Source organism: Taudactylus pleione, unplaced genomic scaffold (genome assembly GCF_031769625.1).
Source record: "Taudactylus pleione unplaced genomic scaffold, aTauple2 ptg000016l, whole genome shotgun sequence".
NCBI classification, from domain to species: domain Eukaryota; kingdom Metazoa; phylum Chordata; class Amphibia; order Anura; family Myobatrachidae; genus Taudactylus; species Taudactylus pleione.
In genome coordinates this window covers 34,307,453-34,870,956 of record NW_028284418.1, presented here as the reverse complement: position 1 = coordinate 34,870,956, position 563,504 = coordinate 34,307,453, and the positions used below count along the sequence as shown (strand labels likewise).

At 43.3% G+C, this 563,504-nt stretch overlaps 2 protein-coding genes, 1 long non-coding RNA gene and 1 pseudogene across 3 annotated transcripts; 3 read left to right on the top strand and 1 right to left on the bottom strand.

The window, feature by feature from the left end:
- Positions 1 to 51,915: 51,915 nt before the first annotated feature.
- On the top strand, positions 51,916 to 73,303 carry LOC148541935 (uncharacterized). Its single transcript, XR_015878483.1, has 3 exons — positions 51,916 to 52,005; positions 72,708 to 73,016; positions 73,221 to 73,303. It is a non-coding gene; the product is annotated as an uncharacterized LOC148541935 (long non-coding RNA).
- An 87,659-nt stretch (positions 73,304 to 160,962) lies between these two features.
- Positions 160,963 to 427,454, top strand: PSD (pleckstrin and Sec7 domain containing). The gene is made up of 18 exons (XM_088473556.1): positions 160,963 to 161,045; positions 174,337 to 175,386; positions 175,506 to 175,608; positions 186,969 to 187,446; positions 191,057 to 191,500; positions 206,504 to 206,698; positions 208,314 to 208,394; positions 218,741 to 218,853; positions 220,383 to 220,478; positions 235,554 to 235,612; positions 240,089 to 240,178; positions 334,993 to 335,036; positions 397,834 to 398,012; positions 404,087 to 404,157; positions 405,171 to 405,328; positions 408,025 to 408,169; positions 420,260 to 420,403; positions 426,803 to 427,454. Exons 2-18 carry the CDS (start codon positions 174,439 to 174,441, stop codon positions 427,046 to 427,048), a joined length of 3,594 nt encoding a protein of 1,197 aa, XP_088329682.1. The 5' UTR covers positions 160,963 to 161,045; positions 174,337 to 174,438; the 3' UTR covers positions 427,049 to 427,454.
- A 29,189-nt stretch (positions 427,455 to 456,643) lies between these two features.
- Positions 456,644 to 517,138, bottom strand: NFKB2 (nuclear factor kappa B subunit 2). Its single transcript, XM_088475624.1, is given in 25 exon segments — positions 456,644 to 457,350; positions 457,353 to 457,421; positions 461,625 to 461,736; positions 461,829 to 462,001; positions 466,011 to 466,077; positions 468,476 to 468,711; positions 470,564 to 470,666; positions 471,243 to 471,412; positions 474,440 to 474,647; positions 475,241 to 475,355; positions 475,941 to 476,082; positions 476,304 to 476,525; positions 478,573 to 478,692; positions 478,798 to 478,936; positions 480,603 to 480,688; positions 481,127 to 481,231; positions 490,135 to 490,293; positions 490,929 to 491,041; positions 491,322 to 491,473; positions 493,204 to 493,302; positions 494,584 to 494,624; positions 497,172 to 497,253; positions 509,759 to 509,832; positions 516,605 to 516,712; positions 517,124 to 517,138. Coding segments are annotated over 24 exon segments (2,859 nt in total). The 5' UTR covers positions 516,612 to 516,712; positions 517,124 to 517,138; the 3' UTR covers positions 456,644 to 457,285.
- A 36,393-nt stretch (positions 517,139 to 553,531) lies between these two features.
- Positions 553,532 to 554,852, top strand: LOC148541932 (uncharacterized; annotated as a pseudogene).
- The last annotated feature ends 8,652 nt before the right edge of the window (positions 554,853 to 563,504 follow it).

Here is a 563,504-nt window from a genome sequence, read left to right as displayed (position 1 = left end):
GCCGGGTGTCGGGCTCACGGCGTAGGGGAAATTGACAGACGTCGGGATTTCGACGCCTGACATTTAACCCTTGCCGGGATTATACAGTCGGGATTCCGTGCATCGGCTTCCTGACTGTATCCCATAAGGCAGGAAGTCCAGGAGCAGAGCATTGTGTACCTAGTGAACGGAGCCCTTCTTTGTACTCAGCCTCAGCAGCTCCCCTTCTATGTACTCAGCACCCCCTCTCTGTATGCCCCTCTGTCCCCAGCAGACCCCCTTCTATGTTCTCAGTGACAGCAGCCTCTCTGTGTACTCCTTCTACGCAGCAGCAGCAGCCTCTCTCTGTGTGCCCAGCAGCCCCCACACTTAGGGGTCTATTTACTAAGCAGTGTTAGGAGACAGAGTGAAAAGTGATAAGGTGCCAACCAATCAGCTCCCAACTAATTTTTCAAACACAGCCTGTGAGATGACAGTTGGGAGCTGATTGGCTGGCACCTTATCACTTTTCACTCTGTCTCCTAACACTGCTTAGTAATAGACCCCTCAACCTTGTTGCTGCTCTCGCGAAGCGGCTCCTCGTTTCAGCGGCGCTGCATGACGTGACCTGCCCAGGGTCTACCTGGTGGACGGGGTCATGTTGGAGGATATGCTGTGCTGGGATGCAGTCATGAAGCCGACGGTCGCAATGCCGACTGCCGGCTTCCTGACTGTCTAATCCCAACAAGGTACTAATGACAGGGTCAAAATCCCGACGCCTGTCATTAGACCTACGCCGGGTGCCCAACACCTGGCATACTGATCAAAGGTAAGCCGGGCGCAGAGGGGGGGTTAGGTTAGGGCAGAGGTTTCCAAACCTCATCCTCAAGGCTCCCCAACAGTTCAGGTTTTAGAGATATCCATGGTTAAACACAGGTGACTTAATTAGTATCTCAGTCAATTTGATTTAACCACCCGTGCTCATCCATAGATATCTCTGAAACATGAACTGTTGGGGAGCCTTGAGGACCGCGTTTGGGAACCTCTGGGTTAGGGGCTCCCGGGGGGATTTAGGCTGCAGGGAAGAGGGGTTAGGGTTATGCACCCCTAAAGGAGGGTTAAGGGGTAGAATAGGGTTAGTTGTACTTGCCTTTTTTAGCTTTGGGATCTTCACCCCCTGCAGGGCTTCCGCTGTTGGGACTTGAACCGGCCGGCGGTATATCATACTGATGCCGCTGTGCTTGTGTTACCCATTACACAAATTATCATGTACCAAATGGGTTATGTGTTAGAAGTGAGATTAAATAATCCAGCTAACTAGTATGTGCAGTGTATGTGGTATTGGTGATCTGTTAGAAGGGAAACCTGCACATCTCTTGGTAAATGAAATAAAAGACTGTTTAATTCTGTCAAGAGAAAGTTCAGTTTAAAATGGAAATATTGTGCTCAATTCTATTAGCTGCGAAGGTAGCGAGTTGCCATTGCAACAGCATAGAAACGCTGGCAGCGCTTACGCAACTTGCGACCCGATCTGACCCTGGACTCGCACATTTTTGTACAGCCACACTTACTCAGGCTATGAGGGAAATCACGACTAATAGTATTGAGCCCATTGTATAATGCTCACCAAATGTTTGCACATTGACATGCACACCGTACAGATTTGAACTTTCAAAAGCAGCAAGAACAGCTCTAGGTAACACTACTATACTCTGAGTTAGGGGCCTATTTATTAAAGAATATTTAAGGCTTATTTCCTGAAAACATCTATTTTCTGGGGGTACCCACAAATATTAACAATCCCAAAAATGTAACGAAGTGGGACCACAGCAGGTATCTTAGCTATGTGCCTGGGTCCCTCCATTTCCGACAGCAAATGCAGCCCTCGGTGCATGCGCAGTAGCGCAGCTGAGGAAGCAAAGCAGGAAGTAATGTGATCGTATTGCGATCATATGACTTCTCACCGATCTCCTGGATGGGGAGCCCCTTTCCCGACGACTCAGAAATGATACATCTGGGCTAATAAAGTTTCCTTATTGCAACGAATTGCAGCAATAAGGAATCTTTATTTTCGGGGGCTTGCCAACATAAAAAATATTCCAGAAAGGGATGGATATTATTAGTACATTGCTGGTACATATAGTTGTATTTTGAAAAGATTTTTTGCACTGTGATTGCGCACAACTTACACTATTAGTTTGATCTGATTTTAATTAACCTTTTAGGAAGCATATTAATGCCAGTCCCAGAGGCCTGGTGTATGATGATGGCAGATACATACTCAAATTATATATATATATATATATATATATATACACAGGTTGAGTCTCCCATATCCAAAATGCTTGGGACCAGGGGTATTTTGGATATCGGAATATTCCGTATTTTGGAATAATTGCATATTATAATGAAATGTCTTGGAAATGGGACCCAAATATACACACAGAATGCATTTATGTGTTATATACACCTTATACACACAGCCTGCAGGTCATTTTAGACAATATTTTTTAGAATTTTGTGCATCAAAAAAAGTTTTTGTACATACATGAAATTCATTTATGTTTCATATACACCTTATACACACAGCCTGAAGGTTATTTTATACAATCTTTTTAATAATTTGTGCCTTAGACAAAGTTTATGTACATTAAACCATCAAAAATCAAAGGTTTCATTATCTCAGTCATGCTGAAAATATTCCGTATTTCGGAATATTTGGATATGGGAGACTCAACCTGTATATATATATATGTCCTTATCTCGTTCCACCGGGAACAATATATATATATATATATATATACACACTACCGTTCAAAAGTTTGGGGTCACCCAGACAATTTCGTGTTTTACCTGAAAACTGACTTTTATTTATCAAATGAGTTGCAAAATGAATAGGACATATAGTCAAGACATTGGCATGGTTAGAAATAATGATTTTTATTTGAAATAATAGTTAAATACAACACATACCAGTGCCATTTTGTAAACCAGACACTATTTACTGACCTCTATACAATACAGAGAACATTCTAGTAACCTTTGTACAATATAGACAGCATTTTAGTAAGCTCTATACAATACAGATAGAATTCTAGTGACATGTATGCATTATAGAGATCATCCTAGTGAACACTTTACAGACAGCATTCTAGTGACCTGTAGGCAATGCAGATAGGATTATAGTAACCAGTATAAAATACATAGAACATTCTAATAACCTCTATACAATAAAGACAGCATTCTACTGACCTGTATGCAATAAAGAGAGCATTGTCTTTACCTCTCTACAATACATGGAGCATTCTAGTGACCGCTATACAATAAAGCATTTTAATTACTGTTATATAATACTGTACAGACATTCTAGTGACCTGAATCCAATATAGAGAGCATTCTAGTGGCCAGTATATAATACAGGAAGCATTCTGGTGACTGATGTACAACACACAGAGCATTCTAGTGACCAATTCACAATACTGAGAACATTCTAGTACTTTCTAGAACAGTGGTGTCAAACTCGGGCCCTTCAGCTGCAGTGGAACTATACATCCCAGCATGCACTGCCAGAGTTTTGCTATTAGGGCATGCTAAAACTGTGGCAGGACATGCTGGGATATGTAGTCCCACAGCAGCTGGAGGGCCCGAGTTTGACACCACTGTTCTAGAGCCTATTCACGACCAATTTATATTAAACAGAGCATTCTGGTTACATTTTATTCATAAACACCAATTATGTATTAAGTATACTCTAGGCCTGTCTCTTACCTTAATCCAGCGACACGTGGCTTGATGCATGCACAGACCACCGATAATTGTAAACATCTGCATTGCGTCCATCGCTGAATATTCTAGCTTTAACTATTTGAATACCAGTTTCGCACTGGTCTTTTGATCATTTATATTTATATATGCCACTCTCAGAGTGATATGTATCAAACCTTGGAGAGAAGTAAAGTACCAACCAATCAGCTTATAACTGCTACTGCAAAATGATAGAAGCTGATTGGTTGGTATTTTATCTCTCTCCACTTTATCTCTCTCCAAGGTTTGATGCATGTCCCCCTCACCATGTAAATAAAACCTGGACAGCACTAACAGAAATGTTTATACAGACATTGCTGTTGTAATCTGAAAGCAGCTCCAGGGCAAATGAGGTTTTCTGCTTAGCATGATAGAGATTAAAAATCTTCTTTTATGGAAATCGCAACATGCTTTAAATGTGGTATAATGATTTAAAAGAAAATTAAGTCCTATGTAATGGACCCATGGCATACATTTTCATGTGAGACATTCCAAAACTTTTAATGTAGATGTAACGTAAGATGTCATGTGCTAAATGTTCTAGATCAGCCTTAAGCAACCTGTATTTGTTCTGGAACAGAAATTCCCAGGATTCCATGTCAAACACAGTTTGTTCTGTATCATCACTGTAACACATTTGTGCTCAAGGAATTTAATTTGGTTAAGTCAATTTTCCAATTATTACAGTACCTAATAATAATGCTCACCATCCATTAATTATAGCTCTGCTGGAACAAAAGAAAGTATGCTACTGGATATAAAGAAAAAAGAAAGACACCAGAAGAAACAAAAAAAAGTTTGTTTTCATTCACCACTTTGAACAATAACCCTCAATGATTTAGGTCCAGAAGCCTAATAGTGCATACACACGTAAAGATTTTCTGTCTAACCATCCAACTAGTTGATTGGTTGGAATGAAAATCTGGTAAGGTATGAAAGCAAATGACAATTAGCAATTTGCTCCCAAATGCTGGAAAATGGACAAAAACTGTTGTTTGAACAAATTGTTTAGATCAAAGATTTAACAAACTTGTCTGACCACCATTTTCATCTGTTTTCTGGCATTTAGGAGCAAATTGCTGATCATCAGTTACTCTCATACGTTACCAGGTTTTCATTCCAACCAATCAACTAGTTGGCTGGTTGGACAGAAAATCTTTACGTGTGTACCCAGCCTAAGATGAAAATGGTCGTTCAGACAAGTTTGTTAAAAGTTTGATCTAAACAATTTGTTCAAACAACAGGTTTTGTCCATTTTCTGGCGTTTGGAAGCAAATTGCTGATTGTCATTTGCTTTCATACCTTACCAGATTTTCATTCCAACTAATCAACTAGTTGGATGGTTGGACAGAAAATCTTTGGGTGTGTACCCAGCCTAAAAAGCTATCATCTGCACATAGGCCTGATTCAGAGTTGCACATTCAGAAAAAAATGCAGATTTCCACCTGTATTCAGAGTCAGACACATCTATGCGACCAAACCACCTGATCCATTGTCATCATCATTATGCCTTTGCACCATTTGTTTCCTTGGTGCAAGAGATCCAACTGACAGCCGACGGTTCTCTGTTTTTATCACCTCTGAATAGCCATGCAGAGGCACAAGACATGCCCACGGTATACTATACTAGGTGCAAACTCGCCATTTAGTTGCAGATATAGATCCATATGACTCTAAGGGGTCTATTTACTAAGCATTGTTAGGAGACAGAGTGAAAAGTGATAAGTCAGTGATAATGTGCCAGCCAATCAGCTCCCAACTGTCATTTTTCAAACACAGCCTGTGAGATGGCAGTTGGGAGCTGATTGGCTGGCACCTTATCACTGACATCACTTTTCACTCTGTCTCCTAACACTGCTTAGTAAATAGATCCCTTAAGCACCTGTACATGCTCTAAATTGTGTTAGCAGATTCCAGCATATGTGCAGTATGCCAAAAATTGCAACTTCTGTAAACCTAATTGCGGGCAGCTCTGAATCAGGCCCATATTAATCCCTTTGCTACTGAAGATTTTCTCGCCCCTGTTCTGAGGCCATTTTTCAACATTTGCACTTGTCATATTTCAACAAATGATACATTGTTATTTTCAGAAAATACCATTAATCTTTTTGCTTACTCACACATCATATAAAATGGTCTTCAAAAAAGAGTGCCCTCATGTGGTTTGGCTCACTATTGAGGTAATAGGGTACAATGACTCACTATTCCATAGTGACTGGTGATATTGTCTGGTGATCACAGCTGATAAAAAAATAATAGGTACTAAGGAGTCCCATTATTTAAGAAAGGGACCCCCCTCTTGTTAATGTGGGAGCCCCTTAATTTTGGTAAGCCAGGTTGGGAGAAATCTTTCCACATCTTGATGCTTATTTTTCTGCAGTGTAAATGTCACGACTGCCGTGTTTTGTAGATCCGGATCGGGACTCTTGGGCTTAGCTGACTTAGACAAGAAGTTGAAGTTGTGGGCCTTGAAGCTCCTGCTCATCTGGGCTTTAACCAGAAGAGTAGCATGGCTTCTGTGGATGCTGGAAGCCAGAGATGCGAAACTCAAAATTTAAGTCTGAACCATAGAACTAAGGACTGGAATCTGTAGCAGTGAACTCAAGACTGGAACCTGGTCAGACAACACTCAGAACTGAGGAGCTTATTCAGACCCACTCGCTAAGATGCAAATGCTCGCTGTTGCCGCTGGTATGCAGTGTGTATGCATTGTGCGCATGCGTATGCGCATACCTTAGCGAAAGTTCACAATGGGTTTGCTCGCTGCGCATAGACAGCCCAGCAGAGTGAGTGACAGGGGAAGCCGTTTGTAGGTGGTAACGGGTTGGCCATTAAAAACGTGGGAGTGGATGTGCAAACGCAGGTGTGCCTGAGCATCTCAATGCCGTTTTAGAGGTGTGCATAATTAAAAGACAGCATCTTAGTACACGTCACCTGGCTTGTTGTTACACTGAAGTGCTTGCGGCAGGGGTATGGTCAAGTGATGCGATTGCATCTGATATTACCCGGTGTACCGATGGTTGCATACACTTCCTGGACATGACATGCACGAGTGGGCGTCTTAAGACAGGCTGGTGGGTGTCTGTATACACTATGTGATCACTCTCTAAGAAATACTGGGCGTGCTAATGCATTGCCTACGCAACTTGCATACAGATCGTGCGAGCAATCGCATCTAGCGAGCGGTTCCAAATCAGCTACTGAGAACAGGCATACAGAACTGGAACCAGCTTCAGGGAACTCAGAGTTGGAATAAGCCATAGGAGACTCAGAACTGACACTATCTGCAGAACACATAGAACTGGAATCCACCACAGACCCGCTAGTGTCGGACCACAGAAGGAACACCATATGATGCACTCTCCGGAGCCAGGACCTGTAGTAGCTTGTGTTTGGCCAATGATGAGTAGAAGAAGCTGTGCCCAGAATCATTGGCACCTTGGTGATACTGATGGCCTGACGCCTCCTATCAGTAAATATTTTGCAGGGAGAGGAGTATCGTATTAGAGTGGCTCAGATATCTTTCCAAGTCTTGGCAAAGTTCCTCACGGCTATATCGGAGACTGGTACAGGCGCAGAACACGTGGTTGCAACCCTTAAATTACCTGAAATGGAGTGGATCCAGTAGAAACATGGTAATAATTGTTTTGAGTGAACTCCACCCAATATATCAGATCTGACCAATCATTTTGGGAGGATGAGATATACATACAAACGAATGTCTCTAAATCTTGATTCACCCTTTCTGTTTGACCATTGGTTTTGAGGGTGATGAGCTGAATAGAACTTCAGCTTGATTTGTACAGCAGAACACAGAGCTCCAAAACTTTGCTACAAATTGCGCTCCCCAATTGGAAACAGTTTCTATAGGACAACCGTGAAGTCTCAAGATCTCTTTGAGGAAAAACTGAGCTAGAACAGGTGCTGATGGCCTTGTAGGGCAGAAGTGGGGAACCTTTTTTTTGGCGAGGGCCATTTTGACATATATAACATTATTTGCAGGCCCAGTGCAGAATGTGATGTCACACAGGGGCGGAGACACAATCACCGATGATTACAGTAATGCACAGAGCATCCTGAGGATGCTCTGGGGAGCTGTAAGGGCAGCGGTGTGACCATCTGAAGCATCCTAAGTGGTATGAAATGTGGCATCTTTGAGAAGCAGACTACGACAACCCAGATGGTGTTATATTTATTGGAGGGTGGTAAATTGGTAATGAAGTCCCTGAAGATGTGCGTCCAGGGAGCATGAGGTATGGATAAAGGACACATTTGGCCAGCCTAGCAGTCTTGTGCTGGGCACACTTAGCACAGGCTGCAACAAACTCTTTGACGTCTTGCTGCAGAGTCGGCCACCAGTAATTTCATTGAATAAATTCAAGTGTCTTGAATGCCAGCATGACCAGCGAAGTGGCAATCAAGAGCCCACTGCAGCAATGTCCTATAAAGCTTCTTGGCCTTGAGAGTTTTCCTGACTGGAGGAACTGGAGCTGTAGAAGTAGCAGCTATGAATAATGGATTGCTGATGGGATAAGTCCTGGAAGATGAGAGACTCCCCTCAGGGGTGGTGTAAGAAGAGAGGGCAAGTTTACAGATTCTGTCTGGGCCCCCTCCTCTCTGGCAGTGCAGTAGACTGTAGCTTGGTGCCAGAATCTACTGCGCATGTACAGGTCTCCAGGAAAATGGTGCAAGCACCTTACTTCCAGGGACATCTTTGCTGCGCATGCGCAAATCACCAGGAAAATTCTGCAGCGCAATTTTCCCTGTGATTTTTGCTTGTCTACAGCACTGGGCTGCCGGCAGATGCAGGACTACAGAGACTGGAAAGGTAAGTATAACTATATATGGGTGTAGAGTGTGCAGTGTACCCGTGTGTACCGCATACCCTGCACCCAATATAGATACGCCATTAACTTTTCTCGCATATAGAATGAGACAATGCGTCTCATTTATGGTTCCAAGATCCTGGGCAAAAGGAGACTTGGAAATAAGCCTGGAAAAGAACAGAGCCCAGCATGCCTAATGAGGGTTGAAACATTGAGCAGACTATAAATAAGTTCTTAGGATCTATGAGTATTGAATTTGGATACCTGGCCCCCTCTAAAAGATGCATCCACTTTGCTAAGGCATATTTCATAACAAGTATTTCCGTATCACTGATGGTGTAATTCACTTGGAAGAAACCTGCGTAAGAAATAACCCACAAGGATGGAGTTGACAGTCCTCTGCCCAATGGGACAAGACTGCTCCTACCCCTACAGAGGATGCATCCATCTCTAAGATGAATGAGCCATCAACATCTGGCTGATAAAGAAGTAGTGCAGAGATAAACGCCTGTTTGAGCTGAAGAAAAGCTGAACATGCCTCTTCTGACCATTCAGCGGGATTAGAACCCTTTCGAGTAAAGGACGTAATGGGAGCAGCATTAGATTAGCCAAGGATGAATCTCTTTATAATTGGCAAATCTGAGGATCTGCTGGATTGCTTTCAAGGTAGCAGATTGGTGTTAGTTGATAATTGCTTGAACTTTCTCAGGGCCCATCTGCAAGCCTGTGCCAGAAATAAGTACCCCAGAAAGGTGACAAACTCTACTTCTAAGGTGCATTTTTCCACCTATAAGACTCCTGGGAGGAGACAGACCTACTAGGCACAATAAACTGGGGTGGCTTTAGGAATGACCTTTTCATGAAACCTTGATAGCACGGAATAAAAGTAAATAGAATTTATTCACAGGAGAAATATAATAGCAACGTCTCACATAAAGTCTCAACAACACTGAGGTTCACATAAGCAATAACGAGTATAGGAGAAAACCCCCCATATAGTCTTTAACACAGAAAAGTTAATATGGTAGGGAACCCCAAGTCCAGTATGAAGCTAACACCTTAGGATGGTATAGAGGAGCTTAGTGATGGAGATCCGGAGTAGAATGAGCCCTGTGATGCGGTGAAAGACGAAGCAGGGTTGAGCCCCGCGATGCAATGAAGGTTGAAGCAGGGTTGAGCCCTGTGAAGTGGTTTAGTTCCGGAACAGGGTTGAGCCCTGCGGTGTGACTAGAATCCGGAGCAGGGTTGAGCCCTGCGATGCAGTGATGATAACTGTAACGGTGCAGCTGACAACTGTAACAAAGATGGTTTCGATGTCCACAGGAATGAGAGGCAACAGGCAAAGTAAATAGTGCAGCAAAAGGTGAAACCACAGTAGTGGAGCAGAAAGCAATTCTTAGACAATGGCTATGCTGAGCTCTATAGTGCGGCTGGTGACTGGCATCAGAAGTTAAGCTGGAACATGAGCGGAGCAAAGTCCACAGCAACCCGCAGGCATCTGGCAGGAGTCCAAGAAAGACCTGAAAGTAAAGTTGCACAGACACTGAGAAACAGTTAGTAACAGGCTTTATACTAGAGGTCTGTGATCCATAGGAAGAACATGTGACCCAAATCGAATCAGGTTTGCAATAATGAGCAATCTAGAAATCCCACAACCTGACAACACCTTGGAAACAGATGATCACTTTAACTCTCTATTCCCTGTATGTGAAGAACGCCAGCAAACAGGATAGCTCCTCCAATGACCACAAAGGAACTTTGGAAAAAGTAATCTATCTTTATGTACTGAAATAGTTGCAGTCCTGACAGTACACCCCCCCTTTTTGGGTGGTCTCTGAACACCCACCAGGTTTTAAAGGGAATTTAGCATGAAAATTACAGATCAACTTAGGAGCATGGACATCAGAGTCTTTAATCCAAGATCTCTCCGGGCCGTAACCCTTCCAGTCTACAAGGTATTGTAATTGATTTTGATGCTTACGTGAATCCAGAATCTTATCGATCTCAAACTCCACACCTCGAGCAGTTGTTATGGGAGGTACTTTAGGCAAGCTGTCATGAAATCAATTAAGAATCAATGGTCTAAGCAAGGAGACATGAAAGAAGTTAGGTACACACATAGTTGGAGGTAACTGTAACAACTGGGTTGATAATTTTTATAATACGAAAAGGACCAATATACCGGGGAGCAAACTTCATAGTAGGTACTTTAAGTCGAAGATTTCTTGTAGACAACCAGACATGATCCCCAACAGAGTATTTAGGAACAGCCGAATGTTTTCTTTCAGCAAAGACTTTATAATTATGAGAGGCTTCCCTAAGACACTTATGTACCTGTCTCCAAATTCCAGAATAATGTTGGAGGGTAGCTTTGGCTACTGTAACGTCCACTGTAGGAATTGATTGAAGCTCAGGAACTCAAGGATGCCGACCAGAAATGGCAAAAAAAAGGACTTACACCTGTAGCAGACGAATATTGAAAGTTATGAGCAAACTCAGTCCAAGGCAAGAAATTCATCCAATCACCTTGAGAAGAAGAAATATACATTCTCAAGAAGGTCTCCGACTCCTGGTTCACTCTTTCGGTTTGTCCATTTGACTGAGGGTGATATGCAGAAGAAAACTGTAATTTAATTTGCAATGATGAACATAAAGCCCTCCAAAACCGAGCGACAAACTGGACACCCCGAGCAGACACTATCTCAGAAGGAAGTCCATCTGAGATGAAATATCTCTTTGATAAATATTTGTGCTCATTTGGGGGCTGATGGAATTCGAGCCAAAGGACAAAAATTATCCATCTTGGTTAAAACGATCCACCACTAAATAACTGTACACCTCCTAGACTCAGGAAGATCTGTAATAAAATTCATGGAAAGATGGGTCCATGGTTGGGTGGGAATGGGTAGTGGATGGAGAGGACCAACTGGAGACTGCCGGGAGGACTTATGTTGTACACACTTAGAACAAGAACGTATAAACTCTTGGACATCTTTTTTCATGGAAGACCACCAATAGGAACGTTGCAAAAATGAGTATATTTTATGAACCCCTGGATGTCCAGAGAAACGAGAATTATGAGCCCATAAAAGAAGTTTACCTCGTAACTCTGGAGCCACAAATATCTTCACAGGAGGAGGATCAGGAGAGATGGAAATTGAAGAAAAAGCCAGAGGGTTTATTATAGGTTACCTTTGATCCTCATTTTGTTCTTTCTCTTCCAACATTGAGCGTGAAAGTGCATCTGCCTTTTTATTCAATGAACCTGGACGATACCTGAGGACAAAATCAAAACGAGAAAAAAAGAGTGCCCAACGAGCTTGTCGTGGCTTCAGAGAATGGGCAGTTTTCTAATACAACAAATTTTTATGGTCTGTAAAAATAGTAACAGGGTGCTTTGCGCCTTTTAATAAATATCTCCATTCCTCCAAAGCTAGCTTAATAGCTAACAACTCTTGGTGACCGATGGAGTAATTACTCTCAGCACTAGAAAACTTTCGTGAAAAGAATTAACAAGACACTGTTCTCCCATCTGCAGCCACTTGAGACAAAATAGCCCCAAATCCATAAGTGGAGGCATCCACTTCTAGCATAAATGGCTTCTCAACATCAGGTTGAACTAGAATGGGGGCCGCAGAAAATGCATCTTTGAGAGTCTGAAAGGCATCCATTGCCTCTGGGGACCACACTTTGGGATTAGCCCCTTTTTTTGTCATAGCAGTAATTGGAGCTACAATTGTTGAAAACGCTTTGATAAACTTTCTGTAATAATTGGCAAAGCCTAAAAATCTCTGAATAGACTTTAATGAAGTGGGTAAAACCCAATCTTGAATAGCCTTTAACTTCTCAGGGTCCATCTGAAGTTCAGAACCGGAAATGATAAACCCCAAAAAGGGTATCACTGGGACTTCAAAAACACACTTGGAGATCTTACCATAAAGCTTATTAGCTTGAAGACGACTTAACACCTCTTTAACATGGGTACGATGATCAGAAAGATTCCTGGAAAAAATCAAAATATCATCAAGATAAACAATAACAAACTGATAAAGTATTTCTCGGAAAATTTAATAACTCCTGGAACACCGCTTGAGCATTACATAAACCAAAAGGCATGAGGAGGCTCTCATAATGGCCATCTCGTGTGTTAAACGCAGTTTTTAAACTCATCACCCTCTTTAACTCTGATCAAGTTGTAAGCTCCCTTTAGATCAAGTTTAGTAAATAGTCGAGACCCCTTAACTCTGTCAAACAATTCTGTAATGAGAGGCAAAGGATATTTATTTTTTACCGTGATCTCATTTAGACCTCTAAAGTCGATACATGGACGAAGACCACCATCTTTTTTCTTTACAAAAAAGAAGCCCGCTCTAGCGGGAGATGAAGAAGGACTGATAAACCCCTTTCGTAGGTTATCTTGCACATATTCCGACATGGCTTGAGTATCAGGAACAGAGAAAGGGTATACTCGACCTTTGGGTGGCATTTTACCAGGAATAAGTTCAATAGGACAATCCCAGGGACGATGCGGTGGAAGTTTGTCTGCCACCTGCTCAGAAAAGACATCAGCAAATTCATGATAAGGCTGTCGGAGAGAAAGTGGAACATCTACTTTCACTTCAGCCAATTGTACCACAGGAATCAAACAATTTAATTTGCATTTAGGACTCCGAGAAAGAATTTGAGAACAAGTCCAATCAATATGAGGGTTATGAAGAGTTAACCATGGTAAACCAAGAACTATATCATACATAGAAATGGATAATACCAAAAACTCTAAACTTTCTTCATGCAAAGCTGCTACCCTCAACTTCATAGACTTTGTTTGATTCGTAACATATCCATTAGAAATTCTAGTCCCATTAACTGCAGAAAGGGAAAAAGAACGGGTTAATTTGACAACAGGAATTTTTAATTTCTGAACCAAAAACAATTAAATAAAATTGCCAGCTGCTCCAGAATCCAGCAATGCAGAAAACTATTGACACGAAGAACCAAAATCAGGAATGCTCACAGAAATTAAACAATCCTTTTTGGGGGAAACTTTAGAAAGTACCCCTAGTTTGACTTCCCCTCCATCAAATAGGGACCATCGTTTCCCGGCCTTAATGGACATTTAGCCAAGAAATGTTCTGAGAATGCACAATACAATCACAAATTAGAATGCCTCCTACGTTACTTCTCAACTTCAGACAATTTAGCTTTATTAATTTGCATAGGCTCATCAGATGTACTATGAAAAGAGCAAGACTGGGGAAGGGAACTTTTAGAACACTCAGAGCTACTCCTCTGAATCCCTCGTTCTCGCATACGCAGATCAATTTTAATAGTCAATGAAATTAATTCATCCAAATTTTCAGGAAGATCCCGAGTCACCAACTCATCTTTAAGTCTCACAGAGAGACCATTCCAATATGCTGCTCTTAATGTCTCATTATTACATTTAAGTTCTACGGCTATAGTTTGAAAATGAATCACATACTGACCAACTGGAGCTGTTCCTTGCTTTACTCGTAAAATATCCACAGACGCGGCCACTGATCTTCCAGGTTCGTCAAATATCCTTTTGAAAGTAGAAACAAAAGCTTGATAATTAGACATTAAGGTATCATTTCTCTCCCATAAAGGAGAGATCCACTCAAGAGCAGCACCAGACAATAATGACATAATATAAACCACTTTAACACGAGAGGTGGTAAAACTTTGAGGTAACAATTCAAAATGAATCTCACATTGGTTGAGAAATCCTCTACATGTTTTTGGATTACCATCATAAGAGGTAGGAGTCGGTAAATGTAAATGAGAAGCAGACACCCCTGATGTACTTGCAACAGGAATCTTAAGTTTATCAAGACGTGTAAAAAGATCCTATAGACATTGCAAAACTTGAACTTGAGTGTTTTCCTGTACTTCCAAACGAACGGTCAGACCCTGAAGCACCTGTACCCCAGTAGCCTGTTCCAGATCCGGATTCATTTTTAGGTCTGTGCAAACTGTCACGGCTGCCGACACTTGAGACTCCTGGGAGGAGGCAGGCAGAAATAAGTACCCCAGAAAGGTGACAAACTCTACTTCTAAGGTGCATTTTTCCACCTATAAGACTCCTGGGAGGAGACAGGCCTACTAGGCACAATAAACTGGGGTGGCTTTAGGAATGACCTTTTCATGAAACCTCGATAGCATGGAATAAAAGTAAATAGAATTTATTCACAGGAGAAATATAATAGCAATGTCTCACATAAAGTCTCAACAACACTGAGGTTCACATAAGCAATAACGAGTATAGGAGAAAACTCCCCATATAGTCTTTAACACAGAAAAGTTAATATGGTAGGGAACCCCGAGTCCAATATGAAGCTAACACCTCAGGATGGTATAGAGGAGCTTCACCTGGGTGGAATCCTGTAGTGATGGAGATCCGGAGCAGAGTGAGCCCTGTGATGCAGTGAAAGATGGAGCAGGGTTGAACCCTGTGATGCAGTGAGGTTGAAGCAGGGTTGAGCCCTGTGATGCTGTGAGGTCGGAGCAGGGTTGAGCCCTGTGATGCAGTGAGGTCAGAGCAGGGTTGAGCCCTGTGATGCAGTGAGATCGGAGCAGGGTTGAGCCCTGTGATGCGATGAGGTTGAAGCAGGGTTGAGCCATGTGAAGCGGTGTAGTTCCAGAACAGGGTTGAGCCCTGCGGTGTAACTACAATCCGGAGCGGGGTTGAGCCTCACGATGCAATGAAGGTTGAAGCAGGGTTGAGCCCTGTGAAGTGGTGTAGTTCCGGAACACGGTTGAGCCCTGCGGTGTGACTAGAATCCGGAACGGGGTTGAGCCCCGCGATGCGGTGATGATAACTGTAACGGTGCAGTTGACAACTGTTTCGAAGATGGTTTCGATGTCCACAGGAGTGATAGGTAACAGGCAAAGTAAATAGTGCAGCAAAAGGTGAAACCACAGCAGTGGAGCAGAAAGCAATACTTAGGCAATGGCTATGCTGAGCTCTGTAGTGCGGCTGGTAACTGGCTTCAGAAATTAAGCTGGACCATGAGCAGAGATATAGCAAAGTCCACAGCAACCCACAGGCACAGCAGGGATCTGGCAAGAGTCCAAGAAAGACCTGAAAGTAACGTTGCACAGACACTGAGACACAGTTAGTAACAGGCTTTATACTTGAGGTCTGTGATCCATAGGAAGTTCAGAACATGTGACCCAAATGGAATCAGGTTTGCAATAATGAGCAATCTAGGAATCCCACAACCTGACAACACCTTGGAAACAGATGATCACTTTAACTCTCTATTCTCTGTATGTGAAGAACGTCAGCAAGCAGGATAGCTCCTCCAACGATCACAACGGAACTTTGGAAAAAGTAATCTATCTTTATGTACTGAAATAGTCACAGTCCTGACACCAGTAAATATAGATTAGGTTTCTGAAGCCAGGGAAGCTCAAGCACAAAAGCTTTTGAGGATGACATAGAATGGGATGGTTACCAAATGTAAAACTCCCATTAGTAACTTAAGAGGTGGAGTTTGATGGGATTCTCTAGGTTTGTGACTCCCATCAATGTCAGTGAGGTAGATAGGACAGTCGGGATTTAACAGAATGGCCAATTCCTAGACCAAAGATGCAGAGATAAAATTTCCTGCTGCTCCGGAGTTACTCAAGGCAGGAAGATAAATGGAACCTTGTGAATGTTCCACCGTAAGGAAGAATGTGCAATCAAATCTGAATGGATAGTGGGAAATTACATCTAACCTGGCCTCTCCAGTAACAGTTAGATCTTGGGTTTTCCCAAACGCTTATGACGGGCATCCAGCATGTGCCCAGGACTAGCACTATATAGGCAGAGATTATCCCGAACCGTCTCTGACGCTCCTCTAGAGACAGCTGGAACTGATTTACTTGCATAAGCTCCTCTGTATTGACAGGAGTGGGAGACTGTTGAGTCATGATCAAAGTTCTTTGAGGTACTGCATAACTTGTCCCTGAGTAGCTTCCTGATTTTCCACTTGATGACCAGACCCTGTATAGAGTATCCCTTTGGGCTTGTTTTCCTGCAGAGTCTACTTGGCCAGTACAAACTTGCACTAGTATTGGTGAAATCGGTTCAGGGACTATATAATTGGCTGGTGCGTGAGTAGAGTGATGGAAGCTAGGGGGCTTTGTGAAGCTCTTCCTCATAAGAGGGTGAACAGAGCTGATACAGATACTGAGTTACTGTGAGGTGGACCACTAGAGGGAGGAGACCTATGGTAGAGAGTAACGAGCTGAGTACTGATCACGCTGTTCTAGTGAGCTGGTACTACAAAGATGTCCACAGAGAATGTTGAATGATGGCGAAAGTGCTGATTACTGTACAGCAGAGAGTTCTGATATCTGCACTGGTAATTTGAGTCTGCACTGTAGTAGAGCGGAGAGTGCAGATTTCTGATGGTAATTGGAGATAACTCTGTTAGCTACGGCAGCAACAGTAATGAAGTCTTCGCAGGTAGTGGGAAACAGCGCTATGTGTGTCACAGCAGAGAATACTTGTGTATGCACTGGTGATTGGAGACAGCGCTACTGAGTATCCACAGCAGAGAGTACTGGTATCTGCGCTGGTGACTACTGCCGCTGTGATATACAGAGCTGATGCTATGGGGTCAATCCTATTAGCCACGATGATCTCGCCGGTGTGAGTCATCGCGGCAGTGGCCGCACTTTATGGCAGCCCGGATTCACCAAATTTGCTCCATAGGGCAGCAAGCAAAGTTTAGCGAATTCAAGGTCGAGTCAGGCTGCGAAAAGTGCGATGTGCTGGTCCGTTGCCGGCATTTTAACACCGTTGCAACGGCACTTCGCACGGAATAGGATTGACCCCTGAGTGAGCAGAACTGCAGGACAGGTGATAACGGCACAGGAGAACTGAACAGGATAGAACTGCAGGGCTAATGAAAACTGCAAAGGTAAACTGAACAGGAATGGAACTGCAGGAATGAAGATACAGCACAGGTGAACTGAACAGGAACAGAGCTGCTGAGCAGCCTGGAGCCAGGTAACACACTGGAGTGATGTTGTTCTTGCAAAGATCAGAACATAGGAGCTGACTTAAATAGGGCACTCTTCAACCCTACAGACTGTACAAGTCATGTGGTCAGAACTGCGGACCTAATTGGTGGAAAAGACATCATGTGATATGGCCAAGATGGTGGCGCCCATGCTGAGGTTGCACGGGAAAGAGTACGGCAGGAACGCTGTGGCAGACTGAAGGGACTGAAAAGTGACAGCGCAGCCTCAGGAACCTAACTCTGGGCCTGATTCAGAGCCGCTCGTAAGCGGCCGCTCGTTCACTCCGAGCGATGTTCGCACATCTGCGCTTGCATATGGGTCGTAATGCGCATGCGCCAACCAGTCAGTGCGGTCGGAAATCGAGCGCTCGCAAAATAGCGAGTGCCTGCTAATTTGAGTGACAGGATGAGGCGTTTGTGGGTGGTAACAGGGGAAGGTGCTTGAAAACGGGGAGTGGAGATCCGAACGCAGGCGTGCCAAACGGTCAAAACGGGCGTTTTAAGGGTGTGCATACTTAACAAAGCAGCGTCATCGACAACGTCACATGGTTGTTCCTTAGCCTGAACTGTTCGCATGATTGCGGTAGGAAAATCCTACCACAAGCACTGCGAGCAGTTCAGACGCCTTTCGATGTACTCAATTAATCAAATAAATAGCGGAGATGACGTAGGATGCGAGCGGCCAGGGGGCGTCTTTACAAAATAGTGAGCGCATGTTTCGCTCGCTCAGACATAGAGGCGTCAACAGACCGCAAAGAGCAAGCGCTCAATTTAAATAGCCGGCCCCTTTTCCTGAACGAGTGAGCGCAAATAGCGTCCGGCTCTGAATCAGGTCCTCTGTCAGGCCGATGTGTGACAGAATAGAGTTGTTTTGTGCAATCAGCAGTCCCTGGTGGGCGTATGGTGCACTGAGAGGCTGGCTGAATCATGTGACTAGAGTTGCTGGAGACTGGTTTGTCAGAATCGATCATGTGAAGCGATCCAAGATGGGGCACCTATGAAGCAGGACATCAGGGACTGTTTGTAAACAAATATTGGACAGATTTGGTAAGTGTTCTGCACAAACAAATTGTGCATACACACTTACCAATCCACAGTCCAACATGCCTGGTCACAGAAACCGGTTGTGACGTCATTGATGGTGGTTCCTCTGGTCGGCATACAGGTCGGTCGGCAGGTTACCCGTACACACAGGTAGATGTACCAATATATCTGCAAGATATATCTGCACCTACCGTGCTGCACAGCCAACGCAATATGTCGGTGAACGACCTCATTCATAGACATATCGACGGTACACACAGGCAGATGCAGTTAGCGATATAATGTTTGTCGGCTGTATGAACAATATATCGCATAGTGTGTACCAAGCTTCAGACCCTGGTCTAAGTGTTGTAACAATGTTTTAACAATATTAAACCTTGAGAAATTCAAGGCCCACTGGGCTTGTCTATGATTGAATCTTTTGGAAATTTCAAAATACAGCAGAGTATTATAATTAATAAAGACTGTGATGCGATGTTTAGTGTCACCATTCCTCAATGGCCCATTTAATAGCCAAAATTCCATATTTCCCTCATCGTAACTCTTTTCAGCATCAAAATAATTTGTGATTAGAATGCAAAGGGATGTAATTTGTTGTCTTTACCATTAACCTGGTACTGAATGCCTCCACTGCGGATGCCTCTACTTCTACAATAAATGGCAAATCCAATACCAGGAGACACAAAACATTAGCTGAAATTATTTAGTTTGGCAAAAGCTTCTTCAGCTTCGACATATCAATTAGTCATTTAGTGGGATCTACCCCTTTTCTTCTTCGGGGTCCATAGGGATCCACAGGGATACCATGTGGGATATTATGGTTGGAGACACCAGGCACCAAACAGTTAAAGCTTCAGCTCCCAGGATGCCTCAGGTGCTCCTCCATAAATACCCCGCCCCTAGCCATAGGACTTCAGTTGTTCGTTTGGTGAGGCAGGATCAAAATGCACCTCTGTAACGGGACTGCACAGGCAGTCCTAAGATTTTATTTTAAGTTTTATTTTATTTTCTATGTTTTTTGGGCTGGCAGTACTGAGCGTCTGAATTGAGACACATGTACTGCGACTCCTACCTCTGCCGTGCCGCAACACCAGTAACTGGGCTGGTGATTTGGTCGGGTTGTGGCTGAGCTTGCTAGCAGTAATGCTGCGACCTCTGACTGCAACCGGACACACGGAGATGTCGTGTAAGGCGATTCCTCGCTTACAGGCAATCGCGCGGTGCAGTCCGTGCTTCTGGTGTCAGAGACGCACCAGAAGCCGCTGCAGTCAGGGCCCGGGATAGTCCGCGTCCTCACTACACCACCGGGGCCGTATCGTCTGACGCCGGGGATTGGCAGCAGATGCTTCTGCTGCCACGAGGCCAGCGTACCCGGCTGGTTAACGCAGCTTAGGGCATGTAGGCACTCCCCCGACAGCTCCTACCCAGACGCAGTCCCCACAAAGTCTTTCGCGCATCTGGGTTGCTCCGCCTACCCTCTACGTGTGTCGCTGTTTGGCTGTGCGCATGTGCAGCGGCCGCACTGCGTGTGCGCTAGCCCCAGAGTGAGAGAGAAATTCTCTCGCTCCGGGGCTCACTACAAAAGGGGCGGCTGACGATGTTGATTGACAGCTCGCCCCGTTTTGTAGGCGTGGTGGGGGGAGGTTTCACAAACGGAGGCGTTCCCAAGCGAAAGCTTGCCCTTTGTGGGCGGCCCCACTGACACCACCAGTGATGTCAGTGGGAGAGCTTCGGGCTCTATTAGAGCTGAAAGCTCTCTGGGGCTTGCGGCAGCCGAGACCCTACCTCAAGGGTCTCGTCGCAAGCCCTGATGGTCGTGATGGTCTTGACCATCGTGACCATCATCCTGGTCGCTCGTTAAGTCTGTGGGTGGTAACCCACAGCCTAGTGAGCGGCCAGGAGACCGGATCCTTTTTAAGATGCGGCCGCCCTCATTCAGAGCGAGTGCTCGCATTTTGCGAGCGGCTCTGAATGAGGTCCTTAATGCTCAATATCCTACCATTCCTTTGTGTTTGTGTAAGTTGATTTAGAGTCGATTTTAATTTTATTACATATGCGTTGCATGTTACTGTTTGCTAGCTGCTGTATTGACGCTGTCTTTTATTTCTGTCTGTCAATTATAAGTATCACTGATTTTTCTCTCCATCCTCTTGGGTGGAGGTTTTTCTCTGAGTACTTCACATTCATTAAGATTTTGTGAAGACTGTCACATATCCTTGCAATTATTGCCTTTATTGTACATATCTAAAGATAAATGGAACAGGAGGGGGAGCCCTCTGTGCTGGTTTCATGTAAATCATGTATGGGTTATTTGTCCCCTCAGGACATTACGGATGGTTTGTGTGTTGGCTGTTATAAAGAGCCACCTCACCAGTCCAGTTTACCTTTCCCTGGACAAGAGCCTTCTTGGGTATCCTCTTTGTCCCAGGTAATGAAGCAGTTTGTGGATCGTATGGCTGCTTCCACAATGCCTCCTTGGATGGGGTGTACACAGCATGCTATGTTTGCACCTCCTATGCATCCTTCCTGAAAGGAGGTTTATGTCCATTGTAGTCAGAGTATGGCACCATCTAAAGTTGATAGCAGATCGGTAGTTACTAAGGCGCCTAAGCGAAAGTTATCTTTTTTATCAGTCTGCTCAACATATGGATTCAGACGCATCGTCACAGGAATCAGATTATGTGCAAGGTTTCTCTCCAGGGTCTAACTCGAGGGAGGAGGACCATCCGTCCACAGTAGATGCTCCTTCTTTGGTGAGGGTGGTTAAATCAATCCTAGATATTCAGGATGATGAACCAGCTCATGGTAAGAAGGCTCCAGTGTTTAACCCCAACCGGAAGGTGGTGAAAATGGAGTTTCCTATATCCAAACAGCTCACTGAGCTTATGAATGAGGCATGGGGTAACCCTGACAAAGTTTTTTTGTGAATAAGAGAATAACAGCATTGTATCCTTTCCCAGCTTCTGTGTGTACTAAGCGGGAGGTACCTCCTACTGTGGATGCTCATGTGACGCATTTAATCAGAACTGCTACATTGCCTATGCCGTCAGCATCTTCCCTGAAGGATTGCATGGATAAAAAAGCTTGAAACATGTCTTAAAACAATATTTTCATCATCTGGAGCTGTTACTCATCCAGCTATGGCTGGAGCCTGTGTAGCCAAAGCTGTTGAAGAATGGGTGGGAGCTTTGGAAAATTCTCTACCAAATGCTACCAGAGAACAGATGATGTATATCTCCCATATTCGAGAATATCAAAAGCCGCCGCGCTGCCAATGCTGTGCAAGGTGAACGCCGGGCAAGCGTTTGCTAAAGTCTCCTCCTTCCTCCTGTTAGGATCTGTGGTTGCAGCATTTTGTTTGCAGTCTTGATTGCTGCTGAGAATGTACACTAATTACTGCCTTTCTGTGTGCAGTGTCAGGTGCACGCTGATTGATTCTCCTGTTTGTGCACAGCCCAGGTGCTCACTGGTCTCTCATTAGGGAGTATTGCTCTGGTTAGGCCCTGTTTGTTAAATTCCATTCAGCACTTCACTCCATGCCGGTGATAGAGTTATGCTGGCTATACACGGGACGATTTTTAACATGATTTTGGCATTTTCTACTGGTTGGTCAGACCAATTGTTTGCAAATAGTTGTATTATGAGTCTTCTGTGACCCCGATGCGCGTCCCCACCGTTGTCTAGTTGGATCGCAGATCAGATGGTTTTGCAGAGAGATCTCAACTGATCGTGTACGATGTGGTACACTACTATGCGTCTTATCCTATGATCTTAATGATCAATCATGCACCATTTGACCACATCTTATGAAGAATTTCAAGGGAAGAATTTCAAGGGAAATCGTACAACTGATCTTACCAACTTTAAATCTCACCGTGTATGGGGGCCTTATCTCGTGCTTCCGGTTGTTCCAGTCTCCTGTTTGTTTAGTCGAGTATCTGTGTCCAGTCTAAGTATTATTCACTACCGTTTGTTCCATCCAGGTGGCACGGTCTGCATTCCATCTGCTGTGTGCTGCTCAAGTCATCTAAGCAGCACAGTGTGTATCTCTGCCCTCAGCCACATGTGTCATCCCAGCGGTTCAGAGGACACCTCCGTCCCGGGCGCCAGACGCATGCCAGTGTCTGGCGGCTAGTGTCAACCCGGCGACACTGGTCGCATCTCAACGTCTCAAGTGCGCAATCCAGCGCACCGATGCCAGTGTCAACCCGGCAACATTGGTAGCATCTCAGTGTCCCAGGTGCGCAATCCAGCGCACTGACGCCAGTGTCAACTCTGCGACATTGGTGGCATCTCAGCACCTTGTTCACATTTTCTTAAAGAGTCTCACCAGCCCTCAAGGCTGCCTCCACGGCCCAAAGGCTGCATCACATCTTTGGCCATCAGGCCACAACTAACCACAGCATTCCAACCCTCAAGGCTGCCTCCAGAGCCCAAAGGCTGCATCTCATCTTCGGCCATCAGGCCACAACTAACCACAGCATTCCAGCCCTCAAGGCTGCCTCCACAGCCCAAATGCTGCATCACATCTTTGGGCCATCAGGCTACAGCTACCACAGCATTCCAGCCCTCAAGGCTGCCTCCACAGCCCAAAGGCTGCATCACGTCCTCGGCCATCAGGCCACAACTAATCAAGTCAATTCAGCCCTCAAGGCTGCATGGCCGCATCCAGCCAAGATATACCAGCCCTCAAGGCTGTTGCAGGACTATTCTCTACTATCATGCCCAAGCCTTAACAGAGAAGCCTCTTCCTATCTGGGGAGAGCTGCTGTACATGCTGGAATTTTAGCTTCTAAAGCATCAGCAGCTTCAATAATGGCACACAGGACCCTTTGGTTAAGATCCTGGAAAGCTGATACAGGATAAAAGAAGGCGCTGGAAGTTTTACCTTTCTATGGAAAAGTACTTTTTGGAGCAGAGTTGGATGAAATAATAGCTACTCTGGTGGCTTCAAAGTCAGCAGGTCTGACATCTATGGCTACTATAAAGTCTAGGCAGGTTTTTTTTTCGGTCCTTCCATTCTCAGGGACGAGCAACGGAACAGCCTTCCTCTAAGACGTCTAGTTTTCTCAGAATATCAAGGCGACAAACTAAGAGGTCTGGACCGGCAAGACGTCCAGCTTCTAAGCCGGATGACAAACCATCTGCCTGATGGGGATCCCAGGGTGGGAGCCCGACTTCTTCAGTTTGTGGATTGTTGGCGTCAAACAACAACAGATGCCTGGGTCCAAGAAGTGGTCTCACAGGGGTATGCCCTCACTTTCAGGAGGCAACCCCCCAGAAGTTTTTTACACAAGGTTTATCCATGTAACCAAGTTTCATATGGAAACTCTTCGATCAATTATTTCGGCAATGGAGCCGGGAGATTACATGTTTTCCCTGGACATTCAGGATGCATATCTGCGTGTTCCTATTATACCATCCCACCAGCTATTTTTATGGTTGGCTGTCCTTCAGCAACATTACCAATTTCAGGCTCTACCCTTTGGCCAATTTACGGCTCCCCGGGTATTTACCAAAATAATGGCAGTCATGACGGCCTATCTCAGGCGTCAGGGAGTCAGAATTCTGCCATATCATATTGGTACAGACTTCAACTGACCACAGCCTGCTTACAAAAGCACGGCTGGACCATCAATTGGAAGAAATCACTTTCTCCAACACAGCAGGTGGTACATCTGGGAGCTCTTCTGGATTCTTGGGCACAGACGGTGTTTCTGCCAGAAGACAAGATTGTGGCCCTATTGTTGCGAATACGCAAGCTGCTATGCAAGCGAAGGGCATCTATTCTGTTATCAATGCAGGTCCTGGGATCAATGGTATTCTCTTTCGACATGATGGGGAATTCTTAGTTCCATTTCAGGCCTCTGCAAAGATTGATTCTCTCCAGGTGGAATGGACAGTATCATCTAATAAAGTCCCAGAGGATCCTTCTTACTCCAGAGGTTCGATAATCCCTCCTGTGGTGGCTGAGAAAAGATCATCTGAACAAAGAGTGCCCATTCTGGATTCCAAATTGGGTGCTTCTCACCACAGACACCAGTCTTCGCGGATGGGGAGTAGTGACAGGTCATCACATCTCTTAGGGAAGATGGACCTGCTCCAGGGCAAGCTGGTCCAGATTCAGTCCGACAATGCGACAACAGTGGCCTACCTCAATCATCAGGGAGGCACAAGAAGTTACGCAGCCATGAAAGAAGTGACAATGGTTCTGATTTGGGCAGAATGTCCTCTGCCGGCCATCTCGGCAATATTTATACCGGGAGTACTCAATTGGGAAGCAGACTGCCTAAGTCGCCAGGACATACACACAAGAGAGTGGTCTCTCCATTCGGGAGTGTTTCAGCTCCTGGTAAACAAATGGGGTCTCTTAGAGATAGATCTCATGGCATCACGTCACATCCACAAGGTCCCTAGGTACGGGTTCAGGTCCAGAGACCCATCAGCAGTCTTCGTGGATGCACTGGCAGTAAAATGGGACTTCAAGCTGGTGTTTCTCTTTCCTCCGATCTCCCTCCTCCCAAGAGTTCTCAGAAAATTCAAGCAGGAAGGCGGAACAGTAATACTGGTGGCTCCGGCTTGGCCCAGACGTCATTTGTTCACCAACATACAGAATCTGTCAATAGACAATCTGTATCCTCTTCCTCTATGGCAGGATCTGCTAACACAGGGCCCCTGCCGGCATCCGGACTTACCTCGTCTGGCTTTGATGGTGAGGCTTTTGAATCTTCCATCCTAAGAGCAAAAGGTTTTCCCAATTCTGTAATTCAAACAATGTTTAGGACACGGCTGCCTGCCTCTGCCCGCATCTATTACAGAGTTTGGCATTCTTTTGGTCAATGGTGTTCCCACAGAAAGTATGATCCTAAAGTGTTTAGGATTTCCAGGACACTGGCTTTTCTCCAAGCAGGTTTAGACCGTGATCTCCGCTTGGCTATGTCAGTCTGGTTCCAGAGGAAGATTGCCTCATTACCAGATGTTAGAACTTTTTCCAAGGAGTTCTGCGAGTTCAGCCTATTTTTGTTCCACCAGTACCACTGTGGGATTTTTCACTGGTTCTTGAAGGGCTATAAGCTCACCCATTTGAACCTCTGGACTCTGTAGATTTGAAATGGTTGACAGCGAAGACACTTTTTGTCCTCGCTATGTCTTCTGATTTGGCAGTGCTTTCTTGTCGCTCCCCATTTTTTATTTTTCACCAGAATAAAGATGTTCTTCGTACATGGGAGGGTTGCCTTCATAAGGTAGTGTCCCATTTTTATGCGAATTGTAGTTTCAGCTTTTCAGGCTCCAGCAGGCTCCCTGGATGTAGTTCGCGTTCTCCGTATTTATGTGGAGCGTACAAACTCTGTTAGAAAATCAGATGCTCTTTTTGTATTATATGGTTTTCACAAACAAGGATGACTGGCTAATAAGCAGACTCTGGGAAGATGGCTACGCATGACTATCTCTCAGGTCTGATCTCCCTGTCCCAAGCATGGTGACAGCACATTCTACTCAGTCTGTAGGGCCATCGTGGGCATTTAGTCGTGGTGCCTCTGTGGAACAATTGTGCAAGGTAGCCACGTGGTCTTCTGTCCACACTTTTCTTAGGTTCTATGCCTCTGATACTTTTGCCTCTCAGGATGCTTCCTTTGGGTAACGAGTGTTCCTTTCTGCTCAGGAGGTCCCCCACCCTAAGGGAACTGCTTTGGGACATCCCTGTAGTGTCCCTGTGGATCCTTGTGGACCCTGAAGAAGAAAATTAGAGTTATGGCAGACTTGCCTAGATAACGCCTTTTCTTCTAGGTCTATAGGGTTTGCTGGGCACCCACCCTGATGCAACTGCGGCTGCATGGGTAATTTTTTATCTCGGTCACAGATTCCCTCATCTTGTGTAAGATTGTTTCTGGTGTACGATTGCTCTTCCTTCTCCTCTTTTCTTTTGGGCTGCTCTGCCCCTCGGACGTGAAGCCCTTAATGTTAGGGACACCGGTATAGAGGAGCCTTGACGCTGGCCCGGCGCTTAATCATATATTTGCAAATGTATGCAACCAATACCTCTGAATTTCTATTATCATGTAGGATTCAAGTATTTTTGCTAATATTGCTGCAGTGTGCTGGAGGGAATCTTCTTTTTTTCTATGGTTCAGTATAAACCCCACCCTTTACAAGCACCTGAGCAATATCATTAAGCTGATGTGAGCGACCACCATGCCTTCTATTTGTAGTACTGGGAGGGCAAGGAGGGGGTTAGGGGAGGCAGAACTGGGGGTAGGGAGGGGGGCAAGGGTAGATCGCAGCTGGCACAGTACTGATGGGCAAGGAGGGGTTAAGGTCCAGCAGTTTTGGGGGTAGGGAGGGGGTAAGGGTATATAGCAGCTAAGGTAGTACTAGGGGGCAAGAAGGATGTTAGTTACAGTGCTGGGATGAGGATAGGAGCTGGGGCAGCACTGGCTGTAGAGAGGGGGCAAAGGGTAGATATCAGCTAGGGCAGTACTGGGGGTACAAGGAGGGGGTTAGGGGCAGGCAATACTAGGGGCAGTGCTGGGGGTAGATAGGGGGTTAGGATAGCAGCTGGGGCAGTACTGGGGGTCGGGAGGGGGTAAGGGTAGATAACACTTGGTGCAGTGGTTACCTCTTTTGCTTCTGCTGGGAGCCTTTGGCAGGGTCACTGTTGTCCACCTGCAGCTCCCTTCTGCACCGTGCGCTGTCCACATCCCACCTCCTACGTAGAGAGCTCAGCTGGCTGAAGGAGTGCAGGCTGCTATAGGGTCCCGGCACCAACAACAACGCTGCTGCAGCCAAATCTCCCCCGGACTTCTGTGCTATTTGCGAGCACTCGCTCTGAATCAGGGCGTTTTTTTTTGGGGGGGGGGTTCACCTCCAGGCCACCCACAGCTTATGCAAGCGGCCTGGTGTTGGTCACGATAATAGAGCAGGAAGTCCACTACTGACATCACGAGTGATGTCAGTAGGGCCGCCTACAAATGCCAGGTGTTCCTAAGGCAGCACCTGCATTTGTGGAGCCACTCCCCCTCCCCACCTACAAAATGGGGCGAGCGGTCAATCAACATCGACAGCCACCCCGTCTTGTTGTGAGCCCCGGAGCGACCAAACTTCAGTCGCTCACTGGGGCTCGCACATGTGTACGCCGGAGGCGGTCGAATGCGCAGGGGCCAAACATCGAACCCGCTTGCGAGCGGGTCTGAATCAGGCCCCTAGTCATTACAGGATTTTTTGAACGATCCGACCAAAACCAGGAGGTTTTGGGTGGATCGTTCAAAAAGTCGTCTAATGGATAGGCTGCAAAAAATGTCCTGCACCGCGCACTACCTATAATGACAAAAGAAGTCTTTTGCCGTTCGAACAAGCTGGTCAATTTCAGCATATTGCTGAACGACTTTAGAAAAGTCGTTCAGTGGATATGCAGTGAATGACCAACGGCGAACGGCAAACGACTTTTTTTAATGAATATTCAGTCCATTCATTAAAAATGTCCACTCCCTTGTCTCCACTCCCTTGGTCCTTGGTCTTTAAAAATATCGTTCACAAAGTCTTTCATGTTTGTGAAAGATTTTTTGCATGAAAGACTTTTTGTTGGCAGGAAAAGTCTTTGGTCTTTGACAAAGAAAAGTCTTCTAATGGATTGGGCCCTTAACACTGGAATTTTATTTTGGCCAGACAGGATTCGTAGTAAATATAACCCCAAGTTTTACCACAGTTCTCTCCCTAAAACATTATGGCCCTGATTCAGAGCCGTTCGTTAACAGCAGTACGCTCGTTGCGTTCCGATGTTGAGTAACCGCGCATGCGTCGGTGTAACACTGCGCATGTGCGTACGGCAGATTGCGAGCTTTTTTTGGCTCGTTCGTCAAATAGCGTACAGGAAGTGACATGTCAAATGTGAGTGACAGAACAGGGCGTTTTTGGGCGTAGACGGGGGTGGAGATGGAAAAACGCAGGCGTGGCGAGGCGTTTTTGGGGCGTACATACATTATCAGATGCGAACGTCAAATGTGTTCGTACCAACTCATACGTCACTGGATGTTCCTCTTTCCCTTCAAAATGCTCACACAGCTTAGGGTCTGGATTACTCGACCACATTGGCGATGGCCTTCTCCTCCGTCCCGGCACTCCACGATGTTGCATCGATTAATCATGGCTTGTCAGAAAATCAATTAGTGTTATATTGAAATCCGGCTTGGTATGTGTTTTGAAATCAGATTTTTGGGTTAGCACAAAACCGTACGCAGGTGGAAATCATAGCTGCTAATGTCAGGATTACACAATCAATTTGCGTACATTTGTGGGGGTTTATTTTTGGGTTGATTTTTGTTTTTTTGCCTCTTGTAACAATAATGACATCATGTTTGTGTGTTTTTGGCCATTTTGCTTTTGCCTGGTGAATTTGCATCCTTATGTCAATTTTAAAGCGTTCCTTAAAGAGCCCTTTTTTTTTCTCATGTAAAATGTTGGTGGTGCGCGATTTTGCCTTGTGGGCCAGGATTAAATGTAAACCATTTTTACAATAATGTCAGAATACAAAGTCGTACATTTTTGGCAAATTTATTGCTATAAAAAATCAATTTCATGCACATTTTTTACACAAACATTTCAAAAAAATTTAAAAATTGTGCAAACATAAAAGTTATGGAAACGTAAAGCTAAAAATTAAAAACAATTCACAAGAAAGGAGAGGGAAGTTTTGGCCAGAAAGGAATATGGGGCAAGCACAGAAGGAGTGTGGGGAAAGTAGCCAGTGCTGTCAACGTTTTTTCCCCCATTTGGCAGGGGGAGGGTGGGCGCCAGACCGGGTCCGGGATGTCACGGGCTGGCCTGTCCAGAGGCAGATGTTGTGGCCTCTGGACTAGGCACAGGGCTAGGCACATTTGGAGGATTGGCTGATGTTGTGCCAGAGGTGGAGGATCCTGATGTTCCGGCAGGAAGGGAGGTCGGCTCCACCATGTGCTGGCGAACGAGCTGCTCCAGGGCATTGGCGATGCGGATGTTGGCCCTGGTATTTTCAGCCAGGGCCTGACCAATGGTCACGTTGGCCGCAGCATTTTGCTCCAGGGCCTCAGCCACCCGTACCAGACTGGCGTCCATCCTCTGCAGAATCTCCGTATGGAAATCCGATTTAAAATTGAGTTCTGTGCGGAGGGACACTGCCTGCGAGGGGGATTGCCCTGGACTGGCTTCTGCAGGGTCCTCAGCCGGATGTACTGGTTCCTCCCCTGCAGAGCCAGCAGAAATTCTGCGGCCAAGGCTCCCCTCTGGAGCAGACTCATCCGCCTGTGTCTCTGTTGGAAAAATGAGAAAAGAGTCACATTAGAATCTACATATTGGCACAATAACATTAGTTGGTGACATCACAATATTTACCTTGGACAACATGAGGAGCCGCAAAGTCTGGCATGTCCGTATCCATGTTGGACACGCCAAACACCTCCACAGCCTGCACACACCCCTGTGCCAGCTCTTCTAAATCATTCACCTCCAATGACACAGGGGTGGGACCCCCTCCTGTCCCCCTTGCATGCCTAGCCCTGTCCGCCAGTTTTTGCTTCCGGCGATATTTGAAGTCGGCCCATCTGTGGGTGAAATTGGAACCATTATCCTTTTGACTTAAATGGGTTTTGGTTTTAGGGGGGGTCAAGTTTTTACTTACCGCCGTTTGAAATCCCGGGCTAGACGGACATAATCACCCACCCTATTGACAGCAACGGCTACCTCCTCCCACATTCTCCACTTCTGGCTTGCACTCATATTCCTGTCTGCCTGTGGCAGGATGTCCACACACTTCTGAACCAAAACCTCCATCTCCTTTCTTGTGAATTGTGGCTGCCTTTTCTTTTTGCCAGCTTTGGCCGGAATACTGGGCCCAGCAGCCTCTTCCATGTCATCCTCCTCACCTATTTGTTTAAATGTTGAGAATTGGAAACTTCACAACTTGCACTATATTATGTTTCAAATTAATCATTGTTTCCAAATGCCTGAAATACTTACCGCCAGACTGTTGCCCATTGTTTTCCTGGTCTGTAGCCATGTCTTAGTTCAAAACAAGAAATACACCAGAACTTTTTGGTTGGCTCGTGACGTATTTATACATGCGTCCTTATTTTTCGGCCGCATCATTGATTGTGCGTTCCTCTGATCCCTCCTTAATTTGTGCGGGAAACAAAACACTATTTATGGCTTGGGGCGTCTCGAGTCGAGGTGGCGTTTGTTGATTGTTGGAGGTTACGTTGGTCGGAGTTGATTGTTGGCGGGTTTTGGAGTTGGCGTTGGTGGGAGTTGTTTTTGTTTGCTAAATTTGTTTAATTTTTTTCCGTTCGCATTTTTTCTGGTGGTTTTCTTTTTGGCGTTTCTTTATTTGGTAAGTTTTTGGCAGTCTAACTTTTGTTCAATTTGTGTCTCCTTTTCCTGATTTTTTTAACGTTAATTTTTCGTAATTTCATCTTTGTTAGGTTTTTTTTTTGGCTCTGCCCCAACGACCTTTTGATCCGGAAACTTATATATTATCTATTGGTAAGTTTATTTTTTCACTTGGTTATTAAATGTTCATGTTTGTATTTACGCAACTTTGTTTGACCTTACACTTGTAACCTTTGTTTTTATTAGTCAAAAATGTTTCAAATATTTCGTGTTTTTCTATCTGCGTATTTTTGTACTTGTATTTGCGAACTAATAAGCGCATTTTTAACTGTTTCTATTGTGCCTGGTATTTGCGAACTAATTAGCGCATTTTTAACTGTTTCTATTGTGCCTGGTATTTGCGAACTAATTAGCGCATTTTTAACTGTTTCTATTGTGCCTGGTATTTGCGAACTAATTAGCGCATTTTTAACTGTTTCTATTGTGACTTGTATTTGCGAACTAATTAGTGCATTTTTAACTGCTTATTTAGACCCGTTAAATTGGTTGTGTTTTCCCTTTAGCATTTGTGGATTACATTTGGCCCCAATTTGAGGTAGTCTGCGCAATGTCGTTTTGCTCTTTGGGCAAATGTGTGTTTCTCCCCTTTTATGTTTTGTCTTGCACCCATTTTTGAAACAGAAATGCCCTGCATAAATTGTTGTATTTTTATATTGTGATTATTTACAGTTTGCCCGTATCATGACAATACCCCGGCATGTAAGCATCAATGGATGGTATCATCAAGCTAAGTAAAATTCTTTTTATTTTGGGGGTTAAAAAGCCTTACATTCAAATCTTGCCATTTCAGGTTGATCTGGGTCGGATTGTCCTGGCCATGCTTCCGGAATCCGACCAACCTCAATCTCGTCCCAGGCGTAGGCATCGTAGGCGTTCAAGGCCCCAGATATTTCTAACACGTGTCACCCTTTTTGGAATGCCCGATGATGAGGTTTTAAGACGCTACCGTCTTCCTCCCAAAATCCTCATAGACACTCTCTCATTAATAGAGAGTGATCTTGAGCGGCAAATTGACAGTCCTACAGCAATACCACCACTTACGCAATTTATGGTGGTGTTACATTTTTGTGCCTCAGGATCGTTTCAAACAACGGTGGGAATAGTGGCGGGCATCTCACAATCCTCCTTTTCCCAGATCCTGAGGGCAGTGATGGAGGCACTTTTCAAGCACCTCCATCATTTTATTCAAATGCCTTTGGATATGGGTGCCCTTAGTGTGGCCAAGGCCAATTTTTACCAAATAGCTGGCTTCCCACACATCATAGGGGTTGTGGATGGTACTCACATACCACTTCAGCCTCCAGCACGGCTGGAGGCCATATTTCGCAACCGTAAACACTATCACTCCCTGAATGTAATGGTGGTATGTGATGCCTCCCTCCAGATCCTGTCCCTCGAATGCAAAATTACCAGGAAGTGCACATGACTCATTCGTCATCCAGCAATCAGGGATATGGCACAAATTAACCAACCTACAAGCTGGTGATGCGTGGCTTCTGGGTAAGTGGAGACCTTTAGTATATAACAATGTTAAGCTTCATACACAGTGATCCTGATGTTGTCACTTCTTTTTCACAGGAGACAGTGGCTACCCTTGCACGCCCTGGCTGCTCACTCCTTATTTGGCTCCCACACTAGGGCCACAAAGTAATTTTAATGCCGCACTTACAGCCACCAGGAAAGTGGTGGAGCACTGTATCGGCCTTTTAAAAGGCCGAGTCAGATGCCTCCACCGCTCTGGTGGCGAGCTCATGTATTTGCCGGATATGGTTTCTAAAATTGTGGTCCTGTGTGGGATATTTCACAACATCGCCATAAGGAGTGGTGTCCCAATGCAGCCAGAGGATGCCTTACCTGAGGATGGCCCCCCCGAGGTTGATCGGAGGTCAGTATGTGGGGGGGCCATACGCGATGATGTGGTGGCCAGATATTTTAGGTAATTATTGGCAACACAACAGTGTTTAGACTCAATGTGGTACGGATTGTTTGTGAACATCTAATTATGTTTTTTTTTTTCTCCATCTTCTGTTTGTTTTCATAATCTTTGGGACTCCAACGATGACTACTTCCTGCTACCCTCAAAAAACCTTCATGTGGAAACTTTGGGAATATATTATGGAACCCATATTGCAATGCCACATTTGTGGAATCATGCTGGCATGGTCCTTCGTCAACCAGTTCTTGATTTTGTGTTTGATTTTTCAAAGTTTTTTGTTTGTGTTGTATTTATGATTATCACTGTGTGTTTTGTTTGTGAGTGAACACTTTGTTATTTTAGTTATGTTGTGAATAAATGTCTTGAGAGTGTAATTTTGATCCTTTTTTGGGCCATTACAAGCAAGTGTAACCAGGTTCACACACGTTACATTTGCCTAAGGGGTAAGCCTGTAATGACGCAAGTTGAGCTAAAATGTAAGATGTTTTCTGGGTCCAAACCAACACCCAAAGGAATCCTGTACAATCAGTTGGCTTCGTAATATCGGCCTAAGCAGCTTGCCCCCCAAATAGGAACATGTAATATGTAGTAATATATAATTTATACAACACCAAAAAAGGCCAATCAGATTGTTACTGTTAGGTGTTTCTTGTGCCTGTTTTCCTTAAAAATACAACACACAATCTTAGTGACAATAATTGCAAATCCTTGCTGGAAGAGTCTACTTATGTCAGTGTAAACAAGCTCTGATTTGGAAACAAGGAATGAGACAGAACGTTAAGTTTAAAATATTAATTTATTTAACTTTTGACAAAAAAAAACTAAAACTGGTTCCTAAGGAGGACCGACATATGGTCAAGGACCACCAGCAGCCCGATGACGTGTTCCCGCATACGCCCCACACATCCGGCTAATTCAGCCATACGCCTCTGTTCCTCTGTGGGTTAGAAAAGTGTGGGGATTATTACATCAATAATGAAACCACATTAAAAAACAAGGCAAACCAAGCTACCCAAAAATGTAAATATTGTGGCCCAAAGCAGAATTACACCGAAAAAACCAAGCCCCCCAAAATGGTCTACCCCAAAATTACAAGTCCAAAAATCTTTTTCAGACAGGTGTGATATGTGTTTGGTGAAATCAGCAGTAACAGGTAAAGCCAACCCGAAAACTCCAAAAAATTCGGCATAAAAACACAAAAAAAGGGAACGACACATGATTACATACAAACAGTTTTTGCCAATAAAAAAAACAAAAAAACCCCATACCGTTCAAAATAACGGGCGCTCCTGAAGCCACTCCCTCGTCCTCCTCGGAGGTGCCTCCATTCCCCAAAGAGCTTGGCGGGGTGATTTGGGATTGAGGGGAGGGGGTAGTTAGAAGAGGGGTGGTTGGAGGAGAGGGGGAATTGGGATGGAGGGGAAGGAGCCCCGAAATATCCTCCACAGGGTCTGGGCAGGCTGGGGAGAAGGGGGAAATAGGGGAATTTGGGGGTGTGGAGGGTTGGCTTGGGGTTGGGGAGAGTGGGCGAGAGCGCCGTCTTGGATGGCGATGACGCCGTAGTCTTCGCTGTGCCCCTAAAAGATGTGCAACAAATTGTGGTTAGTTTCAACCAAAACCGAGTAAAACACTAATTTATGACAACACAAATCTGCAAACATGGCCATGCAGATATGAGTACAATGAATAAATAGGACATACATGAAAACATGGCCATGCAGATATGAGTACAATGAATAAATAGGACATACATGAAAACATGGCCATGCAGATGAGTACAATGAATAAATAGGACATACATGAAAACATGGCCATGCAGATATGAGTACAATGAATAAAAAGGACATACATGAAAACATGGCCATGCAGATATGAGTACAATGAATAAATAGGATATACATGAAAACATGCATACACAGTCAGGGCCACAAAGATAAACATGAAAACCACAGTCCCAAAAACTTACTTTCCGCGATCTGCATGCGAAAGCATGCCAGCAAGCGGGGCGTCCGCCGTTGCAGGTCCGACCACCTGCGCTCCAGCTGGCCAATCTGGCGGCGTGAGCCGAAGGAACGCAGGCGGCCACGTACCTCCGCATATGCGGAACGCTTCTCGCGATTTGTGATGGGTGGAGGCTGGCTGGTGATCCGCCTATCCATCACCTCGGTTAACACCAGCAGCTCGCGCCTGGTGAATGCCGAGGCTCTCATGATGGCAATGGTGTATTTGTTAAAAATCATTTTTAATAAAGAGCCGAAAATAAATTTGATTGGCTAATGTATTTGGGTAATTAACAGGACCAATTCTATTGGTTAGTGTATGAGTCATGTGTTCGACAGGGCCAGAAATCTCTTGAGAGTTATGATAGGCTTGATGCAGTGACATGCGTAAGCAAATTTAAATTAAGAAATGAACCCAGGAAAATATGCGTGGTTAAAAACTAAAAAAACAATTGTTTAATTGGCTCTAACATGTATTTTGCCAAAGAAAAGCGAATGTTTAAGCCGTACGTATTCTGCGGGTAAACACAAACACGGACAAGATTAAAGTTTATTGCATTGTCCAAAAAAAACAAAAAAACAATTAAGCTAATTGATATATTGATTGGCATGATACGATTGAGGGAGGTAGGCAGAAAAAAGGAGCAGGTAATCGGAATCTGACTGTCCCACTTCCGGTTTGTACTTGTGCGTGCGTTCCCTTCAAGCCACTTTGGGGATGTACGCTCGCTATTTGGCACGCTCGTTAGTTAGAGGAGGGGTCGGTAGAGTTTGGGGAGGATGTTTAGCTGCGTTCGAAAATACGAGCGAGTGCTTGAATTTCTATATTTTTTTACGTACGCCGAACGTATGAACGGCCACTTGCGTCCAGGTCTGAATGAGGGCCTATATTCCCAACAGTCTAATTCATTTAGGCAGTGGTTCCCAAACTCTGGCCCTGATTCAGAGGTGCTCGCTATTTGCGAGTGCTCGCTCTGAATCAGGGCAGGCCGGTGTTTTTTTTACCTTGGCCTCCAGGCCGCTCGCTAAGCTGTGGGTGACCACTCACAGCTTTAGCGGGCAGCCTGGCGATGGTGGTAGGGTCTCGTCCACCCCAGTGAACTTCCTCCTCTAATAGAGCAGGAAGTTCACTACTGACATCACACGTGATGTCAGTAGGGCCACCCACAAACGGCAGGCGTTCCTTCGGGAACGCCTCCGTTTGTGCAGCCACCCCCCCTGACCCGCCTACAAAACGGGGCGAGCTGTCGATCAACATCGACAGCCGTCCCATCTTGTAGCGAGCCCCGGAGCGAGTGATTTCTCACTCGCTCCGGGCTCGCGCACGCCGTGTGTGCGCACTGTCCGGCCATCGATCCGTTTGCGAGCGCTATGCATCAGGCCCTCTGTCCTCAAGGCACCCTAATAGTCCACATTTTAAGGATATCCATGGTTGAGAATAGGTGAATTAATTAGTATCTCAGGGCCTGATTCATCTTTGGGAATAGAGTAAGATAGAGCAAGTAACTGTCTATCTTGGTAAAACCATGCAGCACTGCAGGTGGGGAAGATGTAATATGTTCAGACAGATTTATATGTGAGAGAGGTGTGTCCAAACTGAAATCTAAATTGCATTGTAAAATTAAAGCTGTGCAGTATTTGTGGGCTACATGCAAAAGCAGCCAGTATTTACCCTGCATGCCAAAAAATGTATGTGTGTGCACCCCTTGCATTGCAACATGGTTTGTCCAGGTACACAGGGCCTGATTCAGACCCGCTCGCAAACGCTATGCGCTCATGAGCGGGTCGATGTTTGGCCACTGCGCATGCGCACGCTGGAGCCGGCTCCGATGTGCGCATGTGCGAGACCCGGCTAGCGACGGGCGCTCCGGGTCACGCACCATGATCGACAGCTCGCACCGTTTTGGAGGCGGGCAGGGGGGGTGGCTGGCCAAACGGAGGCGTTCCCGACGAAATGCCTGCCGTTTGGGGGCGGCCCCACTGCGGGCTTGCGGGAACGAAACCCTACTGCAAGGGTCGAGACCATCGCGACCATCACCTGGCCGCTCGCAACAGCTATGCGAGCGGCCCGGAGGCCGCACCAAAAAAAAAAAAAAAACATGCCCTGATTCAGAGCTCTTTCACAGCGTCCAGCTCTGAATCAGGCCCACAGTTGCTTGCTTTGTCTTACTGTATTCCCAATGCTGAATCAGGCCTTTAGTCATTTTTAATGTAACCATTTGTGATCAGTTATGGATAACCTTAAAACCTTGACTGTTAGGGTGCCTTGAGGATAGTGTTTGGGAGATACACTGGATTTAGGGATTATGGGCCGTTTTCAATTTGAAGCGTTAAATCCGGATCCGCGTTAAGTTAACGCGGATGACGTCATTATCGCCTGTTTTGGTTTACCTCCGTATTCAATTTGAAAGACTTACCGCGTATGCGGAAAGTCAATGCAATGTAATAGGCGGTGAAGTATCGCCTATGAATGGCAGGCGGTAAAAAGTGCAGAATTAGGGTTTTGGGGTGCAACGTTTCGGGAAACCCCCTGCAGCCTTCAGACAGCCCCCCAAAGGTAATCTGTGTCAAAAAAAAATAAAAAAACACTTAAGGACACCATAAAAATTTACTTTGAAAAATGGGGGAAAAAAAAAGTTGGGGTACAAACTAAAAAACTAGCGAACTTGACTCTGGGGGGGTCCCCAAGTATGCCCCAAGTGTTTTTTGGATTGCAGGTGCTTGTGTCAGGTGGATTTTGAAAGAATTTCAAACTTCACTTTAGCAACTTCAAAATATGCTGACCCCCATTTTCAAGTACCCCAAATTTGCTGGGCTAACTTATTTTCAGGAAAAAATACTCCAAAAAACTTCTCTGCAACAGGTATTGAAAAACGCTATTTAGCAGCCATTGTGCCCATTTAAACACACCAGATACCTTCAGCAAGCCAAATCGGGGGGTCCCATAGTGAACCCCCATGTCAGAGCATCTTTTGTGGGGTGATTTCCCAAAAAATGACAGAACTTAGAACAAAAATATCGCCGGGTCCCGTTAACGCGTACTTTCAAATTGAATATGGGGTAAAGTGTGCACGCGCGCGATACTTTAACGCCTACCAAATACGCGATGTCGGCGTTAAGTCCGGGCCGCGTTAAGTTAACGCGGCTCAGCTCAAATTGAATACGGGCCTATGTAGACACGACCATGGTTAACAAATATAAAAGATTTGTGTTGGAGCACTCCTCGTTAACTCCTAACTTTTTATAAAAGTAGGGGATTCCCAATTCATCCAAACATAGATATAAACAATAAAGAAAATGACAGTGAAAATATGGTGCTGTTGCATATTACAAATAAAACACTGAATCAACATGATCGTGTGATATTTCAAGGCAAAGTCAAAAGTATACCCTTTTTCTTCTTAAAATACATGGCCGGCGATTCAAATCCCGACGCTAGAAGCCCGGCAGGGGTGAAGATCCTGACAGCAGATTTTGGTAAGTAACCCTAACCCTACTCCCCCCCCCTAACCCTAACCCTCCCTTAGGGGTGCCTAACCCTAACCTTCCCCCCTAGTGCCTAACCCCACTCTAGGTGCCTAAACCTAACCCCCCCCCAGGTTCCCGCAGCCTAAACCTAGGTCCCCACGGGAGCCCTGAAACCTATCCCTACCCCCTTGCGCTGTCCGCGCCCGGCGCCTGGCTTACTTTCGTTCGGTATGCTGGTCGTCGGTCTCCTGGCGTAGGTCTAATGTCAGGCGTCGGGATTTCAACGCCGGTCATTAGTACCCTGCCAGGATTTGACAGTCGGGAAGCCGGCGGTCGGCATTTCGACTGTTGGCTTCCTGACTGCATCCCTATGCTGGAGTGGTAAGAGGTTTCAATAACAAACTATTTTTGTCCAGACTGAAAAATGGTTCTGTGCACTAAAATGCATTTGGGGCGAATTTGATGCAATATAGGATGCCATTGACGGCATTCCAATGCTTTTGCAATGGCATCACCCACAATTTGCTCCTGTCATGACCATGGGTTTCTCGGCATGCCGGCCGGAAGGTATTACCTGTGAGGACGCTATGGCGAGGGGCGTCCGGTCATGTGACCTAGTCGCCCTATCCTGGTGTGTCACATGCTCTCTCTGGCCTGTCACAGTGCAGCACTGGGTATTTAAAGGAGTGCCGAGCTTCCTCTCATTGCCAGTGCAACGTGTTTCTCAGCGAGAGCTGAGAGGGAGAGTTCCTGTGCTCATTCACCTGTCTGTTGGAATCAGGGCCGGATTTACCGTTATTCGACCTAGGCGGACGCTTAGGGCCTGGCGGGTCCCAAGAGGCCCGTGGCCAGGCACCCCGGAATCCGGCCCTGGAAAGAACCTGTATTTTGAGCAGCTGCTGGCACTGGACGGCAAAAGGCAGGGGCATAGGGAGGGCAGTTCTAGCAGAACGCGAAGTCCAGGCACCGGAAATGTAAGAGGGGCGCCGCACCCGCCCCTTGGGAGTGAAAGTCCGCCTCCCTCTCTCAGCTGCTGACGGAGGCAGGGACAGCTGTAGCCGGGACATTGACTTTGCCGGCACAGTCTAGTCTGAAGGTGGGGGGAAAGCTAGCCGCACTGACCCTAGCAGTCATTGATTGACTGCTACGGTAATTCCCCCGCCGCCACCGATATATAACTCCCCTCCGGACCTCAACTCCTTCCAGAATGCGGGCGTGACGTCATCACGGCACTCTGCCGTCGTGAGGAGCCCGTTGATGAAGAGCTGTTCGCATCCAAGAGCTGTCTGACAGCTTCTAAAAAGCAAGTAACAGACTGAAAGTACATTAATAATATCACTGGGATTCTGTATACATAATGATTATTATGTATACAGAGTCCCAGTGATATTGTCACAGGGGGTTGTGTCCGCACTCTGCATATTATAAATTCATCCAGGATGTTGAGGTATATTAATATATTTAGGACCCTGCTGTTATTGATTCCTGGTGGTGGAGGATTGCAGAAGGTGGCTGAATCGACATCTTTGTTTTGTGCTTGTTTTTAAACAGAGATTTCTTTCCCCGGCTGGGATATCATTGGATGTGTGCAGTGATAGGTAGTGGCTGGCAGGTGTCTGTATTACCTGGCTCCATGGTGTATGGAAGTTACATGAGCTGTGAGCTGTATAATGTATTATAAAGGGCATTACTCAGTGTGGCATAATGTATTATAAAGAGCATTACCAGTGTGGCATAATGTGTTATAAAGGGCATTACTGCGTGTGTCATACTGTGTAAGGTCCATTACTGCGCGTGGCATACTGTGTAAGGGGCATTACTGCGTGGCATAATGTGTTATAATGGGCATTACTATAGTTTGGCATAATGTGTATAAGAAGTACTACTGTGTGGCATAACATGCAAACTCTGGTGGCGCCATATTCACAAACTGTGTTGCTGTTCCCAATCCCTCCCAGTCTTCCAGAATGCCGGTGGTGCCGGGCATGATGTTGTCGCACATGGCATTCTGGGAGTGGCCGCGGAAGAAGATGAAGCAGCAGCACACTGCAGCAATGCATCCACTTTCCACTAGGCATGCCCCCTAGAGTGATGAACGCCCTTTTTGATTTTTGCATTTTTTTTTTCACATATGGGAGGCGCCAAAGGGAACTGGAACTGGCCCAGGCCGGAGGTGCTGGAATTTGCAGTGTCCCACTGACTGGATAAGCTCCGTTACTTTTCTTCAGGGTGCTGTACACAGGCATGAATCAGAAATTAAAATATTTTGCTATGGATTGTTTAAGGGCGGGGGGCCCAAAATTGGTATCTTGCCTAGGGCCCCGTGAGGTCTAGATCCGGCTCTGGTTGGGATCATTACCTAGCCTGCTTCACCCTGCCTGTTCCAGCCCCGCTGGCTCCTGCCTCCTCCTTTGCCTCTCCCTTGCCTGAGTACCTGTGTCAACTGTTACCCTGCACCTTGCCTCCACTTGCAGTTTCCCTGGACATTATTTCTCAGCCTGCAATTCATTTAAGCCTGCCATTCACTTCAGCCTGCCATTCACTTCAGCCTGCAACTCACTTCAGCCTGCAACTCACTTCAGCCTGCCACTCACTTCAGCCTGCCACTCACTTCAGCCTGCCACTCACTTCAGCCTGCAATTCACTTCAGTCTGCAACTCATTTCAGTCTGCAATTCTTTTCAGCCTCACAAACCCTGGAATACTGGACTACCACTACCTGGACTTTTTCCCATTGCTTCACTACAGTTTCTCAAGTGCACTTTAGTGCTATACCCGGACTTTTTGTTTTTCCACATTCATGTCTGTTAAGCCACTCATTAAAAACTCCACATTTAGTTTTAAATCTGCTTCAGTGTCTGCTCCTTTTACCATCCCGGGCCCACGACAAACCCAGAACCTCACAGCTCCTAATTAAAATGACTCCTAAGTTTGTACACCACTTGATCTCACCAGTTTCTGGTCAGTATAACGCCTAAAGGGATTTGTAGAAAGGATAAAGTATGTTAAGAAGAACAAAAGGATAATAGATACTTTTGATTTTGTCTTGAAATCAAATGGTCTTCATATTTTTGTGTTTTTTTGTTGTGTGATAGTGACATATTTTCACAACTATTGATATCCCCAAATCCCTGGATGATTAAAAGAATTAATCACATAAAAAGACATGAATTCAGAATGAAGACAACCCACCAACAAAAAATACAGCAAGAGTTTTAAATTGAATAGGGCCATCTGGGAGTGGACTATTATTCAAAACCCACTATGTACACAGGAGTTTCCTTTTTCTGGCCTCCAATCCATTTATCTATCCCAATGGATAATAAATAAGTGTCTTTGATCTGCTCTTATAACCCAATTCTAAACTGACGTTTTAGAGCAGAGGAGTCCTGCCACTCAGTGTCATGGAAATGTGCCTCAGCCAAGACAGGGCCAATATGCAACACTGCCTTGACAGCGAAGAAAGCATCTGCAGGGCTTGAAGCTAAATATGTTGAATCTAAACCAAAGGTCCAAGTCTCTCTGTAACATGGATATTAGAGAACATTCTACGGTCCCATGAAAAGTGGACAGGTAGATGAAATTTGGTTTCAGTAACAGGATTAAATATTAATATTTGCATTTTCCTCTTGAGTGGCTACTTTCTACTGGAGAAAGGACCTGTAGTTGATTAACAAAAACTTGAGGTGACATGGACCCATTTTGTCACGTCCATATGGTTTTTTATTGCTATTGATAATGGTATGAATCATACAATAATGCTAGAATTTATTAGAGCCAGAACCTTTTACTTCACCTACAGTATAACAGCCACATTTCCCATTAAAGCTAAATACGGTTAGCCGCAGTGGTTCCCAAACTTTTTTGAAGCACGGCGCCCTAGAGTATCAGCATTATTTTTAGGTTGTTATGTGGTGGTTGACAGGGCTGTGCTTTTTGTCCACATTCTTTGATTGGCAGCCATTAGCACTGGTTTGCCTATCACACTTACTAAAAATTATTTTATTTGGTATTGGATCACCAACCCAAGGCACCCTTGCAAGTACCCTGAGGCACCCCAGGGTCCCACAGCACCCAGTTTGGGAAACACTGACTTAGACACAAAACCTTGAGTGGTCCGAAAAACAGCAGAATAATATGACTGTATCCTGGAGCAGGAGTACTTTGAGATGGAGACAATTGGGTGTCCTTACTCCTCCTCCGCCTCTCCATTGATGAAATAGTTCAGTTGGTATGAATATCTCACAGAGATACTAGACACCCCTTAACCCTGCTCTGGTACCAAGAAAAAAGTTAGGTTGACAATACCATGGGATCAAATTGATCCCATGGTAAAAAACATACTATATCACCAGAATAAAAACACTGTTTATTACAATATTTTGCTTTTCTCCAAATAATATTATACAATAAACGTTTGCACTCAAATCTTGACAAACAGAGGCGTATTTGTCTTAGGAACTTTTAATTAGCCTATATAGAAGCAGATACAGAAAAAGTATTACAAAATCAAAATAATATTGCACAACACTTCATGTGTGAGTTTCTGATTATTTTACATTACTGTAGGCCTAACTTTTACTGCTGGCATTGGTTGCACAACCATTTACAGTGCTCTTCGCACACAAACCTATTGCACTCATTACAGATGAATTTGGTTTTCTTGTCTTTTGATCTGGGACAAATGTAGCATCTCTTGTGCTGTCTGAATGGTGCTGGGTGGTACTTGGAGCTTATGAGGGTGCCACTGGTAATGACCTGTTTGACATCTTGAGGTGTTTGCTGCACTTCCAATCTCTGACGTGTATGTGGAATGATCAAAGCAAGAGCCAGTTCCTTCAAGATTTTTTGGCGCTTGTCTTTCTTATGTTCTTCAAAGTTGGTCACATTTTCAGTGAAAATAACAAATGCATTCAAAGCAGCGGTCCTGGTTTCTGTTTGACAATATTTCGCATTGGTATTCTTATGACAGCTTTTGTCTTCTGTGACGACACATATCCGTCTTTTCCAAGAATGTCATGACTGTTACCATCTTGCTCCTCTTCCGAATCTGATTCACTTGCACTTAGTTCACTTTGGTTGTCTGACTGTACGTTGGGTTTGGGACCGCTTTCATTCCAGCTCAAACCATCTTCAATATCGTCCTCATCTTCACTGTCGAGGTCACTTAGGTCATCTAAAATCGCCAGAATGTCTTCACTGTTGTTTCGCCATTGGGTTACGCTGTACACATCACAGAACCTCGAAAAAAAAGAAAAATATTTATATCACATGGAAGGTACTATGGGGTCCATTTGACCCCAAACGGAAATAAGCATAAATAAAAAATAAACAGAAAGACACGAAAACTAGCAAACGTGTGCCACATTGTTAGGAAGGCCTTAAAAATACGTGAAAGGCGAGGTCACTAATCGTGATAGTTTAAAAAAAAACATGGGTCAAAGAGGAGTAGGGTCACAAAGACCCCATGGTACCACTCCAGGGTTAACAACGCCTCATTCTTCAAAGTATAATGGCACCAATCAAGCTTTATTTTCTTTATCTTCTGCTGGGCCCATCCATTTAAAGGAGTGTAACTATTGCAGGCTATGTATTATTTGTCCTGTCCAAGTTTTATGTTGTTATCTGATGTACGTATTATGCATGTATACTCTGGTCTTCTTTATAGGATTTTGCATGTAATATATGTGTTGGATTTGTATATACCCTTTCCTTCTCTTTTTTTGTGTACCCTATTTGTATCTTTGGAAAATGATAAAAAACAATTATTGAAAAAATTAAAGTTTCATTACTCTACATTTTAGTACTGTTATTTATTTGCTTTTAAACACTAGGCACTATAACTGGGGATCTGCTTCCAAAGTTTTCCTTGTGTAGAAAAAGCCCAGCACGCCAACTGCCGATAAGGCTTGCCTGCACTGCAGTACAGAATATAGTACTCCCATATTTTCTACACAAGTGCAGCACAGTAACTATCTTGTGAAACTATGACATAACACATACAAGAAGAATAGCCTAGGGAGAGATAGAGACCAATAGATAAAAGGGGTGGATGTGTACTGTACATTTATATATGTCAATCTAATTGAAACACCAGATTTGGTATGTGTTTAAAAATTGTAAACACTGATAAAAAAATGTTTTATATTTTAATTTAGTTATAAATCTATTTACATTTTTTTGCAATCCATATAATCAACCTATTTGAAACATTACTACAACTGCATTAATGTAAGTAGTAAGCTGAAATATTTTTATAGTTTTATAACCATTTTCAATATAAAAATATTTTACTACACATGAATGGGAAGATACATTTTATGGCTTACATGAGGGATCTTACAAATGAAACATTTTACTACTGTAATGCTAGAATGCTTGGCAATCTTGTATCCTTGTCCTGACATGTCCTTTAAGTCATGTTTTGGGTCTCTTAATTCCCAGATGTACATCTCCAGCTGCCTGTCGATACTGATTTATTGTTGTCTACCCTTTGTTCAGTCAGAGCTGGAGCCTCCTCAATGGGACAGTCTATTCTGCAGTTGTGAGCATGCTCAGTTGTTCCCTATACGTTATCTTAGAGCTGTCCTTTCAGCACCATGAGATTCTGAGCCATCGGAGTTGTTGCTTCTCCATTCTGGATCCCCTAAGGCACTGCTGTCCCTGCTTGTGTATGTGAGTAAAAGCAGTGTGTATTATTGTATGTGCATTATTTATCTGCATGACTGGTGATCTGGAATAGACATAACAGGGTGGGTCTGCCTGTTATGAGGTCTTCCCTGCAGCCTGCTAGAGGACACCTTGAGGTAGATCTATATTGCAGGCTGTACACAGCCTATCTAGTTTGTTGTGATCTCAGTGTGCACACATTAATAACATGTCTGTTAGTGATTGTGATCCATTGAAATAGAAAACAGATTTGTGCACCATGCTAGTACTCTGGTTACCATAACAACATATTTATTTCTCATTATAAATATAACATCTTGCTTTGTCTTTGCCTTTCCCTACGGATATCTTGCTACATGTTCAGAAAGTTAAGTTGCTGCAGAGTTAATGTTGATACAGGTTATTGTCTGCTACCAATAGATGATATAGTTCATCATTTATCTAGCACTGAACATGAACTCATAGATGTCTCTGGAAGCTGCAGCTCCAATCAGGCACTGCAGATAGAATACTAGTTAATTCTGTGTTTCCTTTAAATATTGATGCTATGGATTAACAAATTTTTGTGTTGTGCCATTAATACCAGTAACTTTACTTCAGGGCTAACTTCAGACGGAATCGGTATTTAATGCCGGCGGCAGAATAGCCGCCGGATCAAATACCGACAACGGAACCCCGAAGGACCTAATTCCCAACTGGAGCTGGTAAGTAACCTAACACTCCCCTCTCCCCCCCCCTAACCCTAACCCTCCCTTAGTGGTTCCTAAACCTAACCTCCCCCTCTAGTGCCTAAACCTAACCTACCCCCCCGTTAGTGCCGCTCCCCCTAAACCTAACCCTCCTGGGGGGTGCCTAACCCTAACCCCCCCTAGTGGTGCCTAACCCTATCCCCCCCTTTCCGTACCATAACCCTCCTGGGGTGTGCCTATCTCTAAGTCCCCCCGTGGGTCCCTAAACCTAACCGACCCCCCCCCCGAAGCTAGCCACTAAGACACCAGGCTTACCTTCATTCGGTATGCAGGGTGTTGGTATTTTGTAGTGGGGCTGGTGATAGGCGTCGGGATTTCGATGCCTATCTTTAGTCCCCTGTTCTGCTGTCAGTGTCGGAATATCGGCGGGCGGGATAGCACTCGCTGATATCCTGACTACATCCCCTTCATCTGTTTATACTTTTATTAAACAAGATAATAATTTTTGCTAATTTCAGAAAAGAACATTTGTGACTTCATTTGAAATTACAAATTGCATTGTTGAGTTATATTTTTGCTCTGATTAGTATGTGATTTATATTGTTCCTGTGTATTATGGCAAGTGTGCCCTTAAAATTACTTTCTTATATTGGAGTAATGACCATACCTACTTTTTAGTGTACTTCTTTTTATAATCAGTATTGTCAGTAGAAAATGGGGACTGTCTGAGAAAATAATGTACACACAGTTGTCAAAGATCATTTTTATATGGCCACAGAAGCTCTAATTGTGAAATGTACACATATATGTGAACATATGATAACATTTGTATATCTTTCTACAAATACACCTGAGATGCGTATAACTGCATTACTGGTAATTGCATATGTATGTGTAGTCAAGATACGCACAAAATACACTCCACAGGCTTGCTTTTGATTCAGCATCAGCTCCAAAACCGTTAATTTACAATGTATATCTTTCTATAATTCATATTTCCGAGGGACACACAAAAATGGGTCCTTTTAACAGTCCTACATTATTTAATGTCCACAAAAAGTGTGGGTTGGGTTTTATGACATGTGCAAACATCAGATTATATGGGTATCAGTTTTTTGTTCAAAATGATAGAAATCATAAACACGTTTAGGCCCTGAGTTCCCATTGCTATATGTAATTGCAGAATTTTAAACCCATAAATCATAATGGATATTTATGTCTCTCTTTTTGGGAAAAAAATGGTTGGTAAGCAATGTAAGTAATTCCCAAGGGCATTGTTGATGATTGCACATTTTGTAATAGCAACAGTATAGTTTGTTTAAACGTAGAAAGGTTATCTGTTTAATATTTTATCTTTAGGTTAAATAGCACCTGTTAGGGCAAAAAGTGTCAGACATTTATTTACTATCTATAAAAAGTATTTTAAGTTGTCTGTATAGTAAAAAAGGGTCTATTTATATTTAAAAAAAACATGATTTGCCTTTGTGACTGTCACTGCTGTTTGTTTTGCTGTAGTTAATAATAGGGAGTGAAATGGAAAAAAAATCTGCACAAATTGCAGTAATCTGGCATTACATCTACATGGATTAAAACAAGCAAGAAATGTCAAATCAAAGTGGAATGAATTGTGAAATTTTAAGCGCTTACCAGTGAATAGGAACAGTTGATTTCACGAAACTATGATTTTCTATTTTTAAACAATAGACTGTAAAGTGATTTGTCTAATTTCAGCCACTTTTAAAATGTTGGGCAACTTTTTCCTTACTTCTACGACAGCCAGTTATAATGTCACCTGAAGTTGGCGAATGCTCCCGCACTCAAGCTCTGAAAATATAGTATTTTCGGAGCTTGATGAATTCTTTCCCATAATAGTATATGAGGACAGCGGGCCATTCTGCGAGAGAAAGGTAAATAGGAGAAATCTGTGATATCTCCTGCTTTACCTTCTTGATGAATGGCCCTCATTTCTATGGAATGGGTATGTTTGACCACCAGACATCAGCCCTATGTCTAACCCTATGTCCCCCTGGGGTGCCCTAAACCTAAGCCCCCCTTCCCCGGCTACATACATACTTACCCTCGGCATTGGGCAATCAGGCCGGCGTCCTGTCGGGGTCCCGGCGTCGGGATTAACATAGGCTTCGGCATTTCGATGCCTATGTTAGATCCCTTGCCGGGATTATTGCTGTCGGTATTGAGACCGGCGGGCATGCATCCGCCGGTCTCATAACTGCATACCATTTCTACAATTACAGGTAAAAATGTTCATTTTCACCTGCTTTTGTAGAAATTAAGTGATGATGAATAGACCCCTAAATGTTCTGTAGAGTGAAACATATAAAATAACTCATTATACTTTTTGTATGGCGAATTATATAATAAGGTGAAGATGATAGAGATGAGCTGAACACTATACCTTAAAGGACTTGCTATAGTACAGTCCTATTAATAAATGAGCTATTTTGCACAAAGGTAGATAAAGATTTAATATATATGCTTTAAATGTCTAGTAAAGTATTTAGCTTCAGTGTGAGAGAGAATAACATATTTAATTATTCAACTATATCTTTCTCTTTAGTAGCATCTACAGTATATACCAAAAATATGGACATCATTGGCTGAATCACAGAACTTGTACTTTGTTCTTATTTTTAGTAAACATAATGCTATTCTTTATATTGCACAATTGTGCCTAACATATAGGGGTATATCAATTCCCAGAAATGTATTGCAGAATGTCTCTGGGACAGTCGCAAAGTATCTCTGTAGCAATGCGCCTTCGTTCATTATCGTAATAATAAGTGGTAATGTGCACAGCCAGACATCGTGGTGATGTCCGACAGTACATCGCCAAGAATTGAACTGCCCCCATACTGTCAGCACTGTTGCAGGTCCTAAAATATACAGGAGGCATTATTTTATTCCTTACTATACATATAATATAATACTGAGTACCAAAGGACTGAAGTTACATAGTAAGGGCCTCTAATTGTTCCTAATACTGAGTACCAAAGGACTGAAGTTACATAGTAAGGGCCTCTAATTGTTCCTAATACTGAGTACCAAAGGACTGAAGTTACATAGTAAAGGGCCTCTAATTGTTCCTAATGCTGAGTACCAAAGGACTGAAGTTACATAGTAAAGGGCCTCTAATTGTTCCTAAATATTGAAATATGGACAGCCACATTACCAGTTTGTTACGTTCATGAATTCCACACAATACTTTTTTTTCTCATCCAATGTTTCTTCTTATCCAATGTTTCTTCTTATCCAATGTTTCTTCTTAATTTAATATTTAGTGTAATGGGAAAATAAGCATTGTGAGTAAACATTTTTTAGTTCAAGTGCGGTCAGATGAGGCAGGTGAGGCAGAGCCTATAATGTCATAGGTAGGTATACTCCAGAATTTTCATAAATATTAGAAGAAAAATTTTAATAAAATATTATAAATATCTTCTTTGTATTATTCTAATCATTTTTATAGTGAAAACTCTGGAGTAAATAGTATATGGCAGATGAGGCACTGCGTCCCCCCGTCTACGTTTTCCGCACATCTCTGATCAAAACACACCAAATTTCCAGCACTACATACTGCTGCACCTTTGTATAATGCCCACATGAACCCTCGGGTTCATATATGTATCTGTAAATCTGATACTAGTCAGTGTCTCCTTAGCCATTTACCTCACCGCACATCACTACTCATTGGTTATATTATTTATATTTGGTTTTATTTGATTACATCACTGCTCGTTTTTTAGAATAATATAACTGTAAGATACTAACCACATTGTATGCATGAGCGTTATTCACTTAGGCAAAATAAAATTTAATAAACCAGGTAAAAGAGAATATTGACTTGAATCTCATGCTGAGGTTTCAGGCATCCTTTATACCGACTATTCCCACAAGAGAAGCCTGATCCTGACTGCTGGAATGGGTGATTGGGACGCATGCAGTGGGCTGTAGAACACTGTATAATACGTTCTTATTCCACCAGCTCTCGGTGCTCTCTGACATGCCTCCCCATGGTTGCTAAGCAACCTAAATAGTACCACTCTGCATGGGCTCCAATGCACTAGGCAGACTTATATTTCTCACAGCAAATCTGTCAGGTTCGGAGTCATTTAAGAAGAGAAAATATGTGCTCTGAATCAAGATGATAAACTGCATTGAATGCGGACTTTTCCGTGACACGATTGTGTTGTGAACACAGAGAAAAAAGCGAAGTCTTTTGAGACCAGGACAGCCTGTGCTGGCTTCACTGTTTTGCTTGTTCCAATTTGCATTTATTTTTAGCATAACATCTCCATTCTTAATTAGGAATAAAGCATTGCTCTTCTATGTAGATTACAGAAATTGACCAAAGATTAATTATTCCAGGCAATTTATATGGGAGATGACTGACTCATAAATCCTTAACAGAATGCACTGTTTGGGAAACATGCTTCACTGTGTGTCTCAAAGCCATAATATAATCCACCGATTACGCTTTCAATATATGATTTCTATAATGACTAGTAAGTACCCATAATGGTACTTTGAGCGGGATGTAGTGGTCACAATCCCAACAGTGGAATGCAGGCTAGGGATTTATGATAGGCGTTGAAATACCGGCGAATATCATAATCCCAACGCCGGAATGCCGAGGACGACATCCCGAACGAAGGTAAATCCTGGGCGCCGTTAGCCGCGGGGGGGGGTGTGTGTTAGGATTTGGTAGTATAGCGGGGTTAGGGTTAGGTTTGGGGGAGGGAAATTAGGGTTAGGCACCCCAACGGGGGAGGGTTAGGCACCCACCCTGGGAGGGTTAGGTTTAGGGAGCAGTAAGGGGGGGTTAGGGTTAGGCACCCCCTGCGGGTAGGTTAGGGTTAGGCACTAGGGGGGAGGTTAGGGTTAGGCACCACTAAGGGAGGGTTAGGAGGGGAAAGGGGAAGTTAGGGTACTTACCTGCCTCTGTCGAGATCTTGATCCTGTCGGGCATCCGCTGTCGGGATTTGAACTGGCGGCTAAACAGTTGCTGGCATTTCAATCCCATTTCCTTTGATCACATGAATGTTTGACTGTTGCTGTCTCTAAGATGGAAGTAGACAAATATACTCCCTTTAGACATCACATTACTTGTCATGCCCCATATTACTTTGCTATGAAGTGTCCATAAATATGTGTGTGAATCACAAACACACATATGGAGATGTTAGCTATAAAATGCAGGCCGCAACAATATCAAAAGTTATCTTGTGACATTCATTAATATTTAGCTACCATTTGCAATATTATAACTTTTTAAATAGTATACTATGTACCTTTGATTCTTAGCTTAATGTAAACTCTTGTTCTCTGTACAATACTTACATTTGAAAAATGAGTGAAGTAGGCAGTCTGCATCTCAGTCTGTGTGATTGCTCCACTGTAGCCCATTTCCTCCCTCGGAAGTTGAAAACATTCTTAGACAATCAGAGCGTGACCACAAATAAATTTTGGAACTTCTCGTTGCTGGCAAGTTAGTAGCAACCTAAGGTTTATAATTTTTTTATTTTAATTTTGATTAAAATAAAAAATAAGATTCTGCAATAACTAACTATTGCAATGGAAATCCTCCTCTTCCCCTCCATTTACTAATGTTATCTCACTTGCGTTTCGAGATGGAGACTCCTATTTCTGTCATGAAATGGTATCCCTGGCACCTATACATGACAGAGGGTAAAGGTGTCCCCTCTAAGGACCCCGTTGCGAGAAGGCCCTCTCCTCTATTTAACCTGAATGAATCTCCAACCACTTACCCTGGTTGAATTGCCACAGTCCTCCGCTTCTTATCCGGTTTCTCATATTTTTTTTTGCCATAAATGCCTGCTCTTATATACCTTCTTTCTCCCCATCTTTATATATTTTATGTATAATGTTCTGTACCTAATGCCTGTAGATATCCTGTCTCCCCTTTCCCTATTCTTCCTTTCCCCATTACCCCTTTTTTTTTCCTGTGCATCCCCCCCCACACACACACAGATTTTGTTTTCATATACTCAATGAAAATGTAAGAAAATTAAAACTTTTTTTTTTGTTCTAGTTGAAAAACTGACAGTATACCAACTTCAGACAAGATCAGAATAACATTTGGAAGGAATTCCCAGCTGTGAAATTATGAGATTGAAAAAAACGGGTAAGTGAAAACTATTTTGAGTGTTTGCCTAATACATCTTAACTATATGAGTGATTGTTGCGTTTACAGTAAGTCTATTCATGCACTAGAGATCACTTGTTCATTTCGGTAACTCTATATTTTAAGGCAGATATTGTTAGGAAGAATAGATTTGATTAAAGGGGTGTGGAATACAAGATCAACAGTGTCTAGATAGACACTCAATAGATTGACAACAGATGGTACACAGACAATAGGTCGACGTGTACAAACGGTCGACACACGTATGGTCGACTGGCACAAAAGCTCTACATGGGCAAATGGTCGACACAAAAATGGCTGACACTTTTTTTATTTAAGACTAATCTTCCAGGTACCTAACCCTAGCCCTCCCCCAAGTGCCTAAACCTAACCCTAGCCTAACCTTAACCCTCCCCCTGGTGCCTAACCCTGACTGGCCCCTTCCTCAGCTTAACTCTCTGGCAAATGCCTAGCCTTCACCTTCAAAATGTTGAAAAAAAAACATTTGTCAACCATTTGTACCTGTCAACCTATTGACTGTAGACCATCTGGTGTCAACTTGTTGAGCGTCTATCTAGACACTGTCGATCTTTCATTCAGATACAGATTCAAGTAAGTAGAATTAAGTGTTGGCAATCTGAAGACCATCCAGTAGTGGTGGGAAGAAGACTTCACTTCACAGAGAAGTGTGGAATATTAAAGGGGATATTTTAATCATTATGTACAGGCCAAGTGGTTTGGTTTTTGATTAACCTTTTTACACTCACATGTCATGCACACTCTGTCGAGTCCCAGATGTGACAATAAATGATTATTAAATACTAGTAACTCTTAGACTAAATTCTTGTTCTAAACCTGTAGAGGTGTGGTAATATCTTCCTGGTATGTATTTATATTTATATTTATATAATATGTGTAATTGCTATGGACTTTTTTACTTATATGGTGATTTTTGAGTGTCAGAGGCAATATGTTACAGTAGTTCTCAGCTGTTTTACTAAGCCCTGTTTTTGCGATAATATCCAGATTGGCTGTCGATATCAAAAATATCACTGTACTCTCCTTTCTCATTCAAGAATCCTGGGTTATTCTTGGGAGTTGAGGTGAGGAAATGGGCTTTTGTGAATACGCCGTTTGTGCAAAATCAGGAAAAGAGGACCCCCAATAGGTGCCACAATGATCTGTTATATTACTAAAATAAACCCACAGCTGTGAGGTGGGGTGTAAAGCCTCCTAATTGAATCCCATACGAAGAGTCAAACAAAATGTAATAAAGTACACAGTGCTGGGAAATTATGTATATATGGTATGCGCTCGGCATCCCTGTGGTCAGGATGGCAATGCTTACATTACCGGCACCAGAATACCGTCACCGTTCAGAATCCCGGTGCCGGCATCCCGACTGCCGGGATGCTGAAGGTAAGTAACCGGGTTGGGGGGAGGGTTAAGTTTAGGGGTTAGGGTTAGGCACTATAGGGAGGGTTAGACACTAAGCGTGGAGGTTTAGGGATCTGGAGAGGGGGAGATTAGGTTCAAGCACTAGGGGAGGAGGTTAGAGTTAGGCACCTAAGAGGGAGGTTTAGGGTAGGGAGAGGGGGAGGGTTAGCATACCGACCAACAAGTGTCGGTATGTTAACACTGTTGGGATCCCGGCTTCGAGATTCTGAGCGCCAGGATCCTGACTGTCGGTCTTTCATACCGATTCCGTATATATAATATAGTTGCAAGACTATTGAAATAGCTAAAAGTTAGACAATTTTAATGGTAAAAATACACATAAAATATATAAACCATAGGATATAAATGGCGAATATAATAACAATCAGCAGAGTCTGTCTGCATACATTGTAATTCAAATGCAATTAGCAGCTGTTTACACTGTCATATATTGTTACCAGTTCAGGAGTGTCCATACAGTGGATTTTTTTGTCTTTTGCCTCGGCATGACAATGGGCTTTTTCATACCATGGGCAACAGCTGTTGCCTGATTTACATAAACAACATCCTCGGCATCAACATCCTCATCAACGTCCTCATCATCCTTGTTAGCGACAACTACAGAAATATCCTCCTCATCCTCCTGGTGAAATTACACAGAAGCATCCTCGATTTCTACGTCAGCATGTTGACTTGTGCTGCTCATCCCCACATTTTCTGAGGGCACACAAATGGTGGAAGAAGGATCCTCTTCAAGTACATTATTAGAAAGGTCAGGCTCACGCATGAACTGCTGACACACTTGGACTCTCCTCGGGGATCTGTGATTTTTCTGAGTACACAGTTGGTTCATGTGCCTTAACGATTTACATTTTTTTGACACTTCTACAGGAAGAAGGGCTTACATCATCATAAGATGCAGAACCATCAGTCATAAATAAAGGCCAAGGCCTTATCCTTTTCCTTGCTTGTTTGATTTTGACTTAAGCCCTTGGGCATCGGCCTTTATAGATGACGTTAACAGCCTTGCATTGTCATCATGAATGCTGGCAGCAGCTGCAAGACCGGTATGTGTTTCCTGCTCTCCTCTCATTTGATTGTCCTCCATATCAACAAACTTACACTGCGGTCTGACCGGCAGTGTCACCGAACAATATTTTTTTTTACACTGGGGAAGAGCACCCCTGAATGAGGCAACAGTCCCTTGATGAACAACACAGACAGCACCCCTTTTTTATGAAAAACAAAGCACCCCTGCCGAGTGCGGACAGACCACCTGCAGAGTTACAAATACGTGGACGATAAACTGCGGCAGTGTCACCGAACAATAATAGCACAGCTAAGTTGCTAACATACACACAAAAAAAAAATCTTTTTTTTTTTTTTTGTGGATTGATATTAATTTAATTTGACTTTTATTTATTTTACACTGGGGAAGAGCACCCCTGAATGAGGCAGCAGCCCCTTGATGAACAACACAGACAGCACCTCTTTTTTATGGACAACAAAGCACCACTGCCGAGTGCAGACAGACCACCTGCAGAGTCACAAATACGTGGACGCTAAACTGCGGCAGTGTCAACGAACAATAATGGCGCAGCTAAGTTATTGATGCACACACACAAATAAAATAATAATTAAAAAAACATTTTTTTTTTCTTTTACACTGGAGAAGTGCACGCCTAATTGACAAAGCACCCCCCCTGGACAACACAGCACCCCTTTATGGACTGTGCCCTAGCCTGATGGACAGGTCAACCACACAGCAGCAGCCACAGTTAATTGACAGGACAAGTGACACAGCAGCTGCAGCACCCACTGAAGGAAGCCCCCTTTATATACTGCAGCCTAAGCCCCTTTATGGACAACACAGCAGCAGTCTTCAGCCCAAGACCCCGACTGGACAGACACACTGAGTGACTGACAGTGACTGACTACACATCTGCTAGCTTCTCTCTCCACAGCCGAAGTGAAAATGGCGCCGATCGCGGGGCATTTATATAATCCAAAACCCGCGAGAATCCGACTGCGGGAGGATGACGTTTTGTCTCGTTTTGTGATCTGAGTCATGCAGGAAACCTCGAGCCGCGTTCAGATCTCAGTCCAGATCTACAAGTTCGGGTGGGTAAGGTTCTTTGAGAACCAGACCCGCTCATCTCTAATTGTCAGTGACCTGAAAGACATATTAAGCACATGAATTGAAACACCAAAAAACAGCAGTGGCGGATTGGGATGGAAAACCAACCTGGGAAATTGAAGTAGCCCTAAATGGGAGGTGAAGTCTGTGGAGGGGGCAGGGTTTGATGGCATATCTAGATTGATCTGATGGCATCTAAAAGGCATGTGGAAGTGTGTGATGGCATATAAGGACATATGAAGGAGTCTGATGACATATAAGAACATGGTAAAAAGGGAGACAGGGGAAGGGGGCACCAAGCTGAGACTTTGCCCCTGGTGACAGAAGCATAGTTTCACCCCTGGGTTTAGAGCCACTGATTGTAAAATACTGTAATACTAAGGGGAAATAGATTATGGCACAGGTAAGCAAAGAAAGAATATGTAAGTGTAGAGGGCCTTATAATCTAAGAGTGAGGGGTTGTCCAGCAGAGGTGACACCGATTGGTGAGTCATTTTGCTGGTGTGTTAACGTAGGAGGGTACTAAATTATATTATTCATCACTAATAAAGCCAGAGATGGCGTAAGGCCTATGCCTCCCCCAATGTGTGGAAAATGCACTGTTTTGTGGTCAACATTGTAATTACCCACCTCTTCATTTTTATGACACCCAATGACAGTGTCACTCAGCGGTACTCTGGACCCTCTCGCCCTCCATAATATTTAACTGCTAACAAAGATAAGTTCACTTCATTGTTTTATTACCTCCTGCTATAAGTAAGGTTTTTTTTTAGTAAGAGTCGGGTTCTAAAACCTGGTGCTTCCGATCCTGTATATGCCCGAAATTTAAAAGGGCAATGATAGTAAAAGCATTGCCCTTTTAAATTTTGAGCATAATCACGATTGGAAGTGCCGGGTTTTAGAATCCAACGCTTAGAATATAGACCCAAAGAGCATAATTATCCTTTCTCCTAACAATACAATGAACCCTATAGCCCCGCAATCCACATATCCTCCCCACACTCCCATCTACCCAAAAAACATCAGCTCTCGAACCAATACAGCATCATATTTATTATTATTAGTATTGATTACTAAACTTCAAACTCTGTATCTTATTTACAGTCCTGCTGATTGTTTCATTCCAGCTCCTCTATACTGACTTCTGTCAATGCCACAATGTCTTTATGCTGAAAGTACTGGGAGGAGCTGGGTGCATTCAGAGTTGTCCATGATTGCTCAGGATATGCCCTAAAAGGAGGGTTGGCGCCCACCCAAGACCTGGCACCCTCGGCTGCAGTCTGATCAATGGCTGCTGATCTGATTGGTGGAAGGGGGCCCAGGGCACAAGCCCCCCAGTGTCTTCCTTTTAATCTGGCACTGTACTGGTGAGAAAGGAGGTCCTGCCCTTTCGGAAGTGCCCATTCTGTTGGTGGCCCATTCCGCCCATGCATAATAGAATACTCTGCACTAAAAATATCATACTGCATAATAGGGATGGACATCAGAAGCATGGCATCTAATGGTTGCCGGGATTCTGATATCAAAATGTGAGGCGATGGCCACTAGCCATAGCATCATAACCATTCGATGTGATAACCATCGATGGTTATACTATGCGCAGAAGCAGCCATAGCTTCATGCATGCACACAAAAGTTGAGCTGCGTACACCCACTTCCGGATGTTCGCAGCTCATTCCTAACAGTCAGCCTTTGGATAGATATTGGAAGCAGCATCCGATGGCTGGCAACCAGTATTCAATGCAAAAATTATTTCCATACAATTGGAAACATAGATGTTTGCTAGCCATAGGTTGCTAATGTTCATCACTACTGTATAATGCTCAACAAATATACTTACAGTAGGTGAGCCAAACTGTGAAGATACACCTAAAGTCTGAATAGTGACCAACTGAATAGTGACCAACCTTTATGCTAGATATGGTAATAAATCAACATGTTGTAACTATCTACAGACATGAGATAGAATACCAACATTGCTAACGTTCACAAATAATGATAACAGGCAGCATTATACTAGATATTATAAAAAGTGAGAAACAGAATGTTAGCATTCAATGCAGTAAAAAACATAATCACTGAAATTAACCAAACAGCATACAGTCAGAATCTGGAATGAGAGAAAATGTATTATGCATGTAGATCCAGATAACATTCATCCAAGAAATATCTGAGTGAGAATTTGCTAATAATGCCCTCAGGTAAAAGAGATGGATAGTGAAATGCAAAAAGTTTCATGTTGAGGCAGTAAACGGGTTCCACTAAGTCCGCAATTCCCATAAAGGGCACTTTTAAATGTAACATAATTGGACACGATTCTTAACATTTCTTGTACCACGAGTTTAGCAGCACAGAAACTAGTCACTTTAAGTTTACTGTATTAAATTCTAAATGCCTGGCTGGATATACCAAAATAAATCTGACCAAATGGGCACAAAAATAAGTATTGCCGGTAACACAGTATATCAGATTTACCTGAGAACGGATGGAAAACAATTATTGTCATTTAAAGAAAATGCTCATGTTGGAAAATACTGAGGGTTGTCAATAGGAGTGGTCCGACTTACAGAAAACTTGGCTATATATGACTTTTTGTTATATATATGAATCTTCAGTAAAGTGACCAAGTCTGTGATGTTTTGTACAGAATTCCTACTTATTTGACTACAGGAATTTTGCCAGATTCTATAGAATGTATCATACATGTCCAATTCAAGGTTAGCTGGGTCAAGCACTTGTGATTATTAGTAAACTGTTAGCCTACTATGGTTTGTCCTGTGTTGCCTAAAGAGTAACTTTTCTAATAAGAAGATATGTCTTGTTTCATATCAATATTTTCAGCCATAGGGCAAAAGTCCAGGAATGATGATGTTTGTCCATGAAAAATGACGTTTTGCCGCTTTCTGAGTCCCGTTTTTTGGCAGGAAAAATCAGAACTCGGCGTGGAAATCAGAACTAATCCGAATCTGCTTATCTCTAATTATTACACTGCAATTTAGATGTCAGTGGACATACCCCTCCCAAATCTTAATCTCTCTGCACATTTTCCATCTTCCCCACCTGCAGTACAACATGGTTTTACCAAGATGCACAGTTACTTAATCTTTCTTATTCTCAAATCTGAATCAGGCCCTTAATGAATAAATTATCATCATCAGAATATTGATATAGGTAAATAACATTATTGCATTTAGCAAAAATGGTGTTGAGTTAAGCCACAGAGGTCATATGGAAGAGCATAAGCTATCAGCTAGTCCTCCAAATCCTTCCACAGACATCACTGATTATGGCTTATGCCACTGTATGACAGGAACATGCCAGTCATTTAACATGTGACACTTTAGGCTTTGCTATCTCCTTTCGCTGACCATTCTAGAGCAACGCAAATTAGACACTCCACTCTATTTACACCATTAAACAGGTTAACGCTCACCTAATAGACGGGACAAATGCTGTTCTGTAGTGCCTCATTTATATATCAAGTTAAGTACCTCTTAAGCATACACTTGATAGTAATATTATTTAGCTGTCCTTCTACTCATTTCCTATTGTTTAGTATTTTTACCAAAAGCTGAATGCAGGAAATATCAGAAGTACAGACTACAATATCACCAGACAGGAATCTTTTATATAACTCTCAGATAGACTGGATTGTGCGCAAGCACGACTCAATGGCAACTCATGCGCAATAGAGTCAATGGGACGGTACCCAGTAGCGCATTGCTTCACCGACGTGATGGGCAAGAGGCGAAGGAACTCTCAATGGCGCACAGTCATTGCGATGTCCCAGTATGCCTGCAATGGTAACTCTCTTTGTTAATTCATGTGTTAGTGGGATTACTTGTTCTTCAAGTGTGAACATAACTTGGTCTCACACGTGTCATGAGCTTTATCATCTTAGTTGTTGAGGTGCACAGTAGCAGAGAAAGCAGTTGGGCTTATAAACACGTGTTTGCCATTGTTACTGTAGTGCAGAACATCACTTTCGCAGGCTACTTCCCTAGTCCATGTTGATTGTAGTAACATTCTTTTTTTTACTTTTCCAAAGTAATTTTTCTATTTTTAGCAGTGTTGAGCTTGCAACTGTAGCAAAGCATATCCTTTGTGATTTCTTAGTGACTCATCACATCCATTTAAATGATAGCAATCCAGCACCAGCTGGCAACGACAGCCGCACAGAGGTCCTGTCACCGTCCTGGCTTGCCAGTTAGGTAGCTCTGCTATGTCCAAGTAGTAATCCAGATCCTTTCTGTGGAATAGAGATAAAATACCTATAAAATGTAAGCAAGATAATCTCTTTTTCTTCAGTCCGGTTACAAAGACCACTTGACAATCAGAGAGTAATAATGTCTAATCAGTCACACCGTACTGTTCTTTCCCTCTGCACACATTCAGTAATTACTATCAAGTCTAATGGCCACCACCGACAACTGAGCCCTAGCTATGAAGTTTGTATCCATTCATAATGCAGCCCTGTTTCCTTTATGTATAAGATTGTACCTGAGTCCTGTGTTATTCCATTGCTGTGATGTGAAAATCAATGAGATATTTTCATCTGAGCGGCCTAGAAACTGCTGTGATTTTTTTTCTAGTGATTCCAGAATCCCAAGGTGTCATGTAGAGCACACTGCAGACTGCAGTCATTTTCAGTACAGTATTGTCTTCAGAAATATCCACCCTCCTCCACCCCATACCCAGAAATGCTATTTTACTTTTTATACATGCTATATAGAATATATCACAGGCACCATGTAGAGTCTGAACATTTGTCATTTAGAGAAATGTTCCTATTAATTATTTGTTAACCACTAAAAAAATTCAGTCCAGTTCACATACTTATAATGAATTTGTCCAGGGGAAATACAGCAAAAGACTGACACTTTTACACGCCTTCTCCATGTATGCCTCCTGTAGGACATTTTGTTCAGCTGCCCACGGGTATGCCCTGAGAAGTAGTCTGCGATTATCATTACTATACAGCATGTTGCCCCAATCCCTCTCCCCTTCCTGTGCCAAAACCCTTTGTAACCTCTAAAGTGGCTGAGGTTAGCTCCGCTCCATTGTTAATTAAAACTATGCATTATATGTAATAACGAAATATTATATGTAAATATGGCTTCTCTCTGCCATATATACATAGAGAGCAGGTCTGCAGAGAAAGAAAAATAGGCAATATTGGGCGGTATATGCTGGACTATGAGACACTTATTTTTCTATCTTGTTTCACTTTCTGCTATCCTGCAAAGAAAATGCCCATTTTTCAACTCTTTTCTGACTTCTGTTTCTATTCTTCTCAGGACCTGCTAACTGTGACAAGTCCTTAGGGGCCTATGTATCAAGCTTTTTTTCATAAAATTATGTAGAAACTGCAGTTTTTGCATAATTTTATGAACTGTTGCTATGTACTAATAGCACAATGCAGGAGATTCTACATAAATCTCCGGCATAGTGCTAATTAGCACTGCAGATCGCAGTCCCCATTATTCTCAATGGGGGCTACAATCTCAGCCCTATGTAACAAACTTCAAAAAGCTAAGCTTTTTGAAGTTTGGCCCCGCTTTAAGCCTATGGAGGCTTACCCGCAGGCAAGAGATCTTCCGATCTCTCTCCTGCAGCCTCTGGCCGGCAGCGGTGGCTGAAACTGTGCACATGTGCAATGTCAGCTTTCCCCCGGAGAAATCTTTCACAAACAGACTTCTACACAATGCCAGGTATATCGCAACCGCTGTCCTTCGAGTTCCCCTTTGTACATAGTGGAGATATTTTCATTAAAATATATATATATATCCCCCGCGATATGGAACCTTGATTGTTAATACATTGGCTGCTTAATCCCCAATCTAAATATTCAATCTGACCAAAGAATCTGTATATTTACATCATAAATTCCCAGTAAGTGCCAGTACTTTATCTGGGATTTCTTTACTTTGTCAGTGCCAGTACTTTATCTGGGATTTCTTATTTAAAGCAGAAACATCTGCTTAAATATTTTTTTTAACGGCAAAACCAACCTGGTTTTACCTTTAAAAAAGGCTGCTCTTCCTTCTGACTTATCTTTAGCACATTTTTTACTGTCAACTTTTTCTCTCCCATCATCTTCTTTGTACATGACAGGGATGGAGAGAAATCATATTTATTGGCAGCATAGATTTCTGTGTCACAAAGCATGCTTGTTGAGGACAGAGATCATTAGTAGGATAAACAGGCAGCTTAGTCTCTGTAGCAGGTGCTGGCATAATCTTGTTTCCTCATCTCTCCGGGGAATAATGCTCTTTAGGGGACTATTTGCTTTGTATCTGAAGAAGAGAAAAAAGTATTTTCCTACATTTCACACTGTACACTGGGCCTGATTCAGCAAGGAACGCAAAGGAGAGAACCCACGCCCTTGGCCGGTGTTTTTGATCTGCGCATGCGTATGCATCGCACTGTGCGTGCGCGAACTAGCCAGTGTAATCGTGTTATGGTACACAGACTACACGCAGTGTGCACCCAGACCCTTCCGATACTGATTGACAGGAAGTGCCGTTTGTGGGTAGTGACGGGGGGTGGTCAGGCGAACGCAGGTGTTATAACGCCGTTATAGGGGTGTGCATAATTAAGGCAGTGTGGCGGCATACGCAGCCATACTGTAAGCTGTACACAGTAAGCGGCCAAAATCCTTCGGCAGGTCAGGTCAACCACAATTGTGCGTATGAGACCGATGGTTCTCAATGTTACCGATGTTTACGCTATTTTGCGTACTGATCAGGCTGTGAGTAAAGGGAGATGGGCGGCTTTATATGGGGCTGGGCGTCTGCATCTTGTGCTGCGATCTCCGTACGTATGCATTGATTAGCATACTCTGGCAGCGGACAGGTGTGTGCGTATGCTCTTGTGTGCGTTCCTTGCTGAATCAGGCCCACTGTTGTCTGCTCCTGTTATTCCCACTTATATTCCTTATAACATCTGAATGAAATCATGTTAAACACATTTTAACAGCAATTAGATACATGAGTACAGGTACTGTAACTGCAAAATGTATTAGGTGGGGAAAATAAACAGAGCAGGGCTTTATATACCGGGGATAGGTCATGCATCTGCTCGCCCTTATAATGAGAGACAGTAATACGTACTCATTGCAGAAATTGTGACCTATTTTAACCAAAACATAACAATGGACTACATAATATTCCTTCCTAGTATTTTTTTATCCTTTAATTGTAAAGCACCAATAAAAAACAAATACATTGAGAAGACCATTTTACAGAAGGTGAGGCTACTTTCTAATTAGTTTGTCCCACCTGATGGAATGTTGTACATTAGAAGCCACTATCCTCAGAATAATGACCCACTGCTGTCAGTTAATACATTACTGTAGAATAAAAAATATATATTTATATTGTTTTTCCTGATTTAAAGGATATGTTAATTTTTCTTACTGATTATATTTTGAAAAAAACATCATGTTCACCTAAAACTTTTTCTAATTACTCTTATTTTCCACTGAACATCATACCACACGGTTTGCAATGTTTATGTACAGATCTGAAATCCAATTCCCCTCCACATCATAGACCTGGGCTGTGGGACTGTGATATTTATGTTCTTGACGAGACACTGTTTTAGACAATCTAATACCCCTTTTCCACCTAAATTCCGGGTCTGACCCGGAGTTGGAACAAAGTTCCAATCTGGATCAGACCCGGAATTTTGCCGGCGCCGACTCGGGATATTCCCGAGTCAGCGGCGCTCACACCGGAGTCGGGTCTGCATAGATCCGGCGTTTCCGGAGTGAAAGTGGTCGCTTGGAGATGACGTCATCTCCAAGCGCCACTGAAGCCAGACCAATCGGCCGGCTAGCAGCGCACTCCAGGTCATCGTGACCCGGAGTGCGCTGTTCTCACAGTAGGGTTTCACGGGCGTAGCCCGTGTTAAACCCTGCTAGTTACCTGGGTTGGATTGCCGGGTCACTCGACCCGGCAATCCAACCCTCTCCCCTTTTACACCAGGGAGCTGCCCGGGTTAACCCTTAAAAAACCCGGGTTTTAGCTCCAGTGTAAAAGGGGTATAATACTGCTTTTATACCTAAATTCCGGATCAGACCCGGAATTTAGCCAGCGCCGACCCAGTATATTCCCGAGTCGGCGCCGTTCACACCGGAGCCGGGTCTGCAGAGACCCGGCTCTTCCGGGATGGAAGTGGACGCTTGGAGATTACGTAATCTCCAAGCACCACTGAAGCCGGTCATCGTGACCAGGATCACGCCGTTTACACTGCAGGGTTTCACAGGTCATTCCCGTGTTAAACCCTGCAAGTTACCTGGGTTGGAGTGCCGGAATCCAACTCTGTCCCCTTTTACACCAAGGAGCTACCCGGGTTAATCCTGCAATAACCCGAGTTTTAGCTCTGGTGTAAAAGGGGTATTAGAAAACCTGTGGGTTTTGAAAAAGTCAGTTCATCTAAACATTTGTCAGTTTCCAGTTTCAGGGGTCCATGTATTAATCCTTGGAGAGAGATAAAGTACAAACCAATCAGCTCCTAACTGTCATGTTACAGGCTGTGTTTAAAAAATGACAGGAGCTGATTGGTTGGTACGTTATCTTTCTCCACTTTATCTCTCTCCAAGGCTTAGCATATTTACCCCTCAGTGATTAAGAAATTAACGTGTATAATATCAATGTCCAAAAAGCAAATAGAGATTTGCATATGCAAATCAACCTTTAGGGGCCTTTTCAATTACACGTGAGAAACTGCAGAAACGACTTTGGGTGTGAGGTGTAATGGGCGTACATTACATTACCGTAATTGCCAATATGTGCGCAGGGCACATGTCACAAAGCTCTAGCGGCAGTTGAATAGGCCCCATAGTAGATGACACCTGTATGTAGGCTTGCCATAATATCCCTTTAATCCGGGACACTTATGAATTACACAGATTCTGTGGCTGACCAAATGCAAGCCTGGATTTCACCTCGTTTTAATCAGCCACAGAACTTGTGTAAATCACAGGTGTCCCAGATTAAAGTGATATTATGGTAAAACGACCTGTTGGTCAATTACTTCCCAAAATGTGCAGATGCCAAGTTTATTTAGTGTTGTACAAATGTGTATATTTAGCGATCTACAGCATATATACGTGCTCATCTACATTCCTCTTTTGTGTACTGCACCTGTAAAATGGGAATGCACTTATTTTAGTGGGATTATGGGAGCACATGACATCATCTTGTTTCTGTATTGTCAGTCCACCTGCTCTGTAGCTCACCAGGAATACCCTATCTCCCTCCAACTTCTGCTCAGGACCAGCACAAATGTCAACTCCTCCACTATCATGCTCAGTAAACCGATGCACATTTTTGGAAACCTAGTCACACTTATGCAAAGCGAGAAACAATGAGACTAACACTGATTCTGAGCTGCACCTCGAAAAAAAAGCATGAACACTCTATAGATTTATTCTCCTATATAATATACAGTTTTTGATACATAATTGTAATATCTTTTTCTTATAGACAAAAAACAGGCAATGGTACAAATTATAAAGATTATAAACAATAGTGAAATTACAAGGTAAAGGTGTAACTTAGAGAAACAACAAAAGATGTAACAAGTAGCAAATAAGCAACTAGATCATAAAAGATTAGTAAAGTGTTGATGTAAATTGAGACCACCATTAACTGTTGATGATGATCCTTAATACCGAGCCATTGGAAGCTCCTATCTTATTATTATTATTATTATCTTCACATATTGTACGCAACGCTGTACATAAAATAGCCATAGTAAATCTGGGTACACACTATGCGATCCGTCTTATGATATATTGTTCCAAAGCGGATCGGAAACACATATCATGTGAATCGAATAGTGTTTACGCCAGATCGTGTGTGCACGGCAGTCGTACGTTGCTTCGGTCCATCTGCTGTGCTGCACAGCAGATAGGTCAATGCAGTGAACAACGCCATGCGCGGGGGGGGGTTAAGTTTAGGGCTCCTGGGGGGGACTTAGGGTTAGGCGCCCCCCCGGGAGGTTAGTGTCAGGCTAGGGGAAGGAGGGGTTAGGGTTAGGCACCCCCGGGGAAAGGTTAGGGTTATACGGTTAGGCATCCCCCGGGGGGACTTAGGTTTAGGCGGCGGGGAAGGGGGGGTTAGGTTTAGGCACTTAGAGGGGGGATTAGGGTTAGGCACTTGGGGGCAGGTTAGAGTTAGGCACCCCTAAGGGAGGGTTAGGGGGTAGAATAGGTTAGTTTGTACTTACCTTCCGACGTTCTGGATTTCCACCTGTGTTGGGCTGCCGCTGCCGGGATTTGCGGACGGCGGTAAATCATACCGAAGCCCATGTGAGATGGCAGATGGGGATGTAGGAATTGCTAGGACTCGATCAAATCTGCATAAATGTGAATTTTATTATTCAATAATACTATATAAAAAACATTATATCTAAAAAGTAGCACTCATTAATTATTTGTAATGTCACACTATCTCTATTGTTAATTGTCAATCAACTGAGATAAATGCAACAACATAAGAAACTATGTATATACAGTCAGGTGCATAAATATTGGGACAGTGACAGAATTTTCATATTTTGGCCTCTATTCACCACCACAATGGCTTTGAAATGAAAAAAACAAGATGTGCTTTAACTGCAGACTTTCAGATTTAATTTGAGGGTAATTACATCCAAATCTGGTGAACGGTGTAGGAATTACAACGGTTTCTATATGTGCCTCCCACTTTTTAAGGGGCCAAAAGTAATGGGACTATCAACTCAAAAGCTATTTCATGGACAGGTGTGGGCTATTCCCTCGTTATTTCATTACAATTAAGCAGGTAAAAGGTCTGGAGTTGATTCTAGGTGTGACATTTGCATTTGGAACCAGTTGCTGTCGACTCTCAATATGAGATCCAAAGAGCTGTCACTATCAGTGAAGCAAGCCATCATTAGGCTGAAAAATCAAAACAAACCTATCAGAGAGATAGCAAAAACATTATGTGTGGCCAAATCAACTGTTTGGAACATTCTTAAAAAGAAAGAACGCACTGGAGAGCTCAGCAACACCTAAAGACCCGGAAGACCACAGAAAACAACTGTGGTGGATGACAGAAGAATTATTTCCCTGGTGAAGAAAAACTCCTTCACAACAGTTGGCCAAATCAAGAACACTCTCCAGGAGGTAGGTGTATATGTGTCAAAGTCAACAATCAAGAGAAGACTTCACAAGAGTGAATATAGAGGGTTCACCACAAGATGTAAACCATTGTTGAGCCTCAAAAACAGGAAGACCAGATTAGAGTTTGCCAAACACCATCTTAAAAAGCCATTACAGTTCTGAAACAACATCCTATGGACAGATGAGACAAAGATCAACTTGCACCACAGTGACGGGAAGAGAACAGTATGGAGAAGGAAAGGAACTGCTCATGATCTAAAACATACCACCTCATCAGTGAAGCATGGTGGTGGTAGTGTCATGGTGTGGGCATGTATGGCTGCCAATGGAACTGCTTCCCTTGTATTTATTGATGATGCGACTGCTGACAAAAGCAGCAGAATGAATTCTGAAGTGTTTCGAGCAATATTGTATGTTCATATTCACTGAAATGCTTCAGAACTCATTGGACGGCGCTTCACAGTGCAGATGGACAATGACCCGAAGCATACTGCAAAAGCAACCAAAGAGTTTTTTAAGGCTAAAAACTGGAATGTTATGCAATGGCCAAGTCAATCCCATGACCTGAATCCGATTGAGCATGCATTTCACTTGATGAAGACAAAACTGAAGGGAAAATGCCCCAAGAACAAGCAGGAACTGAAGACATTTGCAGTAGAGGCCTGGCAGAGCATCACCAGGTATGAAACCCAGCGTCTGGTGATGTCTATGCGTTCCAGACTTCAGGCTGTAATTGCCTGCAAAGGATTTGCAACAAAGTATTAAAAAGTGAAAGTTAGATTTAGGAATGTTTAGCTTGTCCCATTACTTTTGGCCCCTTAAAAAGTGGGAGGCAAATATAGAAACAGTTGTAATTCCTACACCGTTCACCTGATTTGGGTGTAATTACCCTCAAATTAAATCTGAAAGTCTGCAGTTAAAGCACATCTTGTTTGTTTCATTTCAAAGCCATTGTGGTGGTGAATAGAGGCCAAAATATGAACATTCTGTCAGAGTCCCAATATTTATGCACCTGACTGTATATATATATATACACACATATATATATATATATATATATATATATATATATATATATATAGATTGACTGAGATAAATAAATCTCTCAAATCCTTTGTACTGATAAAAATCCAGGAATAGTGGCCTGATGTTATTAACATATAATTTAATGCGTGGCTTCCGTATATGACATATACTGCATGATGCCAGAATCAGTCATGTGAATGGCCAAATAATTACCCTCTTCAGCAATGTGGTTTGAGTCCCGTGAGGGTGAGAGGCTGTATATGGCCTGGAAATGTCCCAGATTCTAGGATAATGCTCACCCCGTTGGCTTGATCTGTGTCTTGGAGGCGTTTGCCGCTGCTGAGCTGAAAATTCCTGAAGTTAGCAGATAGATGTCAGCCGTCGGTGAGCTTAGACTGTGTCCCACTGCAGTATATCAGAAGTCGCTGCCACCTGTATAATGTATCAGTATCCTGGATGGTCAAATCTCAGTAGACAGCATCTTAACCATATAGATGGCGACTGGGGGATCCCCTGACACGTTTCGCCCCTAAAAGTAGTTGGGGCTTTTTCAAAGAGGCATATAGTGTGTAACCAGCTTGAGAGTAACACTTGACATATCATAAAAACAGTAAATGTAAATTGACATATCATAGGAACAACACAGAGTAATAAACCCACAGACTAGTTAAGACACGGTCAAGGGGCAAGCGTGGACTGCCTCACCGGATCTTGACAGTAAGCAGAGGTGAGTCACGGAGAGAACACGGCAGTTCAGCACTCAGTGAGCTTGTACACGAGTGTCACTAAATTCGACTAGGAGACATGAGACAAGGAGAGCTTACATGCTAAGATGAAGAGTGGACAGTTGTATTGTGTCCTAGGGAGAAAAGCAGGTAATCGTACCATTTACTATACTCTTTAGGCACCTGTCATGTTCTTTTGTACAATCACCTGCAAATTAATTTCCAGCATTGCCAAAAAACTATGGAGATTAATGAGGCACTCTCTGATCTCAGTGGAGATACAAGAGTAAGGGGATTGGAATGCGCTGTTAGTTTATGTTCCATTATGCTTCACCACTTGCTCAATTTGAAGACCTCATGTACAACAAAATAAGATGCCAATTTGTTGTTGCTTCTTTTTGTCCGTTTTTTTTTTATTATTATGAATTATTCTCCAATATTCTACAAATAAAATATAATTTTCCATTTGGCAATTGCTCCTTTTTAAAATGTTACACCCTGTCCTGTATCAGATTTACATAATTCTGCTGGTGGTGCACTTTACAACGTTCACATCTTACCATCATAGATCTGGGCTGTGAGAGGATGTTGTTCTTGATGACATAATAGACACACTAGGAAAACCTGTTCGTGTGGATTTTGAAAAGGGCAGTTAATATACATTTTTGTTGGTTTCCAGATTCAGTGATTAGGAAATGTATATCAGTAAACAAATAGCATCTTAACATATGAATTCAGAATTCCATCTGATTTTACTGTACTCAGCATATCAATTCAATTAAAATTTCTTGTTAATTGCCATAAGCAAAATTTAAACCGATGCTGAAGGAAAACATGGTCAGAACATGCATTTAGTCAGTATTTGTTATAATAGGCAGAATTACTTCCCTCCCGCATCTCTCTGATTTCCTAGTGAAACGGGCTGAATGGTAGACATTATGATGTGATTCTCATATCATCTGTCTCCTCTATCTACTATACATGCTGGGTACATCCCAGAGTCAGAAGAAGGCGTAACCTCCGACCTGATGACACCACCGCTGGGCTACTGCACGTGTGCAGCTGGCACCATTTTTACTGTGTAGAGTTGCGCTTTAGGTGAGACATCTACATACTATTGCTGTTAATCCCTGCAGTACCGCTATTCTGCTTACCGCTGATAACACTGTGTTATCAATAAAACCAGCACTTTGGTTAAGGACTCTCCGTGTGGCCTAATAGTCACTTTTACATTCCGCCTGACACCTATTGTGACCACCATCCCAATCGACTAAATCAATAATCTTGGCCACTCCCAATCTTCACAGACCTGTAATTTGCGGCAATTTGTCACCAGAGGGCGGAATTGGCTCTTCTCATTATTAGGCTTTATGATCTCTTGCAGCATAATGTTGCATCTCCCCCCAGGGACTCTTTTAGCATATAGCCAGTGAAGCAGCACCTGTAGGTTTTCGAGACACATTTTATTTTGTAATCTTGTTTCAGTCAGAAAGTTGTGCATCCAGCTGTCACTATATTCAAGGAGGATGGTCCTAAATTTACTTTATTTCATACTTACCTACTTTTGATTTCTCCCTTTTAGGAGAAGGCCAGAGTGGAGTTTGAGCTGACTGGTTATATGGCGAGAGCTTTGTGTCATTAGGCCCCACTTATGGCATAATGCTGCCATTATCCTAGAATCAAATCATATAGGTCCTGCGCCTCCCCATGGACCCATGAGTCCAGTAGGATGCTCCCCATTCTGCCCACTTCTGGTAGTGGTAGGTCTATTACATTAAAGATGGGGCGTATCTATAATGGGTGTACACACGGGCCCCTGGGTCCAGGGGGCCCACACAACACACCCTGCACCAGTTATTCAATACTTGCCTCTCCTGAGTCCCACAACAGGGAACACATTGCTTGGAAAATGAACGCCGCGACCATTTCCCAGGCATTTTGCGCATGCGCTTTAGGGAAATCACCGGGAAAATGGCTGCCGTGCCGCTTCCCTGGTGACCTGCGCAATCGCAGTAGTCTGTAGCACAGACTAGTGCCAACAGTTTACTGCTGCTCTCAGTGCACTGCCAGCCGGGGTAGAGAGGGTGGGGGATCCCGGACAGACACTGCACATGGGCCCCCTCCTCTTTTAATATGCCCCTGATTAAAGGCAATATGTCATAAGAACAGGCTTTCAGCTTTCTCTCCATATACTCACTGGTATGTACTCAACTCTTATCCGGCTCATTCAGACTTTTACATGCAGGATGCAATTGCTTAGTCATGATTGGATTAGTCATTGCCCCCTTATAATGGATGAATAAATCTCTCAAGGTTTGCTAAGGTCCTGTTTTGCTTTCATCCAGAATCCAGTGTACGGTTTGTGTCACATTTCTGTACATGTACTGCTAAGAATGAGCAAGCTACACCCACATATGTTCTGCCAGCAGTAGAGAGCCTATGCCACTTCCTTTTCCTGACACCCTTAATTACAACACAGACTTTAATATGATGTATGATAGGAGCTCTATTCATGTAACTAAAACATTGTATATTTCTTATGTATGTAACTAGCTAATGTGCTCGGCATTGCCTGGTTCATTTCTTATGTTTTCTTTATGTGTTTATTTATTCTCTTATGTTTGTCATTTTAAGAATAAAATAAAAATCTATACTATGAATCACCTATATATCCTCATGAATCAAACAGACAATCAGAGGTGTTTTAAGAGGACGCAGGATCTTTGTACAGCACCCAATCACCCCCCTGCACCAACCCCCATACTTTTTGCCAGTGGTGCCATCTTTGCAGTGAAGTATTTGGAAAGACAGCAAAGACTTGGCATAGACATAGCTGGATAGATGGCTCCACATGCAGATGGTAACGGAGAAGGGGGTACGGCACAGTGTCTGTTCTGGGTGTAAAGTGATCCTATGAGCACCTCACACCTAGCAGCAATTATTGATACTCCACTGTAGACAATGTAATCATATTTACAACTTGCATGAAGTGTAATGTTTAATCTTACACACTGAGGTCATTATAATAATAATTATTATTATTATTATTTTATAATTATGGCCCTGATTCAGACCCGGACGCAAGTGGCCGTTGGTACGTTCGGCGTACGTGCCGAAATATGTTAATTTAAGCGCTCGCTCGTAATTTCGTACGCAGCTAAACTTCCACCCCAAAGTCTCCCGACCCCTCTAGCTAACGAGCGAGCCAAATAGCGAGCGTACATCCCCAATGTGGCTTGCAGGGAACGCTCGCACAAGTACAAACTGGAAGTGGGCCTGTCAGATTTCGATTACCTGCTCGTTCATTCAGCCTACCTGCTTCAATCGTATCATGCCAAACAATATATCAATTAGCTTAATTGCTCTTCACATGTTTTCCAAACGTTTTTTTTTGTTTTTCAATAAACTTTACTCTTGTCCGTGTTTTTGTTTACCCACAGAATACGTACGGTTTAAACAATGGTTTTCTTTATTCAAAATACATGTTTGATCCAATTATCAAATTGTTTTCCATGTTTTTACCCACGCATATTTTACTGGTTTCATTTCTTTATTAAAATTAGCTTACGCATGTCACTGCATCAAGCCTATCATCTCACAATAGATTTTTTGGCCTGTAGAACACATGACTCATACACTAACCAATAGAATGGTTCCTGTTAATTTCCCAACTACATTAGCCAATCAAAATTATTTTCTGGTCTTTATTAAAACTGTTTTATTAAAAATACACCATTGCCATCATGAGAGCCTCTGCATTCACCAAGCGGGAGCTTATTGTTCTGACAGAGGTGATGGACCGGCGTATCACCAGCCAGCCCCCCCATCAGCAATCGGGAGAAGCATGCCGCCTATGCGGAGGTTCGCGGCCGCCTGCGTTCCTTCGGCTCACGCCGACAGATCGGTCAGCTGGAGCGCAGGTGGTCCGACCTTCAACGGCGGACGCCCCGCTTGCTGGCATGTTTTCGCCAGCGTATAGCGGAAAGTAAGTTATGTTTTGTTTGGTTTTCATGTTTATATTTGCGCCCCTATCTGCGTGTGCATGTTTTCTTGTTTGGCCTGTTTCTTTTTTTCACACATATCTGCGTGTGCATCTTTTCTTGTTTGGCCTGGTTCTTTTTTTCACACATATCTGCGTGTGCATGTTTCCTTTTTGTTTGTTAACCAATTCGCGTTTAGAAAGGTGATGTTCTAAACTAACCTCAATTTGTTTTCCATCATTTAGGGGCCGAGCGAAGACTACGGCGTCATCACCTGCGCAGACGTCGCCCTCGTCCCCTCTCCCCAACCCCGAGCCAAACCTCCTCTCCCCAAAATTCCCAAAATTCCCCCTCCACCCCAGCCTGCCCAGACCCTGTCGCCCCTCCCTCTTGGAGATTTCCCCTCCATCCAAATTCCCCCTCCCCTCAACCCACCCCTCTCTTGACCACCCCATCTCCAGAGTCTGTAATCACCCCGCCGAACTCCTTTGGAAATTTGCCCACCTCCGAGGAGGACGATGGTGTGGTTCCTGGTCCAGCCGTCATTCTCAACAGTATGTTACCCTTTTATCCTTTTTTTTTTGTTTTTTTTGGGGTGTTTTTTTTTTAAAGTTTTTGTTTTGTAAAATGAATTGGGGTTTTTTTGGTTTTTCTAACACAATTGTCACTTTTTGCTAAGTCGATTTTGCTGTAGAAGTTTTTTACATTCATAAATTATGGATTCATTTTAGTAAGCACCACAATTTTATAACCCACAGAGGACCAGAGGCGTTTGGCGGAGCTAGCCGGGTGTGTCCAAATGTTGAGGGGGCATGTGATCGGCCTGCTGGTGGTCCTGGATAGAATGTCGGGGATCCTGCGCCACTAATTTATTTTATTTATTTTTTTCTGAAATATTTTACAAAAATAAACATTTAAATTTTGAATACAGTCTCATTCCTTGTCTGAAAATCTTAGATTGTTTAAACTTACATAAGTAGACTATTGCAGCAAGTATTTTAAACTAATGTAACTAAGATTGTGTAAAGCTGATTTTTTTAAGCAGGCACATGAAACACCTAACACTAACAATAGGTTTGGAGAGTTACCAGCATTTTTTTGTTATTTTTTTTTTGGTATTTTTAAATTTTGCTGTAAACCTGCTTAGGCCGAGATTCTAAAACACACTGATTCTACATAATACCTGTTGGTGTTGGTTTTAACCCACAAAGCATAGGAAAATAATGAGCACATTGACACATTACAGGATTAGCCATTAAGCAACTTTTCCTTGGGTGAACCTGCTTACACTTGATTTTAATGTCGAAAAGAAATGATGTTTTTCAAAGAACCAAAAATTTATTACAAATAAATAATAAACACAAAGTGTTGGGTCACAATCAATACACACAGTGATAACCAACTCAAAAATCCAGCCTACACCATAATAAAAAAACACAAAACAATCAAGAACTGTTTGATGAATGAGCATGCCAACATGATTCCACAAATGTTGCATTTCCAAATTGGGTCCAGAAGATATATCCAATGTGGCCACATGAAGTCATTTTTTGGGAGCAGGAAGTAGTCATCATTTCCTTCCAAAATATTGTTTTAAAAAAAAAAATGGGAAAATAAAAACCGATTAATTTGATTTCACAATAATAACCTTTCGACATTATGTCAAATAACTTCTTTTGTGTCAATAATTACCTAAAGAATCTGGCCACCACATCATCGCGTATGGCTCCCCCACATACTGACCTCCGACCAACCTCGGGGGGGCCATCCTCAGGCAAGGCATCCTCTGGCTGCATTGGGACACCACTCCTTATGGCGAGGTTGTGAAATATCCCACACAGGACCACAATTTTATAAACCATATCCATCAAATACATGAGCTCGCCACCAGAGCGGTGGAGGCATCTGAATCGGCCTTTTAAAAGGCCGATACAGCGCTCCACCACTTGCCTGGTGGCTGTAAGTGTGGAATTAAACTCACTTTGTGGGCCTGGTGTGGGAGCCAAATAAGGAGTGAGCAGCCAGGGCGTGCAAGGGTAGCCACTGTCTCCTGTGAAAAAGAAGTGACAACATCAGGATCACTGTGTATCAAGCTTTGCATTGGGATCTACTAAAGGTCTCCACTTACCCAGAAGCCACGCATCACCAGCTTGTAGGTTGTTTAATTTATGCCAAATCCCTGATTGACGGATGACGAATGAGTCATGTGCACTCCCGGGTAATTTTGCATTCAGGGACAGGATCTGGAGGGAGGCATCACATACCACCATTACATTCAGTGAATGATAGTGTTTTCGGTTCCTAAAAATGGCCTCCAGCTGTGCTGGAGGCTGAAGTGGTATGTGAGTACCATCCACAACCCCTATGATGTGTGGGAAGCCAGCTATTTGGTAAAAATTGGCCTTGGCCACACTAAGGGAACCCATATCCAAAGGCATTTTAATAAAATGATGGAGGTGCTTGAAAAGGGCCTCCATCACTGCCCTCAGGATCCTTGAAAAGGAGGATTGGGAGATTCCCGCAACTATTCCCACCGTGGTTTGAAAGGATCCTGAGGCACAGAAATGTAACACCGCCATAAATTGCGTAAGTGGTGGTATTGCTGTAGGACTGTCAATTTGCCGCTCCAGATCACTCTCTATTAATGAGAGAGTGTCTATGATGATTTGGGGCAGAAGACGGTATCGCCTTAACACCTCATCATCGGGCATTCCAAAAAGGGTGACACGTGTTTTATATATCTGGGGCCTTGCACGCCTACGATGCCTACGCCTAGGACGAGATTGAGGTTGGTCGGCTTCCGGTAGCATGGCCACAATAATACGACCAATATCAACCTGAAATGGTAAGAATTGAAGTTAAGGTATGTTGCCCCCCAAAAAAACTGAAAAATACTTATCTTTACGATACAATCCAAAGATGCTTACATGCCGGGGTATTGTCATGATTTCCAAAACCTACAATTCAACAGACCATAAAAAGGACAGAATTTGGGGTGTCCATTTTATAAGCTTGATTTTTGAAAAGGCACAAAAATAAAGGGGCTAAACACACATTTCTACAAAGAGCAAACCGACATTGCAACGCCTTCCACAATTTGGCCCCCAAAAAACAAGCCAGATTGTGAACGCTAAATAGTTCGCAATTTAACAAGAGAAATCAAGCCTACAAAAGTGCGCTAAATAGTTTGCAATTTAACAAGAGAAATCAAGCCTACAAAAGTGCGCTAAATAGTTCGCAATTTAACAAGAGAAATCAAGCCTACAAAAGTGCGCTAAATAGTTCGCAATTTAACAAGAGAAATCAAGCCTACAAAAGTGCGCTAAATAGTTCGCAATTTAACAAGAGAAATCAAGCCTACAAAAGTGCGCTAAATAGTTCGCAAATTTTTGAACCCCAAAAACACAGAAGAAATCAGTAATGTCCCCAAAAGAAGCGAAAAAAAAGCCCAGAACATTTAACAAACAAGTGAAAAGTCAAACTTACCAATACACGATATAGAAGTCACAGAACAAAAAGGTCGTTGGGGCAGAGCCAAAATAAACCTACAAAAATAAAAAAATTAAATTTGGGACCAAAACCAAACAAAAAGGAGAGCCATATTTTACAAAAGGATGACGGGAAAAAACTTACCCAAAAAATACACCACAAATAAAAGAACCACAACAAAAAATGCGAACGGAAAGTTAAACCCCAAAAAAACGCCTCTAACAAATTCCAAAACACCGCCAAATACAACTCCCGCCAACAATCCACTCCGACCAACGTAACCTCCAACAAACAACACCCGCCACCTCGACTCGAGTCGCCAAAAGACATAAATAGTGTTTCTTTTCCCGCTCAAATTAAGGACGGGTCATAGGAACGCACAATCAATGATGCGGCCGAAGAATAAGGACGCATGTATAAATACGTCACGACAAAAAACAAACGGTCTGGTGTAGTTCTTGTTTGGGCTAGAAAAATGGCTACAGATCAGCAAAAAAATGGCCAAGAGGCGGCTGGTAAGTATTTCACACTTTTCAAATCAAGGCTTATTTTGAAGCAGAATATAGTGAAAGATTGACATCAAACTTAACAATAATTTAATGTAAATAGGTGTTGAGGATGACATGGAAGAGGCTGCTGGACCCAGTATTCCGCCCAAAGCTGGGAAAAAGAAAAGGCAGCCACAATTCACAAGAAAGGAGATGGAGGTTTTGGTTCAGAAGTGTGTGGACATCCTGCCACAGGCAGACAGGAATATGGGTGTAAGCCAGAAGTGGAGAATGTGGGAGGAGATAGCCAGTGCTGTCAATAGGGTGGGTGATTATGTCCGTCTAGCCCGGAATGTCAAACGGCGGTAAGTAAAAACTTGACCAACACAAAAAAAAGGGTCAAATAATGCAGGAATAATGCCTACTTTTTCACCCACAGATGGCAAGACTTCAAATATCGCCTGAAGCAAAAAATGGCTGACAGGGCTAGGCATGCAAGGGGGACAGGTGGGGGTCCCACCCCTGTGTCATTGGAGGTGAATGATTTGGAAGAGCTGGCACAGGGGTGTGTGCAGGATGTGGAGGTGTTTGGCGTGTCCAACATGGATACGGACATGCCAGACTTTGCGGCTCCTCATGTTGTCCCAGGTAAATGTTGTGATGTAACCAACTCTGAAATGTTATTGTGACAATATGTAGATTCTAATGTTCCTCTTTTCTCTTTTTTCTCACAGAGACACAGGCGGATGAGTCTGCTCCAGAGGGGAGCCTTGGCCGCAGAATTTCTGCTGGCTCTGCAGGGGAGGAACCAGTACATCTGGCTGAGGACCCTGCAGAAGCCAATCCTGGGCAATCCCCCTCGCAGGCAGTGGCACTCCTCACAGAACTCAATTTTAAATCGGATTCCCATACGGAGATTCTGCAGAGGATGGACGCCAGTCTGCTACGGGTGGCTGAGGCCCTGGAGCAAAATGCTGCGGCCAACGTTACCATTGGTCAGGCCCTGGCTGAAAATACCAGGGCCAACATCCGAATCGCCAATGCCCTGGAGCAGCTCGTTCGCCAGCACATGGTGGAGCCGACCTCCCTTCCTGCCGGAACATATGGATCCTCCACCTCTGGCACAACAACAGCCATTCCTCCAAATGTGCCTAGCCCTGTGCCTAGTCCAGAGGCCACAACATCTGCCTCTGGACAGGCCAGCCAGAGCACATCCCGGACCCGGTCTGGCGCCCACCCTACCCCAGCCAAACGGGGAAAGAAACGATGACAGCACTGGCTACTTTTCCCACACTCCTTCTGTGCTTGCCCCATATTCCTTAAGGGCCAAAACTTCCCTCTCCTTTCTTGTGAATTGTTTTTAATGTTTTTTTTTTTTGGGCCAAAATTGTTTTCTTTTTAAACACAAATGTACCAAATATTAGTGGGTAACAATGACCCCAAACTTTTACGTCAAAATGCACATGATTTGTACAAAAATGTGTGTTTAAAATAAAATCCCAAAATTGTTCTCAACTGTATTGTGACATTATTTGAAAAATGGTTTCTAGTTAATCCTGTACCACAAGGAAAAAACGAAATCTTAGCTTTAAAAAAAAAAAAAAAAAAAGGGTTAAAAAAAAATGTTTCTTTAAGGGACACTTTGTTTTAAAAAAACCAAAAAAATACAGCCCAATGCAAAAGGTTACAATACACACAAACATGATGACAATATTGTTACAATATAACAAAACACTAACAAAATTTAAAAAAACATTCTTTCAAAAAAACGCTAATTGATTGTGTAATCCTGAAATTAGCAGCTGAGATTTTCAGCTGCGTACAGTTTTGTGCTTTCCCAAAGAAAAAAAACCAAAAACCATTACAAGCTGGGTTTCAATCCAAAATTGATTGTTTTTCTGACAAGCCGTGATAAATCGATGAAACATCGAGGAGGCCCGGACCAGAGGACAAGGCCATCGCCATTGTGGTCGAGTAATCCAGACCCCAAGCTGTGCGAGCAGTTTGAACGGAAAGAGGATCAGCCAGTGACGTATGACTTGGTACGTAAACATTTGATGTTCGCTAATTTATGTACGCCCCAAAAACGCCTCGCCACGCCTGCGTTTTCCCATCTCCACCCCCGTCAACGCCCAAAAAAGGTTACACCGACGCATGCGCGGTTTCTCAACATCGGAACGCAACGAGCGTACTGCTGCTAACGAGCGGCTCTGAATGAGGGCCTATATTTTATCTGTAAATTTGTAAAAGTAGTTGACATGGAAGTACTGTTTGGTTTATAATTATATTTAGCTATATTTTAGCTGTAAACTTGTAGGAGTACCTGATATCGAGGTAGGTACTATTTTGTTTATAATTATACTATTAGTTGGCTGTGGTGATGCCTGTTTTTTTTTTTATCTCTCGCCCATTCCTACTCTCTCTTTTCTCGGCTTTTTCTTCAGCACTCCCCCTCCTCCTCCTTTGTCCCCCTCTTTCTCCATCTCTCTCTTCTACCTCTGTCTTCTCCCTCCTCTGCCTATTTCTTTTTCTCCCTGTGACACCCTTACCCCTCTTTCTCTTTTTTCTATTAACTGCTGTCTTTCTATCCTCACCTCCTGTCTTTCTTCACCCCTCCTCTGTCTTGCTCTTTTCCCCCTAATATTCTCCTACCCCTTTCTGTCTTGCTCCTCCCTGCCCTCACTCCCTTGTTTGTAGACTTTAGTACCTTCTCCTCCTACGCAGGCCATTCTTCAGTTCCTTAATCCATCCTGTGGATCCTGTGACCGGCAGGATTCCCAAGGTTTCCAGGCGCCAGGGCAGGTAGGGGGCGCCTACTGGTGTGCATTTTTTGCTAAAATATTGCCAGGGAAGAAGTCAGTCTTATAGTTCCCAAACATTTCACTCCCTGCTGCTGATTACACATGACACGCACAGCGTGGAGGAGGATGCTGTTCTAGGTCCTGAATAGCTGACAGCACTGCAGTAAATGCTGTAAGTAAAGAGTGTAATGGTGTGCAGGGGGCATCTTAGTGTAGTGAAATAAGTTCCAAAAGAAAATTATTTATCCACTCTATTGATGGATACATGGAGACTAAAGAAATTGCTATGTGTTTTGCACCAACTTATTGAAGTAAGCATTCATGTAAGAAACCACTACGTCTTGTATTCTTCACGAATCTGGTGTTTTGATTGGGATTTGAAGATCTCCTTTGGAATCTCTCAGAAGTGTTACTCTTGTGGAGAGGATTTTCCATACACTCATTTCCATTCTCAGCACCTTTACAAGAACTGAACTTTATCACTTACAATATTACACTATTGTGGCATTATTTTGTGTTTTTTTTCATGTACTCACTTGAGCGGTCTTATCATTGGAGAAAAATCACTTTACACAATTGAAGTTGAACACGTTTGGAGCGCAAGAGAGGTTGTTTGTCTTTTTCCTTTGTTTATATTATTTCTGACTAGGTCGGTGTGAATTAAGTATGCAGGGCATACCTTGAGTGAAGGACTGATCACAAGGCTGGACGGGGTACACAGGGAGGGGCTGGTTTGCCTTCCATTACACTACGCATTGTAAGCTGGCCACATGCACCTCCCCGCTGACTCTGTCCATCATGCACGTGCTCCTTCCATCTCTTCCATGTTCATTTTGCTTTTAAAGACAGCAGCATACTGGGCACAGAGGAGACAGACTATACACAGTACCACAGTGGCTTTCGAGCAGCGGGGAGTAAAGTAGGTGGGAAGAAGGAGGTCCGGAGTTACACGTTATAGATAAGACCCTAAAATATATGTTAGTAGGTTCATTGACACAAAGATTTTTATTAATTACTTTTCATTGTTTGGGTGGTATAATATGGGATCTTTAAATTTATGTTAATTTCTATGAGGAAAGCGGCGAGGATGACACATGACTGCCTAAATCATTCAAGTGGTTTTTAAAACTGAAAGAAGTGTATCGAACAAGTGTCCACAGTGCTCTTAACAAAACGCTAACACATTGAATATATTATATTGTAGCAGTCCTTGTCAAACACAGAATTTTAAGTCTTCCTTATAAACTGTTAGATTTAAAAGTGTTACTTTTACAAAAACACAAAATATGAGCACTGGAAGATCAAAAAGTGCTAGCTTGAGAAGGGCCCATGTGACATCACATTAAAAGAGGGTGACAGAGGACTTCCGGTGGGTGGGGCATCTAGCATAGCCGCATTTTACCTAAGCTCCCTGGGTTCTGAGTAGAATCCTTATTAATCCTACTCCCCTCTCTGCCCAGAAAGCTGATTTTGCCTTAAGGCTTTCATTAGCTGTGGAAGAGTGTATACATTTACTCGATTGGACCTCAGGGACAGTTATCCACCGAAGTCTGGCCGTTAAAGTGGACGCTGACATATTGTTTGCGCGAAACTACAGGTAACAAGCTACCTCCAACTGCTGCGTTGTAGCTCTCTACATCCTGTCTGAGACACTTTGCTGCTTCTCCGGTGTCATATAGCCTGGGGCAATGTGAGCCGTGTCCCCAGTACAGAGCGATACTGACTTGCCTGTCTGATTTTCTCGACTCCCTCCACACTCCACTGAAGCATAGCTTGCCGGCTGCAGTGTGTTAGTGTGTGTACTATACATACCCAGCTGCTGGATGTTCTGCCTGCGACAATCTCTCCTCCTGCTCGTCCCAGTGACTGCTTGCACCTCTGTTCTATGTGGCAGGATTCCTCTGGCTGGAGCCTGCCTGCACTTGTCAGAGGTGAAGGTCATCCTGTTGGCTGTCTTTCCTGTGCTCTACCTAGTCCGCGCGGAGGGTGTGTGCTGGCTACTTGTGCCCTAACTTTCTGTTGTCTGTTTGGCTGGAACAGGGAATCCTATACCTACCACTACATCCATGCTCTCGGCCACTTCTCCTGTGTTCCTGCAAAGCTGATTGAGCCTGAACATCCTGCTGCTGTCCTGGACTTGCATCGGGACATTTGATAGACAAGAGAGTGACTAATCATTTCAGTGCAGGGTTCACGGCAGATTGCTCTTGCTGTGACTGGGACTGCTTTTTGTAGGGGCTGAGTTCTAGCTGCATTGTATGCTGGTGAAACTGGGGACAGTGACTGCTGTTTTGGGACGCTCCTGCTTCCTCCTTCATCCCCTTTAGTCAGGTTTTTGTTTACTTCTACTAACTGTTTTCTTTCTACACTCCTTTAGTTTTGTTATTGTCCTCCCTCATTTATATCTTTGCCCCCTTCAATCAGCTGTTCGTTTATCTCTCTCTCCCCACCCTCCTCTTGTGCTTCCCCTTACTCTCACCATTTCTTTCTCATTCTCTCCTCTATTTTCGACTTTTTCTTTCTTCCTACCTATGTGAGTCTTCCATGGAATTCATGCTCTGATCTTCAGCTAAATACTAAGGGATTTTACTCTGTTATGTTGTGATTCACACACTTATTCTATATTATAAACACATATATGATAATGTGATGACCTTCCTTTACCATTAAATTACTTTTGCTGTACTCATCATCAGCAGTTATATGTACATTTTCAGCTAGTTTGTTGTTGGAGGATTTGCTCTGCAACCTAGTAACCTAGTGGTAAATACAATAGCTATCATCTCCTGTCTAACACTTTGTGGGATTTATCCTTCTCCATCTCCTTAGTTTTACCAGCAATGGAGGCCATATTTTCAACATCTGACGCTACAACACTCGCTACTCAATTGGCGATGGAGTTATCAAAGATCCTGATACCCTATCTAGATGACTGGTTTAATCGCCTGTCATCTCTTTTAGATCCTGGCCCAATCCCATTGAATGCCCAAGCCCCTTGTCCAGGTACTATAACTCAGAGTTACGTTGTAACTGAGTTTAATGTATCTGCCTCACTTAGTCTGAATCTTGAGTCTGTAGCTATGCCTGCATACTTTTCTGAGGATACCGGCGATAATTTTGCCCTGCCACCCTCCCAACATTTAGTATTTTTTAGTTGCGAAGGTAGCCCTGCTTCTCGTTTTTTTAAAATTCGAGATCCACATCATGAGGTGGGTAATGTATCAAAGTATGCTTCACACTCCTCACCCAATAGGCATGTAGACAGTGGGTTGTTGTATCTGTTTCTTGGGAACAAAAATGTTCCAGGGCCACAACTATCCACTTCATTTTTATATCAGTGTTCTCTGCCTTACACTGTATATCTGCCTCCACATTCTGTTTTGATACTTAGCCCTCTTGTTACCCCAAGGCCCCCATTGTACATTTCCTCATTGTTTCTGAGCACCATTGGATTTGTGACATAATTTGTGTGTAAACACTATTTTTATTGGCCTGCCTACTGGTGCACATTCTCGTCAAGATTCCTCCAACAATACTATGATTTAAAAGTATTGCTCTGTGTTCCACAGATTATCTTTGTTGCATTTCTCATTTAAATAGTCTGATCCTGTCTGGCACTTAAATATACTTTTCTTATTTCATAAATGTTATTTTTTAACTGAGACTTTGTTTTTGGTATATTACGGAATCACTTTCTCATTGTTATTCTTTAACCATAGAACATAATAGCAAGTACTATTTAGACTAGTACTTTCCCGATACCAATCTTATTACTTTTATGCAGTGTTTACTTTTATAAATGTTACTGTTTTAGTATATTATAATAGTCTGCAGTTCAAATACTTGTTTATAGCACTATCCATCTATATTGAATAGTTGAACGAAGTCTAAAATTGTCTCCTATTAGTTATTTTTTATATACAGTCAGGTGCATAAATATTGGGACATTGACAGAATTTTCAGATTTTGGCCTCTATTCACCACCACAATGGCTTTGAAATGAAACAAACAAGATGTGCTTTAACTGCAAACTTTCAGATTTAATTTGAGGGTAATTACATCCAAATCAGGTGAACGGTGTAGGAATTACAATGGTTTCTATATGTGCCTCCCACTTTTTAAGGGGCCAAAAGTAATGGGACTATCAACTCAAAAGCTATTTCATGGACAGGTGTGGGCTATTCCCTCATTATTTCATTATCAATTAAGCAGGTAAAAGGTCTGGAGTTGATTCTAGGTGTGACATTTGCATTTGGAATCAGTTGCTGTCAACTCTCAATATGAGATCCAAAGAGCTGTCACTATCAGTGAAGCAAGCCATCATTAGGCTGAAAAATCAAAACAAACCCATCAGAGAGATAGCAAAAACATTATGTGTGGCCAAATCAACTGTTTGGGACATTCTTAAAAAGAAAGAACGCACCGGAGAGCTCAGCAACACCAAAAGACCTGGAAGACCACGGAAAACAACTGTGGTGGATGACAGAAGAATTATTTCCCTGGTGAAGAAAAACCCCTTCACAACAGTTGGCCAAATCAAGAACACTCTCCAGGAGGTAGGTGTATATGTGTCAAAGTCAACAATCAAGAGAAGACTTCACAAGAGTGAATATAGAGGGTTCACCACAAGATGTAAACCATTGGTGAGCCACAAAAACAGGAAGACCAGATTAGAGTTTGCCAAACAACATCTAAAAAAGCCATTACAGTTCTGGAACAACATCCTATGGACATCTGAGACAAAGATCTACTTGTACCAGAGTGATGGGAAGAGAAGAGTATGGAGAAGGAAAGGAACTGCTCATGATCCAAAACATACCAAATCATCAGTGAAGCATGGTGGTGGTAGTGTCATGGCGTGGGCATGTATGGCTGCCAATGGAACTGGTGATGTGACTGCTGACAAAAGCAGCAGAATGAATTCTGAAGTGTTTCGGGCAATATTATATGCTCATATTCAGTCAAATGCTTCAGAACTCATTGTACGGTGCTTCACAGTGCAAAAGCAACCAAAGAGTTTTTTAAGGCTAAAAAGTGGAATGTTATGCAATGGCCAAGTCAATCCCCTGACCTGAATCCGATTGAGCATGCATTTCACTTGATGAAGACAAAACTGAAGGGAAAATGCCCCAAGAACAAGCAGGAACTGAAGACATTTGCAGTAGAGGCCTGGCAGAGCATCACCAGGGATGAAACCCAGCGTCTGGTGATGTCTATACGTTCCAGACTTCAGGCTCTAATTGCCTGCAAAGGATTTGCAACAAAGTATTAAAAAGTGAAAGTTAGATTTAGCATTGTTTAGTTTGTCCCATCACTTTTTTCCCCTTAAAAAGTGGGAGGCACATATAGATACCGTTGTAATTCCTACACCGTTCACCTGATTTGGATGTAATTACCCTCAAATTAAATCTGAAAGTCTGCAGTTAAAGCACATCTTGTTTGTTTCATTTCAAAGCCATTGTGGTGGTGAATAGAGGCCAAAATATGAAAATTCTGACAATGTCCCAATATTTATGTACCTGACTGTAAATATTTCACAATGTTTAGTGTAAGGTTTTACGGGATGGAGACTGCTGTCCAGCAGTTTATTTTTGGTTGGTAAATGTAGAAATAGTAGTGGTGAAGATGATCATTATATGCAATCGTTTTCTTAGTGGATTTTTGTAGCAACTTTGTAATATTGTAAACACTATATCTATGTTAACTTGTTACATATACAGTATCTACTATTTGTAGTATCTGTAATTGATGCGTGTGCTTCAATAAAAAAATATTTAATAAAAAAGAGGGTGACAACCTCATTGTGTTTTGTTTGGGTTTTTTTTTTTGTCTTCTCAAGGTCTTGTTTATCTTGTCTTTCTATCTCCCTGATCATCCAATTACTTCGTAGAACTAATCTGTTTGGCTTTGAATCATTGATCAGCAAAAGAAGGGTAAGTAGCAGGATTAACTGCATACCCTGTGAATAACAGCAGAAATTTCTTAAGAGCAGAAAACTTATATAACAATGTTATATAAGTTTTCAAATTGCAAAAAAAAATATTGTTGCAGGCTTACATTTGAAAACAAGCAAGTTACATTTGCATAGCACATAGTTTCCCAAACTCATTCCTCAGGGAGCACTAGCAGTGCATGGTTTCCATTTTTCCTAGTTGGTGCACAGGTGTATTCATTACTGGCTGATACATTTTAAAAGGGACACAGGTGGAGCTAATGATTTAACTTGTGATTATGTGAGAAGACATGGAAAACATGCACGGGTAGTGCTCCCTGAGGAATGAGTTTGTGAAACACTGGCATAGCACGTAGCAAGGGGAAATAATGGCTGAAAATAAGTGTAACTGAACAGAGGATGTAAGGGATATGTAGTTATGATTTGCTGCTAGTAGTTTGAGCTGGCTACCTGAGACTGCCAAGTCTAAAAAGCCTTAAGTGCCCCTGTAACAGAGATGAGTTCCATCATGAAGCTAATACCCCTTTTACACTGGAGCTAAAACCTGGGTTTTTTAAGGGTTAACCCGGGCAGCTCCCTGGTGTAAAAGGGCAGGGGGTTGGATCGCCGGGTCGAGTGACCCGGCAATCCAACCCAGGTAACTAGCAGGGTTTAACACGGGCTTAGCCCATGAAATCCTGCTATGGGAACAGCGCACTCCGGGTCACGAAGACCTGGAGTGCGCTGCTAGCCGGCCGATTGGTCCGGCTTCAGTGGCGCTTGGAGATGACGTAATCTCCAAGCGTCCACTTTCACTCCGCAAAAGCCGGGTCTATGCAGACCCGACTGCGGTGTGAGCGGCGCTGACTCGGGAATATCCCGAGTCAGCGCCAGCAAAATTCCGGGTCTGATCCAGATAGGAACTTTGTTCCAACTCCGGGTCAGACCCGGAATTTAGGTGGAAAAGGGGTATAAGCTAACTACATTATGAATATGCTGACAATCATGAAGATGCAAAAACATTGGAGAAGGCAGGTGGCACAGGGACCTATGGCATATATTCATTGCAATATGTGGTGGCCACACAGAATTTAAGTTTCTAACTCGCCAAAAATCAAACAGCGGACATCAATGCATCAGCAATTCAGTATTGTTCCAGGGCCGGGACAGCTGCTCCGAAAATGCCTACAAGATGTAATTATAGTCAGAAGCCAGTTAACCTAGTAGAATATGTTTAGACCCGGGAGAGAAACCAGAGAACCGTGAGGAAACTCATAGAAATATAGGGGTGACATACAAACTCCACCCAGGGCATGCAGTGCAGGAAATATTTGATCCTGCTGAGTTATATTTGGTATGGAAAAAAGATAATTGAACCCAAGTGAACAAATGAGAAAGTTAGAAAGATAAATATTAATTGCAGATTTCTAAGCCGTGGACCACCCCCACAGTTATTGAAATAGATAAAAAGCTTCTACTGTAAATAGATTAAATTGTATGCTAAGATTTGTGATTATCCTACAGTATATCAAAGTGTTCAAGCTTATCAGTTCAGTGCAGCCTTTGTATGTACAGGTGCCAGTGATGTTTGAGAGACAGAAGGCACCACGGTACTAAGTATAAATTACATCTGTTACACCAGAACCAAAACAGGTTTCAAGCTGTTGCATAAGAAAGAGAAAGCAATAGGAATGAAAGTTTTGTTCTTGCTGTTTAAAATACACACACACTAAAAGCATAGACAAGAAGATCTACAATTTGTAACATGGAATGATTGCTACCATTCTGCCACTTTATTAGAACCTATCCATCACTGATACATACCAATACCTGTATACATTTTTGATGTATACTCATTTCTGTTTTTCCAAGTTTGCATTTTGCAAAAGCTGCAGTTTGTCTATTCTATGTTGATTTCCTCCCACATTTGATGCCGACACTTTTCATATAATCTCACATTCTAACAGCTCTAAATGACAAATGCAGATCCTGCTAGGTTAATTACCAATTTGTCATGCTTGCCACTGGACTCAGATGAATATCTGGCACAGCATTTACCGCATCACAGTGGGACACATCCTAAAATAACATGACTGTTGACAATCATCTTTAATGAATAGCCGTTAAAAATCCAAAGAGTAGAGTCAAAAGCATTGACGCAAGTCGGTGAATAAAGCCTAAAGAAATCCATGTGGACACCAGATGAGGGTAGCTGGTACTGGGTTCTGGAACAGGAACTCAAGTATGAGTTGATTAGTGATAGCTACTGAGAATTCAGGACATTGTCCTAGCAGCAAAATCTGGGTTATGGTTAACCCAGGTTGCCGCTCGGTGTGAAAGAGGCAAGGGTTGGATTCCTGGGTCGAGTGACCTGGCAATCCAACCTGTGTAGCTCACGGGAATGACCTGTGTAACCCTGCAGCGTAAACGGGTAATCTGGATCGTCCGACCCGGGTCCCGTTTACAGCATGACAACTTCCTGGTTGTCTCCAAGCGCTGGCAGGCCAGTTCCACTGAAGGTGGTATGTACTGGGTCTGACCCGGTTTGTAACCTTGTTCAAAATACTGGGACATTAGTTTAAAAGGGTTATAACACTGTAGTAACTTCAACTCCATGTGTCTAATTTCCTGTCTTCTACATCTTTAAAAAAATAATAAAAACGAATATCAATCTCAACTTTTTTCATGTTCTAAATGCAAATCTCCATATTTATCAATTTGTGAGTTGACAAAACATTAACAAAACCACAGGAAAAGTGGAAAGAAAAGGAGGCACCTCTGGATGGCAAGATTGTTAAAATTGTGTCCAGTCAAGATATATGAATGGTCAGAACCTAATGAGGTACAATAGATTTATGTGCAATGGGACCAATGATTATTATTTAATAATAGGGGCCAAAGCAATTAATATATAATTATTTTTATGTGGGGCACAGTTATGTAATTAATTTATTATGGGTAATATATTTAGTTATTATGGGTAATATTATATTTACATAATATCAATGGCAATTACTTTACATTAAGAGAACAGTGCTATTTATATGTTAATATTAATTGATTACTGACGGGCACACCAATTATACTGCATACTTGTGGCACTAATTAGGAGGGCAGTAATATCTATATGTGACCATATTAATTGATTACCGAAAAGTGCACCAATTATACTACATATTAGCAGCACTACAAGTGGCAGCGTGCACAAGCCCCAATCAGTAATTCATTAATAAATTAATTAATATGGCCATAATTAACATACAAATAGTATTGCTTAATAGAGTAATTCAGTAAATTACATCCATAAAAATGAAATAAATAAGTGTGCACCCATGAGCATATCTAATAATTATTTTGTGTCCCTTAATTAAGTGATAATTCATTGCCACAGTAATACATCAGTCTATTGTGCCTCCTTATTAGGTTCTGACTGGCCAGGTAGCTCAAAATGTAGGTAGTTTGAGCAATGTGTCGACCAAAACAATTTTCTGTAGAACAAAGATTTGGGTTTTTAACACTCCATGCTTCTTCTTATTGTTACTTCTTGGTGTCAGTGCAGGATTTTGTGACTAAAGTTCTCTCTCTGCTACTGCTAATTTATGGAATATATATTATATCAATACACTGATCAACCTTAATACCACTAATAAGTTCCTCTTTATCTACGTTACGTATTGTTTTGCTGTCCCTACGTCCTATACATTGGGCGGATACAGTTCATGAGCCAAATGTAATAGGGTGAGTGTTTAAAAAATGTGAGAGTTTAGCAGTAAACTCGCCCAATGTAATAGAGTCCGAGAACATGCAAACTCACATGCTTTTATACTCAAAAAACTCTCATCCAGATGTTTTCCCATTTTGAAGATAAAACTCAACCAATGTGAGAGATTACTGCTAAACTCTCACATTTCTTAATTCTCACCCTATTACATTTGGCCCCATATGTTAGTCCTGCTTGGTGTTGTTGACCGCCGCTTTGCACTTCAGCTGGTACAAACTATTAATGCTTTTTCTCTTTTTGGGCGGTACTCAATTGTTATAGTGCGCCTGATCTCCCACCTAAAGTGACGGGAGATCGCGGAGCGCTATTCAATTGTTTTCACGCTGATCGTGCCCATAGTGGTCAGGTTTAGCTGCGTAAAATGGCTACCTCCGACCATAGTGCTGGGCGCAATCGTGAAAAGTGCCAATTTCATCCATTTCAGCTCGCACCCCCTGGGAGGTGCTAGCTGAAATGGTACGTCGGCAGCTGATTGCACCCGACAGGAGCAACAATTGTATAGCTCCTGTCGGGTGCGTAGGAGGGCGATACAATTGAATACAGTCCTTTATGTCTTATGTGAAGGTGAGAGAAGAAGCTTTCATTATTAGTAATATGACTTATAGCTCCAGAGTCAATATACATGTATGTCTTGATGCCACAGCTTCCATGCCTGAAGTGTTGGCATCCTCTTTTATAGCAGTTTTTCTTTCTGATTACTTTTTTCTTACTTCAGCCAATCAATTCTGTTCTCTATACCCAGCAGTTGAATTTTGGGTGAATATATGTTTCATGTTGTCAACTTTAATTATTCTAGATATTGGACGAGTTGCTTATTTTTTTGCCGTGTGTCCAGCTCAGTCTTCTGATAAAAGCCATGTCCTATCACTCCCTCCTTGCCAGATTAATGTTTACATGCCTAGTAATCTAGTTGCCGCTGTTTCCAGATGCATTCTACCTTGAAATATTCTCTCCATGTTTACCGTTACCGGCTTGTCTTCAATTTCACCTCTGCCTCATCCTTACCATACTAAGTACGGTACTTATGCTATAAGGTATTGTGATTTATGGTTTAATATGACGAGGAAGAGTGTTAGACCGTTTCCCAGAATTGGTAGTTTTGATAAAAATGTGTTAGACAATGTCCAGGATCACATCAGTTTGATGCACTCCCGAGAGAAAAAGGTTAAATATTTTGTTACCCACCAACTTCTTATCCCCCACAATACCCTTACCCTCCCTATCCTTACCCATATCCTCCACCTTTACCCTCTGCGCAAACCTCACAACACCACATGTCTTCACCCGATACACGAACATGTTTTAACTGTAAACAAACAGGACACTTAAGTAGAAACTGTACAGTAAAAAGAGTAGGGACCCCACATCAGGGAAGACCTGGATATCCCCATAAGGGATATGCACAGAGACCAGCAAATGTTCAGCAGGTACCAGCTCTAATTGTAGCCGTAAATGCTTTATTGGAGAATGGTAGCCAACGCTAGGGGTCAGGTCATACCTGTAGTCTACAGATAGTCAGGTTAACGGGAAGTACTATGGAAGAACCAGTCATGATGGTTGATGTAGCCCTTTTGACCTGATCACTATTATATGTGCAGGGTTCTCTATATGTCCCCGTGGTGTAGCGTCAGCCCCCCCCCCCGGCTGGTTCAGCCTAACGCATACTTGCCTACTCTCCCGAGATCTGCTGGGGTCTCCCCCCCGCACCCACGGAAAAGTAGGCACTTCTCCTGCATCCTGCCCACTTCATGGTGAAGTGGGCAGGATGGGAAGAATTTCTCGGGGAATGGCAGTCCGCGGGTAGAGGGTGGTGCTCAATGGTGCGATTCTATGAGAATCGCATCATTTGGCCCCGTACCCTAATTAAATAAGCAGTAATCGTGGCATGTTGCAGTGGAGGGAAGGGCTTAATGAGGCAAACCGTCTGGCCCCATCTCCATCACCACCCAACTGCTTCTCCTCTCCGGAGGGATTAAGAGAAATTAGGTAAGTATGGCCTAATGATGGTTATTGGAAAATAGTGGGGACCCCACACAGTTTCCCCTGCCCCCTATTTTCAATACCAACCTAGGGTCAGAAGTCCTGGTTATGCACACACATTTTTATTTTCAACCTTTTTTTTACCATTTATATACATTTTAATCAAATGAAGCCTGCATGGATCATAGTTATCTTTGCTGTGCTTCACATAAAGTCGTCTGCCAGAGGCAGGTGACAGGTCTATAATTTGTGCGGGTTGGTCGTCATGTTTTGGTCAGTTTCGGTCAGTTTTGCAAGCAAACGGCCGATTGTTAAGTTCTGCGCATGCGTATGCATCGCAGTGCACGAACTAGCTGTTGCGATCGGGACTGCGATAGCAGTGGCTACGCAGACCCATCGCAGAGTGATTGACAGGAAATGCCATTTGTGGGTGGTGAAAGGGGGGTGGTTGGGGAAATGCAGGCGTGCCAGTTACAGGGGCGTGTATAAATTATCCACTGCGATGCCATATGCAGTGCAAGGTCTCATAGCGTGCGTGGTTGTTACCAATTTCTGAGTAAGGTCAGGGCTTAAGTGTGTAAGTGTGCGCAAGGCTGCGATGGTACTTGATTGTACCGATAGTTTCGCTATTCTGCTAAGTATGTGTGCAATGTAAAGTGGGCGTCCTTATGTAGTGCTGAGTTTGCATTGCGATTGCAAAGGATTAGCATACTATCGCAGTTGAACTGCGTGCGTACGCAATATTGCAATCCGTAATGAATCAGCCCCACAGACACATGATGCAGCCTGCATATTGAACAGATCCCTCAGGCAAATCTGGATATCCTAAAGGCCCCCATATATCAGAGATTGATTGCAGCAATCGTGCAATTTGCAATCGATTGTGTATAAAAATCTTTCCCTTTTTCAATCGATTGTGGCAATTCTGCAATTTTCAATCGATTTTCAATCAATTTTTCAAGACCATCGCGACCATCATCATTGACGCTCGCATATGCTGTGGGTGGTCACCCACAGCTATGCGAGCGGCCAGGAGGCCGCTCCATTTTCATGGAGGAGGGCACTGATTCAGAGCGAGCGCTCTGGTCAGAGCGTTCGGCTCTGAATCAGGCCCTATATTCGCCATTCCTCTTTTACTGCTGGTGCAACTTTATTATTTGGAGAAGATCTCTTAGACCCCTGGAATTAACTGTAGGGAGTTAAATGAAATTACCGTCAAAAAGCTGTTAGCCACTCCAGTTACTTTCCAAACTGCTTGAAAGGCTACAGAAGGCTAGCATTTTTACAAAATTGACCTATGTGGGACTTACAATTTAATTCTACCAGATATGAGTGGAAAACTGATTTTACAAGCAGATATGGACATTTTGTGTATTTGGACATGACTTTCTGTCTATACAATACGCCTGCAACTTTCGCACATTTCAGCAATGATGTTTTATGTGATGTATTAGATGGTGACGGCATTATTATTTTCTTACATGCCTATCTGGACATCATTCTTTTTTTTCTGATAAGAACTTTGCAAACATGTCTACATTTTGTTGAAATTTTGTGCCAACCTATTTTTTTTTTACTGAGACTAATTATGATATTGTCAATAAGATCCATTAAATTTTCTTTTTCAGAATGGAGACTTTATTCTGGTGGCCCTATCCATCCACTGACAATCTTTACCAATTACAGAGATCATGACTTTATATTTATACACACTGTTAAGAAAAAGAAAAGTCCCCTAGACAGCCCAGGAGAACTGTATTCTTATATTTTAGAATTTCATCCTGATCTGAATCTAGAAGTGGCAAAGTTGACACCCTCTCTAAAATGTTTTCTGGTACTCAGCAGCAAAGAAACTGTTGAGATACTATACTCCCAGAAAGTATCTATACAGGGGACACCATTTCTATTAATTTGTTCTCTCTTCTAAAAGAAGGGTTTGTTAGTGACCCTTCTCTCAACCATCCCCCTCTGTGGATGTAAATGTTATTGTTCTACAATGGCTATTAAACTAAACATCATTGCCTTTATGATCAGATCATGAATAGCATTGTTAGAAATAGTCTAATGCATACATGCCGACATTTCACTCCCTCCTTCCGGGAGGGAGCTGTTGGGCTCTCTCGGTGGGGGGCGTGTTGTGTTGGAAAAGGGGGCGTGGCCCAGTGGGGGCGGAGCATGGGGGTAACATGATCGCATCATCGCGGCTCCGCCCCTTCTTCACAGTGCCGTTATTAATGGTATTGTGCCGCAGGGGGCGGGGCTACGATGACGCGGTTCAGCACGAATCACGTCACCGGCCCCTCTGCTACAGAGATTTTTACAGTAAGTGCAGTGGGGGGCGGACAGGTCGCTGGTGCCCGGGAGGCTTGCCTGCCTTTCCAGGCGGCCGGGAGTGGCACCCAATTTTCGGTAGTCTCCAGGCCGAATCCGGAGGGTAGGCTAGTATGGTCTAATGCTGGCCAAACACTAGTACGACCAGCATAAGATAAGATTCAATTTACGTTTTCCCTTGACTCCAAACCTGCTGAACACCTTTTTTAAAAATATAGTTATTATCATGTCTGACGTGCCCAAAAACAAGATTTCATGCAATTCACTATTGGGTTTGCTTAAACTTATTGCTATTCCAATACGCCCTTGGAGCTCACTTTCTATGGATGTTGAATTACCTCTTTCTAAAGGGATAACAACAATCCTGAGTGTAGTAGACAATCTTACAAAGAATACAATTTTATCCATAGCAAAGGGGTACCCACTTCTGAACAGGATGGAATTAGTGATTTGGGAAATATTCAGACTCCATGGCATTTCCGATAATTTATCGATGATCTTAGTTCACCTTCATGTTCTGGTAGAGTTACTACACTTACAAAGAAAAAGAGTTACTACACTGCCATTTGGAGTAAATATTAATGTAAATATTAATCTGCCTACTTTCTATCCAGTCAAATGGGTAAACAGAAAGAACTTATCTTTTAACAATATTTACAATGTGTCACCATTTACTGTACCTTTCTTTGCCAATTTAAGATTTCTTCCAGCGCTAATTCCCATTTCCCATATTTCCCAGTTTCCACAACAATGCCATTGATAAACAATAGAATCAGTTCTTTACAGGCAACAAAAGAGAGGCCTTTAAAGAGGTTTAAGAACATTATAAACAACCCGCAGACAGATACAGCAGAACTTCGGTTATGTACTGTTCCTTCTAGTTTCTTGATCAAGCAGGGTGTCGACCAAGAAGCAGGGCACATATGCGCGCACCGACGGCGGCTCCCCCCTTTCCATCATTCTAGGGGGCATGGCCAGCACTCATAGAGATGCTGGGCTTCCCCCAAGATCTCCCCACACAAGATCTCCCCCGCAGCATCTATTCACTCTCTGATCACTACTCCCCCCCAACTTAACCTCTCACCCACTGAACGCTGCGGCCTATTGGGCGTGTAAAGTCAGAATCGCAGCAGCACAGCAGGAGGAGGGGCCCTTCTGAAACAGCTTAACAGGAACGCAAGTTATACATCATTTTTAGGTTGAAGACAAAGTCTCACTCTCCATTAAAAACCTCAAGCAGCACTTACTGCCTCTCAAACTGGATCAAACATATTTTGTACTATCTTAAATGAACCTTGTTCTTTTTTATTAGACCATCCATATATGTTTAGATACACATAACACATCACTGGGACAATGATACTTACATCAGGAAAGAATGCATGCAGATGTCTAGCATAATTAAAAATGTTATGATATTAAATTTTGTTGTAGTCAAGGGGCATATGTAGCCATTTTTGAAGGATTGCCACATAAATTATAGTATCCCCTCAATAGCCACTTTTTGCACTTGCCAATTCAGTCCCCTTAGAATTCGATGGGACTGTAACATTACAAGGTGTACCTAGTTCTGAAAAGCTTTGTAGACAGCATTAACCAATATTTCCTATATGATCCATTTTTGCAATTTTTAATGTAGAGTTATCTGAATGATCCTTCTCTAGTAAATAACATCTGCACATGTGCCATACTTGCCTACACTCCCGGAAGTCGCAGAAGGCTCCAGATTTTTCGGGTAGCCCACAGTACCCCAAAAGTGTAGACAGATCTCCCACATCCCACCCACTTCCTAGTGAAGTGGGCAGGATAGGGAGATTTTACTAGTAGTTTACGGGTCCCTCGGGAGGGGGCGGGGCTAAAATGACAAGAATTTAATCATTTAGCCCCGTCCCCTCCTCGTGGACACACAAATCACAGTCTTTTCCTGTGGTGGGGCGGGGCCTAATGATGTCTACAGTCCGGCCCCACCCCCTGAAGATGTTTGCAGAATCTCCTCTCCGGGCTGCTTCCGGGGAGGAGTTCTATAAAGTGGGCAAGTATGACATGTGCAGTCCGATGACCGTGCGTGCGCATTGAGAAAAAGCTGGTTCTGAACTTGGAAAAAAGTGATAGTGGTAGCTCTAAGCAGGCATGGTCTCTAATCGGAGCTTGCGCACTTACAAGAGATTATTAATAATTAATCCAAATAAATTATTTCTTATTACTTAGATACATGGCAATAACAAATTATGCTTATTAGGGAAATAATGTGGGCCATTATTTTCATGTGTATATTCCAAAGGCCATTACAGTTCCTACATTAGCAGCATTAACTCTATATATTGCAGCAATATCCTATTATTAGAATCAAGGACTCCTTTTAGATAGAGATGTGCGGTAGGAAGGGCGACTGCAGGCTCTTTTTTTCTATCTAGTATCTAGCTACACTGCAGTATATACAATATATATATATATATATATATATATATATATACACACAGTGGGGCAAAAAAGTATTTGGACAGCCACCAATTGTGCAAGTTGTTGCACTTTAAAAGATGAGAGAGGTCTGTAATTTCCATCATAGGTACACTTCAACTGTGAGAGACAGAATCAGAACAAAAACTTCCGGAAATCACATTGTATGATTTTTAAACAATTTATTTGTATATTCTTGCAGAAAATAAATATTTGGACAATGAAAAAGTTTAACTCAATACTTTGTAAAGTAACCTCGGTTGGCAATTACAGAGGTCAAACGTTTCCTGTAGTTCTTGACCAGGTTTGCACACACTGCAGCAGGTATGTTGGCCCACTCTTCAATGCAGATCTTCTCTAGATGTGTCATGTTTTGGGGCTGTCACCGGGCAACACAGACTTTCAACTCTCTTCACAGATTTTCTATTGGGTTGAGGTCTGGATACTGGCTAGGCCAATCCAGGACCTTGAAATGCTTCTTACGGAGCCACTCCTTAGTTGCCCAGGTGGTGTGTTTGGTGTCATTGTCTTGCTGGAAGACCCAGCCACGTTGCATCTTCAATGCTCTTACTGAGGGAAGGAGGTTTTTCCCCAAAATGTCACGATACTTGGCCCCATTCATCCTCTCCGTAATACGGATCAGTCGTCCTGTCCCCTTTGCAGAAAAACATCTCCAAAGCATGATGTTTCCACCCCCATGCTTCACAGTGGGTATGGTGTTTTTGGGATGCCACTCATCATTCTTCTACCTCCAAACGCGGTGTGTGGATTTATACCAAAATGTTCTATTTTGGTCTCATCTGACCACATGACATTCTCCCAATCCTCTCCTGGATCATCCAGATGGTCACGGGCAAACTTTAGATGGGCCTGGACATGTGCTGGCTTAAGCAGGGGGACCTTTCGGGCGCTGCAGGATTTGAATCCATGACGACGTAGTGTGTTACTAATGGTAACCTTTGTGACTGTGGTCCCAGTTCTCTTGAGGTCATTGACCAGGACCCCCCATGCAGTTCTGGGCTGACCCCTCACCGTTCTCAAGATCATTGATACCCCACGAGGTGAGATCTTGCATGGAGCCCCTGGTCAAGGGAGATTATCAGTGATCTTGTATTTCTTAAATTTTTTAATAATTGCGCCAACAGTTGATCTCTTCTCACCAAGCTGCTTACCTATTGTCGAGTAGCTCATCCCAGCCTTGTGCAGGTCTACAATTTTGTCCCTGGTGTCCTTAGACAGCTCTCTGGTCTGGCCATGGTGGAGAGGTTGCAGTCTGACTGTTTGAGAGTGTGGACAGGTGTCTTTTATACAGTTAACCAATTCAAACAGGTGCCATTAATACAGGTAACGAGTGGAGGATAGATGAGCTTCCTAAAGAAGAAGTAACAGGTCTGTGAAAGTCAGACTTCTTGCTGGTTGGTAGGTGTCCAAATATTTATTTTCCGCAAGAATATACAAACTGTTTAAAAATCATACAATGTGATTTCCAGAATTTTTTGTTCTGATTCTGTCTCTCACAGTTAAAGTGTACCTATGATGGAAATTACAGACCTCTCTCACCTTTTAAAGTGCACCAACTTGCATAATCGGTGGCTGTCCAAATACTTTTTTGCTCCACTGTGCATACACATACATATATATATATATATATATATGTATGTATGTATGACTATGTGGTCATCTTGGAGTAGCACTCACTTTTTAAGTCTGCAGCAGCTGGGGTGCTTCTCAGTACTTCAGGCTTTGTCCATAAGACCCAGTCCACAATATCCAGAATAAAGAAGCACACTCACCAGACTTGAATGAAAATAGTAGAAAAAAACTTGAACACTTTATTCTTCCACAGAAATACCCAGAGTAGTCATCGGTCTATGTTTCGGTCCATGCAAGGACCTTTCTCTAGACTACCACTCCGCCACAAGGTCAGCAACCATGTAAACATAACCCACACCAGGCAGCTGTACACTCTTATATAGCACACAAATAAGACGTGACCAGGAAGTCATATTGGCCAGTCACATACAAATAGATAAAATGTTTACCCACAATAACGCATTACCTTCATTAGCACCAAAGGACCTCCAGGATCGCCGCAAACCCCGTCAGTCACAAACGGGCTTCACTACGGAAAACCGGAAATGCTGCACCACATACAGCATCCGGTAGTGTGGAAAGTGTTGGTACGCAAGTCATGGCAACACCGTACAGGCTTGCGTTCCACAGAGCCTGAAAGTCACTAAACAGTTTGTAAACAGCACATTACATCAGAATATCTTGTGCTGCTAAGAAATCGTCAGGCAGCTGTGGATTGTGCCGTACATTAAAAAACCCAATTGTAGAGAGCCGTGCTACGGGCCACATCAGATGAACTATAAATTGTTGGAACGCAGAACTTGGTGATCAAATGCAAGCTAGCGCTCCATACACCCAGAAACTGCAATTTAAACGTAAATCCAACATTTATAAAGCAGAGTATCATGTGCCATATGGAATCACAGTGGACAGATGCCTGATGCAGTACACAACCACAGTGTTATTTATATTACACCCAACTCAGCGTTCATCATATACCAACATTATATATACATAAAAGACATACTACACAAAACACACACCAACATATATAAAAATATCAAAGATATATCAAAAATATATCAAAACATGCCAGATTGCCATTATACCTCAATATATTAATGTCACTAGAAAATAAGAACAACAGAAAATTGATTCCGACTAGGGTTTGCGGCTATCCTGGAGGTCTTTTGGTGCTAATGAAGGTAATGCGTTATTGTGGGTAAACATTTTATCTAATTGTATGTGACTGGCCAATATGACTTCCGGTCACGTCTTATTTGTGTGCTATATAAGAGTGTACAGCTGCCTGATGTGGGTTATGTTTACATGGTTGCTGACCTTGTGGCGGAGTGGTGGTCTAGAGAAAGGTCCTTGCATGGACCGAAACGTCGACCGATGAATAGTCTGGGGGTTTCTGCAAAAGAATAAAGTGTTAAAGTTTGTTTCTACTATTTTCAATCAAGTCTGGTCAGTGCGCTTCTTAACTCTAGATATATATATAGTCACTGTGACAGTGTGATTTCAAGATCAAAATACTGTGATGTGTCTGTCAGAGTTGGCTGCACCCCAAAGAAGACCTCTTTATCTATAAAAAAAGGAAAACCCTGCAGTCTATTTTAATTCAATTTAAACTGTATTTTTCAACAAGTGTGTGTTTTTGAGACGCAGCATATATATTACTGTTCTTATTATGTGTTGTGGTATCCACGTCATCTTTACCCCTAAATAATTATTGCAAAGAAGTAATTTTCTTATCCTGCTGTGTAAAAATATTGCCAGTCTTTTATAATCTAATTAAAAAATTTGTATAGTGTGTTTTTGAGATGCAGCATATATTACTGTACTTAGCGGGTGTTGTTGTGTGCCTAGGAGCTGCACAACAATTATCATTGGGGAAAAAAAATGTGCCTAAAAAAAAATCTCCATTATTTTTAAAAAAATGCATGGGACAGGTAACAATCCCTCGTTTCCCTATCTCATTGTGTGTTCACTTGGTGTGATGGCAGTTAAGTTCAACTACAGTAGCTTTACACCTGTCTTGGTGTAAAATATTAAATCAATTATGGATCAGTCGATAGAAGAGTAGCAACCCAGTACTAGTGCTGCCAGTCATAGTACTTCTTCAACATCTACTAAAGGAGATCAAGGAAAAAGAAGGTGTTAAGGGCACATCAAATCTAAACAGTATTTCACAATCATAAAGAAAACATCACCTCCGACTATGAAGGGAAAGGAAAGGCTCAGATCATAGGCTTTCTCTGTGATTGGTCGTCCTACTACTGCTGTTTAATGCACTAGAATAACTATTACAGAAGGCTGGGCCAAACACAGGCATCTTCTGTAACCTCGCATGCAACACTTTCTCACTCTGAGTGTAGATGTATCATCTTTAAAACAAGTAAATCAGTGCACAAAAAAAAACACTAAGGTTAAAGAGCAAACTGTGTTTACAAGCTTCACAGATTCCTGAGGAGTGAGTCAATGAGAGCTATGTGTGAGTCTTACATTTCTGACACTGTAATCATAGAGAAGCCTCCTTCCGCCATTTCTAAACCCTCTGCAAATGTGAGGATGAGTAGTAGTAAAAGTAATGATGGCAGAAATTGAGGAAGCTACTGTTGAAGTGCAACAGGATGTTGATGATGAATGTGTTTGACAAGAAGAAGTTGATAAAATTGTGGAGGAAGATGTTGTTTGTGTCAAAGTAAATCAGCCACCAGTGGCAGCAGTTCTTCACAATAAAGTACAGAGACTTCTGTAACAGTGGATTCCTGTGGGGATGAGCTAATATTGTGTGAATATGATATAATGTGGGTGATGAGGAAAAAAAATTAATCTTCCTACTGTGACATTGATCAACAACACTGTTAACAGTCTTAAGCTCATTGGTAGCTTAGTTTTTGGGGGCCCAAACAAACCAAACACTTCAGCCACAAAAGTGGCAGGCCCTATCACTGAAGTGCTTGGTTTGTTAAACTATGCATGCGCTGTTTAGTATACAACATATGGGAGGGTGGGAGGGCTCATGGACAATTCCATCTTGCACCACTTTTGATTAGGGGCTTTGCCAAAATTGTGTGTGTTTGACAGGCAGCATATATTGTACTTTATTGGAACATTCATGTTCTTTTGTATCTTGCAAGGCCATCCATCACCAGCTTCTCATGCAGGCATATATAGTAGGTTTTTTTTCCTGCAGTTTTTTCACAGATATAGAGTAGTATCATCAAATCATATAGTCATATAGTTAATAATTATCAACTTCAACTAGGGTGTCACTCCGCCTTGAATCTTCTCTTGTATTGTCCTGAGACCTGTGATTTGCCATTTAGATGCAGTTTCCATTCTAAAAATTCTTATTGGGATTTTGGAAGCTTGTTTTTTTTTTAAACTTTTTATTTTGACAGCTTGTTTTTTAATAGGATTTTCCATGTATCAAATTTGATTTTCTTGATAGTTATTACAGTACAGCAAGTTATCAATCAATGCTTTGGCCACAGACCTCTGGTCTAGTTCTTGATTAATGAAGACATTCTATAGGATCATATAGTTTATTAAACTGCCATCCTGCCTGACACTGCAGTGCCACTATTTATTAATTCTTAGGTCAATACAGCTTGCGCCCAGTACAATATAACTGCTGTACCAGTATTGTACAGTGGTTTGCAAAAGTATTCAACATATTTGTCTGTATTACAAATGGCAATTGCAAACCAGTAGGATCTTAAATTAATTTTTCAAACCTTATTATTTAAGATTTAAAAGAGAAAAAAATGCAAATTGCATAAGTATTCAAACCTTGTGTTGTGGAAGCTCAAAGTTTACACAGACGAAAAATATTGTCCTAACGTTTGGCTTTCAATTAGCCTCTATCCTGAATCATTTAAAAACGTCAGCTTTCATGGATAAGTCTGCAAAATAATATACAGTAGTGTTCACACTAGGGGTTTTTCAAGGTGAACATTTAAAACAGCATTCGCAGTCAGTGTAAAGCACGTAGAGCTCTACATGAGTGTGAGTTCCATTTTAAATTGTCACCTTCAACCCGCAAGAAGCAGGTTGGAGGTGAAAAGTCGCTGTTTTATAAAATAAAGATTTTTTTTTAGGCAGGGTGCTAATCATGGAGGAGGGCACGTTTTAATTTTGATGGGTAAATGGTAGTGATGCATTGCTACAGCTGTGTGGTGAATTGTGGGCACTAGAGTATAGTATTATATGTAATATTGAAATCTTTCCTACTCAACCCCACATGGTTTTTCCATGCCCCTCAGACCTCTCCACCTGCACTTAGACCACCCCACCTGCACCTTAGTTATGCTGCAGTGACGATTTATCACTGGCCGCATCACAGTGAAGAAGAACGTCAAATTGGATGGCAGAGAAAGGCCCCCCCAGTAACAAACACATGGCCCCTAAAACGCAGAGACTTGATGCAGAATAACCACTCTCTTCTGTGTTCACTGGCAACTGTTCCCGCCGGCAACCTCCCTCCAGTCTGATGTCGCACATCCACATTTAAAAGAACCCTTCAAATTCTGCGTCAACCCACATGTTTGGCATTTCATCACAATATAATAACCTACTGTATTATCTTGTCCCAAGTTTCTATATGTATGGTGACTGGGTATTAACCAATTGGCTCCATTTCAGGGACAGACTGTCAGGCATGCGTGTTTGTATTTCTATTTTGCATTGTGTCTATTTCACGGCATATTCTGCCTTAGAGGACAAGAGGATCAGCAATCATTTCTTCTGACAATAATTATTCCAATACTGCTTGGCATTTTCTTGACTTCCGTACTTTATAGAACTACTGTAGTGCTGGTACTAAATTATGCGTGGTGGAGCATCTGCTGTCCGCCATGACACTGCCTGGTATTGTGTAAGATTTTCACTCTTCAACATTCACTTTCACAATCTGTTGCAATTCCAATAGAAGTTCAGATATTACTGGCTAAACTAATGTGTAACAATCTGTGCCCAAAATAGTTTAACAGATGATCTTTTACCTAAATCAACTTGCAAACATGTTATAGTTTAAATGTATAACTAAACTTTTACATCCCTAGTTAATAGTTCCTTTTACAATATTTTAGCTGGCATACAGATGTGATTATTGCAGTTATGCATTTAATTCCCCTTCTACCAAGGATATTATATTAAACATCTTGCTTTACTTTTGTTGGCCTTTTTTTGTGAAGCTTGAGATCATTATGATAAAATATTATAGGCAATAAGCCTCCCACGTTGCTTTCAAGCCCAGGATGCAGAGCATTTATCTTGTAGAGACATTATAAATGTCTTATTTGGACTGAACGACAGCACATAGCGGAATTTGTTTCTGTGTAGGTGTCTGGAGCTTAATGATATCTTTATATGTCTGTCCAGAATGCAAATGTTCCTTTTTTTATTGTGCTGGTGCAGATTTCTTTCTGTTCTTTTAAGAACTTTTTCAAGTTTTTTTAATTTTCTTTTTTTTATATTGTATGTCCAAAATGATTCTGCAAGCAAGAAAGTGCTCCCTGCAAGTATAGCTTTCCCAATGTCACTAGACATACGATCAGCCTTAGTTGGCATCATCAATTCCCTCCTAGTGTAGGAGGATGGTTGTATCATCTCTCATTCTCTCACTCAGAAGAATGAAAGTACTGTCAATATGATTTGTCCCTCTGCTTACCTGAGCTCTGGGCATGATTCAGAGGTGTTTGGAAGGGGTTAAAAGTGAAAGTAAAACATAAAATCCCTAGAAAAGGAGCACTATGTACTGACTAGATGCTGTGTGCAACCTGAAAATGGAGTCAGCTGTCTGATTCTAATTAGATATACACAATACGGTGCCTGCTGAGGAAAATGGACAAGTGCTACAAGCAGCGAATATTAAGTGAAACAGAATGGCAATCACTTGCTACAGGCCAAATAAAAAAATTGCTGCAGGATCTTTATGTACAGATGACAAAACAAAATGTATAGAAAATACTAATGCGGACACATGCTTCAAAAATGCAGCGATGTCTTATGGTTTCTGTACAAAAAAAAAAGTGAGTCACATATTTAAAACTTCTCTGTGTTAGAAATAACAGCGGGTCTCGCACTGCAGCAGCCGACACTTGATATCATGCTCCCAGACATTACACGCTGGCATAATTCTGTTCTGTCAATAGTGGAGGTTGTCAGGGTTTTACAGGCCCATTTATCATTTAATATTTGCAGTGTATTCCCCCAAAACACCAATTTTTGGGTGATATTAGCAAATATTAAGTATCCCCCAAATGTGTTATGGAGGGCTCTACTTCCAGCACATTGCAGGGCTGGCTCCTTTCGGAGCCCCTGTCCCTGCGTGTGCTTTTTCATAAATTTAGTTGGTATGATCGAATCCTGCAATGCGATCATGGGCGCTAATGTTGCACCCAGATCACACTGCAAATGTGATGATTAATAAATGGGCCTCAGACTCTTGTTGTTTCAGGGTTTTCCACCTTATCAGATCTGCCTCTCTTCCCAGGTGTAGTGGTTGGAGAGATAGTGCTCAGTCTGATAGTACAGGCAAGTTTAAATAGCTTTCCTGGCGTTTTATGGCTGACTCACAATGGTGATAGTTCTTGTTTTGGTGTAGTGACCTGTCCTCTTGAAATCTACCTAGTTGTTGCTGACGCAGTTCCATTCCTTCTTTGACCTTGGCTATTTTTCTCACCACAAATTGTTTGCAGTCTGCTCTAACCTTGAAATGTTCAAACAATATTCTATCTGTTTCCAGTCCTTGACCTTGACATGAATTATTGGATCTGTTTGATTATCATCTGTACGCAGGGTCGGCGTCACCATTAGGCAACCACTGGAGGGTGCCGCTCACCGCCCATAATGACAGGCAGTGTTTTACTAATGGCCCTAGTGTAAAGTCCGCATGGCACTTGTAAAACCAGCCGCGGCCACTGCTCTGTAAGTGACTGAGACAGTATGCAGCGGCTGTGCCGCACACTGTCTCCTCACTCCCCGGCCTCCGCAGCGTCTGCCCCGTGTCCATCAGGTTCAGTCAGGCTGGTCTTCTCCTGTCTCACAATGAGGGAAATAGAGTCGGGTGGAGTTCACTGGTGCCGGCGGCTGGGTTTCGATGCGGTAAGTGTCCTCTTCATTGGCCCAGCAGCACAGCAGTCTCCCGCTGTGCCGAGTCACAGTTTCTTGTGTGCAGGGGCTCCAACAGGCAGCTATCCCGTAAGGTCACAGCAGTGTAGCTATACCATAGGCACAGCTCCACTCCCTCGGATCCAGTTCCAGTCACAGCAGCCGACCCCTCCTCTTCAGCTGGTCCTTCTCCCTGACTTTGGCCAGCCTCCGCAGATCCTGGCTCCCATCTTCATTGGTCAGGGGTCCCTAGTGAGGAACCGCCTTTGGAATCTTCTGCCTGGACCCCTTTAGGCCACCAATGAGGGAGGGGGAACTTTCCCGGGCTCTGCCTGTTGCTGGCCCAAATTCTCCCTATGGCTGTGCAGGCTCAGAAATGACTGGAGGCAGTGGGGTCAGACAAAGGTTACCAGCCCTATAACACTAGTAAACGGGGCTGTTTGTTACATTACACCCATAGCTGTGGGGGCCAGTCCTTTATATAAATAGAGTGGAGTACCCCATTTTCCTAAATATGGGGGTACCACATATGCATACACTATTCTGTAATATATATAATATATATATATATATATATATATTAAAAAACAACTGTATGTAATATACTGTCTACAGCGCCATTACACTTACTGACACACAACACACATTGGGGGGGGGAGCAATAGGCTGAAGTTCTGCCTAGGGCACTGAGAAACCTTGGACTGGCCCTGTCTGTATGGTCCACCGACAGCTGTACATTGACTATTGTATTATCACTTGCTACAGTATCTGTTATATCATTATTATTAGTGTTATTTTATGTTATTATATTTTATATAATGTTATTATATTTTGTAGGGTCCGGTGTTATTCTCTTATTTTCTGCCTGGCTTATATTGGACTGATACAAAGAGAACATCCATTATGACCTGGTTGTGCCCTGTCTACCTATAACCTCAATAATACCTTATTTGTGGTAAGCTGTAGTCCTGGGGGCATCTGAGTACTGGCAAGCATGTTCAGCTTTAAGCAAAAGATGGCTGCTGCAGATGAAATTCTTTGTTAGTGGTTCTCAAGATCTTTTCCCCTCTCTTCAGGTATTATTCATAGCATTTTTACTGACCAGACATTGTGGACTTAGGGGTCTTCAGACCCGTTCGCTATGATGCAAACGCCCGTAGCTGGCCAATAGTCACTATCTGCGTATGCGTACGCATCGCAATGCGTGTGCACGAACCAATGCGAGAGATCGGGATGCATTCGATTGCTGCGCATAGACTGCCCTGTAGAGTGAGTGGCAGGAGAGACTGTGGGTGGTGACAGGGGCTGGCCATTAATAATGGAGGAGTGGAGATGCGAACACAGGCGTGCCTGAGTGTCCCAACGCCGTTTCAGAGGCGTGCGTAATTAAAAGGCAGCGTCATCATATTACACGTCACTTGGTGGGATTTCACTCTGAAGTGATCACAGTGTTTGCGCAGGGTATAGGCTACCTTAAGCGCTGTGTTCGCTGTCAATGGTACCCGATGTACCGATGCTTCCATACACTTCCTGGAGAAGACGTGTGCTAGTGGGCATCTTAAGACAGGCTGGTGGGCGTCTACATACACAAAGCGATCGCACTTTGGGAAAAAGTGATATAGGATAATGATATAGAAGTTTATTAGTGGCCCTAATAAAGCTTTTTTGGGGTTCTTAAATTGTGTCAAATGGCTGTTGTATGCATTTTTCTAAATCAGTCAAATAATGTGAGAAAGAAAGTGTTTTTTGGCAAATAAAAAACGTAATTTCGGGAAGCATAAAATGCCTAGAAGTATATATTTGTGTCAGTTAAAGACACTTTTAAAAAACTTCAAAATACGTCTCTAACACCCACCTGCAATCTTAAAAACACCTGTACCAGTCATACAGCACCCCCATATACCTGTCCCAGTCATGCCACCCCATATACCTGTCCCATTCATACAGCACCCCCATATACCTGTCCCATTCATACAGCACCCCCATATACCTGTCCCAGTCATACAGCACCCCCATATACCTGTCCCAGTCATACAGCACTCCCCATATACCTGTCCCAGTCATACAGCACCCCCATATACCTGCCCCAGTCATACAGCACCCCCATATACCTGTCCCTGTCATACAGCACCCCCATATACAGTCAGGTGCATAAATATGGGACATTGACAGAATTTTCATCTTTTGGCCTCTATTCACCACCACAATGGCTTTGAAATAAAACAAAGTCTGCAGTTAAAGCACATCTTGTTTGTTTCATTTCAAAGCCATTGTGGTGGTGAATAGAGACCAAAATGTTAAAATTCTGTCAATGTCCCAATATTTATGCACCTGACTGTCCCACATCAATTAGCCCATTTTCCTGCACTTTGCTCTTTATCAATCCAAAATGACATATCATTATTGGGCAAATTAAGCTAATTAAAAAATTGTTTTGCCTAATTAGTCATTAAGGAGGGTGTCCTGACATTTCTACCTTTGAAATAGGGATTTTCCCCAACTTTTCACCTGCTCAGGTGGTGCAAAATCCTATGCAGAATTTGCACCCGAGAAAACTTTTGCTAATAAGATTGCGCAATAAGTATTCACTCGCTAAGCCAGTTTTCAAGAAACATTGGGCGGAATTCAAATGTTTCCAGCCCCTATCACGCCCGACAGAGCTATTCAATTCTTGCTCCTGTCGGGCGCGATCAGCTGCCAGCGCTACATTTTAGCTCGCAGCCCCAGGGGGATGAGAGCTGGAATGTACGAAAAGTGACCTGTTTGGGGGCCCAAACATCACTTTTCGCGGTCGCGCCCAGCACTTTGGTCGGGTTTAGCTGCTTTACGCGGCTAAATCTAACCTCTATGAGCGCTATCAGCGTGAAAAAACGGCAGCAATTGAATAGCGGCCCACGATCTCCTGTCACTTTAGACGGGAGATCCGGACCGCGTAATCAATTGAATTCCGCCCATTGTGTCTATATGAATCCCCCCGTATGGGGACTACATGGGTAGCCCTATAACTGTCAAATATTCTGCACATTACCCTTAATCTGAGTAATAAAATAATACATTTAATTAAAGAAGCTATAACAAACATCTGTCAATTAAGCAGGAAGGAGCTGGTGGGCGTGTATGAGGGCCCGGAGGGCCACACTCTGCAGTAGGGCTGTGTCTTGCCCATAACCGAGTGATCCAGCCCTGTATAAGAAAGACACATATAAAAAATGTAATCAAGTGTTTGTAATTGAAATGTATCATATATGTATATTATATTGTATATTATGGCTGTGCATTTTTATTTTACATAGTTGACATTCAGCCTTTTCATTTAGTATTCCCAGGACAATGAATGCCTATTTTAGAATTATAGAGGGAATATTTGAGGAAGGCTATTGTTTTTCTGTATTGACATGAAAGTGCATTATCTGCAGCAGCTGAGGAGAAAGTGGGTGCTGTTCATTACATGTGCAAGAGAGTTGATGGTGACTTGCTTGTGACCTTGCCATCAGCCACCAGGACAAAAGCCCTTCTTCCATCTGGCACCTAGAGTCTTAACTGACAAGGCAGGCCCCCAGTATGATAAACAGGAGCCGATTGGCTGATAGAGGCGTCCTGGCTTTGAATGACAATGGATGAGGGAGTGAAGAAAGATTGGGATTAATCCTGCGGTAAAAGGCTGTTGCTAAACTCTAACAGCAATATAACTGCTGAACCTTTAGAATGAATACAGTTTGTATGTCCAGTCTCTGCAATCAGCGGCAGATGTCTTCCTTGTCTGACTGATATGGGGAAAAAGGAATGGAATATTCAGGGCACCATGGGTGAGTAATGCACTGTGCAGCCAGCTAGCTTAATTAGCTTCTCTTTATTCCCTGCTTTATACAATAGGCGAGAAGGTGACAGTGGAACTGTGACTAAGGAATCTTGTGCTAGAGCCAATCAGATCTTGCTGGATTACTGATTTTGTATATTGGGTTGGATGTTTGCCTGCTGTCTGCTACTGAACCTTTTCATGTCTGTAAGGCCCCTGTAAGTCGAACGGGTTAATTATTGAAACAAACTATTTTTTTTCTTGAAATTATTTTATGTGTTCCTAAGATTTGTAAACATCATCAACATCTTATAATGTAAAGAAATATGTATTGTATGTGCGTAATTATAATATAGCGTAGTAGAAAAGCATGCAACATATGTGAGAATCAAAGGATTTGTAGGACTAGTAGGAGACTTAAAAAAGAACATATATGTATATGGGGATGTTATAGCGCTGCATGCTAATACCTGTATGCAAAATTGGAGATTTAGGATGTCAGGCAAAACTGCTACATGAATGTTTTGGGACTGCTTTTTTAAAAGAGACAAACAAAAGTGTGCTTGAGTGACAAATAGCAGAGGAATAATACCCATTTTCATGGTAATCTCGTGATATGGCAATACAGATGCAAAAAACTGCTGAACTATAGCATATGACACTATACACTAAGCTGGCTTAGCAAGATGGTACTTTGAGCTTGTTTAGCAGCTTGTATGATGGTGCTTCTGACAGGCAAAAATATGCAATTGGTGATACTATTAGCTTGTTTAAATATATTGTTTTGCTTTGTCACTCACATTTATTTTGGTGCTGGTCACTGTTGCAGAAATGCATGTACTGGGAAAATTGTCTATAGAATGTTGTAAATTTGCTTTAGTATATTTCTCCAATCCAAACCCCACAAAGGGTATTTTAATAATCAGTGGTACTTTGAAATAAACAGTCACAATCATAAGTGAGTAATTATTATTTTTTTATTTAATTGTAAAGTAGAGGATTTATTATCTTTTGCAACCCCCCCAATAACAAATATATATATATATATATATATATTTTTTTTTTATTGCATTGTATTATAATTCAACAAATTACTGTATCTAATATTTTCAACTGCATGATCATTATTGGTTAGAGGTGGGTAATTTTCCTAAACATCCAGATTAGCAACAAAAGGTAGGTAAATCCTAAATAAAATATAAAGCTCAATCTTTAATAACATTTTATGGTTTGCCTTTACTTAATTTTGCATTTAGAATAGCCATCTCAATGCTAAATGCTGTACAGATATAGATTTTCTTATACCCCTTTTACACTAACCTGAAAATCCAGGATTGATGCACGTGAACGAGCATCAACCTGGGGATTTTGTCGGTGTAAATGGATCCACCTGGGTCAAGGGACCCAGGGATCCAACTCGGGTACTTTGCAGGGTTGACCCTGGGCCGTTCCAGTGACACCCTGAAGTATAAACGTTGCGATCCGGATCACGATGACCCAGATCTTGCCGCATGCCGCCTGATTATCATCACCAAGACATCACTGATTATCATCTCATGACATCATCTCCAAGCATCCACTGCAACCAGCGCCTGCCGAGCAGCATGGAGCAGCGCACCCCACCCACCCACCCTGCCTCTGGACTGCTGCTGAGTGAGGTAAGAGGGTCGGGGAGGGGGAGGGAGGGGAAGAAGCGCTGCTCAACTGCTCCAGAAGAGCTGGGTCAGTGTTGACCCGACTCCGGTGTGAACGGTGCCGACCCAGGCATAGCCCGTGTCGGCGCCGCAGTGTAAAAGGGATCTGTCCCGAGTCTGATCCAGGTTGGAAATGTGTTCCAAATCCCGGGTCAGACTCAGGACTTTGGTATAAAAGGGGTATTTTTCCTCTTAACAGTGTTCTTAAAGCATTTCTAAGGGGTATATTTACTAAAGGTTGATTTTAATCAATTTTGATTGATTTAAAATCGCTCAAAATATATCGATATCAATGTTGTGTTTCCAGGGCTAAATCACACATTTACTAACAGACAATTTTTGATTAGATTTTTTTTTTAAGTATTAGTAAATGTATTGATTCAGCCCCAGAAACACAACATTGATTTTGATTGATTTTAAATCGATCAAAATCGATTAAAGTAAACCTTTAGTAAATTTAACAGTTATTTGCTTATTGTAGGGATTAAAATAAAATTATCATGACAATCATTTTCTTAAAGTTTTTTTTTACAATTATTTTTACCTCAAATATTATTTTAAAAATAGTGACAGTGTCATATTTGATTTTGTGGTCATTTTTTTTTCTTTTTCTTATTGGCATTTTAATACTTCTAATAAGGTTCTTGGCATTTTCGCTTTATGGCAGATGCCATCTGTAGCTTATTATAGAAACAATTATAGCATTTTAGCAGCTGATGGCAAGAAAATTGGCTTTGATTATTGGCAGAGCGACCAGCTAATCTTTTTGGGGTTTATACACGTTATTTTTTTTCCCCGAGGATAAAAATATTACAGTTCTATTTCATTTTCATGGCAGTTTCATGTAATTACTTTTTATTATTGTATATTAATAACGTGCCACAAGGGCTCCATAGAGCCAAATTAGGGGAATTTATCTAACAATACATTATATACATACAAACTAGTACAAACAAGTTATCAATTTCACATAAATACATCATTACAGTCTGCAGTTATCATAATTATGTAGGAAAGACAAAGGGAAGAGGTTCCTGCTCGCATAACCTTACAATCTAAAGGTGATATAAGCAGACAGAATAGGGAGAAGGTGGCTGAGGTTGCAGAGTTAGGTGCAAGGGTTGTAAGCCAGTAATGGAAATGCATAGTAAGTAACACTTTGTTACTTTGTTAGATGCAGGGGTGTAACTAGTCATTTGTGTGGCTCATAGAAACATTTGTAAGGGTCACATGTAGCACCCAATAGCAATTTCCATTATGTAAAATGTGCTAAGAATCACGACTTTTATGAGTGATATATTTCTATGTCGTTGTCTGAGCAGGGCACAATAAAAACCAAATTAAAGGTCTTGGTCGATAGATTTGCAGAAAAATATTGGTGTTGTAATTGGTTGCTATGTTTCGGAGTTATGTGCCAAAACGTCTGCCCGCCATTTACAATGCATCACCATTGTGCTCTGAAAAATGTGACAGTTGGTGAACTCTTCTTGTGCACCTGCTGGATGACCTGGAACATATGGCCTCCTGGGTGATCTGGAAACTGTATGGGTGACCTGGAACATATGACCTACTGGGTAGTCTGGAAACTGTGACAGTTATTTGCAGCCACATATATCAGGACGTCTTGCGGGGAACTCAATCACGACTGCTGTTATTCACTTCACCTTGCATCGTTTATACCAAACATGCCTAGAGGCTGGCCTCGAGGAAGTTGACTTGGTGGAACCGTTATAGGTCGCCCAGAGCGTGCAGTTCAAAGATCTTAAACAACGTCTAACAAGATCAACTGATATGCCACTTGCATTGGACATAACATATTTGCCACAATACTACTCTTTAGGTATTATGGGCTTGCAATGTGTGAACTGTGGTGCCCTACATTTCTTGGTAGAGAAGATTGCTTTTTTAGACTGCTTTCACAGTGAAAGGTTTTTGTTGCTCAATGTGGTAGATCCACCATATTTAGCAGAACTCTTTATAACAAATACCCTCAAATTACGGTCTCATTATCTCCATAATATCTTCAGTAACTAATATCCATAATATCCTCCAAAACTAAGTAACTAAGGCGATTACCAACAGGTTTCCCTAGTAATAATTATTTTCAAAAGTTATTATGAAAGCCTTAATTTTCATCGGCTTTGTACATTTTGTTAAATAAATGCACACAGTGACATATGCACTGGAAACAGTGAGAGATATGGCAAACCTTTATATTAAATTCTCTTTTTTGATTTGGAATGTATGCATTATTTTGATTGAAATGTATACCAATCTCTCTTGACTCCAGTCTGGCATAATCCAAGTTTCCATACCGGTTTCTCCCCTGCCCATTCTCATCCCTGGAAGAACTCTATAAGACAGAGGTTAGCTAAAAGTTCTATATTCACTATAGTTAATGAAAATGCAAGGTGGTATATGGTTCCTGTTAGATTAAATAAGATTAAGTCATTCACTATCCCTTTGGTTGCAAGAATGAGACCATAGAGGGGATTTGTATTCTATTTGTTGGTCATTTCCTAATAATTCTACAGTCTGCCACGAGTAGAAGCTGGAGATATACTGAATTTGCAGATTACAGGATAATACTTGTCTGAATTCCTGGTTATCTCTAGTCTCAGAGGTTCAACAATTTAGATTTTTAAGTTTTACCTGTAGCAAATTGTTTTTTTGTTTGTTATCAAAATATCGGAATTAATCTTCATCACCTCCTATTCATGGCATTAAAAATACTGTTTGTTTAATAATATCAATGGTAAATAATTATTTGCTCTATATGAAAAAGGAGAGAAAGTCAATCAGATTGTATATCTGTGGTTTTCAGATTTAATCTATTACAGTTGTGTTGAATAACTTGTGTTCTAAACATTGATCTTAAAACTCTTTGTTACCTATAGTGCAATAATCATCATCAAATAAGCTCTCTTTAAAATTAGAGATGTGTGCAGACCCCCGTGCTTTTGTTTTGGTTCTGGCAAAACCACCCTCAAGTGTTTTGGTTTGGATTTCTTTAAAAATTGATAAATCAGCTAAAATCATGTAACTTGGGGCCTGATTCAGACCCACTCGCGAGCGGCTGTCCGCTCGCGAGTGTGTCGATGGTGTGCACTGCGCATGCGCACGACGGAGGGAGCTCCGTCGTACGCATGCGCGAGACGCGACGAGCGAAGGACTTTCCTTCGCTCGTTGTGTCTGATCAAAGGGGGCGTGCTGTCGATGTTGACTGACAGCACGCCCCCTTTGGTGGGCGTGCCGGGGGCGTGCCTGCCAGACGAAGGCGTCCCCAAGGGAACGCCTACCGTCAGAAGCCGGCCCCACTGACATCACTAGTGATGTCAGTGGGAGTGATTTTGGCTCTGATAGAGCCAAAATCACTCCTGGCCTTGCGGTTGAGAAACTCAACGGCAGGCTTCTGCTCGCACTGGCGATGGTCGCGATGGTCAAGACCATCGCGACCATCATCCTGCACGCTCGTATAGGCTGTGGGTGGTGACCCACAGCTATACGAGTGTCCAGGAGGATGCTCCATATTTATGGAGGTGGGCCCTGATTCAGAGCGAGCGCTCTGGTCAGAGCGTCCGGCTCTGAATCAGGGCCCTGGACCAGTTTTTGTCCCTATAATATTATTAACATCAATAACATTCATTTCCAGTCAAATCTGACCACCACACAGCACCTGAAATCACGATGGTGGGATTTAATTGCAATCCAAAACACACAAGATCCAGCTTTTACTTTAGATCAGAGTTCTGAACTCGGTGAGAAGACCTGAGCTGGGACGCGGAACCCCAAAGTTTGGGTGTGTTCGGTTTTTAGCAAAACCGAACCGCTCATCTCTATTTAAAATTCTTGCTAGAAATATAGGTCCTATCCTACCTTCTGAACAGAACAGTTGAGGGGTTAACTGCGCACACAAGTGGCAGCAGTTAGGGAGTACTAAGAAAGGAGATCATCCACCTCCAGGAAAGATATCTGAATACAAAAAGAGTTAAGTACTCCCGTACCTGCGCACGACTAATAAACTAAAAGAGTAGAAGAATACACAGTAATAAAATAGGATTTTCATAAACCAACATAGATAAGGGGTAAAAAATTCACTTATTTCAGTTGAATCCAAGTAGTGTTTCTACCAATGAGGAACTTCAATCCTATGGGTGGTCTTGATTTTCAAATACCGGTTTCCATATCAAGTTTTTCTTAGGAGAGGGAAAAAAAGGAAAGCAAAGAAAAACCAAAAGTATAGTATATCTAAAATATGTAGGTAATTATGTAAAAAATAGTCCTCCACTCTGAGTCCTCAATTTACAAGTAACATACCGTACTCACGTATAAAACGGAGTATATACCACCCAAAAAAGGTTTATTTATCCTTTATGTAGCTGAGTATATACAGGAATGAAATTCTTGACTTATTCAGAAATCTATTATCAATAGTAGTAAAAAGGATGATGGGCGTACCTCAACTCAAAATCAAGCATGCTGTGATAGACGTATCAAGGTTTCTTTATGTTGTCCCTATGGTCTCTCTTCATCCACTAATTCCCTTATTCACCTCATGTTCATGAAACATATATTGAATTTTATATGAAATATTTTGTATTAGGAGCAGAAATGGTTTTAACAATTTTATTGATGTCAACACTAAAAATCCAGTAAAATAACAATCATCATAGACACATGGAGCAGTTTGAACAGAATGCAATAACCTGAAAACATGAGGCCAGATCCGGACTGCCACGCTAGCAGGGAATTAAGCTCCAGGTGTATAAGTGTTTCCTTGCCCATCCACCAACGCGTTTCGACCTTAGTCTTTATCAAGGTGTACATACTGGGGCTAGGAGGCCAGCTTAAATACCCTCATTCGTCCCTCCTTCTTAATTAGGGGCATAGTGAGGTCCACAGAAATAAATACAGAAATAGAAGTACAGCTCTGTCCTATGTTGGAAACCCATACATCCTGCATAGTCTCTACATAAACTTATCATAATACCACCTCAATATAGTAATCATTCAAGGGTATAAAATAAATTAATCGCGGGGATTCCGTATTGTGCGTTCCACATCTGGAACGCATGTACTTCCGCCAGAAGTACTTCCTCCTCATTCGCTGTGATTCACATATGCTGCAGACAAAATAGAGGACTCCGCTGTGCTCAGGGGGAAGAGACTACCTCTCCTTCTTCCAGCTGGAGATATTCCGGCTTCTATGGTACATGTGTTCTAAACAATATGGCCGTGCGTTCCAGACGGGAAGGGAGGGGACATTGTGCTATTGAGATTAAGGTAGTAAATATTGCCGTGTGTTCCAAACGAGAAAATATGGGACATTTATTTCCTTCCTCATATAGAGGCTAGGATAACCCTCTAATATTATAAGAAACAGGTATACAATACTTTCTAGCTATAAGAAAAAAAAATTAAATATATATATATATATATATATATGTATATATATATATATATACAGGTTAAGTCTCCCATCCAAAATGCTTGGGACCAGGGGTATTTTGGATAACGGAATATTCCGTATTTTAGAATATTTGCATATCATAATGAAATATCTTGGGAATAGCACCCAATATACACGCAGAATGCATTTATGTGTTATATACACCTTATACACACAGCCGACAGGTGATTTTTTTACAATATTTTCAATAATTTTGTGGCTCAAGATAAGTTTGTGTACATACATGAAATTAATTTATGTTTCATATACACCTTATGCACACAGCCTGAAGGTAATTGTATACAATATTTTTAATAATTTGTGCCTTAGACAAAGTTTGTGTACATTGAACCATCGCAAAATCAAAGGTTTAATATCTCAGTCATGACAAAATTATTCTGTATTTTGGAATATTCCATATTTCGGAATATTTGGATATGGGAGACTCAACTTGTGTGTGTATATATATATATATATATATATATATATATATATACATATATATATACATACATATATTAAAAGGTGTTAGAAGTTAGCAATGAAGTCTAGGACCATGGATCCTAAGGCATCCCAGCTACTATACAAACCGACAGACTCTTTCCTTTATTCCATCTAACAGTAATCATCATGCTCAATGGCTAGCATCAGTCCCGAGCAGCCAATTCTATAGAATTAGGAAAAACTGTTCAAGATTGGAAAATTATCATGTGCAAGGTACTATGTTGAAGTAGCAGTTCAAGAAAAAGGGGTATGATTCAATTAAACTGGAACAACCATATAAAAAATATGCAACTTGTGAGAGGGAAGATATTTTAGTCAAGAAAAATATACAGAAAGAAGAAATTACAAATATACCCTTCATCACGAAGTATAATAGTCAAAACAAGCAACTGGAATATATCATTAAGAAACATTTGGGATTTCTAAGAAAAGACTCTATAATTAGGGAATACCTTCCAGAAAAAACAAAATTTGTATATCGGAAGGCTGACAACCTAAAGCGGCAGATTGTGAAAAGCACATTAGACACGGAGGGCATGAAGAAGAAGAATCTGATTAAATCAAAAGGCTTTTATCATTGTGGCTTTTGCATAATGTGTAGCAATTTCAAAAGTGATGCCACTACTATTACTATTACTACCTACACCTCGAGTGATAATAAAAGAGAATACAAAATGAATGACTTCATAACATGCCATAGTAAGAACGTAGTGTATTTATTACAGTATAAGTGTAAAAAACAATACGTTGGGAGGACCACCCATAAGTTAAAAGACAGGATGGCAGAGCACCATCAAAATATTAAGAAATGGTTGATGACCCATGGTGTTTCTGCCCATTTTAAAGAAAAACATGAGATCAGAATTTCTGATCTTATGTTCTTTTGTGGGATTAAGTTAGTCTCTCATAATTGGAGAAAACAAAATATAGAAGAACGATTAGCACAACTTGAAATGCGTACCATCTTCGATTTAGGAACTCTTGTCCCTAAGGAGTTAAATATAGACTTTGAAACCAAGTGGTTCCTTTAATCTACAAGTTGTGTTTATGTATTTTCCCCTGGTATTATATTTCCCCGTCATTTTACTTCTATTAACTGAAGTTGATTGTTTATTATTTCATTTCACCATCTCTTCTTTTAATGTTTTATATTTAATATTTTTTACACTATTTATTTGAGATATAGTTACAATATTGTTATTTTATTCTATAGATATTTGGTGATATTGTTATTTTACGATGTTCTGGACAGATGTAATGTACTAGCTGATCATACCATTATTCAGATATATGTAAAGAATGTTATATGCTAAGAGGATGAGCCTAGTCACTATATCGGAAAGTAGGCTCTCGATCCATATATTAGAGTCTGTGGACCATGTTGATGTCCGAGATATATATAGTAGCTGGGATGCCTTAGGATCTATGGTCCTAGACTTCATTGCTAACTTCTAACACCTTTATATATATATATATATATATATATATTTACATTTCTTATAGCTAGAAAGTATTGTATACCCGTTTCTTATAATATTAGAAGGTTATCCGAGCCTCTATATGAGGAAGCGAATAAATGTCCCATATTTTCCCATTTGGAACGCACGGACATATTTACTACCTTAAGCTCAGTAGCACATATTGTTTAGAACACATGTACCATAGAAGCCGCAATATCTCCAGCCGGAAGAAGGAGAGGATTATGTTCTTAGGTTGCACCAGGTAATCTCTTCCCCCTGAGCACAGCGGAGTCCTCTATCTTGTCTGTGAACCACCGCGAATGAGGAGGAAGCACTTCCGGAGGAAGTACATGCGTTCCAGACGTGGAACGCATAATACGGAATCCCCACGATTAATTTCTTTTATACCCTTGAATGATTACTATATTGAGGTGGTATTATGATTAGTTTATGTATAGACTATGCAGGATGTATGGGTTTCCAACATAGGACAAGGCGGGAGCTGTACTTCTGTTTCTTTTTATTTCTGTGGACCTCACTCTGCCCCTAATTAAGAAGGAAGGACAAATGAGGGTATTTAAGGGGCCTCCTAGCCCCAGTATGTACACCTTGATAAAAACTAAGGTCAAAACGCGTTGGTGGATGGACTAGGAAACACTTATATACCTGGAGCTTCATTCCCTGCTAGCGTGGCAGTCCGGATCTGTCCTCACGTTTTCAGGTGATTGCATTCTGTTTCATCTGCTCCATGTGTATACGATGATTGTTATTTTACTGGATTTTTAGTGTTGACATCAATTGTTAGTGTTGACATAAAATTGTTAAAACCAATTCTGCTCCTAATACTAAATATTTCATATAAAATTCAATATATGCTTCATGGACATGAGGTGAATAAGAGAATTGGTGGATGAAGAGAGACCATAGGGACAACATAAAGAAACCTTGATGCGTCTATCACAGTATGCTTGATTGTGAGTTGGGGTACGCCCATCATCTTTCTTACTACTATTGATAATAGATTTCTGAATAAGTCAAGAATTCCATTCCTGTAAATACTCAGCTACATAAAGGATAAAGAAACCTTTTTGGGTGGTATATACTCCGTTTTATACGTGAGTACGGTATGTTACTTGTAAATTGAGGACTCAGAGTAGAGGACTATTTTTTACATAATTACCTACATATTGTAGATATACTATACCATTGTTTTTTCTTTGTTTTCCTTTTTTTCCCTCTCCTGAGGAAAATCAAGACCACCCATAGGATTGAAGTTCCTCATTGGTAAAAACCCTACTTGGATTCAACCGAAATAAGTGACTTTTTTACCCTTTATCTAAGTTGGTTTATGAAAATCCTATTTTATTACTGTGCATTCTTCTACTCTTTTAGTTTATTAACCGTGCGCAGGTACGGGAGTACTTAACTCTTTTTGTATTCACCTACCCTCCCTTCATTCTCCCTGTTTTCCCTTACTCAGATAAAGTTAACCAACCCCCCCCCATAAAGCAAGCCCTGTCAAAGCATACACACACTCAGTCACAGTACATAGTCTAACTTGTGTTTTGTTCTGCTATGTTTACTATTGTACACCATTGGCGTATCTATAATGAGTGCAGGGTGTGCGGTGCACAGGGCCCATAGGTCCAGGATGCCCACACCACACATATAATTATACTTACCTATCCTGAGTCCAGGGTCGGCCGGCGCTGCATATGGCGTGGCAGCATACGCAGAAGAGAAGTCTCCGGGAACATAGCATGGGTGCTGTGTTCCCAGAGACCTGCACATAAGTAGTAGACACTGGCACAAAGCCAGAGTCTACTGCGCTGCTGGAGAGGAGGGCACCCACATGGAGGCTGCACTCGGGCCCCCTCCTCATTTAGACCATTCCTGTGCTGTACATGTTATCATCTTAAATAAAAAAAATGATTATAATGGACTGAAATCTTCTAAAGAGACTTTTGGTTACTTGTGCATATTCACGGCATGTATATTGTATGCTCCATTCTGCTAACATTTGAATTAGAACTGCCCCTGTATCTAGGCAGCTTTATTGAGAACATTGGACCCTTTGTAACCTATACCAATAATATGTGTATGTACATAACATTTTTGACTTGCATGTATGGGGGATAAAACCACATTACATTGATGAATATATGATCTATTTGGTACATAGGGTATATTCAGTAGTAGATAACATAGATCTCCTCCATTCGGTTTATTTTCTCTAATTCTATGCACATTTTACCTATTCCTTCAGTCACTGAAATGTGCTTCTGACGATTGCAGATCTGCCTCCCTCATACACTGGGAATGCTGATGAGTTGAATTCTCCAGAACCCTCAGAACATCTTGATGTTAGCATGCAACATGTAGCGGGTCTAATCCAGCAGCCTATTTGTAAAACATTATGCTAAATGATGAAGTACCCAGCAGTACATAGAATGAAATAAAAATCATAACATTGGAGTGTATGGAATATAATGTTCCTATATAGCGAGTGAAGGAGGTGTACCTCAAAGCAACAGTAGACATGCAGAAAATCAAGTTAAACAGGTCTCATCTTAACATCTGCAGTCCAAAGACAGTACAAGGACATGATCCAATCATTGTGTATTCTTTACATGTTACCACAGACTTCAATATTGATGTGTATGCTTCATGCTTGACAACTTCATCTTTAATGGGAAACAATAAATTGCTCAACATGAAGAACACTTACTAAGATTAATATTAGACAAATGTCACTCCGTACCATGAAAATAAATATACTTCAGTGCTCTTTTTTTCTTAAACAAGCTTTATAATAGATTAATGTTCTCACTTGGACAGATACAGTATGTTTTTACATTTTTTTTATGTAACAGAATACAATCATTGCCATGCTTTATATTTAAAACCTGGAGACAGTTACTAAACATAGCTAAGAAATATACCTCCTTCAGTCCTACTTCAGTCCTTGGATGAAGAAAGGGAGTGGTTCTTAATCTAGAAAACACATTTTGTTCCTGTGAACCTTCTGGTTTGTCATAATCTGTGTTATGAATGTCCAACTTGTCGATTCTTATTATTAGTTGTGCACTTATGCTGTGATGGTCATTTGTGCACCTCAGTTGGCACCCTACATTTATATACAGTCAGGTGCATAAATTAGCTTAATTTGCCCAATAATGATATGTCATTTTTGGATTGATAAAGAGCAAAGTGCAGGAAAATGGGCTAATTGATGTGGGACAGTCAGGTGCATAAATATTGGGACATTGACAGAATTTTAACATTTTGGCCTCTATTCACCACCACAATGGCTTTGAAATGAAACAAACAAGATGTGCTTTAACTGCAGACTTTCAGATTTAATTTGAGGGTAATTACATCCAAATCAGGTGAACGGTGTAGGAATTACAACGGTTTCTAAATGTGCCTCCCACTTTTTAAGGGGCCAAAAGTAATGGGACAAACTAAACAATCCTAAATCTAACTTTCACTTTTTAATACTTTGTTGCAAATCCTTTGCAGGCAATTACAGCCTGAAGTCTGGAACGCATAGACATCACCAGACACTGGGTTTCATCCCTGGTGATGCTCTGCCAAGCCTCTACTGCAAATGTCTTCAGTTCCTGCTTGTTCTTGGGGCATTTTGCCTTCAGTTTTGTCTTCATCAAGTGAAATGCATGCTCAATCGGATTCAGGTCAGGGGATTGACTTGGCCATTGCATAACATTCCACTTTTTAGCCTTAAAAAACTCTTTGGTTGCTATTGCAGTATGCTTCAGGTCATTGTCCATCTGCACTGTGAAACACCGTCCAATGAGTTCTGAAGCATTTGACTGAATATGAGCATATAATATTGCCCGAAACACTTCAGAATTCATTCTGCTGCTTTTGTCAGCAGTCACATCATCAATAAATACAAGGGAACCAGTTCCATTGGCAGCCATACATGCCCACGCCATGACACTACCACCACCATGCTTCACTGATGAGGTGGTATGTTGTGGATCATGAGCAGTTCCTTTCCTTCTCCATACTCTTCTCTTCCCGTCACTCTGGTACAAGTTGATCTTTGTCTCATCTGTCCATAGGATTTTGTTCCAGAACTGTAATGGCTTTTTTAGATGTTGTTTGGCAAACTCTAATCTGGTCTTCCTGTTTTTGTGGCTCACCAATGGTTTACATCTTGTGGTGAACCCTCTATATTCACTCTTGTGAAGTCTTCTCTTGATTGTTGACTTTGACACATATACATCTACCTCCTGGAGAGTGTTCTTGATTTGGCCAACTGTTGTGAAGGGGTTTTTCTTCACCAGGGAAATAATTCTTCTGTCATCCACCACAGTTTTTTTTCTGTGGTCTTCTGGGTCTTTTGGTGTTGCTGAGCTCCCCGATGCGTTCTTTCTTTTTAAGAATGTTCCAAACAGTTGATTTGGCCACACCTAATGTTTTTGCTATGTCTCTGATGGGTTTGTTTTGATTTTTCAGCCTAATGATGGCTTGCTTCACTGATAGTGTCAGCTCTTTGGATCTCATATTGAGAGTCGACAGCAACTGATTCCAAATGCAAATGTCACACCTAGAAACAACTCCAGACATTTTACCTGCTTAATTGATAATGAAATAACGAGGGAATAGCCCACACCTGTCCATGAAATAGCTTTAGAGTTGATAGTCCCATTACTTTTGGCCCCTTAAAAAGTGGGAGGCACATACAGAAACTGTTATAATTCCTACACCGTTCACCTGATTTGGATGTAATTACCCTCAAATTAAATCTGAAAGTCTGCAGTTAAAGCACATCTTGTTTGTTTCATTTCAAAGCCATTGTGGTGGTGAATAGATGCCAAAATATGAAAATTCTGTCAATGTCCCAATATTTATGCACCTGACTGTAGGTACAGACCTGGGGGTTTATTTACTAAAGTTCGATATATATTTTTCTGTTCGATTTTCTGTTCGATTTTGGTTCGATATTCTTAGAGAAGATTTACTAAAGGCCAAATCGAATGTCAAATCGAACAGAAAATGAATTTCATGTCAAATCGAATTTCTGCAAAACATTGATGTTTTCCCATAGAAGATTATAGGATCCCTTCATTTACTAACATTTGATTTGCAAAACGAAAGTAAAACGAACTACAAATCGAACTTCAAATCCCCAAATGAATTGGTGCTTCATGCTTTCGATTTTAACATGAGCACTTCTATTTGACACAGATGCATGCATACATCAGTGAGAAAGCTTGATAAGTGTTAATTAGAAAAAAAATGACGTGGGGCCCCCCTAAAAGCACAACCAGCCCCGGACTTTTCATAGCCAGTCCTGGTTGTGTAAATACAGGGGGAAAAATGCATAGGGTTCCACTGTACTTAGCGCAACCAGCACAAGGCCATGTGCCGGTCCTGGTTCTGGAAATACAGGGGAAAAAATGCGTAGGGTTCCTCTGTAATTTCCATAAGCAGCCACCTTCACTTATCTAACACTGCAACACTTCACTGCTATTTTTTTATTTAACTTTGTGTGGTGCCTGGGGTGGTTTGGCTGGGATGGTTTGGGTGTGCCCCACGCCCCAGACATGAACCCCCATAGTGTTAGGGACTTACCCGATGAGGTTATCTGGATGTTGGTGGGTAAGCTAATAACTTTGGCCAAATTTATGCCAAAAACCTCATATATGATGTATAATTATTAATGGTTGTATGGTGCATCTGGTCTCTATCTTTTTTCGATGTTGTAGTACTAAGTCTCAGCTAGGTAGTACATCCCATTAGAAAGAGCTAGAGTGTGCAGTCCAGGCCCCCTTCCCTAAAATATTTAATATATTATGTGTATAGGTGCATACACATGTAACATTTTTTTGAACAATTTAACTATAACAACGTCCAATCATTGAAAAAAATTGTTTCGTTTCTGAGTTATAACAATGAACGATTATCATTCATTAGCGTTCCCGTTTGTAGTTCATTCTGACTGACCAACTTAACGATTTTCTTTAAGGGAAGTTACAAAAATAGTTTGTAGATCAAAAAATCATTCATTACACTTTAAAAAATCTGACAGATAATTGTTCATAAAATCGTTGGTAACATAAACGTTGTGTGTGTATGCAGCTTATGTATTATATACACACATGAAGGCCGAGACTCCTTCAATCTGGACTAGCACCCCGCCCACCTGCCTCTGATGTTTTTACTTAGGGACCCAGTATTTGCTGACTGCACAGTCTGTATAGCAAAGCCACAGGTAAGGCCTATATGCAGTTAGAACTATATAGCAAGTCAGTTGTGGGGTGAATTTTTGGGCGTGGGGCCCCTTGAACTGCTCTGGCTGGACTTCTTTGGGGCATCACCATTTTAGCACTTTATATCACTCTATGTTTGTTTCTTATTTATGTTACATTTTCACGCAGTGCAAAAACTCACAGATATATCTATAAAACTGACTTACGTTCAACTCTTCATCAGTTTCTGTATGGGGATCAATTCGGTATGAGAAAGGTAAATTACTCGCTTTAACTGTGAGATTATTACCTGAAAGGTGAATAAGCTGTTCAGTTCTTTTCTTTATCAAATAATTAATAAAAAGATGGTTTAACTAACATTGGGAAGAATTCAATTCAGCGTGCGATCGCTCTATGCATGCAGACGCCCGCCAGCCAGTCTTAAGATGCCCATTTACGCACGTCATCTCCAGGATGTGTATGCAGCTATCGGGTACCATCGGAAGCGAATGCAGCGCTTGTGGTTGACCATACCCTACCGTAAGCACTGCAGTGTAAAATTCAGCCAGGTGACGTGTACTATGATGCTGCGTCTTAATTATGCACACCTCTGAAACGGTGTTGAAACGCTCAGACATGCCTGCGTTCGCACCTCCACTCCCCCGTTTTCATAGACCAACCCCTGTCACCACCCACAAACGGCTTCTCCTGTCACACACTCAGCAGGGCAGTCTGTGGGCAGCAAGGGTACGCTTCCTGATTGCTCGGACTTGCACTGCGATGCGGACGCACGCGCACAATGCAAAAATAGCCAGTCTGCGTGCGAACGCTTCTTAGCGAGTGGGTCTGAATCGGGCCCTTAATCTGTTGGTTTATACATGGTTGTTAAATCATTGGTTTTTTTTATCTTACATTTTTTTTCTGCTCTTTTTAGATTTATAGCTATATAATCAAACATATTAGTTGTAAGAACATTATAGGCGCTGTGAGGATTTGCTTAGTATATTTACTCATTCCAGAGCCTGAAAATTAAACGTCTATTCATCATTACAAAATTATCAATGGTGATAATTATGTTTTGAACTCACTGCAAGTTCCAAGTACCGTTCAGAGGCATTCATCATGCCTCATTAACTAAAGTATCACTTCCGAAAAACTGCTCTTTCTGCAGAGTCAGTTTTCCAGAATTGTGATACTTTCCCCTATAATCCTTACTGTCTCTGCTCCCAGGGCCTGATTCAGCAAGGATCGCAGTTGCTAATACGCACCCAATAAGCCGATGTACTGCAGTGCACGAACCAGCCGCTGTGATCAGAACTATGGGCCTGATTCAGAGCCGCTCGCAAAAAGTGAGCGCTCGCTCCGAATCAGGGCGGCGCTTGTTTTTTAAGTTGCGGCCTCCTGGCCGCCCGCATAGCTGAGCTTATGCGAGCGGCCAGGTGATTGTCGCGATGGTCAAGACCATAGCGACCATCGGGCTTGCGATGAGACCCTTACGGTAGGGTCTCGTGGCCGCAAGCCCCAGTGGACTTCCTGCTCTAATAGAGCAGGAAGTCCACCTACTGACATCACGAGTGATGTCAGTAGGGCCACCCACAAACGACAGGCGTTCCTGCAGGACCGCCTCCGTTTGCCCAGACACCATCGACAGCCGCCCCTTTTGGATGCGAGCGCCGGAGCTAGTGCTTTTTGCGCTCGCTCCGGGGCTTGCGCACGTGCAGTGTGCACTGGCCCACCATCAACCCGCTTGCGAGCGGGTCTGAATCAGGCCCTGTGTTTGCAGTGGCGACGCAGACCCAGCGCCCAGTGATTGACAGGAAGTGCCGTTTGTGGATGGTGATGGGGGTGGTCATGCGAACGCAAGCGTGCCAGTGCATTTCAGTGCCGTTGCATGGGCGTGCATTAATTATCCACTGCAAAACCATACACTGCCTGAGGCCTCATGCGTGTGCGCTGAAGTTAGCAATTCCTGAGTTAGGTTTGACCTGCCTTAACTGTGCGTATGGGTCCAATGTTTCTCGATGTTACCGATTATTTTGCTATGTTGCCAAAGTATATGGATGTGAGTGAGCGTGGGGTTGGTGGCTGCCCAGACGGAGGCGTTCCCATGAGAACACCTACCGTCTGGGGCCGGCCCCACTGACATCACAAGTGATGTCAGTGGAGAGATTCCGGCTCTGTTAGAGCCAAAATCTCTCTGGGGCTCGCAGCAACGAGACCCTACCACAAGGGTCTCGTCGCAAGCACGTCTTGACCATCGTGACCATCTTCCTAGCTGCTCGCTATAGCTGTGGGTGGTCACCCACAGCTATGCGAGCGGCCAGGAGGTCGTTCTAAAAAAAAAAAAAAGACCGACCCTGATTCCTGATTCAGAGCGAGCGCTCTGTCAGAGCGTCCGGCTCTGAATCAGGGCCACTGTGCATAGTGTTCACTCTAGCTCCGGCGGCAGGCAGGGTGCCGGAGCTAGAGAAGGCACTTACGAAAAGGGGGCATGGCCATTGAAAAGGGGGCATGTCTATAAGACATGTCACCTTTTCGGCACTCTTGGGGGCATTTATCCACCCGCGGGACACTGCGACCCACGGGTGAAGACGGCACCCGCAGGCTGTGAGGGCAGGGCGCTTTTTGCCCTTCTTCTGGAGGGCAGGGCGCTTTTTCCCCTTTAGAAGGAGAGCAGGGCGCAGCGCCCTGCTAAAACAGCCTAGGGGAACGCTATGTGCGCATGCACAGTGTCGGCTTTCCTAGGGAAGTCTTTCACTTCAGTGAAAGACTTCTCCGAAATGCTGGAGATATACCGCGAGGGGACATCGGTTATCGCAACCCTGCGAGTTCCCAATACATAGCCAGGATAGTTTAATTAAAAATGAAAATATTCACAGCGAGACAGACCGTTAATAATTGCGGCAGTACCGAGATTATTAATAGATAGACCCCTTGGTCTGTGTATAGAGATGAACAACAGAAGTAGCTTTATGGTGAAGTATATAGAACTAGTGAATACTTAATACAGTCGCTGTATGTATAAGATGTAGTGAAGATTGCCTTCAATCCTAAGTGGAGAGTACATCAAGCATGGAAGTATGCTGGTATAGGAGCCATTGATAATTTATCAGGACGCTTAACTTCAGTGGTCTTGCTAGGTGTAGGAACATTAGGTATACAAAGCGGCCGTCGGTCTAAATGCCGACACTGATATCCCAACAAGGTAGTTAAGATAGGCGTTAAAATGCCGATGCATATCTTATTCCTGATGCCAGAAAGCAGACGGACGGATGCCCGAACGAGCTAAATCCGGGGCGCCCATCCACTTAGCCTTGGGGGCTAGGGGGGGAGTTAGGGCAGTTAGCAGGGTTAGCATTAGGTTTTGGGGGGGCAGGTTAGGGTTAGGCACCCCTAGGGGGGAGGGTTAGGGTCAGGCACCACTGGGGGAGGGGGTTAGGTTTAGGCACGAAGGAGGGGCACTTAGGTTCAGGAGCTAATGGGGATGGTTAGGGTGCAGGGTAGGGAGGTTTAGGATTAGGCTACCAGAAGGTAGGGCTGGTGGTTGGAGGGGGGGTAAGTATACTTACCCGACCCCTGTCGAGATACCAACCATCGGGATGCCACTGTCGGTATTCTGACAGGAGGCATCCCGACAGCTGGCATATCATACCGATTCCATCCTGCTATAGCAATATAACACAATAAGTTAGATAACACTTATTTTTGTTAGCAAGGTAGATTTAGTACATATACACAAGATATATTAATAACAACCACATTATCTGTGTAATGGTAAAAGCTTACTCCTGGTAATATTAGCTGTGAATAATCCCTCCCACTGAAGAGCTACCCTAGTTTTCCAGTGGTAGTTTTCAAGAGAGTAAGCCGGGGTACCAGGCCTGAGCTTTATAAACTCATTCCAGCCACCAATCATCCTCCACGTCCAGTTGTGTGTAATAGCATCAACATCATCACACACGTGTAGACATATACAGTACACCAGCACGCAGGTGCCGATGTCTGTTTTGTGTATGTGCACATCTAATGCAAGAATACAGCTTGCTCTTTTTAGGTACAAGCACCCACATCATACGGAGTAGGCTACGGACTCACAGTGTACTGCACTATACGCCCACCGGCACAGCTTTCCAAAAAGGACAGTGATCTTGGACACTGTGATGTTAGAACACAACCCTGTGATTACATCATTGCAGGGATGTGGGGTGGTGTTAGTGGATGATGAGACAGGAAAAGACTTGTTACTGTACATTGGGGCTCATGTTCTAATACTTCATTTAGGTGCAAAACTTGTACTGAACAACAGCAGTGAATCGGCAACTAGCTTTTATCTGTCTAGTGGAAACAAGTGTATGAGTCCTCTCTATAGTTTAGTGAAATTTAGCATCTAAATCCAGTGCTAGAAAATGAGACCCAGGGCTTGATTCAGAGGTGGACACTATGCCGATGTTTGCACAGTTGGCCGATGTTTTTTTTTACTGCGCATGTGTCTGAGTTGCACTGCGCATATGTTGTAAGGTTTATAGACGGCAGTCGTAGTGAGTATTTGGGCGCAGAGTGATTGACAATCAGTTTGTGTCTGTAAGGTAGCTGCCAAGTTTTAGGCCAGAAATATCCATTTATCGAAAAGCTAAGCCCGCTTGAGATCAACTTGTACAGAGCTTCTTCCCTCTGCGGATGCTTCATGTGGAGCAGGCGCAGAATGCGTTTGCTGTTTTTCACACTTGTGCTGTCTATGGGGAATAGCAATCTGCATCTGGTTTTGCACTTGTCAGACACATTAACGTCTATTATGGAAGACAATCCTTGTTCATTTCCATGTGCACCATTATGGAGTGCAAGGAAAAAATAGTAAAGATACAGGTCTTGAAGTGTTTTTGACCAACTATTTCTGAGACACTTTGCTGTCATCACACAAAAATATAATTCCCTCTTAGGAACCATTATGGTCAGACCTATGTCTCTACAGCACAGTCCTCTTTCTGCATGTCACAGCTCTCAGCACTTTCCAGAGGTCTAGAGCACCGGGACCAGTGACTTGCAGCAGCTTCTTTTATATGTGTTTATTTTATACTTGCTATTCACCACGATGAAATTGTTTTGCCAAAAATGTTTTATTTGAGGTGTTCTAAATGTATTGCTTTGCATAGGGCCCTGATACTGGAGTGACCAGCAACGCTATACAAATTGGTGGCAGCAGCACCTTCACCCACCACTTACACCAATGTCACTGTATGCCCTGTGCACAGATTGCTATGTGACACCATGCGTGCTATGTAGCACGCATGGTGTCACACCTATCTCTTGCATTAATGATGTTTCAACTCTTATGCCTGCATCCGAAGACGCAGCATCAGATCACCATCACGACCGCATCCATCGCCCATCTGAGTACTTCTAAGCTTACATAGCAAAGTGGGAGCTGCTCAAATCAATTTGGCAATACTCTTCAGGTGCATGAAAGGGAGGGGTCATAATAAAAAATAAAAAAAAACCAGAAAGCTGGTGTTCTTTTTGTTTAGTTTGACCCCTCCCTTTCATGCACCTGAAGAGTATTGCCAAATTAATTTCAGCAGATTCCACTTTGTTATGTTTGCTGTTTTGAGAGGCATTTGAAGGGCATGCTGATACCTATAGTGCTAATTAGAGGTCCCAGGGGTGACTCCCAGGTAAGCTGGATCTCAATTTGGATGTATTTCTGTATATGAGGCCTTACAATAGACAATTACATAGCCAAGAGTGGGAACTGTTATCATGCAGTGTAGGGACCACCAGTATCAGAGAAGCCCTGAAGTTGGTCTGGTGGCAAATGCATGCAACAAATATTTCTGAATTTCTATTACCTTATAGTTTTCAAGTATTGTTGCAGGTATAATTTAGTGTGCTGGGGGGACATCAGGGACATCTGTATCAATCATATTTTGCGGCTGTGGGGCACTGCAGTTAGACCACAGATCAGGAACTGTACATGCGCTGTGTGACCTCTGCGCTTGCACAGATCAACAGACATTGCGATATTGTGAAAACATTGCAATACCCGATACTCTGAATCAGGCCTTTAGTATTGTTTATACACCATTGAATAGTAAATGTTAAAGAAATTTGTTGTGCATTGTTAACTATTTATTGCATTTATGTATGCTATCAGCAATGATAACATAACTGGAATATGAAATATGTGTGAAGAGGGGATGCGTAACACTTGCAGCCTTCCTATCGTAAAGAAAAAAGAGTGTCACCCCACTCAAAATATCATGTAGAACAAAAGCAATCTGAACATAAGATGGCACTGGATAAAAACTGTAAAGTTAATACTCAAAGAAAAAAACAATAGACACCAAACGTCTTAAGGTGGCCATACACGGTGCAATGCACCGTGTAGTGCGACTGCCGATCCGTCAGCAGATATGCCGGCTCCCCCCTTCTCCATCTGAATGGGATCGTACATCGCATCCCAGATCAGATGAACATGTGGGAAGATCTGGGGATGCTATATACGATCCCGCGGGAGCGCGCAGCACGAGATCAGGTACTATATAGTGCCCATACACGGCACGATATAGCACCTATATTGTGCCGATCCCTCGGATCGGCATGTATATCGTGCCGTGTATGACCACCTTAAGACTCCTTTGGTTCAGTCTTTAGTTTCTTTCTTCATAAAAGCTGGAGTTCCTCTAGTGTCCTCAGTGTTATGTGTATCCAAAAGACAAAAAGGAAAACAAAACACATAGGGCCTGAAGCAGAGCCGGACGCTATTTGCGCTCGCTCGGTCAGAAAAAGGGGCCGGCTATTTAAATTGATCGCTCGCTCTTTGCGGTCTGTTGACGCCTCTATGTCTGAGCGAGCGAACGAAACATGCGCTCGATATTTTGTAAAGATGCCCCCTGGCCACTCGCATCCTACGTCATCTCCGCTATTTATTAGATTAATCGAGTACATCGAAAGGAATTTGAACTGCTCGCAGTGCTTGTGGTAGGTTTATCCTACCGCAATCATACGAACAGTTCAGGCTAAGAGACAACCAAGTGACATGGTCGATTACGCTGCTTTGTTAATTATGCACACCCTTAAAACGCCCGTTTTGACCGTTTGGCACGCCTGCGTTCGGATTTCCACTCCCCGTTTTCAAGCACCTGCCCCTGTTACCACCCACAAACGCCTCATCCTGTCACTCAAATTAGCAGGCACTCGCTATTTGGCGAGCGCTCGATTTCCGATCGCACTGACTGGTTGGCGCATGCGCATTACGACCCATATGCATAAAGAGTTAGTCAGGAGTTAAGCAGGAGGAAGACAGGAGGACGACATTTTAAAAGAACTCTCTAAAACTTGGGGAAAAAACAAAAGATCTTCTGAGCTTCTGGAAACCCTGCTACTCAGCCACCAGCTTCCATTATAACCTGGACACTCTTTTTGCCAACACCCTGCAATCAACTACCTGATTACTTAAAATTTAATACTTGTATGTTTGTTTCTTCTCTACAATGTTTAAATCATTCCAATACCACTGTCAATTTATCTTTATACCACTGTAGTATCTCCCATTGTTTCACACCTAGACCTTTTATTTATTTTTTAATATATTCATACTTTATACTAATTCTCAAGTCTTACAACTTGAACACCTTGACTCCTTTTTTGGTTATAATATACTATTGTAGTTGTGCCTTTACATCTTCCAGCGCTGTTCTTCCTTTTATCTGATTTTGACCTTTGACCTGTACTGCTCCCTCATCTCACACTCATTACTACTACTGACTTCCCCCCCCAACTGCCTCATCTACACAATGTCTCTTTTCTTCTACTCCTCCCTCACTCAGCTGCTACATTATTTTCTCCTCTACCACCAGTTTTCACCTCATTTCTCCATCCATAGTCCCCTCTACGTTCTCCCCCTCCTTCCCCTCCCCTGTCTCTCTTCATCACATATAAGTCTCTCCACTGCATCTCCCACAACTCCAGTATTATTAACTTCTCTTCCACCATGGTCCTGCTGCACCACCACTAAACTCTGCACCCTCTCTTTTCTCCAAGTTACCTATCCTTCCCCCTCCCCACACCAAACTAAACCTCCACCTTACCCACCACCTGCTGTCACCCTTCCTCATTCAGAAGCCAGCCACATAACCCCACACTCCTTATCCTCCTTCTCTAGATCAATATCACCTCCACACTACATCAACCCTAATAATCTCATTCTCTTCTCGCCTCTTAACTTTGTCCCTCTCTCCTGTTCCCTCTGGAAAGCCAGTTTTGTCTATAATAAACTGGTCTCCGTTCATGAGCACTTCATCTGCAATGCCTTGATTCTCCTTGCCATCACCAAACCCTGGCTATACCCCTCTGACACCACTGCTCCTGCAAAATTCCTCCATCACGTGGCTTCCTGGCACTTAATCTTCAAATGGGCCCTCAAGACCCATTTCTTCCTCAATGCTCTCCAGCACTCATCCTAACCCACTACTCTATGCTCCTTCCTCACTATCTAGCCCATGTGTGTCACCCCTGTTTGTCTGACCCTCCCCTCAGAATGTAAGCTCTCACGAGCAGGGCCCTCTTTCCTCACGTGCTTCTTCTTGCCTTACTTTTACTTTAATTTACAATAGCACCTAAAACTGATTACTGACACCCTTCTGCTTATTTAGGTGTTAGGCAGCATTGTTTATAAATCATGTACTTGTCCTGCATTGTCTGTACTGTTAATAATTGTTGTCTTGTGTGCTCATTTGTTTCTGTACTTTGTAAGGCGCTGCGGAACCCTTGTGGCGCCATATAAATAAAGGATAATAATAATAATAATGCATGCGCAGTTGTGCGAACATCGCTCGGAGCGAACGAGCGGCCGCTTACGAGCGGCTCTGAATCAGGCCCATAGTCTCTTTTAGGTGTAATTCTTAAGAGAATAATCATGTCATGAAGACAATCCTTTATATACATAAAAACCACACACCCCAACTCACATGTGTGTAAGTGGGAGAATTCCTATTTGGGTATCTTGAGCCTCCATCCTAGTCACATTCCCCAGTATGTATTATGACAGCCGTTTAAAGATGATATAAGACAGGTGGGTGCGTACCTCACCCTCCTACTTACTGGCAGGAGGAAGGTTATGAAGCTCATCAAGGTTTCTTTGATAGAAACCTTGATGAGGGAAGCTTTGTAAGATCCTTACAGCTCTTGGGCCTAGGCTGTTGTCCCAAACACTGTTCTAATTATAAATACATATCTACATGGAATCCTTAGTCCAGAAGCTGTGTTGGGATTTGGGGCTCTATTTATTAACATTATTTTTACTAAAATAAAGTGAAAAAGGGTGTTTTCACACCCTTTTCACATTATTTTAGTTTCACCTGTAGTTATTACAGGGCAATTGGAGTAGAATTAGTAAAATTCTACTCCAACCCCTAGTATCACTTATTTTTAGTAAAGTAGATCGCATTTCCCATAATTGTAATGGGAAATGTGATCCGACCAGAGTTACTAAAAATAAATTGTAAAAAAATACCGGGGGAAGCCCTGTGATAATAACGCCACCTAGAGGTGGCGTTATCCAGGGTCTCCCCCGGTTACCGGGCTCCCACTCTGCTCTAACGGGGAGAGCAGAGGCGGGAGCCGGTACCAGTAATCAGCTATGTGGTCTAAACAGACCGTAAGCTGATTGCTTTAAAAAAAAAAAAAATTGAAACATTTTTTTTTTACTTACCTGAATCCAGGGACCGGTGATCGGGCCTCCGGTGATGGCTCCTCTCTGGTCAGCTGGTCTCCCATAGTGCACTGCGGCCCAGTCATCAGGTGATCGAGACCCAGTGCAGTATGGGAGATCACCTGATCGGGAAGCCCGGAGAAGATCACCGGAGGCCAGGAGGATGCAGGTAAGTGTAATGAAGAGAGGGGGGGTCGCGGGGCTCCGCGATCGCGGGGGGCGGGGTTTAGCATCGGTGGGGCTAGCAGCGACGGTGGGTCGGCGCATGCGCGGGCTCTTAGTCGCGGTATTTTTTCCGAAAATACAGCGACTAGAGTGCGGATGGGATCCGCAGGGACAGAGCTTTATCACAAGCTCTGTCCCTGCAAGGGATTTATAGTAAATCCCTGTGATATTGCCTGAATTCGCAATATCACACTACAATCCAGGCTTGCCTACCCTCCCGATTTGGCCGGGAGCCTCCCGATTTTTGGGTGCCGCTCCCGGCCCCCCGGAAAGGCAGGCAAGCCTCCCGGCAGCCGGCAACCCTCCCGACCACCCCCAAGAATAAACTAAAAACCCCCGCAGCGGGGGGGCCGGTGACGCGATTCGCGTTGAATCGCGTCATCATGGCCCCGCCCCCTGATTCACAATGCCAAAAATAATGGCATTGTGAAGAGGGGGCGGGGCTACGATGACGCGATCACGCAGCTCCACCCCGGCTCCGCCCCCAAAAGTGACATCAGGCCGGGCATGCCCCCCGCTGTTAGCTGACAATCAGCTCCCTATCAGAAGGAGGGAACTGATTGTCGGCAGGTATGCTACAATCCACATTCAATATGCGGATTGTAGTAAATAGAGCCCATTGTCACCTCTTCTCTACTCTGAAGAATTAATCAGAGATTCCAAAATAAAATTGAAATCCTCATGTCATTAGTGTTGGCGGATGGGCTTTAAGCACTATGGGCCTGATTCAGAGCCGTTCGCTATTTGCGGTCGTTCGTTCAAAAACAAGGGGTGGCTATTCAACTGATCAGTTCGCAAATTGCAGTCTGTTCACACCTCTAAGTCTGAATGAGCGAGCAAAACATACGCTCGTTTATTTGTTAAAAACGCCCCCTGGCCGCACGCACCATACGTCATGTCCGCTATTTATTAGATTAATCGAGTACATCGACCAGCGTATGAACTGCTCGCTATTCTTGTGGTTGGTTTTTGCTACCACAATCTTGCGAGCAGTTCTGGCTATAAAGTAACCCAGTGACGTGGTCAATGACGCTGCTGTATTAATTATGCACACCCATAAAACGCCCATTTTGACCTTTAAGCACGCCTGCGTTCGGATCTTCACTCCCCATTTTCAAGCACCTTCCCCTGTTACCACCCACATACGCCTCATTCTGTCACTCAAAATAGCAGGCATTCGCTATATTGCGAGCACATGAATTTCGGCCGCACTGACTGGTTCGCGCATGCGTATAACGATCCGTACGCATGCGCAGATGTGCGAACATCGCTCGGAACGAGCGTACTGCCGCTAGCGAGTGGCTCTGAATGAGGGCCTATGTGAACAAAAGGGCACTGCAATGGAACTAGCATGGAGGGTGGTCCAAACAAGAGAAAAATATGGATATTGGTAATAAGTGGAATGCACCAATGATTTATAATGACTTTACATGTTACTGTATGTTACAGCTACTTTTAACAGTGTGCAAATTTGTAAAAACTTTTTGTGGACTTAATTCAGATTCTTATAACTTTGCTGATAAATTATTCTGCTTAACCTGCTATTGCATATAGGATATAAGATGTTACTGTATAGGCTTGAGGTACTTAGCTGGTTGATCTGGCTTTAGAAAAAGGGATTAGAGGAATTAACTAGTCTTAAATTCACTGCAGTTTTCACCGTCTGCCAGTGGGAGGAGAGATTTGCAATGTAGTAATTGAAATAGGAAACTCATTCTAACGAGGAAGAAAGTAAGTTTTAACATATTTATTATGCCTTGTTGACTCAGTTGTACAATGTGTTCCATTAATATAATCCCAACACTTACTGTAATTAGGGCTTAGATTTTTAGAGCACAATGCATAGTTTGTAGCGTACCTAATGCTGGCCATATATTAGAACGATTTCGGGCCGATTGCCCGATTTTCGACGTATCGTAAGATGAATCGTGTAAAAATCGTGTATTTTTTAAGAGGGATACGATTCGATGCGCGCTCCCACAGCTCCTAAAACGTATCGTATGATCAGATGTGCAGCCCATATCATCCGTCGTATTCGCATGCTGATCGTGCCGTGTTTTTCACCATGCGATGCATCGTGCGTCCGACCGGTGTCATTTCAGTGACATTTTCAAGAATGGTGATCAGTTTTTCAGCAGGCACACGATCGATCGTAACGTGAGATCGTATGTACGTCGTGTGTCAAAAGTGCGTTCGGGACTGCCAGGGAGTTCAAGGGAAATCGTAAGATGTATCTTATCTTATGCTGGTCGTACTAGTGTATGGCCAGCATAACAGTTTATAATACACAAGTGACTTTTTCCCTTTCTTGCTGCCCAAAGTGACACATTTTTCCCAGCTACTGTATTATATATTATTTTAGTTCTGTATAGCCTAGTGTTTTTTTTTCTATATTATAGTTTTTTATTCTTATTGCTATGTATAAATGTATCTGCTGGAACAAACTATTCAACAGAATAAACCACTGTGGCAATTTCTAGTTTTCTATTTTTCAAAATATTATACAAGTTTTTCCTGACCAATAAAAAACATAAAATAAGGGTTTAAAAGGTACATTTTGCTTAGTGTACCCAAGCAATTTTATTTATTAAAGGGATAATTGCTTTCTTTTGGAACACATGGCTCGATTCAGAGCCGCTCGCTAGATGCGTATGCTGGCACCAAGCGTATGCAAATTCGGCTAAGTGACGACATGGCAAGCGATCGCACGGCAAGGCATAAGCACGCCCACTATGTCCTGGCATGCGATCGCTTTGTGTACGTAGACGCCCACCAGCCTGTCATAAGATGCACACTTGCGCACGTCATCTCCAGGAAGTGTATGCAACCATCGGTACATCGATTACCATCGGAAGCAAATGCAGCGCTTGAGGTTGACTATACCCTGCACTTCAGTGTGAAATACAGCCAGGTGACGTGTACTATGACACTGCCTGTTAATTATGCATGCACGCCTCTGAAACTGCGTTAAGATGCTCAGGCACGCGTGCGTTTGCACCTCCACTCCCCAGTTTCTAGTGACCTTCCCCTGTCACCACCCACAAATGGCTTCTCCTGTCACTCACTCTGCTGGGCAGCCTATGCGCAGCGAGCGACCGCTTCCCGATGTGTCGCACTGGTTCGCACACGCGCACTGCAATGCATAAGCATGCGCAGAATGCGAACATCGGGTAGCTATGAGCGAACGCTTCTTAGCGTCCGAGTCTGAATCAGGCCCGCTATTCAAAAGTCGTTTTTAGGTTGTGGACATTATTTTGGAGAAAAGCCGAGAAAAATTGTAAAATAATCTACTTTAAAGGTTCTCTGCCCTACATTTTTTGCACTCAAACTTATGAATAAAATAATATTGCCCTCATAAAAGTATTATTAATGTTATTTTTTTCCTTTGTCAGTACATAATTATTTACTTCATTAAAAATATATTGTCATACCTACTATCCCAGAAGGTTTGGGAGATTCCAGATATTTTGGGTGGACTACCGGAAGAGTGGGTGGATGTCCCGCATCTTTCCCACATCCTAGTGAAGTGGGTGGGATGGGGGGAGTAATTCCCAAAATCACGGGTTCGTGATTTTGGGATTAGTAAATCCGGAGGTTTGGAGGTGAAATCCATTGGTGTTGGATGGCGTGTTAAAACACAACCAAATACGCCGTTTTGTAATTTTACCCCAGTGGTTCTTATATCAAGCAGAGTTAACAAGGACCGAATGAAAATTGAATCTCAACACCATTTGAGCCGTGCTACTTTACAGCATTTATATATAGTTCTTGTAGAAACAAACAGCGACACCCAGAGGTCACATTTCACCTTGACAAAGGGGCGTATGAGCCCTAAAACGTAATACAACATATTTTGTTTTCTGAAAGACTCTGAGTGCCGTTGTTTGTTTCTACAAGAACTATATCCATTTTCATCCAGAGGGCATCGGAGCAGTTTGCTTACATATTGGAGTGCCGGGCCAATTGAATGATATATACATGTTGAGTCTCCCATATCTAAATATTCCGAAATATGGATTTTTTTTGGCATGACTGAGATAATGAAAACTTTGCTTTTTGATGGTTCAATGTACACAAACTTTGTTTAAAGGCACAAAATTATTAAAAATATTGTATAAAATTACCTGCAGGCCGTGTGTATAAGGTGTATATAAAACATAAATGTGCTTATATTTGGGTCCCATTCCCAAGATATTTCATTATAATATAATATACAAATATTCCAAAATACGGAATATTCCGATATCCAAAATATCCCTGGTCCCAAGCATTTTGGATATGGGAGACTCAACCTGTATATATATTCCACTAAAAGTAAAGCTAGCAAAACACATAGCGATATTTTACATGATTTGGCTGATTTCGACGAATTGTGACGACAAATCGTGTAAAATATGCCAAAATCGTGAGGAAATATTGAGTTCCCACTCACGATCATGATTCGATGCGCATCCCCGCTGGTCGCACATCGTCAGATCTGCCGTGCTGTATGGCAGATCTGACAATCTAGGAAAGCGATGCACTGTGAAAGCTGACTGCAGGAGAGATCGTATGAAGATTGGACACCAAATTGTGTGGAGATTGTGTGCAGATCGTGTGCAGAGCTGCCAGGGAAAGTTTCAAGGGAAATCGTACACATTGGCTGATTGTGAGCACATCGCTATGTGTGTGGGCACCTTAAGAGTGCACTCCCCAGGCTTCGTAGTTACATGAAAGGGGAATTTATTGGCTCATCTCACAAACACATGTCAATGTTTCAATCTGCTCAGAGATATTTGTCAAGACAGAAAGTCCAGCTGAAAATTACAAACACCACCATTATGGACACTTAGAACTATAAGTACCCTCTTCACTCACCTGGTGGTAAAACACGTGTAACACCACTGGAAGTGTAGTCACCAGCCACTTTTCAGGTGTTGAGTAATCATTTCTGAATTACTGGAGAACAATATAGTGTATCTCCAGTGTAAGGCTTATTCATAACTAAAAAGCAGCCTCACTGTTTCAAAGAGCTGGGGTGGAATTGAAGAAAGTGAGGAGTGAACATAATACTTTTAACAAAGATTTTACACCTGTAGTAAGTGCTGATAAATCAGAGGGGTGGCTTGACAAAATCCAGACTCAAAGTGCCCCTACCAGGGACGCAGATTTAGACAACAACCTAGTAATGCTAGACTTGATACATAGATACATAGTCCACTCTTCCATCCTTATTTGCTTTCTTAGGAGTGGGCACCAGATAGATCACCGAGTGGTCCGCGTGGAGACAAAGGAGACCACGCCCAAGGGAGGGAAGCACCAGAGGATGCCCCATCAGAAAGGAGACAGGGAGGAGTTGATTTTCAACATCTCCATGCACATTCTTACAGAAGTGGAACATTCACTCCTGAGTGAGGATCATAGCTTCATACCTACGTTTAGATTAGATATGTTTGAGTGGTCCATAGACCACTATAAAATGGTCCGTAAAATCAGAGTATGTGAGTTTTTTACAACAAACCTGGTGAAATTGAAAGAGGCTGGATATATGTTCAGAAAGCCTGGTTCATTTGAACCTACATCATCGAAAAGAAGAAAGCTAAGTACTACAGTGCATCCGGAAAGTATTCACACCGCTTTACTTTTTCCACATTTTGTTATATTACAGCCTTATTCCAAAATGGAATAAATTCATATTTGTCCTCAAAATTCTACACACAATACCCCATAATGACAACGTGTAAAAAGTTTTTTTGAGATTTTTGCAAATTTAATTGAAAAAACAACTAAGAAAACACATGTACATAGGTATTCACAACCTTTGTTCAATACTTTGTTGATGCACCTTTGGCAGCAATTACAGCCTCAAGTCTTTTTGAATATGATGCCACAAGCTTGGCACACCTATCCTCTTTGCAGCACCTCTCAAGCTCCATCAGGTTGGATGGGAAGCATCGGTGCACAGCCATTTTCAGATCTCTCCAGAGATGGTCAATTGGATTCAAGTCTGGGCTCTGGCTGGGCCACTCAAGGACATTCACAGAGTTGTCCTGAAGCCACTCCTTTGATATCTTGGCTGTGTGCTTAGGGTCGTTGTCCTGCTGAAAGATGAACCGCCGCCCCAGTCTGAGGTCAAGAGCGCTCTGGAGCAGGTTTTCATCCAGGATGTCTCTGTACATTGCTGCATTCATCTTTCCCTCTATCCTGACTAGTCTCTCAGTTCCTGCCGCTGAAAAACATCCCCACAGCATGATGCTGCGACCACCATGCTTCACTGTAGGGATGGTATTGGCCTGGTGATGAGCGGTGCCTGGTTTCCTCCAAACATAACGCCTGGCATTAATGCCAAAGAGTTCAATCTTTGTCTCTCATGGTCTGAGAGTCCTTCAGGTGCATTTTGGCAAACTCCAGGTGGGCTGCCATGTGCTTTTTACTAAGGAGTAGCTTCCGTCTGGCCACTCTACCATACAGGCCTGATTGGTGGATTGCTGCAGAGATGGTTGTCCATCTGGAAGGTTCTTCTCTCTCCACAGAGGAATGCTGTAGCTCTTACAGAGTGACCATCGAGTTCTTGGTCACCTCCCTGATTAGGGCCCTTTTCCCCTGATCGCTCAGTTTAGACGGCCGGCCAACTCTAGAAAGAGTCCTGGTGGTTCCGAACTTCTTCCATTTACAGATGATGGAGGCCACTGTGCTCATTGGGACTTTCAAAGCAGATATTTCTCTGTACCCTTTCCCAGATTTGTGCCTCGAGACAATCCTGTCTCGGAGGTCTACAGACAATTCCTTGGACTTCATGCTTGGTTTGTGCTCTGACATGCACTGTCAAGTGTTGGACCTTATATAGACAGGTGTATGCCTTTCAAAATCATATCCAATCAACTGAATTTACCACAGGTGGACTCCAATTAAGCTGTAGGAACATCTTATGGATGATCAGAGGAAACAGGATGCACCTGAGCTCAATTTTGAGCTTCATGGCAAAGGCCGTGAATACTTATGTACATGTGATTTCTTAGTGGTTTTATGTTAATGAAATTTTCAAAAATCTCAAAAAAAACTTTTTACACGTTCTCATTATGGGGTATTGTGTGTAGAATTTTGAGGACAAAATATAATTTATTCCATTTTGGAATAAGGCTGTAAAATAAAAAAATGTGGAAAAAGTGAAGCGTTGTGAATACTTTCTGGATGCACTGTATGTGAAGGCCAATCAGGAGCAGTTACTTACCTGCTCCTGATTGGCTAAACAGCTATCAAGTAGGCAGGCTCAACTGAGAAGAATACATTTCTCATCGGGTGCTCCTCATGGGTAGTCTGTTCTATCCAAAATATTTATTATAATTAGGGGTGAGCGGGTTCGGATTTCTGAAATCCGAACCCCCCCGAGCCCCCCCGATCCGAGTCCAATCCGAGTCAGGCTCGACTTTTCCCGCCTGACTCGGATCTGAAATCGAGGCAAAACGTCATCATCCCGCCTTCCGAGTCTCGCGGATTTTGGATCCTATATAAGGTACCCGCGTCGGCGCCATTTTCTCACTCGGCTGTGGACAGTGAAGAGGGAGGGTGGGAGTTAGGGCTGGCTGGGCTGTGTAGTGTAGTGTAGTGCTGCTGTCCACTACTTCAAAGTCCATAGGGGCTGGCTGTGTTGTGCTGTGCTGCTGTTGTTAATAGGGGCTGTGTCCACTACTTCAAAGTCCATAGGGGCTGGCTGGACTGTGTTGTGCAGTCAGTTCTCCATAGGGGCTGTGTCCACTCCAAAGTCCTGTGCAGTGTCCCAGTCCTAAAGGGGTGCTGTAGTGTTGTCCAGGGGGTGCTCTGCCTATCAGGGGTGCTCCCCCCAAGTGCTAAAAAAATAATATATTTTCTGTGTTTGTGAATTGTGTGCGCAGTAGCCGCACGTGCATCAACAAAGTAGTGCCAAGCGTGCGCCTGTGTCATAAGTAAAGGGCCGGCTGGCTTGACCGTTAAAGGGTGCTGTAACCCCCAAAGTACACTCCAGTCCAAACCAAAAAAAAAATTATTTTCTGTGTTTGTGAATTGTGTGCGCAGTAGCCGCACGTGCATCAACAAAGTAGTGCCAAGCGTGCGCCTGTGTCACAAGTAAAGGGCCGGCTGGCTTGACCGTTAAAGGGTGCTGTAACCCCCAAAGTACACTCCAAACCAAAAAAAAAATATTTTCTATGTTTGTGAATTGTGTGCGCAGTAGCCGCACGTGCATCAACAAAGTAGTGCCAAGCGTGCGCCTGTGTCCCATAAGTAAAGAGCCGGCTGGCTCATTTCTTAAAGGGTGGTGTAACCCACAAAGTGCAGTACTCTCCAGCAAAAATAAAAAAATATTTTCTGTGTTTGTGTGCGCTTTAGCCGCACGTATATATCAATATAACATAAATGGAGGACCAAACTTTCTCCGATAAAAATAAAATAGGGAAAGATCAAGAACCACTTCCTCCTAGTGCTGTTGCTGCTGCTGGGAGTTGTTCATCATCCCAGAGAGGAAGTAGGAACATCACTACTTTTACTAAACAATTGACCCTCCAACAGTCCCTAGCGATGAGGATGAAGTACGACAGCAGTCATCCTGAAGCAAAACGTATAACTGAGGCCTTGACTGCTATTTTGGTGTTAGACGTGCGTCCGGTATCCGCCATTAGTGCAGTGGGATTTAGACAATTGATGGAGGTAGTGTGTCCCCGGTTCCAAATCCCATCTAGATTCCACCTGCATCCTCAAAGCAGCAGCGACAAGCGTGCGTCTGTCTGTTAAAGGGTGGTGACACCCTCAAAGTGTGCTACACAAACAATAAAAATATTGTTCTTTTTTTTTCGGTCTTTGTGAAATGTGTGGGCTGTAGCCGCACCTGCATCCTTAAAGCAGCAGCGACAAGCGTGCGTCTGTCTGTTAAAGGATTACATCGGTGACAGCATCCAAGTAGGCATGTCAGACAGTCCGTACCTGTACTGGCAGGAAAAAGAAGCAATTTGGAGGTCCCTGTACAAACTGGCTCTATTTTACCTGAGTTGCCCCCCCTCCAGTGTGTACTCCGAAAGAGTGTTTAGTGCAGCCGGGAACCTTGTCAGCGAAAGGCGTAGGAGGTTGCTTCCACAAAATGTGGAGAAGATGATGTTCATAAAATGAATTATCAACTCTTCCAGGGAGACCAGCCTCCAGAACGTACAGAGGGACCTGTGGTTCCAGCGGGGACGAATTAATACTCTGTGAGGATGAGGATGTACACACTGAAGAGGGTGAGGAATCGGTGGATGAGGAGGATGAGGATGACATCTTGCCTCCGTAGAGCCAGTTTGTGCAGGGACAGATTAATTGCCAGCTTGTTTTGTGGGGGCCCAAACGAACCAATCATTTCAGCCACAGATGTGTGGCAGACCCTGGCGCTGAAATGATTGGTTTGTTAAAGTGTGCATGTCCTGTTTATACAACATAAGGGTGGGTGGGAGGGCCCAAGGACAATTCCATCTTGCACCTCTTTTTTTTCTTTGCATTATGTACAATTTGGGGCCTAGTTTTTCAAACTGCCATCCTGTCTGCCACTGCAGTTTCACGCCTAGATGGGTCACGTGTTTGTGCCGCCCACTCATGTCGCTTAGCATAGTCATCCAGCTACCTCGGTGCAACCTTTTGGACATAAAAACACTATTGTGAGGTGTGAGGTGTTCAGAATAGACTGGAAATGAGTGGAAATTAAGGTTATTGAGGTTAATAATAGCATAGGAGCAGAAAAACCTACAAATTCTGTGATTTTAGCTGTTTTTATGCTTTTTTTCAAAAAAATACAGATCCAAAACACAAAACCCAGAACCCAAAACACGGAAGGGTGGTTTTGGCAAAACCAATCCAGATTCAAAACACGAAGAAAGATCCAGATCCAAAACACAAAACACGAAAAGTGGCCGGTGCACACCCCTAATTATAATTAATAACTTCTAGTCAGGGTTGGCAAAAAAAGTATTTTTTAAATTAATTCTGCATATTATATTAATACTGTGAAACATTGCTATGTATTAGAAACCTTGATTAACCATGTTTAAACGCTTTCTAACCAGGGTTGGGAAAAAATAAACATTTTCTTTGTTTGTTTGTTTTTCAAATGTCTTTTTCCAACTCTGCTTCTAGTAAAGAAAAGAAGATATTAATAAAATATTTATAATATTGTACTTCAAATTTTTTGGGCCAATAATAATAAGATTAATAATGTGGACATGTCAATTATGAATTTTATATTGTGGTGACACTATTGGTAACACCAGATACTTACATAGAGTACTGTAACTTCTGTTTTTATCATGTGGTTTGGCCTGAAATGCCTACAGTCTATGGGTATGGGTTTACAAACTGTCAAATATCTTATGTAGTTTGCATTCTCAGACACCAAACCGCAGGATATTAAGTCCTGAGTTGTAGTTCTAAAAACCGCATCCGATGTACTGTATGGCAGGTTTCCAAACCCACACAAAACATTGCTTGGTAAATCTTCCCTTTTGTTATAACATGCTTTGAAAAGGCTATCAGCTAATTCGCATATCTTAGATAGATACTAAACCTTGCAGTATTGAGGAAGTTGCAGAATGCCTCTTAGAAGGCTTAAAAGTTATGGCTGTCTCTCTTCTGGTGCAAGATTCATGTTGATGATTACTTCCTAAAAAAAAAAGGTGTGAACTCTACCCCTACAAGGGGCTCGGTATGATTCACCACCGGCTGCATGGCCGGCGGTTCAAATCCCGACAGCGGAAGCCCGGCAGAGGTGAAGATCCCGACTGCGCTAAAGGTAAGTGTAAACTTACCTAACCTCCCCCTAACCCTAACCCTCCCTTACGGTTGCCTAACCCTAACCTCCCTCCCCCCAAAGTGCCTAACCTTAACCCCCCTCTAAGTGCCTAATCCTAACCTCCCCTTCCCCGCTGCCTAAACCTAAGTCTCCCAGGGGGGTGCCTAACCCAAACTCCCCCCCGGGAGCCCCTAACCTAACCCTCCCCCCAGCGGCTGTCCGCGCTCGGCTTACCTTCGATCGGGATGCCGGGCTCCCGGCGTAGGTAAAATGACAGGTGTCGGGATTTCAATGCCTGTCATTTAACCCTTACTGGGGTTAGACAGTCGGGATGCCGACAGTCAGGATTTAGACCGTCGGCATCCCAACTGCATACCCCTACATGTACTATTAGCTGCTAGTCTAGGGCTGGTAGAAGCAATATCTGTATTTTTTTGTTGGCAAACTATAGGTCCCAGCAAGCCCAGTCATGCCTAAAGTTTATGGCTGCCAGGGCATGCTGGCACTTGAGAAACCACCAAAAACACCTATAGATTTGCTCTATAGGGGGGCCGTATTGCAAATGACAGCTTCTAGATCTATAATTGCATACAAATAGGGAAGCTTTGCTCTGTTTGGCAAATAGCAGTGGATATTGGTTAATAACAGAGGAGTGGCTTCTCTCACACTTAGTGAAACCACAGTGTTTGCATACAATGACAGTCTTAGAAATGCTCATTTGTAATAGGGCTGAATTTGAGTAAATCTAGCGGTGTCAGGATTGGAACATGGACCAAAGAGGACCCCCTACTATATTGGAATTAGGTGAGCAATAAATTGAAAATTGAGGGGATGTGTGGGGAAGTTTTTATTTTAATAAGTGTTTTTTTTTCTACAGTGTGTGTGTATGTGTTTTACAGTTGTTTTTTTTTCGCAGCAGACTAGATGCCAGGACATGATACCACTTGTGTTCTCTAAGTGCCAGCATGCCCTGGCAGTCATAAACTTCTATATTTTTATATTTATTCTAGGTTCTGGGGCGTCATACCTTTTAATTGGAACATGTAAGCTCTGCAGCTTCAAGACGCAAAGGTAAGTATCGCTGCCTGGACTACACTCCCTCACCCACCAGTGGCGGAACTCCCGGAGACAATGGAGTCATTTGACGCCGGGCGTCAGCCCTGAAGGGGACACCTGGCTCCATTGTCCCCGGGAGCTGCATGGAGAAGGAGTGCCGCTGATCGGCGCTCCACCTCCATTGGCGTAACTACGGAGGGTGCAAGGAGTGCGGTCGCACCCCCTGCACCCTCCATTTGCCGGGCGCCCGCTGAGTGTGTTACCAGCGAGCGCCCGGCTCCTATTCAAACCCCCGGCGGCAGCCGGAGGACGGAGCTCCCTCCGTCTTCCTGGTCCCGCAGTGTACTATGGGAGTGACGTCAAAATGTCACTCCCATAGTGCCGAGTAGTGGACGCCGGGGACAGAGCTCAGGAGTGAGCTCCGTCCTCCGGGTCCCGCAGTGCACTATGGGAGTGACGTTATGACGTCACTCCCATAGTGCCGAGGAGCAGACGCCGGGGATGGACGGCAGCAGCACTGGAGCGGGGATAAAGGTAAGTGTTTGTTTTTTTTGTGTGTGCGCACGCGCGGTGGGGGCCATCACTACTGGGGGCAACTACAGGGTGCTCACTACTGGGGGTAACTACAGGGTGCTCACTACTGGGGGTAACTACAGGGGCCATCACTACTGGGGGCAACTACAGGGTGCTCACTACTGGGGGTAACTACAGGGTGCTCACTACTGGGGGTAACTACAGGGGCCTCACTACTGGGGGTAACTACAGGGGCCTCACTACTGGGGGCAACTACAGGGGGCTCACTACTGGGGACAACTACAGGGGGCTCACTACTGGAGGTACTGCATAGGGGGACCATTACTGGGGAGCACTACATAGGCGGGCACTGCATAGAGGGACCACTACTGGGGTCATTATACAAAAGGAACTGCATAAGGGGGGCGGCGGCAGCTGGGGCTGGCATAGGTGGTGGGGGGTGGTACATTTTAGTTTGGGGGGGCACCAACATTTATCTTGCCTCCGGGCACCTGGGATGAAGTTACGCCACTGTCACCCACGACAGAGAAACACTGTGACTGCCATGCTATACAGAGAGCATCAGTGACGCCATATAATACAGAAAACATCAGTGACCACCATATAATGCCGAGGCATTCCGGACTATAGACAGACAGTAATTAGTTAGAAAATGTCTAGATAGACACCAGATGTTAAGGCCCCCATACACGGTGCAATTCAGAGTTGGTAAGATGAGTTGTACGATTGCCCTTGAAATTCTTCCCTGTAAATTTTTCATAAGATGTGGTCAAATGGTGTACGATTGATCGTTATGATCATAGGATAAGATGCATAGAAATGTATCACATTGTACTCAAAAGATCGTAGATCTCTCTGCAAAACCATCTGATCTGCGATCCAACTAGAGGACGGTGGGGACACGCATCAGGGTCGCAGAGCACACAAAATACACCTATTTTCACACAATTGATCTGTCCAACCTGTCATAACTGGCCATATTGTGTAAAAAATCGTACCGTGTATGGGCACCTTTAGACAGTTAATAGATAGACAAGGATAAAATTTCAACACAGACAAAAGTCGGACATACTAAAGTTAGACATGCAAAAAGTTTGACAGGTACAAAAGATCGTCACGGTCAAAAGTTCGACATGAAAAAGATCGACACAAAAATGGTCGACACATTTTTTTATATATTTTTTTAGGGCTAGGTTTAGGCACTTACTGGAGTGTTAGGGTTAGGCACTTACCCAGACGGTTAGGGTTAGGCACCAGGAGGGAGGGTTAGGGTTAGGCACCAGGAGGGAGGGTTAGGGTGAAGATTAGGGCTAGAAAAAAAAAAAAATTAGACAATTTTTGTGTCGACCATTTCATGTCGAACTTTTGCCCCTGTCGACCTTTTGTACCTGTTGAACTTTTTACATGTCTATCTTTAATGTGTCTGACTTTTGTGTGTGTTTAACTTTTTTCCCTGGTCCACATGGGCCTGGAGCTGAAATTTATGAATGGCCTATTGTGTGGCGCTGCAGGGGAGTGTGATAACTTCTGTGGCAGTGTGACCAGTGATGTGGTCTACACAGGGGGCATGGCTATGTCCATGGGGGCAAAACTTGCGCCTACCTTTAACAAATTTATAGTGGAGCTATAACAAAAAAGTTTTGTTTCTTTTGTGAAAGTGCAAACACAGCTGCCATCCGCGGCCTGCGGCACCTCTGGAGGTTATGATTGATCATAATCACCCCTCATAGATGCAGCAGCTCCCTATATGCATACACACAGAGACATATATAATATATATATATATATATATATTATATATACACACACACTGTATATAAACACTAATATATATATCAATGGGTTGGGTATGGGTTTCCAGCGCCGGCATCCCGCCAGGGTTAGGATAACAACACTTGCTGGTCAGTATCCTGACCCTCCCCCCTAGTGCCTAATCCTATAGTGCCTAATCCTAACCTCTCCTCTCTGCACCCGTAAACCTAACCCTCTCTACTTAGTGTCCAACCCTCCCCCTAATGCTTAACCCTAAGCCCGGTACTTAGTCAGAATGCCGGCGGTCAGGATGCCGGGACCAGCATTCTGACAGGTATCAGGATTCCAGCGCTGGCATTGTAAGCACCGGAATCCCGACTGTCGGTATAATGACCGCATCCAATACCAGTGAAGGCGACACTCTGACTGCAATTGTGGATCACACAAGACCCCCAAGATGCTTTCAATGTTTCAGAATTCTTTACTTAGGTTCTTTAATCATGAAAGAACCTAAAGCCAGGTACACACTAGGTCGATGTTGGACTGACCCGCGACCTGCTGATTTTTAAGTGTATACACACTTGCCAATCATCTGCCCGATGACCCGGCCTTGACAGCTGCACAGCAGATCGGATATGTCTGTGAACCATGTAGTTCACAGACATATCCGCTGTACACACACGGTGATGCACTATGGATATATCGCCTGTTCAGTGAAATGGGGGATATATCTATCAGTGTGTACCCAGCTTAAGTAAAGAGTTATTGTATTTTGAAAGCAATTGGATGTCCTGTGTGGTCCATAATCGCCATCAGGGTCGCATTTATTGGCATAATTGTGTGGATGCCAACCTATTGCAGAAGTTGGCAATTAAGGAGGACACTGGCGCAAATTCTATTTACGAGCATGCAGGGGCGTTTTAAGAGAGGAGGGGGCCCGTGTGCACTCCTCGTGCGGGGCCCCCTCCTCTCTCCCTGGTGGCTGGCCGCCGACTGACGCGGCTGGCTAGCCACTGGAGCATTAGTCGACTCCGGGCACTAGTGTGTGCCCGGAGTCTACTACAAATGCGCAGAACGCCGGAAAATGGGCGGGGCAGCCATTTTTCCGGTGTTCTGAGCCGCAGTGACCCCCGACGCGGGACCTCGGACAGGTAAGTTTAAAAAAAATATGGGTGCAGTGTGTGCGGTGCGGGGCCCCCCTGGACCCGGGGGCCCCACACCGCACACACTGCACTCATTATAGATACACCACTGCGAGTATGGGAGTGCCAGGTTCAACAACTGATCTATATATATATATATATATATACCCACACATATACAAAAACATATACATATATATATTTACATACATGTGCACACATATACAAAAACATATACATATATATATACACACACACACATTTTATATATATATATATATATATATATATATATAAAATGTGTGTGTGTGTGTATATATATATGTATATGTTTTTGTATATGTGTGCACATGTATGTAAATATATATATATATATACATACACACACACATTTGTGTATATATACACATATATACATACACACACATACACACACTTAATAGATGCCAGACATTACACTGACCTGTGGGAAGGAACGCTGGTTATGCATGCTGGCTTCTTCTCACAGCAGCTCAGCCTCTGCACTCTGCTCAAAAGGCTAACCTTATAGTTTAATTTCATTGCGCAGGGAGGAGGGGAGTAGTGGCCCCTTGGGTGAAACGGCTGGGCTTCAGATGACCCAGGGAACCGGAGCCAATTTCACATGGCCAGGGAAGCTAGTACGACCGGGGGGCGGAGCTTCGGGCGGCATGGGGGCGGAGCTTCGGGCGGCATGGGGGCGGAGCCTCAGACTACAGGGCCAGGGAGAGAAATTGGACAGTCAGTGACGGAGCTTCGGACTGCCGATGCGCGGAGGGGGGTGAATGGACCAGACTTCGAATCCTCCATCACTGCAATGTCGGATTCAAAGTAGTGCAGACAGTGTTCACAGGGATTTTTTTTTCCTGTCTGCACTGCGTTGGGCCTATTTGAATGGTTGGCCTGGAGCTGGAGCTCCACCCGGCCCATTAGTAATCCGGCCCTGCATCTGGTGTCTATCTAGACATTGTCTAACTAATTACTGTCTCTCTCTTATATCACACCCAATGCAGAGAACCTTACAGTGACCGCCGTACAATACTAAAAGCATCAGTGATTGCCATACAATACAAAGAGCATCAGTGACAGTCATATAATACAGAGAGTAATATAATTACTTATCCAGTAATTGACCCTTCTTCATAAACCATTAACTACTTCACTATCATTGAAACAACCCCATTCAATATAATTAAAATGTTTATTATAATTGCCTTCATAATCCCCATTATTGATTAACCCAGAGGTTCCCAAATGCAGTCTTAAAGGCACCCTAACAGTCCAGGTTTTAAGAATATCCATGCTTGACCACAGGTGACTTAATTAGTACTTCGGTCAATTTGATTTAACCACCTGTGCTCAACCATGGATATCTCTAAAACCTGAACTGTTGGGGAGCCTTGAAGACCACTTTTGGGAACCTCTGGATTAACCCCAACATCATTAAATGATTCCATTCAAGTGCCAAATTATGTATGTGCCCCCCCTTTAAACTGTGAGCCAACATAAAGCATTACACAGGTCTTTCATTTCCTCCTCCCTCCATATCTGTCTCATCACACCTCCATATCTCTCTCCACCATAGATCTTTATTGCCCATCTACATACAGTAGCTCTATCAGTGCATTTACCACCAACCCCCTCTATAGCTATCTCATTGCCCCCTGAGCTCCCCTCCCTCCATATCATGCTGTCCCATCCTATCCTCCATAGCAGTCCCATCTATCTCTTACTATTTGCTGTGTTCTGTTCATTGGCGTAAGTTCATCCCAGACGCCCGGAGGCAAGTTATAACTTGGTGCCCCCCCCCATCACAGACACTGACACTGTAGCAATTCGCATGAAGACCGGCTATAGCTAGATGAAGGCAGCAGCTGATGGTCTGACACAGACACTACACTAATGTATGGTGGCTTCTCAAGTGCCGTGAAGGGCCATGATGGTACACTCCGGGTACATAGTTACAGCACTAAGTGGGGTGAATATGTTGTGGATAATGGAGGAGGTGCCCCCTTCAGAGCTGGAGCCCGGTGGCAGGCGCCTCCTTTGTCTCCCATAGTTCTGCCCCTGGTCCTGTTACTGTGTGCCTGTGACAGGTTCCTGCTGCTGTTCTGCATGCTCCATCAGGTGCTCATTCATGGTCAGAGCCTTAGACAGGAAGTGAGCACACTTCCTCTATAGACTGAGGCTGAGCACAGGGGTAGGTGTGTTGCTGTCTCCTAACATTTCCTTGGATTGCTCAGGCAGCAATCAGCGGAGTCAGACTTAGGACAAAGTGAAGCTGGGAAATAATCTTGTGCCACCCCTTGCATCTGACACTGGGGATAACCGCATGTGTGTAGCTCACTTTTCATCCCTCCTATCCAGCTTCCCTGCTGGCAGCGCTCACCCTCTACATTCTCCAGCATCCAGGGCACGAGCCCCATCTGCTCCCCTCTAGCTGCATGTGGCTGGTGTGGCACTATTGCTATAGTGGGCCCCAATTTTGTGGGTTTCCAAGCTGTAAGGCAACACAGTTGGTGTAGTAGTTAGCATCACAGCTCTGGGGTTATAGGTTCAATTTCTGAACAAGGCCCTATCTCTGTGGAGTTTGTATATTTGCTTCAGTTTCCTCCAGGTTTTCAGATTTCCTCCCACACTACAAAAACATACTAGTAGATTAATTGGCCTCTCCTAGTGTAAATACAGTATATGTGTGCATGTGGTAGAGAATATACTGTAGATTGTAAGTTCCACTAGGGCAGGGACTGATGTGAAATATTCTATGTAAAGCGCTCCATACTATGTGTGCGCTCTATAAATAACTGTTAATAAGTAAATACTGTAAATAAAGTGCCATCAGCCCTTGCGTCTAGTGCTGGTAGTGGCATTTCCAGGAGGGACCCATGCTTTTTGTTTCCCCATGTTTTTCAGCTAGCAGCACTGGTGCTTGTTATACCTTTATGGAGAGAGGGCGGGATTGTCTTAGATGGACAGAAATTGCGAGTAATCACAAATGTCAAATGGCGCCTTGCATTTTGGCACCTCAGCATAGTTTGTCGCATCTCACATTTGCATCCAACTTTGCACTGGTAGCAAAATATCTTTTTTTTGGGATGCATTTTACATTTGTAAATACATGCAAATTTTTTTTTTTTTTTCTGTATATCTGTACACTAATTCAAAGAGCAAGGCTAAACAGATGAGCAGTAATTTTTTGATTGTGATGCAAGCAGCCTGATAAGAGCTCCACAAAGCAGAATACTATAGTCAGGTTGCAATGTATACATTTCTCATCAGACCTTGAATATGATTTTTTTTTAGTTCAGTAGTGCAAAGAACATAGGCAATAGATTGACTTGCAGGGCCGGATTAAGGTCTGTGGGGGCCTCCTGGCAACAAACTTGTGGGGGCCCCTATCAATTACAAATTATATATGTAGAAGTTGAAATTTTGGAGTGGGGGCATGGAAAATTTACAATGGGGACTGTATCGCTCTCGTCATCCACAGATGGCGTATGTGGTATGTTTATAAACAGCAGTAAGCAAACCTTAACGCTGTTTGTTAAATATCGAAAGGAGGACAATAATCCCACTGTCACGATCCGATGCAAATGTTCCTCTGTGGAGGACGGTAAGCCGGGGGGTTCAGGTGACCTGGGAAGTGACTGGACTAGGTCTCCTAGTTGCGGCCGAACACAGGTTTGGCTAGACCTGCCCAGAGGCGCGGAGTCTAACTCACTTGGTGGTTTTCTCCAGTGACCCCTCCAATTGGGATTTGGTTTTCTGCTGCACCCAGTGAGCAGGTCGCCGACCTCTGGACAGGTACCTGGGAATGGCAGAAGACCGGAATCTATATTTAATGAAGCAAATGCTAGAGCACAGGAGGTAAACTGGATGCTTTGATATTGAAATCCTGTTTAGGGATCCTAATCACAGGCTAGCATAGGAATACTGGAAAGTGTACTGAGAATCACTAAGAAATCCAAGTGCTGATTGCACAGAAAAACAGAGGCATATATTGGGAATTGCTAGATATGTTTAGAGCTGATTTGCAGAGACAAGACACAGAGCAAAGAACACCAACATGCACTGGAAAGCTATAAATGTAGGTGTTGACTGCACAAACAAGACACAGAGAGAAGTGGACACAGGCACATGTAGTAATCCCAGTCGCAGGCTAGCTTGGAAACACAGGAAAATGTACAGGAACTGCAACAGATTCTGGAGCTGATAAACACAGTAAAACACAGAGAGAAGGCTAGTAATGCTGGTACTGGACAAAGACAATTACTAGGAGAGTGCTGGAGGTCCAGCTGTGAGCTAATTAGTACTAGCAGGTAATCTGACACCTCAGTGACACAGGGTAATAGCCACAGGGAAGCTGCAATGGAATTAGCAGCACATAGACAAAGACACACAGGGAAGGGACATGAAACACTGAAGTACTGTGAGAAAGCTAAAGTCTCAGAGTAAGGGTTAGCATGGAAGCTAATACAGGAAACTGGAAAACTGTGAGCAGGCTGAAGCAACATGCTGAAGGATTTAGCACAGAGCAACAGTGGGAGTAACACAGGCACTTGGAATAACGAAGTTGAACAGCATCTTCCTGAAGTTCTGGGGGCGGATTTATACCCAGGGGTAGCAGATTATTAGAGCACAGCGTCAGCTGACTGAGATCATGCTACCATTGGTTAGGAGGACTGTCACATGAGAGAAACTGTCATGGCGGCGCCCATGATGGGAACTCCGATCCCCAAAACACACAGCCGACCATGGAAGTCCGCAAAAGCACCTAAGGTAGAATACTCAGCATCTCACCCCTCACTGCACCAGGCGTCTGACCACAAGGAAGTCAGGGGAAGCCGGCACGGAGGTAAGAGATAGCCGATCCTAGGCTGAACCCTGACACCCTTTAGTTGGTGCTAAAGGGATTATGTATCCTTGTTAAATGTGGCCTATAGGCTTCACATGAGAAAAGACACATACATAGGCACCTACAGGACAAAAAACACACACATAGGCACCCATAGGACAAAAAACACACACATAGGCACCCACAGGACAAAAAACACATACATAGGCACCCTCAAGAAAATAATAGTGTATTACAGGAGCATATTCCCAGCTCCAAACAGTGTAGCATAGAGGCAGGCACTCAAAAATTTAGGGAAATGTAGACTACCCCACCACCTCTCAGCAGAGGAACAGAAGTACTAGATGACAGCTACATAGGTGTAACTGTGGAATTGGATGGTAGTACCAGCTGCTTCTGTGACCAGTCGAGTGGTAGGGGGATCCGGAGGCAGTGTAGAAGGCACAGAAGAAAGGCAGCAGGGAGAAAAATTTTCTGTCGAGCAGCAACCCCAAGGGAGCCAGGAGCAGCAGCATCGGTACTCAAGGGGACAGGAAGAACCAGAGACTAAAAGGCTCCAACAGCAGGGATGCGCTCCAGGGCTCAGCCGGTATGAAGGGCCATCCGCCCACCGGGAGCACCGTCCCTGGGGTAAGAGCAGATCTACCGGCGGTGAAATATCCATTAACAGGCAGGCGGCGGGACAGCAGGGCTCCAGAGTGTGTGGCTGTGGCTGTCACACGCACATGCACCTGACCCTCCAGGCTCTCGGCATTCAAGCCACTCCCCTGCTGTACAGGAACTGCAACAGATTCTGGAGCTGATAAACACAGTAAAACACAGAGAGAAGGCTAGTAATGCTGGTACTGGACAAAGACAATTACTAGGAGAGTGCTGGAGGTCCAGCTGTGAGCTAATTAGTACTAGCAGGTAATCTGACACCTCAGTGACACAGGGTAATAGCCACAGGGAAGCTGCAATGGAATTAGCAGCACATAGACAAAGACACACAGGGAAGGGACATGAAACACTGAAGTACTGTGAGAAAGCTAAAGTCTCAGAGTAAGGGTTAGCATGGAAGCTAATACAGGAAACTGGAAAACTGTGAGCAGGCTGAAGCAACATGCTGAAGGATTTAGCACAGAGCAACAGTGGGAGTAACACAGGCACTTGGAATAACGAAGTTGAACAGCATCTTCCTGAAGTTCTGGGGGCGGATTTATACCCAGGGGTAGCAGATTATTAGAGCACAGCGTCAGCTGACTGAGATCATGCTACCATTGGTTAGGAGGACTGTCACATGAGAGAAACTGTCATGGCGGCGCCCATGATGGGAACTCCGATCCCCAAAACACACAGCCGACCATGGAAGTCCGCAAAAGCACCTAAGGTAGAATACTCAGCATCTCACCCCTCACTGCACCAGGCGTCTGACCACAAGGAAGTCAGGGGAAGCCGGCACGGAGGTAAGAGATAGCCGATCCTAGGCTGAACCCTGACACCCTTTAGTTGGTGCTAAAGGGATTATGTATCCTTGTTAAATGTGGCCTATAGGCTTCACATGAGAAAAGACACATACATAGGCACCTACAGGACAAAAAACACACACATAGGCACCCATAGGACAAAAAACACACACATAGGCACCCACAGGACAAAAAACACATACATAGGCACCCTCAAGAAAATAATAGTGTATTACAGGAGCATATTCCCAGCTCCAAACAGTGTAGCATAGAGGCAGGCACTCAAAAATTTAGGGAAATGTAGACTACCCCACCACCTCTCAGCAGAGGAACAGAAGTACTAGATGACAGCTACATAGGTGTAACTGTGGAATTGGATGGTAGTACCAGCTGCTTCTGTGACCAGTCGAGTGGTAGGGGGATCCGGAGGCAGTGTAGAAGGCACAGAAGAAAGGCAGCAGGGAGAAAAATTTTCTGTCGAGCAGCAACCCCAAGGGAGCCAGGAGCAGCAGCATCGGTACTCAAGGGGACAGGAAGAACCAGAGACTAAAAGGCTCCAACAGCAGGGATGCGCTCCAGGGCTCAGCCGGTATGAAGGGCCATCCGCCCACCGGGAGCACCGTCCCTGGGGTAAGAGCAGATCTACCGGCGGTGAAATATCCATTAACAGGCAGGCGGCGGGACAGCAGGGCTCCAGAGTGTGTGGCTGTGGCTGTCACACGCACATGCACCTGACCCTCCAGGCTCTCGGCATTCAAGCCACTCCCCTGCTGTGTGCAGTGCAGTCCATTGAAATGCCGGTATGTGAAATATACAGGCACACTTCGAGCACATAGTCATATAGGAGGACTGGACCGGAGGCAGCAAAATGCTGTACTCCAAGATCCAGGCATTGTGAGAGCCCTTTAAATGTGGGGACCCCGGGACGATCGCCCTAGTCGCCCCCCCCATGTTAATCCAGCCCTGCGGACCATCAATGGAGGAAGTTAATATGGCCAAATGAATCACCTCCAAAATTGTCTCAACAAATCGCCAAATGAATCACCCTCCAAAATTGTCTAAGCAAATAGATGAAAGCCAAGCTGAAGAACTCTACAGCTCTGAGTGTTTGCTCCCAACAGTGAATGGTTCTAGTGGTTTCGTAATTCCGTGCAGTTCTTGTTCTTAGTATAGGATGTAAGCATCCTTAGACAGATTCACACAGTGTTTTCCACCATTATCAGCCAGGTGTCAGTCATCCTTGCTGACTTTCTAACTACCCCCTTCGAGATGGAGCAGCCAGGCCGGCAATGTAGGGGACATGGTGTGACAAAATCAGCGGCACTGGTGGTGTGACAGCGCAATCGTGTCATTGTGATCCCACTCAACGCTATGCAGTGCCGAGATTACTGGCATTGTAAAGTAGGGGTGGGGCCATGATGATGCAGTTCAGTGCAAATCATTACATCTAGTGGGTGACCGCAGACAGCCTCCGGGAGAGCCGAGAACCACCCGAGATTCGGGAGAGTAGGAAAGTACATACTATCCCTTATTGTCAGGGAGACTCCCTGAAATAGTAGCAATCTCCCTGTCTCCCTGAAGAGTCTAGCAATCTCGCTGATTGCACCTTACCCCCGTCAGCCTGGTGGCTCAAATCCCAACGCCGGCAGCCCGATGGGTGAAAATCTAGACAGCGCAGGTAAGTATACTATCCCTACCTCTCTCCCCCCCTAACCCTAACCCTCCCCCGTTAGTGCCTTAACCTAACCCCCCCTCCCGGCACACTAAACCTAACCCTCCCTCCCGGCTCCCTAAACAACCCTCCCGACTGGGTGCCTAACCCTAACCTCCCCCCCTAGTGCCTAGTCCTAACACCCCCTTCACCTAGCCTAACCCTAACCTTCCCCTGGGGGGGTGCCTAACCATAAGTCCCCCAGGGGTCCCTAAACCTAACCCCCCCCATCCCCGGCTAAGTGTATACTCACCCCCAGCAGAGGACGATCGGTCCAGCGTCCTCTCGGCATTCCGGCGGCGGGGTTAACATAGGAGTCAGTATTTTGACGCCTATGTAAATTACCCTTGCCGGCATTACGGCCGACGGTCTCATAACCACATCCCCTATGAAGCTGTTATATTTAAAAAAAAAAAAAAAAAGAGACATTTACATTCAAATGTGATTATTAGTATAATTTCCCTGTATTGGGTATAAGGCACAATGATCCCTATGGCTGCATGCATTTTCTGAGAAGTATCAGTATGTGTTCATCAACAAGTAGATCTTATTAACTGATTTGGGACTCGTTTACATTTTAATGTAAATCAGTTTTATGACACGCCTCTCAGATGTAGCAGCACACGCCAACTTTACCGCCGCGCTCATAGGTGGTTCTTTCACAGTCTCCTTGAAATGCTTTTTCAAAATTAGGCAACTATGGGCAATTATCTTCTGGAAAAATGGTCCTGAATGCCTGCTGCACCGTTCCAGATACTATACATTTCAAGAAATTGTAAAATTGTGCCCTGCATTTTGGCACCTCAGTAAACTCAATGCCACAGGGCATACACGCCATACTGGCTGTATATGGCTATCTAACATCCTATTAAGTGACTTTACATTGGTTTTCCATATTTTTTGTCTATTACCTGTATGTTAAATATTCTCACTTTCACTTTAAGAGGCAAATGCATTTGTAAATATATTACCCATAGTTTTACCCACAGCCACTGCTAAAGTACTATACATTTCAAGAAGTGTTGTTATATGCCCTGACAATCTGTGATGTCATTCACCTACAGTATATGTTAAATATAAAAGCAACAACAAGCACATCGGTCATTGTGTTCGTAGTAACTTGTTTTGTTTAGTAGCTAAAAGATGGATAGTTCCCCCACCATCACCCCAGCCCAATAATACTGAGCACTGCTTTAAATTCAGTATGTCGCTATAATTTATATGTTGATTGTGCTGAAAGGTCAGCTCTTTTTGAATGCTCTTCATCCTATAGACCAAATGGATAGTCCTAACAATTAGTTCTCCATCCTTGTTTTCTCCAACATCCTGCTTCGGTGAGTAGCACCCTTGGGAAGAAGTTGAATAGGTTTGTTCAAGCGCTGATCTCTACCCCTTTGGAAATAATTCAGAGGTTTCATGTCACAGTGAATTGGAACTGGTCCTTGCTGAGCACAGAAGAGTCCTGTGTGGTGCAGGAATTCTGGCAGAATCTTCTCTTTGTTTCAGTGGATGAAAACGTATTATAGTAGTGCTCAGTGCTCACTACATAAATTAGTGTAATTTCTGGTGTTTCTTAAATACAAATGTAATCTACAGTGCAACATTACTAAACTAGGCTAAAAAACAGTCAGTGTATAACAGACATGCTCAAATAAAGTGATGCATCCTGGGTGGGCGCTTACAACACCATCAAATATACACGTTAGTAAAAGCTACTGATAACATGGCATCATTTTCATATTAAACAATTCTAAAACAACAATAAGGTATATAATGACATAAAAACCATCATGAATACAAACAGTAGGGGCCTATTTATCAAGTAATATTTACGGGATATTCTCCAATACAGCTGTTTTCGGGGGATACCCGCAAATTTTAAGGATCCCCCGAATGTACTATGGATATGGAGGGACCGATATCGGAGTAGCAATAGGGTTATTCAGAAGGCTGTTGATTGTCTGATCTGTGTCCGCTGCTGCGTCTTTGTACGCCTCTCTCAGCCAATAAACGCTCAGCCAAAGCATTTATATAGGAAATGCAGCGGTTGAGCCAGGGGCGTTTCTAGAGAGTAGGGGGCCCGTGTGCAGTCTCCGACACGGGCCCCCTCATCTCTGGCCAACGCTGGAGTTATAAACTCTGGGCACTAGAGTGCGCCCAGAGTCTATAGAGGATGCCCTGGTCACCGGGAAAATGGCCACGGTGGCCATTTTCCCTGTACTGCGCATGCACAAACGACGGAAAAATGGCCGCGGTGGCCATTTTCCAGTCGTTTTTACAGCGCTGGACAGCGCCAATGTGGGACTCCGGAGAGGTAAGTAATTCTATGGGTGCAGGGTGTGCGGTGCGGGGCCCGTATTCCCCGCACACCCTGCACCCATTATAGGCTGAGCCCCTCATTCGCGAGGTACTATCCTTAGAGGACGTTACTTGTCTGTGAGCTTGTGTAATGGCGTTTTTTTATTACCCGAAGATGTGGATGCCTACAGGGACAGAAGAGGACCGGAACTAAGGGTAGGTGAGTATGGATTTTTTTTAAAAAAGGTTACGTGGATGCCACAGGACAAGTGGATGTGATTGGCTACAGGGATTATAGGTGAGCATGCGTGAGTGTGAATGTATGTTTAAACAAAATTTTACTTTCATGGTGTGTGTGTTTCTTGTGGTTATTTTGTGTGGTCTTGTGGAACACGAGGAGCCCAACGACCACAGCTCAGTCAGTCAGGCCTTGAACGTAGTAACCTGTATAATCGCAACAGTATCAGACTCTAGGTGCAAGAGGTGCAGCCAGGGGCGGATTGGGAATTTAAAGTGGCCCTGGAAAAAAATTATGAAAGTCGCCCTATGTGCATGCGCCTAAAAAAGTGGGCGTGGCCTCGTGTGAAGTGCCATGTTCACGAGCCACTGCCGCCCATTTTTGTCAAGCTGGGGGCATGCCCACCACTCCGGGAGCTGATAGCCATGCCCCAGTTCCTCTCTCCAATGCATTAACACAGCGAGCATGCAATGGGGAACCTCTGAAGAAATTGATTTATTATTCATGCAGGAGATCACATGGACTGGAAGCCGCCTGTTTGCGCAGGAATACAGCCAATGTCATCAACATGCAAGAGAGGTTCAACCAGATAATACATAGTAACATGAGTTTTGGTGCAGGGCAAAATTGGATTTTCCCTGACCAAACAATTTTATATTAATAAAACATATTTGCTGATTTGGTTCCTTTTATATCAGTTTTATGTTTTTTTTAGAATTTGTGTCTATTACTGAAGATTACTGTCCCCCTTTTCTTCTAATCTTACCAGTGTGTCTCCAGCACCAGCCCCCACCCCTGTGTGTCTTTTCAGCACCAGCCCTGTGTCCCTCCAGTGCTATTTTCGTTGTGTCCCCCAGTGCTATTTTCGTTGTGTCCCCCAGTTCCATCTCCTCTGTGCCCACTACCCAGGGTATCAGTGGGGGGAGCATCTAAGGATGGGGGGATGTTAAGTGGTGTAATGACATGGGAAGGTGGACACTGGACTGAATGCTGAATGAGGGGGGAAAGCTAGGGGGGGTGATAGGCCCGCTGAGAGCCGCAGCGGGCCCGGGTAATAGGTGGCGTGGCCTAATCGCGGGAGGCGTGGCCACGCCCCCTTCCCGAAAAAAAAATATTTGCTGCGCCGCGCCCTGGGGAGGGGGCCCCCTTAGCCCTGCTCAAAGCCAGGGGGGGCGCGATCAGTGTGATCGCTCCCCCCCACAGGCATAGGAGACTGCTGTGGCTGCTGCTCAGCAGCCACGAGCAGTCTCCACTGCAGCTCAGCACACGCTGTGTGCTGGTCTGCTGTGAGGGAGGGGGAGCGGCGCCGGACCCGGGCCCCCGCTGGGCCCCTCAGGAAGCCCGGGCCCCGGTAATCTGTACCCGCTCCCCTCCCCTCTCGGCGCCCCTGGTGATATATGAGAGGGACACGGGGCAGTGGGCTGGATGGGAAGGGGGCCAGGGAGATGGGGTTGGGAGGCCTTCAAATACCTAGTTACCTGGATGTAGGTTAATCCGCTTTCCCATAGAAAGGTTGCATAGGTTTTTTTTTCGGGATTTGTGTAATGGGCTCTGGAATAGTTCATATGGTGCTACCTTTCACCACTTTTGGCTGTACCTGGACAGATAATGTGTTCACCTGAAGTTATCAGTGGCAGTGGTCATGTGACTGTAAGGCTGTGGAGCAAGGCAGTGGGTGAATCCAGACTGATTTTCAGAGCAATATGTGTGAACAGAGCTGTGAGCTGCTGCATAGAGCTGTGAGAAGCTGGGAAATTATTTGTGAGTACAGCATATCCAAAACCCACAGCAAATGTAAATGTGAGATTTAGGAGTATATTTACTAAAGTGCAGGTTTTTAGAAGCGGAGATGTTGTCCATAGCAACCAATCAGTTTCTAGCTATTATCTTCTAAAAAGTGCTAGATAAATGATAAATAGAATCTGATTGGTTGCTATGGGAAACATCTCCACTACTATAAACCCGCACTTTAGTAAATATGCCTTTTGCTGTTTCTGTGTATTCAATTTGCTCAGCTGCACCTCAATTTCTCCAACAAAACACACCCATCCAGTAACATTATCCCTTATTATCCACCTAAAATAGGACTAGACAGAGAAAACCAGTGTTGAGGTGTATGGTACAGATTGCTAAAATTATGGTTAAAGCCGCTAACACAGTCCTTGTATGGAGAGCATGTTTCTGCTGTAAAGCTATGCAAATAGGTTAGGAGAGCTTGTTTAGCTTTATGTCTTAAGGTGCATATACACACATAACGATTTAGTTAATGAACGATTTCAGTACACGATTTTCTACCATGAAAAAATGAATTAAAATCGTTTACTAAAGTTGTTCATTTACTATGTTCATCTAAATGTAATGAACGATTTTTATGAACTACAAACGATTTTTGCATATTAACTTAATGAAAATCGTTGAGTTGACAAGTCTGACTGAACTACAAACTACAAGCGTGAACGCGCATGAACAATAATCGTTCATCATTTGACTCAGAAAGTGAACGATTTTTTCAAACGATTATTGTTAAACGATATCGTTTAACGATAATCGTTCAAAAAATCGTTGTGTGCGTATGCACCTTTAGGCTGGGTACACACCTGAATGATATCGGCCCAACTTGGCTAAATCGGAACGACAAATCGGGCATATCGTGCAGTGTGTATGCCAGATTTGCGCGCTCCCACGGTCGCACGCAATATTGCGTGATTGGCCGTGCTGCACAGTCAATCACACGATATCGCATGTGAGGCTGTACATATTAATGAAGGACAGAACAGTGATTGTTCCATTGTTCATTAGATCTTTTAAATGTGTACCGGCAATCATGCGATGTCCAGGGTGAAGGCAAATCGCCCAGAACATCGGCACGATTGCTGGTCGTTTAGGTGTGTACCCAGCCTTATAGGGGAATTCAATATGGGTGCGAAAACTCAGTTTTTGCGTTAATATCGCACCTATGACGTCATTATCGCAGGTTTTAGTTTTACACTGTATTCCATTTCAAAGACTTTTCGCAGGTTCGAAAAGTCTTTGATAAAAAACGGGGATAACTTTTCACCATTGAATACAGTAGGTGTCGAAAAAAAGTGCAGAATTGGGGTTTAGGGGTGCAGGCTTAAAAAAAATAGCCTGCACCCATGGGAATGTCATTTTAAAAATAACTGTCAAAAAAAGTAAAAAAAAAAAAAAATAGGGATACCCCAAAAAATTAATTGAAAAATTAGGGTGACAATAAAAAACTGGTAAAAAATTGTTTAAAACTAGGGAAATAGGTTCAGGGCTATTCTGCAAGTATGCGGCAGGTGTTTTCTAGAATAGATTTATAGCGGCAGGTGCACAATTGTAGAATTTTTAAAAACTGACTTTAGGGACATCACAATATGCTAGTACCCATTTTCATGTACCCCAAATTTGATGGGACCACTTAAAAAAACGAAAAAAATAACCTAAGTGCTCTTCTGCATCACTTCTTCAATGTCGGGGAAAAAAGCACCTGCCGCAGCTGTTTAAATCCCTGACTTTCATTTGCAAGCTAAAACGGGGGGACCCATAGTGATCCCCCATGTTTTTACAACTTTAGGGGGGTCCTACAATTTTTTCCAGGAAAATTTCATTTGTTAACGCAAATCCTACTTCGCCAGGTCCCGTTTTCGGAGGTTTTATATTGAATACGGGGATAAAGCGGGCGCGCGCCTGATACTTTATCCCTGAAAATTCTCCAATGTGGAGCGAAAAGTCCAGCACGGACTTTTCGCTCCCATATTGAATACCCCTCATTGAAGCAACTTGTGGAGTTTTGTAATTCTTAAATAATAAAATACAGTATTTTAATTGTTTTAAGTCTGTTTTGCTGTTTTCTTTCCTTAAACTATGCTAAAAGATACAGTATAACGTCTACTATTCACTATATATTGTTAAAAGTCTCTGAAAGCATAATTTGATCTTCACAGCCTTCGTACACTTCCAGCCAGCACCATTTACTCATGAAGGGTGGTGGTATATGTGTGTTTCATGTTAGCCTTTTTCTAACCTATATTATTCATTTTTATAGTGGTTTTCTTAAAAGTGCTTGTACAGCTCATAATGAATGCTTAAAATGCTCTGTGATCTCATCTTTTCAAATACAATAAATTTCAGTCGGGGAGCATTTTTATGGAGCACTTTAGATACTCGCTAATATGCTGCTACTGGTGACCTATATAATGATTGTGTGACATTTTTGTATTAATGATTTAGGGCCATATTCAATATGGGACGTCATTTTCGCCTATTTCCAATATCCCTGTATTCAATTTCATTGACTTTTCGCCGGTTTCGCCCCCTGCTTCACATTGCCGTTATTTTCGGCAGTGTGAAGCAGGGGGCGGGGCTGCGATGATGCGATTCAGCGCGAATCGCGTCACCGGCTGCCCCGCTGTTGGGGTTTCTAATCTTTTCAGGGGGGAGGAGGCTTCCGGGAGGCTTGCCTGCCTTTCCGGGGGGCCGGGAGCGGCACCCGAAAATCAGGAGGCTCCCGGCCAAATCGGGAGGGTAGGCAAGCCTGCGTTGTAGGAAATGTTCAGTTTCTTGGCAATTTCTCGCATGGAATAGCTTTCATTTCTAAGAACAAGAATAGACTGTTGAGTTTCACATGAAAGTTCTCTTTTTCTGGCCATTTGGAGAGTATAATTGAACCCACAAATGTGATGCTCCAGATACTCACCTAGCTCAAAGGAAGCCAGTTTTATAGCTTCTCTAACGAGCAAATCCATTTTCAGCTGTGCTAACATAATTGCACAAGGGTTTTCTAATCATTCATTAGCCTTCTAACGCGCTTAGCAAACACAATGTACCATTAGAACGCTGGAGTGATGGTTGCTGGAAATGGGCCTCTATACACCTATGTAGATATTCCTTTAAAAAACAGACGTTTGCAGCTAGTATAGTCATTTACCACATTAACAGTGTATAGAGTGTATCTCTGATTAATTTAATGTTATCTTCATTGAAAAAAACAGTGCTTTTCTTTAAAAAATAAGGAAATTTCTAAGTGACCCCGAACTTTTGAATGGTAGTGTATCTAGTTGCCATTTAGAAATGTGACTGCCAGTTTCCCACTGAAACAGGAGGTGGCAGTAGAGTAATACCCTTTCACATCGCAATGCCGGGTCGTACCTGGGATTTAGTACATGGGTCCATCCCGGCTGAGACCCTTTCAGACTGGTGGGCTGACCCGGCTTATTGCCAGGTCAATGATGTCACCGCCACCAAGCGCTGACTCTTCCTAGGCTATGCACGGTACCCGGATCGCATCAACCCGGGTTACCCATTCACACTGCGTCACGAGCTGGGTTGAACCTGAAATGCTGGGTTCAGGGCCCCCTCCCACGCCCTATTGATTAAGTAGACACTTAAACATTTCTAATTGGCATAATTTGGCCAATAATGACGTAATATTTGGGTTGGTATTCTGCAAAATGCAAAATAATGGGTTAGTTGATGCGGCATAGGTATACGGAGGTGTTGTATTGATGGGACAGTTGTTTTTAGGCTTGCAGGTGGGAGTTATGGTGCATACACACACAGGGTCGGTTTATAGGGAGGACGACAGGGGCGGTCGTCTCGGGGCCCCCACATGTAGGGGCCCCCACACACTGTCCCCGACCCCAATCCCCAAGATTAACTTTTTTTTTTTCTTCATCGGAGCCGCCTGCCGTGGCCAGTGATTAAGCCCTGCCCCCTGGATTTGGCTCCGCCCCTTCTGCTGCTGCTGCTGGCCAATAAGCCTTTCCCTGCCTCTGAAACAGTAAGTTATGTATAGTATATGTGTACTGTGTCTATGTGTGCGTGTGTGTATGTGTGTATATATATATAAAATATACACACACATATATACATAAATATGTATATATGTGTGCGCATATATATATGTGTGTGTGTATATATATATATATATATATAGATATGGGCCCCCGCACGTTTGTTGCCCAGGGGCCCCCACAGACCTTGATCTCCGGCCCCGTACACATGGTCAGAATTGATGTCAGATCTGAACGATAACGATTTAAAAAATCGTACAATCGTTCATATCTGATGTCAGAACAACAATATCTGACATCTGATGTGTTTGCAGTCAGATTTGGACGATTTCATTCATTTTAATACTGTCTGAAATTGTACAATCGTTCAAATCATTGGTAAAAATCTTTCAATCGTTCATCGTTCATCTAACAGATCTGACTGTGTGTATGCACCATGCATTAGGGGCTAAAATTGACAAAAAAATCAGCCATTTCACACCTTTTCAGCGCCCCAATTACTGAGCTTTTGGCCACTGATATACTTGTATACTGTTATCCAATATTAGTTTGCACTTTTATGGGGGTACAGGCTGATTCGACATTTTTTCCCCCACACTTAACGCTGCAAACATCATGGAAAACTACTGCTCAGACACTTATTACAATTGGATTGAGTGTTAAGCGGGAGTGCGTATAGTCACACTAAGTGAGATTACCGCACGATAGGTGCGTTATTTGAAGCCGCAATAAACAAAAAGTTTACTGCGTATAATTGAATTCCCCCCTATATGATTATGAATTAATAGATGCCTGGAACACTTTAATTTCTTGTGCCTTGTTCCACTGTACAATGGGCCCAGTATTTATATATTTAAACTAGCTGTGTAAGCACAATTCTGTACCATAATCAATGAACATCTTAGCTAAACTGTGCATCTTGATAAACAAGCCCCCATTAATATAGTTTATTATCAAACTAGTATTATGGACCGGTTATTTACTGTGTTGCTAGCTGTAGTGACTGGCATTGACTTATTTTTACCTTTTCCTGTACCCACTTTTATCTCTTTACCCCCATGTCTCTGTGTGTCTCTCTCTCTCCCATATCTGGCTCTTCCAGCCCTCACCCCCTTCCCCATCTCTCTCTTTACCCATGGTTCCCCATCTCTTGCCCTGTTTCTCATCGCTCACCCTCTTCCACTCTTATCTTTCTTCCCTGCTGTCTGTTTTCTAATTAGTTTGATATATCGCCCAATATATATCTGTCTAGGACCACACAATCTCCAGTATCTAAAGAAACAAAAAAATGAGCAAAGCAAAAGATTTACATAGGGGTTGATTCAGTTAGCCACGTGGAGGAGCGGGGGGGGGCAAGTTGATATTCCAACGGCGTGGAAATGCCAGCAACAGTACCTCAATTTGCCCCTCTTGCTGCTCAATCTCATCCCATGGGATGGCAAACAAAAACCGGTCTGGAGCTACCAAATGCTGCACTGACTCACAGGTGGTGAGCTAGTTGGATTAACCCCTGTTTGAGGACATCAACAACCAGAAGAAAGATAATTTCCTTGGAGCCTTTTTATCAAAGGGCTCGCCTCCAATAATCCTGTGGAATCAACGGTTTCCACATGGTTAAAGCATTTCTATGTAATTACCATATGAAGGGTAGTAATGCAGGTTTTGGGGTACACTGCAGTCCTCATACAATGTGTGTGTTAGAAGCAAACACTCACAAGTCCTGCGGGTCCCGGTCATTTCTAAGTGACCAGCACACCATGTCATGGCAGCCACAATGGCCGAAGGTCCTGACGGTATGTTTTGCGGCCGCACTGCCTGTTGGTCCTGGCTGTTACTACAGTTGGGATGTTTTCTTTGTAAGTGACCCGTCTCTGAATGTGCAGCTTCTCAGCTGCAGTATAACTAATTGTAAGTTGTCTGTCTCTGTTCTGGGGTTCTGAGTGGCTTCTTTCTGAATAGTTAAAGCACAGTCAGGGCTTAGTTGCATTGTGAGCTATTGCTTCTGTCTTGCCAGAAGTCACCTGCCCTGCTACAGTTTTCTAGTAGTTTTCTGCCTGAATTTGCCAGCCATTCTTGAATTTATACTTGTACCTGCTTGTAGCAATCCCTGTCTGCACTCTGTCCTTGCCAGTCCTGCATCTGCTTAGTAATCTACCTGTTTATGGACCTGGATTTTCTCCTGCTCCCACTTCAGCCCATTCATTGTGCTGTCTAGTTTCCACAATGATTCTTTATACCTGAGTTAAGTCCTGGGAGCATTCTAGTACCGGGTGAACTTGCTTCACCTGGAAAAGGCAGCTGTTATGGGTAAAAACCTTTATTAATCTACAGGAGTAATGTGATAATCTAGGCGTGTATAACAGTATGTAAACGTTTGTGCTATTTATCAGGCTCTGAAAACAAAATGTTTTTGGTGAGTGACTGCTGGAGTGAACACCATCTTCATATCCCTCAGACTGAATCGATATGAAATACCGGCAGCTCAATAGCCGCATGTTCAAATCCAGACAGCGGCATCCCGATATCTGAAGATCCCGACAGGGGTGGTAAGTATGCTACTCCTACCCCTCTCCCCCCCCCCCATAACCTAACCATAACCTCCCCCCAGGTGATGCCTAACTCTAAACCCCCCCTTCCCGCAACCTAAACCTAACCCTCCCGGGGGGGAGCCTTAACCTAACCCTCCACCCCCCATGGCTAAGACCAGTGAAGCCCCGCTTACCTTCGTTCGGGATGCCCTCTGTCGAGATTTCGGAGTGGGACTAAAGATAGGCGTTGAGATTTCGACACCTATCTTTAGTCCTGGGTCGGGCTTCCACTGTCGGGATTCCGACGGCCGGCATCCCGGCTGCCGGTAATGTGTCTGAGGGGCAGTCACCTCCGACCTTCACAATGCCCCAGCTCTCATACATATTTGCAGTAACACTGCCAGGTCAGTACCCAGCAGTGTAAATTTTCGCTATTACTATTAGAGGCTGAAAGTGATGATCTTCCACTTCGCAGGGAGTGGTGCTTATTGTAAATTGCTCCTGTAGTGTCTGTCTACCACAGGCACAGTGAGAGCTTGAGGATGTGGATGGTAGGGCACAGACCTGTACATCATCACTTTGTGACCTGAACCACGCACACCTCCTGAAGGGAGAAAGATGGGAGATGGAAGGAGATGAGATGGGCCAGAGATGAGAAATGTGTGGGGGAGGGGAAGAGAGGGACACACAGATGGGGATCAGATATGTGTGAGACAGGTGGGGAAACCGAGGTATGAGAGAGACACAGGTAGGGGGATGGAGGTGTGATAGAGAGACAGGTGGGGGGACGGAGGTGTGAGAGAGAGACGCAGGTGGGAGGACGGAGGTGTGAGAGAGACGCAGGTGGGACGGAGGTGTGAGAGGCACAGATGGGGGACGGCGGTGTGAGAGAGAGACAGAGGTGGAGGGACGGAGGTGTGTGAGTGAGACGCAGGTGGGAGGACAGAGGTGTGAGAGAGACGCTGGTGGGACGGAGGTGTGAGAGAGACGCAGGTGGGAGGACGGAGGTGTGAGAGAGAGACAGAGGTGGAGGGACGGAGGTGTGTGAGTGAGACACAGGTGGGGGATGGAGGTGTGAGAGAGACACAGGTGGGGGACAGAGGTGTGTGAGAGTGACACAGATGCTGCTGGCAGCAGTATTTTGTTAAATTAGTAGACATGTGTAAGAGTAGTGCTTGACCACCCTTCCCAAATAAGTGGGAACAAATAATAATAGATGGTTGACCACATACAAATGGTAACTTCAGAAGTTAACAGGTGTTAGAAAGAAGTTAGTTAAATCCGGATAATTTCCAGTTAGCAGATGATTATATTACCACTTGTTTGGACATACCAGTGGCCCACTACAACATCTTGCCAGATTTTGCCTGAATGCCATTGACCTGTATTTTATATGTATGATGTTGGTAATTTTGTTATCATTGATATTTCCATATTAAAATTTTTATACATTTTTAATGCACTTTTATCAAGTCAAATACCACTTGTTTTAATATTATTTAGACTTCCTTAACGCTTTACAATCCGCCTCTTTTTATTACTAGTTCACATAATTTTGGAGGCTGACCCCTTCCTTTCTATAGCTGCTACACAACTTCTCTGACAGATGAAATCTTCACTAATCTTCCATATTTTAAATAAAGTAAATGGGAAGGTAATTAAAAGAATATGAACATTAAAATCTGTTATTTTCAGGCTCTAGAACTATCTATAAAGTATGTTGAAGTGAGGAGTATTTTATTACTTTTTGTTGTAACTTTTATGAGAAATTGAGAATGCACTAAATTATAGACTTTAACTATGAAAATGATCATACATTCTTTTATTTTTGACAAGTCAGCACCTGGAAACGTGAGCATTCTGTTTCGGGGTTGGCATGATGGTGGGATGTTGACCTGCTCTACTATGAGTCCACGGGAGTAGGATTAGATATGATGCTTCTTTGCTCCACACAAAGAGCACTTTGGCTCTGTGTACATTAGTATACATATACTAACACTAAAATGAGACAGTAAGAAAGAAAGATTGAGTCCAAAAGAAAGTTTTATTTCTGTCGTTCTGTTTGCAGACTAGTCACCTTTATGAGCTACAGTAGACCTCATCAAAAATTCGGGCATAGTCCTCTGAGCAAACAAGATTACCTTTTCTTCAGTCCAAACATTTCAAAACCAATTTACTTACAAAGTGAAATCTGCAACAAACGTTTTGTATAGTGCATACAGTATCTTTAATTCACTTTTCTGGGTATTTAGGATGACAAGATGTATGGAGTAATAATTATCTGGGAAAAGAAGAATATAACAGAAGCCCTGACAGATGTTCAGAAAAAGACTTGTTAATGTCGGCAATAATAATTTAGTAGTTAAACTGGGTCTGAAGTAATGGTAATTTAATTTCTTTTTGTAGAGCAACATTCTAAAAATATTCTCCAGAGGGGTAATTTATAAAATGCAAAAGCGCAGACCTGCAGATGCTGCTTCACTTAGGCCAGACAAGTTTTCCCAACAGGTCATGTTTTGAGGTTTTCTGTCTGTGGAAGCAGGTGGGCTAATTACTGACCCAGCAAAGTAGTCTAACTCACCTGTGCATGATTAAGGGGCCTATTGATGATGTTAATTATCGGGGTCCAAACGGACCCCGATAATTAACACTCTAACTCGCCACGGCCACCGGAGCAATTCATCATTACTCCGGCTGAGAGCTACCTGGTTGATCCTGCCAGTAGCATATGCTTGTCTCAAAGATTAAGCCATGCACGTGTAAGTACACGCGGCCGGTACAGTGAAACTGCGAATGGCTCATTAAATCAGTTATGGTTCCTGCCCCCGCGAGCGGCTTCACTGCTCCTTTTCGGAGCAGTGAATCTTTTCACTGCTCCTTTCGGAGCAGTGACAGCAGTGCGCATGCGTGACCTACAGGTCACGCATGCGTACAAGAGCCCCGACGTCCGGCGGAAGGAGCCCGACAGGGGCGGAGGGATCTGAAAGGATCCCTTCTAGCAACCCGGACCTTCTTCCCATAGGGAAGAGCAGGTAGTGATCAACAAGCGGGGGTATTCGCCATCTGAAAATGGCGAATTCCCCCGTAGTCAAGCTCCAAAAATATTATATTTTCGGAGCTTGATGAATTCTGTCCCCACACTAGCGTATGGGGACAGCGGGCCATTCTGCTTTACCTTCTTAATGAATGGCCCGAATACTTAATTTTCACAATTGCAGGTGAAAATGTGCTTTTTCACCTGCTTTTGTGACAATTAAGTGATGATGAATAGGTCCCTATAGCACTCCACAATGCATGACCTGTTGGTGGTACTTAAGAACTGTATTTGAGAATCTCTGACTTAAGGGCCCCATACATCTGCGATCCACTTCACCGGTTCCCCAATCTGACTGGCACCGGAAATTCTTCATACTTAAAATTCTTCGATTTGATGATCAGGATCATATTTTGATCGTGATCGGCAAATCTGTGAAATCCACAATGTTGGATTTCACTGATACCCCGGCGTCTGGAGATTGGTGAATTGGACCAATACATCACAGATGTATGGGGGCCTTTAGGCACCTACTTCTGCACATTTATACATAGTTTTACTGGGAAGCACACTGTGCTGTTGCCCACAATAAATGGTGTGTGTAAAAATTCTCACTAGCTGATGGCAACAGTTGTGCATAGTGAGGGCATTCCTTGCAAAGTGCTTGTTAGGAGAGGATTGGGAATTTAAAGTGGTACTTATTGTGAAAGATGCCTCATGCACACAACCACAGATAAAATGTCTGCATCAGAGGATTAACAATCAAAGACCCCTTCCAAATGTACTCCATATTTTGATCAGAAAGTTTGTATTAATCATTTATTGCATCCCGAAATAATAAAATAGAAACAAAGTAGACTTTACTCCAAATGGAGGTACACGTGGGGCTCAATATTTTAAAGTTAGGCCACGTACATACTGGACGATATCCATGAACAATATGAATAACGATATCGTTCATATCGTCCAGTGTGTATGCACTCACCGACGAACGATGCACTCTCCTGCGGGACGATAACTATATCCCTAGTCGGCTGTACATGCAGCTCAATCTGGGGATATTGTCAACGATGTCATGCTGCCGAATGCTGCATGACCCTTCCCCCCCCTGCCGTCGTTCATCGTGGCTGACATCGGCAAGTGTGGATTCACTTACCAATGCCAGCACCGCTGCTGACGACATCGCCCCGTACACGCATCGTCCAGTGTGTGCGGGCCCTATTGAAATGTAGTGGTGTGAGTATATGTGACCCTAGGCGCTCCCTGAATGTAAGCAGGCCTGGTGGGTAATGAGTTTTTCTAGTAGGAAAACTGAAGTAAATGGCAATAAAATGGGTCTTACCTACTGTAGGCACTAAATACTGAATAGCGCCTACAGTAGGGAAGACCCATTTTATTGCCTATTGAAATGTAATAAACGTTTACTCCACTATTATTAAAAACTGAAGAAATAAAAACTCTTATGATCAGTCACTTATCTACTATATAAAAGTGAAATTTCTGTCTTTTTATACAAATCCGCAGTTTACAAGCCACGATCGTGAAATTTTACATACGAGTGTATTAAAACATGGCGGAGGCTACTAAAAATATTAGAAATCGAAATTAATTACTGTTAATTTTGAATTAATGAAAAACCACAATTTTTGCATAGCATTCGCCCTCTACAGGTCAGGTACGGAATTACAAAAGGATTTAGCTTATCTACTATTTTTTCTTTTCTATCTTCTCTACTATATCAAAGCGAAAATTTGTCCTTCTGTCTTCTGTACTTCTGTCTTTTTATACAAATCCACAGTTTACAAGCGAAGATCGTGACATTTTACATACGAGCGTATTAAAACACAGCGGAGGCAGCTAAAAATATTTTAAATCAAAATTAATTACTGTTAATTTTTAATTATTTTAAAACCACAATTTTTGCTGGAAGCTCATTGTGGGGCCTAACGGCATATGGGTAGGGCCTCAGAGCAAGCGTTTTGTGTTGTCATGTTTTGTCATGATTTTAATGTTTATTATCGAAGAGAGCTTTAGCAGGCTTTGCCAGCATTCTCAGCTCTCTGAATATACCAACTGTGTCAAAATTATGACTTTGCAAGGACCCTGCTGTACTGTGAACTGCCAAAATATTTCTGCGCAGAAAACAGGGAGTCACTCTAGATGGTCATCCTGGTATCGGAGCAACAGAAGCTCTTGGCCGTGTTTACACTGTACATCCTACAAATTTTGAATGCCTCTATCTCCAAAGTTTGCTTTACACCGTTACAGGTCCTACTACCTTCAAAGATCTTAGGACTGTTGATGGGGAAGTTTGTCACACTTTTCGTGAGGCCTGCCTAAGGAGAGGTTGGTTGGAGGATGATGTGTAAACAAACATTCTTAAAATCCCGGGCAACGCCGGGTACTCCAGCTAGTCTATGATACATTTTATATTCTAAATTTCATGTGATAAATAACAATTTAAAATGATTACTATTATTATCCTTTATTTATACGGCACCTCCAAATGTCAATAGACCATTACAATAGCACAAACAAGGGAAACGTTAATCAGGTGATTATTAACAGTCACCTACTTTTGTAGAAAGCATTGGGGGTATTCTTTATAAAGGCATTGCAGGAGATATCAGTGATATCTCCTGCTTACCTTTCAGCTCAGATCTGTCCCGCTGTCTCCATACACTAGTATGGGGACCTAAATCCATCAAGCTCTGAAAATAGTTCACACAGGGCAGTTGGCAGACAGTCTTATCTATCCTGCCTGTTCTTGCTGCTTTTCACTACGCGCTGCTGCTGTTGCTGTCTTAAGCGTAGTTGTAGATAGGCTGCACCATGGAATATTGGGAGCCCTGTTTGGAAGACAGAGGTACTATGCGCCTCCTAGAAAGGCAAGCAGTTAATGGACACATTAGACCTCCTCCCCCAACCCCATAAACAGCAATGACATTAAATCAATAGCAATCACATTTAATATAAATAGGCTTCTTTTGCTTCCCTCCCCCAGCTAACTCCAACATTAAATGAACAGCAGGTTCCTATGTGGCCGGTAACACAGCGGGGAGCATTAGCTATGATAAAAAGGTTCATACATGCATAAGGCTATATCTACACTATGGTTTGCAAAGAATATGTAATATGAATGGTGTCTTTTTTTTATTGCAGTGTTTTACTCGGATCACTCATTTCTAAAAATTGTGCAAAGATGTGAGAAATGAAACGCATAGCAGCTGTTCCATCCAACTAATGAGGCTGATACAGAGTTGGTCATAAAATCGGGGCATATTACACAAAAGAAAATAATGATTTAAAACATAGTATATTTGTACACTTATACATGGCTATAAGTATCTCAGGATGCTTACACTTGGTAACTTATGTTCCTTGTTTACTATTAGTCAACATCATCATTAATGTGTACTTGTATCTGCCTTATACTAAAAGAAAAAGGTACACCTTCAGTCATGTATATGTACACTTATGTGCTGGTCTTCATGGGCTACATTTGCATGCGCACATCCTGTTGAACTATGCATCGGCCGCAGCCTCTAAAATGTCTAACAATTGTTGTTATATAGTTGATAAAATCATCAGGCAGTCATCTGGCTAGTGCTTAAATAAACCAGACTCTTGATATTGTGTACATCCTAGAGAGAGATGACTCCTGTTCAGTAATATTTTACCTTGTTTTTCAGGATCCAGCAAAGATGCACAGATACTTAAATCAGTGTGTGTTTCATGAGCCCTTCATTTTACACCCGAATGGATTAAACGTTTGATCTGCTGTGACGTGAAAGATGGCTCAAACCAGTGGGGTTGTGCGCTTCCTCCCCGAAGGGGACTGTATACTTTCCTCTCCAAGAGCTCTCAAAGAAGTTGAAGGGAAGCCTTGGCCACAGGCATTGGACTCCGAGGGAGTATTCAGCCCCCAGCGTTGTTTTACTCCAAATCTGAACTCCCGGAGGATCCAAGTACTGAGAAAAAGCCTTACACCAGAAGCCAGGCGTGCTCACCTAGGAATGTATAATAGTACAGGGTCTTTGGTTTGCAATGTTTCTGAAACAGGACAGAGGTCTGGAAGGATAACTGCTCCTTGCAGTCCATTGAGAAGCAGTCCTTTATACTCACCTGGCAGCAGGAGACCTTTAGTGCTTCCACAGACCATGGGACATAGTTCTATTGTAACATTTACATTTGTGAAAAAGTCCAGTGTGCAAACTTTAAATGGGATCCCAACAGACTGTGACTCCGGTCAAGGTATTCTACTGGAAGGCACTGACCAAGGTGGAGAATGTTGTGCTAACACTGCCACAGACCTGAAAATGTGCCATGGAGAAAACTTGGAGACTTTGGATGATATTAGCATCAAACAGAGAGTTGGCTCTCCACAGCTTGCCTCTTCTCCCCAAAGAGGTAGGGCACAGCTGATATCTGACAGCTCTCAAACATGCCAGAGGCTATCAGAACGGGAATCAGGCAGAGAGAGTCCCTGCTCTATTGCCGGGTCAGACTGTCACCTGCGCTCACATTGTGACTCTCCCACTAAATATGTTAATACAAGCACCCCAGCACCAAGCATCATGCCATCTGCAAATAATATGCTCTCAAGTCCTTCTCAAAGCCCCCTGCTTAGAAGGCTTGCAGAAGAAACTCATTTCTGCAAAGATGAAGTCACATCACCAATTAAAGAGGGGTCTAGTGAGCAGTCACCAAGAAGTCCAAGGAGATTAGATCTTAGCCAGCAGGTACCTTTGTGGTTTCATTTCCTGTCTTTATATATACATACATACATACATACATACACGCACTATTAACTGGATACATTGCTTCAATATTTTTACCTGTTGTGTTTTAAATGGTTCAGGTAGACACATGGGGGTGTCCAAAGGAGGCTTCTTTACATGCACAGAAGATTGCAAAGGCAAAGTGGGAGTTCTTCTATGGTTCACCTGAATCACAAAGGACTGGTAAGAACTGCGCTGCATGTAAGGCTGCAGAAACTCTGTTTAAAGTATACTGTACATTATGATATACAGTAGTTGCTGTTTTACATTTTTATGTTTCTGTAAATGATAGTTTAAGCCAACACATTAAATTATTGTATGCATACACACCATAATAATTTCCCTAACATTCACCTGCAGCTTTACATAAAGGTAACAAGCTATACACCAGTGGTTCCCAAACTTTCTTGAATCATGGCACATAGACCAAAAGTTTTTTTATTGAGAAATTCAGCAAAAATGTATTAATTTAAGCAAACTGTGCGTACAGATGTGTCCACATACATCTATCCTCCGTGTGCTACATGTCGCATTACACAACGCATGAGCGCCGTGCGGCTTGGTTGCGCTGAGCGTATTTTCATGCGAATTTCCCTTAAAATCCATCTTATTCGCAAAGCAATGTGAATAGGACGCACAAGCGGCTTCTATTGATTAAAATATGCGGCATGAATATATTCTGTGTGCGACTACGGGTGTATCTGCATGCGAAATGCTACCTTACAGTGCCATGCAGATGCAGTCGCACACAGAATATAGGCATGCTGCTATCATTTTAATCAGCAGAAGCTGCTTGTGTGTCCTATTCGCTTTGCTTTATGAATAACACCGATTTTCAGGGGAAGTCGCACAAAAAGACTCAACCAATTTGGTGCCCATAATCCCGCCACCAAGCTTAATGTTGCATTCCATATGAAAATTTGCACTTCTATGAATTTCTTATTATTTCCTTGCAAACCCAACCAACTTGAATATAAATGAATTTAATATAGATTAACACTACTGTCCTCTCCTCACTGCACACTGGGCTCTCTCCCCTCACTGCAAAGTCCACAGCACCCATCACCCCTCACCCAGCACAGCACTCCACATCCAGCACCCTTCCCCTTTCACTGCACAGCACCCCTCACCCAGCACAGCACTCCTCATACAGCACCCTCTCCCCTCACTGCAAAGCACCTCTCACACAGCACAGCACCCCTCATCCAGCACTCTCCCAGCAGAGCACAGCAGTCATTACCTCTCACCTAGCACAGCACCTCTCTCCCAGCACAGCACCTGGCTGGCTGGGTGTGCACTGCGCCCGGTCCAGCGGGTCCACCCAGAGTTGCACTTTGCGGGAGTGGCTGGCACTGGCAGGCTGCAGGGAGAGAAGTCAGTGGACTTTGCAAAGGCCCATTGGAGAGGGAGCTTCTGCGGCATGCACAGCAGCCATTTTTGCTATTGCCTGCTGCCTCCACTGATTGTCTCTGCTCCAAACACTACAGTAACCTTTCCGCCAGGCAGGTTACATCAGATGCAAACAGTGGATAAGTCTGTCTGTTAGCAACCAGAATGCCAGCGCCCCCATCTTCCAGTCACTGGGAGGCTCACTCTCTGCCTGGAACATCTATCTTGGCCCTTCCCACACACACTGTAGCTTCCTACTGGTTCCTGCACACAGTCGAAAACTGCCTGTCCCCGGGGTGGAGCTCCGAGCTGTATGCACTGAGATCACCCCCGTCACACCACTCCCCAGCTTAGGCTGCTGGGCAGGGGATGAGCTCTCGCTGCATGGAGGCCGGGTGAAAGGGGGTTTGTAACCTGCGTTTGGAGACGCCGCTTTGCGGCTTTAGCATTTTGTTTTCAGTCAGTGCTCGTCTAAGCCAGTGAGTGGCTGCTGGAGACCCTTATCCCAGCTGTAACTGCAGCCTGTTTGAGCTGGCTGATTGGAGCAGAGAGTCTCCCAGCCACTCGCATTCAGCAGGTCCCCGCAGCGTGCTGCAAATCCCAACTGGCATCGGCCCTAGGTATTCCAAATGCCTAAGTCATTTGCCTACTTTGCCTTTGCCTAGGACCGGCACTGAAGCCGCACCAAGGCATGGAGTAACTAGACGGGCTGTTTAATGCGCAAGGAGGCTAGATGTATGTGTACACATCTGTATCTGTCATCCTTAGGTGCAGTTATGTGTTGGTGGACAGAATTGCACTTCCGTTTGTCCACATATTTTATGACAGGTAAAACCAGTGCTGGTGACTGCCAGTCAAATTGACCATACATAAATTTATTTGGCTCTGGACCACCACCCAGTGGCACATCTGCAAGTGCCTCTGAGCACCCCAGGTTCCCACGGCACCCAGTATGAGAACCACTGCTATACACATTAGAATATCTTTCCTCTGCATGAAAAACAACATAAAACGTCACAACAGTTAATAACAAAACCACAACAGATGGGGGATATATATTTAAGGGAATAATACTAAGGCTAAATTATTTACTTTCCGTTATTAATTTACCATAATACAATGTGACTTGTAACTGATATTGGCAGGTCTGTGACACATTCATGGTGCTATACAGGTACTTGTGTAACTAAGAAAAGCCAAAAATAATCAGGATAGAATGTAAAGTATGCTCATTTTGTCAGTTTATGAAATGTTAACACAAAGTATTATCAAACTATTTTCTGCATGTAGGATTTTGTCATTTTTATATTTTGCAAAGGCACTTGTGTTGACTCATGAATCACCATAGATAGACCATGCTGTCATTTGGAGACTGTATAATGGATAATGGCTTGGGGATAATGGCACCAAAACAGTCACAGAGCAGTTTATAAAATGTGCATTAGCTTTCAACAACTCTCTCCTAACAACTGCCACTCGCAGCCTGATGCTGGCTAAACACACTGCGCAATGGCGTAAGTAGGGTGGGCATGTGGAGCACATGCCCTGGGGGTGTTTTTATGGTTAGAAAATGCAAAAATGCTACTTATTTATGACCATCACATTTTTCCACTTCACATTTATGTCTGGAGGCCTCGGGACCCATTGCCTGGCAACTGCCCAGGTTTCCTGGTTCTCTGATGTCCTGTCCAATATGGTTGGTATTCAGAAATACGGTCAATGGATAGACACAAGAAGGTAGACAGTGAGTACAGTAGGTTGACAGGGTCAAAAGATCAACCTGTAAATGGCCAACATGGTCAAAAGGTCAGCATGGTCAAACGGCTGACAAAAGGCACTAGGGGGGAGGGTTAGGGTTAGGCACTAGGGGGAGGGTTAAAATAACAAGTGTCTACCTTTTCTGTGTCGACAATTTGCATGTCAACCTTTTGACCCTGTCTTCCTAAGTCCCTGTCGACCATTCACTTTCTACCTTCTGATGTCTGTCTATTGGTTCTCTATCAATCCGCATCCCTCGTATTACCTTTACAATGCTCTCCTATTTTTATAATCGCACTAAACAGGGCCTGATTAAGGGTACCAGCCACCTGAGGCTAATAATTTCATAACGCCCCCCACCCCACCATATATTTATCTTTACATATATTCACTTAATTTTATTTATCTTTACATATATTCACTTAATTTTGTTATTTTTTTTAAAGATTCCTTTTTTTCACGTTTTTATATTTGTACAATAAGAGTTCTCATCATTAGACCTAAAGAATAAATAGATAGGGGGGAAAGGTATAAAAAAGGAAAGGGAGGCATTGCAGAGAGAAAATATTTCCAAAAACAAAATAACATTGCATTATGTCATAACATAGAGAAGGTATGTAGCCAAAAGCAGAGGAGCATATAGTATATTATTAATTATAATTTAAAAGATTATTATTATTATTATTTTAAAGTGTCTGTTCAGAATGCCTGCGTTATTCACCTGCATAGTCAGTGGCGCCTCTGTGCTTGATAGGCTGGATCAGGAATGACTATACTTGCCTACTCTCCCAGAAGTTGCCGGAAATCACCTGCACACACGGAAGAGATAGCGGTCCTCACGCATCCAGTTTCCACTTCCTAACGAAGTGGGCACTATGGGGAGGTTAATGCCTCAAATCGTGGGGAGGGGGCAGGGCCAACATGACGTATTTCAAAGCAAATCACGTCCTATTGGCCCTACCCCCTCACGATTGACCCATAAATCACTGCATTCCTCATCAGGGGGTGGGCCTAATGTGTAGTTCCAGGCCCTGCCCACACCTCCAGTCCTCCGACATCTCTTTTCTGGACTTTTCCCAGAGGAGAGAGTTGAAAAGTAGGTAAGTATGGGCATGACTTCTCTGTTATCTACAAAGTCCAGACTTCTTCTGCAGCTGCATTCAGTTTGGGATCTTATGTGGCAGGCAGCCAGAGAGCAGAGCCTCCCCAACAGGATCGAAGATGCTGGCATATGATACAACCCCCCATGGCTGTTACGGCACCGTCAGTGGCAGAGTAAGATGGGCTGCGGGGAGTAGGAAGTGGAGGAACGGAACAGCCTTGAGCTGATCCACACCACACGGCACAATGAAGGGTGTAAATCAGTGTCGGGGAGTAATAGTCTATGGCTAGCCCCAATTAGTGCCTGGTTCCTGATGTAAAAAAAAGTAATTGAATAAAAGTTTATTTTTTAATTCCTTCAGTGGCACCATAAATGATGGTGCTGGTGTCTCCAAGTCCTGGCACCTTATACTGCAGCCTGATCAGCCTAATGATTGATCAGGCACTGACACTTAACTAAAATGCAGGTTAAACATGTAAAAACGCAAATCTGTATGGTCTCATTTGTTTTAATTATTTTTATTGTCACAGTATTTACATGTGCTTAGAAATTTATCCTAACAGCAGAATGTTAATGGCTACCTTACAGAAATACTTAGTTGTTGTCTTTACACACAAACAGATGTGTCCACTCCAGATACATCTTAACACTGTGCTCTAGAAAGACTTAATGAGGAGACATAACCTGAGGCGTACTCTGGGCCTGATTTAGAGTTGTACGCAATGCTGATGTTTTCACAAATGGAGCGATTTTTTTAGGGGTTTTTTTGTCCACTGCGCCTGGGTCTAGGTACATTACTGTAGTCGGACGCTATGGGCCAAATGTAATAGGGTGTCTGTTTTGGTAAATTGCGAGTTTTGCAGTAAACTCACTCTTTTTCACAACTCTCCAATTTAATAGGGTGTCAGTTCAATAGAACTAGCATTTTTTCAGAGTTACTAAAATTCGCCATTATCAAAATCGCATCTAGATGTTTTCCCATTTAAAACAATCAACTCGCCCAATGTAATAGGGTGCGAGTTCCAAACTCGCAAAAAAAAAAGTTTACTAAAATACACCAAATAATAGACCAGCTTCAGGATAGCGGGTTTATCCTGAGCAGGTCACAGTAACACAGAAACGTGCACGTATCCATGAGATATGCAAAGCGTTTAAAAATAAAAAAAACTTATGTGCAGCTTCCCCCCAAAAGCATAACCAGCCCCGGGCTGTATAAAGCCTGTCCTTGTTCTAAAACTACAGGGGCCAAAATGCGTAGGGGGCCCCTGTATATTAAGAACCAGCACAGGGCTTTGCTGAGCCGGTCCTGGTTGTGGGGTTGTGGAAAAACAGGGGACAAAACAAGTAGGGGGTCTCCTGTAATCTCCATAACCAGGACCGGACTCTTTCTAGCGGTGGGGTAATGCCACAGCCATGGAAAACCTTTCACCAGTTTCCCCGGCCAAAACATTACCCCTGACCGCTAGACAGCCCAGGCTCCCTGGGGAGTTGCGGATGCCTCCCTCCCTTATGGAGCGGTATGCATTGTAATATGATTTCGTCCCCTAGGGAGCGTTATATGCTGTAATATGATACCATGATCTATCTCACTTACCTCTTCAGAACCTTGTTTGACAAATATGCTGTTAGCTGTGCAAGGAGAATTCAACATATGACTGTTGTGGAACTACACATCCTATCATGCCCTGACATAGTTTTGCTATTAGGGCATGCTAAAAATATGGCAGGGCATGTTGGTATGTGTAGTCCCCCAACTGCTGGAGGGGTGCTTGTTGAATACCCCTGTTCTATGCTATCACTGCATTAAGAAAAGAAAAAATATGTACAATGGCCCTACTTAATCTATATAATAAGCAAGAAAGTGTGTTTGTGTGTGGGTGTTTGTCTGTTTGTCCTTTATTCACGGCCAGAGTTTTTAGGGAGGAGATCTTACTGTAAGCTCGTATAATGTTTTCTTTATCACGAAAATCTAAGAACCTGGCTATCACCTGTCTAGGATTGTTATTTTTAGATTGGCGTTCAAGGCCGATGCGGTGACAGCGCTCAATTGCAATCGTGACGTTAGAGGTAGGGATTTGGAGTACATTTATCAGATCTACACTTACTAAGTCGTTGAGGTCTGGGCCTTTTATCGACTCGGGAATTCCCAGGAACTGCAAATTGTTACGTCTATTGCGATTCTCCTGGTCGTCAGAGGGAGGGTGTCAGATAAATCCCCTATAACCTTGGATTTTATTTCTACGATATTCTGTAATGCCATTAGAGCATCCTCGTTGTCACTAGTAATTGTTCTTTCAGTGTTAGATTCATGCTTAGTTAACATTGTGTTTATGGACATCTGGATAGTATCCATTTATTTGTCTATGGATATTTGGATATTATCAAATTTTTTGTCCATCTGTTGAAAAATTGTAGGATCATCTTGAGACATTTCAGATATAGGGGAGAGTGGATCAGCCTGTGAAGGAGAAGGCTGAGAATCCTCCATCACATACTTCTTGAACAGATTATGTACTTTTGGGAAGCACCCCAGTGATTGCCTGCTTGTTATTATGAATAGCTTGTCTTTATACAAATATTGTGCATGGATATGGTATTTGATGCTTTCAGGCAAATGATGATCACCACCAGTCCACCAAACACTGGGCTACCTATGGATTTTTTGTATGTTTCTGGTAGACCGTATTTTACATAAAATGTATTTTCTTTTGAAAATTAATTTTATCTACAGCTACAAGCAGAGCTGTACCTAGACATCTTGGTGTCCTGTGCCAGGAAGTGCATTGGTGCCCCCCCCTCCCTAATTAATGCCAAAAAGGGAGTGTGGCCTCAGGGTCGTGGCATGACAAATCTGGTTTGATATGATGATCTCTTTGTACAAACTGCTATGTGCCACTGCCAAATACATTGTGCATCCAATGGCTGCAGTGATGAAACACTATAATTCTGCAATATAATTCACCAGCTCTAGATGTAGGAGAGCACTGGTGAAGCTGCACCTGCAGCAGGATTTGCCCATCAGAACAGCTGCACACAAGCTTGGAGCCGGCAGTGTACATCACCTACTGAAGGTTTAGACAGAGTGCTACTTGTAGTGTATTTTCCTTTTGCCAGAAGCTGAACTCGTCGACAAGGGTACTCAAGGTGTGCTGGCAACCCTGAACCTGGGTTGGCAATCATTGGCTGTGTCAGAGCTGGATTGAAGGTCCGGAGGGGAGGAGGGTGCAGCGCTTGGGACCGTAGACAAGAGTGCCCCCAATGGACTAAAATAAAGGCTGCATGCTTCTGTACTTTAGAGATGTCGCCAAATGTCCTGTTCCTGCCTGGTTCCCCAGCAGCTAACTGTGCACCAAACTCTGCTGTCAGACTTTAGTCTACATAAATGGGTGATTGAATAATGGGAACATGAGGCCAATGAGCCAGGGATCCCACATAATCAATATAGGTTACATGAAGCTTATATCTTCCGTGTTGGGATAAATAAATATAAACAAATATAAAATTATCCCAACTCAGAAGAGTAAATGGATTTGCTATCTGCAATTGTCTACAAAACCGGACCTCCTTTTTGCACCTTTTTTTTTTTTTTTCTTAAATCAACAGCTATGTTACCTGCAATTTCATGACCAGACCATTCTCGGTATATGCATTTTCACAAGAAGCATTTAATTTTCCACCTTAATCCGGCTCTGACTGTGTTAGTCTTGCTTGAGGACCGAGGGGGATGTTGCCAGGTAGCAGAGGGGATGGAGGGTGAAGCGACCAGTAAGGAGGGAGGTGGCCAGGGAGGAGATGGGAAGGAGGGAGGTGGCCAGGGAGATGTGAATGAGGGGCAGGGAGTGATCAGAAACAGAATGAGAGGAGATGCCGGGGATCAAAGAGGGGTACAGGGCGAAACTGATATTCACAGGGGCCAGCTTCCAGAAGCACCGCAAGTGTGAATTAATTAATAAAGAAAATCTATAGGCACAGTTGAACAGCACCCCCCTGCCTTGCGATGCTCTGTGCTGTGGCACATGTCGCACCACCTTAGTTACAGCCCTGGCTACAAGGGACTGCAATGGGGTCAAACATGGCCCCATTGTATGCCAACCATTTTATGTTTATATATGAAACCCAACATATTATGAGTCATCCTCCAGCACACTGCAATAAAAACAGCAAAAAGGCTTGAACACTACATGGTAATAGAAACCCAGAGGTCTTTGTTACATATATATGCAAATATATGATTAAGTGCGGGGCCGCGTCAAGGATCCTCTGTACCAGCGTCCCTTACACTACATAATAATAGCAACCACTCTGGGTTGTGATTGCAGACTGTTGTGCCACATGATAATAGCACATACATAAATATATTCAAGTTGAGAGCCAACTCACCTAGGAGGTACCCCAGAAACCACCAAATAGCACTATATGAACCAGCACACCCTCCAAATGCTGGTCCCATCCATGACTCTCAGAAAGTGGTTGCTCATATCGGCATAATGGTTTTTCACAGGTGCTTGTAATGGGAGGGGTGTCACACTTCGCTTCATGGAGTCCCCTACTGAGGGGCTGAAAGTTATGGTCCTGGGTTAAAGAAGGAATCATGGGAGAGGGGCCTGGATGTTCGTTCTCCCTGTCCACAAGCATCGGATGTTGATGAGACCTGACTAAGGGTGCGGAGCCTAACCTGTCGGTAGGTGTTCACCAGTGACCCCTCCAAGTGGGATATGGGTTTCAGCTGCACCCGGCAGGCAGGTCGCAGTCCCATGGTCAGGGATCTGATGCGAGTGGGAATGGAGAAAGACACACCGCTCTGGCCCACTGCTAGTATAATCTCTGTACCAATAGTACAGAGTAAGCACAATGGAAATACTTCCTGAAGTGGTACTGTGGGAGAACAGAAAAGGGGAATCCACTGAGGAGTAGGTTGTGCAGCTAACACTGGAGGAAAATGAGGATATGCTGCTGCCACTGAAGGAGAATGAGGATCCGTACTTGTACACTACTGTGCGTACTGAGTACACAGCGTACAAATCCAGACACACCGGAGAGTGGTTCAGTGTTTGTACACGATAGTGCATACAGAATACACAGCGTGCAAATCCAGACACACCGGAGAGCGGTTCAGTGTTTTTACACAATTGTGCATACAGAATCCACAGTATGTATGCACCAGTAGAGACGACGTTCCAAGAACAGACTGAAGATCCAAATGCAGGGTAAACACATGTCGCAGCGCAAGAGTGGTGCTCCGGGAATCTGTACTGGGAGATGTTCGGAGAACAGACTGGAATCTGAGTGCAGAGTGAGTGCTGTAACTAGCCAATAGGGCTCAGTACTTAGGTTATGTACTGAGTACACTCTGGGGTTCTTGTCGCAGGGCAAGCACCAGAGTAGTTCTCTGGGAAGCTGTACTGGGAGATGAACAGACTGGAATCCGAGTGCAGGGTGAACACTGTAAATAATCTCTAGGGCTCAGTGCATACAATTGGTGATGTACTGAGTATACACTGGAAATAACGCTGGGAAGAGTCTCTGGAAGTTTGCGTGTGAAGCCTTGAACGAAGCAACAGCAACCATCTAGGAAATAGCGAAGTAGATCAGGCAACTTCCTGTTACCTGGAGTTCTGTTTATACCCCCAGGTATCTGTCCATTGGATGAGCAAGTCAGCTGAGAACTGACACAGCTACCACTGGATAAGGATCTATCAGGTGATTCAGACAAGATGGCTGTGACCATGACCACCGCCTCAGGAACTCCGATATGGAGAATTGCGTGGAAGTCACCTGGACCCCGGGGAGAATACTCAGCAAGTCACCTACCACTGTACCTGATGTCTCACCGCTCTTGCTAGTGAGGGGAAGCCGGCACTGCGGTAAGTAACAGCCGATCCCAGGCAGAATCCTGACAAGGGGTTTACTCTGTACTATAGTGTGCTGGAGGGAAACTTATTTTTCTTTTTTTTTTCCTGTAGCCCAGAGTAAACCCCTCCCTTTACAAGCACCTGTGAAAAAGCTGATATGAGCAACCACTGTTTTGTTTATTATGAGTCATGTAAGTTCCAGATTTATTTCTAACATAGGTCTTTAGACTGTGTACAGGGCCACGGAGACAGCTGTCAGACCTCCACTGCTGGAGGGGTGTGTGGCCAAGTACTGGGGCTTGGTCACCCTTGCTTAGAAAATGTTCACTATGAAAACAATGTATGACACCAAGAAGTCACCCTCCTCTCTGCGCTCCTGACTGTAAGCTCCAATGGGGAGGGGCAGATGTGGATGCTTTACATAGAACAGCATCTGAGCAGAACCAAGATGTTCTTCACCCCTGCAATTATGTAAGGTACTGGGTCCTTTTGGGGGAAACGTACTGTATACATAATTGCTAATATTTATCTCATGATATAGCGTTTAGCATTGCAGTTCTGCAACACTGGGGTAATGGGTTTGGTTCCAAAAAATGCCTTATCTGTAAGGAGTTTGTTTCCTTCAGGTGCTCTGGCTTCCTCCTACAATCCAAAGACTTACTGGCAGGTTAACTGTCTTCCAATAAAAATTAATGTGTGTGTGTGTGTGTGTGTGTCCATGTGACAGTGCTGCCTAGTATTTAAATACTATATAAATAATAACAATAATTATAATAAGCTCAATTTTCCAATTAGTGTACTAAAATACTATTCCTAACCACTGGATCTCATTATGTAGGATTATATGGAAATAAAATTGAGCACTCATCAATTTTCAAATGTGAATAAAAGTCTCCTGTGGGAAATTTGGTAATACATGCTCTTTGCAACCTCCTGGAATTTGGTAAACGGTAACCCTCATCAATTGGCAGCAGATATTATAGATAGAAATTGGACAACTACTGATACTTCATTATTTTCAAAGTATTTTTTACCAATATTAATTTTGGGTAAAAAACAAAAGTTGGTTTCTTCTTAAGTTGCTTTACAATTTTACAACTGTTTAAATCGATGTAAAAAAACAGATGTTTGTATGTTCACAAATTCAAGAAAGTATGTTTATTAAAATGAATATAAACATATAAATGCCATCTGATCTATTGTAACTGTCTGCCTACATAATTTTATTTTGCATACTGTAGCTTTATTTGGTAAATAGTCTGAATTCTGCTACAGCACAAAAAAGAGCAATTAAACTGAAAATATCAGCTAAAACTAATTACATTTGTTTTCATTTTAGGTTTTGCATAATTAATAACCTTTAATAAAATACGGCAGTTTTGTGCATTATTGCAAATGTATAGTAGTTAATTAAATGCCTATATAAAGTGCTTCATTTTCAGGTTTACAAAAATGTGGAACTTCATCACCTCCATGTTCACCCATCAGCAGTGGTAGTTTGGGGAATAGGCACATCCCTGCAGAAAATGAGGTTTCTGAGCATAGTCTTTGCCATGTGGAAGTTGAAATAGAGACAACCTCTTCAGCCGGTCAGGTACCACAAGTCTGTGAGACGGGCATTATCCGCAGAACTATTAAATACTCTGAGACAGACCTGGACTCTGTGCCACTACGGTGCTACCGGGAAACTAACATAGATGATATTCTGGCAGAAAACGAAGGGCTGGACTCTGCTATTGGCAGTCAAAAGGACAGCGAGAGCAACAGAAGCATCACGGACACCAGCACGGAGAAACAGGAAGCGCAAGACAATACTGCCGTCCCAGAGATTGCTGGATTTCCCACTAATGTGGCGGATAACAATGTTGATGAGGATGAAGATGAAGTATTTGAATCAACAAGGATGGGAGAATTCAAAAGGTAAGACGAGTTACTGCAATATAGTAACATTAACCAATTAAAATATAGCAATTCAGTAAATTCTGATTAGAGAAGTAAGATTTGTGACTCACCTCTGTCTCCAGCCGCAAATTAGCTGCACTGTACTTTTTTCCTTGTCAATTGTGGTTATTATCATGGGGGGATGTAGTCAATCGTCAGGGGGCGGGAGCCAAATGATGTGATTCTAATGTAATTGCATCATATTGGCTCCGCCTCCTCCGATTGACCCACGAATCGAGACATTTTGCAGTGAGAGGGCGGGGCTTAAGCGCATGATGCTTGCTCTCGAGTCTGTCAGGGGGGGTTTCTGGGTACTCAGAAACTCCCCCTGCGTGCGCTACTGGATAGGGTTAAGGTAAGGGTTAACTTAGAATACTTGCCTTCATGTGTCGGGATTTCCACCGTCGGGATTACGCTACCGGGATTCTGACCGCCGACATTCTCAGGGATTGCTTACCCAACTCATCATATGCATTAACAGACTATCTTAATTTTGTCTAATTGTGTTATGCTGTGCAGACTCGCACACAGGGGCATAATTATCACAATCTGCATTTTAAATGCAGATGTGATAAATATTTTATGCTTAAATTTGCAACTGGAAAATGTTAATTTTCACGTGAGTTTAGTAAGAAGCTGTTGTCAGATGGGCTCTAATAAGAGAGCCTATTCCGACAAAGAGCTGGAAGCAGAGTGATAGCTTCCTGCACTGGGTCCTCTGTGTCCTCTTCAGATTTAATGGGAAGTGGTGTTTTATTAAATGTCAAATAATGTATAACTGAAGATTTTATTTTTAACTTTATTACAAATATCTTTTACAAAACATATAAGCAAAATATGTGTACATATAGTATGTATAGATGTTATCCCTGTTTTTTCTTATTGAGTTTGCATATTGCATTTAATTCATTTGCATTAGTACAAGGTAAAGTTATGGTGCACGGACTGTATCCACAGGGACCTTGGACTCACTAATGCACATGTTCACTGCTTCTACACATGTACATGTTAGCGAATACCAAATATAGCGTTACTGGTTCTTACACCAGTCTCTCAGTTTACACTTCCAGCATGTCAGAGGTGGGCATTTCAAAATAAAAGAAATTACAAAAGAATGCATATTGAACTGCGTTGGAAAAAGTACCATGTTGATTGGTATGGCACAAATAGAATATCCAGACACGCTCTTTACAAGTTTAACAATTTAATGAATATGTATCGTACATGTAAATATACAAAATCTGAAATAATCATTACAAATATATATTCACATAAGAAAACCACAGTTGATTTAATCAATAGGGTTGATACCCCTTTAAAATGATAGCACGCTGCCAAAACTACTTTGCAGTATAGGGCCATATTCAATATAGGGCGAAATGTCTGTTATCGGCGATTACGTCATTTTCGCCAGTTTCACTTATCCCCATATTCAATTACAAAGACTTTTCGCAGGTGCAAAAAGTCTTTGTAAAAAAACGGGGATAAGTTTTCACCACTGTTTAGGTGGCGAAAAAAGTGCAGAATTGTGGTTTTGGGGTGCAGACTTTAAAAAATTAGCCTGCATCCCTTGTAATGTCCCCCAAAGGTTTTCTATGTCAAAAATTTTAAAAAAATGTCCTCTGGTCACCTCAAAAAAATGTACTTTTATTTTGAGGGTGATAAAAAAAAAAATGGGGGACAAACTTGTAAAGTAGCCAAATTGATTCCTGAGGGGTTCCCAAGTATGCGACAGGTGTTTTCTAGAATGCGGGCGGTAGCGGCAGGTGCATTTTTTTAAGAATTTTAAAAAATGACTTAAAAATATGCTTACACCCATTTTCATGTACCTCAAATTTGATAGCCTTTTTTTTTTTGTAAAAATAACTATGCCTAACTGCTATTCTTCACTAGTTTTCCACAGGTGCATTTATGCACCTGCCGCTGCTATTTAAAAACCCTGACCACTTTCAGCAGGCCAAATCGGGGGTACCCATAGTGATCCCCCATGTCAGGACATCTCTTGGGGGGTGACAACATGATTTCCCCAAAAACTGACAGGACTTTTCGATACTTACCTTTCCGTCAGATCCCGTTTTCACCGGATCCCAATTGAGTACGGGGATAAGCGGGCACGCGCCCGATACTTTATCCCTGCTAAAAACGGCGATGATGGCGAAAAGTCCGACCTCAGACTTTTCGCCCCATATTGAATATGGCCCATAGAATCAGGAGATAAGAGTTAAAATAACAAACCACTTGTGAAGTGTCCAAGACTGTACTCATAATATAACACACTATGGGAATTGTGGTTCCTTCCTTATGCCGCTTCAGACATAAGATCCAGGAAATTGCCGGGTCTATCAAGCCGGCAAATTCCTAGGTCTCAGCCCGAAGCCGGGTTGTTTTTGCGGTTACACATAGCAATAACCGGGTTGATGCGCACTCGTGTGCAAAAGCCCTGGTTTTGCTTCATGTGTGAAAGGGATATGACTTCACAAGTGATTTGTTTAACTCTCTTGATGCCTCTATCGGAATTCTGAGGACATTAATCAGTTTCAATATTGCAAAATAGTTTTGGCAGCGTGCTATACTTTTAAAGAGGTATCAAGGCTATTACTTAATTACCTTAACTGTGATTTTCTTATGTGAATATATATATTTGTAGTGATTATTACAGATTTTATGTTTTTACATGTATGATTCGTATTCATTAAATTGTTTAACAGCATGTCTTGACATTTTATTTTTGCCAGACCAATCAATGTGGTACTTTTTAGGAGTGCAGTTCCCAATACATTCTTTTGTAATTGATTTTTATTTGATCTTATTCACAAATCTGTTATTGGAACTAGCGGCTATTTCTGTATATTTTATGAATCTATTATATTGGAATGTGTTTCCTTGGTGTAGATATATAAAATCTGGATTGTCTGGCACTCAGGACGCACTTGAGTGCCACCCCATCCAGCTATATACAGTACTACTTCTTACTGTGTGGCACTGGATCAGGGTGACTTGTTATTTGGGGTTGCCGGACCCTCCTAAGGGATTTATTTGTGTGGTTTCAAATAAAAGAATTTCCTTCCAGTTCATTATGAACAATTTGAAATGAAAATTCCAGGCAGTAAGAAAACTCCCCATCTGTGTATGTCCCGCCACAGAATCTGTCGCTTTTGGGAGATGAACAATCCCAGTTACTGTACATGCAGCATAAGTACCCTCCAGATTACATTTCCTTGGGAAAGCTGCAACTTTTACAATAAAAATAAAGTAAAGAGAATGGAATACTCTTTTTACAATGCACAACACTTTTCAGTAGTTAATTAAAAATAATTCAGTCTTTGGGGTACTGTAAGAACTATTTAGTAAACTGTTAGTGCTAGATTGTATGCATCATGTACAAGTGAATTTTGCTGTTTGTATGTTACTGATTAATTAGTTGCATGTGGTATACTATCTGCCTAAATTTTAACTGTTTTATTAACTTCTCTTCATGTTTTCTGCTGCATAACTGTTTTACTGACTTTTATTTCCATTGATCTCTGTATAAGAAATGACAGTCCCTATAATGTTATGACCACATAGTATATTTATTCTCTCTTCTTAGGGAGACCATACAGACACCCCTGCGATCTCCCCTGACTTTTCTTTTGTGCCATCGGCTGTCAGAAGATGGCATGGACTCATTCAGCAAACATTTTGAGGCCATTATGGAATCTCACAGAGCCAAGGGTACATCTTACTCCAGCCTTGATTCCATTGATATTCTCTCTTCCTCTGCACAAAACCAGAACAGTTTCTTCACCTTTGACCTCCCTACACTGACCTCAGAAACACAGAAGCAGATCTGCAGGAATGCTCAGCTTATAGAAGACAACTTTGCACCCTTGGCTCACCTAGAGCTGGACTCTGGGACAAGCTCCACCACTGACTCAGCCTGGAGTGAGAAAGAGGACGATACTGTGAATGCTACTGCAGTTGACAACAATCCATTGCACAGTTCCTCTCCCTCCGAGGACAGCTTAATCATTGCTGATGCAATTGTACACAGGTATGTCATAACAAACTCAGAGCAAGACTGTACAACATGACACATAATTTGACACTTTAAAAATATTTATGCCTTCACAATCCTGTCTACAAACTCGTATATCTGTACCACTTTTATTAGAGATGGGCAAAAGTTGGTCTGCAAGTAGCTTGGCAAGCCTTCCTCTGCTTTTATGCTTTATGCCATAAAGCAGAGAATAAAGCTGCCCACACACATAGCGATATTTTACCCGATTTGGCCGATTCCGACGCATTGGAACGACAGATCGTGTAAAATATGGCCAAATCGTGAAGAAATCGCAAGTCCCCTCTCACGATCACGATGCGATGCGCGTCCCCGCAGGTTGCACATCGCACGGCAGATCTGACAATCTCAAGTCAGGATGCACTGGAGCAGTTAGGAGGCACAATAGCAGCTTTTTCATACCAAATAGTGTGCAGGACTGCCAGGGAGCTCCCAGGGAGAGTTCAGGGGGAAATCGTGTACATCGGCTGATCGGGAACACATCGCTATGTGTGTGGGCACCTTTAGACTAAACCTGAGCATCAGTCTGCCACATCATGTGACCTCTTCTGCACAACGCAGTCACTAAGCACATGGCAGAAGGAGAGAGTGCAATGCTTTCTACACCATGTTATCTCCATCCATCCTCTGTATTCTCCAGACTGAGCACTGTGGTGTGTCAGAAAAGTTTAGGCTGCATAAATTAAGTTAAATTAAATTAATAACTTAATGAGAGAATAATTAGTAGGTTGATAAATTAGGTCTTGTGGTCCATCGTACACTCGCTCTGGAGCGTGTTGGGGAGTTCTGATGGGTAAGTGGGGTAATTTTGGAGCACTGAACATGTGGGATTTTAGAGCAAGAGAGGGTCTTGGGCTATGTGGTGCACATTTTATGGCAAGTGCTAGGTCTGAGTATGTGAGGAAATATTGTGGCAAGTGGGGGATCTGAGTCGGATACGTAATGTACCAAGGTTTGGGGGTCGTAGATTATTACTGAAATTTACATTAATGTGCAGCCCTTTTAAATGATTGAGATCTGGAAATGTGACCCTTGAAGTGTGCATAATTGTCCATTATCATTGAAAATAATTATCCCATAGATTCAGACAATAAAGGTGTAATCTTAACTGTAAGAATTTTAAAGCCACACATTGTTCCCTATTTGTTGTTGTGAACAACTGCGCACATTGAAACCCTATTTATTCTTTGAAAAGATACACACAACACAAATGCAGAGCTACAAATTCAACATACATGTATGTATATACATCAGTCAGCCATAACATTAAAACCACCTGCCTAATATTGTGTAGGGCAAACTCATACTTCCAAAACAGCTCTGTTCCGTCGAGCCATGGACTCCACAAGACCTCTAAAGGGGTCCTGTGGTATCTGGCACCAAGACCTTTGCAGCAGACCCTTTAAGTCCCTGTAAATTGCTAGGTCGGGTCTCCATGGCTCGGACGTGTTTTCCAGCACATCCCGCAGATCGAGATCTGGGGAATTTGGAAGCCGAGTCAACACCTTGAACTCTTTGTCATGTTCCTCAAATGATTCCTGAACAGTGTTTACAGTGTGGCAGGGCGCTTTATCCTGCTGATAGAGGCCACTGCCAGCAGGAGATAATGTTGCCATGAAGGCATGTACTTGGTCTGCAACACTGTTTAGGTACAGTAGGTGGTATGTATCAAAGTAACATCCACATTAATACCAGGACCCAAGGTTTCCCAGTGCATCACACTTACTCCAAAGGCTTTGCCTTCTTCCCATAGTGCATCCTTGTGCCATCTCGCATGGGCACTCTGATTGGTCTGCGGCTATACAGCTCCAAATGCAGCAAGCTGCGATGCAGTGTGTGTGCTCTGACATGGTCAGCAATTTGGGCTATAGTAGCTCTCCTGTGGGACAGAACAAGTCGGGCTCGCCTCCGCTCCCCATGTGCATCAATGAGCTTTGAGCGCCCATGACCATGATGCCGGTTCTCTGGTTGTCCTTCCTTGGACTACTTTTGGTAAGTACTAACCACTGTATATCGGGAACACCCCACAAAACTTGCCGTTTTGGAGGTGCCCCGACTCAGTCATGTAGCCATCACAACTTTTCCCTTGTCCAAGTCACTTAGATCCTTAGTTCGCTCATTTTCCCTGCTTCCAACACATCAACTTCAAGAACTGACTGTTCACTTGCTGCCTAATATATCCCAATCCTTGGCAGATGCAATTGTAACGAGTTCATCAATGTTATTCACTTCACCAGCCAGTAGTCTTAATATTATGGCTGATCAGTATATGTAATAGATATACACTCTTGGGTGTGCTGTCGCATTATGATATACAAACACCTTGGTGTGCATTCAACCACCCAAAGTGGGCGTATATCAGAATGCAACCAAACAACGAAAAGTTCTCTACAAAGAACTGTTCAAGTTCTTTGTAGAGATTATCATTGAAACAATCATCTTTGGTGAGGATTGATATAAGGTTTTTTGAGGTATGTGGCAATTCTGCAATTTAAAAAAAAAAAAAAAAAATTATGTCAGAAATGTGTATTTCTGTCAGTGAGGCAGTGAGGCAGTGATGGCAGTGAGGCGGTGATGGCAGTGAGGCGGTGATGGCAGTGATGTGCTGCTCTTCTCTGAGTAGTTTCTCTGTGAGTGATGCTATTGATTACACTTGTGGAGTGACAGTTGGAAGTAGTTTAGCCATGCAGTTACTTTGGGATGTGTGTGGTCAGTGGGAAATAATGCAAGGTCTTCAATTTAGTGTGTCCAATCATGTTCGTGAGATTTCTGTCATTTTAACATGCCATTTTATAAATGTATACAGTAATGATATATTTATAAGTGTGTTGGCCGTGACGTACCATTCCTTTACTTCCCTCCGTACTTTGTGCTTGGCTGAGAGGAAGCAAAGGGGAGGTTACAGTGGGTATGGGTGCAGAGCTGGCTACACAGTAACGGCGCCTGACGTGCTGTTGTTGGACACACGAGAGCAGGGAAAAGCGGTGGCTGCGGTAGATAAGACCCACAGCTGTCACCAGTGTCTGAGACACCCTTTTACTCACTTTTGTGCCACCTGCAGCTGCCTAATTTTAGTACAGCCTCTGTATAAGTATCATTCTGAAGATACAAGATTGCTGTGGGTCACATTTATATATTTATTTACTTATTACCAGATATTTATATAGCGCACACATATTCTGCAGCGCTTTACAGAGAATATTTGTCCATTCATATCAGTCTCTGCTCCAGTGGGGCTTACAATCTATGTTCCCTATCACATAGAGTTACGGGACGTCGGGATTGGGAATCCCTTTAGGAACCTCTGGGCTATTCAAAGGTGAGTGAATGCAGAGATTCCAATGGATTTACTTTCAAATCTCTCATACCAAGGATAGTGCTGCTGCAAATGTGCACTGATAGTGATTGTGACAAGCGAATGTATAGAGGCGTTGCAGCCGCATAGATGTGGGCGACTTTTGAATACAGGTGGAGATTCGCATTTTTTCCAAACACACAGGGCCTGAATCAGACCCGCTCGCAAGTGGGTCGATTGTGGGCCAGTGCGCATGCGCGAGCCCCGGAGCGAGCGCAAAAAGCACTCGCTCAGTCGCTCTCATCCAAAAGGGGTGGCTGTCGATGTTGAGCAACAGCTCGCCCCGTTTTGGAGGCGGGCAGGGGGGGTGGCTGGCCAAATGGAGGCGTTCCCGAAGGAACGCCTGCCGTTTGGGGGCGGCCCCACTGACATCACGAGTGATGTCAGTGGGTGAGCTTCCGGCTCTATTAGAGCTGAAAGCTCACTGGGGCTTGCGGGAACGAGACCCTACCACAAGGGTTTCGTCACAAGCCTGATGATCGCGACCATCACCTGGCCGCTCGCAAAAGCTGTGGGTGGTCACCCACAACTATGCGTGCAGCCAGGAGGTTGGACTTAAAAAAAAAAAAAAGCGGACACCCTGATTCAGAGCGAGCGCACGCTTTTTGCGTGCTGCTCTGAATCAGGTCCACAGTGCGGCCAATTCTCCATTTTTGAATAACCAATGCAATCCAGACACCCACCCCATGTATACACCCTAGTTGCGGGTGTTACCCCAATCTCACCAATTTAGGCCCACAGTTAGATCTTTATTAAGCAACTGCTCCAGTTATTCTAACAAGCAGAGGAGTGGGCTGCCAATACGGAGAAGCTGCAGAAATAGCAGTGGTTATACTGCTGTCAGACTATAATATGTCTGTATAGAATGATACACTTTGTGCTATTTTATATTTCAGAAAAACTGAACCTAGCCCATATGTTAACATTTATACTGGGCAAAGCCCTTCACATTATTGCTAATAATAATAACGTATATGTGCAAGTTACTAAATACAATTGTTATCATTTAAATCAATTATCCAGTTGCAAACTTTTTTAAAATGATTCCAGGATCACTTTGCATTTGATCCAGTGCATCTGAGCAGTTCATTCACAATACTGCCTGGATGGACATTTACAACTTGTTCTTTTGCATTTCAAATTATCCTCCTTAATAAATATGAATTTATGATAATCGATGGAAAGAATTGCTTTCAGCATACAGAAAAATAGGAATTTTATTGGACAGGTGGTTGGTATTGTAAAACCAGGGCCTTTTGAGGGACAAACATTTTTTTAAGGAACACATTTTTTAAATACTAGATTATCCCTGGAAATTAGGGACAACTATTTTATTTTATTATTTTGATGTTTAATAAACTGTAATGTATTTGCAGTAACCAACAAACACTGCAATCATTTTATTCACAATGGCACAAGTCCACAACTTGTCAGTAGAGGGAGCCATCCTTGCAAAGAAAACACGTTGCACTGAAAACCTTATATGAAAGACTGGAAACCGTTAACCATTACATTAACCGCATCTTTCTAAGCTATCCATTAATCTATGACTTCATAAATGTTTTCATAGCCATAACACGTAGAAAGCATTTACATCTGACATGTCACTACACAGAATATCATGTGTCAGGTCTTTTACACTGTTCCAGGTCTTCACTTTAATAGTCATTGCAATCTTAAATATCGATATGAATTAGTTGATCTGAATGTCTTTGTGTCCATTTTCAATGTTACATCTTACAGCCATAATCTAAAGGTCCCCATACTTCTGCGACGGATCGCCGCGATGTTGCGATGGGATTGGAAACGTCGATCTGCCGGTCGGAAATGCGGCCATCGATGTTCCATGATCCGTCGCAGGATCGGTGAAATTTTACATGTTAAATTTCACCGATGTGCCAATCACGATAATTTTTTGATCGTTATCGTCATATCTGTGAAATCCAACATGTTGGATTTCACCGATCCACCTACCCGGCATCTCTGCCACACTAATATATCCACAGGTGGAGCTATTTCACTTGTTATACTGAGGAGATCTGTAAAACTCGCAATGTTATGCTGAGCACACACTTACAGATATATTGTCCGTTCCTTTGAATGGGCGATATATCTGTAGTGTAACGGTGGGTGTGAACAGATGATATGTCTTTGAACAACGTAGTTCACAGACCTATTGCATTGGCCCTGCAAAACAGCCAATGCCAATATATCTTGCAGATCTATTTACACGTCTGGCTATGTGTACGGGCCACCCACCAACTGCCCGTACACTTGCTACAGGGACCCGCCAGTCACTGATATCTCTACTAGGCGGGCAAATTTAAATGCCCACCCATTTGACAATGCAGACACATCGGCATAACGAATGGTAAGTGTGTATGCATTTACCAATCGTTAGATAGGACCCGTCGGCTAAGTGTGTACCCAGCTTTAGTGATCCCTGTGGACTGGAGTTGGGAAACACTGAACTAGGTGGTGTCACTCTGTGGAAACTTCAAATAACATACTGTATAGCCTTCATACATATAATGTATTATTGTAATTGTTTCCAAGGAAGTACAACCATTGGTAAATCATTTAAAAAAAAAAAAGTGTTCTTGACTTTAAAGTAAAAAAGACATTCTTTCTATGTCAGGTCAGGGCCGGCCTCAGGTCTGCTAGCACTCTGTGCAAGAAAATTTGAAGCACACAATCCCTTCCCCCAACCCAACAACAGGAAAAAGTATACACATTTTGGCCCCCACAGAAAAAAAGTACACATTATCCCTGACAGAAAAAAAATAAAACACCTTGATTCAATGATTGCCCCCGCAGCCAGAAAAAAATAAAATAAAACACACATTGATTAATTTTAATTGCCCAGCACCCCACAGAAGACACAGACAGCTGCAGATCAAGTTGCAGGAGATGCTCCACTTCCGCCTCAAGATCAGTGAGATCCTCCAGAGAGTCTAGCACAAGTGGGTTGGAACTTGGGCCCTGATTCAGAGCTGGACGCTCTGACAGAGCGCTCGCTTTGAATCAGGGCGTCTTTTTTTTTTTTTTTTCAATGGAGCGGCCTCCCGGCCGCTCGCATTGCAGTGGGTTGCCACCCACAGCTAATGCGAGCGGCCAGGATGATGGTCGCGATGGTCAAGACCATTGCGACCATTGGGCTTGCGACGAGACCCTTGTGGTAGGGTCTCGTGGCCGCGAGCCCCACTTGTGATGTCAGTGGAGCCGCCCCTAGACGGTAGGCGTTCTCCTCCCCGGCCCGCCCACCAAAGGGGGTGTGCTGTCACTCAACATCGACAGCAGGCCCCCTTTGGTGCGAGACCCTGAACGACGGATTGCCCGTCGCTATCTGAGTCTCGCACATGCGTACGACGGAGCCCGACGCCCGGTATACCGAACAAAAGTAAGCTGGGCGGCACGGGGGGGAGGGTTAGGTTAAGGACTCCATAGGGGGACTTGGGGTTAGGCTAGGGGTAGGGGGGGTTAGGGTTAGGCACCCCCAGGGTGAGGTGAGGCACCCCCCCCCGGAGGGTTATGTTTAGGCTGTGGGAATGGGGGGGTTAGGTCTAGGCACTAGGGGGGAGGTTAGGGTTAGGCACCCTTAAGTGAGGGTTAGGGGGGGGGATAAGGTTAGTGTTACTTACCTTAATCCCGTGTCGGGATCTTCACTGCTGCCGGTCTTCCGGCATCGGGATTTGACATGGGTCCGGCGGTATTTCACACCTATCCCATGTAGAAATGTGGCTTAACAGTGACACATTACTCTATTCCTACACAGTAAAAGGTAGTGAAATGTGATGTACGCAAAATAATAGTGTTGTGACCGTTTTAATAATATATGCAACAATCACTTTTCATTATAAAATGTTATGAATTCTAAACACTCCTTGTGGTGTTTAGTTTTATAAATCCAATGCTAACCTTTCCTGCACTTGTCAAAATGGAAATGAGAAATAAGAAATAAGAATAGATGGCCTCAATTTGACATAACAGACTATCAAAAGTGTCTAAATAGTGATGCTGGTGTCACCATCATTATTGTATGTCTTTATTCCAGGCCCCTGATACCTGCTGCAAAAGCTACATCTCCTACGAAGTGTCCTCCCTTGTGCCCTCTCTTAGCTCTGCCCCTTCCATGCCACTTGCCATTAATGGAATTCCCTGCCATACACCCAGCCTTCAAAACTGTGAATATTTTGAAAACCCACCTCTTTATAGAGCGTTTCCTACTCCCATTTATACTGCTTACTGTATGCCCTCACAACTATTCCAGTCTCCAGTGGGCTACATGCACTCATCTTTACTCAGCTGTGCCCTTTTCCCTCTAGTTTGCAAGCTCTCTCACTAGCAAAACTCTGTTCATTTTGTCTAAGTTATATGTCTGTGGTTAGTGTATTCCATGTCTTTCCGTTATCTGGCGCTGTGGAGCACTGTGGTCTTACTGTAAATCCATAAATAATCAAATAATAATTGCTTCAGCCACTTGATGCCACCTACACATACAGATGCTAAATGCACTGTAAACTATGCCAATATATAATATTGGGCAAAACATTCTAAAAGTTATATCAAATACCATACCTCCCAACATCTAGACTTGCGAAACGGGCCAAAATAAACCCCACCCTTGATATGCCTAAACCCTGCCCCAACCCACCCAGATATACCTGCTTTTGCACAAAACACCCACTGTTTTGCACGCTCATCCTCCTTTGAGGATCAGGATTGTCCCACCAAAACTGGGGCAGTTGGCACAACTTTAATAAAAATATTTTATTGGCTACTTCTTATTAAGCAAATATAACAGTATTTTCTAACAGACAATCAGTGACGTGTGGTGAGGTAAATGGCTGGGGAGGCACTGGCTAGTACCGGAGCCAGATTTACAGATACATATATGAACCTGAGGGTTCACGGGAGCATTATACAAAGGTGCAGCAGTATGTAGTGCTGGAAATTTGGTGTGTTTTGATTAGGGATGTGCGGAAAAGGTAGACAGTGGAGGCAGTGCCTCACCTGCCATACACTTTTTACTGCAGAGTTTTGACTATAAAAATGATTAGAATAATACAAAGAAGATATTTATAATATTTTCTTTAAATTTTTCTTCTCTTTATAGTCAAAACTCTGGAGTATACCCAAGTATGACAGGAAAGGCTCTGCCGCCCCTGCCTCACCTCACATCACTGAGGATAATATATCCCTGTGCTGCACTGATAACAGCTGAAGACCCAAACTGCAGGGGTTTTGCTGGTAGAAGTAGTGAAAGGCTCAGAAAGGTAACTGGAACCTCTAGTAAAAGACCACAGCTCCACATCTCCTTATTCCCAGGTGTATCATGCAGAGAGTAATGTGCATATGATCAAGTATCATCTTTACATATGTAGAGTGGGCATATATAATGGAGTAGTTCCCCAAAACATGAACTCTGCTGCCATCATAAGGACAGCTGGCAGACTGCTGCTCTCTCCTATGTGTCCTTGTAGTAAGGAGTAAGGACCACTTGCTGCTTAGCCCACTTTGGAATGTTAGGAGCAATAATATTAGGAGATATATAATTGCATCCTAGGGTACAATGAGAAACTTGCCGATTATACTTCTTTGATATTTCCCTTTTTTGGAGCAGGGGGGGTATGTAAATATGTCTCTTGTTCTTTACATAATCCAGAAGATATTCAGTTTTAAATGGTTGCATGTTCCTTTTTCAGCAGAGGTAATTAAATGTAACTGCTGTGCAGCGTCAGGAAGGACCTCGTACAGCCGGTGATTTTGCTGGCTCCATATGAATTAGGTACATCATAGAGCAGAGGGAATGTTCCTAGTGGCAGCTGTGGGATTAATTTGTAAATAGCAGCTGGAAACATTAGTCAGCATATGTCAGACACCTCAGTCCCTCGTGTCATAGTGTTACACACGCCACCCGATCCTGGCGCAGCTGGGATGTATGCATTCTCTCACACTTACACCCACTCACTCCTATGCACAGGCTCCCTATAATAAACACATACGCAGGACTTTAAATATAGCTTCTGATGACAGTGACCACCGGTTTGTGAAATCTGTTTGCAGCCAATGCACGTGGAAGATGGTCAAGAAGTGAATTAGGGGGATTATGTAAATTAAAAATGACTCCTTATTTTGGCACTCCGATGACGAAGTGGAAAAAAACCTGTGGGTGTCTCATTTCACAGCTTTTAAGCTCCGTATTCACATACTAGTCTGCTATTTACTTTGCCTCCCTTTTAACAGATCTTCGTTTGTCTATTTTTCATTGCCTTGATTTTTTAAAAATCAGATTTAAAGTAATTTTAGAGATGGTGAGTATTTTGCTTTTTAAATCCATCTTGTAATTATTCCCTAGCAGCAGTATCCATACCCACTATTACACACACTTTTGCATTGTCATACAGTCATTTATCTAAATAGTCTTTTATAAATTGTATCTTATACAGAATATAAACACCCCACACACAGAAAAAGTATGTATCAATAATTTATGCCACATGAAGGCCAGTATCCAATTAGCCGCAGTAAAGTACCACAGCTAATTACCTCACCCGGGGCTATCCAATTAGTCCCGATGCCGGCAGTTATTGAGGATTTTGTTTTGCCTTCCTCAGGCAGGCGAAACCAAATCCGTGATAAGAAGCCATTTTAATCCCGATCGCGGCAGTGAAAATACATAGGCTCGCGACTTTTCACGTATCCTATGTGTTTTCGTGAGAAAAACAGAACATTTTCGGACGTAAAAACAGGGATGAGATGCCACGAAAAGAAAAATCTGTGCAGAAGACCCGAAAATCGACGAAAAACAAACAAATTGTTTTTTACGTACGAAAATTTTTTGCTGCGCATTGTGTACATTCCGAAGTTTATATTCTGATCCACTAACACATACTGTAGAAAGCTGTTGATCAAACATGTTTGTCATTTGTTCCAGGAATTAGTTTTTCTCTTTTGCTAGTTACCTTTTTACTTTCACATACAAGATTGTTTAATGCTGCAACAGACAACTCCTGCTCTGGACACAACCTTTTAGAGCTTTCATGATCTTTGGACTGTTTGAGAACTCCAGAGCCTATCATTTATAATTATATTGTGCCAGTTAACCTTATCTATAACCCAGTGTCACTTTGCCAGTTTTCAGAGCACAATATTCTGTGCGGCTACTAAGGTTAAGTTCATGTCGCTCACAATCAATGCCACTCGCACTTCCAGAATAAAGGGAATATAATGCAATTATAGTTCCTTGTTATTACTACCACTGGAGTCAGGGTAATTATGGATAATTATATTAATGGATGGTCTCTAGCTCACCTCTAAAGTATCTGATAAAACACTGTTAATCTGTTGCATTGCTATCTTTGTTAAGCTCATACACTTTATTATAATTATCTTTCGCAAGCAAACTTTGACCTGAACCACAGAGTTTAATTCTGAAATAAAGTTCCAGTAAATGTCTAAATTTATGCCTGACTCGATAATTTTCCTGATTGGGGAAATGGACGACAACCTACTGTAGTAAGTGTAAATTTTGATGATTCTAATTGTAGCAGCTTTTAGTGCAACTAAAGAAATATTCCCACAACTGTCTCGTATAAGTCTCCCAATTACAGGTCATGTGTATATGGAATTGAATGGTCAAAGGAGCAAGTCCTAAAAGCTAAATTTATGGCATGATTTCATTTTGTGGGAGAGGATTGAGTACAGTATTTTCTTTATTCATTTTTGCTGGGTTTTAGTAATATATATATATTTTTTTTGCAACAACAAAAATTCAGTCATTCTGTTAATAAATATATTATATATTTTAACATTTTAGCTTGGTAACAACAACGTTTTTAATAGGCTTTATTTGTGCTAAGACCCGTTTTATTTGTACAGATCTACATGAATTCTGAAAAACATGATGCTGGAATACAGGAAGCTGCTGCTATGGAAACTGGAAGGCCTAGCAGACACATTTAATATTAAGAGTAGTTTGCAATCAAATGGAAAATGTCAAACAATTCTTGAACAGCTTCTCCAAGGAGAGACCAACAATACACTCTATGCAAGTTTTTGAAAAATTACAAACAGGTGCACAAATCTAATTAACCAATTCACTGCTGACCTGCACTGTCAGCTACGGAAAATGGATCTGATCTCCTGCTTGCAGTTCTTCATTACCAGGCAAAGGATGAAGCACAGTATGTTCTTAGGCAACCTGTAGTAGCGCTATGGTTTATCACATCTGAACAATATCCTGATATTAAATTGCATGCATTTAAGTCATTGAAGACAAAGGGCCTGATTCAGAGCCACTTGCACGATGTGTATGCAAATTGCGTAGGCAGTGCTATTGCACAGCAATGCATTAGCACGCCCAGTATTTCTTAGAGCGCGATCACATAGTGTAGGCATACACACACCAGCCTGTCTTAAGACACCCATTTGTGCACATCATGTCCAGGAAGTGTATGCAACCATCGGAACATTGGATGCTATCGCAGCACTTGCCGCAAGCAATGCGAGCACTTCAGTGTAAAAACCAGCCAGGTGACGTGTACTGTGATGCTGTGTTATAATTATGCACATCTCTAAAACACCATTGAGAAGCTCAGGCACACCTGCGTTTGCACCTCCACTCCCCTGTTTTTAATGGCCAGCCCCTGTTACCACCTACATACGGCTTCCCCTGTCACTCACTCTGCTGGGCTGTCTATACGCAGTGAGCGAATGCATTGTGAACTTTCGCTAAGGTATGCACATGCTCACTGTGATGCATACACATGCGCACAATACATACACAATGCATACCATCGGCAGCAGCGAGAGTATGCATCTTAGCGAGCGGGTCTGAATCAGGCCCAAAGTCTGTTTTACATGTAGGAATGATGTGCTATCTGCACTATTGGTCCACAGTTTGACATTTTTGAATCTTTGCAGCTTTCTTACATACACTTTTTGCCAGTACATGGGGTTTTTAAACTTTTTCCATTGTTATTTTATGAACGTTAGTTTGTGTTGGCCTCTTTGGCCCTTATTTTACTTTCTACTACCGTAGTGACTATTCTTCTCTCTTGGTGGCTGTATTAATTCAAATGTAGAGCTTAAGAGCAGAGTACAGCTTTCTCTGTTATGCTAATAAGGGTCCTACAAGCCTGAATGCATAAAAGAGTATTTTGGCTACATAGATGATTTTTGGGTGTTATCTCAAATAATTTATCCCATAACAGAGATGACTCATTTTATAAGTCACTGTTTATAATGTACTTTTCTACACAGCAGTGATCTCCTCCTTTAATCTTGTAATATCTCTAACCGCCTCACATGTTCGGATGAGTGCTATCTTCCATAGACTTTAGTGGGATGAGTGATTAGTCCAGGGCCGAAACTAGGATTTTTGTCACAATTTGGCGCCCCCCCAAAAAATACAACATAGAGGACGAAAAGGGTGTGTGGTTTTGTGACACACATTATGCCACAGTAATGCCCCTTACAACACATTATGCCACACAGTAATGTCCCTTATAACACATTATGCCACAGAAATGTCCCTTATAAAACATTATGCAACACAGTAAATAATGCCCCTTACAACACATTCTGCAACAGTAATGCCCCTTATTCATTATGCCACAGTAATGCCCCTTATACATTTATGCCACAGTAGGGCTCCTTACACATTATGGCACCGTAAGGCCCCATCTCCCTTCTCTTATCTGCTAGGGCCAGGCAGTGGGTGAGCTCGGGATGGCCCGGAACAGGGCTGCCACACGCTGGGGAACTGTCAGTACTGGCATCATTGTACTGTGGCGCCGCTCGCGAACCAATTGGAGCTCATGGATCGGCAGCCTCTGCTGATTGGCTGCCGGTCCCCGAGCACTGATTAGCTTGCGACCGGCACCACATTAGACTGACTCTGTCTCTGTGCCTCTCAAGGCCCGGGATGCGGCTCCAAACCCACAAGAGCAGCAACCTAGCCTCTCAGCAGCCTCTCCCCGGCATCCCCTCAAGTCCGGCACCCGTGTCACGTGTCCCCCGCCCCCTCCTAGTTGTGGCCCTGATTAGTCAAACACTCCTTCAGGAAATCATGGCAATTTGGGGCAGGAAATGTCTTTTGAAATAGAGAAGACAAGAAGGTTTTTTGCTCTTTAGGTGAATAATGTAATTCGTGAGATTAATAGCATTAAATCACATTGTCTTTTCTTAAGTGATCTCTTTAGGTTTAATCAGTGCTTTTTTTTTTTTTTTTCTCTTTTCACTAGTCTGGTGATACAAATTCCAGGCAGGTGTATTAAAATGAGGACAGTCGAGACAGCTGCGGGACTGGGTACCGAAAGGGGCGTAGCCATATCCAGGAGGCATGGCCGTGCCCCCTCCAGAAAAAAATGGAAAATACTATGCATGACATGGGGAAGGACAAAGGGAAACATTTGTCCCCCACAACAGCTTGCTCCCACCAACAGCCCCGGGTACTTAATACCCCCCCCTTCTCGGTGCCCTAGGTTAAAATGTACTAGTACTTGGTTTCCTGAAAATAAGGTGTCGGTGCGCAGTGTCCTTGCGTAACATCACAAAAAAACGGTGGGTTAAATTACAAAGACTAATTCCCCGTACACACTGAACGATTGTTTTGAACGATATGAACGATAACGATATCTTTAAATGATATGTCGTTCAAATTGTCCAGTGTGTATACACTTACCGACGAATAATGCGCTCTCCTGCGGGTCGTTGACGATATCTCCAGTCGTCTGTACATGCAGTCCAGTCTGGGGATATCATTAGTGATGGCATGCTGTCAAATGCAGAATGGCCCCGTTCCCCCCCTGCCGTCAATCGTCGTTGCCGGCATCGGCAAGTGTGTACGCACTTGCGGATGCCGGGCCTGCCGCATCCAACATCGCTGGGTACACACGTAGTCTAGTGTGTACCCGGCTTGAGAAGCGAATGTAGCCATAGCCTTATTTTGGAGCATGGTGGGGGGAGCAATTGAACTGTACTCTAATTAGCACTACTCTGAATAAACAGCAAAGAAAGATATTCACAATAATGTATAATTATAAAAACGAAGTCACAAAAAAATACTGAGATCAGATTAGTATGCACTGTCGCGGTTTTGTTTACCTCGATTACATTACACTATGATTAGAATAAGCATTTCTAATTTCTTAGTGGTGTAACTTGTTTAACTGAAAAATGTGTAATGTATCTCTGCAATCTTTAATAAAGTACTATACTATGATACAGCACATAGCAGGCAGTATGTAGCGAATGTCAGTGGTCTCATTGGAATTTAAGTCAGGAAAATTAACAAAGTCTCATTAGTAACTGTAGATCCAAATGTAATTTCTGCTTTTATATAACTTAATTCATTTAGGGAGAGATGTACTAAGCTCTGGGAAGTGATAAAGTGCAGAGTGATAAACGACCAGCCACGCAGCTCCCAACTGTCATGTTATAGGGTGTGTTTGAAAAATGACAGCTAAGAGCTGATTGGCTGGTGCTTTATTACTCTCCACTTTATCACTTCCCAGAGCTTCATACATCTGACCCTTAGAATGTGAATCTGAGCAACTAACCATACTATATATCATGGTACACTTAAACGTCTACTTTTGTCCTGTCTGTTTCTTATGTAGTGAACCACCTCTTGGCAATATGGCATCAGATTTTGATTCAGAGATGGACAGCACTGAGCGACTGGCACTAGGAAGCACAGATACCTTATCCAACGGGCATAAAGCAGATCAGGAAGCTGCAAAACGCTTAGCAAAGAGACTGTACAATCTGGATGGGTTCAAGAAAGCTGATGTGGCGAGGCACCTGGGGAAGAAGTACGTGTGGGTATTGTAAGGACTATATATACCAAAGACCCGTTACCCAGTATCTGTCATGTGGTGATCCTTTGGATTTCATCTCGCACAGCCCCAGTGTTGTACTTCAACAGTTCTTCACCACTTCATGTCTACATTTATTGGTTGCATGTATACGTGTGTTTTCTCAAATACTCCATAAGACAAAATACACCATAAGAAAAACGGAAATGGCCCTGGAAATAACACGAAGCTTGTAGTACCTGCAATATAGTATTTATTATGAAAGTAGATAATGAAAAGACATGACACATTAATAATATGAACCCTGGGTCTATATAAGACTCTGTAACATACAGTGCATTGACAATTTTAGATTATAAATAGAAAAATAACGTTACTCTCATTGTTTTTCAAAGACCCTATGAAAATATCAATTATTTTTTAAAAGTAATTTTTTCAATTAAAGTTATTGCTGTCATGAATGTACAGAGCAGTGACGGAACTAATGAGTGGTGGGCACAGGTGCAGCAATATGCTTTGGGCCCCCACTCCTACCCTTGCACGCGCCAAAGGCCCACACCAGGGGCTTGACATTTTATAATTATTATTCTTTATTTATATGGTGCCAACATGGAGAACAGGCTTTGCCCCCATTTTCATCACTCTGCGTGCATGCCCAGCACTCCTGGGGATGCTGGGCTGCCCCCAGACACTCCCTTGCACTGGGTCTATTCAAATACTGCTCTGCTCCCCCCAACGCTCATCTCCTCACAGGACACTGCGGCCTGTGGATGGGATGGCTGGGCAATCCCGGAAAAGTGGGATTGTCCCACCCAAAGTGGGACATTTGTGATGTATGATGGTATACAGTCAGGTCTCATGGGGCTCTCCGTTACACTGAGTAACTCAGGGGCACATCCGATATGCCATACGGAGCTGGAGGACAGACGTAGAGGAATGCAGCACATGCGCAGTAGCGTATGTTGGAGGTTGTGCCTCCGGCAGTGTGCTCCGGGTCCTGGTCCCCGGAGGTTGTACAACAGTAGGCAGAGGCAGCACAGAGTGCGCCTTTAACAAGCAAGAGCAGGAGGACTGCTTCAGAGGATGCAGCCGCAGAGAGGAGGAGCTGGAGACTCCCAAGTCTTTTTGTTACAACCCTCGGGGGTGTACTATTATGAGTCAGCCAGACTCATTATAATGCCTCCGATTGTGGGCCTCTCCATTGCATTGGACCTCAGTGAAATGCACCGCCGCTAGTTCCACCCCTGATACAGATTATATTCAATAGCACCACATGTATGCACTTATCCCGCAAGCAACAACCACCTGGGTACAGTCTAAAAAGTCCTATTAAGGAATAGGAAACCATGTTTCAGCCAGCATACTGTACTGGTCTAGAGTGCAGTGCATTATACAGTATGTCTATCTGCACTATGCCATATTTAATTTTGGAACAAAATATAATACAAAGTAGTGTGTATAGTTTATATTAAAGTCTTTGGTGTTTGGTATGTTGTTAATGCATCTTCCTTCTGGTGTCTCATCTTCATGTACTTTCATAAACTCCTCTGATATGTGTTGTGCCTTGCCCTATGATCAACAGACCAGTAATTCTTTTCTCTTTGATTTTCAGCAATGAGTTCAGCAAGATGGTCGCAGAGGAGTATCTGAAATTCTTTGTCTTCACGGGAATGTCTCTAGACCAAGCACTGAGGTTAGTCTGTCTGCTGCTTACCTTTTATTTTGATAACTTTCTTTTTTAATTTTATGAAAACATTTTACCCCCCAGCACCTCCATTCCACATAATAAGCCCTTCTATATAGGACTGGATCTACTCCTCCATTGTTATCAAGCACTATGTGCTCCCAACTACATCAAGTGGAAAGTGGACACAATACCATTAAACATGATGAATCCTTTCATTTGTGCCTTATTATATTAAGTTAAGGAGAACGACCACCCCAGTTGTGTGATTACCATGTTATTTTGTGATGTACACTTCATGTAATAAAGGAGCAGATGTCTTTACTAAAAAATGTTTATGTACATTGTGTGCACACTCTGAGCCTGTTGCTGAGTCTGCATGGAAATAATTGTGTGTATTTGTTCACATGCAGAGTTGTACATGTCTTTGCAGTGTAATGCCCCCTCGCGGTACACTAAGCTTGTTGCTTAGTGCCATCATCATCAGGGCACATTTCTATTCGTCTCTACTATCTGCACATTATATACCTGGAAACAGGAGTATTTACGCCCACGTCCAAGTTTGCATGGCCCACAATTCACCCTCATTGAACTTTGGCAATGTGAAGATGCCTCTTTATAGCACAGCTGCTTCTCTTCAGTCACAAATGAGAATGTATTTGTAATGTGTATGTCTCTGCTTCACTTGTTCTTGGTTACGGAACATACGTAGGGTGTAAACATGAAACATACGCTTTGCAACTAGGCATACATTTTACTCAGCATCAGGCCGTGTGCCTCTGCTATTCCATCATAGCAGTGTGCCTCTGCAATTCCATCATAGCCGTGTGCCTCTGCTATTCCATCATAGCCGTGTGCCTCTGCTATTCCATCATAGCCGTGTGCCTCTGCTATTCCATCATAACCGTGTGCCTCTGCTATTCCATTATAGCCTTGCTCCTACACAGGGGTCCACTTATTAATTATCACATGTGCAATGCAATCTGGGCATGCAGTATTAGCGCCCACGATCACACTGCAGGATTTGATAATGCCGCCCAGATATAACAAAAAGCACATGCAGCGCTCCCAAAGAACCCTTTATTGGTAGTTTTTGCAGTGTTTAGCTGCAGGGGCCAATCTGGTAAATATGGCAGCATTGCATCCCCCATAGAAACATATGGAGGTTGCTGCTCCCGGTGGGAATGGAGGGATCACAGCAGGTATCTGAGATATCTGCTGCGGTCCCCGTCATACATTCGGGGGATTCTAAATATTTACGTTTACCCCCCCTGAAAATGGGTGTTTTTAGGGAATAAGCCACAAATATTTATTGATAATAGGGCACCTAAGACTGAGATGGCAAGGAGCAATCTCAAATATAAATGTCCTAATTGCCCCTTATACGTTTCTGTTGTTGCTGAGGCTGAAATGTCTGCCACAGCCAAAAACAGTTGTGTATCTGTTTACACAACAGACAGTAGAAAGATACTGATGCACACAGGTCTGTGATGACAAACTCACTCTTCTCCCTCTTTACCTGGCTCTCCGTGATTCACTGGCACAGTACTGATCGCATACTATTAGTATCCTCTGCCAAAAACTCAGCAAATCCCTAACTGCATTAGACATTATCTCCCCAAAAACACAGTAATGGTGGCAGATTGTTCTTTTAAAGAACTATGCAAATACAGTACATTGGAGATTATTTATGAAGTACAGCACAAAACACTTTGGTCTTGTTCTGGAGCTGCCTCAAGAGTTGCTACATGGAGCCATTTTCCCTGGGTTTCAGAACTGGCAGACTACTGGGAAAACAATGTCTGCATATAGCAGGCACTAGTCTCTGGCAGTGCCACAGGCCACGACACAAGGCTAAGGAAGCGTCACAGTTGCTGCCATGGCAACACCTTTATTTCGCTTGCAAGTTGACTGGAAAGGCATCTTGCACGCTGGAGAGCTGCCTGGTGCGTCTTTAGAATATGTCTATCCCCCTCTACTGTGATGTCATAACATTGCATGTGGTATTGGCAATATTAGCACCAGAGTTATTAATTTGTACATGAGGGCCAGGGGCTCCAAAAGGATCTTTCAGACAGCAGTGTAATACTCGTTAGGACATCCTTACATCACATCTGAGGAGTCTAAAATGGCAGTAATACAAAAACAGAAAATTGACAGCTCTGCGTTTATTTAACATTGTGAATTTTAAGTATTACTCTAACCTTGCCGGTAACCTCAGGTTGGATGGGGTCAGAGCTGACCACATCCCCCAATAGCTGGCCTTGTTCTAGGAATACATGGCGAAGATCTACGCCTCAGACTGCAGCCCTGGGGCTCAATCTCTATTATGATTTCTTAGCAATCTTTATTTGTAGGTTGTTGTTTTTTTTAACTACGTGGGCACTCCTGTGTCTGCATATGTTGAATAACACTTCTTTATACTTAGGGGGAATTCAGTGAGCCCCAATAATTTAGCGGGGGTGAAAAAAAGGTGGTAGCCTCAGGCTTTAACGTCCAGGGCTATTCAATTGCAGCCCTTTTTTCTCATCCAATATATTATTTGTTATAGGGCGTTAACACTGAGGGCCATATCAAATTAACCATGATAACAACTTTTTTTTCCCGATAAGTTATCATTTCTGAGAACTTTTCGGCAAAAATGGTTATCGCGTAATTCTATTAGCCACGGTTTTCGCATATCTGAAAACTGTGTAGGAATTATCGCAAATTACTTTTCACCATCTCTGAGTAGGTGATAAGTTGTGCAAAACCCCTATTTTTGGGTAAAAATGTTGGGACTTGGGGCCTGATTCAGACCCGGTCGCTATGAGCGTACGCTCGCTCAATGCATATGCAAATTTTTGAAAGTGACGCGGCGGGGAGCGATCGCTCACCAAGGCATAAGCACGCCCATCTTACCTGTACGAGCGTTCAATTTGTGTATGCAGACTCCTCTTAGCGAATGCAGAGACGCCCACTGCCCCACATCATCTGGAAGTTTGTGAAAACATTGGTACATTGACCACTATCGGATGTGAACGCAGTGCTTGTGGTAGCTTTTTTTTACCGTAAGCATTACGAGGAAAACAGAGGAATAAAATGGCTGGTGACATGAACTATGACGCTGGCTGTTAATTATGCACACCTCTAAAATGGCGTTGAAACACTCAGGCACGTCTGCGTTCGCAAATCCAACCCACCGTTTTTACTGGACTGCCCCTGTTACCACCCACAAACGGCCTCTCCTGTCACTCACTCTGCTGGGCTGGCTTTGCTGTACGAGCGAGGGATCTGCGAACGCACTGTGTGGTTTGCGCACGCGGACTGCGATGCATACGCATGCACAGAGTAGCAACCATCGACAACAGCGAGGGCACTGCGGATAGCGTCCGGGTCTGAATCAGGCCCTTGGTACAGAACCCCTTGGACACTCCCCTTAATGACTAAAGCCACGTACACACTGGGCAATATTGTGAACGATATCATTATAGTTCAATCGTTCACAATATCGTCCAGTGTGTATGCAAGATATCGTTAATGATGCGCACTCCTGCGGATCAATAATTATATTTTTCATCGCCTGAACATGCAGACCAACCTGACGATATCGCCAGGTTGTGCATGTTCAGGGATGCTGCCAGTGACGTCACTGAATGATATCGTTACCTGTATAGGCTCAATGTCGTTAACGACATTGAACCCGGCAAACACTTACCGATATCGCTCATGGAGCGAATCATTAAGTGTGTATGCGCCTTAATTAGGCAAAAAAAAAAATGAATAGCTTAATTTGGCAAATAATGACCTGTCATATTTGGGATGAAAAAATAAGTGTTGGAAAATGGGTTTAAAGTAGTGGGTCAGGTATTTTATTTTATGTTATATTTATTATGTGTTTTACGCATTGCAGGTGGCTGCACCAGGTGTATTTTGTCCTAAAATGACACAAAAATATACTTGCACCTATTTTAATATACCCCTAATTTAACTGCAGCAATTATTTTGCCCCAAAAAACTTGTTTTATATAATTTTTTAACTGTTATAGAAAAATGCATATAACAGCCATTTGACCCCAAACCTTTTGATTATGTCCACTAACATACTTCTATACTATTCCCCTATCTTAGTTTACTTTTTGGGGGGTACAGGTTGATTTTCATATTTTCACCAGCACTTTTCGCCAGTCTTCAATGCAAGAATTATCAGGGGAATGTGTTATCGCGCCTTTTGCAATAGGATAATCAGGAGCATGCAAACAGCGGCAAATTCGGGCAAATGGTCCGAATAGTTTTCTCGGCTAATTGTACATGGCCCGTAGATCCATGAAAAGTTCCCGGACATATGTGTCAACCCACTGTTTGCACCTGATAACAGGCTAAGTATTGCTCAGACCCGAAAAGAAATCCGCGTTAAGTGCAGCCTGCAGGCTGACTTTGGGGCTAATTGTATAGCCCCAGGGGATCAATTAGACTGTGGTAAATTACCGCGGCTAATTGAATTCCCCCCTTAATTAGCATGAATCAAATAAAAAAACTGTCAATTACAAAATATACAGGAATATAAAAAATATATTATATCAGAACTGTACCTCTGGGTTTTGACACTGAGGGATATTGTGCTATTGTCACGCATCCGAAGATATGTGATTTCCGTAAAACATTTCAGCTAATTAAAATACTTTTTCCCAATGTTCCAAGGCAGAACATTGTAAGTACGTACATCCTTTAACGTGCACTATATTGTGACAGTAAGTTCACCTGCAGTAAATGACCTCAATTTCAAAACTGTGTAGTTCTTCATTTTTACTTATTTAGCAATATCTCCCAATTTACCAGTCATATTTATTTGAAGATGAAACATACGCCTTATGAATATTTCAATAACTGTAATGAATATTTATGTAAAGTTTCTCTGCAGTCCGCACATTGCTGGCTGATTTTCCATTAAAGGGTTTTTTTCAAGCTCCTTAACCAGAGCATAAATATTAATTAAAATTCACTCTGCTATATCATAACATAAGCACAGCACACTTTTATATTTCCATACTGTAAAATATATATTGTACAGGTACTGTGGATCTATTTCTAGAATAGTTAGGTGCTTTCTGGGTAAAGGGTTTTCTCAGGGCCGGTGCAAGGTTTCTTGGCACCCTTGGCAAAACTGCAGCCTACTGACCCCCCCTCTACCCACTTTCCAGCCCATCAGCTGAAAGTGAGAAGGAATCATCTAGTTCCACAGCCGCCACCTGCATTTAGTGATTGAAAAAATTGGCTGCACTCAATTCTACACACTAAGTATATCCATTATAAATCACACTGTAGTGAAAAATACATGAAAAGGTTTTAATGTGGCAATAATATACACAGATAAAAGTTATATTCAAAATATATGGAACATGTATATGTTCCTATTTGAAATACATACATACATACAGACAACATATATTACTATCAATATTAAATAAAACAGGTTAGATATATATGGTCAGTGTTCCTGGTCATATCAGGCCAGCAAAAAGAAGAAAAATAGAAGAATAAATGTTTCTCTTGGATAGAATACACTGTATCTGTGGTAACTTGTAAATATATTGCAGCAATTGAATATATTGTTGCTATTGAATAGCACGGAGTGAGCTCACCCGATTCTGGTAGAAATGTTGTCTATGATCTGCAGATCAGGGCTCTCAATATTCCACGTAAATGCTGTATTTGTCTCAATAACTTACAGCGCTTGAACTGATTTCTTTCCGTCGCTGGGAATCAATTGTCTCCCTCTTGTCACGGAAAAGCTTATTGTTGTTGCTCCGCTCCGTGTCAGGCAGTGTAGATAGTGGTGGAGCCGCTGGCCGGCTCTGTTGCACAAACACCCGGGAGCGGGCACCTGCAGTGATGGACAAAGTACCCGGTGAAGCTTCACACTGGTCTGGACACCCGACCGGACTCCCCCCGTGCACAAAGGAGCGGCAGATGTGGGTGTCTACAGAGGCAGTCGGGCAGTATGGCTCTCAATGTAGGCTCCTTGGTTGTTTGTACTTTCGTTGGAGTCTGTCTGTTAAGAGAGCATATTCGCTGTTTGGTTCAGGATGTTGTGTCCGCTTGAGAGGGAGAGAAGTGGCTGCTTTCTGGATCATGTACCACAGGATCAGCTGTATAGGCTCAACGCGTTTCCGTCTGTCTACACACCTTCTTTTTGCTGGCCTGATATGACCAGGAACACTGACCATATATATCTAACCTGTTTTATTTAATATTGATAGTAATATATGTTGTCTGTATGTATGTATGTATGTATTTCAAATAGGAACATATACATGTTCCATATATTTTGAATATAACTTTTATCTGTGTATATTATTGCCACATTAAAACCTTTTCATGTATTTTTCACTACAGTGTGATTTATAATGGATATACTTAGTGTGCAGAATTGAGCGCAGCCAATTTTTTCAATCAGTATCTGAAGTAATCACACAAATTCTTCTTTTTGGCAGCAGTCTCTTCTCACATAGCAGATCATCTAGGAAGCGCTATCTTCTTCAGTTTTTTTATATATATTTTGAGCCACCTGCATTTAGTACAACAAGAATGTCTTTCTCAGACACATCCTTAATATTGTTATGGGCAGACTCTGTGGCTGCTGCCTAATGGTAGAGCCGGCCCTGGGTTTTCTTTTAATTTGGTGCATCACACTTATATCTAACTACATGGTCTTTCTCCATACTACCCAAAGCATTTTTTCCTCTTTACCTTGTGCGCAACGCTCTTTATGGTGATTGTAAGACAAAGCAATTAATGATTTTATCTTGGTACATGATATTCAGCTTGTCTTCTTTTTACACCTGTTCAGATACCGGATCTTAAGTACAAGATATTATGCTTGTAGTGTATTATAGAAACATATTGTATTTCTATAATACTGTGCTAACCAAATGTGGGATTTATGTCCCTATTTACCTATTATTTTCAGAATATCCCCCCAAACACCCGTTTTTGGGAGGTACCCGCAAATAATAAGTATCCCCTGAATGTATCTACAGGGGACTGTAGCAGATATTGGAGATATCTACTGTGATCCCCAGGTTTCGTTCACAAAAGCAGCCCCCATAGAAAGCTATGGGGGCTGCTTTCTTGACTAACTGTACCAAACACCTTGGCCCATGTACCCATTGTAGCCTATAGGCTACACTTCACAAAAAGCACCTGGAGTAGGATCCCTCCCTGCAATCACCACTCACGCACACTCAGTCAGCAGACAACACATACGCAGTAGTGTGGTGGCCACCGGGAGATGAAGGTAAACTAATGCGGTCACTTTAATGTATTTGCCCTTGTTCCTGCATGTGTACAATAGTACATCCCAACAGAACTTGATTTCTTATTGCTGCAAATATCCTGCGGAAGGCAAATGATACTTTGAAGTTGTGAATGTTTGATTACAAAGACAGAATTAAAAAGAAATCTAAGCTGCACTATTTTGAGAAACTTTGTGGAACTGGGTGATCTGTGAGCCTTAAAAATACATATTTACAGCTACGGATACATTTTAGTATTGGATTACTTACCTTTTTGTGTTGACAAAATAGCGTGTATGTTACTTTGGAATTGCAGGAAGTGGAATTTGGGTAGCACTGCACAAAACTTGTCTAATTTAGATAAATGGAGTAGTATTTAGCAGCAGCTTCTTACCTGTCTGGCCGGGGGGGTCTGTAGTTGTGCACATGTGCAGGATTACAATCCCGTGCAAATGCACAAAGTGGCGTGGCAAACTGGCCGGGTTCTACAGAGTGCATCGGCTGCAGCACCAGAAGCTGGTAAGGACTGCCCTAATAGCAGCGGAGTGGCTTCCTATGGGAAGCGTACTCTGCTATCGCAGTTGGGACTGACAGCCCCAGGGGGGGAAACACCTCCCTCTGGGACTGCCTCTTCAGCTTTGATTAACAGGGAGTAGTTCCAATGGGAAGTCACCACCACTGTTAGGCTGTCCCTGCAGGTGGCTAACAGGGAATGGTATTGAAATGCCGGCGGATGTGTAGCTGCCGGTTGAAATCCCGACAGCGCTAGCCCAACGTGGAGGAAATCCCGACAGCGCTAACCCGACGCGGGAGAAATCCCGACAGCGGAGGTAAGTAATCTAACCCTCCCCCCCCCAACCCTCCTTTAGGGGTGCCTAACCCTAACCTCCCCCAGTTAGTGCCCCTCTCCCCGCACCCTAAAGCTAACCCTCCCGGGGGGGTCCCTAACCTCCCCCCCCTAGTGCCTAAACCTAACACCCCCTTTTCCCTAGCCTAAGCCTCCTCGGGGAGTGCCTAACCCCAAGTCCCACCGGGGGTCCTTAAACCTAACACCCCCATCCCCGGCTACATCGCTACTTACCTCCGGCGCTGGACAAACGGTCCGGCGTCCTGTGAGGGTCCCAACATCGGGATTAACATAGGCGTCGGTATTTTTACACCTATGTTAAATCCCCTGCCGGTCTCATAACTACATCCTGGCTAAGAGTAATGGGGGTGCAGCTGCTGTTAAAGCCCCAGTAGTGCAACCAGGATTAAATTAGTATTGGTGAGGTAGAGCAATTTGATTTGGGCATTTGCAGCTCTAGGTGAAACTCATTCCTCGTTCCACAAACTCTCCCATCTCAAATGTGGGTTTTCTGGTCTACAGTGATATCTGTCTGTCCCTGCCCTAGTGCTCTCATTCATGTTTTATATATTAGTATTACATACATATGATGAGTATACCAACGCCCCCAAACATAATATATATGATGAGTATACCAGCAACGCCCCCAAACATAATATCAACAGTGTCCACTTCTGATTATACCAACAATCGCTCTCACTTCAGTTTCGATTCTCACAGTCTACCTATATAGTATTATTTACTTTTTTAGGGCTATACAAAATCATCCTTTTGCTTTTATTGTTTTCTTCCTGTTTTTATGTTATACATTGAATTTTTGTTCACTATTGTAATTTGGGGAAATGTAAATGAAGAGTGAAAAAAATGTTTCATTGGCTATTCCCCAAGATGAATAAACTTTTATTGATGATTTTTCATTTATTTCATTTTTTTCAATGTTTTGATATAAAACGTCACACAAAAGTGCATATTTATTATACAATATTTACAGGATATCTCCCGAAAACACCTGTTTTTAGGGGATAGCTGCAAATACTAAGGATCCCCGGGATTAAATAAAGAGTTCCTCCATATCCGACCACAAAGCAGTTACTATATTGCTAATTATTTCGGAGAGGGATCCCACGGCCCTGCATGCGCTGTATGTGCTCTGGAACCAAACCAAGAAACAAAGTGATAGCATAAGTCTTACATATTTTCATACTGGGCTTAATTTGTATATAGTGACTGCTACTGTGACCGTTCCCCTCTAAGCCAGTATACATTTGGTACTCATGTATGCCAAGCTGTAATCTCAGGACCAAGTAATGGCTGTTTTTTTGCAGTCTGGGTAGAGAGCACATTACAGCCATGTACTTTGAGAATTCTCCTTTGTGATCTACAGTATGTGACAGGACACCTCTGCCACATATTTTGTAAAATAGTATGGATCAAGATAAAGGCATTAAGCACATAGGGCTGAAGCGTATCTATAATGGGTGCAAGGTGTGTGGGGAACACGGGCCCCTGGGTCCAGGATCCCGCATCGCAAACCCTACACCCATAATATTACTTACCTCTCCAGAGTCCCACGTCAGCGCGGGGGTCCAGCGCTGTAAAACAACTGGAAAATGGCCACGGCGGCCATTTTCCCATCATTTGCGCAGTACAGGGAAAATGGCCGTGGTGGCCATTTTCCCGGTGACCTGTGCATACATTATAGACTCTGGGCACACTCTAGTGCCCAGAGTCTATAACTCCGGCACTGGCCGCACACAGCTCAGTGCCGGCAGCCGGACGGAGAGGAGGGGGCCCGTGTCGGAGACTGCACACTGGCCCCCTCATCTCTAGAAACGGGGATTCTGACTGTTGGGGTGCCGCTAATGGTATTCTGACCACCGGCATCCTGACCACCAGGATCCTGCACGTAGACTATCACACATAGTATGTTTGGTTTATATTTTTAAAGGAGATCCTCACGACCATAAATAATATGATCGTGGGCTTCTTCCAGAAATCACACCATTTTGTTTGTGTGGCTCTAGTCTGTATAAGGCATCTTACAGGTGTATGAGCTTTTTTTGTTTCTTTTTATGGTTGAGAATGACATAGTTATAGTAGGGGTGCTGCAATTTTGCACCAGAGCATGGATATCTTCACTCTTTATAAATGTATGGATTTTTATTGCATACTGTGGGTATGATATAACAAGCATCAGATAAATTAAGAGTGTATGTTTTTGTTTCCCATCATAGAATGTTTTTGAAAGAATTGGCTCTTATGGGTGAAACACAAGAGAGAGAGCGAATATTAGCCCATTTCTCTCAGCGATACCACCAGTGCAACACAAACAGTGTATCATCTGAAGGTCAGTATCCTACACGCTATAATTGTGTTACACACAGTCAGTATACTTAGGAAAATATAACCAGACATCATGTAGTCTACAATCCCACCATAGGCTCCTCAAGCATTTGCTAGAAGCAATTTGAAGGGTGATCTTGTTGTTACTTAGCACAAGGATCTGACCTACTTGGAATGATACTGCAACACATCAAGGTAATTCTTTAAAAGATGTAACTAAGCTGCCCATACAGAAGCTTTGCCACATGGATGACCAAATTATTTAGATCCTTTGAGCTAAGGCAAAATATGGGAATGACATGGGGCCTATTAGTGCGGTCTCCTTATTATCTGACACACTGACAGATTGTAGCCAGCAGCAAGATTTTCCACGGGTACTGAATGACATCTTACCATCCTTAATACCTTTTAAAATTAATTGAATGTACATCTGTCCATAGACAATATGCAGTATGGCAGAATGCTGTGTTTAAGCATGTACAGCCGCATATTTGCTGTTAATCCTGTGTTCGGCGTACTTTTAGCATGTAAATAGGACATTGTTGCAATTTGTAAATGTTTATCTTATGAACTTTCTGTAACACTGAAACATGTTATCTGCCTTATGTTTATTATCTGACCGTATCAGAACTAATTGCGGTTTCTTATGCTGGCCATACACGCTGCAATTATCGGGACGATCCGCCCGATATCGGCGGATCGCCGCGATAATTGTAGCGTGGGGGGGGCGACCAAGGGTTAAATATTGCTCGGTCGGGCATGCTGGATTGTCCAGCATGCCCGTCCGATGCGATATTTACCCGGTAACTGTCGGCCGCATCGGGCAGTGTATGCCCAGCGAGGCCGACAGACAGACATTTCCTGTGTTCCTTCCTATGGAAGGAACAGGGAAATGTCTCCTCCACCGGGGGCGGAGCGCAGATGTCGGGCTATACACTGTGGTCACAATTGAGGGATTTTTTTTGATGAATGCAACTTGCGCCTGAGATTTGGGGAGCACTCGCACCCAACTGTGCAGCTGCCACTTACTTTTGAAATAATTTCTGTATATTAATTACAATTAAGCAATTTTATGTAACAACATTTTATGTAATCATTTCAATTTTAGAGCGCAGAGATCCATAGGGTTAAAAATCGTGCCGAACAGATAATAATTTGTGGCGTTCATTTAATGTAGCCATGCATGAAAAATGCTCAAATATGCAGTAAATGTTCTCCACAGTAACCATAGCATTTGCTAATTTAACTTTTGAACCTCATAATATACTGTATAACGAGGTTTTTTTTTTTCTTTATAAATACAAATATGTATGTCCCTCACTTATATGTAGAGTTAGGTTCTGTAGAAATGTAAACTCTCACGGGCAGGGTCCTCTCCACCTCATGTGTCCTATCTGTCTCCCTTGTCAATGCTGTTATGCTGAGTCCCTCGTTATCTGCTCCATCCACATGTATAGGTTCATACCTGTGAATGTACTGTATGTCTTGTCACTGTTGTTATCATACGTAATACTTTATTCATCTCCTCTCCAGAAGGGAGCATGCAGGGTGCCAGTTCGGAGGTGGGGCTACGTGAATTGCACATCATGGCCCTGCCCCTTGGTGTGAATCATGGCATTGTGCAGAGGGGTAATTATGATGCAATTTGCTGAAAATCATATAATCACTCCCCATCTACCCCTACTGATTTCACTGGGATGTGGCCTGATGTGAGAGGGTAACCTGCTCTGCTGGTAGCGTAGTAAAGTATGGTGTTGTTTTCATGCACTAATATCTGTAAGAGAACCCAATACTTGATTAAAATGGAAATGACAAAATTATACAGGTTTATGTAGATCAGATAATCTTCACAGCATCAGTAGGGCATTACCAAAATTAGTTAGTTAACACACGTAGATGTAACACATCAGATAGATGCAGTCTGCAATGTGAGTTCTTATTTTTGAATAATGGTCATCAACCAATCACAGCGTGGTGGATTTTTTTTTTTACTTCTCTCCAATTCTAAATGTGACTGGTTGAGAGATGCATGAGAAACCTGCAGGCTCCACACAAAAGGCTGGCTGGGAATGCTGGGACCAGTAGTACTAGTTGTACAGTAACTCAAAAGCTACAGTTGGCTTAGTCTTGGTCATCTCCCAGTAGCATGTTGCATGTAAAATGTGGGGAAGTCTGCGTGAAGCATTCACGTGCACCTCCAGGGTTCATAATTCCACCCCACCCCGTACCAGAAGGGAAGATGCAGGGTCTCCACCACTAGGTTGGGAGCATCTTTCTCATTCGGCCCCCACCAGCATGTAGGGGGGGCCCGCAGCTGTAGGGACTATTAAATTGCACCATTACACATCAGGTGGAGTCAGGTAGAATCCTACAAAGGCAGTGGGAATCTTTAATGTAAATAAATGGTGAGAACACTAAAGAGCTCTTCTTTGGAAACGTGCAGCCTCTTTAACCACCACGGTTCCACCCTAGAACCAATAGATAGTAAATGTAAACCCATATACAGTAGGTGCTACACTTGCCTCTTTCCAGTATGCACATACTTTCTCGCATGAAGATAAATAGATAAAGCTTGCATATAAATAACCCAATTAAAATACAAATAAAAAGAAATTAAATTCTCCACTTTGTATGAGACCCAGATAGGGTCCTGGCTGTAAATTCCTTCCCTGGCACCTCCAGAATACAAACATGGAAGGGACTCGCTATAGTAAAATATTATTATATTAATTCACACTTACAAATAGTGATACTAATAAAAGCATGTTGTGTATATAAGGCCTACTTATAAAGCAGTGAAAAGTCCTGTTTAGATGAAAACAGGGCTTTTCACTGCTTTCGGCGATTCAGGGGCCTATTAATCCAATGATAAATGGCCCGGTAACCATGCGGAAACGCTAGTTTCTGCATTTTTTAGGTTACTGGGCCATTCATCATCAGGGGTCCCAAATGGACTAGCTGATGTTATTGTGAGAACAAGCGCCATCTTCAGATGGCGCTTATTCTGGGATCCCCACTCCTTCCTATGGGAAGGAGTTCCGGGGATGCGAAGAGAAATCCAAGCGGATCTACTACCTCCCTGGCGGCTTTGCGCATGAGTGACCTTGCCGGAGGGGGAAAGGTAAGTAACGCAGCTACTTCTGTAGCTGTGCTACCAACCACGGGGACATCTGCTTTTTGAAGAAGCTGTCCCCGCACCAGAGCAATGGTGATTTGCTCTGGTGTAAAGTTTCCCCCACTGCGAGTTGGATACTTAAGTATCCCTCGCAGCGAGATGATTAATTAATCATCAGGGGCCATAGAGTTTACCATGGAGAAAGATATTCCTTCCACAGCGGCCCCCCCACTTCATGTATGAATTGCATTACCATATTTTTGTATGGTGAGTGCAATTCATAAAGGAACAGAAAGCTGTTCTTTCCGTTCCTCTCCTGCAGTACAGATTCGCCATCTGTGGGTGGCGTAATCTGTACAGCGCACCGAACAGAGCAGGGAAGCTGCACACTTCCCTGCTCTCTGCCCAGCACCGACTCCACCCCCTTTTCCCAGTGTCCTTTGCAGCTGCTCTCGGACACCGGCGCATGCGCAGTGAGAATACAGGCATATCGGGCTCCCAATATCTCTGTATTCTCACTGTTTTACAGGATTGTGGAGGGGCCGGACAGCGCCCGAAGACACTAGATAGGTAAGTGTACGTGAATGGCTACTAAACATCACTATATATCACATCGATGTGATGCGATATGTAGTGGTATTTTTCAGTACACACTTCATGTGCTACATGAATAGACCCCTATGTCTATCTTTCACTCACAATCAGAATTGTAGAGCAATCTATGAAAAATTTGTGGATAACCTCTCTGCGCTTATTTTGGTAAACTTGTATGACAGCCTTATATGAATATCTTGGTAGGTCGCTGCACTCCATTCATACTGTAGATGCTCCATCCCATTTTTGCAAGGCATAGATAGTGAATTCTCCTTTGCAGCTTAAGTTAATAAACTCATTACACAAGGAAATCAGTCATACAAGATAAATATGAATATCCACAGAATGGTAGGCCCCACTGTGTCTTTTTAGCGATCGTCCATTTCTTGCTGTTCTACACGCTGCAAGGTTTAACTCACATCTCATCACTACTTTATGCCAGGATCGATGAACATGCATGTAATTGGTGCATTTTGTTAGGAGGACACAATGTTCTCTTACTGAGTTGTAGTACAATGAATTGCCACTCTACACAATTTACTAAAGAACCAGTGGTGGCTCCAGAGGTGGAGCTTCAGCGCAGTCCAATATTCAAATAGGGGAGCCACAGCAACTGCCACCCCAAATGCTTCCAAACATCACCGGCCAGGACTCACTGGCAGATGGTGTAGCTACCCTATTTGAATATTGGACTGTACTGCAGAGCCACCTCTGAAGCCACCACTGCTAAAGAGCAATAACAGCTCCTGAAGACCTGATATCACTGTGCACATATGCATTTAAATCTAGTGTTTAATGAGTAATTGTTTGATTGCCAAATCCTTGGATAATTTCAATTTTCTAATTTTTCTGAAGCCAATTATGAAAAAAATGGAAACAGTGATTGTTCTATTCGTGGCAATTTTTTTTTCTTTTTGAAGCCTAATGAAGATAAAAGTGGAAGTTTTTATGAATTCATACCTCACATATTTATTAATATGTATTTATTAATTATCGAGTTTTATACCTGACAATTGTAATTTCTTATCGCCACTATTCTCGGCCATGAGAAATTATATACCGGAAGAATTTATCAAAACTCACACGATGACATTGTCCCTGAGATGTGTCTGGAGTGAAGTGATCGCATTAGTGCAGTGATTCCCAACCACGTTCCTCAAGGCACACTAACAGTCCTGGTTTTAGTGATATCCATGATTGTGCACAGATGGGTAAATCAAAATAACTGAGGTACTAATTAAGTCACCTGTGCCCAGCTATGGCTAGCCTTAAAACCTGGACTAAAATTTGACGGCAGATAAGAACCATTTGGCCCATCTAGTTTGCACTTGTTCACTCCTCTATCTGGACCCCCACAGCGGTAATGCACATACGTGGTCTACTGACTATGCATTTGTGCTGCTGTTGTTACAGGGGAGGGTTCTGGAGGAGCCAGGACCAAATTTACAGTTTCACAGCAACCTATGGGGGCTGCGGCTGCTTTTGAAATTGGAGGAACTGTGGCAGATACTGTATGGAGAGATGTTACTGCAGTCTCTCCATGTTACATTTTGGGGATACTTAATATTTGCGTTTATCCCCCACAAATGGGAGTTTTAGGGGGGGGATGTGCTGCAAATATTGAATGATAAATGGGCCCCATAAAATTATACAGTGAACATTTGAGAAGTACCCAACAAGTAGGCACTTAAATAGAGACTAATTTTGAATGGTGCCATTAAGTGGGTGAGTTGCCGACACTTCTATTTGAGCTGTACCATTGTTATTACACAGTAGAAAATTTTTGTTGCATATGGCAGTAGTTGAAACAAATGTGCGGGTTCGGTTTTACTATGTTCTTTTCAGGGCCGGATTAAGCTCTATGGGGGCCCCTGGGCAACAAATGTGTGGGGGCCCCTATATGCAGTAATGGCCAAAATTGCGGACACTTTTTGAAATTTGAATGTTTTTCAATTTTGAATACTTATAAAAACTGTTACACTTCATGCAGTGCAATGATTCATATATCAAATGAAAGGAAATTTAATACTGAATTCAATTTTAATGCATAACTTCCCTTGTAATGCATATATTTGACCTTTGTTTACTGTAAACAAAGGTCAGATATACTGTATGCATTACAAGGGAAGTTATGCAGTGAAAACAACACTTAGGGTGAAAATCCCTGTGTACTTATGATGTTACTGTCCTATAAGTATTTCGTTGGGTATCCTTTATTTTTCAAGACAGCAGCACAGCGATGTGGCATTGACAGGGCCGGAATAAAGGTGGGGCGACAGGGGCGATCATCCCTGGCCCCCAGACCGATCGGAGTTAAAGTGAACCCGAGAAGACGGAACCAGTTCTGCCTCCTCCGGCTAACCTAACCCTGGCGCCGTAGGGAGGCACCATTTGCCAGACACCTGCTGCGATTGTAACCAGTGGGCGCCCGGCTACCTGCCCGCAGCGGTAGCCGGAGACTGGAGCTCACTCCTGAACTCCGGGCTCCGGTTCACGCAGAGCACTATGGGAGAGACGTCATGACGTCTCTCCCATGGTGTAGAGGAGAAGCCAAGCGGACTGGTTGTGGACGGCAGCGTGAGCGTGGCTTAAGGTAAGTATTAGCTTTTTTTTTGTGCAAGCGGCTTTTGTACTGGGGGCATTACTCAGGGAGGGGGGTATTACTACTGGGGCCATTACTCGGGGGGGATTACTACTGGGGGGCGTTACTACTAGGGGCATTACTCAAGGGGCATTACTATTGGGGGCACCACTTCTGGGGCCTTTACTATTGGGGGCTCTACTACTTGAAGGCGGGGCATTACTACTGGGGCATTACTACAGGGAGCACTACTACAGAGGGAGCATTACTATTAGGGGCACTAATACAGGGGCATTACTACTGGGGGCATTTATACAGAGGGTACTGCTACAGGGGGCATTACTACTGGGGCCACTACCACAGGGGGCATTACTACTGGGGGCACAACTACAGGGGTATTACTACTGAGGGCATTTACAGTGGTGGCCAAAATTACGGACACTTATCAAATTTGAATGTTTTTCAACTTCGAATGCTTATAAAAACTGTTGCACTTTATGCAGTGCAATGATTCAAATATTTGCATTACAAGGGAAGTTATGCAGTGAAAACAACACTTAGGGTGAAAATCCCTGTGTACTTATGATGTTACTGTCCTATCAGTATTTCATTGGGTATCCTTAATTTTTCAAGACAGCAGCACAGCGACATGGCATTGAGCCAACCAATGCTTCAAGCTCTTCCTTCTTTAGTTTGTGGTGCCATGAGACAATTATAGCCTCAATTAATTGTCTTTTATTGGATGGACGCCTCAGATGTACCAGTTTTTTCAAACGGAACCACAAATGTTCTATGGAGTTCAGGTCTGGGCTGTTTCCTGGCCATCCCAGCACCTGTATGTCATTCCCCGCGAACCACTGTTTGCATATCCGTGCAGTGTGGCAGAGAGCTGAATCCTGCTGGAAAAAAATTGCGGCATTATCTGGAAAAAGAACCCTGATAGAAGGTAGAAGTTTTGGTTGTAGGATGGCATTATACAGACAGTATCCATGTTGCTGGAAGGAGATAAATGCGTTGCTTGCACTATATTGCAGTGCTGTCCGGTAAAGATAGGCATTGTCCACCAGTGACCCACGAGTCAGCAGTACTTTCTGCTGTTCAGTGTGCCATCTATGACATAAAGGCGGCCTACAGCATCTGCTGTCATACATGCCCAGATCATAACACTTGTAGGATTCTTTATTGTCGCTTGAATGCAATTTGGATATACCTCCTCCCCCGATAATACGTCTCACATATTTTCTCCCATCACTACCAAATATAGATATCTTAGTTTTGTCACTCCATATCACTTGTTTCCACTGACCTTCTGTCCATGCAAAGTGTTCTTTTGCCCACTGTATTAGTTTCTGCTGCTGATGATTTTTATTCAGCAATGGCTTTTTTCGAGGAATCCTACCTTTTAGGCCAACCTCCTTTAGTCTTCTCCGTACCGTTCTTGCACTGACAAAAACACCAGTTGCACTAAGTTCACTGCTAATGGCCGCAGATGACATCCATCTGTCCCTGACACAAATTCGTTTTATTCTCCTATCATCAAACTTTCGTACTCCTGATGTTGTCACATTCCCACCAATTTCTCTCGCAATTGCTGCATATGAAAGACCATTTTCACGCTACACCACAATCCTGGATCTCTTCCTGGGTGACCAGTCACCACTTTGCCTAGGCGACATTGTTGTATTTGTTTTTTACACCGTCGATAGCACTAAACAATACACACAAACATCCAACCGTAATTGCACTTCAGTAACCAACTGTATTCTGCAAAATGAAACAGCCAAACTGACCTTTCCCACCTTTGAACATGACCTTGTATCTGCTCATAAACGACAACTGATTGGTCCTCAGAACGACGATTCTGATTGGCTGGTAGTAGCTGTTACTACAATCCGCTTCTTGAATCTCACGCATCTGTGCCTGACGCTGGGTTTCATCCCTGGTGATGCTCTGCCAGGCCTCTACTGCAAATGTCTTCAGTTCCTGCTTGTTCTTGGGGCATTTTCCCTTCAGTTTTGTCTTCATCAAGTGAAATGCATGCTCAATCAGATTCAGGTCAGGGGATTGACTTGGCCATTGCATAACATTCCACTTTTTAGCCTTTAAAAACTCTTTGGTTGCTTTTGCAGTATGCTTCGGGTCATTGTCCATCTGCACTGTGAAGCACCGTCCAATGAGTTCTGAAGCATTTGACTGAATATGAGCATATAATATTGCCCGAAACACTTCAGAATTCATTCTGCTGCTTTTGTCAGCAGCCACATCATCAATAAATACAAGGGAACCAGTTCCATTGGCAGCCATACATGCCCACGCCATGACACTACCACCACCATGCTTCACTGATGAGGTGGTATGTTTTGGATCATGAGCAGTTACTTTCCTTCTCCATACTCTTCTCTTCCCATCACTCTGGTACAAGTTGATATGTGTCTCATCTGTCCATAGGATGTTGTTCCTGAACTGTAGATGTTGTTTGGCAAACTCTAATCTGGTCTTTCTGTTTTTGTGGCTCACCAATGGTTTACATCTTGTGGTGAACCCTCTATATTCACTCTTGTGAAGTCTTCTCTTGATTGCTGCCTTTGACACATATACACCTACCTCCTGGAGAGTGTTCTTGATTTGGCCAACTGTTGTGAAGGGGTTTTTCTTCACCAGGGAAATAATTCTTCTGTCATCCACCACAGTTGTTTTCCGTGGTCTTCCGGGTCTTTTGGTGTTGCTGAGCTCTCCGGTGCGTTCTTTCTTTTTAAGAATGTTCCAAACAGTTGATTTGGCCACACCTAATGTTTTTGCTATCTTTATGATGGGTTTGTTTTGATTTTTCAGCCTAATGATGGCTTGCTTCACTGATAGTGACAGCTCTTTGGATCTCATATTGAGAGTCGACAGCAACTGATTCCAAATGCAAATGTCACACCTAGAATCAACTCCAGACCTTTTACCTGCTTAATTGATAATGAAATAACGAGGGAATAACCCACACCTGTCCATGAAATAGCTTTTGAGTCGATAGTCCCATTACTTTTGGCCCCTTAAAAAGTGGGAGGCACATATAGAAACCGTTGTAATTCCTACACTGTTCACCTGATTTGGATGTAATTACCCTCAAATTAAATCTGAAAGTCTGCAGTTAAAGCACATCTTGTTTGTTTCATTTCAAAGCCATTGTGGTGGTGAATAGTGGTGAATAGAGGCCAAAATATGAAAATTCTGTCATTGTCCCAATATTTATGCACCTGACTGTATGTGTGTGTATGTATATATATATATATATATATATATATACATATATATATATATATATATACACACACATATATAGACACACACACATAGACAGTACACATATACATATATACATTACTTACTGCTTACTTCAGAGGCAGGGAAAGGCATATTGGCCAGCAGAAGGGGCGGAGCAATATGCTGGGGGCAGCGCTTAATTACGGGCCGCTGCAGGCGGCTCCGATAAAAGAAAAATGAAAAAAAATTGGGGATTGGGGCAGGGGACAGTGTGGGGGGGCCCCCTATGTGTGGGGGTCCCCGGGATGACTGCCCCTATAATCCGGCCCTTTTTTTTTTTCGCCAAATTAGGTCAAGTGCGGATTTATCTTTTTGGCTATCCAAAACACTTTAGACTTGGATACCGGTAAGATTCAGTTTTTAGATCCGGACATAAACGAGCCAAAACCGTACTAATGAAACCAGATCTCCTTTTAAAAGGAATTATACTGTATCACAACTACTGAGACATTAGTAAATTGGAAGCTAAATAACTTGTATTTTACTCACTTTGGAATCTTTGGACTGTACTGCAGTCCTCTGAGAGTTCTGTAGCTAGAACTGTCTGCCTACAGCATTTATATATAGCATTCTTTCATGTGAATACGCTGGGATTGTGAGACAACGACTAATTGTCCACATACTACTAGTGGTTTTGTTAGAATGTGTTGAGCGGGAACAACTTATGGGTCCCCATTGGATACATTGTTCCCGCATACCACCTTTGTGGTATGCGTATGCCATATTGGTATGGTATGCCATATTGGCAAATAGGCATACGGCTGAATTTTAGCATATTGTCACCATTGACTTAAGACCTCATCTTAAACATATTAAACTCCTCTTTTTTTTTATTGCATATATGTAATTACTGTTTGTTCGCATGCCAATTAGAAAGTTGATCATGCTTTTTATATCAATGTTTTCTGAGCCCATTGTCCTTCCCTTACCAATGGTTTCATCTCTTTCCCATTGCTTTCCTTTTAATTGTAATTGAAGGTTAATAATGTGTCTGCCTTGTCCATTAGTATTATTAATTGCACTTTAATGGTAAATGTTTTTTTTTTACTGTAAAGAATTTCTCATGTGCACAGTGCATGGTCTCAGTGCTTATTTTTTATATTGCAGTTACAAGATCTATGATGTCAGTGGCCCATAATAACCCCTTAATAAATAACATGTTGTCTTTTAATCCTAATGAGCTATTTTTCCAGATGTACAGTAGTTTTGCTGTGTTTTGGACATTCTGTAGACTATTCTGTGTGGCCCAATATTGTTAATATGAGTACTTATTAATGTTCCAATATGTGGACAGTAAACTCTGTTGGGTTGCTACAATTATGCTGCATAGTTGGTCTAAGATGCATCATTCTATATGACCTTCTTGTTCCACACTACCCACAAGTCTTCCCTGATACACAAAATGTGCTACTTGTGCTGCCTTCTGCCTCAATCAGGTCTATAACTAGACGTCAATCAGGTCTATACCTAGAGTCTATACACACGCATTAAAAAATGTTCTAAGTGACCCCTAGTCACCCCTGGTCACACACGTGCACTGCACTTGTTCTTGAGCTTCCAGTAGCAGATTAAATTAAAATGAAGAGTAAAGTAAATAATGAAAGAAAAATAAATTTGTATACCGCTATTGCTATCCTGAGATGGCAATCACGATCGATGGACAACGATGGTACTTGAACTCCTGTTCTTCTTACATAGGCAATTAGCTGGCCTTTGCTGGGCATGACTTCTGCCGACAATAATCTTTGTGACATAGCAAATATGTTGGAAATGCTTGTGTACAGGTGCGTGGGTATGGCAGAATTATATACAAACCAGAAAGCCCAGTTTCTTAAACAGTATGTTGGTTTATTGGAGAATATGTCATCTGCAGCCGTACTCCCTGTAATACACTGGTTTAGGTGGAGTGGAGCGGGGTGTGATACAGATCACCAGTCACTGACTGTATACCACATTTGCCTACTTTTGTTGTTCTCTTTCTGGGAGATGCAGAGAGGCGGTGATGTGGACAGGGCCAAACGATTTGCATCATTAGGCACCGCCCCTCGCAATAAACTGCGGCAAATCTTCCATATATGAATAAGGATGGGTCCAAATTACGCATTTACCATAGAATCACATCACTAGGCCCCATTCCTCCTCATAGACTGTGGATTCCCGGTATTATTCTCCCCATTCTGCCCACTTTACTAAGAAGTGGGCGGGATGCGGGCGGAGTACCTACTGTATACAGCTTGCAGGTCGCGATGCAGGTTGCTGGAACAGTGGTAAAACAGCTTAACACGCTGGGTCTCACAGAGCTAAGTGTCACTCTCTCACAGTAACAAGATGGCGGTACTGCAGTAATTTTGGATCAGGATATGAAGCCTACCTGGAGGTACTTAAAGCATGGAGTCTGTGCAGTAGCCATTTTCATCAGAGATAGGATATTTGGGGCTTATTCATAAATGGGGCCCATTAGGCACATAGGGAAAATGAGGTAATGAATATCATGATTATTATTATTTATTATTATTATCCTTTATATAGCGCCACAAGTGTCCCGCAGCGCCTTACATAGTTCATAAAACTAATAAGTGAACAAGAAACAAGTAACTTACAGTACATTACAGTGCAGGACAAGGACACGATTTATATACATTGCTGCAACAGCGATTAAAGCACTCACAATAAGCAGCCGGGAGTTGGCAGTCACGTGTTAGGTGCCATTATGGGGAGTAAGGAGTAGAAGAAAATGTAAAGAGAAGCACATGAGGGAAGAGGTCCCTGCTCGTGAGAGCTTACATTCTAAAGGGGAGGGGCAGACAGACAGGCATGACACAGAAGGGGAAGATAGGGAGGGTAGAGCATGAAGTGTGTTAGGATGAGAGCTGGAAGGCCTTGATGAAGTAGTGGGTCTTGAGAGCCCGTTTGAAGATTTGTAGAGAGGTGGAGAGTCTGATAGGGAGAGGAAGAGCTTTCCAAAGGTAGGGAGCAGCACGGGCAAAATCTTGGTTGCGGGAGTGAGAGGAAGTAATCAGTTGGCAAGAGAGGCGACGTGCATTTGTTGAGTGAAGTGGGCGGGCAGGAGTGTGAAGGGAGAAAAGGTCAGAAATATATGTGGGAGAGGATTTGGTGAGGGCTTTGTAGGCGAGTATAAGAACCTTGAATTGGCATCTGAAGGGGAAGGGGAGCCAGTGTAGGGCTTGAAGGAGAGGGGAAGCAGATGTAGAACGTCTGGAGAGGAAGATGAGCCGAGCAGCAGCATTGAGAACCGCTCATTAGCTGGGACCCACGTGGGCTTAACAAATGAGCGGCTCCTCCACGTGGGTACCAGCCAATGAGCGGCCGCTAATGTTAGCCACTGCTGATTGGCCGGCGGCACGCGACTGAAGTCTGCTCGTTCCCACGAGCAGACAGCGCAGTGTAACAGCATGTAGTAACATGCTGTTACATTGTATCCGGGGCCCGTCTTGGATTTCTGCAGAGGACATCGTGGGACAGACAGGTGAGTATTGGATCTTTTACAGGTAATTCCAATAGGATGCTTTACGTTTACAAGTGGACGTGAACATCTGGAAACAGGTGAGTATGTATGTGTATGTATGTAATAAAGCTTTATTTTACAGGTGTTATGTGTTTTTTTAACCATTTCTTTACAAGTGAAGTACAGGTACCAGTGGGCCTTTAATGCCCCGCATGCTGGTACTTGTGGTTCTCCAAGTACCAGCACGCGGGGAGGCTTGCTGGGACCTGTAGTTCCACTGTAAAGACAATGATGATACATCTATTTTTTTACACTTCACCTAACACAATCAACCCACCACCCACCACCAAGGGGTGACGGGGATCAGCCTAGGCTAGGGGTGCCCTGGAGAGGGTGACCCCTTTATTGGGAGGGTCACCAACTGCCCAGGGATCCCTGGCCTGGGCTGACTAATGGTCAGGGCTGATGCAGCGGCTGGGGGACCCGGTGTAAGGGCACCCCTGGCTGTGGCGTCAGCCCCCCCGTTAGAAAGGGTCCAGGGCTGGTTTTAAATATACGGTGGAACTCACGTTTTTTTTTTTTCTGCATATATTTAAAACCAGCTCTGTCCCTGCAGCCTTGTGCTGGTTCTTACATTACAGGGGATCCATACACATTTTTTTCACTGTAATGTTAAGAACCTGGACAGGCTGGCAAGCCCGAGGCTGGTTAGTGTTTTGGGGGGGGACCTCACATCATTTTTTATAGAGACATTTTTCTGTTTTTAACAAGGGTTAACACACAAGCAGCAAACACATATTTCACTGATATGTGCTGGCTGCTAGCTCGGGAGAGATTTGCAGATAGAAAACTCTGCAATCTCGGGTGATTAATCTCCTGCAAAACGAGTTACTCGGGAGAGATATCTCGTTCTGCTTCACCATTGGCAAACTCGTTTAGCCTCAAATCGCCTGTTTGTAAATTTGGTAAAAGAAAAGGGATTAAATCCCCCATTTTTAGGCGAACTCCAGCGAGATAAATCACTTTGAAAATCGGGACCATCTCGAATCTTTGTAAATTTACCCCTTAGGATCAATACGCCACACAGCGCGAGACAGCCGGTGCGACTGAGCCACTCAGAGAGGTTTTTTGAGGTTATTTTATTTTTATTTTTATTTTTTTTCCAATTTAATCATGAATGTTTTATGAAGATTTGCCTTGATCAATGCATTTAATAGAGGAGAGATCATTCTTTGAAACAACAGATTTTTCATCAACCGTCAATAGAGCTTCTCCTACCCAGACTCCTTTTTATAGGACGTTTTGAGGCCCCATCCATGTCCAAATGTGCATAGGCCAATTGCACCTTTTTTCCATTTATCTTCTTAAATACCCCTGTTGCAAATTGCTTTGTTCAGTACTTTGAGTTCCACAACATTTTGTATGATTGTCATAAACTTGAATGCCAATTATTGTTTTTTTTTTTTTTTTACTATTATATGTAACAATAGTGGACAAATAACTGCCTTACCACTGATTTATATGTGTAGGATTTGCCTATTGTATAGATGTATAAATTTTATTATTTTTATCTATTACCGTTTATGGTTTATTCTTAGTGTCAACTTATTTGTGCTGAAAACCTATTAATTCTCAAACTGGATTTTTTTTTGTTTTTTGTTCATGAACATACATTTTGATTTAAATTTGTCTTCTTGTGCTATAAAACATATCTTCAAATATAAACATCCCTACTATTGCCATATAACTAAACAGAGGCAATTGTCTGCTATTCAGCACTATAAACTATATTTTATCTTGGGTCAGTAGCAAAATGAGATAAGAAGGAAAAGTCGTATTTCTGCAAATTCTGGTGTCAGCAACACAGTCCGTAATCTTTTACTATAGTGCGTCATTGTGCAATACAATAGATCCTCACATGCTGTATAGATTCTATTGCTTGCTTTCTCTGACCTGTTATCAGAGACACAATGCAAATGTGGAATAAATAATGTTCTGTTACTGTATAAGAAAATTAAACTTTAAAATGATGGAACTATAAAGTACAGACACAACCACTCTCTGTAGTGTGTTGATGTTGATTAATACTTATTTACAAATATCAGTGGCTTATTTAATACCTGGGGAACTCTGAATTGTTAAACATAACACATACATATTGACTTACAAACCAACTGCTAAATTGATATGAGAATCCCTCCTTTTAGTTAACCCTGGGGCTGGAGTTAAACACTTATGGCAGCTACTTAGTATTCCTCAAACCTAGTTATGTTCTGCAAGTTTTCATAAGCACTTATGAAGTTGCCTTACAATACCCTTTTCCTCCCCTTTTTTCCTCCTTCCCATTCTTGTCTTATCTATCACTATACCCTGCTTACCACTCCTTACATTTTTCTGTTCCAATGTAACCACTTTCTCCTCACAATTACTGTCGCTATCATTTTTATTTTCATTTGCATCCAGGGTCGGACTGACTCACTGGTGTACTGGGGAAATCTCCGGTGGGTCCTACGGTTTGTGAGCCCCTACTCTAGGGGTCAGGTTCCAGATCATGCACTCAAATTATGCATTTTTACTCTAATAGAGGCTCATTAACTCGGCGGAGCAGGTCCATGGATGAACTTGGGTGCTTAGTTTGTTTCTATGGAAACTACACCCATATTGAACCTAACACAAATCAAAGTGTGCTGTGCTGACACACTCCTGTCCCCTCCTTTATAAATGCTCCCTGCTTTTTGCAGGCTGACTATGTTCTCTCTAATAGTTATTCAAGTTTATTTGTGGTGGCTATGCCCCTTTATGCTTGGGCCCTTACCACTACATTCCTCAGAGGGCACTTCATGTCCCAGTCAGACACTGTTTGCATCCCTTCATTACTATATCCTGTTTGTCTCCTGTTCTTCATATTTAGGTTAATTACTATCTTCCTTTGTCATAGCAGTCCATTGTCTCTAATTTCCACTGTCAGGTCTTACAGATATTTCATAAAATACCCCTATTTTGCACTAATGACCATCTTTACAGTACTATTCATTTCTATGTTGATGCAAATGTTATTATTCACACATAATACTGTGCATCAAGAAGGATGATATATTTATGAACAATTATATATATATATATAGTGCCAGGATATTCCATTGCACTTCACAATGGTGCGCAAACCAGTAAATAAAATGAGACAGGTCAGTAACAGACTTAGAAAGAGGTAACAGGGCCCTGCTTGCAACAAACAATCTATAGGGAAATAGAAAATATGCCTAAAACACACAATGCCCCAGTGTGTGCATCACCCTACCCCTCTCATTTACCTCTGGCCACCTGCCATACATTTATTTATTTCTGTCTCCATTTTCTATATGTCTATCTTTGTTCCTCACACCACATCTTCTTTATAGTCCTCTTCCCTTCCTTTATTTTCCTCCACTATTCACCACATATTATGGAGCCCATCTCCTTTGTTCCCTACATTATCTGTCCTTGCACTACTTATTCCATTCCTTTAAGACATTCTCCTTTCTCTCCACTCCGTTCATTTGTGGTTTTCGTCACATTGTGTCACCTCATTTTCTTTATATGAATAATAGAGACCAGGGAAGCAGGGTCCTTCCTCTGAATTTCATCCTTTCTATCTTTCAGATGGAGTCCATACATTGACATGTGCACTGATGCTGTTAAACACTGACTTGCATGGACATGTAAGTAAGCCTATTGTCAGTATTACGGTGTGTTTTATGCATTGTAATCTGCCCTGACACGTAAGAAAACGTTGCAAAGTTTGAGAAGTAAAACTGCAAACTAAAAGGAAAAAAAATATAATAGTTCAGTGTATTCTTTTTCTTTTACTAGCACGTATTTTCTGTGCCGCATTTTTTAAAACATTGTAACAATATCTAAATCTCCTGATTGCTCCTAACCAGATTTCTTGACTTATTGTATTGGTCACTGAAAACTCATTTCCAGTTTTTGTCAGCCTGTCCTAGTGCTAGTTTTGTTAAACCTTTATCCAGGAGCACAGGTAATTATATTGAATAGTTTGAACCAGTGATTAATCCCCATGTATTCCTGGGAAGAGAAACACAGCACGTGTTTGGGTTTGAGAATCTCTGTTCTAGTCAACTTTCCCTCAAGCATTCTGCAAGTTGAAAGAAATAATAATCAGGCACTCTGTGGGGGGCAATTCAATTAGTGGTGATGGGTGACGCAAAGAGACAAAAATATTGGTCGTAACATAGGTACAGTACTTTTTCCCTTGCATCCCATAGAGGTGCGCATGAAAATGTGAGCTTTTGGCTTAATGCAATTCTAAATAATCAGTTGACCTCTTAAAGTTCTCTATGGGAGCTGTTCACCTGACATACACTGTTACACACCATTGGTGGAGGATACTCCTTCTTGTTAAATGGGGGGCTGAACTTAGAGGGCAGATGTCCAGAAATGGATAATACATAAAATGAACACATTTATGATGACTGGAATTGATACTACAAGGAAACAGTTAATTAAAATCACAACCGATGTTCAGCAAAGTATTTAAATGCACACAAAATGTTACACCACAGAAGGTCGGTAGAAATAAAATGACCAACCACTCTACCTACATACGTAAGTATTCTCTTCTACACTAACCATTACTGGTGAGCTTTCAACCCTTCTCCAGTTTGTAGCCTTTCTATATTATCATTATCCAGCAAGAAATACAGGACCTCATTCAGAGTCTGTCGTAAGGGAAAAGGGGACGCATATGCAAATGAAGCGCTCGCAAGTTGCGTCGTTAAGATGGGATCATTACCTGGACGAGCGCGGGGAGGATGCGGCCGTAAGACTAAAAACACGCCCCCTTCTCGTTCGCAATACACGTCATCTCGGGCATATAAGGATTAATCGAGACCATCGGGAACCATAGGAGCTGGTCGTAGAGCTTAAGGTTGACCATACCCTCTCTTAAGCACTACGATCAAGTCAGTGTAAAAGCCTCCCATGTCACATGTGCCATGACACTACTTAGTTAATTATGCACTCTCATAAAACGCCGTTTGCATAGTCAGGCACGCCTGCGTTCGGATCTCCATTCCCCCGTTCACAAGCGCCTAATCTGCAAGAACATTGTCTGGCTATGTGACCCATGGGGTTTTGCAAGCCGGCCGACACAGATGAGAGAAAGAGGACAGGAAATCTCCGTCAGCTGATGAAGTTCTTGGCCTCTTTCCTCTCCCCCTAACGGCGGCGACGTGCCTCCGTTTTGGGAAATGGAGGCAGTCGCCGCCCCTTCCTGCCCATATACGGCAGCAGACTGTTAATCACTAACAGTATTCTGCCAGTCTATGTGCGATCACGCAGGTCCCGTACTGCACATGCGCAGTACAGGTCCGGCACCTGCACAGATTCCCGACTAGAGTGCACTGCTGAATCAGGCCCTTAGCGGAAACAAATTAATGTCTCATGTCTCTTTTGAACATATTCATTAATTGCTTGTTGTCTTCATTAGAAAACAGTGTGCATATTTAAGAGGCTAAATTTAGGTACAATGGCACAGTATATAGCAAATGTGATATAAATATTTAAACACACAAACATGACACATGTAATAAAGACAGTCCTGATGTCCTCTCACTCTTGTGATTAGCTTAATAATGAGATTAAACGGAGCGCAGTTTAGGAGCAGGACAGAAATGAGGGGATGCTCCTACAGGTGTCAGTAGGAACATGTTTCTCTTTCCATAATGACCATTTTCTGGTGGACCCATACATTGGGTTTCTGGGGTACTAGGCAGTGTATGTGCTGTGCACCTGAGATGCACTAGGGGATGAGTAAGCTCACTTGGCAAGTAGCAAAGTTTTAGATTCACATTTAATTTGCTGTTGGTAAATGAGCTTAAGGGGTAAATTTACTAAGATGGGAGTTCTATTAAGAAGTGATGTTGCCCATAGCAACCAATCAGATTCTACTTCTCATTTATCTAGCACCTTCTAGAAGATAATACCTGGAATCTGATTGGTTGCTATGGGCAACATCACTTCTTAATAGAACTCCCATCTTAGTCAATTTACCCCGTACCGTGAGTAAAATGTCGTGTTACATTTATAAAAAAATTGCAATAGAGCAAATGGTCAGGCTCCACAGTTTGCTCTGTACGGTGCATGGCCGTAGGCCTGAATCATGAGGCTAGAAAAGAATACAGATACATTGCTAAAAGCTTTGCCCACCAACATCCATAGTTAGGAAGTTTGTGTATAAATGGAGATAATTTAGAACCATTCTTATTCTTACCTGAAGTAGTCGTCCATAATAGCAATAATGCATTACAGCTGTACGTTAGAAAGCCTTATATTGTTTGAGAGTATTCGTCAGTCCACTATAAGTACATCACTGGAAAACTGGCAATCCATGGGAAAGTAATTGGTTGGACGTCACAAAGACAACCTGGGTGATCCTGAATGATACTAGAACAATATTCTGCGGTATGACTAAAGTGGAGTTTATTATTATAAATAAGATATATTATGATATTAGAACATGATACACTGCATTCCATTTATATATGCCCATTCTAGCCGTGTAGCATGACACCTATGAGTATCAGGGCTTTTTATTGCTTTACAACATGCGAGTCCAGATCGTTCACAGTAATTGACAGAACAGTGGATCAGCATATTATTCTACAGTAGAATGTGAGGGTATCTGTATGATTGCTGCAGTCCCTCATCAATCATAACAACGCAAGGACATCTAGTACAGAATAGCTGAAGTAGAAGAAATATTGCATTGACTCACAGTTGACTTAAGTCCCCTAAATGAAGTGATTTATATGTTGCAGCAAAACGTGTACTTAACTGTTAGAGGCGCGCACTTATGGGGATTTTAGGTTGCCTAGAAACACCCTTCCTCAGCACCTGAATGACATTCCCTGGATCAGACCTCAGAGAACGCTCCCTACAGAATGGAAGGATCGATGTGATCAACATGACCTGCGCGGGGTCTAGGCTGCAATGAGGCAAATAGCATCTTGTCACTGCACAGTGGCTCCTCCAACCTTGGGCCTGTGAGCACTGAGTTACCATCTGCACAAGGAGAGTGAGTGTGCTGAAAGGCCCGTATCTCTTCTCTGCCCAGCCAGCAGGAAAAGACCGTCAGATAGCCAATGCCACACTGCACTACAGGAAAGAGGCCGGGTATCTGGATAAGAGAAAAGTGACATGAAGAATGCAACAGAAATGACAGAGGGAACGTAGAGGGGGAGAAGCGATTTTGAGCAGGGAGTTAACAAACACGGAAAAACAGGCTTAAAGAGAAGTTTACGTATAAGTATAAGGAAGGAAGGGAGAAATGAGAAAAAGGAGACATAACAGAAATAAAGGTGTGTGCCCTCTTCCACCCACCATGGGCCATTACCTTAGAGAAGGCAGCGTGTCATGTAAACATTGCTCCCCGCCCCTCACCTTTTTTCCACCTTTGTTCTTTAAAAATTGTTTTATTCAAAGAAGCAAGCTTTTTAACATATTACATTACTATGACATCACTATCCTGCTATGATAACTACAGAACAAGTATTCCACAGTACAAATACCACCACAGTACTTGTTAAATAGCTCCCCCCATGAACATATTTGGAAACCCCTCTTTAGAAATCCTGCGGTTTGCTCTTCTTGTATTAATGCAAGATCATGCAAAAGTGCCAAAGATCTGTACATGTAAAGAGAAATCCGAGAGAGCACATCTCCTATCATTGGACATAAAACAATCAGGAGCCTGTTACAGGGGAGGAGGGGTTACGTTGATGAGGGCATGTCACACCTGTCATATCTGCATGTGGTACTAGCAGCACTTCCATCCCTTCTGACTCCCTTTGAGTCAGGACAATCGTTCCAACTATGTGACAGTTCCCTAAAAATTGGGGCTGTCTTGCAGAAATTAGGACAGTTTAGAGATTTGGCTAATATAATTGCTACCACTTTCTCTGAATGATTTAATTTTCTGTTCAACAGACACATTGGATATAAGATTAGTGTGTTTAAAAAAGTGTTATTTGTTTTAGATCACATTCTGCATGAAATAAATGCAGTAACACGCACACAATACTAAATAGTTCACAAATATTCAATTATTTCTATTTCTGATTAAGCTAAAATAGGCTTTGTTTTTTATCGTGAATCTGTAAACTTTTCTCTTTCAGAACATCGGTAAAAGGATGTCTTGCTCAGAATTCATTGGAAACCTGGAAGGATTAAATGGAGGGAAAGACTTTCCAAGGGAACTTCTCAAGGTAAAAAGCCAGCATTGCGCTTTCTATAGTTGACATGAGAGAAATTATTTTTAGGTGAAATAATTTGTGTTTTTTACATGCTTTTGTCAATTCAAATAGAATGTTTCTTTCTGTCGTGGCTAGGAGACCATTTGATAGAGTTGTCATCAGATTTAAGGGTCCCATACATCTGCTGGCCGCTTCACTGGTTCCCCAATCTGACCGGAATCACTGGCCATCGATGATGGCCATTCCGTCTGGAAATCTGTAAAATTCTTCATGTTAAAAATTCACGATTTGCCGATCACGATCATATTTTGATTGTGATCAGCAGATCCATGAAATCCAACACATGTTAGATTTCACCGATGACCTGGCGTCTGGGGATTGGGAAATTGGCCCAATACATTGCAGATGTATGGGGCCTTTTACTTTGCTCTGGTACTGATTATTTGTTTTTCATTTGGAGTATACTTACAGATTGCTAACTGTTCATGTAATTCAATAAGGCTTACCAGATAGACTTCTCAATTATCTATATGTTTTGCAAAATGTTTGTTACTGATTACTTATTTTATGCCCCTGCGATTAAAAAAAATAAAATAAAACATGAATGATACGCAGATGCTCTAACTCAAAATTTGGTATTTATCACTTGCAAGCAATAGTCATTTGAAAAGTAAAAAACATTGATCAGACTTTTCTGCGTTGGAGTTCCCAGCTGCTGGATTTGTGACTCATCATTACACAGTTCTCATCAAGTCCCATTCTGTATTTTGTGTATAATTTACTACTTTCTAAATGTCTAACTTCTATATTTAATAAGGTCAATCTGTGTTGTTTCACTGGATGTCTGATATTGGTGCCAGTGGACATTTTAGAGAATTGGGAAGACAATAGTCACAAATAACTGAATGGTGTTAAAAACGGGTAATTCCCTTTAAAGTTCAAATAATGCTAAAGTATGTTTGCCATATGACACCCTGATGACAAGGTCTTTCCAGCCTTGAAACGTTGGCTGAATAAACATGCACTTTATGCTTTAAAACAAGTCCGGATAAGGGCCGCCTTCTTCTACCAAGGGGAGCCCTGTTTAGTATATTATTTAGTACCAGGAGTGCCCATCTACATGATTATATATATATATATATTGACACCCAAGCATTTCATTTTTGCATTTTTGCACCATTATGGGCCTGATTCAGAGATGTACGCTAATGCCAACGCTGCTGCGGATTTATACACAACTGCTGTGCAATATAATATGCAAAAGTCTCAGCCACCGGGATTTGTATTGAGACGCCCACAGGCGGCTTTGTAAACCCAAAAGACTGTGTACAAAGGCGCAGCATCATCGATAGCAGATCAGTCGATAATAGGCCTTCGTAGTAACTGTATGGTCGCGCAGAATAAACTGCGGAACCTGAGACACCGGAGCCATTTTTGCTGTGCACAGGATCAGAGTAGCAGGCTGATACATGCCCCGAACATCTTTGCGCGACATCACCCCCCCCATTGCTGTCCACAAACTGTCCCCATCTGCTAATCACTTTGTGAATAAATACTCACTGCGAGCGACGGTAATGAAACTCGATGCATGCGCAGTGTGACTCAGACGCGTGCGCAGATCACCATTATTCACACAACGGCTTAAACATCGCCATTGCGTCCATTTCTGAATCTGTCCCTATATCACCACTACAGATACACATTGCCCTTATGCTTGGTTGCCTTCATGGGGTAATTTCATGCGTTTTCCAGCTGAACTTCTCAATATAATGCATACTTGCTGACATTCAGCTCCCTCCTTCCGTGGCCAGGGGCGGGGTCACACAATCGCGTCATCATGGCCCCGTCCCCTCACAATGCCGAAAATAAAGGCATTGTGAAGCAGGGGGCGGAGCCACGATGACGCGATTCAGGCTCCCGATCCTCCGGAAAGGCTTGCCTGCCTTTCCGGAGGATCGGGAGCGGCACCCGGTATTCGGGAGAGTAGGCAAGCTTGGTATATTGTCTGTAACTGCAGTAGTATCATAAACTTTTTATTTTATTAATTTGCCATTTGATGCTCAGTTGATTGTCAGTAATTATTATATGTTTGATTATTTATAATGGAGAAATACATTTATAAGCTTCTTATCAACAGTAATAGCTCATTCGGTTCTTTTTCCAATTCACTTTCTATGGGGTCATGAAAAGACTCCATGATTTGCATGTCTACCAGATTTGTAGTGTTTAGTAGTCTATGGGTCTTTATACTTCATAATAACTTGCTTGAAAATACCTTGTGTCACGTTTCATGTTTAATACATGATTCATTAGTAATCTAGGCTACATGACATTATGCATGCACCCAAAGAATCTTACTGTCCCCCTTGTGTCATGGTGTCAGATAGTTCCAGCCCAAATGCATCATGTATGCTGTAAAAAAGTGGTACAATTATTATATAAATAACAATATATTGCACCCAAATAATTTACGTTACTTTGCACTGCACTCCATATGCAATAGTAATTAGAATTTCATGATCAGAATTGTGGTATACTTAAAACCAGCAACCAAAATGCTTCTACTGCTCTGGACAGTGAGCAGGCGTCCCAACTCTGCCAAATGTCTGGGGACAGTCCTGATGTGAGGGCTCTTTTCCACCCACAGACATGTCTGTCCCACAGGGGGAAAGTTGAGGGGTATCACCCGCTGCAGAGCACACACTTGCTACTGGTGTGCGTCAATGAACGAGTGTCGGGAGACGAGGTGAGTAAACATCACTCAGGTGTTTTATGAGCACCCCACTACCATGACACACTCACACCATGGTGTAGCCACGCCTCCTGTCCCAGTTCTTGCAGCTGAAATGTTGGGAGATAAAAACTTATAGGTTTTTTAGGTTTTGTTTCTATGGGGTTTCTTTACTAGACATAAAGCACTTTCTCATAGTACATTTAATTTATCTCAAATGTGTCTGTTTATCATCTTTGCACATCCACACATAGGTAAAGGGAGTCTGACTCCGTTATCTACGCCAATTCAATCGCAAGTGCGATCTCGCACGCAGCTGCTGTGTAAATGTCGCAGTCACCAGGATATGTATTGAGGTGCCCACCAAGGCCATAGCAAATCCAAGCAAATATGTGCACATATACACAGCCGCTGTCGCAGATCATTCCATAATCGCCCATCTAAGTAGTCCTATGGTCGCGCAGAATGTCCGTCTGGACTGAGATGTCGGAACCACTTTATCCTAGTACAGGATCGCAGTTGTATCCTGAAACACGCAGAACCGGCAACAGCAATAATGGGGCCCAGTACACTACTGCCTTTGGGGCCCACCTTCTTCGACCTTAAAGGGGAGGAGTTACTTGATAGACACATTATGTAGGGCCACAGCAAAGGCGGAACTCATTCCCCTCCAAATACAACTGATGGAATGCGGTTCCGCCCCATTCCAGCACACTTTAACATCTGGTTGGGGACCATCTGAAACTCTGGTATACCCCTAGTCCCCCCCTGTTGCCGGGCCTGGAGACACACCCTGAAAATTGTCAAGGACATGTAAATATATAGTGATTTGGAGCAAGAAAAAAAAGCTTTGCACGCCCCTGTAATCTATGGAAATCCCACATAAATGCTCCCTCCTCCACCATTGAATCTCATTATAACATAGAAAGTCCTCCTAAATCCCAACAACAAATGTAATATTTGCATGTGAATGTGATATCAGGCTCACAAAAGCACTAGCCAGGGCCATAACTAGGGTTGTGCGACCGGTGCCACTGCAATCTGCTCCAGAAGGGCACAATCTGCAATCTGTGCAGCTGACCAGGCGTCCTCCGGATGCCGGGTCAGTTCTGCATTTACCGCTGCTGCCATTCCCGCCGTTTTTGTGTGACATCACGATGACACACACTAAGGGGGCGGGGGCGGACCAGGGCCCTGGCACTAGCAGTGGTGTAGCCAGCTTCCAATATGAAGGGGAGCACAGATGGAAAAAGAGGGACCCCAGGTGTTACAAAATTGAAATTTGAACATGTATTGTAAATGAAAGCGGTGGCTGTTTTTGTTGTCATTGTTATTTTGATTCTTTTGTACTTTTAATCTTTTGTTATTTTGTACTATTTTAGGCAGCAGACTGACTTTCTCTTTGGTACAATGTTAGGGTAGCTAGACATAATAGAGAACCACATAATTCAGGTGTGGGTTTTTTTGTAGGTTACTTTAGCAAATTTGCAACAAATAAGTGGAAATAGTCTTTGGTACTTAAAACCACAATATTCCCTATACTGAGAAACACGTTCATGGCAGATCCCATTAAACCAAAAGTACAATTTGTGTATGACAGTACACAATACACATTATTTTGTCACTTTCACATGAAGAGATGCCGTTTAATTTAATGGTGTGAAAATCCGGGGGGTGGGTGTGGGGGTACGGGACAGCACAAGCCCCATTCAGTAACCAAATTATCTATAATAAAATAAAAAAGTGATACGATTAGCAGCATATAATGTTGTGCTTTACAAATGGGTATATGAAGCATAATTACCTTTGCTGGGTGATATGTGGAATAATGAGCCAGCTTGAGGTGGGGATAGGGAAAATTAACAGGTCTGGGATGAATGTGAGATATACTGTATGTATGAATGTGAGATATACTGTATGTACCAGGTCTGAGGTGCTTAGAGATATATGTAACAGGTCTGGGATGAATGAGAGATATTCAGTATGTACCAGTTCTTTGGTGCTTAGAGATATATGTAACAGATCTGGGATGAATGTGAGATATACCGTATGTACCAGGTCTGGGGTGATGAGATATATATGTAACAGGTCTGGGATGAATGTGAGATATACTGTATGTACCAGGTCTGAGGTGCTTAGAGATATATGTAACAGGTCTGGGATGAATGTGAGATATACTGTATGTACCAGGTCTGAGGTGCTTAGAGATATATGTAACAGGTCTGGGATGAATGAGAGATATTCAGTATGTACCAGTTCTTTGGTGCTTAGAGATATATGTAACAGATCTGGGATGAATGTGAGATATACCGTATGTACCAGGTCTGAGGTGCTTAGAGATATATGTAACAGGTCTGGGATGAATGAGAGATATTCAGTATGTACCAGTTCTTTGGTGCTTAGAGATATATGTAACAGATCTGGGATGAATGAGAGATATACCGTATGTACCAGGTCTGGGGTGATGAGATATATATGTAACAGATCTGGGATGAATGAGAGATATACCGTATGTACCAGGTCTGGGGTGATGAGATATATATGTAACAGGTCTGGGATGAATGTGAGATATACCGTATGTACCAGGTCTGGGGTAATGAGATATATATGTAACAGGTCTGGGATGAATGTGAGATATACCGTATGTACCAGGTCTGGGGTGATGAGAGATATATGTAACAGGTCTGGGATGAATGTGAGATATACTGTATGTACCAGGTCTGGGGTGATGAGAGATATGTGTAACAGGTCTGGGATGAATGTGAGATATACCGTATGTACCAGGTCTGGGGTGATGAGATATATATGCAACAGGTCTGGGATGAATGTGAGATATATTGTATGTACCAGGTCTGGGGTGAGATGTGAATGACAGTTACTGGGTTTGGGGTAATATGAGGAGAAATTACCGTATCTGAGATATTGGTGTATCTGCTGTAGTCCTTCCATGATACATTCGCAGGGGATACTTAATATTTGCGGAAATACCCCGAAAACTGGTGGTTTTTTAGGAATATCCGGCAAATATTAGTTGATAAATAGGCCCCAACTTTTTTTGTTTGTATAATTCAAATGACATGTTTACTCATTTAATAATTTATTTTATTTTTACATATTCTGATTTAAATTCCAAGTTTACTTCACACTGTTCTATCCTTGCTGGTCTCCAGACATCTTATCTTGAGGGCAGCAAGCTGGATGCGCTGCGCAGCAGGTCCTGGTCTCCACTTGCCTCACAAGAGCATCAGCAGCAGGTCTCCTCCTTGCAAGAGCTGTTTCTGCTCTGTTGCCTGTCAGTGCAGTCTACTCTCATCCTGAGAAGCAGGGGATGTCTGGATCTGTAGTGTACAGCCCACATATAACGCAGTTGACTGAGCAGAGGAGGTATAGCAAAATATTACACTGGGGAACAAAAGAATATTTTTTTTTTTTGCCAAGGATTTAAGATCAGTTTGAGAGTACTCGCAGGTCCTACTTTCGCATTAGATCTTTGCTATAACTGAATTGGCTCCAGTTTTCAAATTAATGAAAAATTATAAAATTCAATTATTTTCTTCATTTGACCCTACTAGTCTAGGCCTGCTTTACTTAACAGAATCAACTTCGTTTACCTTTTTTAACAACTACCCTCTTTCAACAATAACAAGAATTTGCTTTATTTGTGACAATGTAGCTGGTAGTCATATTTGAGTCAAGGAGCAATGGAGAGGACCGAGTGACGCAGTTAGCACACCTCCTGTTCCTTTGTTCGGCCCTCTCTCTGTCCCACCATGACCAATTTCCTGCTGTTTGGGCTTGTTTTGTTCAGTACGTCCTCGGCTTTTGTTGCGAGTTAGCACTGAATGTGTGAAACAAATGTTTTCGCCCTTAAAAATGAGTACTTCTCGGAGATGGTGTACTAACAACCCTGATGTGTTTGTTATATTTGTGGCAAATATAGTGTTGCAAAAGAAAGAAAAAAATACAACTGTATTCGTAAAACAAGCGTATCAGGCTTATTTTGGAGGTCACATAAGCCAGCAAGGCAAGATTTGGGTGCCTCACAAAGTTTGTAAAACCTGCGTGGAATCACGCTGCAATTGGACTAAAAGTGATCGAAAAGGACTTAATTTCGGCATACCTAGGATGTGGGTGAGCCAAAAGCTCACTTGAGTGACTGCAATTTTTGTGCTGTAAATGTGAAGCGTATGAATAGATTTAAGAAACGCAAATGGGAATGAATTCTGCAAAACAACCGATACCACATAGCGAAGATTTACCTGTACCATCATTCAGTTCTTTGTGCGAAGTTGAATGTGATGATGTGGAAATGTTAATTTCATCCAGTGCAAGTGACAACACAGATGAAAGTGAATTTGAAGAAAGTTCCTCTACTCCAAACAAATTTTCTTAAAAGGAATTAAAGGATTTAATTTGTGAATTGAATTTATCGAAAAAAGGAGCTGAGCTTTTAGCATCCAGACTTCAAGAAAAGCACTGTCTTGTGCCGGATGTTACTGTAACCTCGTATCGAAATAGAGAGCAAGCCATACTGCCATTCCTTAGCCAAGATAACAATCTTGTGTATTGCAACAATATTCCAGAACTTCTCCAGATGATGGGCTTACCAGAATATCGAGCAGAAGACTGGCGGCTCTTTTTGGATAGTTCGAAAAGGAGCTTAAAATGCGTATTACTGCACAATGGGAATAAATTTGCGTCGATTCCTATCGGTCATTCAACACAACTTAAAGAACAGTATGAAAATATCAAGTTAGTCTTAGAAAAAAATGCTTATTCCCAGCATCAGTGGTCTGTTTGTGTCAATTTAAAAATGGTAAACTTTCTTCTTGGGCAGCAAAGTGGATATATTAAGTATCATTGTCACATACGGTATGCTTATGGGCTAGTCGTGCAAAGCAAAAGCACTGGCAGCAAACCGTATGGCCTCCAAGAGAAGTTATAACTGTAGGAGAAGCCAACATCATTCATGACCTTAATTGACAGGAAAAAAAATCATACTGTCGCCTCTCTATATCAAACTGGGTTTAATGAAACAATTTGTAAAAGCATTGGACAAGTCAGGCGATTGTTTCACGTATATTTCTCGAACATTTCCATCTCTTAGTATTGAAAAATTAAATACAGGAATTTTTGACGGCCCACAGATACGGAAACTGGTGAAAGATCCAAATTTTACCACATCTATGACTGAAACCGAATCTGAAGCAAGTTATGTGTCTGTCATTCAAAATTTTCTAGGCAATCACAAGGTAGACAACTATCATGAATTAGTCCACAACATGCTAAAATGTTTCGAGAAAGTAGGTGCCAACATGAGTATTAAAGTACATTTTTTGTACAGCCATTTAGATCACTTCCCATGCAATCTAGGAGATTTAAAAGAGGAACAGGGTGAACGGTTCCAACAGGATATTCAGATAATGGAAGATATCAAGGAAGGTGGGATCGTCACATGATGGCCGATTACTTTTGGAGTCTGCAGAGGGAATGACCGCAACAAGAATACAAAAGAAAATCCTACAAAAAACGGTTCTCTTGGCTTCCTAACGCTTCTGTATGTAATTATCCTGTGTCTTTTTATAACATTTTACGAATCAAATTTAATCAAAATAAAAAAAATATCTTTTTAACTATTTTTAACATTGTTTAATTAAATTTTTCATAAATATTAAAGACATCGGCATATCTCAAAAACTAGAGCCAATTGAAAAATAAGCATGGCATGTTCATGATCAGGAGCACAAAATTAATCGAAATCGATTGACTGACTGTTCCCCAGTGTTATACATCGGGGGCATTAAGTGAGGAGCCGCAGATGATTGTTATAATTAACTTCTCCTCTATAATGCCGATGTCCGGGATTCACCTTTGGTACCATCTTAAAATTTCCGGATTGTCCGTACAAAACCTGGATGGGTGGCAAAGCTAGTAGGCACCATGTGCAAGAGTTTTTCAGCACCTCCCCTGACTGCACCACTGTGCCCAATCCCCTATTTAACAGGAAATTTACCTATTGTCCCACCTTCTTACAGAAGATGTAACATGTTGCATCACCAAGTATTCTGCTATCTTGGCACCACGTCTTATACTGAAGCAAAAATAGATGCATGATATAAATTGTCATTGTTTCACAAATTAATTTCAATGTATGTGATCAGTAAATAAATACATGCTGATATCCATCAATGTGCTGCATTCTGTTATACAATGAATAAATTGTGTTTGTCCAAAAAGGCGAGACGAGGAACCATTTTTCCACTTGAAAAAATCATCATTTAAACATGCAGATACATTTATTGCATTTTCAATATTTCTGAAATGTATAATTTTAAATTATTGTGCAAGTCAGAGGAATATCTTTTTTTGGCTCAGTTATAAGGCAAACATGGTACTATGAGTGTTTCGCTGTTTTGAGCCACAATTATAAAGCTTTGCATAGGCCAGTATAGAGAATAGCTACTATTAACAGCCTGAGTAATACCAAATAATGGCATGTTGCCCGAATCTTAAAACTGCTCTTTTCTGCTGCCACAACTAGCCTGTTTTGTACGTCTGTAAGAGCCGTGTTTCTTTCTCTTTAAAAGCCGTGTTTCTTTCTCTTTAAAAGTAACATGTTATTGATTTGTAACGCATGCAAATCCTAGACAGTTTTGTCACTTCAAAGCTCCATAATTGTTCTGTCATTCACCATGTGCACATACGCATAATTCAGTATAGAAACAGCTTTCTTGTCAAGCATACTAAATAACTTTTAATTCTAGAAACACATTTTGTGTTTGTTTATAATGCTCTTGTCTTTTCATTCCTGCTACTGTGCATGTTACTCTCCCTCCGCAGTGCAGCAGAATTACTTTTGTTTAATTTATTGTTTTCTATATAAGCACCCATCATTATGTTCTATATAAGCACCCATCATTATGTTCTATATAAGCACCCATCATTATGTTCTATATAAGCACCCATCAAGCTCTTTCAGCATATCTGCCTGCGTGATGTGGTTAGCTGAATGCACACATTTATATGTATTTATGATGCGCAATTTTAGCGAAAGGTAATTGTGAAATGTGTATGCACATAGCACTTCGGCACGGCAGGTATTCACGAATTCCAGAAAGGCTTTCTTGGGTCCCCATTGCTGGCAATGAGGACTTTTTCAGTAATGGCAGCTAAACATGATGTTATGACTTAAACTGAAACGGCTGCAAGTTCTTTAAAAATAGTAATTGCAAGACATTCCCTATTCCGGAGTATGGGGAAACGAGAGCAAACAGGAATTGGGGACTGCCCAAGAAAGCATTGATTTTCTCGGCAGAAGCCCCCTTGATAAATTGCGCTAACCCATGGATGATAGAGCTGTTGGAAACATCTCTACTTTCCTTATTTACATCCATGCAACCCATATATTAGTGAACTAGTATTGGCCAAATATAACATGTAAACTGGATTAGATCAATTCTGGAACGACTATTTGTGATGACACTGCACAAGAACACCAATTGTGGTTACCCATGGTTATCTTCCATTCACGTCTACCAACATAATAAATAATGATTCAATCAATTTTCGTGGCTGGTTTTTGGCAACACACTTTGTTATATGGGGCAATTGCTGAATCTGTTGCAACGTTAATGACCTTATGGCGAAAGTTGTAAAAATAAAATGTCTCCTTGTATAAGAAATGTACTAAGCAGGAACTTTTTAGTATATTTTATTTTTATATAACAATAGACTGTGCCCACTTTGTTTTAAAATATCTTCTGTTTTTTAAGAACATAATAAGTTTTCCATGTTGTCTTTATTAATGTCCCCTTTGTTGTAGTGCGGAGTAATAAATTGTTACCTACCATCCTCACCTTTTCTTGGACCTTTGTAATCCTTAAGGAGACAAAGGAAGAAAATAAAACTACTTCTACAAAGACAAAATAAAATGCTCCCAAAGAGCATGAAATTAGTTTAAGATGGCCATCTTATAGATCGGCAACTGATCAGGAACAATCTCATATCTCTGATGAATAAGTACAAAGGCCTGACACTGAAGAAGGCGGCTTATTTATTGTTACTAAAGTTAGAAGTGCCTACAGGTTGAGTAATTTTGCCTCTCACAACTATCTCTTCTATGCGGCGGGTTTTGTCCTTTATCCGGTGGTTAGACAAAGCACAGATTTATAAATGTAGCGCTTTGTATTTTATCCATTGAATAAATCAGGACAGTGATGTTGGTACTTTGTAAAACTGCACTTTTGGTTCAGTTTTGGCTTTAGTAAATTCTTCAGATTAAAAACCACCAAGAAAACCCACAATAGCTTGGTTTCTACAAGCTTAATTTTAGCAAATTTCTCCCAATGTCTTTATATATCTGTGTGTTAGTGTGAGTTTGTTAGGCTTGTCGCAAGATCAGGGTAAGGGTGCCGACTCATGGGGTAAATGGTTATACTTGCCATTCAGCAGCCAAGTAGCAGTACATAAGTCCAGGGCCTTGGTACTAGTAACTACAGCTAGTTTTATTAGCAGCACAGAAATAAACAAAACCTAAAAGTAAATCCTGGCCTGTCCGGCTCTCGCTAAACAAAACAATTTCCTATCTCAGAATGCAGGGACCTAACGTTCCCCTAACAAAACAGTAATCTCAGTGTCTCTCAACAGGCCTCTGACCTGTTCCCCAGGCAGTAAGAGACTAAAGTTGGGTACACACTGACAGATACATTGGCTGATAAATTGATCATCCAGTGTATCTGCTGCCTGTTGGGAAGTGTGTACCCGCGATATGTCGGTGAACGTCGGCGTTCATCGACATATCGCATTGGCTGTGCTGGACAGATATGTCTGCAGACATATCTGTCCATCGGCATGTGTGTACGGGCTCTGCAGACCACCCGTACACACACAGCGGCAGCTGCGAGGAGGGGGGCGGGAAATGTCCCTGGCCCACCGGGACACGTCCCCTGGTCGCTGGGACCCGCAGCAAGACACAGATGATGGCCGTTCAGTGTGTATGAACGACCATCATCTGCAGATATATCTGTCAGGTGTGTACCCACCTTAACTAAAGAGACTGACACACACTTTATCAGCCTATCACAGGTGGTCTGGCAATGAAGACTGCTAATCAGCCTCTGTCTACCAGACATAAGCTAAAAACCTGGGGCATATATTTATCCCCTTGACAACCTTTCCAGTGTTTTTGTAAAAGGCTATTGTTTTGGTAAATTCACTGAAATAGTGATTCAATTACAATACCAATTCAGCAATGACTCACATTGCAATTATCTATAGCAAATAGCTGAATTTTGATTGACTCATCTTCACTTTGATGGCATAAGATGTGAATTGTATATTAGTTAAATGTATAAAATTTTTTGGATAATTCTTGTAAGGCATATCTTCTTTTCTGTAAATCTTTTCATTAAAGAAAAAAGTCTTCTAACTTAGATTTATAATTCATTACCACTAAGGGCCATATCCAATTAGCCGCGGTAAATTACTGCGGCTAATTAGCTCGCTCGGGGCTATCCAATTAGCCCCGTAGTTGGCATGATGACGGCACCTATCGGGGGGGGTTTCGGGACCTGATGTGCCCCGCAAAATAATCCACGATAAGTGCACTTTTTTCGCCCAGAAAAAGGCGAGAACACATAGGGCCGCGAGCTTGTCGTGGCTCTTATGTGTTAACGGGCGAACTATCCTATTAATTTGCCCGAATTAATAGGATAGGGATGAAAAAAATATTGCCGAAAATACGGGATTATCAGCGAAAAATCCACGTTTTTCGCCGATCGCAGGGATAAATTAGCGATCGAACAGTGTTTGGGGCTAATTGGATATGGCTCTTAATCTTAACACTATCTATGGTTTGGGCACAGACAGTGAAATCTTTCACAGATTATTACTTTTATGGGGAGACCACATAGTCCCAGAGTCTGGCTGACTGCACCTAAACCCATACTTGCCTACTTTTGAAAAAGCATTTCAGGGAGATTGTGAAAGCAGCACCTAAGAGCGCAGCGGTAAAGTGGACTGTACTGTTACATCTGAGAGGCGTGTCAAACTGACTTACATCCAAATGGAAACGAGCCCCAAAGCAGTTAGTAAGATCTGCTGGTTGATGGAAACACACTGATACTTTTCAGAAAATGCATGTAGCCATAGGGATCATTGTGCCTTATAACCAATGCAATTAAATGATTCCAATGATCCCATTTGAATCTATATATCTCTGTTTTTTTTTTGTTATGTAACAGCTTCATAATGGGGTTAAGGTGCAGTCAGGGAGATTGCTAGACTCTTCAGGGAGGCAGGGAGATTGCTACTTTTTCAGGGAGTCTCTGACAATGAGGGAGAGTGGGCAAGTATGCCTAAACCATCAATTATGGTTTTTTGTTTCAGTAACGTATTTTTTTTTCGACCATATTTATAAAAAATAATCTGTAGTCACCTACAGAAAGAAGCTGGGATCAGTAATACTGCCGACATCCAATGGGAAGCCACCGATGTGTCTTTCAATGCAAACCATTAAATGTGCTGGTGCTGCTAGGAAGGTGTGAAGGGTTGCAGGAAGGTGAGGAATAGTGGAGTCATAGCAACAGGACAGCAGGGAATCCAATGCAACAACTGGAAAGGTTAGGTCTAGGAACAGAAGCATATCTGCAGACATCACAATTACAACATGGAATAACGGAAAAGTTTGTCAAAAGTACCCTTGGCATGAACACACACACAATTTGTAGACTCGCAGCAGTGTTAATATTTTCAGTTATAGACACATTACAGCTGTTTTGTTGGCTGTAACAAAAGATGTGGTGTTTAAAGGGTCTTGTTCAGTGGTATGTGCAGTTAAAAAGGCTAACCTGGGTATCAATGGGTATCAGGGCATTTGGCATCTTCTGGAGATCCTTGCCTGATGAGGGTGAGGGAATGTTGCTATTGGTTCTCCTGTCATCTCAGGTTAATTCACACATTTATTAGAGTGTCAATTATATCACGTCCCTGGTGATATATCCTGTAATGGGAAGCCTTTTATTTTGACAATGAGATGTTGAGGTGGAGGCTAACACAGGGCATTGGGGGATATTATTGAGACTAACAGCACCTTTAAGGTTAGATTACAGTGGGTAGAGACAAGTGAAGGGAAGGCCAGGGAGGAGGGGGGTGTAGAAGTCTAGGGTGGAAATGATAAGTGTATAAATGAGAGTTTTTGGTGGCATAGATTGTGAAAAGGGTCTGTTTCTAGAAATAGAAGTTGTAAGATTGTATCTGCACTTGCAGCAGCCCAGGGGCATATCTATAATGGGTGCAGGGTGTGCGGTGCACATGGGCCCCTGGGTCCAGGGGGGGCCCGCATCGCACACCCTGCACCCATATTATCTAATACTTACCTCTCCAAGGTCCCGTGTCTGGTGTCTCAGGCCTGCACAAAATGCCAGAAAATGGAAATTTTTCTGGCATTTTGCACATGCGCAGTGAGGAAATCGCTGAGAATATGGCGACTGCGCCATTTCCCTGGCCATCTATACATGCGCAGTAGACTCTGGACACACTCTAGTGCCCAGAGTCTACTGATGCTTTAGTCTGCTGTCGGCCGCAGGGGAGAGAGGAGGGGACCCCGGACAGGGAGTGAACACGGGCCCCCTCCTCTCTTGATATGCCCCTGCTCCCTCCCCATGCTAGGTGCAAGAGATCCGTCTGGAACTGCCGTTATCACAAGGAACTATTGATACACGCCCATGACATCATTCCCATGGCTGACACTCCCACAAGTCAGGGTGGTTACGTGTGATCACATTGTTCCTGCCCTGAAACACCCTATTTCACGGAAAGACAGATTGGCCAAGTATATGATGGACATATTGAAAAGTGCATAAATCCGCTTCTTAGGCACATCTCAGGGGTTAGACATTAATTAGCAGAGATGGTCTTCAGGTTACAGCTTTTCACAATTTAGCATCTTGGCCCCACAGGCGATGCAGCCCAAGCACAGATTACCTATTCACTTTTGAGATCTAATGACCACAGGAGCGTGAAACTGATTTGGACATCCTTAACTCAGGATATATGGATTGCCTACTACAGATATTTGGATCCTGGGTAGCCATTGCACCAGGCATATGGGCTTTTGCTCTCCGAGAGCACACCAAGTAAGGGATATTGAGCAATTTCTGTTGACTGTGAGGCACAATTTTTGTTTTGTTTTGTGTCAGCAGTTAAACAGAACAGGTCACACATAACTTAATTGTATTAGTACAGTAAGTTGTAATATGGGTGTAATAAGTCTGCTTTGGGTGTGTAGGTGCCGGGCGGTATTATGTGCTGTTCAGAGGTGAGAGTCCATCAGACTTCAGACAGATCTCTTGCACCAAGTACAGTATACGGCTGGTGCTAATGATGACAATGGCTACTTTCACTAGCAGATGGATGGGACGGTGTGGTTGCATAGATGCGGTAAACTCTAAGATCAGCATTTATTTTGAAGCACAGATTGCTGCTGCCATTGCAGTCGCTTTATGCGCAACTGAGGCAGCCCCATAGGGGTAAATTTACTAAAGGTTAATTTAGATTAATTTCAGGCTTTCCAGACGCAAAATCTGCATATTTATCATCCGTAGTGTTTTAGTTTCAATTGAAGTTAAAACCCTACGGATGATACATATGCGGATTTTGCGTTCGGAAAGCCCATCGATATTGATCGATTTTAAATCTATCTAATTGATCTTTAGTAAATTTATCCCATAGTCTCCGATGATCCAAATCTCAATCAGATGCACCCACACTGCTGAGCTCCACTGGCCATCCTATCATCCTACAGCACTGCCCTTTCATATGCCAGTCAAACATACTTCATGTCTCAAATATCTAAACCATTTTTAACCCCCACCCTATTGCCACCTTCAACATGCTTCTCTGTCAACCCACATTGACGTAGACGTTAGATTGATAACCAGTATGTCGACATACAGTTAGATTGACATGATTAAATGTCTACAAATTCAGAATGAAGGCATTTAACATGTCGATACGTAAAATGCTGACATTTTGATTGTGTTAACATTTTAACGATGTCAACCTAACTGAATGTCGACATTCTGAATGTCGACCATTAATACCACAACCCTACCACCCTATTTATCTCCTTCAATTTGCATTGAAACCTTTTGGGTGACTAGATCTTCACCACTTTCTTTCTCTCCTCTCACTCCATTCCCAAATACTATATTAATATACACCATATCTTCTGTATTATAAAAGGTTTTATTATTTAAATCTAAACTAACAGTACATATATTTTTTTACTATCAAAAGCAATGTTAACAAACGTTTCTTGTGCTTATGACCTGGTGTAAGTGTATCTGGATGTATCTGCGCCTCACGTAAACCTTGCTCATATGCAGGGCCGGATTATAGGGGGGGACAACAGGGGCGGTCGTCCCGGGGCCCCCACACCTAAAGGACCCCACACAACAGCAGCAGCTGCACAAGAGCAGGCACCGTTATTAAGCCCCGCCCACCTCACGATTCGCGGGTCAATCAGCTAGAGGTGGAGCCAGTATGATGCATATCCATTACAATTGTGTCATTTGGCTACCCCTTTACGATTGACCAGCGAATCGCGGCCCAAGCCGCGAGGGGGTTGGAGCTTAATAACATGCTGCCTTCCTGCCAGGTCCCCTCCCCATCCACAATCTGCAGTGCATGTGTGTGTGAAATGTGTGTGTGTATGCATGTATGTTTGTGTGTAATGTAAAGTATGTGTGACACATGCATGTGTGGTGTATATATGTGTTTTTCTGTGTGAATGTATGTATGTGTGTGTAAGTATATAAATATATATGTGTGGTGTATGTGTATATATAAATAGATACAACTATATATTGATAGGGGCCCCCACAAAGTTGTTGCCCCAGGGCCCCCTCAAACCTTAATCCTCATATGCTACTTGTGCAGAGCTTGGCACATCTTGCATTGCCTATGTCTCAACAGGAACTGCTATGTAATGCCGGCAGCTGATTAGCCGCCGGATGACATACAGACGCCAGAAGACCAAAGGCTCTACATCCCGACTGGGGCTGGTAAGTACCCTAACCCTCCCTTAGTGGTGCCTAACCCTAACCTTCCCCCGGTGGTGCCTAACCCTAACCGCCCCTTTCCACACCCTAAACCTAACCCTCCGGGAGGGTGCCTAACCCTAACCCCAACCCCCTTCCCATAGCCTAACCCTCCCTGGGGGGATGCCTAACCCTAAACTCCCCTCCCCCGGGGGTCCCTAAACCTAGACGGCTAACGCTAACCTGTCCCCGCTTACCTTCATTCGGGATGCCAGCTGCCGGGCTCTTGGCGTCGGGATAAGCATTGGTATTTCGATGCCTATCTTTAATCCCAAGTGGGGCTTCCACTGTCGGGATTCTGGCGGACGGCATTCCGGACGTCGGTAACATAACTACATCCCGTCGCAGCATATGGGCATAAATGGCAGCTTAATATTTGAGCACCTTCTGCATGCGGCTGACTCTTCGCCGGGACCCAGTACATCTGGTCAAGAGATGCTGATTTGCAGCCTTTGTATTTAGTACACCTGTCTAGTCTGTCAATTTAGATTTTTCTATATATTTTTTTTAGATCAATCTTCTTTGTTTGAATAAGAAAAGACTAATCAAGCAATACATTTTATGTGTATTTGTTTTTTTTTTTAGACATATTATTACTGCTTGAGAGATCATTTTGGTGTCCAATCTTAGCAAGAGGCTTTGATGTGTGTCATGGGTGGAGTGCATGATAACAAATTTGTGTTCAGTTATTGGTTGTTTGAATATGGAAGCATGGGTAAATGAAAGCTATTTCTGCTATTGTTTCAAACTAAATGCATCAGTTAAAGGCAGCAGAAATGATAGTAACCCTAATTTGCAAATACAAATCAACCGAGGACTGTAAATATCAGAAAACAAAAGGATGGTTTAGAGTTTACCTTTTGAAATTACTGATCAGAAGTAAAAAAAAAGAAACTTAACTAGTTAACAGAAAAAAATTAAATATCCATGTTCCTGAAATTTCATTATCAAAAAAAAGTTTGTATCAAGGCAACATCTGTTGGAAATGATATGTGTCCAAGTGTTGATATTCCAGAGTTACATAGGCACACACTAGCAGGCTACTCAAACTATGAACAGCCCAGTTACTTAACCAGTGGTATTGGAGTGGTGCTTGAGTGAAGCGAGGTTGTATACAATTCATCAGCTTGTTAGAGTATGCTGCAAACATGTAGTGGTGTAGGGATTTGTAACAGCGTTATATACAGTAATTAACCAGGTCTCTCTTAGGAGCTAAGTAGGAGACTTCTGTCTCTCACCTTGTCACTCTACACAGTACACAGTAAAGACAAAATGGTCCCTGCACATGAACAGTACTAATCTCAGTGGCCATCATGGAACAGGGCATGAAGTCTTACTGGAGGGATAGGAAGACTGGAGTAGGTTACTCCTCTTTCCACAACCCCCAACATCACTACAAGCTCCTCCATGTTACACAAACCTTTAATATCAGCTTTTCTGTAGCAGCCTGTAGAAGAAACTGGGTTAAACACATGAAAAGGCATCAACATATATCATATAACTTTAGCTTGGCCTTCTTGGAATATATATTAGCAAAAGTTCCTTCACTGACTGCATGAACCATAGCAACAGTCTATCGACTCACTAACTTGGGACTGCTGCAACTTGATGCTTTTCACGCTTGTGGTTTTAATATATTGCAAAGTCTCTTTGCCTATCTTGGATTGCCATTCACACCAGTCACACTTTGTATTCGACTTTTGAATATCTTGAGGCTCACTGACTGCAATGTTTGCAAACTCCTCAGGTGGCTTGCCAATAACTGATCTTGCACAAGACCTTTTCTGTGGTTGAACCTCCGCGCTGATGGTCTCTGACTTGGATATATCTTCAACTACTGGCATCCCAGAAAAGTTGGAAGGTGATACGCAGAGCAAGTATGTGTCACTGGGACACATACTTGCTCTGTGTATCACCTTCCAACTTTTCTTCAATTTGTGTTGTTTCTTTATAGATGATATCTGGACTTGACAAGCTTTCTGGTATTTGGATTCCACAATCTGTAACCTTTGCCCTCATGGCAATAGCCAAGCATGATTCACTTTACTGACATTTAATCCCGCTTTCATCTTTTCTCCTTTTGTGTATGCACATAGGCTGTACCTTCAAAACTTCTGAAATGTCTTACACTTTTCTCTTTGATCACGCTTCAATATGTGTTATTTACTTTAGGGAGACTGTTGGAGAACAGTTCTTGAGATAAACTGCTGTGCACACGGCTATAGCCCAGAATTGCTTTTTTAGGCCTGCATCCTTTAGCATGCATCTTGCTGTCTCTCTTCTAGTATACAGTTTGCTTGTTCACTGACACCATTTTGATCAGGAGTATAGGCAATGGTCAATTGATGCCCCATTCCATATTATCTTAAGAATTGTTCCACCTGTCTGTTGAGATATTCTGCACTGTTATCAGATCTCAGAATGTTGAGTCTGTAACCTGTTTGATTCTCTAAGTTATCTATAAACGACACAAAGCATATGTATCGTTTCACAGACTTTACTTCCATTGAAGCACACACATCTGAATGTTGCTCTGCAATACAGCTCTCACATACAGGTTTCTCTGCATTAGTCAAGGACATTCGGGTGACCATCCTGCTCTATTGCTTCTGAACACTGTCGTGTCGAAGGTGACCATATTTTCTATGCCATAGTTCCAGTGACTATGACTCACTTGTCGTCATTGCGTAACAGTACAGTGCTCTGTGTCAAGGATGTACAATTGCTGACACCTTGTGCCTGTAGCTATGACGGCCCTTCTTCTGATTCTCATAATGCACTTTCCTTTCCGAGTTTTAAAAACGTGCAAGTTTGCTGCTAGAAACATGTGAGTTTGCAATCGTCGTATGTAATAGAGTGCGAGAACATGTAAACTCGCATGAAAATCGCATCAAACGTTCTCGCTCTGGGAAAACACCCCATCTAGATGTTGCCCATGTTAAATATACGACTCGCACAATTTAATAGGGTGCAAGTTGTAAACTCACACAAACCTAGTAAAAAAAAGACTTGCAAAAAAAATACTTCTTTTAAGTTTAAGGCTAGTGAGCTTAGCCTCAGCATCTGTGTGTTCAGCAGAAGCCTACACAGATCAGTAAGATACGTGCAGACTTCAGTGTAAGTGAATGATAGTGTTAAAAAAAAGGAAAAGCATAACCAGCATCGGGCTCTGTGAGCCTGTCCTGGTTGTGAAAATGCAGGGGTGGGGGGGAAATGTAGGGGTCCCCCATATATTCATCAACCAGCACCAGGGTTTGTGAGCCTGTCATGGTTGTGGAAATATGGGGGGACAAAATGAGTAGGGGTCCCCTGTATTATCCACAACCTGCACCGGACTCTAACCAGCAGGGGTGTAATGCCACAGCAGTAGGACACACAACAGGGTCCCCCTGCCAAAGCAATCACAACCCCACTCTAGTCAGCCCAGACCGTGGATTCCTTGGGAAGTGGGAAACCCCCCAATGAAGGGGTCCCTGCCTCCCCCGAGCAGATAGTACAGGGCTGTAATCCTGATCCCTGGGCGGTGTGTGCGGAGTTGATTGTGTCAAAAATAGAAATATTGTCCTTTACAGGGCGACTAAAGATCCCAGCAAGCCTGTCCCGCATGCTGGCACTTGGAAAACCACAAGTGCCAACAAGCCAGGGCATTAAGGGCCTGCTGGGACCTCTACTCCTCCTGTAAATTAAATATTAAAATAGACAATACACACTCACCAAGTGTTGTAATATTTTAGTACACACACACAGTAAATACTTACCTTTATTACATGGCGCCAGTCGGTACTCTTCTCCAAGTAGCATCCTTGGTCTTTGCCAAAAAAAAAAAAAAAAAACATAGTCGCCAACTCCTTGGTTCAGGTCCTATGTGGTCCATGTAAAATGTTGATACTATAGGTTTTGGAAAAATAAAATAAATGAAAAAACACGATCCCACTGGACTTAGGGCCTGATTCAGACCCACTCGCAAGCGGCTCTCCACTCGCAAGTGGGTCGATGGTGTGCACTGAGCATGCGCACGACGGAGGGAGCTCCGTCGTGCGCATGCGCCAGACGCGACGAGCGAAGGAAAGTCCTTCGCTCGTTGTGTCTGATCAAAGGGGGCGTGCTGTCGATGTTGATTGACAGCACGCCCCCTTTGGTAGGCGTGCCGGGGGCGTGCCTCCCTGACGGGGGGGTTCCCACGGTAACGCCTCCCGTCAGAAGCCGGCCCACTGACATCACTAGTGATGTCAGTGGGAGTGATTTTGGCTCTGATAGAGCCAAAATCACTCCGGAGCTTGCGGTTGAAAACCTCAACCGCAGGCTCTGGCTCGCAGTTTCGATGGTCGCGATGGTCAAGACCATCGCGGCCATCAAACGGCACGCTCGTATAGCCTGTGGGTGGTGACCCACAGCTATACGAGCGTCCAGGAGGACGCTCCATTTTCATGGAGGGCGGCCCTCATTCAGAGCGTGCGCTCTGCTCAGAGCGTACGGCTCTGAATGAGGGCCTTAGTACTATGTGAATAAAACTTCAGCTGCAGTCTTTTCCATAGAAATCTATGGGTGTACCGTTGATTGGCTGACAGAGCCAAGCTCCCAGCTCTCTCAGCCAATCAATGCTTCTTTATAGACTTCAGTGGTGGAAATGACCACGAATAACCTGCCTATTCCCACCATTGAAGAGTATTAGGTGATGCAACAGGGGAGAAAACTGGTGGACAACAAGTCTGGGCAGTCATCAAAGAAAGTTGATGTACAACAGACAGAGATCAAGGCAAATGGTAAACTGGGAGAGTCAAGAAACCAATGTAAGGTAATAGGTTATAAAAAAAAAGGCTTTAAATAGATAATACATACAGTAATGACCTCCCTGGGGTCAACGTAATAGGGGACCCCACCGTTCTAGCATCATATGGTATGAACAGGGGAATTAAATTTGAATTTCACCTCTGTCAATGGACTCTCCAGCAGTAATTGCCCATGGTGTTTAGTGTACAAAGGGTCAGAGGACTTCCCTGCACTATAGAGCAGCTCACACCTCTGTTTGGGTATGGGATGCCGGTAATCAGGATCCCGGCTGTTAGAATCGAGACACCAGCATCCCAACAGGGCTAGCATACCGACACTTGTTGTTCGGGATTCTAACCCTCCCCCTTTCCCTACCCTAACCCTCCATCTTTGGTGCCTAACCCTCCCCCTAGTGCCTAACACCTAACCCTCCCCCCCACCCCACTACTTACCTTCGGTATCCCAGCAGTCAGGATGCCAGTGTCGGGATTCTGGCAACGGTAATATCAGCGCCGGCAGCACGCCACTGGTATACTGACTATGTCCTCTGCACAGAGAGCTTTCCCATATGGAGCATCAGTTGTGTGAGCTGGCGAGAGGAGGCGGCATACATCACCATGGCTACCTCCTAAGTGGAAGCAATTGGGTCTTTATAGTGTAGTTAACAAAATAAGTTGGCATGTATGTAATCTGAGATACTGGGAGGGTGTTTTACAAAAACTTTGTTTGGTAAAGCTCCCTGTTTCTTGTCAGTTTGATACAGTAAACAATCTAAAATAAATAAATACATTAATAGAAATAAAGTGCAAATAAGCTCTTTTTATAATCAGAGTAAAAATGAATTTACAATAAAGAAATTTTTGGCAATATATCAAACTTCTACAGTATATGACAAAACCATTCAAAGTCACAGCTTGAGCAGCAGAGTACATGGATAGGATTTAAGCCCTTGCAGGATTTACTGAAGCAGATGCAAGCTCATGAAAAAGTATTAAATAAAGCCTGTATTTCATTGATACTATTTACAAGTCCTGTGAGCACTTTTCTTCTGTTACAAAATGGCTTTTTGTATTGCATGGACTGTGTGTTTGTTATAGCAGCCAATGAGCGTCAGACAGAAGGGAGAGACGTCATGACATCTCTCCCATAGTGCAGAAGAGCGGGCCGGGAGGAGCAGACAGCGGCGGTCGCGGCAGGAGCGGGGATTCAGCTAGGTTGTGTTTTTTTGTTTTGTGTGTGTAAGGGCCACAGGAACTGGCACAGCATAGGGGGTACGCTACTGGGGGCACTGTATAGGGGGGTGGCCGCTACTAGGCGCACTGTATAGGGGGGCTGCTACTAGGGGCACTGTATGGGGGAGGTGGCCGCTACTGGGGGCACTGTATATAGGGCACTACTACTGGGGGCTATGCATAGGGGGGCTACTACTGGGAGCAATGCATAGAGGGAATTACTACTGGGGGCAATGCATAGGGGGGATTACTACTGGGGGAAATGCATAGGGAGGGGGGACTACTGGGGGCAATGCATAGGAGGGACTACTGGGGGCAATGCATAGGGGGGACTACTGGGGGCAATGCATAGGGGGGACTACTGGGGCAATGCATAGGGGGGATTACTACTGGGGCATTGCATAAGGGGGGCTACTACTGGGGGCACTGCGTAGTGGGGACCACTTCTGGGGGCACTGTATAAGGGGCTCTACTGGGGGCACTGCATAGGGGGGCCCAAAGCATATTCTTGCACCTGGGCCCACCACTCTCTAGTTCCACCACTAGTGTGGTTGCATGTATAGTGGACAGATCTGAATATGTGGGAAACGTTAGTTGGTGAAGCTAATTACTGTATAATCCTAAATCCATGGAAGAAGTTTTTTCTTTCCACTCTTTTTATTCTGTTGATTTGAAAAATTCTACTTTCACATCTCACAATACATATATGTCTTTAATATGTGTAAATATTGTATAAATGCGAACCTAGCACAGCAGAATTGCAGGGCCAGGAGCATTGTAATTTCATCATATTACTATGTATTTTACTTATTTTATATCAATCTGTGAATCTGCAAAGTGGATGTGGGACAGCCAACATACAAAATAAAAACCCCATGAAAAGAAATTTATTTTCTCAGATTGGACTTATTGGAAGTTGAAAACTTGTTCCTCAGCTGTGATGGGGCAGCTCATGAGAAGTGACCTAGACGCCCGAAATTTTAAATGAAGAACTCTTTGTGAACTTAAGTATTAATTACAGGCAGGGCCGGACTGACCATCTGGCACTTCTGGCAAATGCCAGAAGGGCCGATGGTCAAGTGGGCCGGTCTGGCCATCCGCATGGATGCTATTGAAAATGTCTTTCCCAAAATGGCCGCCGCCTGAGAGAAGACATTTATGCACATTAAGAACTGTAATGTTCCAAGAGGTCCCACTTGTCCTCTAGTGTCCACTGGCCATGTTCTGCCAGCGGACACTAGAGGACCAGCGGGACCTCTAGTAACAGGCACCATCTGTCACCCCCCCTGCCTGCTGTGTGTGAACTCTGAAGAACTGGAAGTGCCGAAGGGGAGTAGCAGCAGCGCTACTACAGGAGCAGGAGGAGACCCAATGCAACAGCTGCATCTCCAGGACCCTGAAGTGGAGAGAAGAGGGGGCACTACCAGACATTATCAGGTAAGTGAGTGCACTTTATTTTTTTTATATATCTATTGCTATTTACTCTACTGACAGACAGCTTAATATGTGCAGGGAGTGCTGGTCTCCTGCAATTACAATATACAATCACTGTATCTCCCCCTCAGTATCCCAGCCCTCACCCTCCCTGTAACCCCCAATCAGTGTCCCACCCATCACCCTCCTTGTTACCCCCAATCAGTGTCCCACCCATCACCCTCCCTGTAACCCCCCTCAGTGTCCCTTCCCTCACCCTCCCTGTAACCTCAAATCATTTTCTAAACTCTCACCCTATTACATTTGGCCCATAGACATAGAAGGGCAGGAGAGCGACAGGGGGAAAGAGCAAAACAAGGGATGGAAGAGGCAAAGAAGCGGGATCAGAGAAAGAGGGTGAAGAATATTGGAGAGAGAGATAGTGATGGGAGGAGAGAATGGGAAGTGAGAGATGGAATAAGAGGAAATAGAGGAGGAGAAAGGAATTTCTATGAATTTAGTATGGATCCATCTTTTTCAATATATTTAGGGCCTGATTCTGAAACTGACGCAGAAGTTATGCTGCTAAAAATCCTTGGAGTACAAGCATGCGCCCAAATTTACATGTACTGAGACGCCCACTCGCAGCATCTGAAATTGCTACCTACCTACTGTATGGCAGGTGCAGTTTCTCCATCTGAGTAAGGCCGCCTATGTAAGCTGCTGTGTCTCTGTACGTAGCCACTTCCAGCGACACTCCTATAAGACGCAACATCTGCATGTGTTGGATTTGCCACACCCCCTGTTATTTACCAGTCGCTGCACAGGAATGCTTAATATAATTCCAGCACCCTGTGTACAGATCTGTACTGCGTCTCTGTGGGCTGACAATCAGGACACATGCACAGTGATGAAAAATTGGCTGTTTGCATTTTTATCGGCATAGCGTGTGACTCAGAATCAGGTCCTCAGTATGGAAACATCTTTCCCTATATATTTAGTAGAGATCCAGCTTTTCTGGGTGTGCACGTGTGGGATATTAGCGTGGATCCAGCTTTTTCAATGCCTCCTATGGATCAGGTTTTTTCAATATACTTTGCATGGATCTGGCTTTTACCCACACCCTATTCCTGTGTTATCATATATTAAGTGTAAATTTTATAAATATTTTTAATTGATATAAATATGTGATGAGTATTGTTTAGAGTGTTTTTTTCTATTTCTGTGCTCTTTTAATGGGTACTTATGAGTGGCAATGATGTTATATATTTGGCATAGAGGGCTTTTAGGACTCATAATTTTTGGACTCATGTGTAATAGAGAACTATCTTACTGTTTTATATTTACTATTATACATTGCCATAGTGACTTATCTAAGACGTTGTTTGTATGTCGGAGTATTTGACCACATATGTAGTTTCAAGCCATTATTGGGGTGTTTGACGTATTCTAATGTTGCTAGGGTAATAGTTTGCTAGTCCCACTAACATTTTTGTTGGGTCCCACCAACAGTTGATTTGTCTCGTCTACATGGGACACTTTCAGGAACTTTTTCCGGGGCCACTTTAATTTCCCAATCCACCTCTGCCTGGGGTATAATTTGGGGCCCCATTTATTAATTATTGCAATGCGATCTGGGAATGACATAACCGCCCATGATCGCATTGCAAGATGCAAACTGCGTCATTCGGCACACGCAGGGACAAGGAGCTCATCCCTTTGATGTGCTGGACAGCTGCCGGGCTCTACTGCGCATGCGCAGTCACGCTGACTGCACATGCACGGCCACCATTGTGATGTGTAGGTTACAGCAGCTAACACCATCTTCATGTGGCCCCCAGGCCCTCAGCTATTCACCTCAACCATGAGTCAGAAAGGTTGACCTAATAATAGGGAAAAAGCTAGCCATATGTGACGAGACCAACTTACATCCAATCATCCAACTAGGGAGAATTTAGAAGCACAGAGAGGCCATTTCAGTGGTGTTTCTAGGATGTAACAGGGGCATTACTGTGTGGGGCATAATATGGCTTAAGGGGCATTACTGTTTGGGGCATAGTATGGTATAAGGGGCATTACTGTGTGGTGTAACGTGAATGAGGGGCACTACTGTGTGGTGTAATGTGACGAAGGGGCACTACTGTGTGGCATAATTTGAATTGGGGGTACTATTGTGTGGTCACACCCCTTCCCAGCGAGCTCATATTTTTTTTTTCCTTCAGTGCTAATCTGTGTAGTAACAGCTCTGCTTTGGTATACACAGATGTGTCCTTTTCTGTTTTCTGCAACCCCTGCCCTAAAAAAACCTACAGTGATCCCTATCTAATCCTCTACAACTGCTAAGCTAGTGCTTGGTCAATTGGGAAAATGCCTTACCTTTTCTTTGGGTGTGATCTACTGTACACCAATGTAGCGCCAGCTTTACCTAACCAAACTTACCAAATGTCTGACTATGGCACATGTTGAAATCCCTTGCCAGATGTGCTCTGTTGTGTGTGTTTTAATACAGAGAATAATGTACACTTTTATGTTGTTCTAATATTAATTATATGTGTAAGAAAAAAGACTAGGCAGTGGGAGGAGTCAGGAATAGTAAAGGGAGGAGTTTGTGCCAGGAACCAGATGCTGACACCAAGGTGGGCCTGTGTGTTTTAAAATGTCAGGGCCTATTTTTAGTCACAGTCCGGCCCTGATTGCAGGTCTCAATTATTGGCCCTTGACATTTCGTCTTCTCTCTGTGAGCTCATACATTCCTTCAACCTACTTGCAAATGACACGCAAAGTCACTGGCAATAACTAATGTATTGTTACCCTCTTGCTCACGTTAGACCCCAATTGCAAAGATGGGCAATTAGATATGGTAATATATAGTGAGTAACCACTCTGATACAGTTAATTAGATGTGTTACTCATTTGTCTTGAAACATCATGTATACAAACAATTTGTAGTCAAACACAGCAGGCAGGGATCAGCAGACAAGGGTTAGGCAAAGTGAGTTTCAGTGGCAGGCTGAGCGGTCTGGTACATGGGTAGGCAATAGTAGCAGGCAGGCATGAGTTAAGAACGTGATCCAGAGGCAAGTCCGGTGTTTGGTACACAGCAAGGTATACCAGCCAATTTATTTAAGCAGGGTAAGGTAGCAAGCCAGGTAAGTATAGTGTAATCCAGTAATGGAGCAGACAGAGTAGCTAAGTAGCATGCCAGAAAGCTGGATGTGCACAAGAGCAGGTTCACACAAGAATCACCTAGCACTGACTGCTAGGAAAGGTCTAATTTTAACTGCTGAGGGCCATACCTCTGATCACAGACAGGTTAGTTTGTTGTGCATATGCAGTAACTTTCAAACAATGGCAGGAGCTGGAAACCCATCTGAAGCCTATGGACAATGTATACAAACACCTGAGAGCCATATGGACCAGCTTACTTACTGAAGTAAGTGGCACATACATTATTAAATGAACATACCACAACACACATCATAAACTGTGACACCAAATCTACCTCTCCTACCTGATTTTCAATCCATGTATTCAACTGCCTTTCACTCTCATCATCACTACCTACCCTTCTAGTCTACATCACAGATAATAACATCATGCCCTCCTCACATTTCATCTTGTTACCTGGGTATAATTATTTTCTCCCCGCACAACTTTGTTCCACACATCTAGCCCTTTGCAATATCATGACACCTACTCCTAATCATTTTTCAGAATATGCCTCTTTTTCACTTATACATTACCAATACCCTTATTCTCTTGTTATATCCCACCTTGACTACTGCAACCTCCAATCTAGCCTTTCCTTTGTCTCTCTATGCCTGCTGCAATTCATCTTAAATGCCATAGTGAGACCAATTTTCCTGTTTTCAACTCCACATCAATTGAACAAGCATGCAAATCCTTACACATGGCTTCCTATAACCCCCAGAATCCAATTCAAGTTATTTGCAAACCAATACCTCATCAACATCTCCTCCCTTTTACATGTCATAAATTATCATGAGCTCACTTAGAATTGCTTTGATCTGCATTAGTCTAAACTAGGTTCAAGTTTATGAAGGGCCAAAATATTAGGAATATGGTGTGTATGTGTATATGTATGTATATATATATATATATATATATATATATATATATATATAATAACCTCCCTAGTACTTGTGTGTGTATCTCAAAGGGAGATATACATGCCCCAGGTTCCTAGCTTTTGCATGGACAGTTATCTAATAAGCAACTATGATTGCCAGACTACCTGTGAGAGGCTGATAAAAAGTGTGTCTGTTTCTCTGGTGAATATCTTACTGCCTGGGGAGCAGGTTGAGGCCTGCAGAAATAGAGAGACCATTGCTTGTGATTGTAAGTGCTGTGCTAGATGTCGTTTTGGTGGTATGGACACTAGGGGTTATATTTACTAAAGATCGTTTTTGGTGTATTTATAGGTGATTTTTCAATTTTTTAAATTGGGGATTTACCAACGGCAAAAACGACTTGAAAAAAGTTGAATCAACTGAAACAATGGACAACACTGCTGTTGTAGTGGTCTAAATCATCTGTATTAGTCCCATCAAGGGCTGCCTCTGTTCTACACTTTTGCATGCCACAATATAGGAGGGCACCTGGGCAAGTTGGATTTATTGTATATCTAAGTCGTGAGTGCTGGACCTGGGAACTGTATTTCCAGTCCCAAATGAGAATGTATGTATAGATTATTTATATATATATATATATATATATATATATATAAATTTATTTATTAACAGTTTCTTATATAGCACAGACATAAAGGTAAGAGGCCCTGCTTGTAAGCTTACAATCTATATACATTTATATATATATATATAATGTACATAGATATACTGTATATACACACATACATAGACACACATACAGTATATATGTATATATATATATATATATATATATATATACACTGTGTATATATATATATATATATCGGGTGGGTCGCCCGGCGGGGAGGTGGGTGCCGCGAGGAGGGTGGATGAGGTGTCGCGGGTGGTCATGGGTGCCGCAAGGATGGGGGCAGGGTGCTGTGGGAGGGAGGATGGGGAGTTCCGCAAGGGGGGGGAGTGGCAGACTGTCAGACATACTAATGGGAGGAAGCCGATGGAAAAGAGGAGAGGAACAGGAAGTAGGAGAGCGGAGAATGGATTACTGTGTTGCCCGCCACATGACCCGCTTTCTTCTTACAGATGTGAGTTGGACCCGGCGACCAAGTAACTCTTCAAAGTTATACAACAAGGAGTTTACCAATGCACAATTATCCTCAAAGTTAAACCTGACATTACAGCAAAGTTTAGTTTTGCCAGGTAGAGGCTCCTCTCCCAAATCGGAGTCCTGGCCCTCTGCCTCCTCCATCACACTATTCTCACCAATTGGATCCATCTCATCCCTATCCTATCTTGCTCTACTCCTGGCAGCCTCCATAACAAATATAAATATAAATACAAACACTATACTTAAACTAACACAAAACTTAAACACATACACACTCCCGAGGCGCACACACAGAAGCACTGACAACAACTAAATAAAAAGATTAGACAAGACAAAAAGAAGATGAGCTTCAAAATGACAAATATAAAACAGAAATTGACAGGACAAAACTCTCAGAACCCACTTTTTAGCACCTATATGAAATCACCACTCTCCTGCTAAACACTCCTCCCTACTCTTTCTCCACAAAACACCTTTTCAATTTGCTTGGGTCTGTGCCAGTCTTCTTATAATGAGCTTCTGTGGCTAGCAGTGCATGTGGTATGTCTTGGCTAATAGGAGTACAAGATGAAGTGTTTGTTGATTTTGTTGGTGATTTTTGAAGTGAACGTTCCAAATTCACCCTTTTTACACTTTTAAAAATTGACCCACATCATATTCGAATTTGCATCTATTTCAGTCAATTAAAATAGACATAAAAAAATCAACCTTTAGTAAATCTACCCCTAGGTCTTTCCACCTTGAGACAAGAAATTGTTAGAGCCAGACAAGCAAGGATTTTTTCTTTTGTGTGTGTGTGCTCTCATTTAATTCTTGTACCAAGGCCCTGTACTGATATGCTACCAATCGGCTGCATGCAGGGTGCTGCCATTTACCCCAGGAGACTGCATCCCTAACCTGATCTTGCAAAAAAAAAAAATATATATATATATATATATTGGGATGAAATCAATGCGAGGTGGTCCAGTTGGATCCTGACCAGGTTTTAGGAGGATTAGGGTCCCAGTCAGACCTCCCGTTGGTGTCCGCTAAGCAAAACTTTGACGCGGGGAGCCTGTTCTGAGCCTTCCACCAGATGAATTTAGATGAAAACTTCACAGAGTGGTAACATTAGATTCCAGAAGGGATACTAGGGGGTTGAGGTCCCATTTGGACCTACTGGGTGTACACTGGGCAGACCTTTGACCTGGGGACACTGGACAGAACTTTGTCCCAGGGGAGCCTGTTTTGGGCCTTCCACTGGATGGATTTGTACGCCATCACATATGAAAACGTAATAACTTGAAGAGCTAAACCCGAGCAATGCCGGGTACTTCAGCTAGTGTATGTAAGAGGGTAAAACATTATCCGTACTCTGGCTGTAGAATTATTTTAATCAACTTTCAGAAAAGACAGATACATTATTTTTTTACATAATTTCCTTGCTTTTCAATACACTTTGTCCATCTGTCGACAAACTTTTGTATTCTCTCATTAAAAACTGTTTTAGGCTGAGTTACGAGCCACGGATGCATCGTTGCACAAACCTTTTGAAACCCAAGTCTGTCATAGATTATTGCATAGGCAGAGCCATGGCTGATTTTCAAATGATTTGCAACATAATCCACTGTCACTCGTCTATCCAACAGAATCAGTTCACATGCATGCTCAATGTTCTCATCAGTCGTGGACGTGGACGGGCGTCCGGCTCCTTCTTCATGGCTGACACTTGTGCAACCTTCTTTGAACTTCTTTATCCATTTCATACACACTTCTTCGCGACAAAACACAAGTGGGGCAGCCATTTTTTCTTGCACTGCAGTCACAAATGGACTGACGAAACACATTCAAACCTGCACAGCAGTGACTGGGGAGACAGTGACCTATTACACTTCTCGGCCTGAAACGTCAGTATGTTGTAATACATTTTATACATATTTTGGTTGTCAAAAATACACTGCTAAAATAACATGTAGTGACATAATGTAATTCGGTCCACTACATTTGGGACCAGTGCACTCATTGTTCCCATCGCTATGGGAACTGACCAACTTGTCCCCTGTGACCAATACATTGAGATAATTTACTTTTGGATCAATATCTTCTTGTGTGGTTTAGGTTAAAAAAAAAATAATGCAAACAATATGGCTGTTCCATAAATAGTTGCCCAGTTTTTATGGAATTGTCTGCTATCTTCAGTATAGCCATTTATTTTTCTGATAGACCAACTTTATATAAGCGATACTTGCATTCTGGGATAATGTTAATTGCTTTATCAAGAAGCAATGTAGATTTTAGTAGCCATGCAGGAGGATTTATTTTAAAAGTAACGTATGCTACTTTTTGTGAAATATTTATAGGGATTTTAATAATTTTATAAAGAAAATTTCAGTTTTGTTCTAAATATTTTTCTTTTTTACTCTTAAAGATTACCACTAAATTAGTGTACAATTTTCTGCCATACATATTGCAAACTTGAATACTAAAGGTGCCCACACACATAGCGAAATTTTACACGATTTGTCCGATTTCGACGAATCGTGACGACGAATCGGGTAAAAAAAAGTACAAATCGTGAGTTTATACTCACGAGCACGATGCCGATGCACGTCCCCGCTCGTAGTACATCGCATCTTCTGATCTGCCGTGCTGTAGGGCAGATTAGCCAATCTGGGATACAATGCATTGGCTGCAAGATAGATCTTTAGTCAGATTGGACATTTTTAACTCCAAATCGTGATCACAACGGCAAGGGAGCTCCCGTGAAAGTTCATGAGGAAATTGGCCATAAAATTGTATCGTGAGGACATCGGTATGTGTGTGGGCACCTTTACAGTAGTGAGCTAGTCTGTAGTAAAAATAGTTTAGAAGAGCTTGAGTAGGGGATGTGGCCAAGAGTCTGAAGTGGAAACTTGTTTATTAGCAGAACATTAACTTTTTTGAAAAAGAAAAATACTTCAACTCCCTTCCCTGATTAATCCTTGAAAGAAAAAACTGAAACCCCTCAGGCTAGTATTGCAACCCAGTGTACTAACAGGCACTATTGGGCTTTCCCTGTTACAGCCAGTAACTGGTGCTCCAACTCCCAGAAGTTATCCAGATCTATAGAATGACAAATTCATCCTCCAGTCACCAGGCCTAATACCTCTCGAAGTATAGTAGTATCCAGAATAAAAACCCTGTAAGCTGCACAGTCTAGGTACAGGATCATGCTTTGAGCAGGAAATGTATCAAGGACAATTAATTAACTCTAAGGGGTAAATTTACAAAGAATAGAGTATGATTGAGTTTGTTTTTGAGTTTTTGTAACTATTTTTTTTTACAGTGGGAGTATGGGTGCCGGCCGCCTGCTGGCACTTGTAGTTCCATGGTAAAAAACAATAGTGTCTTACTATTTACACTTCTATTACCCCCATACCCACAGCCCAGTGGTGCGGGGAAGAGCCCTGGGCTTCAGACTAAGCCTGGGGTGCTCGGGAGAGGGAGTCCCCACCTCCCCTGAGATCCCCAGCTTGGACTGACCGGCTTGGGGTGACAATGCTTTGGCTGAGGTGACCCAGTGATAGAGTCCCTTGGCTGTGGCATTACACCCCGGCCGGATTTGAGTCCGGTGCTGGTTTTAAAAATAGGGGGACCCTATTTGAGCCCAGTGCTGGTTCCTAAAATATGGAGTGACCCTACTCATTTTTCTCTGTGTTTTTTAGGAACCAGGACTGGCTTTATTAGTAAATTCCCGAGTTGTATCTTTTTCATGAAAAGTACTTCAGAGTTTGGCTGATGGTGAGTTTATTCGATTTTGCAATCTCACCCGAGTTTGTCTTTAGTAATTTTGCGGGTTGAAAAAAATGCCTAAACTCATCCGAGCTTGCAATCTCGACCAAACTCGAATCTTAGTAAATTTACCCCTAATAGTTTGCCTAGAACCAGATGGGTGGAAAACTAATCAGTATGCAAATGAGATAAGGTGATGGTGGCCAACTAATAATCTGTTCCAGGCTTTTAATCAGACACCCACCAGAACCTTGTATGGCTGGCCATCTTGCTGCACGTGGACTGATAGCCTTCCCCTCTGAATAAACCCTGTTATTGAAGAGATTTACATATCCAGACAGCCACTTGATGGGTGCTGTTACAATCTAAAGCTCTCTATTCTACTGTTGACATTTTAGGGTCTAAAATGCCGTGCACTACAATGTCCCAAGCTCTTGATACATACTAAACCACAAATATCCAAACTATAGAAGTATTCCATATGCTCTTTGCTCTTTTTGTGAATCAACCAGCCATCTCAGTTGGATCTATTCCCTCTGTATTTGCTGGCCTGTATTATTTTAGTACTCAATGCCTACCAACAGTAAAAAATAAAAGAGAACTCAATCCTGCAAGGAAACAGCTACTAATGATTCAGGTACAGTTGTCACTCGAGCGCCTTTGACAAAAATTCTACGTTACATGTAATACTATTCGGTCATTCCTGAATTTACTGAAACCCCCTCTGCCAGTCCCTGGTCTCTTAATACTCCTTGGACTGAAACAAGGAACTATAGACAAATAGCTTTACTAAGCTCCATCTTGAAAATCTGTGTTAAGGCTATAGCAAACAGACTTGGGCTCCTTTATCCCCCAGTATGGTAAATCCAAATTAAGTAGGCTTTTGTACTAGTGATACCGGCATCTGCCAACAATAGGTTAGTCTTGCATCTTATTTGCCTAAAACATTTGACTTTAGGGATGTGTGAAATGTACATAAACACAAAAAGAAATACAAGTGCACAACTCCAAATTAACTGATTATATATAAATAAATAAATTTTTGCAGTAAATAGAGGTTTTTGGCATAATCTTGGCCAAGGCTATGGGCCTACCCACCACATCTGGGTAACCTCTGTAGGGTAGGTCCCTAACATACTAGGGTTCAAATCCAGAGCACAAGACTAGCCCAGCTAAGCCACCCCAAGGCACCGCTATAATAAGAAAAGTGAAGTGTAAAGGAAATAATTAAGAGCAGCCGCAGCTGCATATAAAGAATAAAAATAAAAAATTAAACTACATATTTAAAAAACAGACAGTGAAGCGTTAAAATGTGTTGAAGGAAAAATGTGTTGTACTGCAGTGCCCTGAAGTAGATGAACCAAAGCATTCCAAAGGGACCCACGCCCCAGAAATGAACCAAAGCTGCACTACACAGTCTAAATATTTGCAGGACTTACCTATATCGTGCCTCTGACTGGTGTGCATATTACAATGCCAGACTCCATTCTCTAAACCAGTGTAGTAGGAGGGCTAGTCTGAGTGGAAGGTGTCTCAAGCTTTCAGGTGTGCAAAGCAATGCACTGATTGGATTACATAGAAAATGGGCCTCAGACTGCAGACCCTGAACATACATATATATATATATATATATATATATATATATATATAATTGGAGGTGCTACAGCTACCTGTGGAGACAATTGATATATACACAAAAAGAAATACAAGTGCACAACTCCAAATGACTGATTATATAAATAAATACATTATTGCAGTAAATAGAGTTTTTTGGCATAATCTTGGCCAAGGTTATGGGCCTACCCACCACATCCGGGTATGCAGTCTGAGGCCCATTTTCTATGAAATGTACATAGACAAGGTTTTGTTTCAATGGTAGATCATTACTATTATCTGTTCTTTACACAGGTCACCCGCCTGTCTATTTACGTTCTGTTTTGTTAATTTAGCTTATTCCAACGAGACTTGCTACAGATGCCTACCCTCTCCTTTAATTTTTGTTTTGGCTATCTGACCATTGGCAGAAATATTTTGGATATCAACTGATCATAGTAGCCCTGAGTTATTTCGTAACAACCAACAAAAATAGAGAATACTCCAGGTGCAAGGCAAATAAATTGACTGTAAAGGTGCTGCTTAAAGGGACTGCCAACCCTCAAAAAAGAAACGCAACATGTAAAGAAATCAACGTCATTAAATGGATGTGTATATATCATAAGCTATATCTGGCTGCTGATGGGACATATGTAATAGGGTGTGTTCTAGTGCCGCTGCGAGAACTCTCCAGCGAGTCTTCCTATATATTTTTTTACTTTTTTAACTAAATCTTCCCATATTTTTAAGCTGGTTTTGGCTTTTTAAATGATTGCTGCTTTAAAAATACGGGAAGACTCACAGGAGTTCCCGCAGCGGCAGCAGATTACACCCTATTACATAAGCCCCGATGTGTTGATCTTTGTAAATGACCCTGACACTTTAGTGCATACTTTACCTTGAAGAGGCCAATGGGAAAGGATTTTCTTTATTAACTCAATACCACTAAAATGGAAGCCTGTGCTGGGATACAAATACCAACGCATGTTGCAGATAGTTACAAATTACAATTATATGTATCTGCCATTGCTCGCCAAAACTTCAGTGAATTATTAAGTTTCATGGTTTTCCCGCATTGCTCTGGTTTGGCGACAACATTATGCTGCTAACAAAAATAATAGACAATACAAAAGTATAGGCAATGGTGCTTCAAGTAAATAAAAATAAAGTACAACAATAGCCTGGGAATAGTTATGGAAGTACAATACAATTTTTTTACAACCCCCCTTAAAAAAACATGAGTGGTCCTCTAACGAGCCTCTTAATAGATGTGAAAACCCAGTGCAACAGAAAAAATAATTTCGAAAGAATGCAGGTTTGAAAATATGGTGAAATGCCATTACTTTTCACACTCAAAGAATAAGAAAATTATTCAGTACAAATACTGCCCATTTTCAGTATCTATATCTTTATATCTGAAGGAAAAAAGTGTCCTGAACAAAGTGCCCAATTAATGCTGTCCCAAGTGCACTCGCATAACATGGAAAATCAATCACTTTCTAGTACTTTTCATCACTTGATGAATACTAAACTGATCTTCCTTTCTCAATGTTATTCATCACAAAAAGTTATTCCCTTTGCGTTGACTCAAACATAACAACAAGGGAATGGCCTAGGGCCTAAAACATTAACGTTAATGCATCCACTAAAATAACAATGTGTCCGTATATACCCACTACGGAATTGTATGCAATTGTCATATACAATACAAATATTAATCTTAGGGTAGCAAGTGTCCTACCCAGGGGTTAAAATGGTGCGGAATGGGGTTCTGTCTCTTCTAATTGGAGACGAAACCAGTTCCGCCTGGCGCCTCAGGGAGGCTCCATTTGTCGGACGCCCGCTGAGATTTTGTTACCAGCGGGCGCCCGGCTCCCTCCCCGCAGCGCCAGTGGCAACCGGAGGCTGGAGCTCACTCCTGAGCTCCGGCTTCCAGCTCCCACAGTGTGCAGTGAACTATGGGAGAGGCATCATGACGTCTCTCACATAGTTCAGAGGAGCAGCCAGACTGACCAGAGCCAGCAGATGCAGAAGCTGGGGCTTAAGGTAAGTATTTTTTTTTTTTTTTGCGTAAGCAACTTCACTATAGGGGACATTACTACAGGGGGCATTACTAATGGCACTACTACAGGGGACACGACTAATGGGGGGCACTAGTACATGGGACATTACTAATGGGGCACTGCATAAGGGGCACTACTACTGGGGCACTGAATAAGGGGCACTGCATATGGGGTACTACCACTGTGGACACTGCATATGGGGCACTACCACTGTGGGCACTGCATAAGTGCACCACTACTGGGGTCACTGCATAAGTGCACTACCACTGTGAGCACTGAATAAGGAGCACTGACACTACTGTGGGCACTGCATAAGGGGCACTACCACTACTGGGGGCACTGCATAGGGGGCACCACTCCTGGGGGCACTGCTTAAGGGGCACTACCAGTACTGTGGGCTCTGCATAAGGGGCACTGCCACTACTGGGAGCACTGCATAAGGGGCACCACTACTGGGGTCACTGAATAAGGGACACTACCATTGTGGGCACTGCATAAGGGGCACTACCACTACTGGGGGCACTGCATAAGGGGCACTACCACTACTGGGGGCACCGCATAAGGGGCACCACTGCTGTGGGCACTGTATAAGGGGCACAAATGTGGGCATTATGTAAAAGGGGCACTGCTGTTTGTCATACATGAATAAGGGACACTACTATGTGGTGTAATGTGAATCAGGGGTGAATCAAGTTTGTGCTACTGTGTGTCATAATTTGAATTGGGAATACTATTGTGTGACCATGCCCCTTTCTTTTGAGACCACACCCCTTTTTCTGGTGCGCTGGCCCTTTTTTTTTTTAAACAAAAAAACGCAGAGGGCGTGTGGTGAGTTTTACCACTTCTCTAGGACCACTTTAAGCACTGGTCCTAATATTCTGAGGAATTCAATGTTGAAATAGAGGATTCTGTGATGTAAAACGTAATGGGACTAGTCCTCCAGATTTGCATGTGATTCCTAAGAAATGGTTTCAGATGCCTATACTCCTCAGATCTCTACCGTTGAGTTTTGACATTGCTTTTTCAAGGCAGTGGGGAAATCACCTGCTTCTTGAGAAAGCTGTACACTATGGGGAAAAGCGTTGAAGGCTACAGGTGTCTTGTTTATTGGAGCACCATACACCTTAGAGGACGACTGACGTTTAGTGTTACTTGGAGCAAGATTTATCACAGAGACTGTTATTCATCTCGTACTGCATGGCATTCTAAGCTGTGTTGGAGCTACATACTTATAAAAGCACAAAGATCTTTTCCCCAGAAGTCCTATGCAACCTGATTCAGCGGGGCTAACGGCGGTCCTACACTGGAGGGATTATTGGAACCGGCTCCCAGCATTTTCCTCTCATATCCCGAGGACTCCCGTTAGCAGCTTAAACATCTGAGCCGCTATTAACCACCTATCAGGACATAAGAAAATAGGACTCCATTCAGTGAGTATTACAAACAACTGCTCCTACAATCACAAACAGCACCAATTACATTAGGCTCCTTACGGACACTAGTCTAGAGAACTGTGACACTGCTGGCTCCAAGCGCTGTTATTTACTATTGGAATCATACATAAGCAACATTGTATTGAGTATTATTATAGACATTTTGTATATGTCTGAACATTCTATTCGCTCTAAATTCTTTATGTTACCAATAGTGATTTATAGATTTATATACTCCCGGGAGCAATTGATTTGACTGTATATGATTGTCTATTCTTAATATTTTATTTAAATAAATGTACTTTTTCTACTAATTTACATGTGTTATTGATAATTCTCTAAGCGCCACCACATTATTTTTGTTTGCCAGTCTCCATGCAGAAATAACCAATCTCCATTTATGTTAGGTTGGCAGGTAGAACATCAAGAGTTTTATATACTTAACACAGGTGTGTATCAGGCGCCAGGGTATCTTTTTGATTGCAGTGGGGAAATCAGTAACTGTGTCCTACAATGAGGAAAATGAAAGCCTTTAAAAGCCCATGTGCTTATTATTGTTAAAGAAAAGTATGTTTTGTACCAAAAAAATATACCACTTGTTTAACAAGATTTCAAACAAGTTGAACATAAAAAATTCTCGTATCAGATGTATCAAATAAATCTATAATATACACAGTCACAAATCACCATTTGACACTTCATATGTAGTATTGGAATACCTTTGTGACAGTATATTCTATTATAGCGTATAGAGAGAGAGAGAGTTTTTGTGCAAATACCCACTTAACTACACCAATTTGATTATGCGGGGTTCCCACCAATTTCCTGCCTAGCATTGGACAACCATGTAAACCCGAATAATGTAAACAGGAATAAGGGTGTATTAACTAATCTAAAAGTGAGCATTAGCTATCCATTGGAACCAGGCATCACAAGTTGTGCAAGAGGATTATCTGAGATTCTCTAAACAGTCCCACCCAATTAAATACAGATATGTGACTTGTCATGTCACGTTTATATAGAATAGACATAGTTCCTCCTTCAATAACACTGCTCTGCGTCATTTTTGAAGTTAAGGTTTTTTTAGGTGATTTTTTTCTATAATTAGTGCATGGTGAATTCAAAACTATAACTCATTTTGCTAAATCAGTTCAGCTTTTTTTTCTCAAGTTTAAAAACGTTCATATTTTGTAAATAAATTATATAATAGTTTGGAAATTTATAATGTTTATTATTTCAGAGCAGACTTGCATTCACATCAGTTGTACAGTATAGATATATAAAGTGGTACACAAACGCAGTTATTCTGGAAGAAAGGCCCTTTTCAAAGACTTTCATGTGTGTTTTGCCCCTGAAACATCTCTCTTGATGCACCAGGGATGTGAAGGGGCCAGGCAGAGCCGGCCATAGGCATAGGCCAACTAAGCAAATGCCTAGGGCTTTTGGAATGCCTGGGAGCATCCAGCCCGCCTAGGGCCAGCTGTCGGCGGAGGTTTGGAGCAGGCACTGAGGCACGGGCCACCTGCTGCAGGCTGGGGCAGCTGATACTGCCGCTGAACAGTGTCTACGGTTTGCTGTTGCCGGGCCTAATTTGTGCTGTCAGTTGAGCTCCGATCAGGCCCGGCAGCTGCAAACAGTGAGTGGCCAGGCAACAGTGGAACAGCCGGTGGAGGTTGCAGGTGTAGGGCACCTGCACGGCGGGGCTCTGCTACAGGTTAGGTGGCCACGATTGGAGCTCTCAGCTCTGATTGGGTTGCCACAGGCAGCTCATAGGCAACAACAGCGGGCTGCCACTGTGGGAGCAAGCAGGTCCAGGAAGCCTGGAACAGAGATTCTGCACAGTGGGGGCAGTGGGCACTGGGTATCAACAAAAATGACCGCTGATCTTTTAAGGTGGGCTGCTGCACATGCCCAGCCGCAGCAGCTTCTCCTCCCATGGGCCTTTGCGGAGTCCAGCAGGTTGAGCCTGCACTGACTCCCTTCAGCCTGCCAGCAACACCCCTACAAAGCCACCACCTCAAAGCACAGTGAGGAGGATTCAGCAGGAACTGCAAAGTAACTGACTGTGTTATAAAAATGTTTTGATTAAAGACAGCTCAGCATGTAGTGATGGTTGCTGATCTGACTGCTGTGAGGGGTGCTGGTGCTGTGTGCTAGCCAGCTGAGGGGTGATTTGTGATGGGTGTTGGGTGTACCTGTGATTTGTGCTGCTGGGTGAGGGGTGCTCTGCTGGGAGAGGACAGAGCAGTTCTGTATGATGGGTGCTGTACTGGGTGAGGGGTGCTGGATGAGGATTGCTGTGTGGGAGAGGGGTGATGAGTGTTGTTGGCTGCCTCTGTGATCTGGGCTGATGGGTGCTGTACTGTGAGGCAGGGAGAGGGGTGCTGGGTCAGAGGCGGAACTAGCGGCAGTGCGGCCGGTACATTGCACCAACCTGGGCCTGCCACAATGAAGGGGCCCACAGCAAGCATCAGTATAATGATTATGACTGACTCATTTTACGCCATTCACCTCTGATCCACAGGCCGTAACAAAGGAGGACGCCTGGCTAGTTCTATATTTGGTGCTTTTAGGATGTATTGTTTAACAATAAATGATAAGCCATAAACCAATGTGTTATTTTTGGTGTCCATGTATAGACGGGTTGGGTATGAAATCCCGGCTGTCAGGATGCCGCTGGTCAGAATAGAGAACAGAGCAGAGAGACACCCCAGGCAGGAAAGAGGAACTGCACAGGTTTTAACAGATGCAGGGTGCTAGAATTAACATTACGTCTAAATTCTAAATTTGTATAATATTAAGCACTTTGGAATGTAAAGTAGGGACAGTGAAGAGTCACTTCAGTTTGCACTTTCTCCTTTTACTTTTAACCATAACTATACCCCCAATTTTGTAAGGAAATCCACTAAACAACTGTATTTTTTTTTAAGTTTTGTGATGTAATGATAAAATCTTTCTAACATGCTCTGTTTGTCTTTCTTTTAACATACAGCGGGTCCTACCTATATATTGCTTGCCACATTTGCATTCAAACAAGTATATGCAGATCCTGCTATTGCATGTAATTAATTTTTTTATCTGAGATTTCTTTCCTCTTGCTGTAGTTAGAAATTCAGTGAATGTCTAATATGTTACTACAAAGCCTACATGCTATGCAAATACCACATATATAAAAGCCTATCAATTAGAATTTGATCCCCTTTCAAGGGAGCTGATACAGCATTCTTCACTTATTTATTTTTCAAATTGTCTGTTTTTCTGTATATAAATGTAGGTCATTGGTGCAGGTTCAATAACTACCAATGTTTTCTGACAAACATTTCTGCTTGTTTTGTGAACTGTTTTAAGTAATTTAGAGTAACCTAGTCCTCCTATATTTTTTTCATTTTTATTTGGTCTGAGGACCAACAGGTCATTTTTCATGTTTTTTTTCTTCTTCCTTAACTTAATTAACCATTTCTATTTTAATCCCTTTATTAGTAACTGCCATCTCTATTTGCATAGCTTTCTTTTGAAAGGTCTTTATATTAATACAACTTCTCATAATTTTTTTTTTTCTTGCTGGCAATGTGAAATGTTTTTTGAGTTAGAAAATTTGGAGATCATTTGTTGCCTGCATATCCATTAAAATCTATTGCTTTCACATAATATTTAGTAAGTAATTTTTAATCTTCTATATCTTTTTCTAAATGTAAAAATAAACATCCAAATTGCTTATTTTAAGAGTCAAATGAACATTAAACTTCAATAGAAAAGAAATGCCTTAAGCGTTTGAACTGGTCTATTTCTTAGACAAAACAGCTATAAATACTGATTGCAAACAGAGGATATCTACTAGTATCCCACTAAACATCTTCAGTACTCGTAATGCGGCAGCTTCTGAAGCAACTGTTGCATGCAGAGAAACACTGTATTTATGGCTTGTAGATATGTTTTATCAAGCATTTATATAATATATAATTGATTAACATACACTTGGAGCGCACTCTTTATTTGAGAAGAATTTTGCAATTATTATCAGGGCAAAGAAATCTGCTTACAAGTCTCTTATTTCTGAACCTGCAACCAGAACTCCATAAGTGTGTATAAGCTTTATGCTGTTTCATGTTTCATTTATGTGATTTTATCTATTTTTGAAGGATTCATTGATGGTTTTATATTTAAAATAGCTGTTTCACCCGGTTAGAACTTAGATATTTACTTTTTCCATTTCCATCTCACCACTCCAATAACACATTAATCCTTCACCTCTATAGTAATGCATCACTGCTATAGTAAGATATTACCTTCCCTCACCTGTGTATGGACACATTCTACTCCCTCACCTCTGTAGTAACACATTTCCCTCCCTTGCCCGTGTTGTAACACATTCGATATTCCCCGCCCTCACCTGTGTAGAAATACAATCCCTCCCTCACATCTGTGGTAACACATTACACTCATGCACACCTGAAGTAACTTGTTCCCTCCCCCACCTCTGGAGTAACACATTCCCCTCCCTCACCTCTGTAGTAACACATTACCCCTGCGCACCCCTGTAGTAACACATTACCCTCCCTCGCCCATGTTGTAACACATTCCCTTCCTTCACCCTGTAGTAACACATTTGACATTCCCCTCCCTCACCTGAGTAGTAACACATTTTCCTCTCTCACCTCTGTAGTAACACATTTCCTTCCCTTACTATTCATATAGGGGAGCCACAACTGCCAGTAATGTTTGGCAGCACTTGGGATGATAGTTGGTGTTTGAATATGAACTGTGCTACTGCCTCGATGAGTCAGTCAGGCAGGACATTGCACAGGGAGAGGAAACATTTTAGCCCTTTTTATCCCCTTAGGAGTTGAATTTTGAAAAATCCCTTCTTAGTGGGCACCTACGTCATGAAAGGAATATTCTCTCAGATTTTCATGTTTCTGGGTCCAAGGGTTTGGGCTGGGGCATTGATGAGTCAGTCAGTGAGTTACTGTTTGTGCATTTGTTAAAATTGACCTCTAGTTGTAATTACTATATATACAGGTGCAATCTATTTTGTCCTTTTGAATATTAAAATGGTTATTGTTCAAATATGCACAAAATTGATCTAAAGTATATTTACTACTTGTCCAGATAAATACTGCAACAGCAATATATCATGACCAAGACACAATGGCTCATGGTCCTTCTAGACAAATAGATCTTCTTAATGTCTTATTAATTGATTTGCATACATTCTACCAAACCTGGTGCCCATTGCAGTTCCCACTTTCTGTAGCTGAAAGTTGATATAACTGGACAAATTCTCTATTATTGAATTGGTAAACGATACTGTGGGTCTACCAGGAAGGTTATTTAGGATCAGTTTTTGTAGGATGTATAACAAAAATTACCAGATTATGGAAAATGAAATAGTCTTCTTTATTTCTGCCAACTTTTCTATCCTGATATTCTTTTTTATTATAGAGACAATTTATTCTCTAATACTTGCAGTTAGATTTTATTTAATCTTCCTTTCTCTATAAAGCATCCTCTGTCATGAACAGAACTGAGCATTCAATTATTGAAGTTTTACAAATCTTACTACTTTCAAGATGATATTTTCAAATGTTTACACATCTATGAAAGTCTTTAAAATTATTGCAATTAGTCGGTACGAATGATGATTTGTTAAAGTAAATGGATATTTTAATTGATACAATAATAATTTTATATGTTTAACTTGTTTATTATAATAAGGGACCTATTTATATGATTGTTTAAATAAACAAATAAACAAAATAGACTTAATAATAATAAGCACTTACGCTTTTAATGGATTATTAATCTTCATCTGAGGAAGTGAGTTTATAAGGCTGGAATTCTTCTTTTCCTAAAATGTTGAAGAGTATTGGTGGAAATCAAAGTCCTACAGACATTTGAATACATTAATGAGGAATCGCATGTGAAAATAGAGGATAAGTTCCAGGAAGTTATACATCACAAAACATTCTTTTTCAACGAAATAAATCATGTGAGTTTAGGGACCAGCTTTGTTGATGCTTGAGCCCGCAGTCATTTATATGCATAGTGTTTTTTAGTAATTTGGTGGATGTAATGTAAGCTTTATTGGATGTACGGTATTACATTTATTGCACTAGGGGATTCTCTTGTCTTATATTATTATATTTGAGCCAACACACAGGGAATAACATTTGGAGAAGAATATAATTGGTAGTTGAGGAAAAGATCTGTTTACTATTTATCGATTATTGAGAAGTCCTGGGATGTGTTTGACCAGCAGACATTTTCTATGTTATGAGAGTGCATTTTGAACATCAGAGATTGGGTATTATGTTTATGGAACTTCAATTCAAAATTGTTCTTTAGGAATATTGAGATATCCTTCAGTCTGAAGGGGGTAGTGGGTGTAGACTTTACCGCAAGGTCACAAACAGGTGAAAACACAGCTTTGCTGCACCCACATGACAAGCTTACATTGGGGCCACAGCCCCTTCAAAAACTTTAACCTAATGGGTGATGCAACAAGATGGGATATCAGAACAATGTTTATAATGTATTATGTTAAACATGTATATGTATTTATGTCCATTGTACAATTCTTAAATGTAACCAGGTGGGGTTGCATACACCACTACTATTGATAAAACATGCCACTTGTTTGTGTACTGTAATTAGCTTCCTAGCAGTTGTGTCTATTGGCAGACAACAGGTGTCTCACTGAATTGTGTCCTGGTTTAGAGAATCTGGTAAATGAAAACGTGAAAGGGATTTAAACAGAGCTAGATGAAGTTAAGGAACTTTATCTCCCCTGGACCGCACCGAGCGGGATTAGAGATTAGCCTGTTCATTAGCCATCCATCTCCCCTGTGCTTTGGGTTTTTTTCCAACTTTATCCCCCTTTCCCCTCTCCACTCTCTTCTCTTTTCCTGCACTTTGTGGAATGCCAGGTCTGTGTGTAACTCACTTACTGCAGTCCATGATCTTTTTATTTCCAAGCTCCTATCCATCACTTGGCTTGGATTCCGGAATCTGACACCATATCTGCTGCTCCCTCTCTCTTGGTAGACTCTCCTGTTTTAGGCCACACCCCTCCCTCCCAGGCCCCATTCAGTTCTCGATGGCCTAGCCCACTCTATGCTGTTCCCTGGATAAAGTAGCTTTGATACACTGAGTTTTCATTATGCTGCACTCTGTTGATAATACAGGATGTAGTTATGAGAAACCGGTCTCAGTCCCGACAGTGGAATCCCAGCAAGGGATTTAACATATGCATCGAAATACCGACGCCTATGTTAATCTCAATGCTGAGGACGCCAGCCCGAACGAAGGCAAGTCCGGGGCACCCTTAGCGTTAACTGCAGCATATCATTTTAATCAGCAGAAGCTGCTTATTCACTTTGCGAATAAGACGCATTTAAAGGTAAAAAGTTGCACAAAAAGTCTATATGCGCTACTGTCACGCCACATTATGGTGTGACTAGAAGGGCTGCTCGACGTGCAAGGAAGTAAGATGTATGTAGACACATCTGTAGTTACTTATGACTAATAATGCCAGACAGTCTGATGGCAAATAAGAATGAATTTACTGCATTCTGGTTTGCTGCCAAAATGTCACTGTATTTTGGAGCTTAGCTTTACGAGTGAGTCATGAACAAAGTCTAAGCTTGTAAAACTAATTTGCTGACTGGGAGCCCCTTCTTCTCAACATATGACAGATAAGTAATGCATAAGCTGCAGTGGTGGGGCAAAGGGATGTAGAGGTGCTAAAGGGGAAATGTGCTAGGAGTGTGGTCGGCATGTAGTCAGGATCCCGAATACCAACAGTCACAATGCCGACAGCAGCATCCCGATGTCACAATCTCAACAGATTCCGACAATAAGTATTATGGTTAGGCACTAGGGGGAGTGTTAGGGTTAGGCTGCGGGAGGGGTGGGTTAGGGAAAGGATTAAGATTTTCGTTAAAACACTTACCAATATCTGTCAGGATTTTGACCGTCAGGATGTCGCTGTCTGTATTCTGACCGTCTGGATCCCATACCAAACCCGTGGTCACATACCACTGTCACCTGAGCCTGAGTGTAAATGAGTGTAGCAAAAACTTAGTAGCCACAAAACTACTTGGTTTATCTAAAAAAAATATAAATATCGTGCTTTAAGTTTAAACATATCTCACAGTGCCACACCTAAGATTTTATTGCAAAGCTAACACTGTGAAGCCTTGGGATTTTGCTTCAAGGGGAGAACACCCCAAAATGGGTATAGATGCGTTACTCAGAGAGGTGGTAGTTTTGTATAGTGCACAGATACATTGGCACTGTTTGTACAGTGCATAGCATACAATAAGGTACACAGAGGTGTTGGTATTGTGTGAACAACGCTTAGGTGCAATGAGAGGCACGGATATGTTGGCACTGTGGGAACAGAGCGTACCATGCAGTGAGATACACAAATGTGTTGGCACTGTGGAAACAGTCTATAGCATGCAATGAGATACACGAAGTAGATACAATAACCCTGGTGCTGAAAACCAGACAGCGAGTGTATCAGAGCATACACTTGCACATACTGTAGATCATAAATGCAAACAGGTGAATTTGGCACAACCAAACACACTGGTGCAGAGTCTAAAGCTGGGTACACACTCATCAATGTGTGTACCCAGTGATGCGATGCCCGACTGCACGATATATTGGGCGGGCGGTTCACACTGCACGATGCGGTGACAGACTGCTTGATATGTCGGGCACCAGCTCCATCCACTATGCTGGCATCAGCACCTTGGTTGTTCCATCGGCCCTAAATGCAAGCCGATGGAACGTGCCTGATGGACGACCCGTGGGAGCGTGCATGGTCATGCATAGTGGGTACACACTGGCCGATTCATGGGATCGTGCAAAATATAGTCTAGTGTGTACACATTGTGGCAGTATCACCAGAGATGGTGCTGGTGAGCAGCAGATTTTGTGTGTGGCAGGAGAGATCCGCCCACACAGAGTACAAAAGCATTGTGGGAAGATGTGTAATGGCTGTCATATGACCAGAGCTCAGGTGAGGCTGCTGGTGGACACAGCCAGACAGTCCAGGTGGGGCTGCAGTGTGAGTGAAGCAGATCAGGTGGTCAGGATCATACCTGCAAGCAGGCAGGCAGATCCATATACCTCGGACACTGTCCTTGTGAGAGGCGGCAGCCAACAAGCTGAGAAAGCTATACCAGGCCAGGAGGCCAGTGTCCAGTCCTGTATATGGCAGGAAGGACCACAAATCTCAGAGAATGTGAAAGACTGCCATGCAGATTAGCTGCTTCTATAGAGAGGGTTCAAGAAGTTAGCTAGTGCCCTAAGAAAGGGCTAGGTTGTTTATTATTTTATTTATGTTTACTGGTTTCCATGCTGGAAGTAAAGCACCATTTTCGGTTTTCACTGAAATGTCACGTGTGGACTCTAATTCTGCACCTAATCACTGCACCACTGACACCAATCTACCAGGCTAATTACCCCAAGTTGTCACACCAGCTTTATACCCCCACAGGAATTCACCAGGGATCCCCACAAGAAGATATGGACTTTCCTCAGTGAGGACCCAGGTCGCGGCCCAGTGTAGTTGGTTCCCACTGTGAAAGCAACACAGTACTTAGCTGGTATGAGGAGTTTAACTGGAAACACCAGTGTTGGAAATGATTGTATGGATGTGCTGCTTTTATGGAAACCGAACACCAGAGTTTAAACAATACTGGAAGCAAACTGTACAGGAAAGTATAGTTCTGAAGCAGGAGCATCTATGAAATCAAAATTGATTCTCAAGCTGGCCATACACCAGACCAACTTTCCTCCAACCATCCAACTAGTTGGTTGGTTTGAATGAAAATCCAGTAATGTATGGGAGCGAATGACAACTAGTTGGATGGTTGGAGGAATGTTGGTCTGTTGTATGGTCAGCTTCAGGCACTGGAGAAATGCACTGAACAGGCTTTTATAGTGGTTGGCTGATAGGTGCCTGCATGAGTCATCAGTGTTGTAGGTTAGTGGTAACACCTGAGAGAGGTGTTATGTCATCTCTAGCCTAAAGCTGGCCACACATCTAAAGATTATCTGTCCAACCAGTTGATTGGTCGGAATGAAAATTTGGTAAATTATGGGAGTAAATGATGATCAGCAATTTGCTCCTAAATGCCAGAAAACAGATGAAAATGGTTGTTCAGACAAGTTTGTTAAATGTTTGATCTAAAAATGTTCAAACAACAGTTTTTGTCCATTTTCCAGCGTTTGTGAACAAATTGCTGATTGTCATTTGCTTTCAAACCTTACCAGATTTTCATTCCAACCAATCAACCAGTTGGCTGGTTGAACAGATTGGGCCATATTCAATTAGGCTGCGAAAAGTCGGAATCGCCGATGATTTTATTTTTCGTATGTTTGAATTATCCCCGTATTCAATTTCAAAGACTTTTCGCACTGGAGAAAAAAAATGAGGATAGGTTTTCACCATGTTTTACATGACGAAAAAAAAGTGCAGAATTTGGGTTTAGGGGTGCAGGCTTAAAAAAAATAGCCTGCACCCCTGGGAATAGCCCCTAAAAATGAACTGTGTAAAAAAAAAATAGGGACACCCCAAAAAAATTATTTTACATTTGGGGTTAAAAAAAAATATGGGGAACAAGTTTTTAAATAACGAAATTAATTCGGGGGGGGGTTTCAAGTATGCGGCAGGTGTTTAAAGGAATGCGGGTGGTAGCGGCAGGTGCATTTTTAAAGAATTTTCAAAATGCACTTTAGGGACTTGAAAATATGCTTGCACCCATTTTCATGTACCCCAAGTTTGATGGGCATACTTATTTTTTGCCCCCAAAAAACCTAAGTGCTATTCTTCATCACTTCTTCAAAGTCGGGAAAAAACACCTGCCGCGGCTATTTAAAAACCCTAATTACCTTCTGCAGGGAAAAACGGGGGTACCCATAGTGATCCCTCATGTCAGGACATTATTAGGGGGGTCCTAGGATGAATTCCTGAAAATTCCCTATTTTTCCCGATACTTACCTTTCCGCCGGCTCCCGTTTTCGCTGCTTTCTAATTGAATACGTGGATAAAGCGGGCACGTGCCTGATACTTTATCCCCAGAAAACCTCCAAGGTGGAGTGAAAAGTCCAGCACGGACTTTTCGTTCCAAATTGAATACCCCCCATAGTATTTTTCCATTACTCTCTCAACGACCCTAATCAAACCAAATGCTCAAGACTGAGCTTTCAGTTCCAATATACATGCACAAATTGGCTGGTGAAGCAGTAAATTAGACCTTAGTGGTCTGGGACAGTATTGCTGAGGCAGGTGCCTTTATGAGATTTTATTCATAAATTGCGGAGAGAGATTTTTATTTTTTTTGTTCACTGTGATCAGATAAAATCATGTTTTTTACACTTGTTACAAACCAGTCGGGTTTTCACTCTTTTGCTTGCAGTAGATACTAAACTAGGTAGTTAAAACAAGCTGTAACCATTTGCAAGATGATCATTCTAGGGCAGATGTATCAAACCCAGGGGCGCAAAGGGGGAAGGGGGGGTTGCTAATTACACAACTTGGGCCTGTTGGAGGGTCCAGGCTGGGGCTCTGGCCAGCTGCTGAGGGGGACAAAACTCCTTTACAGTATGAGTATAGTATTTTTTCATGGGTTTTTTTTTTCATCCCCTCAGTTCCTGGGCCCCATTAATCTCTCAACGACCCTGATCAAACCAAAGAAGTTGCCCATAGCAGAGTGTAGCTATAATTTTGTAGAATGCACTAGATAACTCCACTTTTCCTTTTTAGAAGCTTTGAGATATTTCCCCCTAAGTATCTTGCAACCTAGGGCTCTGTGTGTGTCATCTTACCCAAGAAACTAGACCTTTGCATTTAAGCTTAGATGAGCCTCTGTGGGAGGTCTCCCTCTCATGGCTCTGGATATCCTTGGATTATATTGTGGTGCTCACTCTCATCTGCAGATGCCCTGGGAGGTGTTTAGATTATTGGGGCAGTCATCTTTCATTGCTGGTTATATGCCTCAGACTCTTCCATGCCACTTATTGTCCTACTCTTAGAGGGGTATTCAATATGAAACGTTAACTTCACTGTCGAAGTTAACGTTTCATATCGGAGTTTTTACCTGCGTTAAAGTATCGGGTGCGCTCCCGCTTATACCCGTATTCAATATAAAATTAACGAAAACTGGAAACTCCGAAGTTGGATTTGCGTAAATTTACAAATTTTTCCTTAAAAAAATTGTAAGACGCCCCTAAACTACTAAAATCATGGGGGATCACTATGGGTACCCCCGTTTTAGCCTTTAATTGAAAGTCGGGGATTTAAATAGCCGCAACAGGTGTTTTTTCCCGACATTGAAGAAGTGATGCAGAAGAGCACTTAGGTTTTTTTTTTTTTTTTTTTAAGTGGTCCCATCAAATTTGGGGTACATGAAAATGGGTACTAGCATATTTTGATGTCCCTAAAGTAAGTTTTTAAAAATTCTGCATTTGTGCACCTGCCACTATAATTCTATTCTTCAAAACACCTGCTGCATACTTGCAGAATAGCCCTGAACCTATTTCCCTATTCTTAAACAATTTTGTCCCTTTTTTTTTTTCACGCCAATTTTTAAATAAATTTTTTGGGGTGTCCCTATTTTTTTTTTTTTACTTTTTTTGACACAGTTCTTTTTTAAATGTCATTCCCAGAGGTGCAGGCTATTTTTTTTAAGCCTGCACCCCTAAACCCCAATTCTGCACTTTTTTTGGACACCTATTCAATGGTGAAAAGTTATCCCCATTTGTTATCAAAGACTTTTCAAAACTGCGATAAGTCTTTGAAATTGAATACAGTGTAAAAGTCAAACCTGTGATAATGACGTCAAAAGTACGATATTAACGCAAAAACGATGTTATCGCTCCCATATTGAATACCCCTGTTAGTGTCAAAAGAGGAGGATGGACATTTTGTGCAGGTATTTATCTCCTCCCCTCTTGCATCTGGATCTAATGGGAAATGTAGTTCTGTTTATGCCCAATACCAGGACCCAGAGGTTGCTTGAGTATTTGCCTGTGTAATATTCACTAGCAGATTATAAGGGAGCAGTTGGAGTTTCACATTCATCTAAATTTGAAAACTGAGACTTATATCTGGGTAATTAAATAATAAAGTATCATGTATGTTGATTCATTCTTTATGGAAAATCTTAAATGGGACATAATGGAATTTGATTACTCACCATTTTGTGTTTGCTGCCAATTTTTGGTAAGTAGGTGGAAAACAAGCTATTTCTCTGCAAAATAAAATGTTCTCTTTCCAATGTTTTTGTTCTATATGCAAAGAAATATACCAGTTGAAATGTTGAGACTCTCTTCAATATATTCTGAGTTGGATTACTGTTGGGATTATGCCAATGCCCTATAAGGAAGGTAACATAGCACAGCAAACTCTATTACTCCCATCCTACCTCACAGTGGTATGTTTGTTTTTCACAACAGATACTTTCACAGCCTGATATAAACAAAGTGAGCCTTCTGCAAGAATCACTGAGGAATTAATGCAAATATTCTGCTATTAAAAAATACACTTAAAATATAAAATTAAATGTATTCCAAAGGGTGGCAACTTAAAGTTGCAATCGGAAATCTAATGAATTTGGCATATCTAATGAAATATGCTATAGCATGGGGACAACTGTTTCACAAGGATCAAAGCAGTGCAATTACCACTGCAATCCTCAGGATGGTGATCACAGAAGAAAATGGGATTTTGGTACCCACCGGTAAATCCTTTTCTCTGATTCCACAGTGGACACTGGAGGTTGCTTACGCTGGGGTATAGAGGCGTGGATAACTGGAGCTGGCACTTTAAATAATTTAGAAGTGTGAAGCTCCTCCCCCTGTATGCCCCATCAGCCCTCAGTTTAGAAAATTAAGACCGAGAGGTGATGGAGAACAAGCGGAGTAAAAGGGAGAGAAGAACACACAATAATCAAAACATACAACATATGGAACAAACCGAACAGGTAAGCAGAGAGCGCTGAGGTGGGCATCCAGTTCCCTGTGGAATTAGAGAAAAGGATTTACTGATAGGTAGCAAAATCCCATTTTCTCTTTAATCCACTAGGGGACAGTGGAGGTTGCTTACGCTGGGGACGTCCCAAAGTTTTCCCCATGGGCGGAAGCGCTCTGCAGTACCTGTAGAACAAGACAGCCAAAACATGATGCCGAAGCAGCAAACGTGTCAAATCTGTAAAATTTTACAAACGTGTGAACAGAAGACCAAGTAACCGCACGGCACAATTGTGACGTGGAGTCACCCCTACCGGCCGCCCATGATGCACCCACAGAATGTGTGGAATGAGCCGAAATGGATGAAGGAGGCGGACGGTCAGCACTAGCATACGCCTGATGAATAGTCAGCCTAATCCAAACGTGCCAACGTCTGCTTAGACGCTGGCCAATCCCTCCGAACAGCATCATAGAGGACAAAAAGCAACTTTGACTTACGGAGGGACGCTGTCCTGGCAAAATAGATGCAGAGAGCTCTAACCACATCCAAGGTAGAAGAATCACCCGAGTCCTCCACCAATGACGGAACCACAATAGGCTGGTTGATATGGAAAGCCGACACAACCTTGGGAAGGAAGATGGCTACCGTCCGGAGTTCCGCCCTATTAGCATGAAACACAAGGTAAGGTGGCTTATAGGACAGAGCACCCAATTCCGAAACTCTACGAGCCAAAGCTAGAGCCAGAAGGATGACCGTCTTCCAAGACAAGTACTTAAGATCAACCTCTTCCAAAGGTTCGAACATGGCTGACTGAAGGAACAGAAGCACTAAGTTCAAGTCCCAAGGAGCTACTGGAGGTACAAAAGGAGGCTGCACACGCAAGACCCCCTGAAGAAATGTCTGCACCTCAGGAATGAGGGCCAATTTGTGTTGAAAGAAAATGGGAAGGGCAGAAACCTGCACCTTTAAAGTTCCAAGGTGAAGGCCAGAATCCAATCCCGTCTGGAGAAAAAGCAGAAACCGGGACAAATGAAAACTCCTAGATGGAAGACCCCGACTGGAACACCACGATATATAAGAACGCCAGATACGATGATAATGCGCAGCCGAACTGACTTCCTGGCGCACAGCATGGTGGGAATAACCGAGTATGGGATACCGCTATGTCTTAAGATATCAGTTTCAAGAGCCACCCCGTTAAACGCAGGTGGATGAAAGGACCCTGCTGTAGAAGATCTGGCCAATAGGGACCAAAGGTCAGAGAACCAACTTCTCCGAGGCCAGCTTGGAGCCACTAGAATGACCGAGTCCGACTTGTGTTTTATTCTTTTGAGAAGAAGAGGAATCGGTGGAAAAAGGTAAACAAAGTCGTAGATCTACGGAACTGTCAGAGCGTCGACTACCTCTGTCTGCAGATCCCGAGTTCTTGACGCGTATACTGGGAGCTGATGATTCAATCATGACACCATGAGGTCCACCTGAGGACACCCGAATTGACGATTCAGCGTGTTGAACACGTCTGGATGAAGCTTCCATTCCCCGGGATGGATGTCCTGGCGATTTAGGTAATCTGCTTCCCAGTTGTCCACACCCGGGATGAATACCGCTGACAGGATTACTGACTGATTTTCGGCCCACTGGAGAATGAGTTACTTCTCGCATGGCCATGCGACGTCCAGTCCCGCCCTGTCGGTTGATGTAAGCGACGGCCGTTGCATTGTCGGACTGTACAAAAGGACGAGACATTAGAAAATCTGTACCTGATTCAGACTCGGTCGCAAGCGCTGAGCGCTCGCAACCGGGTCGATGGTGGCCCAGAGCGCATGCGCACGACGGAGCTGGCTCCGTTGTGCGCATGCGCGAGACCCGGATAGCGACAGGCAATCTGTCACTCCGGGTCTCGTACCAAAGGGGGCGTGCTGTCAATGTTGAGTGACAGCACGCCCCCTTTGGTGGGCGGGCCGGGGGGGGTGGCTGCCCAATCGGAGGCATTCCCATGTGAACGCCTCCGTTTGGGGCCGGCCCCACTGACATCACGAGTGACGTCAGTGGGAGAGATTTCGGCTCTGTTAGAGCCAAAATCTCTCTGGCGGTTGCGGCAACGAGACCCTACCACAAGGGTCTCGTTGCAAGCACGATGGTCACGATGGTCTTGATCATCGCGACCATCTTCCTGGCCGCTCACTATAGCTGTGGGTGGTCACCCACAGCTATGCGAGTGGCCAGGAGGCCGTTCTAAAAAAAAAAAAAAAAGACCGTCCCTGATTCAGAGCGAGCGCTCTGTCATAGCGACCGGCTCTGAATCAGGACCTCTGTTGCTTCTATAAGAGCATTGTAAATCGCTCTGAGTTCCAACACATTTATTGGCCACTTCTGTTCGAGAGGGGACCAAGCCTTGAGTAATAGGTCGTCCAAATAAGGGATTATGGCCCTGATTCAGAGCCGGACGCTCTGACAGAGCGCTCGCTCTGAATCAGGGCCGTCCTTCATTTGTAGAGCACCTCCTGGCCGCTCGTATAGCTGTGGGTGACCACCCACAGCTATAGCGAGCGACCAGAAAGATGGTTGCGATGGTCAAGACCATCATGACCATTAGGCTTGCGACGAGACCCTTGTGGTAGGGTCTCGTTGCCACAAGCCCTGGAGTACTTTTGGCTCTATCACAGCTGAAAGCACTCCCACTGACATCACTTGTGATTTCAGTGGGGCCGGCCCCAGATGGAACCATGGAAACGCCTCCGTCTGGGCAGCCACGCCCCTGGCACGCCCACCAAAGGGGGCGTGCTGTCACTCACCATCGACAGCACGCCCCCTTTGTAGCGAGACCCATAGCGACGGCTTGCCCGTCGCTATCTGGGTCTCACGCATGCGCACGACGGAGCTGGGCCCCGTTGTGTGCATGCACACTGGGCCAACATCGACCCTCTTGCGAGCGCTCAGCGCTCGCGAGCGGGTCTGAATTAGGCCCTATGTTCACTCCCAATGACCGAAGGAGAGCAATCACGACTGACATGAGTTTGGTGAAAATGCGGGGAGCCGAGGATAACCCGAACGGTAATGCTCGAAATTGGTAGTGATTCTGCAGTATAGCAAACCGCAGGAAGGCTTGATGCGGTTCCCAAATGGAGATAGGCATCCTTGATATCCAGGGATAATAGGACCTCCCCTGGTTCCAAGCTTGCAATGATGGACTGCAGAGATTCCATTTCGAAACGAATCATCCTCAGATACAGGTTTAAGGGCTTGAGGTTTAAGATGGGTCTGACTGAACCATCCGGTTTGGGCACTACAAACAGGTTTGAGTAAAACCCCATACCTCATTGATGCTCCGGAACTAGCACAGATGACACTATTAGAGACTGGATAACCTCCAGTAGAACCCTGTCCTTGTCTGTAGGTATCGGCAGACTCTTAGTGAAGATCCGAGGTGGAGGGGGGACTTCGAAGTATATTCATTACCCCAGGGAAATTAGTCTGCGAATCCATGGTTCTGAAAAGGTCTGGTTCCAAACTTGTTCAAATTTCTGCAAGTGGGCTCACATCACAGGAGACCCCAGGTGGGATGGAAGACCGTCATGCCACCTGTTTTTCAGCTGGTTTAGGCTCCTGTCGACGTGTAACAGTGTGTGGGCGACCTCTACCTCTGCCGCCTCTAGCTTGTGTGGGAGCACTTCTGGCTCTACCACGAAAGGAATGAGGCGCTGGAAAGGAATGAAACGAAGGTCCAGTGTAAGATCTTCTGGGAACCGCAGCAGTAGATGGGGGAAAGAAGACTTATCCCCCGTGGCCTGGGATATCCATTTGTCCAATTCTGGGCCAAAAAGCATGTTACCAGTGAATGGTAAACCCTCCACCGCACTCTTGGACTCTGCGTCCACTTGCCAAGCACGCAACCAGAGAGCTCTGCGGCCCAAAATAGCAGATGCAGATATCTAACTAATATCCTTAGAAGCCTCTCCCAGGTAAACTGCTTGCTCACGCATGTGTTCTGCTAGTTGACGTAATTCTGCTCTAATCAACTGGCCAGCCCAGCAAACCACAGCCTTGTTAACCCAGGCGGTAACGAGGGTAAGTCTGAGTTGAGCTCCCGCTGCAGTATAGATAGATCTTAGTGTTGTCTCCAACTTACGATCCGAAGGGTCTTTTAACACTGTAGCTCCCGGTACTGGAAGTGCTGTTTTCTTAAAGAGACGGGAGACAGATGCATCTACAGGAGGAGGAGTTTCCCATTTCTCCATCATGGATGATGGAAAAGAATAGCTAGAGGGAAACCGACGTGGAATTTGGAACCACTTATCCACCTGTTCCAGGCCACTGAGAGCTGCTGTTGAAGTTTGAGAATGGAAAAACAGCCGAGCTCTTAGTTGTTCGTGAAATAATTCACACTACTGGGATGCAGGAACTATGGGCCTGATTCAAACCCGCTCGTAAGCGCTATGCGATCACAAGCGGGTCGATGGTGGCCCAGTGCGCAAGCACGGTGCACTGTGCGTGCGCAAGCCCCGGAGTGAGCGCAAAAAGCAGTCGCTCCGGACTCGCTACAAAAGGGGCGGCTGTCGATGTTGATCGACAGCTCGCCCCATTTTGTAGGCGTGGTGGGGGGGTGTCTTCACAAACGGAGGCGTTCCCATGCAAACGCCTGCCATTTGTGGGTGGACTTCCTGCTCTAATAGTGCAGGAAGTCCACAGGGCCTTGCGGCAACGAGACCCTACCGCAAGGGTCTCGTCGCAAGCCCAATGGTCGCGATGATCTTGACCATCGCGACCATCATCATGGCCGCTTGCATAAGCCGCAACACAAAAAAAAATCCCACGCCCTGATTCAGAGCGAGCGCTCGCTTTTTGCCCTATATCCTCAGGTAAATTAAGGACATTTCTGACCACCAAAATTAGAGATTCCACCCCAGGAGAGGTGGACTCTAACTCTTGAGGGGTACCTTCCTGTGAAACTTCCTCCAATTCACCCTCTTCGGTATCCTCCGTGGCGAGGAATTCTTCGTACGACTCTTCTGACTGGAGAACAGTCGTTCGAGAAAGCTTTTGTGTCGGTCTTTGGTATTAAGTGGAGGGTGCAGGCACCGCTGTGCCCATAACCTGTACCAGGGTGTCTAGAGACTTAGTTAACCCAGCCACCCAGGGAGGGTGAGACTTGCGTGCCTCAGCTAACTCTGATGTTAAGTCTGACATAACTCCTACCATGTCAGCGGCCCATGGAGGAGCAGGTGAGTCAGTAATAGCCATATGTGGATCCATTGTTATACAAGCATCACATAACGTGGACCCAGTGGCATGCGGCTTGGTCTGTTTATTGTTACACTTTGAAAAGACAAACAGCTTTTGAGAAGCCTTGGTTCTGTTGGACATGGTACACACAGTCACCCAGAGGAACACAGCATAAACAGAAAACACACAGAAATTACAAAGAAGGCTGGTTTGGGACACAGAGGAGGAGATAACCCCTTCCCACAGATCAAATTCCCCTGCACTTACAGCCCAGTTACTTACAACCTCTTTACCAGGGATGTAGTCAGGTGATGTAAATGTCCTGCAGCACAGGGATGGCAGCAGAGGAATCCAGCCTTCTTTGTCTACACTGCAAACTTCCTGGTAAAATAGAGATGCAGTATGAGCAGTATGCATGTGTAGCAAAAAATGTCAGCCATGCTGTATACACAGCCGCTTGCCGCGTAGAGGCAAGCGCTGCCTAAGCTCCACCCCTTCTTCATGCCCTAAGGGCTGCTAAAGATGACTGCTATCTGTGGTCATTACCCCCACACCGCGTGTAACAGCGGGGAGAGAGAGAAGCAGGAAGCCGCGCTGTAGCGCTCTGCATTAGCTACCCAGCACAGGCACTTGTACACTAAGTGCTGTAATATCGCTGGGCAGCGGCGGAGGTGGGAGCCGGGGGATGCGCAGCTGGTTACTCACTGCGTGTCCCTGTAGAAGTCTCTCTGCAGCAGTCTTCAGCACTTTCTTCCTGTTAGGAATGTGCTGTGGCGGTAAGGAGCTGTCAGACTTTTAGTATAAGCGCTGTGCACTCCTTCCTGCCTTCTATTAAGAACAGGGCGCCAGGTACCCGGACCCCACCTTTAGAGAGGTGGCGCAGGGTACCTAAAAGGTGTAAAAAAAAATGCTATAAAATAATAAAAGTAATGAAATAAAGTAAATGTATTGCTGCAGCACAGCAGATTGTGACCAGCTCCTAGTAGGCACATTCTCTAAACTGAGGGCTGATGGGGCATAGAGTTGGAGGAGCTTCACACTTCTAAATTATTTAAAGTGCCAGCTCCAGTTATCCATGCCTCTATACCCCAGCGTAACAAACCTCCAGTGTCCCCTAGTGGATGAAAGAGAAAATTGATTTAAAAAAAAAAGAAACTTATCCCTTAAAGCATTTTTTCCAATGGACAATATTCATCATTTTAGGGAATTGATTGATTTATTTTTTTTATTATTTTACTGGTGCTGTTAAATGCCCTAGACTGTTCTTTCAGTTCCACTATACATGCACAAATTGGCTGGTAAAGCAGTAAATTAGACCTTAGTGGTCTGGGACAGTATTGCTGAGGCAGGTGCCTTTATGAGATTTTATTCCTAAATTCCAGAGAGAGATTGTTATTTTTTTATTCACTGTGATCAGATAAAATAATATTTTGTTACACTTGTTAGAAACTGAGTTTTTACCAGGAAGCACTTTGAAGGAGAGTGCATTGAAGTGCTGTAGAGGACAATCTGATTGGTTAACAGCTGCTCTGAGCAGTCAGATGCCACTATCTACTGAATAAAAGCTTGTTTCTAAAGCTGCTAAATTCTGCAGAAATTTGACTCCTCTTAGGGGTACAAACCCTTTAGGGAATTAAAATAAAATATTCTAATATTTTGTGTATTTACAGTCAGGTGCATAAATATTGGGACATTGACAGAATTTTCATATTTTGGCCTCTATTCACCACCACAATTGCTTTGCAATGAAACAAACAAGATGTGCTTTAACTGCAGACTTTCAGATTTAATTTGAGGGTAATCCAAATCAGGTGAACGGTGTAGGAATTACAACGGTTTCTATATGTGCCTCCCACTTTTTAAGGGGCCAAAAGTAATGGGACAAACTAAACAATCCTAAATCAAACTTTCACTTTTTAATACTTTGTTGTAAATCCTTTGCAGACAATTACAGCCTGCAGTCTGGAACGCATAGACATCACCAGACACTGGGTTTCATCCCTGGTGATGCTCTGCCAGGCCTCTACTGCAAATGTCTTCAGTTCCTGCTTGTTCTTGGGGCATTTTCCCTTCAGTTTTGTCTTCATCAAGTGAAATGCATGCTCAATCGGATTCAGGTCAGGGGATTGACTTGGCCATTGCATAACATTCCACTTTTTAGCCTTAAAAAACTCTTTGGTTGCTTTTGCAGTATGCTTCGGGTCATTGTCCATCTGCACTGTGAAGCGCCGTACAATGAGTTCTGAAGCATTTGACTGAATATGAGCATATAATATTGCCCAAAACACTTCAGAATTCATTCTGCTGCTTTTGTCAGCAGTCACATCATCAATAAATACAAGGGAACCAGTTCCATTGGCAGCCATACATGCCCATGCCATGACACTACCACCACCATGCTTCACTGATGAGGTGGTATGTTTTGGATCATGAGCAGTTCCTTTCCTTCTCCATACTCTTCTCTTCCCATCACTCTGGTACAAGTTGATCTTTGTCTCATCTGTCCATAGGATGTTGTTCCAGAACTGTAATGGCTTTCTTAGATGATGTTTGGCAAACTTTAATCTGGTCTTCCTGTTTTTGAGGCTCACCAATGGTTTACATCTTGTGGTGAACTCTCTATATTCACTCTTGTGAAGTCTTCTCTTGATTGTTGACTTTGACACATATACACCTACCTCCTGGAGAGTGTTCTTGATTTGGCCAACTGTTGTGAAGGGGTTTTTCTTCACCAGGGAAATAATTCTTCTGTCATCTACCACAGTGGTTTTCCGTGTTCTTCCGGGTCTTTAGGTGTTGCTGAGCTCCCTGGTGCGTTCTTTCTTTTTAAGTATGTTCCAAACAGTTGATTTGGCCACACCTCATGTTTTTGCTATCTCTCTGATGGGTTTGTTTTGATTTTTCAGCCTAATGATGGCTTGCTTCACTGATAGTGACAGCTCTTTGGATCTCATATTGAGAATCGACAGCAACTGATTCCAAATGCAAATGTCACACCTAGAATCAACTCCAGACCTTTTGCCTGCTTAATTGATAATGAAATAATGAGGGAATAGCCCACACCTGTCCATGAAATAGCTTTTGAGTTGATCGTCCCATTACTTTTGGCCCCTTAAAAAGTGGGAGGCACATATAGAAACCGTTGTAATTCCTACACCGTTCACCTGATTTGGATGTAATCACCCTCAAATTAAATCTGAAAGTCTTCAATTAAAGCACATCTTGTTTGTTTCATTTCAAAGCCATTGTGGTGGTGAATAGAGGCCAAAATATGAAAATTCTGTCAATGTCCCAATATTTATGCACCTGACTGTATATGAGAAGCATGGAGAAGCTCACAAGTATCCAGTAAAACTAATGTATCCAAAGGAAAAATCTATTTCATGGTTTGAACTTGTTTTAGGCAATTCACTTGTGCCAACCTGGATTTGTGCTGACAGTGACAGAGGCGTGGAGTCTAACGAGTCTCCAGTCTTCACCAGTCCTAACCACCCTCAAGAGTATTTAGGCTTTGTTGCTAAAAGTGCTGGGTAGAGGTACAGGAACAGCTCAACAAGTCAGATCTAATATACAGTGGACTGCGGATAAACCAAGTGGTTCACCAGAATGGAAAGTCAACACAAGTCAGGTCAGAACCAATCACATGGAAACAATGTCAAATCAACAGACAAGAGGAACAGTAGTAAATAAGCCAGGTCAGACGCATGGGAGACAAATAGAATACTGGATTCAGACAACCGGGATACTGGAAACCAGGAGCTGTGTGGCACAGTTTGTGAGCCTAATACTCTTTAAACACCCTATCCAATTCAAATAAGGAGTGCTTTATTAAGTCAGAAATCATGTGACCCATTCCTTTGCAGCAGGAGCAGTCACTAGACCACGATAAGCAATCCCCAGACATCGGGTCTAGGGGTGTCTCACCCTCCTTTTTCTTTTGGGTAGATTTATGAACAGCATCTGGATGTTCTTTATGGAATTTCTTAGAAGACAAGTGTGGACCTCAGTGACTGACCCAGCAATGTTCCTCAGCACCATCCAATTTACAGTTCAATAGGAATTGCAGACCACCTTTGGTAATTATAGGTGTACAAAAGCTGTTTAACCCCATGTTCTATTTGTTGTTGAACAAAGATAGCAAAAAATGTAGAATAAAATAATCAGTTGATTACCAAAGGATTTAATAGTGATTTAATAGTGATATGGAATTCATTAGGCATCCCTAAGGCAGCTGGTAACTGTAAGTTGAAGGCCACTGGGTTAGTCTTAAGAAAGATCTTAAACAGGCCAGTATACGGTAATGTGGTGCAAACTTCATACACTGTACAAAAACACAAAGGTTCACGGTAAACAACCCTACCCTATCTCCTGGAATTAATTTGGGAACTAGTTGTCTGCTGATGACTTTTTGCAAAAAGAAGCCTGGATTAAGTTCTTTTTTTTTAACTTGAGGCCAAATGTCAGAGAACTCCTGAAGATGAGAACTCACAGCAGGAATTTCTTGACTAGACATTGGAGCATATTCAATCCACCCACAGGTTGTGTCACACAGTCTCTTATCCTGGATAAAATGTCCAGAGCTAATCTGTTGAAGACCTGCGACCATCCCATGAGCAGCCCCAAGACAGCAATTAATGCTTATTCTGCTCACACCCTCCGGTGGTGTTGCAGAAATAAGCATTACATGCTGCCACGGGGTTGATCACAGGTCTCTAATTGAATATCTATGGGCACTTTCCCATTGGAAGAGACCAGGTGACACAATCTATGGGTAATTGAGTCTGCCCCATATTGGTGTATGTTCCCGTTGGAATCATGCACTTTGGATACATAGGTATTAATGAGACACATAAGGCCATAGTCCCAACAAATAGTTTATTGAGATAATTATTTAATTTATATACTAGCTTGGTCTGAGTGACAGATTAATATTCAGTCTGGTATTCCAGAGCTCCTGCCACTTGCTTCAGTGTCAGGAATCCGTTATGAAGTATACAGTCTGCATCTGCAGTTCAGTCCCGGAATAATGCTCTCTTTACTTGCAATGAGCTAGCTTATATACCCCTAACTAAATGCTGACTCTTTGGAACACCTTGTACAAACATTTTCACAGGCAGAGAAAAGGTACAAAGTTCATCATGTGTATATATGTGTCCCAAACTCTCCCATATGAAAATATACATTAATGCTAATAGATGGTAGGGAGCAGTGTTGCATCAATTATAGGAATAAGCAATAATATAATTTACAATTGATTTACCAAGATTAGGTTAAAATGTTTCCTATGTTGAATTATTTAGCAACTAAAACACTTGTCTGTTTGCTCACGTAGAAACCAACAATGATCTTTGTTAATTTTTACAAAACACCATTTTAAATCAGCTATTGGTATGTATGCAATTAACCCTAACCGTGCCATAAAATACACCATTTTATATCCATACAACATTGTACATACAGTATGCACACTCCATACAGGAAGTCATGGATGAAAGCCATACATGATGAATTATGAAAACTTAGGGCGATTCATGATCGTGGTTATTAAGGGAAATTTGGGGTCATGGTAACAGGTCCAATCAATTGTCCTGTTCAGCCAATATGTTTCTAAGGGATGTAGTTATAATACCGACATGCAGCATCCCGGCTGAAGAATCCCGGCAGCGTAATGGCACTACCCGGCTAGAAGACCGGCGTCGGAATACCAGAATCCCGACAGCAAGGATGCCAAACTTAAGTGTAGCGAGGCTGGTTAGGGCTTAGCCGCGGTTTTAGGTTTAGGTGTAATGTGGGGGTTAGGGTTAGACTAGGGGAGGGCAGAGAGATTATGGTTAGGTAACCCCTCGAGGGTTGGTTAGGGTTAGGCATCACTGGGGGGGTTAGGTTTAGGCAGTAAGGAGGGTGGCAGTAGTGCACGCTGGGGGGGTTCTGAGTATCCAGAAACGCCCCCTGACAGAAGGGAGAGCAAGCACTATCATGTTATTAAGCCCCGCCCTCTCGTGGCTAAATGCTGAATTTTGCGGGTCATTGGGGAGGAGGCGGAGCCAATATGATGCATTAGAATTGCATCATTTGGCTCCGCCCCCTCCCAATTGACCTGCGAATCGCAGCATTTTGCCATAAGGGGACGGGGCATATTGACATGGGTGCCTAGTCCATCTTCATCTCCAACCTGTAGCATGGTAAGTGTGTGTTTGTGTGTGTGTAATGTATGTGTGACGTACATGTGTGTGTGTGTGTGTGTGTATATATATGTATATATATATAGATATATATATATATATAGTATATCAGTGTATATATATATATATATATACTAGAACTCCCCCCCTTAATAATCCTGCATTTGCCCCTGGGAGGGTTAGGTTTAGGCACCAAGGGGGGAGGGTTAGAATAGGGCGGGGGCAGGGTTAATGTTAGCATGTACAAACAGAGGGTTAGGGGGAGAAGGGGGAGGGTAAGTATACTTAGTCGACCATTGTCGGCATCCTGAGCATCGGGATGCCACTGTTGGTATATTGACAGCAGGAATCCCGACTGCCGGATTTTATACCCATTCTGTTTCTAAGCCTTGATTCTCTTTTTTGGTCTCTCTTGTGGATTGTGGGCAGTACTCTGTTAAAAGTTTAATACCAATCTGTTTCTTTACCTTTACTACACAAATAGTGTTGAACCTTTGGCTAATAGGCAAAGCAGTTATGAAGTTCATGGCAAGGCTTGTATGATGTTAGTAGGGAAACAATTGACCAAATAATCTCTGACGAGGATTCCTGTGTTGGTCACAAATGGAGCAAGCTTTCAATGGCAACTCTTTAACATCTTGAAAAAGAGAAGGACATCAGTAGATTCTGGAAGATAGATTCTTGAGTCTAGTTAAATTTAGCATGCCCTGTGAAAAGTGAGGCATGGTTTTTTACTTGGTGGGATGCCACCTTGAGGGACTGGAATTACAACAAAGATACAGCGGGGACCAAATGTAATAGGGTGAGAGTTTAGCACTCACCTCCCACTTTTTAAACTTTGCCAATGTAATAGAGTACGAGAACATGCAAACTTGCATGTTTTAAGACTCAAAAAAACCTCTCGCGATTTAAACTCTCATCCAGATGTTTCCCATTTTGAAGATAAAACTCAGCCAATGTGAGAGTTTACTGCAAAGCTCTCACATTTACTAAACTCTCACCCTATTACATTCGGCCCCTGGTGTCTATAACAGAATGATTCTCTGAAGTGGTAATTTGGTTAGCAGGAGAGAAAGGGTGCAATAAAGTGCACACCTCACTTCCTATATGAATGTTTGGTGGCCATGTCCATCCCTTTTTACATTTTGGAATGGATGTCATATTTCTGGGTTCTCCTCATTTGAAATTTACACCTGACCCCACTCAATTTAAGTACTCTAACCTATCCCTGAGATCCTTAAAGCTACGAATAGACTAATCAGACAAATTTATAATGCGGCCAAGCGTCAGCTGGCTAAGGACTGGAAGAAATCATCCACTCCTGCCATCACAGCAGTTATTAATAAAGTCTGATTTGTTGCATCCATTGAACATATTACCAGTCTCCTTCATGATACAGTCTGCTCCTTCCACATGGTCTACACCCCATGGTACCTGTTTTATAAAATGCCAGTCCCTCGAACTTTCTGACTTGCTGGTTTTGTTCTCTTCCTCATCCTTTCTGTAAGCTTCTCCCACCCCTGTTTGCCAGCACTGGCTGGTCTCCTCTCATTCCCTTCCTTTACCCCTCACTTTTTATTTCCCCAGTAGGACTCCAATCCTCTGTTCTAGATAACCCATTCAAAAATTGTGATATAACATATTATTTGTTTGTTAGTTGTCTCTGTTCTCTGATAAGACTTTTTGTTTTGTTACCTTGAGGCTCTTGATTAAACATTATTTTCTTACTACTGTCACTACTATGTTGTACTGTTTTTGTTTGCAGAAATAAAATTTATAAAAGTCTTCACCTCACTGTACTTGATATCCAGCTGGAAGGTGCAAAAGAGAGATATGGCCCATATTGCTTGACTCAGGTTCAAACACTGGGCCAACTGAAGATACAAGAAGTTCTTATGATCTGTGTAAATGATAACAGGAAGAGAGGCCCCATCCAGCAGATTTACCCATTCTGCACATCACAATCTTCAGCAGAGCCATGTGCATGCCATTATAGTGTTGGGAAATGATTAAGGATGGAGCATAGCTGTACACAACAATGAATAACTTACAACTACAGACAGTCCAGTGACTTAACCAGTGAAGTGATTTATTGAAGATGTTATGGTTACAGCAATACTCACTCAGATACACACTGGTAGGATGCAGCACAGTGGCAAACGCAGGATTTCTAAAGGGGGGTTTCCAAATGCTTAATTTTACGAGTGTGGCCAGTCCATGAAGAGGGTATAAATAGCACTTATCCAGCTTTAATATGCATCATACAAAGTGTTTTGAACTTTTGAGTGTCATAACTCCAGCATATACAGGATCAGTGATCACACTAAGCCAATAAATGCAGCAGTAGGACCATCCTGCCTGAGCTGAATGTTTTTGATTCAGATGTAGGCTCCATTCCAGAGTATGGGAGCAAATCCTGGAGTCTGGGGGAGAAGCAGCAGAAGAACCTAGCACTGCCCTGGACATATACTGTATGTACATATTGGTCTCGTTATGCACTGGATAGTGTATTATTATATGGTATTAATAATTAAGCCTATTGATGGTCTATAGCAGTGCACCCCTAACAGTACATGTTTTCTAGATCTCCTAGTTGATGCACAGGTGTATTTATTACTGGCTAACACATGTTAAAAGATCCACAGGTTGTGTTAATTATTTCATTTGTGATACTTAGAAGATCATGCAGCATTAGTAATATTCTACTATATTACTATTTCTATTGTGGTCATGGTGTGGGCTGGGATGGGGGGTTTCCAGGCAACCGGAAACCCCCCCTGCGTTTGCCTTTGGAGCAGAGTGGGGTGTCATACAGCTCCCCAGCCCATGAGTGTACGCAGGATGCGGGTAAGCGGTACAGGATCACTCTGGAAACGCTTTTGGAGCAGGTCAATTTCAAGTCTTACGGGATCTAAGTGGGACACAGCCATTTATCAACGCATCACTTGTACACAGTGACAAGGTGGCGTCACTCATGCGTAGTATTAGGTTCTGCTGTCACTGTCATGATTCTTGATGTCTGTCTCTCTTGTGACCTTTAAATCTTGCAAAGTCTTTTTGCCAATCTTAGACTTCCACTCACATCAGTTAGACCTTGAATTTGACTTCCATGTTTTATTCAGAGGTTCACTGAATGCTATATATGCAAATTCTTCATCATGCCTCTTAGGTGGCTTGCCTAAATTTGTTCTTGCACAATATATTTTCTGTGGTTGAACTTCCACACTGGTAGTCTCTGATTCAGATACACCTCCAGCTACTGGCAAGTTCAGTGACACATACTTGTTCTGCATATAAAATTCCAGCTTTATTGTGACTTGCGCTTTTTCTTTGAATATTACCACTTTAGACTTGACAAGCATTTTGGCACTTGGAATTCATAGTCTGCAACGCTTACTTTCATGGCAATAGCCAAAAATGATGCACTTGTGCACGAGTCGCTTGTTCACTTACACTGTTTTGCTCGAGTGTAGGCAGTAGTCAATTGATAATCTATTCCATGTTTTTTCAAGAATTGTTTCATCTCTCTATTTAGGTATTCTCCACTATAATCAGATCTCAGAGTCTGAGTCTGTGATGGGTTTGATTCTCTACAAGTGTCTTGTAGTTTGCAATCTTCTTTGCTACTTCAAGTCATCTATAAATGTCACAAAGGATCTATATCCACTTACTGACTTTACTTCCATTGGACCACATACATCTGAATGTAATATCTCGAGTGGTTTTGAAACTCTACTTGGTGACTTGGGAAATGGCTGACGACTATGTTTACTTATGATGCAGCTCTCATATATGATCTTTCTCTGCATTAGTCACTGAAATTTCTGTGACCACCCCATTATATTGCTTCTGAATATTGTTACATTCAAAGTGACCAAATCTTCTATGCCAGTGTTCTAATGACTGACACATTTGTCATCATTTTGTAACATTGCTGTGTGTCAAGGATGTACAATTGCTGACACCTTGTGCCTGTAGCTATGACTGTTTCACTTCTGTTCTGCGCAATACTCTTTCCTTTAGCGAAGTGAACTCTGTGGCCTCTTTTCTCTAAGACACTGATCGCTATAAGATTTGTCCCTATATCTGATACATAAAGCACATCTTGGATTTTTGTGACCTTTATTCTTGTTCCAATTCTCAAGGAGGCTTTAATTGTTACAACTTTAGTAACTGTAAGTACTTGTTTACCAATTCCTTTTGATTGTGAAAGAGTTACATTTAGTTAACGTGGTGAACCAGTCTTCGTTGCAGATTAAATGCCTTGTTGCGCCTGAATCGATATACCAGCAATCCTTTCTGCGGCTATCTTTGACACTCAGGGCTGACTCAACTTTGTCACTGCATTTCTTGCTTTGTATAGGATTCACATTCTTTTGCTTGCACTCAAATGCTTTGTGACCTATCTTGTGACAGTTGTAACACTTGAATTTAAACTTTCTGATTTTTTTTTACTTTTTTTTATGCAATTCAGTAGTCTCAGCATTTGATTCACAGAGCACACATTCTTGATGCGCACCATACGTACTGTTTCACCACTTCCCCTGGCACAGAAAGTGCGGTGGACACATATTTCTTATCTCTATGGGAATAACTAGTATGTCCTTCCCCCGCCCCCCCCCCCTGGGACCACTGGACCCTAGACAGTCACCTGTACTGCCTTGTGGTAAATCTGTCCCTGCCCAGAAAGCTCTGAAGAGGAGAACACGTAGGAGGTCCTGCTGGACCAAGGAGTGGCTGCTGCAGAGAGAATCGTTCTCTCACCGGCCCTTGCTCCTGGAGTTTTGTGAGAATAATCCTGATGACTACAGGAAATTCCTGCACTTTGATGATGCCACCTTTCAGGAGTTGCTTCATCTGAGGACTCCATACATCCTGTTCCAGGGGGTCGTCCCTGCTGAGGAGAAATTGGTGGCATGCTTCCTGGCTACTGGCAAGTCCCTGGCTGATCTGGTTTGGCTCCCTAATCTCTCCACAAGCTTTGGGACACAACATCCTTGAGACCTGCAAAGCCATCATACATGTGCTTAAACAGCATACCTGAAGGTAAGAAAACATGAGGAGTAATTTTTGTAACTTAAACATGTTTATTTTTTATTGAAACAGTGCACTAGAAGTACAGATCACGCATGCGCACAAGAGCCCTGACCTCCGGCGGAAGGAGATGGACAGGGGTGGAGGGATCCGAAAGGACCCCTCTTAGCGACCCAGGACTCCTTCCCATGGGGAAGGAGCGGGTAGCGGTAGCAAACGCCATCTGAAGATGGTGAATGCTACCGCTATCAAGCTCCGAAAAAAATATTTTCGGAGCTTGATGAATTCTGTCCCCATACTAGTGTATGGGGACAGCGGGCCATTCCGCAAGAGGAAGGGAAGCAGGAGATATCTGTGATCTCTCCTGCTTTAACATCTTGATGAATGGCCTGAACACTTCATTTTTACAATTGCAGGTGAAAATATGCATTTTCACCTGTTTTTGTACAAATTAAGTGATGATGAATAGGCTAAGGGCTAATATAATCATGCACTATTATAAATAGTAAAAGTAGCAATCAACTAGGAAGCGTCAGACTCATTTAAGCTAAGCTGTAAAGGGTTAGAAAGTTTACAGATAATATTAGCACCTTCCCCCATCAGTCACGTATTCATGCCAAGCCATCCACTTCATTATTGGAGCTGCGTGGAGGTAGAGTACAGCATAGAATCTGTTTCCATTAAAAAATGACAATGAACCTTATGAAACACATTAAGTATAGGGGGGGGTTGTTTCCAACATTGAGCAAAAGCAGCTTGCACTGCAATACATATCTCTGGTGAGACTGAATTTAAGCAGGATAAATATGTAGTAAAGCTAGAGATGGAGCCGGGGACAAAGGCAACCCTAACACTTTATTATTAAAGAGGAGGCCTCTAACCAGGAAGTACGTATTGAATGGCACAACCAGAAAACAAAAAAAATATGACCCACCTAAAGACAGGTGGATGGTTGGACGCCCTAAACAACAGAATAAAATGAGTATTTATTTGACACCTAAGAAAGAGGGCACCAGAGCAAATAACAACAATTTAATACCAGTGAGTGCCACATGCAGTGCTTCATATGTATGTATCAACAGCAGCATACACATGCCCCCCCAAAAATGAATTCACCCCAAATATATAAACACATACCAGAGTTGAAAAGTGCTGATTTGTAATAAAATTCTGCTACTGCTGCTGTTCCTTCTCTCAATAAAGGGGAATAGTTGTGCCCAGTTAAGAGCTCTGCCATGGAAGATCTACCAGCGTTGGGTGAGGAAATGGGAGTGGTAAGAAATGACTTCTTCGGAGGCCATATTGGACCAACATATCGTCTGGTTGGCCATACACACTACAAGATGGTGTTGAGCATGCACATTACTAGGTTCGGTGGCCATCTTGGTTAGGGAATGAAACCTCCCCATAAAAACTACCATGGAGTCTGCGCAGTAGCGCACTGCATTTTCAACCTAGGTATAGTGCATGGCCTGACACATGCCTGACAGGTATGGAAGTGCTGGCATTGAGGGAGACCAGAGCTGCGATGGACGCCAGACAAGGTAAGTGATTTCCCGATCATGCGGTATTAGGGATTACATGTGGTGCCCATTTCCACAAAGTCATGGTGACGTATAGTAAAATGTTGTGCACAAAATAGATTATTTTGGAACATTCTGTAAATTGGTTTAAAATAAACACTTTGCAGATTATTTATTTTAAGCAAGGCGATGCAAAATGTCATCCATTCAATGAACAATGCAGTTGGATAGGATGTCTACTTATTTGTATGTTTATCTGTTTTGCAACCGAGACAGGTATACAATCGGGAAGCCAGCTGCCTTAATACCGGCAGCCGGCTTCCCGACTGTCATATCCCGGCGAGGGATGAAATGCCGGGCGTCTAGATGTAGATGCCTGACATTTCCCCGATGCCGGGAGACAGGTGCCCGGCATCCCAATCGAAGGGATGCCGGGCGCCGCAAGCGGACAGCCGCCGGGGGGGAAGGCTTAGGTTTAGGGCACCCGGGGGGGACTTAGGGTTAGGCACCCCCGTGGGAGGGTTAGGGTCAGGCTAGGGGGAGGGAGGGTTAGGGTTAGGTACCCCCGGGGGACTTAGGTTTAGGCAGCGGGGAAGGGGTGGGTTAGGGTTAGGCACTTAGAGGGGGGATTAGGGTTAGGCACTTGGGGGGTAGGTTAGGGTTAGGCACCCCTAAGGAGGGTTAGGGGGTTAGGTTAGTATATACTTACCTTAGGGACGATCAGGATTTCCAGCATTGTCGGGCTTCCGCTGCCGGGAACTCTGCTGTGGACGGCCAGGCGCTGCCATGAATCAAACCGCCGGCAATCATACCGATTCCCAGAGACATTCCCATGTGCCCCAGCTGTCATTTAGGGACCTATTTATCAACTTTATTTGCCCTGGTAATCATTTGGAATCAGTTGTCTCTGTCTGATAACCATTAAGTGAAGTGACAAGGCAAAGCATGAGATCTCAAATCTCCGGTAACTAATGGAGCACACCATAGTCCTCATACACTATATGTGAATGTTGTATTTATGCTATTTATCAAGCTCCAAAAATTTTAAATATTCAGATCCTTGACTACGGGAATTAATGCCATCTTCACATTGTGTTAGTATGCTCCTACCTATGGGAAGAGGGATATATATGGACCTGTCTAATTCCTCCGACCCTCACAGTGTGCACTGCATGGAAACCAGTAGTTTATACTGTCATCTATATTCTTCGTGAAAGAGGGTAATGATAACTAGACCCCAAACTTATTCTTTGCTACAAACAGAAACTATAGGTTTCGGGTCATTTATCAGTAAATCGAAACAGGAATGGAAACAATGATGCAGAATTCAGGAGCCAGTCAGTCAAAACTAGGAGCCAACAGGAATTTTTAAGTGTCCAAGAAAGATCTTCATCGATACAATCAATAGGAATTGCCCCAAAAAGGCATCAGCGATAATATTTTTTAGGCACATTGGTTACCTGGCTCCTCGGATTTTCCACCACTGCATTTGATAAGCTTTGGTCTACACAACCCATGCTTTTCCTAACTCCTACCCAAAGTATGTGAAGGTCCTACCAAACAAGACCTTTACAGATGCTTCCTCATCCTTTTTTTACCATATGACACGATTACTGTACTCTTTCCTAAATTTTGATACTTTGTCCTCAATTTTGCATCAGTACTTTAAAATTAATTTTATTGCAAAGGAATTAGTATAAAGTCGCAGGTAAAGCATAGCAATGCATGACGCAGGTCACTCTTATCGGACTATCAGGGTTGCTACTCAATATCGCATCTTCCTTTGTTTATAGAGTACTGGGTACTTGGGATTAGTATTTTTATAACAAAGGAATGGTTATAACGTTGCACAGAGCAGGTCGCTCCTATTGGACCCGTCTTTTTCCTTTTTACCATAGATTGGGTACTTTTTCCTCCATTGTGCTGGTTTTTCCTCCATTGTGCATCTCCGTTCGCTTATAGTGTACTAGGTACTTTAGTGTTTTGGAACGGCTAAGTCGCAAAGTCTGTGGCGCAGTAAACTGAGCTATTTGGCATGATTTAAGGATAGATGTATGTGGACACATCTGTACAAGTGAACAATTAAAATCACTTGTGTCTGCATTACAAATGACTTCAGTGTGATTTGTAGCAATGATATAAGCGTTGGCTCCGGTGTATCACACTGTTTGCCATCATGGCCCAGGAGCCAGAAAACAATCACTGATTTCCACTTAACTCTTCATTTTTTCCATTTTCTTTCCAGTTGTTTCCTGTTTACTCCTCTACAGTATGTTGCTTTGCTGCATTACAGAGTTACTTGTCCCATTCTTTCCCACAAAGCTTCTGCTGCTGTGAATACCAATTGGCTTTTCAGTTGAGATGCTAGCCCCGGCTTGTGATTGGCTCAATGCAGTGAGTGTAATTTTGTTCCTCCTGTCTGCCCTGCTCTGTGAGATTGACTCACTCCTTATAGAGATCACAGCTGGCCTTCATCTGCAGCAGAAAGCAGCGTAGGATAGAGGGGGAGGAGGAATAGTTTCTATCCATACAAGAGCTTGTTCCCGTTGTCATTGGTGACTGGCTGTGGAAATGAAGCACTGGGGGATAAAAATATAATCTATTTGAAAGCAAATGACTTGCGAGCTGTGTGTTAGCAATGTGGAAGGAATATTTTCAACAGGCAGCATCCTGGGCTCTGACATCTAATGGTGGAAACCTCAGTTTATCGTCAGCTGCAAGAATTATCCAGTAAATCTCCATCCTTAGTGCAACAGAATTTCTTTGGAAACGGATTCTGATATTTTTCCCCTCCTCTGCCTTCATTTTCTGTAAAATTTCCTGTGGCTAAGGGCTAAGAACCATTAGACGTGGATTGCAATCGCCATCGTAAAGATGATTGGGGTGAACAGCATCAACAGCAGCGCTGGACGTCTGCGTTCTCGGTCCATGTGCTCGGTACGCTATGGCCGTAATTACAGGGGGATGGAGACCTTGTGCTATGGCTGGCCCCAGCGTTCCAGGACCCTAAAACCTGTGTTATACACTGACCTGGTGGTAAGCCGACTGCAAAACCGGAGGAAGAAGAAAACGGTAAATGACAGGGTTCGGGATGGATTGGGTAATTGTCTGTCATGCATATGAAGAAATGTGAACTGGCTGTTATTTGGCACTGTACATGGCACAGCAGATTTTACTGAGAGTTTTTTTTTCCTTTTTATTCATTATTTTACCTCGTCAGCCACCTGACGGAAATGATCTGCATTCCTCCCCTGCCTGCCTCTTGCTTATCTCTTTTATATTACTGTGCTCTCTTCCATCTCTCCCCTCTTTTTCCTAATTTGCATGAGGAATATATAACCAACCTGCCTGGTGCTAAACCCGTCTTGCTAATGATGTTGCTATGCTGGTTAATAATGACTGAGAAATCTGTGAAACGCATTATGTACAGTAAGAGCTGCAGTCATTGTAGTACAGTTATCTCCCTTCTCCATTAGACATATTGCTTGTATGTCAATACATTAGGTATTGTTAAAGCATCACTGTGCGTAACACAAACGTCTACCGTAGTAGAACAAGTCAATGAAATGGACACACTGCTTGTCCATGTGGTCCTTGCAATGGTTTGTCTTTGGTAGTCTCATGTGTCTAATGCTGTCATTTCTAGCATGAAATTGGTTTAATAACGCATAATTGCTGTAAACCATGTTATTACAGTTTATATGGGCCAATTTCTGCATGTTAAGCAAATACACTGGGACAGTTTGTATATAGGCTACATTTTCTATACTGTAGATACTTTATTATCTGATTATCACAGGAGGCTCTGAGTTTCTATCTCAGAAGACAGACTGTATAGCAGTTGGGTCTGCTTTCTGATTTGCTCATTTTTTGGAATGATCAGCTAATGTAGCAGCAAATGGGATTACTTGTAAAGTTATAGATGTATAAATACTGCACTTAATTTCTGCCTTTTAGATAGGATCTGTCATTTATTCAAATTTCACAGATCACAAACAAACAAGTAGAGCTTTCACTAAACCCTGATAATACAGACCTACATGTTAATTGCATTTTGGTGTTTTATCTGACAAGTCTTACGTCGACACCGCAATTGTTCCCCAACCTTATTAATTTATTAAAATGTCAATAACATTATTACTATAAACACTATTAATTACACAAGCCAACAATAGGTAACAGGTGGCCCTGTATCACTTTTCCTTGTGTATGTATGGGTATTTAATAATATGGCCTTTATCACCATATTATTGTTATTATCACTATTAAAAATTGTCTCATAGAACAGAGCTCAGATTCAACAGAAAATGCTTCTCATTGTTTATTTCTGATTCTCTTGATATTGTGATGAAGCTAGGCTCCCCCATCTCATGCCCATCAGATAACACCTCATATCACACAAAAATAATAAGCACAGCGCTCACCTTAATGTTTCCAGTATACAAATAATCATCAATAGACTCCATATGTGTATTCACGCTGCTACTTGATCCAGAGTGGAGGGATTTATTTAACTGCATAGAAAGCAAAAAAGTTGAAAATGGCCATCATGCCAATCAAACCTCACACATGCCCCTTTCCTGATGCAAACATCTTTCCACATGCCCTCATATGCCCATGAGAACCCCCACCTACACAAGCCATCAAACTTCCCCACGTGCACCTTACATGCCATTAAATGTCCCCACATGTCCTTCAGACACATGACCCTTACATGACCATCAGACCCATGTCCCACATGTCCCATACTTATCTATCAGACCACCACATGCCATCAGACCCCACCACACATGCCTCTCACAACATGCGACTTATATACCATCAGACATCCCCATATGCCCTTTACATGCCATCATATCCCCCAAATATGCCTTTAGACTCCAACCCCACAGGGTGCCTAATTGGAAATTCTGCCCATGCTGGCACCCCCTATATACATCAAGTATTTATAACTGAAAAAAAAATTGTCAAGTATTGGGTTGCCTCTTCTCTTTTTATTGCTCTTTTTGCAAAGTTCTGTTAAATTGAGATCTAAATTTTAAGGATTCTTTATTTTTATATGTTCAATGTAACTTGATTTCAATTGGCCTGTCCCTAAGTAGATCCTTACCTGTCAAAGTCTATTAATGCTGGTACTAGATGCGTTTACCACACCAGACTTCCCCAATAACATTGAAGTCTGTAATTTATAAATCCTCTCGTATATGTAGCCTCATCCTTAAATATTCAGCAGATCCTTTCTCTAATTACAGCAGTCCTCTCCTGACCTTTTCCCATAATTGCCTTCAGGACTTCTTTTAGAGCTATACTCCATTACTATTATTGTGATTAATATTATTACTGCAATCTTTGGAACTGCCATGTTCATGCAAACTCTTATTACATACCATTTTCCCAGTGAATTATTCACCCAACATTATTTATCAATCATTATCACTGGACCTTTTTTTATTAGCCTTCCGTCAAAATATAGTCACACCCTACAGTACAATTTTCAAAAATAAGAAACACACTCAACTGTAGTTTTAATGTATTCCTGAAAGGTCCCATTTGAGAATTGTGTGTGTGTGTGTATGTATATATATATATATATATATATATATATATATATTTTGGCGATTTAGAGATACATTTCTTTTTTTGGGGGGGAAGGGGGTCATATTTAACGAAAACCCTTGTCAGGCCATAAGGCCACTCATGCAAATTATTGTTTTGCAGTTGACTTGGGAGGAACGTCAAGTCTGTGGCGAAGAATCAGAAGATGTCTCCGGCCATGATCCCAGCATAGGGTTAGAGTGGCTAATGCTATCTGAAGGTGACTTCAGCTATTGTGGTCAAGCTTGGTAAATTGGACCTGACCACATTCCTTATTGAGATTAATGGGAAATGTGGTCTGTAGAGTTAAAACAAAATACAAACTTGAGCACTCCTCATCTGAGGTAAATAAAATAGTCACTTAAAATATAGGGCCTGATTCAGAGTTGGGAATAGAGAGAGAGATAGCACTTAACTGTGTACTTGGGCAAACCATGTTGCAATGTAAGGGGGGTAAATACATAAATTTTTTTGCATGTAGTGTAAATACTGGCTGCTTTTGCATGTAGCTCACAAATACTGTACAGCTTTATTATTACACTGCACTTTAGATGTCAATTTGGACACCTCCCTCCCAAATATAATTCTCTCTGCACATTTTAAATCTGCCCCACCTGCAGTGCAGCATGGTTTCACCAAGATGATCACTTGAGAGAGAGAGCTCTCTCTGTTCCCAACTCTGAATCAGGCCCATAGTCCACAGTTCTTGATAATATTCGTGCTTTACTTTGATGGAATATTTTCTTAGTATATTTCCTCCAAACAAATACACGATAATCGTTTTTCAACACACTAGTGCATACCCCTTCAGTGTCAGACAGCACTTCAAAAAATCACAGCAAGGAATCTCCCATAGTGAAGTATTGTCAAATTTATTTCTCATTCAGCATATAAAGTGCATATCATAAAAGTATCACAAGTAAAAATGGCAGCGTACCAAATTGAACCTTTTAAGAAAGACACAGTGTAAAGCATTAAGGGTGATATTACTACCCCAAAAGCAGTTCACCTTCCCTGTTAAACGACAGGTCCCTTCAGAAGTTCCAGATTGTGGTAGCTCCCACAGATGACCAGCGCGTTTCAGCTCAATAGCCTTTGTCAAGGTCATATGAAGGGGTATGCACTAGTGTGTTGAAAAAGGATTATCGTGTATTTGTTTGGAGAAAATATTCCATCAAATTAAAGCACGAATATTATCAAGAACTGTGGACTATGGGTCTCATTCAGACCCGCTCGCAAGTGCTATGCGCTCGCAAGCAGGTTGATGGTTGTGCATTGCGCATGCGCGGCGTGCATAATGCGTGTGCGCAAACCCCATAGCGAGTGAAAAATTCACTCGCTCCGGGGCTTGCTACAAACGGGGCAGCTGTCGATGTTGATCGACAGCTTGCCCCGGTTTGTAGGAGGGGTGGGGGGTGGCTGGACAAATGGAGGCGTTCCTGAAGGAACGCCTGCCGTTTGTGGGCGGTCCTACTGACATCACCACCAGTGATGTCAGTAGTGAGCTTCCGGCTCTATTAGAGCCGAAAGCTCACTGGGGCTTGCGGCAGACAAGACCCTACCACAAGGGTCTCGTCGCAAGCCGATGGTTGCGACCATCACCTGGCCGCTCGCAAAAGCTGTGGGTAGTCACCCACAGCTTAGCGAGCGGCCAGGAGGCCGGCTTTTAAAAAAAAAAAAAGCGTTCACCCTCATTCAGAGCGAGCGCTCGCTTTTTGCGAGCGGTTCTGAATGAGGTCGTATATTTTAAGTGACTATTTTATTTACGTCAGAAGAGGAGCACTCAATTTTGTATTTTGTTTTGATGATTGGTGACTTGTGTAGGTCACATATTTTTGAGATGCACTTCTTATTTATTGGAGCGCAGGTGTCATATATATTTATCTTTTGGTCTGCAGAGTTAGTTTGCCTCTTCTTAAATAGGCAGCATACTTAAATCATGTGCTAACTGCCATGTCACTAATAAGTGCTGTTATGTTAATAAATAGGCCTCTAGTTATTTTCTCATCTATTCCCACACTAGACAATCTTTAAAACAAGACAGTGAGCCCAATGTAACAGAGAGCAAGATTTGGGCAAATTAAGCCGCGTATCCACTAGGCAATTAAAATAAGCGATTGAACGATAACGACATCGTTATCATTCAATCGCTTATTAATCGTTCACAAATTGGGCATGAAAATGTCGAAAATGACCAGCGATGCGCGCTCCCGCTGGTCGTTTTCGACATCAATCATCGCCTGAACATGCCGGTCAATCTGCCGATAACGCCAGATTGACCATGTTCTGGGATGAGGGAGGGTGCCTACACTGAATGACATATCGTTCAGTGTAGGCACTACAGGAGATGAGGAACGACTGCACGAATGTTGTAATCGTACTGTTGTTCCACTATCTGCTAGTGGATACGCACCATTAGTACCAAGATTTAAAGCAGAATTTTTTATAAAGAAAAACCAGGTTGGGTTGTTTATAAAAACAAAATTGCCATTTTTATTGCTGCTAAATTGCAAACATCTCAGTAATTTGCAAAGTTTGCAATCTGCTACATTTGGCCTAATGATGGGTTGCTTGAGGATCTGTGTACAGAAACTCTGATCCACAAAGCTGGCCCTACTGTACTCTCCCAACCATCAGTGTTATTGGCTTCTTTCATCTATTCAGTGAACAGTTGTACAGGGATGTAGTCAGCTTCCCGGTGTGTGGGATGCCGACGGTCTAAATACCGGCGCCGAAATCCCAACAACGTCGGGATCCCGGCTCCAGTATCCCGAAGGTAAGTATCGGGAGTTAGGCACTAGGGGGAGAGTTAGGGTTAGGCGTCAGGGAGTTAGGTTTAGGATGCCGGGAGGGGGAGGTTAGGGGTAGGTACTGGGGAGGGAAAGCTAGGTTTAGGCACTAGAGGGGGGAGGTTAGGTTTAGGCACCAGGGAGGGTTAGGGTTAGTGCTACTATACTTAAATATGTCAGGATTCTGATTGTCAGGATGCCGCTGTCTGTATTTTGACCAGCGGCATCCCGACCGCCGGGAATCCATACCCATCCCGTTGTACAGTGCTGCATCATATGTATATTATATATACAATATAGGATCTCTTACCAAGAAATTAATTTATAGAATTAAAAATAGAAGTAGCAAACCAAATAATTGCAATGGGCAAATGTTGGACAGAGATGATCACCAAATACTCCCTCATAGGGTCACTGAGAGGAGCACTGCTACACAATTTTGTGAGATGGGGTAATGATTGCAGCAAATTTTTATTGTAATTTATCATCCATTTTATGGAAACAAAAACTGTACTCTGGGCAATCCCATGTCCCAAGCATTCCAAACAATTGGTACTAAACTTTATAATTGTACAGTATGTATCTATTTCTATATAGATTAACATACATGCATAAATCTATGGGACATGAGGTGACTATTCTAATATATTTACCAGGTGGTAGTACATTATCCAAGCAATGCATTCTGTTTAGAAAAGGATAGATAGATAGATAGATAGATAGATAGATAGATAGATAGATAGATAGATAGATAGATAGATAATGCAATTTTTTTGTTTGTATGTAGTATCCCCTTCCTGAATGATGGTTGTCAATACATATTCTTGTTCCATTTTGTGTTCTTTGTTGCTAAGCAACAGCTGCAGCAGATTAATTCCTGCTGTCCTCGTTCAGGTTAATTGGAAGTTGGCATCAACAAAGATATAGTTTCTAATTGACATTAATAAAACATTTTTTTTCCCAATGAACATTCAGGAAAATAAAGTATGAATATGCAAATTAAATAGTTCTTAGTTGGCCTGTCTGTCTTAAGTAGACATTTAAAGTACAAATGTGATTTATTTTAATTTGTCATTTAAATTAGATTAGACATTTTAGATTCATATATAAAGGTATATATTTTGGATTACGTATTATACTTTCTTAGACAATTACTGGACAGATTTTAGTGATAGGTTAGGCCAGCGTTTTTCAACCACTGTGCCGTGGCACACTAGTGCGGTTGTCAAGTGTGCCGTGGCGGTCAGCTCAGCGCACTTATACTGTTGTGTTTTATTCCTGTGGAGGCCAATGTAGTGTGTTTTATTCCTGTGGAGGCCAATGTAGTGTTTTATTCCTGAGGAGGAAAATTACTGGGTTAGGCTATATATCGCAACACATAATAAACTGACATGCAACAAACGAGATAGATTATCTAACAAGACAATATATAATCTAGATTGTTTTTGCTAATGTCATATGTTGAAAGTTCATTTATATTTAACTTGGGTTTTCGAAATGAAAACAGTCTGATCAAAAAGATAGCTATGTTTCATCTATAGTATTCTGTGTTGCTTTGTGATATAGTCAGTGGTATAAATAGGGTGGAACAGGTTAGACCAGAGCCGGATTAAGACCCCATGGTACCCAAGCGGAGATTACGGTCTGGGCCCCCCTCTTCGGTTACATCAAGATTACAATTTACTTACCGTATACATGCCCCCTGAATTATTTTTCTTTTTACTCCTTGCATTTAACTTTGGCACATATATAAATATATATATTTTATTTCAACTTAATAAAAATGTGTGAAATACAATTGAAGACAATCATGTGTAAATACACATTCACTGTCTATTTGTATGTATGTCTTATATATGTTAATTTAAAATAAAATAAAAAGATTGCCCTCACCTGGAAAAAAAATGATAAAACACATTGTCATTGCCCCCACAGGAAAACAATAAATAAAACACATTGATGCAGTGATTGCCCCTACAGAAAAAAATAAATAAATAACACACATGGTTTCATCGTTCCCACAGGAAAAATAAATAATAAAACCTATTGATTAATTTTCATTACCAGTGAGTGCCTACCTCCTTAGAATCCAGACCAGACAAGTGGGTTGGAACTTGGTCCCACCACTCACCCCTCAACCCCTTAGGCCCCTCAGCAGTGTACCAAAGCCCCTCAGGACCTGCTCAGTCCCTCAGCAGTGCACTGTAGTCTGAGTCCATCATTGCAGCCTGAGTCTAGCACTGCAGCCTGCCCTGTGTGAGTTACTCACTCACCGAGTCACTGCATCACTGTGCGCAGGTTTAGACGGCTACATGACTTATTACGTGAGGTCACACCACTGCATCGCCGTCTGTAAGATCACGCCTAGGCTGCATCTGAGCCACCTGGAATAACCAAGTGCTGTCTGTACCTGGTTAAGGGGATGCAACGTGGTGGCTGTGGGTCCCAGTGGCAGTCGCCTCACTGCACCACTATGGGGTGGCACCCTTGTGCCGCCATTCTGCTGGAACGGGCCACCAGCCGGCTTAGTAGCGGGTGCCAGGCTCACCTGCCTTTACCACCTTGTCAGTAATCTGGCTCTGGGTCAGACTTATTACCTGGGTATCAAAGTTTAGGGCGCTATTGTTATGGTTAAAAAATGTAAAAGTTACAGTAGTACTCTAAAGTGGTCTGTACATCAGCAATCACAAAAAAAAGATTCACAGATTCTGTGATTCCCCCCCCCCCATTTAAAGATTCCCCAGATTTTCATAAAAGACAGATCTGACAATCTTGATTATCATTTTACTAGTAACTATCTACAAGTTGATTGATTGTTCACATACACTAAAGCTGGCCACACATCTGGTTGGAATGAAAATCTGGTAAGGTATGAAAGCAAATGACAATCAGCAATTTGCTCCCAAATGCTGGAAAATGAACAAAAACTGTTATTTGAATAAATTGTTTAGATCAAACATTTAACTAACAAACTTGTCTGACGACCATTTTCATCTGTTTTATGGCATTTAGGAGCAAATTGCTGATCATCAGTTACTCTCATACGTTACCAGATTTTTATTCCAACCAATCAACTAGTTGGCTGGTTGGATGAAAGTTGGTCTAGTGTATGGCCAGTACCGATTGGTCTGTGAAATCCAACATGTTGGGCAACCTGATTCACCAATGCCAATCACTTTTTGGTCAGAATCATTGGATCAACAGGTCACATATCCTCCGAACCTGGAGCCAAAAAGAGGACTACTCCATAGGCCACGGAACAAGTCTGGCTCTCCCTCTAATCACCCAGATCAAGTGTGGGATGGGGTCATACTCATAATCATGTTGTGTGGTTAACTAAGTATGGTGGAAGACATTAAGAAATAATTATGTGTACATACTTGCAAGAATTAGATGACATGAATCTTCTAGCGCACAGGTTCTCAAACTCTATCCTAAGAGCCCAAAACAGTGCATGTTTTCCACGTCTCCTCACAGAAGCTCCATCTGTGGATTTTATAAAATGTATCAGTGAGTAATGAATACACCTGGTCACCTGCTGGGTGACCTGGAAAATGTGAACTGTGCGGGGTCCTGAGGACTGAGTTTGAGAATCACTGTTCTAGAGCCTTAAGCAAGGCATAGATAGATAATCCAGGGAAGCTTCAGAACCATTGACTCAAACCTGTACTAAGGGATTCATAATCTAGAATATCACGTAAAAAAGTGTAATTCTTAGTAATGGCCTTATACTGTGGAGAACTAAGCGACAATGTAACATTCAGAGATTTATACTAAACTACATTTGATAAACTCCTCAGTATCAAACTGATAGTGATGTGCCTGAAATAGGCAAAAGGGAAAGGTCTGAGGAAGTCCTAATTCTCAACCTCTTGGTCAAAAGTAAGTTGGCAGTTGCTCACTCTACCAAACAACTAAAGCATCAACACACTGCTTTTGATACCAATCAGTGGCTATATTTTATATCTATAAATCAGTCACATCCAGCGCTGTATTCATCGCCCAGCTTTGGTGGATAAGAACATTTGCACTACAGTATTTAATTTGGAAGGCTCCCTAAGCATAATTATCACTAATTTGAATCTGGAGAGACTCCATGTGGAATTGATTTATTGGATATTTGTTCAAATTCAATTGCGAGTTCTTTTAACATAGAAACAGCATCTAGTCTGCCCTATTTTTAAAATATTGTTACCTCAATCCTTATTGATCCTTACTTCTTCGGAAGGCTATCCTTATGTCTATCCCATGCATGTTTAAATTGCTCTATTGCCTTAGCCTCTACCACCTCTGATGGAAGGCTATTCCACCAGAGGTGGTAGAGGCTTTAAAGATCACCTTGGATCCATTTATATACCATCTAACGTGATATATCAAAACAAATAACTCTGAGGTTTACAGACCCAATGACATTTTTGCAATTTATGTAACAGGCTATTGCTGGATTGCTAGTCAGTATCTAATACCCCTTTCACATTGCTGATGGCAGGTCACACCCGGTATTTGTGCACGCGTCAATCCTGGGTGTGACCTGCCTGAGACCCCTTTCAAACTGGCGGCCCGACTCGGCACTAATGCCGAGTCGATGACATCACCGCCATTGCTGTTGAGCCGGTGCTTGGAGATTAGATAATCTCCAAGCCCTGTCTATCCCTATGCAGTGAACGGGACCTGGGTCACCTCGACCCAGGTTACCTGTTCACACCACACTGCGAGTCGGGTTGAACTCGTGCTCAATCCTGCTCGCTACCCGATTTGAAATGCCGTGTCGTTCCACCCGGGTTACTTCAACTGGCCCCTTGCACACTGCAGAGCAACCCGGGTTGCTGCGTGCTCATGTGCAATAACCCGGGTTACTTGACGGCAGTGTGAAAGGGGTATAACTGGCTAAATGATAGTTTATATTAATATTGTGGTTCTGTTGTCTATTTTCCACTTGATTCTGCACATTTTGATGATATTTTATGTACTAATTTTAGTGTCTATTTTTAAATATATATTTGTCTGTTTAAACCTATTAAATTTCCAGTTTTATGAAATTTAATGTGAATTGTCCCTGCATTGTGACAGCGTTCAAATTTATTATTTTTTTGTTTGTACTTTTTGTGAGGGTCAGCTCCTCATTGGTACCAGCAGTCAACACAACCCTTCACACACATCCATTTCTGTCTAGCGCCCCCTGTGTTTTGCTTTAAAGCTAGTATTTTCCTTATCCTTCAGCACTACAAAGATTCTTTTAAAATTAGTTGCTCATAATTTTTCAATCTGAAATTATGCTCATTTTGCATCCAACTCTGCACTATACCCCTGGTCCTAAGCATTTTGGATATGGGAGACTCAACCTGTACTTTGAAATCAGGAAAAGTTGGCAATAGTTTTTAGTTTATTGTACCTTTAAACATCAATACTGTAATGGATTCCAGGGGCGGATTGGGCCACCGGGACACCAGGCTGGTTTCCGCTGTGCCGGTCCCTTTGGTGGACAGCGTCTGCCAGCCTGCCCTTCAATGGTTCACCCCTCCCCGATCCTCCGCCCGTCCCGCTGCCGCGATCGGAGCTTAGCTCCGATCAGGCAGATGTAGAGCTTCTGCGTATGTGCAGAAACATAGTGAAAGTTAAAAAAAATGGCCACCGGGGGAGCTGCTGCGCATGCCCAGCAGCAGCTCCTCCCATAAGCCTTTTCAGAGCCCGGGGCCATCAGTCCCTCCGCGGCCCACCTCCAGCTTGGCCACAGTGACCAGACAGTTACAGGCACCGACTGCAGCACAGTGCCTGCCAGCCAGCCTAGCAGTGACCAGCCTGAACAGAGGAGGGAGGCGGCCTGCCAGATATTGTCAAAATACTAAAGGTAATGATTAATGTACATATATATATATATATATATATATATGAGATATACTGTAAATATGATATATATACATATATATGTACAGTATATATATATATAACCTTTTTATATATACTTCTAGATGTATTGTGTATATATTATATGATCTTTATATATTTACACATTATATATATATATATGTATGTATATATCATATATATAATATACATCTTAATATATATAGTACTGCATTGCAGTGTTTTACACACACACACGCAAATATATATATTTATATATATTAGGGGTGAGCGGGTTCAGATTTCTGAAATCCGAACCCCCCCGAGCACCCCCGATCCGAGTCAGGCTCGACTTTTCCCGCCTGACTCGGATCTGAAATCGAGGCGAAACGTCATCATCCCACCTTCCGCGTCTTGAGGGTTTTGGATTCTATATAAGGTACCCACGTCGGCGCTATTTTCTCACTCGCTGTGGACAGTGAAGAGGGAGGGTGGGAGTTAGGGCTGGCTGGGCTGTGTAGTGTAGTGTTGTGCTGTGCTGCGCTGTGCTGCTGTTGTCCATAGGGGCTGTGTCCACTCCTCCAAAGTCCATAGGGGCTGGCTGTGTTGTGCTGTGCTGCTGTTGTCCATAGGGGCTGTGTCCACTCCTCCAAAGTCCATAGGGGCTGGCTGTGTTGTGCTGTGCTGCTGTTGTCTATAAGGGCTGTGTCCACTCCTCCAAAGTCCATAGGGGCTGGCTGTACTGTGTTGTGCAGTCAGTTGTCCATAGGGGCTGTGTCCACTCCAAAGTCCTGTGCAGTGTCCCAGTCCTAAAGGGGTGCTGTAGTGTTGTCCAGGGGGTGCTCTGTCCATCAGGGGTGCTCCCCCAGAGTACAAAAAAAATAAATATTTTTTCTGTGTTTGTGAATTGTGTGCGCAGTAGCCGCACGTGCCTCAACAAAGTTGTGCCAAGCGTGCGCCTGTGTCATAAGTAAAGGGCCAGCAGGCTTGACCGTTAAAGGGTGCTGTAACCCCCAAAGTGCACTCCAAACCAAACAAAAAAATATTTTCTCTGTTTGTGAATTGTGTGCACTGTGGCTGCACGTGCATCAACAAAGGAGCAGCGCCAAGCGTGCGCCTGTGTCCCATAAGTAAATGGCCGGCTGGCTTGTCTGTTAAAGGGTGGTGTAACCCTCAAAGTGCGCTCCACAAAGAATAAAAAATTCTTTTTTTTTTTCTGTCTTTGTGAATTGTGTGGGCTGTAGCTGCACCTGCATCCTCAAAGCAGCAGCACCAAGCATGCGTCTGTCTGTTAAAGGGGTGGTGTAACCCCCAAAGTGCACTCCAACAAAAATAAAATATTTTGTTCTGTGTTTGTGAATTGTCTGCACTGTACATGCATCCTCAAAGCAGCAGCGCCAAGCGTGCATCTGTATGTTAAAGGGTGGTGTAACCCCCAAAGTGCACTCCAACAAAAATAAAACATTTTCTTCTGTGTTTGTGAATTGTGTGCACTGTACGTGCATCCTCAAAGCAGCAGTGCCAAGCGTGCATCTCTCTGTTAAAGGGTGATGTAACCCCCAAAGTGCACTCCAACAAAAATAAAACATTTTCTTCTGTTTGTGAATTGTCTGCACTGTACGTCCATCCTCAAAGCAGCAGCGCCAAGCGTGCGTCTGTCTGTTAAAGGGTGGTGTAACCCTCAAAGTGCGCTCCACAAAGAATAAAATACTCTTCTTTTTTTTCTGTCTTTGTGAATTGTGTGCACTGTAGCTGCAAGTGCATCATCAAAGGAGCAGCGCCAAGCGTGCGCCTGTGTCCCATAAGTAAAGAGCCTGCTGGCTCATTTCTTAAAGGGTGGTGTAACCCACAAAGTGCACTAATCTCCAACAAAAATAAAAAAATATTTTCTGTGTTTGTGTGCGCCTTAGCTGCACGTTAATATCAATATAACATAAATGGAGGACCAAACTTTCTCCAATAAAAATAAAATAGGGAAAGATCAAGAACCACTTCCTCCTAGTGCTGAAGCTGCTGCCACTAGTCATGACATAGACGATAACATACCATCAGCGTCGTCTGCCAAGGCTGATGCCCAATGTCATAGTACAGGGCAGATACAATCCCAAATGACAAAGTTCAGGAAAATGACCTTAAAAAAACATTTAAATCATCTGAGGAGAAACGTAAACTTGCCAATATGCCATTTACGACACGGAGTGGCAAGGAACGGCTAAGGTCTTTCCCTATGTTCATGACTAGTGGTTCAGCTTCACATGACAATGGAAGCCCTCCCGCTAAAAAAATCAAACGAGTTAAGCTGGCAAAAGCACAGCGAAGAACTGTGCGTTCTAAGAAGATATCACAAATCCCCAAGGAGTCCAAGTGTGGTGGCGGTTGCGATGCCTGACCTTCCCAGCACTGGACGGGAAGAGGTGGCTCTTTCCACCATTTGCACGCCCCCTGCAAGTGCTGAAAGGAGCACCCACAGTCCACTTGCTGATATGCAAATTGAAGATGTCACTGTTGAAGTACAACAGGATGAGGATACTGGTGTAGCTGGCGCTGAGGAGGAAGTTGATGGTGATGTGGTTTGTTTAAATCAGGCTCCGGGGGAGACAGTTGTTGTCTGTGGGATGAAAAAGCCCATCACGGTCATGCCTGGGCAGAAGACCAAACATTCTACCTCTTTGGTCTGGCAATAGTTCTATCCAAATCCGGACAACAACTGTCTTGCCATATGTACCATATGTAAAGGTGAAATAAGTAGGGGTAGGGACGTTAACCACCTAGGAACATCCTCCCTTATACGGCACCTGCAGCGCGTTCATAAAAAGTTACTGCCAAGTTCAGAAATTGTGGCTAAGACCGTAAGCAGTCCAGGGACACCTAAATCCCGTTGCCCTGTTGTATCCAAGCGCCTGCAAACCACACCGTCAACTCCCTCCTCGTCAATTTCCTCCTTAGTCAGGATCGGAAGTAGTCGTGCAGGCCATGTCACTGGCATGACTGACTCTCCTATCCGGGATTCCTCCGGAGGATCCTGCATTGCTACGCCTACTGCTGCCGCTGCTGCTGTTGCTGCTGCTGGGAGTCATTCATCATCCCAGAGAGGAAGTAGGAACACCACTACTTTTACTAAACAATTGACCCTCCAACAGTCCTTAGCGAGGAGGATGAAGTACGACAGCAGTCATCCTGAAGCAAAACGTATAACTGAGGCCTTGACAGCTATGTTGGTGTTAGACATGCGTCCGGTATCTGCCATTAGTGCAGTGGGATTTAGACAATTGATGGAGGTAGTGTGTCCCCGGTTCCAAATCCGGTCTAGATTCCACTTCACTAGGCAGGCGATACCGAGACTGTACAGAAACGTCAGAAAAAGTGTCCTGAAAAATGCAGTTGTACCCAATGTCCACTTAACCACGGACATGTGGACAAGTAAAACAGGGCAGACTAAGGACTATATGACTGTGACAGCCCACTGGGTAGATGTATCACCTTACGCAGCAATAACAGCAGCGTCACCAGTAGCAGCATCTCAGAAACGCCAGCTCGTTCCAAGGCAGGCTACGCTGTGTATCACCGGTTTCAGTAAGAGGCACACCGCCAACAAACTCTTAGAGAAACTGAGGGAAATCATCGCCCAGTGGCTTACTCCACTTAGACTCTCCTGGGGATTTGTGATATCTGACAACGCCACCAATATTGTGCGGGCATTACATCTGGGCAAATTCCAGCACGTCCCATGTTTTGCTCACACAATAAACTTGGTGGTGCAGAATTTTCTGAAAAGCGACAGGGGCGTGCAGGAGACGCTTTGGGTGGCCCGAAAAATTTCTGGCCACTTTCGCCATTCAGCGACTGTGTGCCGAAGACAGGAGCGCCAGCAAACACTCTTGAACCTGCCCCGCCATCACCTGAAGCAAGAGGTTGTGACGCGGTGGAACTCAACCCTCTATATGCTTCAGAGGATGGAGGAGCAGCAAAAGGCCATTCAAGCGTATACATCCACCTATGACATAGGCAAAGGAGGGGGTATGTACCTGACTCAAGCGCAGTGGAGAATGATTTCCGTGTTGTGCAAGGTTCTCCAGCCCTTCGAACTTGCCACACGTGAAGTCAGTTCAGACACTGCCAGCTTGAGTCAGGTCATTCCCCTCTTCAGGCTTTTGCAGAAACAGCTGGAGAAAGTGAAGGAGGAGCTAAGACGGAGCGATTCCGCTTGGCATGTGGGACTTGTGGATGAAGCCCTTCATTCGCTTTGCCAGGATTCCAGGGTGGTCAATCTGTTGAAATCAGACCATTACATTTTGGCCACCGTGCTCGATCCTAGGTTTAAAGCCTATGTGATGTCTTTCTTTCCGGCCGACACAAGCCTGCAGAGGTGCAAAGACCTGCTGGTGAAAACACTGTCAGCTGAAGCGGAACGTGACACGTCAACAGCTCTTTCTTCATTTTCTACCGCAACTGGGGCTGCCAGGAAAAAACTTAGGTATCCTAAGCAACCCGCTGGCAGTGATGCAGGGCAGGCAGGACCAAGTTTGGACATCTGGTCCGGACTGAAGGACCTGGCAACAATTTCTGACATGTCTACTGTGACTGCATATGATACTGTCACCATTGACAGAATGGTGGAGGATTACATCGGTGATAGCATCCAAGTAGGCATGTCAGACAGTCCGTACCTGTACTGGCAGGAAAAAAAGGCAATTTGGAGGCCCCTGTACAAACTGGCTCTATTTTACCTGAGTTGCCCCCCCCTCCAGTGTGTACTCCGAAAGAGTGTTTAGTGCAGCCGGGAACCTTGTCAGTGAAAGGCGTAGGAGGTTGCTTCCACAAAATGTGGAGAAGATGATGTTCATAAAAATGAATTATCAACTCTTCCAGGAAAACCAGCCTCCAGAACATACAGAGGGACCTGTGGTGGATTCCAGCGGGGACGAATTAATACTCTGTGAGGATGAGGATGTACACAACACTGAAGAGGGTGAGGAATCGGTGGATGAGGAGGATGAGGACGACATCTTGCCTCCGTAGGGCCAGTTTGTGCAGGGACAGATTAATTGACAGCTTGTTTTGTGGGGGCCCAAACGAACCAATCATTCAGTTGTGTGGCAGACCCTGGCGCTGAAATTATTGGTTTGTTAAAGTGTGCATGTCCTGTTTATACAACATAAGGGTGGGTGGGAGGGCCCAAGGACAATTCCATCTTGCACCCCTTTTTTTTCTTTGCATTATGTACTGTTTGGGGCCTAGTTTTTCAAACTGCCATCCTGTCTGTCACAGCAGTGTCACTCCTAGATGGGCCACGTGTTTGTGCTGCCCACTCGTGTCGCTTAGCATAGTCATCCAGCTACCTCGGTGCAACCTTTTGGACATAAAAACACTATTGTGAGGTGTGAGGTGTTCAGAATAGACTGGAAATGAGTGGAAATTAAGGTTATTGAGGTTAATAATAGCAGAGGAGCAGAAAAACCCACAAATTCTGTGATTTTAGCTGTTTTTATGCTTTTTTTCAAAAAAATACAGATCCAAAACACAAAACCCAGAACCCAAAACACGGAAGGGTGGTTTTGGCAAAACCAATCCAGATCCAAAACACGAAGAAAGATCCAGATCCAAAACCAAAACACGAAAAGTGGCCGGTGCACACCCCTAATATATATATATATATATATATATATATATATATATATATAAAACATTGTTTGTGAAGAGATTATCCTGCCCTTTTACTAGGACCCGCCCTCAACAGACTCCACCCCCATCAGGGCTGCTTCCTTTAATTTCCCGGGCTGGTTTTTAGACCCAATCCGCCCCTGATGGATTCTATAGGTGCCCACACACTAGGCATTCAGGTCACGATCCGATATCGTGTCCGATTTCTCCCCCTGCAGTATTGGGCACAATTTGGTGTTAAAAACTTTCCAAATTGACCCACAATCTATCGTGCATCCTATACTATTCCAGAGTATTGTGACTGAGATTTTCAGATCTTGCCTGCAGCAGGCAAGATCTGAAGATGTGATGTATGACCAGTGGGTATGTGCATCGGCATCATAATCGCGAGTAGAGACTCACAATTAGGACATATTTTACACGATCTGTCGTCCCGATGCATCGGAATTGGGCTGATCGTGTAAAATATTACCTAGTGTGTGGGCACCTTATGTTAGAATGTAACTGCTTTGATCCCGATCTTCTGTAGGCACAGTCTCATGGAGTATCCTCCTGCAATATAGAGAAAATGGGCCTGTTTGTGAAGGCTGCTGTGAGCATACATGCATTATAAGTAAATGGTAAAAATATCAGTCCATTATGTAGTGCGTCAGATTGGAGAAAGTTGCTTAGCGACGCTGTAGATGAGAGCCCACAGAGCCTTGCTTGTACCTCGTGTTTTCATCAAGCTGAGCGCTTTCTCTCACGAGCTGCATTATAATGCAGCAGGTAGGACTTAGTCACGTGGCCTACACATACAGGTGACTGCATTGTTCAGAGAGTGTCAGTGCAGGATGACAGGCCTCTGACAATAACTGACAGAAATTATTAGCTGTGCATCTTTGTTGAATAAGTTGAATCATGAATCATCTCCCTCACAAACCTCATTCATGTGCACGCTGACCATTTTCTCTCTGGGGGTAAAGAAATGTGATGCTCTGATCTTATTACCGATTCACCTATGTGCAATGGTAGATATACTTATATATGACATAACTGAAATCAGAAGAGTAGAATTAAGAATATTTGATTAACTTGAAACACAAAAAAAGAAACCTAAATGTACAATTAGTACCAAGTACTAATGTAATCAAGTAATAGTATCATATTGTATAGCATTTCTGTGTCTATCCAACAAATAGGTACACTTCATGGCCATGCAGTGTCACTGTAGCCACTATTATAGTCTGCAGTTATTATTCATTACAAGATATGTAGGCTGCATAATGTTGGCCTAAATAGTAACAAGCTGTGAAATATATGAGTGGGACATGATTCCTTCCTGTGGCTGACACAGCATGGTGACCAGCAGTATGAGCCATGGGAGGCGAAGCTGCATGTGTATGACTGTCCTAGTTTTCTCTGTACACTGGCCAGATGTTCACAGAGACATTGTATTGTACACTGATTACAGTTATGGGCGAAGCATAGGGTCTATGAGCTGGCATATTATATGGTGGGGACAGGACAATGCACTGGTATATTATGTTGGATACTATTCTGGTATAAAGTATGTGATAACTGCTGTATGAGGTATGAAAGCAAACAGGCGAAAAGTGTTGTCATTTTTGGGGAAATCAGCCTGACAACCCCCAAAGATGCTCTGACATGGGGGTTCTCTATGGGTACCCCCAATTAGCCCTGCTGAAGGTATTTGGGGTCTTTGAATGGTCTCAATAGGCACTATTTAGCATCTATGGGACAGTAATGAAGCATATAATTTAGCCATTTTTCTGGGGAGGTAATAAGTTGTTACATCAAATTTGGGGTACATGAAAATGGGTGTAAGCATATTTTAAAGTTGCTAGTGTCAAGCATTAAAAAGTGCCAAAAACGCACCTTCAGCAAACACCTGCAATCAAAAATACACCTCCCCCACTTTGATTTTTTTTCGCCCACTTTTTCAAAGTACTTTTTTGGGGTGTCCTTTGTAGGGTTTTTTGTGTTTTTTTTACGCAGTTAGCGTCAGGGGGGGCGTCCAAAGGGTGCAGGGTGGTTCCCGCAACATTGCTCCCCACAACCACAATTCTGCACTTTTTTCCGCCGGGTATTCATAGGCAAAACTTTTTTGCCTATTACATTGCATCGCGTTATCACGCCGGCGAAAAAAAGCTATAATTGAATACGGGGATAAGTTGAAACTGGCGAATATGACGTCATCGCCGAAAAAGTATCGCCGAAACTGACTTTTCACTTCTAATTGAATACAGCCCATTGTTGCTGAATATCATAATTATATTATGCACAGTTTTATATATGTCAGCAACATATTTCACAGCAAGCTGCTATTTTCTACCTTATACCTGGCTGTTTCTGATGTTCAGGGTTAACTACTAGAAAACATGGTGAAATGTAGGTGTGATGTCCACATATGGTTAGTGTAAACAATATAAGCATGGTGAGAGCACTATGACTGGAGATACAGAATGTGCAGTGTGAGGTCATTAGTAACGGTGACAATTTGAGAGCATATGTGACAGGGACATTCCTTATGCGAGAAACATCCAGGGCTGCTCTCACCACCCTTCACTTCTCCTTCTTTGATTTGTAAACCTAGCATTAACACGCTGCATCATGGACCGATACACATTGTAATTTACCTATGATTCACTTCCTTGCTGGAAACTGCATGAACATTTCTTGGAAAATGCATTTAAGCATAGGGATGACTGGTCCTTCTGAGCAGCATCTGAAAATATTCCAACCTCTTCCCAGTTGATTGCAGGTCAAGCAGAAACACACTGAAAATTAAACATGATGCATTTCTGATTCACTTCATCATGGTGATAATAACAATGATGCCTTTATTTGCATGGTATTTCTCGGGGGGTGGGGGTGTTTTCATGCACCCACTGCATTATACTGGACTAATGGTAAAATCCAATGTGAAACAAGCCCTAGCATTGCAGGTTCTCAGGATTTACTCTCATAAATACCAATCAAAGTGCTTCATTGTGCCCATGCCATCAATAGTGGTGATTCATCTGCACAGAAATAAAATATGATCCTGTAGAAATCTGAGGACAGGTGATGTTGTAGCTTGTGTAACATGTGTAATGACATCACTGGGATTAACCCGGAACAAGGAAAACAAAAACTGCACAGGTGGCACCGCATTCTACTGAATGCCCTGCAACTAATACCACTCCAGATCTTACTAAAGCGGTGACATTGGTAAGGGTACATGCTCATAGGTGGTTTAACATCCGTCATGGTACACATACCGCTGCAGAGTTTGCTAATAGATTAACATTAATTGCTTATTTGGTGCTGAAAATGTAAATAAACTGACAATGTTACATTTACTTTTTCTAATGGAAATCCAATTTGGACGGCACCTGCTGCTAAGTTAAGTTACAAATTTAGAAACACAAGAGGTCCTTTCATTTACCTTAGGCACTGTGCAACAGGATCTACAGTATTTCCATTTTGTCTACATGAACGGGCCACCCAGGTCTTCTGAGGAGGTCATATTGTTCCCTGAACTTGTAGTTATATATGTGAGGAAAACCGATCCAAGAGATAAGAAAATAATGGAAACACGAGTAAAAACCTCAATGTGAAGTGTGTATGTAAAAGCAGTGCAATAATTATTATTATTGCTTTGGGCCTGCTATGTGAAAGGGCACACTTACAAGTGGTTGCTCTGTGTTCTAATGAATTTAATCTGTCCAGGAAACAGTTTGTTCCCCTTTTCTATCATGTATCTCTCTACAGCTCAATTGTCCTTCTGTAGCCCCTGGCCACCGTCTAAGCTATGACGAATACGAATACTGGCATCTAGGAAAAATGTTCTGTAACCCACAGTTCCCAATCAGATGAGGTTTTTTTTTTCGAATACAATTTAGAAAATGAAAGCAAATATCTTCTAGGCTGCTATGGGTTATAGCAACCGTTCCTGCGTTTGGATTTTATAAATGTCCCTGTCTGTGTCAGGAATTGCTTTTGCTTCTATCCTCTCAAAAAGCAGTTTAACCCGTCATTATCGCTTGCGCTGTTATGGTCTAGTAATGCAAGGGGATATCCGACAAGGAAGCTCCACTGCTCTGTACACACACCACAGTTAGGACTGAAACTAGTGAACTGGCTATTGTTGGATTATTGACAATACTAATTATGAGTATGCGAGGACCAGTGAAGAAATGTTTGGGCACCATCTGTGTATTTTACTTTCTCTAACTGCAAACTTACATGATCCTTGATTCTGATCTGAATAACGCTCGTTAAAATGGCCATAGAGTGCACAGTAGTGCAGCTGACACACACAACATACGGAGCGATATGCTGATAATCGGAGCTCCTCCATACATTACAGTGTATAGAGGTAATCCCCATTCTCAGCCTGAAGTATGCTGAATGACAATTGCATGGATTAGATGGGTTTGATAGCCAAACCAAATGAACCAGAATGTTTTTCAGGCTGTGAACAATTATTGAACAGTATCATACACTGAACAATAATCATTCAAACCAGTTGTGTTGTCAGCAGCAGCTACAGTAGGTTTATATGATTTATAGTGCAGTCTATTGCCGGATTTAGAAAGTGAATTCTTATAACTGTATAGCTTTTGATATTGATTATGATTACACGTTGAACTTCTATTTATTTGTGTTTTCTTTTTTTTCCAAGGCCTTGTACAGCTCGATAAAGAATGAAAAGTTACAGTGGACAATGTAAGTACTGTTTTTGTAAAGAAAATGTTGTCACTTTGCGCTATTGCTAGTGCTTTCTGTGCTTATTTTCTATAAAATGGACATTGTTGTTTCTTCTCATTGAAATAAACTATATGAGGTGTTAACACTCTACAAATGGGTAAAAATAGTAACTGGACTGCAACATCAAAAAGGTTAGAGCTTGTATTTATACTAGTCATTGTTCTAGTTCTATCCCTCTGTGCAGTTTAGGAGCAAACTCTGGGATTTGGGTTTGTTACCTTATTATGTTTGTTTCTGCTTCTGGCCAAACCCCAGATGTGTTAAATTCCTCTCCAATGATGCCGCAAACCCCTTACCACTAGTACTGGCCCCCAAGATATTTTATTGTGTCGGAGGATTATCACATCAAAGTAATATTGCCTGAGATAACATAAAGAGATTATGGTGAAGACAATTTTTGGATTAGATTCCTTTATAAGAACACCCTATTAGAAAATAAAATCTAAAAATATATTAGTATTATTAGGAATACAATACTGGGATTATAATTGTTTTTAAGCAGTAAAATTGTTACAGTAAAGTCTATCATAACACAACATTTTTCCAGAGAGGAACATTACATATGCAATCCAGGCTTTAAGGCATGCATTTATTTAATACTTTTATGACAAGCAGTACATATATGTGTATACTATAAAAAAAGAAACATAAGTACAAGTGACTATATTTTCTCATAAAAAAAATGACAGTAATATACCATATAAATAAATATTTATCCAATATTCATGAGAATGCCGGCCATAAAGTTGGTAGGCATTGTAATGAAATTGGTTTAGCCACAATATTGTTGCCTCTTCTGTGTGTAAGTGGCACTTTGCGGCTGCCGGTTTCATAACTACCCCCCCATAGAAATACTGTCACACCATTGCTGGAAAGAGATGCAATGTAATGATAAAGTTTTCCATATAAGTTTAAATCTGAACCAGAGTTTCCCTATGATGAATAATTGACTAAAGTCCCTTATCCAAGTGGAGTGCAGTCTTACTAGCCCAGCAGGAAAAATAAGCCATCGTTTTGTATACAGTAGAATCCAGAATTTGAATACAGTATTTGATACATATATCTCATTTCAATTAATAGTGGTTACCTTCCAATATATTTTTTCTTTGGTTCTCAAGCCTATATCTGTACAGATAAAATGGTAGCCTGACCGACAAACTATATGATCATTATCAACGGTGTCTGTAACTTTGTATTGTTTGTTGTATTTTATCATTAATTGCATTTTGCAATCAAATGGGCTAGTGTGTGTGTCTGAGAAGAAATTATAGACTTTAAATGTTCATCATCAGCTAGTTGAATGGCTGGGAAGGATCTCAGTTGATAAATGTTGCCATATGCTGTTAGATCAAACTCACCGTCTGACAGACAGACCGACCAATTGGACATTGCCAAACACTGTCCGATAATTGGTTGGTCTGTCTGACGGTGAGTGTATGCTGAAAGATTTTTCATGGGCGACAGACGGGTTGTAGTCATAATGGCGACACTTACAATCTCCATGTGCGCTGGTGGGGCCCATAAGTCATAGTTCCCCTGTGAAATATCGCCCTTTGTGCACTGTACACCCTGCATTTATGGCATGTATAGCACTGTATGTATATCAGTATTATAGCGCCAAAAGAGGATCAGACGAAAAGACGGACAAGGGAATTTTGAGCCTACACTTGGAAGGTGTGTGAGACAATGAACTGGATTTATTTACCTTTCATTTTAATAAAACGTCTCTCATGAGTAATGAAAGGAGTAAAATGTTGTTGGTTGTTTTTTTATTTTTCTAAACCGAGAAATATATGTTGTTTTCAGAAAACCGTTTTTTGGAAGTTGACCCTGTTAGCTAGCGCTGTCTTCAGATTGCTATTGTAGCCTACAGGCTACATTTGTAGCCCAGTACAATTAATGGGGTAAAGTCATCTCCGGGACAGCCACTTACCAGGGCCGCTGTCCTGCCATGACTCCAATGATATACAGGCAGTGGCGGTTCTAGGGGTGGGCTAACAGGGCTGTCGCCCAGAGCGCTGGCCGCTAGTCCCCTGGAGAGGAAAAAGAAAATCCTAGAAAAGAAAAAAATAACCCAGCGCCAGTACACTTCGCCCGCTAGCCTCTGCAGGGAGGCTTCATTTGCCGGGCGCCCGCTGATATTTGTTATCAGCGGGCACCCGGCTCCCCCCCTGCAGCGGCAGCCGAAAGCTCCGGCTTACGGCTCCCGCAGAAAGCACTATGGGAGGGACGTCATAACATCTCTCCCATAGATCCGAGGAGTTGGATCTCACTCCTGAGCTCCCGCAGAGAGCACTATGGGGGGGACGTTATGACGTCACGACGTCTCTCCCATAGATCTGTGGTAGAGCTGCGGTCGGACCAGACGGCAGCGGACGCAAGAGCGGAGCTTAAGGTAAGTATTGTGTTTGTATTTTAATTGTATTTTTTTTTCAGAAGCACCAGCACTGGGGGCATGGCTATATAGGGGATTACTAGTGGGGGCATGGCTACAGGGGGGCATTACTACTGGGGACACAACTATAGGGGGGCATTACAACAGTGGACACTACTAATGGGGGCATTAATATAGGGGGCATTACTACTGTAGGCAATTCTATAGGGGGCACTACTAATGGGGGCATTACTATAGTGGTCCTTACTACTGGAGGCATTACTACTGGGGGCACTACTAATGAGGCATTACTATAATGGGCATTACTACTGGAGGCACTACTATAGGGGGCATTACTACTTTGGGCACTACTATAGGGGGCATTCCTACTGTGGGCTATACTAGGAGGCATTACTACTGGGGGCACTATTAATGGGGCATTACTACTGGGAGCATTACTATAGTGGGCATTACTACTGGAGGCACTACTATAGGGTGCATTACTACTGGGGACACTACTAATGTGGGCATTACAACTGTGGGCACCACTATAAGGGGCATCACTACTGTGGGCTCTACTATTGGGGGCATTACCAATGGGGGCACTACTATAGGGGGCATTAACACTGTGGGCATTACCAATGGGGCATACCCACTGTGGGCACTACTAATGAGGGCACTGCATGGGGTGCACCACTACCAGGGGCCATTGTGTAAGGGGCACCACTGCTGTGGGCATTGTATAAGGGGCACTACTACTGTGGGCATTGTATTAGGGGCACTACTACTGTGGGCCTTGTGTATAAGGGGCACTAATTTGGGCATTGTGTAAAAGAGGCACCACTGTGTGTCATAACATGAATAAGGAACTACTGTGTGGCATAATTTGAATTAGGGATAATGTATTACAAAGGGAATTACTGTGTGTGGCACAATGTATTATACAGGGCATTACTGCATGTGGCATAATGTGTTATACTGGTTATTACTGCGTATGGTATAATGTGTTATACAGGGCATTACTGCGTGTGGTATAATGTGTTATACAGGGCATTACTGCGTCTGGCATAATGTGTTATACAGGGCATTACTGTGTGTGGCATAATGTGTTATACAGGGCATTACTGCGTGTGGTATAATGTGTTATACAGGGCATTACTGCGTCTGGCATAATGTGTTATACAGGGCATTACTGTGTGTGGCATAATGTGTTATACAGGGCATTACTGCGTGTGGCATAATGTGTTATAAAGGTCATTACTGTGTGTGGCATAATGTGTTATAAAGGGCATTACTGCGTGTGGCATAATGTGTTATACAGGGCATTACTGCATGTGGCATAATGTGTTATAAAGGGTATTACTGCATGTGGCATAATGTGTTATAAAGGGCATTACTGTGTGTGGCATAATGTGTTATAAAGGGCATTACTGCATGTGGCATAATGTGTTATACAGGGCATTACTGTATGTAGCATAATGTGTTATACAGGGCATTACTGCATGTGGCATAATGTGTTATAAAGGGCATTACTGTGTAAGACATACTGTGTAAGGCGCATTACTGCACATGGCAATTATTCGCCACGAGGGGAGAGCTTGGGGAAAGCCCAGCACCTTCGTAAGCGCTGGACACACCCTACAGTGTGATGAATTGGGGGTGTTCCGCAAGGATACGTCCCCTTTGCGGAAGCACGTGCGCTTTTAGCACGCGCAGAGGACCGCCTTCTAAAAAGAGTTATTTCTTTATTTTTTTCTTTGGGGGGGGGCGCAACTGGGACCTTTCGCCCTGAGCTCCACAATGTCTAGAACCAGCCCTGTATACAGGCACTGTAATGAATCTGTTCTCCTTGCATATAGCGTCTTCAATGGATGTTAATTAATGTGGCAAAAATGTAGACATTAATAAATTGTCCCCCAATACTGACTATCTGTACAAGAGGGACCACTAGCTCTGTCACCCTGAATACTCCTCTAATAGATAGAAGGTTACAAGTAACAGGATTCGTCCAGCACATGGTCTATACCAGAAAAGCCGCACATAATCCGATTAATAGCTGTTAAGTGCTCCTTACAGACTCTGAGCTGTCTGTGCTGTTATTTGCTGAGTTTCAGCCACTTGAATCCAATAATGGTATGACAGCCTGGGATGCTACCCCTAAACGTTCCAGTGTATAATACTCCTATCCCTGCTATGGCATTTCTCGTCAAACTTAGCAGGTCAGATGGAAGTTTTGTTTTTTGTACATACTCTATTAATTACTGTAGGGTCGAGCAGAGATAATTAAACATGCCTGAAGGCTCATTAGTTTAATATACAATTGTAATGAAATGGAAATGATAAGCAGAGCCTGCAGTATTGCACAGTGCAGGAGAATAGGTTCATGCTATTTGAAATGTCCTGTTAAACACTAATTTATGCTCTATAGCACGAGAATTTCATTCTACTCCTCAGGGTGTATTTGCAATAGCACATTTTAGGGATGAATGAATTGCAAATACACTTGAATGCACATAGTTTATTTGCAATTGTGTTCTAGGATACATCATCATTGACTGTAGACCAAGACATAATGGAACAATAGCTAACAAAATATGTTTTTAGGCACATGTGAGATGCAATACTTTACACATTTGTAAGAACAGCGGCTATTTAAGAGGAAGTATTAGTTATAAAGTACCTGGTGAAGCAGCCATTTCTGGACTCTAATGTTCATGAAAGTCATGAAAATAAATATTCCCCCCCCCTTCCCATTTCCCCATTGTCCCTATTCTTGTACTCAGATGCAACGCCTCATGAGAAAGCGGGTGGAATTGGAGAATCTGGGTATAGCTTGGGGGGGATCATGAAAGGTGCTTTTTGTGTTCTGATTCTGCTTTTTAAAGTGATGAGAAATATGCAGCCTACAGCCAGCAGAAGTAGGTACTTATTAGCCCCACAGTAAAGCTGGGTACACACGGTCCGATATGCACCTAGCGATCCGATCCACGACCCGACAGCTGACATAGGGGGTGGTCCTCACACACAAAGCGATTCGGTGCCCAACCGCCTGATATGTCGACCTCTCCCCGCATAGCCAGCATGGGATCATACATTGCTTCTCCAGATCTCTTGTGCATGCAGATAGATTTAGAGGAGCAAGGAACGACCCCCACAGGAGCGTGCATCAGACGATATCATGCCCACACATGGAACGATATAGCTGTGATATAGTTCCGATCGGATCAGCCGCTAATCGCTCTGTGTGTGGGGGCCTTAAATGTTTTAACTTTGTTACTTTTTCGAAACTACTGTGTTTTCACAAATAATTTGGGATCACCCAGCCCTACCAAGAAAGCTATATGATCGCACATGCTTCGCGGTATGACCTGTTTCTGATATATCCTGAAGAGTAAACAATTTTCTGACACACAGGCCTCTTAACCCCTATAGCAATCAATTGGTTAATGTGTGTGCGTTCTTTGTGTCCCCTGTAGCCCTTATGCATACCCTGTATGGAGTTATGTACAGCATTATGGGCCATATATAAAAATAACACATTAGCATTTGGCTGAGCAGAGAAGAGCAGCAATTTGTGCATTTCAACAGTGCTGAAAAAGCAAAGCTGCTGTAAGGTCCAGTAGAGAGAGGTGTCCTTTTTCCGCACTAATGTCAGTGCATTCAACCGTTGGATGGGCTTTGCGACAAGCTTTCATTTATTTTTAACATAAATGTAGAAATCCTTCCAAAAACAGATATAAGGTCACTGCAGCATAGCAGACTGGTCGCAGTTAGTAAAGGAGTCCACCATATGGCTGTGTACTTTACAGTGCATCCAGGAAGTATTCTCAGCGCTTCACTTTTTCCGCATTTTATGTTACAGCCTTATTCCAAAATTGAATTAATTCATTTTTGTCCTCAAAATTCTACACACAATACTCCATAATGGCAATGTGTAAAAAGTTTTTTTTGGAGATTTTTGCAAATTTAATGAAAAAAAACAAACAAACTAAGAAATCAAATGTACATAAGTATTCACAGCCTTTGCTCAATACTTTGTTGATGCACCTTTGGCAGCAATTACAGCCTCAAGTCTTTTTGAATATGATGCCACAAGCTTGGCACACCTATCTTTGGGCAGTTTCACCCATTCCTCTTTGCAGCACCTCTCAAGCTCCATCAGGTTGGATAGGAAGCGTCGGTGCACAACCATTTTCAGATCTCTCCAGAGATGTTCAATCGGATTCAAGTGTGGGCTCTGGCTGGGCCACTCAAGGACATTCACAGAGTTGTCCTGAAGCCACTCCTTTGATATCTTGGCTGTGTGCTTAGGGTCGTTGTCCTGCTGAAAGATGAACCGTCGCCCCAGTCTGAGGTCAAGAGCGCTCTGGAGCAGGTTTTCATCCAGGATGTCTCTGTACATTGCTGCGTTCATCTTTCCCTCTATCCTGACTAGTCTCCAGTTCCTGCCGCTGAAAAACATCCCCACAGCATGATGCTGCCACCACCATGCTTCACTGTAGTGATGGTATTGGCCTGGTGATGAGCGGTGCCAGGTATTGGCTTGGTGATGAGCGGTGCCTGGCTTCCTCTTTGGCATTCACGCCAAAGAGTTCAATCTCTGTTTCATCAGACCAGAGAATTCTTCAGGTGCATTTTGGCAAACTCCAGGCGGGCTGCCTTGTGCTTTTTACTAAGGAGTGGCTTCTGTCTGGCCATTCTACCATACAGGCCTGATTACTGGATTGCTGCAGAGATGGTTGTCCTTCTGGAAGGTTCTCCTCTCTCCACAGAGGAGTGCTATAGCTCTGACAGAGTGACCATTGGGTTCTTGGCCACCTCCCTGACTAGGGCCCTTCTCCCACGATCGCTCAGTTTAGACGGACGGCCAACTCTAGGAAGAGTCCTGGTGGTTCCGAACTTCTTCCATTTACAGATGATGGAGGCCACTGTGCTCACTGGGACCTTCAAAGCAGCAGATATTTTTCTGTACCTTTCCCCAGATTTGTGCCTCGAGACAATCCTGTCTCGGAGGTCTACAGACAATTCCTTGGGCTTCACATGCTTGGTTTTCGCTCTGACATGCACTGTCAAGTGTGGGACCTTATATAGACAGGTGTATAACTTTCAAAATCATGTCCAAACAACTGAATTTACCACAGGTAGACTCCAATTAAGCTGTAGGAACATCTCAAGGATGATCAGTGGAAACAGGATGCACCTGTGCTCAATTTTGAGCTTCATGGGAAAGGCTGTGAATACTTATGTACATGTGATTTCTTTGTTGTTGTTTTTTTTTTTTTAATTACATTTACAAAAATCTCAAAAATACTTTTTACAGGTTGTCATTATGTGGTATTGTGTGTAGAATTTTGAGGACAAAAATGAATATATTCCCTTTTGGAATAAGGCTGTAGCATAACAAAATGTGGAAAAAGTGAAGCGTTGTGAATACTTTCCGGATGCACTGTATTTGTCAGTTAGGAAAGAATGTACTGCATACATTGCATGTAAGAGGAAGGAAGCAGGTTATTGTCAGACAAAAGATACATTGTCAGAAAGTTTACAGCATGTTAGAGATGAACAAGAACAGACAATGAATAGGAAAGTGCAAGCTTTGGTCACATGACACTAAATCAACTTAAAAGAAAACAAGTATTGAAGCGGGGTTGTTAAAGTACAGCTTGACAATTGCCTATATATACACATTGCCTGTCCAGGCTGACGCTGTCCTGCTAGCCCCTTTCTTCTATTTTAAGGCATAACTTGAGCTGCACAGTAGAAATGTGTTGCAGAATGTAATCTGTGAGTGATATAAAACGACTGCCTGTTAGACAGACCATAAAACAACTGCAAATGTTATACATCTGCTTATAGAGAACTGTATCAAGTAGCTGCAGATGAGTTGTCCCAGATCTCTCCCCACTGACAGTCATGCTTTTTTGTTGGTTTATATTTGAAATTATCAGAGGCGTAACTAGGGTTTTTGGAGCCCAGGGCAAATTGAAAAATGGCGACCCCACCCACCCAAAAAAAGTAATCTATAAAAGAATTATATAAATATTTGATATCAATTAACCAGTTTATGTATCTATATAACTGTGTACAGAATTAAATAAAAAAATGTCAAAAGCATATTAGCAAAGTGATCAGTGAAATTAAAGCACATTTATTTATTTATTAACAGTTTCTTATATAGTGCAGCATATTCGCGCTTTACAATTGGAAACATTAATAGAACAAAACTGGGTAATAATAGACAGATATATAGGTAGGAAGGCCCTGCTCGCAAGCTTACAATAAATTTTACTTACAGTATGTGTGCTAAATACATTAAACAAAAATTATTTTGTTGTGACAATACTTGCCGACTTCTAAAAGTTCCTCCCCAGGAGAAGCAGGTGGGCCGTGTTGGGGGCGGGGCCAGATGATATGCATCATTAATCCCCGTCTCTTGTGGTTAAAAATACTGAATATCATGCATATTTGAATACGGGGTGGCGCTAAATATCAAACTTCTAATCGCAACTCTAGGCCCCACCCCCTGCTCACGGATCGGTGTGAACATTTTCCACATTCTGCCCACTTCACTAGGATGTGGGTAGAATGCAGGAGAAGTGTCTACTTTCCCGGGGTGCAGGGGTTACCTGAAATATCGGGAGCCTCCTGCAGGTCCCGGGAGTGTAGGCAAGTTTGGTTGTGACCTTTGGTCATTTGGATTTATTTATTGTTTGTTGTACCTATTATATGTATATATTGCCATATCCTATCTGTATTAGTATGAGGGGTGCGATTTCTAGGCTTTCTGTGGACACTGTGGGGTTCTACTAGGTTGCGGAGTTGCGAGGAAAATCTTGAAGTCCCTCCTTTTGACTAGATCTGAGGTGCGTGAGGCGGCTGTGGTGGGAGAGCAGGCAGTGAGCTTAGAAACCTTTAAAGGTAGCACTGAAGAGACGGTCGTTAGTGGTTGGTCTGTCTTACCTCAGGAGCTGAAGAGAACACACAGGGTGCTGCTGTGATGTGTAAGTCATGCTGGAGACAGAGCAGTGCGGCTGTGCAGGGGCAAATGCAGGATGTCTAAGGAGGCTGGGGTTTCCATATAATATATATGTATGTATATTTATATATATATATATATATATATATATATGCACACAACATACACCCACAAGGCCAATGCTAAGGATGTTCAGTACCACCCTGCAAACTGAATATGCACCCTCCTGCAAACATGCCCTTTCTCAAATGTTTCATATTTTTAAATCTGCAAGGGAAAAAATTGGGGATGGCTGAGGAGACAGAAAGAAATTCTAACTTTCCTCACATTAACCTCTAGGTTGGTCAAGGCTTTCCACAGCTCTCCCCAGAAGTAGAGAACCTCAGAAGCCCATAAGGGTCTTATCTAGAATTTGAATACACTAAAAGTACCTTGTGAATTGTGCATTATGATTGATGTGGTGTTTGCACTCTTTTCCTGCATGGTTGACATATGGGAATCAGTGGGTGGTGATTATTATGTGGTGATTATTGTGGGGGAAGAGATGTATTAGAAAAAAAAGATGGAAGAGACTGGTAAGAGCAGAGGAGGCAGAAGGAGACCAGTGATTGGAACATGCACTACTGATGTGTGAGTCATGCTGGACACAGAGCAGTGGGAGGCTAGGAGGGAGCAGCACATTAATAACCACCCGGTGGGAATGTCCAGCAGCGGTGGCCGGCGGCGCCCCCTTTATTGGTCCTACCACGGCACCCAGGGCACATGCTTCCATTGCCCCCTCCCCCCTAGATACATCACTGGAAATTATATGTAACAATGTATAACATTAACATGCATATAGGGGGCATGACTGAGTGTGGGGTACTCTCTGTAGAAGCTGTGCACCGAATCGAAACGGCAGCTTGTGTAACAACGGTGGTTATTGGTAAATAACATTATAGTGGAGGTTGATCCAGGGAACTAATCTGATTGACATTCTGAGGTAAAGATGGATTTTATTTTCCTTTAAAAATCTTTTTTCATAAGTAAATGATACATCAAGATGAAAGTTTTGAACAAACTCTAATAATGAGGTTTTGATGGTACATGCTTACATTGGGCAATTCAGATGTGCTACTATTTTAACATTGGTTACACTGAAGCCCCTACAGGGCTGCTAACAAAAATCTGCGAGTTCATGAAATTTAGGTCACAGCCCTGTGGCCCAAGTAAGGTATCTGTGTCCCGCCAAACCTCAGTCGCTGGATTCAGAATAGGGCTTATGCTTTTTTTTTCACTTCCCAACCGGGAGGTCCTGCAGCGGGGATAGGGAAGTGCCATTTTTACCATGAAAGCCTGGGAGTGACCCACTGCCGGTCCAGGAAACCCACTCAATTGAATGAGGCAACTGTGCTGCCAGGTAGTACAAACGGAGATCGGACAAGACCAGGCCCCCATCACCTTTGGACCTACATAAAGTAGAAAGTTAAATCCTAGACTTTCTGTCATCCTAAACAAATGAGGAAATCAGTGCATTAATTACCTGAAACTCACGTTTAGGGATATATATAGGGAAATGTTGTAACACATAAAGGTATTTAGGCTACATAATCATTTTAAACAAATTGATCCTACGATTCCTACCAGTCAACTAAGGAGCAATTTCTTCCATGTGTGTATTCTCCCTTTAAATGACTCAGTAATTGGCTTGAGATTTAAACAAGAGAAATCCCGAGGCGTATGCAACACCCAGACTCCTAAATATTTAAAACAATCTGTCCACTTAAAGGAATGAGCTGGGGGCCTCACAGTCCTCAACGAGCCCCTAAGAGACAAAATAATGGATTTTTCCCCATTAATCAGAAGACCAGAGGAAAGTCCAAACATATCTGCCGTATTCAACAGGCTGTGTATGGAAGTATCAGCATCTGCCAGAAAAGGGAGCATATCATCCACGTATAAAGCTATGGTAGCCACCAAATTACCCATGGGGAGACCACAGATACCCGAGTGGGCTAAAGGCTCAATAGCAAGTGCGAACAGAGCAAGAGACAAGGAACATCCCTGCCTTGTGGCTCCACCCAAGGCAAACAATTGGAAGGTAAACCCATTATCCGTAACACGAGCAACTGGAGAGAAGTATAAAAGCTGGACCCAACATTGGGGCCAAAGCCAAACATACAAAGCACCACCCACAAATAAGGCCACTCCAGTGAGTTGAAAGCCCTCACAGCATTCAGAGACACCACCGCAGGCTCTGACAGAATGCAGAGACTGAAGGTGTGAAAAAAGCTGTCGCCGGTTCTGAACTGTTGACTTACCAGGCATGAAGCCCATTTTCCGGCACTTAACTTGCTATTTAAAGAAAAAAAAACCCTCTACTGTATGTGGGATTGCTGCTTTAACCACTTAACTGACTATTTTTGTCCTGCAAAACCGGTCAGAAATTGCCTGGTCAGAACAGATCCGTTCTGCACATACTGTATGTGTACAATGGATTTCCTCTTCAAAAACACAGTGCGGCAATGTGGTCGCACCTTGTCAGCTGAAGCACAGTTGGCTGCGTTCACATCCCATGCAACCACGTCAGTTAAGTGGTTAACATATCTAACAGCATACTTTACTTATGACAAGATCATATAGCCTCATAACCATTGTTATCGCTATTGTCTACTGTGATATTAAATGCTTAAATAGTTTTACTGTATTTAGGATAAGAATGTAGTTACTTTTTGTTAATGAACCAGACTTCAGATGCTTGGAATTACTTTTATTTTACTTATTAAATCTGTATGTTGCAGTAAAATGCATATAGAACATATTTATTCTGCCTCCTCTCTGTATGCCTGTCAGGATGCGGCCTGGGATCGACCGCTACTCACAACTGTGTCGGTGTCCTTGAGCTTAGGTGTTTAGTCGCCGGGGGTGGAGGTGAGTGGTGGCTGAGTATTCTCCCCGGGATCTGCTAGGGCTTCCGTGCGTCCTGGTTCCCGTGGTGGCGGGCATGGGCGCAGCCTTGTTGGTCCGTATCACCTGATGGCAGTCCTGCGGTCACTCAGCTGATCTTTTGATCCAATGACCAACTACCTAAGGGTATTTAGTCTGTCTTCAGGAACAGGAAGATGCTGTTCAACTTCGCTACTCCCAATGAATTCTAGCTGTTGCAGCTTTCCAGCTTCGACGTTCCTTCCTTCCAGTGTTATATCCTAGTGTCTGGATTCACACCTGGCTTTTTGCTATTTCTAGTGACTCCTACCAGCAGGGCCGGATTGATGGCCACATGGGCCTGGAGCTGAAAATGACCAAAGGGCCTATTATGAGAAGCAGAGTAGGTGTGACCAGTGCTGTGTGGGTGTGGCCAGTGCCATGTGGGCGTGTACCCCCTATACTCTCTGCTCCAATGTCTCCCTAAATATGTAAAAGGAAAAAAATCCTTAGTTTTTTGAGGTAAATAGAAATACAATGTTACTACTTATGATTTATGGCTGACCGTGTGGAGAGCAGATGGCCAGTCAGCATCATGTTGTCATGACAATGGGCCTAGTTTTATGTGGAGGGCTGGAGCTGTAGCTCCATCCGCCCCATTGTTAATCTGGCCCTGCCTACCAGTGCTAGTCAGCATCAGACTTCCCCAGTGATTTCTTCTGTACTTGTCAATGTGCTAACTCCAGTTAACAACTTCAGCTCTAATTAACATCAGACTTCTCCAGTGTTTAATTCAGCACCTGTGTGTGCTCAAACTCTAGTTATAAATCTTCGGTGCCTGTGTCTGAATCACCAGCGTGTGTACTCAGTACAGCATCTGTGTACTGATTCCAAGGGGTAAATTTACTAAGAATCGGGATTGACCCGATTTGCGAAGTGATTCATCTTGGTAGAAATTGCTGGAACTCGGGTGATTTTTTTCACTTTTTTCCCCAAATTTACCAACAGGCGATTTCAAGCTAAACGAGTTTGCCAATGGCAATGTAGGTCGAGATTCTCGGGTGATTTGTAAGCAACCTCGAGTGAGTTATCTCACCCGAGATTGCAGTGATTTCTCTCTGCACAACTCTCCCTAGCAAGCAGCCTGCACATTTCATTGAGATATGTGTAAGCTGCTTGTGTTGTACCTGTAAAAAACAGGTTAGGGCCGTATTCAATTTGGAGCGAAAAGCCGTTTTCAGCTAAACTTTTTCTCCAATGATGTAATTGCCAATTCAATTTATCTTGTATTCAATTTCCCCGACTTTTCGCCAGTGCGAAAAGTTTGGGCATTGTAACCAGCGCAAAAGTATCGGCAATGGATGCCCGGTGGAAAAAAGTACAGAATTGGGGTTTTGGGGTGCAAACTTGCGGGGACCACCCTAACCCCATTTTACACCCCCCTTGATGCTGTTCAAAAAATGCAAAAAATTACACAAAGGACACCCCAAAAAAATTACTTTGAAAAAATGGGCGGAAAAAAAAAAGTTGGGGTACAAATTCAAAAACTAGCGAAATATCCTATGTGGGAGCTCTGGAAGTATGGTGGATGTTTTTTTTTATTATTGCAGGTGCTTGCTGAAGGTGCGTTTTTTTTGTGCACTTTAAAGCTTTATTTTAGTGACTTTGAACTATGCTTGCACCCATTTTCATGTACCCCAAATTTGATGGGAATACTTATTTTCCCAAAAGGAAATTGCAAAAATGTATTCTTCATCACTTGCTCAATGACGCAAAATAGCGCCTATTGAGACCATTTAAAAACCCCAAATACCTTTAGCGGGGCTATTCGGGGGTACCCATAGAGATCCCCCATGTCAGGACATCTTTAGAGGGGTGCTAGGATGATTTCCCGAAATTGACAGGACTTTTCCGATACTTACCTTTCCGCCGGGTCCCGTTTTCGCCGGATCCAAATTGAATACGAGGATAAGCGGGCATGCGCCTGATACGTTATCCCAGGAAAAAACAGAGATGATGACGAAAAGTCTGACCTCTGACTTTTTGCCTCAATTTGTTAAAAAAATTGACGTGAGGTCCCCCCCAAAAGACTAACCAGCCCCTGACTTGCCAGCCAGTCCTGGTTCTTAAAATTACAGGGCACAAAATGTGTAGGGTTCCACTGTAATTTAAGAACCAGCACCAGGCAGCAGGGACAGAGCTGGTTTTAAATATAGGGATAAAAAAATTGGTGTGAGTTTACCCCTATATTTAAAACGAGCTCCAGACCCTTTCTAGCAGGCGACTGATGCCACAGCCAGGGGTGCCCTTTAACCGGGCCCCCCAGCCGCAGCATAAGCCCTGACCGCTAGTCAGCCCAGGCCAGGGATCCCTGGGGAGTTGGGGACCCCTCCAATAAAGGTGTCCCCCTCTCCAGGGCACCCCTGGCCTAGGCTGATATCCGGGGCTATCCCCGGCACCCTGGGGCAGTGGGTGCCGGGTTGATAGTGTTAGTGTGTAGTGTAAAATAAATGGTAAAATATTGTCTTTAGTTGTGGAACTACACCTACCAGCAAGCCTCCCCACCATGCTGGTATTTGGAGAACCACAAATACCAGCATGCGGGGCATTACGGGCCCACTGGTACTTGTAGTTCCACAAACAAAGCAATACGAAAAAAAACACGGCATACAGTACACTGTGAAAGTAAAATTTTATTATAACATACATGCACACTCACACTCACTATCACACATACTCACCTAGTATCCATAGGGGTACCTATAAAAACAATCCATACTCGCCTCACCTCTGCGTAGTTCACGCCCTCTTCTCCAAGTAGGCATCCATGGTGTTAAAACAAAAAAACGGGTGCTCCCAAATCCAAGCCGGATTGAGCAAAGCTATGTGTTTCCACATAGCTTTACTCCACACGAATGAAGGAGCCAGCCAATCAGCGGGCATCTCTGCTACATTGTATCATTGATGTAACAACAAGGTTACTTGTTGTTACATCAATGATACAATGTAGCAGTTCCCAGCATAGACTTCAATGGAGATTTCTCCCTATTGAAGTCTATGGGGAGACACGCTGACCGAACACAGCCAATCAGCGAGCTGCTCCGACAGAGATGCCCGCTGATTGGCTGGCGGCTCCTTCAATGACGGGGCACACATGTGCCCCGGTCATTCGTGTGGAGTAAAGCTATGTGGAAACACATAGCTTTGCTCAGTCCGGCTTTGATTCGGGAGCACCCGTTTTTTTGTTTTAACCCCATGGATGCCTACTTGGAGAAGAGGACGTGAACTATGCATAGGTGAGGTGAGTATGGATTTTTTTTTTTTTATAGGTATGTGCATGTATGTTATAATAAAATGTTACTTTCACGGTGTCTGTCGTGTTTTTTTCTTATTGCTTTGGTTGTGAAACTACAAGTACCAGCGGGTCCATAATGCCCAGCATGCTGGTATTTGTGGTTCTCCAAATACCAGCATGCGGGGGAGGCTTGCTGATACGTGTAGTTCCATTTAACCATTTATTTTACACTACACACGAACACTATCAACCCAGCACCCACTGCCCTAGGGTGCAGGGGATAGCCCGGGTCTATCAGCCTAGGACCGGGAGAGGGGGACTCCTTTATTGGAGGGGTCCCCAAATCCCCTGGGCTGACTAGTGGTCAGGCTGATACTGCAGCTGGGGGGCCCGGTGAAAGGGCACCCCTGGCTGTGGCATCTTTCCCCTGCTAGAAAGGGTCTGGAGCTGGTTTTAAATATAGGGGTAACCTCGCGCCAATTTTTTTCACCATACATTTAAAACCAGCTCTGTACCTGCTCCCTGGTGCTGGTTTTGAAATTACAGTGAAACCCTACACATTTTTTTCCGTGTGATTTTAAGAACCAGGACTGGCTGGTTAGTCTTTTGGGGGGGACCTCACGTCATTTTTTTTTAAGAAAATTAACCCTATTTTAACCATTTCCAGAAATAAACATACAAAAATCACAATGATTTGTGTATGCTTCTGACCATCTTGCAGCTCAGGGGGTTGAGAGATTGAAAAGTGATTTTGACAGAGAGTTTGCTCCTATCTCATCCGAGCTTGTCATCCAGATTCTTGGTAAATTTGAGAGATGTATGTCTTAGGTGAAAAGTACTTTCGATTTGGCCTGATGGTGATTTGATTCGAGATTGCTATCTCACCCGAGTTTTACGAGTGAGATGAGAGAAATCTCTCTCTAGCTCACCCGAGTTTTGCCTTTTAGTTAATTTGCAAGCAAGAAAAAAAATAAAAAAATTACCCGAGATGGTCATCTCGAATCTTAGTAAATTTACCCCAAGTGTCATTCTCCTGTGTCTGTGCCTGCATCTTGATTACTAGCGTGTGCAGGAAGGTTAGGTTTGGGCACCACAGGGGGGGGGGGGGTTAGGGTTAGGATGCAGGAACAGAGGGTTAGGGGGTGAAGGGGGAGGGTTAGCATACTTACGGAGCCACTGTCGGGATACTGACAGCGGCATCCCGACTGCTGGTCTCCCATACCCAACCCCAAATACATGCAGCAGTACGCTTTGCCACTGAACTTCCTAATCTATGTATTAAAGTGAATTTGCAACTCTTATGAAAATGTATATTATTATTAATATTTATTCATTTTTTACAAATTGTCCATAGCATTGCACAATGTAAATGGCAATAATAATTACAAACAATTCAATATAATCAAACACAGTATAAGGGGAAACATCAAACAGTGAGATATATAGACAACTAAGTAAGTGACAGTAATTAGCAGTAGCTGGGAAGGGCTGACAGAAAAGATCCAAGTTTCTGACTGTGACCTCATTGGAGATGAGGAGAGTGCATGGTGGATGACCCTGCTCATGAAACCCGTCACAAATGTGCCCTGTGCTGGCCCCGCCCCCCGAAGAGTGAAGGACATCACGATGTTGCATAAAACGGGTGGGGCCAGCAGTACCGGTATTTGCACTGCTGACCGGGCATCCTGAGGAGACTTGGTTGGCTGCACAGACTGTAGTGTGCCTGTCTGGAGCCATCCACTGGACACTCCAGATGGCACTGCACAAGCAATCCTGGCTGCAGGATGTCATTCCAGGGACCCTGCTAGCCACAAACAAGGGCCGCGGCCCTTGCGCTCAGCATGGTGGCACCGATCACACAACCCTAGTTACAGCCTTGCGTACAGTTTAGGGATTATGTGCCTGATTCTGAGGTAAAGCAATATAGAACAAGTAGCTGTGTCCCTTGGTAAAACCATGTTGCACTGCAGGTGGGGCAGATTTAAAATGTCGTCATCATCATTCTAGCTTTATTGTCATTAACAATTTCAAAACATGGACTGTCAATGGAACACATATGCAAATCATACATTCCTTAAAAAAAACCCAATAACATCATACCTAAAAACCTCCAACAGTGCACATGTTATTTCATCTGAGTATAGTGGTTGCAAAAAAATATTTTGAAGCGGCTGGTATGACATAATGTACGTGGTGTGGGTGGTAATAACTGTGCACATGAGTGGTATTGCAATTAGGCAATGTCTCGGGCATACTTGTGTCTCTGTCTGCAGGTGTCTGTGTCTATGCAATTGTGCCTTTGTGCAATACAGCTTCCATTGCCCAGTGTATATATTACAGCTCCAGACATTGGCCAATAGGAGCATGAAGGCGAACTGGCTCCAATTTTCCAATAAGGCTCAGTGGCCTCTGTCTACACCACTGTGCAGAGGTTTTGATTGAGGCAAGGGCATTTAATCCAGCACAGTTCTGTTTGGAGGAATGATGCTGCTGTTACTGTATATTGGCTACAGTGTATTGCTTGAGGGATACAGAGAGATGCATAGGCAAACGTAGGGGGGGGGGGTTCCATCTGCCTGGAAACCCCCTCCCCAGCCCACAATAGAAATAGATTTTTACTAGTGCTGAATGTTCATCTCAGTATCACAAATGAAATCATTAGTACCACCTGTGGATTTTTTAACATGTATCAGTCAGTAATAAATAACCTGTGCACCAACTAGGAGATCTGGAAAACATGCACTGTTAGGGATGTGCTGCTATAGAGCCCAATATGTACATATACGTATGTCCAGGGCAGTGCTAGGTTATTCTGCTGTTCCCCCAGACTCCCGGACTTGCTCTAATACTCTGGAATGGTGCCACATCTAAAATAAAACCATTCAGCTCAGGCAGGATGGCCCTACTGCCGTATTTAATGGCTTACTGTGATCGCTGGTCCTGTATATGCTGGGATTATTACACACAATACACTTTGTATGATGCATATTAAAACTGGTTAAGTGCTCATCCTACCCTCTTCATGGACTGGCCACACTCACTCTAAAATCAAGCATTTGTAAACCCCCCTCTAGAAATCCTGCATTTGCCACTGAGATACTATAGTGGAACTTGCCAATATGATTACAGAGTGATTGCCAGTTGAAGAGCACTGAGTCATTAAATAGAACTACTGTGGGAGTTGCAGGAGACTGTGGGATAATCGGCTTCCTCCTAACATGTGACTGAGAGTGATAATGTGAAGGTATTCGTGAAAAAAAGTTATGTAACAATTGGGATTCTAGTGCTTCATTAGTGGCTGAGATTACATTCGGAAGTGTGCAGTGTGTGACTGCAATGCACATTCTTTATCCTCGGACTTCTGTGTAAAGGCGCACAACTAAACCTACAGTAGACGTGTCCCATCTGGCAGCCAGTAGGCAGTTGTTCTCTTTTCATAATCACTCTTCTTGTCACATTAAATCGCTGTGAGCGCTGTAGGCACGTCATGTTGTTTGCAATTTACTGCAATGATCTTCTAAATTGAAGGAATGGACAAGGAAACATTACCTAAATAACACATGCAATCCAAACACATAATGCAAAAACCAGCCACCTGGGGTTATCCGTATGTTCCTCGCAGACTGGTAACCAGCTGGTCGTCATAGCCCAGCTACAATATAGGGACACATGAAAGTTTCTTTATATGTAAGGTTCAATCATTGTTCATTTTGTTTTCAAATCTATTAATTGAGGAACCACAGGGCATCTGTATATGTGTTGCAATGGGAAAGAATACCCTGAGAAAGCAAACCCAAAACATATGACAAAAAACAGCCAATTATCTTGACCTTTGGATCTTATCGCTATAACAGGATTTGTTTTCTCTGAGTAGTGACTTGCAGGATTAGAGCTGCGTTTTCTCATTCTGATTGAGAAAATGCAACCCATGCCTCCAATTTCAAGAATGCCATGGCAATTTGTTTTTTTTGCCTATTCCTGTTGTGAATTCAAGTGTTAGTTTTTGTACTTAAGCAGCTTACATTATGGGTTATACTACTACAATACCCAACTTACATCTGCAATAGGCCACTCCCTGCTCATCAGCAGTGCTCAATGATGTGCAATGGTCCTGCCGACATTCTGTTTGCAATAGAATCTTTCCTCTGGCTAAACAGGTTGGTTCTTTGTCCATGATCTACAGACAACCAGAATGTGTTTATATATTTTATACCGGTCGTTGAATAGGGCTCTGTGCATTGGTCATCAAACAATGCTCTTAGCATTATGTATTAGTCATCAACAATTGGTCTATAGATACTGTAGGACTCTGTATTGTGTGCTAGCTATCAGAATTGGGACAAACAGTCTGGTAGCGTGGGGCAATGTATACTAGTTACCAGAAAGGAAGTTTGTGTATTGTACAGTAGTTTCACAAACATCTCTTCAGTAGTAATCTACACGAGCAGCTAATAATGCTACATATTCTTTGGGCTTTAGTTATTAAGCAATGAAGAGCCATTTTGCTGGCGTAATTACTGGCAAAAGACTCTGAGGCATATTTATCACAATCCGCATTTAAGATGTGGATGGGATGTGATAAATTCAGGGGCGGTCGTCCCTGGGCCCCCACACACGGAGGGGCCCCCACTAGCAGCGGTGCGCTGTTTGCACCTGCCGCTAGTGTCCCCTCCGCTAGTGTAGTGTAGACCGCGCAGTGAGCGTGGCCACACTGCACAGTGACGTACACACAGCCGCCGCCGGCAGCTGTGTGTATGTTACAGCAGCCGATGAGAGCCACACAGACTTTCATTGGCTGCTTCGTCAGCTGAGGGAGCCGGCTGGAGCTCACTCATGAGCTCCGCCTTCCAGCTCCACCCCGCAGCCAGTGCAACAGAAGAGCCGTGACTCGCGTCAGGAGCGGGGATTCAGGTAAGTTGTTTTTTTTGTGTGTGTGCGTGTGGGGCAGCACTGTCACTGCATAGGGGGGAGCACTACAGGCGTCCTTGTATAGGGAGGCCAATTCATGAGGGCATTGTATAGGGGGGGTGCTACTAGGGGCAATGAATAGGGGGGGGCTACTACTGGGGGCACTGTATACCGGGGGACTACTACTGGGGGCAGAGCATGAGGGACTACTAGTGGGGACACTGTATAGGGGGGACTACTGCTGGGGGCACTGTATAGGGGGGACTACTACTGGGGGCAGAGTATGGGTGGACTACTACTTGGGGCACTGTATAGGGGGGGACTACTACTGGGGGCAGAGCATGAGGGGACTTCTACTGGGGGCACTGTATGGGGGGGACTACTACTGGGGGCAGAGCATGGAGGGACTACTACTGGGGGCAGAGCATAGGGGACAACTACTGGGGCACTGTATGGGGGGGACTACTACTGGGGGCAGAGCATGGGGGGGACTACTACTGGGGGCAGATCATGGGGGGACAACTACTGGGGGCACTGTACAGGGGGGGACTACTACTGGGGGCACAGCATGGGGGGGACTACTACTGGGGGCACTGTATAGGGGACTACTACTACTGGGGGCAATGCTTTCGGGGAAACACTACTGGGGCACTATATAAAGGACACTGCATAGGAGAGATTACTACTGGGGGCACTGTATAGGGGTGGACTACTACTGGGGGCAATGCATAGGGGGGGACTACTACTGAGGGCAATGCATAGGAGGAACTACTACTGAGGGAAATGCATAGGGGGGACAACTACTGAGGGCACTGTATAGGGGGGGACCACTACTGGGGGCATTATATAAGGGGCATTGCCTAGGGAAGACCAATACTGGGGGCACTGCATAAGGGGCACTACTACAGGGGCACTGCATAGGGAGGACTACTACAGGGGGCACTGCATAAGGGGGACCATTACTGGGGACATTGCATAAGGGGCACTTCTACAGTGGGCATTGCAAGAGGGGCATTAAGATGAATAGAAAGAAAAATAAAATCATATGGTGACGAGAAACGGTGGTATATAGGGGCCCCTATATACCACTCTGTCCCTGTGAATCCTCTCCTCACACTTCTCAGGGTATTTTCTACAAAAAAACACCTTGAGACTCTGACCACGCATGCGCCACCTGCTAAACCCTTCCCCATAACTCACCCTGACCCTTCCCTGTCCTCCACTAAGATAACACTTACCTGCATGGTGATTGGTAACCCGGCATCTGACTTGTACTGTAAACTAGGTGAATACTAAAATAATGTGGAAAAGGGTTTGAACACCCGTTTTCACATTATTTTAGTAAAAATAATATTGATAAATTTGCCCATCTGTCTCCACTAGTGTCGTAACTTCGAGTAATGACACCCAGTGCTGGGCACAACCATCAGCAAAATTATGTCATGCCACGGGGGGCAGGGTCACAAGTGACTGGTTCAGCAGCATGGCCTGGAGCATCCTCAGGATGCTCCGAGGGGTTGTTATGGCTGCAGACTGCCATTTGGAGCATCCAGAAGACACTCTGGGCGGCACTGCATCTGCGATTCTGGCTACAGGGTGCTGTCCCAGTCTTCCTGCTAGCCAGATACAGGGACCGTAGATAGACGGCGCTGCCACCCACAGAGTGCTGCGCTTTGGCCGGCGGCATCAGTTGCCCATAGCTAGTTACGGCCCTGGTCTCCCCTTCTCCCTATTTAAAAAAGTGTTGACTGTACTTTTATCACTTTATCACCTTCAATTTATCAAGTGGTGAAAAGCTTGAAATCGTGTTACATATATCCTGCACTGGATCCTTTCTGGGTCAAAACTCTATGCACATACATGCGCATTTCACTAGAACCCATTACCGTCAGCAAGGTTTTCATGTATTAAAAATTAATGGAGAACCTGTGTTCTGATTTGCTGCGATATTCAGCGATACAAAAAGCAGCCACTGAACCACTAATGATAAACACTTCAGGGGCCACATTGGGAGGCCCTGTACACTTCTAAAGGGCCATGCATTGCTCTTAGGGGCCTATTTGTCAAGCAATTCTGCCCTTAATATATACGGAAACTGCTGTTTCAACAAATAAGTAAGTGTCGCTGGAATATAACAAGAGAAAGCAGAAATTATCGCCTGCTTTCTGGTCACCAGCCCTCGCCTCAGCTGTCCCCACAGTTTTCTAGCCAGATCTGTAGTCTATCGGCTACAACGGCTAACGCCATCTAAAGATGGTTTTAACTACAGGGGTCAAGTAAACTCAGCAACTAAACAGGCCCCATAGAAACCTATAGGATCTGCTTTTGCTCTCAAAATCTGCTACAGTTCTCCATAGATACCTCCAGGGATTACTTAATTTGTACTCCTGAATACGAGTGTGTTTTTTGGGGGAATATCTCGCAAATATTTGTCAATAAATATCTATTAATAACATATCAGCATGCATTTTAAAGAAGTGTTACAAGCTATAACGAGCTACAACAAACAAATCTGACGATACAAAAGGAAGGAGTTAGAGACCGCAGGTAAACGCTCCGAGGGCAGCCTTTTACTGAATACTGATGTAATATTTTGCACGGAGAAATATCCCGAAGCAGTGAGTTGTTAGCTGCATACCATTCTAGAATAAGTATAGCTAAATGAGCCATCTCCTGAGAGAGAGATCTTTATCTGTTGTACAGTTAAAGTCCCATCCTATAAGAGACATGATTTATTTTCCTGTGTACCAAAATGACGCGATTCAGTTGAATCGCGTCACACCCTCTTATAACCGTCACCCTCATAACCGCGGGGAGCTGGAGGGGTCGGCGGCTGCTGGGAGGCTTGCCTGCCTTTCTGGGGGACCGTGTGCGGCACCCAATTTTCAGGAGGCTCGAGGCCGAATCGGGAGGGTAGGCATGTATGAAATAGGGGCTTTTGTGATTTGTTTTTTTCCCCCGTCCGTGTATTTAGGGCCTGATTCAAAGACAGACAGAATTGTAGAGCTGCACACAAGTGTCTGTGCAATTCCGTCTAACAAAAATGGAAATGCAGCTGGAGGTGTCTGTAGGAAACAAGCACCTCCTTGCTGCATCTGTGATCCCAGCGCTGTGACCTGATGGTTGTGCCTTTGGCCAGGGTGTGGAAGCTGAAGCTTACCGCAGCCTGGCAGGGTCCTGTCAGCTGCAAGGCCAGGAAATCTGCGTTCACTGACGCAGACCCTGGCCTTGTCCCTCCTGAAAAATACGGGGGACACGCCCCCATTTCTGGGAACAGAGGTCAGCCACGCCCCCGCTCTGCCCCCCAAACGCCATAGCATGTCAATCATGCTGCTGATTTGTGGGGTTTGCATACCATCGGGTTAGCGTACATCTCTGAATCAGGCCCTTAGAGCAGAGGCATCACCGGGTCTGGTGACACCCGGTGTGCACTCTGGATACCCCCTGCTCGCCGTAGGCGCACCTGGTCAAAAAGGGGACATGGCCTAAATAAAGGAGGCGTGGCCTCACGGGGGATCCCGATAACATCTGGGGGCAGCTCAGCATGACTAGAGATGCTGGGCTGCTCCCGTAGACTGGGCAGTCTGCACTGTCAGCTCCTCTTCTATGACAGAAGCCGGGTGCTGCAGGAGAATGTCACACTGTAGCACCCGGCTCCTGTCACTGCAGAGGAGCCGGCAATTTGGTGTTACCCCCTTTGAAGGTGACACCGGGATGCGGCCCACACCCTCCTCATGACACCACTACCTTAAAGTATTACATTTCAGCTTTCACTTTACATGTCACATCCCAGGACTAAGGTAGATACATAAATAAATAGTCTTATGGACAACACAAAGAATAATTATTTTTACTGATGTTTATTGGGCACATATACACAATACAGTTTCTTTATCATTGTATTCTTCAGTATGATTCATACTGTACGCAGAATCACCATATTGTACACCGAATCACCATACTGTACGCAGGATCACCATACTGTACGCAGGATCACCATACTGTACGCAGAATCACCATACTGTACACAGAATCACCATACTGTATGCAAAATCACCATACTGTACACAGAATCACCATACTGTATGCAAAATCACAATACTGTACACAGAATCACCATACTGTACACAGAATCACCATACTGTACGCAGGATCACAATACTGTACACAGAATCACCATACTGTACGCAAAATCACCATACTGTACACAGAATCACCATACTGTACGCAGAATCACCATAAAATTGATATTCTGCAAATCAGGGACAGCTTTCAGCTATCGGCCTGAAGCTTGTTCACACTATTGATTGATCATGTCGATCCGAACGATTATCGGTCCTAAAGATAGCCATGAAGTTGATGAACTATCACCAGAAATTTTGGACAGATAATCAGAAATGCATATACACATAGGCAAATGCAGGGGGGGTTTCCGGTTGCCTGGAAACCCCCCTCCCAGGCCACACCATATCCACTATAGAAATAGTAATATAGAATTTTATTAGTGCTGCATGTTCTTCTTAGTATCACAAATGACATAATTAGCACCACCTGTGCATTTTTTGTGTCCGCCAGTAATAAATACAGCTGTGCACCAACTAGGAGATCTGGAAAACATGCACAGTTAGGTGAGCACTGCTATACACCATCAATAGGGTTAATTATTAATACCATATAATAATACACTATCTTGTGCATGATGAGACCAGTATGTACATATATGTCCAGGGCAGTGCTAGGTTCTTCTGCCCGGACTAGCTCCAATACTCTGGAATGGTGCCCACATCTGAAATAAAAACATTAATCTCAGGCAGCATGGTCCTACTGCTGCATTTAATGACTTATTGTGATCACTGGTCCTCTACATATGCTGGAATTATGACACACAATACACTTTGTATGATGCATATAAAAGCTGGTTAAGTGATACTTATGCCCTCTTCATGGACTGGCCACACTCGCTCTAAAATCAAGCATTTGGAAACCCCCATCTAGAAATCATGCATTTGCCACTGATACAGGTATATTTCAGTGAGCACAATATCTGCTCATTGTTTTCGCCATATGTCATGCAGCAGGTCATATCCAATCATCCGATCCGACTGCTTTTGGAACCACAATCGGCTCTGGAAGCTGCGTACACACTCTGAGCGTCCCCTGACAAAGTAGCTGAAAATCTGCTGATTGCATAGTGTGTACCTAGCGTAAGTAATGGTTAGTGGATGTTAACCTTGTAATATACTAGGCAGACGAATAGGTACAAAAATTTAAGCATCTTACTGGGGGGTTTTTTCCGTCACATCAGCTACAGGCAGCATTTCATCATATCAGAGATTTTTTCCATCTCTTCTCTATATATTCTAGAGAAATACACACATTTCCTGTTTAACATTGTAGATGTACTGTGCTTATCCATTGTGCGTAAGGTGAACCAGCCATAAAAAAGCCAGTATTGCTTCAAGCAACTGTAATCAATCTGCACATTACTATGACGCTTGTCACATTAAGGGTGGAACCGTACGCTTGCGTATAATGTGACTGCAATGTTGCTTCAAGATTTGAAAGTGTTTTTTTCTGGGAGTAGCAGATGCCTTATGTCCAATCTCCATTCCTGTTTACCACCTTTTCCCTAAGATCCTTCATTTCTGTGCTAGTTAATTTTCTTATTATGCACAATAAGTGCTTTGAGGAACATCCTCGCTAACCTTTATATTGAGCATTATGTAAAATGCAATGCTAGGTTCTCTGTTGCTTAGCAACGGTGAAACACTAATTCTGTTTTCTTGTGCCTTTACACTTGTCCATAGCACCCAGTATTGTGTGTATGGGGCAGGCTCTGAAATCATCTTCTATTAATTATTTTATTTCTTTTAAAAGAAACAAACATCAAAGTAAGCATTACTGATGTTTTAAAACCAGCAGAACAACATTAATCATTGTAATGCAGTACAATAGGAAGTGCATAATATTTGTTAGAAACCAACTAGCATCCAATAATGCTTTGTTAAATAATTTGCTTAACATGGAGATGAATGAAGAAAAAAAACAAAAAAACAGAACACAAACAAGAAAGAAATGAAAGATAGAGAAGAGGGGAACGGGGTAAGGCAAATAGCTAATGAAAGATATCACCTGACATGTGCAATGTAACCCACAAGGTAAACAGTGATGCTGAACAAGAAATATAGGGCCTGACTCAGAGATGGACCCGCTGTACACAGCAGCTGTGCAAAAACATTCTAGAGGTGTCTGAAGGAGAAAGACGCCTCCTGCCAGCATCTCGTATACGTTGCCTGCATCTGAACACGTAGGATTGGATCAACATTGTCACCATCGGTCGCAGTGTTTGCAGCATCGGCTTACTCAGAATAGCCACCTTCTGCCCACTGTTGTTGCCAGACCCAAGTCACCTAGTATTCTATATCTCCTTTGAGATGGGGAAATATAGGCGTTATGCAAAAATCTAATATTTTTTCCTCTCCAAATAAAATGTTAAGTCTGACATACAGCTTGAAGCATCTTTCTTAGTAATAGCGATGGGTAACATCTAGATACAGTATGGCAATATTGGAAAAATAAACATTTTCAACACTGCGATGCTGCCTAATAAAGAGAGTTATACATTTTCCCAGTTGGCTATTAGAGGGGAGTAGTTACTTGAGTATAGGTCTCCTTGTATGGAAGGTTTAAAGTCCCCATATATTTCATTGCCCTGCTGTCTATCCGAAAGGTGGAAAACAAGTAGGTGGAACTAAGCAAAGTATCTGTCTGAGCCAAAGAAAGGACCTCGGATTTATGAATATATTCTATATACAGAAAAAGTGCCATAACGACTATTAGGGGTCAATACAATTGCACAAGATGTACTCGCAGGTGCGAGTAATCGCGGCAATGGCCGCACCGTACAGCAGCACAAATTTGCATAAAAGTGCTCGCAGTCCCATAGGGCTTAGAGCAAAATTATGTTAATTTCCGCCTCAGGGTGGGTCGCGAGGGGTGCGAGATGCGGTGTCGTGGCAGCGGTGTATCACAACTTTCACAAGTAATCGGATTGAGCCCTTACTATGTAATATAACTGGGGTTAATTTTTGTGGATCAGAGACAAACAGCAGCATGTTGTGGGGACCAATACAAATGCTTTTAAAATGCAAATCCCCTCTAAGAGCTATCACCAGGGGCTCCAACACCAAGGCAAACAACAGCAGGGGCAATCTTGCCTTGTACCCCTCTGGATAGGCATAGTAGAGATCATAGTTGCAATGCAGGGGGCGTGGCGGCGGCAATGGTGGGCAGTGCGGGAGCATGGCAGGGCGATTGCCTCATCAAAGCCGTGATTACTGGCAGTGTAAAGCAGGGGGCGGGGCTTGATGTTGCAGTTCGGCACAAATCACGTAATCGTCCCCCCTTTCCCTCCCGAAACACCCAGTTTCACTCAAGCGACATCCGGACCGGGAGACTTGCCCTCTCTTGAGGGCAGCCGGAAGCGCCACACAATTTTTGGGATCCTCCTGGCTGTTCCAGGAGAGTCGGCAAGTATGGTAGAGATATATCCATTTACTACAATTTGGGATGAAGAGTTAGTACACACATAGGGCCTGATTCAGACCCGGACGCAAGCGCTGAGCGTTCGCAACCGTGTCGGTTTGCCCACTGGGCATGCGCACGACGGAGCCGGCTCCGTCATGCGCGAAACCCGGCTAGCGACGGGTGCTCCGTTGCTCCGGGTCTCGCACCAAAGGGGGCGAGCTGTCGATGGTGATTGACAGCTCGCCCTGTTTGGTAGGCGGGCAGGGGGGTGGTTGGCCAAATGGAGGCGTTCCCAAAGGAACGCCTGCCATTTGGGGGCGGCCCCACTGACATTACCAGTGATGTCAGTGGGAGAGCTTCCAGCTCTATTAAAGCCAGAAGCTCTCTGGGGCTTGCGGTCATGAGACCCTACCTCAAGGGTCTCATCGCAAGCCCGATGGTCGCGATGGTCTTGACCATTGTGACCATCAACCTGGCCGCTCGCAATAACAGCTATGCGAGCGGCCAGGAGGCCGAACAAAAGAAAAAAAAAACGCCCTGATTCAGAGCGAGCGCTCGTTCAGAACGTCCGTCTCTGAATCAGGCCCATAGTAAGGTAGTCAAATCTGCTAATAATAATAATATTACTAGTATTATTATTATTTAAGTAGACAAACAATTATTAATTGCTATTTGTCAAAAATAATATAAAAATAAGTTATTGCAATAAATATGTTTAATTATGAAACATGATTTTAAGGGGTCTATACCTATACATCATCCCTTAATTTTTAGAAAGTAGGTGAAAATAACCATTTTCACCTTCTTTAGTAGAAATTACGTATCTGGGCCATTTATTATAAAGGTCATACAGGAGATATCACAGCTATCTTCTGCTTACCTTTTAGTCCTGATCTGGCTCAATGTCCCCATGTGGGGACCTACACTCATCAAGCTCTAAAAATAATACTACATTTTTGAAACTTGAAAGCGGGAATCTACGATGGCATTTGATTTCCAGAGCCCCGCCCCTTCCTATAGGAAGGAGGTCTGGATTGCGAAAAAGGAATCTGTAACCCTCCACCCCTGTTTGGCTCCCTCTCTAGGACATCGGTAGCTTTATGCGCATGCGTACTAACACTGCAGAGGTAGACTCCACAGCGCCAAGTTTGTAGTTATTAGTTTCCACCCCGACAAAGAAATTCCTCAAGGGATTTAACATAGGCATTGAATTACCGACGCCTATGTTAATCCCAACACCGGAACCCCGAGAGGACGCCAGACCGATCGTCCTCAACTGGACGGGGATGGGGTATACACTTAGCCGGGGATGGGGATGGGGAGGTTAGGTTTAGGGATCCCCGGGAGGGACTTAGGGTTAGGCACCCCCCCTGGGGGAGGATAAGGCTAGGGGAAGGGGGGTTAGCTTTAGGCACTAGGGGGGAAGGTTAGGGTGCGGGAAGGGGGGGTTAGGTTTAGGCACTAGGGGGGAAGGATAGGATTAGGGTGCGGGAAGGGGGGGTTAGGTTTAGGCACTAATGAAGGGAGGTTAGGGCTAGGTACTTGGGGGGAAGGTTAGGGTTAGGCATCCCTAAAGGAGGGTAAGGGGGAGGAGAGGGGTAGGGATAGTGGACTTACCTTAGCTGTTGGGATTTCAAACCATCGGGCTGCAGCAGTCGGCATTTGAACAACTGGGCTGGAGTCCGGTGGTCATACATACTGATTCCGTGATAAAGATCATGGGGACAGCTGATCTTCAGATCCGTTGTCTCCACAACGGAGCAATGTTGACTTGCTCCAGTGCTTTAGTATCCATCTGCTGATACTCTAATGTAGCACTGTTGAACAACTATACATAATGAATAGACCCCTAAAAACATAGTAATACACGTTATTATGCAAATGTGATACAATTTGATTTAAAGATATGAGGATTATTTGCAGAAATTAAACATTTGTTATAGTACGTCTACATAAATATCAGTTCGAAATATTAAGTACGAAATATTAAGTACAGTAGTCCTGGACATGTGTGTTAAGGAGTGTTTTGTTGGCTAAAAGTGAAAATTGTATGTACAGACCGAATTAAAGAAGAGAAAAATAATGTGCAAATTAGAAGAGAGATAAATGAGAATGTAAGATAAGTGATCAAACAGTATCTGGTGCCTGCGCATAGGAGGCAGCCATTTAGTGCACTGAGCCTATGCATTCTCTAGGAACAAGTTACATCCCTGAACCTCTTCATTCCTAATATTTACTGTCAGGGATGAGGAAAATTTTCCAAACTGTTCCGTGGAATATTCACTTTCGGTTTCGTGTCACTGGATGTATTTGTTTTTGTCGTGATCCCATTAATAACACAGTAGACGATTGCATTTATGTGGCCTGTTCCACCGCAAAAGTACATTCACGTGAGATTACTGTATGCAATTTTGCTAATCTTTATTGTCAGATAATTTGATTGTTCTCTCGAGATGAACAATGCTAATATATTAAATTATACAGATGTGTCCACATACACCTATCCTCGCATGAGCTCCGTGTAACTCGGTAGCGCTGAGCGGCTTTTTGTGCAAACTTTTTCATTAAAATGTGTCTTATTCACAAAGTGATGCAATTAGGACGCACAAGCAGCATATGCTGATTAAAATTATATGTGGCATGCCTATAGTCTGTGTGCTACTGCAGGTGTAGTGTCTACATGCAAAATACTATGTTACATTGTCAGGGGCTGTGACACTATCGTAGCATTTTGCATGCAGATACAGCTGAATCAAGCCCCTGTTCCGCAATAAAAAAATGGTAATACATTTAGGGCGGGATGTACTAAGCATCACATTCGCTATGCGGTACATACCATTGTTGATTACCGCGGTATGTACCTAGAATATCGCAAAGGACACCTCTCCCGATGAGAGCTGTACTTTCAGATGCCTGAGGATAGAGGGGAATCTGTATGAATCACCGCCGGACCGAAGCCTGGCGGATGAAATACTGACGCCGGAAGGCCGGCAGCTGAAGATCCCGACGGGGAAGGTAACCCACTCCCCCCACTAACCGTAACCCTCCCTTAAGGGTGCCTAACCCTAACCTCCCCTCCTGGTGCCTAACCCTGACCTCCCCCCAGGGGTGCCTAAACCTAACCCCTCCCTCCCCGCACCCTAAACCTAACACTCCCCCCAGGGGTGCCTAAACCTAATCTCCCCCTCGGTGGTGCCTGACCCTAAGCCCCCCTTCCCCTAGCCTAAACCTACTCTCTTGGGGAGGTGCCTAGCCCTGGGTCCCCCCGGGGATCCCTAATCCTAACCCTCCCCCCCTGCGGCTAAGCGCTCCCGACGCCTGGCTTACCTACGTTCGGTATGCCGGGCGTCGGGATTTTGGCGTGGGGCTGATGACAGGCGTCAGTATTTAGACGCCTATCCTCCTTCCCATGCCGGGATTTCCCAGTCGGGAAGCCGGTGGTCCTTCTGCATCCCGGATAGAGGGACTTCCAGGGAAAACACTCAGAAGTCCCTCTGGTGTCTTTCTGTGTATGCGCAGAAAGACGTGGGCCACTGGGGCTGCTGGGAGGGATCTGATTGGATTCCTCTCAGGGAGGCGTCGTTCCATTGGCCGAGCATTAATGGCAGATGGAGCAACCCGGATGCCGACGCCAGGAGGGTGATTGGTGCAGGTGAACGATGTATCAGGTGGTCGGACACCGGATCGTGCAGTGTGTACTGACCACCCAATATATCGTACCATCAGGCGTCGCATTGGCGGGCCAGGTAATATGCACTCAGCTTAAATCTGGTGAAAAGCGTAATGTTGTATCATGTTTTTAGTATTAACTGTTGGCTTCTCCTATGATTACATATATTTTTTATTGTTTTTTTCAAAATATCTTTATTGAATTTTTCATAACTGTTATACCAAAAGTATATAAACATTAGTACATTTACTGATTACATATATTTTTAACAACACCACACATGGTAAAGCTGCAAGCACACGGTACGATCTGTACCACCAACGACTTGAAAGATATCTTTCAGTGAAGTCATCCTGACACATCTCTGAACAGGCAGTTGACAATATCGTGCAATTTGGCTTGTTCACTGCATAAAAATGAACGATATGAATGATATATCGTTGAACGATATCGTTATCGTTCATAGATATCGTACCATGTGTATGCACCTTAAGATTTTTGGAACATTTTGATTTTTGAAAAACACAACACAAACACAACAGATCTCAAGTGGCTTATATGAGCAGTTCCTTGCAACTTTAACACATCTGTGGGTATATGTACTAAAGGTCAATTTTAAATCGATCAAATGTGTTTCTGGGGCTAAATCACACATTTACTAACAGACAATTTTTGATTTGATTTTTTGATTTAAGTATTAGTAAATGTGTGATTAGCCCCAGAAATACAACATCAATTTAGACTGATTCTAAATTGATTAATGTCGACCTTTAGTAAATATACCCCCTAGCATCTATTGTTTAAAACCTTATCAGAAGTGATTACTTATGTACTTATCTGGCATCTCTAACAAACTAGGTTGCACAGTGTGGAGCAGGGACGGATAGGGATGGAAAACCAGCTGGGACATTTCTGGAAGCAGCCCTAATGAGGACGGGGTCTGTTGAGGTTGTGGAATACTCCCTCCTCATAGGGTCTTATTCTGAGTCCGAGGCAGTTTCTTGTGTATTTTGCTGCAGTTGCGTCTGCGACTTTATGCTAATGTCATTACAAAACCCCTCCCTGGTGTACATCCGTGCATCTGAATGTGCAAGGATGTCGACGCCCACTTTCATTCTGCAATCATACTTTGGGACGTATTCAATTAGCCGCGAAAAGTCAGAAAGGTTTCGCCTGCCACACTTTTCCTCTACATCGCGTGTTTTGGACGGAAAAACGTTTCATGCTCTTCGCCGTATTCAATTCCAAAACACTCGAAAACGTGTCCCGACGAAACTCATCCAGGCAAAAAGTTCTGACAGGAATGGGGAAATCAGCCTGACACTCCCCAAAAGATGCACTAATATTTTGGATCAATATAAACACCCCCGAATAGCCCCCCTGGAGCTATTTGGGGTACTTAAGTGCTGTCAATTGTCTCTAATCAGCGTCTTCGCACAAGTGGTGAAGAATAGCATTGAGCTTTTTTTTTTAAAAGAAAATAAGTAGTCCTGTCAAAATTTGGGGTACATGAATATGGGTGCAAGCATGGTTTAAACTCGCAAAGTTTTAAAAAACGCACCTTCAGCAAGCACCTGCAATTAAAAAAAACACCTCCCCCATACTTGCAGACACCCCAAAAAGTCTATTTCGCTAGTTTACAAGTTTATACCCCCACTTTCAAAGTAATTTTTTGGGGTGTTCCTCTTTTTTTTTTTTATTGACGCAGTTATGCTTTGGGGGGCTGTCCCAAGGGTGCTGAGTGGTTTCCAGACGTTTTCACCCCAAAACCGCAATTCTGCACTTTTTTTCACCACCTATTCATAGGCGAATCTTTTTCGCCTATTACCTTGCATTGCGTTTTTGTGTATGTGAAAACTATTTGGAATTGAATACGGTGAAAAGTTTCCTCCTGGTGAAATGACATCATTCGCGATACTTTTTCGCGGAAAATGGGTTTTCGCGTCTAATTTAATATGGCCCCTTGTGTCAAGGTCCTGCAGGCTGACCCTCCAGAGAATCGCCCCCCGTGACTTTACTGGTAACCTCAGCACGTATAGTTACTCAAACACGGTCACTGCCACCAGCAAAGGGAGAACTTTAGTGGTAAAACACAAGGTAAGCCTTTCCCCTTACTTGCACACACAATTATGAATGCTTGGTAAAATAGGTAACATGGGCCACACGAGGCCTTGGGTCTAAGAACACAGAATCAGAACTAGTATTTTGAGTATTTAATTCCAAGAATATCTTCAAAGTGTTAGAGACTGTGGGCCTGATTGAGACCCGCTCGCAAGCGGGTCGAAGGTGGGCCAGTGCGCACACGTGGCGTGCGCGAGCCCCGGAGTGAGCGCAAAAAGCACTCACTCCGGCGCTCGCATCCAAAAGGGCCGGCTGTCGATGTTGTACTTACCGCTGTTCTCTATGAGTGTCGGGATTCTGGCTGTTGGGATGCCGCTGTCGGTATTCTGACCAGCGGCATCCCGACAGCCGGTGTTTTATACCCAACCCTTGAACACATGACAGTGCCAAATATGGTTAAAAGTGTAATAGCGAACAGTCAATAAGAGTAGCATAGTCAAAACGGAGGGGTGCCATCAGTTACAAAATCAACGTGATCTGGGGAGATAAGGAATGGACACATAGGGCCAAATATAATAGGGTGAGAGTTTAGAAAAGTGAGAGTTTCTGACACTTTTTAAACTTTGCCAATGTAATAGAGTCCAAAAACAAAGTAACAGAGTGAACTTGCATGTTTTTTCAGACTTAAAAATCTCTCACGATTTAAAATCTCCTCCAGATGTTTTCCCATTTTGAAGATAAAACTCAACCAATGTGAGAGTTTACTGCTAAACTCTCACATTTTCTAAACTCTCACCCTATTACATTTGGCCCATAGGAGCCAAATTAAGATTTTTTTTTAGAAAATAGTTTGTTAGAAGAACAGCAATTTCAATACAAGTGAACGTGAAAGTCATCAGTTGTACAACAAAATGGACAAATATATAACAATATAGCAAGAGATGTAATAAAATAAATCAAATTAGATAACAACAGTACACAAAGGAATTCAGCCCACATACATATAGTGGGCCAGCAAAAGCGAAGGTGGAGGTCAGAAAGGGAGGAAATTAAGATTTTTTATTGGCTCTACCTTCCTTGTCTATGGACATTTCTGTACATTCTGTATGAAAAAGGTGAGACATTTGGAGCAACAGAAGGGATATGCTTGGAACATCTGGGGAAACCCATTAAGGCTGCCTGGGCAAAGCGTATCTGTAGATGTCCAACATTATTGTAGAGGTGTGATAAGGACTGTTACTTCATTGCAGGGGTGTTCAATGTGCAGCCCTCCAGCTGCTGTGGAACTACACATTCCAGCATGCCCTGCCACAATTTTTCCACTAGGACATGCTAAAATTGTGGCAGGGCATGCTGGGATGTGTAGTGCCACAGCAGCTGGAGTTCCACATGTAGAAATACCCTTGAACTCTGAAGTCTGACCCCAGCAGGTTTGTCACCGTTGTGTAACTATCTTTGTTAAAAATTTTGATGACTATTGAATATCTTTGTAAAACTGTACATCTCCATGCTTCTGCCTTGGACACATGCTTTTAGGGGGTTATAGCTCGACTGTAAGTTCAGCATGAATTATTTCCATTGACCAAACTTGTAGTTCTTCATCGTGTATGTCCACTTGTGCAGCTGGAAAGGGTTTGGTGGGTTGTTCTTCCAAATAGCCAATATCTGATTCATTTTCTTCAAAACCTTCACTTTTATTCCTAATTTCCTGTCCTTTTTCCAAGATTTCCATTGCTGAAGATCAGTTATATATTGCTTCAAATTCTTTTCATAGTTCATCGTAGGCAAACGCAGGGGGGGTCTGGTTGCCTGGAATTGCCAGCCCACACCATGACCACAATAGAAAAAGTAATTTTATAGAATTTTACTAGTGCTACTTTTTCTTCTCATTATCACAAATGATATAATTAGCACTACCTGTGGATCTTTTAACATGTGTCCATCAGTAATACATACACCTGTGCACCAAATAGAAAATCTGGAAAACATACACTGTTAGGGGTGCACTGCTATAGACATTCAATAGGGCTAATTATTAATACCGGAAAATAAAACACTATCCAGTGCAAAACAAGATCTACAGTATATGTACATATATGTCCAGGGCATACATGCCTACCCTCCCGGTTTTCGCGGGAGGCTCCCGATTTTTCGGGTAACCCCCCGCACCCCCGAAAGGGTAGGCATTTCTCCCGCATTCTGCCCACTTCCTAGTGAAGTGGGCAGAATTAGGAGAATACCCGCGGCAATCGCGGGTCTCCGTGAAGGGGGCGGGGCTTAAGCTGTGATTCTGCATGAATCACATCATTTGGCCCCGCCCCCTATGTAAATTGTGCCCAATCGCGGCAATTTTGCCGCGAGGGGGCGGGGCTTAATGACGTGAATCGTCATGCCCCGCCCCCGTCGGCCCCCTGCTGCATCTCTTTACGGGCTTCTCCCGGGAAGAGAAAGTTAAAGGTAGGCAACCCTGGTCTAGGGCAGTGCTAGGTTCTTCTGCTGCTCCCTCAGACTCCCAGACTTGCTCTAATAGTCTGCAATTGTGCCCACATTTGAAATAAAAAACATTCAGCTCAGGCAGGATGGCCCTACTGCCGCATCTAATGGCTTACTGTGATCACTGGTCCTGTATATGCTGGGATTATGACACACAATACACTTTGTATGACACATATTAAAGCTGGATACGTGCTAATTTTGCCATCTTCATGGACTGGCCACACTCACTCTAACATCAAGCATTTGGAAACCCCCCTCTAGAAATCCTGCATTTGCCATTGTTCATCATATACATAATTAGGGACAAACGCAGGATTTTGAAAGGGGGGTTTCTAGTGTGCGTGTGTGTACATACATATATATATATTTACGCACACACATAAATGTCACACATACATTACGCTCACACACACACTTACCATGCTGCAGGTTGGAAATGGAGACGGGACCAGTCACCATGTCAATAAGCCCCGCCCCCTCATGGCAAAATGCTGCGATTCGTGGGTCAATTGGGAGCCAAATGAGGCAATTCTAATTCTATTGCTTCATATTAACTCTGCCTCCTCCCCGTTGACCCGCGAATTGCGACATTTTGCCATGAGGGGGCGGGCTTAATAACATGGTGGTGCTTGCTCTCACTTTTGTCATGGGGGTTTCTGGGTACTCAGAAATCCCAACTGCGTGCGCTACTGGTAATGTTCCATTTATTAATGTATTTTGGCTCATACTTGCCGACATTACATATCTCCTCCCCAGGAGAAGCTCGGGGAGGAGATTCTGTTGATTACTTTTGAGGGCAGTGCCGGAGTGTATACGTAATTAGGCCCCGCCTCACCACAGGGAAACGCCGTGATTCGCTGGTCCACTGGTAGGGGCAGGGCTACATAATGCGATTTGCATCACTTTTGGCCCGCCCCCTTCTTGTGGACCTGAAAATTCCCGGTGAAATCTCCCCATCCTGCCCACTTCACTAGGAAGCGGACGGGATGTGGGAGATATGCCTACTCTTCCAGGGTTTCGGGGGGCTACCCGAAATATCGGGAGAGTAGGCATGTATGTCTTGGCTTGAATTCAAGCTTCCTAAACTTCCTTGTCAACATTCCTAGAAACGTATTCCTTTGGCAAGTAAAGTTTGTGTACATCTGTAAATCCCATAGTGATTTTATTACTTGAGAATATTTCTGACTCTCTCTTTCCCAGCATCTTGATTCTTCTTGGTTTACCTGATTTCTGCCTTATATTCAACACTACTTTTTTCGGCAACTGTGCTATAGCCAATGGTGTATGTAATGAGTGCAGGGTGTGCAGTGCACATGGGCCCCTTGGTCCAGGGAGGCCCACACCACACACCCTGCACTCATATATTGTTATACTTACCTGTCCGAAGTCTCCAGAGTGCTGCTCTGCAGCGCCAGGCAGGCACTGCAGAGCAGCAACAATCACTGGGGAAATGGTGGTGGCCATATTTTTGGTGACTTGCACACGTTGATTGCTTGTTATAAAAATAAGGTGTCTCTTTTTCTTTAGCCGACTGTCTTTATTATCAGCCATAAGGTCTATGATGTCACATGCTGTCTGGTCAATGAGAAAAAGTTCATCCTCTGGAACCAAAGACTGTTATCCCTTTTTTTCTTCTCCGTCCTCTGCCTGGTCTTGATTAATCCTAGTACTTTATTTCCCTGCTTTGTTTGCTTTCTACTTCATCTGGATCAAAGATGCATGTAAAAACTTGAAGGACTCTACATCTGAGGGAAAACCATGATCTGAGGCATCATGTATAGTCCTCTGCTTCTTTTCAGTGTCCCTCGTGATTTTAACAGGGGCTCTCTGCTTCCCAGGATAGCCACTCAGTGTGCTCCTAGCAGCCCCTGTGCACGTTCATTGTGATCATTTTACAGGGAAAGCCTAAGCAGGAAAGTACATAGAGTAACCGTAGGCAGCCACTGAAAAGACAAACCCACCTGCTAATATTATTTAGTATTGTTAATGTAATTACTTAATTTCCTCTGCTATTTGGATGCAATTGCATGGATAATTAATTCCTGAATATACTTCCATTGCACCTTCAAATTAGGGATGGACATCGGAAGTCCACCATCAAATGATGGCTGGGCTTCCACCATCAAAACTTTCGATGCGATGGTAAGTAACCATCGCATCAAAAGTATTCAATGGATTTATCGGTAAAGCTCTGTTCCCGAGGGATAGAATCTATTGCAGACATCTCGAGTACTACCTCACTCATTCCGTTCGCTCAAATACAATCCCAATTTCAGTTACCACCTGGAGAATTATTTACCTATCTCCGTATTCAACATTGGGTGGTTAGTGCTATTAAAGTGAGCGGTTCTCTGGAACTACCCTCACCAGTTATTTTGGCTACATTGGCGAAAGGTAACTCTAAGGGCTCTATAGGTTTTTGGTATACTACTGTATGTGCCTTGAGGCTAGCCCTCCAGTCAAATCCAAGTCCCAAGATCAGTGGGAGTCAGACCTTCAGGAGTCATATACTCTCCAGCAATGGGAATCTATTTACACCACTGCCGACAAACTATCCAGGTGTTATAATCATTTGGCGTTACAATATAAAATACTTCATAGGTTATACTTTACCCCAGCCAAACTAAATGTAATATGGCCCGCGCAATCAAAATATTGATTGAGATGCAATGTGAATGTTGGAGACATATTCCAAATTTTCTGGAGTTGTCATCTTCTGGCTTTGTGGCAAGCTATATTTGATTTGATCTCCTAGGTCTTGAAAGTGTGTGTACAACCACCCCCCTCTTTAGCACTACTACACATTTACCCTTCAAGTATGTCCAAAAGTGACTGCTATATAATGGGACATATTTTAATAGCAGCTAAGACAGCAATAGCACAATTATGGAAATCATCTACAATACCTACTATATATAGGATTATCCATAAGGTACAATTTGCATTTCTGATGGAAACAGCAGATGTTGCTTATTCCATATCCGCCTCCGCAGCAACGATGCTATGGTTTAAGTGGCATGAATATGTAACTGAAGGTGAGGGTGTGGACCTTCTACTTAGGGATATGTCCTAATTATAAAAAACAATCTATATTACTAGACTTTATTCTAATTTTTTTTATTTCCCAAATAATATTATTTGTCTGATTTCTATATTAACGAATTTACAGTTGTTTTTCTTTTATATATTGTAATGTTTATTTTTGTGTACTGTGGCACCTCCCCTCTCTCCCTTCTGTTCTTTTTTATTATTTATTTTTCTTTCTTTTTTTTTATTTTATTGTACTCCCTTGCCCCCTGATTTTTGTAGTTTATTCTTTTTTATTTTTATTTAATTGTGATTTATTGTATATGTGTTCTTTTATTGAAAAATTCAATAAAAACTTATTGGAAAAAAAAAGTATTCAATGGAAAAAAGTAATCATTTGACTTGCGCATGCGCAAAATATCCTGTTTGCGCATGTGCAATAACAATATTACCGCAGCTAACAGGGGACAGGACTATGGGCAAGATGGGGTGGGATCGGGGGCAGGTCCTGTAGTGGTTCCTGTGATGAGATGTCCGATGCTGAGAGCTGCAGACATGGATAGAGCAGCTCTCAGCATTAAGAAGAAAAAAAAAAAACCATCGCAAGACCATCAAATCATTACCATTCAATGGTGGCAAACATCGGAATGCCACCATCGAATGGTAAAAAAAAACAATTACATCACAAGAAAAATATTTCTGGTCAGCAAACATCGACCATCGATGTCCTTCCCTACTTCAAATGTAAAACATATTTTCTGTCTTCTCTCTGTCATCTATGTAGAGGAAAACAACTTTTTATCCTGATATCATGAGACTACAGTGCTCAGCTACAGCAGTAAGACAGAAACCATTTCCTATAGAGGAAATTATATTAATGGGGACTGGCCTTCAGGATCATGTTAATGACTAAAATACGTCACTTTAAATTAATTTAAACTTTCGTTTTGCATCCACAGTGCCAGAAATTGTTAGAACTTATAAAATATATATTTTCTGTTTAGTGATCACTTTTTAGATGAAAGGCCAGACAGGCTTTATTACATCTTATCCATTTCCTCCAGTTAACTAGTTTTCACATCAGAAATTTCAAATCAACATATTGTATAGATCTCAGGTGCACTAAGTCCAGCTCTGGTGCAGGCGTGTACTCCCAGACTGCTCCACTGACATGTAATGATTTTGTGCTATGTTTTCATGCTTACTGTTAATCATACTTGCCTACTCTCACTGATTGTCAGGGAGACTTCCTGAAATAGTAGCAATCTCGGTGCGTACACACGGTACGATCAGTCAGCAATAATGATATCGCTGACTGATCGTCCTGCACCTTCCCGGTGTGCTGGATGATCTTTATCGTTCATCCAGCACACCACCAACCCACCAACAATGGGCCAGCCTATGTAACCTGGTCGATATCAACCAAGTTGGCCTGCACGCACGGGCGATGGTCGATATCGTTATCGACCATACGTGCCCACGCATCGCTGGTCGTTGAGCACCAAAAAATTAACGATAATGATATGCAGAGGAGTAGCATGGAACCATGGCACCCGTAGAAAGTGCATGTTGTAGCGCCACCCTCCCTGTACTGAACTGTGTTAGTGGGGTATGGCCAGCCTGCGGGGGAATACTGAAATGAAGAGAAAGACAGCAAACAGTGGCAGTATCACGCTTGGCATTGAGGTCCCATTGGGGGAATAGAATGCATTGGTGATACACTATCTGACATTAAGGGGTAGCTCCTTTGCACTGCATGTATAGCACCTAGGATCTGACTTTTATCTCCTTTGAATCATTGTTATTAGTCAATAGACCAGATTGTATTATATATTCTGATCATTTAACTTAAATTATGGGTAGCTCCATTCTCAGCTATGCTCCTACTTAGCAAATATATATTGCACCTATATTAATGTGAGATATTCTAATCATGTTCTGTCTACCAACATTATTTCAGGTCTCCTAATACAGTATTTTTAAAAAGATATTTCAAATAACACTTTGTGCTCATGCCTGGGAACACCTCATTGCTATATATAGCAAAGCAATGACTTTTTTTAAACTCATTCCTGCTAATAAGAAAATGAGAGGAGAGAGGTAGTGACTGAAGCCAGTATTTATCACAGGGCTTCCCCCGGTATTTTTTCACATTTTATTTTTAATAAATCTCAGGCAGATCGCATTTCCCATAATTGTAATTGTAATCTGCTTTACTAAAAATAAGTGATACTAGGGGTTGGAGTAGAATTTTACAAATTCTTCTCCAATTGCCCTTTAGTAAATTTAGGTGAAACTAAAATAATGTGAAAAGGGTGAGAAAACACCCTTTTTCACTTTATTTAGTAAAAAGGGAGCATGGCTTGCACACTCACCTTGCTTCTGTCTCATAATTTCTGCAATCGTGTTATGGAATAGTAGAAAAGAGAGGTGGGTTTTAACCCCCTATTGTTCCTCAGCACACTGAATTGTACTAGCAACAACATATGAACACTATATGGTAATAGAAATCAGAGATATTGGTTGCATGCATTTGCAAATACATGGGAAGCTGCTAGGCCTCTTCACGGCTTCTCTGTCACTAGCGGTCCCTAAAACTAAGAGGTTCACGTCCGGGGCGCAGTGCACCCCAAAAAACATCCAGCCCAGGACCCCCCAGGGCATCACACGAAAATGGAAAAAGAGTGACAGTGCAGTGTAAAGTATAGATGTGTGCGAGTAATTAATAAGTGTGGAATGAGAGGTTAAAATATATGTGAAAAAATACATGAATAATAAACAAACATAAAAGGTGATGTGAAAAGTAACTGTGTATTAAGTGGTGATGCCCTGAGGAGGCCCAGCCAGAGTAGCCTCGGGGGGCCCTTCGCCCAAACGCTCACCCCAAATGTAATATATACCAATTAAAGCCTCATAATAAAGGCACATATATTTTGGCAAATGTAAGGCCTCATGATAAAGGCACATACCTAAATGCATCCAAATTGAGAGCCAGCTTACCTGGGAGTCACCCCTGGGAACTCCAACTAGCACTACTAAAACAGCATGTCCTGCTAATGCTGGCTCCTTCATGCATCTCATTACCACATGGAATAGATCAGAGCTGTAACTAGACTTTTTGGTGCCATGGGCCAGAAAGAACATTGGCGCCCCCCATTTTTCAATTAGGGACATAAGACGTGCGTCCGAAAAAGGAGTGTGGCCTCATGGGGAAGGGCCATGACATATCTGATTTGTCCTGTACAATGATGAAGGGGTATCAATCCTCTTATACCACTGTTATCCAGGTATTACTGCCAAATAATTATGAAGCAGGTGAAAAAAGCACTGCACACACAAAGGTCACTGCAGAGGTTGTAACATAAATACATATTTAATGAATCTGCTAAAAATATTTACCAGTGTAAAAAACAATGACAATCTAAATTGCATGCAATCTATTCATAAAATAAACATAGATATCCACATATTATAAAGGCAATGATAAAGTAAGAAAATTCAGCTTAAATGTTCCACTTGAGTGCAATAATGTATCTCTAATGGATTGTAATAGAGATATATGCTGTCCAAAGGTAATTTGCTAGAAAACAAATCAGTACTTGTATAGAACCAGTAATTGGGCGTGTAGTAGTGGAAGATAGTGACTGCACTTAGCTGGATTAAGGATAGTTCCCAACAGCCCTGATGAAAAGATATTCCAATGAGTCACTGAAGGTTCATGATGTATTGTGTGGAAAAGGGGCCGTGTCACCAACCGTGAGAGTAGGTGTTTAGCTGCAGCAGGTCCGTGTCCGGCAGCGCAGTGGGATCGCCGCTCCTGCTAGCCAAGTCACCGCTGTGGCTATCCGTCTCCCGGCTGTGTCTCTCCACCAGCCGTCTTGCAGAACGCCGCGCTGGGAGGTCAAGCTCGGCAGCGGCTGGGCGATTTGGTATGGCTTGATGGTGCACTAAGCTAGTGTGGAGGTGGTGTGGCCACAGGTCAACAATGGATGCGGGAAAATCCAAATTGGAGGCTGGTCCAGAATTACTATCCAGTGGCTGATCACTGACTGAAGGTATAGAAAGAGTGCTACTTGTAGTGTATATGCAGCAAATATTAGCGGCAGGGCCGGATTATAGGCAGGGCAACAGGGGCGGTCGTCCAGGGCCCCCACACATAGGGGGCCCCCACATGCTGTCCCCTGCCATTACTGCCCTTCCTCTCCTAAGACCGGCGGAGTACAGCATTTAGCTGTCTCCGCTGCAGTCCTCCTCGGCAGTCACCATAGTTTCTATGGTGACTGCAGCCAGGCAGCACTCGCTGAGCACTTTAGCTCAGAGCGCAGCGCAGCGCTGCTCCGTCCAGCAGACAGGCTGCGCGGTGGGGCTGAACGGCAATACAGGCGTGACGTCAAAAGGCGCTGCGCAGCCCCATGCCAGCCCTCAACAGCCGCATGGCCCGCATCTGAAGACAGTGGAGGAAAAAGTATACAGTAGCTGCAGCTGCTGCCTTGAGTCTGCTGCTGTGTGATTGGCCTGGGAGGGTGAGTCAATTAATGTTTTTTTATATATGTGTTGTGCTGCTGGTTGTGGGGTTGGGGGGGGGGCAAATTATTAAATGAAATATATATATATATATATATATATATATATATTACACACACTCTGTGGGTGTGTGTGTGTGTGTATATATATATATATATATATATACACATATATATATATATATATATTACACATACATCTAAATATATGAACAAAAAAGTCCCGGCACACTGTATAGGTTCTGTATGCTCCGGTACCTTCCCAATGTAAACATGGATCACTGATAGGGCCCCCCGTCAAGTTTATTGCCCAGGGGCCCCCAGAGACCTTAATCTGGCCTGCACTGTAACTGCATGTACCCTGCAGTGGCAGCTGAACTCACTGACAAGGGTAATCGAGGTGTGTTGGTGACACCTGGGTTTGAGTACCGGCAGGGTTGCCGATATTCTGGCTGACCCTTCCTGGAGGAAGGAGCCTGGTCGGCATTGAAGGGGGACGAGGCTGGCATAGGGTCGTGGTCAGTCAGTTTTGTGGGGGAAGCGGGGGCGTGGCCATGCTATTGTATCATTTTGGCCCCGCATTACCATAATTGTGAAGCAGGGGGCGGGGCCAAAATTACGTGATTCAGCATGAATCACGTCATCGGCCTCCCCCACTGCGGGGGTTTCTGTTATACCGTTATACCCGCAGGGAAGGGGGGCGGAGGGGTTGGCAGCTGCCAGGAGGCTTGCCTGCTTTTTCCGGGGGGCCGGGAGTGGCACCCGATTTTTCAGGAGGCTTCCGGCCGAATCGGGAGGGTGGGCAAGTATGAGTACTGGGTATGACAGTATTTTGAAATGTGTGTTAAATAAAATAGGATGTGACTGAAGGTGCTTGGGAAGGTGGCCAGATGGAGGGGAAGTCGGCCAGGGAAAAGAGGGGCAGCCTGGAGATGCCTGGGATAAAAGAAGAGAAAGCTACAAGCGAGAATGAATATAAACAGAAAATTGACAGGCCCGAGCAGCTCCCCTGCCCTGTGGTGCCTTGTGATGTGGCACATGTCGCACCACCCTAGTTACTGCCCTGGAATAGATATACAGTATGTAAACTGCCAGATACTGTTGTATATGAAAGTTAGGATAGTTACAATCCCTATTTTACTTCATGTCATTGTGAACTGCATTCTCAGGGCCTGTCATTTCAGGGGGATTAGTGATTCTACCATGTAATCTATGCGTTCAGCTGCCCTAGTCATTGTTGCTATGGCGACACAGAACAGATGCTGAGCGCTTTCTTAATAAGCATCCATTTCAAGTGTGTATGTGAGGAAAAATAAATAAGGTAGAAAAAAAAATTGTATACCTCGTCAATATTTACATTCTTTGAAGGATTCCACTATATTTACCAATGTGAGATATAGACATATATACTGTGTATATATGTGTGTGTATATAATATATATATATATATATATATATATACATACACATATCTCAGCATGTAGACTGGCACTCCAACCAAATACATTATATCATCTTGCCCGAAGCCTTCCCCCGGCAGACCAATGCTCACACCGTAGTATAGCAACAATGTGGGCGGCACTCAGCTGGTGTTGAATCTTCCTTTAAATCCTCTGAGTGCCACTCACATTGTTGCTCTAGATATATATATATATATATATATATATATATATATATATATATATAGACAAAAAGTGGTATGCGGCGCTAGTCCTTTAAGAAGTCTTATATAGTCCTTAAGATAAACCAAAGCACTCCCAGCTCTCTTCAGAGTGGCAGCTCCTTCTCCCAGATACTGTAGTTCCAACAGTTGAAATCTAAAAAACAAAAAAATGGAAAGGGAGCGCCTCCTAGGGCAATCTCATATGGACTTAGGTACCCTTCACCAATAAAAATCACCTATGTGATGGAGGTGTACCTTCAGCGGTGGAATTTAACCACAAATCAATAGGCATAAAACACACCGGTGTAGTCAGCACTTCACTTTCTTATTCAGAGCAGGATTGCTCAAAATCATATATGTACCATCTATGCTGTGGTTTCTCACAATGTGGAACCTCTGCAGAAATGTATCCTCCCTGTCTCCCTGTATAGCTCTCCCCGAAGCCAGGTTATACAGCACTCAAATCCTACCAGCCTAGTGCTGCTTGAGTAGTTGATACAGTGCCCGTTGCAAGTTTTGCTATAAACCAATTACAGCAGATAAGAATGTGAAAGACACTGAGGTCCAATTCCAGATTAGAGTAAAAGGCATCTTCCAGACAATGTGACCTACAGTACATGAATAGTGAATACCGACTGAAGACGCTGTCGTCCCAGGGAGGATACATTTCTGCAGAGGTTCCACATTGTGAGAAACCACAGCATAGATGGTACATATATGATTTTGAGCAATCCTGCTCTGAATAAGAAAGCGAAGTGCTGACTACACCGGTGTGTTGTATGCTGATTGATTTGTGGTTAAATTCCACCGCTGAAGGTACACCTCCATCACATAGGTGATTTTTACTGGTGAAGGGTACCAAAGTCCATATGAGATTACACTAGGAGGCGCTCCCTTTACATTTTTTGTTTATATATATATATATATATATATATATATATATGTGATGTACTGACTGGTTTGTACAGTGCTGCACCACTAGCACCAGGTTCAGGTGTGTTCGGATTGCTTCGGTGGCCGATTTCCCGTGTTAAGATAGGACACACCTTGACAGAGAGGCAAGCCTGAATTCCCCTTTTGCAGACACAATGACCAGTCAGGAGGGAAGGTGCAACGCAATTTTATTATTTGTTAATAATTAACAACAAATGACAGGAAATATTTACCATTTACAGATGGAATGAAATTAATTACACTATTCAATGACAAGGTATTTATTTATTACCTCCCCGTCATCTACCGGTGACCCCAGCTGGCAAGCAATGTGAAACCAACAAGAACCACAATTCCTACAGAACTTTAATTTACCAAAAAAACAAATGAGAGACCTAAATATGAAACCTGCTGGTCTAGCTTGAATCAATGGTGCTCCAGCAGTCTATAGCTGTGAAATACAGTCTGGGTTAACGCTCCCTTTTTGCTGAGAAAAACGTGGGAAAACACATAGTCTATGCAAAATAATTAGCTCCAAGCAGGGTTATGCACCTGCAGGTTGGATAGGTTCTTGTAGTGCACCAGCTGTAACAACAAATAGTCTATGCAAAATAATTAGCTCCAAGCAGGATTATGCACATGTAGGTTGGATAGGTCCTTGTAGTGCACCAGCTGTAACAACAAATAGTCTATGCAAAATAATTAGCTGCAAGCAGGATTATGCACCTGCAGGTTGGATAGGTTCGTGTAGTGCGCCAGCTGTAACAACAAATAGTCCATGCAAAATAATTAGCTGCAAGCAGGGTTATGCACCTTCAGGTTGGATAGGTTCTTGTAGTGCACCAGCTGTACCAACAAATAGTCCTTGACCCTTGAGAAAATAGGGATAACAGTCTTCCTAATAGCCTATGCCACAAATTACTATCACCAGAATTGCCAGCCGGGGTTACACAGGGCTAACTGAACAAGCAATATACATTACATCAGCATTGACAATAATAACACAGCGAGCAGTGAACAGCTTTACAGAGTATTATAACAGATAAAGGGCCACAGAGGGCCACTATCAACCCTTTAGCTAACACACGAATCAAACCGTAAACAGAGCCAAATACATATCACATGGCGTTACATTTACTTTAAAGCTAAGCATAAAATACTTTATACATCACCCACAGTGCCATCGGACATGAGCCGACACCCATAAGGCACGTCCCCTCCTGGTCATGAGCCAGAGATTCACAGGAAAGAAAATGACCACCAATACACTTCTTGGGGAAAAGAGGGGGTGACCTATCTTTTACTTCCCCCCTATTTCATCACTACACACACACTTTACCTAATTTAAGACACTATGACTCCTTTCTACACCCAGTTGTATGGGAGACTAACTCCTGGTCGCAGCTTGTACACAAAACCTAGTCTTCCAGCCTAATCATGGATAATGCAATAGACCCAGGGGACCCAGATAGGATACGTGTACAGAGGGGCAGGGCCTTAATGGAGGGAAGATAGGAGCTGTGGAGGGACAGAGTATAGGGAGGTTCTGGTATGATCTCACCCCTGGCTGTGGCTGTTCAGCCTCTCACGATGTCCAGGGAAACTCTGGGATGCACAGCACCGCACCAGAGCTCCCAGCTGCAGACCTCCGGCAGGTATTTTACAAGGGGCAACTGGTGCAAAATCCCTTTCCACAGGAGCTCTGTCCAGCAAACAAACAGCAGCAGGAGGGGTCCTGAAGCACTCTTCCTCTGGTGCTGTCTTTTCTTCTGCCCGTGCGGGTGCCAGCAGGGTTTTCGTCACTGGCGGGACCTTTTCCTCAGCTGGGGCTTCATCCATGACGATGGAGCGATGAGACCTCCTTCCTAGGCAGCTCCTCTTCTCTCCCAGCATGCGCAGACTTCCACATGCAGCGACTCCTGATAACAGGCACTTAGGAAGGCAGTCCTTTATTCAGAGGGGGCTTCTTCCAAAGCAAGGTGCTCTATGCAAATCCCCAGGCAAGCTTCCTCCAGGGACTCTCATCCAGCATCAGAGCACCTCTCCTGGCAGATTGGATAGGTAGCTTTCCAGGCTAATGTGAAGTCTGGTAATTGTAATCCAGGGCAAACATAAAAGTTATAGCATCCTTATGTTTACCGCTCCAAGGGCACTCCACAGCAACTCATTACAGACAGCACAAGGTGCAGTATTTGTAATCCAGGGTAAATGAGAGGGGTTACTGCTCCCCTATTTGTACAGATCCAGGGACACTCCACAGAAGCACCTCACAGAGTTATTTTTTTAGAAATTCTTCCCCAGACTCTTTCTACAGAAATTCCTCCCAGACTCAGCACTGACAGCCTAGAGGAAGATATTATATAAGCTCTCCCTCGCTCTCCTCCCTGTCGGTCCGGGATCTATGAGTGGACAGAGCGGACCCAGCAACAGGCCGCCTACAGGGATCTCTGCCTGGACACCTAGGCTACCAATCAATGGAGCAGGATTTTCCCTCCAAAAATTAGTCGCTGACCAAGGGGCACTTTCTACCTCCCTGTCTGCACATGCTCAGTGGGGTTCAGGGAGAGCAGGATCAGTCAAAGTTTACTGTACTATGCGAATGGGGCTGTTAACTCATAAAAAAATTGGGGGACCCCTATTTGGGAACAAAGTTGGGGGTACCACATATATATATATATATATATATATATATATATACCTCCCAACATGACCCTCTCCAGGAGGGACACAATGCTCTGGTCCTGGACTTCCCTGGTAATTTATAATTGGTGGTTGCTCCAGGGGTGGGGCTGCAGCACAGTCCAAATTTCAAATAGTTGAGTCACACCAACTGCCAGTGAGTCCCAGCCAGTGATGTTTGGCAGCGTGTGAAATGACAGTTGGTGTGGCTCCCCTATGTGAAGTTTGAACTGCGCTGCAACTCCGCCTCTTACCAGGGAAGTCCAGGACCAGAGCATTGTGTCCCTCCTGGAGAGGGTCATGTTGGGAGGTATGTATATGTATGTGTATTGTGTATATATATATATATATATATATATATACACACACATATACTTCCCAATTAAACTGCATGCTGGACAAAACTTTATATCGTCATGGGGTGCTCCATTATAGGTATATAGCCCAAAACACAAAAAATCTGAAAAAAGGGCACTCCCCAAACTTCATGCAAGAAAGTTTTTACCTTTTATTTCAACTTACAATCATAGTGTGTCAACGTTTCGGTCCACCAGGACCTTTATCAAGACCCAACAGAAAGAAACAGCGCAACTACCACCAAAGGACCATGTCCCCCATTCCCACAGAGCCAGCTCATATACCCTCAATAATTGCAAATGCCTCACACCTGGGACACCTGGCTGCAAAACACGAAGTGGCTTGACAAACTAATATATACCACAACCGCTATGGTCAACTCTATATATAGATACATCTGCTGTGGCCCACTTTCTTACCTGCCTGAGGCTGTAGAATCTAGAGCGCTCTAACATTTAAAGCTGTTGTAAAATTCGATGCACGCAGCCAAACAGGAAGTACCTGTAGGAGGAACTACAAACAGGAAGTACCTGTAGGAGGTACTACAAACAGGAAGTACCTGTAGGAGGAAGTACCTGTAGGACGGCCCGTGTACATAGCTACTGCTTATTACTGAGGGGGGTGGGGCTGGCTGCCCAGTCACTGCTGGGCACAGTGACCGGGGGACAGCAGCAGCCGCGGCTACATGAGCCGTGGCTGCTGCTTCTATGGAAGTGCGCCGGGAGGGTGGTACCGCCGGTGCCCGATCACTGTGGCCAGCAGTGATCGGGAAACAAAGGAGGGGGAGCCGCAGCAGGTCCCTTGAGATGGGCGACTGCTGGAAGTTAACTTTCTGACTGGTCGTATCAGATACGACCATGTGAGGGAAAGCCCAATCTGGTATGGTCGTATCTGATACGACCGTGCCAGGCAAGATCCTCTATACGTGTGGCATTACAACTACTCACCTCTGATAAACCCGTAGCTAAACATTTTGCAGAACTCAGTTATCCACTCTCATCATTGCGTTGCTTGTTGATCGATTTTGTTCCCAAACCGTCAAGAGGTGGCAATAGGGAACTGTTACTAAAAAAGTGCTAGGCACGCTGGGTTTTCTATCTAGATACTGTCGCCCCCCGTGGACTGAACGAATATCATCTGTATAATATATTTCTGCAGTGATCTTTGTTTTGTTTTTTTCGATGAATACACATTGGATATTCAAGTGCAGTGTTGGCAAAGGATATGTACAGTATGTGTTGTTCTTATATATTTTTCGCTTGGTAGATAATCTGCATAAACAGATTCTACAGACGAATATACCAGAGTAACTTTGATAATGGAGACATACAGTCTTATTTTATTCATATTTTTGTGTTTCATATTTTGGTTCTATTGAGTATTTTTTATGTGCATTTTTATTTATTTGTATTTACTTTTGGGGCATTAGGTAATATTTATTATAAAGAGTTGTTTTGTTTTATTTTATTTTGGGGGTGATATTAGTTAAAGTATTATGTTATTCTATGGGTGTCCTACCAGAGCCTGTCTAATATATTCTCATGTTGTTAAATTGCCTGTGAGAAGTAATAGTCTGTAACTGTATTGGTGTTTGAATACACACTTCATGATAACAACCTGTCAGCTAGATAATATATGAGCACTGATCTCTAGTTCCATAGGTTGTAGTTTGCGTTCCAGTAGTTGGAACGCAAGCTGTGATCTGAACAGCTGATAGTGTGTAGCGCTGTTTTTCAGATATGCCAGCAGCACTTGTCATGCGGGATTTTGTGTGACTTCCGATCACCGTGTGTTACAATGGGTGTAATGTTTGGTTGCGTGCATCGAGTTTTACAACAGGTTTAGATGTTAGAGCACTCTAGATTCTACAGCCTCAGGCAATTAAGAAAGTGGGCCACAGCAGATGTGTCTATAATATAGAGTTGGCCATAGCGGTTGTGGTATATATTAGTTTGTCAAGCCACTTCGGGTTTTGCAGCCAGGTTTCCCAGGTGTGAGGCATTTGCAATTATTGAGGGTATATGAGCTGGCTCTGTGGGATTGGGGGACATGGTCCTTTGGTGGTAGCTGTGCTGTTTCTTTCTGTTGGATCTTGATAAAGGTCCTGGTGGACCGAAACGTCGACACACTATGATTGGGAGTTGAAATAAAAGGAAAAAATAATTTGCATGAAGGTCGGTGAGTGCCCTTTTTTCGGATTTCATATATATATACTGTCAGGTCCATAAATATTGGGACATTGACAGAATGTTCATATTTTGGCCTCTATTCACCACAACAATGGCTTTGAAATGAAACAAACAAGATGTGCTTTAACTGCAGACTTTCAGAATTAATTTGAGGGTAATTACATCCAAATCAGGTGAACGTTGTAGGAATTACAACGGTTTCTATATGTGCCTCCCACTTTTTAAGGGGCCATAAGTAATGGGACTATCAACTCAAAAGCTATTTCATGGACAGGTGTGGGCTATTCCCTTGTTATTTCATTATCAATTAAGCAGGTAAAAGGTCTGGACTTGATTCTAGGTGTGACATTTGCATTTGGAATCAGTCGCTGTCGACTCTCAATATGAGATCCAAAGAGCTGTCACTATCAGTGAAGCAAGCCATCATTAGGCTGAAAAATCAAAACAAACCCATCAGAGAGATAGCAAAAACATTAGGTGTGGCCAAATCAACTGTTTGGAACATTCTTAAAAAGAAAGAATGCACCGGAGAGCTCCGCAACACCAAAAGACCCAGAAGACCATGGAAAACAACTGTGGTGGATGACTGAAGAATTATTTCCCTGGTGAAGAAAAACCCCTTCACAACAGTTGGCCAAATCAAGAACACTCTCCAGGAGGTAGGTGTATATGTGTCAAAGTCAACAATCAAGAGAAGACTTCACAAGAGTGAATATAGAGGGTTCACCACAAGATGTAAACCATTGGTGAGCCACAAAAACAGAAAGACCAGATTAGAGTTTGCCAAACAACATCTAAAAAAGCCATTACAGTTCTGGAAAAACATCCTATGGACAGATGAGACAAAGATCAACTTGTACCATAGTGATGGGAAGAGTAGAGTATGGAGAAGGAAAGGAACTGGTCATGATCCAAAACATACCACATCATCAGTGAAGCATGGTGATGGTAGTGTCATGGCATGGGCATGTATGGCTGCCAATGGAACTGGTTCTCTTGTATTTATTGATGATGTGACTGCTGACAAAAGCAGCAGAATTAATTCTGAAGTGTTTTGGGCAATATTATATGCTCATATTCAGTCAAATGCTTCAGAACTCATTGGACGGTGCTTCACAGTGCAGATGGACAATGACCCGAAGCATACTGCAAAAGCAACCAAAGAGTTTTTTAAGGCTAAAAAGTGGAATGTTTTGCAATGGCCAAGTCAATCCCCTGACCTGAATATGATTGAGCATGCATTTCACTTGATGAAAACAAAACTGAAGGGAAAATGCCCCAAGAACAAGCAGGATCTGAAGACATTTGCAGTAGAGGCCTGGCAGAGCATCACCAGGGATGAAACCCAGCGTCTTGTGATGTCTATGCGTTCCAGACTTCAGGCTGTAATTGCCTGCAAAGGATTTGCAACAAAGTATTAAAAAGTGAAAGTTAGATTTAGGATTGTTTAGTTTGTCCCATTACTTATGGCCCCTTAAAAAGTGGGAGGGGATTAGTGTGTGTATTTATATGTTCAGTGTTGTATGTACTTGCATCTTGACAAAGGTCCAATAACTGGACCGAAACGTCGATGGATAGCTGTACTATGGCTGTACTTTTAAAGATGACGCAACAAACAAATCTTTTTTGATATCTCTATGAAGTCTTGTGAGTGCACCCTCATTTTTTTTGGAATTTATATATATATATATATATATATATATAGTGTACAGTACCTACAGTTGAAAATAATGTATGATTATACTGTGTATACCTCAGTACACTAGTACGTAGATAAGGTAAAGGAAAATATGAAAATACCTGTTTTACAGTATAAGCTGTAACTGAGTTGATCAGAAGAAAGATTCCTTTCTGTCTCCAAAAATAAGTTTGATAAATTCCCTGGATCAGTCCGCCTCCTATAATTTTTTTCTCCTTTATTATATCTGAAGACACAGTTTCCTTTAAGAAAATATCCAAAGCAATTTTTAAATGAATATGAATTTACCATAACCACATAATTGTGTTAATGACACAGCCTAACCACCCTCACAGTAAAGAATCCCTTCCAATCCTGAAGATGAAACTAGATTTCATCTCTTCAGATTTTATGAGCAATTGGGCTTTGTTTGAGAAGTTTGCTATACAACCCTTTTAATTGGTCTCCATTGCGGGAGATTGGAAATTCCGGGAGATTACGTAAGTATGACCAAAATTTGCCTTTTTACAAAGTGAGCAAATATAGGCCCTCATTCAGAGCCGTACGCTCTGAGCAGAGCGCACGCTCTGAATGAGGGCCGGGCTCCATTTTCATGGAGCGTCCTCCTGGACGCTCGTATAGCTGTGGGTCACCACCCACAGGCTATACGAGCGTGCATTTTGATGGCCGCGATGGTCGTGACCATCGCGACCATCGAAATTGCGAGCCGGAGCCTGCGGTTGAGGTTTTCAACCGCAAGCTCCGGAGTGATTTTGGCTCTATCAGAGCCAAAATCACTCCCACTGACATCACTAGTGATGTCAGTGGGCCGGCTTCTGACGGGAGGCGTTCCCGTGGGAACGCCCCCGTCAGGGAGGCACGCCCCCGGCACGCCCACCAAAGGGGGCGTGCTGTCAATCAACATTGACAGCACGCCCCCTTTGATCGGACACAACGAGCGAAGGAAAGTCCTTCGCTCGTCGTGTCTGGCGCATGCGCACGACGGAGCTCCCTCCGTCGTGCGCATGCTCAGTGCAGACCATCGACCCACTTGCGAGCGGACAGCCGCTCGCGAGTGGGTCTGAATCAGGCCCATAGTTTTTCCTAAGGTCTTTATAATGTAACACTTCCATTAATGTATTAATGAGTTTTCCAACCTCTGAATCTGTCCCCCTTACAGTGATGTGCCCAGGGTTGGGTATGATATGTTGACATTCATTATGTCGATACCATCATGTCGACAAGCTCTGAATGTTGGCATTTAGCATGTGTACTTGTTCAGAATGTCAACTGGTGACTTGTCAACATCCGTAATGTCGTCATATTGAATGTCCACAGTATTATAACTAAAACTAGCCATAACCCTAATTGCAGCCTAACCCTAATTGCATATGTCGACATTCACAATGTGGACATTTTGAACATGTTGATATTATGCCAAAGTCGTCATGTCATCTGTTGACATTCACAACATGTTGACATTTTGAAATTCGACGTATTGACTGGAACATGTTCAATTTAATTGATTTAATAGTATGTTTTTATTATGTGTGTTTACACTAGGGGTGTGCACCGGCCACTTTTCGTGTTTTGTGTTTTGGTTTTGGATCTGGATCTTTCTTCGTGTTTTGGATCTGGATTGGTTTTGCCAAAACCACCCTTCCGTGTTTTGGGTTCTGGGTTTTGTGTTTTGGATCTGTATTTTTTTTTAAAAAAGCATAAAAACAGCTAAAATCACAGAATTTGTTGGTTTCTCTGCTCCTATGCTATTATTAACCTCAATAACCTTAATTTCCACTCATTTCCAGTCTATTCTGAACACCTCACACCTCACAATAGTGTTTTCATGTCCAAAAGGTTGCACCGAGGTAGCTGGATGACTATGCTAAGCGACACGAGTGGGCGGCACAAACACGTGACCCATCTAGGAGTGACACTGCAGTGGCAGACAGGATGGCAGTTAGAAAAACTAGGCCCCAAACTGTACATAATGCAAAGAAAAAAAAGAAGTGCAAGATGGAATTGTCCTTGGGCCCTCCCACCCACCCTTATGTTGTATAAACAGGACATGCACACTTTAACAAATCAATCATTTCAGCGCCAGGGTCTGCCACACAACTGTGGCTGAAATGATTGGTTCGTTTGGGCCCCCACAAAACAAGCTGGCAATTAATGTGTCCCTGCACAAACTGGCTCTACGGAGGCAAGATGTCATCCTCATCCTCCTCATCCACCGATTCCTCACCCTCTTCAGTGTGTACATCCTCATCCTCACAAAGTATTAACTCGTCCCCACTTGAATCCACCACCACAGGTCCCTCTGTACCTTCTGGAGGCTGGTCTCCCTGGAAGAGCTGATAATTCATTTTGATGAACATCATCTTCTCCACATTCTGTGGAAGCAACCTCCTACGCCTTTCGCTGACAAGGTTCCCGGCTGCACTAAACACTCTTTCGGAGTACACACTGGAGGGGGGGCAACTCAGGTAAAATAGAGCCAGCTTGTACAGGGGCCTCCAAATTGCCTCTTTTTCCTGCCAGTACAGGTATGGACTGTCTGACATGCCTACTTGGATGCTGTCACCGATGTAATCCTCCACCATTCTGTCAATGGTGACAGTATCATATGCAGTGACAGTAGACATGTCAGAAATTGTTGCCAGGTCCTTCAGTCCGGACCAGATGTCCAAACTTGGTCCTGCCTGCCCTGCATCACCGCCAGCGGGTTGCTTAGGATACCTAAGTTTTTTCCTGGCAGCCCCAGTTGCGGGAGAAAATGAAGAAGGAGCCGTTGACGTGTCACGTTCCGCTTCAGCTGACAGTGTGTTCACCAGCAGGTCTTTGCACCTCTGCAGGCTTGTGTCGGCCGGAAAGAGAGACACCACATAGGCTTTAAACCTAGGATCAAGCACGGTGGCCAAAATGTAGTGGTCTGATTTCAACAGATTGACCACCCTGGAATCCTGGCAAAGCGAATGAAGGGCTTCATCCACAAGTCCCACATGCCGAGCGGAATCGCTCCGTCTTAGCTCCTCCTTCACTTTCTCCAGCTGCTTCTGCAAAAGCCTGATGAGGGGAATGACCTGACTCAAGCTGGCTGTGTCTGAACTGACTTCACGTGTGGCAAGTTCGAAGGGCTGGAGAACCTTGCACAACACGGAAATCATTCTCCACTGCGCTTGAGTCAGGTGCATACCCCCTCCTTTGCCTATGTCATAGGCGGATGTATAGGCTTGTATGGCCTTTTGCTGCTCCTCCATCCTCTGAAGCATATAGAGGGTTGAGTTCCACCGCGTCACAACCTCTTGCTTCAGGTGATGGCGGGGCAGGAATTGCCTGGAATTGTAACCTACAGTCAGTAGCACTGCCGCAGAGTCACCCGGAGCATCCTAGTGACACTCTACCATGCACCATGCAGCCTCTCAGCAGTGCTCTACTTCCTAGAGCCAACAGCCCCGCCCCCTAGATGTGATGTCATGACATCACGGGTTTAGGTGTTGGGGCCAGCACAGGGCGGCATAGAGCCCTGTTCCAACCTTGTGTGGTGCAACACTAATACTTTCAGCCCTGTCTGAATATGATCTAGTTACTATAACTACCCTGTATCTTATAACCTTCAACCAGTTCTTTGCTCATATACATTTTCACTTTGAACTAGTACTCTGATGTTATGTACCGGACTGTTATGTAAAATTATAGAGAATGCATTTGTAACATCCAAATACATCACCTGCACTGCCAAGGCCCATTTTGAAAATTACTTCATGAAACAACGCTGACACTGTTAGCTTACTTTCTACACTATATTTCAGAATTCCATTCTGCTGAATTAACCCACAATAGAAGTCAGACTCCTTGATCTATAATTCCTTGGTTACTCATTTTGTTACTTTTAAAAATATTAGTTTCATATATGTTTTCTTATAGCATTGACATGATTGTGATTCTATAAATATAATAAATAGTGGTCTAGTAATTGGCTTGCCATTTAGTGATTTAGCACACGTGGGTGAATGGGTTGGGTATGAAATACCGGCAGTCGGGATGCCAGCTGTCAAAATACCGACAGTGGCATCCTGATGCTCAGTATCCCGTCAAGGGTCAGTATGTATGCTAACCTTCCCCCTTCTCCCCCTAACCTTATCCCTATGTTCCTGTATCCACATGACTCGAAATATATTCTTCTACCTCTTCCTATCCCAGATTGCCCAAATCATAAACTATTGGTCACCTTGTGAGTGCAGCAACCTGTCAAATCACTGCCTTTTGTAATAGCCCACTTCCCCCTGCCATCACCTCAATCTACAACAGAGTGTGGAATACATTACATGTACACATTACAAGCCCCCTAAGAAAATCCACCACATATTTAAACAAAGTGTGGGCTCCCTGGTCCTCATGGCATGGCCAGCCTCTCCTTTACCTTTTAGTCTGTACTTTCCATTGGCCCTCATTTAAGGCGGTCCTCATTGTGGTCCCCTGCTGTACTAAGCTAGCTTACTTGCCTTTGCGTGGAACACACTAACTCTGCACCCTCAACCACTTTCCCTATCTCACCACTCTGCTCCCCCTCCTTTTTAACAATAAAAGTTGCACCGTACTGTAGGTCCTTACTTATGCTTGTATTTTTAGATGAATGTTGCCTCTCACTGTTTATTGTTGGCTGCGACCTATTTGCCCAGACTGTGATACCTTTAATTTTAATAAACAAAGTTTAGGGGAAAAAAGGGCTGTGCTGTGGGTTGTGTCAGTGTTTTGAAAAAAAGTTGGCCTTGGGAGAACATTTTTTTTTTTTAAACATTTTTGCACTGGAGAACAAATTTGTCACCGTTCTGACATTGAGAAGGCTTCCAGGCTTGTTCTTTCCAAGTTTTTAGTATGAATAAATTAACATTAGTGTCATGTCTCCCTGGGTCACAGGAATATCTGGAAAACTGTCAATTGGCAAATGCTGCATAAATCTGGTACATTTAGAGGTATTATTATTATTATTATTATTATTATTATTATTATTATTATTCAGCAATAAGACTGACTTTTTCTCCATACACATTTTGTTTTATGTTCAGCTCTGAATAAGGCCCGCTATGCTTTTTTCAGTTTATTGTCATTTGCTTGTTTACATCTGTACTGAAGCACCAATAAAAAATATTTTTGAAAAAAAAATCACCTGCTTCTACACTTCAGCAATAAACTATAGGCAACCTGACAAGCTATTCGTGCCGAAAGTTAAACCCTGCAAAACTTTTCATCAGCATAGCAAATCAGAAATTTTTGAAAATACAGTACAGTATAGATTTTATTGTACTTGATATAGATATGCAGATGTGTTTGGTCTAGTTACTTTGCACATGCAAGCATATTTCAATTTTCCTTCTACACTGGTGCAGCTAAGCAATTCAGGGTCACTGAGAGAACTCTGGGACCATGTTATAGACTGATCGTGGAGTCCCCCATCCTAGGCTGTTTGCACAGCTCTGGCGACCTATTGATCCCACTCATCCAGTATAGAAGTGACTGTGGACAGGGGCCAGAGCCCACATTATAATATCCACCACAGCACCTGCAAAGGGGATCCAGAGACTGTGCACCTGTTACCCCCTCTTCTTTTACTACTTTGTGCACAGGGCCTGATTCAGAGCCGAACGCTCTGACCAGAGCGCTCGCTCTGAATCAGTGCCCGCCTCCATGAAAATGGATCGGCCTCCTGGCCGCTCGCATAGCTGTGGGTGACCACCCACAGCATATGCGAGCGTCCATGATGATGGTCGCGATGGTCTTGACTATCGCGACCATCGGGCTTGCAACGGAGACCCTGCGGTAGGGTCTCGCTGCCGCAAGCCCTGGAGTGATTTTGGCTCTATCAGAGCCAAAATCACTCCCACTGACATCACTAGTGATGTCAGTGGGGCCGGCTTCAGACGGTAGGCGTTCCCATGAAAACGCCTCCGTCTGGCAGGCACGCCCCCGGTACGCCCACCAAATGGGGCGTGCTGTCAGTCAACATCGACAGCACGCACCCTTTGGTGCGAGACCCGGAGCGATGGAGAGCCCGTCACTCGCCGGGTCTCGCGCAAGCGCACGACGGAGCTCCCTCAGTCGTGCGCATGCGCAGTCAGGGAACATGGATCCGCTTGCGAGCGTCCTGCGCTCGCGAGTGGGTCTGAATGACCCACACAGTGCTGTATACACAAATCTTGGTGGTGAACGATAATCTTTTTCATTAAATATTCACTGAATATAATTTTATTAGATTTTTATATTTGCATTTTTACTGTCCATCTGAAATAAGTATTGGTTGACAACTCTCTGAGAATAAGAACAGGCGGTGACAGTTAAATACTGTATACAGAAAGAAAAAGGAATCGTCTCATACATTTAGCCAATATTGCAAAAATACATAGACTTCCTGGGTCATACATTTCCAGGAATGAATCCTTAAAACCTGGGGATGTCTCAGTTGGTAAGTAATGAAACGGATAAGCCCGGTCTATGGCGCACCTTGAACACCCCCTCCCGTCTGCTTTAGACAAAGGTTGTAGCAGCTTTCAATAATTAATTACTGAGCAAACCAGGGTAAAACGGATTATAGCTGGCGGAAGAAACAATGCACCAGGTATTGGGGGCTGTCAGGGAAAGCAAGACATCCTCTTCTGCCTGTGCAGATTACATCTGATGGAAAATATATCCAGACGTGGATAAATTAATTAAGCATGGACGCTGGTATATTTTATATTATGACATTTATTTCATAACATTGTTCTGCTAGTACAAGATGCTCAGCTAAACTGTACTTATAGACCCTAAACTGTACTTCTAGAACCAGGCAGAGGACAGCTAGAGAATACAGCACAGCACTTATACTTTATTGTGGTTTTATCACCATCACAGCAACCAGGACTCTTCCCCTCTCTAACATTTCAGTACTCACAAGTGGTTATCTGAAAGATGAATTAAAAAAAAAGAAATGTGCAGTAAAAAAAGGTATTGTCACGACTATAAAATTCTCAAATGCTTCCGCTTTTTAATACACATCTTTATTACCTTTTCATCATTGCCCCCAGGCTGGCATTAACGTTTGTTCTTTTGTAGCAGCTTTATATGGAGTAGAGAGATATACTGCTTCAATTAAACCCTGTCTGGACAATCAATCTATTTTTACACTTTGTTCTTTTATAATGAGAATGGGCTAATAGATAGCTTACATAATAAAATAAATCTAGTAATAGTAATTTACTAAAATCCTATGCTGCCACCTCTGTTATACCTACAAATGGATCGCTACTAAGCCTACATTTTATCAGACTTACTATTTGTCATGTACATTTACTGTTTTATATGATTCTTTGCGTGTTTTGGTCGCTGTATATCATATCTACTTGATAAAAGGGGTGAGCGGATTCGGTTCTACTCGGTTCCGTTCGGTTTTAAAAACCAAATCTTATTGGCTATCCAAAACTCGTGACAGCTGATACCCAATAAGATTCGGTTTTTAAATCCGAACGGAACCGAGTAGAACCGAATCCGCTCACCCCTAAATTTGTCTAAAAAAATAAATAAATCCTGTGCTGCACGTAAGCACCATTTTGAAAGGATTTTATAATAAAGTCCTATGCAATAGGGCCTGAGTGTGTACCAATAATAATGTTTTTTAGTCGTTTAGTCCTTTTCAGGACTAAAATATATGCTATATACACATTTATGTATTTGTATAACTGCACACAAACAATGTAGCATATAAATATACGGGATGCGGTTAATATCTGCCAGAATCCCAATCACCGAGAGAACACCAGCGCCGGAATCCCGACATGACTGTGGATGCCGACGTCGGAATCCCGGCAGCCGGCATCCCGATCGCAAGGAGACCAGGGCAAGGTAAGTATTAGCCTTGGAGGGGGAGGGATAGGTTTAGGCACCCCTGTGGGACTTAGGGTTAGGCTCCAGACGGGGGGTCAGGTACAGGCACCACAGGGGGAGGTTAGGGTTAGGCACTAAGGGGGAGGGTTAGGGTTAGGCACTAAGTGGGGAGGGCTAGGTTTAGGCACTTACCGGGAAGGTCAGGGTGCGGAGTAGGTAGGGTTAGTATGAGTGTACAAAAAAGGAGGGTTAGGGGGTAAATAGGACAAGGAAACTGTACTCACCATTCCCCTGTCAGGATTCCAACCCTCAAGTTGCCGCTGTCAGTGTACTTGGCACCCGGCATCTCCTCCGTCTGTATTTCATACTGATTCCAAATATACTGATGTGTGACAACTGCTAGAAAAATTGCAGCAGCTGAGTACACACTGTATACATATCACAAAGCTGAAGTGGATTTTACACAAAATTCTGGTAATTACAGGGAATATTATTTTTTTAGATATTTTTTTCTTCTCTCAGTTGGTCTTATTTCTAATGATGTTTAAATGAGAGGGATACAATACATATGTGTCTAATACTGTATCTTTTGTAGCTATTGCAAAGTATGTCAATCTGCCAAAAGAGCTAAAAATCAATGCAAACAAAGTGTATTTGGCTCCACGTTCTCCACCATTAGAAGTGATATTCTATATTCAGCAGCTGAGTAATTGGGTAATTATGGTGATATTTGTAGCTTTGAACCATCTTCTCTACTATATCGGCTTGATTAGAGTTGTTGATTTCCCCCTATACATGTAACTCGTCAGATGGTGTTATTACATGCTTCATACTTTTTGGCAGGCCATACTCGCTTTTGTCAAGCTAATTATTGAAAGAAATCAACAGACACTGCTTGCACATGCTGCATGGTTTGGGCTGGCAGTCCATTAAGCTGACAGTTGTGCGTAGATAAATAGGAGGCCAATGTTGCTTTTACCAGTGTGTGTTGGGCGGCACTCCAGCATTGCAGAATAGAGTCCATGGTGCCCTCTGAAGACAGACCCAGCCACCGAGTCCGAAATATAAGCACTTGGACGGCGGCACTCAGGTAAGTAAAGTCACCACAAAGCGGGAATATTATATCAACGTTTCGGAGATCTTTATTCCTCCATCATCAGGATTCTGATGCTGGAGGAATAAAGATCTCCGAGTGCCGCCATCCAAGTGCATATATATATATATATATATATATATATATAATGTGTGTGTGTATATGTACATATCTATTATTGTATTTTATTTTTTAAGCTTGGGACTTTATTGACTACTGTTTTTTTTCCCTCCCTTATTGTCAATTTTATTTTAACTGGCTTAACTTATTAACTGGTGGTTATTTGACTGTACACATAATTGTTGCATTGTGTTTTTTTATTTACTAATCATTGCATTTCCTAATTTGAGTAAGCCTTACATGAAAATAAATAAAACCCAAGAGGTGGCAACTTATTAATCATTTTAAGCAGTTGTATTTATAACTGCTTCATATATATGAAACTCACTAGAACACATACATTTACTGTTACTGCACATATCTGAATGGGTTTTAAGTTTCTATTTTATTATGCAAATAAGTATTTATTTATTTTTTTGTAGAGATGAAGAAGAGCTCAGGAGATCGCTTTCAGAACTCGCGGACCCCAATCCTAAATCTATTAAACGTATTAACAGCTGCGGGAAACCATTCCTGGACTTCTCCCAAGACCCTAATATCACTACATACAAGTATGGAGTTCTGGTGCGCAAAATCCATGCAGATCCAGACTGCAAAAAAAGTGAGTATAAATGGCACATGGCTTGCTCTACTGGATGTAACATCCATTGCATTTTACTGTTGTCACAATTATATTACATAACCTGTATGTATCCTCTCATCTTCCTGCTTTTCATTATTTAAAAAATCCTTGTTTAGGGGCACTTAATTATAAAGTAATTATTATGTGAGGTATAAACCAATCACAATCCACTGCAGTCATTTTATTAAATGTCATATTATTTCTTCACCGTTGAATGACTACACCATCAAGTTACATTTCAGTATTTTATGTAAAGTTAAAAATAACAGTAAAGCTGGGTACACACCTTTGCGATCACTCTTTTGATGCGATGCTTCGATCGACTTCACTCCTGATCAGACGTCCTGATCACAGTGCCAATATACATCTATATAATCATACTGCCGAGCGTTGATTCCTGGAATATTGAAAGAAAATGATCATGTATAATCGCAAGAACGATTGAAGCTGCTTACGCACTGCACTTTCGGTCCAATCTCGCCTTGTCGAATCGAATAAATATTAAACTGCACGTACTGTAAGATGTGATCATTGCATTCCACCAGTTTTCATCCGACACTTTCTTGAGATATCGCCTAAACAGGTAAAAATCAAAAGAACGGCCAGACAATTGTATAGGTGTGTACCCAGCTTTAAATTTTAAACTAAAAAAAGAAAAAAATAAACACTCAAAAAGCAAAACTCTGTGCTTCAAAATTAATTTCTCTCCTCCTTGTTATAAAAACTCCCCTGAGTAGTGTATTGCTACCATGTTATATTCACTTTGTGATGACATAAATCAATCTTCCATGAAGCTTTAATTGCACTTGACCTTCTGCCATCACTGATATAGAGAGAGCATAAAACAAGTAATGCTCACCCATTAAGCATATAATTGCCAATAAATAACCTTATAATCACTTCTTTATTAAAATCCAATTAAAGAAATAGCATATGGTGATGGACTAATCCTAATCAGCAGTATGGCTAGAGCGGTCGTTGTGGAGTGGCTAGAGCGGTCATTGTGGAGTGGCTAGAGCGGTCATTGTGGAGTGGCTAGAGTGGACGTTGTAGAGTGGCTAGAGTGGACGTTGTAGAGTGGCTAGAGTGGACGTTGTAGAGTGGCTAGAGTGGACGTTGTAGAGTGGCTTACAGTGGACGTTGTAGAGTGGTTAGAGTGGATGTTGTAGAGTGGTTAGAGTGGCTAGAGTGGACGTTGTAGAGTGGCTAGAGTGGACGTTGTAGAGTGGCTAGAGTGGACGTTGTAGAGTGGCTAGAGTGGACATTGCAGAGTGCCTAGAGGGGTTGTTGCAGAGTGCCTAGAGGGGTTGTTGCAGAGTGCCTAGAGGGGTTGTTGCAGAGTGCCTAGAGGGGTTGTTGCAGAGTGCCTAGAGGGGTTGTTGCAGAGTGGCTAAAGTGGACATTGTGGATTGGCTAGAGCTGTTGTTGTGGAGTGGCTAGAGCGGTCATTGTAGAGTGGCTAGAGTGGCTAAAGTGGACGTTGTGGAGTGGCTAGAGCTGTCGCTGTGGAGTGGCTAGAGCTGTCGCTGAGGAGTGGTTAGAGCTGTCGCTGCGGAGTGGCTAGAGCTGTCGCTGCGGAGTGGCTAGAGCTGTCGCTGCGGAGTGGCTAGAGCTGTCGCTGCGGAGTGGCTAGAGCGGTCGTTGCGGAGTGGCTAGAGCGGACGTTGCGGAGTGGCTAGAGCGGACGTTGCGGAGTGGCTAGAGCGGACGTTGTACAGGAGCTTGAGCAGTTGTTGCAGTGTGGCTAGTGCCGGACAGATGTTGGAGTGTGGCTGTAGCAGACGATCATAAGTATACTAAACTATGTAGCGATCTGCAGGTCACTGTTTCTTGTCAGGCAATGCAGAGAAAGGGAAGACATTTATCTGCCTTTATAACTGCTACTAACTAATGTCTGCTATCATTTCATTTATGTATGCATGATGGCACAAATTACACTGGTTTTAGTCAGTTAGCCATGCACATACTGCTCACAAACTTATAGTTCTATCACTTTAAAATATGCATAGCACAGCACAGTAATTGGTAACCAGTGTGTCAAACTAAATAAAGAAAGAAAGCACAAAATTATTGCGGGCTTCCAGTGCTGGAATCTGGCATGCTGGTCTTTCTGGTGTGTGTGTGTGTTTGTATGTGTATATATATATATATATATATATATATATATATATATATATATATATATATATATAGCAAAACTCAGCACTGACGTCTTGGGCTCGATTCCCATTAAGGCCTTAGCTATGTGGAGTTTGTATATTCTCCCAGTGCTTGCATGGGTTTCCTCCCAAATTCCACAAAAATGGTTGTAGGTTATTTGACTACATAAAAAATTAAATAAAATTGTGTGTACATGTGGTAGGGGATATAGATTGTAAACTTCAAGTCTATGGCACTTTAATTAAATGCACATCTCATTTAGCCAAATGGTTTGTCTTATATTTCTACCGTTATCTAGAGTTATGGATTTAATATAAGTACTACACTGCTTTCTTCCCCCTATTCTTACTTCCCACCGATTTAAAACTCAATGTGTGTGTACTGTATACATATATGTGTATATATAAATAAAGTGGAAAGAGGTCTTTGCCAGCGTCAGTACCTGTTTTCCCCTGCAACAATGCTCTTTGATAATGGAAGAGGCGAGTGGATGAAGGTGTTATGTAACTATTTTCTGAAAAATTACTTATTTTTTTTTTTTGAAGGTGTTACGACCTAGGGATCATAGTAACAATGTTATTTTAAATGTTGCTAGTCTATTTACTGATATGTTTTGTGGATAAAAGTGCTTTGTCCAATTCATGTCTAATTTATCTTTAACTGTAAATATCTCTATTACATGTAACATAACACCTTCATCCACTCACCTCTGCATCTATACCCCTTAGTATGCAATGTTTCCCAACACACTAGCATGTATTTCAGCAGGCAGTATGTTTCCCAACACACTAGCATGTATTCCCAACACACTAGCATGTATTTCAGCAGGCAGTATGTTTCCCAACACACTAGCATGTATTCCCAACACACTAGCATGTATTTCAGCAGGCCAGTATATGTCTCATTCGAGAGCTTTGGGTACACATTCGTAGCGATCCATTTATATTTGCGCTAATACCAGGGCTAAACTTATACTGAATGCAGTTATAGGACTTTTATCCTAATAGTCTTTAACGTTTATTTTAGATAATTTTAATGAGCTCCCTGCATATATCATACGGTCTCACTTTGCTAGTGCATGTCTCCAGATATTTCTCACAATGTTTTTTTTTACCTAATCGATCTTTTACAGATACATATTCATTTGTTTTAGCATTGATCGATTTCTTTTTGAGCAGCTAGAGTTCTTGGGCCTGATTCCGTGTCGCATACATTCCGCACGCTCTACCGATGTTCTCATAGTATTAGCAACTATGGCACATGCGTTACACAGAGTACAAAGGGGCTGTTGTCTTCGGGTCAGACTGTATCAGAAATGTGGCGGAAAAGTGATGGTGTTCCTGGTCTGTGACTGGGAGGTGGCTAGTAGTGCATGCAAACATGGTCCGCTCACTGGGCCTATTATGGGAGTGTCGCGGGTGTGTCAGTGAAAATGACAGCATTTACAGACACACAGCCACAAGCATAGGAGGCCATTGGCAGTTGGAGAAAATGCACCTGATGGTGGCGCATAAGAACATATCAATCGTTATTACAGCACGTACAGGTCGCTAAAAGTCGGCGTCTCTGTTCTCGCACATTCAGCTGCACGGATGTACATAAGGGAAGGAGTGCATATACTCACAGATGGGTGACTGCCAGTGCATGCAATTGAGAATCAGCCCCCATATGGCAGCACACTTCTTTATTTATTTAAACTGCTGGCTTCCTGATTTTTGCTGAGATAATGCACGTGTCTTTGTAGTATTTTAATGTGAACCTAGCCTGCCAGGCCATAACTAGGGGTGTGCGAGCAGTACCACCACTGCCCCACGGTCCCTGCCTTCTGCTGCAGCGCCATCAGGAGCATTTTTAGGATGCTTCAAATGTGTACACCGCTACCCTTACAGTCCCCTGAAACATCAAGAGGAAGCTCCGGCATTGCTGCCCTTCCCCTCTCAGAATGACATTCTGCACTTACGGGGCATTGCTGGCACAAGGCACGAGGACAACCAGATATGGCACTGCTTACCTGTTTCCACAATTTGAAAAAACATTGGGCTTGATTCAGAGTTGTATGTAAACCCGATGGTTTACACACAACTCCAATGTTTTTGGATTGGCGAATGCGCAGGGTATGTACTGTACATGTGCCAATCTCTGTATGCAATAACAGCCGCAGTGCCCCCTAAGCCACAGCATAATTGACATGCTGCTTCTGTTGTGGAGTGGCGACGGTGACCTTTTAAGAAAACGGAGGGTGTGTCCTAGGCATGCTGAGGCCAGGGTCTGCATCTTCCAATGCAGATTACCTGGCCCTGGCAGAAGAGTTTCGGTGGCCATTGTGAGTAAGCTTAGCTTACTCAGATGGCTGATGGCTGCTTGATGGTGATCCGATGCTGCGTCTTTGAATGCAGCACTCGGATCTGCAATGCCAGCAGTGGGTTTCTTTTTCCTCAGACGCCTCCCGCGGCATTACCCTATTTTCACATTGCTGCCGCATCTAAAGACACAGCAATGAAGCGAACAGTGTACAACTCTGATTCAGGTTCATTGTCAAGTGTTATTGAATACACAAAAGGGCAAATCAATGTAGTATTTGTACATAATGATTATTTTGTCTGTAATATAGTCTATATTGTAATAAGAAAAGAGAGAGCGTTAAAAAAATATATATATGTACTTTATAGAAGTAAATGAAATAAAATAAAATTAAAATAGTAATAATAATAATAATAAAGGAAGGCAGTAGGGTAAGATAATGACAGTAATTTAACCCTGTGGTCCTATACGCATAGGACTTAAAACCATGGGCCTGATTCAGACCCACTCGCGAGCGGCTGTCCGCTCGCAAGTGGGTCGATGTTATGGACTGAGCATGCGCACGACGGAGGGAGCTCCGTCGTGCGCATGCGCCAGACGCGACGAGCGAAGGAAAGTCCTTCGCTCGTTGTGTCCGATCAAAGGGGGCGTGCTGTCAATGTTGATTGACAGCACGCCCCCTTTGGTGGGCGTGCCGGGGGCGTGCCTCCCTGACGGGGGCGTTCCTAAGGGAACGCCTCCCGTCAGAAGCCGGCCCACTGACATCACTAGTGATGTCAGTGGGAGTGATTTGGGCTCTGATAGAGCCAAAATCACTCCGGAGCTTGCGGTTGAAAACCTCAACCGCAGGCTCCGGCTCGCAAATTCGATGGTCGCGATGGTCTCGACCATCGCGACCATCACAATGCACGCTCGTATAGCCTGTGGGTGGTGACCCACAGCTATACGAGCGTCCAGGAGGACGCTCCATGAAAATGGAGCCCGGCCCTCATTCAGAGCGTGTGCTCTGCTCAGAGCGTACGGCTCTGAATGAGGGCCCATATCTTATAAAAGGAGCTATAAACGGAGATCTGAAGAACCTTATCAGGTTCCATTATTTGTGCCATACATTTCTTCAATTTTAACCTTTCTTGACTGCCTACATTTTTTATTGTTTTATTTTATGTTTCAGTTCAATTAATTTTATTATTATTATTTTAATTTTATTTAATTTGATTTACTTCATTCTGCTGCCATCTCAGTACTTCTATACAGTATATTTATTTATTTATTTTAGCGCTCTCATTTCTTATTATTATATACACACACTCAGGTGTGTGTCAATAGAGCTGCTTATTTCTATAGGGAGCGCAGGGTTTTTTCCTTCTGTTTATAGTCTATTATGTATTGTAAAAATTACAGCATAGGAAAGTAGCTTTTCTATGGAGGTTGAAACTATTTCTGAAACGATTAACTGTTATACAGTAGATAACCTATTTGGCTCTCGTGGTGCTGGCACATCATGTTTGAACAGTGCTGGGGAACAAGGTCTGGTTGCATTTGCTGTACTCATTTTCTCCTGACTCAATTTGTGTCCATTCGTTTCCCCACAGCTCCCAGAGGAAAGAGGGGCTGGAAAACGTTCCATGGGATATTGAAAGGGATGATTCTCTACCTACAAAAGGTAAAGAGTGGTTTCTGTAATTCAGCAATATTTTATGCCAAACTATCTTTACAAAATGTTACATCGAATTGCACTAATATGGCCAAATGTAGTAGTGTCTCCCCAATTATAGTTGGTCAGTTACTGTACTCAATATACACTACATGGGCAAAAGTAATTGGGCACTGACCGCAAATAGATCAATGAGATGTTATTGATGTTAGTACTTTGTAGGTCCACCACGTGCAGTGATTACTGCAGACATCCTTCTTGGCAAACTGTCCACAAGTTCCTGGACAACAGCAGGCGGTATGTTTTGCCATTCCGCCTTAAGTACAGTGAGCAACAGTGACATTGAGGAAGGTCGAGTCTGCCTAGAACGCACCCGTCACTCCAATTCGTCCCAGAGGTTCTCAATGGGATTAAGATCTAGACTCTGAGCTGGCCAGTCTATCCGGGTTACTGAAGTTTCTGTATACCAGTCCAGCGTCGCCCTGGAAACATGACAGGTGGCATTGTCATCCTGATATAAAACATTTGTTGTTTCTGTATAACTGCCACAATGTAGGGAGCACAGAGGTATCGAGAACATCTCTATACTTTTTGTTTTATACCTGATACTCTCATTTCCCTTTCCTATGGTGATTCCATTTTCTCACTCTTGCCCTCGTTAGCAAATTTAGCACTATGGGATAGATATACTAAAGCATCTAAAACAGACAATTGGTGATGCTGCCCATAGCAACCAATCAGATTCTGTGTACCATTTTCTAAAATGCAATAGAGAAATGATAGCCAGAATCTGATTGATTGTTATGGACAACATCACCACTTGTCTGTTTTAGAAGCTTTAGTAAATCTACCCCTACGTGTTAACAAATGAATTGCACCCGTTCTCATTATGACCTTAACATTCGAGCTAAGATAAAATATCAGCTCAGCATGTAGCTTCAAGTCATAAATCTGACACCGCACGGCATCTGTTTTCTGCGTGACAGTTGGGTACAGTAATATTCATGCTGTCTGTATTTTAGGAGGAATATAAACCAGGAAAGCCTATTTCTGAAGAAGACTTGAAAAATGCAATCAGCATACATCATTCTTTGGCTACTAGAGCATCCGACTATAGCAAAAGGCCAAATGTCTTCTACCTGCGAACAGCAGACTGGAGAGTATTCCTCTTCCAAGCTCAGTGAGTCCTAATAATACTCGCAATAAATGTCTGTTCAGTTCTTTAAATGCTTGTTCCCAATATTCTGCTCATTGATAAATGAATGTGCTTTCCCCAAACTGCTGCTACTGACTCGTTTTTTAAAATGCTTAAACCAAATGTTAATAAACCCTGCCTTTTATTCTGCCACTATATACTTTACAATGCTGTCAAATGCAATGTCATATTATTTATTTTGTTACTCTGTTTGTTTGCCTTAATTAAAGTCAGTCATCATAATATCAAAGCATAAGTATATTTGAACTTGGTCACAATGTAACAGTATCAGAATTGGAGAAGTGCAGGGAGAGTCTTCTGCCTGTAAGTCACTTATTCATGACTGACTCTAAGGTCATTTGCTACCAAACTGATTTGATAACATTGCTAACAGGCTCTTTTACATGGTGCATTTCTGCTACTTTCATGGTACTGCAGAAGGTAAGACATATGATATTGGGACAGGATTATTAGGAGCGTGTTGAAACGTTCTCTGTAATTTGAATTAGACAGGGAAATCTAAGAGCCAGCTTTATTGTGTTCATATGTGAAGGACAATGTATCAAAGTTGCACATCAGGAGCTGAATTTTATACCCTTTCTATACCTTCCATGTTTGTAATGTGTAAATCAGGACAGAGCATGTGTGCACTTCTATAAATAAATGTGTGGTCACATTACACTGGGTGATGATAGGAGTGTAAAGGAAACACTCCACCAAGGACCATAAATACTGGCGTCATAGTACATGCTCTTACTGGCTTTTTTATGCAATGGAAGCTTGCTGTTCACATGGAGACTCTCCAGTGTTACACCCATTAAACTGGTTACGCTTTCTCTGAAATCGGATGACACCCCCTCCTATTTTGTACCTCCACAAAGTGGTGATATGTTTTAATGCTGGAAATTGAATGAATTGTAGCACCTGCAGCTGAAACTTTGCCACCCATGCTTCATATATACATATAGAAATAATAAGAGGAATAGGTGCTATAGTAATCAAGTTTCAAAATCCGCAAGGCTCAGATATTTAATAACCTTCTGTGCATAACTTGCTATACTAAAGATAAAAAAATAAAAATTGACACATAAAGCTAGCACTAATTCAATCACCTATAGAGCCTAAGTACTAGAGATATGGAGGTTTGGTTTGGTTCGGATCTTTCCCGACAAATTTGGATCTCAGAAAGAAGCAGTGGCGGATCCAGGGGGGCGATTGGAGCGATCGCCCCCCATAGCACAGTTTGTCGACCATTATCATCTCTCTCCTTTGCATCATTAAGTTCAGAGCAGAGAGATGATAATGGCTGGGCTGTGATCAGAGCTCCCGTCTCCCAGTTAGGGGGATGTGTCAGTGACAGGCTGTCAACTGACCCGAGAGCCGGGGAGGAAGCGATCACAGCCGGCTCCTCACACCCTGTGATCAGCTGTGTGGTCTAAATAGACCACACGCTGATCATTGCTTAAACAAAAATAAATAAATAAAAAAACTTACCTCTGTCCAGGGACCGAAGATCAGGCTCCGGTGATGTCCTCCCTCCAGTCAGCTGGTCTCCCGGCTCCTGCACTGTGACCCTGGTCAGCTGCTGCATTAAACAGCTGACCGGTCACAGTGTAGGATGGGAGAGCAGCTGACCGAAGCCCGGGGGGAGAACATCACCGGAGCAGCGGAGGTAAGTGAAAGTAAAGGGGGGGGGGTTGCCGAGAGCGGCGGAATCATTAACTCGCCCCCCCCCCTAATACAACAGTCTAGATCCGCCCCTGGAAAGAGGCAAAACGTCATCTTTCATGGACAAACATCATCTTTAATGAAGAAACATGATATTTTGCCTCTTTCTGAAATCCGAATTTGGTGGGAAAATCCAAACCAACCTGAACCCACACATCTCTACTAAATACCATTAAAAACTATATTGAAATGGCTAACATTGAAGAAACTAAAAATGATTTCAGTTATTCAAATAATGCACACTTAAAAATGCTCACTTAAAACGGGATGTAGTCAGGATCCCGACTTGTGACTAAAGATAGGAGTCTAAATACCGACGCCGATCATTAGCCCCACGCCGAAATCCCGTCGCCCAGCATATTGAACGTAGGTGAGCCAGGCGTCGGGAGCTCTTAGCCATGGTTACGGTCTAGTCTATAGTCGTTATGCTACTATGTAGCTCAAACCTGGGTATTAGTAGTAATTGGTAACAGCAGTACTTGGTGAAAGCATGCAGAAGCAATACGTTTTAGCTTGTAAGTGGCCAGCTAACATGTAATGTCCATCTGCTTAAGTACTTTTGTCAGCTCTAAAGACGCCAGCAGATTTCACAGGCAACTCACGTGCATGTACTCAGCGGGTATCAGTCTGTGGGAAATCCTTTCTATGGCTTTCAGCATAGTCCTCAGCTTCTTTATGTGCACTTTCAGAAGGAAACCTCTGGTGTTACATGAAATCTTTCTTACGCATTTAGATAAATATCATATCATCCATTTGCATGTTATATATATATTTGTGTGTATGTTAGCTGTCTCTGTTGTTAGATTTTAAACATTGGAATTCTCACTGTAATCATGAGCAAAAACATTCTGAGTGTTTATATGTGAAGCTAGTTTCATCACCTGCAGCAGTTTGGGGAGTAGTAGTAGAGTTTGTATGAAATCTGTTCTTAGACTTCAATTTCTATTTCTCAGGAATACAGAACAGATGCATTCTTGGATCACTCGCATCAATGTGGTCGCAGCCATGTTTTCCGCTCCTCCTTTCCCAGCTGCAATTGGATCTCATAAGAAGTTTAGCCGGCCTCTTCTTCCAAGTGCCATTACCCGCCTATCCCAGGTATTGGTGCTTCATGACCCTTATTATTTGTTGTCTTCTGTATGTGTTGTTCATACAGAACTAGTTTATGGAAAAAAAAAATCAGTATTTATATTACAGTCATAAATAAGTATTTGTGAATATGTATGACCAATGTATTAGTAACACTGTAAAGATGATTGTTTTCTAACACACATCTAACAGAACAATGTGGCGTTGCACCTCTATAGATATAGAGAGGCTCTATTATTTCAGTCCGCTGGGTGTGTAATGGGTATTATGTTAAGGATTGCTTAATCAGTTCAAATAATTTATTAGATGAATTTCAGCATAGTAACTCTGCATATCCTGACTAACTTAGCTCTCATGTAATATGCTTACCAGCCCAGATGCAGTCTGTGAATAAGCTTTAGATGACTCAGAGATATTTTCTAGGAATGATTATCTGACGTAAAGAAGCCATGACAGCATGATAGTTTTCATTATTTTGACTTTTCTAAACCAGGGAAAAAAGTGGATCGTCCCACTTCTGGCTATCATGTCATTCATAATAGGTTACAGTAAATAAGAATGTTGCCAATATTGGAGGTTACCTGAATTTCTAGATACTCTGCAGATATACTAAGCTGGTAAAGGCAGGGCAGGTCCCTCTAGGACGTGTGTGTATGTGGGAGGAGGGAGACATTGGAATGATAAGTTACATTACCATTGGTGGAGGATCTTAACCAAGTGCTGAGATTTGTATAATCTTCTTCAGTGGGTGAAGTCTTTTAGGTGATCATGACTTACTTTATCCCTATATCATATGTATCCTTTCTATAAACAACTAGAAGATAAGTATTTCTTTTGAGAAAGCTTTCCCAATAAATTTGACACTATAAAATAAGAATTAAAGAGAATAAGTAGCCTTTACAACAGGTATGTCAAACTCAAAATCCCAACCAGGCTGAATATTCAAGGTCTAAGAGTGTGTGGACGGCAAGAAAAAAAAAAGTCTTATATGCAATTTTGAAAGGTACAATATAAGGTTCATTCAATATAACATTATAAAGTTGCAGTCAAAGTTAGGTTCAGATGATAAAATAATATGCTCCTGATTCCCCCCCTCCCCCTTAATAATGTGCTCCAGATTATGTCATCCCCACATGACATAATATAGCGGGCCACATGTTTCACATGTCTGCTTTACAATATATACACAAATTGCCTATGATTTAGAGATGGTACATTATAAACAACTGTAATATTCAACTCGCTGCGCACAATTGGTCACAATCAACCCTGAAGGTAGTGTGTTCAACTTTGTTTATATGAGATGCAGGCTGGATTAAAACTGCAGACAACAATGAAACAATCACATTGTGCAAAGAAAGAGGTTTCACCGTTTCTCTAGTAAATTCAAGATAAATAAAATATCATTTAGCCACAAAGGTGAGGAAGCAATCGGGAAGCCGACTGCCTAAATACCGGCAGCCGGCTTCCCAACTGTCATATCCCGGCAAGGGTGAAATGCCGGGCGTCTAGATGTAGACTCCCGCATTTCCCCGACGCCGGGAGACTGGCGCCCGGCATCCCGATCGTAGAGATGCCGGGCGCCGCGAGCGGACAGCCCGGGGAGGGAGGGTTAGGTTTAGGGCTCCCGGGGGGGACTTAGGGTTAGGCACCCCCCTGGGAGGGTTAGGGTTAGGCTAGGGGGGGGGCGAGGGTTAGGGTTAGGCACCCCCGGGGGGGACTTAGGGTTAAGCACCCCCCCGGGGGGACTTAGGTTTAGGCAGCGGGGAAGGGGGTGGTTAGGGTTAGGCACTTAGAGGGGGGATTAGGGTTAGGCACTTGGGGGGGAAGTTAGGGTTAGGCACCCCTAAGGAGGGTTAGGGTTAGGGGGGTTAGGTTAGTAGATACTTACCTATCCACTATCGGGATTTCCAGCGCTGTCAGGCTTCCGCTGCTTCTAACTCTGCTCTTGTCGGGCTGCCGCTGACGGGAATCGAACCACCGGCCATGCGGCCGGCGGTATTTCATACCCATTCCCAAAGGTGCTCTCCCTGATTACATGTACGCTGTGTATACAAGCATTATAACAGTACACCCGAAGTGGAATCAAATAACATATATAAAACACAGTCAAGATCCCACATATCCTTAGAATAAACAGGTTTAATAACCTATTTTCTGAATATGTTCTGACCGAAGGTTCCTTAAAAAATACTTTTAAAACTCCCCTGATTTGTTATATTATTATCTGGATGAAGTTGTCTCTTAGTAGATGTAAAACCGGATATAGGACAATGGGGGAGATGTAAGAAGCCCAGAAGCGGTATAAGCGCACGTTAGGTGCCGCTATTCTACATCTACCCCTGTGTATTTCAATCACTTATTCACCAGTTGCATGTTATCCATCTCACACAGAGAAGGCTAGAGAGGCTGACCTTCTCTGTGTCTATTGATTGGTAACAGGTGAGCTGGTATATGATGGTACTATAATGTGAGCGGTTATTACACCTATTGCTGTATTATGCCTGCCTTCAGTGATTCAGGAGATTGTTTCATTCCATTCCCCAGAATCTTCACAGATAATTTTATGTCAGAATTTAGTAAGGTTTTTAGGATATCACTTGCACATGAATATGTGGATACATATTTTCAGTGTGTAATTTACATTATATGGGCCACTAACACTTGGGAGCCATTTATGAACAAGTGTTATCATATGCAACGAGTTTAAAACTCGTTGCATATGATAATGGTGCTCCAGCCAATCAGCTCCTAACTGTGATCAGTTTGAAAAATTACAGGAGCTGATTGGCTTGAGCACTATTATCATATGCAACGAGTTTTAAAACTCGTTGCATATGATAAAACTCATTGATAAATGGGCCCCTTGGTGAGGTAAAGTATTGATTATGAAGTTCGATGCCAGAAGATCTTCAAAAATGTATAATATGTAATGTATGCCACCTAATTGCCTATGATAATTCTTGTGCATTAAACACAGGAAAAAAAAGAGATTTGCCCTCCAGCACACTGCAGCAAAAACAATACTTAAATCCTACATGATAATAGCGATTCAGAGGTATTAGTTACACACACTTGCAAATATATGAATAAGCGCCAGGCCAATCGTCAAGGCTCCTTTATACTGGCGTCCCTAAAATTAAGGGGCTCACGTCCAAGAAGCAAGGCACCCCAAAAAAAATATCACTTCTCTATTTGTTTGTACATTATTTATGTCATTTTAATTATTTTTCATTTCATTAACACTTATTGATTTATCTTTACACATCTTTTCTTTATACTTCACTATCACCTTTTTTCCCTTTTTCGTGTGATGCCCTGGGGATGGCCCTTGGCTGGAATTTTTTTGGGGTGCCTTGCTTCTCGGACGTGAGCCCCTTAATTTTAGGGACGCCAGTATAGAGGAGCCTTGATGATTGGCCTGGCGCTTATTCATATATTTGCAAATGTGTGTAACTAATATCTCTGAATCGCTATTATCAAGTAGGATTTAAGTATTGTTTTTGCTGCAGTGTGCTGGAGGGCAAATCTCTTTTTTTTTCTGTGTTCAGTGTAAACCCCGCCCTTTACAAGCACCTGTGTTATGCAATTAAGCTGATCTGAGCAACTACCATTTTTTTTGCAAGTTTGGAGAGGCATGAAGGCAGTCAGCATTAGGAGGAGGTGCTGATGCTTATAGTGCCATGTGGAGGTTTTTTGGGGTACCTCCAAGGTAAGTTAGCTCTCAGCTTATATATGTACTGTTATCATGCAGTACATCAATTGTAATTATATGACCCAGAGTGGGTGCTACCATTATGTAGCAATAATTATTTTGGGGTGAGCATTTGGGAGTGGGGCCCCCAGGGGGGTTCTGACTGGGCCTTTCTCATGGCATCACCACTTAATTCACATAGAATACTTTTATCACTTCTCTATTTGTTTGTACATTATTTATGCCATTTTAATTATTTTTCATTTCATTAACACTTATTGATTTATCTTTACACATCTTTTCTTTATACTTCACTATCACCTTTTTTCCCTTTTTTCGTGTGATGCCCTGGGGATGGCCCTTGGCTGGAATTTTTTTGGGGTGCCTTGCTTTTCGGACGTGAGCCCCTTAACTTTAGGGACGCCAGTATAGAGGAGCCTTGACGATTGGCCTGGCGCTTATTCATATATTTGCAAATGTGTGTAACTAATACCTCTGAATCGCTATTATCATGTAGGATTTAAGTATTTTTTGCTGCAGTGTGCTGGAGGGCAAATCTCTTTTTTTTCTGTGTTCAGTGTAAACCCCGCCCTTTACAAGCACCTGTGTTATGCAATTAAGCTGATCTGAGCAACTACCATTTTTTTTTGCAAATTCTTGTGCATTAAACAGAAAGGAGATACAGCTGACTGTGTAGGGGGCAGGATTGGGCACTTTGTCATTATTCCAAACACCCGCTGTGGCAAAATTCTGCGATTCATGACTCTATTTATGTAATTTTAACCTCTCACCCTCCCTACGGACCTGCGATTTCCGACATTTATCACCCCATCTAGGAAGTGGGCAGGATTCGGAATATCCACCTAATCTTCTGGGGGTGTGGGGGACTACCGAAAAAACTGAGTTTCCCACAAATTCTGGGAGAGCTGGTACAGGGTAAACCTACAGATGTGTCCTTATACGTCTTTGCAGACTCAGATGCACACAGATATACAAGTGTCACATCTCAAATTAATCAGCACAGTTTGCTGGTGCGTCCTAGATGCATCACATTGCGACTTACCCCTTTCAGACATACTGAGATTCCCGGGATTTTGGCCAAATTTCCCAGGTCTCATGTCTGTGTGAAAGGTACCTACCCGGGAACACGTTCCCGGGTAGCCGCCCCTGCAATCGACCAGGGTCCAGACTTAAGTCCCGGGAAATTACCCTGCTTCTGTCTGAATGGTGCTACCCGGGAACGCTCAGCGCTGCTGCTTTGTTGGAGCTGACAGCGCAGAGCGTCCTATAGGATGCTCAGCGCTGCTGCTCACCACCCCCAGCACCGGCCGGCTGTGCCACAGCGGATATCAACATAGTTAAAATGTCGACATCTGGGAATTGTGACATAGTGAAAATGTCAACATTTGGTTTAGAGATACTTTAGAAGTGCATTGTTGACATTTTGACGATATCGACATGATGAACATGTTGACATGATTGATCACCATGTTGACATTCTCATGTTGACATGATCACCGTCAACATGATATAGTGAACCCCTCCCTGAGCTGTGTGTTGGTCGCCTACTAGTGCAATGCCTGAAGTTCCTGCATGACATTGAAGGTATGCCTTTCTTTTCAACACCCAGATTTCTGGGCAACAGAAAATCCTACCAAGGGCACCCCTCAGAAGTGGTGTAAGAGAGGAGGGGGCCCATGTGCAGGCTTCGATCGGGCCCCCTCCTCTCAGGCGGCGCAGTAGACTCTGTGTCAGAGTCTACTGTGTATGCGCAGGTTTCCGGGAACATGGCGCCGGCATCGCGTTCCTGGGTCATCTCTACTGCGCATGCGCAAATCACCGGAAAATGGCCTTGTGGCCATTTTCCTGGTGATTCTGTGGCCAACATCACACCAACGGAGCGGTACATATATTTATATGGTTGTGGCTAGATCTATATGGGTGCAGGGTGTGCTGTGTGTGGGATCCCCTGGGCCTAGAGGCCCGTGTGCACCCATTATAGATATGCCCCTGGAATATATCTGTTTAATCAAGAACTTTCCCTCTTCATCTTTTATTGTTTCTTAAATGTACATTTGTTACTCCACTGACTTTAGCACTTTGTGTCATTACAGTGGAATGATAGTGGATGTGAATGATTATTTAATTTAAGTTGTTTATTAGACTTTAAATATGTTTTCTGGATAGAAAGTTAGTGCTTTCACCCTTTATTGTTCGTTCATTTCTGTTTAGTATTTGTAGTACGTTTGTGTTTACTTGTAGCATTAAGCAGTAAGGAGACTAGAGTTGAAATGGGGAAAAGAGTTACATAAAACAATTTAACAAGACTCACGTTCCAAATACAGCGCTAGTAGCTAACTGTTACATAATATGAAATGTATTGCGCCAATTGACAGAATAATACTGAAATCAAAACAAGCATTGAAGACCGCTTTTACATCAAGGTTTTGTTCCGTGGAGAGTGTAATGTGGACTAAGCTTATTAGATAGTGAATCAGGGGTGTATTAAGAGAGGTTGGGGCCTGTGTATGGTCTCCGTCCGGGACCCCCTCCTCTCTACCTGGCACTGCAGCACAGTAGACTCTGAGCTCTAGTAGACTCTAGTTCTGTGCCAGAATCTACTGCATATGCACAGGTCTCCTGGGAAAAGGCGTCACAGCCAATTTCCTGGAGATTTACCTACTGCGCATGCACAAAACGCTAGGAGAATGCCTGCTGCGCCATTTTCCTGGTGATATGTGCTGCGCTGCTGCCGTTGACGTGAGGCTCTGGAGAGGTAAGTAGTGAAGAAATGGGTGCAGGGTGGGAGGTCTGGGCCCCCACACCATGCGCCCATTATACAGTATATACGCCAGTGGAGATAATTATGGTTATACTTTAATATATAGCATTTATTAAATGGGACATAATAGGTTTTATTATATACCTATGCATTAATTAATTTTTCCCAAGGTAACGCTGGTCCACACTTATATATATTCTCTGTATATGCATGGATTTCATGATAAGTTGTTTGACTACTATTGAAAATTGGATTTGAACTATATGTGATGTACTGATATTACATAAGTGATGTAAGTCATTTCCAAAGTGTACCAATTCAATGTATATGTTGGTAATGGTGCAATTATTATTATAGCAGTACAACAACCCCTAACATTTATACTATAATTATATTGGGATTCCTCCCTCATAGTTAGAATCTGGTTAAATAAGGATTATATCCTGTACCTAAGATGGACTACTGTTGGAATTCATTTTGTGTTATATGACATTTTGTGCCATATGTACCTAAAACAGATTACTATGGTATATAATTCTGTGTTATACAAGTGTTGCGTAATAAGACTCCATGTATGTGACATTAGTCATGGCAAATTCACACTGCTTTAACTTCATACTTGCTGACCTCTGAAGGTTGGCACTGCGGGGATGGGGATTGGTGGGTCTGGGGGCAGGGGCTCGGCAGAGGTGGGCAAGTCAGGGGCGTGATGTGACCGCATCATCATAACCCTGCCCCACTATGCAATGCCAAGATTACAGACATTGTGGAGCAGGGACAGAGCCCATGATGACGCAATTCAATGCTAATTGCGTCATCGACCGCCTGTGCTGCCCACTTCACTGGGGAAGTGGGTGGCCACGGCCGGGTGACCCCAGCCCCCGGGAGACTTGTCCCTCTGACTGGCAGCACCACACGATTTTTGGGAGCTTCCCGGCTGTTCCGGAAGGGTAGGGAAGTATGTTTTACTCACATGACAGGAATGATAATGTTATGAAAACATAGGTACTTAAATTACTGACCATCAAAACTCTAATTGTGATTCTTCCCTCTTAGTGGGATTTGGTAAATGAAAAGTGATATATATCTTGTACTATACCAAAAGGTGGTAATCGCCACAGTAGTCAGATTTTATACTATGCACTTGGCAATTATCACTGTAGGACTACAGCATATATGAGATTAATATAATCCGGTATATTGGCAATATCAAACAGTTTACCGTTTAATTTAAAAATAAATTTTTAACACTTCGCCCTCCTCCTTAATTATATGTTGCAAAGTGGGATCTTCTCTCACACAGATGCTCCTAATAGATGAGCCACTATACTGTATGTAAGTAATATTATATTGCTTATTCCTATTAAATGAATATACATTAAAAGTTTTATCTTATTTACAATTGGCACATTCTGACAGTTTTTTCTGTCTCAGTGGTCTCTAATCTAAAGTGTGACGCCAAGCAGAGTCTCTTTCCTATTTCTCTTTGGTTTTATTATTATTATTATTATTATTGTTTATTTATATGGTGCCACAAGTGTTCTGCAGCGCCTTACATAGAACGTTATATAATAGTTATAATGTCTTGGGGGAGCACAACTAGCTGACCGATTCTAAGTGCCTCTAGAAATAAAACATAAGAGGGACATTCGGTTCAATATATATCTATGTAATTAAATCATACAGTTCGTACACGTTATAAGATAGATATATATTAGCCTTATTTCTAATTTAGGGGGGAATGCAAGTTTCAACGATAATTTGCCGCAAACTAATGGAGGCAGTGGGGCTATTCAATTAGAGCAGAAGGCAGGCCCTGGCTGCAGATAACAAGGATTTTTTTTATTAGCCGGAGCTGGCTCGAAAAGAAATCCGCGTTAAGTAGCCTGTATGCGGGTGCAGCAACCTTGTTAACCCATACTTCCGGGAACTTATCCTGGATTCTATGCGTTAACGTGCATTATCACAGTAATTTATCGGGCAAGAAAATGGTGCTCTAATTAAATATCCCCGGGCTTAAAGCCTGAGGCTACTACCTTTCTTCACACACGGTAAATTACTGCTGCAAATTTAATTCTCCCGTTATTAAACAGTATGGAACCTTTATCCTGTGCGGACTATTTCCACAAACTCCCTTTTTCTGTCCATTCCATAATAGAAAGATATAATTGTTCCAGTAATGTGTAATGTCTCATGGTCTGATCTAATTGGGAGGTCCTAGTGCAGCTAGTTTTTCTTTTTTTTCTTGTTGGTGTAAATAGAATATAGAGTCCAATCCCCTCCTGGGAACTTCAAAAAGAGTCAATAATTATAGCATGATTTGCAGCAGCGATGTTTGACTGAGTATCGGGCTTTAGATATATGAATGGTACAAGTAACAAGGATATACTCTGTTGCAAAAACTTAAAGGACAGATGATATATCAAATTTGTTTATATCCTGGGTGCAAGACACCCACAAAAAGAGGAAGAGTGTATAAAATCTCCCTCAGATTTATATCCGTGAATATGCAAAATTATGAGTAACATTGGGCAGATATTTACAGTCCTGTATATCCTACAGTAGCTACTTACTGACGACAAAAAAAAACGAACTGAAGCTCCAAAGGGGGTGAGTACGTATAGTTTTAGTTGCAGCAATAAATATTAATTATGAAGCATCTGTGCATTATATGTAAAATACATGTAACAAGGGCATACTTTGGGCAGGCAGCATGTCCTTTAAATTTATATGTCAAATTTGCTTTGGCAATAAAGTAAAGTTATCCCCATAAAAGAGGAAATGTGTCTAAATCACCCACTGATATAAGATCCACAAAAAACTAAATGTAGCTACACAGCTGGGCAACATTAGGCAGGCATTTACAATCCAGAACAACCTCGTTATTTAATGACAGCACAATGAACCACAGTAGATTTATAGGAGTGTTCAGAAAAAATTGCAGTCAAGGAAGACCTTAAAGTCATTACTAAGGTTGTCCTTGTCACATACAATCTAAATGTGTTGTGAAATACACTTCATAGCATACTTATGTCAAGTGAAGCCATATCACAACTGGAGTTGTCTCAGCCTGTGTAGGACACCTCATAATCCCCAAGGAACCACTCCGGCAGGCAGCTGTAGGTTTAACAGGACCTTTGGGAGTAAATAAACAGAAAAAGCTCCTTTAATAAAGATGGCCTCAGGGGGACTAGTTATATTTGAATTTTCAACTCTATGTATTAGGCAATCAGAACAAAGGTATCTCTCCATAGATTTCTGATTTATTGGCTTCAGACATCCCAGAGCTTGCAAACAATCTGCTTTGCAATATCAACATTTTCAACCTCTGCAAGAGTAAAGTGATAACATTCATGTGGATTTTGGGCAACAACTTTGTTTGCATATTATGGATAATGTTTGGTAGCTCCTAAAGCTGTGGTAGAGCTAGCAACTAAGGCCCTCATTCAGAGCCGGACGCTCTGAGCAGAGCGCACGCTCTGAATGAGGGCCGCCCTCCATAATTATGGAGCGTCCTCCTGGACGCTCGTATAGCTGTGGGTCACCACCCACAGCCTATACGAGCGTGCAGGTTGATGGCCGCGATGGTCTTGACCATCGCGACCATCGCCACTGTGAGCCGGAGCCTGTGGTTGAGTTTCTCAACAGCAAGGCCCTGAGTGATTTTGGCTCTATCAGAGCCAAAATCACTCCCACTGAAATAACTAGTGATGTCAGTGGGCCGGCTTCTGATGGTAGGCGTTCCCTTGGGAACGCCCCCGTCAGGCCCTAAGTGTCTACTCATTAGGTCAGTAGCTCTTCAACTGGACGATCAGCAGAATGTGTATGATGAGTGAGGGGGTGCAGCATTAATCACCCCTGTAGCAGATAAGTAATTCCTAGCTTATTAGCACTCTATCGTTCTCACTGTGTAAGTTAGTATTGAGTCTCTGCAGTTGTGACAGGTGAAAGATCCAATGTTTATAATAGCAAGGATTATAAAATGGTATTTCTAATCCCTATTGGCTTTAGCTGCAAATGGTAGTCCCAGTGGTTATGATACACAATTTACAGAGAGCTCCTTTAGAAGAGGATGAAGTGCTCTCCTCTGGGAGAGTGTATGCATGGAGATATCCGGATAGAGCTGCACTTGGAACCCACCAGTCTGGGAGAGTGTATGCATGGAGATATCTGGATAGAGCTGCATTTGGAATCCACCAGTCTGGGAGAGTGTATGCATGGTGATATCCGGATAGAGCTGCACTTGGAACCCACCAGTCTGGGAGAGTGTATGCATGGAGATATCTGGATAGAGCTGCATTTGGAACCCACCAGTCTGGGAGAGTGTATGCATGGAGATATCTGGATAGAGCTGCACTTGGAACCCACCAGTCTGGGAGAGTGTATGCATGGAGATATCTGGATAGAGCTGCACTTGGAACCCACCAGTCTGTTTGCTTAGAGTCTGGCTTTCACCATTACTAAAATGTTTCACTCTTAATAAAATGATCCCTGTAAATAACAGTACTGCAGGTAGATATACAGTACACTGGCTAAATAAACTAGTATAGCCTTGCGGGAATGCTACAGATGTGTCTTGCTCATCTAGCCTCAATGCACCATGCATACTAGCGTCGGGTGTCTTTTTTTCCCCAAAAATGCGTCTTCAGTCGCAGTCAATGTGACTAGGACACATCCGCACACTGTGCTGCTTAATTTGATATGCGCTACCTGTATATCTGTGGCACTTGAGTATGTAAGTGGAACTTGGATTGGAAAAAAAACTGTGGTCGATGCATTGCAGCACTTTGCAGGCTGATTGAGTGGACACAGATATACGAGTGTCACATATCAAATGAATTAGCACAGTCTCCTGGTGCGTCCTAGTCACATTACATTGCAACTTAGATGCATTTTCTGCAAACAAGATGACTGGCACTAGCATAGTCTTACAGGACCAAGCTCACCGCAACTGCAGTAAAGATGAGTGAGGACACATCTGTACTTAGGTTAAATGCCACATACTCCAGACAAAGCAATAAGTGCTTAGTGGGGGCTATATGATCCGGATACATTGCAATGTTGCTCTTGGTCAGACTGGATTGTTTGGGCAATGAAGAAGTAAGCTTTTTTGTGAACTGTGTATAAAGATGGTAATTGGGTAGAATCTCCTAGGGAGGTTAAAAGGGTGGTTTGGGGATTTAATATGCTTCACTGAAGAGGTGAGTTTTCACAGCATGCCTGGATGCTTGGAGGCTAGAGGAAAATCTTATTGTGTGAGGGAGGGCATTCCACAGACTGGGTGCACCCGAATAAGTCCTGTAACCGGGAATGGGAGTAAGTATGAGAGATGGAGATCTTGTGCAGAGTGGGAGGGCTCGTGTTAAGAGATTCTTTTGAACAAAGAGATATATGTTGGTGCAATTTTATTTATTGCCTTGTAAGTCACCAGAGGTATTTTAAATTGGATTTGCTGTAGGAAACCATTTTGCAATAAAAATCAGTCTAGCCAAATTAGATTGTAGGGTAGTCTTTTTAGTTTATACAAATGAACAGTGAAATGAATTAAATGTTGATGTATGCTGATAAAAATGTCCTGAAATCTTAAAAAAAAAATGTTTACCAGATGTATTTTAATATTTAGGAGGAACAGGTGAAAACACATGAATCTAAATTCAAGAGCATGTCATCAAGCTTAATAGAACACCGCACGTCTCCTCCCGATAAGAAGGTGAAAGGAAAAGAGGTGGATGAATTTAAGCAAAAGGAAGACTACCTAGAATTTGAGGTACATCTTGTGAAGTCGTGTTTTTTGGGGGGGGTTTTATAGTATTTATTAAGCTTTTTCAAATATAAGAAAGGGGAGGGCACAAAATGGAGAAAAGGAAGGATAAGGGAAACAATGTATAATAAGTTAATTGACAACAATATTCAAAATACAGTATACAGATGTGTCCTCATCTGTCTCTGCAGCAGCCGCACCAAACAGTCCCTCTCTGCGTGCCTGGTCAGGGGCGTATTAAGAGAGGAGGGGTCCTGTGTTCATTCCCTGTCTGGGGCCCCCTCCCCTCTCCCCGGCGGACGGCAGCAGTAGGCTCTGGCCACTAGAGTGTGCCGCCAAGAGTTTACTGCACATGCGCAGGTCACCGGGGAAATGGCGCAGCTGACATTTTCTCTGCGATTTCCTCCCTACGCATGGGGAAAAAGCGGAAAAATGGCCGCGGCTGACATGTTCCAGCGTTTTGTGCAGGGCTGAGACACCTGACGCATGACCTCAGAGAGGGAAGTATTAGATAATATGGGTGTAGGATGTGCGGTGCGGGCCCCCCCCCGACCCTGGGGCCCGTGTGTACCGCACACCCTGCACCCATTATAGATACACCCCTGCGCCTGGTCCCGTGAGACTTTTCTAGCACCTGTCATCTTTTTTTGCTCAAAATGCATTTAAGTCACAGAGACGCTGCACCAGAAGACTGTGCTGATTAATTTGAAATGTGACACTGGACAGTATATGTGCAGGTGCGCAGGAAGGGGGGTTTCTGAGTACCCAGAAACCCCCCCTGCCCGCCGATCACGAAGTGTAGTGCAGACCGCATTGAGTGCTAACAAACAGACCGCCGCCGCCACCGGGTAGTACGCTCGTACTACCCGGCGGCAGTGTGTTTACTTTATCAGCCAATGAGAGTCAGACAGACTGTCATTGACTGCTGCATCCACGGAGGGAGCCGGCTGTAGCTCACTCATGAGTTCCACCTTCCGGCTCCAGCCGCAGCGGGTGATGGGAGAGATAGTGCAGAGCGGGCCTGGAGGAACGGACAGTAGCAGGAGCAGGGATTGAGGTAAGTTGTGGGGTTTTTTTTGAGTGTGTGTGTGTGTGTGTGTGTGTAAGGGGCACGGGCAATGACACTGATACTGCATAGGGGGGCACTGTATAGGGGTTCTGGCCGCTTCTAGGGGCACTGTATAGGGGGGGTCACTTTATAGATGGGGTGGCCACTACTGGGGGCACTGTATATGGGGGGTTGCTACTGGGGGCACTAAATAGGGGGTGGCCCTTTCTGGGGGCACTGAATAGGGGGACTACTACTTGGGACACTATAGAAGGGGACTACTACTGGGAGCACTATATAAGGGGCACTACTCGGGGACTTACTGGGGGCACTACTGGGGGGGCGACTACTGAGGGCACTGCATAGGGGGGACTACTACTGGGAGCACTGCATAGGGGGGACTACTACTAGGGGCACTGCATAGTGGGGACTACTACTGGGGGCAATATATAAGGGGCACTGCAAAGGGGGGGACTACTACTGGGGGCACTATATAATGGGCACTACTGGGGTTACTGCAAAGCGGGGACTACTACTGGGGGCACTGCATAAGGGGGACTACTACTGGGGGCACTGCAAAAGGAGGACCACTAATGGGGGGAGGGGGGTCTTTAATAAATCATGCTAGCTGTATTTATTTGCCTGCTGCATTCATGTTATTTAGTGATAGAGGTGTGTGTCTGTGTCAGTCAGTGTGTGTGTACCCCGTCATAGGCTGAGTGGTATATTTTACTGTAGTGGTCCTAAATCCTGTGTAAGCTGTTTCTATCTATCTACCTACCTGTCTGTCTATCAATTTGTGGCTAGATGTCTTTTCATTGGTTCGGTAACCAAGGATTTGGAAACCCCCTATCAAAATCCTGCATTTGCCACTGATGTGTGTGCGACTGAGTCTCGGAATCAGAATGTGAAGTGCTACCATGCAATGGCTGCAGTTTTTCTTCACTGTCAAGTTCCATCAGTCGCACCCAGATATACAAGTGTTGCATATCAAATTAATCCGCACAGTCTGCTGGAGTGTGGTTGCACGGGATCTGGTGGCTCACTCACAACTGTTGCGATTCTGATAGGCGAGGAAGATTACAGGAGTCCAAGTAGGCATGAATGCAGGCTAACAACGCTGAGGAGGGGTGCAGCTAGTACGCAGGTCATATAAGGAAGAGTAAAAATCCAGTATCTGCTGAGGCATAGAGCTGAGAGCCATTTCTTTGTGTTTTTACGTTTTTCAGTCTCTTGGAAGCAACGTTGAAAGGAAGAGTAACAGAAATATGAGTTCTTAAAAAGAGTTTAATAGTGACCAAAATATTAACAATTGTTTGAGGTAACAAATACATGAGCAAACAAGATACATATGCACAAATTACTCTAGAAACATATTGTGAATTATTACATAATTTCGCAAATAGCCTAGAATTAAGCTGAGCAAAGGACAAATTCTGATCAAGCCAATTAAGTGATTCACACCACTAGGTGGCATAAAATTCTTGTATTGTACATTTTTATTAAATTGAGTTCTATAGTAACCTTTATTAGGGAAGTTATTAAGTTAACTAGCAAAATAAGTATATAAAACTATACTCATAAATAATATAAGAAATATATCTACAAGGTGGATTGAAAAGGTTTTAACCACACGTACAGCTACCCAGTGCGTAAAGTGGTCCTAGAGATGTGGTGGAACTCTTCCCCCCCCCCCCCCCCCGTTCTCTATTCTTTTTTAATAAAAGGACTGGGTAGACGCGCACCACAAAAAGGGGCGTGGTCTCAAAATAAAGGGGCGTGGTCACACAATAGTAGCACAATTTTATTCACGTTACACCACACATAGGGCCTGATTCAGACCCGCTCGCAAGCGGGTCTATGTTTGGCCCCTGCGCATGCGCCGCGTCCGGCGTGCACATGCGCGGGCCTGAAGTTCAGTCGCTCCGGGGCTCGCTACAAGACGGGGCTTTTGTCGATATTGATTGACAGCTCGCCCTGTTTTGAAGGCTTGGAGGGGGGGTGGCTGCACAAACGCTGGCATTCCCTTAGGAACGCCTGCCGTTTGTGGGCGGCCCTACTGACATCACTCGTGATGGCAGTAGTGGACTTCCTGCTCTATTAGAGGATTGAGTCCACTCAGGCTTGTGAGAGCTGAGACCCTACCACAGGAACTCCTCGCAAGCCTAATAATCGCAACCATCTCCAGCCCACTCGCACAAGCTGTGGGTGGGTACCCACAGCTTAGCGAGCAGCAGGAGAAAAAATAAATAAAAAATCCCCGCCCTGATTCACAGCGAGCGGCTCTGAATCAGGCCCATAGTGCCCCTGATTCACATTACACCACATAGTAGTGTCCCTTATTCATGTTATGACACACAGTAGTGCCCCTTTTACACAATGCCCACATTAGTGCCCCTTTACACAATTCCCACAGTAGTATGTGCCCCTAATACACATGCCCACAGTAGTAGTGTCTCTTATACAATGCCAACAGCAGACTGCCCCTTACACATAATGACCACAGCAGTAGTGCCCCTTATGTAATGTCCCCTGTAGTTGTGCCTCTTATGCAATGCTCCCAGTAATAGTGCCCCCCAGTAGTAATCAGCCCAAGTGGTATTGCCCCCATTAAAAGTGCCCCCAGTAGTTATGCCCCCAGTGGTACTGCCACCAGTAGTAGTAGTAGTACCCCTTACGCAAAAAACCCACAATATTTACCTTAAGGCCTGCTCCTGCGTCCGCTGCCGTCCGGTCCGATGAGAGTCATGACTGTTCTCCCTTCAGCCACTGCAGGAGCCGGAAGGCGGAGCTCAGGAGTGAGCTCCAGCCTCCGACTGCCACTGTAGGGAAGGAGCAGGGCGTCCGCTGGTAACAAAATCTCAGTGGGCACCTGGAGCTACTCCAGCCCGGCTCCTTGACTGGCCGGGTAAAGTAGGCTGGAGGAGGCGGAACTCTTTCCACCTCCAAATAGAACTGACGGAACACAGTTCCACCCCATTCTTGCCCACTTTAACCCCTGCAGATATCCATGTATAGAAAAGTGTGCCAATTTGGCCAGCTCAGCTAGAGTGAGAGGAGGACTAGACTCTTATCACAGGTATCATACACCACAGCTGTACATTTTTTTTTTCTTCTGTAATCTATGGATTTGGATGTTTTACAGTATTTATCACAATTATTATTTCATTAAATGTTATATAGAGTGAGTGCTCTCATCAATTATCAGATTTGGAGGTTCCACTATGACCCATGGGACTGTTCATGACATATACTTTGTGGTTAGAATATTGATCTGTTGTCTTAAACAACTATCACTGTATTGTTTGATTTATCTTTGGCGGAATTAGCACCAGAAGTGGAACCGTATTGGTTCCTGAATATTCTTCATAGCAGCCTTAAATGGAGGTGACCATTTAACTGTTTACAAGAAGTCTGTGGACAGTGCATTTCTGATTGGTCCCTGTACTTCTGTTTATTAATAACGTATCTGCCTAATATTTGCTTATTCTGAGTGTTATGCAGCCGTATTTAAGTCAATATAGTCTATTATATATCTGCATATTTATTTGTAATTAAATTGAAGTTTTATTATTGTTTAGAGCTATTGTCTGAAGTAATTTTTCTTTCTTAATTAATGTTATGTAGTCTGAGGTACAGTGCAGACAGTGCAGCACTTGTGGAATTTTCTTAGGTATATACTGAGGACAAGTCCCACTTGAATTAGCATTGAATATGTTAAATACTGTTGCATCTAGATATATAATGAACCAAGAATGTAGAGAAATATGTAACATGGTAATTAGGTTTGAAATATTAGAACTGGAATACTGACTAAGGCAGTAAGTCTATTCTCCAAATCATTTTGCAAGTTCATTAACAGTAAGATAAATAAAACTGCTAATATTGGCACTACAAAATAGGGGGAAATATAATAATTGTATAATAAAAAGCAGGGCATTGTATCCTACTTTTTTCCCCTACAGTATTCGTAAATGAGGAAAAATTTTATTGTGAAATATATTGTAAACACTAATTTGGTAATTGTCAGTATGATTTCATGAAGCAGCGATCATGCCTAACCAATATAATTCATTTTATGAGGAAGTAAGTTTCACACTGGATATTGGTAGTGCAATTGAAATGATATAGTTTGTATTTTGCAAAAGGGTATGATACTGTTCCACTTAACAATCTGTTACCTGTATTAGGGAAAAGTACGTACATGGGCAGAGAAATGGATGACGCATAGAAGACAAAGAATAAATATAAACGGCATATATTCAGACTGCATTAAAATTGTGTGTAGTGATTACTTTGTCTCTATATAGTGCTTCCTAATATCATTGGCACCATATAAATAATAATAATAATAATAATAGAACAGTAGTCTGTACAAAGCTCTTTTGTCTACATTTGTTTTTATTAAGGAGCTTGTAAATGGCCTAGAGACTAAGGGGATTGCTGGAATCCCGCCACCCGGCAAAATGCCGACGCCGATATCCTGAAGGTGATCAGGATACCGGGGTCGGCATCCTGAACATCCGGACCCCGGTAAGTGTCGCAGTTTCCCCGGGGATGTGGGGAGGTTAGATTTAGGCAACCCTGGGGGGAGATTAGGGTTAGGCACCCCCCAGGGAGAGTTAGGCTCTAGGGAGGGGGCTTAGGCACTCCCGGGGGGAGGTTAGGGTTAGGCACCACCCAGGGAGAGTTAGGCTCTAGGGAGGGGGGTTAGGGTTAGGTACCCCCCGGGAGGGTTAGGTATAGGGTGCGGTAAGGGTTAGGCACCACCGGGGGGGGAGGTTAGGGTTGGGGGGGAGAAGAGTAGGGATAGTATACTTACCACCCCTGTCAGGATCTTCAGCGTTCGGGCTTCCGGCGTTGGGATTTCATACCGATTCCAGACTAAGGTGTCCATATTTACTGATGACCCCAACCTGTGTATGGGTAATAATATGTAGTACAGAAATATTTAGACAAAATAGTAAATGGTGTCATGAAATGGCAGATTAATTTTATAAATGTACAAATACCATTTATAGATTAAAATAAAGTCATGGCCTGCATAAAAAGATGGACAAACGAATGTAATTCAAACATAGGGGTAAATGTTATATGCTGCGGACTGCTGGCACCGGCGAGTTCTGTACGTGGCGGCCCAATGTTTTAAAGTAGCTGTTATTTAATTGGCAAAACCAGGCTGATTTTGTTTTCTAATGACTGTTACTTTAAAACATCCGGCAGACTCACATGAAAGGGTGGTTTAGCTGTGAAGTTCCTCAGAAGTGATGATAGAAAATACACTAACCACATGTAATGATGCATGAAAGAACAGAACATTTTATGTATTTAGTATATATTTTTCTTCCCTATTACAGAAATCCCGCTATGGCACGTACGCCATGCTCTTGAGGGCCAAACTGACGGCGGGTACTGAAGATTTGGAAGCTTTTGAAACCAGTTTGTTCGACTCTGCAGAAAATGATGAGGATGGACTTAAGAAATCACGCTCCAGTCCTTCTCTAAATCTGGATCCACCCGTCGCATCCACCAAAGCTAAGTGTCACGTGTCTTCAAGAGGAAGCTGCAGACCAACGCACAGCAGCAACAGGCAGAAATCGTGAATGGTCTGCCAGGACAAATCTCCGTGAAAGAAGAATTTGAGGCCCCTCTTTCCTCTGTAACTGGTGTGTTGGGTTTCAAGCTGGTACCAATAAGTATTGCATGATTTAATACTTTTTGCTGGTACATGCTTCGATAAGCTCAGTCCTGTAAAAGGCCAGCTTCTAAAACCAGCAGTGAGATTCCTATGATGGATAACAAGCTGCAGAATCACTGTAAGCACTGCCCGCGTGTAGGATACAATATGGATTGTGTAAGAGGAGAGACCTGCATGTGAGTGAAGTCCATATCTGTATGTCAGGATGAAGATGTTAAACCTTTTCTTGTATATGTAAGCCATTCAAATCCAGCGGGACCATATTTTTACATTTTGTTAGTGGGAAACTACCAAAAAAAAAAATAATTGTAATAAAGTTTCCTTGCAAACCTAAGTGGACTTCATTATGGAAACACATACAGCACATAAACTTTGCTACAATTTAATCCTTTTTTATGGCGACAATGAAGAGATGAAAACCTCCTGTTCTAAACACACAAGGGCAATGTACAGAATTTCTATTCTCGTTTTGTATATGTTTCGGCTACTTGCGCAATTGAGAGGAGCAAGCAGGGTGAAACGACAAAGCAGCAAAAATGGAACTTAGATTTTCTGAGGGCAAAATGGCTTCTTCATTTCAGAATGGTGCCATTACTTAACTGGACTCCTCCCTTTTTGTGACATATTTTTGCACTTTTACTACTTTATGGAATTTGATTGTCATGCTGATATTTTGTAGTATTAATGCTCCTTTTTGAGGTCCGGGAATTGTTTTCTTTCATGCTAAAAAAAAAACAAAAAAGAAAAAAAAACAAAATTGAATGTCAATTTTCATTACAATTCTTAAGGGAAGTTTACACTTAACGTAAAAAAAAAAAAGGCAAAAACAACGCAACATTCTCCGCATGTGTCAGAAACGTCCGTCAGTGACTTCTTTACTTCTTTCCCATCAGACATTGGACCTGGCAGGCCAACTTTGGATGTATAGCACCTAAAGATTACCAGCAACATTTGTCAACCACAGCTTTAGGGAGTGACTTTGTTACAAGTGAAAGTAGAAATTCGTGTGGATAATTGGGACAACGTAAAGTCTTACGATAAAATGCAGTTGAATTTATATGCCAAGCATTTAAGCCATATTTACAATCTAAACCAGTTTGTTAGGTGGGCTAGAATGCCACTTGTTTTACATTAGTTTTCCACACACTAAAAACAGATACACAACCTATAATCCCTGTATTGCTCTATATCACCATTTCCCTACTTATCACTAACCAATGACCTATCTGCTTCACCAGAAATTCCATACCAAATCCGATTACTCATCATAAGCAGAAGAAACCACATAAGATTATTTTCTTTGGTTAGTGTCAAATTCATTATAGAATATGATTATACAACTTGTGTAAGTAACATTCGATTTCATGTATATATATATATACGTATGTAGTGCCAATTGCCCCAGCATCTACTGATACATCAAAGGCCTTTTATTCCTGTTTTTAGAACATAATTAGTTGACATATGAAGTAGATCTGGAAACAGATATCCTAGCACCCATGTGTGTGTCATTTAGTAGCCACTAAGTTATTTTATAGACATTCCAGATTATCTTCTAGGCTATTTGTTAATCAAATATGCTAGATCCTCTGTCTCTGGATAAAGGGCGATATTAGTATAGGCTTACCGGAACGTCAGTGACCAAAGCTTTTCAATGTACAGATTGTCACAATTGTCTATATAGAGAGTTTCATCAGCCCACACAACCCAGAGCTGTGTGGAAGCCATGGCTTTGAATATTTCCTTGGTATCTTTCAATTCCTCATATATATGTGTGTATATATATATATATATATATATATATAATATTTTTTATTTTTTTTTAGGTTGTTTTTTCTTTTGTAGACAAAAAAAACAGGTTAGGTAGTTTTAGATGTAGGGGAGAATTAATTTGATTCTAGTAATGTACCGCAGCTAATTCATCCCTGGGGGCTATTCAATTAGTCCTGAAGCGCGCCTGCCACGGCTGAAGTGCATTGAACTTATCACGGATCCTGTGTGTGTTCACCCAAAAACAGGTCATTTTTTGGGCGGATAAAACAGGCTTCAATTGAATTGCCCGAACTGAAAAAAAAAAAATGCGTCCTGTTTTACCTGCCCGAAATATTATCAGCTATGTCTTTTATTGTTTGCAGGCATATTATTTAATTTATTAAAAAGTCTTTACGTTACTAATTCTCCCCAGAAAATGAACTGTTTAGCACTGCAGAAAGATTTTCTTTTTGTTACATTTTATGCATATATCAAAGTATATAATTGAATGTGGTGATCTGCAAACTACTCATTAACAGAGATATATTGGATGCTGGGTACCCCAGGCAAATCAGACCATTCATTTTGTGATGCCATTCACTAGAAGCTGGTCTGCAGTGCAATTAGAATTCATGAAAGTTGAACTTCATGTACGTATTTCTTTAGTGTTTTCAACCTATGTAATTTATTAGATTTACCACTATTTATTATTTTTTTTGGCTTGTATTTTTCCCATTTCACATATGATGTACGCTCTCCCATAGTGAGGGCACAATATCTAGAGCAGTGGTTCTCAAACACGGTCCTCAGGACCCCACCCAGTTCACGTTTTGCAGGTCACCCAGCAGGTGCACAGGCGTTTTCATTACTCACTGACACATTTTATAAGATCCACAGGTGAAGCTAATTTCTCACTTGTGATTCTGTGAGGAGACCTGGAAAACATGCACTGTTTGGGGTCCTGAGGACCGAGTTTGAGAACCTGTGTGTTAGAGGATAAACAAAATTGACCAATTTTAAATGAAATCAACTATCATTTTTCTTTGTTACTTATAAACATATTATTATTCTGCTGAGTAAATATTTCATGTTTATATTGTTTTTAGATGTATTGTTATTGAATTGCGGAATCTATATGTAGAGCTATATTGTCATTGTGCACTATTGCCCAAAATCCACAGGTTGCAGGTAAGCTCCGTTCACCAGGAAGTACTTAGTATGTCAATTTCACAATTAAATTCACTCATAAAATCAAACATAATAATCTTGAGCTAATGCCAAAACTGTGCCATAAAATCATAATTTAAAAGACCGCTAAACATAGAGACGTTGATCTAATATGAAATGGTGTTTTATAATATTGGCAAATGTCCCCGTACCAAGATAGAATGTAGTTTAAAAAAATAAATAGATATGACTGTTTTGTCACTACTGTTGTGTGATCAGCCATTTTAGTCTCATCGTATATACCGTACCTGTTCAATTTGCATAAGTAGTGGCTTAATGCATTTCTGTTTTGTATGAAGCAGTATTTGATTAAGGGTTATACATTAGGCATAAATTGAGCCAGTCTCTGGAGTCTAGAGCATGAGTAGAAAATCTTTGGACTGCCAGGGCAAAATTTACTAAAGGTCAATTTAAAATCAATATAAAATCGACCAACATTGATTTTGTGTTTCCAAATAGCTCATTTACAATCAGTTGATTTTAGTTGTCATGTTAAAATTGACGTAGATGTTGGTCGATTTTTGTTTTCCAAAGTTAGTTGATTATGACCAAAAATTGATCTTTGATTAATTTTGCCCTAATTAGTGTTAAAAAGAAGCTTGCACAGATCACTATGATCTGTGCATGCTTCTTAGGGGTTAGAAAAGGGTTAAGACTAATGAAAAAAATATCTGAAAATGGTGTGAAGTCCCCCCTAAATCCATAACCAGCCCTAAACCTTTCGGGGGAATATCCAGCGTGGGGTTCCCCCTATTTTCCATATACCAGCACCAGGCTGAACCAGCCGGAGTGGTAATGACACAGCAGGAGGGGACACAGAATGGGGTCCTCCTTCCAAAGCATTATGCAGCCCCAAACTGGTCAGCCCAGGGTTGGCAATCCTCGGAAAAAAAGGGGTCCTCCCTCCCAAGCATTACCAGCACAGGGCTCTTCCCTGCATACCTGGTGCGATTGATGCAGGAGTAATGGGTTAATTTATGTTATAATATTGTTCTTCACAGTGGAACTACAGGTACCAGCCACTCTGCCCTTTGGCACTTGTAAAACTACAAGTGTCAGCAGCCCGTGGGCACCTGTATCCCCACTGAGAATTTTGTTTAAAAAAAAGCTCAGTACTCATACTGCGAATATTGTACATCTTTATTACACATTAATTTAATTCATTCACTCATTCACCCACGCACTGCTACCTGAAATGATCAGCTCCATTCACTATAACAGAGCAGACATTACCATGGTAGTGTCCACTCTCAGTCAATCAGCGCTCGCTGCCATCAGGTAATCAGTGTCCAGTTTCCATGGCAGCAGCCGCTGATTGGTTGAGTGGCTGCTTCCATGGTAACGCCTGCTCAATTATAGTCATGGAGCTGACCGGCAATGACCTCTGCCTGTCCATAGGCACACAATCTGTTTTTTTTTTTTTTGCCAAGACCTTGGACCACTACTGGAGAAGAGGGCCGACCTCCTTCAGGATGTAGATAAGTATGAAGTGTGAGTGCAGGTGAAAGAGATGTACAATATTCAGGGTGTGAGTACTGTGTTTTTTTTTATATTTTGTACACAGATGGGATACAGGTGCCGATGGCCTCCTGGCACTTGTAGTTCTAGAAAGTGCCAAAGGGCAGGCTGGCTGGAACCTTTAGTTCCACCGTGAAGTACAATATTATTACATAATTTAACCCATTACCCCTGCACCTACTGCCACCAGGGGTGCTGGTTAATGATTGGAATGATCTTTTTTTGGGGCAGCATAATGCTTTGGCAGGAGGTGCTGGTAAATGGAAAATGGGGAACCCTACACTGGGTCTTCCCACAATTTTCTGGGTACAGACCAGGCTTAGAGGACCAGGGCTGGTTATGGATTTTTTTAAAAAAAAATTTACTATTTCAATACTTGAAACCCCTGAAGAGCATGCACAGATCATAGTGATCTGTGCATGCTGCTCCCAAACGCACTTTCCTCAGGTAGGATTTATTGTTTGGGGGCTTATAAAGTCGGATTGGCAGACAATTTTAAGTCGATTTCCAATCTGACTGTTAGTAATTGAGGGGATTCTGTAGTCTTCTATGGCAAAATACTGATGTTTAGTTGATAGTCGATTTTGACCGAAATTTGGTGTTATAGGTGATGTTATAGTCAATTTGCCTTTAATAAATCCCTGATTGCAAAATCGACTTAAAATCACCTGTAAATACACCAAAAAGCCAAAATCAACCTTTAGTAAATTTACCCCAAGTATTTTATCTTGCAGGACATATTGGAAGTTGGTTCTATAAAAGTTGAAGATTCATAGATTACTTGAGCCTGGTCTGTAGGCATACATCACTTTACTAATGGAGCCCCTGGCTTTATAATGTGGACCTCAGGTCAATACAGGAATACTAGAACCCATATCAGGATCAGATTAAGATTTGTGGGAGCCCCAGGCCAAATAGCCTGTGAGGTCCCCCCGTCCCCCCCCCCCCACCACCACCAATAACATTGATCCCTCTATGTTTTTAATCCTGCTCCCATCACATCTGCCCCCTTCCCCCTCTGCCGCTACCGCCACCATGTTATATAGTAAGTCCCCAGTCCAGGTAGTTACCTTACCTTAGGTCATACTGTGCTCCTCGGTCTCCAGACTGCTTGTCTCTTCAAGCATTCTCCAGTCAGCACTAACCGGGACTGGCAGCTTCACATCATCATTACATCATGTCTGCGATGCTGCTGGTATCTGGCCCAGGACCAAGTAGTGCCGAGGAACTGGGAGGACTGCTATTGAAGTGCCTAAAGAGACCATATCAAGACAATAGTTGCAACTGTGCGGAGGGCCCTGGGCGACCACCCCTGTCACCCCTACTATAATTCATCACTGACCTCTACAGTTTAGGAGTGTCTCCTTTCAAGCAGATAGCAACATCTTATAATGTTTACATGACCGGAGATATAACATCTGGAAATTCCATATAGAGCTATATAAACATGATGTAGTTATATTACCGGCTGCTTGAATGCTGGCCGTCGGAAGCCAGACCTGGGACTAAAGATAGGCGTCGAAATCCTGACTCCTATCTTTATCCTGATGCTGAAATCCCAAAAGCCGGCATCCCAAACAAAGGTAAGTGGGGTTTGTTAGGTCTCAGCCTCGGGGGAGGGGAGGAGGGTTAGGTTTAGGAACCCTCGGGGGGAGATTACAGTTAGGCAACCCCCAGGAGGGTTAGGTTTAGGGTGCAGGAAGGGGGGTTAGGCACCACAGGGGGGAGGTTAGGGTTAGGCATCACTAATTTAGCCGCCTATATTTCATACCCAACCCACATAAACTGAACAGTGTTTATCAAATTAGGAAAGTGCAGAATGCTTCCAAATGTCAGGGAAAGGGATCATGTCTCTGTGGCATCTTTCATAATGGACTGTTTTCAAAAATCCCCATAAAGGTATATACTACTCACAGAAACTGAAGGCAATGTTGACAAAATAGTGTGGTATCTACTAATGCTGTGTATAGTGGGTTTCCTGATAGCTCCCATACTTGTACTGACTTCTAAAGCTGGACAGACCAAACTATGTAGCCTGCTACATCCAAGTCCAGTCACTGTTTGAATCAGCATTGTGAGTACTACAGTGTGGTCTTCTAGTGGTCAATAAATAACTATTTTGAGGACCTTCTGAAGAACACAAGTTCACAATTGCTTGTTTCAGTCTAACTGATAAAGGAAGCATATTAGAGGACATGTGCATGTAATGTTCACATATTGTAAATTGTACAAGAGCTAATACAGTATCTGCTTTTTTTGTATAACGAAATTAATCCATTCAGGAGCATATTTACATATCTACACTCTCTTAAAATGATGTGTGTGTGTGTATAAATATATATATATATATATATATATACACACATACATATAGTGTGGGTAATTATATATATATATATATATATATATATATATATATATATATATGGTATGTGTGTATATGTGTGCGTGTGTGTATTCACATATGCACACACCAAATTCAGGAGCATATCTACACTCTCTTAAGATGATGTGAGTGTATATATATTTATATGTATGAATATAGTGTGTGTGTGTGTATGTATATATATATCTATATATGTGTGTGTGTGTGTATGTATATATAAGTGTGTATATTCACATATGCACACACCACATAGATATTTCACAGATATTTGACCCCTGCCAACTGATCCCTATTGTATGATCTTGCAGTTATTGCAAATGTCCCATTAGTTTTCTACAATGCTCATGATGCAATGTAGGAATGCAGATCTTATGATCTAATAGTTAGTTGTGGTGCTCTTAAAACCAGAATGTGCTGCCTTATTTCAGAGTTTCCAGTCAAATCCCCTGAGAAATCCAAATTCCAAAATGACTATTAGCAGCCACTGCCGGATTATAGGTGAGATCCTCTCTGGATTGGCTGAAAGTTCACATTAACTTTTCCTGTGACAAATTCTAGTCAGCAATTGGGTCTAGTGAGTGGCTGGCACTATCATTTAGTATTATTATTATTATTATTATTATTATTATTATTATTATTATTATAGAGTTTCAACCCAGTTTGATTTTGAAACATTGTAATTTCTATTCCATGCATTATGTGCTGTAATATAGGAGCAGAGGCATCTAATTAGTGACTGAGGAAGCTCTATTTATCTTCCACCAAGCTTGAGATCTAGGGATAGTTCTGCATTACAACGTTGCCAATGCCTTTGCTGATTTTATGATCACTACAGTACGGGTACAAACATTTCCTTCCTTCAGCTATTTGAAGGGAAAAAAAATCAACCCATTTCTCCAATACATTTTTCTAAATGATAACAAATTATTGTCATAGCAGGCAGTGATTAGATTTACTATTCTAGTACACATTCAAGAACATCTAAACCAAATAGTCACTTGAGAAGACCCAAGTCCTGTGTTCTAGCTTCACTTCTGGGCGTCATATTTGTAAGATTATTCTGTGTCTAATGTGAAATACATGAAGTGAAAAGCAAAGCTGTGGTCAGTATATAACCAGCTAGCGGTACATATCAATTCAGTGACAAATGACAAGTAAATATTTCCTTAGTGGCTGCAAAGTGTTAATGGCAAATGTAATGTGTTTTGTCCAATTTTTTTTTTTTTTTTTTAGATGAGGCAAACAATATTTTGTTGATGCCAAAGTGCTATCTGAGTAGAGCAGATAATGAAAGTGGAGTTTTATTGAAAGTACCTGTTGCCTACGTACATAGGAAGCAGCTATTTTCTGGCCTGAACCAAGATTTATGAGTGTGCAGTTTATCTATTCACTAGGAACCATGACATAACTCTCCTTCATGCCTCAGTGATGTCGCTAGTCTGTAGTAAATCGATAGACTCCATATTTGTTATGAGGGAACAGGTATACTAAATCACTCTGTGTGTGCTACTGTGGTAAATGCAGGTTGTCACAGTTCTAGTAAGGGTGGTCAGTACACATAGTGGATTAGGCCCATGCACGGGGATGCCTATACAGGAGAGATGAATTCCCCTCATTAACCAGTGTAGGCATTGTGTAACCTAAGGAGGAATAACAGGATATTTGGAATGTATGAAGGATACATCCCACCCCAAGTATTTCACCAGCATTACGAGAACCCCCACATAATCTTTCCATGGTTGATCTTTAAGATGATGTGATTTTTTTTTTGTGGTTCACAAATATATAATTAATATCTAGTATCATGTTTGTATACTATGTGGTCTGTAAAAGAAAAAACTGAAATATAGGCAAAAAGTGTTTTATTACTGTGAGATTGTAATATAAAGACTGTAATTAATTAATTAATATACAGTACATAGAGTATAATGTTTAGTGGTTGGGGGAGGGAAGAGGTGAATGGCTTTTAAAAAATGGAAATACAGTAAGTTCCTGTTTATCCAACAGAACAATGTCATCATCCACCTCAGTCATTTCCTGTATCATTTTCAGAATGGTTCTATAGGTCTTGTCCTAAGGTAAAAGCAGCTACATCTGTCCCTGAAGTCAGCTTTAGTTACTGTAAGTTGTGTCGTGGTTAGTAACTTAGTATGGCACCGAGAGGGTTGAATTGATGGCAACCTCTGCATCCTCTCCTTTGACATTTATGTGCAAAACTGAATTGGGACTACATTAAAATATACAGTGCAATGATAACTGAGGGTACTGCTAATAGCCTTGTAGACTGCACTGTCGTTCTGCAGAGTAACTGCTGAAAAATGTGGACTGAGACGCTAAATAAATAAATTTTTATCTCTAGACGTTGTCTTTTATGGTGAAAAGTTTATTTACTAATATCCTGTCCTATCCTTTGTGAGCGTTAACCAAATCATGTCTGTTTTTAAAGAAGTACGGGAAAAAAACGGTCATTATAATTCTTGTATGTAGGGTACCGCAGTATCACCTATAAAGGTTCTTTTCTCCTTCTGTCTAGGTGTTGGTTACACAGCATTCTGGTTGGTAACTTACCACTCTGAGAATGAGCAAGCCTTGGTGTTACGCTACTGGTTGCATATCAAAAATGGGTTCCCGTACCGATTGGAGGTTTTTGCCGTTGTTAATTTCATGCTGTTTTTGTAATACTTGATTTGGTGTAAAACGAACATGCTCAACTAATCAGTTATGTAACATAGTTAGATATATTGCACAGCTAATATTAGTCCTTATATTTTATTAACAATAATTTGCTATATTTAGACAAGTGTAAGTGTAAAAGTGTGTATAATGGATTGTCAGGTGACCAGCATGGGAGGAGGAGAACATGGTACAGCCAGACCCCAAACTCTCTCAGGTTGCCAAGCAACAGCAGCTCACTGTGCAATATTCAGCATTTGTAGAAAGGGGACACAGATACGTAGAACCAGAGGTCAATTTTCCAGGTTACTGCTTCAGTAGCCTATTATTTTTTAAGATAATTATATTATTCTATTCGTAGAAGTTAAGTAAATTACTTCAGCAGAGATCTAGAAAAGAAAATAATTTTGAATTAATTACTGCATATGATTTTGTATTAAAAAAAAATAAGGGTGCATACAGAAATTAACTATATCTAAGAAAAAGGGTAACACAGTATAATAAAGTCTTATGGCGTATTTATCTCCTTCCATAGCAAGCGTATTGCTGGGTACACACTAGACGATAAGTCGTCCGATCCTGCAGATCAGAGTGACATATCGGGTACATCGTTTAGTGTGTACCTGTGATATGTGTGCTCCCGCGGGTCGTTGGTAACATTGCCCGTCGGCCCTACTGCAGGGGCGACGGGGGATGTTGCTAACAATGTCATTCTGCAGCATGACACGTCCCTATCTCCCGTCGGACCCGGCACTGGCACTGGCAAGTGTGTATGCACTATCCGCACGCCAGCAGGTCCCATACACATCATCTAATGTGTACCCAGCATAACAGAGAGTGGTGGTGTTCGTACAGGTCCTGGTTGTGTTACCTAGATACAGATGTGTCTCCATACTGTACACCTAGCCTCTATACACCATACAGCACATCTGAGCCGCACCAGAGGTGTAGCTTACCATATTTTACTTTAAAATTTTAGCCTTATTCACATCACAGTTGCAGCGAAACACCTCTCCGTGTACTAGAGACTCTGGGCTGCGACATTAACCACACTGGAATTAGTTTTAAACATATACAAAGTTGCAGATAAAGCACAACGGGACTTGGCGTGAGGAAGAGCCGCTGCATGGTAGCACTTTGTACACAGATTCAGACTCAGTCGCACATCTAATTGATCAGTGGAATCTAGCAGAGTAGTTTGGTCACTTCCAGTTGTTCTATTTATGTGAATAAGGCACAGACTGTGAGTGAGAAAGACGATGGGCGTTGCCGAGTCACCCAGGCACGCCAAGAGGTCCTGTTTGGTGTGAGTGAGACCACAGTGTATGAAGGCACATCTGTACATACATACAGTGTATGAAGGCACATCTGTACATACATACAGTGTATGAAGGCACATCTGTACATACATACAGTGTATGAAGGCACATCTGTACATACATACAGTGTGTGATAGCAGGAATAGAGGATCCCACAGATTGCCTCTTTCAAGGCTTGCCACATAAATTGCTGTATAAGCTATGGTTTTCTAATACATATTTATAAATTCTTCTGCAACATTATTTGCATTTTAAAACAGTTTGAGAACTGGTGCTCACTTCACGTCATTCCTAATGCCTCGTTCATGTTCCCATGCACTCTCTCAGACCAGGCGATGTCAGACATTAAACATTTTATAAACAATAGAATGAAATGAGCCAGAAACTTCCCGTTTCCTCACTGACTTCCGTTTTCTACCAGATCATTCTTACCTTTGAACATCGATCGCAATGTCAGCCCGTCTTATGGGTGACGCATTGCTGGTGCGACAAGCCTCCATGATATCTGCATGCTTTCAGCACTTCAATCACACAAGGGATGGGGCATTCTCATACAAAGTATCACCCCTCTGTGTGTATATTGTTGTGACATCACTGCTTTGGATTTTTTTTTTTTTTTTTTTTTTTAACCTTACGATGAGTATTTTTGCATTTTGTGAGCAATTAATGAGCATGATCTGTCCTCTCCTTTTGTACTATGGGACAACTACAATCTAGACCATGTCCTACCGAACACCTTTGTACTTTCCTATGTCCTTTAGGCATTGCAGTGACTTGTTGCCACCTTGTCAGCAGCTGGCTTATATTTCTAGAGATAGGCCATTGGCTGTTTCTGTTTTGCTTCAAGGTAATATTTTATGCATCTCTAAGTCTGAAAATGCTTAATACATTGTTTCCTATTTCCATTCTGTAATTCTGGTTAATTGCAAGTCATGCACTCGAGAAATGCCAAACTGTTTTCTGCATAAAAGATCTGTGTTAAGTTTTATTTTCCATACATTTATTAAATTAAAATTACTTTTCACATGGATGTGTTGCAGTGTTTATTTCCTTGTATGCCCATCTAAAGTTTTATGTGGCACGTTGGCGTACAAGACAGTTTACAGTCATTTATTCCTTGTACTTTTCCCACAGCAATTCATGGTTTACAACTAGCACTTTAGTAAAGCAAGAACTGCTGACTAGACATGATCGGACTGGTTACAGTATTTTTATGCTGGTTATGTGGATATTGTTTGATGTTTTTTTCTGGTATCTGTTGGTGGTAACTGATACCTATATAAAGTACTCCTTATATAAGCTGCATTTCAGGTGTAATTCATATGTGTACTGTACAGTTGAAAACTAGGGGAGTGTTTTGTAGACTGACTTCAGAGGGGTATATTAAGGTGCACATAATCCTACATATAGTGGTTTGCTGTACAGTATACTGTGCATGTCCAAAGGGCAAGTTACACATTTCACATTCTTATTATATTCCATGGTCATATCTGTAGGAAAATGTCAGAGAAGTCTGTTGTTCAGAGCAAAGGTGTAGGAACTGCTGCAGTATCCCCACTCAGGCCTCCTGGCCGGCCATGTAAGTCATCCCATATCTAGGATTTACATTATTGTATGTTCACTTTAGCTTCAATCCAGTATGTAATGTGACTTATTTTACAAGCATGTATTTATGTCTATGTCTACATTGTTTTTGCTACAGTTCATGTCCAGACTGGACAGTCCAGTATCTAATGTCATTTAATTTACTGCAAGACTTGATCCACTGAAGGTAACTAGTTCCAATATATCATCAATACCTATAGTCACTACTGGACTGGTGTTCTTACAGGAGCTATGCTTTCGTTCTTTGTGTTGTTACATAACGGCAGTGATATTAGAAGATACACTCCAATTAAGAGCATTTTTTTTATGATAAGGATACAATAAGTTTGTGTGGAAGATGGTCGGGTCAAACTCTATAATGCTTTCTGATTGCTACACTATATTAGAAAGATCAGGACCATGATTTTGTTACCTTTAATTTATTCAATTAAAAAATTCAACCTATTTCTCACAATCCTTAGGATGGCCATAATAGTGTAGTGCAGGCCTGGCCAACCTGTGGCTCTCCCACTATTGTGAAACTACAAGTCCCAGCATGCCCTGCCTCAATTTTGCTATTAGGGAATGCTAAAACTGTTGGCAGGGCATGGTGGGATGTGTAGTTTCACAACATCTGGAAAGCTACAGGTTGGCTAGGCCTGGACTGTAGTGTGTTGGAGCAAACGATATTCGCCAGTTTGCTCCCACATGCTGAAAAGTGGCCTAAATTGGTCTTTCCAACTAACAGGAAAAATTAAACATGTTTTTCTTCTTGGATGATTATTTTTTCAGTGAGGGGAAAAGTTGGACACTTCCCCCAAATAACCGATGAGCTTGTCAAGAGTACGTGTACACTGTTCACCTACTTCTGCAAGTTAAAATAAATAGTAATAAAAAAAAAGTATTGGGGTCTCCTCTAATTGGTAACAGGCTCTGTCCCTTATAGACCAGTGTGAGTTACCCCAAAATCAGTGGGAAAGCCAACGTGGGGTCCCCCTTGATTTTAAGGAAGCGACACTTGGCTTTGCCAGCTTGGGCTGGTGGAGACACAGAGGTGGCCCCTGCAGCATGGGGGTCTCTCCACCATGCCTCCAGCCAGTCACAGGCCAGTTGGTGCCAGGGCTGGCTTTCCCAGGGGAGTGTATGGCAGATGAGAATGCAATTTCATGTCATTTGCGTTTTAGGAAAATGTTGAAGCTATTATTCCTTGTGTGCATTGTTCCCGGATATATTAGCATTTTCCTTTTCAAAGTGAGTGTTGGTGATATTGGGTATTATTCAAATGTGCAGTAAATGAATGAAGGCAATGCGTTGTCCTTCCCTAACCCAATATTATCAATATAAGTAAATCATGTATACCTGATAATTCAATTTCCTTCTAGCACTCCATGACCGCCCTGATGTATTGGTTAAACCAGAGTAGAGACAGACAAAAGTTGACACCAGCCGGAATCAAGCCCAATGCTACCATTAAGCAGCTTAGCGTTATTATTATTATTATCCTTTATTATTATCCTTTATTTATATGGCGCCACAAATGTTCCGCAGCGCCTTACATAATTCATAGAAATAATAAGTGAACAAGAAACAAGTACAGTACATTACAGGGCAGGACAAGGACACAATTCATATACATTGCTGCAATAGCAATTAAAGCACTCACAATAAGCTGCCGGGAGTTGGCAGTCACGTGTTAGGTGCCCTTAAGGGGAGTAAAGAGTAGAAGAAAATGTAAAGAGAAACACATGAGGGAAGAGGTCCCTGCTCGTGAGAGCTTACATTCTAAAGAGGAGGGGCAGACAGACAGGCGTGACACAGAAGGGGAAGATGGGGAGGAAAGAGCATGAGGTGGGTTAGGATGAGAGCTGGAAGGCAAGGATGAAGTAGTGGGTCTTAAGAGCCCATTTGAAGATTTGTAGAGAGGTGGAGAGTCGGAGAGGGAGAGCATTCCAAAGGTAGGGAGCAGCACAGGCAAAGTCTTGGATGCGGGAGTGGGAGGAAGTAATCATTTGGCAAGAGAGGCGGCATGCATTTGTTGAGCGAAGTGGGCGGACGTGAGTGTGAAGGGAGAGGATTTGGTGAGGGCTTTGTAGGCGAGTGTAAGAACCTTGAATTGGCATATGAAGGGGAAGGGGAGCCAGTGTAGGGCTTGAAGGAGAGGGGAAGCAGATGTAGAACGTCTGGAGAGGAAGATGAGCCAAGCAGCAGCATTGAGAACCGATTGTAGTGGAGAGAGGTGAGAGACTGGAAGGCCAGCTAGGAGAAGGTTACCGTAGTCCAATCTGGAGATGACCAGTGAGTGGATGAGGGTTTTAGTGGCATCCTGGGTTTGAAAGGGTCTAATCCTGGAGATATTTTTTAGGTGGAAACGGCAGGACAGCGAGAGGTGCTGAATGTGTGGTTTAAAGGAGAGGGAGGAGTCTAGGATAACTCCAAGACAGCGCACTTTGTGGCTAGAGGAGATAGTTGTGCCATCAATAGATAATGAAATTGTGGGAAGTTACCTAGGGAGCTGGGATTTGATAGGGCGCCACCAGCCTGAAGTTAGTGTGTGCAATGAGCGCACCCCCTCCACCTTTATTGTGTGCAGGAGAGGTACAGACAGGGCTAGATTCTAAGTTGTGCTGGCAGCTGGCCAGAGTTCTACGGCAGAGGAAGTCATGTGGTCTGATCAATGACCCTGGACCGGGTGAAGATTGCTTCTTGCCTGGTGGCTGGGCCCTCCCTCGGAGCCAGCCACTGTACAATATGTCATGGATCATCCTGTTCCTCTCTCCTGCTCAGGGTGAGTACACAGCAGCTAAATACCTAATTCTGGATTTACACTTTAAACTCCTCTCTTGCTTATCTTGTGAATTGAATAAAACACATTTGTCTAATATACGGGTGGCCAACAAGTCAGAGATAAGAGCCAAAAAATATCTATAGGCAGTGGCATCACAAGGAGGGTGCAGGCCTCATCCGGGTGTCACCCGCCGAGGGGTGACACCAAAGTTCCGACACCTCAGTGACAGGAGCCGGGTGCTGCATTGTAGCATTACGTGCAGCACTCGGCTTCTGACACAGTGAGGGAGCCATGCCTCTATTTTGACAGCGCGCGGCTTAGCTGCGCTCACTGCAGCCCTCCCCGCACCGGGTGTCACTACAGGGAGGGACGCCACGGTCTATAGATACGGCAAAGAGCTGGCAGCCAAATCAACCAATATTTTTTTTGTGTATGAGTGTATACACACACACACACATCTGGCTTGGTGAAAATCTGGCTGCCTCTTCCAGGAGGCGGCAGCCAGCACGGCACAGCGGGGGGGCGTGATGCATTTTTGAGGGTGGGGAGATTGACCATGCGATTGTGTCATCGCGGCCCCGGCATTATGAGATTACCAGCATTATGTAGCCGGGGGCAGGGCCACGATGACGCGATTCAGTGCAAATCGCATCATCAGCTCCCCAGGACCTGCCACTTATGCAAGATGGGAGCGGATGGGTGGCGGGAGAGTAGGCAGGTAGCCTCGGTCGAGCTCCGCAATTCTATTCTTGAATTGTCTGTGGTTAAGAGCATGTGCGCGAATATAATTTACTATTTTTATGACAGGATTTATTATAGGAACCAGATGTAACTTTTTAGACACCAGTTGGAAGATGCAGTGAAACATTCAGAAGTCAGGAAACCTTTCATCAACCCTGCACAGCCCCAAAAGTCCATTCCCAGATCTGACCATGGATAGCGCCTCATCAGTTGCTATTGTAAGTTCTGGTAAAGGCAAATTTGTTTTTGCAATAACCTCCATCAGTGTTGCTTTCACACCAATGCCCCCCAGGTACTGTCTTTTAATGGAATGATTTTTCCTTGAATACACAATCATTTAACACAGTCCATACAAATGTTGCCAACTGAGATTTGTCTTGCACATTGCAAGACTTGTTTAGGGCAATACTGAAGTGAAGAGGAAAATTACATCTTTAAGACACTTTTGACAAAATCACCCTCATAACTTTTTTGCAAGGGACATGATACGACACATGTAACTGTCTAGGAGCGCTTGGCAAATTTGCAGAACACTTGCTTGTGTTTTTCAAGTTGGCTCATTGAAGTTTTTAGTTTGTGAGATCGGAGTTCTGAACCTTTAACACATTCCTGATCAATGTTAGCTAGGTGTGTGCTGAAATGGCGCTGCAAATTTGAAGACCTGAAATGTGCCAATGAAGTCTGGCATTTCAGACATAGTAGGTTTGCCTTTGCATTCAATAAAAAAAAAATATATATATAAGCTTTCCCATTCTGGGGCATATTCAATTTTGAGCGAAAAGTCCCATACTTTTCGCATGCCGGACTTTTTGCTGACATCGTTGGTTTTCAATGCGAAAAAGTATGGCGCTAGTGCCCGATTATCCCCGTATTCAATTAAAAATCGGCGAAAACGGAACCCGGCAAATTCGAACCTGGCAAAAAGTCCTGTCAGATTTGGGAAAATCAGCCTGACACCCCCCAAAAGATGCACTGATATTGGGGATCACTAAAGATACCACCGAATAGGTCTGTTGAAGGTATTTGGGGTACTCAAATGCTCTCAATAGCTGCTAATTAGCGTCTTTGCAGAAGTGGTGAACAATAGCATTTAGCAGTTTGTTTTGCAGAAAATAAGTAGTCCCAGCAAATTTGGGGTACATGAAAATGGGTGCTAGCATATTTTAAAGTTGCTAAAGTTAAGTTTTAAAAAATGTAAAAAATCCACCTGCTGCAGCCGCCTGCAAACTTAAAAACACCTGGGGCATATTTGGGGACCCCCCTGGAGTATATTTCGCTAGGTTTTAAATTTGTCCCCCAACTTGGGACTTTTTTACCCCCAAGTACTTTTTTGGGGTGATCTAAAGTATTTTTGAAACTTTTTTACGCAGTTTACCTTTGGGGGACTGTCCCAAGGGTGCAGGAGGGTTTTCCAAAGTTTGCACCCCAAAACCCCAATTCTGTACTTTTTCTTGACATCTATTCATAGGCAAAACTTTTTCGCCGGTTCCATTGCATCGAGTTTCCGCACCGGCAATTGAATATGGAGGAGACTTTTCGCATGGTCAAATGACGTCACTCGCGATACTTATTGCCGAAAACGGCTTTTCGCACCTAATTGAATACGGCCCTATGTTAAGAATGTTCTGTCTTCTTCCTCGTATTTACACTTATTAACATTTTTATTCCATGTTTAAAAAGGTCTGCGATTAAAAAAAAGAAATTACTGGGCACTGTCAAAATGATCACAATCATTAAATCAGCTCAGTTCAGCACACCGTTATTATTATATACTATTTATAACACACAACAAAACTACTGCAGCTCTGAACAAGGACTATACATCATAAGTTTAACAACAATAAAAAAAAACACAGCTCTTACCTTGCTGCAGTGTCTAACGAAGGAGGGTTCAGAGGCCATCACTGTACTCTGACTCTTTACAGTAGCTCACGTTGTTAGCGTATACACACAATCGCCATGCAGGGTACTGAAGTGAAAGAAAAGGCCAGATCCACATAAAATACACTGACAAAGCCAGATCCACATAAAATACACTGCAAAAGCCAGATCCACATAAAATACACTGACAAAGCCAGATCCACATAAAATACACTGGAAAAGCCAGATCCGCATAAAATACACTGGAAAAGCCAGATCCGCATAAAATACACTGGAAAAGCCAGATCCACATAAAATACACTGGAAAAGTCAGATCCACATAAAATACACTGGAAAAGCCAGATCCACATAAAATACACTGACAAAGCCAGATCCACATAAAATACACTGGAAAAGCCAGATCCACATAAAATACACTGGAAAAGCCAGATCCACATAAAATACACTGAAAGAGCCAGATCTGCATAAAATACACTGAAAAAGCCAGATCCACATAAAATACACTGAAAGAGCCAGATCTGCATAAAATACACTGAAAAAGCCAGATCCACATAAAATACACTGAAAAAGCCAGATCCACATAAAATATCCTAAACAGGAGGTTCCGTTCATTTTTCAAAAGACCTTCAGTTTTCGTAATCACTAATAGTGATTCAATTAAATACGTTAACTATATAATACTGATGTGTAAGTGTAAAGTGGACCTTCCTTGCAGAAATGGTTCAGTAATGAATTCCTACAGTGCTGAATGATTTCTGCAAAGAAGGCCCACTTTACACTGAGTTACAGAGATGAATTTTATATTATAATTTTATTTAAGACTAGTATTAAGTTATAAGCCCATAAAAAAGTTTTTTATTTTATTTGATAGGCTCACTCACTGTCTGGGATGGACTGTGTCACGTTCTGCTTGTGGGCTCTGGTGTCAGCGTCCTCCCCATGGCTGCCGGTTGAGTCAGTCACCAGGTCCCCGATCAGCATCTCCCATGTTTCCAACGTGAAATTATACTAACTGGAGCATGAGAGGGAGGAGTTGGGGCTGCCATGCAAAGAAATGACATCCTCAGGTAAACATAGTTTGCTTACTTATCTTTCAACCTTCATAGCAGCCCTGACTAATGTAACGGAAGCAAGTAATGAAATACGGGGGGCGGAAAAAACAAACAAGCAACAGATCAGTAAATACACACAAAAAAATATAAATATTTTATGAGTTGCTTGAAGAGTCTTCTTTCCAAACTGAGTGTTTTCTGACATCTGGTAGATGATGTTTGGAAAATATATGAAGCAATTACTATTCTGTTGCTTTACAAATACCATACACTGGCGCTGTGCTCTGTGAGCTTAGGAGGTCGCCACTACTCCAGTGTAATATACCGTTACGTCATTTCTCCAATGAGATGATCTCTCAAATTCATCTTTCAAGTAGGTTTCTGGAAGGAGCTTGTCCCTGACATGGACCTTCAGGAGTACAAAGAGATGATCTGTTTTTCTGATTTCCTTTGTACTATAAATGTATATTTCCTGCTGTATCCAGATGGGGCAGATTCAATTGGGCGCAAGGTTTAGGAAAAAACCTTGCTCCCGATTTTGGAATACCACGGGTATGCGCGCTCCCGATACCTGCGGTACTTAATAAAAAAATTAGTGTAAAAATAAATAAAAATTTTAAAAAAAGCATTCTTCACTTACCTGCCGGGGGTCTCCGTGGCTCCCGGGGGCCTCCCCTCTATTTTCTCACTAGAGAGGGGGCTTCTGGGAGTCCAAGGGCTGCTAGTAGGCTCCAGGGGCTGGTGGGAGGGGCAAGGGCTGCTGGGAGATGTAGTTCTCCCAGTGCCCATTCCGGGGGGCCACACTAACACTGGGACACACACACACACACACTTAAAAACACCACACACACTGACATACTCACCCTGCTGCAGAAGAGTCGGCTCCTGACTCTTGATGCAGAAGACAGCGCTGAAGAAGGTGAGTAATTAAAGACTAATTAAGCTAATTGGAAACTTCCAATTGCTTAATTAGTCCTAAGGTGGGGGGGTGCCGCCGGGGTACCAGAGCAAGACCCACTGATTTTACCTAAAATTAACAATTTTAGGAAAAATCACACTTGCTCTGGAGGTGCGCGGAAAAAACCTCCCGGCTCACACACACGAAAAAAACAAAACATGAATGAATATGCCCTAATGTATGCAACATGTTCCTCCTTCTCACTCACAGGTTCTGGACAAAGAGCCAGAAGCACAATTTATCGGTTGACTTGAAACTTGAAGAATAATTAAGGCAAGAAAGCAGCACAATTTGTATGGAGCACATGTATCTGAGTGTTTATTCAGAAATAGTTCCTTGTCTCACTCTTCTGGCCGATGTGATTAATACCAAGAATATTAATTTGATGTGATTAATACCAAGAATATTAATTTGAGTTACTAGAGTGATACCGGGATCGGTATTAAATACCGCTGGACCTATGTACCAATGCTGGAAGACCGGCAGCAGTGAAGATCCCGACAAGTATTTACTAACCCTACTCCCCCCCCCTAACCCTCCTGTAGGGGTGCCTAACCCCCCTCTAAGTGCCTAAACCTAACCCCCCCCCTTACCCGCAGGGTACACCTAAGTCTCCCGGGGGGAGTGCCTAACCTCCCCCAAGGGGTGCCTAACCCTCCCGGGGGCGGGGTGCCTATCCCCAAGTCCCCCAGGAGCCCTAAAACCTAACCCTCCCCTCCCCCGGTCTGCGCCTGGTGCCCGGCTTACGTTCATTCAGTATGCTGGGCATAGGTCTTATGACAGGTGTCGGGATTTCGATGCCTGTCATTAGTACCTTGCCAGGATTTGACATTCGGGAAGCCAGCGGTCGGAATTTCGACCGTTTGCTTCCGGACTGCATCCCAGTGATACCTTAGTGGTTCAGAATCAGTGGCGTAACTAGGGCAGGGCGAGCGGGGCACGTGCACCTGGGTCCGGCGGCGCAGGGGGGCCCCCCTAATTAGCCAGTGTAGTGCTGACCGCAGTGTGTGTGGTCAGCGCTACACATTTACACAGGACCGGCGCTATGCTTCCCAGCGCTGGTCCTGTGCTGCACATGTGAGCCCCTTCCCTCCCCCTGAGAGCTTGCCCAATAGCGCCAGGAGGAGACTACTCTCATTGGCTGCTGCTGATACTGCACACACATCACCGCCGAGCGGCAGCGATATGTGTGAATCAGCAGCCAATGAGGTCAGACAGACTCTCATTGACTGCTGCAGCCGCAGCGCCCACTACAAGAGCCGGCTCCCTTCCGGCTCCTGCAGTGGGTAATGGGAGAGACGTCATGACGTCTCTGCCATAATGCAGAGCGCACCAGCCCAGGAGGATTGACGTGCGGATGGCGGCGGGAGCCGGAGGGTGGATTCAGGTAAGTATTTCACTTTTATTTATTGATTAATGTCAGTGTGTATTTATTGGGGGGAACGGGGACTACTACTGGGGGGGGGCACTATTACTAAGGAGGGGACTATTACTAAAGAGGGGGCTACTACTGGGGCACTGCTTCTGGGGGGGGACACCACTACTGGGGGCACTTCATCAAGGGGGACTCCTACTTGGGCCACTATATAAAGGGCACTGTATAGGGGGGGACTACTACAGGGGGCACTGCATCAAGGGGGACTCCTTCTGGGGCCACTATATAAAGGGCACTGTATAGGGGGACTACTACTGGGGTCTCTGCATCAAGGGGGATTCCTACTGGGGCCACTATATAAAGGGCACTGTATAGGAGGGACTATTACTGGGGGCACTGTATTGGGGGGGGGCACTACTGGGGGCACTGCATCAAGGGAGAATCCTACTGGGGCACTAGATAAGGGGCTTACTACTGGATTCAGGTAAGTATTTCACTTTTATTTATTGATTAATGTCAGTGTGTATTTATTGGGGGGAACGGGGACTACTACTGGGGGGGGGGCACTATTACTAAGGAGGGGACTATTACTAAAGAGGGGGCTACTACTGGGGCACTGCTTCTGGGGGGGGACACCACTACTGGGGGCACTGCATCAAGGGGGACTCCTACTGGGGCCACTATATAAAGGGCACTGTATAGGGGGGGGACTACTACAGGGGGCACTGCATCAAGGGGGACTCCTTCTGGGGCCACTATATAAAGGACACTGTATAGGGGGACTACTACTGGGGTCTCTGCATCAAGGGGGATTCCTACTGGGGCCACTATATAAAGGGCACTGTATAGGAGAGACTATTACTGGGGGCACTGTATTGGGGGGGGGGCACTACTGGGGGCACTGCATCAAGGGAGAATCCTACTGGGGCACTATATAAGGGGCTTACTACTGGAGGCACTGCACAGGGGGGACCACTACAGGGGGCACTGAAAAGGGAGAACCACTACAGGGGGCACTGCATAGGGGGGCATCACTCCTGGGGGCACTGTATAAAGGGCACTGCATATGGGGGATCACTACTGGGGGGCTGCATATGAGAGATCACTACTAGGGGCACTGTATAAGGGGAACTAATGGCGGGCTGCATAAGGGGGACTACTACAGGGGGAACTGTGTAAGGGACACTACTGGGGGCCTTGTATACTGGGGGTACTATATAAAGGGTACTACTGGGGGCCTGCATAAGGAGGACCACTACTAGGGGCACTGCATAGGGGGGACTGTATAAGGGGCACTGCACTAAGGTGCAAATGGAAAGAAATGTTCCCAGTGACAAAAGGGGTGTGTGTCATGTTGATACGCCCCATTTTTCAGTGGCCACGCTACTTGTGACCTCGCCCATTTTTAGCCACGCGTGCACATGGGGGGGGCGGCGCCATTTACAAATTTGCCCTGGGCTCCAAATACCCTAGTTACACCACTGTTCAGAAGCCTCTAGTGTTAGAATCTAATTATTGTTATAAACGTACTAAGGGACCAGACAGAATATTTTCTGCAAGGCGAATTCTTTTGGCTGCTTGAAGTAATCTCTTGAATAGTATATCTAACAATATATAATGCGCTGCTATTCCTTCTACTGACTCCCTTTTTATTTTCTCTATGGTTCTTTCATTTAGATCACAGACCTCAGTTTTCTTGTTAGGGAATCTATTCCTTCTTCTTTTGAGTCTCTGTGATGGTAGAATTACTTAGTTGTTATTTGGACTTGATACCAGCAGGGGAATCCCAAACGTCTGAATTATTCATGTAAACACCTCCTCGTACATTTCCCCTTCTCCTGGTCTCTTTAAATGTCCATCCTTTCTGGCAAATGATATTATAGCCGAATTCTGCTTTTGCTTAGCAGATACTCAAATCTGCTACAACCAGCTCCTGTTTCACTAGATCTAAATGTTCGTTCTAACAAACAGAATAATAAAGAGAAGCATCAGCCTCCTGGCAGTTAGCGTGTGTAGCCACCAGAGCGGGTTTCGGCAGCTCCTGAACTTAATTGAATCTGCCATAGTTGTGCCCAGTTTGTGCCATCAGGGCATTCTGATTCAGAGTTATGGAGTTTATTTTTTAAATTCCATTTGGATGTGCTGTATAAATGGTGTTCTAATAGATACTGTTCTGCAAGTCATATTTGCATTAGTTCTGTGTGATCTATAGAAAGAATACTGGTAATGAGCACACTATAAATTCACCACCAATATTCCATTTCTTGGGAGCCCTGATACAGAGGTGTATCTGGCGTCAATGCTGCACGCACATGGCCGATGATTGATCCAAGTCGCATTGCGCAGGTGTCCCAATGGTTACCGCCTGGAGAAACAGTTCAGAATTACACACAGAGATGGAATTTCAGTAGATGTTTTTAGGCAGCAACAGGGGGCTAGCTAGCCAGACGTGGGTGTGTCGCGTTCAGCTATGGCATCTAAATATGTGACACAGGCGGCCATGTTCAGACAGAGAAATAGCACCTCTATAGAGCTGCTGCCATCTCTGACCGATGGGGCATGGTAATATGCACAGAGACAGATTAGCGCTGCAGCCGGTGGGCGTAAGAAGACCATCGGCTAATCATTTGCATAAAGACGTAGTTGCAGCTGCAGCAAAAGCCCAAACTGCTCTGAATCAGGCCCGTAGTCTTCAGCTAGTCATTTGTAATATACACATGATTAAACAGCTATCACATCCTAGCGTCAGCCAGGGATTTCTATAATGTCTGGTTTTGCCACCTCTGCAGGGAATTTCTGGTGTTCTCCGTCAGACGTGGAGGTTGATCCTGTATTGTGATCCAATCATTTGAGTAGCTCTAACTGCAGATCCCTTATTTGGCAACTTGCCCATGAGATAATACTTATAGCAGAGGAAAATGGGTTGGGTAGGATATATTGACATTCATCACGTTGACATAAGAATGTCAACATGGTCATAATGTCGACATGTTCCTGGTGGACCAGAGGTGATTTACCTGCTCCTGATGGCTACAGCGGCGTCATCCAGGTCCTAATGGTCATGACTTCGGGGCCAGACCTTCAATCCGACAGTGTTCAAGTGAGTATTTCTCCACAATCCCTAAGCCCTCCCACTAGCATCTAACCCTAAACTCCCCCCCACACACACACCCTTATACTAACTCTTCTGCCCTCAGCCTAACACTAATCTTGATATTTCACCTGTCGACCTTCTGAGATTGTCGACACATTACATTTTGACATTGTGATATCGACATTGTAATAGTCAACCTTTTGACTGCATCCCAAGGAAAATATTACTACTTGCTTGAGACATTTTCTCACTAAAGATCTCTGCTGAGACCGAGTCAGATGTGACAGTTGTTGAACCTTTTGTATTCCCTCTAGTGACCCTGATGCGTTGTGGCTCACTGTATCTGTGTGAATTCCCAGAAACTGCGACCTGTAGAAGGCACAAGGTGACTTTCGTTGGCATCTATGATTCATCTATGTTCCTGTAAAAATAAGACATCACTTGAGTATCTTTTCTGGTTGTTTTCTTTCTATTACTTCAGATAAGTAATCCCTTCCTTCCTGAGTGCCGCCATCTGGACTACCAGTACCTTTTTGAAGGTCCTGGGGGCTGCGGAGCGGAAAATGCAGGGTATATAAAATGGAAATGTCCCTAAACAATCGATGATGATGATGTGGTAATTGGTATGCGTAGGTAGGCACCCTATAAATGTACTGATGTCATGACATCTCCGTCTGCTATAGTCCTGTGGAAGGAATTAATGGCACCATACGTTTGGTCTTTCCAAATTAATTGAGGCGCTCATTCAGACCCGGACGCTAAGCTGCGCTCTCTCGCTGCTGTCAGGGGCCGGGTATGCAAATTCCACGATGCAACTGTCTGGCTTAAGGACGCCCTCTATGTTTTAGAGAGCGACGGCAGACTGAGCGTACACCGGCATAAAGACGCCCCCGTTTCTTTCTTAGCACACGTCATCTCCAGGAAGTGTATGATTAATTAACAACATCGAGAGCCATCGGAGCTGCTCGCAGCGCTTGAGGTAGACCCTACCACGCCGCAAGCACTACGATCACTGCAGGCTGAAATACAACCAAGTGACGTGTACAATTACGCCTCCATGCTAATTATGGACGCCAATTAAACTCCGTTTTCACGCCCAGACACGCCTGCGTTCGCACCGCCTCTTCCCCGTTCACAAGCACCTTCCCGTTATCACCCACAAACGGCGCTGTCACTCAAAGTAGCGTAGAGTCTGTGTACTATGAGCGCATGATTCCCAGATCCAGTGACTGGTTCGTGCATGCGTATTTTGACGCATACGCAGACGGGCGACAATCGCCCATAGCGTGCGTCGGGTCTGAATCGGGCCCTGAGTCTCTTGAGCCCCAGCAGATTCTACTGTGTATAAAAGCCTGGGGTCTTCTAGTAAGCAGGCACTCTGGAAATCATATTTCTCCGGATGTGATTGTATGCTGCCGCATTCTACTTTCCTTTGCACTTATTATGGAGACTGCGACTTTACAAACATATTTCTGTTCCCTATTACCTGGGTTTCTATTATAGTATGTACCCATTTCTTACACTGTCCTGGGCTCAATGGTATTCTGTAGAAAGCACATACTGGAAATCCTGCCGCCACCAGTGGTGTTGGAGGCTGTGTTAGTCTATAGTCGTTGTGGATTTCTTGTTTATTGTCTTCTTTCTTTTTCATGAAAGGACTTAAAATTAATGACATGGATGCTGTCTGACAGGACGATCAACTCTCACCCTCTTGAACAGTTGCTGTGAAAAAGATTTTATAATGCTTATCACTAGCTCCATCACCATGGTAACAAGTGCTACAGCTTTTTCATTCTACATGTTTAGTAAGATTACTAAAAGGAATAGAGATTACCTAATAAGCAAACCCTCCATAGCAGTGACTTAGCTAGAACAGGTGTCCTTAGGCTTCTTTGGGGCAGGTTCCGGCCTCATATTGCTGACTGTAGGAGAGCCTAGTGATGCATCAGGCCCGACACTCATCATCTTCCTCTTTCTTGCGTGCTAACTTGTTTCGACGATTCAATTGTTTTAGCCGCCCACGCTGAGCATCTATACGAGTAGGCACCCAACGGATCAATTCAATGTTGCTCCGTTCAGACGCCTAAAGCTTCAGAGGGACACATTTCTTCTCGGAGCCTCCTGAGGTGCGAGAAGAAACGTGTCCAAAGTCTGTTTTTGTGTGTGCCCTAATGGTGGTTTGGATGCCTTAGCCACTTCTAAAGACGGGTGTACAATAAATGAATCGCAGCTTGATAAAGAAATATCTTTTACATGTAATTGAAGATGTCTGGAAGAAGTATTTGCCCCAAATTAATTTGTTTACACCAAGAACACTTGAATAGGGGCAATGTATTTCCCCAATTCCCCATTGTGCCGGGGTTGTGAAATCCAACAATTTGGACATCCTTGATTCACCGATCCCGGCCAAAATATGATCGGAATCAGCGAGTTGGAATAATTAACATGCTGTTTTTCCTTTTGATCGCCAATCAGCAGAATGGGGAATGGGGCCATAGATGTATGGTCCGCACTAGGCATCCTATTCATATGTAATACTTTCACATGGTACAGTAGGACAAACTAGCACACAAGCCATCCACAACACAATATCTCTATAGAAATGTGTCCATAGAACAATATTAGAGAGCTTTGAATAAATACAAGCCCACAAAAGCAGGTTCTCAGGTTTGGCTAATGGGTCCTGGAAGCTATACATACAGCTCCTTTTAAATAAGATAATCTGTGCTCTTTGTATTTGACAAAATATTTAGGAAAAAGAACCCTTTTCATCCTTGATAAGTGGAAGCAGATCAGACACAGGGGCCTATTCATCATCGAAGACAGTATGGCCTCCGATGATGAAGTTTAGAACTGCGAGGGATACTTTAGTAACCAACTCGCAGTGGAGGAAGCGTCACACTGGAGCAATTCATCATTGCTCTGGTGAGGGGACAACTGCTCCGAAAGGCAGTTGTCCCCGTGGAAAGTATCGCAGCTACATTCGTTATTTACCTGCTCCCCGTTGTCCCAGCAACACATGCGTGGCCTTGGGTGACGCTTGCGCAAAGCAGCCGGGAGGGAGTGAGGAGGCTGCAGAGGGATCCCTCTTCGCATCCCCGGAACTCCTTCCCGTTGGAAGGAGTGGGGATCCGAGAACAAGGGGCGTCTGAAGATGGAGCTTGTTCTCGGCAGCAACCTCCGAAAACTTTCAGTTTGCTGAATACCGGGGGTCCTATCGAACAGTGTTTCCACATGGTTACCGGGCCATTTATCAGTTGATGAATTGGCCCCTAAAGCTGGCCATACACCATGGTTGGAATGAAAATCTGGTGATGCATAGGAGTGAATGACAATCAGCAATTTGCTCCCAAACACCGGAAAACGGATGAAAAGCTGTTGTTCAGACAAGTTGTTTAAATCAAACAGATTCAACCAACTTTCCTGAACAACCTTTTTCGTATTTTCTGGTGTTTGGGAGCAAATTGCTGATTGTCATTTGCTCCCATGCATACTGGATTTTCATTCCAACCAACTAGTTGGGAGGTTGGAGGAAAGTTGGTCTGGTGTATGGACCAAATTTAAGGCCCGATTCAGAAATGCAGCAGCAATGGAATTTGCATCCATCAGGCTGTAAGGTGTTAAGTGTTAGTCCATAGGTTCCCAAACGCAGTCCTCAAGGTTCCCCAACAGTTCAGGTTGTATAGATATCCATGCTTGAGCACAGGTGACTTAATTAGTACCTCAGTCAATTTGATTTAACCACCTGTTCTCAACCATGGATATCTCTAAAACCTGAACTGTTGGGGAGCCTTGAGGACCGCGATCGGGAACCTCTGGGTTAGTCTTTCTTATGATTTTTAAAGTGTGTTTAACTGGGGTCTGAGCACATTAATAAATTCAATCTACATCTCCTGCTAGCCTGTACGATCTTCTGTTTTATAGTGTGTGACGTTATAACAACCTGTAGACAATTCCATGAGGTGTGCGCTGAAAAATGAGACCTATCCACCTGTGCAATTATGTAATTAAGGACAGGGCTGGGTGGAGAGCAGTGTCATGATGGAACCACAGCCTCAGCTTATTTAGTGGAAGGAACGGAGTTTCCAGCAGCACTATATACAGTAATTAAAGCTGGGCATACACGTCCAGATAAAATGATACATTGATAAACTATCTCATCTAGTCCCAAGGTGCGCTGTCTTGGTGTTATCCTGGACTCATCCCTCTCCTTCAAACCACATATCCAGAATCTTTCACAGTCCTGTAGTTTCCATCTCAAAAATATTTCTAAGATCAGACCCTATCTCACCCAGGATGCTACTAAAACCCTCATACACTCACTGGTCATCTCCAGATTGGACTACTGTAACCTCCTCCTATCTGGCCTCCCCAAATCCCATCTCTTTCCTCTCCAGTGTATCCTAAATGCTGCTGCATGGCTTATCTTCTTCTCCAAACGCTCTACATCTGCCTCCCCTCTCCTACAAGCCCTCCACTGGCTCCCCTTCCCTTTCAAAACCCAATTTAAGGTTCTCACGCTCGCTTACAAAGCCCTCACCCAGTCTTCTCCGATATACATCTCTGATCTCATCTCCCTTCACTCTCCGCTCCGTTCTCTTCGTTCAACAAATGCACACCGCCTTTCATGCCAACTGATTACTTCCTCCCACTCCCGGCTCCAAGATTTTGCCCGCACTGCTCCCCACCTCTGGAACTCTCTCCCACTCCCCATCAGACTCTCCACCTCTCTGCAATCCTTCAAACGGGCTCTCAAGACCCACTACTTCATCAAAGCCTTCCAGCTATCATTCTAACTCCCTGCTACATGCTCCTTCCCCCCCATCTACGTCAAACCTGTTTGTCTTCCCCTCCCTTTTAGAATGTAAGCTCTTACGAGCAGGGCCCTCTACCCTCTTGTGCTTCTCCCTACTTTAGTTTCATCTACTTCTTACTCACCACTAGGGCACCTAACACTTGGTTGCTTATGCTCTGTTGCTTATCTGGGTGTTATGGTCGCTAATGTAGCAATATATATTATCCATGTCCTGGTCCTGTATTGTATTGTTCTGTAAGTCGCTTGTCTACAATTTGTTTATGTACTTTGTAAGGCGCTGCGGAACACTTGTGGTGCCATATAAATAAATTATAATAATCTGTGCAATACATCAAAAAGTGCACATGTAAAATGTGTAACATTTATTCATAGTAAAAATAAAGACTTTTTAAATAAAAGTGAACATAAGTACAGAAGATAAAAGTGAAATATTACATGGAAATAGAACTACGACCTGTTACCGCGTGAAGATTGTTATACAGATATTTTACTATTAGTCCAGTCAGTAAAATGTTATTCAGCTGTGTGCAAGTTTCTAATTAACGCACCAATGTTGCTGAAGACGGAAAAATAATGGGGGGCGGATTTATTTTTTAAATATATTTTGTAAATACTTTGGATGGGTGTTCAAATTGTATTCCTTTTGTATCCACCAGTTATCTTTCCTTGCAGGTTTGAACGGAGATCACACCAAACCGATTCATATAATAGCTATGGGCACAAAGGGTACCCAGCAGTGGTAAGTGTAACCTACCAGCCGTGGTAAGTGTGACCTACCAGCAGTGGTGAGTGTGACCTACCAGCAGTGGTGAGTGTGACCTACCAGCAGTGGTGAGTGTGACCCACTGCCATAGTTCAGTTTGAAATCTGCTTATTGAAGAAAAAAATCCATGGTTCATCCGATCAGTTAAACGTCAAGCACCACAGCGTCATCTATTATGTTAGTTCATAGCTCCAGATAGCCCTTATTTCAGACAGTCACTATTGTCCACTAGCTGACTTGGTCCTTTGGGCTAGTTCTTGTGTTGGAGACATCCTTGTAGTCCCTGAGGTTCAGATCCTGTAGACTGTTCCATGTCTACAGACTGGCTACCATATGCACTGTCAACCTTCATCTCTGCAAATAAGAAGAGATCTACAATTACCACACACATGTAGAATTCCACAGCAATTACAGTATGCTAGAATGCATCTTGTCCAACTAATCGTAAGATTGTTCCTGAAACTGCAGAAGCCAGCAGGAAAATAGAGGAACATCATACTACTCCCCCCTCCTCCTCCGCCAATTACCTGAAGCCGACAGCAGACCTGGGCCATGGCTCCTGGTGCTGCATTGCTCAGTCTCCAGAAGGCAACACCGTGCTACAAAGCTATGGCCAGTCTATAGGTTCGAGATTTTCAAAACTGTAGATTCTCTGCAGCTCTGAGGCTGAATGTAAAATAGTAATACATGCTGGAAAATCCAATCTTTAGTAGCTCTACCCCTAAGTGTGATTCAGCACTAGCTGGCTCTTGGCTCCAGGTGAGGGGGAGTTCCAACCTATATGCTATACGGTAGTTAGGGGTTATATTGAAAGGAACACCCATTTAATCCTAAATCTGTTCATGCAACTCTTGTATTTGCTCAGGGCGTGCACATTTGTTTCTTGATAGAAGTGCAGGAAAGAAAATCCTTGTTTCTGAGAAACTGAAATGTTACTTTTGGTGTTTGTACAAGGAGGTGGGGACTTGTTGTGTAGGGCTGGACGTATATCAGCTAAGAAGCTGTCTATGGGGGAATTAGTCATGTAATGCAACATCTTTTCATTAACAAATTAAGTACCGCAGAGAACAAGCCTCTCCATTGACAATTAGAGATAAACACTATCTGTCTCATTGAATAACCATTACATAAGCATATCTTTGCAATAAGTAGAATAAGTTTAATTCCCATCAATAATTGTTTTAATTCATAAAACAAAAATTATATTTGCAGATTTAGTAGCGGCAGATTAGAAAACAACTGAGCAGGAAGTTATCACATGGACAACAGTAGTAATGTGATACCCCCTCCTCTCGTTCTCAATGTCCTGCTGACTATCTGCTACTGAAGAACTGGCATCAAGCGTGACCTAATTAAGCTGAGCCAACTGGCTCTACATGAAGACCATCTTGAATGAACATGGTGAATGTTCCCACATTAGATTGTGAATGATCTTTATGCATTTGTTCTGATGAACACAAGGATTAGCCATGCTCACACTAGCGGCAGCTGTAGAATAGTGTTACAGATTTTGAAAGTGGGCGAACATATATGGGGACATTGTCTTCAGTCGTTCCATCACAAGTGACACTACGCGAAGAATGTGTACCGACTTGTGTCAGCTGCAAAGTAAGCGATTCAATTGTTTTTACAGCGGCTATTTCTTTTGGGCGCTCAAATTTGTTAATAAAATTATACTTTTTACAAAAATCAGAATTTTTTTACCGTATAAAACATAATTTTTATTTCACAGTCTTGCAAGAAGATCAGCCAGTAGCAAGGGATCAATCACTGCTGCCTGGGAGGGGAAGAAAACAGGGAGAAGTGGAGCTGCTGGATTGCAGTCAGCAGCCCGAGGTGGCGGGTAATCCTATCAAGACCGCCTATTGCAGCCGCTCCCCAAAAGCACCTGTAGCTGGGGGAGAGAAGGGAAGCTGCAGCTTTCCTGATCCCCCCTGAGCCTAATTTTTGCATTGACTAAGTATCATTTCCCTGTTAAGTCTAGCAGGCAATATGCCCTGTTGTCACAAAGCACACAAAGTATCATTCTGGTTTCCATGAACATGCCAATAAGTCAGTGGCCTCCAAGGCACCAGATCTCAATCCAATAAACAGGGCCGCAACTAGGGGGGGGCTAGACGTGCACGTGCACGTGCACCGGGTGCCGGAATGCAGGGGGTGAAAAAGGGCTGACTCAGCCACTGCAGTCTTGTAGTGCGTGGTGACTTGGGAGCTGCAGATTCCAAGCATTCGCATGGACTCTGCTGAAAACGGCCATCCAAAAATGGCCGCACCAAGGAGGAGAGAGATACTAGAGGTCCTACTGGACCTCTAGTGTCTGTTAGGCCAGCGCAATGCACATAGCTTTCCCGGAAGCACCGGGAACGTTGGCGCTGTCGGGAGAAGATGCAGAAAGCTGCATCTTCTCCCGTGAAACCCCCTGGCAATGAGCATAAACCCCCTGGCAATGAGCATGAAACCCCCTGGCAACGAGCATGAAACTCCCTGGCAACGAGCATGAAACCCCCTGGCAACGAGCATGAAACCCTCTGGCAACAAGCATATACTCCCCTGGAAATGAACATGAAACCTCCTGGCAACAAGCATAAACCCCATGGCAACGAGCATGAAACCCCTGAAAATGAGCAGGTAATTTTAAAGTAATTAGAACCCTTACTTTGGGGCATATAATGGTGTCAGGCAAATATCTAAGTGGCACTTTGGTAATAGGCATTACAGTGTGTGGCATAATGTGTAATGGGCATTATGGTGTGTGGAATAATGTAAGTCACTATACCAGGGACATCTGACTAGTGCACTGCCTTATGGAGGAGCAAGGACAAAATCCAGGTACGGGAAGGGAGGGGGTGCAAAATTACTGCCTTGCACTAGGTGACGCATATACTTGTTTAGGCCCTGCAATAAAGCACCTTCGGGCAGGGGTGGAACAGGAGATTCACAGCATGAATGTTCAACCAACAAAACTATAGCAACTGGATGATGCTACCATGTCAGCATGGACCTTAATCTCTGAGGCACAGGTGATCAAACTCGGGGCCTGATTCAGAGCCGCTCTCTTTGAATCAGGGCCGGGCTTTTTTTTTTTTGGAGCGGCCTCTTGGCCGCTCGCATAGCTGTGGGTGTCCACCCACAGCTATAGTGAGCGGCCATGATGATGGTCGCGATGGTCTTTGACCATCGCGACCATCGGGCTTGCAACGAGACCCTTGTGGTAGGGTCTCATTCATCACAAGCCCCAGAGAGATTTCGGCTCTAACAGAGCCGGAATCTCTCCACTGACATCACTCGTGATGTCAGTGGAGCCGCCCCCAAACGGCAAGCATTCCCTCGGGATCGCCTCAGTTTGGGCAGCAACCCCCCCGGCCCGCCCACCAAAGGGGGCGAGCTGTCACTCAACATCGACAGCTCGCCCCCTTTGGTGCGAGACCCGGAGCGATGGATTGCCCGTTGCTAGCCGGGTCTCGCGCATGCGCACGATGGAGCCGGCTCCGTCGTGCGGATGCGCTGTGGGCCACCATCAACCCGGTTGCAAGCGCTCAGCTCTTGCGACCGTGTCTGAATCAGGCCCTCGGTCCTCAGGACCCCAAACAGTGCATGTTTTCCAGGTCTCCTCACAGAATCACAAGTGAAATAATTAGCACCACCTGTGGATCTTTTAAAATGTGTCAGTGAGTAATGAATACACCTGTGCACCTGCTGGGTGACCTGCAAAACATGAACTGTGTGGGGTCCTGAGGACAGAACTTGAGAACCACTGATCTAAGGAATGTTGCTTGCACCTTGCAGAGTCCATGCCATGGAGAATTAGGCTCTTCTGGGGGGTAAATGGGGTAGGTACTATTCAGTATTACAAAGGTGTAATGTGGCCACTGTTTATAAACAACCATTATGTGAATTGTGTACACAGCAACTGCAGGCAAACCGTGTGACTTATTCATAGAAGTTGAACCAGCTTTATTCTGTAAAAACACAGCATTATTCCAGTTATGTAAAGGTCAGTGTTGCTGCTTTTGCCTATGGCTGTATACATGATCCATAGATGAATTTAGAAGAGACACTTGCAAGCTACATAAAGGTAATGAAAAATATTTACACATCTTTGGCTAACTTGCCCACTATGCATGCTGAAGAATTACCTGGAATATATCTGTATTTATGTAACTGTTGGGTAGAAGTTCTTACCAGCTGTGATGTAACACTCAGCCACATACTGCTTTACTCATCTCGGTAGGAGAGCTCTATCTACGGCTGGGTCATAGGTAGACTAAGAAAATGAGAGAAATCTGTTCCATCAGGGTGAGCAGCTCAGCATTAGGCTTGAGACCTCCTCAGAGGCACAGATGACAGTGTTACCGTACTCAGGTATATTAGGTGTGTGTGTGTGAGCCATGTATGCACTATGAGCACCCCGCAGCTGTATTCGGATACTATAATAAAAGGTAAGGCTCCAATCCGCTCAGCAAACACTTCTAACATTTGTGCATTCCTTTTATTTACCCCCAGCCGTAATAATTCATGATACATAGGAAATCCTAGATATTTAGAAGAAAGTCATACCTTGATTTTTCTGCTTTGTATAGGTCTCTGATTTACACAGCAATTCTACACCCTCATTCAGACCCATGGACTGTAGCGTTTTAATGAGCTCGTTAAGGCTTCCGCCAGCAAGCTAAAAATAAAATAAATTGGAATGAGTGCTAACCAAAGCCTAGTTGTTTAACATATACCACACAGAAACGCCTAAGTGTAATATAAACCTACCTCATAACTGCGCAGGAGGCTCTCTGTTGGGGAGGACGTGTCCCTGTAAGTGTCCACCAAACTCTGAAGCCTCAGGCGTGAGGCAAGTTCCGTCCAGTCCAACCCAGTCTGGCCCTCATTTAGTAGTTTCTCAAGACTCTGTACTGTATTACTTTCTAGAGATAGAACATTACCTAGAATGTAATGAGAAAAGATTATTCCAATACCTTATTACTGTGCCCAGATGGGTGGAAAAATTACAAGAAAGATAATAGGAGCTTTGTGCCTTATATTCAGACTAAAGAGGTGTATACTGTATCACTCTTCTTTGTATGGCAACACTCCCAGGAGGTGTTCATTAAAGGTCTAATAAATGGAAATACAATGTTTGTTTCCGATATATATATATATATATATATATATTAGGGATGTGCAGGCTCGGTTTTACTCGGTTCTTATCGCCACTTTACCGCAAATTCGGATTTATTATATTGGCTATCCAAAACACATGATACGCGATAGCCAATAAAATGCCGTTTAAAGATCCGAGTAAATCCGAGTAAAACCGAACCCGCTCACCCCTAATATATATATATATATGTATACAATACTGTCAGTAATGCGCAGGAAGTCCAGTGAAATGTCCGGAGCTATGTCATATAGATGTAGTGCAGCTACTTCCCGGCTCTCAGCCAAAAGAGCCAAAATCAGAACATGTAATTGACACGGAGAGTGCACTCGTGAGAAATATAAACACAACAGACTTTACTTGTAAATCAGCTCACATACATCAAGGTTTAAAACAGCAAGCTTAGCTTCATGGATCATAGGGCTCCCGATGCACTGTCAGGACAGCCGTAAGAGATTACTCCAACGCGTTTTGTCGTGCCCCCTGACGAGGTCTCCTATGACAAAACGTGTTGGGCGTGGCTTAAGGACGTGGACGCGGTGACGTCATCCGCTGCCTCTGGAGCCGGTGTGGGTCTTTGGAGTAATCTCTTACGGCTGTCCTGATAGTGTATCGGGAGCCCTATGATCCATGAAGCTAAGCTTGCCGTTTTAAACCTTGATGTATGTGAGCTGATTTACAAGTAAAGTCTGTTGTGTTTAAGCAAGAAATGTGCAGTAGCCATGGAGGTTGTGTATTAGAGATATTAGAGCTACTGTGTTCTGCACTACAGAGAAGCCACTGACCAATCACAGCCAACATACTTATCTACCACAGCTGCAGCACAGACACCAATCTCAGGACAGCACAGTGACACCATGGAAATGGTTTACATTGAGCAACAAGTGTATAACTGGAAATATGTGTAAATGTATTTTGTGCATTGATATATCGATCTATGTTTTAATCCTCATCTAAGAGAAAAAAGACCACATTTAAAAATGTGATGCATGCAAGACAACGGTGTGACCATTAAATATATCATTTACATTTCTTAACTGAACCATAAGCTGGGACAAAATGAATTATATGAAAATAAATAGGGAGAAAAGTGACAGACGCTAAGATGCGGATGTGTGGCTGGACATAGCAATGTGGGGGCTTAGTGAAGGCTAGAGGAGAAATAGTGAAATGAGTACTATGCAGATAATGTTACTGGAGACAAGTATTACTACAATGTTTAATACAAGAGTGATGAGCTTCAGAGCAGACTTCCCTAGCTACCATCATACAAAGGATAGTAATGGGCAGCAGAGTGAGACCTGGGGAGCAGTAATGGGGACAGAGTGAGACATGGGAAGTAGTAATGGGGAGCAGAGTGAGACACGGGAAGTAGTAATGGGGAGCAGAGTGAGACATGGGAAGTAGTAATGGGGAGCAGAGTGAGACATGGGAAGTAGTAATGGGGAGCAGAGTGAGACATGGGAAGCAGTAATGGGGAGCAGAGTGAGACATGGGAAGCAGTAATGGGGAGCAGTAAAGGGGAGCAGAGTGAGACATGGGGAGCAGTAAAGGGAGCAAAGTGAGACATGGGAAGCAGTAATGGGGAGCAGTAAAGGGGAGCAGAGTGAGACATGGGGAGCAGTAAAGGGGAGCAGAGTGAGACATGGGGAGCAGTAAAGGGGAGCAGAGTGAGATATGGTAAGCAGTAATGTTGAGCAGAGTGAGACATGGGGAGCAGTAATGGGGACAAAGTGAGACATGGGAAGCAGTAATGGGGATAGACAGACATGGGAAGCAGTAATGGGGAGCAGAGTGAGACCTTGGGAGCAGTAAATGGGAGCAAAGTGAGACATGGGAAGCAGTAATGGGGACAAAGTGAGACATGGGAAGCAGTAATGGGGACAGAGTGAGACATGGGACGCAGTAATGAGGAGCAGAGTGAGACATGGGAAGCAGTAATGGGGAGCAGAGTGAGACATGGGAAGCAGTAATGGGGAGCAGAGTGAGACATGGGACGCAGTAATGGGTACAGAGTGAGACATGGGAAGCAGTAATGGGGACAGAGTGAGACATGGGAAGCAGTAATGGGGAGCAGAGTGAGACATGGGAAGCAGTAATGGGGAGCAGAGTGAGACATGGGAAGCAGTAATGGGGAGCAGAGTGAGACATGGGAAGCAGTAATGGGGAGCAGAGTGAGACATGGGAAGCAGTAATGGGGAGCAGAGTGAGACATGGGAAGCAGTAATGGGGAGCAGAGTGAGACATGGGAAGCAGTAATGGGGAGCAGAGTGAGACATGGGAAGCAGTAATGGGGAGCAGAGTGAGACATGGGAAGCAGTAATGGGGAGCAGTGTGAGACATGGGAAGCAGTAATGGGGAGCAGAGTGAAACATGGGAAGCAGTAATGGGGACAGACTGAGACATGGAAAGCAGTATTGGGGTGCAGAGTGAGACATGGTGAGCAGTAATGTTGAGCAGAGTGAGACATGGGGAGCAGTAATGGGGAGCAGAGTGAGACATGGGGAGCAGTAATGGGGAGCAGAGTGAGACATGGGAAGCAGTAATGGGGACAGAGTGAGACATGGGAAGCAGTAATGGGGACAGAGTGAGACACGGGAAGCAGTAATGGGGACAGAGTGAGACACGGGAAGCAGTAATGGGGAGCAGAGTGAGACACGGAAAGCAGTAATGGGGAGCAGAGTGAGACACGGAAAGCAGTAATGGGGAGCAGTGTGAGACACGGAAAGCAGTATTGGGGAGCAGAGTGAGACATGGAAAGCAGTATTGGGGAGCAGAGTGAGACATGGAAAGCAGTATTGGGGAGCAGAGTGAGACATGGAAAGCAGTATTGGGGAGCAGAGTGAAACATGGGAAGCAGTAATGGGGACAGACTGAGACATGGGAAGCAGTATTGGGGTGCAGAGTGAGACATGGTGAGCAGTAATGTTGAGCAGAGTGAGACATGGGGAGCAGTAATGGGGAGCAGAGTGAGACATGGGAAGCAGTAATGGGGACAGAGTGAGACATGGGAAGCAGTAATGGGGACAGAGTGAGACATGGGAAGCAGTAATGGGGACAGAGTGAGACATGGGAAGCAGTAATGGGGACAGAGAGACATGGGAAGCAGTATTGGGGAGCAGAGTGAGACACGGAAAGCAGTAATGGGGAGCAGACAGACATGGGAAGCAGTATTGGGGAGCAGAGTGAGACATGGGAAGCAGTAATGGGGAGCAGAGTGAGACATGGGAAGCAGTATTGGGGAGCAGAGTGAGACATGGGAAGCAGCAATGGGGACAGAGTGAGACATGGGAAGCAGTAATGGGGAGCAGAGTGAGACATGGGAAGCAGTAATGGGGAGCATAGTGAGACACGGGAAGCAGTATTAGGGAGCAGAGTGAGACACGGGAAGCAGTATTGGGGAGCAGAGTGAGACACGGGAAGCAGTATTGGGGAGCAGAGTGAGACACGGGAAGCAGTAATGGGGAGCAGAGTGAGACATGGGAAGCAGTATTGGGGAGCAGAGAGACATGGGAAGCAGTATTGGGGAGCAGAGTGAGACATGGGAAGCAGTATTGAGGAGCAGAGAGACATGGGAAGCAGTATTGGGGAGCAGAGTGAGACACTGGAAGCAGTATTGGGGAGCAGAGTGAGACACGGGAAGCAGTATTGGGGAGCAGAGTGAGACATGGGAAGCAGTATTGGGGAGCAGACTGAGACATGGGAAGCAGTATTGAGGAGCAGAGTGAGACATGGGAAGCAGTATTGGGGAGCAGAGTGAGACACAGGAAGCTGTAGCATATGTCAGACATTACCTGGCTCTTGTATTGCTGACGTACATTGGGTGCTGACAGCCGTGTGCTTAGACAAGATATCCCGTACCTGAAAGACACAAAAACGTTTCAGGAGAAACTATGAAGAATAAGAATATTACATATCATTTATGGTAACACAACTGGAAGTATCGCAGATTCAGTCTCTCCTTCGTCTGGACAGAATTTTGCACAGCTCCCAAATTGAACTGTTAATATTTGTAATTAATGTCTCTGCATATTGGTACTATAAAAGCATTAATAGTCCATGTTTAATGTGACATTACACCAAACTCAGAAAGGTTTACAATGTCTATGAAAACGGTAATTTTAAAAAAACTATGTAAAAATAAATTTAGTATTAATTTTGTGAATTTTACCCATTGTACTTTTAGTGCAATAGTAAATTATCTCTTACCAAACTATGATGTTTAAAACTCCTCATCTAGTGTCATTTTTCCTTGAAATAGTCATTGCAGTCAGGCCCATCACTGGCTAGGGAGGTTTAATTAGCTGCAAGGTTCAGTCTGTACATCTTGCGCCAATATAACGCAGATTATCCGAGAAGGATAATCTCGCTCGGGGAACATTTTCTTCCCATATTACCTGCAATGTGCTCAACCGCATGGACAAACTGAATCTCCTTCTAAGCATAGATATGGACTTCCTTAGCATTCTTTGCTGGGAAAGCAATACAATGTGCATTTGATTCTAAGTATCTTTACCAATTTCATTATTTTATTTGGCCAAAAGGATTTATATCTTCTAAACTTGCTTTGCAAGAGATCAACAGGGGTCCATGATTGTATGGTGCATTTATCACACATGACAATTTGTTTCAGAGCTACAGCTGTGATAAGACTATGAAGTGGTCACTCTCTCTCAGAGCTGTGTGCTTCATCCAAAGGACAGATTGCATAAGACAGACCTGCGTCATGCAGCAGACAGGGTGTAGGGAACAGTTACAAACAAGCTATCACAGCATACATCAATTAGCTCCGAGGGCTCGAAGCTCAATGTGGAGTATAACACACTGACATTATGTGGGAAAGTGTCACTGTTGTGATATATAAGTAAAGTTGTACACATTGTACAATGGATGTACCCTACACTGTGTTTCCTCAGCTATTGTGGAACTGCAGGTACAGCATGCCACATACTGTAAGCCAAAGGGTTGTAATTCCAACAGCTGCAGAGCAACAGACTGACCCTAAGCCTGTACTGGGCATTTGTGTTCTTCTTAAAGGTGACAGTACAACCATTATGGTATTATTAAATAGCAGTCACTGTAGACAGCAATGGGAGAAAGAGACAGTACACTTCCTACCCTACGGTAAGAAAATGTTTTGGCAATATTATTAGTCATTAGGACGTTAATATATTAAAAAGAATTCAACTCAATTAGCCCCCTCGCAGCCTGATCTCTCCGCAGGCTTGTGGATCCTCGTACGTAGCCATATGAGGCTGCAAACAAGACTCCACGAGTCCAGTGGTGCTGTGAGTGCGGCATATGGCCACGCTTACTCCTGCTAATGGACTTGTGTTACAGGTGTCAGATCTGGTCTAAAATGCCAAACAGACAAATGTAAAATGAACATTGCAGCTGTGATCTCACTAGGTCAGATTTGGCAAAACCGAAAGTTAATGCTAATCATTTTGTATTAAAATCGCCTTGAATGATCTACCTATATGTCTGTATTTTAGAGTCAAATATGATATTAAAGGATAAGTTATCTTTCAAACAAATAGCTCAAATTAAACATATGAGGTCCACACATACATATACGTTAACATGAGTGAATTGTAATTTCTATGCATGACCCCCTGTAGAGTAATAGTGTGGCTGATATGTGTAATAGAGTCTGTATGTCCTGCCTCCCGCATTGCTTGCTCCTATCGGCATTAGCTTCTCTGCAGGTGTCAGCTGTCAGGAGTCACAGAGGAGCTGATGTACCTGTGCTGTGAGCAGTGGTGCCGTCCCAGGACAGACACATCCTATGTACTGCGGATGTAATGGCTGCAGTGTATGACAAGGTGTGGGGTTTATTATCACCACAATCACAGTACACAGACCTGCCATGTGAGTGCACGTTCTCCACTAGAACTGTATTAGCTGTATTCTATTACCCCAAGTGTAAAGCACAATGGAATATGCCAGCACTATATAAGTAACCGTTGTTTATAATAATGACAGATATTATGTAAAGATGAAATGGTCATTTACATCCACTATTCAGATGACACTGGCCTGGTTAATAATGCTGATTGTATTCTATGAATATGGCATTAAAGGTATTTCTATTCCTACTAACTTTACTAATTATGTTTTTGTTTTAGTGAAATCTTATGAACTTTAACTGGGTATTTAAATCTGGAAATGTAATGTATATTCCATTTTACCTTATATTACCTTTCACAAATAACATTTCCAAATAAATGACATTCCATAGACCAAATGCAGTTCTTACCTTTTGACTTTGGGTTAAGTCCAGCGGTGTGTGTCCAGGATACCGTCTCTTAACACCACAGTGTATCGTTCTGTTCCCCTGATCTGTGTCTATGGCTTCACTGTCTTCGGAGTCCGTGTCCCTCTGCTGGTCAGAGTCGGTATCCATTTGCACATCTGAGTCACTGTCTGTATCATCACTATCAGTCGATGCGGTTGCATGCACAGGCTCATCATTTTGTAGCAGAACATTTGCTCCTGACAATTACAAGGAAATCGGTTAAAATGAAGACCACCCGATGCCACGACCCGATGCCCACAGTGGCTGCAGGATTTTACAGTAACATTTCTACCAACATACCAAAAATATGGAGCACAGCTCTTTTTAAAAAAACACTAATGTACCTGCAAAGTGTCTCTTACAAACCTGGACACAATTCAGACAGTGAAGACTATAGAACTATGCAGCAAAGTCTATAAATGCCCAGATACCTTCATAGAGTTTGCTCAGATCTCACCCCATGCTATGAGCCCTGCACTGTCATACTGATGTGTCCACATGCGCCTTTGCTCAAATCCCGGAAGGCCAAATACAGAGTCGCGATACGAGCAGCCGCACCATGCCTTCTGCCACGTATCTTTGTGTTTAACTTGGGACCTTATGCACAAAATTATACCAATTCCTTTGCAACACAAGGTGTGTCTGGTACACTGAAAGTGGCTTTGAATGTGGCTACGATGCGAATATGACACAAAACGTAGAGAAAAGTAGGAATCGCTACCTGTGACGCCAACTGTCTTGCGCCGTATGCTGCAAAAACACTGATTTGAAGGATGACATCAGCACAGCTTCTGGGTAGTATAACATACTACACGTATCACCAGGACACACGGGGCAGCTTCCCCATGTACTGACCACAGCATAGTAGATAGTTACTTTCTGAGTTCTGTAGAAACCATTTAAAGCAGAATTATACTGTAAAAAGATAGCTGTGTTCTGCATCCCATACTCTGCAGTGGTGAATGTCCTTTATCAATAGACTTTCAATAGCACAAAATATTATTTTATGCCTAAATAAGTCATTATCCATGTATTGCATTAGCTAACTGCACAAGTCATACAAAAGTGACACTCTCTAGGAAAACGCTGTATATAGTACATGGGGAAAGAGAGAGTACAAAGTGATACTCTTTAGGAGGAATACGCTGTATATAGCACATGGGGAATGGGAGAGTACAAGGTGACTATAGCAATACGCTGTATATAGCACATGGGGAATGGGAGAGTACAAGGTGACGCTATAGCAATACACTGTATATAGCACATGGGGAATGGGAGAGTACAAGGTGACGCTATAGCAATACACTGTATATAGCACATGGGGAATGGGAGAGTACAAGGTGACGCTATAGCAATACACTGTATATAGCACATTGGGAATGGGAGAGTACAAGGTGACGCTATAGCAATACACTGTATATAGCACATGGGGAATGGGAGAGTACAAGATGACGCTATAACAATACACTGTATATAGCACATGGGGAATGGGAGAGTACAAGGTGACGCTATAACAATACACTGTATATAGTACATGGGGAAAGTGAGTGTACAAGGTGACGCTATAGCAATACACTGTATACAGCACATGGGGTAGGGGAGAGCATATGGTGATTATAGCAATACACTGTATATAGCACATGGGGAATGGGAGAGTACAAGATGACGCTATAGCAATACACTGTATATAGTACATGGGGAAAGTGAGTGTACAAGGTGACGCTATAGCAATACACTGTATATAGCACATGGGGAATGGGAGAGTACAAGATGACGCTATAGCAATACACTGTATATAGCACATGGGGAATGGGAGAGTACAAGGTGACGCTATAACAATACACTGTATATAGTACATGGGGAAAGTGAGTGTACAAGGTGACGCTATAGCAATACACTGTATACAGCACATGGGGTAGGGGAGAGCATATGGTGATTATAGCAATACACTGTATATAGTACATGGGGTAGGGGAGAGCATATGGTGATTATAGCAATACACTGTGTATAGCACAAGGAGAAAGAGCATACAAAATAAAAGCTAAGCACCTTCATTGATGAGCATCTTGGTCAGTACTGGAGACCCAAGGCTGGCAGCCAGATGTAGTGGTGTATTTCCTGCAAACGTCTGAGCGTTGGCATCTGCTCCCAGCTAAGGATAAATATACATCATTATTATGACTGGAAAGAGGACTACAGAGCAACAAATAAAGACCAGGGAGAGTATAATCTATACTGCCAGCAATCCCAGATGCTACAAATGGAGGGGAAGGACAATCCTCATTTATTGGACATACAGGCCCAAATGTAATAGGCTTTGATTTGCTGGTCCAGCGATAGAGTCACTAGGTCATTAGAGCAGCAGGTAGTTTTAAGGCAAAAAACAAAACAAAACCTGGTTCTGCCTTAAAATTAATTGCGATTTAAATCTAGAGGCAATATCGCCGGGGCCAGCAAATTGGAGCCTATGACATTTGGGCCACAGAATGAACTCAGTCATGTTAGAAGTGGCAGAATAACCACACGTTCTCAGGCCATGTCTGCATACACATACAGCCCTAATCATAAGCATAGATTTCTGCTATGTAGACCATTAACAGGTCAGGTATTCGCTGTACTGACCCTACGGGCAGATTGTTGAGGCTGAAGGTACCGCTATATATAGTGTTTGCTGTTTATGTTATAGAGTTACAGACAGACACTGCAAGTGATGCATTATTTCTCTTACTTTCTTGACTAGAAAAATTGCCATATTCAGATTGTCCATTTCCACAGCAATATGTAGCGGGGATCTTCCACTCTTGCGCTCCACAGCGTTCACATCTGCTCCACTTATCACTAGACGCTCCAAACATCTGTCATTTTTCACCTTCACTGCCCAGTGTACTGGGTACAAACCTGCACAAAACAGATATGCCATTAAAGCTTATCAAGTATACATGGCATAAATCATAAGTACCACCACGGGCAGGCGAGAGGAGAAGTACAATTAGCATTACACTGCATGTTCCGTAGTAAGCAATAGGCTACTGCTTTCCATCCCTGCGTTATATCTGTGCAGCTTTACATTGTACACAGCAACGTTTTTGCAATCAGTGAAAGCCAACTGTCACGGCTTGTCAGTGCCCATAGTCTAAAGCATGCCATGCACTAGTACGACCAGCATCAGATGCGATTCATCATATGTTTTCCCTTCAACTCCCTGGCAGCTCCCCGGCCGCACGATTTGGTGCTTTTTTGACACGCGCTGTACATACGATCTCACGTAAGATCACTCGCCCCTACACAACTTGTTGTGATACGATCGATCATGTGCCTCACCACAAACATGCGATCATAACAGATTTAAACGACGCCGCTCGGAAGCACGATGCATCGCATGCGCAAATACACGATCTACATATGATTACGATAGATAATATGGGCTGCACGTCTGATCATAAAATACGATAGAACAGTGGCGGGAGCGCGCATCGGATCATATTCCTACCTAAATACTACACGATTTCCACACAATGCATCGTACGATGCGTCTAATATCGTGCAATCGGCCTGAAATCGCGCTAGTGTACGGCTAGCATAAGCCCCTTCTTCGCACCAGCTGCGCTCTGCCATGTAACATGTTTCCTCACTTACAGACCCAATGCCACCTGCCACCACCAACCTGTTACACCACAGGTCACTTCTTTCTATTTTACCCCTGTAACAGGCAGAGATATCCCTAAATATGATAGGACACATTACTTTACCATGATAAACTAACATAAACATAATCATGTAAATGGTATATGAGGGACCACCAAGGTTACATATTGGGAGGTATGTGAAGGAAAATTCAGTTTAAAAAGTGGTTTTACTTTAAATTCCCAAATATTGTCACTTGTTGTTTTTTTTAATCCCCTCCTGCCAGGGACTAGAACCATCCAGAAAAGATGGCCACCCCTGCAAAACCTTTCCTACTGCAGTACAATCAAGGCACTACGGGCCCCATTTATTAACGAGTATCACTCACAGAGAGTGTTAAAACTCGTTGTGTATGATAATGGTGCTCCAGCCAATAGCTCCCAACTGTCACTTTTTTAAACAGATGACAGTTGGGAGCCGATTGGCTGGAGCACCATTATCATACACAACGAGTTTTATCACTCGTTGTGAATGATAAAACTCATTTCTAAATGAGGTCCTATGCACTTAATGTTTACTGAATAATGAGAGTTATGGTAAAACTTACCTATGATAACTCTTTCTTCAAATTCCATAGGGTCCAAAGGGATACCATGGGGTGTAGGTGGTGGATAAGGACCGGACACCAAACAGTTAAGCTTTCAACTGCAGGGATGCAACGGTCCCTGCCCCCTAAACCCACCCCTGAGCCTGAGGTAAATCAGTTTGTTAACAAGCCCAAAGCAGGAGGAGGAGAGGAGAGAGGGAAGACTGGTACACAGAAGAATCACACTCTCACATCAAGGAGACGGGAAACCATTGACCAGGAAACCCAACGCAGAGAAGTCAGGGCGGGCGCCCTGTGGACCCTATGGATTTCGAAGAAAGAGAGAGTTAACAAAAGGTTAGTTTTACAATAACTCTCATTTTTTTCTTCAGAGTCCATAGGGATCCACAGGGATACCACGGGGATGTCCCACAGCTATACTGAGCTGAGAGGAGTATTGCGCTGAGAGGAGTATCCTGCGTCCAAATGAAGCATCCTGAAAGGCAAAGGTATCGAAGGCATAATACACAAGAAAAGGTGTGGACAGAAGACCACGTGGTCGCCTTACAAAGCTGTTCAGCTGAGGCGCCACGGCGAGCTGCCCACGAGGGTCCCACAGAGTGAGTGGAATGAGCAGAGATGGTAGATGGCACAGGAAGGCCCGTCTGAGTGTAAGCCTGTGAGATAGTCATGCGAAGCCATCTAGACAGGGTCTGTTTGTTAGCTGGCCAGCCCTTCTTGTGGAATCCATAGAAGGGAAAGGGAAAGTCATAGGCTGACAGATTAGAAAAAAACATATAGATATTATTATGCAAAGTATTTTTAAATGTGCGCAATGTTAATAGCGTGTTATATTTAAAAGGTGTCACTGTCACGCAGCAATCATTCATGTCTATTGCTGCAGCGCCAAAGGCGTGGTGCTGTGTGCCAATTACAGAAATCTATAGTTAATGTATTTGATTTCATTCTGACATAGGAAATGACATGTTAATTATTTTGTAATCAGCAAAGGCTTAATATTAACCATATAGCACTTTCTTTAAAGTGCATACAAATGGGGTGTCCTATGTGTGTAGAACTGAATAAGCATATAATTGCCCCAGTGTCTCCAAGTTTGCCATTTGCCCTCTACCAAGTGCAGACTGGCCCATAGCCAGTGGGGAAATAGCAGTCTCCCCCAACCAGGAGGTGTTGCAGCAGCATGACCACACACACCCAGAGGTAAGAGGTTCCAGGTGCCGATGTAGGACTGACTTAAAACTCTTATGGACACAGTAGGAGGAGCCAGTGACAGGCGGTTACTGATGGTGAGTGGAATGCCTATATCCTAGAAGTGGTTGCTCAGGAATAGAGTGATTCCCCATTCTGTATTAGCTACAGAGTAAGTCAACCTGGTCACACTTCCCAATCATAAATGTGAGGACAGTGCACCTAGGAACACAAGCAAACACGTGCCTCCTAAACGTGCCTCGTTTCAATGCCTCTGTAGCATTTCTTTGTAGCAGTATGGAGGTGTGTACTACCTCTTTACATTTCCAGATATCAAATCACTCAATGCACATACCCTGAAGCTTAAAGAACACAACATAGCTTATTTAGTATTGGGTTTCTCCATATGTCCAATTTGCAGTACAAATAAAAAAGTAAAACAAGAAATCACAAAGGAGTTCAAGCAGTGTGGACAGCCTGACAGTGCTCCTGGCCATAGCACTTACCATGGTAGTCTGGTGTGTTGAGAAGATTTTTGTATCCAGCGTAGGGATGTTCCAAGATAACCTGCAGCATTCTATCATCTCCACCTTGTACAGCCAAGTGCAGCACCGAGTTCCCATAGCGGTCAAGGATAGTGGGGTCTGCTCCAGCTCTTAGCAGACTGGTAACTGTCTGGTACTGTTTAGTGATCACACCAAGGTGTAGCGGAGTCTATGTAGGAGAACACAGGACATAAGTAAACCAACACAAATGTAGTTAGTTCAAAATACACATGCACAGGAACAGAAAAATACCCAAACAAAACCATCTATGCTTTGATGAAAGCAGCATGTAAATACATTTATGTTGTGTGTGTTTTGTTCCTTAGTGGCTTGCATGTATAGGTACCCTTATTTTAAAGCATGTTAAGTTTGTGATATAACTAGAAGTTATCTATGTGGTGAAAGCCACAGAGCCACAGCAGTTCTCCAATTAGTATTAGCTCGGCTTATCTATTCACTTCAGCTCAGCATTCAGCTACTATAACTACAGGAATACACTTCCAGCCGAGGATGCTGGGTGAGGTCAGTGCTGTAAAACTTTCCTTATTGATCATCCTACTGTCCACCTGCATGTTAAAGGCTGCCAAATGTATAACTCTATGAAAACTGAATAAAGCTATTTGAGAATCCTAATGAGGATGTGAAGTGTAAGAGAACAGTGTAAGCTGTCTGTATTATCTGTGTAACAGGTAACTGGTGCTCTAGAAAACTGCAGTGATGAAACAGATTGTAACACTACATGAGAAGCAAGTGACTAATTACCTGGTGGAGGTTGTTACATATGTTGAGGATTTGTTGATTTGGGACGCTCCTGACAACTTCTACCAGCTGCTGAATGACGGATGTCTGACCATGTATGATAGCAAGATGGAGTGGCCTGGGGAGAGATGTAATGTACAGCCGGGGTCACACTATGAGCGATTCGGCCAAGGATAGGCAACGTCAGGGGCTTCACATCCTGTGTATTAGGCAAATTCATTCTCGCTTGCAACCAAATTTATCTACATCTTCCCTAACCTATTCTAATTAGAGTCCTCAAGGTCAGTGTTTCCCAATCAGATATTGTAATTCCTGCAGGTGAAGATTGACCAGTGGCACAACTGGAGATATACTCTATTCTAGGAGCCTAGGTCCATATCATCATCTAACAATCCTCAATTCACAGACATTTCAGTTTCATGAGAAAAGGTTTTAAATAGTGTCTACAGTGTCTGAGTCAACTACTGTACGTCACAGCATATGTAGTTTTCAGACTAACTCCAAATCAAATAAACTCTATAGTACTATTTGAATCTCACGGCTACAGGGAAATATTATTGTATAAGTTCATTGCTGTCGATTAGCTATTATGGTTACATTTAAGATACCGTACTGTAATATCTACAAATGTATATGTAAAAGTTCCCATAGTCATCACAATGTTGTCACACATACATGGTTCAATAATAAATCAAACTCTTACGTGTCTCCATTCTCATCCTGAGTAGCGGCCAGAGGTCTCTGCACAGCCAGCAAGATGCGAGGGTCTGCGGATACTGCATAGTCCATTAAGGCCTTAGATGTGCGTTGAGCCAAGGACAGCATTCTCATACTGTACATGCGAGCTGTGATGGGATAACCATAGTAAATCTCCCTATTGCATGCAATGTGATTGGTTGCTCAATAATAATGATAATCAAATATGGGGCGTAACTCGATTCATTTTAAAACATGCAAATTGTTTATATGTATTATAAATAGCTAGAAAAAAATTAATAAAGTTAATGAGTCATAGCAGACTCAAGTGCCATCATGAATTAACATAACACTAGTGTTGTCCCATTACCTTGGTGCTCAGCCTGTGTATGTGGAGCTGGACTCTGCTTCGATGATGGATTTTCCTGTGTGGGGCTGACAGAGGTCTCTTCTTCTTTCTTAAGGTTTGCTAACTGCGGTGTAGTTTCAGACGATGGAGCTGCTGAGTAACCCTTCATCATATATCCCCCACCTGGGTAGTGTGTGTGAAAAGCAGAATACACTTCTCCATATGGGTAATTCATATTGTTACCTAATGAAAGGGGGAATAAAGGAGAAAGAGGTTTCTTGGTGCATTGGGAATGAGTTGCAAGGTATCATTTGGTCTATGACCACGCATGCACCATAGCTTTACAGTGCACAGGTCTGGCTCTATTCGCGGCCACCATTACAGCATGGCAGTCCAGGATTCCAGAGAGTCCACAATATGCAAAGATATGGCACTTCCATACAAGAATCTCGTTGATCACCGGTAAACCCCACCCCTGCAAGAATGAGAGCTGGGGGGGCTCTGACAAGACCATCATTAGGTCTTACTAGTAAGCAAAAATTAAATAAAGAATAATACGTTTAAATCTCACTGTTTCGAATCTAATTACAAAAGACAAGTGTTATAAACATTAATATACATATACTATGTCCCCATAAACTATTCTAATACACTGGGATACACTAATATAAAACAACAAAGGTAAAACCCACCCTCATGTATAGTCTCCATAACTTTCCATAAACTATGATCAAGTTACAGTATCACATGAGAAATAGAGAAACCATTGCAGGACATATTTCTTGGGGTACAATATTTATAGGAGAAAAAAATAACAAGCAGTATAATTAATTACTGTATTATTCTTACCATTTTTGCCCAATTCCATCTGCATAATTCTAAACAATGTAACATGATTATTAGTGATCAGTTAGGCTGCATAGCCATAGGCTGCAATAGTCAGTGTTAGATTATAAGTGAACCTACAATTTGATAATTAAGACGGAGTTACTCCGGAGATCTTATTTGCCATATGCACATCATGCAAAGACTAATGTGACTTCTCTCGATCTCTCAAATACAGGTAATTTGCCACAACTGTTCCCATCAGATGCTGCTACCTTGTTTCCAATAGCACAGCTTTGAAAAATTGCTCACAGGAGCATGGCATAGCTCCCAGCAGCTGGGACAAAAGTATCCACTCTTAGGATGGCATTTTTAGCTGGATGTATTTAGATGCTATAATGTAACTGACAAAAATTAAGGTACAACAACTTTATTTTGTACATTTCTTATGTAAATAACACATAAATAAAATCTATTTTTTTGTTATAGAGATAAACACACACATCCCGCTGCTAATATCCTAACCCACTGCTCCTTCCTCACTATCTACCCAATCTGTGTCACCCCTGTCTGTCTGCCCCTCCCCTTTAGAATGTAAGCTCTCGCGAGCAGAGCCCTCTCGTCCCTCGCGTGCTACTCCTTCCCCTACTTATACTATCATGTACTCCTAAAGCTGCCCATCCACTTAACGATGCGGGAGACGACGGCACGATTACGACGCCGTCGTCGTCTCCCGCGGGGTGAACTTCATACACTGTTCATGAACGTTCAGACGTTCAGTGTATGCAGATCATTCATCCCCGAACATGGCAACCTGACGGCGGTCGTCAGGTTGACCGTCATGTTCGGGCGATGATTCATGTTAAAAACGACAAGCTGGTGCGCGCATTGCTGGTCGTTCTTAACCTTTTGCTGCCCGATTTGCGGGCGATTACAAAGCGATGGAGCGATAACGACCGTCGTTATCGCTCCATCGCTAGGTTTAATCGCCAAGTGGATGGGCAGCATAACTCCCCAATTGGCACCTAACACTTGGTTGCTGACGCCCTGCTGCTTGTGTTATGCAGCTATCTTTATAATCCAAGTCCTTGTTGGGCATTGTTTTGTAGTGTTAATAACTCTTTTTCTTGTGTGCTCATTTATGTACTGTGTAAGCTCTGCGGAACCTTTGTGGCGCCATATAAATAAAAGATAATAATAATAATGATTAAAATAATAATAAATAAAAGACACCCAAAGGCAAAAAGTATACATATAATAATTTGCTTAGGCACCATAATAAATAAAATAGTTATTTTGGTTTAAACATAATAGGAAAAAAAATAACTAACACGTCATACCAATGTACAGTACTCCTTGATTATCTGCCACCGCCATCATCATTGAGGAGTAGTAGACGACTACCCCTAAAAGCCATATGATGACCAACTGCATAATATCAATTAGATGAACAAAGCACACTTACCACCTCCATGCCCAAAGCCACCAGATCCTCCTCCGCCACCCCCCATGGGTGCTCCACCTCCGTAGGAATGGTTTAATGATGGAAGGTCTTTCCTCCTCTTCCTTTCCACTTCTTCTTTGTCTATAGAACAAGAAACGTTACCAGAGAAAAAAACAATAACATCCAGATGGTATTATTGTTCCTGTGCCCAAAAGCATTGATACCAGACAGCCCATATTTTGTTACCTTGCTCCAACGGGTAATAGATGAACTGTTTAGAGTCGCTGACATCTCCACCATGCTTGCGCTTCAGCTGTAAGAACACAGTGACTGGATGGTCAATTTTCTGCCGGTGGTATGGAGGTGTCCGGAAAACAATGGCATACTGAATCAAAGGGGAGATCAGATCAGTCTAACTCCATCACACTATTAGCACAACGCATTTCACATTTACTCAGGATCTCACAGATACTCTCCTAATCCATAATCCGTTGTTGTCCACCTATATTTTGATATCTACTGTAACAGGGTTTATGTGCTGAATACTACGAAGAAAGAATGATGTCCTGAATCAGAGGAGGACGGAATGCTGATGTTTGTGTAGTTAGCAACTATTCGCTATTGTGCATGTATGAAAAGTCCTGAAAACCCCAATGGCATATGCATTCCCCTGAGTGTGCGCTGAGTCCGCTATGGCATACGGAGGCCCTAGCATTGAACCTGCAAGGCAAACTCATAGGTGTTCCTGGGCAATGTCTAGAAAGTGGCCTGTAGTGAACGCAAAAAAAAAAAAAGGTGGTCTCATTGGGCGTGTTATGGGAGTGTCACAGGTGTGTCAGTGAACGCACCTGCATTTCCAAATGCAGAGCCGCAGCCACAGAGGCCATGTTTAGCCGGAGTTCAGAAGGAGGCACTGCGCCAGCCATAAGCTGGTGCAAGCGTCGATGGTAAACCAATGGCGGAGTTGCACCGTCCATGGGCATTGAAAGTGGGCGTCTCAGGGCTTGCACAGTCCGGGGCACACTAATACACAAGGGGAAAGCTGAAACTAACATTTGTATATTACCGCTGCTGCGACTCCTAAAAAGAAGGCAACTGCGGCGGCACGAGCCTCCACCTCTGAATTAGGTATTACTTTTTCAGGGTATTTGGGGGGCACAAACTAAAAAATCTAGCTGGACAGCTCTGTCTTAGTGGGAGATGTATCCAACCATCGAGATAGATAAAATGGAGAAGTTGCCTATAGCTACCAATCAATTTCTAACAATCATTTTATAGACTGTGCTAGATAAATATCACTATTAGCCCTCTCTATCTCTGTTGAAGGTTTCATACAGCTCCACTTTAGTCTGATACTCCCCTTTCTGTTTAGTATGACCCCTCCCCTTCATGCACTTGAAGAATTGCCAAATTGATTTGAGCAACTTCCGTTTTATGTTTGCTGTTGTGAGAGGCATGTATGAACCAGCATTTGGAGGGCATGCTGGCTCTTGTAGTGCTAGCTGGAGTTCCCAGGGGTGACTCCCAGGTAAGCTGGCTCTCAATATGGATGTACTTCTGTATGTGCCTTTATCATGAGGCCTTACAACAGATAATTACATGGCCCAGAGTGGGCACTGTTATCATGCAGAGTAGGGACTGCCAGTATCAGAGAAGCCGTGAAGTGGCCTGGCAGCTTACCATGTACTTATACATGCATGCAACAAATATCTCTGAATCTCTATTACCATATAGTTTTCATGTATTGTTGCAGGTACAATTTAGTGCGCTGGGGATATCTAGGGGATACTCCCCTTTCTGTTTAGTATGACCCCTCCCCTTCATGCACTTGAGGAGTATTGCCAAATTGATTTGACCAGCTTCCGTTTTATGTTTACATGTCCAGAACACGGCAAAATTACATACAAGTACACAGGTGATACTTTCATATGTTCTATTTGTCTATAACTACAGGTAAGGATACACATAAATACATCAGCATCTTATCCTGCACGGACTCCTCTGCTGCATAACTGGTTACAGTACGGGCAGTGAATTACAATTAAAAATACCTGCTTGTGAACATCAGTTGGTGCAAAGTTCCCTAAAGCCTGCCAACCGTTTTCATCATCTTCATAAAATCTCACTTCTATGTCATCTGCAGGAGACAGGAGGATACCATGTAACACAGACTGTACGAGGACAACTACCAGCCCCCATAACACATTGCACCATTCTGGATCTACACTTCCACTTGTTTTTATAAAAGCACATGATGGTAAACACAAGTACATGAGGGAAAGTGCTTTATTACATTAGCAAAGAAACAAACTTTGAGGAGTAAACACCTATCTTAGTTTTCCCAGAATGAATAACTAATAAAATGTCGCTTGGCTCCTTAGTGTCTCCTAGTCAAGAATTCAGATATCTTGCATAAAGGGAAAAAGCCCACCTATCTACTACTCAGGGTGAGGGGAGGGATCGCAGCATTTGTGAGCAGGAAGCTCTGAGCTCCGGTCTTTAACCACAGGTCAAGTGTCACACATATGTAAAGGTTGATTTAAACACAAAAGAAATGCCACGTATAATAACAAACCTTTCTGCACTTTATCACAGAGAAGGTACACCTCATCCCCTCCTTTTACAGAACCCGATGTCTTGTCCATTCGAGATATGCGCAAGTTTGAGGCTCCGGGAGATTCTGCAAAGAATAAATAGGGTGGATGTTTTCCAAAGTAAAACCAGGAAAAATAACACAATTTCTTCCCTATCACCAAGATCCTATATCATGAGATCAATGTTCTAGTTTTTCTGGTATTCAAGAATGTGAAACATAATAGAACCGTTGTAATGAAACAGACAGCAGAAGACAACACTACACACCAGCGGAGGTGAGCTAGGAAACAGAAAATGTCCGCTGTGCAGTGCAAAACCAGCATGGGACCCGCTGTGTGCCACAATTTGTTTAGGTGGGTTTAGAATTCCGCTAAGGAGCATGGGTTTGCCGCAGAGCATTGGCTTAGACAGTGATGGCTTTCCTAGCAGAGTAAGAGGCAGGTACACCAGCGCATGTTTTATGGACACTGCAGAAAATAGATGGTCTTATGGAAGTGAGGTTATTACAATCAGTATAACAGGTGGAGAGGGCATATTTGTAAGGTGGTTCCGTGCTGTGTAGAGATATCTTACAAATGCCGGAAAATAAATGTAAAAATGTAATAAATATCATTAGCTATAGAGGAGATCATCATTGGTGGAAGTATAAAGGGAAAAAGCCCACATATCTACTACTCAGCGTGAGGGGAGGGATCGCGGCATTTCCTCTTTACAAAAATAACTTGGACCCATATTAGAGATGGCAGTATTCAGGTATCATCCTATACATGTAATGGTGAGAAGACCATTTCCAGGTTCATGCCGAGTAATCTAATAAAAAGCTTCAAACGTAAAAATGTGTTACATACAGTATAATGAAGACTGTTACCATGTAACTGCACCCTCACATGATAAATTGAAGGCATAAATCTGAATAAACAGAATAAACTTCCAGTTGGCAGAAGCATCTCCCGAGTATGGAGAGTTGGCATGCATACATGATGTGCCATGGGCGGACCACACAAGCACACCTGTGTTTTGCAGTGCACATCGTGTGTTTCTTAACTTACTTCCAGAGTTAGAAACCAACACAGCTCCAGTAGCCTTATAACAAGCCTGGACAATATGCTCCCAGCTGCTGTGATAATACAAGCCCCAGCATGCTCTGCAAGCTGGCGGGGTTTGCTGGGTCTTGTACTTTCACACCTGGAGAGCAGCGATTCTATAGATTGTAAGCTTGCAAACAGGGCCCTTTTACCGCTTTGCCTGCCTGCTATTACAGAGTCTACTTTTATTACTGTTTTGTAACCAACTATAAACACAACAGAACAGGTGGCGCTATATAAATGTTAATAAACTAAATGTGTCCTGGTCTGCACTACATGATCTCCCAACTGCACTTAGCTCTGCAGCCACTAGAGGTCATACATGTCAAAACGATGAATTCTACAATGCTCAATTCTGCAAATACACCACCTGTGGATATCAGGTCTGTCACTTATCTTTCTAAGGTCACTTACCACACTTGAAACCCTTACCACCTTTCCTATTTTTAAAAGCCCTGCCCATCCATTATTCTCTAGCACTCAAGACTCTGAATTCTACTGAGCATTATTATGTACGTGCATCATACATGCCCACTCTCCCGGGACTGCTGGGAGCCTCCCAAAAATCGGGTGCTGGTCCTGGCACCCCGCAAGAGTAGGCAAGTCCCCCAGAATGGCAGCTCGTCACCTGCGACCCCGCCGCAAAAGTGGATGTCCCGAGGGTGCAATGACGTGATTCACGTTGAATGACCTCATCACAGCCCCGGCCCTGCTTTATAATCCCGGTGATATAGGTATTATAGAGTGGGGGAGGGGCAGTGATGACACGATTGCATCGGCCCGCTTTGCCTACTTAAACCGCCCCCACCCTCCATGCTGCACCGACCAGGCAAACCCCTCCTGGAGGGGGCTGCCAAAATGTCGGTAAGTATGACGTGTACCCACTCTTTTCCTTGCTTTATTGCATTATGTTACGTACATACAGCAGGAATGTGCACTTAGATTTACACGGCTGATGTTGGCTTTTACCACAAATTGATTTGTTTTATTCTTACACTAAAGAAACTTCCTGAATGATGTGATGGGAGGTCTGCAAGATTAAGGTTGGGTAACAACTACTATTATCATCATCATTATAAATAATAATCCTCTGCAAATCAGACTACCTTAAAGTGTTACAATGAAGAACACACCGGCTAGTAGGCAATACCACACCTATGCAAAACTCAAGACTGCTGTTCTTTCAACTAAATTTACAGAAGGATGCTGTTGGATACAAGGCTCCAGAAACTTGTTTACTAATTTAGATGCTATATATCATATAACATACATGATATTTACAGGCCTAGGCGATGTAGTGCAGTGCAGATTACAATACAGATGGAGTCTCCCATATCCAAAATGCTTGGGACCAGGGTTATTTTGGATATTGGAACATTCCGTATTTTGGAATAATTGCATACCATAATGAGATATCTTGGGGATGGGACCCAAATCCAAACACAGAATGCTTTTATGTTCTATATATACCTTATACACACAGCCTGCAGGTCATTTCATACAATATTTTCAATAATTTTGTGGCTCAAACAACGTTTGTGTACATATATGAAATTCATTTGTTTCATATACACCTTATACACAGCCTGAAGGTAATTTTATACAATATTATTTATAATTTTGTGCCTTAAGCAAAGTTTGTGCACATTGAACCATCAAAAAACAAAGGTCACCATCTCAGTCATGCTAAAAAAAAATCTGTATTTCAGAATATACCATATTATATGAATATGGGAGACTCAACCTATAGTATCATTAAAGAAAAAAAACTTTCAAACTCGCAGATATTAGCACTGCAAAGGTATGTTAGGATAATGCATTGGGAGAGTGTCTGTTTGCTCATTCAGTATGATTTACCGCCGGCCGCATGGCGGTTCAAATCCCAACAGCGTGAGCCCGGCAGGGGTGAAAATCCCCATCGTGCAAAGTAAATATGTTCTAACCTATTCTACCCCCTAACCTCCCTTAGGGGTGCCTAACCCTAGCCTCCCCCCCAAGTGCCTAACACTAATCCCCCCTCTAAGTACCTAAACCTAACCCCCCTTCCCCGCCGCAACCTAAGTCCCCCGGGTGGTGCCTAACCCTAACCTCCCCCCTGCGGTGCCTAACCCTCCCTCCCCCTAGGCTAAACCTAACCTCCCGAGGGGGTGCCTAACCCTAAATCCCCCCCCCCCCCCCGGGAACCCTAAACCTACCCCCCCCCCGCGCGGCTGTCCACATCCGGCTTTCCTTCGATCGGTAAGCCTGGTGCTGGGCTCCCGGCGTAGGGAAAATGACAGGCGTGGGAATTTTCGACGCCTGTCATTTAACCCTTGCCGGGATTAGACAGGCGGGAAGCCGACGGTCGGGATTCCGTCCATCGGCTTCCCGACTGCTTCCCCTTATTGCACCGTACTCCGATAGACACAAACAGCATGGCTGGTTTTCAAATGAAATTGAACAAAATGTTCTAATAAATATGTAGGATTACTGTACTTCTATAGAATTGTATGAAGTGTTTAAAGAGATTGTAGTTTAACATTTGCATAATCAATCACAGTGATATAATTTTTTCATAATCATGTATGTGTGGAAATGATTTATGTCTAATAGTAAAACTAATTTTGTAGCAACTCAGTTCCATTGATAGTTTTTAAATGAACAAACACAAATAAACTTTTCCCAGTGTGATCGGATTCCTAACATTTCCCAATAACGGTACATTTCTGTACACTAAGTGCAGAGCAGCCTATTTAGCTGCAATTTTAAAACCAGCAAAAAAGCACCTGCAACCCACTAACAATAAATGTTCCAGTGAACAGTATTAGGATCATGCGGTTTTACTTTACCAAATCTAGCAATAATTGCACAAAACAAACATTACACAATCTAGATAAAAGGGTTTTTTGTATAGTTTACAAAAATGACTGAACAATTTCCCCTGATTGGTAATGTACCATATATTTCACCATTATAACTCAGAGTTATTCTTGCTGTGAAAAGGAAACTGAGAAACAAAAATGGAAAAGCCAGAAAGCAATCCGTAATTCCCCCAGTAACCTCTTACTGCTGCTTAAGGCTACATACAATTCTGCATGTAAGAAGTGTTTTACTATAGTCAATAGTCTGATCGTACCAATGCAACAGTTTTATATGGGATGCGGTCAATATCCTGACAGTCGGGATGCCAGCACCTGTCAAAATGTCGGCGCCGGCATCCCAGTACTGCAGTTAAGGGGGCGGTGGGAGTTAGGGTTAGGCACTAGGGGGATGGTTAGGTTAAGGATGCAGGGACGGGGAGGTTAGGTTTACGCACTAGAGGGGAGAGATTAGATTCAGGCACCGGGGAGGGAGGGGTAGGGAGAGGGGGAGGGTTAAGATACTGTCCGAAAAGTGTCGGCATCCTAACCCTGTTGGGTTGCCGGCGTCAGGATTCTAACCACGGGGTTCCAAGCGTCAGCATTCCATACCCAACCTGTTTTATATATACGAGCGTATATCTTTAATTTATGTTTCACTGCAATGTGTTTCCTAAACACAGTTTATTTCAGCAAGTTGGCGCATTTCAAAGCAGCTGAATAGTTACATTCATGTCAATGGGAGTGCAATATGAAAGGACTTAGATGGGATTAGGAAGTGTTTACACACGCATTTAGCATTAACAAGATAGAATAAGTAAGCTAAGTATGTTTAAACATGCAGTGCAAAAGCCATTATGTAGGTAACCTGGTACCATAGAATGGGAGAGACAATTCCACCAAAACCTCAAGCTTAATTGGATCTCCCCTTCTAAATAAAAAAGGGGAGTGTCTATATCTAAACCCATAGCAATCCACCCAATGATATCCTCTCCAAGTGCCCTCTATAATATATTTATTTAATAACAGTCATTTATTATGCAGCGCTTTGCGGAGAGCATATCAGTTGTTCACATTGGTCCCTGTTGCCAGGGTAGCTTACAATCCATATTCCCTATCATAGTGTTCATTCTAGCACCCTACACGTGTCACAACCTGTGCAGTTCCTCTTTCCTGCCTGGGGTGTTGCTCTCTGCTCTGGTGCTTCTAGCACACTCAGCTGTTGCAACAAGCCGCTAAGATACAGACCACAGTGTGCTAGAAGCACCAGAGCAGAGATCAACACCCCAGGCGGAAAATGCAAGGGTTGTGACATGTGCAGGGTGCTAGAATTAACGCTACTATCACAATGACACACATACACACTAGGGTTATTTTATTAGTTGAAAGCCAATTAACCCACTGTATTTATATGTTTTTGGAGTGTGGGAAGAAACTGGGCACCTGTAGGAAATCCACCCAAACACGGGAGAACATACAAACTTCACACAGATAGTGACTTGGGATGGGATGTACTATCACTAAAATGCGGTCAAACCTCAGAAAACTGCAGTTTTCTGAGGTTTCACTGCATTTTCCATATGTAACAAGCTCCAGAAAGAGAAACTAGCCAGTGCTTGTACCAGATAGGCAACATAATTTATAGATGGCTTTGCCTAATAGTAGCTTATTGGCTTCTCTTCCCATCATTCTCAGAGAGGGATCCAATAGGACCCCACGGCTCGCCCACATGCTGGCTGATGGCCGCACATGCACAGACTCCCAGTGCATAAGCCCAGAAATCTACACACCGCAAAGGACAGTTCTTATCGGAAGAGCTGACCTTTGCTGTTTTTAGTGTAGAACTACATGCATACAGCGTTAATAAACACAGCTATACATGCAGTAAGTGGCGGAATGTATCACATTAAACTGCGATGCTTCATACATACCACCCTTGGTCAGGAATTGAGCTCATGATCTTATTTATTTATTATTTTATTTATTATCAGTTATTTATATAGCGCACACATATTCCGCAGCGCTTTACAGAGAATATTCGCCCATTCACATCAGGCCCTGCCCCAGTGGAGCTTACAATCTATATTACCTATCACATGCGCACACACACACACACTATGGTTAATTTGTGTTGGGAGCCAATTAACCTACCAGTATATTTTTGGAGTGTAGGAGAAAACCAGAGCACCCGGAGGAAACCCACGCAAGCACAGGGAGAATATACAAACTCCGCACAGGTAGGGTCGTGGTGGGAATCAAACCCATGACCTCAGTGCTGTGAGGCAGTAATGCTTACCATTACACCGTCTGTGCTGCCCAGGACTTTGCAGCAGTAATACTAACCGCTATCCCAACCATGCTCTCTGGAGGTGCAGTCGTTTGTATTTAAAGAAAAAAGTGAAAGGACACATCACTGTGGAGCCCCTGTACTGATTGGCCGACAAGTAGATGTAAACCTTCTCTGCCTCCCCTGCTGCTTCCTATTCTCCAGAAAATGAATGATCCAGGAACAAGTAGGAACTGGAACCCCCAAACTAATTAGTATAGGGTAAAGTTTTCCTGGAACAATTGTGTTGAATGCTGAGCTGAAGTCGACAAACAGGACCGTTGCATATGTACCCGGCTAATCAAGATGTTGTAGGATATAATGCAGCCCCAAATTGACTGCATCCTCCACTGACCTATTTGTTCGATAAGCAAACTGCATAGGAAGGGGCCTGCCGTGTCCTTCAGATGGGTCAACACCAATCGTTCGAATGTTTTCATAACCACAGATGTCAAAGCGACCGGTCTGTAATCATTTAAACCATTGATAGAGGATTTCTTAGGCACTGGGATAATTGTAGCACAATTAAAATAGGACGGAACTTCACACAATTCCAAAGATCTATTAAAGATCATTGTAAAAATGGCGGCCAACTGTTCAGCACAGATCTACAGGCTAGCTGGCGACACACCATCCGGGCCAGGTGCTTGCCTGGACTTCAGCCTTCTGAACGGTTTGGCCACCTCAAACTCCTCCACCTTTAGTACAGGTGAAACCCCTGTACCACATGGAGGGGAGATACCAGAAGTTCCCGATAACTGACCACCATGATCAGAAGTAGTTAGGGACTCCAAATCAGGCTTGTCAAACCTACAACAAAAAGTATTCAATTTGTCTGCCAATTTCTGGCTCATAACAGAGTGGGCAGATGTCTTCCTGTAGTTGGTAATACCCTGCAGGCCTCTCCACTCCGACACAGGATCATTAGCTGAAAATGTAACTTTCAGCTCGTCAGCAAAACACCTTTTTACCGCCCTGATCTCTCTAGTCAGAGTGTTCCTGGCCTGATTCTACAGGATTCTATCCCCACCTCTGTAGGCCTCCTCCTTAGCAAGACGAAACTGCCTAAGCTTTGCAGAAAACCATGGCTTATCATTATTAAAAATATGGAAGGTTTTTGTTGGTGCACACAAATCCTCACAAAACCGAATATACGATGTTACAGTATCAGTAAAATCATTTAAATCAGCAGCTGCAGCCTCAAATACACTCCAATCGGTGCAGTCAAAGCAGGCCTGAAGTTCCCAATTGGCTTCATTAGTCCATCTCCTCACGGTCTTTACCACAGGCTTTACTAGTCTAAATTTCTGCCTGTAAGTAGGTAATAATTGAACCAAACAATGGGCCTGATTCAGTAAGGAACGCAGTTGCTAATACGCACGTAATCGGGCGATTGTTGTGTTCTGCGCATGCATTGCAGTGCGCGCTTGCAAACCGGCCACTGCGATCGGGACTGCGAATGCAGTGACTACGCAGACCCATCGCAGAGGGATCGACAGGTAGTGCCGTTTGTGGGTGGTGGTAACAGGGGGGTGGTCGGGCGAATGCAGGGGTGCCAGTGCGTTTCAACGGCTTTGCAGGGGAGTGCATAAATTATCCACTGCGATGCCATATGCAGCCTGAGCCCTGATAGCGTGCGCTGAAGTTAGCAGCTTGTGCAAGTGTGCGTGAGGCTGCTATGGTACTCAACTGTACCGATGGTTTTGCAGTCCTGCTAAACATTACGGATGTGTGGTAAGTAAAGTGGGCATCCTTATGTAGTGCTGCAAGGGCATAGCATACTATCGCAGTTGAACTGCATGCATAATCGCAGCTGCGATCCGTAGTGAATCAGGCCCAATGATCCAAAAGACCCAAAGCAGCACGAGGGATTGAACGATAAGCATCCTTTAAGATGGTATAACAGTGATCCAGAATACTGGCATCCCTGGTCGGACACTTAATATGCTGCCTATACTTTGGCAATTCCCGACATAGGTTCACTTTATTGAAGTCTCCCAAAACAATAAGCAAAGAGTCTGGATGTTCACGCTCCATATCAGTTATAGAAGCCGCCAAATACTATAATACTTCACTCACCCAAGCCTGCGGCAAATTCCCACGGTGAATAAAATGGATTACAGTTGATATATGAAGACACAAAATGAAAACTATACAATTAAATAAACCACAAATATAGCAAATTTCTATCCAGTTACTAGAAAAAAAAATGTATATCTGTCTGCCAGTGATGTACATAATGAAAACCATTATAAAAACAAACAAATTATTTATTTTTGTGTGTCTATATGAAAGTAACATGGTATTAATTATCTACAACTTTTAAGCATAGAACCCCCCTTAAAAAAAACACCATAAGGGTCTAGTATATATCTTGATCAGGGGCAGTGTTTCCCCACATTATGGTAAATTGAAACCAATTTTGTGAATTGCTAACTTTGTTTAATCTCTGTAATTTACTTCACAATCTATTAGACATTTATACAGTGTAGATAGATTTGAACGGCGCTATGGATCATGTCCAATTAGGTGCGAGTTTTACCGCTCTGGGAAAGCTCCGGGTCTTCCCCGTACATTAATTCCCAGAGGTGGAATCTTACGCTGACTTTTCCTCACAGCTCCTGAGGCTGCAAGGAAACGTGAACCCTCTGGTAACTAACGCGCTGGTTATTGGGTACTAATTGAATTGGTCAGCATCAACAACATGCCTCTATGTGTGAAGCTAATATGCACCACTTACTGCTGTCATGGATGGGATCTGAGATAACTGGCTTCAAAGGAAGGTTATAAGATCCCGAGCTGTCTGGCAAATAGGCTGTGAACCGTAGCCGGACGATGCTCAAGTCTGTAGCTTTCTTCAGCTCTTTAACTTGAGCCTCAATCTTTTTCTCATCAAGTTCTGTTGAAGAAAAAAAGTCTATTGTAAAGATATTAAATCGCTCCAGGGTGGGACAACATGTCTCTATGAAATGGTTCTGAGGCTTCCCCATTTCACATCTAGCAGTCAGCTCAGGTATGACACTAGGGTGTGGTTAGGGTGCAGTGAAGGGATAATACAGTCAGATAATCAGAAATGTGGTAACATTGCCATGAATGCAAAGCGTTAATGACTAACTGTCTGTAGAGGCTTCAACTTCAAACTCTGCATGTTTTGTAATACCCCTTTTACACCAAATTCCCAGGTCTTACCAGGGACTTGAAACGTTGTTCCAATACGTGTCAGACCCCTTTCACACACGGGTGCTGTGGAACTGTTCTGCCGGTGCTTGGAGATGACATCATCTGCAAGTGCCGGGAATCTGCCTCTCCATATGCTGTGAACGGGATCTAGGGCGGATGACCCGGATTACCCGTTCACATTGCCCCTTAACCTGGGTCCAACCCTGCAAGGTACCTGTGTTCGATTGCTGGGTCACTGGACCCGGGTTTTTTCTCGGGGACCCTTTCACACCGAGGGTTAAACCGGAAATAATCCGGATCAAACCGGCGGTGTGAAAGGGGTATAAGTAATGTTACTGGGGTACGGAGTCTCACCTGGGAGTGTGTCTGACCCCCTACAATTTCTCAGTATTTGCTGCTTTAGCTTTCTTTTCAGGATGTCAATCTGACTCTTTTTCGTGACGTGAACAATGCCCAAATTATTAAACCTGAAAATAAATTAGGAACAAAAAAAGTTATATAAAAAACATATACATCTGTCTTCAACAATAACAACATAAACAAATAGAAAGAGAATCAGCAAAACTCTGACCATTCTCACAATAACGTAACATGGAAGCAGATAACGAATCAGAGCTCTGATTGGCTTTCTGGGCTACTTTACGCATCACGGTTGGATGGCAGAGTGATATCTTCCCATTCATACAAGACAGCAGTGGATGAAGTGAGGACACAGACTGGCTGAGCAGGATCTGGGGAAATACATACTGAGCAGTCATATCTTTAGGTCCCACAGTCACTACGCAATTTCCAGTCTCGCTGGCGTTCTTTCCCACCAGGCTGTGAGCGTGAACACATGGCGGGTCTTTGTGTGTTACCAAATCCACTTCAATCTTGGCCATACCAACATAATTAAAGATCTGAAATGAAACATATTGTAAGGCAACAAAAATAAACATTATATACTGCACAATTTTATGGAGGGAAAGAAGAAAGCAGATTGTACATTAACTTGAAACTTGAAGTTATCCCTAGTTTTGCCTTTGCTAATAGATCAATGTAACTTTGTTAAATACATTTCATGTTTCAAAAATATTTCATATAAGTTTTTATAGGCCTAAATCATCATAGCTTCAAGGGGGTGGTAACACCATTAACAGAATTATTCAACCAGTCACTAGCTACTGGAGTAATTCCAGAGGACTGGAAAAAAACAAACGTCCCACTGCACAAAAGTGGAAGCAAGGAAGAGGCAAGCAACTACCGACCAGTGAGCCTTACATTAGTAGTAGGGACACTGATGGGAACATACTTAAAGAAAGAGTCGTAGCTTATCTCAAATCCAGCAATTTGCAGGATCCCAAACAGCATGGATTTACTGGGGGGAGATCATGTCAAACAAATCTTATTGACTTTTTTGACTGGGTGACTAAGGAAATAGATAAAGGGGGGGGCATAGATATAGCTTATCTAGACTTTAGTAAGGCTTTTGACACTGTTCCACATTGCAGACTGTTAAATAAACTGGAAAGCATGGGATTGGATACAAAGATAGTTGAATGGATAAGATCATGGCTGCTGGATAGGAAACAGAGAGTTGTAAACGGAGAGCAGTCTCAATAGGGAAATGTTACCAGTGGAGTGCCTCAGGGATCTGTACTTGCACCAGTGCTTTTTAATATCTTTATTTGTGACATTGCAAATGGTATTGAAGGGAAGCTATGCAACAGGGTAGACACACCAGGAGGGGTAAAACAAATGATTGATGATCTAGGTAGACTAGAGGAATGGGCAAGAACGTGACAACTACAGATTAATGCCAAAAAATGCAAAATCATGTACTTGGGTCTCAAAAATCAAAAGGGTAAATATAGTATTAATGGCACTATACTGGAAACTACTGAGAGGAAAGGGATCTAGGAGTCACTATTTCAGGTGACTTAAAGGCAAGCAAACATTGTAACAAAGCAATGAGGAAGGCAAGTCAGATGCTTGGTTGCATAGGGAGAGGAATCAGTAGCAGAAAGAAAGAAAGAAGTGATAATACCACTGTACAGGTCATTGGTACGTCCTCATCTCGAATACTGTGTTCAGTTTTGGAGGCCATATCTCCAGAAGGATATTAATACATTAGAGACTGTACAAAAGGCAACTAAAATGGTGCAAGGTCTACACCACAAAACGTACCAGGAAAGACTAAAAGATCTTTAATATGTATAGTCTGGAGCAGAGAAAGGAAAGGGGGGACATGATAAAACCCTTTATATATTTGAATGTTTCTAACAAGGTAAAGGAAGGAGACATTCTTCAAAGAAAGAGAAGTATTAGAACAAGAGGACATGTTCTGAAACTGGAGGGTGGTAGGTTCAGGGGAAATTTGAGGAAAAATTACTTCACAGAAAGGGTAGTGGACAAGTGGAATAGACTCCCATCAGAGGTGGTAGAGGCTAAGACAGTAGAGCAATTTAAACATGCATGGATAGACATAAGGATAGCCTTCAGAAGAAATAAGAATCAATAAGGGTTGAGGTAACAATATGTTTAAAAATGGGGCAGACTAGATGGGCCAAGTGGTTCTTATCTGCCGTCAAATTCTATGTTTCAATTCAATCTATTGGCCTACTTAATGCAATCCGTGTCACACACTCACTTTAACCGTAGGATAGGTTTTCTTTCCCTTCTCGCTAGATGCCCCCGGTAATCCTCCATGAGAAGGCCCCTCGCACACATAGCGAAATCGAAATCCACGCTGTAAAGATTGATATATTAGTAGGGTATCTATTTAGTCAATAATGAGGAAATACTGTTTTAAAATGGCCGCTAATGACTAATTAAACAATAATGTACAAAGGAATAATTTGCTGTAGTCACTCTTTATCATTCGCAGTAAAACGTCCATGCTGTAAATCGTGTTCTTATTATGTCGGCACGCTGGGTTCTACTTCACAGAGGAGCTCATTCAGACCCGCTCGCAAGATGTGGTCGCTCGCTGGCAAAAAGGGGACAGATATTTAAATTAAGCGCTCGCACTGCGGTGCGTAAGGACGCCCTCTACGTCTTAGCAAGCTACAAAAATGAGCTCTCGTTAGTGTATAAAGCGCCCCCTTGCCACTCGCAACGCACGTCATCTCCGGGAATTGTAGGAATAATCGGTAACATCGAGAGCCATCGGAGCTGCTCGCTTGAGGTTGCCTTTCCCCGCCGCAAGCACTGTGATCAGTGCGGGCTGAAATACATCAGGTGACGTGTACAATGACGCTACTTTGCTAATTATGCACGCCCTTACAACGGCGTTTTGGTGGCCTGACACGCCTGCGTTCGCAACACCACTCCCCCGTTCACAAGCACCTACTCCTGTTACCACCCACAAACGATACTATCTGTCACTCAAAGTAGCGACCTGATAGTGGCTTACGAGCAACCAAAATCAGATCGCAAAGACTGGCTTGTGCATGTGCACTGCGAATTATACGCATGCGCAGATGGGCAAAAATCGCTCACAGCGAGCGAGCACAACTTAGCGAGCAGGTCTGAATCAGGTCCAGTGTCCCCATTGTGCATGTCGACATCTTAACTGTGGAAGTTGCACACCTAACCCCATTTGCATAACACTTCCAACGATCTTCCTGTTCTACAAAAATTGCTGACTATAGGATTCAGATCCGCAGGTCTTTGTGTGATCGCTGATGTCATAGTCTCTACAAGACGCCATTTCATTTTTAGTCGTATGACACTTGCACCATTCCAGCTACTTATATTGTTGTTAAACACAATCCCAACAGTGTTAGTGCTATGATTCTACAAAGTGAATCAACTGGGTACTGTGAATCCTCTAGCTTAGTTGTCCTTTGTCTATGACAAAATGCATCCATGTGCCAGGTTTTCACAAGTTCTTTTCCAATAACTACAGTAAATCCATTTGATACTGCAGTGTTGTACACATGGGATATGTAGGGGATATTACTTAGTATTTTTGCAATTCAAGCTGTTTAAATTGTTTGTGACAGGATGCATCTTATGATTTATTTACCTGTTTTGGCTGTTCAATAATCACCAGGTATGGACCATTTGCTGGAATGAAGAATACAAAAAAAAGTCAGCAAGTCAACCAAGTGCATGCTAAGCAAAGAGGCAAACAGTCTACAATAGGAAACACAAGCAGGCAGGTAGCCAGCTTCTGTATGGCTGGAGTGTGGGTGCAGATAGCCGGCTTCTGTATGGCTGGAGTGTGGGTGCAGATAGCCGGCTTCTGTATGGCTGGAGTGTGGGTGCAGATAGCCGGCTTCTGTATGGCTGGAGTGGGGGTGCAGATAGCCGGCTTCTGTATGGCTGGAGTGGGGGTGCAGATAGCCTCTTCTGTATGGCTGGAGTGTTGGTACATATAGCCAACTTCTGTATGGCTGGAGTGTGGGTGCAGATAGCCGGCTTCTGTATGGCTGGAGTGTGGGTGCAGATAGCCAGCTTCTGTATGGCTGGAATGTGGGTGCAGATAGCCGGCTTCTGTATGGCTGGAGTGTGGGTGCAGATAGCCGGCTTCTGCAGGCAGCAGCAGTGCGGACCTATTCTTAAAGCAGCAGAGTGATCGTCAGATGCCAGCGCCTGGTGGAGCCTGTATTGTGTAAAGGTTTCCTGAGGTGAGCTCAGCTGCGCTGTTCTGAGTATGTCCAACTCTGCACCACACCACTGTGGGGGACATTCCCCTCCATACAACATGTCCCACATACCTCAATGTGTTGGATAACATTATATATATATATATATACAGTAGATAGTGTAGGCTATTACTATGCAGGTTCCTTATAGTGCCACATATTGTACACCCACAATCTGGGCCTCTCAGTTCTCTGATCAACCAGCACAGCGCTTAGTCTGGGGATGAAGTTCGGACAGACAGAATGACAGATAGTGAGTGTAGCAGTGGGTAGGGGGTGGACGAAGTCACGGTGCAAATGGGTGGATGGGAGGGGGGCGACAGATAGCACTGCCTCTGATCACCGAGGGTGGTAGGCTGCTCATGGGCCAGTGCATTGTGCTTTCCCCCCAAGCTAAGAGTTGCCAGCCAGCCTCTGACTAATACTTTAGCACACACACAAACACGTCTGTGAATTTAGCTTAATGAAAGCACGATGAATCGGTTCATATTTTCAGCAAAGCATTGAAGTCTCGGCCTCCAGATTTCTGCGGAAATGAGGAAGCTGTGATGATGGCCTGCAAGTTTAAATGTTTTGATCAAGATATGAACTAATTCCTCATACTTTCAGTTTCAATGGGATGTAGTTAGTATGCTGGCGGACAGGAGGCCAGCCGTCAAAATCCCGGTATTGGAAGCCCAACCCGGGACTAAAGATAGGCGTCGAAATCCCAACATCAGTCTAAATCCCGACACCGGAATCTTGACAGCCATCATCCCGATCGAAGGTACCCCGCCGAGGTGTCTCAGCTGTTAGCCACGGGATGTGGGGGGGGGGGGGGGGGTTAGGTACCATAGCAGGGTTAGTGCCAATGCGAGGAGGGTTAGGGTGCGGGGTGCAAGAAGGGAGGTTAGGGGGAGAAGGGGGCAGGATTAGTATACTTACCCGACCTCTGTCGGGATACCGAGCATCAGGATGCCACTGTTGGCATTTTGACAGCAGGCATCCCGACTACCGGTATTTCATACCCAACCCAGATTAACAGATATATTTGTGGTGGTGGTGAGCACTGAAAATAATAGCTTTTCTGTTTTGCATTCACATATTATATTATTATTATCAGTTACTTATATAGTGCCAGCATATTCCGTTGTGCTTTACAATTGGGAACAAACAGTAATAAAACAAGAATAACAGACAGACATAGAGGTATGAGGGCCCTGCTTGAAAGCTTACAATCTATAGGGAAATAGGCATTGATACACAAGGATAGATGCTACCTACTGCATTTTGGCCCAGCCAGATTGCAGAGGTTCTTGGTGGGCTGTATAATCCAGTCACACAGAAATGTTGGGCTACGGCCAGCAGGATGTGAGAGTGAAGGAAGAGTATGTAAAGTTATGTGTGGACTGTATAGGGGGAGATAATTGGGTAGGCTATCTTATGGAGGTTATGTGTTGGTTCTGGATAAGCTTGTCTGAAGTGGTGAGTTTTCAGGGAGTGAATGAAGGATTGGAGACTAGAAGAAAGTCTTATTGTGTGTGTGAGGGCATTTCACATATGGCATTATTGTCATGCAGTTGGTAATGTATATAATATAGGTAAAACTGGGTGCTCGTACAAATATCTACTTACTTTTAATATGTTGCTTTGCATTTTATATTTTGTTGCTTTTGGTGTGTCCTTTATGCATTGTGTGTTGATAAGTTATAATGTAATTTCCTGGGTGGAGTGATATGTAGAATGTTCATTGTACAACAACAACAATTGTATAGTGTATCCTATTGCCTCTACAAGGAGATCCTCCTATGTCATGCAGATTTGGACACTGAAACCCAGTTAATCTGTTTTATGAATGATATGTTTATATACATCAATATCTTATAAATGCTTGTTTTATTATAATAAATGAAGCAATGAACTCATAGCGAATGACATCTAAAGATAGTGGAATAGGATTCCCATCTGTCTCCTATTATTAACTTACGTATTTCCATATCGGGCTCTGGGGTTTCTATTAGCGGAGAATAATCAAGTCCGTTTTCATCCGGTTCCCTTGAAATAATATACTATTTGGAGAAACACAAAAAAATAGACAAACACGTTCTTAGAAGTAGCAAAACCTTTTGTTTTAATCATTATGATTTTGTTGCGTTTTTGCAGCATCACCCAGCATTGTTTGCTGTGGTGTCAGGGAGCAACCGTTCAGGAGCAAAATGGTGCTAAAACGTGCCCTTCCCTGACTTTCACAGCTGTGTTAATTCCACCTATGTAATAGATTCTATATAACAGCCTCTCCCCCTAGTCCAGGGGACCTGCGCGCTGCATGTGATTTCCCAGGGGCTCCACTGGTTTTGCAATACAGAATGGGGCAAATTAATACAGATAACTAAACTAACATCAAATGGCATCAGTGAGGACTGTGTGCAGGAGGATCAATCCAAAGCCGCAATTGCTCTCTTGTAACCAGCTGCAAGAAAGCTACGAGTAATCAAAAGCGGTGTATGCGATGTTGTATGTTATGTATGATTTAACTAAATCCGTTAGCTATTTATACTACTGGTAAATAGACCATTGTAATAACAATTAGTGATTATTATAATCAACAGCATTATGTATTAGATGGTCCAAAAAAATTAAACATGAAAATTTTCTTTCTCCACAAGGTTATATTTATTCCTTAGTACATTAATGTACACCAAAACATATTCCAAACAAACAATATTTAGGGGTCGCCCTATATTGAACTTTCTAGACTTATATCTGCTTCCTTCAGATAGTTGAATACGTCTCGTAAAATCGGACAGCTGTGGACGTTTCAGATTTTTTACCAGTTTTTCTTTGGTTTTCGTAGACACTCGATTGTCAAAAAATGCTAAAGCTACCAAGTGTTCAGAAAGAAACCAGAGGGGTCTGGTAAAAGCAATGTAAGCTTTCTTACCAATTGTTACATCAGGGTAGACTTTTAGGAGACTTAAGAGCTCGATGTCATTATTTGGTGCTCTAATTCCCAATGGAGCTTCATTCCCATACTTTACATAAACCAGACTTACAAACAAAGCCAAATTCACCATGTTCTTTGCCTCTCTAGGTGTTAACTGGAACTGATTTAGAAAGAGACATACTTTCAGAGCATAAATGCCTTTACCCATCCATCGAGCGTGGTGAGTAGGACCAGGAGCTTGAAATGTTTCCCTGCTATTTCCACCACCAAGAAACAAAAGAGATAAATGCAAAAGCTCTCGATAATCGTCTCTTGGTTTTGTTTTTCCAGTGCATTTGGTAAATATTCTAACATTTCCTGTCATAATCTGTTTAATGTAGGATTTTGGAAGAGGGCAATATCCACTAGACTATACACGTTTTTATTAATACTTCTCCATTCTTTCTGAAAGCGGTTGAAAATTCCAACGTCTGGGCCTCCAGTAGAGCCGAATATACATGAGAAGACATTTGATAGCATAATCTCCATTTGTGTCGGCTTCCAGAAAGTAAACTTCTGGGCGACCACTATACTACAACGTACAATGCTAAAATTTGGTACACAAGTTACTACAATATAATGGACAAAAATAGTCTATGTGGAGGCATGATTCAAGCATCTTTGTTTTTGACAATGTTAAAGTGGACCACCCTATTATGTATATTTCATGAGAGGAAGCTAAAATAATTGAAATTACAAGAATAAAAAGGGAATATGTGTGCAATTTAGCATCCATTTGAGCAAAATGAACTAAGCAGAGGCTTTCAACCTGCTGGGATCTGGCATGTATCAACAGCGGGTTTCAGTTCAAAACCAATTAATTTCCGAAAGGTAATTTTAACCTTCTAAATTGAACCCCCTAGGAGAAACTAGACCCCAGTTGATTGCACTAGGGCTCTTCCCAACATCCGAGGGGTGTGAGTGTTTGGGTAATTATAATGTTTAAATATCAGAAAATATACTGTATATATTTTTCCTCTTACTGCAGTCCTACAGGTCCCAGAGAACCCAGTCTAGCCCAATTTTAATGGATGCCAGGGCATGCTAGCACTTGGAGAACCACAAGTAGCAACATGCCCAGGCATCCATGATCATGATCCATGGGAACTACAGTGCAAAGAGCCTGTTATTCCCATTGAAATAAACAGCTGTGATTTGATTGGTCATTCTGATTAGTAAGTACTAACCGCCCACATGTTGTATTAGCCAATCAGAATCTCATGGTCTGACCAATCAAAGTGCAGCAATTAATTTCATTGGGAATGACCAGCTCTATCCTGTCATTCGCGATTTGCGGTTTCTTAGAGACATGTTGTGCATTATTATTGTGGGATTTTTAGTCAAGCCAGGACATGGATGCTACATTGATTGAAGAGGACCATCTAAGTGAATTTATGAAAGTAATTAATATTTAAGAGATATCTAGTGGAGTTTTTTTCACAAATAAAAGACCTTTTAATTCGGTGTGTATCCTGTGTTTTTTTAAAACCCTTTTTTATAGGTACTCTGCAGATCTCCGCAGGTCCTGGATGTCACAGAATGCTGGAAAATTATTGTTATCCCAACGCCTCTAGGTGTTGGGAACAGCCCTAGTAGTGCTATCAGTTCAGGGCTGATTTCTCCGAGAGGGGGAGGCACCTGGGGAAACCAGCCTTGCGCTGACCTGCCCTAGTAAATTTCCCCCTGTATATGGGATATTGCACCATACTATAAATGACACTTATGAGACAGCCGCTTCCATTCCCAGTACATGCAACCACACAAATGGTATCTTCCACAATTGAAGTACTATACATCAGCATTCAAAGAGTGCAACGTTCTTTCTTTTATGGGGTACCGGAGCTGACGGCCCACTCAGGTCCCATTTGTAACCGCATGGCACTAGGTTCTATGCATCGAGATGCTGGGCTGTCCCCGCTCTAACCCCTACACTTAGAATAGATGCTGTGCGCATGCACACAGCTTCCATTCTCCTGCTGCTCACCCGCTGCTCTGCTATGCTCCCCCCCACAGCCAGTCATCAGATGTAAATCGGAATGCTGCATCTGATGGCTAGCAACCATCGAATTCCCGGCATTTGATGGAAAAAGTACTTACATCAAATCGGAAACATCAATGGTTGCTAACCATCGGTTTCCGATGCCCATCCCTACCTTGCAGATCATTTGCACCCGCTCATGTCATGCATTCACTCAGAGAGGACTAGGCTATATCAGCGTGACAGTGCGCCACCGCATAGGTCCGTAGCCACAAGATTATGGCAGGGGGAGCATTCAACTGAGTTTGGTATCATGAGTTAGATTCCTTGTTTGCCAGATTTTAACCCAATAGAACACATGTGATATGCACTTCAAAGTGCCATTAATGGCAGGGTTCCACCACCGGTGAATATTAGGGCATTGTGGAACATTATTCAGGAGGCATAGTGTATTCAATCTACACGGTACTTCAATCGTGGAGTCCATACCCTATCATGTTGCTGCTGTAATGCAATCGAAAGGAGGATCTAAGCTTTACTAGACAGGTGTCTCAGTTTTTCTGGCACATGGGAGAAGTATATACAGAAGCCATAAAGGAGTTCTGTAAATATGCAAATGCACAAGACAACAGACGAGTGTTTTTATAGAGGTCGCCGATCTCCAGTGACAAAAGACTAAAGCTGACCACACATTACACGATTACTGTTCCAATAATCAACTAGCTGGCTGTTTAGAACTATATTTGTGTAAAGTGTGATAGCAAACGATAATCATCAGGTTACCGGACGTTCCAACATGTCAGTTAAATCAAACTTATTTGATTTAACCTATCAAACCAGCCTAATATTGTCCCAGCTGAGTTATTCTGTTTTTGGAGGGTGGGGGTTCACAAGTTCCTTTTGGACTACTTCAGGACCTTAGGACTAGGTAAATATTTCATAAAAGGGGTCAATATATAGAAACAGTTTCTATGATTTTATTTGTTAAATAGTTTTTCTTCCAGTCTGTGTATTTAATTAAATTTTTTCTTTGGTGAACTACAGGTCCCAGACAACCTAGCAATTGTGTTTCTTTTTTGGCAACCTTGCCTTGCTAAAAAAAATGTGGTTCACTAAAGACAAAGTGCGTATTAATCTATTTTTATTTCTATGACCTCTATACCCACCTTGTATCATGTATGGAGAAGAACCTTGGGTCTATTGGCACCTGGGCTAGTTATAATCATAAATTTGCATAATTTTTTTTAGAGACTGTTGCCCTCTGAGGAAACCAACCCTGGTTCCAACTGGCCTGGGGCGGATTGAAATAAAAGTGGGGGTACCGGTAGGGTTCCACCATCCCAGGCTGGCAAAGTCCACATTGTTTTTTTCCCCGATTTTGGGGTAACAAGCACTGGGCTGAAAGTGTCAGTGCTGGTTTAAAAGTAGGAGAGGGACTCCTATGCATTTTTATATTAGATTAACTATTTTATTCTGTTTTTATCATGCAGAAGTAGGCAGACTTGTCCGCCTACTTATGGGATATCAGAAAATCGTTTAGTTGGATAGAAAAATTGTTCAGCAGGCTGGTCTGATGAAAAAGTTGGTTAGTGCAGGGAGTACCACGTCGTTTAGTAAGTCAGACAAATTGTTCAGTAGGATCAAAAGTTGGGTAGTGTATGGCCAGGTTATAGCAAAGTCACAGATTTGCAGTCAAAGAATATCTTCAATATAAAAACATGCTGATATCTGTTGGAAGGGGTGCGCTACTGTGCTGCCACCCTCCTGCATCCTGTTAGTTACACTGAGCCGGTGGTCATCAGGATCCACTGGAGCTCAGTCAGAAGGGGCGCAACTTCTGACATGCGCTACTGCACATACATGGCGTCTCCATGTGTCTTTACTCCATTGCATCCATATGGCCACAACAGACTCTGAGACTCACACCACGGTCAAAGCTATTTCAGTGCCCAAACATAACAGCAAGTACCCTATACCATCACCGATATATAGTAGGATTCCAGGGCTACAACTGCTGGTGCATTGTGCATTCGCCAGCTCACATCTGGCACACCTGTACTATCCCTGTGTCATTTGTTACTTGCTGTTCTACTAGATTACAATACATCTAGGAACTGGTTAAGCATACCATGTGTATACTAACAGCCACCTGGGTTACACACCCACTACCATGAATACCTGGCAAGTACATGTGCACCTGGGTTTAACTTCTTATCTGGAGGAGTACTACACTAAGCACATACCACTGTGACAGCTTTACTCTGCTACTGCTATCTGCTGTCACCATAATGCTCTGCTGCTAGAATCTGCTGTCACCATACTACTCTGCTACTACTATCTGCTATCACCATACTGCTCTGCTGCTACTATCTGCTATCACCATACTACTCTGCTACAACTATCTGTTGTCACCATAATGCTCTGCTGCTACTATCTGCTGTCACCATACTACTCTGCTACTACTATCTGCTGTCACCATAATGCTCTGCTGTTACAATCTGCTGTCACCATACTACTCTGCTACTACTATCTGCTGTCACCATAATGCTCTGCTGCTACTATCTGCTGTCACCATACTGCTCTGCTACAACTATCTGCTGTCACCATACTACTCTGCTACTACTATCTGCTGTCACCATACTACTCTGCTACTACTATCTGCTGTCACCATAATGCTCTGCTGCTACTATCTGCTGTCACCATACTACTCTGCTACTATCTGCTGTCACCATACTACTCTGCTTCTGCTATCTGCTGTCACCATACTGCTCTGCTAGTATTATCTGCTTTAACCATACTGCTCTGCTACTATCTGTTGTCATCATACTACTCTGCTACTACTATCTGCTGTCACCATACTGCTCTGCTACAACTATCTGCTGCCACCATACTACTCTGCTACTACTGTCTGCTGTCACCATACTACTCTGCTACTACTATCTGCTGTCACCATACTGCTCTGCTATTATCTGCTTTCACCATACTGCTCTGCGACTACTATCTGTTGTCACCATACTACTCTGCGACTACTATCTGCTGTCACCATACTACTCTGCTACAACTATCTGCTGTCACCATACTGCTCTGCTACTATTATCTGCTGTCACCATACTACTCTGCTACTACTATCTGCTGTCACCATACTGCTCTGTGACTATCTGCTGTCACCATACTGCTCTGCTACTATTATCTGCTGTCACCATACTACTCTGCTACTACTATCTGCTGTCACCATACTGCTCTGCTACTACTATCTGCTGTCACCATACTACTCTGCTACTACTATCTGCTGTCACCATACTGCTCTGCTACTACTATCTGCTGTCACCATACTACTCTGCTAGTATTATCTGCTGTCAGCATACTGCTCTGCTATTATCTGCTTTCACCATACTGCTCTGTGACTACTATCTGCTGTCACCATACTACTCTGGTACTGCTAACTGCTGTCATCATACTGCTCTACGACTACTATCTGCTGTCACCATACTGCTCTGCTATTATCTGCTGTCATCATACTACTCTGCTACTACTATCTGCTGTCACCATACTGCTCTGCTATTATCTGCTTTCACCATACTGCTCTGCTACTATCTGTTGTCATCAAACTACTCTGCTTCTGCTATCACCATACTGCTCTGCTACTATTATCTGCTGTCACCATAATGCTCTGCTACTATCTGCTGTCACCATACTACTCTGCTATTACTATCTGCTGTCACCATACTACTCTGCTACTACTATCTGCTGTCACCATACTGCTCTGCTATTATCTGCTTTCACCATACTGCTCTGCGACTACTATCTGCTGTCACCATACTACTCTGCTACTACTATCTGCTGTCACCATACTGCTCTGCTACTACTATCTGCTGTCACCATACTATTCTGCTACTACTATCTGCTGTCACCATACTGCTCTGCTACTACTATCTGCTGTCACCATACTACTCTGATACTACTATCTGCTGTCACCATACTGCTCTGCGACTATCTGCTGTCACCATACTACTCTGCTTCTGCTATCTGCTGTCACCATACTGCTCTGCTAGTATTATCTGCTGTCACCATACTGCTCTGCTACTATCTGTTGTCATCATACTACTCTGCTACTACTATCTGCTGTCACCATACTGCTCTGCTACAACTATCTGCTGTCACCATACTGCTCTGCTACTACTATCTGCTGTCACCATACTACTCTGCTACTACTATCACCATACTGCTCTGCTACTATCTGCTGTCACCATACTGCTCTGCTATTATCTGCTTTCACCATACTGCTCTGTGACTACTATCTGCTGTCACCATACTACTCTGGTACTGCTAACTGCTGTCATCATACTACTCTGCTACTACTATCTGCTGTCACCATACTGCTCTACGACTACTATCTGCTGTCACCATACTGCTCTGCTATTATCTGCTGTCATCATACTACTCTGCTACTACTATCTGCTGTCACCATACTGCTCTGCTATTATCTGCTTTCACCATACTGCTCTGCTACTATCTGTTGTCATCAAACTACTCTGCTTCTGCTCTCACCATACTGCTCTGCTACTATTATCTGCTGTCACCATAATGCTCTGCTACTATCTGCTGTCACCATACTACTCTGCTATTACTATCTGCTGTCACCATACTACTCTGCTACTACTATCTGCTGTCACCATACTGCTCTGCTATTATCTGCTTTCACCATACTGCTCTGCGACTACTATCTGCTGTCACCATACTACTCTGCTTCTGCTATCTGCTGTCACCATACTGCTCTGCTAGTATTATCTGCTGTCACCATACTGCTCTGCTACTATCTGTTGTCATCATACTACTCTGCTACTACTATCTGCTGTCACCATACTGCTCTGCTACAACTATCTGCTGCCACCATACTGCTCTGCTACTACTGTCTGCTGTCACCATACTACTCTGCTACTACTATCTGCTGTCACCATAATGCTCTGCTGCTACTATCTGCTGTCACCATACTACTCTGCTTCTGCTATCTGCTGTCACCATACTGCTCTGCTAGTATTATCTGCTTTCACCATACTGCTCTGCTACTATCTGTTGTCATCATACTACTCTGCTACTACTATCTGCTGTCACCATACTGCTCTGCTACAACTATCTGCTGTCACCATACTACTCTGCTACTACTGTCTGCTGTCACCATACTACTCTGCTACTACTATCTGCTGTCACCATACTGCTCTGCTACTACTATCTGCTGTCACCATACTGCTCTGCTACTATCTGCTGTCACCATACTACTCTGCTACTACTATCTGCTGTCACCATACTACTCTGCTATTATCTGCTTTCACCATACTGCTCTGTGACTACTATCTGCTGTCACCATACTACTCTGGTACTGCTAACTGCTGTCATCATACTACTCTGCTACTACTATCTGCTGTCACCATACTGCTCTACGACTACTATCTGCTGTCACCATACTGCTCTGCTATTATCTGCTGTCATCATACTACTCTGCTACTACTATCTGCTGTCACCATACTGCTCTGCTATTATCTGCTTTCACCATACTGCTCTGCTACTATCTGTTGTCATCAAACTACTCTGCTTCTGCTCTCACCATACTGCTCTGCTACTATTATCTGCTGTCACCATAATGCTCTGCTACTATCTGCTGTCACCATACTACTCTGCTATTACTATCTGCTGTCACCATACTACTCTGCTACTACTATCTGCTGTCACCATACTGCTCTGCTATTATCTGCTTTCACCATACTGCTCTGCGACTACTATCTGCTGTCACCATACTGCTCTGCTATTATCTGCTTTCACCATACTGATCTGCGACTACTATCTGCTGTCACCATACTACTCTGCTACTACTATCTGCTGTCACCATACTACTCTGCTACTACTATCTGCTGTCACCATACTGCTCTGCTACTATTATCTGCTGTCACCATACTACTCTGCTACTACTATCTGCTGTCACCATACTGCTCTGCGACTATCTGCTGTCACCATACTACTCTGCTACTGCTATCTGCCGTCACCATACTGCTCTGCTAGTATTATCTGCTGTCATCATAGTGCTCTGCTACTACTATCTGCCGTCACCATACTACTCTGCTACTGCTATCACCATACTGCTCTGCTACTACTATCACCATACTACTCTGCTACTACTTTTTGCAAATCCAAACATCTGCGTAAAGAGTTGCAACACCTGCGCACAAAGATGCAGCTTTGGATGCAGATCAGTTGATTATCAGCCTTCTGAGTACCCATATGGCTACTCAGGTTGATCGAAGGAACTGTGGGCCTGATTCAGAGTCGGACGCTCTGACAGAGTGCTTGCTCTGAATCAGGGTCGTCCCTGCTCCTTTTTGGAGCGGCCTCCTGGCCGCTTGCATAGCTGTGGGTGACCACCCACAGCTATAGTGAGCGGCCAAAATGATGGTCGCGATGGTCAAGACCAAGACCATCGCGACCATCGGGCTTGCGACGAGATCCTGCGGTAGGGTCTCGCTGCCGCAAGCCCAGGAGTGCTTTTGGCTCTATCAGAGCCAAAAGCACTCCCACTGACATCACTAGTGATGTCAGTGGGGCCAGCCCCAGACGGTAGGCGTTCCCATGGGAACGCCTCCATCTGGGTAGCAACGCCCCCGGCACGCCCACCAAGGGGGCTTGCTGTCAATCAACATCGACTTGGCCGTCGCTATTCGGGTCTCGCACATGCGCACGACAGAGCTCCCTCCGTTGTGCGCATGTGCACTAGGGCACCATTGACCCGCTTGCGAGCGCTCAGCGTTCGCGAGCGGGTCAGAATCAGGCCCTGTGTACAAAGGTGTAGCTATTCAATCCAACACGCCTATAAAACGGATGCAAAACGCCCTCAGATTTTTTTAACCACCCCTCCATTGCCACCTGCAAACGGTCCCTACCTGTCAATCATCTAAATCCTCTCTGCGAGGGACATCGCAGAGGCACCAGGACGCATCCGCCATGTGACCGAGATGCATGCGCTGTAATAAAAACATCGGCCAACTGCGTAAATAATGGCATAGCGCACATCTCTGAATCAGACCCAATATCAACAGTTAACAGGATGCAGTTACAGTGTTTCTTTTCTGCTGTGATTCATTGCTTACTATCTTTCTGCATTACGGGAATCACCAGTGATAACATTGCAAGCTCTTAATCAGAGAATGAGGAAATGAGACTCCATGCTATTCTTTTCTCATATTCTTTAGTAATCAGCATGAAATTCAATAATGAAACAGTTTTATAATAAGGTGACGTTGTTAGAAAACCACAGAAATCTCCCAAGGTTTCCTATGGCGTAACTGAAACGGTTCCGTGTACCTGGGCACATCACGTACGACTGATCTCCTGCTACAACTCTGCTCAGTAAAAAATAAACAACCTTCAGAGTTTCCATTTTACAAATATTTTTTTTTGCTTTCAAAATAAAACATGTATACGCTGGGGGTATGCAAGTAACTAAATGTGCTTACACCACCAGATATTCTGTGTGTAACCTAGAGCAGCTGCTGCACAATTTTGCATTAAAATGTTAATTTAAAAAAATCCCAGGTAAAAACACATAAAAAGAATACAAGGGCAACACTGGAGGCAGATACAAATGAATGTACTTTACTGCAGAAATAGGAATTTCCACTCTCTCAACATGAGACGGCCATTATCTGTGATTTATGGGGGAATTTTACAGTTTAGCTTTTGCACTGCCAGCAAAACACTCACACAGTTAAGGGGAAAGAACATCTTCACTGTTAATATACTGTACAAATATGTTTTAACATGTATAAATAGGTTATTTGTTTTATAATCTTCACTGAGTTGGGGATTATATATAACTTCAATTACACAGGTACTATATACGGTGTCATTGCTGATTCAGCATTAACACTGTAACCATGCTTTTCTCTGCACCAAGTTACCTGCACAACTAGGGGATCATGGCTGTAGGTGTAACTAGCCACATGGCTGCACAGCACTTGGTGCCGCTGAATGAAGTGAAAATGAGCTTACCAGTACCGGAATGTGACGTGAGAATGCACCAAACAAGCAATTCCCCAATGGGATCAGGAAATAAGATGAAAAAACACATGCAGCAGGCTGAATATATGCATCTGGCCTGGAGGTGGTATGAAGCCAGAACGTTACAGGGGAGCAACCTCTGGGGAACTCAGGAAGGCTCAGCTATACCTGCCATTACTTATATCACTACCTTTGGATAACTGTAATTCATCATCTTACACACACTTTCCTGAAACACTGAAGCTGGGTACACACCTGGACGATGATGTGACCCAGCGATGTAACGATACATCGCACCCACCATACACATTGCACGATCTGGCGTATGACAATGCGATGTGTCATTACATGCTACATGTAACTACACTGCATCGTTCACTGCATTGTCCCATTTGACGTGCAGCACAGCAGATGAGATGATGGGATGAACGACTGCCAGGTACGACGGATCGGCATACACATTATACAATGTGCCCGATATATATGGCTCTGATCCGCGGTGGAATGATAGATCGTAGATGGATCGTATTGTGTGTACTCAGTTTTGCTAAACACACTGCATAATCTTTCAGTCTTCTGCGTTCCAACCTTTTGTAAAATCAGGTAGAACATTTTAGTTTATAAGCATCTCTGAGACATGTACATATGCAGCCAGTAAATAGCTCCTGAGATGTAAAGAGATATCATTGTGATCGGCTAAAACAGTTTTCCCCTGTATTCTCACTGTTTGCAAGTCTGCACAGACGGTGTTCCCTGGTATAGGCTACAACCAAGCAACTGAATGTCATTATTATTATTATTTTTAATAACAACCTTCATTGGGTGCCACAAAGAGTCACAGTGCCTTACAGAGTGCATATACAGATATAGTGCAAACAAATAGGATATACAGTCAAATAAAGAAAATTACAATATAAATAAGCTAGATAATTAACAAACAATGGTGTATATGCAGACACAATAACAAGAGTCAGTGCTAGCTTAAATCTGTACACTAGGTGATGGTTGCAGCAGACAGGTCCAGGGAGACTGTGAGCTACTGGGACACAAAGGTAAAAGTGAGGAATGTCAGAGTACATGAGGTAGGAGGGCCCTGCTCGTGAGAGCTTACAATCTACAGGGGGAGTGGGACAGACGAGGCGAGTGTGCTTGGACACAAATGGGTGGTTTAGGACTAGATTGAATAGGCTTTAGTGAAGAACTAGATCCATATGCCGTCATTTTACAAACTTACACCTCACAAGAGGTTTCATGGGGAATATTCAGCAGCCGAAACTTATTTACAAATGAAATTATAATGCAATCAGTGGGAAGTAATAATGGTTCCATACAGAATGTATCTGCCTCGGCACACGCTGAACAAGTTCTGCATAAGGGAAGTAGTGACACTGACAGCTGCATAACTGGAAATACTATCTGCTGTAAGTGCAGGGAGAGATGTTAGGCACTGTTCCAACTTGTAGCAGGAAAGAGTTAATGTGCAGACACAGTATGATCACTGTATAAACCCAACTGCACTAAATATATCACAATAGGTTAAGATGAGCAAGATTATTAAAATACTTACTGGATCGTATGATTCCATTTTGCAGATATTGTTAGTCATGGTCTTCTGCCAGGTTGCAGCCTCAATACAGAGATCTGGGTAGAAAGAATGAGGTTTCAAATGCAGGTCATTTAAGGAATGGCAGGTCTCTCAGGGTGCCTGTATGTACAGTGTGCCCATGCAGACAGCAAAGGGAAAATGACAATATTCTCTTAGCAGGAAACCAGCCAGACTGTATTACTAGGGGAAAACTGCAGAAGAGGGGGGAGGAGAAGTGTACAGAGTACTCTGCAAGGGAAATGTACCAAACAAGGGAGGTAAATAGCCCCAGGAAAGTTGGAGCGGTACAGAAAAGTCCCTAAAATACCAACTAAGTGAGAAATGACATCACAGTCACATGTCTAACAGTGCAACGCCCCTTTCTAAGCAGGAAGCAAAACATCTCTAGTTTATTCACCTAGTACTGTGCTGTGCAGACACATATCCACAGGGAATACAGGGCTGTCCCCAAGCTCACACTCTATGCTTCTGATCAGGGTCATCATACATTTCTAGGTGACATATACATCTGGCTAATGAGTAGTTCAATTTAAAAACAACAAGTAAAAATCTTTAGACCTGGGACTGTCCTTAGGAGTACACTGCTTTTTCCAATTAGGTTACATTGCTCAATCTTTCTTAACCGTTACAATGTATAATTATTACTAGTGGTGTCTTTTATTTATAAGGCGCTGCAAATTTTGGGCTGCAGGGAGGGAAATAATAATGTACATCTGGATCTAGAGGTATGAAAGGGCATTGCCTAGCCACACTCTACACAATAATACCCACAGCACTACAGTCTGAATATCAATCTATAAAAAATTATATATTTAAGGTTGATATTCGGACTTCAGCTTTGTATTTTTGTTTGCATTGTTTGACCCTTTCTAGCCCAATGGGTATTGTTGTAGTGTTTATTCTGGTAAGTATGCAGCATGACATAGGGGGTCATTCAGACCCGCTCGCGAGCGCAGGACGCTCGCAAGCGGGTCGATGTTCCCCCACTGCGCATGCGCACGACGGAGGGAGCCTTTGGTGGGCGTGTCTGCCAGACGGAGGCGTTCCCATGGGAACGCCTACCGTCTGAAGCCGGCCCCACTGACATCACTAGTGATGTCAGTGGGAGTGATTTTGGCTCTGATAGAGCCAAAATCACTCCAGGGCTTGCGGCAGCGAGACCCTACCGCAGGGTCTCCGTCGCAAGCCCGATGGTCAAGACCATCGCGACCATCATCATGGACACTCGCATATGCTGTTGGCGGTCACCCACAGCTATGCGAGCGGCCAGGAGGCCGCTCCATTTTCATGGAGGAGGGCACTGATTCAGAGCGAACGCTCTGGTCAGAGCGTTCGGCTCTGAATCAGGCCCATAGTTCCCCTGCATGCAAGCAAACTTTTGCATTTGCACCCTTTGCAGTGCAACAGTTTCCTCAACTACAAATCCTGCACTAAGGCAAAATTTCTGCCCGGTATATGCCTACAATAAATTGTGCAGCTCCAATAAATGCTCTTACCTGACAGAGCAATTATCAGATCTGTGTGTGGCCGTATAAACAGAGTAATATTTAGCTCAGTCGGTGATGTCTGCAGATGTCTTCAACAAGATCGAGAGGTCGGGAATGAGATAGCGTGTGCAGCACATGAGATCCCCAGCTCCCAATCTGACCGTTGCAGGAGCGTTTGAAGCTGTTTATAGGATAGTGCTCCTGCATACACACTATACAGTGATCAGGCCCGATCATACAATAATTGACTAATTGCCCTTATAATTGTATAGTGTGTTACCGGCTTTACTCTATATCAGTCCCTGTATGAGTAAAACACAATATAGCAAATACTGTAAGGCACTACATTGACCATGCAGCAACATATGTACAAAAATACTCGCCTGGTCTCCCGAGCACTAGTGGGTTGAGCCAGATAACGTGATTTGTGACATTATGTCCCGACTTAATTATTATATGATTATAAATGATTATATACTGTAGATAGGATAGGATATTATTTTTTTATTCAACAGCACATGCCAGAACCCCTCTCTGTCCACTGCAGTGCCCAGTGAGTGTGTGGCCGGCCCAGCCACCCCCCTCTCTCCTCCTATGACTATCTCCCAGCCTGAGATAGATAACTCACATCAGACACTCTGTCCTTGCTGCCTTCTTTCTTAATGTTGCTGGCCTGCTGCAGAGGCCTGGTCGCTTCTCTGATGGGCACTGGGTGGCAGCTAATATGGTGGCAGAGCAGAGAGTCGTCACTCATGGCTCCGCAAAGGTCAATGGGAGGAGTGGCCGTGGCTGGGCATGCTCAGCATGCCCGCCCGCGGACATCTTGCGGGTCTCCTCCTGTAGCCAGAATGAGCTTCTGCACCAAAACACATTCTGACTGACCTGGCTGCGCTGCGTTGTCCAATCGGATCTGAGCTCTGATCGCGGCAGTGGAGAGGGTGAAGGAGTAATGTGCATGTGCAGACTGGCCACCTGGCATGTGCAATACATGATAGTCCATTGCTGGCAGAAATAGGCTGCCAGTAACAGTGTGGAGGATCCCGCTGAGGAGGACGACGTCGCAGGACCTTGCCGGAGGGGTAAGTTATGTTAAATACCAATGGCATATTCGCTAGTATCACAGCGATACTAAAGGAAATATGCCGCTGGTAATATGGATCGTTGTTAAATTGAGCCCTTATTACCTGTCTAGGCTCCACACTAAAAGGTAAATGCCTGTTGGTAGCATCATGGAGGCAGTCATCAATCAATAAAAGCAGGGGAAGAGAAGAGAATGGAAAGTAGAAGGGGAGCGATGGAGAAGAAATGAGGAGGCAGGTGTGAGGTCAGTAACCCCACTGCTATACAGCTACATATATGTGTGTGGGGTGCAGGTTATTTGCAAATAATACTCCTCTACGTGGCAGAGTGCCAAATAGCAATAAATCAACTTTTATGTCTTTTACTATTGATGATACTGGATCAGAACCTCTATATACCCCTGCCTATACCTTCTAATATCCTAGCTATAAACCTCTAAGGAGGACGCAGTCATACAGTAAATAAAGACTTAAGGCCTGGAATCTGTGGTTCCAAAGCACAAGTATTATTCAGGTAAAAGTACAGTCAGTTACACGCTATTGATCCAGACACAATTCGGCACAAAGGAATTATACAGACCCAAGTACAGTATACATACGCAGCGCTTTCTGGTCCAGATGTTAGGCATCAGCAAGAAACCCCTCGTCCCTCAGCGTTCAGCAAGAACACTAAGAACCCAGTGTTGGCGCACACATTTATACCCCCCCAGAATAGACAGGACAATAGAGAAGTTTGTTGCTTATGCCAATGGTTCCCATGGGGGAAGCATCTGTTACAGAGCGTTTAACAGGCTGGTTCAAATAGACTCAACCCAGCCTCCAACAACTGGGGGTCTCTGCCCTCCCACCCCATGCAATCATCCTAACAGTTGTTCATATAATATACATTTTGTTGCTTGAAGTCTCTGCGGTCCATAAGTTGAGAATGCATGATGCGATCTCCACACCGATAATACCGGAATTCTGTTGAAAGAGTACGCATCAATACGAAACCAAACACGGCTTTCTTAGCATGTATAAAACCTTAGTTATCAAATATCTTTATTTCACAGCATTTATACTAACTGAACAAACTTAAATCTTATACCTTAAAGCTTATTAAACCTTTTATGTGGATATGTAATGTGTGAGTATGCGGGGTTTGATATAAAGATGCTAGTTAACTTGGGGCAGATGCGTGCGCATGAAGCTAATAAAACAGTGTTTTCACACAAGGTCTTATGCATTCGCTAATATGCGACTAGTTAACAGCACAATTGTGTGTATTAATGTGTGTATGAGGAATGGTGCACTTAAATCTCACTTACTAAGTGCACACCTAGCAGTGTTGAATGCTGAGCCTTATAGTTCCACATGCCCCTTCTCTCAGCAGCCCCCATCTTTCCCAGGCTCAAGAGAAAAGGCCCTTTATTCTCCCAGACTCTTGTGTGAATGCAAATTAGCCCAGCTACAAGACCCAGACCTAAGATAACACTCTTGGCTTTGAAGTTATTTCATTGCAGGAAGCCTGCTAAGGTAAGGTGTGTATTCTAGCCGGGCCACCTGGAATGAGAGCAGACGTTATCCAGGAAGCTTATCTACACAAGCTAGTTGTCACGTGGCCATTTGCTCTGTTCAGCTAATGCAATCCAATTTTGACATACTGTAAAGCCATTTCTGAAATATATCCTTTATAATACGTAAAGTCATGAAATGGGCTTTTGGTGAATCGCCGTAACTTATGGCGATGGTCACAGATGCATTCGCATGATGCTAATAGTATTATCGCCACATGTACTAAAGTGTGAGTTTATCTAAAATGGCGCTTAGGCGGCCATTTCGCAAAATGGCGTCTTGCGGCCAGTCGCAAGATGGTGTCGCTGCGGTTCAATTTTAAACTGATTTTGTCTCAGCCAATAATCCAGTTTCGACACTATAGAGCAGAGCACAGTCAGAAAGCATGTTATGCATACTCACAGTACAGCCCAGTACACTTACAGTATACTCACAGTACAGCCCAGAGCCCGGTGAGCAGAGGAAAAGGGGAGGTGTAGTGTGCAGTGCAGTGCACAGTACTGCAGCGCGGAGGAAGGGGAGGGAAGTGTCTGCTCTGCTGTGCAGAGGATAGGGTGTAATCCGGCTCACACCGTGCCTTGTGATTGGTCAATTCTGGTTACCTCGTTCCTTTCTGCATTCATTGATTGCCTGACAGAGGAGGTAAGCCACGTCACAGTGTGAGCTTCCCCATAAGGACTTGAGTGCCTCCAACAGTAATTCAGGACAGGACAAAAAACCCGCTCCCCAGCACCGATACCCTACCATGTCCTGTCACTTTGTATGACGACCCAAGCCTTGTTATGCACTGCTCTCTCCTTTTCCTTTTTGTAATGGGTGGTCATACCCGGACCACCCTGTAGTTTCCTCTATGGAGCCGAATGCCCCAAGGCATTATCGTCACCCTAGGCATTTGCTTAGAATACCTATGCCTAGGACTGGCTCTGGGTGTAAAGCAGTGGTTCCCAACTGGGTGCCGTGGCACCCTGGGGTGCTGCAAGGTATATGCTAGGGTGCCACGTGTTGGTGGTCTAGGACCACATCAAATTATTTATTGTCAATGTGATAGGCAAAACCAGAGCTGGCGGCTGGAAATCGTAATATACGTGGACAAGTAGAAGTGCAACCCTGTCCACCACCACCACGTGTCCCTAAGGATAACAGGTAAGCACAATTTACTTAAATAAATCTTTTTTTTCAAAAAGAAACATTTGGCCTAGGAGTGCCGTTAAAAATGCTGATACTCTAGGGTGCCATGATTCAAGAAAGTTTGGGAATCACAGGCGTAAAGGAAAGGATACAATAAACATTGCTCTTGAAGTAATAAATTTTATAGTAAAATAGCACAATGATTAACTATAAGCTATAATTACAGCATTAAGGCCCCTATTTACTACAACCCGCATTTCAAATGGGGATTGTAGTATGATAATTTCACCTAAAGTCGCATTGCGAATTTAGGAATTATCACGAGAATGTATCAACATTCTCAAGCAGGGACAGAGCTTGCAGGAAAGCTCTGAACCTGATTCAGACCCGGTCGCAAGCGCTGAGCTCTCGCAACCGGGTCGATGGTGGCCCACAGCGCATGCGCACGACGGAGCTGGCTCCGTCGTGCGCATGCGCGAGACCCGGCTAGCGACGGGCACTCCGTCGCTCCGGGTCTAGCACCAAAGAGGGCGAGTTGTCGATGTTGAGTGACAGCTCGCCCCCTTTGGTGGGCGGGCTTGGGGAGTGGCTGCCGAAAACGGAGGCGTTCCCATGAGAGCGCCTGCCGTTTGGGGGCGGCCCCACTGACATCACAAGTGATGTCAGTGGAGAGCTTCCGGCTCTGTTAGAGCCGAAAGCTCTCTGGGGCTTGCAATGAACGAGACCCTATCACAAGGGTCTCATCGCAAGCCCGATGGCCGCGATGGTCTTGACCATCGCGACCATCATCATGGCCGCTCGCTATAGCTGTGGGTGGCCATCCACAGCTATGCGAGCGACCAAGAGGCCGCTCCAAAAAATAAAAAGCCTGGCCCTGATTCAGAGCGAGTGCTCTGTCAGAGCGAGTGGCTCTAAATCAGGCCCTCTGTCCCTGCGAATCATCACAGCACAATTCTTACTGTATTTTTAAAAAAAAAAAAATACAGTGATTACAATAATAATCGTGCTTGCGCCGATTCCAGCCCAGTTACACTCGGGGCATGGCCTAATTGCGGGAAGTGTGGCTACGCTCCCTTTAGTAAAAAATATTTGCAGTGCCGACGAGGGGGCTGCTGTGAGCCCCTCAGCCAGGGACAAATCTAGGAGGGGGCACGATCAGTGTGATCGCTCTCTCTTGCAGCGTGTGTGCTGGGCTACTGACAGGTTAGAGGGATGGGGGGGCTGAGGTGGAACTGGGACCACACCGGAACCCTCCAACAAGCCCTTGCAATTAGTACCCGCTCCCCCCCCCTCTGTGCCCCCGCAGCTGATATTTAGGCTGACATATCGCGCCGGCCCTGCAGCACGGCAGATGCATGTATATCCTGCATATATATCAGTAAATCTGCCTGTGTGTACGGGTGACCCGCTCTCCGACCCATATCCCGACTGCAGGAACCGCCGACAATGAAGTCACATATATATATATATCCCAACTTCCCCACTTATGGGACTTAAATGCAGATTAGTAGCCACTACAGCAAGGAGCCATGCAGAGTGGGAATGTCTGTATGTAATACCTTGCATTGGAAACGGGCATCTGCTGCAAGGAATTTGAAAAAGATGATTAAGGTCTGTGTTGAGAAAAACGCCACGGTCTTGCACAGCTATCCCAAAGAAGCCTGTTTCTGAAAAACAGAATTGGTGACGTACATTGTGACCATGGAGTGGGGATCCTTGAAAGACCAAGCCCTGAACAGAATTTAAGAAATCTAGGAGTCTAGTTACTAAGCAGTGTTAGGAGACAGAGTGAAAAGTGATAAGGAAGTGATAAGGTGCCAGCCAATCAGCTCCCAACTGTCATTTTTCAAACACAGCCTGTGAGATGGCAGTTGGGAGCTGATTGGCTGGCACCTTATCACTTCCTTATCACTTTTCACTCTGTCTCCTAACACTGCTTAGTAACTAGACCCCAAAGTGCTAAATTACTTATTTTCAAGCAGCCACACTCTTGTGAGGTCTAGAGGCCAAGATATAGTCAGATAACCTAAATGAACCTATGTCTGAGACCCAAATTTGCAGGCACATAAATATCATACTTTTATAGATGCAACAAAAGTGTCACTGTGCAAAAAGAAGCAGTTCACAGTTTCCTAATAGGAGTAAGTCCTATAGTATGTCTACATTATCTCCCCTTCATTCCTCTTCCTGACGGGAATGACCATCTATAAATAAAATAAAAAAAGAAGGGGCGCAATTAGAGAAGTACATTACAAATTTCCACACAATGAGACATGTACATAAAAAATATTAATATATCACAATACCTGTGTGATGTAATGGAAAACCTGCTACCTGCTTTTTGCTGGAATCATGTTAAATGTCAAAGCCGCTGCATCACAGATGGTCCCACATCCTGGGGAAGACGTACTAAGTTCTGGAAAGTGATAAAGTGGAGAGTGATAAACGACCAACCAATCAGCTCCTGTCATTTTTCAAACACAGCCTGTAACATGACAGTTGGGAGCTGAGTGGCTGGCAGTTTATCACTCTCCAGTTTATAACTTTTCAGAGCTTAATACATATTCCCCAGGGTGCGTTACCCATGCAGTTCATGGCACGCCACCGACTTTGACAAACCATGTTGGTCATGGCATGAATTAAAGTAGAGCTGCTATAATTTTATTCAGGGACACATATGAATTACACTTCTTCTGTGGCTATCTGATTTTGTGAACTTGAAATGTACTTCACTTTATATAACTATATATGTATATGTTCATATATGTACTAGCTGAAGTACAGATGGGTCCACATACATCTAGCCTCCTGGCGCGTTAAACAGCCCTTCTAGTTGCGCCATGCCATGCCGTGACTCAGCGTCAAGCGTCTTTTCGTGTATATATTTACCTTCAAATGCGTCTTATTCATACAATGATGCGAATAGATAGCACAAGCAGCTTCTGCTGATTAAAATGATATGCAGCCTCTCTATCAAGAGAACTTCCTACCCCTGATATCATCCATGAAAGCGGACCTGCACAGGTGGCAATCTCATATCATCTATTGGTTGGGTCGAATAGTGGTCTTTAAAATGAATATACTCCCACGCCTTTTATACCAGTTTCATACTTTACCGGTTAAAGTTCCTGACTCAGCTTTAGCTCAGCTACATACCTGGTTTCTCAGTTTTGTGTGGAAGAATACAGTGCCCAGAACAGGATTTCGATATTTACGGAGACCCGTGGTAGGAGGGAGGAGGGGTTTCCCGGTCATTCATTTATACTATTACGCCTCCCACCTGAGTCAAGCTAGTGCCTGGTTTGCCCCCTCCTCCACACTCAGGTGGCTCCAACTAGAGACAGATCTCAGTCATGCTACCTCAGTGGCCGCTCAACTACTACTTCCCTCCAAGTCCCTGTGACTATTGTACCCGGCGCTTCAAACTCCTCTCATCTCCCTCTTCCCTCATCCCTTTATGCGATAATCCTGCCTTTCCACCAGGCCAATCCATGGTACGTGCAAGTCCCTGGGTCAGCAGAAATATCCGCTTTGTTATAGATATCATGGATAATGGAATATGTATGTTGTTACTGGGTATTGTATCTAAATTCGTCTTCACTGAGGTGAACCCTTTTCTGTGCTTTCAACTAAGACATTTTGTGTCCTCTCTATCTAGCTCCACATCACTTAGTTCCCTATCAAACTTAGAATCTCTATGTTATCGTAGTTCCCTAGTTCAGGGCATTATATCTACTATATATTCTCTCCTCCTATTGTGTGTGCAGTCTCCTTCACCATCGTTTGAACTTCAGTGGGAAAGAGACCTGGGTCCACCACCACCACCTATTTCGACCTTAGTGAAGGAGAACACCTATAAGGTTTTTTACCGCAGGTACCTGGTCCCTACTAGGTTACATAAGATGTTTCCTTCTGTTTCTCCTCAGTGCTGGAGAGGATACAGTGCCCTAGGTTCCTTTATTCATATATGGTGGACATGTCCCAAAATAGCACTCTATTGGGACATGATTGCAAATCTGTTAAGTAATCAATATTCCTATAATTAAGGATCCTTGGTCTTTTCTCTAGGGTCTTCCAATTGAAACTCTAGATACGGTCTCCAGTAAACTGTTGGTTCAAATATTGAACTCTGCCAGATGTCTTGTTGCATTATATTGGAAACATGTAGATACTCCTTCTCTCCGTCTAGTTATTGATAAAATCTGGTACCTGGCGAGTATGGAGAAAATTACAGCATATCTTAATAATAGATCCTCTAATTTCTTACAGATTTGGAATCCTTGGTATAAGTATCATAGCCCCTCACATAATTCTCCTTCATTAGGTGGCCTTTCAGCCCTTCTGTTCTGGTTCATTTGTATTTTCATGGGATGTGTTTTTACAGACTCTTTGATACCTATATTAGTACCATTTATCGATAATCAGAGTTCTAATATCTCGATTCTTGTCAAGAGATTATACCAGGAGGTCTCTCCTCTCTCCCCCTACCCCTTCCCTTTCCCCCCACCATGCCTTTATCCGTATCGTCCCTTTCTCCCTTCCCTTATTCTTTTCTCTTCTCTTTTTTACTTTAGTTCCTGTAGCTAATTTTGTACAGTTGTTTATAATATATTGACACAATACATATGTTTATATATGTTTAGCATATTTTTCAGACGTGTATTTGGCTCACAATGCTTACTTTTTCTCCTCTCAAAGCTAATGTTGTGGATGTCTTATGCATTTAAAATTAAAATAAACTATTAAAAAAAATATTATATGCAGCATGCCTATGTTCTCTGTGTGTCTGCGGGTGTATCTGCATGCGAAACGCTATGTGACAGTGTTACAGCCGATGACAGTAGAAGCTGCTTGTGCTACCTATTCGCATCGTTGTGCGAATAAGAAGCATTTGAAGGTAAAAAGACGCACAAAAAGACACTCAGCGCTACTGAGTCACACGGAGCTCCCGCGTTATGTGTGGCACGACTTATAGTGCACGGAGGATAGATGTATGTGGGCACATCTGTACCCGGCGTTGCCCGGGTTTAAATCTTCAAGTTATTAAGTTAGGCATCCCAGACCAATTGACACCCCTCTGTGAAGTTTTCATCTAAATCAATCTAATGGAAGGCTCAGAACAGGCTCCCCGGGTCACAGTTCTGCCAGCATAGACGAATGGGAGTTCCGGCCATCACTTCTACCCCCTAAAACTTGGCCAGGATCCAACTGGACCACCTCGCGTTGGTTTCATCCCAATCAGTGCAGAGGTGTCTGAATGCATAACCGGAGAGACAAACAAATAGATAAATGAATTTTATATATAAGATATAGGCAAGTATGTCCTAGTCTATAAGTGCTTACAAGTAGGCCCCGTCAACCCTCTTCATCTCTCCTTGCAATGTCCCTGGCTCCCACTCCAGTATTGGGGAGATGTATTAAGCCTTCTAATCAGTGAAGAAGTGGGAAGCTGCTTCTACCTATTATAGTATGCAGGGCAGTTTCTAGCCAATCTGGCTCCCAGTGCGAGCATTCAAAATGCGCCCCCCCCGTTATAATATTTTCACTAAAACTGTCAAAAGCTTTTAGTTGCGTGTGCGCGTGTCTGTATATATATATATATATATATATATATATATATATATACACACACACACATACACAGTGGTTGAAGTGGATATTTTCATGTAGGGGTATAGAGAACTAATATGTGTGCGCGCAGAAGGTGCACTCCCAAAAAAATGGTCGTGGTCACAAGACATAAGGGGCATGTGTCATGAGGGGTTTGGCCACGCAAAAAAGAAGTTCCCACAGCTATTCAATTGTTTCTCCTGCGCCCAACACTTAGTTGGGAAATGCCGGTTAGCGCACCTTGAGCCAGATGTTTAAGTGTGCATTTTCCAACTGAAGTGCTGCGATGTTGTCAGCGCCGTGCTAAACTGAAAAACAGCATCGCGTCCAGCACTTTAATTGGATTAAAGCACACCTCTACCTGGCAGGCGGCGGAGGTACAATTCCGGACTCTGCATCATGTACTGGACATTGCAGAGACCTACTGGCGGGGGACAGGCACCAAGTGCCCTGCACGGGCAGGCGGGCACCCGACACACGCAAGAGGCCGGGCGGTGGTTCAGAGGTTTTGTGCCATTATCTTATTCTGCTCATCCCCTTCCTTTAGCCGACTTCCATATACCCCAACACATTAACTAATTCCTCCCACCTTTTCCATTATCCAAGTCGTCCGAGTCCTCTCATTCCGCTCCACCACCTGTCTCTATTTATCTCCCTTCAAAACCTGACAGATCAAACAGCCTCCATTATCTGGTTCCTCACACCATGACTTCCTCACTCCCCACTCACTCCACTGATTCCTCCCATCCCCGTCCCTCACCTGACACTTCCAGCCCCCTCCCTCACCAGACACTAACAGCCCCCTCCCTCACCAGACACTACCAGCCCCCTCCCTCACCAGACACTAACAGCCCCCTCCCTCACCAGACACTAACAGCCCCCTCCCTCACCAGACACTAACAGCCCCCTCCCTCACCAGACACTACCAGCCCCCTCCCTCACCAGACGCTTCCAGCCCCCTCCCTCACCAGACACTACCATCCCCCTCCCTCACCAGACACTACCATCCCCCTCCCTCACCTGACACTTCCTTCTGTAAGGAGACAGCGTGGGTGAGGCTACGGCGGCACTTCCTCCTCCTCCGGTTGTAGGTAACCAAGTTAAAACATCTTCCTCCGCTCCTCACTGACACGCGAGCGCGCATGGTCCGACGTCGTTGTCACCGCGCGCTCGTGCACCAGACACCAGAGAGTTGATTCGATTGGTGCTACACAGGGAAGGCGGAGCTACATACTGTGAAGGTTCTCCGCTCCCTGTCAGTCTGAGCAGCATTACCGCCGCCCTGATTCCCGGCCAATACAGCTGCAAAATGGCGGCCGAGGCAGTTTCGCCTAAGCAGAAGAGGTCAGGGCGGAGCGCCCCGTGCGATTGCACGGGTCGCCCGCCCCTAGAAACGGCCCTGATAGTATGTACTTGATAAATGATACTTTGAAGCTGATTGGTATAAGCATCAAGCTTTCTAAAGAGCAGACAAGTGGAAAAGTTACCAAAGTTAGGGGAGTTGCAATGCGCATAAAAAGGACACTGGGAATAGGATTGTGGGAGCTGCTATTTGCTTGAGAGGTCACCAACCTCTTAGTAACTGGGATAATGTGTAGTATTATCAAGCGCTCTCCTCATTAGATTTGCAAGTTCTATTATGGTGCAAATAAATGAATAAAAAAAAATCAGATGTGTAGAAACAACATAAATATTTATTGTGATGTATACAGCAGTATATAGTAAATGGCGCCTAATGGGTGTAAGACATACAGGGGTAACAACACAACACAAAGGGATGCAGAGGTGGGGTGGTGTAGGGTAGGGAAAAACAAGCTTATGTAAAAAAACAAGCGGTAAAAAAAATCTTAAAAAGGTAAAAACATTTAAAAATTAGAAAAAGCTCTCAATGGAAAATATGTTAAAAGTCAAAAATAAAAAGATAGCCTCTCCTGATATAATCAACATAGATGGCTCTGTATTGTGCAGTTTATATAATTTGCCGGTGGTTAGCCGGAGTATGCAAGATGTTAATTGAACACAGGAAACCTTATAACCCTGCAGTGGCTAGGGTCTTTCTCCAACATATACAGTACAAGCAATTGACACACAGTAATGGAGCAGGTAAGCATTATCAGGATAGCGCTGCTAAGACTGTAATAATGCTAACAGCTGTGCAGAGCTCTCTTTGAAGTGGTGGGTGTAGGGGATCAGGCTTTGAAACAGGTGAGCTGCGCGGTCCGCACACACAGCAGGGACACACCGCCATTAGTATGTGACCACGGCGTGCTCCTGGCACAGACCTCACACATACACCGGCACCCAGGCTTACCTCCGCTAGTGGGTGGATCGCGCTCCTGTGGGGTTGTGTGCCGATTATGTAGTTTCGTTCCTATTGGTCTCTACAGGCCAGTCGGGGTCCTCCGACTTGTACTCATGTGAATGAAGCGGTGGGTCCAACGCTTTTCGGCCAGCAACGGTGGCCTTTATCAAGGATACTTCTAATGTACTGTAAGATTGTCAATTATAGACAACTGTGTGTGTATTAAATAAATTGTATAAATAAAAATATAAAGATAAAATAAATAAAACCATATATGTATTTCTGCTAGAAAATTATATATACGGATGGATCTGATTAGTTAATAATAGGCATCAGGTAATTGTTAATCCTAAATTGAGTGTAGATGATTCCCATGCTTAAGAAACGGGCAATGTTGAGGACCGTAGACGGAGTGGTTGGCCAAGGAAACTTAGTGCATCAGATGAAAGACACATCATGCTTACTTCCCTTAGAAATCGGAAGATGTTTAGCAGTGCAGAACTGGTAGAAATCAATGGGACCCATCTACTATTCTGAGAAGTCTGGCCAGAAGTGGTCTTCATGGAAGAATTGCGGCCAGAAGCCATACCTCCAACGTGGAAACAAGGCCAAGCAACTCAACTATGCACGAAAAAACAGGAACTGGGATGCAGGAAAATGGCAGCAGGTGCTCTGGACTAATGAGTGAAAAATATTTGGCTATAACTCGAGGCAGTTTGTTCGCCGAAGGGCTGGAGAGCGGTACAATAATGAGTGTCTACAGGCAACAGTGAAGCATGGTGGAGGTTACTTACAAGATTGGGACTGCATTTAAAAAAATGGGATTTGGTCAGGATTAATGGTGTCCTCAATGTTGAAAAATACAGGAAGGTACTTATCCATCATGCAGTACCATCAGGGAGGTGTCTGATTGGCTCCAAATTTATTCTGCAGCAGGACAACGACCCCAAACATACAGCAAATGTCATTAAGAACTATTATCAGCATAAAGAAGAACAAGGAGTCCTGGAAGTGATTATATGGCCCCCACAGAGCCCTGATCTCATCATTGAGTCTGTCTGGGATTAAAGACAGGGGCGTTTCTAGAGAGGAGGGGCACGTGTGCAGTCTCCGACATGGGCCCCCTTCTCTCCGCCCGGCAGCGCACTGAGCTGTGCGCGGCCAGCACCGGAGTTATAGAATCTGGGCACTAGAGTGTGCCCAGAGTCTATAGTGTATGCACAGGTAACCGGGAAAATGGCCACGGCGACGTGGGACTCCAGAGAGGTATGGGTGCAGGGTGTGCGGTGCAGGGCCCCCCTGGACCCAGGTGCCCATGTTCCCCGCACACCCTGCACCCATTATAGATACGCCCCAGATACAAAAGACTTTTCAGGTCACATAATTATATAATCCTTATTCCTTTGTCTCCACAACTAAGTGCCATCAGACTGACACAAATTTCTTGGAAAGTCTACGTTATAGCAAAATATATCCGCAACAGCCCCCTTCCCAGCTGGTTAGGTTGGTCTTACTATATTTATAATGATCAGACACATATAAATTACCATGAAAACCACAATCTTTCATCATTGTGTACAAATACAAAAATATCCCTTTGAGGGATTATTTACTAAAAAATTAGAACATTAATATTATTACTTGATATTTTGTTTTACTGGACATTATTTGCATGCATCTCCATAATAACAGGAATTATTGGTTATAGTACAATTGCTTATGCATGGGAATCATCCACACTCAATTTAGGATTAACAATTACCTGATGCCTATTATTAACTAATCAGATACATCAGTATATAATTTTCTATCAGAAATACATATATGGTTTTATTTTATATATATTTATACAATTTATTTAATCCTCACTGTCAACACTGGGACACTACCCACTATATCTGACTACACAGAGACATTATAAGCATCCTTGATAAAGGCTACCATTGCTGGCTGAAAAGCGTCGGACCCACCACTTCATTCAAATCAGTACAAACCGGAGGACCCAGACTGTACTCTAGAGACCAACAGGAACGTAACTACATCATCAGCATACATCCCCGCAGGAGCGCGATCATCCCGCTAGCGGAGAAAAGCCTGGGTGCTGGTGTATGTGTGAGCTCTATCAGTCTGTGCCGGGAGCACGCCGCGGTCACATACTAACGGCGGTATCCCCGCTGTGTGCGCGGACCGCACAACTCACCTTTTTCACCACCTGACACCCTACACCTCAAAGGGAGCTCTGCACAGCTGTTAGCATTATTACAGCCATAGCAGCGCTATCCTGATAATGCTTACCTGATCTTTTACTGTGTGTCAATTGCTTGTATATGTTGGAGGGAGACCCTAGCCACTGATTCATAATCATCGATGGTTTATGGCCGATGTCGACTGTTTTTCTCATCGATGGGGGTGAACCAGATGGTCTCCCTCCATCGATGGAAGAACATAACCGAATAGGTTTTTTTGTTTTTTTTCAAGGTACCGAGCCCCCCCGCTGAGATTTTTTAACTACTTGTTTATTTACATTAGCTTGTTTTTCCCTACCCTACACCACCCCACCTTTGCATCCTGTGTTGTTACCCCTGTATGCACCAGTGATAGCCAACCTTAATTGGGATGTGAGCTACTCAAGAAAAAATAAGTCTCCTGAAAAGCTACTAACATTTAAAAAAAAAAAAAAAAACATGGCTAATAACCGAAATATAAAGATCATTTACTGAAAATGAAAAAAATGTTTCATAGAAAACAACAATGCATTTAGTTAACTCTGTGATATTGTTGCACATTTCACTTTTAATTACCGGCTCCAAGGAGGCAAGTACAATAGAGGAGCAAAAGACATAGGCAGGGCTGCTGTGTGATTTTTCAGCAGGGCTGGGCGGGAATCACTCGCCCCCAAATGCACTCGGCTCCTGTGATGTCCTGATGGTGTCCGTCACATATTTTGTCGCCCTATGGCAATCACCTGACACGCTTGCCCGTCGCTCCACCCATGGCTTTGTCAGAGGTCACTTCCTCCTAGTTGACTCAGCAGTACTGGAGCTAGGCGAGCTACCGGTAGCTCGCGAGCTATGGGTTGGAGACCATTGGCTTAGAGGTACGAACTATGTAATAACTTTGATAATGCGCTATTGCATATATATATTATATAGCGCACACATATTCTGCAGAGCTTTAAAGAGAATATTTGGCCATTCACATCAGTCCCTGCCCCAGTGGAGCTTACAATATATATTCCTTATTACATATACACGCACGCACATACACACATCAGGGTTCATTTTTGCTGGGAGCCAATTAACCTAAAAGTATATTTTTGGAGTGTGGGAGGAAACCGGAGCACCCGGAGGAAACCCTCAGAAGCACAGGTAGGGGCTCATCTGTGATCTCTAATGGACCTGTTACACATGCAGAAACACTAGTTTTAGCATGTTTTTGTAATGGGCCTATTCACAGGCTGCCCAATATTCTGAACTGTGGGCCTGATGTACTATTGCTATTGTGATGGCAGCTGCGGTTACACATGCAGAGCTACTGCGAAAATATGCTAATGTTTGCAATCGCAAAGCCAGCATAGAGACGCTCACTACCGCTTTCGCACATTTCAAATACCCAGGGCCAGCCGGCCCGTTACACCAACTACGCAGGTGCGTAGGGCGCCAGCCAGCAGAGGGCGCTGTGATTAGCCACCGCCGCAGGCCCACAATTCAGTCCACATCTCCTTCCCGCACCCCACTCCATATCCCCCCGCACCCCTGGCTGCCGCAGGCTCCATTTGCCGGGCGCCCGCTGAGACTTAATTACCAGCGGGTGCCCGGCTCTTTCCCCGCAGCGACATAGTTCCGAGGAGCGGCGGACAGCAGTGGAAGTGGGATCAGGGCTTAAGGTAAGTATTGTGTTTTTGTTTTTTCGTGTGCATGGGTGCAGCACTTTTACAGGGGGCATTACTACTGGGGGCACAGCTTACAGAGTTTATTACTACTGGGGTCATTATTACTGGGGGCATTACTACTGGGGCACTTTTACAGGGGGCATTACTACTGGGGACATTACTACTGGGGGTACATTTTACATGGGGAACATTTTTCAGGGGCATTACTACTGGGGGCACTGTTACAGTGTGCATTACTACTGGGGGCACTGTTACAGGGGGCATCACTATTGGAGGCAATACTACAGGGGGCATTACTACAGGGGGCACTAATACAGGGTACATTACTTTTGGGGGCACTATTACAGGGTCACTACTACTGGGGGCACTACTGCAGGGGTCATTACTACTGGGGCCACTACTAATGGGGCATTGCAGAAGGGGCACTGCATAATGGGTACCACTGTTGTGGGCATTATGTGTAAGGGGCACTACTACTGTAGCCATTGTATAAGGGGCATTGTATTAAGGGCACTACTACTGTGGGCATTGTGTATAAGGGGCAATAATGTTGGCATTGTGTAAAAGGGGCACTACTGTGTGTCAGAACATAAATAAGGGACACTACTATGTGGTGTAATGTGAATCAGGGGCACTATGTGCGGTGTAATGTGAATAAGATTGTGCTACTGTGTGGTGTAGTTTGAATTGGGGATACTATTGTGTGACCATGCCCCTTTCTTTTGAGACCTCGCCTTTAGCATACCTCCCAACCATCCTGATTTTAGCGAGAAAGTGTCCCAGATGAGGGGGGGGGAATGGTGAATAGATGCTATGCGCATGCATGAGGCGTCTATTGACTGGAGAAAGGGACTGGGAGCATGCCCAGCAGCACCAAGAGCACTGGGCATGTACCAAGCATGATTGGAATTACAGGGCGGCACTCAAGATTATGGATTTTCCCATGAGACCACAGCCCTTTCCTTTGTCAGGTGCACGCACCTTGGGCAAAGTCCGCCAAGGGGAGCCAAAATGTATTTTCGCTTACCAAAAATATTAGGCTCAGGCTGGTCCTGGTAATACCTTGCAGTTCTGCGAATAACATCGAGAACATTGCGTAACATCGGCCTCTCCAGAACAATTACAACATGTCAGACCTAAAGCTGGCCACACACTAGACCAACTTTCATCCAACCATCCAACTAGTTGATTGGTTGGAATGAAAATCTGGTAACGTATGGGAGTAAATGATGATCAGCAATTTGCTCCTAAATGCCAGAAAACAGATGAAAATGGTCGTCAGACAAGTTTGTTAAATGTTTGATCTAAACAATTTGTTCAAACAACAGTTTTTGTTCATTTTCCGACGTTTGGGAGCAAATTGCTGATAGTCATTTGCTTTCATCCCTTACCAGTCAAGCATGCGCAGTGGGCTAGATCAGCAGTCAGTAACATTGCTTCTTCGGTAGCAGCATTAGGAATCTCAAAAACAGCTGCTAATCAGAGCAGCTGTTCCCGCATTGGAGCAATGCTGAATTACTCTAGTAGTTAAATATCCACTGCTGCAACTCACTGTGAGATGGATACTTAATCAGGGGCCAAAAGACAGTTGATAATGAATAAGCCCACAGACATATTTCATCCTCCAGCAACATACATGCCCCATATACACTGCAAACAATTCAGATGCATGTTTGAATCATAGGACCTTGCATATTCCATACATAGTGTAGGTGGCATTACATGAGCCATTTGGCAACCCTAAGTGGTTAGTACAGCAGACAAACATCGCCACGTAGCTATGGGTCATACAGACATCTCTGTAGGCACTAAGGGGTCTATGTATCAAGCTGTTTGTTACATAAAAGTATGCAGAAACTGCAGTTTCTGCATAATTTTATGTATTGCTCCTATGTACTGAAAGCACACTGCAGAAATTTCACAGGCCCCCGCGACTCACCCCCTTGAAATAACCACGCCCAATTTGCGGGCGCACCTAAAGCGCGTACACAGGGCAGACTGCTAGGGCTGATCTGCAGCCCCAGTCCATCCCTGGATCTCTCTGTCGCATCCCCCGAAAAGCTCCGGGAGCGGAGACTGTGCGCATGCCGCCGGCGGCAGCTGTGTGTTTGTTACAGCAGCCGATGAGAGTTACACAGACTCTCATTGGTTGCTGCTTCAATGGAGGGAACCAGCTAGAGCTCACTTATGAGCTCCGTCTTCTGGCTCCCCCCCCCGGGTGATGATGGGAGTGACATCATGATGCTGACGTCTCTCCCATACTGCAGGAGAAGAGGAGCTGGAGCGGATAGCGGCGGTCGCGTCAGGAGCGGGGTTTCAGGTAAGTTATGGGGGTTTTTTTGTGTGTGTAAGGGGCACTGCATACGGGGGGCCGCTTCATGGGGGCACAGGGGGCAATGCATAGGACAACTACTGGCGGAACTGAATAGGAGTGCGCTACTACTGGGGGCAGTGTATAGGGAGGGACTACTTCTGGGGGCAATGCATAAGGGGGGACTACTGGGGGCACTATATAAGGGGCATCACTACTGGGTCTGGGGGCACTATATAGGGGGACCACTACTCGGGAGTTATATTAGGGGCACTGCATAGGGGGGACCACTATTGGGTCTGGAGGACCACTACTGGGGCATTATATAAGGGGCACTGCATAGGTGGGGGACACTACTGGGTCTGGGGGCACTATATAAGGTGCACTAATGGGGGCACTGTATAGGGGGACCACTACTGGGGCATTATATAAGGGGCACTGCATAGGGGGGACTACTACTGGGTCTGGGGGCACTATTTAAGGGGCACTACTGGGGGCACTGCATAAGGAACATTACTACAGGGGACAGTGATATATAGGGGCCCCACAGACCTTAATCCGGCCCTGATAGGGGGGACTACTACTGGGGGTACTGTATCAGGGGGGTGGCCGCTACTGGTGGCACTGCATAGGGGGGTAGCTGGGAATAATTTTAAGTACTTATTTAATGTATTGTATTATTATTCAGAAATTATGGGGGGAGGGGGTGCCAGTCCATAAGTTTGCCAGGGGCGCTCGGATCCCTAGATACACCCCTGCCCCCCTAAGTCCTATCATGATTAATTTGTAAAAGTTTGTTTACTAGTTTGCTATGAAAAACAAAAAAACAGATACCCAAGATACCCCAATCACCAAATGAGAAATCAACAAGACAGTAATCCTATGATTTATATGCCTACGTAAATGGTTGGATTGTGCAAGCGCTCCATAACATAATGGACAGTACAAGTATAACATATCAGGTAAGTCTCATACATAGCAGGGAGAAAACAGACAGAACTATACAGCATCTGCAAAACATACCCAATAAATAACTGAGCGACTGTGTATTACTTATTATTGTGCTCAGGAAAGTAACATGGGTCTCTAATATGCAACTGGAAGTACTCCAGCTGCTAAAGAACTACAGATACAAGCATGCCCTGCCAGCCTAGGGTACAGTGTATCGCTCAATAAGGGGCTCACCTGGCTTCCAGCGTTATCAAAGGTCCACACGGAGACTGCACAATCTCTGTCCAGGGGAAAGTCCCTGACTGTCCGAATAAGGGGATTTCCAATGACGCTGACAGAAACCTCCCACTACAGTACGTCAGTAACAGCAGCGACCGCGTCCTGCTCCTCCTCCTCTGTAGTGTTACATATATGTGCATGTGAGTGACAACATGTTACTGTGTGCTACATATCATACTAGATCCTGAACGTGTGTTGGAGTAAGGAGTAAGGAAGTGACATTTGCTTCATATGATTGCAGCAGGAACACAATACAGCAGCGCCAGTACAAGAAGAACAGCAGCTATGTAGTGCAGCAATGTGCCGGCAGTCTCCGCACTGTTGGAAGCTAATATGGATGTATGTATATGTACTGCACAAAGTATAGGAGCATGAAGGGTCCCGCAGACCAATTGTCCGTTGCCTATTTACAACAACAAGTCATTGCTCAGCGTCCAGGTGACTCTAGACGCCTGGTGGTCACACATATGCAGTGCACAGGCAGCCCTGATTTCAGGCTTCAGTTTCCAGTAACAAATTCAATTAAATAAAAAAATAAAAAAAAAGAGAAAGTAAAATACAAAAAAAGGTATTACTTTTTGAGGAAGAAAAATTGTAAAGTGTTCTTTATTATAGTACTAAAGAAATGTTTTCTTATGATGTTATCATCAAACAGGCCTAGCGTTATATTTTATATATATGTCTCTCTGTGACATCCAATTCCCCAGCAACTCACCATCATGCTCTGCATCACAGGTTCTCAAACTCTGGGCCTGATTCAGAGCCGGACGCTCTTTGTGAGTGCTCGCTCTGAATCAGGACGGCCTCTCTTGTTTTTTTGGGTGGCTTCCAGGCCGCTCGCTAAGCTGTGGGTGACCACCCACAGCTTTAGCGGGCAGCCAGGTAATGGTTGCTACCATGGGGCTTGCGACGAGGTAGGGTCTCGTTCCCGCAAGCCCCAGTGAGCTTCCTGCTCTAATAGAGCAGGAAGCTCACTACTGACATCACGAGTGATGTCAGTACGGCCGCCCACAAACGGCAGGCGTTCCTTCAGGAACGCCTCCATTTGTCCAGCCACCCCCCCTCCCTGCCTACAAAACGGGGCAAACTGTCGATCATCGACAGCCGTCCCGTTTGTAGCGAGCCCCGGAGCGAGAGAATTTCTCACTCGCTGCGGGGCATACGCAGTGCTCCACCATCAACCCGCTTGCGAGCGCATATCGCTCACGAGCGGGTCTGAATCAGGCCCTCTGTCCTCAGGACCCCAAACAGTGCATGTTTTCCAGGTCTCCTCTCAGAATTACAAGTGAAATAATTGCTCCACCAGTGAAACTTTTAAAATGTGTCACCCTGCTGGGTGAACTTAAAAACGTGACCTGTGTGCAGGGGTGTAACGAGGGTGGCTCCAGTGGAGCACCTGCTGAGCTGAGCGTGAAACACAAGACGAGGCATGGTGTGGATGGAGCGGTGCTTGTGGCTCCACCCACAGTATAGACACCTTGATCTCTCTTTATGTGCTTCAGGCTCAGCTCATCAGCAGGTGATTCCCCCCCAGTTGAATGGCTGATCTCCAGCGCCCTGCAACAGTAAGGAGAGGAGAAGCCGAGATCCGCGAAAAAGTATCGCCGATTGCGACTTTTTGTCTGTCGGAAAAGTATCGCCATATTCAATTCCATCGCTTTTCGTGGAAACGCAATGCAATGTAAAAGGCGAAAAAGAATCGCTTCTGAATAGGTGGAGAAGAGAAGTGTAACATTTTTGTTTGGGGTGCAGAGGTGGGAAACCACTCAGAACCCTGGGGACAGCCCCCAAAGGACAACTGTGCAAAAAATATTCCTAAAAAAAACCAAAAACTTAAGAACAGCCCAAAAAGTAACTTTGAATGTGGGTGTGGAAAAGGGAAAAGTGGGGGGACAAGTTCGCAAAGCAGCGAAATAAGGTACTGGGGGTGCACTAGGAAGGGGTCAGGTATTTTGGGGATTGCAGGTGCATTTTTGGGGGTGGAATGTCACTTTATTTAAAAGTTTACTTTAGAAACATCAAAAGACGCTAGCACCCATTCTCAGGTACCACAAATCTGACAGGACTATTAATTTTCACCAAAAATACTGCTTTATGCCATTCTTCACCACTTGTGCAATACGATAATTAGAGGCAATTGTGCGACCTTAAGCACCCCAAACAGTTTTATTATGGCTAATCGGGGACTACTACATTGATCCACAATGTTTCTGCAGCTTATTGGGGGGTTCAGGCTGATTTCCCAGATTCTGACACCACTTTTCGCCTGTCCTGACTTCGCGTGTCTCTGTTTTTGCGTCTCTTAGAATTGAATACGGTGAACAGCGGGAGCGCGCACGATAAGTTTCTGCAGCTAAAATACGCGATGTAGGCGAAAAGACCGCCAGACTAAACTTTATCGCGGATGCAAAACAAATTGAATACCACCCTAGGGGGGAATACATGTGTGTGTGAAGTGAGGCGAGCTTTGTTAAGTGGAAGAGCTGTGTGCGCATAAATGTGTGTGCCGGGGTTGGTCTGTGTGAGGAGGAGAGATCTTTGTCAGGGAGAGAGGGTGTGGTTGGAGGCCGAGTGAGGAGAGCTGTGTAAGGGGAGAGCTGTGAAGGGGTCTGCATCAGGAGGGATTGTTGTGTGTGTCTGAGGGGAGGAGATATGTGTAAGAAGGGGGAAAATCTGAGTGAGTGGGGAGAGCTGGATGAGAAATGTATACACTGTATGTATTTATATATACATTAATATGGAGCCCCGAGGTGGTATTTTGCATAGGGCCCTGTGAGATCTTAGGGGGTCATTCAGACCCACTCACGAGCGGCAGTACGCTCGCAAGTGGGTCGATGTTCCCCACTGCGCATGCGCACGACGGAGGGAGCTCCGTCATGCGCATGCGCGAGACCCGGGGAGCGACAGGCTTCCCATCGCTCCTGGTCTCGCACCAAAGGGGGCGTGCTGTTGATGTTGATTGAAAGCACGCCCCCTTTGGTGGGCGTGCCTGCCAGACGGAGGCGTTCCCATGGGAACGCCTACCGTCTGAAGCCGGCCCCACTGACATCACTAGTGATGTCAGTGGGAGTGATTTTGGCTCTGATAGAGCCAAAATCACTCCAGGGCTTGTGGCAGGGAGACCCTACCGCAGGGTCTCCGTCGCAAGTCCGATGGTCGCGATGGTAAAGACCATCGCGACCATCTTTTTTGACGCTCGTATATGCTGTGGGTGGTGACCCACAACTATACGAGCGTCCAGGAGGATTCTCCATTTTCATGGAGGAGGGCTCTGATTCAGAGCGAGCGCTCTGGTCAGAGCGTCCGGCTCTGAATCAGGCCCCTAATCTGGCTCTGGGACTGAACAGAAGGGTGGAGCCACGGGCGATAAAGAGATGAGAAGGCAGTCTTTTCCCGGCTTTTCCTCTTTTCCACCTCTGAGGTGGGTCCCACCTACCATCCTGGCCCTGACGTCAGTCGGCCCGGTTTGCATGGAGATGAGAAAATGGCGGCTGTGTCCCTGCTGCTGAGGGGAGGCTTGAGCCAGGTGCTGTTGCTGAGGGCCCGTGGCACGGCACCCGTGACTGGGAGAAGCCTGAGCGATGAATCTGGTGAGATCACGTCTGACTGCTCTGACACCAAATGCCAATAAGGGGCACTACTGTGGCATGTGTATTACAGGCACTACTGTGGCATAATGTGTAAAAGGGACACTACTGTAGCATCACTTAAATAAGGGACACTACTGTTAGGTATAATGTGAATAAGGGGCCCTACTGTGGCATAATGTGAAATATGGACATTACTACATAATATGAACAGTGAGGGACTACTATGTGTAGCATAATGTGAAAAAATAGCCAAAACTGTGGCATAACACGAATTAATGGGCACTGTGTGGCATAACATGCATTGTGGCCATTATTTGGTAACAATGTGAATAAGGGGCACTACAGTGACGTAACATGAATAAAAGACACTACTGTGTTGCATAATGTGGATAATACCCCTTTCAGACATATTGAGAATCCTAGCCGCGTATGTCTGAAAGGTTCCCGGGTAGACGACCCTTCAATCGACCAGGGTTTTTCCCGGGACTTAAGTCCTTGGAAATTACCCTGCTTATGTCTGAATGGTGCTACCCGGGAATTTACTCCCGGGCTTCACCAAAAAGCTCCTGATTGGCCAGACGTGGCTGCCTGTTGATGACATCATCATCAGCAGCCGGACAGTGGAGGGCAGATGGCACAGACATCACACATAGCGCTACAAGGCAGTGCAGTGTATGAATCCCTACTTTGATCTATACACCCTAAATGTCGCTATTTAGCGTTGCGAGTCGCACAAGAAATAATTGCTTTTCAGACTTTGATTGTGGTTCCAAAGCACAAAAAGATATTATTCAACAAAAAGCATACAGTTACACGCTGTGATCTAAATACAATTAGCGCAAACAAATTATACAATCACTAGGTACAGTCGATACATACGCATGCGCTCTGGATCTAGATTTCCCGGCATCAACTATGAAACCTCCGTCAACATGAAAGAAAGATGACTATCAGATTCAGAATACGTGCTTATGTACCCTTACAGAGATAGGCACTACAATAGAACAAGTTGGCATAATCCCATTGGTTCTTCTTCCTGGTTCTTCTGTTACGATACAGCTCATAGGTCAGTTTGTATTGTAATAGTTCTGCCTACAACAGCTCTTTGTGTCCGTTTTCCTGCCGAAGAACAAGTCTAAACTGGCTAATGAACATTACATTACAGAGTACATTTCAATGCCTATCTCCCTATGATCCATAATTTGCAGACGCATGTTGCGATTTCCTTGCCGATGGAACCCGGAAGTCTGCAAATAAACAGTGGTTCAGAATAGCACCAAACACTGTCTGCTTATCATGTACTAAACCTTAGAGCTTAAATACAGTCAATTCATAACATAATTAATAATGAATATAACCTTGAATATTAACCTTAAAGCTAGGAAACCTTCCTATGTAAGTGTGCAATGTAAGTGTAAGGATATTAAAAAAGACGCTAGTTAGCGTTGTGCGTCTACGTGTTTGTGGTTACACCGTGGTACATGTTTTGCAGGGTTGTTCATATTATATGTTTTAGTAAATGTATGTATTTATATAATGAGGACTTTTAACATCGTTCTATTGCGTGGGAATCGCACGACGCTAAATAATAACATCGCCGTATGTACTGATATTGTGTGAGATTCGCTAAAATGGCATTGGGCGGCCATTCGCAAAATGGCGTCTTGTTGCAATTCGCAGATTTTAATTTTTAACAGATTCTGTTTCAGCCAATCATCCGGCTTTGACAGTCCACCCTTTGATAGCAAACACTACGCTATCACACTCTGGTCTTAAATTTATTTTTAGTCTTACACTAGGACATATTATTTAATGTTATATTTTGGGATGGCACAAGGTGGTTCTGAAACCATCAATAATGTGTCTCTGGGAGGGACATAAAACTACCCTTATATGCACACCGCGGATCTTGGAAGATCATGGGAAAGATGTGGGGATGCACCTAACCTATAAAGGAAGTCTTGAAGGCAGAGGTGGATTTACCGCTTGGCAATGCAGGCGCGCACTTAGGGCCCGGTGGGTCCCAGGGGGCCCGGCCGCTGACGGGGATGTATAATAGAGCAAGGCAGAAGGCATTTTGCTTGCTGCCACTGCCGGGAGCCAGCCAGCACCAGCAGCACACCACTCTGCTAGTCAGCGTCTCCTCCTTCCCTGCACTGTGATCACGTGACATGCATGGAGAGGGGGAGAGAGGAGCCGACAACAGGAGGACAAAGACAGTGAGCCGAGGTGGTGCTCAGCTGCTGAATCAAAGGTGAGGTGTCTGTCAGTGCCTTTAGTTTAGGATCTGAAGCAAGAGAGCTCACCGCGGGGGGGCGGGGGTGTAATTATTATTATTTATAGTCCTGCAGTTTTTACAAATTCCTGTGGGGGGGGTAGGGAAGGAGGGAGAGAGCTGCCTTCATACCCAGTTAGAGCAGGGGGGCATGGCGTGCTCCCTATAGTGCATTCATGAGCTCATGCATGGTGAGAGCCAGTGTCCTGGATACTCCCCTTCCTTTGCACAGCAAGCATGTCCCTCTCCTTCCTCCATGCTGCCTTACTGCACTGTGTGACTGAACTACACAACTTGCCTTTTCCTGTGCTCACTGTTATTAGGGCTTTGCTGTGTAAATCTGAGTATGATTGATGTACTTGATGTACTTCTGACTGTGCACTGTCATAGTAAAAGAGAGGAGGGTGGATTTATTGCTCTGCCGCCATGTACAAAAGGAGTAGCATTAGCATATGACCTGATTCCCCACACGTATATGTAGCTGTATAGGAGTGTGTAGCTAGCTATGTCACTGCTCTGTTATATTTATATCTCTGCTGCAGGGAAAGCTACACAAAGGCATTTATCTCTGTGAAAGGTAGTGATAATATGAGGGTTACTGACCTAAGACCTGCCCTCTCACCTCCTTCATCACACCCCTTCTACTTTCCATCCTCTTCTCTTCCCCTGCTTTTATTGATTGAGGACTACCTCCATTATACTAACAAAAGGGATTTACCTTTTAGTGTGAAGCCAGGACATGTAATAAGGGCTCAATTTAACAACAATCCATATTAAACCAGTGGGATATCTTGTTTAATATCATAGTGATACTAGCGAATATGCCATTGGTATTTAATATTACTTACCCCTATATCTTTACATTATCAGTAGAATTTGTCAATTGTCTATGCCTCTGCTGTGCCTTTTATGAATATACAGTAGTTCTATTCAGGCAGCAATATAGTGTCACATCGGGGCCCAATTATTTTATTGGTGGCTTAACCCCCGAAAACACCAGGTTTCGGGTGTTAACCGCAAATATTAAGTTTCTGCCAGATGTATCACAGAGGGGCCGAGGCAGATATCTCCGATACCTGCTGCAATCCCTCCATTCCCGCTGGCAGCCGCATCCCCCATAGGTTTCTATGGGGGGATGTTTAATGCTCATCTCCAATTATTAAAGGACTACACATGCGCAGTCCTCCATTTGTGAGTCCAATGATTGTGATGGTGGCGCCAGTTTGTGACCTTGGTCGCAGAGCTGGGATCACAGATGCAGGAGTTGTCTGTTTCCTACAGACGCCTCCTGCTGTATTTGCATCTGAGATGGACGGAATTGCACAGCTGCTTGTGTGCGGCTCTGCCATTCTGTCCATATATGAATCAGGCCCTCTTGTCCTTTCAGCCAGCATTCAGATTTTAACTATCGGGCAGTGCCCATATATTTTTTTTTTTAATCACGGCACCCTAGAGTATCAGCATTTTTTTACAGCACCCCTAAGGATGCCCATACACATACAGTTGTGCACACGATCAGCCGATGTGTACGATTTATGTACAATTTCCCTTGAAACTCTCCCTGCCAGCTCTGCACACAATTTGGTGTCCAATCTTCAAATGATCTCTCCTGCTTGCAGGCTTTTCACTGTGTATTGTATCCTAAATTGTCAGATCTGACGATGCGATGTGCGACCTGCGGGGACGCGCATTGCATCGTGATCGTGAGTGGGGACTCACGATTTCCTCACGATTTTGGCATATTTTACACGATCTGTCGTTCCATTGCATCGGAATCGGCCAGATCGGGTAAAATATCGTTATGTGTGTGGGCACCTTAATGTTTAATGTTTTAAAAAGTTGAATATAAGAAGGAAAAATTACAAATAATGTAAGGGGAATAAATAGGGAATGTAAATATGGTGTTCAGGATTGTTTAAGGAAGGGGGGCCCCAAATCGATGTCTTGCTTAGGCCCCATGAGGTCTAAGTCCGCCTCTGCTTGAAGGGGGATAGGGACTTACATTATTTAAGATGTTTAAAATAACATTTCATTATACATTTCATGCATGGCTATATCTATACATCATCTGATGGTACATTCTAGTTCAGGGTTGTAATGCAGTCCTTCATTTACCTCAGTATTCATAATGTTATTACTGACCACCATCATAATTTCATTCCTTCAATTAACTTTAGTTTTACATTTTCCACATTTCAACTCAGTAGGAACTAGGGGTGTGCACCGGCCACTTTTCGTGTTTTGTGTTTTGGTTTTGGATCTGGATCTTTCTTCGTGTTTTGGATCTGGATTGATTTTGCCAAAACCACCCTTCCGTGTTTTGGGTTCTGGGTTTTGTGTTTTGGATCTGTATTTTTTTGAAAAAAAGCATAAAAACAGCTAAAATCACAGAATTTGTAGGTTTTTCTGCTCCTATGCTATTATTAACCTCAATAACCTTAATTTCCACTCATTTCCAGTCTATTCTGAACACCTCACACCTCACAATAGTGTTTTTATGTCCAAAAGGTTGCACCGAGGTAGCTGGATGACTATGCTAAGCGACACGAGTGGGCGGCACAAACACGTGACCCATCTAGGCGTGAAACTGCAGTGGCAGACAGGATGGCAGTTTGAAAAACTAGGCCCCAAACTGTACATAATGCAAAGAAAAAAAAGAGGTGCAAGATGGAATTGTCCTTGGGCCCTCCCACCCACTCTTATGTTGTATAAACAGGACATGCACACTTTAACAAACCAATCATTTCAGCGCCAGGGTCTGCCACACAACTGTGGCTGAAATGATTGGTTCGTTTGGGCCCCCACAAAACAAGCTGGCAATTAATCTGTCCCTGCACAAACTGGCTCTACGGAGGCAAGATGTCATCCTCATCCTCCTCATCCACCGATTCCTCACCCTCTTCAGTGTGTACATCCTCATCCTCACAGAGTATTAATTCGTCCCCGCTGGAACCACAGGTCCCTCTGTACGTTCTGGAGGCTGGTCTCCCTGGAAGAGTTGATAATTCATTTTATGAACATCATCTTCTCCACATTTTGTGGAAGCAACCTCCTACGCCTTTCGCTGACAAGGTTCCCGGCTGCACTAAACACTCTTTCGGAGTATACAACGGGGGGGGGGGGGGGGCAACTCAGGTAAAATAGAGCCAGTTTGTACAGGGACCTCCAAATTGCTTCTTTTTCCTGCCAGTACAGGTACGGACTGTCTGACATGCCTACTTGGATGCTGTCACCGATGTAATCCTTTAACAGACAGACGCACGCTTGTCGCTGCTGCTTTGAGGATGCAAGTGCGGCTACAGCCCACACAAGTCAAAAAGACAGAAAAAAAAAGAACAATATTTTAATTGTTTGTGTAGCACACTTTGAGGGTGTCACCACCCTTTAACAGACAGACGCACGCTTGTCGCTGCTGCTTTGAGAATGCAGGTGGAATCTAGACGGGATTTGGAACCGGGGACACACTACCTCCATCAATTGTCTAAATCCCACTGCACTAATGGCGGATACCGGACGCACGTCTAACACCAACATAGCAGTCAAGGCCTCAGTTATACGTTTTGCTTCAGGATGACTGCTGTCGTACTTCATCCTCATCGCTAGGGACTGTTGGAGGGTCAATTGTTTAGTAAAAGTAGTGATGTTCCTCTCTGGGATGATGAACAACTCCCAGCAGCAGCAATAGCACTAGGAGGAAGTGGTTCTTGATCTTTCCCTATTTTATTTTTATCGGAGAAAGTTTGGTCCTCCATTTATGTTATATTGATATATACGTGCAGCTAAAGCGCACACAAACACAGAAAATACTTTTTTATTTTTGCTGGAGAGTAGTGCACTTTGTGGGTTACACCACCCTTTAAGAAATGAGCCAGCCGGCTCTTTACTTATGGGACACAGGCGCACGCTTGGCGCTGCTCCTTTGTTGATGCACGTGCAGCCATAGTGCACACAAGTCACAAACACAGAAAATATTTTTTTTTTGGGTTTGGAGTGTACTTTGGGGGTTACAGCACCCTTTAACCATCAAGCCAGCCGGCCCTTTACTTATGACACAGGCGCACGCTTGGCACTACTTTGTTGATGCACGTGCGGCTACTGCGCACACAATTCACAAACAGAAAATATTTTTTTTTTTGGTTTGGACTGGAGTGTACTTTGGGGGTTACAGCACCCTTTAATGGTCAAGCCAGCCGGCCCTTTACTTATGACACAGGCGCACGCTTGGCACTACTTTGTTGATGCACGTGTGGCTACTGCGCACACAATTCACAAACACAGAAAATAATTTTTTTTTTGGTTTGGACTGGAGTGTACTTTGGGGGTTACAGCACCCTTTAACGGTCAAGCCAGCCATCCCTTTACTTATGACACAGGCGCACGCTTGGCACTACTTTGTTGATGCACGTGCGGCTACTGCGCACACAATTCACAAACACAGAAAATAATTTTTTTTTTGGTTTGGACTGGAGTGTACTTTGGGGGTTACAGCACCCTTTAACGGTCAAGCCAGCCGGCCCTTTACTTATGACACAGGCGCACGCTTGGCACTACTTTGTTGATGCACGTGCGGCTACTGCGCACACAATTCACAAACACAGAAAATATATATTTTTTTGGTTTGGACTGGAGTGTACTTTGGTGGTTACAGCACCCTTTAACGGTCAAGCCAGCCGGCCCTTTACTTATGACACAGGCGCACGCTTGGCACTACTTTGTTGATGCACATGCGGCTACTGCGCACACAATTCACAAACACACAAAAAATATTATTTTTTTAGCACTTGGGGGGAGCACCCCTGATGGACAGAGCACCCCCTGGACAACACTACAGCACCCCTTTAGGACTGGGACACTGCACAGGACTTTGGAGTGGACACAGCCCCTATGGAGAACTGACTGCACAACACAGTCCAGCCAGCCCCTATGGACTTTGAAGTAGTGGACACAGCCCCTATTAACAACAGCAGCACAGCACAACACAGCCAGCCCCTATGGACTTTGAAGTAGTGGACAACAGCAGCACAGCACAGCGCAGCGCAGCACAGCACAACACTACTCTGCGCTACACTACACTACACAGCCCAGCCAGCCCTAACTCCCACCCTCCCTCTTCACTGTCCACAGCCGAGTGAGAAAATGGCGCCGACGCGGGCACCTTATATAGGTTCCAAAACCCGCGAGACTCGGAAGGCGGGATGATGACGTTTTGCCTCGATTTCAGATCCGAGTCAGGCGGGAAAAGTCGAGCCTGACTCGGATCTGCCTCGGATCGGGGGGGCTCGGGGGGGTTCGGATTTCAGAAATCCGAACCCGCTCACCCCTAGTAGGAACACACCTGACACATTATCCAATTACTAAGATGACAACCAATATAAGGATCAGGAGTTCACCTATACTAGCAACCATTTCCTGGACCCACTCTCCTACACCGGAGAACCATTTCACTGGGTTCAACCATGAAACTCATTCTTCTACCTTCTCCTCTACTTCAGCCACTGAAGCATTATGGTTCTTCTGAATTTCCCATTTCAGCTACAGAATTTCCATCTTCCGGTCTATCACCTCCTTGGGGTCACTAGTATTATTTGTAATATATGTGCAACACTTTACACCAAATTGGGTGGCCAAAGTTACACAATACACTCCAGTGACAGCTGTTAAATAATTTAACACTAGCCTATGTTGCACAAGTTCTTTCTTATAAGCTTGTAACTCCCTACCTGTATACCTAAAAGTGTCATCATACATCTCGGTGATATTATTTATTAATTTAACAAGATCTTGAATATATCTGAAATTTAGAGTACCTCGAGCGATCCTGGTGGGATCCAATGCGACTAAAACTTGAAAGCCAGTTGTTTCACTAATTAACTGTGTGGCTTTATGTACATCACCAGATATCAATGTTTCTCTTGTCACGGTGTTCATACTGTGTGTTTTTATGGATACCAAGCATTTCACCAGGTGTACGGGTCATAACTTCTGGAACTACTCTTCCCAGGTAACACAAACCTTCAGAACTTGGAGAGAGCCACTTATACGCTTTTCTACCACATATAAAATATACATCATCGGGGAGAACATAAGGGATAGTAAACATCATTATCGTCCAACACATTTCCCTAGCCAATGATCCTATTTCAGGTTCTCCCATTTGACTCATACAAGTTTCTGGTTGTTATACCTTGGCACAGTACCCTTCTGGTACCCTACCAACCATTTCCTTGGTGGAACTTAGGGCCTGATTCAGAGACGGATGCTCTGAATGAGCGCTCGCTCTGAATCAGGGCATTTTTTTTTTTGCCCTCCTGGCCACTCCCATAGCTGTGGGTGACCACCCACAGCTATTGCAAGCAGCCAGGTTGATGGTCGTGATGGTCTTGACCATCACGACCATCAACCTGGCCGCTCGCAATAGTGGTAGGGTCTCGTGGCCGCAAGCCCCAGAGAGCTTCTGGCTCTAATAGAGCCGGAAGCTCTCTCACTGACATCACTGGTGATGTCAGTGGGGCAGCCCACAAATGGCAGGTGTTCACTTGGGAACGCCTCCGTTTGTGAAGTCACCCCCTGGCCACGCCTACCAAACAGGGTGAGCTGTCAAACACCATCGACAGCTCACCCCAGTTGGTGCGAGATCCGGATTGACGGAGCACCCGTCATTAGCCGGGTCTCGCGCATGCGCACGACGGAGCCGGCTCCGTAGTGTGCATGCCCAGTAGGCAAACATCGACCCGCTTGTGAGCGTTCATCGCTTGTGACTGGGTCTGAATCAGGCCCTTAGTGTATATTTATACTGGAAGTGTCTTCCACCTGTTCTAATTGTGCGTAAAAGTTCAAAATCTATAAGTTCATTATCAGCTCTTAGTGAGAAGGTCATAGTCTGGTTATTCCCAGTCACCTCCCAAATTCCTGGTTTATTGAAGTTGGTGAGTTTCATACATAAAAGTGATCTATCTACTTGGTACTGGTGGAGTTTAAAATGAGGTGGTTTGGACTTAAGAAATTTTCCATCCAGTGCATCCCCTCTTTGTAATTCTAAAACCTCAGAGACATTCAATGGGAATGGCACTAACCCTACATTATGCTGTCCTTGAGGGACGTGAGAGCACACCCAACAGTCAGTTTGGTTTAAAACTTTGCCCGGCCATGGTATGATAATCCACTAAAGTATACCCACCCCAATACAGGTTATACTTAGGTTGACACCGCTGGATGCATCTCTCATCGACTAGGGACCCACAAAACTCACACGTACAATAATCCTCAGATGATAGACCTTCACACTGTCTCCGAGTTTCCAAAATAACAGATCTCTTAACAATTACTGTACTGGGTTTGGTCAGATACCGCCCTTGTGACTGTATTGCTCCTTCTCCCAACTCCACTCCATCGGTATCACCATCAGCTCCCCTCTCTGTCCTCTGTCATCTGTCACAGAAACCAGAGATCCTGAAACAACCCAGGATGATGAGAACTCTGGGAGAAAACACAAAGATAACCACAGCAGGCCACTCCATTACTGAAAACAATGATCTACAAATTTCTTTAGCTCAGGTATCTCACTGTAACCTTTAACTCTCCCAGAACAGACTCGCAATTGACAGGTCTACGTTATCTGCCTCGATTCCGCCTTGTCTCTCCACCGGTTGGTTGACCTTCTTACAGTGAGTGTAATGGACCCAGGTATCTCTCTCTGCCACTTTCAAGGAAGTTGTCCTTGTCAGCAACACCTGATATGGACCTTCCCACAGATCTGTCAAACAACCTGAACGCAAGAAATTTCTGATCATAACAAATTCTCCAGGTTCAACATCATGACAGTTTGTTTCAGGCATATCATGTGACAACAATTTCAGTTTCTGCTTTAAATTTTACTCATTGTTATAAGATACCTTACAGTAACCTCGTTGTTACTTTTCAAATCTTCCTGCGGACTTATAATCAAATGAGGTTGTCTACCAAACAGTATTTCAAAGGGGACAGATTGAGAGGGGGTCTAGGAGTTGTCCTGATACTATGAAGGACAAGTGGTAGTGCTTCTGGCCACCCCAGTCCAGTTTCTGCCATGATCTTACTTAATTTATTTTTACTAGTACCGTTCATCCTCTCCACCTTGGTGCTGGCTTGCGGTCAGTAGGGGGTGTGAAGTCTACTATTAATACCCATCAGCCTACACATGTTCTGGAAGACATCACCTGTGAAATGAGTACCCCTATCACTTTCAATAATTCTAGGGATACCGTATCTGCATACAAACTCCTGAACTATTTTCTTAGCAGTAAACGCAGCAGTATTAGTGGCCAATGGGTATGCCTCAACCCAATTAGAAAACACATCAGTGCACACTAATACATACTTGAGATTCCTGCAGGGTGGTAATTGGATGAAATCAATTTGTATTACCTGAAAAGGTCCATCGGTCGGAGGAATGTAAGGATTGTTTTCCCAATGTTTTTCCTCAAGCAGGTCAAACAGGACATTGCTCTCCTTTCTGCTTGGGAAGAAAAACCCGATGCACACCAGTATGCTCTCACCAACTTGCACATACCTTGCTTTCCCAGGTGAATCAGACCGTGCGCTGCTTCAGCCAGGCTTGGGTAGTACACCTTGGAAGCCACTGGCTTACCTTGTCCATCTCTCCAGAGTCCAGAGGACTCTTGCCCACATCCCTTGGACCTCCAGACTGCCTTTTCCTGAATGGAACACAAATTTTGCATCTCAATTAATTTCTGCATATCAATCATTTGAAATATCATTTGGCTAATTGGCATGTTCACTTTTAACCCTGCTGCCCATTTGGCAGCTTCGTCTGCCCTGTTATTGCCCAGTGACACCGGATCGTCCTCGCATATATGGGCTTTACACTTAATGACGGCCACTGCCTTTGGCAGTTGGATCGCTGTCAATAGTCCTATTATATGTCTGGAATGTGCGACTGGTGTGCATGCTGCTGTCATAAAATTTCTCAGACGCCATAGAGCACCAAAATCATGTACTACCCCGAAGGCGTACCTAGAGTCAGTGTAGATATTAGCAGATTTGCCTTTTGCCAATTCACATGCTCTTCTTAGTGCCACTAGCTCCGCCACTTGGGCCGAGTGAGGTGGACCAAGAGGTTCGGCTTCTATGATCTCTTCGTCATTTACAACAACATAACCTGTACATAACTCTCTAGTGTCAGTCTATGACAACTCCCATCCGTGTAAAATGTCACATCTGCAATTTCTAAAGGTGTATCCCGTATGTCAGGTCTTGCAGTAAAGGTCTGATTCAAATATTCCATACAATCATGTGGATCAGTATAGCTGCAAAACTCACACTCACCTTCCGCCAACTACTCACCTCCATCCACCCTTTGTGCATCCTGAGGCACATATGGTAAATACGTTGCTGGGTTTAACGTACTACACCGTTTAATGGTGATGTTTGCAGGTGCTATTAGAGATAGTTCCCATTTCGTGAACCTAGCTGAGGAAACATGTCTGGTTTGGGCAGAATTCAGCAAAGCAGACACAGCATGGGGTGTATAAACAATCATATCATGGCCTAATACTACATCCTCACTCTTACTGACCAATAGAGCAGTTGCTGCTACACTTCTTAAACACGTTGGGAGTGATATTGCCACAGTGTCCAATTGTGCACTGTAGTATGCTACGGGTCTATTGGCATCACCATGTTTTTGTGTGAGGACGCCTGCTGCACAACCCTCAGCTTCCGTACAATACAAATCAAAAGGTTTTTCAGAATCAGGTATTCCAAATGCAGGTGCTCTTGTCAGACTATCCTTAAGATTAAGGAAAGCCTGCTCTGTTTCCTCTGAGTGTACGACATGATCAAGCTTTGAGGAAGAGACTAAGGCCCTCATTCAGAGGCGCTCACAAAATGCGAGCGGTCGCTCTGAATGAGGGCGGCCACTTGTGTTTTCAAGTGCGGCCTCCTGGTCGCTAGCTAAGCTGTGGGTTACCACTCACAGCTTTAGCGATCTACCAGGTTAATGGTCGTGATGGTCAAGACCATCGCGACCATCGGGGCTTGCGACGAGACCCTAAGGTTGGGTCTCGGCAACCGCAAGCCCCAGGGAGCTTCCTGCTCTGATCGAGCAGGAAGCTCCCCACTGACATCACTGCTGATGTCAGTGCGGCCACCCACAAAATGGCAGGCATTCCTTAAGGAACGCCTCCATTTGTGAAACCACCCCCCCATCATGCCTACAAAACGGGTCGAGCTGTCGATCAACATCGACAGCCGCCCCTTTTGTAGTGAGCTTCCGAGTGAGAGAATTTCTCTCTCACTCTGGGGCTTGCGCACGCGCAGTGCCTAAACATCGACCCGCTTGCGTGCGCTCAGCGCTTGCAAGCGGGTCTGAATGAGGTCCTAAGTCCTGTAATGGCAAGGCCAAAATAGAAAAACCTGGGATCCACATTCTGCAGTATCCACACATTCCCAAGAAGGTATGGATTTGCTGTTGGTTCTGCAGCAGTGTCATGGTCCGTATGGCCTGGATTCTGTCAGTATCACATGTCGTAATCCCTGCATTAGACAGTGTCCTAAGTATTTAACCCTGGACTGGCATGGCTGTAGTTTGTCCTTAGCAACCTTGTGTCCTGTTGCGAGAGATGAAGCAATAAAAGTTTAGTATCATTTAAACATGACATAAATGAATCAGAACACAACAATAAATCGTCCACATATTATATTAGAACAGATCCATTGGCAGGTTGAAAAGATTGTAAACAGTCGTGTAAGGCCTGGGAGAAGATACTGGGGCTGTCTATGAAGCCCTGGGGAAATCGTGTCCATGTGTATTGTACCCCCCTGAATGTAATTGCAAATAGGTACTGACAGTCAGGATGAAGAGGGGTTGTAATAACTGCTCAATTATGGGATAAACCCCTATCTCTACCTCCTGTTTTAACGGGTACTGGGGAATTTTTGGAGCTTGCCTACCGCTTTTTAGATTTACCATTATGGGAGCTACGTTTGCCATCAATCCGGTGTCCTGTCCATCTTTGGTTCAGAGTTACCCCGGTATCTGAGATAACATTTGTTCTACTTGAGATGGATTTTTATTTGAAACAGTACAGTCAAACATTAACCTTTGGCGAGTGTCCAGTATATCCCTCACCTCGTGTGCAACTCTCTCTGGGATATCTAGAAATATCCCATCAGGGGTACAATAAATGGCATCCCATTTTACATAACAAATCCCTTCCCAGTAAGTTAGTAGGGGCCGCTGCTGCCAGGAGAAAGGCGTGCCTGGTATGCAATGGCCCGATAGTAACCTCTGCAGATTTGGTTAAAGGATAATGTTGCACTTTATCCGTTACACCCATTGCTGGTACTGTTTTTCTGGTCACCTGTAAATTAGATGGAGATTTTATCACTGATCTGGTCGCCCCTGTGTCTACAAGAAAAGAATGTTTAGTACCAGCTACATCAATTAACATTACAGGTTCTTCTCTAACATCCCCAGTTAACCTGACTGACTGTAGACTTCCAGCAAAGCATTCACTGCTGCGACATGAGCAGGTGATGACTGGAATTGTCTCTTCTGTTGTGGCTGCCCCTTCTGTGGGTATGTCGGTGTTCCCTGGTTTGGCGTTTCCCATTTCCTAGCCTATCAGAACTTACTTATGTGGCCCTCCTGGAAACATCTATAACACCTTCATAGTTGACGTGTTGTAAAAGGTTGTTGTGTGGGTTGGGGAGTGAGGAAAGATTGTGGTTGTGTATAGGGATAAGGGTTTGGAGGTTGTATGGGATGGGTATATTGTGGCTGAGTGTGGTAAGAGTGCTGCAGTGTTATTTGCATTCCTTCAAGAGCTTGAATACTACCAGCCATTAGTTTCTTGCTCTGCATTTCTTTCTTCCTAAAGATGTTTTTATCATGTTCAATTGTAGATTCCCTGAGTGTGTCTACTGTAACTCCCCTCCACCCAGGAAGTGAGGTCTGAACCCTTGACTTTAGAGTGTCCTTAAGACTATCCATAAGCACTGTGATTGTCATTTCCCTGTGATGGGTGTTGTCTTTTATATCCTCTATACCTGTGTATTGGGTAATAGTCTGCAGCGCTCTGGCAAAATAATCTGCTGCAGACTCACTCTCTTTCTGCTTAAATGTGAAGCTTGTACTCCAGTTAACAATTAATGGGAAAAATACAGCTAATTGGGTGACAATGAAGGTTATATTGTCCTGATTACCTGTATCAGTTATGGAACTATCTCCATCCAATACACAAGCCGTGCTAAACTTTTTCACATCGGTATTGTATGGAAGACATGCCCGTAATACCACTCGCCAATCTTCATTGGTTGGCTCATGAGCATTACCTAAATCCTTTACAAATCTCTGGCACTTTACTAGTTCTTTCCTAGGGTCAGGGAAATCTGTCATTATAGAATGTAGTTGTGCTCTTGTCCATGGACAATGCATTGCTACATCCCTTGTGGCCACTACACCATGCACGTCCGGATTCCCATTGGGAACAGTTATTGTCCGGACATGATGGATGCCTGCCATAATGCTACCTTTGGCCTGATTACCTAGTTGAGGGTTCAGCCTACTGCTACTATGTATGGTATTAGTAATCTCCACTACTGTTAAAGCGGGTGTTAATACTTCCTGTACTGGAGGGGTTACCTCCATTTCTGGTACTAGCGAGGCAGCTACCTGTGCTTGCTGTGGTGGTACATTTAACATTTCTGCAACATGGGAAAGAGTGGACATCACAACAAGTTCATCATTTGCATCATAAACATGGTCCTTATAGTTACTTAGAAGAGGGTACAAGTTATTTGTTACATTTTTATGAGTTTTTAGACCGACTGTACCTACACCCCCATCCGCATAGGGCAGTGGTGGTGCGCGTGCACTACTGATATTACCTTCCAAACAAAAATGGCAGCTGCTCAATCAATCTAGCAGTACTAATCAGGTGCATGAAAGGGAGGGGTCATACTAAGTAGAAAAAGGAGGGGGATTTAACCCCCTATTGTACCTCAGCACACTGAATAATACCTGCAACAATATATGAAGACTATATGGTCATAGAAATTCAGAGATATTAGTTGCATGCATTTACAAATACATGGGAGGCTGCTGGGCCACGTCACGGCTTCTCTGTTACCAGCAGTCCCTAACACTAAGGGGTTAACGTCCGGGGCTCAGTGCACCCCAAAAAATGTCCAGCCCAGGACCCCCCCCAGGGCATCACACGAAAATGGAAAAAGAGTGACAGTGCAGTGTAAAGTATAGCTGTGTGTGAGTAATCATTAAGTGTGGAATGAGAGGTTAAAATATATGTGAAAAAATACATGAATAATAAACAAACATAAAAGGTGATGTGAAAAGCAACTATGTGTATTAAGTGGTGATGCCCTGAGGAGGCCCAGCCAGACCAGTCCCGGCGGCCTACGCTCAAACGCTCACCCCAAATGTAAAATATACCAATTATAAGGCCTCATGATAAAGGCACATATATAATTTTGTCAAATGTAAGGCCTCATGATAAAGGCACATACATAAATGCATCCAAATTGAGAGCCAGCTTACCTGGGAGTCACTCCTGGGAACTCCAACTAGCACTACTAGAACTAGTACTGCTAGATTGATTGAGCAGCTGCCATTTTTGTTTGTTTGTTATGAGTTGCATGAAGGAGCCAGCATTAGTAGGGCATGCTGGTTCTAGTAGTGCTAGTTGGAGTTCCCAGGGGTGACTCCCAGGTAAGCTGGCTCTCAATTTGGATGCATTTATGTATGTGCCTTTATCATGAGGCCTTACATTTGACAAAATTATATATGTGCCTTTATCATGAGGCCTTATAATTGGTATATTTTACATTTGGGGTGAGCGTTTGGGCGTAGGGCCCCCGGGACTGGTCTGGCTGGGCCTCCTCAGGGCATCACCACTTAATACACATAGTTGCTTTTCACATCACCTTTTATGTTTGTTTATTATTCATGTATTTTTTCACATATATTTTAATCTCTCATTCCACACTTAATGATTACTCACACACAGCTATACTTTACACTGCACTGTCACTCTTTTTCCATTTTCGTGTGATGCCCTGGGGGGGTCCTGGGCTGGACGTTTTTTGGGGTGCACTGCGCCCCGGACGTGAACCCCTTAGTGTTAGGGACTGCTGGTAACAGAGAAGCCGTGACGTGGCCCAGCAGCCTCCCATTTATTTGCAAATGCATGCAACTAATAGCTCTGAATTTCTATGACCATATAGTCTTCATATATTGCTGCAGGTATTATTCAGTGTGCTGAGGTACAATAGGGGGTTAAATCCCCCTCCTTTTTCTACTTGATATTACCTTCCGCAATGCTACCTTGCGGTGCGTGCGCGCTACTTTGCGGTGCGCACGCAACGCTATTTGCATGCGTGCTCCCTTGCATCGTGCATGAGATGCTAGTTTGCATTGTGTGATCACCGCTAAGCCACATATCCCCCTCATGCTGCCACAACTTCAAGCAATCGTTAAACTTTACCCTTTTCTTCAGAGACTTCACTAAACATATACTGTCTCTGAGATTGTTCAGAACCTCCAAATCAAAGCTACCATCTTAGGAAAAGGTGTTCTACATTTCTTGGTCATTTTGACCCATATGTCGCAGTACGCTGTAGCGTACGCACCATACTTTTTAAACATAACATACCTGGCCGAACCTAACGGCCCTTCCATCTGCAGCACATCATCGACCATTATTAGAGATTGCCTTACACCCATCTGGGAAAATGCTTAGCAATTTCTAGAGAATTTTGATTGGTGAACAATTTTTAAAGCGCTACGTTCACTCCCTCCCGTTATACACAGCAGACCCGCCTGGCATTACAGTCGGCTTGCACAATGAGGAGCAGACTAACCACCTATTGTAAATTATTCTACTTGCGGCCGTATTAAACCAAGCTTCAGCCGCTCGCTCCTTCCCGCTATACCCCACTTCACCGCTACGTTATGATCCGTGTGTATACACGATGAGTAAAGTAACTGCCTAGCGAATTATTTTACTTGTGGTGAATTTAACTCCAAGCTTCACCACTAGCTTCCTACTTTGAGTTTACTCCCACTGGTAGCATCTAGAAGTTCCAATAACCCCTAACCTTGCTAGCAGTTTCACTCCCACGACACCCACTTCACAATCACAATTTATATAACCATGCGGTCCAATCGCATTGCCAAATGAACCTAACTGATCAATGGACTTTACGATTAATGGATGCCGGACCAAGAAACCCCTTAGTTTCTCGATAACCTAAACCACAATGTACCTGCTTTGTACACTGGCCCAGTAGTTTGTGCTGCCCCGTCGGGCACCTACTGAGTTTACACTGAGGTTTAACAGACAGTAACCTCCACTATTTTAAACTTAACAGACAGTAGCCTTTACAATTACACACCTTCTCTGCGCAGAAAATAAACCCTTTTTCCCTTAATATAACAGTATAATTCAGAGGTTTTAACAAGCAATCACGCTATACATACAATGACCGTTGAACACGTGGCAGCAATACAGGAAATATGCATACGCTATTGTGCGACTTCCCTTTTTAATGGTAACCTTTATCAACGAAGGAAAACAAACTTTTTCCTTCCTTGTCCCTGGATTCTATTCAGCGCTCCTTGAACTCACAAAATAATAGATAGCAGTCTCTCAGCATCAAGTGATAGCAGGTTTTTGAAGGCACAATGCGTTCTTTCCTGCGTATGGCGGCTCGCCCTTTGCTGAGAGATTGATAACCATGTGTTACCATGTAAATTGGGAGCGTGATCCCACTCTATGAGCCCCCAACTATGAATTCCTAAGTTGATCTATACACCATAAATGTCGCTATTTAGCGTTGTGAGTCGCACAAGAAATAATTGCTTTCCAGACTTTGATTGTGGTTCTAAAGCACAAAAAGATATTATTCAACAAAAAGCATACAGTTACACGCTGTGATCTAAGTACAATTAGCGCAAACAAATTATACAATCACTAGGTACAGTCGATACATATGCATGCGCTCTGGATCCAGATTTCCTGGCATCAACTATAAAACCTCCGTCAACATGAAAGAAAGATGACTAACTACCAGATTCAGAGTGCTTGCTTATGTACCCTTACAGAGATAGGCACTACAATAGAACAAGTTGGCATAATCCCATTGGTTCTTCTTCCTGGTTCTTCTGTTACGATAAAGTTCATAGGTCAGTTTGTATTGTAATAGTTCAGCCTCCAACAGCTCTTTGTGTCTGTTTTCCCGTCGAAGAACAAGTTTAAACTGGCTAATGAACATTACATTACAGAGTACATTTCAATGCCTATCTCTCTATGATCCATAATTCGCAGACGCATGTTGCGATTTCCTTGTCGATGGAACCGGAAGTCTGCAAATAAACAGTGGTTCAGAATAGAACCAAACACTGTCTGCTTACCATGTACTAAACCTTAGATCTTAAATACAGTCAATTGATAACATAATTAATAATGAATATAACCTTGAATATTAACCTTAATGCTAGGAAACCTTTCTACGTAAGTGTGCAATGTAAGTGTAAGGATATTAAGAAAAGACACTAGTTAGCGTTGCGCATCTACGTGTTTGTGGAGTACACCGTGGTACGTGTTTTGCAGGGTTGTTCATATTATGTTTTAGTAAATGTATGTATTTATATAATGAGGACTTTTAACATTGTTCTTTTGCGTGGGAATCGCACAACGCTAAATAATAACATCGTCGTATGTACTGATATTGTGTGAGAGTCGCTAAAATGGTGTTGGGCGGCCATTTGCAAAATGGCGTCTTGTTGCCATTCACAAAATGGCGTTGTGCAGATTTTAATTTTTAACAGATTCTGTCTCAGCCAATCATCCGGCTTCGACAAGTGCTACAAGGCAGATTTTAGGTGCCAGAAGAGCTGCAATACATGCTGTAGAGAGGCCAGCAAGACTACAAGGTCAATTTGGTACTGACAGGGGAGAGAGTGCAATACCAGGTGTTTGGAGAGGAGAGGGGTGCCAGGTGTGTACAGGTGGTTGCAGATCATGTCACATTTGAAGGAGGAGGAGGTCCGTGAGCTCTTACATGTCTGTGAGGAGGAGGAAATAAAAGCTCAAATCACAGGCACTGTTAAGGATGCCATGATATATGGCAACATTGCCAAAATCCTGGCCAGCCGGGGTATTGTGAAGACACAGCAGCAAGTCCTTAATAAACTAAATAGCCTAAAGAAGCAATATACAAAGGTTCATGACCACAATCGTAATCGCAGTGGTGTGGGAAGGATGGAGTGGCCCATGTATGATTTCTGCACTTTTGGGCATACAGCACTATGCAACCCCATTGCTCTATCTTCATCAAGTGATGCTGGCACACTGCAACAACGACAGGCACGCCTTCAACAACTCCTGAGAGCAGCCAGCAGAGCCCGGAATTACCGCAGGTCCAATCTGATGATGTCCCAGATGAGGACTCATCTAACACCATGATCATTGAACCAAGCACTGGCACAGATGTGATCTCTCCATCGCAAAGGCAAGATTCTGAGTCTGAGCCACAGACCCAGGGAGACAAGCCCACCCTACGCAGTAACAGTAAGTTTAATTCAATTAGCTTATGTTCTGCTGCATTAATCTATGTAATGTTCTAGTTCAATGGCTAGTATATTTTCTCTTGTAAAAATAAATTATTATTTTGTCTATTGGGTTAATGAAAGCATTACTTTAATGCTTCTATATTATACATGTACAGGGTGTTTGAATGAAACCGTATTGTTTCTACGTTAACCTTGTAGTCGAGGACGGTCACCGCATGCAACGAGACGTGTTGCTTTTTTTGTTTGGTCCATTTATGATTTTGTGTTTCAAATATTTTTAACATCTATTGCTCAATGATTTCTCTCTTTTACTTTCAGTTTTCACAGTGCCAACGCGTAAAAAGAAGAAGAGCAAAATTGAGGTTGCTACTAAAACCATGACAAATATTCTATGTGAGCAACTACGCGACCTAGATTCGGAATGGCAGACATAAGAGGATGCCAGACTGCAGCGGTTCATGGCCAGTGATAGAGAAATGCAGAGTAATTTACTAACGGAAATGATGGCTATGCAGGAAAGGCTTAGTCGCGATAACTGCAAATTTTTTTCTCTAATCTTGAGCACAATCCACTTCAAACCAAAACATGTTCCACCACCCACCCATTTTGCCCAACAAGCTAATTATCCAAACTCATTTGGGGAAACATCCCAGTATGTGCAGCAACCTCAGTCTCCCACCTCATTTGAGCATACATCACAGTATGACCAGCACGCTAATTTCCCCACAGCATTTGGGCAAACTACATACAAGTATGCGCAACAAGCAAAGCCCCCCACAGCATTTTGGCAAACATCCCAGTATGCACGACAAGGAAAGCCCCCCACAGCATTTGGGCAAACAACATCCTAGTATGCACAACAAGTCAAGTCCCCCACAGCATTTGGCCAAATATCCCAGTATGCGCAACAAGTCAAGACCCCCACAGCATTTGGGAATATACATCCCATATATCGAAGCATCCGCAAACACCTCAGTCAGCCTCAACATTTACAGATAGTACAGTAAGCTTATTGTGGAATTTATTTTGGAGTTTATTTGGAGTCTTGTAATCAACTAATATTGTTAACTAAGGGGTACTACTGTGTGGCATAACGTGAATTGTAGACACAACTGTGTGGTTTATTTGTTATTGGTGGAATTACTTTAGTAGGTTAGAATATATCTAGCCTTCTATGTCCCGGTTAGATACTGCCCAATATATTTATTATGCCCCTAAATACTGGACACGCCCCCTACCTGGCATACTTGGGGGGTGGGGGCACGTTAGCACACACATGCTCTGGGCGCCATGACTACACGCTACACCTCTGCCTGTGTGGGGTCCTGACTGTGGACCAAATTTGTTAACCTCTGCTCTACATCAATCAAGGCCTACAGTGCACTCTCTCCTGCAGCCTCACTTGTATTTTAATAGGTTTTTTTTTTTTCACATAATGTAATATTAGCATGTCTGTGTGCACAGATTATTTATCTCCCGATGTGCATATAAGTAAAGATCTATGAGATCATACATAAGAGTTCTTGGTCCAATGTAATTACTACTTTTATATACGGTAAGTGTCAGAGCCGTAACTAGATTTTTTGGTGCCCTGTGTCAGAAAGAGCATTGCCCCCCCCCCCCATTTTTCAAATAGGGATATAAGATGCATGCCCACCAAGGGGGTGTGGCCTCTTGGGGAAGGGCCATGACAAATCTGATTTGTCCTGTACGATGATAAAGGGAGTACCGATTTCGTTGTACCACTGTTATCCGGGTGTGAATCCAATGGCTGCAGTGATGTTACATAATACTTATGCAGTATAACCAGTGCTCGAAGTGGGGCAGTAAACAGCGGTATGTCCACATGGGCCTGGAGCTGAAATTTATGAAGGGCCTATTGTGTACCACTGCAGGGGGTGTGACAGTCGCTGCGGTGGTGGAACTAGTGATCTGGGGCGTGACCTGCATGGTGTGGGTGTGGTCTGCACAGGGTGTGTGGCTTGTGCCATGGGAGTGGCTACAGTGGAGCAATTACAAGAAAAAGTTACTTTCTGCGTGAACGGGTATGAACTCTATTGTCAGTCTTTCATTAAGTGTTAAGGAGCCTATCCATTAGCAGATAAATTGAACGACTGAACGATATATCGTTCAATCTATCTGCTAATGGATAGGCCGTGAACGATGACAGATGCGCATTCCCACGGCCTTTCGTCTCTCCAACATGTTGGTCAATTATCGCATATTGCTGCAGTTTATATGTGGTAAACGACGAACGATATTAACAGCAGCTACAAAGCACTGGAGAGAAAAAAATCCACTCCCTGAATAATGTCATGCGATATCGTTCATCGTTCGTCTTTTGCAAAAATCTGTCATGTACAGATATCTTTCAGCATAGCCACCGGAATTTTCAATAGATATCTTTTGTCTTTCATCGCTCAGAAAAACATCTGCTAATGGATAGGCCCCTTTAGAATAGTTGCAATTGATAAAATAAAAAAAAATCTAAATTGTTAATTGATCATTGTCATATTTCTATAAGTGTTCATCCCACATCCTTAGTCACTACCGTAAATTAATAAATTAACTGCCTTCTTTAGCTGTTCCAGAGGCGGTTGGGGCAGGTGAGTACAGACGTGGGTCTGCTATGTATGTTGACCCATGCAAATTTGAATTTAGAGACCTTATTAAGAGCTCATACACCAGCCTCTAAAACTCCTTCTTTGTTTGGACATTCATTTTACGCATTGTGCTATTGATATGTGCCGTGAAGTCATCTATGTCATCTGGCTGTTTTTGCAGAACTCGTTCCGCATGTTGCAGGAATATGTCCTCCTGCTCTGTGTATTGCTGCTGCTGTTTTTTACCCTGCCTTTTCTTTTTCCTTTGGGGAGATGCGGAAGATGATTGGGGGGGGTTGAATGGTCGCTGGTCACGGGGATGAAGTATCCACCTCGCTGTCCCCGATCATACTGATGTCCGGCGTTGAGTACATATCAGGCTCTTGGGTGGGAAGCTATATAGGAAAAAAATGGAGAAAAAACTATTAGTCATGTTTTAACCAATTTTTTCTAATTTTCTAGTTTCCAAACACCGTGGATGAGTGGAAGAGCATCGCTGAAGAGTTTGAACAACGTTGGAATTTCCCTAACTGCGGAGGAGCCATCGATGGAAAACATATACGCATCAACCCACCTGCCAACAACGGATCATATTACTACAACTATAAAGGCTTCTTCAGCATCATTCTCATGGCAGTGGTGAATGCCAACTACGAATTTTAGTTTGTGGATGATGGCAATAATGGCCATGCTTCGGATGGTGATCCTTCAAACAGTCGGCATTCTACCAGAGACTCACCAACAAAACCCTCAACTTGCCGTCACTGAACGGGACGAAGCACGGCCTAAATTATGTTTTTGTCACAGATGAGGCTTTTGCTTTACATGAACATGTGAAGAAGTCATCTGCATAAAAGGTGCCTCACCTATCCTGGCCATGGTGCATTGTGGAAAATGCATTTGGAATACTGAGTAACAGGTTCTGCATTTTCCACACCACCATAAACCTACGTGTGGACAAGATAGACTGGGTCATGATGGCGTGCTGTGTGCTGCATAACTTTTTGCGAAGGAAAACTGCACAACGGAGACCATTCACAGCTAGACCAGAAGATGCAGGAAATCTTGATGAGATTGACCAGTTTACATCAGTGTCTGCACCCAGGGACGGTTCTAGGGGCGGGCTAACAGGGCCGTCGCCCGGAGCGCCGCTCCCTAGAGGGCGCTGCCAAGTCCCTATAAAAAAAAAATCTTTATAAAAGTATTGGCTGCGACCAGGGGCAGATTGGAATGCTGGGCCGTTCCCTTTTATTCTTTTTAATGGCCAGCAGCTGCCCTTTGCACACCCCTCCGTTCCGCTGGCTGCCACGATCGGAGTGCTCCGATCGGGCAGTGTTTACAGCCTCTGGCCCTCTGCACATGAGCAGCCAGCAGCTCACTGAGGTCTGAGGCTATAGAAAAAATGGCCGACGGGGGAGCTGCGGAGACTGTCAGTCACCACTGACGGCTCGGCCTCCAGACCTCCCACCCCTGCCTCCAGGACCTCTAACCATCTCCGTCTGCTCTGGGGTACAAATTACATCTGCTGCGGCGAATAGTAAATAATAACTTCACTGCTCCGCTGGCCACCCGGCTGGCTTGTGTGAAGTTATGGTAAGATAAATTATTACCCCCACCCAGAGGGTAACCCTGACATCCCGTAGGCCCCGTCACTACTCACTTGAGTGTGGCCGGGAGTCGGGCGCCGGCGCATATCGTGTCATGATGTCATTTTGCTTGACGCTCAGCGGCTGCACCGGCCCTCCTCCCTGTATCCCTGGCCTCCTGCTGCTATATATATGATCCATCCACCGAGGAGCAGAGAGCCCAGGAATTGTAGAACTCACTGCTGCCGCCACCCATCGGGCACACAGACAAGCCAGCTGTGTGCCTGCAGCTCTGCTCTGCACCTCCACTGTCTGTCCCAGCGGATGTTTATCTAGGTAAGTGAAAGTGACATCCAGGACAGACAGTGTTTGTTTTATTAACATTGATAGTGCCCCTTTTCCTAATTATACATGTAGGCAGTGTCAGTTTTCACCTTGAGGGGAGAGCTTGGGGGGACCTCTGTAAGTGCTGACCATGCCCCAAAGTGTGATGAATTGGGCTGTTCCGCAAGGACATGCCCCCTTTCCGGAAAAGCGTGTGCACTGAAGGTACATGCAGAGGAACGCCCTCCATAAAAAATTTTTAGGGGGGGGGGGGGGGCGCAACAGGGACTTTTGCCCTGAGCTCCACAATGTCTAGAACCGGCCCTGTCTGCACCTCCAATTACAACAACATCGACAGCACATGCCAAAGAAGTGAGGGAGGAGTATATGGTCTATTTCAATGGACCGGGTGCAGTGCCATGGCAGGAGGACTGTCTGACATAACTGACTATAGTGGACATTTGGGATTGATCTAAAATGTTTGTTTAAAAAAAAAAAAAAAAAAAGGTTTTGGTTTATGAACTGTGTCTCTACTTACCAACACTTCCTCAGATGGTCCACTCACTTCTGCCGCCTCTTCTCCCTCTGCCATCAGGACAACAGACTGGCATCGTGGCTCCTGATCACTGATGAAGCTGATCATGTTATAATACCACAGCGTTGGATGATAGAGGTCATCGGTGCCCGCTCCGGACCACTTGGAATCGTCCACTTTATTCTTCTCCTTGATGTACACCGTAAGCAAGTTCTGGATTTTCTGACTGACTGTTTTCAGGGTAGCATCCGAAACAAACTTTTTGGTGTACTCCAACAACACTGCCAATTTTTGGGACTTATTATGGTATTGTCTACAGCTTATCTGCCGACATTCCTTGGACTGCAGGATCTCAAGGAATCCTGTTATAAATTCTCGCTCGCTATCCATAGACATTCCTAGGAAGGAGAAAAATATGGACATATAAAGTTTTGGCAATAATTGTAAATAGTTTTGTGATTTTTAATGTTGATTTTTTTTTTATTTTAAGGTACATTTTTAAGTGTTTATTCATGTTTTAATGTTTTTTTTTCTTTAAGGATTTTAATATGTTTGTTATGGTATTTTAATATGTTTTTTTGTTACAGGATATTAATATGTTTGGTACGATATTTTAATATGTTTTTTTTCTTACAGGATTTTAATATGTTTGGTATGGTATTTTAATGTGGTTTTTTTTACAGGATTTTAATATGTTTGTTTATGGTGTTGTAATATATATGTTTATGTTGCTGTCATATATTTGTTTATGTTGTAATATATATGTTTATGTTGCTGTAAAATATTTGTTTATGGTGTTTTAATAAGTTTGTGTTTTTTTTCATATTTTCTAGGTATTTATTAGGTGGGCCAACATTAAATTTTACAGACAATAGTTTTGCGCTCTTAACCTTACAAATGAATTTCAGATCAAATAAACAATCTTTTTACTCCAACACCTATAATTGTATATGGTAGAAAGAATAAACAAGGTGCTAGTTTTTGGAATAAAAATGACTTTATAAATTATTGTCCTAAAATTACATTTAGACTTACAACAGGTTAATCACAACATAAAAATGCATATAATACATTAATATATATATATATATATATATATATATATATATACATATACATATACATACTATACTTTGTTACTTTATGCTATACTACTACAGCTAACCACCAAAAATCTGCATACACATTCTGAAATTGGTGCATGAGAAGTGTTTCTTAAAGTGAATAGCTCACATCTTCTAGTAGGAGTAATATATATACAAGTGGCCATTGTTTTATTTTGACTCATGCAAAGGGACACACAGGAAGTTTTAAAGTGGATGATCAGTAAAAGTATATTAATGTATTATATGCATTTTTATGTTGTGATTAACTTGTATTTTGTAGGACAATAATTTATAATGTAATTTTAATTCCAAAAACTGGCACCTTGTTTATTCTTTCTACCATATCCAATTATAGGTGTAGGAGTAAAAAGATTGTTTATTTGATCTGAAATTAATTTGTAAGGTTAAGAGCGCAAAACTATTGGCTGTAAAATTTCATGTTGATTCATTAGAGCTGGCACAAGCTTTTTTGTTTTGCTTCGAGTTATGTTTTTTTTCAATTAATTAATTACCGCCTCCCCTTAGTTAATTTCATTTATTAGGTGGTCCATGACATTGGGGGGTAGGAGCATGGGAGCATAGGTGGGCATGGGAGTATAATGCACAACCCAGCCACCGCCCTCCTCATATAGGCTGGCAGTGGCTGGGTCATGAATTTATTGGTGGGTAGGTGGGTGGCACACATTGGTGGGCATGGGAGTATAATGCACGACCCAGCCACCGTCGACCTCATATAGGCTGGTAGTGGCTGGGTCATGCATTTATAGGTGGGTAGCTGACATTGGTGGGTAGGTGGGTGGCACACATTGGTGGGCATGGGAGTATAATGCATGACCCAGCCATCGCCCACCTCATATAGGCGGGCAGTGGCTGGGTCATACATTTATAGGTTGGTGACTGACATTGGTGGGTGGCTTACATTGTTGGGCAGTGGTGGTGCATCAATGCAGCAGCAATATACTTACAAAACAAATAATGTCCAGACTTTGGTGTGCAGGTTCTCAAATCGTATCCTTCCTTCTTCAAATCACGATGCTGCACAAGATGGTGATTGGGCGTGTACAGGGTCCTGTCCGTCAAAATACGCAAGGTACGATACATCGTGAGTAAAAAGTACTCACGATCGGCACCGCATAGATGTGATGTACGACCAGCGGGTACACGCATCGTGAGTGGAAACTCACGATTTGGCCATATTTTACACGATTGGTCATCACAATTCGTCAAAATCTGGCAAATCGTGTAAAAAAAATCGCCCTGTGTGAAGGCACCTTTAATCACGAAAGAAAAGTGTAGTGTGACAATTTGACCCACAGATGGCAGTATTGAAACAAGGTTTACACAGTTACTAGACGTGGTTTGAATCTCAAAGATATAGGCCCCCATTTATTAATAATCACATTTGCAATGCGATCAGGGCATGTCAGTACCCCCCATGATCGCATTGCAAAATGCGTTCAGAACGGCCGGATGTATTATAGGGGACATACAGGTACATGGGCTCCGAAAAGAGCCCGTCCCTGCGATGTCTCCGGAGAGCTGCCGGCCAGTGCCAGGGCTGCTGTTCATGCGCAGTCCCGGTGACTAACAACCATTGCGGGCGAGGGTTCCGGTGGAACCCTCTGCCGACTAATTATGCATGGTGATAGCTCATAGGTTACAGCGGCTAACGCCAGCCTCCGGATATTGGAAAATTTGGCAGCATCGCCTCCCCCATAGAAACATGTGAGGGTTGTGGCTGCCAACGGGAATGGAGGGATAGCTGCAGGTCCTTCTTGATGCATCCGGGGAAAGCTTAATATTTGAGGTAAACCGGGGAGTTTACCTCAAATATTCATTGATAAATGGGCCCCATAGACCTGTATTTCAGTCCATTTAGATGACAAGTTTGTTTATTGTTTTAATCATCATCATCATCTTATGCTTCATTTAACTATGACAGAAAAAAAAAAAGATGTAAAGCAAGGTGGCCTTTCTTGTGGCGGGAAATCATTTTCCATTTTATGGGAAAGTCAGCTTTTATTAATAACGTGATACAGTATATGCTAAAAGGTATCACCAGTCAAATGGCCCATGGATCTGCATCAGGGACGTTCAGTCAGGGTTAGGCAGGGGAGGCAGAGCCTCCAGTCATATCCTAAGATTTGATATAAAAATTATTAGAATAATATATATTATAACCTATAAACATAATTGTTTATTGTAATCATTTTTATAGTTAACACTCACCTGCTTTATGGAGCTCCCTGGGAGGTGTAGCATGTGGACAGGGTGCCTGGAGCACATGCGTGCTATGGCTCCCCCCCTCCCCCCCAAGTGTGCCAGGGAGGAGGCGTGTCCAGCAGGTGGGGCTAAAGGGAAATAAAAATAAACATTAGGGGCAGCAGGGGTGCCTCCAGTAGTGTAACTAGGGCGAGCGGGCACGGTACCGGCCCGTCCTAGTTACCCAGTGTACTGCCGACCGCAGTGAGTGCGGTCAGCGCTACACATTTACACAGGACCGGCGCTAGGCTTTCCAGCTCCGGTCCTGTGCTGCACAGCCGAGCCTCTTCCCTCCCCCTGAGCGCTTGCCCAATAATGCCAGGAGGAGGGTGGGAGGCGAGCGGGCTCAGGCTGTGCTAACACACACATCACCGCCAATGATCACCGTCAGACAGACTCTCATTGGCTGCTGCTCACACATCTCCGCCAGTGCTGGCGGAGATGTGTGTGTTAAACAGCAGCCAATGAGAGTCAGATAGACTCTCATTGGCTGCTGCAGCTCATTGGCTGCTGCAGCGCCCACTACAAGAGCCGGCTCCCTTCTGGCTCCTGCAGTGGGTAATGGGAGACACATTATGACGTCTCTCCCAAAATACAGAGTGCGCCAGCCCAGGAGGGCTGACGTGCGGACGTCGCGGCGGTGGGACCGGGAGCGTGGATGCTGGTAAGTTTTATTTTAATTTTTTTGCTATGTATTTGGGGGGTCTGGGGGCAGTAATCGGGGGGACTACTACTGGAGGCGCCACTGGAGGGACCTCTACTGGGGGCACTAATCGGGGGGACTACTACTGGGGGCAGTAATTGGGGGGCACCACTGGGGGGAACCTCTACTGGGGGCACTAAGCAGGGAGACTACTACTGAAGGCACCGCTGGGGGGACCTCTACTGGGGGCACTAATCAGGGGGACTACTACTGGAGCACTCCATCAGGGACCACTACAGGGGAGACTATTACAGGGGGCACTATAGAAAGGGCACTGCATAGGGGGGGGGGCTACTACTGGGGGCACTATATAAAGGGCACTACATAGGGGGGGACTACTACTGGGGGCACTATATAAAGGGCACTGCATAGGGGGGGACTACTACTGGGGGCACTATATAAAGGGCACTGCATAGGGGGGACTATTACTGGGGGCACTATATAAAGGGCACTGAATAGGGGGACCACAACTGGGGGCACTGCATGGGGGGGACTGCTTCTGGAGGTACCATATAAGGGGCACTGCATAAGGGGGGGTCT

Excerpts from the sequence above, each read along its gene's own strand:
- PSD (XM_088473556.1), top strand. The coding sequence starts at position 174,439 with ATGGCTCAAACCAGTGGGGTTGTGCGCTTCCTCCCCGAAGGGGACTGT. Across the intron at positions 191,501-206,503 it reads GCTGATGCAATTGTACACAG|TGAACCACCTCTTGGCAATA; the intron begins GTATGTCATAAC and ends TTTCTTATGTAG. Across the intron at positions 408,170-420,259 it reads CCATTACCCGCCTATCCCAG|GAGGAACAGGTGAAAACACA; the intron begins GTATTGGTGCTT and ends TTTAATATTTAG.